The 576,716-nt window shown below is 43.8% G+C and overlaps 1 protein-coding gene and 1 long non-coding RNA gene across 7 annotated transcripts; one reads left to right on the top strand and one right to left on the bottom strand.

Annotated features, from left to right (window-relative positions):
- Positions 1–137,384: 137,384 nt before the first annotated feature.
- On the bottom strand, positions 137,385–550,255 carry FGF13 (fibroblast growth factor 13). 6 transcript variants are annotated; one of them, XM_075941052.2, is made up of 7 exons: positions 547,744–550,243; positions 546,147–546,371; positions 335,121–335,288; positions 235,623–235,733; positions 227,587–227,690; positions 140,262–140,460; positions 137,385–138,791 (listed from the first exon to the last, which is right to left on the bottom strand). In XM_075941052.2, exons 2-7 carry the CDS (start codon positions 546,193–546,195, stop codon positions 138,655–138,657), a joined length of 768 nt encoding a protein of 255 aa, XP_075797167.1. In that variant the 5' UTR covers positions 546,196–546,371; positions 547,744–550,243; the 3' UTR covers positions 137,385–138,654. The 6 variants fall into 6 exon arrangements, with proteins under 6 accessions (XP_075797167.1, XP_075797168.1, XP_075797166.1 ...); XM_075941053.2 differs by having other exon boundaries at positions 549,183–550,243; XM_075941051.2 differs by having other exon boundaries at positions 549,819–550,243.
- Positions 480,211–482,009, top strand: LOC142831254 (uncharacterized). The gene is made up of 3 exons (XR_012906943.2): positions 480,211–480,349; positions 481,643–481,751; positions 481,871–482,009. It is a non-coding gene; the product is annotated as an uncharacterized LOC142831254 (long non-coding RNA).
- Positions 550,256–576,716: the final 26,461 nt, after the last annotated feature.

Below are 576,716 nucleotides of genomic sequence, written 5' to 3'. Positions count from 1 at the left end.
GGGCGGGCGGAGTGGCTGGGAAAGGCAGTATTTATTAGCCTGTGCTCTTTTTTTTTTTTTTTTTGCTTGACCAAAATACCGCACGTCCGGTATTTTTGGGGGGATCAGCTGGCAACCCAACATGTGATTTGGCTGTGTGTTGAATCAAACAGAAAAAAGTTGGTGCATGTACTATGTTGGAAAAAGGACAGAACCACAGATCAAAATTCTCTGGGGCTCCAGTGGAAAAAATCTCCTGTTGTTTTGAAGTAACTAAGAAAGTGGCAGGTGTTTACAAATGAAAACTGCAACTTCTCTGTAGAAGGGAATGAATCCAGGTATTTTAGTGGTACCTCGTACTGTTCCGACAACATTCAGAGGGGCACAGGCCTGGATCCACAAGGGGATGTAGGCACTACAACACTTAACTTTTAGGGGCCTAGAAAGTCACTGGAACAACAATGGGATCCACACAGTCAAATTAGGCTCCCTGTAGATGAATGAGGGACAAGCATTCTTACAATGAGATCTACAAAAGTGTGGTGATGGATTTCTGATGATAGTTGAGAGGCTTGTTAAACCTTTAACCCAATGATTAGGGTGTTTATTGGGCATGTGGGGGACCTCCAGGCAAATTCCCCCCAGATGATGATGAGGAAAGATTTGAACAGGCGTTTTCTCTCCGGCTCACATATTTGCCCAAACATTCCTTCTACCTTTAAGCATTTTGTGTGGAGTTTAGTCAGCCTCTGAGTACATCTACTGGATTAGGCCCTAAGTGCAAGTTATGGAGAGGAGTGGCTATCTTCCTCTGGGTCATGGATTGCAGGTGAGTGTGGTGTTTTAGATACTGCTTGTAATTATTAGAACTAGGGGCACTGGCTATTGGGAGTCTGGAAGCACAGGAAACAGGAAGGAGAGGGGAGGAGATGAGCCAGGGCTGAGTGAAAGCTACAGTGGGGTGCAGCAGCTTTGTAAAGAGGTTTACTTTTGGTCAATAAAGTTCTGTTGAAGATTGTTAGTACCTTGCTTGCATGATAAAACAGTGGGAGATAGGTGCCTGGATAACTAGAAGGAGGCAGCTATGTGCATGCTTAGATGTGGTGTCTAGAGGAACTTTTACAGTAAAAGCCTAGGCACCAAGGGAGTTTGGATGGCTAAAGATTTAGGGGGCAGCTGAGTTGGGTTTTGTGGGTTGCAGTGGCTTAAATCTGGGGATGAGTGACTAAATCCCTTTGCAGATCAGTCTTGAGATTATACTTGTCTACTTTCTTCTCCCTTTGTCATTGGCTGTCCTGCGCCTTTAAAAGCCTGGACCCAGTCAGCCCAGTTCAGTTAACCCTGCACTGCTCCACCTGTGTGGGATCTGGGACTTAAAAGGAGGAAAGCACAGCTGAGTCATGGGCAGGCTGCAGAGGAGAGGCCCAGGCATAAAGGCCTGGGGCAGATTCCAGGTAGGAAGGCCTGAGAGAGGCTGCTCAGGAGACTGCAGGGAGCTGAAGGGAGAGTTGGAAAGGAGCCTGGGAAGGGTGAATACAGAGCCCGGTGTAGGGCTGGCCTTACCATGAGGTGAACTGAGGCGGCTGCCTCAGGTGCCAGACAGAGTGTGTGTGGGGGGAAGGTGCCACTAGGACCCAGAGAATTAAGACCTTCCAAAGTTTTGGCCCAAGTGAGGGGCCATAGGGTGTCATTTGAGCTCCCTGCCTCGGGTATCAAAATGTTGTGGGCTGGGGCTGGCCCTGTGGGTGGGGAGGAGACAGAGAGTGTCTGAAATTAGAGGAGAGCAAACCCCTTAAGAAGGAGGAGCTGGACCTACCTGGAGACAGGGCAAAAGTTTGGCTGCAACTCCTGTCCTATTCACAGCAGCAAGCTAGCAAAGCAGCCTGGAGGCATTGCTAGCTATGTGGCTATGCAGGCAAAGCTGTTGTGGTGCCAGGAATGCTGGAGTGGTTGACAAAGGCTTCCCTTGTCACCCGCGGCGCGTCCAGACTGCCCTGCTGTGCCACCAAACAGCTGATCGGCACAGCGTGGAGGCCATTTTGATGTAAATGATGCGATTTTATTTAAATCGCAGCTTCATTTCCTGTGTCTAGTAAACTCCTCTACATGGCTCCGTTGAGTCATGTAGTCTAGACATACCCTCATGGATTGGGAATTCTGCTGCATTATACAGGCTGAACCTCTCTGGTAACTGGAAGCATTTGTGGTCCAGCATGATTTTAATTAGCCAGATGTCCACTTATCATGGGTGTGGTCAAATTTCCTATGGTCCGTTAAAGTTTGTTTTCAGACACCAGTCCTGAGTCTCAGTGTTCTGTGCTGCTGTTTAGTTCTAATTTACCCCTAAATGTTTTCTAAGAGCTCAGTAAACAGTGCAAGTGTTAGAAATGCTGCTAACTACACCATATTGACCTCCCATGGTCTGGCAAATGCTCTGTTCCACATTGGTCAGATCCTGAGGGTGCTGGACTAGAGAGGTTGAACCCAAACATAACAATGTAAGTCCAGCTAACACAAAGTGGTTGTCTGACCTTCTATAGAGGTTATTACCTTTGAATTAGTGCAGTGTTCCTTAAACTGTGTGCCGTGGCACACCAGTGTGCCACAGAGAACAAGTGTTCAAAATAGTTGCCCTTAAAGGGGCAGGCAACATTTTTTCTCTTTCCCCTGACCCCCTTCTACCCCCCCCCACCCCCCGCCTTTTTTTTTTCTTTTGGCTCAACAAAAAATCCTTGGTGTTCCTCATTTAAAAAACAAAACTATTGTTTGGTGTTCCTTGGTCTTAAAACGTTTAAGAAACATTGAATTAGTGTATTCCTTTAAATCAAGTAATAGAGACTTATGGTTTGTGATCTAGAATTTGTAGGTCGGTCCCCCCAGAAGTGCCAGGCAGGGAACATTGATATGAGTAGAGGTGGATAAAAATGCACACTGCATTAAAATAATACTTATATGAACATATTAATACTTACATTGAGTGTGTTTTTAAATATTATTTGTATAGCATTTTACAATGTGATCAGGAGAGAAGATCCTAACACTAGATGTTTATGGTCCAAAAGGGCAACCACAGACTGTTGGGAATGGGATGTAATGGTGAGCTGTTTGCTTAAGTGGGGTGTTTCTTTCCAATGACTTTTGTTGGGTGTAATTAGCCCATACTGCTGTGCTAGGATAATTTTTTTTTTGAAAGACTTCTTAGTTCTAAGGGAGATCTTGGAAAGGGTTGTGTCACAAATGCTACCACTTTCTCATGTTCTTCACTCTGTGAGCTTATATGGAAAAGGGCAAAGTAGCAGGTTTCCCCTCCAGCAATAATGCCCGGAGCTAAGCAAGCGCAATGCAGGAAAGATTTTTATAATGACAGTTTTGGACGAGCCTACAGAATGGTGAGTTTTGAATAACGGGTGTTTGTCAAATGTTTTATTTTCACTTGGCGCAGGCAGATGCAGAGTCAAAGTGATCCGAAGCAGGACGAAAACAAGCCAATTGAGAGAAGTGCTTTTAATGGCAGTGTTCTAAAGTGTAAATGATAAATAATATATAGATTTGCATTACTTACCAGAGCCGATAGATGTGCGCACTGGGGATTTTATTGCTGAGAAATCATATGTGCCTGCTGAAAGAGCTAGTGTAAAAGCTGTACACTGAATTTGAAGCGTGCTGGTGATTTGCTGTCCCAAACCTGAGCCGCACACGGAGGAGTCTAGGGTAGTGATTTGATGACATTGGAAACGACCTTATAGCAGGTTCCTAGGTATCCTGTTTTTTAATTATTTGAAACAGTCCAGTTCCAATAACCCACCAGTAAAAATCGATTGAATGGGCACACGCTGTGGAGATCTTTTCCTTCAAAAACAAGGTGGGCAAAGGGGTTTCTTATTGTTTTTGAACTTTGTGTTGAGGAGGCCAATGATCCTGAGAATTGACCCTGACAGGGGCTCTCGGGGATGCCATGTGGCTTAATGATCTCGTGGCTCCCTCCAGTGGCTGGGCTCAGCCTTCTACTTTTTCCACAGTCTCCCCCTTTAGTTCACTAGAGTGAGGCCCATCCTGTCACCTGAACATCCTCTCCATACCCTTTCTCCCTCTCAGCATGTTGAATATCTGCCCTTCCTCCTCCCCCTCAAACAGACTGAGGGTGCGTCTACACTGCAGAGTTTTTTTCTGGAAAAACAATATTTACATCCACACTGCTATTGCATTCTTTTGACAAAGTCTAAAGAATTGAGCAATTTTTTTTTCAATGGCAGTAAACCACATTCTATGGGGAAGAAACCTTTTTCCAAAAAATCTTTTTCAGAAAAAGGCATGTGTGGATGTGGAAGAGTGTGGGGTTTTTTTTGTTTTTTTTGTCCACCTCCCCCGCCCGAAAGAAGAGGCCTCCAGGAAAAAACACAGGTGTCCTGGTGGCCCTCTGTCCATAGCAATCACAACTTAAATGTGAGATAGCATTCAATGAATGTGGACGCTATCTTTTGAAAAAGCATACCGCTTCTTTTGTTGTACTTTTGCTGTGTAGATGCTCTCTTTCAAAAAGTTTTTCTGGAAGATCTTTCAGAAAAGCTTCTTCCAAAAGAAGCCTGCAGTCTAGCCATAGCCTGACAGACACAGGGGAGGGGACCAAAAAGAAAAAAAGGTGATGTGACTGGCTCTCAGTGGCAACCCCTGTCCTACAGCTCTGGGTCTAATTTCCCTCTCCAGGCACAACGAACAGTGCTACATCCGTGCCTCTCGGGTTTGGCACTTCCACCTCTCCACAGATGGAGAACCAAAGCAAGGGAGGGACAAATTTGATTGGTGTTGTGAGATGACCCCTGATGTTGCAATCACATTTAGTTCTATCTCCATCTATGGAGGGGCAGAGGTGCCAAACCTCAGCTGTGCTATGACACCATGGGCTAGTCACAGCTCCTGGAGGTGAAAAGAGCCAGCACTGTGGGGTGGGGGAAGGGGATCATAGAATTTGTTCAAATTCCCAATTATTTTGAACACCAATAGCTCTGTGCCAGATCTGTAGCCTTAGGGAGATGGATGAAAGAGAGTGAAGGCTGAGAGGGAAAATGGGGAAGGAGATTTTGGAGTGATTTTTGAGGGAGGAGAGAATGGATATTGCATGAGGAGAAGCTGGGCAGAGTGAATAGGTTTTGGGCAGGTTCATTAGGGTGTGATGAGCAGAGCTCGACAAACTGTGGCGAGAGCTACTTGCCAGCCCCGCACCGTGCATGCACCAGACGGGCACTGCGCATGTGCGCAGCACCGGTGAATGGGGCGCACGGAGCGACCGGCTGAAATCTTCTCGCCACGGGCGAGTAGAAACTGCAGTTTGTCGAGCCCTGGTAATAAGCTTTAAAGCTGTGTTGCCTGGTAGCATCTGGTAATGTGAAGGCAGGTCAAACACGACTGGAAAATGCAGATACAATATTACTGTCCTAGTCCACTCCAGTTTTATCATCAGTCTCACAATATTTGGTCTTTCTTAAAAAGCTGCTGAAGTTATATGAAATTCATCTTCCATTAACCCCTTCCCCCTTCCCCCCCCCCCCCCACTTCTAGCCTTCTTGCTTATGAAGAAAATTGGGACAACATAGCCCAAGTGTAAGCTACAGGCTCAGCCACTAGCAAGCAAAGAAAAAGAATCCACAGTGTTAGTCTGTAGAATTTCATGACTTAGGCCAGTGTCATAATTTTGGCATGCTTCAGGTTGACACGTTTAAGCTTATGATTTCCATGGGACTTGAACCTGCTCTCAGCAGGCTTCAGTGGAGGCTATTCTCCCTGGAAGAATGATCGTCTCGCTTTATATTTTAGAAATGTGCATCTGTCTGTCTGCCCTTCTGTACCACCAAATTTGGTATGCAGCTCCTCTTTTACTAACGTAAAGCAAGGCCAGGGTTTGGTTGTGCCAGCATAATGGGATGTGAGTGGAATTTGATGGTGTCTCATAAAATGGAAAAGGAATAGTCTGGCAGGAGGAGGTTATACTACAGAATTATTACAGGGGGAAGAGTGAGGCCAGAGATGGGCACTGTGCTATGTATAACCTCTTTTGGCCAGTAGAGAGCACGGGTGGAGAAAGGGACAGCTATCTACTATATATTTGAGAGGGTTTGTTTGTGTCCCAAAGCCGGGAAACATGCGCCTCTCCCCGAGCCGTGCCCACTGGAGCTGCAGTGGCCATGGACAAGCGCTTCTCACCTGGCCCCAAGCTGCTGTAGCGAAAGAGGGCTGGGGTTGTCCGCTCTCCCCATGGCAGCCTGCTTACTGAACCCCTTGTCCTCAACCCTACCCAGAGTAATGATTTAAACAAAGAAAAACAAAACTTATTTGAGTTAAGGACCCGAGAAACTCCGGGTAAATCTTCAGTCATCTATATGTTGTACCCTTTTCGCAGTATTGTTCCTTAGCCCTATTGATATTTGTGATTGCTCATCGGGGGATAAAATAACATTGACTTAGGCTTTCAATTCAACTTAATCAACAGCTGACAGGTTTTTTCAGAGTCCCTCTGCCTGCAGTCTCCTCAATATTCATAAGCCTGATAACTTTGCACTTGCAAAAATGGAATTGTGTCTTTTCCTCCCACTACCGTTGATAGAACATATGGCTCTGTGTTTGATTCTAACTAGCCAGATGAGGCACATTTTACAGCCTGGTAGCAGTCTCTTACTGTTTTTTTTTTTAATAATTTTGCTCTGCCTTTTGACAAACTATCACTTTCTGTTGTGTTAATTTAAATGTGGCTTCATATTCTATAGCATAAACACTCTCCTTTACATGACTGAGCTTCTACATCTTACAGGCCTAGACACTGTCAGGGAATCTGTATTTTGTTTTTAGCCGCCTTTAATTGTTTTCATGGTGCTGCAGTGGAAATGACTTTCTAGGCACTGATTCAATAGTTAATCATTTCAACAGCGAGGGTGAACAGTTTGTTTTTGGTTTTGTTTTAATTCATTAACTCTTTACTTCTAATTAACCCATTTTTTTTTTTAGCTTTAGAGTATCCTCTGCATTAATTTTTAGTTATTTATTACTTTGGAGAGTTGATTAATAGGATATGTTAAAATTCTAAGGCTGGAAGTAGGATGCAAAACCATTTTCTGTCAATATTTACTTAAATTGATTAACTCTGACTAGACACACACATTGACTTCAGTGTCATTTGAACCTTTTGAACGTTTCTACAAACCTATTTCTATTACTGCTACAGTGGTTCACAGAAAGCTAATACCCATCCTCAACTTAATACGTCCACAGAAACCAAATCCATTATTTGTACAAGCAGATACTCACACGGAAAATATTTGCACACTTAAGTCAGAGAATGTGAGCAATACCATGAATCTTACCTGACCAATCATAACTAACCTACTCGGTGTCAATAGCCAATACTGTATATTCCCACAAATCTCATGATAAATACAGATTAAAAAAGGAGAGAAATCAGTGAAGAAATTGTCAAATAATATCAAATCACAAACAGAAGACTTCCGCTTGCAATTGTTCTATGAGCAGAAAGAGGCAACAGTCACTGAATACATTTGTTGTGACTTATTTGCTCAGCTCTTACAAGACAAAGTCCCAATAATGATTTGGTATTTAAAGGTCCTGTAACCTTTACTCATATGACTTGGATGGACTACAAGGTGCACAATGGATGAAGGGCTGAGGCTAATGACTGAAAGACACTTTGCTTTACAAGCTTGTTCTGGATTCCCTAACTTTCTCAACAAAATTCTTTCCAAGCAAAATTTCTCCCATGAGCTCTGCATTGTCTGACCTTTATTTGTGCCTACCCTGCCCGTATTAGTCTGACTACTAATGTTGGCATTTCAAGATTTTGAATGTGGTATGTTTTTCTAACTTGTTTTGCTCATTCCTAAATCAGAGATAATTCAGTGTAGAAATCTATATTCTGTACTAATCCCTACCTCTGTCATTCCCTATTAGAAATTTAAAGCAAATACCGATATTGACATTGAATGGGAGCTGATAGTACCATACAGAACTTTGATGTGATAATCTGGATTATGTTCCCTCTCTGTTCTTGACAGCCTCAAAGGAGGGCAATCAAACCTTTCTGACTAGAAAAATTTTGAACACCTCTGCCCCCATTGTGGTGCACAGTCTTGGTATCTCCAATTCAATGAGACGCATCTGTGGCCTTTCTGACTGATCTAGGGCGCTAAACAGAGCTTACCCACGGCAGCATAGGCAGTGGGAGGGACTAGCTGCCCTGATATGATCCCATCTGAGATGCTATGCAAGTACGAGGGCAGCTGGAAACTACACAGTGCAGATCCTGCATAGATGCACCTAGGACCATGCCCATACCACAAGCGTATTGTGAGTTATTGAGCCAATCCAGCCCAATTTACTCTCATGAAAAGCTTCATTGACGTTGATATCTTGGGGCTATTGGCTTCTCTGAAGGCCTGACCGCAAGCCTACCGCAGTGATGGGTGTCTTTCCAATGACTTGGGCCTCAAGGAAGATCAGTAAGGTGAGTGGATCAAGTCCGGTTGTTTTTGAAGGCCTTTGGAATCCTTCAGGTGGAGACAGGCCTATCAATTTACAGGGGGTAGGGGAGTAAAGGGGGCAAATGCCCTGGGGCCCAGTGATTCTAAAAGGCCCTGGGTGCCCTGCCTCTTCTTCATGAGGACACCCCCCTTCTGGGAGCATGGAGCCAGCCTTCTCCATCTTGCCCAGGGGCCCGGTGTGGCTGTTACCTCCCCTGCTGCTGTGTGAAGTGTTCAAATGCAAGTTGCAGGCTGGCTAAAGGATGCTTTTGAGGGAATACATTTCCCTCCACACCCTCAGGCTTCTCTCTTCCCTTCTGCATCACCTTTAGCTTTAGCTGAGATGACCCCAACCCTTCACCCTACTTAGATGCTGAAAGAGAGTGCAGAAGGGTTGAGCAATTTCCCTTGTCTTTCCCTTTAAATGAACAGAGACAGAAACCCAGCTCAGATTCTCCCCTTTCTGTTCTTCCCTCCTGTCTGCAGATGATAACCACTTTCTCTGTCTTGCTGTTGATGCAATTTACAATGACGTGCCACAGGAGCATGCAAGATTAATGAAAATGTTCTGTAATTCTTCAAGTCTTTCTGTTGAGGTAATGTAATAGAGATTGATTTGGACCAGTCGTTTGCCTCGTCCCCATTTCCCAAGGGCCGTGACAGATTTTTGTGAGATGGGGAAGGGAGAATATTAAATGGCCTTGTCACCAGCTGCTTATTTGGAGCTCTGTTGTATCACTTTCTAAGCAAAGTGCCCCTTTCAGCTACTCTAGTCCATTCCTGTCTTGATTGTGTGTAATGCTGCTGACCACTTAAAAACCCACAATTACCTTGCCATGGTATTAGTTACTGAGTGATATGCTGTATTTCCCATACTTGGAATAAGGACGACTACTGTAATATAATGTCATTCCCTCCTGCCCCCTTTGATAGTAGCAGCCACTCTATGGACCAGATCCAATGCTCCTGGAAAGTCTCAAATCTCAGCGACCTTTGGCTCAGGCCCTATGTATCAATTTACTCAGCAACTCAGATTTTTGGATGATAGGAATTTGTTTTTCAGTTGCACACATGATTATGTGGAACAGCTGTCTGCATTTTTATCTCACTCCTGCTCTATTCTTTCTAATGTCCTTGAAGCCTGCTTCTTTCGCAAACCCTTTATCCTCTGCAATCTTGCTAGTGCTGTCATTGGTAGTAAACAGATATTAAAGTCTTTGCTGCTGCTGCTGCTGCTTTGCTCCAGCTTGAATTGCTGCACATGTATGCCGGGTGCTGCTGCTGCCGGAATAGCCAACAGCAATGTTCCCCCTATCTTTTCCATGCATGTGCAGAGTACATTTTGTTATGTGCACCACCCGTAGAAATACAAAACCTAGCTGTGGGTGATCTGCTGAGTAGCTACACAAGTGCACAGCTTACAGGGAACACTGTCCAACAGCTCCTTTGCTTGATGAGGTGTTTGGTACTGAACCCAAGCAGCCTTATTTTCCGTGTCTTAATTACAATGAAAACCCTCATCTTCCCATTTCATTAAATTTGAGAGCCATTTTTTTGGTCTTCAGTACTCTTTTTAAGGTTGCCAGATGATTTAACCAAAAATACAGACCCCCCCAAAAAAAAACACCGGGGAAAAAATTCCGGGGGGGGGGGGGGGAACCAAAGTTAAGTTGAGCAGAAAAAAAAGGACCCCAAGAGTTATTAAGCAAAAAACAAACAAAAACAGCATTGCCCCTTTACGAAACACTTTTGAGGCTTTTTGGCCCTAACAGACTGTTGGCTGCCATCCACCATCTTGTCTCCCTGCTCCAGGCCAGACAGCTCCCCTGCAGAACGAGGTGAGCACCAGGTATTTTCGCCTCCTGGATGGGAAAAAAAGTCAGAAAATACCAGATGTCTTAGGTGTCTGGTATTTTCTGAATTTTTTTTACTGGATGGGAGATAAAAATACTGGATTGTCCGGGTCAGTACCGGACACCTGGCAACCCTTCTCTTGTTTATGCCTGGTGCTTGCCCTTTGTACTTCCATGTTTTCCCCCTCTGTTTTGAGATGGAACTACTTGAACTGCATGCAATATTCAAGGTGTGGGTAGATCATGAATTTATTTAGTGCATGGAAACCCTCTGGGCAAGCCATCAGTTGGTTTCAGGGGGTCCCCACCAGGCAAATCTGGTATTAGACTCAGGGGAGCTCTGGGTGAAAGCTGATATATGCCACCCATGGCTGAACCTAAGAAACTTAGCTTGTAGAACCCCCTATGCCATGGGACTCCAGGCAGTTTCCTTACCTGCTTCCCCCTCATGCCAGCCCTGGCTTTTGTATGTAGAAAAACAGTTGTTGTGGAGTTTTTATCGCATGTGGGGAAGTAGGGAAGGATCAGAAAGAAAATGCTTGAGAACATCTGATGTAGTGACATGTTGGCATTTTCTCTCTTAATGGCCCATAACATTCTGTTTGGGGTTTTTTTGTCTACCACTGCATATTACACAGATGCTTTTCAGAGAAGTATCCACAGTAACTTCAAGATCACTTTCTTGAGCGGTAACAGCTAATTTAATTTGTGTGCATAATTTGGATTTGTTTTCCAATGTGCACTACCTTGCATTTATCAACATTGAAGTTCATTGGCTATTTTGTTGCCCAGTCACTATGGACATTCCTTTGTAACTCTTTGCAGTCAACTTTGGACTTAAGAATAATTTTGTATGGTCTGCACATTTTTGTCTCCTTATTGTTCACCCCCTTTTCCAACCAACCAATGGATACTTCTAGAGGTGCAAATTGATCTTATCAGCCTCTTGTGAAATGGAATGTTCAAGTTACTATTTTTTTCTCCTTTCTCCCGCCCCCCCCCCCCCGCCTCATTCCCTCCCTATCCCTCCTCCTCCCGCCTTCTACCTTCCCTTATTTATTCTAGAACAGCTCAGGTCCCAGCATAGATCCTGAGACTCCTCTGTTTCCCTCTCTCCACTGTGAAAACTGCCCATTTATCCCTACCTTTGGTTTCTTAGCTTTTAACCAGTTACTGATCTGTGGGAGGACCTTTTCTCTTATCCCTTTGGTGTGGAATCTTGTCAAAGGCTTTTTGAAAGTCCCAGAGCACTATAACAATTGGAATACTCCTGTCCACATGCTTGTCGATACCATGAAATAATTCTACTAGTTTGAGGTATGACTTTCTTGGCAGAAGCTATGTTAGCTCTCCCCCAACAACATATCATGTTTATCTGTGTGTCTGATAATTCAGTTCTTTACTGTAGTTTCAATCACTTTGCCTGGTGCTGAAATGAGACTGTCAGGATCACCCATGGAGTCTTTTTCTTTAAAAAATCAGCATTGCATGAACTCTTCCAGTCATCTGTTACAGGGGCTGATTTTAAGGGATAGGTTACATACTGCAGCTAAGGCAGATGAGTAATATCTATCACGTGTGGTTTCTCCCTCTTAATGTAAGCTACATATCCAGGATATTTCCTTCACACTTTTTAACCATATTTTCCTGGAGTGGACCACTGCATCAGTTTTAAAATTGATTAGAGAGCATGTCCTACTTGCTCTGGTTGGGTGGGAGTCTTGCAGTACTCCTTAATATTACAATAATTTAAAATACAACTATCGAGGACTCATACATATAATAGTCAGCGGTGAAATTCAATTTCATCACAGTTGTAGCAATTTGACCTGTAGTGCATGAATAGCAGTGCATCCCAGGAAACTTAAAACTATAGCCTAATTAGTGACATTTCTGTATATTTTTGTTTTAAAATGTATTTATTAAGAAATTGTCAGGGCAGCATGCATGAAAATACTACTTTTTTTTTATACAGGGCAAAAGATCTGTTCCTGCTGCTTGCTCCCCCCCCTTTTTTTTATTGAAGTCATTATCCCCTGAGTGTAAAACCTCCCAGTGAATTGCCAGAGCTGTGATTAGCTACCCAGTGCTCATACTTTAAAATACGTACTTTCTAATACAAGCAGTAGTCTTGTAGCACCTTAGGGCATGTCTACACTAGGAAATTATTTCAAAATAAGTTTATTTTGAAATAATAACTCCCAAAATAATAATTTTGAAATAGCGGGCCCGCACTACGGGGAAGCCTTGAAATCAGTCCAAGGCAGGCTCCATTAATGTCACACTATCTCAATTTAGAGCCCCAGGAAGCACTGGGGAGTAATTCGTTTGAATTACTCTGGGGAGTAGTTATTTCAAAATCACAGCACCCGTAGCATTCACACTACTGTTATTTCAAAATAACTATTTCAACATTAGCGTTATTCCTCATTGAAAGCAGGCATTATTATTTTGAAATAACCAGCCTGTTATTTCGAAATAATGGGGTTGGTAGTGTGGACGTGCCGCTTGTTTCGTAATAAAGTGAGTTATTTTGAAAACTCCCTAGTGTGGACCAGAGCTAGAGACTAACGAAAAGGTATAGATATCATGAGCTTGGGTGGGCAAAACCTTCTTTCCCAGGGTACGTCTACACAGCAATGTTATTTTGGAATAACTGGTGATATTCCAAAATAATATCGACTCTGTCTATACTACAAGCAGTAATTTTGACATGTCAAAATAATATCAAGCTGGAGGACTTTTTACTATAAATCCCTTAACCCTCCTTTTGAGGAGTAAGGGAAGTCAGAGGAAGCATGCTCTTCCTCAGACTTCCTGCTGTCTACACAGCAGGCAAAAGCTGAAGTAAGCTATTTCGACTTAAGCTAAGCAATTGACTTAGCTGAAGTTGCGTAACTTAATTCAATTTCTGCCCTGCTGTGTAGACATACTCTCAGTTGAGCGGAGTGGAGAGAAAAGAGGGGGGAAAAGTACCTGTCATTGTTAGTGCTGGTGCTAATGAGGCTACTTGAGTGGGCTGGAATTGTCCCATAATTGTCATTAAAAGCTAAGTGCGTTGAATGTAAGGAGAGCAGGTTTTAAAATGGGCCATGCAGTTCTTCAGTTTTTCCCCCTCTCCTTTTTTTTTCCTGTTATAAATTGAGTGTCCCCCCTTTTCTCTCAACTCTGCGCATCTGAGGAAGTGGTTTTGCCCATTAAAGCTCATGATACTACCTATATTATTGTTAGTCTCTAGAGTGCCACAGGACTACTCATTTTTCAAGTTACAGACTAAGATGACTACCCCTCCAAGATTCTCATACAAACTTCATCCAGCTGGACATGTGGCATCTCTACCTATGTCTCTGAAGCCACCGCCTAATTAGTCTTCCCACTAGATTTTGACACCACCCAGGTGCAGGTCCTTACTCCTGCTTTTTGGGGTATGCATTTCTACCAGTACTTCTGTACCTTAAGCACAGCCAGATCTTGTGGAATGAACCAAATTATAGTTTTTAAATTAAGGCCCATGGGCAGTGGCTTCAAATTAGCATTGTATACTTCCCATTATTGCTAACAGAAATGCCCATTCATCGCAAGGGGAGTCTCACACAAAGGCGAAGCATAAAATATGGGTGTGTGTGTGTGTGTGTGTGATGTTACTATTTATATATGGTTCACACTTGCTCTCACTTTCCTTCCCTAATCTTCTCTTCTACAATTTTTGTTCCTTAGCTTCTTAGCTTCAAGGTCAGTATGGTGTCGATAACCTTTGTTTCTATTTTTATTGTGTTTTAAGATAATTGTTTAGCTCTGTCAGAGCATTGTGTTCTAATAGTTTACTACCTCATGAGTGCTTTCCAAAGGATGGTTGGTTGTGTGTTCGCACACGTGTGTACCACAGCTGTCCACAAAAACACTTACCCGCTTTTTGCCTGTTCCTCATTTGTTAGTAGGAAAGAGGATACCAAGCAGGAGAACAATTAAATGGCAAGCATTGACAGGGAAGGCATTTCAACCTCTATGCAAACACGTGGCATAGCTTTGTGTAGTCAGCATCATCACTCTTGCTTCAGCTTGTCAGCATGAATTACAGAAGTAATTAAGTGAATGTATGTCATTAGTAGAATGACATTGCATAGTGTACCATCCAGCTGGAAAAATAATAGAGGAGGACTTTATTCGAAACCACCATATCGAGATTGCCCCTTCAGCACCCTGATGGAGGCATTTGATGTTTACTTGTGAATAAGGACTTGAGAATTTGGCCTATGGAGGTGAAAAATAAAACCGGTCTTTCCTACTAGGGACAAAATAATCCCTTAACGCAGGGGTTCTCAAACTTTGTGATACCCCCCTCTTAGTTGCTTGCGACCTCCCCCCCCCCGAAGGGTCAGGACCCACAGTTTGAGAAACGCGGCCTTAACCAAACAACTAACCAGAGTTGTTTTGCACGTACAATGTGTATATACTCTTTCCTCCTGGCAGAGGGCAAAATTCTGCTTTATGTTACATCAGGGTAAATCCAGGGCTTTCTGTTTTCAATAATAGTTTTAAAAAAGAGATCAGGCAGAGTCCATTCTGGGGCAACTTTTCTCCTAGTTTAGTTTTATGGCAGAACATTTGTCTTCAAAGTAAAAAGCTTTTTGTCTGTCTTAAATGTTGTCTGGCTATGCCTTTGTGAGATCCTTCTTTCTCTGTCATGTCTTCTGTCACCAGACACCACTTTTAGAGCTGGCCTAACACTAACAACTATTTTCTACAAACATTGATTAGAATTCAACCGCAACCATGCTTCTATTGTGTGACCTAGCTTTCTCAGAGAACGAGATTCAACTGAGTCACTTGCTGGTGGTGGGAAAAGAATTAAGCTTGCACATGAAAAATATTCTCCCCAGAGAAGAGTTATTTTTATGTGAGGGAATGCTGCTTCCCACAGCATGGGGGAGAGGTTTCCAAAACTCCTTGCTGGAGCCCTAGCATACAGGCCAAGAACAAACTAGACAGAGAATTGGGCACATCTTTCATAGGTAGGATCACACATGCACATGTGATTACATTGTGTGATGTTTACAATAGAACACTAAACAAAACCCAGTCAATAAATCTTACGGGCATGCAGACTTTCTGTGAGAAACATCTCTGGCTCCGAATGGAAAGGTTCTGAAATTCTTCATGAAGGCAAACTGCAGAACAACTAATCTTGCACCCCTCCTTAAACCATTCCCTCTCCCGTGAGAGATCCAAATCTGTAGGGTCTTAAAAATCTCTCCTAGTGCTAAGCTATGCTTCTCACAGCAGGGAAAAGAAATTACTTGCTGACAAATCACCACTAACCAATATAGCTTGGATTTTGAGTATTGAGTATCAAATTCCGATCATGATTAATCTATAGAATGATAAAAACACAGACTACACAAAAAATGCAAGTAAATATCTGTCAGCTCCTGGACATTCCATAAGGCCGCAGAAGCTTAATTCCTCCAACAGTAAATTTTGTTGCTCAGCTCTGTCCTGTCTCTCTCTCTCATTATCTCTTCTCCCAACTATCTAGCTGCTTCTGTAGCCCTTTAGACTGACAAGCCTCTGAACTGCTGCTTATCTGAAAGTGAGAGCTCAAACCTTTATCTGTCCTATTAGTCTGTAGACAGATATTTGGCTTATTTCTTGGAAAATTTGGATCCACTGGTGCAAAACATTACTGTGCATTTAGGCTCAGCTCCTTTAAAGCCCAGATCCTAGGATACCACAAATATTGGGTGCTCTTTTGGGGAGCCAGCCAGATTGCTGAGCAGTGGGGAGCACCAGCAAGAAAGAAAGAAAAAGGCAGGTAGGAGGTCCCCTGATGACAGAATAGCACACACATAGAAGCTGCAGTTATGCAGATGGAAGTCAGCCTCAGGATGAAGCTGAATTTATGAGCTGGCTGTTCCTGGAGGAGGGGAAAGAAGAGACAGGCTGGTGGGGGTTAGAGGTATATGAAGAGTCACTGAATCTGTGGAAAGAGTTTTCAGAGTTATACACTTCTGGTCAGAGCTGCAAGGTGACCTCCAGAGTCAACAGGGAATGTGGGGTTGTAGATCTGTCTTGCATTCAATTCTGCCATGCCCCGTTACAGAAGGGATGTGAACACATTGGAGAAAGTCCAGCGGAAGGCAACAAAAATGACTAGGGGGCTGGAACACATGACTTATGAAGAGAAGCTGAAGGATTTGGGCTTATTTAGTCTACAGAAGAGAAGAGTGAGGAGAGATTTGATAGCCGCCTTTAACTACCTGAAAGGGGTTCCAAAGAGGATGGAGAAAGGCTGTTCTCAGTGGTGACAGATGACAGAACAAAGAGCAATGGTCTCATGTTGCAGTGGGGAAGGTCTAGGTTGGATATTAGGAAAGACTATTTCAGTAAGAGGGTGGTGAAGCACTGGAATGGGTTACCTAGGGAGGTGGTGGAATCTCCATCCCAAGGCTTATCAATCCTGGCTTGACCTAGCCCTAGTGGGGATGATTTAGTTGGGATTGGCCCTGCTTTTAGCAGGGGGTTGGACTTGATCTCCTGAGGTCTCTTCCAGCTTTTGTCCCTTTAGTCCGGTTGGCAGGGGTAGACCTTGTTTTACATGCAGCAGCCCCACGCAACCTACTGTGATTAACTCCCCGTTTGCTGAACCGGGAGGATGCTAAATGCAAGAGCAGGCCACGTTTCAGGCTGGGCTGCAGCCTTAGAAGGGCTGCAGGGAACCTCCCAACTGTTTCTAAATGCTCCTTTTCATTTGCTGCTGCTGGGAGTGGAGGGCGAGCGAACCGAAAGAGCTGGGATTTCAGACATGCCCCGAGCGCGCCGGGATTCCGAAGAAGCTGCGGCGATGTCAGTGAGCCAAGCATGGAAAGCAGGTTCCCCAGCCCCCTGCAGTGACACTTCCCATTCAATTACATGAAAACGTTGGCAGTTACAGGAGCGGTTGCCATGGCAACATCACAGCAGCCTCTGCTGCTGGCGGTCCCTGGGCCGGGTATTCCTAGGTTTCCCCCATGCACGCGCACAAACCAGAGGATTGCTCTGGAATGCAAAGAAGCGGGAGCTGCCAAATAAATAAAGCAAGCCAAATCAGACTGAAAAATGGAGGCAGTGGCTGACCATCACCAGGTGTGCACAGTATGCACAGGACAAATGATCCTTAATGATCAACCGCCATTTGTTCCTCTGGCAAGTCGAGCCACTGTGATCACTCAGCACTGTGTCTTTAATGCAGTGGCCTCCGCATGTCCCTGGCAGATACTGCTCAGCAGAGCAGCAACATTTTTTTGTGTGTGAAACTTCAGCTTTCCCGGCTCAGTTTGTAAATCATGGCTAGTGCCTCCGTAGGAAATGGTCAACGTTGACCTGCTGTGGGAGAGGCTCCTCTTCCCTTTGCCCCTCACTTAATAGGTGCCATGTTTTCAACCAGCATAGCAATTTTATTAACGTCATCGCTAAACATGCACACACAACAGTGCCTCTGCTGGGCAGTGGCTGAGAAGAGGGTGTGATCAGAGTGCTAATGTGCCTTTCCAGCTCCTGGCTGGTCCCAGGATCAATGCTCATGCAAGTGAGGAAAAGTGACCTTTTGCCTTCCCTATCCAGCCCCTGTGTTGAGCATAGCTCAGTCAGAAGGAAGGATCTGGCCTACTGAATCTGCCACTTTCCTAACACTTAATTCCCTTCACCTTTCTTTTGGAAGGAAAAAGACCTGAGTACAAGCAAAAGACATTTATAATCATCAGAACCTTCCGGGTGATGCTCTGTGAACATGATGTACTGTTCTCTCTTCTCTCCATTAAATGATGTTCCCTTGTTTAATGGTCTCTCTGCTTCTAATGTAAGTCAGACTTTTTTCAACCTTGGGAGCTTCCTGTACCGCAAGTTCCCTAAATCTTTATAGCCCCGTAAGAGTCATTGGGATGGGCAGGTGAGGAGGACAGGACAGCATCTTCAACCAGACCCCATGCTGCAGAACTTTTATGGAGTCCATCGCATTGCCCCAGGGGCTGAATTAAAACATCATGGCCTGAATGCACATCCCAAGGCAGGCTCAGGGAGTAGAGAGCATGCAAAGCAATGGATTGCTCCCAGCTGCCTCTGATCTGCGCTTCAGGGAGGCCCTTTACAGATGGGCCCATGTGCTGCACAAGCAATGCTAGTACCCCTAAGGCAAACCTGTATCTTCTTGTTCTTGAAATGCAGTGAGTGTGGAGCTGCGGCCGCTAAGCAGAGAGATCCTGAAGCACTGTACCTAAGCAGGGCAAACCCAGCCAAAGTGGTACATGGGGATCATGCTCTGTAGCTGCCTTTATTCTGCCCTAAAATATGGCAGTGAGCACCCCTCTAGCTGACACATTCCTGCTGCTAGTAAGGGTATGGCTACACTGTTGGGGGGTTTTCGGAAGAAGATATGCAAATTGAGCTTATATTTGGATATTTTCTTCCAATTTTTTTCTGGAAGAGGCTTTTCCAATATTTGGACTGTCTACTGTTTTATTCCTCATAAAACGAGGTTTACAGGGGCTTCCAAAAGAGGGTTTTTTCTGACATTTGGCCCCACTAAGACTTTTTTATCCCGAAATAGCATTCTGCAGATCTTAACAGCATGCCTGTTATTTCAAAATACATTTGAAATAACAGACTTCTTATTCTTGCTTCCTGCAAACCTTGTTGCATGAGGATTAAGGAAGACACCAGAATAGCAATTTATTTCGAAATGTAGCACTGTATAGACCAGGGTTTCCCAACCTATGGGTCGGGACCCAAATATGGGTCGCCATTACATTTCAAAGGGGTCGCCAGGTGTCTCCCCAGGTGGCTGTTAAGGAGCCATTCACACTTTTTTTTTTTTAATTGCCCTGGGTCGCCACGTCTTCCTGAATTGTCAAAATGGGCCCCTATCTGGAAAAGGTTGGGAACTGCTGGTATAGACACCGCTAAATTTCAAAATAACCTAAGCAATTTGTGTAGCTCAAATTGCATAGCTTATTTCGAGGTACATGCTTCCGTGTAGACGTACCCAATAGAACTTCTGCCTTATCTGTCTGTGCACTTATCTTGTTTCCAGCTGCTAAGTTGCATTCAGATTGTTAAAGATACACTGAATAGCATCTTACTCTTACTTTTCCCGGCAGGCCACTCTATAGTTAACAGAAGGATGTCATGTGATTGACTAACAGGAGTTGGTTTACACCACTTAGAATAAGTGGAGAGGCTGTCCATGCTACAGTCAATGCAAGAAGGGGTGTCCATGAGTCAATCTCACTATTAAGTTCTCCCATACTCTATGGACAAATCTGAGAAGCCCTCCCTGAGCTGGTCTCACAGAGATGGAGACATCTTACATTTGGTTCCCCAGCTAAGTGACATTGGGAGAGCGCTGATGGAGTATAGAAAAGGACTAATGCTCAGTGAGATGTATTGAAGACCATCTGTTGGTAAGTATCCCCCAAAAGTTCCCAGGACCAATGAAATGACACTGTTCCTTTTAACTATAGCGCAGACCATCTTCGTTTAAGTGTCCTCCCCATTGCTTTGTAACTGGTTCCTTGCTGATCGGAGCTAGCTGTATGATGAACAAGAAACTACTTCTTGTGTCTTTTCTTTCCTCTTCCTTCTCTCTTTTGCTAGTTCTTTCATTCCTGTTCACCCTGCCTTTTTCCACTCCAGCAACTAACAACTTAATGAGGAAACATGTAAACGACAAGACTGTGTGCAACTTATACATGAACAAATGGGCCTTTTTTTTGTTTTGTTTTTTTTGTTCTCCATCCCCAGCAATGCAGCTGTCTCCTTTAAACTATAAGCTTTCCCGGTTTGGGACTGCCTCTTACACTAACTGCATATGGAAATGGTTTGAGTTGACACTGGCCCTCCAATGAGACCTTTGGAGGTTGCCATAATGTAAATGTTTTTCATAATAAAAGTATTTGATTAGGGCTGACTCCTATAGGCCTCATGCAGTCAAACCTCCCATAGGTTTCAGAAAACAAACAGACAATGCAAACCTTAATCAGGGTCAGCTTATGCTGAGCCTAAAGTGACTACTCAAGAGACCAGCAGAATGGGATCTGAAATTCTGCCTTGGTTGAAGTCAGTGGAGTTATTCTGTACCTAAACAGAAAGAAGTGACAGCAGAATTTGGCCCATGCTCTTGGAAAAATAAAATAAAGCTGGGAATGAGTGACGGGAAGGAGTTCTTGATGATTCTCTGTTCTGTTCATTCCCTTTGCATCACCTGGCATTGACCCCTGTCGGCAGACAGGATACTGGGCTAGATGGACCTTTGGTCTGAACCAGTATGACCATTGTTATATTTTTATGTTCTTATGTTAAAAGGTTTGGTGAAAACCTTGAGGGAGGAATCAAGGTATGAGATTTTGACAAAGGATTGCAGGATTTGGCCTTTGAGAAAGTGGGGGTTACTATATTCTTAATTAATGTTCCTGTTGACCAAAGTTGAGCCTGATCTGGTCGTAGCTACACCCAAAACTATATCATTACAGTCAGTTTCTTCCCAAACATGACCAAGGATAATCCAAGAGGATGATACTGGGATCATACATGATTTGTGAAGAAAAAAAATAAACCATGTACCTTTTAGTGCTGCAGAATAAATAGATGACCATTTTGTTTTGGGTGCAAGTAGAAAAACTGATACAAATTTTGTCACTGAGCAAAAAGGGCTTAAATTAATACACCCAGGCTTGCCCCTCCACCCATTTTTTAAAAATTTTCTTTTCAAGAAAAGGTTTGGAGACTGACTCTTTTTTTCTCTTTCTCTCGTAACTCCTTCTGAAATGTGCAGACTGTCTGCTAATGTAATTTTATGCATCTGCCAGACCCTGACAGGCTACTAAGCTTCTAATTCCTTGGGGGTGGGGGGAAGGAACAATTCAAGCGCATACGATAAGTAAGCTAGCGTTAAAATAGATGCTGTTGGCTGGGTCGGGGTGAGTAATGGCTGCAGTGATCAAAATATGAATGTAAAAGTACTCAGCCCATTCCTAGTAATTGTGTAGGACTTTTTAGAAAATCTCACTTCTAAAGCCAGGCCCTCTGATTTGGGGGAGGGGGAAGAGGAGCAAAAGGGGCAATTGTCCCAGGACCTGGCAAAGTCTAAACGGTCTGGGGCTCCTGGATGATGCTGCCACAGTAGTGTTCTGGGCAGCACTGAGGGCTGCTGGGGGGAGGCTACTCCAACCCCGCCCCTTTCCGCCTGAAGCCCCGCCCCTTTCCGCTTGAAGCCCAGGTCCCCCGCTTGTGGGACATTAAGCAGCCCCCTCATCTTGCCCATGGGCCTAGTGAGTCTGTCAGCTCCACTGTCTAAAACAAAGTTCTTCTGGTGGGAATATCTCAGTCAGTAATAACCTACATTGGAGGCATAGGCATAATCTGACCTCTATCTTGGGAGGCAGCCGCAGTCAGGCCAATGGGGCCATGGGTGTGTCAGAAAAATTCTGCACCTGCTGATCCTTGCAGTTGGGGGGCAGTGCTCCTTTGCTCGCTCAGACTCTGCTCCTGGTTGGAGGACGTCGCAATGTTCCAACTGAAAGTGCTGCAGGTTAGAGAAAAGGGGCCCAACTCTGACCTTGCATACATGGACACAACACCCACTGATGTCAGTAGGAGTTGTCCTAGCATATCTGTCTTCTCTCATGGTATGTCTGCACTGCAGAGGTATCCCGGAAAAACTCTGCCACGAACAGGAAATGTCCGCTCTTCCAAAATATTTTTTCGGAAGAGCAGACGTGCTTTATCGGCATCCCTGTAAACCTCATTTTATGAGGAAGAAGGGATGTTCTGAAAGGACTTTTTTTTTCCTGACACATGGCTCAGTGTAGATGAGCCAAATGTCAGAAAAGCCTCTTCCAGTTTGCAATTTGCGTAGCTTTTTCCGGAAGAGAAGTGCAGTGTAGACACAGCCCCAGTGATGGAGAGTGATGTGTCTGTACCCTTTGGGCCAACTTCTCTGGTCCTTCCTTAGGATGGATAGCACCTTTCTCCACAAGGAATCCCATGTCCTTCAATGGGATTATTTATGGGGCAACATATTATTTAGCATTGAGGAAGGGTATCACAATCTCTCTAAATAGTACTGGCAAGTAACAAGCTTCAATTGTAACTGGTGCTTACCTTGAGTGGTTCCCTGACCCCCACTAATGTTTGGATCTGATTTTTGTTAGCTGCAGCATTTGAGATAACATATCCCACTCATTGCTTTAGCTTAGTGTTATGGAGTGATTGCCTTATTATAGAGTACAAAGGGTTAAAACAGTCTTTGGGAGAGGGCTAGGAAAGGAGGCAAGAGGCAGCCAAGCAGAACCAGCTTGGCTGAATAAAAGGGCTTCTAACCTGGAAGTGTGGCCAGTCTTACTGCTGCGGAGGAGAGAAAGAAGGATCTGGCACCTTGATAGAAATGGGTACCTGGGACAGAGCAGTGCTGGGGAAAGGCAGGGAGAACTTTGACCTGGTGATTTGCTAGGCTGAGATGTGAGGAGGACTAGGGCTGCGGGGCAGCCAGGGTAGTAAGGCAGCAATTCCATCTCCCTTGCCAATGATGAGTGGCCAATTTAGATTTCAATTTGCCCCTGAGGGAAGGGGTTAGGTGAAGTACAGCAGGGGGTCATTGAAGTTAGGTGGGCTTAGGCGTAATGGGGTTTCCTGGGAGTGGAGGACCGCAAGCATAAAGGCACCACCAGAAGGGCAGTTCCTTCAGGAAAGGGGCATTGAGGTCTGGGAGGGATGTGATGGAAAGATGGAGAAGAGGTGAAGACAAAAGGACAGGTAACAGTGGGTGAGACCAACAGGAGAGGGTGCTTTTAGGTTGAACTGAGCTAATTCCTGGAGTGACCAGCAGGAGGTACATGGCAGTGAGTGGAACATGTCTCACGTAATAAAAATGTGCATACTTTTAGATCCAAAGGTCATTGGTTTGATATATTCTAGCATTAACATCCTCTTCCCCTAGGGATGGTAAGTTACATAAGAACAAAACTTCATTGTTACAGCCCTGTGCAGATACAAAATTCATATCCGCATCTGCATCTGCATCAAGAAGAACCCTGGATGTCCTCATTTACATCGCAGTTGTGGATATAAAGTGGGTATCTGCAAATTTGCAGGGTTGTACATACAATTTTTTTATCCACTTTCATATCTGCAAAAATGAGCTGCAGATATTTGCATTCACATCTGCAGATTTGCAGCGCTCTACTCATTGTGCTCTGTTCTGAGAAGTGCATTAAAAACAAAATGGAAGACAGGTTGATTAATGCCATTAGAATATTCTCTTGGAGCAGGCATTGTACTTGTATCTTTAGGGAAGTGGTGGGGTTAATGTTATGAGCTACCTAGTTATTAGCTGGCATTCAAGAAAAGATAAAAGAATGAGTTTGATCAATAAGAATCATTTCTATATCTGAGAGACTCAAAAAAATCAAAGTCAAATGCATTTTGAAATAACAAGCTCAAAGATGGAACAATTCATATTTGCATATCTTTGTAGCATGGAGAACATATACAACAAGTGCATGAACAATCATCATCACAGCTCATCTTTTCTTAGTAAGGTTTATGTAAATCAAGAAACAAGGTACAACTTATGAACAAATCCAGTAGATAAACAGAGGGAAGTAAAAATCAGTAAAAACTTATTTTTTTCTGGACTTGGATAAATGCTAGAACTTCATTAGACACAAGATAATGTAATCATTTTTCGTTTTTATTATGGCAATACCATTGACGGTTTAATGGTGGAATAACAGCACGAAAGGTTATGTAGCTTTCATAGAATCACACAATACTAAAACTGGAAGGGATCTTGCATGGTCATCGAGTCCAGTCCCCTACCTTAATGGCAGGACAAAGCACCATGTACATCATCCGTGATAGATATTTCTCTAACCTGGTCTTAAATATCTCCAGGGTTGAAGATTCCACAACCTCCCTAGGCAGTTTATTCCAATGTTTAACCATCCTGATATGTTAGGAATTTTTTTCTAATGTTCAACCTAAACATGTCTTGCTGCAATTTAAGCCCCTTGCTTCTTGACCTGTCGTCAGAGGTTATGGAGAATTTTTTTTCTCCCTCTTCCTTGTGACAGTTTTTTAGTTATTTGAAAGCTGGTATCATGACTCCTCCCAGTCTTCTCTTTTCCAAACCAAACAAACCCAGTTCTTTCAGTCTTCCCTCATAGGTCACTTTTTCTAGCTTTAATCATTTTTGTTGCTCTTCTTTGGACCTTCTCCAATTTCTCCACATCTTTCCTAAAGTGTGGTGCTCAGAACTGAACACAGTTTTTTGTATTTTAAAAAAGCAAAAGGGGTACAGTAGTATTTTAAATGGGCTTTGCTTTGATTTCTATCCATTAATAAATCCATTTCACACAGAAGAAGCATGATTTTGTTTGAGTTTTTAATGTGTAGTTTAGTCTCTTATTATTTAGTTAGTGAAATGCATAGCACAAAGCACATGAAATTCTGCCTGATGTGTGGGTACCCTAAAATTGACCCCTACTGTGTCCTATAAGTGCTGATTCTAGTGTCCATGTGAGTCTATGGCTGTCAGTATATAAAGTGAATTACTATATTCATCTGAAGCTTTGAAATAGTCCTCTTTTTTTTTTGGAGTTACCATGCCATTATTAAAAATTGGAATAATATTTTTTCCAATGATTCATTAGAAATGCAGAAAATGTTCACATCTTGCTTTCTGTGACAGCTTAACAACAGCACAAACCTTTCTTCCTCCAGCCCCACTGCACCAAAGCCAATTTAAAAATCATTCTGCAAATGCAAAGATCATTCTCCTATGATAACAAAGGAAATGAAAGAGCCGGTATTCTTATCTCCATGTGCCCAGGAAAGGGAAGGAAATGTAATATTTTAACACAAGAGCAGAGCTGCAAACTTGTAAACAAAAATTCAGTAAAGGATTTCATTTCATTACCAGCTTTGATCTGGCCCCAAGATCACTCTATTTTTATTTACTCTTAACACTGACCAGATTGCTTTCAATTTACAAATGAATACAAGGAAGACAGGTTATTGTAGTATGCTTCCTGAAATGGGATTTATTTTGCTGTTATCTGAATGGGCAGCAGTGTGAAACATAACATTTTTTGAAAGAAAATTTTTAAAAAACCTTCTTTAAATGAGATTGAAATGGGATTTATTATACTTTGAGGCAAAACCTTTGTTTGATTAGTGAACCAACATAAGAGGAAGAAGACGGGGGCAGATTCAGCTGAGTTTACTCCCTCTGAGGAGCACTTCCCTTCTTGAGTAATGCTACTGAAATCCGTGGCAAGACTTTGATAGTAAGGTGTAATTTCACATTGTGAGTGTGGCTGACCCTAACCAAGGAAGAAGATTCCAAGGAGATGGAGGGTCAAAGCAGACAGCTTAATTGTTTTTAGTAGCTATCACACTTCTCTTCTGCACAGCACTTCCCTCTTGCTTAAATGCAGGTACAAACCCAAACATGAAATCTAAAGATCATCGTTTGCCTCATCCCAGTCATTTCTTGCCAACAATGCAATAGGTCCACGTGGGCAAACAGAACCAGAGGTGGCTCTGTTATTGTTTGTGTACATACTGCCTAAGCACCCTAGTCATGTACTGAGACATCATTATGCTAGGTGCTGCACAGAGAACAAAAAGATGATTCCTGCCTTATAGCCCTTGCAATTTTAAGAATAAGACAGGCAACCGGTAGATGCAGACAAAAAAAATAAACACAGAGGCAGTTTCCTGTATTAATCTACAGGCCCTTAGTCCTAAAAACAGCCCTGCCCTTCATAAACTTAGCAGGCTCATTCTTGAAACCAGTCAGATTTGTTGTCCTTCATCTTCTCACTTCCCTTGGAAAGCTGCTGAAGAATTTCACTCTGAAGAATCTTCATCTGATTTCAAGCCTAAACTTCTTGATGGCCAATTGGCCATCCATTAAAGACCAAATGGAGCTATGCCAATTTATGCCAGTTGAATTTCTACATACAATACAGATTTCTAGATAAGAGAAACTTATGTGGTTAAATTTTCACACTGTAACTTATTTGGAGATGGGGATTCAAACAACAAGACATAGCATCTTCCAGAAATAGATGCACCAGTGGGAGTTGGAACAAGGCTTCAGACATAATTACTATCCTGTCTGGCGTGTCAGATTTATCAATAAAAGCAAAGCAAGTCTATAGTATTTGAATAGAACATATCCTCCATTCTGAGCTAATTGTTTGAACTAGATGTTTTGCTAAAACTGAAAACATGCCAACGGAAGACTGATCTTTGTAGTTTTAATGCTGAGTAAGGATAGCAAAACTGGGCCCAGGATCTTTCCCTAAAAGCTCTTCAGAGACTAGAACGTTTACAATGCAGTACTTCATTCCTCTTCTAATTTTAGCAGACGGCCAAGGATTGTTAGATCCCAAATTAATAAAATTCCTTTTGGGGGAAGACCTAAAACTCACAAACAGCTCAAAGAAGAGATTGGAACTACTGAGGAGAAAGCTGAAGTGGAGATGTGACTCATTGGAAATCAAAGAAAGAAAAGTTAGAGGACTACAATTCTAATGTTCTAAGGAAAACAGCTTCTAGCCTCTCTCATAAGATAGAACAGGGGTGGTCAACCTAGTCTGGGCAAAAAGCCAAGATAGTGGATCCAGTGCGAAGAGCTGGAGCAAACTTATTGAGCTAAATAAATAAATAAAATAAAAACCCCACCTCTGCCCATTTAAGAACATATTTAAATGCATTTTGAGGCTTTTGGGCCACAGCAGGCTCCCAATGCCATCTTTAATTCTGCATCTTTCATGGCCGCGCTGGACGGTTCCCCTGTCCGGGTTATCACAGGGAGCCGGGAGGGCTGTTTATGGGGGTGCAGGTGCAGCTTATGAGCCCCGGGGGGAGGGGGGCTTCACAAGCCACATGAGGGGGGGGGGGAGGGAAAAGCTGCATGTGGCTTGTGAGCCTCAGATTGGCCACAGCTGAGAGAGAAGAATATGAGGACAGCAAAGATTTTGGGTAGCAGCCAAAAAGGCTTCCACGGACTCTTTCCAGTATAACAATTTCCAAAGGCTTCTGTGCATCAGGACCAGGCCCTGTGAGACAAATGCTCATCCGAGCCTAGTTTAGGTGCCCAACATTAGCTACCGGTTGAACCTCTCTAGTCTGGTACCCTACTGGTGCTGAACCAGAGAATTTGCTGGACCATGGGAGATCAATATTGTCTAGTACCACAATCAGCACGTCTACTGCCTTTTCATATTTGTTCATTTTTTTTAATTGTATCCTTTGGTATATATGGTTGTGACTACTTTCTTCCACTATTTGATCTGAGGAAGTGGGTCTGGCCCACGAAAGCTCATCATCTAATAAACCATCTTGTTAGTCTTTAAAGTGCTACATTGTCCTGCATTTTGCTTCTACTGCTTAGAAGACATTTATGGGTAAATTAGAGCTAAAGAATAGCACGGAACACTGAGACCCAGGACAGGTGCCTGTAAATAAACTTTATGGGACAACGGGAAACTTGGCCACTCCCATGATAAGTAAACATCTGCAAACTAAAATCATGCTGGACCATGGATGTTTTTGGACTAGACAGGTTCAATTTGTATTTGCTTGAGTGTTTCGCTAAAGAAAGCCAGGCAGCGACTTGCAGGATCAAGCCCTGACACTACCGCAAAAAGTAGTGTGCTTTATGGAATGATTTGAAGTGGCTGATCATGTGACCTGCTTAATCAGGGAGAGAATTAGAATATTGTTTCCTGTTACGATGTAATTATTTAGGGAACCAAGAAGTGATTTTAGTTAACCTGGGTGGTGGTCAGTTAATAAAACAAATCAAAAGCTTCACTGCCAGCCAGGCAGATGCTCTAAAGTTTCTGTCTCAACTTTAGAATCATTGGGTTGGAAGAGACCTCAGTAGGACGTCAAGTCCAACTCCCTGCCCAAAACAGGACCAACCTCAACTAAATCATCACAGTCAGGGTTTTGTCAAACCAGGACTTAAAGACCTCTAGGGATGGAGATTCCTTTACCTACCTATTCCAGTGCTTCTCCACCCTCCTAGTAAAATAGTTTTTCCTAATATCCAATCTAGACCTCCCCTACTGCAACTTGAGACCATCGCTCATTTAGCTATCTGTCACTACTGAGAAAAGCCTCTCTCCATCCTCTTTGGAACTCGTTTCATGTAGTTGAAGGCTGCTGTCAAATCCCTTCTCGCTCTTCTCTTCTGTAGACTAAATAAGACCAAAATCCCTCAGCCTCTCCTCATAACTCATGTGCTACAGCCCCTTAGTCATTGATTAGAGCTAGTTGACGTTTTTGGAATTTTGAAATTTGAATGAAATTTCAAAATGTAAAAAAAAAAAATCTGGAAAAATTTCAGTTACATTTCATGACCTACCTCTGCCCACTTTTCATCCAAGAATAGAACTGGTCAACAATTTTCAAATACAAAAATATATTGGGGAAAAATTCACAATGTTTCCCCTGATCAGCTTTACTTAAGATATCTTTCTGGGTCCGCCATGTACCTAAACCTCCTAATCAAATTACTCATCTGGGTCTGATCCTGCCAGGTCCTGAATTCTCTGACACCAAGCCAGCAGAGTATTTAAGCCTGTGCTTAATTTTATGCATATGAGAAATCCCATTCAGTTCAGTGGGACTACTCACATGCTAAAATTGAGCATGGGCTTAAATACGTTACTGGATCAGGCCCAGAGTGTTCAGAATTTTGCAGGATCAAGCCTTTTGTTTGGGATTCCTCATCTCCATTTCATTGCAAGGAATTTTAACCTGCCATAGAACAAACTGTTTTGCAATTTGGTGGAGAAATCATGCTTTCAATGAATGGAACAATTATAATTAGGGACTACTTTCTGTAATCACTTGGTTAATGTAGGAATATTGATACATTACCTTGCTAGGAGAAAAGAATCTGCATTCTTTGTATTTCAAAACCAGTGTGGTAGTTAATTAATATGTTTTGTGGAGGGCATGGGGACCTATGTATCTAAGAACAACTGTGCTCTATGGAGCTTCATAGCTCATTGACTCAAGGGGAGACATAATTTACCTCACTTCTTAGATATAACGAAACTATTATCCAAAAAAGTCAGAGAGGGCTAATTAAAAAAGATTTTATAGTGTAAATAGCTGTCTTGATGATTTTAAGTAACAGTCACCATAATTGATTTAATTAATTGTTATAGGCATGCAAGATTCATTTTTGTAGCTTTTAATCAACTCTGCTGCTACCAGACTTTCAAATCAAATTTAAAAATGCTGCTATCATATTAGCAGGTTTGTAATGGACTGCTGTTTTTCTTTGTGCATGCTAAATTATAGCAAGTTCCTAATTCCCAGCCATGGGGCCTCTTGCTGGTCACTCCAGGAATTAGCTCAGTCCAACCTCAGAGAATGCCTTCTCCTGGTGGTGTCTCCTGCTATTACCCTTATGTCCATTCTCTAATACTTGTACAAATCCATGTCCCTCCCAGACCATGGTGCCCTTTCCTCAGGTGCTGCCCCACAGCAGTGCCCCACACTCTGGGGTCCTTCCCTCCCAGGGGATCCCAAACCCCTATGCCCACCTTGCCTCAATGACCCACTTCCATTCATCATCTAACCCTGCCTCAGGGGCAAACTGCAGTCTGAAATGGCCACTAATGGTTGGCAAGAGGGGTGTGGCTGTGTTGCCTTCTCTTGCACTGGCTGCTCTTCTGCAGCCCTAGTACCTCCCTTGACCCCTCTTGCTGGAACTCAGCCTGGGGTATATTCAGGCTTAAGCTCCCTTGGCTCACCCTGCCATTTCCCAGCACTGCTCTGTCCAAGGTACACTGCTAGCAGGCAGCTAGGTCTTTCTATAGCTGGAGCAAGTGTGCTTAGCCTGGCCAACCATCTTTTTATACAGCCCTGCTGGGCTGTGATTGGCTGCCACAAGCCCTCTCCCAATTGGCTCCTGGGATCAGCTCTTTCCCAAGGCTGTCTTAACCCTTTACATTCAATGCATGCATATCTGTTTATATCAAGCACCTTTTCTCTAGTGGAAGAAACATTAATATAAATTCCAGTACCACTTTAGATTCTGAAAATTCAAAACCAGAAAGAGACAGTGTGTGCCTGTCAGTATCTGGAAAGAAAAATGGGGCAAAACCAAAGTTAGATCCATCACTCTTTTGTTTATCAAACTGTGTAGGAAACAGTGGTGCCTTTTCTAGGTTCCAGATTCAACACTTTAGAAGTTCTCCAAAGTTTCACACCCTCCTTCTATCTGCAGGTCTCCAGCAGATCCAATGGCATGGTGGTTTTCTAGCCAGCTTCCTCCATCACAGCATGACTACAGCATTCTGACAGACAAACTTCCTCCTCCACTCACATAAAGCCTCCCAAAGAGGAAGGAAACAAGTACACAGTTTTGAGCCTACCTAAACCCCACTACTCTCTTCACAACATAGGCCTACAAGAAGAGGGTTAAGGGGAGCTACTCATATCCCCACACAAACACAGATATTTTATCCCAGTTTCACTAGAGACGATTCTGAAATGACTGGACAGGAATGGGTGTAGTCTGAAAATGGGGTTGGCGTGGTTGTATTTCTTACAATTATCTTATTACGGCCTCCCTTTTCATTAAAGCTAAGGAAATTGCCTGCCTCGACAAGTTACAGCCTGATCCAAAATCCATGAATGTCAAACTCCCCTTGATTTCCATAAACACTGCATCTGGCATAAAGTGATGTGAGATGCTGCTGCTGGAATTATTTAGAGGCACTGTCTAATTGATGGGGTGGGGCAACGGTGAGTGGAAGATAGAGGAAATGGTTTAGTAAATTGGCCATGTAGTTGTGAAAAAGACCTCTAACTCCAATGTCATTATGCCTATTTCATTTGGTTCTAAATAAACACATCTCCATAAGTTTGCAACAGTTCTGTTGGCTTGCTGTCTCCTGGGAGATCATGGTGTGCCTTTAGTCTGACTTAATGCCTATTGATTCTCAGAGACATTTCCTGAAATGTTTGGCTTATCCTGCCTCTTGTGATTTGTCCAAACTTCAATCAGAAGTCTGAAATCAGAATTAATCCAGCTGTCCTAGTTAAGCCACTTAAAATACATTTATTTATATATAGTATTTTATGGTAAGTGATCGGTTTTAATCTTTAGATCATAATCACTGAGATCCTGGCCTCGTTGTGCTAGATTTTGTACAAACACAAGTTCCTTTCCCAGACATAGTCCAGTTCCTAAAACATGTACAATCTAAACAGACAAAGGCTGCGAATGGGAAACAGACACATAGAGACATGAAATGACTTGCCCACTTCAGGACCGGAGCCCAACTTTCCCTGTGTCTTCTCCACTGGATCATGCTGTCTCTCTCTTACTCAATAACAAAAGTAAATGTTGCGCTCCTGATGGCCCCAAAGTGGAGGTGTTTAAATGCTAAATTCATAATTTATTAGTCAAAGGAGCATCATCCTCATGAAAAGAGAGCAAAAAAAATCTAAAATGAGGCTAAATCATAATTGTATGTAATAAACAAAGGCCTTGTACTGGTGGAGCCAAGCTGAGATAGGAGAGAACATTGTTCTATTTTAGGCACGGTGTGTGGGTGAGTAAGATCAGTGGTAAAAATGCAATCAGATGTGCAGGACAGCTCAAAACCTGCCGAGATTACCATGGTGATAATAGCTGTATTTCATTTCAGCTTTTGCTCGCTGGCACTGGAGTGAGTAAAAGATTTTTGCTGTTGTGTTTATCACTTGCTTCATAGTGTTTCTTTGGTGCAGACCTTCACTTTCAATTAATAAATTGCAAAGGTGTTTATTATCTTATAAATATTATCTGATCCCCTATTTGTTATGTAGAATCTGCTAGGGTGTAGGAACATCAGAATTGCCAGACTGGATCAGACCTGGGGTCCTTTAAGTCTAGAAATCTGTCTCTCTCGGTGCTCAGCATCAGCTTCTTCAGGGGAAGAGAAACCTTAAAGTAGGCAATTACTGAATAACCTGCCTACACTAAAAGTTTCTTCCTCATTCCCATTCGATAGCCCCAACTACACTATAATCTCTGCCTGCAAAATTTACGCTGCTCAAGTGGGTGAATATTCCACTCTCCCCACATGACATAAGTTACATCATCCGTTACACCATTAGCATGCACAGTGCAAGAGAGCACCTCCTGCCAACATAGCTGGTTGGGGGTGGATTAATCATGTTGAGGGAAGAGAGCTCTCCCATCAGCCTAGAACAGCTATAGAAGAGATCTGACAGTGGTGCAGCTGCTGTACATTCTCTAGTATAGACATGACCTAAGAGGTTGGCTTATGCTCTGAGGCACTAGACCCTTGCAAAACTCCTCGGTTTTAATGATTGCTCCTTATCAGTATAACTGGATGATTTTGTTATCACCTTCATGCTCCATTCTTTTTTTAATCTTACCAAGCTCTGGCGCTCCATGATACCTTGTGCCCATGAGTTCTGCAGAATGAATGCATATTGTATGAAGTATTTCTATTGCTATCATGGGAGTTAGGTGCCTAAATACCTTTGAATCTGGGTCTAAGTGACTTAGGAACTAAAGTTGCATTGATTTAGGTCCCTGAGGGTATGTCTACACTACCCCGCTAGTTCGAACTAGCGGGGTAATGTAGGCATACCGCAATTGCAAATGAAGCCCGGGATTTGAATTTCCCGGGCTTCATTTGCATAAGCCGGGCGCCGCCATTTTTAAATCCCGGCCGGTTTGAACCCCATGCCGCGCGGCTACACGCGGCACGAACTAGGTAGTTCGAACTAGGCTTCCTAGTTCGAACTACCGTTACTCCTCGTGGAATTGCGATATGCCTACATTACCCTCCTATTTCGAAATAGGAGGGTAGTGTAGACATACCCTAAGTGATTTAGGCATAGTCAAAATTGTTGAACTTTATGGAGCATCCCATTTCAATTAAAAGCAAATTCGGTGACTATAAAATCAATGGGCAAAATGGCTAAATGACAGTAACACATTAAAGCTGCTCTCACTGTTTAGTTGCCAACAGTGTGTCTCATGGGTTGGGGAGCTGCACCTCATCTTGTGTAAAATTACAAATATGCTGGCACCTAGTGTGTTCTGCCTTCTAATGGTGTGATTTCCATGATGGAGGAAAATGAGAACTGCTAAGATAATGCTAGTAGGGCTAACAGATGCATGCCAATCAAGGACCTAAATATGCAGCACTCTGACTTGCTTGAGAACTGCTGTGATTCTAATAAACAATCTGCACAATGATATACAGAGCCAGGAGAGATTAAATATGCAAAATGGATGGAAATGAAAGGACCCTCAACATGGTGAACCATAATACAAATGTTACCAGAGAATTTCCTTCTCTCCCAGGTATCTCCTGAAGGAAAGGGTTCACACGGTCACTGTGTTCTCTTTAGGAAAGCTTGTATCTCTGGTGATTTCTCCTTCACTTACATTTCAGTATTCACACTTTGAGAACTTACGTCTTCGTTGCTAATGTCAATCAGTGTCATTTCCATTTAATACAGTATCTGTGTTTTCAATGTGCTAGAAGAGTCCCTTGCTGAGGGGTAAATTCGAGGTTCTGGTTTTTTTCCTAGTCTCTAGTTAGTGCGCTCCTCTTTCTTTTTCCACTTCTATTATTCTTACTTTATTTCTTAACCTTCAAACAGGAAAGAACCTGGAAAACATTTTCCAGAATGTTGTAACATTCCTTTTTGAATGACAGATCCCAGTCACAAAAGCTTTTCATATTTTGTTACCCATTTCCTCACAATCTACATCGTAAACTTGCAGCCCTCACCAGTAGTACCCACTGATTCTTAAAAGAGGAAAGCTCAACTGTACATCAGATATAACTTTTACAGTTCAAATCTATACAGCAAAAGTATTAATTTAAACAAGTCCGCTAGCCGTTTCTATTGATTTGGTACTTAATCATGTGAACACCATGAATATTCAGTGCCTTTATGATATAAAAAGAACAATCAGAATAAGCTATTATGGGTGCTGGAATCTCATTTAAAACCTAATTAGGTCTAGTACAAAGCTAGAGAATTTCTGTCTGTGTATAAAGAGATGTATCTGTGTAGGGAGTGAAATGATTTCTTATTTCACCCATCTCCCTGAATTTATTAGGAACCTAGCATTTCTTTTTGAACTCCCATTTAGGATTACATTATTCTGTCTCGCTCAGAGATTCCCTAATAGCCGAGTGCTTCAATTTAGAGATTAAAGAAAGCTTGTTCATTGCTGCACAAAACTGTACTTTATCAAGGCTCTAGTCAAAATGTTAGGAATACACACTGGATGTGGCCATTGCGATCCCCTTTGTGAATGGATTTTGAGTAACCTCTTAGCATTTTACATCATGCATGTTTCCCCAACAAAGCCAAAATTGTCTGAGTGAACTAAAACCTGGGCCTGGTTTCAGAAGTGCTGGGTGTTCAATTTGAGTCAATGAGAGTTCTTGTTCTTCAGCCCTTATAAACCACTCCTTTACTACCCAAGGCAAAGCATCACAGGTTGAACCTCTCTAATCCGGCACCCTCAGGATCTGACCACTGCTGAACAAGGTTCCCTCTAAGCTGCATGAGAGCACGACCCCACAGCTGCTTAATGAACCCCGCATAAAGCTACCTGGCTAGGGGAGGGCTATTTCTCCCTCAGCTACAGCAGCAGTTCACTGCTGAGGACAGAGTAGCGAGTCTCTCCCAGATGGTACAGGAAGCTTAGATGAAACCTTGGTGCCAAACCAGAGAATTTGGCAGACTAAGGGAGATGAATATTGTCTAACAGCATTACCAACACTTCCACTGCTTGCTGGGCTCCTAGAAGACACGTATGGGTAAATTAACAGTAAATAACAACACAGAACACTGAGAGCCAGTTTTGGTGGATGTAAACAAACTTTATGACTCAGTGGGAAACATGGCCACACACATAAGTGGACATCTAGCTAACTAAAATCATATCAGACCACAGTTGTTGCCAGACCAGAGAGTATCAGACCTGAGAGGCTCAGCCTGTACAAGGAAATCTTTATATCGGATGATGGCCCAAATTTAGTGAGATATTTAAGCCTAGGAGTAATCCTTTTGAAGGTAGTGGGATTACTGACATGCGGCATGTACTTCAATACCAGACTATCCTCAAACATTGTTTCTCATAATTGGGACTAAGCAGAGGTGAATTCAATATCAAGCATATGTTCGTATTCCACATATTTTTTCTTAACTGTCTTATTGAGCCTGCTTCAGCTCCCTCAAGGTACATCTACACTGCAGTGTTATTTCAGAATAAGTGATGTTACTCTGAAATAGTGTACTACACTGTCTATATTACAAGCCTTTATTTCAAAATAACGTCAAACTGGAGGGCTACGTCTACACTGGCCCCTTTTCCGAAAGGGGCATGCTAATTTTCAACTTCGTAATAGGGAAATCCGCGGGGCATTTAAATATCCCCCGTGGGATTTAAATAAAGATGTCCGCCGCTTTTTTCTGGCTTGTAGAAAAGCCGGAAAAGAGCGTCTAGACTGGCCCGATCCTCCGGAATAAAGCCCTATTCCGGAGGATCTCTTATTCAAAGAGTTGCATATACTTTGAAGTAGGAATAAGAGATCCTCCGGAATAGGGCTTTATTCCGGAGGATCGGGCCAGTCTAGACGCTCTTTTCCGGCTTTTCTACAAGCCGGAAAAAAGCGGCGGACATCTTTATTTAAATCCCACGGGGGATATTTAAATCCCCCGCGGATTTCCCTATTACGAAGTTGAAAATTAGCATGCCCCTTTCGGAAAAGGGGCCAGTGTAGACGTAGCCGAGGACTTCTTATGCTGACTCATGGTAATCCTCATTTTATGTGGAGTAAGGGAAGTCGAAAGAAGGATGTTCTTCCTTCAATTTCTTGCTATGTAGACAGCGCCAAAAGTTGAATTAAGCTATTTCTACTTAAGTTACACAATTGATGTAGCTGAAGTTGCATAGCTTAATTTGACTTTAGCACTGCTGTAAAAGCGACAAGGAGTCCTGTAGCACCTTATAGACTAACAGATGTATTGGAGCATAAGCTTTCGTGGGCAAAGACCCACTTCTTCAGATTCATGTCCTGCTGTGTAGTTGTACCTTCAGATGCTATTAGCAAATCTCCCAGGGTATGTCTACACTTGCTCCCTAGTTCGGACTAGAGATGCAAATGGAGCATACTGAAATTGCTAATGAAGTGCGGGATTTAAATATCCCACACTTAATTAGCATATTCGTGTCCAGCCACCATTTTGGATTCGGAGTATTGTGAAATAAGTTGCCCCATGTAGATGCGTTATTCTGAGAGAAAACCCTTCTCTCGGAATAACTGTTATTCCTCAATCTGAGGTTTAACAGTTATTCTGAGAGAAGGGTTTTCTCTCGGAATAATGCATCTACATGGGGCAACTTATTTCACAATATCCCGAATCCAAAATGGCGGCCAGCTGCGAATATGCTAATTAAGTGTGAGATATTTAAATCACACACTTCGTTAGCAATTTCAGTATGTTCCATTTGCCTCCCTAGTCCGAACTAGGGGGCAAGTGTAGACATACCCCTACTGAATTAAGGAGGATTGGGAGGAGACCTAATGAAGTAAATGCAAAGTATGTCTCCTCCCCTTGACATATGAATTTTCTAATGGCCTCTTTAACTCTGTTCCCAAAGTAGCTCTCAGTCTTGTCATGTCAACATTTGGATTTTCCCACCAGACTTCAGTACCACAGAGCACTTGGTGTCTTCATGCATAGAAATTCTAAAATATTTCCATACTAAGATTCCTTTTTCTCACTTTTTGGCACCATTAGTAGGCAATGGGCTTAAATTGCAGCAAGGGCAGTGGAGGTTGGCCATTAGGAAAAGATTTCTAACTGTCAAGGTGGTTAAACACTGAAACAAATTGCCTAGGGAGGATTGGGAATCTCCATCACTGGAGATATTTAAGAGCAGGTTAGGTATACATCCATCAGAGATGGTCAAGATGCTTCTTGGTCTTGCCGGAGAGCAAGGGACTGGATTTGATGACCTCTCGAGGTCCCTTCCAGTTCTAGTAATCTATGGTTCTATGAAGGTCCAGAGTGAGCCCCTAGAACCCTTACTCAACAAACTGCAGAAGTACCAACATCTGATGGGATGTGACTGTACCATGGTGAATCGATCTGGTAAAAGAGGATCAGTTTAATGAGGGACTAACTGTGGTGTAGCACCAGGGGTTGGGCTACTGCTGCTCAAACAGAAGAACAACAGCATGTAACTGGCAATTCAGCATGCTCAATGAAGATCAGTCTCCTACAACTCCGCCTGCTGCACCACTTACAGCTCACAAAACAGTGACAGCAATGGTGTGAGAGTCAAGAGCATCACTGTAAGGTGAATGGCTTGAGGTGTAGCCATTTTACCATGTGAAACTGTAAAAACAATCTGAGTTTGAGCCCTGCACACTGAATAGAGCTTTCTCTGTGGTTTACATTTTGTGCTATTTCCTCGTAGTAAAATGAGTGGGTGAGGGAAAATATTGGTGCCTGTATCTGAAATCCAGTTAACACACCAATTCTGCCACGCAGGAGGGCCTTTGGGACAAAATAATTCAAAAAACCCCACAGACCCTTTATTAGAGATTATGGCAGAATTTGATTCAGCACATTAAAGGGAAAAAGGTGTGTGTGAGTGAAAGAATCAGATTTTAAACAGCTAGTGATTGTCATTTATACTTTACTTTGAGGCTATCTGAGGAAAGGAACAGATGAAAAAAATGCATCTTTCAGCTATGGATGTTCAATAAATAGGACAGTGCTTTCTGTCTTAAGGCTATATCTTTCTGTTAAGATCATGCCTGCAATGTGGATCTGTTATTCAGTGCATGTTCTAGTTTCCCTTGTGCTTTTCTTGCTGAAAACAATGTCTGTAGGAGTCAGTACTGCTGGCACTATCGGACTGTTCATATCTCTTGCTGTACTTTGCTATTGTGCTTTTTCTAATAAAAGATGTGATTATCTGAGGAGAGGAGCAAAGAAAGTGTCTGGAGAGGCGCTTTAATTTTTTGGTCAGAATTTCCATTATCAATGTGTACCTTTTACTGGTGAAGTCCAAACGCAGTTGAAAAATGTTGCAGCTGATTTCAGTGGAGTTAAGCTTCCACTTCACTAAGCGGAGCAAAGCTACGATTGCTTTATTAAAGATTGTGAAAACCTTATCATCAAAAGAAATACTGTGGTCAGCTTTTCTGTGTATCTGTTAGGTTAGGGATGTACCCAGAGGCTCATAAACTTTCTAGTTTACATTTCTTTGTTTAATTGAGAAGCCATGTAGGCTTTTCAGATTCCTCAGTAGTATTAAAAGAGAGTTCCCTGTATTTTTTGTGTGACAAAGTTAAGATCAACTTTAATTACTTAAAGGCATTTCTATCAAAAACAGTCCTTCAAACGCCGAGGGCTTTCTTGCATAAAGACAGGATTGAGGTTTGCTTGGATGGGCAGAATCAACTCTGCAAATGATTTGCCTCTCTTTAACAGACTCGGTTTAATGCATGCTTGATTTCGCTGCACGTTGGAATAGCCGAAATATGTAAATGGAGATCAGCCTTTTATGAACCGTGTGTGTTTATTAATCTGAAGTTTATTTAATATCAGTAAGTCTGGTTTTAAATTGATTCAGGTTGATTGGAATACAATATATATTAATTCTCAATGCAGTAGGGACCCGATCCAAAAAGCCCATTGAAATCAATGGAAATTTTTCCATTGACCTCAATTGTCTTTGGTCATTTAATGGATTAGAATTTATCTCCCCAAACCCTCTGTTAAAATGTCATCAACAAAAAGGTACAGACTGAATGGTTGTAATGTTTTCAGTAGGGACTGGTCTATTCCCTTTGAGAATCTTGAGAAAAGTTTGCCCACAATTTATTTATGGCTTCTCCTCTGCATGCTAGGAGATGATTAGACACCTCCATTTATATGGTAGTTGTGTATTCATGGGAAAGAGGACCAGATACAAGTAATCCTGCTTCCCCGAGATATGATTGAGCATTTCATAAATCACTCACTCTGATTGTATCCAGAAGTAAAAATCAGCTCAGAGACGGAAAAGGAAGCTGGGCTGGCCCTGCAGAATACACATTGAAAAAGGCAATCCATGACCCCCTATTGTAAAGTGCAAGATGGAATAGACAGAACCTACTCAATTGGGTCATTTCATGTGCTTTGCCAGAAAGTTGGGAGCGTTAGTAAACCAAGTTCACCTGCATTCTGATTAATATTCAGCATATATTAAGCAGCTTGAAGTAATGGATATTTCTGCAGCGGGGACATGCGGCAATTAGAACCATTGGTGTAGCTGTGCAAATGTTCAGTGTTGGTGGATGAACCCTCTGTCACCTGTGATTTATCTCAGTGCAGCTGCTTTACTGGTTGTTTAATATGGATAGAATCATAGAACACTAGAACTGGAAGGGCCCTCGAGAGGCCATCAAGTCCAGTCCCCTGCCCTCACAGCAGGATCAAGCACCATGTAGACAATCCTTGATAGATGTCTAATGTAACCTGCTTTTAAATATCTCCAGTGATGGAAATTCCACGACCTCCCTCGGCAATTTATTCCAGTGTTTAACCACCCTGACAGAAAGTTTATCCTAATGTCCCACATCTTCTGCTGTAAGGGGTGATTTCTTATCTCCCATATCCAGAACAGCGTAACGGTTTCCCAGTACCACGGTTGGAGGGTTGTAAGCAGGGGGAGAGCACTGCCTGCTGCCAGAAGTGACCAGCTGCCAGTGTGCCCCCGAGCAAGCTCCTCCTCCACCAGTGGTGTGGCAACAGTTTTGTGTAGTGGGACAGCTACCTCAGCCTCAGCTGTCTCCACATGAATACTGTCCAGGAATTGCTCAAGGATTTAGGTGCACCTCAGCCTCGCCACCTCCTCCTGTAGCTCACCCATCTGCTTCCTGAGAGATTCCACCAGCAGGCGCTTTGGTACACGATGACCCATGGGACTGGGACAAGCTCCTTCCCCCTTTACTCTTTGCAATTAGAGAGGTACCCCAGACCTCAACCAGGTACTCTCCTTTCGAACTTTTGTACGGGCACCGCCCGCGGGGAATGCTGGACCTTTTAAAGGAGGGATGGGAGGAGCAAGCATCTACTGCGCTGGGGTTGGACCAGTACGTTATTAAGCTACGAGACCGACTGTGTACCCTGGGCCAATGGGCCCGTGAGAACTTACAGCGGGCTCAAGGGGCCCAAGTACGGCAGTACAATTGTGGGACTCGGGCGAGGGAATTTAACACAGGGGACCCGGTATTAGTGTTGTTACCAACCGGGGACTCTAGATTGTTAGCCCGATGGCAGGGCCCCTTTAAGGTACTAAGAAAAATGGGGCAGGTAAACTACGAAGTGCAGGTGGAAGGGAAAAGATGGCGAAGTCAGATCTACCATGTGAATTTGTTAAAAAGATGGGTACGCCGAGAAACACCCCCGAAAGAGGCGCTAGCCATGGAGGTGGAATTCGGACCCTGGGGGGAGGAAGAGGTTACTTGGAGAGCAAGCCAAATAGGGGAGGCTCTGACCCCCCGCCCAATGGGATGAACTACAAGGAGTACTAACACAGGCTGAGAAGGGGCTGACGAACTGGCCAGGAAGGACGCCCCTCACGAGCCATGCTATCAGCACAGACCTGGGGCAGAAGGTGCATGATGCAGTTCACCCAGTACCACAGAAAATGTGGGATGCGGTGCATAAGGAGCTACGCGATATGATCCGTTGGGGCATAGTGGAGGAATCACATAGTGACTGGCGAAGCTCCATCGTACTAGTACCCAAAAAGGACGGGACCATACAATTTTGTATAGATTTCCGCAGGGTGAACGCCATCTCGAAGTTTAACGTGTACCCAGTGCCCCGGGTAGACAAGCTACTGGAGCGGTTAGGACAGGCCAAATACTTGTTGACAATTGACTTAACAAAAGGGTACTGGTAAATCCCACTGACACTGGAATCCCGCGAAAAGACAGCTTTCGCAACCCCCTTTGAGCTGTACCAGTTTATAACCATGCCATTCGGGCTCCACGGGGCCGCAGCTACGTTCCAATGGTTGATGAACCAGGTTCTTAATGAATACCATGAGTATGCAGTAGCCTATATCGATGACGTCGTCATCTTTAGTACGTCGTGGGAGGAACACCTACGACATTTGGATGCAGTACTAAAGGCACTGATCCAGGCAGGTCTGACGGCCAACTCAACAAAATGCCACTTCAGAAAGCGAGAGGTGTTGTATCTGGGGTATACAGCTGCGACCATTGGTGGACAAGGTACAGGCCATTCAGGACTACCCATGACCAAACACGAAACGGCAGGTACGGCAGTTTTTAGGGTTGGCCGGGTACTACCGGCAGTTCATAGAGCATTTTGCCTCATTAGCAGCCCCATTGACGGACCTCACGAAAAAGGGTCAACCTCAGCGGGTGGTTTGGACCCCCCAAGGGGTACACGCATTCGAGACGCTAAGAAAGTGCTTGGTAACGGCCCCTGTGCTACGCCAACCAGACTTTAATAAACACTTTGTCCTTCAGACCGACGCGTCGGAGGTGGGTCTAGGAGCAGTATTGGCACAGGAAGAGGGGGAGTCGAACACCCGGTGTTGTACCTGAGCCACAAACTGTTCCTTAGAGAGAAAAACTACTCCACGATAGAGAAAGAGGTGTTGGCCATCAAGTGGGCCGTCGACACTTTGCGTTACTTTCTTACAGGAAACCACTTCACGCTGGTAATGGACCACGCACCCTTGAAATGGATACAGACGATGAAGGACACAAACACCCGGATCCTACATTGGTACCTGAGTCTACAGCCTTACCATTTCGACATCATCCATAAGCCAGGCAAAGAGAACCAAAATGCAGACTGTTTGTCAAGAATACCCGAAACTGGCCGTGAAGTAACGGTGAGTATGGGGGTTGACTTAAGGAGGGAGGTGTGTGGCGAGGTGGAGCAACCCTGCCACTATCCCCCACAAGGGGACAGGGACGCGGCGGGAGCCTGCACGGATGCAGCCTGGGCAGCGGCGAGGCAGGCACCACTAGAGGCTGAAGGGGAAGCGGCAGGCCGGGCAGGCACGCAAGCACGGCGGGCGAAAGCAGCAGAGGCACTTCAACCGCACGCAGGGCCAGCTACGGGGGATGACATCACCGGCGCGCCGGGCGCCGGAGATGACGACACCGACGCGTCGGGGGACGCCGCTGGTGTGGTGGGTGCCGGGAATGATGTCCATGTTGCGACGGGCGCGGGGTATAAAAGGGGACCAGGGGTAGCCCAAGGGAGGAGGGCTGGATGCGGAAGAGCTAAGGAAGGGGAGTCAGGGTGATGGAGGGGCAGTAAGGGCTGCTCCGGGAAAAAGGGAAGCTCGGTGGCAGGGTTGAGCATGGTCCACGGTAGGGTCGTGGAGCCCGAGAGTGGGTGCATTTAGGGGTACGCCCCCGCTCACTACCATTGGGAGCTCTGTTCCCAGTGTCAGGGCCCTGGGCCGGGATCTGTGAGAGCGGGTGGGCCCGGACCCCCTTCCCTGCTACTGGCAGGTGCTTCGGTGGCATCTAGCTTAAGGAGTCAGAGGCTCGCCTCTTGGGGGCCTTCACAGTTGGCTCAGAGGCAGGCACGTTACGAATCAGTTGGGGCACACTAGTCACTGTAAACTAACAGGGTGCGAGACCTGAATAAAGCAAACGTGTGACACTGACCCCCTCATTCCCAGCCCCACCCCAGAGCCATGATTTAAATGAAGCATGCACATTTTCATTTTATTTTCCAAAAAACCCCAAGAATTACTTGTGTTAAGGACCTGAGCAATGCCAGGTAAATCTTCTGGTCGTTTATAAGGGTAGAATTAATGATGTTTTAATGAACAATGAACCAATTTTTATAGATTGCTATCAAGTCCAGTAGGTTCATAGGTTGCTTATGCCCTCTGTAACACTGTTCATGAATGTGCTGATAACTACTTGTAACCCATACCACTCATGAGTGTAACCTGCTTTTAACATCTATTAACTGTCACCCCTTTATAAATATGAAGTGTGACCCTGACACCTATTGAATTCCCTCTCAGAAATTACAGGAAATGTTGTTTAGGATGGAGGCAATCCAAGTAATGATCTAATGACTATGGAGTCAGAAAAGCAACAGTACTGTGACGTTCTTCTTTTTGTATGGCGTGAAGAAAAAACAGGATTAGACAATTAAAGCTCATTCACTTGTGAGTATAAACTTGTTTTAGTCAATCTGGATGTGGTGTTACAGAATTTGATGAATCGCATATCTCTAGATAGAGTGGAACGTATGAAAAACATCAGTAACCAGCTGAAAACTACAACAACAAATAGGAATGACAGGTCAATATGTATCCAAGATCAAAAATGAATCTTATGAGTTGAGAGAGCTAAGCGACTCATGGTTAAAGGATAAGATTGTTTCTGGCGTTAATTACCTCAGTTTGAAGGAACAGTCACTAAGGCATCCAAGCTTAAGGTGAACTAAAGTGATAGGTTTCTACAGAGCTGAAGAAGTTACTATATCATAAATAAAAATGTTGATAAAGCAGGAAAGAAAAGACTGAAGTCGCTGGTATGGATGTCATTAAAAAGAACAATGAAAACAAAATGATTAAAAAAGAATAAAGCAGGAGCTCCTAGAAAAAATGCTAAATAAATAAAAATAACCGAATCAATAAGCAACAAAGCAGGCCAAAAGCTGGGCCATGAGAGTGAAGTTAGATTGACAATCCTAGAAGTTAACGGGTCAGATCTACAGAATTTGTAACAAATCCATTTTATGATTAGGGTAAAAAGATGCAGAAAAACAATGACCAGTCCTCTCCTTGAATGCTGTTGCTCAAATGAGAGCCTAGCAAGGAAGCAAATGCTCCCTGCTCAACACTGGATTAAAATATAATCAGGTAAAGCTACCGGAGTCTTTGCAGTGACTAATGAGCGTGAATCCAGACGTAATAAAAAAAGAGCTTTTAGAGCCTAGCAATGCTGAGAGATGTCCAGGTAAAGTGTGCAGTGAAATGCCTTGGTTTGGATGCAGTGTTGCAGTGCATAATTGACAGGAATAGTGGCAGCAACCGGAGCTAGTTGAAAAACGGGGAGACAATTTTGTAAAAAATGTAGTCCAAGACAGTTTCAAATTTGAAAAATGGCATCAATGTTTTTGGGATCATTAGTAATCTCAAGACAGGCCCTGTAGTAGGATTCCAGGGAGCAGATGTAGTCACCCAGAGGGGTTGAGTAATGACTATCCATATTCAGGGCCAGCTTTGAATTTTTTTTACTCACTTTGAATAGCCCCCCCCGGAGTGCTCCTATTGAAGCCTGATGCGTGATATGCTTGTCTGTTCTTCCAAGTTTGTACACTGCTTAGTGCAACGTGACTCTTGCTTGATGCCTCTGTGGTACCATCAAGAACATATTAAATAATAGCATTCGGTGTGACAGAGGAACCCGTATCTTCCTCTTACTGATTAATGGTATTAATGCTTGTAGGAAGTTTGCTGACCCTTGTTGCTTTGAAGCTGAGGTTAGAGAGGTAAACTGAGATTTTTCCAAGGCATCTGGGGGATCGGATGCACTATTCATATTCATTTTAATGGACTGTAAGCATCTAAATCCTTCAAAAATTAAAGCCTTTGTAAATTGCCTAAAAGACACAACATTTCTTTAAGTTAATCCCTACTGCTGACACTATTATCCTTGCCTAACGCTGCATACTATAACGCTCCAGGGCTGTCTTCTGAATAAAACACCACCACTCATGGTCTGCAGGACCTTTGGCTCTGAGTCTTCTCTGACTGAATTGTTGTGGATCTTAATGAAGTAGTTTGGGATCCACTAACCACCGCAAACCATGTGTTGAGGGGGAGGGTTCCAAAATAGCTTAGAAAACATGCACTTTTATCCAGAACACTTCTATTCTATTACAGGACACCTCTCATGCGAGTAAATACTTCTGGGATCACCATTAGCAAATTACTTAATCAAAAGGACTGCATTATTCAGGGTTTCCCTTCCTATTTTTACCTCCCTTTTACCCTTGAATAATTCTTTCTTACAGCTTTCCTGTTTCTACACCTTAAAATATTTATTCCAATATTCCCCTTTCTCGTCTCTTCTCACAACTGTATTTTTAATCTGTCTCTAAAAATTCTGTACTCCACTTCTTTTATCATTTGGATTCCTTCTTATATATCTTTCTGTTATTGAGGAGATCTAAAATTGTATGCAACGTATTTGTCAATGATCTGGGGAAAAGAGTAAACAGTGAAATGGTAAAGTCTGCAGACTATACAAAATTACACAAAATAATTAAGTCCAGCACGGACTATAAAGAGCTGTAAAGGAATCTCACAAAACTGGGTGACTGGACACAAAAGAGTGGATGAAATTCCATGTTGATAAATGCAAAATAATGCATACTGGAAAACATAATCCTGAGTGCACGTCCAAAAAGATGGGCTTTAAATGATCTTTTCCCACTCATGAAATAGATCTTGGAGTCATTATGGATAGTTCTCTGAAAACATCTGCTCAATGTACAGTGGCAAGAAAAAAGCAAACAGAATTTTAAGAACCATTAGGAAAGGGTTAGGTAATAAGACAAAAAATATCAGAATATCACTTTATAAATACCTGGTATGCCCATGCCTTGAATGCTGAGAGCAGTTCTGGTCACCCAGTCTCAAAAAATGTATTACAATTGGAAAAAGTGCAGAGAATAGCAACAAAAATGATTAGGGGCATGGAATAGCGCACATTTGAGGAGAATTAAAAGAAAGGGCCTGTTTCCATTTGAAAAAAATGCTAACTGGGTGGAGAATATGACAGAAGTCTATAAAACTATGAATGGGGTGTATGTGTGTGCGGGAGCAGGGAGAAGTGAATAGGAAAGTGTTATTTACCATGTTATTTAACATGCTATATTAGAACCAAAGGGTCACCCAATGAAATTAATAAGTAACAGGTTTAAAACAAACAAAATGAAGCACTTTTCCATATAGCACATAATTAATCTGTAGAACTTGTTGCCAGAGGATGTTGTCAAGGCCAAAAGTATATCTGGGTTCAAAAAAAGAATTAGATAGGCTAATGGAGTCTAGGTCCTTCAATAGCTATTAATCAAGATGGTCAGGAATAGAACCTCATGCTCTGGGTGTCCCTCAGCCTATGAATGCCAGAAGTTGGGACTGAAACATGAATCTTTTGATAATATGTCCTGTTCTGGTCATTCCTTCTGAGGCATCTGGCACCAGAAGACAGGATAATGGACTGGATGTACCAATGGTCTGATCTAGTATGGCCATTCTTACATTAAATAGAGCTAGTCAAAAATCGGTGATTTTTTTTTCTGCACAGCACTTTGAAAAGCTTGAAAACCTTCCATTTGGAAATGTTGTTGCAGTCCCTTATAGGAGCTGTAGTTTGTGAGCCTCATGTCTCCGTATTCCCCTGAGAGTCTCTGGTCATGATGCATCCTGGGAGTTTTAGTCTTTCCAAGGAGCCTGGCCCATAGAGGAGAATAGGGATGTTAGGCAACAAAATTACACTTTTATGAGATTTTTTTAAGTGGTTGGTTCTTTTCAGTGCTATTTGTCGCTAATTGATGTAGGAAGTGTAATAAATATCAAGCTTCTGGGTGTGGAGATTGCAAGCTGATTATTTTCAGGGGAAATGAAGAATGCTTACCCTACACAGCATTAAATGCTTGATTGTGGGTTTCTTCACAAGTTCTCTGCAGTGTCATTACAGGGGCAGAATGTAAAACAAGAGGTACCTGTTGCCCGATGTGGTTTGACACATCTTACATTGCTTTATCTGTGTGCTGATTATTTATGGCCTTTTCATTGGATCAGATACCTGCTTATTTTTATATTATAGCAATTGGAAAAGGTGAGAGAGACGATGGCAGTGTAGCTTTGATTAACACAGTTGGCAATATTGTGTTATTCCCTTCGATCCAGACTCACTTTTAGTGAGAACAGGGCAGATTTGGACACTGTACTATAGATAAAGGCATCCTTTGCTCCACACCATTACCTTATTGTCTGTTGATTTCATATCAGGGCTTTCCACGATAATAATAGCCTATTGGCATTGGGGAAAAAGCATTGAAAGTACTGCTTTAGGGAGGAAATGGCCTGCAGTTGGCCCTGATTCAGGAAGGTGCTTGCGTGTACGTTTGACACTAAGCATGTGCTTTCAAAGTTCCTTTAAATCACATGGTTACAGCTCAGCATCTGCTTAAGTGCTTTCCTGAGTTGAAGCCATGAGTTATCAAACACACATATGAAAACCTGAGGTCAAGTTTAGTCTGAAAACTTGGTATTGACTCTTTAAACAGACTCCACTGTAAACTGTAATTTCTTGGAAAAAACTTAGTAGCACCTTAGGGTATGTCTACACTACAAAGTTAGTTCGAACTAACGGACGTTAGTTCGAACTAACTTTCATAGGCACTACACTAGCGCTCCGTTAGTTCGAATTTAATTCGAACTAACGGAGCGCCTAGTTCGAACTAGGTAATCCTCATTCCACGAGGGTTAAGCCTAGTTTGAATTTACTAGTTCGAATTAAGGGCTGTGTAGACCCTTAATACGAACTAGTGGGAGGCTAGCCCTCCCCAGGTTTCCCTGATGGCCACTCTGGCCAACACCAGGGAAACTCGTCTGCTCCCCTCTTGGCCCCGGAGCCCTTAAAGGGGCATGGGCTGGCTACGGTGCCAGTGCCAGGTGCAAGCCTGCCGGCACCCAGCCAGCAGACCCTGCACCTGGCACGGATCGAGCCACCCACCCGATGCCCCCCAGCCCTCCCCCTCTTCCCGGGACCAGGCTGGCGGCTCCCGGGAGCTTGCCCGGGTCCGCAAGAGGCGGGCACCCGCCTGGGCTAGTGCGGACATCGTGGACCTCGTCCACGATCTCCACACTAGGCACAGGAAAGTGGCTGTCTAGGGCAGGAGAGAAGCCAGCCTAGCCACCCAAGAGCAGGTGTGCATGAAAATCAAGGGGGTCCACTGAGACCCCCAACCCTGAGCCCTGAGCTTACAATGGCCGTCCTGGGTCAGACCAAAGGTCCATCTAGCCCAGTAGCCTGTCTGCCGACAGCGGCCAACCCTAGGGACCCTGGAGGGGATGGACCGAAGACAGTGACCAAGCCATTTGTCTCGTGCCATCCCTCTCCAGCCTTCCACAAACCTTGGGCAGGGACACCACTCCTACCCCCTGGCTAATACCACTCCATGGACCCAACCTCCATGACTTGATCTCACTTCCCTTTCAACTCTGTTCTAGTTCTAGCCTTCCCAGCCTCCTGCAGCAAGGAGTTCCACAGGTTGACTCTTTGCTTTGTGAAGAACAACTTTCTGTTACTAGGTTGAAGCCTGCTACCCATTCCTTTCCTTTGGTGTCCTCTAGTCCTTCTTTATGGGAACTAATGAAGAACTTTTCTGTATGCACCCTCTCCACCCAACTCCTGCTTTTAGAGACCTCTATCCTGTCCCCCCTCCGTCTCCTCTTTTCTAAGCTGAAAAGTCCCAGTCTCTTTAGCCTCTCTTCATATGGGACCTGTTCCCAACCCCTGATCATTTTAGTTGCCCTCCCCTCTCCCAGCCTCTCTCTTCCCCTCTCCCACCTCCTTTTCCCAGTCTCCCCCAGTTTTGTTCAATAAAGACAGATTCCATTTTTGAACACAATTGTCCTTTATTTTGTACATGAAGAAGAGGGGCTAGGGAACGGTAAGTGGAAGGAGGTGAGGGAGGAATGTGGTACATGCCCTCGATGGGGAGGAATGGGCTGGCTTTGCGGGCTTCTGGGGGTGGAAGCTTTCCTGCAGCCCCCCAATTGCCCCTTCTCCCCAGATGGCAGCCTGCGGCAAGTGCAGCCGGTCTGATAGCCGAGTGTTGTGATGTGCCCAGTGTGGGTACTCCGGGCAATCCAAGCCAGGACTGCTTTGCAAGCGGGGCACCCCTGAGAACTGTCTGTCCGGGGTGGGGTTAGGGACCCTTTAAGCACAGCCCTCGGCTAGCCTGAGACAGCATCTCCACGCTCTAAGTCCTCCTCTGATGCCCTGCCGGCACTGCTTCCGGCCATCCTTAAGCCTGGTTCAGGGTCCACTTAATGTGGACATGCTAGTTCGAATTAGCAAAATGCTAATTCGAACTAGTTTTTTAGTCTGGATCCGTTAGTTCGAATTAGCTTAGTTCGAATTAACTAATTCGAACTAAGTTAGTTTGCATTAACGTTGTAGTGTAGACGTACCCTTAGAGACTAACAAAACAATATATATAGTATCATGAGCTTTTATGGGCACAAAAGAACAGTTTTTGCGTCTCATCATCTGAAAAAGTGGGTTATGCACACGGAAGCTCATGCTGCTATGTATATTTTTTGTTAGTCTTTAAGGTGCTACAGGACCACTCCTTGTTTTTTAAGGTTGTTTGTTTGATTGTTTTTTTTTAAAGTTACAGACTAACACAGTTACCCCCTCTAATTTCCAGGAAATTGTAAGTGCAAGATACAGACCCAGATACAAAATTAGACTTGATTGATGGATTTATTTTGTTGCTTTTGAATGTTTGTGTCTGGAGTTATTTTTATGCTTTCCCCACATTCCACAACTTTCAACAACCTAGCAATTAGGACACCTTGTCCAGAAAATGTTCCATTTATGATTATATATTTGGCCTTCACTTCTATTTGTACAATGCTCAGCTTGAAGCAAATCTGCGACAACTCCTCAGTGCCAGCTGTGAGCATCACACTCCAGCTGTTTGTCTGAAATTATTATTAACATATATTTTAATGTAGGGAATTGGAGTTTCAAAGGTACATTACTTCTTATGTAACGTATAACTAAAAAGACATTTAAGAAAGTTATATTGATCTCCTATCCTGCTGTTATTACAATTCACTCCCAGGCTAAAAGACAAGAAAATACTACAGGTTGAACCTCTCTAATCTGGCACTCTGTGGTCTGGCAACATCTATGGTCCGGCATGATTTTACTTAGCGAGACGTTCACTTATCATGGGTCTGGCCAATAGTGTTCCCTGTAACCTGAGTGCTTGGGCAGCTGCCAAGGAGAAATTCAAGTGCCTCCCAGCAAAAGTGGCAGAGTGCCCACATCAGCCCACAGTTGGCAGCATGTGTTTCTATTAGTGGTGCACATCTGTACATACCTCAGTGCACACGACAAAATGTATTCTGCACATGGATGGAAAAATTAGAGGGAACATTGGTGTCCAAGCTTCCTGTGGTCCCATAGATTTTGTTTACAACCACCAGTTGGCTCTCAGTGTTCTGTGCTGTTATTTTGCCCTCATCAACCCCTAAATGTCTTCTCAGAACCCAGTAAGCAGTGAAAGTGTTGGTAATGCTGATAGACAATATTGAGCCCCTGAGGTCTGTCAAACTCTCTGAATTGGCATCGGTCAGGCCCCATGGGTGCCAGAGTAGAGAGGTTCAACCTGTAGCTAGTACAGGTATGCTTTTGAGCATCTGTAATAGACATATATTGGAAGACTATTTGTTGTGGTTGTATTATTGATCGGTCTGGTGTATACTTTATTCTAAACAGAGTTCTTGTTCTGTGGGAATTTCAGTGGCAAGGATGCCTTATGCCTGCATTCATATGGCAACATATGCACCATATCATCAGGACACCACCTTGTAAATGCAGTGTGTCTTGAAGTTGCTGCCTTACAAAGCAAAAACACCATTTCCAGGAGTATGGATTCACCCAGAGCATGTTTATTCCTAGGCTGATGATTCCAAATGCATTCTAGTCATGACTGGAAGAGGTGGTGTTCTTCTTTTGGGGGAAAATGTCTTATGTTATAATGTATTGTGCAGTGTTTAAATTGGTGTAGAAATGCTGCTTACATTAGTGAGCACTCAGTGGGATTTCTGATATGAGATTCCTGTCAAGGAAACATTCATTATGTTTTTCATCCAAGGGGTAATTCATTGTATGCTTTTGAACCATTGTTATCTCTTACTGAATCTTAATAGCTGTAGGGAGCCATGTACTTTCTTCTCTTCTGCCTAAGTTCAACCCACTGCCTTGCTCAGTGTTGTCTAAGTATAATCTGTTTCACGCACATAGTTTTCAGGATGTTTATTTTAATCCTGGTCCATCTCATTTCAGATTATTTTAGTCAGAATCGATTGTGATTTACAGAACATCTGAAAACATATTAGAAGGGTTGGTCTTGCAGTGGCTGGGAGAGGGACTAGCTGATGTATTTGGTTTTAAAATTCTAACTAGCTTCTAATTTACAGCGTCTAACATCTGTGATTTTCCAACACTAGCCTAAGCTGGTTTATAAATGTGCAAAAAACGAGACAAGAAAATACGACCCATCTGCCTGTTTAGAAGTGTAGCAATGCTTTTAGTAGTTGTACTGTAATTATTCTCACAACTGAGATGGCTAATGACAGGTTATTATGAGCCATTGAATTTTGCAGTGGCTCCCTAGTGGATAGTAGCCAACCAAAGGTGAGTGTTCTGTTTATTTTAATGTAATTCTTTAAATGAATTTATACTGTGTTACTGACATTAACAGTATTCTTCAGAATACTTACTGATCTCACTATTTCAATGGGAGAAAGCGTTTGGTGTGGATGAAATAATATTGATAACCTTATCCGGTGGATGAAGACATATGTTTTACTTCAACCTCAAAAGTGTGCTTGTTCTACTGTATAACTAACAAGTTCTTGTTTTAGGTGTCAGATATAGTCAATTTCATTTCTCTAGAATCTGGACATCATAACCTTTGATATCATAACCTTTAATGTAATAAACAAGTCTGATGTAGTTTGCATTAGGCTTGCATTATAGAGGAGAATGGATATATATTTTAATCTCAAATATCTCACATTACTTTTTTTTTATTTTACTGCTTTCCCTGGTGAGAGAGCTCTGTGAATTTCTTCTACAAGTGCACAATATTAATACCATTTCTCTAAACTACCAAAATCCAACTAAAGACTTAGTTGATTATTAAAAGGTCTCTTCTTCTAATCATTTTTCATTTCCATTGATGTCCATCAAGGTCAGCATATCTAATGCTGCAAGTGAGGGAAGTCTAGGTTGGATATTGGGAAAGACTATTTTACTAGGAAGGTGGGGTAGTACTGGAATGGGTTACCTAGGGAGGTGGTGGAATCTCCATCTCTGGAGGTTTTAAAGTCCCAACTTGACAAAGCCCTGGCTGGGATGATTTAATTGAGATTCGTCCTACTTTGGACAGGAGGTTGGACTCGATGACCTCTTGAGGTCTCTTCCAACCCTATAATTCTATGATTCTGTGATTCAATGATTCTATGTATATTGGGTAATTTAATAGTATAGTCAGCTGGGAAAATACTCAAATACTTTTGTCTTTAGTCTTTAATTTCTTGTTAGGGAGTTTCACTATAGACCTTCACTAGAGGGCAAAGTTGAACTAAGGAATGCAACTCCAGTTACGTGAATGACATAGCTGGAACTTTTGTTGTTTTTTAAGTTTATTGCTGGACTTGACATTCCTGAGTTTGACTTACTGTGGCATCCCCGCTGCCTCTGCCATCAACTCCCCTAACTCCTCACAACTTGGTGGCATACCAGAGTCAATGGGAGAGTGATCAGTGGTTGATTTAGCATCTTTATTAGATCAACTAAATCAACCCTTGGGAGTTCAGTCTCCAGGCGCCAATCTCCCAATAAGTGTAGACAAGGCCCTAATTCCTGTACTACTTTTTGCTCATTTGTTGTCCCATATCCTTAAGTTAAACACTTAAGCGCTTTGCAGAATTGGGACCTTAGGAGGAGAGAGAAAGTCCTTATGCAAATGTGTTTATGCACTGTCATGTGCAAACATCACCAGTTGTTGTGAATCCTGCCTTTGGTATGAAAATTCTCCATTGGTGTAACGCTCACTCCTACAGGTGTCAACAGAAGTTTAGCCACTCGCTACAAGACATGCAGAATTGGGCCCTTCATTCAGTTTCGGAGAGGAGCCTGCATTCCTCCCTCCATGGGAAGATCAGTTTACCCTCGTATAAATGAAGTGCATTATTCTCAAGGAACATGCCCAATTTTCAGTGATTTTAGACCTTGTTTAACACTTAGCTCTGTATTTCACCAGAGCAAAACAATACACTAGGGCACTCGCAACAAAGAGACTTCATTGGCTAGCACTCTTGTGAGGCTGTAAATTCCGTGGTAAGTTTACAGCTCCAGCATCAAGCCACCTTTGTACCTTTCCAATCTTAGACTGTTAAAGGGGCCAGTGAGGTCGCTGGTCTCCTTTAGCCTCTCTGGGAGCCTATTTTATAGCAGCCTCTGAACCAGTGCAGGACAACCTAGGCTAGTGAGTGGGCTGCAGGAGTGGCCCTCCTTCATCTCAGTGGGCTGCAAGATTGTCGTAAACTAGGGTAGTCTGGCTAACTGTGCTTCCATAGCTAGAATTTGTGGTGTGAGCTGACTGAACCATGGCAGCACTTTGGGTACAGAAGGAACACACAGCTCTCTCAGTCACTGTTGTGTGCACTCAGCATGCATCTCACTTCACATATCCTTTAAGTTCACATCACTTTTTTAATACAGGTAGGAAAAAAATCATTGTGGACAAAAAACAGCAGAATCTGACAATCCCATGTGTGGGCAATAGTAAACAAAATATATCATAGGACACACGTAGAACCCCGAATGTGGCCCTTGGGTTTCTCCTCCACATTGAGTTCTGTGATCCAGTCCAGACACTGCCCCTCACACCAACATTTGTGAAAGCAGGATCAGGAGCAGCCTGATGATTGACTTCCACAATATCCCTGCCAAAGGAATTGTTCTCTGACCTTCTGTGGTGCTCTTATTGCCCCTTTACAAAGTACAAAGGGATTAGGGTAGGTGAGTAGAGGATCTCAGCTCTTTGTCGCACGTTGTTTATGCAGCAGTCCATGGCTTCTATCCTTTCCTCCAGATCTCCCAGCGGAGTCGACATCTGAATGTGTTGTCTAGAGTGGACAAAATTAACTGCAGTCTAGTGCTTTTTTGCTTATTAGTCGCTCCTGAGTCAGTCTTCATAGGGTAAGAAGAAAGAAAGAAACCCCTCCCTGCGTGGAGCTAGAAGGTGATCTCTGAATGACTTCCAAAGCTGCGGAACGTGCTCCAAAGCAGTATTGCTTTTCTCTCCTTGCTTCTCTGCCCCTTTCATCAGATGCGGTAGTTATAAATCAGGGGAGGTTCCCAAAGAAAAGAGATTTTTTTGAAGGAGCCTAATACTGTGTTCAAATTGCTGTACAGCTGTGAAATCTCAGCTGTTCTAAGTTCACTAACTACTTCAGCAGAAAAAAACATTCGCATCCTATTCCAATGACGGTGTCAGAAGCTTACCTTAGTGATAGAAATGCAGTCGTTATGGCCATGCATGGTGTCAAGAAAGAAAGAATCCCCTCCTCCCCACTCTCCAGTTATATTGGCAGGCAATTTGAGTTGGGTAGGGGGTTGCCTTCCTCTGCAACATGTGGGTGTAGGTCATTTTCCGGAATTATTGGGGGAATCTCATTTAATCATTTGCCTATGATTGCAGGGGCCTTGGGCACTGGTGCACTTCAGTCTCTCCTATTCTGTGCCTCTGACATTATATAGTCTAGTTTCCTGAGGGCTGTGATACTTTGGTCTAATGTGCAAGTGCTGGGTGGTGTTAGTAGCTCAAGTGATAGGTCATACTGGATAATCTGGAGGTCCTTTCTGGCCTAAAACTCTGTGACTATATACACTAGATTGGGATTTAGGAGACCTGGATTTACTTCTAGGCTCGCCTCTGCTCCCTGTTTGACTTTAGACAAGTCACTTAATTGCTGGGCCTTACTCCCCAGTCTGTAAAATGGGGAGAATAATCCTCAGTTTTATTTGTTTAATCTGTAACCTCTTTGGAGCAGAGATTGTGTCTTCCCATGAATATGTATGGCACAGTGAATCCCTGATCTGGACTGGGGTCTCTGCACAACTGCAATACAAATTATTAATGATGAAAAAGTCCTATGGAGTTCAGAAGGCCCCTGAATTCCCAGCTCCAAATCCTCTGTCTCAAACACAAAAGCTCTCTTCAGAAGAGTTTTGATATGTGAATAACCAGGGATACAAAGTTAGGAGATGGTTACACTTCAATCAGGAGGTATTATTGTAGCACCAGTAGACTTGCCTGTCCCCGTTATGCTCAAGTTTATATCTAATTAGCTATATCAAAGCTATCTCAGGTAATGGTACTTGTGATGCTGTTGCAACTACACTTCTTGAATCTAGTGCAGACATACCCTTTGAGAGAGAGCCTGAGGTCAGGCCTGCACTACAGGGGAAGGTTGAATTAAGATACACAACTGCAGCTACGTTAATTGCATAGCTGGAGTCAACGTTCCTTAATTTGAGCTTCCCCACTATCTCCACAGTGGGAGGCTGACGGGAGCAAATATTCCTGTTGGCTTCCCTTACTCTTTGCAGGAGCAGGAGTATCAACCACCTCCAGGGGCACCCTCTGAGTTCAATTTAGTGGGTCTTTATTAGACCTGCTAAATCAAATTCTGGAGGCTTGATCACGGCAGCATTGAACTTCCACTTAGTGATGACAGTGAAAGTGAAAATTAATATTGAGATGAAAGAAGAAGAGCCAGATCGATACCTTTACTCCCCTTTGATAGTAAATTACTCTGTGACTAGTCCTCTTGACCTTAATGGGCGTCTAATAATACTCGGCATGAGTAAGGGTACCATAATTTTCTCTTTGTCATTATTCCTCACTAGGCAGAATTATACTCTTAAATAAGCACTAAGATATTTAGTTCAAGTTGATTGTGAAAATCAGCTCTGATGCTACATCCTCTGGATTCACTTTCCTTACATAAATTACCATTTGGTGTATTCTGCCCATGTTGCATGTAAACTGCCTTCACACCAAGCAGAAACATCAGACTCCTCTCATTCAACATTTCCATGACAGTGTTCAGTTGAATAGTAAGTGGCAGCAAAATCCCTGGCTATATCTCCAGAGACTCATTAAAACCAGATAACTCGGAAGTACAGCAAACTGGTTTCTATTTGGACTACAGTGCCGATGTAATAGCTGTATGAAAAGTAAAATGATTAAATAGTTTATTGTAAGGACATTCATCTACCTAGGCACTTCCTAAAAACATTCAATACATATTTGCTTAATAGGTCAGCTTTGTTGACAACTTCTTTGAATCATACAGCTGATACCTGAGCTGTACACAGGTTTTTTACAATGCTCGGGGCTATAAAGGCAATTCATATATATGCATTTCAAAATGAAAATATTAGAAAAGTCACATGTACTGTGCAGAGTACTGATAATTTGTAGTACAGGTTGAACCTCTCTTGTCTGGCACCCTTGGGGCCTGACCAGTGCTGAACTAGATAATTTGTCAGATTACTAGAGATCAATGTTATTTAGCAGCATTACCAACACTTCCACTGTTCACTGGGCTCTTAGAAGACATTTAAGGCTAAATTAGAGTTAAATAACAGCTCAGAACACTGAGGGTATGTCTAGACTGCATCCCTCTGTCGGCAGAGGGATGCAGATTAGTCAGGTCAACATTGCAAATGAGGCAGGGATTTAAATATCCCGTGCCTAATTTGCATAAAAATGGCCACCATATTTTGCCGATTCAACACTTTGTTGGCAAAAAGTGGCAATCTAGAGGGGGATCTGTTGAGAAAGAAAGTCTTTTTCGAGAGATCCCTTATGCCTCCTGCAAGGAAGTTTACAGGTTCTGTCAAAAAAGGCTTTCTTTCTCAACAGATCCCCCTCTGGACTGCAATTTTTGCTGACAAAATGCTGAGTCGGCAAAATGCAGTGGCCATTTTTATGCAAATTAGGCAAGAGATATTTAAACCCCTGCCTCATTTGCAATGTCGACCTGAGTAATCTGCATCCCTCTGCCGACAGAGGAAAGAAACTAGCACGTAGTATGTGCTACTGTAAATAATAATCTTGATACACATTTATCCAGAAAGTGGGCAGTAGGTATCCATCACATTTAAGAAAAGGAAATGGAACAATCACTATAAATGATGCAGTAGAACATAGATCTTCCAACTGAATCAGTACCCCATTGCACACACATCATAAGAGACCGTCCCTGCCCTGATGATGCTGGAATCTAATTAGACAAATCAGACAAAAGACAGGAAGGGAAACAGAAGTGAGGTAACTTCCCTTTGGCGGTCACTTGTCTCTCGGTTCAGTGCATTATCCACTAGACTCATAGCTCCCAAACTTTTTAGTACTGAGACTCCCTTATAGATATTTTAGAAATTCGTTATACCCTATAACCAAATACCATTTTTTAGCCAACTCTGGATACTATATTCAGAGGGATGATAGAGAGTGGGTTGTTTTGTGACTTTTATTTTTAATAAAACAAACAGTTTAATTATATGATTTGTTCTAATCTGGGTTTAAAAACTATGATTTGAAAATTTGGAATGTGTATGTGTTCAGAGAGGTTTTTTGTGAGACTTGGCCAGTTTCAAGATGTGTAGTAACACAGTGTTTGTTTGAATCTCTTGTACCATCAGGAATAGCTTGTTTTTGAAGTTTAAATAGTATCTGTGCTTAGTTTTCACGGAAAACCCAGAGTGGAAGTGAATGGAAGTGGCACTTTCATAGCTTTGGTACTGAGTTCTTTGTACTTCTCACAGAAATCCAGAATTCCTGGTTTGATAGACTTGAAAACTTGGTTTTCCCCCTTTGTCACCTGATCATTCTAAGAAATGTTGTTGAGCTGAGTTACTTAAGGCTGGGATGGAGCTTGCTGTTACTGAGAATGCGGAATGGGAATCAAGTTTAATTATCTTCAGCCAAATGTTTGCTCTGTGTTGTCTTGGCAGTTGGTAAGAATCCTTCCATGCTAAAGAGAAGATGTACTTGTCCCTGCCTCAGGCTCCTTGTCCTATGTGCGGGGCTGGTGTTACTAGCTCTGAAAGCATTGTTTGGCTTTCTGCTCCAGCAGGGGTCTTTCAGTTGAGAGACTTTCTGCTGAATGATTCTCCTAGCAGGAAGTCTCTCTGCTGAAGCCCTTTGTAGGAGAGGCAGACACAGAGAGACTCCCAGCCTAGTCACAGCATAAATATAGACACCAATGTAAAACACAGGTGATTTTAAAGCCTAGTTGAATAGTGCATAAGAATGGGCATACTGGGTTAGACCAAAGGTCCATCTAGTCCAGTGTCCTGTCTTCCAAAAGTGGCCAATGCTAAATTCCCCAGTGGGAATGAACAGAAGAGATAACAATCAAGTGATCCCTTTCTTGTCACCCATTTCCAGCCTCTGACAAACAGAGGCTAGGGCCACCATTCCTACCCATTCTGGCTCAAAAGTATTGATGGACCTAATATCCATGAATTTATCTAGTTCTTTTTAGAACCATGTTAAAGTCCTGGTCTTTACAACATCTTCTGGCAAGGAGTTCCACAGGTTGACTGTGTGCTGTGTGGAGAAAAATGTCCTTTTGTTTGTTTTAAACCTGCTACTTATTATCTTAATTAGAAGTAAACAAAGCAGCCATTTCAATTCAATTCTTCTCCCCCCGCATACACACTCATGGCTCCTCCATTTCGTCTCCCCACAAAAAGCCAGGCAGGGAAGTACTGCACGAGACCATGCTGTGATTGGTCATGGAGAGCAGATTTCCAATGTCTGTGTATATAGTTCATTCATAAAACAAGCAAGAACATACACGTCCATCTTGTACAAGTGATGGTGCATCAAAACAACAACAACAACAACCTGAGCTGGTTGAAAAACAAGACCGTTTTTCTGGAACACTGTCTTTTTTAAAATCAGAACATTTCAAATTTTGATTTTTTTTCTGAACATCTCTAACATCATGCTGCTCTCACAAGGGTGACAAGGAGGGAAGTGTTGTTCATGACCCACAGCTGACTGTGGTTTATAATGATCCAACAATGTTAGATCCCATGTGGATTTAAAATGTTGAAACCGCATGAGTTGTGACACCAAAGAGGAAATAATGCCTCCTCGTGGAAAGGTAAATAAAAAAAATGTCATTTAGAAGGTCCAAGCAATCCCAGCCACACAATTAAAACATGTAACTACTCTCTGGCAACCTTGAAGCTGCCAACCCAACTGCCCAGAGAGTGTGCCAAAGAGCCCGGTGCTGCTAAGAAACATGTTGGCATCTGGGACATCTTAGGGCCCCTAAAGAAGAGCTGTAAGATATACAGTGCCTGTGCAAGACAGAATGTTTCATCACCGCAGGCAGGTTTTTCTAAATTGTTCTTAAAATATGTAATCAAACAGGAAAATATTTAATTTGATGGGGAAAACAAATGTTTTTTCTTTTATTTTAGAAATTATACTTTAAGCATATGATAGCCATCTGCCAGTTCTCTCCAGGATTGTCAGGGAGTTATAATTGGACACACAATTTTGACACCTCCTGAGAGTCTGGCATTAACACTTTAGGAGATTTTAAATGGGATACAGCAGTTGAGACTGAGAGTCTGTGTTTGACTGCAATCCAAGTAGCATTATTAAGGGATCATCAAATGGTGAAGGAGGGAAATGTCTAATAGAAAGTCTGCTTAGGTTAAAAAATGGTAAGTAGAAAAAAGGAAAAGACCTTTTGTGACTGAGGTTGGACTCTCCTAGGGCCTGGTCCTAGGGCCCCTTTCTGTTGATTTCATTGGCCTATGGGACAACACCCTTATTTTGTAAACCTACCACAGAAAGTGAATGAGTTCTAAGGTGCAGTATGTGAAAGTAGCAGTTTGAACAACATAGAGTAAAATCAGCATCAGATTTGTGGCTTTATTCTATAGCTTTCATTGCATCATTGCCAATTTAGCACATTAGTGTTAGTTTGAGTTCTCTACTTAATAAAACACAGCAAATTTTCATCCGTGTTTTATTAAATTAGCTGTTTTAACCTTCTGGGGGTGTTGCTAAATTCTCTTTGATCTTTTTTATTTTCAGACTAGCTAATCATACACATTAGAATGAAAATTTACATGTAAGTACGTAGTTACACTTAAAGGATTTTCCTGTTCTCTGGCCCCAAAAGAAGCTGCATATTATAGGTTCCTCCTCTCATACTATAAATTAATCATTTGATTTTGCCCCTTAACTGAAGAAAATCTCAAAATAGCCCAACACCTTCTGAACTCATGCCACAGTACAGCACATGGATTAAAATAGCAGCATTTACAGCAGAATCCATGGGGTACAGTAGTTTATCTAGGCCTTCAGTCTTCTGTGACAGAGATTGGCTCACACACTGGGGAGAGGGGTCATTGGTTACAGCTCCCTGATTTTGTGGCTGGTTCTGCTCTACCAGCTCAGAGTAGCTTAGCCCATCTGAACTACACTCCAGTGGTGTCCCTGAGAGAGATTCCCAATACTCAACACATTCTAGCCACATCCTGACATCTCTCTCTGCCTCGGGCTCAGCTCCACATTTGGTGGGGATTCCTGCAGGTCATGCCAGCCTAAAAGCTTTCTTTGATGGGATAATAAGCCTTAGGGGTAAGGGGGAAGTGGTGGATGTGGTATACCTAGACTTCATAAAGCACTTGATACAGTCTTGCATGACCTTCTAATTAATAAACTAGGGAAATACAACCAAGATGGGGACTACTATAATAAGGTGGGTGCATATCTGGTTGGATAATCATTTTTAGGGTGTGTCTACACTGCACCCTTACCTTGAATTAAGCTACGCAATTTGTGCTACACAAATTGTGTAGCTTATTTTGTGTGTATTTTGAAATAACTTATTTCTATATTTGGCACTGTCCACAAAGTAATTTCAAAATAAAGTGCTATTCTGACAAGATCCTAAACCCTCATGGAATGAGGGTTACTGGGACGCTGGAATAGCATGCCCATTATTTCAAAATTATATTTTGAAATAAGGGGTGCATTTAAAGATGTGGAATAGCTATTTTGGGATACTTCTGGTATCTCGAAATAGCATCACTGTCTAGACATAGCCTTCAAGAGCAGTTATCAATGGTCCACGGTCATGCTGGAAGGACATAAAGGCTAGGGTTCCACAAGGATCAGGTCTGGGATCAGTTCTATTCAATAGCTTCATCAATTATATAGATAATGGTGTAGAGAGTACACCTATAAAGTTTTCAGATGATACCAAGCTGGGAGGGGTTGCAAGGGTTTTGGAGGATAGGGTCATAATTCAAAATGAGCTGGACAAACTGGAGGAATGATCTAAGGTAAATATGATGAAATTCAGCAAGGACAAATGTGAAGTCCTCCATTTAGGAAGGAACAATCAGATGCACACATACAAAATGGGAAATGACTGTCTAGGAAGGAGTACTGTGGAAAGGGATCTAGGGGTCATAGTGGACCACAAGCTAAATATGAGTCAACAGTGTGACACTCTTTAAAAAAAAACCAAACAAACAGCATTCTGGGATGTATTAACTGGAGTATTGTGAGCAAGACACAAGAAATAATTCTTTTCCTGTACTCTGTGCTGATTAGGCCTTAATTGGAGTACTGTGTCCACTTCTGGACCCCACATTTCAGGAAAGATTTGGAGAAATCAGAAGAAAGTCCACAGAAGAGCAACAAAATGGATAAAGATCTAGAAACCATGACCTATGAGGGAAGACTGAAAGAACAGGGTTTGTTTAGACTGGAAAAGAGAAAACCAAGAGGGGAAATGATAACAGCTTTCAATTATGTAAAAGGTTATTACAAGGAGGATGGAGAAAATTATTCTCCTTAACCTCTGATGATAGGACAAGAAGCATTGGGCTTAAATTGTAGCAAGGCAGGTTTAGGTTGGACATTAGGGAAAACTTCCTAACTATCAGGGTGGTTCAGCGCTACAAGAAGTTGCCTAGGGAGGTTGTGAAATCTCCATTGTTGGAGATTTTTAAAAGCAGGTTAGACAAACACCTCTCAGGGATGATCTAGATGGTATTTGGTCCTGCCATGTATTCAGAGAACCGGTCTTGATTACCTCTCAAGGTTCCTTCCAGTTCTGTGATTCTGTGTTATGTGGCAATATCTTCATCGAAGGAGACAGGCAGCTTGGCCCCTTTGCAGTTTCGTCAGTGCACAGGGGATAGGGCAGGTCAGAGAATATGGTACATAGCTTTCAAGTCAGTGAAGGTGAGTCGACACCCACACCAGGCCCCTGGGCAGGGTGGGGGGATGGTTCTACACTCTGAAAGATGCAGAAAGGCCTTGGGCAGAAAGGATAAAGCTGGGACAGCCAGCCCTCAGCACTGCCCAGAGCATGCCCTGCTAGCCCCCTTGTCCTTAGAGCCGCTTGAAGGGTGCCATGCAGCTCTCCAGCAGTGATTTAATGACTCCAGGGCTCCAGGCACTATCACTGCTACAGTAGCAGTGCATGGGAGCCCTGGGCCATTTAGAATTACTGAGTCCTGGGGCAATTTCCTCCTTTCTCTCCTACCCTCTGCTGGCAGGCCTGGCTGGGGATGAGAAGGTCTGCAGTGTTTTGCCACTGGTCAGGGACAGGGAGTCTGCATCTCTTTTGCATCATGCGCTGCATGTTTGCTGCAGCCCTGAGAGTTAGGGCAAGGGCATAACGGGAAAGGGGAAGGATTGTGGTCCATGAATAAATGGGTAACTGAGTCCACAGACCTTCAGCCATGACCAGAAGCTAACACCTTCAACTGTGTAGCGAGGACAATCTAAATGTTCCACTAATGAAATCCCGAAACCTTGTCAGTAATTACGTAGCTGTCTTAATGACGCATTAAAAAAACAGGTGGAAGGTAGGTGATTTATTGGATTCTTTGTTGAAGAAGCCAATATTTCATTGTTCGCATAGTTCCTCATACGGTATTATTTATGAACAATATAAGAAAATGATATTTCATATTCTATTTAGTTATGACTTAATCAAAGGCAGAATACTCCTCTGCTCTTGTTCAATATGAATGTAGTTTAGTTCTTATTACCATTGACTTTTTGCTGCACCTTTACCTCCTTATTATGAAAAGTAGCATAAGTTTCAGCAATACACTAGGATGTTGGAACAATAACACAGATCTTTCTTTCTCTCCCTAGTGGTAAATGGGGAGGCAGAGAATTCCTGTTGCCATAAGGGGTTTTACTTCAGCTGGATTATATGTCTTCTACAGTCCCCAAACAAATATAATGTTCACTAATCACCATTTGTATGTAGGACTAGAGGAGTTAGAAACCATCTGGTGTTTAGAATAGCTGCAGTCTAAATGAGCGGACATAAATTACCCTTAAATCAGAATGTTGTATCTCAGAGTAATAGCATACTGTTCCTTAGTTCTCCATTATTGAAACCTCAGGATAAACTCCACTGATTTCCTGGCTAGATGCACCAACCATGTGGTTGGTCTCAGTGCAGTAAAAAAGTGATTATATACCATACATGGTATTCCTTTTTAACAGAAAATAAGGTACATATTTCTAATCTAACAACACTTTTATTTCAGTTAATTGGGGATTTTCTGGCATTTTTAATTGCACTGTATTGGCACACTATGAAGTTAACATGCATGTTTCTACTAGTTCATGTATGCAAGCTAGGGGTGTTAAAATTAGATTAATCAGCTAATCGAATGGAATTTACATCGATTATTCAATTAATCGATAAGGGTGCTTCTGCTTTAAAATATAGCAAGAGCCCACCCAGCTGTTGCTACATTTCAAAGGCGGAAGTGCCCTGAGGTGTTCTGCCTTTGCAATGTACAAGAGCCCCAGCAGAGATTCTTGTACATTTCAAAGGTAGAATGTGCCCCTCCGCCTCCCACAGAGCTGGAGCTGGGAGGAACCGGCTTTTAAGCCAGCTCCCCCCAGCACTGCCTCCACTTCCATCACCTCTTGCTGACTCTTTCTGATAGAAACAGCAAGTCGGTGGGGGGAAGGAAAATAGAGACTAGTGGATTAGTTGCTTACATCCCTTGTATTTCCCTGATGAAAGGGAATACCTGGGTGGTATACACCAGGGCTACGTCTAGACTGGCCACAAATTCCGGAAAAGGGATGCAAATCAGGTAAGTCAGCATAGGGAAATCCGTGGGGGATTTAAATATCCCCCGCGGATTTAAATAAACATGTCCGCTGCTTTTTTTCCGGCTTGGAGAAAAGCCGGAAAAAAAGCGTCTGGACTGGCGCGATCCTCCGGAATAAAGCCCTTTTCCGGAGGATCTCTTATTCCTACTTTCAAGTAGGAATAAGAGATCCTTGAAAGTAGGAATAAGAGATCCTCCGGAAAAGGGCTTTATTCCAGAGGATCGCGCCAGTCTAGACGCTTTTTTTCGGGCTTTTCCCCAAGCCGGAAAAAAAGCAGCGGACATGTATATTTAAATCCCCTGCGGATTTCCCTATGCTGACTTACCTGATTTGTATCCCCTTTCCGGAATTTGTGGCCAGTCTAGACGTAGCCCATAAGAATGGCCATGCTATATCAGACCAAAGGTCCATTTAGTTCAGTATCCTGTTTGCCAACAGTGGCCATTGCCAGATGCCCCATAGGGAATGAGCAGAACAGGGAATCATCAAGTGATCCCTCTCCTGTCACCCATTTCCAGCCTCTGACAAACAGAACAGGAGAAGCCCATTCTATTTTCCTTGCCTAACCTCTGGCCACACAGAAAGCACCCATTGCAGAAAGGAGGTATCCCCATGACTGGTATTCCAAGTCTGACACTGGACACAACTGAGTCTGATACAAGCAACAGAGCCGGTATGACTACTACAGGTGAAGTTGCCAAGCTACCACATTTTTTGGTGCAGTATCATGTAATACTTGTTGTAGTCTTTGGTTTCTACTATCATTATCCTGCTACTCTGTCTCTACTGTTTGACAACCCACTTGCTTCATTTTAAAAATAAGTTTATCTGTGCACAGAACATTTTACAATACAATAAAAAATTATTGCTGGTACCTTACTAAAATCTAACTGGAAAAACTTTAAAAATAAAAAATAGTCTGGTAGCACTTTAAAGACTAACAATATATGTAGATGGTATCATGAGCTAACTACCGAGGGCAGGAAAATGGGAAACATTTGAGGTACTAATATAAATGAAATAAGAAAAAACAAACAAAAAAACAACCTTCAAATGTCTTCAAATGGTTTCAACAATTGATTGGGTGAAGTAACAATCCCTTCTAAAGCTCTTCATGAATGTCGTACTTACAAATCCATATCAGTTACTTCTAAGAATATACCAACCAATCAAACTTCAAACTTATAGTTAATTAGTGAGAATGACACTATTTCCCAGAGAAAATGAAATAGTCAAAGATTGTCATACAGCTTTTTTTTTAATGCAGTTACAGAAGCAAACTGTCTCTTAGACACTTAAATGTTCCAAAGGTGTAAACCAGCAATACCCTTCTGAAAATAAAACCACTCAAACAAGTACAAGAACATGCTAGGAGGGAAGAAGGTCTAATAGGATTATTTCTATAGCTGTGAGAATTTGGAAGAACTGTCTTGTCAGGAATAGAATCTGTCAGTGCCTGTCTTCTTATTAGTGTCAAAACTGCCCTATCATTCCAACCGAGATAGCAGTCCTCAAGAAATAAATGTGAAATGTTTTTTCTCTCTTAAAGTCCCTCTCCTGGACTAACCTCATTTGCCAATTTGCCAAAGGGGTGAATCACTATACATACAACTTTGCTTTTCACCAGGGGGGCAGCAGTCAGCTCACAAGCTTTTCCTGTAAGGTATTGTGAAACAGAAATCTAGTGTCTGACAGAAGAGCTCTTCAACTTTTCCTCTGGGGATCTGAGACTGCCGTTCTTCCAAGGAGCTGGGGGTTGGATGCCAGAGACCAGACCCTGCATCTAGACTGGGAGTACTTATATCCCAGATGTTTCTTCCCACCAAACCCCCTTCATGTGGTATCTAATTTAGGTGGTGACTTCTGGCAAAATATAAATAAAGTCCTCAAAACAGTGTAGACTAATTATTTAGAGTGAAGCCAGTTAACATTTATAATAAGAATTAATGTTATTAATATAAAGGGAGCAGCTGAGAATTATATGTTGATCAGTTTAATATTGTTCCTTTTTTGTAATGAGATTCTGGTACATAAATTACATTAGACTCTCTTGTCTGCAATAACACTGTAGTGGCACTGCATAAAAATGGGGCTAGATTAGAGTGAATGTTGTGAAGCTTGTCAGTTTTGCAAATGTTGTAGGAAGAGGGTCTGAAGGACCTTGGTACCAACACATCACCCAAAAGAGAACAAGAACATGCTGACCCAGCTTAAAGATAAGGTCAAAATAATGGCATGACAAAGAAAGATGCTTTGATTGAACGAACAAGTACAAGAGAGTAGGTGGGGGTTAGTTACATCAGAGGGTAGAATCTAGGTATGTCAGAGGGCAATACCTAGCCACCTCAAGGAGGCAACACGTAACTTGTTTGTATCTATGTATAAAGATGTCTCTCAGAGGAAGTGTTTTTATCTAGCTGAGGGAAGAATGGAAATTCCCGCTATTGCTGAGTGAGGCCATGGTCATACATGTACCTGAATATGGGCAACGGGCCTATCATAGTGAACCTGTAACTATTGAGCGGGAGCATTAGCACCATGCAATAAACCTCACTAATTAGTATCGGCAATAAACTGGTACAATCAACCTCACCAGCTAGCACCAGTAATAAACCTCACCAAGTTCTAGAGTAGCCAACTCTCTGAGACTGGACGGACCAGACGTCTGACCAACTTGGTCAGACTGGACGGACCAAACACCATTGCTGCAAATGGTCCATCTAGTCCAAATGAGTTGAGAACCCGACCAAGTTCTTTCATCGAAAACCAAGTCTATGGATTTATTGGAATGTTCAACCGAAGTCTTTTATCTCCCTTATCTGCACAGAGCTGGGACAGCCTGCTGAAAGAACACACGTGCAGCCGACATCTGTCAGCAGCAGATACTAGTTTGATCTCCTGGAATCATCATTGCTTGGGTTTCTGGAGAGGTGCTCAGATGGCTGAGTGTGGGTTTGGTATAAGCCCCTCAATAGAGTTACAAAGATCATCTCATTCAATCAGGAACTAACTGAACTAGTTACAACCAAAGCAAATTTACGTCAGGGTGATTTGAAACCAAACCACTCAATGTGTGTATGTTTGTTAAATATCACCTGTCTGATTAACCAAAAAGACCTGGGATATTCAAGACTGAAGCAGAGGAGTAGCCAGGTTAGTCTGTCACTTTCAAAACAATAAGTTGTCCTGTAGCATTTTATAGACCAACAAAAATATATATAAAATCATGAGATTTCTTGGTAAAAACCCACTTCATCAGAGACTCATCTGATGAAGTGGTTTTACCCACAAAAGTTCATGTTACTATATATATTTTTATTAGTCTCTGAGATGCCACATGACTATTTGTCATTATTAAAATAATAAAACATTAATTCTTATAAATATCAGTAAGAGTTCAAATGAGCGAGAGATGGGATTGAAATACTCAGTAACTACTCACACATACTCAGTAGCTACTCACACAGTATGGCTGCTTCCAGTGGATTAGCCAGCTCCCTGATTAACCACACAATTTTGATCAGGTGTGAATTTAAATCTGCAGCCTCGCTTTAAAATATAACGGAGATGCCAGAATAAAACCACAAGTCATGGATGGCGGGTATAATAGGCTAGCAGAGGCTAAGGCTTCCTAACCCCAGGCTATGGTCCCACCTACACTATGCCCCAAAACTCCTGCCCTTGTTCCCCTTCTCTCCTGAAGCTGCAAAAAGAAAACAAGGGAGAAATTGGGGGAAACAAAACATGAACGCTGGAAACAGCCATTTTGTTTAGCCATGTAAGGCCAGACTGGGTCCTCGGAGATGTGTGTGCACCTCCTCTTGACTTTGAACTGTGGGTAGAATCTTGACTTTTTGAAAGAACCCTGCCTAGACTGCGTTTTCTTTTTCGAAAAACCCTTTTTCAAAAAAGCACTCTCACGCGAGTGTGCAAATGAAGCGCAAGATTTGTAAATCTGCGCTTCATTTGAATTTTTGATCGGCCTCTTTCGAAAGAGGAATGTAGTTAAATGTGCCCTAAGGGAAGTGTTTGTGTGGAAGCTTTGAAATTTCTTCATGGGGTTTGGTCATCTAGTTACAGATCAGAAATAATAGCAGGTGACTCGGTGCCCACTCATGCTGTTTGGACAGCAGCTCATTTACAGCCGTAAACACTTTGAGCAAGAGTTGCAGTGAATAACATGCAGACTGCCATGTCCACAGACTGCAATATCTTCATGTAAAATCGCTGAGCAATTTCTTGTATTGAGGAAAGTTATAAACAGTGAAGTGGCTTTGTAGATAAGATGTCAGCACAGAAAGGCAGTACCCTGGAGAAATGAACTGTTCCCTGAACTCTTTTCCCAGCTCTTAGCTTGTCTGAAAAAAACTCCATAAAGCTTAGGCTGTTATATTTTAGCTTCATGGTGAACTGTTTATTATCCCCAATAATTATATTTCAGGACCAAGAATCAGTTTACTCATTAATGGAAAACACTTTTGGCTTTACCAAAACCAAACCAAAAAACAACCCTCCCTGCAGGAGTGAAAACAATATAGATAGAATTTCAGCAGCACAGTGTGGGCTAACCAGTTTATGGCACTGAATACAAAGCATGTGTGATAACCTGCCTTATGGACAGGTGGCATATGTGTGCATTCAGTGCCTGAAGCTCACGTCCCTCAGAGACCAAGGGTACGTCTAGACTACATGCCTCTGTCGCCAGAGGCATGTAGATTAGGCTACCAGACATAGGAAAATGAAGCGGCGATTTAAATAATCACTGCTTCATTTAAATTTACGTGGCTGCCGTGCTGAGCCGACAAACAGCTGATCAGCTGTTTGTCAGCTCAGCGCGGTAGTCTGGACGTGCGGGGGTCGACATCAATGGCATTTGTCGACCACCCAGGTATGCCTACTGGAAGAACCACATAGTGACTTGCCTGCCGGGTGCGAAGGTTGCAGACCTATTGAGACATCTAGACAGTGTTATATTCAGGACTAGGGAGGAGCCAGTGGTTGTAGTACATGTCAATCCCAGTGACCTAGGGAAAGGTCAAATTTAGGCTGCTAGGTAAAAGATTAAAGTCCAGGATCTCCATGGTAGCATTAATCATAGAACCATAGAACAGTAGGACTGGAAGGGACCTCGAGAGGTCATCGAGTCCAGTCCCCTGCCCTCATGGCAGGATCAAATACTGTCTAGACCATCCCTGATAGACATTTATCTAACCTACTCTTAAATATTGCCACAGATGGAGATTCTACAACCTCCCTGGGAAATTTATTCCAGTGTTTGACTACCCTGACAGTTAGGAACTTTTTCCTAATGTCTAACTTAAACCTCCCTTGCTGCAGTTTAAGCCCATTGCTTCTTGTTCTATCCCCACAGGCCAAGATGAACAAGTTTTCTCTCTCCTCCTTATGACACCCTTTTAGATATCTGAAAACTGCTATCATGTCCCCCCTCAATCTTCTCTTTTCTAAACTAAACAAACCCAGTTCCTTCAGCCTTCCCTCATAGGTCATGTTCTCTAGACCTTTTATCATTCTTGTTGCTCTTCTCTGGACCCTCTCCAATTTTTCCACATCTTTATTGAAATGCGGTGCCCAGAACTGGACACAATACTCCAATTGAGGCCTAACCAGCACAGAGTAGAGCGGAAGAATGACTTCCCGTGTCTTGCTCACAACACACCTGTTAATGCATCCCCAAATCATGTTTGCTTTCTTTGCAACAGCATCACACTGCTGACTCATATTCAACTTGTGGTCCACCATAACTCCTAGATCCCTTTCTTCCGTACTCCTTCCCAGGCAGTCGCTTCCCATTCTGTATGTATGAAACTGATTGTTCCTTCCTAAGTGGAGCACTTTGCATTTGTCTTTATTAAACTTCATCCTATTTACCTCAGACCAGTTCTACAATTTGTCCAGGTCCTTTTGAATTATGACCCTCTCCTCCGGATTAGTCGCAACCCCTCCCAGCTTGGTATCATCTTCAAACTTTATAAGCGTACTTTCTATGCCAATATCTAAATCGTTGATGAAGATATCGAAGAGAGCCGGTCCCAAAACAGACCCCTGCGGAACCCCACTTGTTATGCCTTTCCAGCAGGATTGTGAACCATTAATAACTACTCTCTGAAATGCTTCCAGTTCTGCACACAGGACCAGTTAAACAGGTAGAGCTGCAGGGTTTCAATGCGTGGATGAGACAATGATGCCAGAGAAGGGATTTAGGGGTCAGGAACTAGAGAACTTTTTGGGAAAGGAGGAGCCTATACAGGAAGAGTGGGATCCATCTAAACCAAAATGGAACCAGCTTCATGGCAGATAACATTAAAAAGACCATAGAGAAGTTTTTAGACTAATTGCTGGGAATAGTCAACAACTGTGTTGGAGCAGATGGTTCAGACAGACTCATCCCTTAGGGGAAAATTTATTAAAGAGGATACTTTATGTCCAAGTAAAGAGAAAAGTCTAGACATTGATAAAGTACAGGAAGAAACTGAAGAGAAATACTCAAATGAAAAAGAATCCAATTCAATTACATTACATGAAGTCAGACAACTAAATATTGACAGATATTACAAGTGCTTTTAGACATAAGCAAGAAGTCCAAATGTTAGGAAGAGACCTTGTGTAACTGGTATTAAATGAAGACATGGCTATAATCAATGTTGTCTTCAAGTCATCATTGTCAAGTCCAAGTCGAGTCTCAAGTCACTACAGTTCAAGGCTCAAATCGAGTCTTGAGTCCCTAAAGTCACTTTCGAGTCAAGTCCCAAGTCGAATCTCAAGTCTTAATTTAATAAATATCAAGTCACTTTTGTACAAGCCATAAATGTCGGCATTTTCGGACAATTTTTTCACCAAGTAGATTTAACAAAATTAGCAAGTCTCAAGTTGAATCTCAAGTCACAAACAATGAACTGGAATTGAATCTCAAGTTGAGTCACCTAGGTGACTTAAGTCAGACTTGTGTTCAAGTTGTGGGACTCGAGTCAATAACTCTGACTATAACAGACATTGCAGAAACTTGGTAGTATGGTGATAATGAATGGCATGTAATAATGCCAAGAGGCCAACAATATAGGAATGACAGAATAAGTCACGTTGGTGGGGGACTGACACTGTATGTAAAAGAAAGCATAGAATGGAACATAGTAAAAATCTAAAATGACTCAAATAGTTCTATAGCATCTCTATGGCCAGAAGTACCATTTCTGAATAATAAGTGTATGAGAGTAGGAATACACTACCGACTTCCTGACCAGGATGTTGACAGTGTTTGTGGAGTGCCCGGGACGATTAGAGAGGGTACAAAAACAGAAATCCCAATAGTAATGGGGGATTTCAACTGTCCCTCTACTTCCTAGGCACAGATCACCCCAGGATGAGATACAGAGATACATTTTTTTAGAGACCAATTAATTCTGCTTCTTGGAGCAGTTAGTGCTGGCATCCACAGGAGAAGATGCAATTTCTCAATTTTGTTAGAAGTGGCGCACAGGATCCAGTCCAAGAGGTGAATAAATCTGAACTGCTTGGCAATAGTGACTATAATAAAAATACATTTAACATCTTTTAGGAGGAGAAATACAGAGAAATCCACCACCGTAGCATTTAACTCCAAAAAGAGAAGGACCCAAAAGTGAACTAAAAAAGGGGTAAATGATGAGGTGGCAAAGTCTACAGACAATACAAAATTACTCAAAACAGATAGCTGCAGCGGCACAGGAGCCAAGCAAACCAAGCTGTAAACAGGGGAGTTTGAGTGGGAGTTCTGTTGGAGGGGCAGTGTGCTGGGAGAGAAGCTGAGCCCTGATTAGGGGGCGGGGCTTCACTGATTAGGGGTCCTATAAAGGTAGCCTTCTAGTCAGGCAGCGGCATAGATAGCTGCAGTGGCACAGGAGCCAAGCCAACAGAGCTGTAAACAGGGGAGTTTGAGTGGGAGTTTGGATTGTGGAACTTGTTTGGAATTTGTTTTTGCTGTGGAGAGGGTGTTTTGGTTTGTTTTTGTGTTCACCGGACTAATAGGATTTTGGTGAGAAAGTAGATAAAACACAGAGGCATTAGTGGCCATGTCCCAAGTAGTAGAGAACACAAGGAGGATGATTGGATGTGGTAGCTGCGGTATGTACATGATTCTGGAGGGGGTACCTGAAAGGAGTTTTGTTTGCATGAAGTGCCGCCTGATAGAGCTGATGGAAGAAAAGATCCGAGGACTGGAGATGCAGGTGGAAACTCTGGTCGAGTTTCGAAGGGGGTTTGAGCAGATGATGGGGCAAAGGCATGACGTGGCTGAAGGGGAAAGCTTAGATATGCAGATGGAAGCAGGATCAAGGGCCTCAGATGTGGGGACATCTGAGAAAATGGACAGTGGAAGAATGTGACTCAGAGGACCAGGCAGAGGAAAAGATGGGTCAGTGAAGGAGAAATAGAGCTCAAGAACAGGTATGCGGAGCTGGAGAATGAAGAAGGGGTACACCAGGTAGATAATGAAGATGGAAGGGTAAGGAAGAAGAGAAGAGTGGCTAGTCCCATAGATAAAGGGGAAGACTTAATGGAGACAACACCAATAATGAGCATTAGGATTACAAGGGAAAATAGGAATGGCAAGGACTTGCAGCCAGAGGAAGCTAGAGATAGACCAGAGAATTTCACTGTCACTAGGAAAAGGCAGGTCTATGTGATTGGGGACTCCTTATTGAGAAGAATAGACAGGCCTGTAACCAGAGCTGATCCAGAGAATAGAAGGGTGTGCTGTCTGCCAGGTGCTAAGATACGAGATGTGGAACTGAGGTTGAGGAGAATTATTAAGGGAGCAGGAAGGAATCCATTGATCATCCTTCATGTAGGAACAAATGATACGGCTAGATTCTCGCTGGAACGAATTAAGGGAGACTATGCTAGGCTGGGGAGGATGCTTAAGGAAATTGAGGCTCAGGTGATCTTTAGTGGGATTCTGCCTGTTCCTAGAGAAGGACAACTAAGATGTGACAGGATTATGATGATCAATAGATGGCTTAGGCAGTGGTGCTATAAGGAGGGCTTTGGGCTGTATTGTCACTGGGAGGCATTTATGGACAGAGGACTGTTCTTTAGAGATGGACTTCACCTAAGTAGTGAGGGAAATAGACTTCTAGGATGGAGGCTGGCTCAACTTATTAAGAGAGCTTTAAACTAGGAATTTGGGGGAGACGGTTGGGAGATGTCCAGGTAATCTCTACGCCAGATTTTAACACTGAGAGGGAGGAAAACGAAGTAAGAAAGGATATAGCTGGGGGTGGGAGAATGAACATGAGGAAGGGTGGAGTCGATATTAGTCTAATAGGTCATATTGGAGGTATAACGTCTGTGCCAAATTGGGTAAAGAATGTGAATGAGGCCAAACAGCAAAAATTAAGATGTTTGTACACCAATGCAAAGAGCCTAGGTAACAAAAAGGAGGAACTAGAGCTATTGGTCCAGGAAGTGAAACCAGATATTATAGGAATAACAGAAACATGGTGGAATACTAGGCATGACTGGAGTACAGGTATTGAAGGGTATGTGCTGTTTGGAAAGTCAGAAATAAGGGTAAAGGTGGTGGAGTCGCATTGTATATCAAAGATGAGGTAGATTGTAAAGAAATAAAAAGTGATGGAATGGAGAAGACAGAGTCCGTTTGGGCAAAAATCACAATGGGGAAGAAAACTAACAGATCCTCCCCTGGGATAGTGCTTGGGGTGTGTTATAGACCACCAGGATCCAATTTGGATATGGATAGACACCTCTTTAATGTTTTTAATGAAATAAATACTCATGGAAACTGTGTAATCATGGGAGTTTTCAACTTTCCAGATATAGACTGGAGAACAAGTGCTAGTAATAATAATAGGGCTCAGATTTTCCTAGATGTGACAGCTGATGAATTCCTTCATCAAGTAGTTGCTGAACCAACAAGGGGGGATGCTATTTTAGATTTGGTTTTGGTGAGTAGCGAGGACCTCATAGATGAAATGGTTGTAGGAGACAACCTTGGCTCGAGTGATTATGAGCTAATTCAGTTTAAATTAAATGGAAGGATAAACAAAAATAAATCTGAGACTAGGGTTTTCGATTTCAAAAGGACTAACTTTAGTAAATTAAGGAAATTAGTTAGGGAAGTTGATTGGACTAAAGAAATTATGGATCTTAAAGTGGAGGAGGCCTGGAATTATTTTAAGTTAAAGTTGCAGAAGCTGTCAGAAGCCTGTATCCCTAGAAAAGCGAAAAAATGTATAGGCAGGTGTGTTAGACCAAGCTGGATGAGCAAGCATCTCAGAGAGGTGATTAAGAAAAAGCAGAAAGCATATAAGGAGTGGAAAATGGGAGGGATCAGTAAAGAAAGCTACTTTATTGAGGTTAAAGCATGTAGGGATAAAGTGAGAAAGGCTAAAAGTCAGGTAGAGTTGGACCTTGCAAAGGGAATTAAAACCAATAGTAAAAGGTTTTATAGCCATATAAATAGGAAAAAAGCAAAAATAGAAGAAGTAGGACCGCTAATTACTAAGGATGGAGTGGAGGTTAAGGATAATCTAGGAATGGCCCAATATTTGAACAAATACTTTGCTTCAGTCTTTAATGAGGCTAATGAAGAGCTTAGGGATAATGGTAAGTTAACAAATGGGACTAAAGTTCTGATTTTTAAGAAAGGGAAAAAAAGCGACCCAGGTAACTATAGGCCTGTTAGTTTGACATCTGTAGTATGTAAGATCCTGGAAAAAATTTTGAAGGAGAGAGTAGTTAGAGACATTGAGGCTAATGGCAATTGGGACAAATTACAACATGGTTTTACAAAAGGTAGATCGTGCCAAACCAACCTGATCTTCTTTTTTGAGAAAGTAACAGATTTTTTAGATAAAGGAAATGCAGTGGATCTAAATCTATCTTGACTTTAGTAAGGCATTTGATACAGTACCACATGGGGAATTATTGGTTAAATTGGAAAAGATAGGGATTAATATGAAAGTTGAGAGGTGGATAAGCAACTGGTTAAAGGGGAGACTACAGCGGGTCATACTGAAAGGTGAACTGTCAGGTTGGAGGAAGGTTACTAGCGGAGTTCCTCAGGGATCAGTTTTGGGTCCAATTTTATTTAATCTTTTTATTGCTGATCTTGGCACCAAAAGTGGAAGTGTCCTAATAAAATTTGCGGATGACACAAAGTTGGGAGCTATTGCCAATTCAGAAAAGGATCGGGATATCATACAGGAAGATCTGGATGATCTTGTAAATTGGAGTGATAGCAATAGGATGAAATTTAATAGTGAGAAGTGTAAGGTTATGCATTTAGGGATTAATAACAAGAATTTTAGTTATAAGCTGGGGACACATCAGTTGGAAGTAACGGAGGAGGAGAAGGACCTCGGAGTCCTGGTTGATTATAGAATGACTATGAGCCGCCATTGTGACATGGCCGTGAAAAAGGCTAATACGATCTTGGGATGTATTAGGCGAGGTATTTCCAGTAGGGATAAGGAGGTGTTAGTGCCATTATACAAGGCATTGGTGAGACCCCAGTTGGAATACTATGTGCAGTTCTGGTCTCCCATGTTTAAGAAGGATGAATTCAAGCTAGAACAAGTACAAAGAAGGGCCACTAGGATGAGCCGAGGAATGGAAAACCTGTTTTATGAAAGGAGACTCAAGGAGCTTGGCTTGTTTACTTTAACCAAAAGAAGGCTGAGGGGGGACATGATTGCACTTTTTAAATATATTAGAGGGATAAATTCCAGGGAGGGAGAGGAATTATTTAAGTTTAATACCAATGTGGACACAAGAACAAATGGATATAAGCTGGCTAGTAGGAAGTTTAGACTTGAGATTAGACGAAGGTTTCTAACCATTAGAGGAGTGAGGTTCTGGAACGGCCTTCCAAGGGAAGTAGTGGGGGCAAAAGATCTATCTGGTTTCAAGATTAAACTAGATGGGTTTATGAAGGGGATGTTTTGATGAGATAACATGATCTTGGTAACTAATTGACCATTCATTATCAGTGGGAAATAGGTCAATGGAGGGAAGATAGGAGTTACTATAGAGAACTTTCTGGGTGTCTGGCTGATGAGTCTTGCCAACATGCTCAGGGTTTAGCTGATCGCCATATTTGGGGTCGGGAAGGAATTTTCCTCCAGGGTAGGTTGGCAGAAGCCCTGGAGGTTTTTCGCCTTCCTCTGTAGCATGGGGTACAGATCACAGCTAGAGGATTCTCTGCATCTTGGGGTCTTCAAAGTATTTGAAGGCTTCAATATCTGAGCTATAGGTGAGAGGATTATTCTAGGAGGGGTGGGTGAGATTTTGTGGCCTGCACTGTGCAGGGGGTCAGACTAGATGATCATAATGGTCCCTTCTGACCTTAAAGTCTATGAGTCTATGAGTAAATCCAAAGCCTCGGGTGAAGATTTACAAAGGAATCTTGTAACTGGGTGACTGGACAAAAAATGGGGAAAATTGACTGGATCTAATTTAGCTGTTATCACTCAAGAAAGAGATCTTGGAGTCATTGTGGATAGTTCTCTGAAAAACATCTGCTCAATGTGCAGTAGGCATAAAAATGCTAACAATGTTAGGAACCATTCAGAAATGAATAGAAAATAAGACAGTAAATATCATAATACCACTATATAATTATATGGTACGGCCCACACCTTGAATAGTGAATGCAGCACTGGTCACTTCATTTAAAAAAATATATATGATCAGAAAAAGTACAGAGAATGGCAACAAAAATAATTAGGGGACATTGAACAGCTTCCATATGAGGAGAGATTAAAAAGATGGGGAATGTTCCGATAAGAGCAGAGATGACTAAAGGGGTATATGATCAAGGTTTATAAAATTGAGAATGGTGTGGAGAAAATGAAAAAGAAAGTGTTAGTTATTCCTTCACACAATTCATGAACCGGGGGGATTATTTAGTGGAATTTAATAGGCAGCAAGTTTAAAACAAACATAAGGAAGGAATTTGTTGTAGTAACTCAACAAATCTAAAGATACCTCTACACAGCAGCATTATTTTGGAATAACTGGCATTCTCTCAAAATAACAAAATGCGCATCTATGCAGAAAGCCATTATTTCAAAATAATGTTGAGATGAGGACTTCTTACTCCAGCTCCTATAACCCTCATTTCATGAGGAGTAAGGGAAGTCGAAGGAAGAGTGCTCTTCCTTCGACTTCCTGCTGTGTAGACAGCGCCAAAAGCCGAATTAAGCTATTTCCACTTCAGCTACGCAATTGATATTAATTCACCTTTTGCCCTGCTGTTTAGATGTACCCTAAGTTACTACAGATAATTCTTTTCCAGATGTGTGGTTGGTGGGTCTTGCCCACATGTTCAGTGCTAACTGATTGCTATAATTGGGGTCAGATTGGCAGAGACCCTGGGTTTTTTCTCTTTGTCTGCAGAATGGGACAGGGTTCACTTGTGGCTTTAAATTAGAGTCAATGTTGAATTCTATATAACTGAAAGTCTATACATGATTATTTGGGGACTTCAGTATCTTAGCCAGAGATGAGGGGTCTAGTACAAGAGAGGGTGGATGAGGTTCTGTGGTCAGACTAGATGATCATGATGGTCTTTCCTGACTTCAGTGCCCATCAGTAAAGATGGTCAGGGACTCAACTCCATGCAAAGGGTGTCCTTAAATCTTTGAGTGCTAGAATGTGGGACTCGGTGACAGAGGTTGGATCATTCAATAAACTGTCCTTTTCCATCCAGTCTCTGTGAAGTCATTGTTCAAAGATAGGCTATTGTGCAAGAGAGGCCATTGTTTTGACTCAGTATGGCCATTCTTACGTTCCTCAAAATTTCCTGAATAAATATACTTTTTTCTTTGAGTGGTGTCCCTATGAGTGCTACTGATCAGAAAACTTTGGTAGCATTCTCCGTCGGGTGCGCACACACGTGTTTTCTCATGCTGCAGCACAAAGCTAGCTATCCCAAGTACCTGCTCAACCACCCCTACCTAGAGATGGAGCCTTTTGCTAGCCATTCGTGGATAGTTAGCTGTCTGAATTTTAGCTCCCTTTGAAATCTCTGTTGTTACTTTTCATCTTCTAACTGTTTATTTGGGCGTGAATAAAAAAAGAGGGGGGAGGGAAAGATGAAGAAAGGACGTTGTTCTTTTGTCAACTCCCAGTGGGGGAACACCCCCCACTACTAAGATATTCTTGGCTTTACAGGAGTCAAGAAGTGATGATCTTGCACCAAGGCTACCCTAATTATCAGCAAACTGCTGTCCCAATGAGGGCCACATCCAAGAGACATGTTCTCTCTGCCCGCCACTCCAGCTGAGCTCCTTCAAGCACTGTGAGTTTTGCCGAAAATCATCTTTAAGGAGGAGGCTCTCTGACTCCAGCCCTGGGGTGGCTGTGAATCATCCGCTCATCCTCCAACTTTGAAGGCGAATGTATTGAAGAAGGAATATTGTTTGGGAGCCACCTACACTAGAGCACCATAGGGTCACTACTCAAAGAGGAAGAAGTTACTCACTTTGCACAGTAACTATGGTTCTTCAAGACGTATGTCCCTACGTGTGCTCCACTCCCTATTCTCCTTCTCCTGCTTTGCAGTTCTTGATTATGACTCTGGATCAGAGAAGGAACTGATGACAGTTAGCCTGGCTATGTCTAGACTGCAGGCTTCTTTCGAAAGAGCCTCTTTCAAAAGATCGCGTCTAGACTGCAGGCGGATCTTTCGAAAGAGAAATCCGCTTTTTCGAAAGAGAGCACCCAGCGAGTCTGGATGCTCTCTTTCGAAGACGGCCTCTTTACATTGAAGAACGCCTTTTTTCGAAAGAGGAACTTTCGAAAGAAGGCGTTCTTCCTCGTGAAACGAGGTTTACCGCCATCGAAAGAAAAGCCGCGTTCTTTCAAAATAATTTCGAAAGAACGCGGCTTGAGTCTGGACGCAGGGGAAGTTTTTTCGGGAAAAGGCTACTTTTCCCGAAAAAACCCCTGAGTCTGGACACGGCCCCTGTGTGTGCTGGCTCGCTAGACACACAACTTAAAAGACCAGTTACCATACAAGTCTCATGATGTGAGCTGCAACTTATCAAAGTGTATTCCCTAATACACTTGTTAGAAGAGCCATCGCTACTAATAAGCAAAATGTGCATCTGCATAGGGCACCGTGAAATTTGGGGCACCAAGAGGCCCCAAATTTCATGGTTGCCCTATGCAGCCGCATGATACCTTTGGGCTTTGGCTGCCTCTGGCACTGTTCCCCGGCCACCAGCCTCTGTCTCAGTGCTGGTCTGGCCACTCCCGTTCCCATCCTTGACCACCCAACTCAGCACCAGTCCAGATTCCTCCCACTCCATCCCCTAGCCACCTCCGGACTTAGCAACATTCCGGCTGCCCTCCTCACCACTTCCGGGCCATCCCGCTTCTCACCACTGGTCTGCCGACCCCCCACTTCTCCTCCAGCCACCCCTCCCAAAGCTCTGTGCCCAGCCCCCACTCACCAGGTGGAAGCAAGTAGCCCTCATGGGCTGGAGGACTGAGCAGGGAGCAGCTACACAGAGGGCAGTTAGAGAGAAGCGACGCTTTCTGGTGGGCTGTGCAACCACCAGCTGCTCCTCCGGCCTGTGCCTCCCTCCAGGTTGCCAACTCTCCTGGATCAGACATCACTATAGTTGGCAACTCCTTTCCCCCCCGTAGCGTCAACCCCACCCTCTGGTAGGGTACTGGGGCTGGCTGTGTAGGGCACTGGTCATGGGGGGCCCTGCTCGTTAGTTAGTCTTTAAGGTGCTACTGGACTCCATGTTGTTTTTGCTGAAACAGACTAACACAGTTACCCCTCTGAGATTTCGTCTTCGTTTATGCGCCAAGTTACTGAAGTTTGGCATTTCAGCTTTTCTTCCTTGGCAATGCTCTAGCAAGATCTGATTCATGGTAAGCAATATGCTGCCTTCAAGCAGGCCTGGCATACAATTAGCCAAAAGTAAATATGTGCCAATGATTGCAAATAACAGCTGTTGACAAGGGAAGCTGGCCGGTCTGTCCATCGTGTGGATGCTTGCCCTGTTGTGCCTGTCTTGTTTTGCCTGATCATGCAATGAATAGCTAGAAATGTTTGGTTAAACAGAATGGTATTAAGCCATGAAGACACTGACATCTCAACTCAAGGGACTGCAGGAAACCTATAAGAAAATGCACCTTTTCAAAAATTTGTATTAACAATCTTTATGCAAAGTATAGACTTTCTAGGTAAAGACAAAGAGAGATTTGGGTGCTGAAACTCTGATGTTCATAGATCCTTTGGGAGCAGAGTTTAGGGGAGCAACACTGAGGCTGCTCTAACTTACCTGCACAGCCCTGGAATATAGAGGAAAATGACTTAAAACCACCACTTACTGTCCCAAATTTGGAAACATTGTCACTGAAAATCAGGCCCTCTCTTTGGTTGGGTCCAGTTCTCCTTTCCCATACATCAGCTTTACATGTGTGACTCTGTTGATGTCAGTGGAGTTTTTCCCAGTTTACCCTGGTGTAAAGAGAGAGGAGACTCACTCTTATTGCATTTGCAAAGATGCCAGACTCACAGATTTTGAAAATGCCATCTGTTAGTTATCTACAGCACAGGTAATTGTATGCCTGCTTATGCTGCCCTTCCAACCTTACCTGCAGACCCCCGCTCAGCTGGCATAGCTCCATTTTGCTGGGCCATTAATTTCACGACTTCTTTTCTGACTACCAGCAAGGTTGTAGAATTCAAAGGAGACCAGTAAATCATTTCATGTACAGCTGTCAGATCATACCACTTAGCCATTTAGCTCTGTCCAGGATTGGATTTAGAGCAACACAAAGCGGAGGGAGGAGGATGCATGCGGGTAAGGGCTCAACCGGGACCCAGAAAAAGAATATAAGAATGGCCATATTGGGTCAGGCCAGTGCCAGGTGTCCCAGAGGGAATGAACAGAACAAGTAATTATCAAATAATCCCTTCCTCTGTCAGCTATTCCCAGCTTCTGACAAACAAGAGACTAGGGACACCATTCCTATCCATGCTGACTAATAGCCATTAATGGACTCATCCTCCATGAATTTATCTAGTTCTTTTTGGAAATCTGTTATAGTCTTGGACTTCACAACATCCTCTGTCAAGGAGTTCCACAAGTTGACTGTGTGTTGCATGAAGAAATACTTCCTTTTTGTTTATTTGTATTAAACCTGCTACCTATTAACTTCATCTGGTGACCCCTAGTTCTCGTATTATGGGAAATAATAAATAACTTTTCCTTATTTACATTCTCCACACCAGTCATGATTTTATATACCTCTATTGTGTCCCCTCTTAGTCATCTCTTTTCCAAAATGAAAAGTTCCAGTCTCGTTCATTAATTTCCCCTCATATTTTTGTTGCGCTTTTTTCAACCTTTTCTAAATCCAATATATCTTTGAGACGAGATGACCGTATCTGATGCAGTATTAAAGATGTGTGCAAACCATGGATTTTTAAGGCTGCAGTAAGATATTTTCTATCTTATTAAGTATTCCTTTCCTAAAGATTGTCAATATTCTAATTGCTTTTTTGACTGACATTGAACATTGAGTGGATGTTTTCAAAGACCCATCCGCAATGGTCTGAGATCTCTCTCTGAAGTGGTAACAGCTAATTTAGATTCCATCATTTTATATATATGATTTGGATTATGTTTTCCAATATGCATTACTTTGTATTCATCAGCATTGAATTTTATCTGCCATTTTGTTGCCTAGTCTTCCAGTCTTGTGAGATCCTTTTGAAGCTCTTCACAGTCTGCTGTGGCCTTTTATCTTGTGCAGTTTTGTATGCCCTCCCCCTCCTCCCCAGACTGCCAAAATGCAGATCTTTTTGCAGGGCACCCTTAGACTGAGGCACTGGGCTGCAGCCATTGAAGCCCTTGCGTGTTATCTAGCCCTGTTGGGTGTTGGGGGACACTACCATTCACCCCTCAGGGCTGGAGTGCATCACCATGAGTGCCAGAGAAAGCTTCATCTCCTTGCTGCCCTCACTTGCAGGATTTGCCCCTGCAGCTCCCATTGGCTGGGAATGGCAGCCAATGGGAGCTATGTGGAGCGGTGCCTGCAGGTGAGTGTAGGGCCTCATGGGTTGCACTAAGCCACCTGCTTCCCCTCCTCCCCACCGGAGGGCAGCTGCCCCAGGTAATCCCAACCCTGAGACCCTTCCCACATCCTAATTCCCTCTCTGACCCTACCCCCTAATCCTGTGCCCCAGCCATGAGCCTCCCTCACTGCAAACTCCAAACCTTCAGCCCCTTCCTTCATCCTGAACCCCTAATCCCAGCCCTAGCCCCAAGGCCACACTCTTAGGGTATGTCTACACTACAACGTTAATTCGAACTAACTTAGTTCGAATTAGTTAATTCGAACTAAGCTAATTCGAACTAATGGATCCAGACTAAAAAACTAGTTCGAATTAGCGTTTTGCTAATTCGAACTAGCATGTCCACATTAAGTGGACCCTGAACCGGGCTTAAGGATGGCCGGAAGCAGTGCCGGCAGGGCATCAGAGGAGGACTTAGAGCGTGGAGATGCTGTCTCAGGCTAGCCGAGGGCTGTGCTTAAAGGGTCCCGACCCGCACTCCGGACAGACAGTTCTCAGGGGTGCCCTGCTTGCAAAGCAGTCCTGGCTTGGATTGCCCGGACTACCCACACTGGGCACATCACACCACTCAGCCATCAGCCCGGCTGCACTTGCCGCAGGCTGCCATCTGGGGAGATGGGGCAATTGGGGGGCTGCAGGAGAGCTTCCACCCCCAGAAGCCCGCAGAGCCGGCCCAGTCCTCCCCATCGAGGGCTCGTGCCCCATTCCTCCCTCACCTCCTTCACTTACCCTTCCCTAGCCCCTCTTCTTGATGTGCAAAATAAAGATAACGTGTCTTCCAAAATGGAATCTGTCTTTCTGGAACAAAACTGGGGGAGACTGGGAAAAGGAGGTGGGAGAGGGGAAGAGAGAGGGTGGGAGAGGGGAGGGCAACTAAAATGATCAGGGGTTGGGAACAGGTCCCATATGAAGAGAGGCTAAAGAGACTGGGACGTTTCAGCTTAGAAAAGAGGAGACGGAGGGGGGACAAGATAGAGGTCTCTAAAAGCAGGAGTTGGGTGGAGAGGGTGCATACAGAAAAGTTCTTCATTAGTTCCCATAAAGCAGGACTAGAGGACACCAAAGGAAAGGAATGGGTAGCAGGCTTCAAACTAGTAACAGAAAGTTGTTCTTCACAAAGCGAAGAGTCAACCTGTGGAACTCCTTGCTGCAGGAGGCTGGGAAGGCTAGAACTGGAACAGAGTTTAAAGGGAAGTGAGATCAAGTCATGGAGGTTGGGTCCATGGAGTGGTATTAGCCAGGGGGTAGGAGTGGTGTCCCTGCCCAAGTTTTGTGGAAGGCTGGAGAGGGATGGCACGAGACAAATGGCTTGGTCACTGTCTTCGGTCCATCCCCTCCAGGGTCCCTAGGTTTGGCCGCTGTCGGCAGACAGGCTACTGGGCTAGATGGACCTTTGGTCTGACCCAGGATGGCCATTGTAAGCTCGGGAGTCTCAGTGGACCCCCTTGATTCTCTTGCACACCTGCTCCTGGGTGGCCAGGCTGGCAGCTCTCCTGCCCTATCTGGCCAGTTTCCTATGCCTAGTGCGGAGATCGTGGACAAGGTCCACGATGTCCGCACTAGCCCAGGCGGGTGCCCGCCTCTTGCGGTCCCGGGCAAGCTCCCGGGAGCCGCCAGCCTGGTCCCAGGAAGAGTGGGAGGGCTGGGGGGCATAGGGTGGGTGGCTCGATCCATGCCAGGTGCAGGGTCTGCTGGCTGGGTGCTGGCAGGCTTGCACCTGGCACGGGCACTGTAGCCAGCCCGTGCCCCTTTAAGGGCTCCGGGGCCGGGAGGGGAGCAGATGAGTTTCCCTGGTGTTGGCCAGAGTGGCCACCAGGGAAACCTGGGGAGGACTAGCCTCCCACTAGTTTGAATTAAGGAGCTACATACCCCTTAATTCAAATTAGCTAGTTCGAACTAGGCTTAATCTTCGTAAAATGAGATTTTCCTAGTTCGAACTAAGCGCTCCGCTAGTTCGATTTAAATTCGAACTAACGGAGCACTAGTGTCGCGCCTATTAAAGTTAATTCGAACTAACGTCTGTTAGTTTGAATTAACTTTGTAGTGTAGACATACCCTTAGTCGGAGCTCTCACCGCCTCCTTAACCCACTCTCCCACTCTCTGAACCCCGGAGTGCTCCAAAAATCTAAGAGCTCCCAAAAGAGTTAATCTGGCCCTGGAGCCAGGCACTTATTTCAAAACAATGAGAGACAGGATCAGGTCTGCCAACATGGAGGGAGTGCGGGGGAAGAAAGGGATATCTGCCATGGGGCCCAGTGATTCTAAGGGGCCGGGAGCTCCCAGCTGGCACTACTGAGGCAGCAACAGTATCCAGAGCCCCAGGCCCATTAAATCACTGTTGGAGAGCTGCACAGCATGCTCCCATGAGCTCTAAGGGCTGAGGGCTAGCTGCCCCACCCCATCTCTACTGTGCGAGGCCCTGCCCCTCCTGGGAGCACAAAGCTGCCCCCCTACACACTTTGCTCAAGGGCCTGGCACAGCTGTGGACCCCGCTGCCTGAGAAAGTCATACAACCTGTTAATTTCAGCAGACAGGGGGTTTGGGGCACAACAGCAAATGCTTGAGATCTGTGGTAAAATAAGGAGAGTTGCCAATAGCACTCTCCTAACTCATGGTAGTTTTGTGAGGCTAAATTCCTCGGGATCCATGAGGTGCTCATGTTCTATAAACTATGGTTTTGAAGGCTCGATATATGTATCGCTGCCAGTCACATGAGACCCAGTGAATCAGGTGGAAAGCTCAAGATTGTCTTACATGGGATGCTGTCTCTTCACTGGGCTCTTTTTGGATGAGATTTTGTGCCGTGTGACAGGGCGCACTCACCTCACACTGGACAGGAGAGGGTTAACCCGGCTCAGAAAGCCACACCCTCTCCATCTTACTGGACATGCTCAAGCTGCACAGATATAAAAGAGAGACGCTCACCTCAGTTGTAGCTGCTGACTGGTGGGAGAGGATGTGCTCCAACTGCTCCAGGCAAGCTGCAGTAACCACCCAGATGCCGAGGCACTACCACGCAAGCCTGACTCTGACTCTTGAGCTGTACTGCCCCACAAATAGGTGCAAATTTCCTGACTCTGGGCATTGGACCACTCTGTCCTGGGGATCAGGGAAGGTTTGCTGATGTCGGCAGGTAGACCACTTAGTCGTAGAACTGTGGGCGGAGCTATAGGCACGGATTGGGGAGAAAAAGTAGAGAATTATACAGATGTGCTAGAAGAGAGAGGGGTGCACTCACCCCACACGGGGCGGGGTCTTCCCCTTCATGTCACATGCTGCTCCTCTAACATCACAGGGAGCCCCCTTTTTGCTCTCCCCGGGCAGCTCTGTGGCCCCCACAGTGACTTAGCCTTAGGGGCCTTTCTAAGTTATGGCAATCTCCCCAGGCTGCCCTATTGGCCCCAGGTCAGAACAGCAGCAGGGGCTGACAGCTTCAGCGGGCCCCCAAGGAAGCTGAGGCAGGGGGTCCAGCCCCTGGAAAGGGCAGAGCCTTGGGCAGAAGAGGTGGGGCCAGGCGCAGTGAGCCCTTAGTGCTAGTCCCTCAGAGCTGCACAGAGCGGTGCTCTGGCGGTGATTTAAAGGGCCTGGGTCTCCAGTTGCCACCGCTCCCACAGTAGCAGCAGCAGTGACCACGAGCCCCAGGTCCCTGTGAACGGCCGAGCCCCAGGCAGGAGGGACAGGATGGGGGACTGTGCCGCTCCCCCTCTGCGCTGTCTGGAGTGCACCGCCCGGGGCTCTGGAGTGTGGTGCACTGTGCTCCGGTGACGATTTAAAGATCCCAGGGCTCCTTTGAATCACTGGGCCCCAGGGCAGTTTCCCCCCCATGGATGGGGCTGCTGAGGCCCCTCTCCTGACCTGGCCCAGCACAGCCTCTCAGCCAGGGCTTGCCAAAAGCTTCTTGGAGGCAGAGGTTCCCACTTCCAGCTTTCTCTGGGAGCGCTGTGCCCCCAGGCCCCACCCCCGCACTGCCCCTTCCCTCCAGGCCCCAACCTCGCCCCACCTCTTCTCACCCCTGCTCCAGCCCTCCATCAAACAGCTGTTCAGTAGGTGGCTGGTGGACACTGGGTACCCATTATATTTTTTCCATGGGTGCTCCAGCCCTAGAGCACCCCAAGAGTCTTACTGCTTCTTCCACATCCTTTGCCTGTGCAGGAGGCAAATATGGGACATTTAGGGACTCCCCTCACTTCTAATGTCATAGACTCTGTATTCTTGGTATTTTGTACATGCTTTTCTTGGTGACTTTCATGACCGAGTGGGTGCAGAGGCTTCTTTCATTGATCGTATCACTCACATCTCATCCTGCACTGAGCTCCCCAGATCCTTGCTGCATTTTTTCACCCATGACTCTCTAAGGAGAAAATTCTCTCCCCTTGCGTAGGAAAATAAGGGCTACCTCCACTGACTGCATTATTTGCTGCTATTAATTTTTAACTTGGCTCCAGCAGTAGGCACCAGTGGCTGCTATTCAGTGTGGGGAATAGGCAGAAAATAACATTCCTGCGTTTTCAATGTCATGGTTTGATTCTTGCCATCCGACTACTGCAGACGTGATGGGAATGAGAATTGTGGCAGGCTTCGTGTAGTGCTGTGTAAATGAACCTCTTTGATCTCAGGCGGGTTTCCCCTTTCTATTTTTAGATAGCGTGGGGATAACCGATGGAGGAGAAGGAACTGGTTTCAATGCACAGAGAAAGGGGTTTCCACTGTGATTTTCTTTGAAAAACACTGTACTGTATAGGAAAGAGGAAGATTTTTTTTTTTAAATTGAAGGAACATTTCACATTCTTTTTGGAATGTACAGAGATTTATCTCCAATCCCCCAGGTCTGGAAAGGAGATTTTTCCTGAATATGTATGACATCAAGTAGATTTCTAGCAACACTCCTGACGTTTTCCCTTCCTGATCTATATAAGGTTCAGAAATCACTTCTGAGGTGTAAACAAAAAGGGCTTTGCAGCATTGTGAATATATTGATGCAAGAATTTTCTCCTATGAACGTTATTCATGCAAAACTTGTCTCATTTCTTTGTTTCCAGAGAAAAGAATGCATTTTTATATTTCAGAATTTGTTATTTTAAAATCATACCATTTGCTGCTTTGAAATGTTAATTCAAAATAAAAATTACCCCCCTCTCTAGCAAAACTGCAAATACCTAACAACATAACAAATCTTTCTTAAACCATCAAAAATTTCAGTAGCATCTTTGTGCAGATTTTCAGGAAGGCTGCTAAAATGAGAGGAAATCAGTTTACAGTGAAAAAGCCATTTAATTTTTTTCACCTCTTCACACATCTCCTGTTGCTAAGGAAACCACTTTCCGGGTCTGTGTTCAGTACAGCTGACTCATTTGGAGTCTCTCCCTCAGTCAGCATGGATCACAGCTTGTTATAAGGAACTGAAACAAAGGAAAACAGACTTTAAAATTTTAAACAGAAATACATAAAAACATACTTCACAAATATGTGTAGGGTTCACTTTGTGATAGTGGTAAGGAGGGGAAAGTCCTCAGAGACTATAGCAAAATGCATAGTCCATTTTTATTTGTTATCCTATCTTGTGGAAGAAAGGAGAACATTGTTTAGAAAACCAAGGATCCCATGCTATAAAATGTTTTGTGTCCCTTAGGATCATGAAGAAATGTTTGGAGGATGAAGATAGAAGGAAATCCTTCCTATGCCTGATCCAAAGTCCACAAAGTCTGTGGGGAAAACGCCCATTGATTTCAAAGGGCTTTGTATCAGGTCCAGAGATAAATCCTTTCCAGAAATATTTAAAGGAACATGGGAGAATCTCATTTCATTCCCCTCTTCTCCTGGTTTGCTTGTTTGTTTAAATGTTTTGGTGAAGGACATGTTTGGTAAGGCATCTTAACCAGGTTTCTTAATGTCACGCTCCAAAAGTGCATGTGGACTTTTGAGAAGACATGGTCTGCATTGCTTATGGCTTTGTATATCTCAGAAGCTGGTGCACATCTTTTTCTGTGCAAATGCAGTTGAATAGTTAGAAGAGAATTTGTTTGCACAGATTGGACTCTTTCGCACGTTTAGTATTGGCAACCTGAAGCATTCAAAAATAATGAGTTTGGATTAACAGTAATAAACTATAGGTTCTTTCTTTTTGCCTTTTGATTCTTGAGCCTTTTGGATTCGTGTTTTCAAGCTTGTCCCCACTCACATGAGGATGGAAACGTCATCTGCTCTTTTTTGTACAGGTTGAACCTCTCTGGTCCAGGACTCTGGTCCGGCAGCATCCGTGGGCCTACACTAGAAGTTTCAGAGCAGGGAATAGTTTTGACAGCGTGCAATGGGAGTTCTCTGCTTTTCTTTCTGGGCCTGGAGTGTGCACAGCATCTCCCTCCCTGGCAGAGTATCTGGCTGTTGAGGGGAGATCACTTGTGACTTGTTTGCTGGAAACCGCTGTCTGTCATTCCTTTCCTGTCTGTCATTCGCCAGCAGGGGGCAGTACATTCCTACACCAGCTTCTTTCCATTTAGCATGACTAGGGTGCCTGGAAAATGGATCTTCCTGTCATGACCAAGGCTTGGGTGGTCAGAGCCTGTGCCAGAGCCAAGGGCTAGGTTGGGAGTCGGAACCTGGGTGGGTGTGTAAGAGTAGAAGCCTGAGTTTGGGGTCCTACTTCCAATGCCAGAGGGGCAGAAGTGGAGCCAAGATTCAAAGAGCAAAGTCAGGGTTCGCATCCAGAGACACAGTTCAAGTGTGAAAGATCAGGATCAACGCTAAAGACGGATCTCAAGTACCAAAACCAGGCATATGAAGATGGAGTCAGATCCCAAGTACTGGAGTCAGGGAGCAAAGCTGAGGTCAGAGCTCAAGTAGCAGAGCCAGATTGGGGTCAGAGTTCAAGGTAATGTGTGCCGCCCTGCTACGCCTGCTGGGTAGTAATGGGGCACCATTACTGGAGATCTGGGTCCTAGTCCGCAGCCACAGGGTCTCACAGCTGCACAGCCTGCTGCTTTGGTTGTTGTTCAGTGCAGAGGTAGTGTGCCGGAATAAATGATGCCGTAGTCAGTGGCCCTTTCAAGTCAGTCTGCAGGAGGCCCTAGACGTCCTTCAACCTTATGAAGTGATTGGGCAATCGCTAAACCCAGGAAAGCTATCCGACGTCAGATGAGGGAGAAGAATAATTGAATGGAAATGACCAAGCGGTATTTGAAGCAGAGGTCAGCGGATCGGAGAGGTCTTCGCAGAGATGTGTGGAGATTTGGCTTTTGAGTTCAGATTTGGTTCTGAATTCCTAAAACTTGCTTGCTTGGTTCCTAACTCTGTAAGTAGGTCATGCCTGTTCTCTCCTCTTCAGTACCCATACAGTTTGATAGATCTAAGTAATAACCCTGCCTTTCCTCGCTCTTTGATGTTGGGTGTCACCAAGGTGATCAGTAAAGTTTGCTTTTAATTTCATCTCTTCTGACACGGTAGCATTTTGAGGTCCAAAGAGTTTTTTTTATAAGCTTGGAATATTGTTTTTCCTCCTGTCACAAACACAATACATGCTTTGGAAACATTGACAGGACTCAGGTGAGGCTGTGAAGTCTGACAGAGGACACATCACTGAGTAGTTCCTGACAGGGGTGGCAGGCTTGTATAATTTTTGGCAGTGCCCAGAATTTCTCCAAGTCTTGTCCCACTCTGCATCTGCCTCAGAAGGGTTGGAATGGGAGAGGAGGGCTCTGGCTTGGGACTGGGGTGGGGATGAGGGATTTGGAGAGTGGGAGGCTTGAGCAGAGAGAGTGTGGGCTCTGAGGTGGGGCTGGGTCACCGAGAGGAGCTCAAAGTTTGGGATGTATCAGACAGGCTAATCTGGGATTGGGGCCAGAGAGGATGACTCCCCTTGCCTTTCCTGGCACTCACCAGTAGCTAGTGAGGGAGTGCAGGGGATCTGAAGCAAGTGAGAGCAGGAGAGGTACACAAAGGTGATGGGGTAGATTCAGGGAAGAGACCCAGCCTTGACATTGGTGGAGTCCAGGCACCACAGGCCCATATAACTTGCCACCCCTGGCTTCGGAAGCCTTTATTCAAGCTACAGTTACAGTACATGCTGACAGCAACGGACAGACCCACTTCCTACGAAAGAAGCCCAGATCTAAGTTGCTCCCCAAGTGTTCTGAGACAGCCAGTAATTCCTTCAGATCCCAGAACTTTACCATGACATACCGGACAGTTTTTCAACCCACCCCACCAGTGTCTACCATCTTCAGACACATAGGGTATGTCTGCACTACCTCCCTAGTTCGAACTGGGGGGGGGTAATGTAGTCATACGGAGTTGCAAATGAAGCCAGGGATTTGAATTTCCCGGGCTTCATTTGCATAAAGCCGGCCGGCGCCATTTTTAAATGCCAGCTAGTTCGGACCCAGTGCCCGCGGCTACACGCGGCACGAACTAGCTAGTTCGGATTAGGCTTCCTATCTGAACTAGCTGTACGCCTCGTGGAACGTACACTGGTGGTAGACACTGGTGGGGTGGGTTGAAAAACTGTCCCGTATGTCATGGTAAAGTTCTGGGATCTGAATCCCGGGCTTCATTTGCAACTCCGTATGACTACATTACCCCCTAGTTCGAACTAGGAGGGTAGTGTAGACATACCCATAGTTTCTCACAAAACCAGGTGATTGGGCAACAAAACGGCAAATGAATTTTAATGTCGATAAGTGCAAAGTGATGCACATTGGAAAAATAATACCAATTATACATACAGTGTGATGGGGACTAATTTAGCTATAGCCATTGGAGAAAGATCTTGGAGTCATTGTAGATAGTTCTCTGAAAACATCCACTCAGTGTGCAGCAGCAGTCAAAAAAGCAAACAGAATGTTAGGAATCATTGAAAAAGCAATAGAAATAAGACAAAGAATATCTTATTGCCTCTATATAAATCCATGGTATGTCCATATCTTGTTATTGCATATAGACGTGGTTACCTCATCTCAAAAAAAGATATCTTGGGATTGGAAAAGGTTCAGAATAGAGCAACAAATTGATTAGGGGTTTAGAACAGGTGCCATATGAAGAGAGATTAAAAAGACTGGGTCCTTTTAGCTTAGAAAAGAGGAATATGATAGAGGTCTATAAAATCATGACAGGTATGGAGAAAGAGAATAAGGAAAAGTTATTTACTTGTCCCCATAACATAACAAGTAGGGGTTACCAAATGAAATTAATGGGTAGCAGGTTTAAAACAAAAGGAAGTTCTTCTTCATGAAGCTCACAATCAACCTGTGGAACTCCTTGCCAGAGGATGTGGTGAAGACCAGAACTTTAACAGAGTTCAAAAAAGAACTAGATAAAATTATGAAGGTTGGGTCCATCAACACTTATTAGCCAGAATGGGTAAGAATGGTGCCGCTATCCTCTGTTTGTCAGAATCTGGAAATGGGTGACAGGAGAGGGATCACTTGATGATTCCCTGTTCTGTTCACTCCTTCTGGGGCATCTGGCATTGGCCACTGTCAGAAGACAGGACACTGGGCTAGATGGACCTTTCGTCTGATCCAGTATGGCTGTTCTTATGTTTTATGTTTCTCAGTGGCTCTAGGCATCCTTGGTGAATGCAGGGGCCATATGAACTGCCTCTCTTCTGAGATGCTCTGAGGCTACTCATAGTAATTATTTCTCATTCTTTACAAAATAAGATTACTTATTCTTTTCACAGGTGCAAACCAGTTCTCTTTCTGAGCCTGCTGCTGTTCTTCCTCCTCGTCCACTGAAAATTGTTCAGGAAAGATCTTGGGGGGGCATTATACAGAGCAAAAGCTAAATAGCTTGTAGGTTTTTCTTTCAGGAACATTTATGGTACAGTACTTGACCCCAGGAGATTCCGCATAAATATGATCGAGTGAGTGGGGCAGTGAAAAAAGCAAGGAGTAAGTAGGTTCTCGATTTACATATGGCCACCATATTTGCCCTCTAACCTCGGCAATTGTGTAATGCCATTTCCTGGTCCATGGCTAAGTTTTCCCCTTTGAGAGGTTTTGTATTAAGCATGAAGATAATTAACAACACTACGTAAATATCTCCAGTATGTCAAAGAGATAAAGGCTAGGGCCTGCTCTACATTTCCCCAGGCATGAATGCAAAAGCTGGTGGAAAATGTGCACTAGTTATTCTGTGTCAAGGCAGGGTCTTCTTCTGGCATGGTGCGGGCCGTGAACAACAGCATTACTTCTGCTATGTCAGATTGTGTGTGTGTGTGATATGTTTGTGCATGTGCACACGCACATCTCTACATGCAAGCCTGATCGAAGGGGAAAGCCAACGGTATTCCAGTGTCAGGCTGGAACTAACCTTGAGCTGAAACATGGACTATAGGTCCCCGTTGGTTCAATTTAAAGGACCTCATACTCAAGCATGAAAGGAAGAGAGGATGAGGCCATGCTGCCAAGCAGCAGCACATCTCTGTGAAGTAACTGAAGAACTAATTGCACATATGCTTGGTCCTACTGAGAGGGCAGGGGACTGTACTTGATGCCCTCTCAAGGTCCCTGACAGTTCTAGTGTTCTATGATTCTTTGATTCTTGGGTGGGGGGGGGGGGGGCAGATGTAGTTCTCTTTTGGCTTAATCTTTCAATCACTTCCTGCCTCTTACCCAATCACTGCTGAGGTCCCCTTTGCTTCTCCAGCTCTTTCTGAAGCAGAGTTCATGCTGGGCAGTCAGTGCTGCATGTTTTACACCATCCCCTCCTTGCATGGCCATCCAAAGGTACTGAAGGCAACATCAGCAATGGGCCTTACTTTAGCTGCTGTCTTTGGAGTCAGTGGAAAGACTTCCATTGACTTGAATCAACTTGGAATTTGACCTAGAGAGTATGTGGGATACAGGTTCCCTTTTCAGTAAATCAGGGCTAGCACGTGTTGGCCACCAAGGAGGCACCATCTCTGCCTTTGAAAGCAAGTGTGTTGTGAAAACTAACCGCATAGCCACATTGTGTTTCTTATCCTACTTTTTAAAGTCTCCAGCTCACTGATTCTTACATGAGGGCTTGCAACATATGGCCCTAAATGTGGCTGAAATTAAGCTTGTATAAAGGACCCCGATTAATAGAAGATGTATGTCTAAATCTTCTTGGTTTATTTTTTAAATCTCCACCATAGCATCTAATGCCTATGACACCAATTTCTTATACAGGCAGTCCCCGGGTTACATGGATCCGACTTACATCGGATCCCTACTTACAAACGGGGTGAGGCAACCCCGCACTAGCTGCTTCCCCCCAGCAGACCAGGGTGACGCGAAGCTAGCGCCCCTCTCAGCAGACCAGGGAGACGTGGAGCGGCTTTTCTCAGCAGACACCTCAGCTTGAGAATAAAGGACTGAGGGAAATGAGGTGTGGGAGAATAAAACTGAGCTCTGGAGAAATGTTTGGCTAGAGTTTCCCCTACAATATGTACCAGTTCCGACTTACATACAAATTCAACTTAAGAACAAACCTACAGTCCCTATCTTGTACGTAACCCGGGGACTGCCTGTATTCACATTTTACTCTACGTTCCTTATGTACTTTCAGTTATTGCATTTTGGTTCTTTAACACATACCTTGAAATTCAGGTTTTAGTTTCAACATGGTGTATTTTACGGATCTTTCCCTAACTATGATGCATCTCTAGTGACATTTAAAATTATGGGTGAGTTTTGCAAAGTTCTTTTAATATGCATTATTATGACACACAAAATTTCATCTTTGCTCTAGCCTGTGAATTATGGCAGATCTTTGTTTAGATAAGGATAATTTAATCCATTATGGCTTGAACATACACAGTTTGAAAATGCCTGACCCTGCATGTAGAGTATGCAAGGAATAAAACATGCAATATAACATTTATTAAATTTCCAGTGTTTTATATATTATGCACACACACAAATACCTGTTCTAAAAACAATAAACTTGCAAAGTCAAGCATGCAAAAGTTAGAAAATATCCAAATTAAGGTTGCCCGTCAAAAAGTGGGGGAGGGGGGGGATTTGTTTTTGAGGAAGTGTCACCAAAATGAAAATAAAATGTTTGATGAAAAATGAAAACAATTTCATTTTCCTCAAAACATTTTAGGTGGAGGGAAGAAAGAAATTGCTTTCCTATAAAATCAAAACTAAAGGCCCAATCTTGTAATGATTCATACCCATAAAGTAACTTAGTTCAATGTGTGTTGGCATGCACACATTTACCCACATGCTTGTCTTTCCTACAAGGCAGGAAAAAATCTTTTATTCTGCACATAGTGCTAATGATAATATTTTTAATGTGTGAAATCCTTGAAAGTTGACATGATAAGGCACAGACTGGGTGTAACTTATTGTTTCTCTGAGCAGGGTGTGCAGATCCTGCCTACTCTGTCTTGGTCAGAGGCAGTGCTGCGGGAAGGCAGCAATTGTCCAGGAGTGCTCCTTTCTCAGAACATGGAGTGTTAATGCTAGTGGAGTTCATCTGCTACAGCACTTCGGTGCACCAGGGGGGTAATCTGGGGTGCTCTAACACAAAATCCTTCTCTCCCCATTCTTCCCTTCCCACAAAAGCCTATGTGGCAGCAGCAGAACTGAGACTTAGACTGTAAGGATATGTCTACACTACAGCATTATTTCGAAATATCTTATTTCAAAACAGTTAATTCAAAATAAGTTATTTCAAAATAACGCGTCTACACACAAAATGCATTTCGAAATAGCGTTTTGCTATTTCAAAATAGCGCACGCGCACTGAGTGGATGCTGAATTGCATTTAAGGCTGGTCGGAACCAGGTCCAGCAGGGCATCAAGTCAGGTGTAACTTTGTGTGGCTGCTGCCTAAGGCTATCTGAGGCCTGTGCTTAAAGGGACCCCCCCCCCCCCTCCCCCCCGGACAGCCAGTCCTTAGCTTTCTCTGCTTGCTTGCCTACTTTGATGAGGGACTGCAAAGCATTTTGTCTCTGCGTGCTCTGGTTGTCCTCACTCGGGACACCACAGCACTCTGCAACTTGGAGCCAGAGCTGCCCCTGGGCACTCTGGTGCTTCTCTTGGATGCATTGCTGCGAGCCTGGCTGCACTTGCTGCAGGCTGCCATCCAGGAGGTCCATTGTGGGGCTGTCAGTATCCAGGAGGCCCTGTGGGAGAGCTTCCACCCTAAGGAGCACTCAGAGCCTCCTTGGTCTGCCTCACTGGGGGCTTGTGCCTCATTCCTCCCTTGTGTCCTTCCACTTACCCCTCCCTAACCCCCCTTCCTGATATCAAATAAAATACATGTATTTTCATGAACACAAACTTTCTTTATTTAACAAAACTGAAGGGGGCAGGGAATGATACCCTGGTGAGACTGGGGAAAGGAGGTGGGAGAGGGGTGAAGAGAGAATGGGAGAGGGGAGGGGGAAACCTGGGAGGAAGGAGCTGGAAGGGGGAAGCAAGGAGAAGAAGGGGGAGGGGAAGCTCAGGGCTCAGGGTTGAGGGTCTCATCCGACCAACTTGATTTTCATGCAAACCTGCTCCTGGGTTCGCATGTGGCCTTTGGTGGCCAGGCTGGCAGCTATCCTGCCATAGATGGCCGCGTTCATCCATCTAGTGCAGAGATCATGGACATTGGGGGACATCCCCCCAAACCTGAATAAAGTCCATGATCTCCATCCTGGACCAGGAAGGCACCCACCTTCTTTGGGCCCTTGCAGGCTCCTGGGAGCTGGCAGACTGCTCCTGGGGAGCGGTGGAGGGCTGGCTGCCAGTGGCTTACTGGCTCATGTTTTGGGGCACTGGGTCAGGGGCAGTGACTACTGGCTCTGGGCTGGCAGATTTGGAGCTGGTACAGGCTCTGTGGCCAGAGTCTACCCCTTTAAGGGTTCCGGGAAGGGGGGTGGGAAGGGAGTGTTCCTGGTTGAGGCTGGAGTGGCCACCAGGGCACCCTGGGAAGGCTGGAGGCCCCCTATTTCAATACAAGTGTCTACACAGCACTTATTCCAAAATAGCTATTACAAAATTGGCATTATTCCTCGTGGAATGAGGTTTACCAAATTCAAAATAAGCACTCCGCTATTTCAAATTAATTTAGAAATAGCGGTTTGGCTGTGTAGATGCTAGTAAAGTTATTTTGATATAACGGCTGTTATTTTGAAATATCTTTGCTGTACAGACATACCCTAAGGTAATTATAGAACAAAGAACAAGGTGTTTGCTTCAGCATCTGACCCATAGCTTATATTCAGTGTTCTAGGCCAGGGGTGAAGAACCTAAGGTCTGGAGGCCGGATGCACCCCCCAGCTTGCTTGGATCCAACTCCCGAGACTCAAGCCCCGCCCTCCCCCCCCAGCATTGGGGAGCCAACACTGGTGCTCCAGACTCCCTGCTGGCCAACTGTGGGGCTAGAACATCCAAAATCTACTAAGATGGGTCCCCTGAGGCTCTGCTTGAGCAAGGGAAATATGGGGAGTGTCTTTCTCCTTCTCAGTCAGGGGCCACATCAGTAGGGGTGTGGCTTTTTCCCCCTTCTCACTTATGTGTGGCCCCCGAATGATTATTCTGTGGGTCAGCAGACTCTGACCCAAAAAAGGTTCCCCACCTCTGTTTTAGGCATTCTCACTGTCATGGTTAATCCCTAATGAGAGCTCTGTGGAGAACTGCAAATCCTTTGGCTAACTATTTCCAGTAGTATTCAAGTCTTTGTATTCATGTATTTGTATTACTGTAGTATCTTGGGGCCCAATCGCTTATTAGCGCAGAAATATACTACATGAATGGCAAAAATACATAACCAAGAGTCAATATCCTATCACTATGATCAGCCTTCTTTCTGTTCAACCTATTTAAATGGCTGTGCATTGTGGATTTAGCTTTTAAAAAATCTGATGTATGCAATCTTAGAAGTAATTTATTTTGGAAGTCTGACATTTAATCGGTTTGTTATCCTGTTACAAAGGTCATGGGTTACTTATCAACCATGACTTTATGAGTGGTTGGACAGCCACCCTCCAGTCCACAGTAATCAGTAGTCAGGATCTTGTAATTAATAATCAAGCTCTTGCTCAAATATATCTTCAGCAATTGGAACTGAGGGCTACATCCTTAGAGATTTTATGCTACAGGCCTCTTAGTTGGTTTGTAGCTAAAGTTGCCAGTTTTGGTTGGACTTATTCCTGGAGACTTCATGGCTACATCTAGAATACTGCCCTCTGTCGGCAGAGAGATGTAAATGAAGCACTGTGAAAGTGCAAATGAAGCCGGGATTTAAATATCCCGCGCTTCATTTGCATAATCACGTAATGGCACTCTTTTGAAAAAGTGCTATTTTGAAATTGAAATCGCGGTCTAGATGCAGTGCTTTTGAAAATTGGGCACTTTTTCGAAAGATCTTGTAAAGCTCAAAGATCCTGTAAACCAAAAAATAAGATTTCCAGGATCTTTCGAAAAAGCGCCCCGTTTTTGAAAGAACCATGTTTAGACTGCGGTTTCAATTTTGAAATAGTGCTTTTTGGAAGGAGCGCCATTACATGATTATGCAAATGAAGTACAGGATATTTAAATCCCGGCTTCCTTTGCACTTTCAAAGTGCTTCATTTACATCCCTCTGCCGACAGAGGGATGTAGTCTAGACACACACCAGAGGACAGTTCTAGAGGGTTGGCAACCTACTTGCATCTCTGACACAGAGTATCATCAAGGCAACCTTTGCCAAGCCCCCGGCCTAGAACATGGGTGCACCTGAGTAATGTTACAGAGGTTCATCCATATTTACCAGACTGGAGCCTCAGACTAGTGGTGAAAATAAGGAGTCCATTGGCACTTTAAAGACCATACAAATTCATGAGGGTATTGGAGCATAAGCTTTTGTGAGCTACAACTCACTTCCTCAGAAAAAGAAAAGCCCGGAAAAAAAAAGATACAGAGATGGGATTGTAACATCAGTGCGAATTAAATCAAAATGGACGTGGATTATCTGCAACAGTAATGAGAAGGTGAAAGTACCTGGGGCTATGTTTAGACTGCAGAGTTTTTCCAGGATACTGGAGATATCCCGGAAAAACTTTGCTGTGCCCAGGGAACGCGTCTGCTTTTTTGGAACAGTTTCCGAAAAAGCAGGTGTGTTCTTTTAGCATCCCAGTATTTTCTTCATTAAGAGGAATAAAGTATGTTCCAAAAGAGTAGGTTTTTCTGAAATTTGGCCCAGTGTAGATGGGCCAAATTTCAGAAAAGCCTCTTCCGGAAAAAAAAAAAGATACACAAATTGTGGTTCTCAATTTGTGTATCTTTTTCTGAGAAAATTCTGCAGTCTAGACAAAGCCTGAATGGCAAATTACCTATTGTAATGTGAGAACTGCTTCCTGTATTTATTTAGACCTTGGTTCAGGGTGGTTGCTGATAAAGAGTAAGCAACTTGCTGGTTATAATCTCTTATAGATTATTCTGACAAACTTCCCTAGCCCTGGAAGCACTTCATTTGGTTTTATACTGGGCTGACTCTGAGTATTAGCTTGATAAAAAATGAAAGACAAATACCACTGCCTAGAATCGGGCATAACAAACAGGCACTATTCATTCTGTCAGTTGCCTATGTCAGTGGCCTTCAAGCTTGACGTAAACATCAGTGTTTCTTTCAGGAGTTCTGACCTGTCCTGGTGTCAGATAAATACCCAGTTCATTTCACTCTAACTCACCAGGGCTGTGTCTACACTGGCCGCTCTTGTGCAAAAATTTGCTGCCTGTCTACTCTGGCCACGTGTTCTTGCGCAAGTAAACTGACGTTCTACTGTATAAAATCAGTGCTTCTTGTGCAAGAACTATGATGCTCCTGCTCAGGAATAAGCCTTCTTGTGCAACTGTTCTTGTGCAAGAGGCCAGTGTAGACAGGCAACATGAATTTCTTGCGCAAGAAAGCCCTATGGTTAAAATGGCCATCAGAGCTTTCTTGTGCAAGAGAGCATCTACACTGGCATGGATGCTCTTGTGCAAAAGCACATCTCTTGTGCAAAAAACACATGCCAGTGTAGATGCTCTCTTCTGGAAGAATTTTTGCACAAGAATTCTTCCTCAAAAGAGTTCTTACGCAAGAAGCTTCCAGTGTAGATGTAGCCCAGGAGTTCAAAGTTTTTCATGGGGGTGGACCACATCTGACTACAGGTACCTTGCAGCCCATTTGCAATTGAAGTCACCTCTTCCACCTTGTCTGCTGCCATGTTATAACTCTGTGGCAGCTGCAGTAGTTGCATAAAAACGTTATGCTAGGAAATAACCATGCATTTATGTTGCCAGTGTTTTGCCCATTTTAGGAAAGACCTATGCCCATGGTCTGCTATTGATCGTCATATCACCTAATCCTCTTAGCTGTTCTAAGTCTAAAACTGGAAAGAAGGAGGGCTAGGACCATGTAACCAAATAGCTCCCCGAGGGCCACAGTTTGGGGATTCTAAGCCATTTTGAATTCAGACCTATATAGGGAGAAGGGCTTTTCTAATAATCCATTGTTCAGTCACATCTTCTCATAATTACAATCACAGACACACAGATTACTTCTCTAATTTATACTGAACAACGCCCACTTGCCAGAAAGGCAGATTACATGCTTCCCCTCTTGTCCACTCAAAAGAGCTGTGCTAATGGGTTGTTTAAACGTCACTCAAGCTCTCTGGGAATTTATTAAAGCTTCCCTCTTAGATGCTCTATGTTTTGATTTGCAGATTCAGTTTGCATTTGTATATGAATTGCTGCCTTGATCCTTGGGAATGAATTTAAAATGTTACATTTAAAGAACCCTCTTTCCTCATTACTACCGCATCAAACGTGCTATTTGGTACTTCTAAATAAGTGTTAGAAATAGTCCTTTAACGTGGTCTTAATCAAAATGATACATTCTATGTTTTGTAGGGCTGTTTACAAGTAAGTAGAACATATTTGCTTGCTGCTGTGTTATTGGTTTATTATATATTATAGCAGGAGGTTCACCAGAATTGCTGGAGTAGTGTTTTTATGCACAGATAAACACATTAGTATTTGGCACAGAATTGTTATGCACTACTTAGGAAAGTCCTCAGGAGATATTTATTCTGCTCATAAGTGAGAGTAGTCTCTTTCTAGTTATAAAACAATGTAGTTTTAGCTCAAGGTCATTATTTGTCTTCTTTCATGTTATAAGTAAGCCTTTAATTGGAGCCATTAATTGAAGCCAATGCTCCTCAAACTGGCCTTGAAACTGCCTCTTCCAGGCTACTATATGTTCACTGTCTGTTGTTTCTCATCTTTTGCGTTGCCATCTTGTGACCATGAGGATTTTCTCAAGTGAGCAAGCCCCTAGATGAGGGATCCTTTTCATTGCAGTGGATATTCTGACAAACGTTGCCTTTGTTGGTTTGGAGATTTAGGAAAGCACCTCCCATCACCAAATGGGCTGAGTTTTTATTAGTGTTTGACGAAGTTTTGATGTACTCTTAGGAAAAATGCTTGCTTCTGGAGGCAGTCCCAGATTTTTGAAAAGGTCAGCTTCTTCGTCATCATTAATATCATCCCACTCCTCATTTATTCTCTAACACATTTTTTTTTTCATTTCTGTCACAGTCTGGCTGGCCCTGAAAAGGGAGTTGGGCCCAGCTTTGCTTATGACCTAGCAGCTATCCCTCTGATCTGGCAAATTAAGGATACTTAGTGACTCCAGCTGTGAAAGGGTTAGGAAAGCCAACAGAAAAGAAAGAGCCCTAGGAGAGAGAAGGTCAGGAGTTTCCACTCTCTTGGAAGGTAGACTGAAGAAGCCAGAGGGGTGGAATTAATCCCTGTCATAGACCCTGAAAAGATGGTGAAGCATAGAGATGTAATCCTGAGGGAGTCAGCAGTCCAGGAGAGGAAGGAAGAGCTGGGAGAATTTGAGGAGGAGCCTGGCAATTAGTGGAGAGGCTGCAGAGAATAAAGTTGCCAGGTGTCCGGTTTTGAACCGGACAGTCCGGTATTTGAGGGTTATGTCCGGGAAACAAATTGAGAAAATACCGGACACGTAAAATGTCTGGTATTTTCTAATTAGGTACGTTTTATTATTATTAGGAGTATCAGTACCTAGTTGCGAACTGCCTGGTCGGCAGACATGCTCACGTTGTGTGAGCCAGGAAGTATGCAACTATGGGGGGGGGGGGGCAGGATGGAATCCCCGGGGATGAACTCGCTTGTGCTTCGCTGGAACCAGCCGCGGGATGGGCAGCACCCTGGGATCTGTGTGCGCCCAGGTCAGTCCTGCTCCCTGCCAGCCGATTCTCTCCCCCCATTCCTCCTGGCCAGCCCTGCTGCCCCCGATAGCCCTCCGGCCAGCCCTGCTGCCCTCCAGCTGGTTCTCCACCACCATCTCCTCCCGGCCAGCCCCACTCCCCTCCTGGCCGGTGCCTCCCTCCTCCCCATCTGAAATCAAGTTTGTTCGGTATTTTTTTGAAGCCACCTGGAGGAGGAGCTTGGAGATAGAAAGTGACCTGAACAAAAGCTCATCTGAAGGAGCAAACTTGGTTCCTCAATATAGGAACTCTGGGTCATAATTCAAAACAGAGGGTGGATCTAGGTCCTCTTACCGTTCCTGAGAAAGGGACATCATGGCTACGATAAGGACTATTGAACACATGGAGGGGCCCAAGTGTGAACCTCAAGTTCACACTTTGGCCAAGAGGGCCCAGAAGGATCTTTTGTGTTGGGACAGGTTTTTTTTTACTTTTATTTGTACCTTTGTCATCTGAGGAGGGGTCTGGATTAGACAGGAGTTAGCTGGAGGGCTGATTGATGGACAAAATCCGGTGACTGCGTAAACAGACAGTGAAGGGGGCATAACAGGTGAAGACCTCATCATGCCCAGCACAAGGATTGTGCATTGTGGTGAGTGCAACCACTTACAATTCCCTTATCTTATCTTTTTCTGGTGAGCCAAGACTGGTTCTGTGATCTTGTTGGGCTGCCTACACCCTTCTCCTTTTCCATGGCCAGGGCTAGCTTGTTTTCTTTAAGATTGGGATACTTGAGCAATTTCCTGAGAAGTCTCAGTGGCTTACAGTCAAGGGGATCGGGGTCTGCTGAAACTTTTCATGCCATCTTTGAAAGACTGCCCAACCTTCCTGCTCCCTCAATGATAACTCCTTCCATTGGGCAAGCAGGCAAATTAAACAGACATTCAGAAGTAAGATCAAATCCTGCTCACCTACCTAATACAAAACCAACTAGAGATGATGTCTCAATGGAACTGCTTGCACGAGCAATGCTAGCAGAACACGGCCTTTGATCCCCTGATTGTCTTTTCATTTGTGTTCTTGGATACTGACACCTTGGAAATCTCTGGGTATGTCTACACTACAGAGTTAGTTCGAACTAACAGACGTTAGTTCGAACTAACTTTAATAGGCGCTACACTAGCGCTCCGCTAGTTCGAACTTAATTCGAACTAGCGGAGCGCTTAGTTCGAACTAGGTAAACCTCATTGTACGAGGACTAAGCCTAGTTCGAACTAGCTAGTTCGAATTAAGGGCTGTGTAGACCCTTAATTCGAACTAGTGGGAGGATAAGGCTTCCCAGGTTTCCCTGGTGGCCACTCTGGCCAACACCAGGGAAACTCGTCTGCCCCCCTCCCGGCCCCGGACCCCTTAAAGGGGCACGGGCTGGCTACGGTGCCCGTGCCAGGTGCAAGCCTGCCAGCACCCAGCCAGTAGACCCTGCACCTGGCACGGATCGAGCCACCCACCCAATGCCCCCCAGCTCTCCCCCTCTTCCCGGGACCAGGCTGGCGGCTCCCGGGAGCTTGCCCGGGACTGCAAGAGGCGGGCACCCGCCTGGGCTAGTGCGGACATCGTGGACCTCGTCCACGATCTCCACACTAGGCACAGGAAGGTGGCCGTCTAGGGCAGGAGAGCTGCCAGCCTGGCCACCCAGGAGCAGGAGTGCATGAAAATCAAGGTGGTCCACTGAGACCCCCGACCCTGAGCCCTGAGCTTACAATGGCCGTCCTGGGTCAGACCAAAGGTCTATCTAGCCCAGTAGCCTGTCTGCCGACAGCGGCCAACCCTAGGGACTCTGGAAGGGATGGACCGAAGACAGTGACCAAGCCATTTGTCTCGTGCCATCCCTCTCCAGCCTTCCACAAACTTTGGGCAGGGACACCACTCCTACCCCCTGGCTAATACCACTCCATGGACCCAACCTCCATCACTTGATCTCACTTCCCTTTCAACTCTGTTCTAGTTCTAGCCTTCACAGCCTCCTGCAGCAAGGAGTTCCACAGGTTGACTCTTTGCTTTGTGAAGAACAACTTTCTGTTACTAGTTTGAAGCCTGCTATCCATTCCTTTCCTTTGGTGTCCTCTAGTCCTTCTTTATGGGAACTAATGAAGAACTTTTCTGTATGCACCCTCTCCACCCAACTCCTGCTTTTAGAGACCTCTATCCTGTCCCCCCTCCATCTCCTCTTTTCTTAGCTGAAAAGTCCCAGTCTCTTTAGCCTCTCTTCATATGGGACCTGTTCCCAACCCCTGATCATTGTAGTTGCCCTCCCCTCTCCCACCCTCTCTCTTCTCCTCTCCCACCTCCTATTCCCAGTCTCCCCCAGTTTTGTTCAATAAAGACAGATTCCATTTTTGAACACAATTGTCCTTTATTTTGTACATCAAGAAAAGGGGCTAGGGAAGGGTAAGTGGAAGGAGGTGAGGGAGGAATGGGGCACGAGCCCCCGATGGGGAGGACTGGGCTGGCTCTGCAGGCTTCTGTGGTCGGGACCCTTTAAGCACAGCCCTCGGCTAGCCTGAGACAGCATCTCCACGCTCTAAGTCCTTCTCTGATGCCCTGCCGGCACTGCTCTTGGCCATCCTCAAGCCTGGTTCAGGGTCCACTTAATGTGGACCCGCTAGTTCGAATTAGCAAAACGCTAATTCGAACTAGTTTTTAGTTCTAGACGCGTTAGTTCGAATTAGCTTTGTTCGAATTAGCTTAGTTCGAATTAACTAATTCGAACTAAGTTAGTTCGAATTAACGCTGTAGTATAGACATACCCTCTGTGATCTGCAAGCCCCTCCCTTGCAATGTTGAATTTGAGTAGCTTTTATTTGCTGCTGCTCCCAGGCTCTTCTGTTATTTTCATGGCCTCCTGCAGCTCAGGTAGCTTGCAGGGTCATTCTCATAAAGGGCAAGTGAATGAAATGACATTTTTTATTGATAAATTGTCAAGATAACGTTGGGAAAAGAGATCAAGGATTTTCTTAAGGGTGCAGTATTTAAACCTCTAAGGACACGTCTACACAGCAGGGCTAAAGCCGAAATAAGCTACACAACTTCAGTTACATCAATTGCTTAGCTTAAGTCGAAATTGCTTATTTCGGGTTTTGGTGCTATTTACACAGCAGGAAGTCCGAATTAGAGCATTCTTCCTCCGACTTCCCTTACTCCTCGTAAAATAAGGGTTACAGGAGTCAAAGTAAGAAGTCCTCCAGCTTGACATTATTTCAATGTTATGTCAAAATAACTGATTGTTGTGTAGATGCAGACTGTTATTTTGGAATAACATCAGTTATTCCAAAATAACACTGGTATGTAGACATAACCTAACTGAGCCTGCCTTTGGCCACCCTGTATCTGAGGGTCTGAATATTCTGTTCTTCTTCTTTGGAAAATGATTTGGGGCTGAGCTAAGTAAAAGAAATGAGTTCACAGAGATCACAGGGAAAGGCAAGTACCTGCAAAGTCTTACCCCGTTTCCAAGTCAAATCTTCATCTTTACCGCAAGGCTGGCTGGTCTGAACTATTCATGCTCTGGGCAGAGCCTAGGGCCACACAGAAGGTGGACCCTCAGAAAATGATAGACAGCATGAGGTGAACATGAGAAAAAGCACCATGCTGATGCCACGAATGACGTGTCACATGGCTGCTGTGAACAAGTGACTACAGATACACATTTTGATAATTATCCTGAACCCTCGCACAATGGGCACATCACACATGCAAGCAGCTTAGTGATCCTGAGGAAGACACCTCCCCGCTTTGTGCCTCAGTTTCTCCATCTCTAAATTGGGGATGATGATGATAATGCCCGCCTTTGTAAAGCACTCTGAGATCTCTGACTAGAAGAGTTAGATATTATTGCAATTACTTTAGTATAAAATAGTATTATTATTATCAACATCTTGGACTGCAGGTGAATGCTGTTTTCCTAAATTATACCACTAGTTCAGAAGTCATGAATTGTATTTTTGAATTAATGCAGTGAAAATAACACCACCACAAAATGCCTGCTTTTACTTAAAAAGGAAAAAAGTTTGATGTTTGTTAAATTGCTCTGCATTATTAACTTACTTAATTATCATTTGGAATAGTTCAGTGATTAGACAATTAAAGCAGTAAACAGCTCAGAAGGAAAAGTTCATCGGTGTGTTAGACAACGGGAAAAGGTCAAACAATTTCTAATACTGTTCTGAAAAATCATTTGGGATGACAATGGGATTAATTAAATTTTGAACTGGTTCAGTTTATCTACAAATATTTCACAGATTAATCACAGTGACATACTTACACATTAGGTAATGGCTGAGGTAATTCAACACCAGCGTGAACTTTGCTGTGCTTGGTAAAACTATTTTAAAGTCAACATTGACTTCAGTTTCACTGGAGTCAATGGAGTTATTCTGAACCTACTGAAGCAGGGGGAATGGGCAGGTCATTGATATAAAATCAGGAATCCAGCAGGGACACTGAATAGAGAACCTCAGGTAGTTACTCTGAAAATGTGGTCAAATTTTGGGCTACAGCTTTCAACACCAGTTCTGTAATTGGTTCCAGAACTTGTTCACTAAAGCATTTATGGTCTAAACCCTATTGAAGTCAATTAGATTCCTATTATTAGGGCAACACTTCTGCCAACTGTTTTTGGCAGCAGCAAGGGCCAGGTTCTGATGGCACTGATGCAAGTCCCCACTCAGAACCTGGGAAACACCTTCTCTCAGTGCCTTATCATGCAGTAAGCACTGAGCCTGTATAAAACCAGAGAACTTCATTAGGGGAGAAAGGAATACGGAATCAGCTTGGGGAAACCTAGCAAAAATCAGCTAAAAATATAGATGTCTGAATAAGTAAAGCACTCACCCCCCTGGTAACTATAGCACCAGTCTTTTACTTCAGTGTCCTACCCATTGATGAGACCATCTCTTTACCCTGTCATCTCCCCACTCCTTCATTACCTCGCACTCACACCTGGTGTCTGTGGGTAGCATAGGCCCAGAGTCCAGGAGTACAATCAGCCAGGCCAGCTCCAGCCTCAACCCCTAGGAGAATCCCCTGGTCCACTTCTCAGATCAGCCACCTAATCCAGTGCTTGTGATTTCAGCTTTATTGGTATTGGGAGGGGTAGCTACATCTGGGTTCCCTCAGCTTTGTTGCTTCTTGCAACAGGGAGCCATCTTTCTACCCTTGCCTTGGAAAGCCTTCGGGTGAGAGAGAACAATGGTATGTGGGGCACACGAATTAGGCCCTTGCCGTAAGATATACACTCTTTCCTCCTCCCTCCCCTTCTTACGTCAGTCTTGCTACCCTAGCAATTAGGGTATGTCTACACAGCAAAGTTATTTCAAAATAACAGCCCTTATTTTGAAATAACTTCCCTAGCATCTATATGGCCAAACCGCTATTTCAAAATAAATTCGAAATAACGGATCACTTATTTCGAATTTGGTAAACCTCATTCTACGAGAAATAACGCCAAATTCGAAATAGCTATTTCGAAATAAGTGCTATGTAGACACTTATTTTGAAATAGGGGGCCTCCAGCCTTCCCAGGGTCCCCTGGTGGCCACTCCAGCCTCAACCAAGAACACTTGTCTCCCTCCCCCACCCTTCCCATAACCCTTAAAGGGGTAGACTGGCCACAGTGCCTGAGCCAGCTCCAAACATGTCAGCCCAGAGCCAGCAGTCACTGCCCCGACCCCAAAACATGAGCCAGCAAGCCACTGGCAGCCAGCCCTCCACCACTCCCCAGGAGCAGACTGCCAGCTCCCAGGAGCCTGCCAGGGCCCAGAGAAGGCGGGCGCCTTCCTGGTCCAGTGTGGAGATCATGGACCTTATTCAGGTTTGGGGGGATGCCCCCCAACGTCCATGATCTCTGCACTAGATGGGGGAATGTGGCCATCTATGGCAGGATAGCTGCCAGCCTGGCCACCAAAGGCCACATGCGAACCCAGGAGCAGGTTTGCATGATAATCAAGTTGGTCTGGCGAGACCCCCAACCCTGAGCCCTGAGCTTCCCCTCCCTGGGTATGTCTACACTACAGCACTAATTCGAACTAACTTAATTCGAATTAGTTAATTCGAACTAAGCTAATTCGAACTAGTGCATCTAGACCTAAAAACTAGTTCGAATTACCATTTTGCTAATTCGAACTAGCATGTCCACATTGAGTGGACCCTGAACCGAGGTTAAGGATGGCCGGAAGCAGTGTCAGCAGGGCATCAGATTAGGATTTAGAGCATGGAGCTGCTGTCTCAGGCTACCTGAGGGCTATGCTTAAAGGGACCCAACCCCCTTCCCGGACTGACAGTTCTCAGGGTTCCCCGCTCTCTTGTCTAACTCAATGAGGGACAGCAAAGCAGTCCTGGCTTGGAGTGCCCTGAATGCCCACACTCGGCACATCACAGCACTCGGCCATCAGCCTGGCTGCACTTGCCGCAGGCTACCATCCGGGGGAGGTGTCAATAGGGGGGCTGCAGGAGAGCTTCCACCCCAAGGAGCCCACAAAGCCACCCCAGTCCTCCCCACCGGGGACTCGTACCCCATTCCTCCCTCACCTCCTTCCACTTACCCCTCCCTAGCCCCCATTTCTGATGTACAAAATAAAGGACACGTGTGTTCAAAAATAGAAACGCGTTTTATTTAACAAAACTGGGGGAGGGGGAGATTAACCTCTGGGGAGACTGGGAAAAGGAGGTAGGAGAGGGGAAGAGAGAGGGTGGGAGAGGGGAAGGGGAAACCTGGGAGGAGGGAGCTGGAAGGGGGAAGCCAGGGGAAGAAGGAGGAGGGGAAGTATCAAACTATGGTACGCCATATCTTCAGTACTGTATACAGATGTGGTCTCCTTACCCCAGAAAAGATGTTTTGGCCTTGGAAAAGGTTCAGAAAAGGGCAACTAAAATGATCAGGGGTTTGGAACAGGTCCCATATGAAGAGAGGCTAAAGCGACTGGGATTTTTCAGCTTAGAAAAGAGTAGGCTGAGGGGGGATATGATAGAGCTCTATAAAATCATGAGTGGTGTGGAGAGGGTGCATAAAGAAAAGTTCTTCATTAGTTCCCATAATAGAAGGACTAGAGGACACCAAAGGAAATGAATGGGTATCATAGAATCATAGAATAATAGGACTGGAAGGGACCTCGAGAGGTCATCGAGTCCAGCCCCCCGCCCTCAAGGCAGGACCAAGCTCCGTCTACACCATCCCTGACAGATGTCTATCTAACCTGTTCTTAAATATCTCCAGAGAGGGAGATTCCACCACCTCCCTTGGCAATTTATTCCAATATTTGACCACCCTGACAGTTAGGAATTTTTTCCTAATGTCCAATCTAAACCTCCCCTGCTGCACTTTAAGCCCATTGCTCCTTGTCCTGTCCTCAGAAACCAAGAGGAACAAATTTTCTCCTTCCTCCTTGTGACACCATTTTAGATATTTGAAAACCGCTATCATGTCCCCCCTTAATCTTCTCTTTTCCAAACTAAACAAGCCCAGTTCATGAAGCCTGGCTTCATATGTCATGTTCTCTAAACCTTCAAACTAATAAAAGAAAGTTCTTCTTCACAAATCAAATAGTCAATCTGTGGAACTCCTTGCTGCAGGAGGCTGTGAAGGCTAGAACTAGAACAGAGTTTAAAGAGAAGTTAGATAAAGTCGTGGAGGTTGGGTCCATGGAGTGCTATTAGCCAGGGGGTAGAAATGGTGTCTCTGGCCTCTGTTTGTGGAAGGCTGGAGATGGATGGCATGAGACAAATGGCTTGGTCATTGTCTTTGGTCCATCCCCTCCAGCGTACCTGGTGTTGGCCGCTGTCGGCAGACAGGCTACTGGGCTAGATGGACCTTTGGTCTGACCCCGTACGGCCGTTCTTATGTTTTTATGTTCTAAGCTCAGGGCTCAGGGTCTGGAGTCTCACTGGACCACCTTGATTTTCATGCAAACCTGCTTCTGGGTGGCCGGGCTGGCAGCTCTCCTGCCCTAGACGGCCACTTTCCTGTGCCTAGTGTGGAGGTCGTGGATGAGGTCCACGATGTCCACACTAGACCAGGCGGGCGCCCGCCTCTTGTGGCCCCGGGCAGGCTCTTGGGAGCCGCCAGCCTGGTCCCGGGAAGAGGTGGAGGTGGAGGGCTGGGTGGCAGCGGGTGGCTGGCTCGTGCTGTGCCAGGTGCAGGGTCTGCTGGCTGGGTGCTGGCAGGCTTGCACCTGGCACGGGCACCGTAGCCAGCCCGTGCCCCTTTAAGGGGTCCGGGGCCGGGAGGGGGGCAGAAGAGTTTCCCTGCTGGTGCCCAGAGTGGCCACCAGGGCAAGCTGGGGAGGGCTAGCCTCCCACTAGTTTGAATTAAGTGGCTACACAGCCCTTAATTCGAACTACTTAATTCGAACTAGGCGTTAGTCCTTGTAGAATGATGTTTACCTAGTTCGAATTAAGCGCTCCGCTAGTTCGAATTAAGTTTGAACTAGCAGTTTGCCTGTGTAGTGCCTATTAAAGTTAATTTGAACTAACGGCTGTTAGTTCGAATTAACTTTGTAGAGTAGACATACCCCCTCTTCTTCTCCTTGCTAACCCCTTTTAGCTCCCTTCTCCCAGGTTTCCCCCTCCCCTCTCTCACCCTCTCTTCTCCCTTCTCCCGCCTCCTTTCCCCAGTTTCACCAAAGTTTCTCCTCCCTCCCAGTTTTGTTAAATAACGAGAGTTTGTGTTCATGAAAAGACATGTATTTTATTTGATAACAGGAAGGGAGGTTAGGGAGGGGTAAGTGGAAGGACATGAGAGAGGAATGAGGCACAAGCCCCTAGTGGGGCAGACCAGGGAGGTTCTTAGTGCTCTTCAGGGTAGAAGCGACAGTGTTCGAATCCACATCTGCATGCTCCCCAAACCTGGGCTCTGTCACGCAGGGCATGGACTTTGGATGAGCAATTATGTGGGGAGTTTCTGGGATGGGAACCCTTTTCCACTGGGTACTAGATTGTGATTGTCAAACAGCTGTCCTGGGGTAGCAACTTTTGGTTGCTATGGTTACTTGCCAAAAGCCCACTGAAATGAAGCCTCTTTCCATTGATTTCAGGAGGCTTTCTGTCAGGCCTCATACCTGACATCCCTCAGACTGTCCCCCCTGCTTTCACCCCTCAGACTGCCTGTTGTAAGGGTGCTTATGTTTTCTTGTTTGAAATGGCTCAAGGAACTCATTCCACATCCGGCGTGAAAAGAAACATTGTTCTTCCAGCCTTATTTTCAGTGGTTTGGATGTTGTTAAATAAAATGTTTGAGGTTGAAGCCCAGATCAGTGTCCTGGAAAACAAGCCCAATGCTAGACTCAAATGAACACTTGTGTGATAGGCAGAAATATGACCGTGGGATGTTAAGAAGTGGGTATTTCTCTAATTGTATAGTCATTCCTGGAAGGGGGTAGTTGCCCCGGGGCCCTCGTGATTCTACAAAGCCTGGTGCTCCTGGCTGCTGCTGGCACCTTTAAATCACCATAGCAACATCCTACAGCACACTCCAGAGCCCTGTGCCCTCAAAGGGCTGATGGAGGGAGATATGGCGCAGTCCGGGCGGTGCTGGGGGCTGGCTAAGGAGGAGGTGAGGACTGTCCTGAGGGGCGTGCGGGCCTAGGTCAATCCTTCCCAGTGCCTCAGGTGTGGTGTTGGAGACAATGCCCGCTGCAGACCCAGCCCCTTCATGCTCCATCCCCTATGCAGAGGGATTATCAGGGGTCCTGGTGCTGGATGGCAGCAGGGGTCACCTCACTCCTGCACTCGCGGGAGCTGGAGCAGTCCGGTAGCCTGTTTTGCTCCACCCTGCCATGCTGCCCTCCTGGCGTCCTGTGCCCCACTTCTCTGCTTCCTGCCACAGCAGTGTCCTGAGGCTGAGGAGCAGTGGACCGGGAGGGCAGTGGGGAGGGGTGGCACAAGCTTCTGGGCCACTCTGGCTCCTGCTGCTGCGGTGAATGTGTGTATGTGGGGAGGATGACCCCTGCTGCTGCCACGCCAGACCCCGGTCTCAAGTAATCCCCTTGGTCCCACTCATAGGACAGTTGGGGTGGATGCCATGGGGCCTCCAAAAGTGGGGGCCTTGAGGTGGCTGCCCCGAACCATCCTATGGACAGGACACCTCTGGGTAAGGCATTGACTGGTCTTGACTAGTCAGGAAATGAGAACCAGAATGCATCATCTTTGTCAGCAAAATGTGACACAGCCTCTGTTTCTGTCGGCGAAAGTCTCGCTCAGTTTCATAAAATACAGCATTTACTTGGCATGTATTTTAAGCAACGTATTTGAATGTATTACCTGGAAAGAACCCTCTGCCCCCAGTTATAATAATTGTCCTCGCCCACATTTGCCATTATTAACCACTTTTAGACATATTCAGCGACCAAAGAATTATGTTCACATAATAGCCCAAGGTTTGACTTAAGCCCAGAAAAACGGGTAATTTAGTTATGGCTTTGAAATTGGAAGATAAGGACTTGGCAATGTTACAATAGCATTCCTTTGTGGTGGTGTCAGTCTAGGGATTGGCATTGGCCCATGGTAGGTAGGAGCCATTGGGAGGGATTCTTTGGGAGCATTCTGACTTGGGAATGAGAAATAAAATAATAAATATGTAGTTTGCAGAGGTACTATTGTGAGTAGCGGTAATAAAATACCCATAGAAGACAATAAAGGGCATAAGCAGAGTAGAATCATAATTCAGTGCTTTGGATGGCTTTAAAACCTTTTTTGTTGCTCCTCTTTAGTTCATCCTGGGGGGCGGGCGGGAGGAATCTCTTCTTATCCATCCAGACCTTAATTTTAACTCCTTCTTTTGGTGCCCATTTGCTCCCCATAACAGCATGCTACATATAACTTACTGAGAGCATTAGAGTTTTTAAAGATGCTAGTAAAAATGTGGCCTTATGGATACAAAAAATATTGAACTATTTATTCCGGACTAGCAGTTCATTCTGAAGTAACTCATTCATCATCTAGTCCAGAAACACATTGCAGTGTGGCCTTCCAAATGCTTTATGCATGCCCTCTCCTCAGATGACAGCTGAACATAAGCATCTCCAGTAACCTGAGAGGGAAGCTACAGGAAGAAAGCGATGATCTTAGTTCTTTGTGCATATGTCTCCATTATAGAATCATAGAACACTAGAACTGGAAGGGACCTTGAGAGGTCATTATGCCCAGTCTCCTGCCCTCATGGCAGGATCAAGCCCCATCTAGACCATCCCTGACAGGCATCTGTCTAACCTGCTCTTAAATATCTCCAATGATGGAGAGTCCACAACTTCCCTTGGCAATTTATTCTGGTGTTTAACCATCCTGACAGGAAGATTTTCCTAATGTCCAACCTAAACCAAACCTCCCTTGCTTCAATTTAAGCCCATAGCTTCTTGTCCTATTATCAGAGGTCAAGGAGAACAATTTTTCTCCCTCTTCCTTGTGACACCCTTTTAGGTACTTGAAAACTGTACCTAAAGTGTCCTCTGTCAGTCTTCTCTTATCCAAACTAAACAAACTCAAACAGACAGAGAAAGGAAAGCAGAAACTGTAACCTGAACCACTTAGCTTCCATTTTGTGTGTCTGAGCCTGATCCAAAGCCCATTGGAGTCCGTGGAAACATTCCCTCCCCACTTCGGTGGGCTTTGGATCAGGTGCTCACAAAAGATGTGGAGACTTAGGCTGCCACTCTACTGAGTTTACAGGTTCCTTGCTTTGGTGATGGCTCTTGCCCAGCACGGGATACCTGCATTGGCTGGAAGAGGACCTCTTCCCTTAGCTATACTCTGGGACCTGGGCTGTGCCTAGCTTTCAGGTCTGCTGTGTGTGCACTGCCCCACCTCCAAGATTTATTTAAATTTCCTGCAGCTCCGTGACCCTCCAGCCCACATCCAGGGATGTTCCCTGGGGCTGCATCTTTCCATACACTATACTTTTTGCTAAGGTCAGGCCCCTGGTCCCCAGTGGCATGTGCTTTATATAGCAGTGCTCAGCTGCCATAAATACACGCACCTGAATTACAAACTGCACCAGCACACTGGGAAACACAGAAAATATTTTAGGTGACTAAAGAGAATAATGGGACAAATACATTCCTGGTGTAACAACCCTGATGTCCTCCGGAGTAACCTCTATACCTTCTGGCTGTGGTTCACTGTCCCTCTAGGGGCTTGGCTGCTTTACTACTAGAGGCCACATCATTACAGGGTATCAATGGTCATTGCTCCTTTGTCTTCTGTGGAGTGATGACAGTTGATGCCAGCTGAAGTCTGTCCTCAGATACAGTCAGAGGGAGGCAAAACACACAGGCTGTGTCTAGACTGGCAAGTTTTTCCGGAAAATCAGCAGCTTTTCCGGAAAAACTTGCCAGCTGTCTACACTGGCCGCTTGAATTTCCGGAAAAGCACTGACGATCTCATGTAAAATCATCAGTGCTTTTCCGGAAATACTATGCTGATCACGTTCAGGCAAAAGTCTTTTTCTGAAAGACTTTTGTGCAAAAGGGCCAGTGTAGACAGCATAGTACTGTTTTCCACAAAAAAGCCCCAATTGCGAAAATGGTGATCGGTGCTTTTTTGCGGAAAAGCACGTCTAGATTGGCCACGGACGCTTTTCCGCAAAAAGTGCTTTTGCAGAAAAGCATCCTGCCAATCTAGACACGCTCTTCCAAAAATGCTTTTAACGGAAAACTTTTCCGTTAAAAGCATTTTCGGAAAATCATGCCAGTCTAGACGTAGCCACACTGTATTGCAACCAGGACAGCACAAATAGACATACTAGCGGTGACTGAAGGAGCTTGCTAAAAATAGCAACGTAGCCAGGCAGCATGGGCAGCGGCTCAGGCTAACCGCTTGAGGATGTCCCTTGGCTCCTGGATGGGATTGTACTTGCATAGCTACTCCGTGCTGCTTGATTGAAGTGTTGCCATAGCCAGTGTTGTGAACGGTACATGCTCAAAAAGGCAAAAAGCACATCAGCAAAAATCCTGAGATCTGAAAAATAATACACTTTGTGGGACTCATTTTGTTTGCCATCTGGGTTTTGAATATTTAACATTCATGCTTGCAAGCTGTACTTTGCAATCCACCAGGGCCAGCTAGTTAGAGTGTTTAAAAACTAAAGAAAGCTGAGAATCTTTTGCAGTTCTGGGACTCCAAGAAAAGCCTCAATTTCAGCCAAGCTAGTGGTAAAATGGCAACCACTAGCAATACTGCCTTGAGCAACATGACGTAGATTGCTGTAGCACTGCACAGAGCATGAACGAACATCATGTGCCTGTTGTATACAACATGTAGCATGAATTAGCTAAGCAAAGAATGTAGGGTGAATTCACTTCTGGGAAACTTCAAATCTCACCAATAAAATTATCACAGCATAAATAAATATGTGGTGACATTTAGAGACTTCTAGCAGGGTTTTGACCTCAAACTTTTCAACCCTGTAAGATTTTTCAGGTGACAAAAATAACTTAAGATAGATCTGCCCAAACAAATCCTGAAACCCCATACAGAAGGCTAGGATATGAATAATAAATAGTAATTGACACTAAGTAAAACTATATCTGCAATTTTGTTGGCTTCACACCACAGAAATGTAACACATCATCTCATGTTTGCTTGTAACATAATTTGTTATAATGTGTAATTAGCTTATACATTCAAGAAATTGATATTGATTCGGAGCCTGATCTGAGCAAATGCTAATGGCCTAATCTAATGCCTCTTGAAGTCAATGGAAAGACTGTAAGTGACTTCAATAGGCCTTAGATCAGACCATAAGCTCTCATTGATGTCAGTGAGACCTGAGAGCACTTAGCACATGGCAGAATCAGGTTCTTGCAAGCTGAATTTTGGTGAAAGAAACCAAACATAATTGTTGATGATTGGGCAGTGGTATATTTAAAGTTAGTGGGGCTCAGCTTCATTTTTGGAGACCCCCTTGGGTACCCATGCAAGAAAAAGAACATAAGATCATAAGAACGGCCGTACTGGGTCAGACCAAAGGTCCATCTAGCCCAGTATCCTCTCTGCCGACAGTGGCCAGCACCAGGTGCCCCAGAGAGGGTGGACCGAAGACAATGATCAAGCAATTTGTCTCCTGCCATCTCTCTCCAGCCTCTGACAAACAGAGGCCAAGGACACCATTTTATCCCCTGGCTAATAGCCTTTTATGGACCTAACCTCCATGAAATTATCTAGCTTCTCTTTAAACTCTATTATAGTCCTAGCCTTCACAGCCTCCTCTGGCAAGGAGTTCCACAGGTTGACTACACGCTGTGTGAAGAAGAACATTCACTCTTCCTCCCCCTTCCATGTTTCATTGTTTTTTATTCATTCTCCTCCTATATGATAAGAAATAAGAAGTAAATTAAAATAAAATAAGGCACTTTGGGTGTGGGCTTTGATATAATTTTACTTTGATTGTTTTTGCAGTCTAACTTTTTTTTTCACAGACCACTGGAAAACGCTGGTTAAAATGACCTTTTTGATTTGACACTGATGACTCATCATGTCCTCTTAGAGGTAGTCCCAAAGAAGACAGCAGTTTCACTATGGCAATGTTCCTCTAATAAGAACACTCCTTCTCAAATTGAGTCGATAACGCAGAATCGATTCTTCTGGATAATTTACATCTTTGCACAAATTTACACATAGCATTAATAAGAGTTTTGGAAGCTTCATGATCAGCAATATCTCTTGCAACATATCTCCAATTAGAATGCCCATCGACCAATGTTTGTTTTCCTTTTCAATGGTCAGGGAATCATTCTCAAACATAACAGTAAGCTGCCTTGGTGGTTTCCGAAAAAAATCCCCCAATTTCTCATTTCTGTGGTCCCATTTTTCTCAGAAAATGGAACTCACAAAGACCTCTAAATTGTTTTTGTCGTCCAACCTTATATCCCTCTCTCAAGTTTTCCATATAACCTACGTTTTTTGGTTTATTTACTAAGAAATATTCTATCCTATCCAATGAAATAGATGTTGTCCATAGTGCAATGTCTTTAGGGTAGGGTTTCTTCCCTTATTTTAACAAAATTACCAATATTTTGTAGTTCTATTGCCACTTGACTGACATACTCATAATATTGCTTCGTTATTGCGAAAAAGCTGATTAAAAATGTCTGAAAGCGCAGGGGTGTAGCTACGGGTGGGCCTGGGGGGTCATTCCCCAGTTAGGTTTAATGCCAGTGGCACTGGAATATTTTTAATAGTGGGGTGCTGAAAGCCAGCCCCTGTGGCTCCTAGGCGCACCTTGGTGTGGGCCACAGGTACAGGAACTAAGGGTTCAGGGAGGGCTCCTGACATAATAGCCAGGGCCCTGGGCAAGGTGTGAGGGGGTAGATATGGGCCCCCAGAAGGGCAGAGCCTCAGGTGGAAGGGGCAGAGCTGGGGGCCTAGGTCAAGAGCAGACCCATCACGTTGGGGCTGGAGAAGAAGACTGACGGAGGAAATACGAAGATCTCCATGGCAATGGAGTCAGTTTCAGGTACCCCAGTGGCTCTGTGCTGGCTCTCCTGGAGAAGTGGGCAGAGACCCACAATTGCCCCACCTGAAGGTGAGGGGGGCACAGTTCCATCGGCTGCCTGAGCACACGCCCCCCCTCCCCCCCCCGCCTGGGCTCTTCATCTCCTAGCCGCTCTCCCCTTCGCCCGTGGGCAGCAGCCTCTCACCAGGCGGCAGCCAACAGCAGTGTAACATTATATGGGCTGGAGAACTCAGGAGGATGGGGCAGTGCAGCTGCACAGCCAGCTGCCAGAGAGAAGCAGCCCTTTCCTGCTTCAAAGTGCGATGTTGTCCTGTTGGCTGTGCAACGTGCGGGCTCTCCATCCCGTAGCCTTCCCTCCATTATGGGCAGCCATAGCGTGCCACTCTCCCCACCCTGCGGGCAGCCGTCACTCACCAGAAGGGGGCCAGCAGCATGAAGTGACCAGAGAGAAGCGGTCCTTTTACACTTCAAAGCATTGCTTTTCTCCAGCCTTCTGTGTAGCTGCCCCATGCTTCTGCGAAGCCTTCCAGCCCATGTTGGCACTGCTCACTGCCTCCTGCCAGATCTCCTGAGGCTGCAGCATGCACATGAGTCCCCTTCTTCTCCTGTTCCGCCCTCCCCCAGCCCTCTCTGCAGAGGGACTGCCCCCCCTGCAGAGTGCTCCCCCTGCTCAGGGGAGGGGAGAGGAGGTGTTGGACCCATTGCTGGATTGCCTGGGCCAAGGGGCCCCATGTCACTGGGGGGCCCGGTGCCAGGGCATGGTACGTTTCATTGTAAATCTGCCCCTGTCATTGGGGTTATGCGTTTAGATAAGGAAAAGACAATTTCCTTTATACGGTAGCTAAAAATCTCCTAGCTGATCCATGAGGTTTTAATGGGACTATATAAATTCTGTCCCAACTACAGGCAGTCCCCGAGTTACGCGGATCCGACTTATGTCGGATCCGCAGTTACGAACGGGGCTTTTCTCGCCCCGGAGGACGGGAGTGGTGGGACGCCCAGATGCGCCGCGGTCCGCCGCCCCCGTCCTCCGGGGCGAGAAAAGTTGCTCCCCGTCTCCCTGGTCTGCAGGGAGACGGGGAGCAAAGCCTTGGAGCACACCCGCAGCGGGACAGCCTGGGCGCGCTTGAGCTGTCCCGCTGCGGGCGTGCTCCGCGGCTTTGCTCCCCGTCTCCCTGGTCTGCTGGTCGGGAGATGGGGAGCAAAGCCGCGGAGCACGCCCACAGGGGGACAGCCCAGGCGCGCTTGGGCTGTCCCGCTGCGGGCGTGCTCTGCGGCTTTGCTCCCTGTCTCCCTGGTCTGACCAGCAGACCAGGGAGATGGGGAGCAAAGCCTCGGAGCATGCCAGCAGTGGGACAGCTGCGGGGCGCCTGGACTGTCCCGCTGCCCGCGTGCTCTGCGGCTTTGCTCTGCGTCTCCCAGGTCAGCAGACCAGGGAGATGGAGCAAAGCCGTGGGGGACTTGGGCGGTCCCGCCACCCCCGTCTCCCTGGTCTGCTGGGGGGGGGGGGTGCAGCTAGTGCCCCCCCCCAGCAGACCAGGCTTTTCTTGCCTACCCCTGGGGTAGAGCAGCTGGGGGCTGTCGGGTTGGTCCCGCAGCGCCCCTCTGGACCAACCCGGCAGCACCCCAGCTGCTCTGCCCCAGGCGTCTCCAAGTCAGCCGCTGCTGAAACTGACCAGCGGCTGACTACAGGAAGCCCGAGGCAGAGTTGCTCTGCCCCGGGCTTCCTGGAATCAGCCACTGATCAGTTTCAGCAGCAGCTGACTTGGGGACGCCTGGGTTTCTTAAGTTGAATCTGTATGTAAGTCAGAACTGGCGTCCAGATTCAGCCGCGGTTGAAACTGATCAGTTTCAGCAGCGGCTGACGCCAGTTCCGACTTACATACAGATTCAACTTAAGAACAAACTTATAGTCCCTATCTTGTATGTAACCCGGGGACTGCCTGTATGTAGATGGAGGAGGCATTTATTATTGTGGTTTTGCTGGTTAGTGTGAAAAATGTTTCAAACTTTTGATATTCCTATAAAAGGTCTTAGTGAGCGCAGCAAAAGATGAGCAGTCCAGGTTGAATCTCTTTAGTCTGGCACTATCTGGTCCAACAATATCCATGATCTGTCATAGAATCATAGAGCTGGAAGAGACCTCAGAAGGTCATCAAGTCCAGCCCCCTGCCCAAGGCAGGACCAATCCCAACTAAATCAAACCAGCCAGGGCTTTGTCAAGCTGAGACTTAAACACCTCTAGGGATGGAGATTCCATCACCTCCCTAGGTAACCCATTTCAGTGCTTCAGCAACCTCCTAGGCAAATAGTTTTTCCTAATATCCAACCTAGACCTCCCCCACTGTATCTTGAGACCATTGCTCCTTGTTCTGCCATCCATCACTACTATGAACAGCCTTTCTCCATCCTCTGTGGAACCTCCCTTCAGGAAGCGGAAGGCTGCTATCAAATCCCCCCTCACTCTTCTCTTCCGCAGATTAAACAAACCCAAATCCATCAGTCTCTCCTCATAGGTCATGCGCTTCAGCCCCCTAATTATTTTGGTCGCCCTCCGCTGGACCCTCTCCAATGCATCCACATTCTTTCTATAGTGGGGGGCACAGAACTGAACACAATACTCCAGATGTGGCCTCACCAGAGCGAAATAAAGGGGAATAATCACTTCTCTAGATCTGCTGGCAATGCTCGTCCTAATGCACCCTAATATGTCATTCGCTTTCTGGGCTACAAGGGCGCATTGCTGACTTATATCCAGCTTCCCATCCATTGTAATCCCTAAGGCCCTTTTCTACAGAACTGCTACTTTGCCATTCGGTCCCCAGCCTGTAACAATGCTTGGGATTCTTCTGTCCCAAGTGTAGGACTCTACACTTGTCCTTGTTGAACCTTATCAGATTTCTTTTGGCCCAATCCTCTAATCTGTCCAGGTCACTCTGGACCCTATCCCTGCCCTCCAGTGTATCTACCTCTCCCCCTAACTTAGTATCATCTGTGAACTTGCTGAGGGTGCAATCCATCCCCTCATCCAGGTCATTAATAAAGACATTGAACAAAATTGGTCCAAGAACAGATCCTTGGGGCACTCCACTAGAAACCAACCACCAACCTGACATTGAGCCATTGATCACTACCCATTGGGCTCGACAGCCTAGCTAGCTTTCTGTCCATCTTACAGTCCATTTATCCAGTCCATATTCCCTTAACTTGATGGCAAGAATATTGTGGGAGACCGTATCAAAATCTTTGCTAAAGTCAAGGTATATCACATCCACTGACTTTTCCATATCCACAGAGCAAGTTACCTCATCATAGAAGCTAATAAGATTGGTCAGGCACGACTTGCCCTTCATGAATCCATGTTAACTATTCCTGATCACTTTCCCCTCTTCCAAATGCTTCAAAATGGATTCCTTGAGGATCTCCTCCATGATTTTTCCGGGGACTGAGGTAAGGCTGATTGGTCTGTAGTTCCTTGGATTGTCGTCCTTCCCTTTTTAAAAGATGGGCACTACATTTGCCTTTTTCCAGTCATCCGGGATCTCTCCCGATCTCCACGAGTTTTCAAAGATAGTGTCCAAAGGCTCTACAATGACATTTGCCAACTCTCTCAGTATTCTTGGATGCACTAAATCCGGGCCCACGGATGTGTGTATGTTTAGCTTTGCTAAATAGTTCCTAACTTGTTCTTTCCCAACCTAGGGCTGTCGACCTCCTTCCAATACTGTGTTGCATAGTGCACTTGTCTGGGAGCTGACCTTGTCAGTGAAGACAGAGGCAAAGAAAGCATTGAGTACTTCAACTTTCCCCACATCATCTGTCACTAAGGCCGTGTCCAGACTCAGGGTTTTTTTCGGGAAAAGTAGCCTTTTCCCGAAAAAACTTCCCCTGCGTCCAGACTCAAGCCGCGTTCTTTCGAAATTATTTTGAAAGAACGCGGCTTTTCTTTCGATGGCGGTAAACCTCGTTTCACGAGGAAGAACGCCTTCCTTCGAAAGTTCCTCTTTCGAAGGAAGGCGTTCTTCAATGTAAAGAGGCCGTCTTCGAAAGAGAGCATCCAGACTCGCTGGGTGCTCTCTTTCGAAAAAGCGGATTTCTCTTTCGAAAGATCCGCCTGCAGTCTAGACGCGATCTTTTGAAAGAGGCTCTTTCGAAAGACGCTTTCGAAAGAGCCTCTTTCGAAAGAAGCCTGCAGTCTAGACATAGCCTAAGTTACTTCCCTCATCTGGTAAGGGCCCCACACCCTCTCTGATCACCCTCTTAATTCTAACATGCCTGTAGAAACGTTTCTTGTTATCCTTCACATCCCTTGCTAGCTGCAATACCAATTGCGCTTTTACCTTCCTGATAACTCTCCTGCATTCTAGAGCAATATATTTATATTCCTCCCTAGTCATCTGTCCAAGTTTCCACTTCTTGTAAGCTTCCTTTTCGTGTTTAAGCTCACCAAAGATGTCCCCAGTAACCCAATCTGGTTGCCTACCATATTTGCTTTTCTTGCTGCGCATCCGGATGGTTTCTTCCTGTGTCTTTAATAAGGCTTCTTTAAAATACTGTCAGCTCTCCTGGACTCCTTTCCTTTTCATGTAAGCATCCCAGGGAATCCTGCCCATCAGTTCTCTGAGGGAGTCAAAGTCTGCTTTTCTGAAGTCCAGGGTGTGTATTTTGCTACTTTCCTTTCTTCCTTTGATCAGAATCCTGAAATCTACCATCTCATGATCACTGCTTCCCAGGTTGTCACCACCTCTACTTCCCCTACTAGTTCCTCCCTGTTTGTGAGCAGCAGGTCAAGCTGCGCATAGCCCCTGGTCAGTTCCTTCAGCACTTATACCAAGAAGTTATCCCTGACATTCTCCAAAAACTTCCTGCATTGTCTTTGTACTGCTGTATTGGTCTCCCAACAGATGTCAGGGTGATTAAAGTCACCCATGAGAACCAGGGCCTGCAATCTGGATGCTTCTCTCAGTTGTCCAAAGAAAGTCTCATCTACCCCATCCACCTGATCCAGTGGTCTATAGCAGACATTAACCATAACATCACCCTGTTGCTTCCACCTCTAAACTTAACCCATAGACTCTCAACAGTCTTTTCTCCCTCTAAATACTGGAGCTCCGAACAATCATACTGCTCTCTTACATACAATGCAACTCCTCCTTCTTTTCTCCCCCGCCTGTTCTTACTGAACAGTTTATACCCTTCCACAACAGTGCTCCAATCATGCGAGTCATCCCACCAAATCTCCGTTATTCCAATCAAATCATAGTTCTTCAACTGGGCCAGGGCTTCTAATTCTTCCTGTTTGCTTCATAGGCTTCTCGCATTTATGTACAAACACCTTAGATAACCAGTTGATCGCCTTGCTTTCTTCATTTGAATCAGAGGTCCTTCTTTGTTGCTCATTCCTCCTTATGTTTCTTCCTGGTATCCGACTTCCTCACTTACCTCAGGGCTTTGGTCACCATCCCCCACCGAATCTAGTTTAAAGCCTCCTCACTAGGTTTGCAAGCCTGTCCACGAAGATGCTCTTTCCTCTCTTGGTTAAGTGGATCCCATCTCTTCCTAAGAATCCTAGTGCCCAGAACAGAGTCCCATGGTAGAAGAAACCAAAGCCCTCTCTCCGACACCACCTGCGCAACCACGCATTTACTTCCTCAATTCAAGGATCCTTACCTGGACCTTTTCCTTCAATGGGAAGGATGGACAAGAACACCACTTGCACTTCAAATTCCTTGATCCTTCTTCCTAGCCCTGCATAATCTGCTATGATCCACTCAAGTTTATTCTTGGCCATATCGTTAGTTCCTACATGGAGAAGCAGGAAGGGGTATCGATCCAAAGGTTTAATCACTTTCGGAAAACTCCCGGTCACATCCTGAATGCAAGCTCCCGGTAAGCAGCACACTTCTCAAGATTGCAGGTCTGGATGGCAGCTGGATGACTCAGTCCCTCTTAGGAGGGAGTCCCCGACCACCAGCACCCATCTTCTTTTTTTGGGGGTGGTAGTCATGGAACCCTCATCTCTAGGACTACACATCTCATGATTTTAGCTTTCTGAATGTCCACTTATCATGGGTGTGGCCACGTTTCCCACAGTCCCATTAACTTGACAACCACCAGTCCTGGCTCCCTGTGTTCTGTGCTGTTATTTAGCTCCAGTTTACTTCTAACTGTCTTGTAAGAGCCCAGTAAGCAGAGAAAGTGTTGGTAATGCTGCTAAACAATATTGACCTCCCAGCAAATTTTTTGGGTCCACACTGGTTAGGTCCTGAGGGTGCTGGACTAGAGAGGTTCAGCCATTAGTGGTTTAACTCTTCTAACAACTACAGTAGTCTGCTGCTGAAAAAAAGTCCTGCTGGAATGTAATGCCTTGCTACTGGAGATGATTAGGGAATGAGTCTATTTCCGTCTACTCCTGTCATTGCTAGGATGTACTGCACAAACATTACTGGCCAGCTTCTTCAGTGCAATGTGTCCATTACACATGGCACCAAAGGTGTAATCTAGCCCCAAATGAAGATCACTCTTGCCCCATTCACTAATCCTTGTGGCAGCATAACATAGCAAGTAACAAGGGGTAGGACATAGGAACTTCATCATGGCGTCCATGTGCATCTATTTGGCACTTGGTGTCATTTACCTGGTGTCATTTGACAGCTGACATATGAAAAAAAGGAACACTATCCCTATACACAGCCACCTGAGGCTCAGGGGAGGGACAGAGCATATGCTAAGCCACCTTAGAATGCAACCTCCCAGATCTGCTCTTGTCCCAGTGAGTGGTCAGCGGTTCCCATTTTCATTATTTCTTGTAAAATACCAAACAGATTGTAATGAAAATATTGGTCTATGTATGAGTGTGTGGGTGGGTTGTGGTTAGAGAGATTAGTTGCTAACAGAATGACATTAAGTACAAAATGGTTTTCTAATGATGAATCATTTTTCTACATTAGGGCTGCTTATTGAGGTTTTGCTAAAAATAGCCCATAGCCTATATTTTAATCTATGGTTCAGCCCCCCCTCTTTCCCGCCTCTCCCCCTCCCAGTTTAAAAAACCAACAAAACATGAGGGCTACGTCTAGACTGGCCCCTATTCCGAAATAGCCATGCTAATTTCCAACTTTGGAATAGGAAAATCCGCAGGGGATTTAAATATCCCCCGCGGGATTTAAATAAACATGTCCGCCGCTTTTTTTCCGGCTTGGGGAAAAGCCGGAAAAAAGCGTCTAGACTGGCGCGATCCTCCGGAATAAAGCCCTTTTCCGGAGGATCTCTTATTCCTACCTGAAAGTAGGATTCAAAGTCCTATTCCAAAGTTGGAAATTAGCATGGCTATTTCGGAATAGGGGCCAGTCTAGACGTAGCCGAGGGAACTGATAATAACTCATCCATCCACTGACTTCTTTACCCCTAAAATTCTCACCCCAAAGCCAAGTCAAACTAAAACTTACTTCTCCTCCATGGGAAAATCTGGGGGGGCAGAGATCAACCAATGTAAATGGAATTTCAGTTGAGTTAATGAGAGGCGAGTGAGGTCCTGTGTTCTATCAGACACTCCATTTCTGGATTCTGTCTGGGGCTAGCAGGACTGAAATATTTGTGTTCTTGTGTCATTTTTCCCCAAATTCAGTGCAGGAAGTACTAGATATTTCACTAGTGGGGCTATTGTCTTGTGAATTTTCCAGCCTGGCTCTGCAGACCCAAGACCCAAATAAGCTCTGAATAAACACACAATTTAAAGGACATTTATTAGAGCCAAAGCCAACCTCAGAATCATCTATCAACTATTGTTAGAAAAAAATGACATGATATGAGTTATCTGTTTTCAAGTTTGCAGGCAATATCCACCAAAAAGGGTGAAAAAGAAGAAAGTTTCTGAAATACAATAGGGCTGTGTCTACACTGGCATGAATTTCCGGAAATGCTTAAAACAGAATACTATTCCGTTTTCAGTTTTTCCGGAAAAGGAGTGTCTACATTGGCAGGCTGCTTTTCCGGAAAAGCCCTTTTTCCGGAAAAGCATCTGTGGCCAATGTAGACGCGCTTTTCCGGAAAAGAGCCCCGATAGCCATTTTCGCGATCAGGGCTTTTTTCCGGAAAAGACTACTGTGCTGTCTACACTGGCCCTTTTCCGGAACAGTGTTCCGGAATAAGGACTTATGCCCGAGCGGGAGCAGAATAGTTTTTCCGGAATAGAGGTTGATTTTGTACAGTAGAGCATCGTTGCTTTTCTGGAAATTCAAGGGCCAGTGTAGACAGCTCGCAGCTTATTCCGGAAAAGCGGCTGATTTTCCGGAATAAGTGGCCCAGTGTAGACACAGCCTAGGGCTATGCCTTCCAGCTCCTCAGAAACAACTTAATGAGTATTTTTGCTCTTCTTCTTCAGCATATTAAGTTTGCAGCTGATACCAAGCTGGGAGGTGATTAGATGATAGGGTTATAATTCAAAATGATCTGGACAAGCTAAAGAAATGGTCTGAGGTAAACAGAATGAAGTTTAATATGGACAAAACCAAAGTATTCCGCTTAGTAAGGAAAAATCAGTTTCACACATGCAGAATGGGAAGCGACTGTCTAGGAAGGAGTACTGCAGAAAGGAATCTAGGGGTCATAGTAGACCACAAGCTAAATGGGGCACTGTTTTAAGAAAAGCAAATGTGATTCTGGGATGCATTAACAGGTGTGTTGCAAGTACTCCACTCTGTGCTGATTAGGTCTCAACTGGAGTATTGTGTCCAATTCTGAGTACCACATTTGAAGAATGATTTGGAGAAAGTCTAGAAAAGAGCAACAGAAATGATTAAAGTTCCAGAAGACATGACCTATGAGAGAAGACTGAAAGAGTTGTGTTTATTTAGTTTAGAAACGAGAAAACTGAGAGGGGACATAGTAGCAGTTTTCAAGTACCTAAAAGGATGGTACAAGGAGGAGGGAGAAAAATTGTTCTCCTTGACCTCTGATGATAGGACAAGAAGCGATGGGCTTAAATTGCAGCAAGGGAGGTTTGGTTTAGGTTGGACATTAGGAAAAACATCCTGCCTGTCAGGGTGGTTAAACACTGGAGTAAACTGCCTTGAGAGGTTGTGGAATCTCCATCACTGGAGATATTTAAGAGCAGGTTGGATAGACATCTGTTAGGGATGATCTAATGGTGCTTGGTATTGCTGTGAGCGTAGGGGACTGAACTTGATGACCTCTTGAGGTCCCTTCCAGTTCTAGGATTCTATGATTTTAGCCTTGCCTCCTGCTGCTTTCGGGAGCCATTTGTGGAGCCAAACATTGGATAAAAGTTGGTCTTGCAATATTTACCCCATCCTAAGAGCTGATGCACTATTTGGAGGGGGCTTGCCAGTTCCCTGAGCTGGTGTTGACCAGGGGTTCTCAAACTTTTTGATACCGGGGACCAGCAAAACCATTCACAAACTTTTGGTGGACCGGTAACATTTTATTTGCATATTTGCATATTCATTATGTAAATGATGAATATGCAATTATGCAACTAAAACATTTCTGGTCCACCAAAAGCCCAGCCCGCAGTGCCAACCCTAACCCCTAGAGCCCCTACCCCTCCGCTACCCCCCAACACCAGCCACTGATCCCAGAGTCTGCTGCACCCAACCCCATCAGTGCCAGCTTCCCACCCTCAGAGCCCCATCCCAAATGCCTCAGTGCCAGCTCCCTGACCCTTAGAGCCCCCCCCACCACCAGGCCCCCCCAGTACCAGCCTCCTGTTTCCAGAGCCCCACTGCAGTCATACACATCCCATGAGTCTCTCTCTCAGGCCAGTCCCCAATATTAGCCCCATCCCCGGAGCCCCACAGTGCCTGCCCCCCCCCCCATCTAGCCCTGAGTTGCTGCCAGTGTCACAGTGGCTCTGGGGACTGGGGCTGAGGTACACCGCCCAGCGCCTCCCCTCCCACTGTGGCTGTTGGGTGAAGCGTGTCCTGCCCTGCCTCTCAGCCAACCAGGGACAGGGGTGGCATCTCCTCCGGCCATGGAGGAGCCCGACACTGGCTGGCTGAGAGGTGGGGCAGGACACGCTTCTCCCAACAATCACAGAGAGAGTGGTGTGCCTATCCCCACAGTTGCCACAGCCCATCAGCCAGAGGTCTGTGGCCCGGTAGCAGGCTGTGGCCCGGCAGTTGGGAACCACTTGTGTAGACCATCACAGCTTCTGTGATGTCCCTGGAACTACCCTGGTTCACACCCGCTGAAGTTCTTTTGACCTCAGGTGATTTTGGCCTTGCACTTTGCTCTCAGATACATTTTAAAAACCACTGAGGAATAGAATGCTGATTCCCCGTAATGTGCAACCATGGTATTTATTAAATAAAGCCCAGAAATGAGAAAATGGAACTAGTTGGGTCCAGAGATTTCTTAAATGTCTGCAAGTTAGCAATAGCAAAGCTCAGAAAAGAGAGTGTGTGTGCTAGGGAAGATATTATACAGTTGGAGATAGGGAGCTATTGTTTTGTACAGATTGTCTGTCCTCTGTCAGAGCTTTGCTTAGCCCAAGAGGGAGAAGATTGTATCAGGGAGCCAGTTATGGCAAAGCTCTGCAGATCCATCTCTGACACAGGTATAGACCCAATTTCACCCAAGCAAGAGTTCTGCTACTGCAGAAACATTTTCCGCTGTGAATTTAGGGGCAGATTATGTCCTCTTTGTGCCACCTGAGGTATTAGAGAACTGAAAGTGAGTGGTGAGGAACATATGAATGGTAGGCAAAGACGCAGAGTGGGTCAAAGTCATTCTTTGTGTTAAACAATTGATTTGAACAGAGTTTCTCTGAGTGTGAAATTAGCTTGCTCTGCAGAAGAGGCAGAGATAGCCAAGCTGCTAAGGCAGGAGATACGGGGAGGTCATTCAAGAACAACCGCAGAACATTTATGAGCGATGGATACACATACAAGATGGATGGATGGACAAAGATGGTGGAGTGGCCTGAAATGGTGGCTGCCACCAGTAATGTGAAACAAGATCTCTGCATTGCAAGAAAGAGTAGTGGCTTCCTTCCAAGCAGGGCTCAAGAGATAACATCTGACTCTTAATACAGGCCTTTGGTAAAGCAGCTCCAGTAGGTGGATCAAGAAAGTAGTCATTGTGCCTTACAATGGTAGTGCAGCTAGTAAAGTTCCTTCCAGTTTCATGGCTGATGTATTTTATCTCAAGGTGGCAAATACTACTTTGCAACCTGCATGAAGGCTTCCAAGGAATTCAGGCAGAGAGGAGCAATGTACAGTGAAACGAAAAGCTCCTTCAGACCTGTTTTTTACTTGCTGTCTAAGGGTATATCTACACTAGCCCCCTAGTTCAAACTAGGGAGGCTAATTCAGGCATTCGAAATTGCAAATCAAGCCCGGGATTTAAATATCCCACGCTTGATTTACATCTTCCCGGCCGGTCGCCATTTTTGAAATTTACAGGTCCGGACTAACGGCCCATGTCTACATGTGGCAGGGACCCGGTAGTTCAAAATAAAGCCCCTAACTCAAACTACCTGTTAAACCTCATTCTGGGAGGAATAACAGGTAGTTCGATTTAGGGCTTTATTTCGAAATAACGGGTCCCTGCCGCATGTAGATGCGGGCAGTTAGTCCGGACTTATAAATTTCAAAAAATGGCGACTGGCCTGGAAGATGCAAATCAAGCACGGGATATTTAAATCCCGGGCTTGATTTGCAATTTTGAATGCTTACATTAGCCTCCCTAGTTCGAACTAGGGGGCTAGTATAGTCATACCCTAAGAGACAAAGGCAAAGTTCATTGTCATGGGGGACTTGCTGACTTCCCCTCTTGCTTGCTGCCCAGACAGTGCACAGACTGAGAGATAGAGCAGAAACTGGGATGCCAGGTGTGCTTTCAATGTTGCAATTAGTTAAGTAAATGAAATGTCTTGTACCGAATGCATGCAACTCAATGAAGGGTTCAAAGAGCAGCCTTTTGCTGAGAAAACATGAGTGATGATCTGAGCTACATCAGTGCTATAGACATGCATGGAAGAGGGGCAAAGATAAAAGAGGGGATACTCTTTATGGGTTAGAAGAAATCATAGGGAGGAACAGCAGGAAAATGTTCCTGAAACTGCTGTGGATTAAGAAGATGAAAAATAATTTTGTGAATAGCAGATCTGGGAATAAGAGCAAAACTTTGGCTGAAATGCTTGTGTTGCTGCTTCCTAATGAAGGTGTTGGAGACCAGTCTGTTGGAGCTTTGGTTACTGTCCAATAGTTTCTGCTGCAGTTCTTCTTCTTATGTTTTGTCAAGGACATGATTTCTCTCATTCCCAGGCTTCCACCTGTTCATGCTGGAGCAGTTACCGTGCCAATGCAGTGAAATTAGTTGGTTTTTTTGCCATCTATCAGTTTGCGTTTCCAACCATGTGTTGTGGTAACAGGTTTGTGAAATAGAGGGTGTGGAAGGGAAAGCAGCTGTCTGAGGATCCATCCAACAGCTTTAAGCAGAGGCACTGAAGGAACAGGGCAGATGCTTTTAAATCTGTGCCTTGGAAGCAGTTGATTTTGTTTCTGCTCAGTGGGGAAGAGGGGTTCTCTGGTTAGCTGAGATTTTTGGTCCACTTCCTTATCTGCCAAAGGGGGCATGTTTTACACTGTTTGAATGCAGCCACTGATATGTCTTTAAAATCTGTTTCTGATTCTGTATGCATACTAAAGCTGACCATTAAACCAAACCTCACAGTCCAATGGCATCTTGAGCATAAAACCCGCCCACATCATATTACTACATAAATCGGTGCCTATGCTATCCAATGACGTTTAGCGGATTTCAGTTTCAATCCACAATGTCTTGTTTTAATCTGTCACCAGATGTAAGTTGTGGCATATACACTTCTTTTGTTGGTTGAGGGGCTATTACAAAGCTTATGAATGTTAATTTCACACCCATTTGATGTTTGTCTTCATATACGATGTTGCCCATTTGAATTTGACATTGCATAATGTTTGCAGCAGAACTAATTGAAATAATAGCCATTAGAGTCCTCAGTATTTGTATCTTTTGTGTTCCATTCTGCTGGCCAGTTTCTAAAGACAAAAATCTATCCTTGTACCTAGCTTGTGTTATGTTAGAAATATTTGCCAGGATTCCCCTTGGGATCCCAGGTGGGATTTTCCCCTATCCCCTCCAATATTTTTATACAGGTTTAACCTCTCTAGTCCGGCACTCTCTGGTCCAGCAACATCCGTGGGCAAGCATGATTTTAGTTAGCCAGAAGTTCAGTTATCATGGGTGTAGTCCAATTTCCTGCAGTCCTGTAAAGTTTGTTTACAGCCACCAGTCCTGGCTCTCAGGGTACGTCTACACTGCATGCTTATATTGAAATAAGCTATTCCAGAACAGCTATTCTGAAATAGCACGTCTATACAGCAGGGAAGCCTCAAAATTAGTCCAAGAGAGGCTTCCCTAATGTAGACGTGCTATTTAAAGCCCCAAGAGGCACTGGGGAGGAATAACTTAGAATGGCCCTGGTGAGCAGTGGAGCATCTATATATGCCTTATTTCAAAATAGCTATTTCAGAATAGGCATTATTCCTCATAGACTGAGGTTTACAGATTTCGGAATAAGCCGTCCTTTATTTCAAAATTATTTCAAAATAATGGAACGGCTGTGTACACACTTGCATTGTTATCTCAAAATAACGGTGCAGTGTAGACACATCCTCAGTGTTCTGTGCTATTATTTAGCTCTAATTTACCCCTAAATATCTTCTAAAAGCCCAGTAAGCAGTGGAAGTGTTGGTAATGCTGCTAGACAATACTGACCTCCCAGGGTTCGGCAAATTCTCTGGTTTGACACCAGTCAGGTCCTGAGGGTTCCAGACTAGGGAGGTTCAATGTGTATCACCCAAAGCCACAGGGTGGCCACATCATCCCAGGGAGCAACAGTCCTTTCACCTGCACAGCTTATTTAACATGGAGAATCGATCGTAAGTGTGTTTACAAAGCACTCTTTTTGCTACTGCAAGCTGCCTCTATGCCAGGAGGGTTTGCCATTGTAACTATACTAGAAAACCCTTTCTAGAGTACACAAAGCCTTTTGCCTCCATTAGAAATTGATTCTTTGTTGTGTTCCTCCTCACCAACCTGGTATATCTGTCAAGTCCTGTCAGCAGTAAATCAAGGAATTTCTTCAGAGGCGGTTAAGCCAACATTTGTTATGGAAATATTTCTCGTTGTGCCTTGGTACGCACGCCCCTGAAAACACCCATATTTAGATGAATCTGGGAGGAGTGGATTCAAGGAAATTCTCACTATGATGCTACAATCTGAGAATGAAGCACAATAGTATGAACTTGAGAAGGGGCCGGTTATTTCACAGATAAAAATGTGAAGCCTCAAGCCTTATTGATGAGGGCTGGTCAAAAGAGTTCCCATCAAAACAGTTTTTTGATGGCTAACTGGGTTTGGCCCGAGTCACCATGCTACAGACAATTCTACTTTCATCAAAAACAAGTTATCAGTTTTTTGGTGGAAATTCAAAATTGTCCTCGAAGTGTTAAGATCCCTCTAGCTAGCTGAACATCAAGTAGAGACCACCTGTAGGTATTCAGAGTCATTCACATGCGTCTCAGCACCATGAGACTCACAACCATGAATGAATAGCCTCATATCACCGTTGTGAGTTTGGCAGGACTGCCATTTTATGTACAGGAAAAAAGCATGCTATCTGAGGCTAAATGGGACCCAATCCCAGCTTCATCGTCTCTCTCCTGAATCCTTGTGCTTCCGTCTCACTCCAGTGTGGTTGACAACACACCTGGCCTGGTTATCTGTGGTTAGGTAGGCCTCCTCCCATTCCTCCTCTGAGCACATATGAACTGGCTTTACTGCTCATTGCCTCTGCAGCCTGCCGCCAAAACTTACTGCTTCACGGCTGACTCTGAGGCGACCATATGGCCATTTGTGCTCTGGTCATTTCTTCAATTTGCCTAAAATCACTTCCTTCTATGCCCCATATTGTTGTCCTCTAGCTGCTAACATTAATCATCTTTGTCTTCTAAGACCGTGTCCTTTGACTCCATCTGTTGTAATATATTTAAACTCTTTGTCCTTGTCGTCAACACACCACCTCTTTCCACCCTAGCCTATATCTTGGATCTTATCCCTTAGCCACTCTCCTTCGTGCCCTCTTTACTCCACCAGTGACATTGGTCTTAGCACTCCCTTTCTGTGTCTTTTCCCCCATACATGACTAGCTTCCCATTCACTGTAGACCTTCACTGCAGCCAAATCGCTGGATGAGCCACGTCTTCCAGGAGACCACAAGCTTATTGTTACAGGCCTCCTCTGTGAGAGAGAGAGGTGCAAAACTGATGCCAACCCAATCCCGTGCAACTTGTACTGTCCTCTGGCTCGTCTTGTCTCCACTGTGCCTTGTACAGTTCAGCCTATAAATTCCCCAGTGCAAGGGCCAGGGTTATGTAGAACACATCAATTAGGATATGTGGGTTGGCAAAAAGATTGGAACGCTGGCTTACCTCTGCTTCAGTGAGGAAGGGTAGAGTGAAAAAAAGGCTTAAAACAAAAAAAGGGGGTGCGAAACCTTTGCATGCATGTGAGGTCTCCTCAAATGCCTGTTGCGAGGGAGTGTTCCCTGGGGAAGCCAGAGCTGTGCTGTGGCTTGTGAAGCCCATCAGCCGTGGTGTTGACTGTTTCACAAATTCCGTTCAAAACTGAAGGGAATGCAGCACAGCGTCTGTCTGCCATTTTGCTGCTTGGCAGCGTGTGCACCACTGAGTCTGTGGGTGGAGAAGGTAGGTAGGGTGGGATGATGGCTGCTGTCGAGCATGGCAGGGCTCAAGGGGACTGGAGACCAAATTCTTGGTAGCACACAAAGAAGGAATTCAGAGGAATATGTTGTGAGGATGGCTGACCTGTAAATCAGGAAACTTGAACAAGGCTCCTGGGCTGGCACTCAGCTCCCTTGCAAGCCATTGCCCGCTTCTGTGCTCAGCAGACTGGACTAAATAAACAAAGGGCCAGGAATCGGCATGCCACGAGAATTGCTTAGATTACAGAAATAGTGCTTTGATCATCATGTGAGCCAGAGATGCTCTGAGCCGGACCAGATGATTGTGTGCTGCAAGAGACCAGCAGCAGCCTGTGGCCCAGTGTTTCTGATGGCACTAGCTGCTAACTCCTCTGAGCAATGGTGCAACATTTCACTAGTGTAGACAAAACACAATGGAACTGGTTTTAAAAACAGTCTGTGGTAAGGAAGTGCTAATGAGCTGGTTGAAAAATCTTTATTTGCAATGTCCACTTCTCTGCTTTTTATTTAGAGATGAGGTTTTTAATTTCATTTTAAGCCACTTTAATGTTGGTGCAGTGTATTTACACTAGCATGGTCAGCCATGAGTAACAGGAAGCGGAACCAGGTGTGCCTGTCCTAGAAAAAGTGCCATCTTTCAGGTAGTACCACCTAGCAGTGCTGAAGCTGCATCAGCGCTGGGGTCTTGTGGCTCAGTGATATTTTTCCCCCCCTTCCTTTATACCAGGAAATGCTGCTCAGAGCAGGTTTTGGAACCAACCACCCGAGCATTGTGTACACGCGCAGCTTTGGGCAAGCTCACCATGTTTGGTTGTTGCACAATCTTGGGGTTATTAGCCCTGGGGGCAGCAAGCTGGCTGCTCGAGTTTTGATAAATAACGTTGCCCTGTTGTGGGAGCCTCATCTACTGACATACTCCCCATCCCCAGTCAGCTTCTTGGTCCCCCTGCCAACTTGTCATACACACTGATGGCCCAGTCCAGTGGTGCCTGCCTGGTGGCACAATATGAATGCAGCCCAGGCACCCCGGGGCTAGTAACTTTTTGAAATTCTGCCCCAGTTATTAAAGATGTTATATAAAATATAGCAGTGATGCTTCTGGTGATTTTGAGTCAACACGTACAAGATTACATAAAAGCATCTCAGGCAGTGGAGCCAACCTGCGGCCCAGTCAGGACACAGCCCTGCCAGTCATGTGTGAAAATAGGATTTAGGCACCTAAGTGCACACGTACTTTTGACCCCCCGCCCCTCCAGTGCCCAAGGAGGATGACGCGGAGGAATGCTTGGGGATGATGTCTTTCACACACATACATTTGATATCTGTGACTTTCATAGGGCACTCAAAAGTGCCTCCCCTCCCAGCCATTGAAAAGCCCAGCTGCTTCAGGAGTGGACAAAATCCAGCTGAAAGCTGGTGGCAAGAGAGGCAGCACATAGCAAAATACCGGAGCAGAGCGAATTAGCCTGTGTCTTGTTGGTGTCATGGGCTGTATTCCTTTTCTGGGGGTTTGTCTGGAACGTGCTGGCTAATTGTCATCTGTCCCCCATCCCAATAGGGGCTAAGCTACATAGGGTCTAAAGGAGCTACAGTAACTGGAGTCAGGCACCTCACAGCTCTAGGCTGCTTTGACAAAATGCCAGCGACAGGAGATACGAGCCAATATCTGTGGTCAGGTCACTGCATTAGCGCCTTTCGTTCACCTCGTAGGCTGGCTGCCATTTATTTTTGTCACCCCTTCTGTGAGGGAACAGCTGGAGTTTATAAGGGCCATAAAGGAAGGTAAAACTGCTGGTGAATTTAATGTGACACAAGTGTTGACTCTTCTTGTCCTAGCAGAATAAAACACTGGGGAAAAATAAACATCTGCTTTCCCACCTTGGTCTCACCTGAGTCTAGAAAAATCTCAGGGTTGCCATTTAGATTAGTGACATGGCAACAGCTGCCTGGACAGCGGCTTGTGGCATTTTGTCATTGTTCCCAATTAAGAAGGTTTATGAGCTGAAAATAATTCAATCTCATCCTTTTTAGTCTTAGGCAGATCTGCAGCTTCAGCTGTTCCGAGGGGAACAGAATCTTGATGGATGTTACTGACTTTCAGGAGGCCTTGTGCTCCCATGTCAGTTCTAAAATGCTTGCTCTGAGGGCTGGAGTTTTCAAATGAGACCAGTGCCGGATTTTTCAAGTGTTCTGCTCCCACTGTAAAATGTAGGGCCAGTTTTTCAAAAGAATACTTGGTACCTGTGTTTAAGTCCCTACCAAGGGAGCCAACTGCTTTTAAAACTCTGGTGTTACTAGTGGGTGCCGAGCCTTTCTGAAAATTACAGCTGAAGGCATAGGGCAGTTTTAGTGCTCAAAAAGTTTACAGAAACTAGCAACTGGAATTGAATCGCCGTTTTTAGGAGTGGGTAGGTTGACTAATTATACATAGAAAGCGATGTTCCCTGATGCTAGCCCTTTGACTTGACAAGTTTTTAGCTTCTGGGGTTATATTGACATTAAAGAATATAATTTAGCTGGCTATATGCTTAGCTGGTACTGCATGATTTTGTGTTCTCATTAATGTTCTTTACTTCAGAGATTTCTAGGCCTAGCAAAAATAATGTTTAAAAACTAGATACAGAAAAGCTGCTATGACTTCAAAGCAGATGCATCAGTTACAATTGTATCAGAATTTTTGCACGGCTTATTTCAGTAGGACATTAGGTATTGTGAGCATCTCATTGTCATATACGGGCCTAGGCTGTGGTTTTAAATGACAGCTGGGGAGGATGTGTGGCTCTGTCAGGGCTCTTACCTTTAGGACATTGATCCCTGTAAGCTGTGCATTTGTGAGGCCACTCAGGAAACAGTCCAGTGCTGCCCAGCTGATTAGCAGATTGCCCACAGCTAGGTTTTTTGTTTCTAGTGGTGGTGCACATTGGCACATGCCTTGGTGCACATAAAAATTCCACACCTGGATGGAAAAAATCTGCACGTGAATGGAAAAGATTAGAGAGCATAGTGCTTTGGGGCAGCACAGCTGGAGCTTGAGGTTGTACATAGAACACTCTACGCATGTGCCCTCAATGGAGCTTGTAAACATGGGACCTTATGTTGAAACCTCTTTGGAGGAAGTACACTGCTAGTTGTTTCCGGACATATTTCCAAGGTTATGGAGGCTCCCTAGAGCTGCAGATAGGTACCTTTGAAAATCCCAGGAGTAATCTAAGTTGGTGAAGTGTGTAAGTCACAGTAGGCACCTAAATGCTTTTCGAACATCTGGCCCTTAGTGTTTAGCACCCAGCTGTGGCTACTGTATAGAATGGCTGGTAGAAGAGGATTCTGCAGAAGTTCTTGCTGAAAGCGAGATCCGTGTGTATCCAACAGTGGCTGTATCTCATGGGAACTCTTCCGAGACATATCTAAATGAGTGCAGAGCAAATCTCAAGTATTTAAAAGAGTTGGTTGAGATAAGCCAATCTATGTAGTAGGAAACAAATCTTTACTGGAGGAAATAGACCAAATAACTTAATATGTTGCACTAATTTCTACCTAAAGTTTATAGAAAACTTTAAAGTCTCTCTTCCTGTTGTGTTCTCTTTCTCTCTACCTCCAAATGTGCCTTTCCACTCAAATCTCATCAAAACCTTTTCTTTCTACTGCTGCTTACAGTAATTCAAATGCTGATGGCTGGTCTACATTTGTGTATCCACTGTTGCTGCTGACACCAGTAGTAAAAAAAGAATGGGAAGTTTTAGGGATAAAAGTGTTGTATCCATAGTACCTATGGAGTTTGCACAAGTTCTGGGGACAACACCATTTGGCCTGATAAACCTTAGTTGTGTTGATAGGGACAGAATGCAGCCAAGCCAAAGATGAATGTGGGACTGGAATTTAACAAACCAACATACCTTTTTCTTGTAAATGGAATAGATTTAATACAGAAATAATGAGACAGGATAAAAATACCATTTCCTAAAGGGTCAACTTGAGTAGTTTTGAGATCTAAAGTCTGGGCCAGTTATTTTACCCATGTCCCTACTTTTCATAGGATTTCAAAAGTTCTTCTAGGAAAAAAAATACTTCTTATGTAATTAGCATGTTGTTTGCAGTCTCTAGGTATTTAAGAAGAGCTCTGGATGTTTTCATTTGTACTGTGAATAGTATTCGGAGGATGTAAACTATTTCACATATAGCTGTTTACAAACCAAAACATTTTATATATAATATTAGTAACACTCAAAATGTGTATTTATCTGTCATTTCTGTGTCTCCAAGTAAGCAAAGTACCTTGTCTAATAAAACAGCAAGCTTTTAAAAAAAAGTACATCTTAATATAAATAGTTTATTCAGTGCATGGTTGTGTGTACAATAAATAATAAACAACTCTTTTGTACATAGCAGACAACTGCTTGTACAGAACTATGTCAGTTTTGGAGCACAGAATCCAATGATGGTTAATGCACAAAATCTTACACATCATGCAACTCTATGCCAATATTCCAACTTTCTCCCATGCAACAGATATGATGACCTAAATGGAAACCTAACTAAATTTTAAACCATTTTCTCAATAGCATGTATGAGTATATGTTGTTTAGGGGTAACCTGTCCTAACACTTCCTCCTACACAAGAATCACGTGTCCATTACAGGGAAAGAAGGACTTTTACAAATAAGACATTTCTTATAAAAAATTAAGTCACCTTAATTCCACAGTTTCTGTCTTTAGAAAAGACGCCACAACGATAGTTTAACATGATACACAAAATTGAGTTAAGCTAAATCTACACTGGAGGATAAGTTTATCCCTTTATGTTACCTTCCACTGACTCAGGTTAACAAAACAACTCAATTCCTACAGACTGGGGTCGGCACACGAACTTTACCAGAATGCTACAAATCTATAAAAATTTATATTTCAGTGTGTTTAAAAGCACAAGAACACTGTTTGCTTGAGCCTGAGACACCAACGCTCAGTTCCAACCCTGAATTTATTATTGTATTTTTTTAAAGACACAGCTTTAAAGGCCCATTGGAGTTGACCATTCGAAAAATTGCACTAACCCAAATTAAAGGATACATTTGTAATCAAGCCTTAGATATAAAACAGTAAGCCAAGAAAACAACAGAGTTTACATTGTTTGTTGTTTGCCCCTATAAAACATATAAGCGTTAAAATTTTCTTTGAAGAGCAAAAGTGGTCTTTTTTATTTCTTGGTTGGAAAGCAAATTCTTATCAGCAGTGAATGCTGTGAAATGTTTTTGTTTAGTTTTCCACAAAGCACAGGAGAGAAAAAGAGAGAGGAAAGAGAGAGAGGAAAGAGAGCCGGACATTTCTTCTCCAAGATTTCTTCTGCAGTTATGTTTTGCTGGCTATCCGGGTGCTTTGTGATATGCACACGCATATTCTACATTATTGGGATATATCCTTTGACAACCAGAAGATCTAATGGCTGATAAACGAGTAACCTATGCAAGTTCGGTGGCTTGTCCTGAACAATTGGACGGTTTGGATGAAAGACTGCTAGTAAGAATTCAACTGCATCCAGAGGTAAGGTTCCATTTACAGAGCACTTGGCTTGTCTGAACCTGGCTACGTTGACTCATTTTGACTCATGGATTTCCCCCCATTTAACGCTCCTGAAACACTTCTGCTTTTTGTCGGGGTCCCACTTCCAGACCTTGAAAATTCTGTGAGATCATGAAGAGAAGGTTCTTTGTACATGGCCACTGAAAATAAAAAAAAAATAGCAGCACATCAGCACATTTTATATGCTACTTTTTTGCCTTTGTTCTTGGCTATTCAGTTTCAAGGGATAAGAAGAACTTTTCATTCAATAATGAATCAATAAGTAACGTGGGAGCAGTAAAAGTACCTCCAAGCACTCATGAAAAAAGAATTTCAAAGATTCAGGGGCAAAATATTAGAGGTACTCGCTAAAATATGCAATAAACTCTGCAAAATTCTTTAGGCTAGATCTTCATGGAGAGTAAATCAACACTTCTCCATTGACTTCAATGGCACTATGCTGTTTCACACCATGTGAGGGTCTGACCCAGCATTTTTGCACATGAGTCCAGGTAAATGACCACCAAAACAGACCTTTCCGTTTTCTATTTCCTTTATTTCACAAATGCAGTGGTTTTTGTAGAGGCATTAGATTCTGCTAAGCATCTGTCGCTAAATGTGTAGACTACAAAGCTAGACTGGACATAGGCTAAAATGGCCTATCTAGCCATATACCATTGTGCATCTCGGAGATAATCTCTATGATTTCAAAATGGTATTTGCCTTAAAAGGTTACTCAGATAAGCCTAGGGCTAAGACAGGGCTTTATCTGTCTCTCACATGAATTGTGTAGTAGAGATAAAATGTTACCATCTGAATATTATACCAAGTCCTAGCCAAGATTAGAAATTAGTTTAATAAATATCTCCGAAGCATAAGCGTGACATGATACATGTTTCTTCTAGTTGCCAGTTGTACTCTCCAGATGAAATCTTCATGGACTGTAGTGGACATACTGGGAACTACCAGCACAAATGAGTGAACATACGTCTTTGAATGCATGAAGCAAATTATATATCACAGGCTGTAATCAAATCTCAAAAAGCTCCAATAACATCAATGGTGTGTTGCAAGATGTTAAACCATTTACATCATGTAACTGTAACACTTAAAATATGTGGCTGTGTCTAGACTGCACCCCTTTTGCAGAAAAGGGATGGAGATTAGACACAGCACAATTGCAAATGAAGCGGGGATTTAAATCTTCCCAGCTTCATTTGCATGAACATGGCTGCCGCTTTTTTCCGGCTCAGGGCTTTGCTGACAAAAAGCGCCAGTCTAGACGGGGATCTTTTGGAAAATAAAGCCTTTTCCGAAAGATCCCTTATTCCTCTTTAAAATCAGGAATAAGGGATCTTTCAGAAAAGGCTTTATTTTCCAAAAGATCCCCATCTAGACTGGCGCTTTTTGCCGGCAAAGCCCCGAGCCGGAAAAAAGCGGCAGCCATGTTCATGCAAATGAAGCGGGGAAGATTTAAATCCCCGCTTCATTTGCAATTGTGCTGTGTCTAATCTCCATCCCTTTTCTGCAAAAGGGGTGCAGTCTAGACACAGCCTGTATGTTTTGCAATTAAATATTTCTGACATAATGTAATATCATTTCATAGAAGCTGGGAGAACGAAATACATTACCTTTTAAGGGTTTTGGAAGAAAGTGTGCTGCAGGTTTGTTTTTCTTCACATGGTTTCCTTTCATTATTTCTCCTTCTTTGTTAAGACCCAGATACCAACCCCTACCAGATTGTTGCTGTCTGTAGATCATTGAAGAATATGTCACGTAATAGTTTTCAAATACTGATTCTTTGAACTTGCATTCAGGTGTGAAGTGTTCCTGTAAAAAAAGTAACAGATCAATACCTGCAGCGCTGACTCATACATCAGTTAATACAATCAGATTTGATACCCATTGCCTTTCAGATGGTTAAGTTTTAGCCTTTCCCCATCCAATTATGAAACACTGGTCCTAAAATATTAACAACAGACTATCACAGGTTGAAACCCAGGAAATGCTGCAGGGAGCAACTAAAAGCAGAATGATATAAAATCTTGCCGACCAATGAGTGAACTCAAAGTGAAGAATTATTGATCAGTGAGATTCCCTCTTGTGTTGGGTAGTGGTGGGCATGCACAATGACAATATAAACCAGCAGTGAACTACTCAGTGTTTAAAAGAGAAATGTTCAGGAAAAATTCCAAACAAGGATACAGTGAGAAAATTGGTCTCTTTCCAAGCACTTGATATTGAATTAGCTTATAGCAGCTATTTCAGAATTATTTATACTCTTTGACGAGCACCAGCATATGACGTGCTGTATATCCTTGAAGCTTGTGAAAACAACTGGAAAACCAGTATGTGCAACCAAGCTCTGAACTGAGAACCTGCAGCTCCGAAGTACAGCGGTAAGGGTTAAAGATGACCCATTAACCTTCAATTTGTACTTCATTGCTTCAAAAGGAATGATATGGGCTAATGGTTAAAACAGTGAAGAACAAACCTGGAGTTGCCTAGTTTGTAAATCTGGCTGAGTGATTGACTATAGCATGGCATCTGCTATCCGTGGTACATTCCTTCAGACCCAATGCGAGCCATGGGGCTCCCCCTCTGCAGCAGAAGTGGGTTGTACCCACAAAAGCTCATGATACCATCTACATTTTTGTTAGGCTCTAAGTGCTGCAAGACCATTCATTGTTTTTTTAAAGTTTTTCCAGTAAGGCTATGTCTAGACTGCCGCTTTTTTGGAAATATGTGTGCAAATTGCACTCTGCAATTTGCGTACCTTTTTTCTATTGTTTTTTCGGAAAAGGCTTTTCTGAAATTTGGCCCATCTACACTAGGCCAAATTTCAGAAAAATCTCCCTTTTGGAAGAGCACTTCTTCCTTGTGAAACGTACTCTTCCTTCTGAGTACGTCCGCTTTTCTGCAAAAAATGTCAGAAGAGCAGATGTACTTCCTGGTATCCCGGTATCTTAGAAAAACTCCATAGTCTAGACATAGCCTTTCAGACTAACATGGCTACCCCTCTGAAACTTAGGGTTGCCAGATGATTTAACCAAAAATACTGACCCCTCATCCCCTCAAAAAAACACCGGGGAAAAAATTCTGAGAGGAAAAAAAAAGGGGGAGATCAAAGTTGTGAGGAAAAAAAAGCTAAAATAATAATAATAATAATAAAAACCTTTAAGAAATGCTTTTGAGGCTTTTTGGCCCTAGCAGGCTGCCGGAAGCCATCTGCCATCTTGTCTTCCTGCTCCAGGCTGGACAGCTCCCTTGCGGAACCTGGTAAGCACCCGGGATTTTCGCCTCCTGGCCGGGAAATAATCAGAAAATATCGGACATTTTAGGTGCCTGGTATTTTCTGATTTTTTTTGCCGGACAGGAGGCGAAAATACCGGACTGTCTGGGTCAATACCGGACACCTGGCAACCCTACTGAAACTTCTATCTATTACCCAGTAATTCTGGCTGAGCCTGTTATCTTCTTTTCAGTACTGGAGGTCAAAGAGTAACAAGAGGGAATTTCCCTGTAAACTGACAGCTGAGCTTTTGAAGATAAATTCACTGTTTGCAACTGGCTGCATGGTCACTGTGTTCCAGGCCTGCTCCTTGTTTTGAGGCACAGCACTTCTCATGCACACTGAGCTCTTGAGCAGAGGGGTGGCCAGGACAGAGGCCCGACTCTTCAGTGCACGGGACACCCATGACTCAAAAGTAATTGCCTCAGGAGACAATGGAAAGGTCAGTAAATAATAATAAACCTCTAGTCCAGTGGTGGGCAACCCATGGCCCATCTGCAGCCATGAGACATTTTGTTTATCTGCCCATAAGCAGGGTTGCCAGTTTCTGCTAGTTTTCTTCCATGTAGTTTTTTTCCTACCAGTATTACTAAAGTGTCACAAACAGAAAGCAACGGCAAATGAAGCGAGATGCGTGCTGATTGCACACAACGTTGAAAGCTGTGTGTTCCTTCTGCAACCAGTCAAAGAGCTGCCACGGTTCAATCAGCACTCACCACAAATTCTAGGTACACAAGTGCAGTTAGTAAAACTGCACCATCAGAAGAATGGCCATACTGGGTCAGACCAAAGGTCCCTCTAGTCCAGTATCCTGTCTGTTGACAGTGACCAATACCAGATGCCCCAAAGGAAGAGAACACAACAGGTAATCCTCACATGATCCCTCTCCTGTCACCCATTTCCAGACAAACTAAGGCTAAGGACACCATTCCTACCCATCCTGACTAATAGATTCATGGAGGTTAGATCCATCACTGGCTATCTAGCTCTTTTTTGAACCCTGTTAGGCTGTGTCTAGACTACATGCCTGTGTCGGCAGAGGCATGTAGATTAGACACATAGGCAAAGGCAAATGAAGCCACGATTTAAATGATCGCGGCTTCATTTACATGGCTGCCGCGCTGAGCCAACAAACAGCTGATCAGCTGTTTGTCCGCTCAGTGCGCTAGTCTGGACGCTCCCCTGCCGACATCAAAGCCCTTTGTCGGCAGCCCCGTTATTCCTCGTGGAATGAGGTTTACCGGGGCTGCCGACAAAGGGCTTTGATGTCGACAGGGGGAACGTCCAGACTAGCGCGCGAGCCGACAAACAGCTGATCAGCTGTTTGTCGGCTCAGCACAGCAGCCATGTAAATGTAAATGAAGCCGCGATCATTTAAAGCACGGCTTCATTTGCCTTTGCCAAAAAAACAAATCTACATGCCTCTGCCGACAGAAAGTTAAAACTCAGAAAGTAAAGTCTCAAACTAGATAACCAAAATCACTTGGGGTGCAGGATTAAACCATATGCAGGGCCATCCTTACCCATATAGAATACGCAGCTGCGTTGGGCAACCAAAAATGTGCATCATCATTGGGTCCTAATGCCTCTGCCTCTTCCTACCCTGTTCTATGGCTCAGCTTCCTCCACAGAGGATCTAATTAGAAGTGAAAAAGCCTGCCAGACAAATTAGCAGAACACTGAACATGTGAAAGATGCATTTAAGTGGTAATGAAGCCATTTAACAGGCATTTGCCAACCTCAGGTACACGCTGTCAGTTTCTCAATTTACTATGTTAGACTCTAGGGCCATAGTTTAAAATTTGCTTTAAAATATTTTGTTAACGTCTTGCTGACGATTATAAAATAACATATCTTAAAATCATCATCACCCCCTCCTGGGCTGCTGTTGAGCATAGAGATACCAGTTTAAAAGTATTGCATAGCTCTCATAAAGCCTAAGGATGGCCCGGAACGTATGCAAACAAAAATGAACACTCCAGTATTTTTTCTCCAAAGAATAACCATGTGCTGTATATGTACAGATAACATACAGACAATTCTAGCCCTAGAACTTATTCCAGTTAAAAATAAGTGATCTGATTATTAGTTTTAAATTCAGTGTTAATTAATAAGTCCAAGCTGTATAAACGAGGGAGGGCACACTTTTTTTTCAGTGTTTACCTCCTATCTGTATCACTGTAGTTATTGTAAGATATGACTAGGTTCCACACACAATACCAAGGTCAACATTAACAGCAAAATAGTCACAATATGCATCTCAAGGTCAACATAGTATGTTTAAAAACAAAAACAAGTAAACAGTTGCACAGAGTCTTTTCCAGGTGTGTCAGCCACTTCGTCTGCACACCTTGCATTGGCTCCTTCGCGCTTTTCCAGAGAACAAGTCTCTGATTTACCATCCTCCAAAATCTGGGATTTGTTGAGAGTAATATGCATGTTGACGGAGAAGGAGGTGTTTTTTCCATCTCTTAAACATGCGTCACAGATGGAAATTATTTTCACCTAGGTTCTAGCAAAATATCTGTTCTTTAAAATTTAAATCCTTCTTTCAGTTGTCACATTTTTGTGCATTAATTTCCTTTGTTTTTTTACAGTATTCTGTATGAAGAACGATTGCAGGGAAAATAACTTCCTTGAGCTGTATGGGTGTATCTACACAGCAAAGTTATTTCGGAATAATTTCCGTTATTCTGAAATAACTTTGCGAGCATCTACACAGCAAAACCGCTATTTCAAAATAATTTCAAAATAGCGGACAGCTTATTGCAGCTTCTGTAAACCTCGTTCTATTAAGAATAGTGCCTATTCTGAAATAGATATTTCAGAATAGGGGATGTATAAACAGGAAATAGCTGCTATTTTGAAATAGGGGGCCTCCAGCCCTTCCCAGGGTGCCCTGCTGGCCGCTCTGTCCATGCTCAGCAAAACTCTATCCCCCCACCTCCTCTGGAGCCCTTAAAGCTGCAGCCTCTGCAGATAGGATTTGTGGCTTGCAGCAGGTCTGACAGCCCTGAGCCATCCTGCAGCTGCCCCTGTCTTGCTGGGCCCCCACAATGAGCCAGTCTGATGGAGTAGTCCCGGATGGGAAAGGTCGCCCCTGCCAGTCCCTTTCATCTGCCGGGAGATTATTTATGGTTTTCTGAAAAGCAATCCTAGTCCAGGCACATCCCATTTTCCTGGCACAACATAACCCTTACTTTGCTTTAAGTTCTGATAAGAATCTGCATACCGAATTTGGTAGTCCTAGTTCTTACTCTTTGGAAGGAGTTCTTGAACAAACAGCCAGACAGACAGACTCTCTCAGATGGCCTATGACATTTCTGAGTACAAGACAAAATCATTTGTAAGGTTCTAATGAAATCAGTGGGAATTTTGAGTAAGAACTTCAAAGGACCTAAGCGCATTCTTAAGAAACAATCTATGTCAATGCTTATTAAGGACTGCTTTCAAACAGCAAACCTAAATGCCAAGTCTCAGCCCACAAAGGCTATGTCTACACTCGCGGCTTCTTGCGTGAGTGATATGCAAATGAGGCTAAGCGTGGAATATCGCCGAGCTTCATTTGCATACTAATGAGCCACCATTTTTTTCAGAAGAGGCTCTTGCGCAAGAAGGAGTGTCTACACTGCCCCTTCTTGCACAAGAAAAACCCTCTTCCGCAATGCCATTACACCTATTACTTTTCAGAAAGAACGGCATTGCGCAAGAGGGTTTTTCTTGCGCAAGAAGGAGCAGTGTAGATGCTCCTTCTTGCGCAACAGCCTCTTCTGAAAAAAAATGGTGGCTCATTAGGTATGCAAATGAGGCGTGGCGATATTCCACACTTAGCCTCATTTGCATATTACTCGCACAAGAAGCCGCGAGTGTAGAAATAGCCAAAGTGTTTATTCTAGGTGTTTATAATAGAAACCCTAATATGATTTTAACTATATTAGTGGTGGCTATCGTTAAACGCCATTGTATTTTCCCTAACATTTCTGAGGTTAATTTTGCTTGCCTTCTTTATATATGTAGTCTTTGTTGGCTGCAACAGAGTTATTCATGTGCATAAGGATTTGACGCCAATTATGTCAGTACTATAGTAAACACAAGAAAGAAAGAAGTTGTGAACGTCTCTTGAGAGTAATTTTGTTTCTTGAAAAAATCACAGGAAGGAATTTTGTCCCTGTTCCTTCATGTTAACTGGTTACAATTTAGTTACTTGAAAGTCAGCTTCAATCACTATCAAAGGGGAACAGTCACTGTATTTTATGATTTCTAAATAAATCCCCATTGACCACATTATTCCGTCCATAGCTTGCTGTGTTAATTAGGGATGTTGTGAATCTATCATCCAATTAAGAGCAATACAACGGAAAAGGATGGGATGCCACTGAATGGGTATGGCTTCTGTATTGGCAGCTGTTTACAAAACAGCTTGCTTTATTCAGTGAGGGAGGTTCAGATTAGGAACCGAACCATAATATCAGCACTGTCTCTCGCATTCTCAAGATGCCCGTTGATTTCAGAGTGTGCTGCTTTCACATGGAGTGGTTGCCTGTCGCTGTGGTAGTAATACGGAAGCAAGTATCCATTCCACCCCCCGTCCCAGATTAAGTGTCTGACATTGTGACATTCTCACCACAGGATCTGTTCAAAGACTGCAGCAAGGATCCATACACTGCCAGAACGTGTTGTGACAGAAGATAAGGGGTGAAATAGAAAGGATAACATTCTAAAAAGCCTATTTTGCCCTTGATTTTTCTTGGCTTTGTTGCTCTCACTAACACACTGTGCTTAGTGCTACAATTCAGCGGCAAGCCCTATTCATGCCAGATATCCCTTTGATACCGCATGCTCCGCCGATGGCACAATGCCATGGTAATTCCTTCCCCTCTCACAGGAGGAAATCCCTTCACCTGGCTTCTCTAGAAACTGATCATTAACATGGGTGTGATTTTCTTTGAAGGGGAGCAGCATCAGACACACTGATTAAGGTGCTGGAGCACGTGACCTATGAGGAGAGGCTGAGGGATTTGGGTTTGTTTAGTTTGCAGAAGAGAAGAGTGAGGGGAGATTTGATAGCAGCCTTCAACTTCCTGAAGGGAGGTTCCAAAGAGGACGGAGAAAGGCTGTTCACAGTACTGTAATGACGGTTGGCAGAACAAGGAGCAATGGTCTCAAGTTGCAGTGGGGGAGGTCGAGTTTGGATATTAGGAAAAACTATTTCCCTAGGAGGGTGGTGAAGCACTGGAATGAGTTACCTAGGGAGGTGATGGAATCTCCATCCCTAGAGTTTAAGTCTCGGCTTGACAAAGCCCTGGCTGTGTTGATTTAGTTGGGATTGGTCCTGCCTTGGGCAGGGGGCTGGACTTGCTGACCTCCTGAGCTCTCTTCCAGCTCTAGGATTCTATGAAAATGCAGTTTTGCCAGAACTTCATCAAATGTATTGTCTCCTTCACAGGCTGGGCAACTACATCAGTTTTCTTTATATTGTTTTCCCCATGTTTGGGTCGGGGGGAAGGGGAACCCTCGCCTAACTGAATAACTATTTTGACATTCTGTCATGCTTCTCTGACTGGACTAACTGCTGTTCTTTCCTGGCACATGACCCTAGCTACTACAAGAGGAGACATACATTCTTAAAAACTTTGTCTTTTTAAACTTCTCTCTGGTGCCTTATGTGCTCTTTGGTGGAAATGTTGCATCATTTCAGGGATGCAAAGTGGTGCATTTACCATCGTTTATCTTTTACAAGTATTTGTTTCCATCCATTCCATTCAGTTAATCAATTAGTAATCCCTACACATCTTGCTTCCTGTTTAAAAAAATGAAAGGGGGAAGCGTTGCAGTAGGAATGACAAATAGCCATGCTTCTCACAAGCAGGTATTTTACTGGTAGAATACAAGTCTTGAAATATTTAGCAACAGAGCAACTAAAGAAAATACCCAAACTGATTAAAAAAACATTAATATAGTATCTTACATCCAATCTAACCAATCACTTAACTTTCAGCAAAACATTCTCAGGCTATGTCTACACGATGGGTTTTTTCTGGAAAAACTCTGCCGCATCCAGGGAACGTGTCTGCTCTTCTACTTTTTTTTGCGGAAGAGCAGACGCGCTCTCTCAGAAGTCCTATCTTCCTCCTCCCATGAGGAAGAAGGGCTCTTCTGAAAGAGAAAGCTTTCGAAATTTGGCCCAGTGTAGATGGGCCAAATTTCAGAAATGCCTCTTCTGGAAAACTATTGGAAAAAGATACCCAAATTGCGGGGCGAAATTTGCATACCTTTTTTTAATACTTCAGTGTAGTATAGACATAACTACAGGTATCTGCATGGTGTTTCTTGCCCACACACTCTGCAGAACATCATATTTCAGGTTGGGAAAAAAAGTTTTCCCTGGGTCAAATTGGAAGAGATGCTGGCAGGGGAAGGAGAGGGGTTAGCTTCCTCTGCAACATGGGGCACAGGTCACTTGCAGATTTGACCTAGAGTAAATGGTGAATTCTCTGTAACATGAAGGCTTTAAACCATGGTTTGAAGACTTCAGTAACTCAGGGTACGTCTAAACTACATGGCTCCGTCGACGGAGCCATGTAGATTTGTTTTTTTGGCAAAGGCAAATGAAGCCGCGATTTAAATGATCGCGGCTTCATTTAAATTTACATGGCTGCCACGCTGAGCTGACAAACAGCTGATCAGCTGTTTGCCGGCTCAGCACGCTAGTCTGGACACTCCCCTGCCAACATCAAAGCCCTTTGTCGACAGCCCCGGTAAACCTCATCCCACGAGGAATAACGAGGCTGCCGACAAAGGGCTTTGATGTTGGCGCGGAAGCGTCCAGACTAGCGAGCTGAGCCAGCAAACAGCTGATTAGCTGTTTGTCGGCTCAGCGCGGCAGCCATGTAAATTTAAATGAAGCCGCGATCATTTAAATCGCGGCTTCATTTGCCTTTGCCTATCTGTCTAATCTACATGGCTCCATCGATGGAGTCTCAGAAAGGAATATGACACTAGATTGCATGTTCTGTACATCAGACACAAGCAGGAATAGATTTCTCCTGGACCATCACTGAATATTTTAAACACGCCATGCAGAGGAGGTAGATCATCCACTTGTAAGTAATAGGAGTGAAGCAATTCTTTCCTATATAGTTTCTTGAACTGCTTTCTCCCTGTAGTGTCTGAGCGCTACTCATACAGTATGAGCATCTGTACTGGGTATGGTTAGTTTTCATTCTCATCCCCTCTCCAGGAGGAAAATTGTGAGTGCCATTTTTGGTTCTGTTTCTGTTGAGGGAGTGGGTATTTTGGATTTGAAAAACACCCAACACACTGCTCTGTATCAGTGTTGAAGTAGGTAGATAAAAGAAGTGCACCTTGTATTTGCAGGGAGCTAGTTACGGTCCTGAAATCTCTATCCACCTGTTAAGACTTAATGACCTATGGTCATTAGGTATTTCCCATGTAGCTAGCTAATGGCCCTTTTACAAATGAGTTTCTGCCTGAAATGAGAACCTTGAAGAGTATACACTCACTGTGTTCCCTAGAATATGAATGAAATTGTAATTTTAGGGCCTCTGTTTCCCTCTCCCAACAATGAGACAAAAAGTCAAATCACAAATCTGATGCAGAAACATCACTGATAACCTACAAAAGTTCAAAACCTTCCAGGCCTCAGTGTATACTGGAATACAATAGTCAGATTCCTAGCCACATATTTATTTACCAGTTAGGGTGACAGAAAGTTTATTGCTGTAATCCAAGGAGTAGCATCTCAAAACAGCCTCTAGAAATTGTGGAATGAAATATGCACGAGGGAAATCTACAGGTTGCAGATATGACAGAATTTGTCTTTCTGACAGTAGCAAACTAAGGTCCCAGGCCAGCAATGCCCTTACTCATCTGAGTGATTCTACTGACAATTTATCCTTGGCAATAAGATTAAACCTTGAGATCTGAGTTAATGTAAGTGTGGATGATATTAATGATGCTCCATTTTTTCTCTTTGACCTTTTCTGGAAGGACACCCACAGGGGAATGTGAAAATATTTTGCATTCATGAATTGTGTACTTACAATAACATATGATAAAACCAAAAAGGATATTGGTGTGATGTAGTCACCTGATATACCTAGAAATTAATAGTATATAGGACAATAGGTATGCACAAATATTTGTACAAAAAAAAAGAGTAGCTTTAAGGCAACGGCTCTCAAACTTTATGGCCCACAGCCCCTCCTGCCCAATGCAGACCTTTCCTCAGAGCACCATCCATGATGACAAAATGGGTTCAGGAGGGGTTGCAGGTGTGGGGTGGGAGTGGGCTGGAGGTGGAGCTTCTGCTTCTAGCCCAGATACTTTCTGGTGTATCAGACCTCGAATCCAATCACTGTAACAGGACTTTAATATTAACCATCCTGACCCTCCAACAGGGATCATTTGAAGGGTGGGGAATTGCACACACATACGGTGAGCAAAAGGGAAATCCCCCATGTCCGTTGTATTATACAAGATCACATGCAGAGTGCAAATGAGTTGATCAAAGATGCATATACATGGAATTTATCACATGGCTGTTGTCACCATGTGTTTTGTGTTAGTCCTCTCAGCAGAGGAGCTGACACAACAAATTAAGAAGTAAAAAATGTGGATAATTCAAAATCTAACAGTCTAAAAGTTTCAAGCAAACCTGGGGTGTAACTATATGATACTTCATGGAGCAGTTGATCAGAATGGTCTGAAATTGGATTAAGAACATAAGAACAGCCATATTGGGTCAGACCAAAGGTCAATCTAGCCTGGTATACTGTCTGCCAACAGTATCCAATGCCAAATGCCTCAGAGGGAATGAATAGCACAAGGAATCAACAAGTGATCCCTCTCCTGTCATCCATTCCCAGCCTCTGACAAGCAGAGACTAGGGACACCATTCCTATCCACCCCGGCTAATAGCCATTGATAGACCTATCCTCCCTGACATTATGTAGCGCTTTTTTAAAGCCTGTTAATGTCCTGGTCTTCATAAGTCTTCATAACCTCCTCTGGCAAGGAGTTCCATAGGCCAACTGTAAACTGTGTAAAGAAACCTCACGGTTTATCCCATTCTCCAGATCAAAATAGGTTGAATAGGATTGGTCCCAGTACAGACCGTTGGGGGACACCACTCTCCGTTCTGAAAACTTACCATTTATTTTTACCCTTTGTTTCCTGTTGTTTAACCAGTTATCAATCCATGAGAGGACTAGCCCTCTAATCTCATGACAACTCACTTTACTTAAGAGCCTTTGGTGAAGGACCTTGTCAAATGCTTTCTGGAAATCTAAGTACACTATATCCACTGGATCTCTCTTGTCCACATGTTTGATGACCCCCTCAAAGAACTCTAGTAGGTAAGTAAGGCTTGATTTCCCCTTACACAAATCATGTTAATTTTTCCCGAACAAATTATGTTCATCTATGTGTCTGGCTATTTTATTTTTTTACTATAGTTTCAAATAATTTAAAATTAAAGATTAAAAAAGTTGCAATGGCATGGACACAAATAATTAAAAAATGTTAATTCGGTTGACAGGATTTAGGAAATTCTCTTAAATGTCATAAGTACCGATTGCGTGAGAACAATGATGTGGTGTCCTTATGGGATGTATCCTTTATTTTATGGACTTCAAACAAAATTCCAAGTTTTCATTTTGATGTTTCCCTCTTTCTTTCAGCACTTTGAAGGAAACTAGGCTTTCATTCTATCATCATGAATTTCTTAAGAACCCCTTTCAAGCTACACTGCTGCTACTTTAGTGATTTTTCTGCACCAGCAGTTCTGCCTTTTATTAACTGAAATTGATTTTCTTCATCTTTGGCATGTGGCCTTCCCAGAATGTGTCCTCTGCCTCATCACCAAGCAGTGTGTGAAATAATATCAACAGCACAAAATGTGAAGACTTCAACTTGAAAGGCATCAGAAATAGGAACAGCTTCTGGATCATTAGCAGTAAAAAATTATTTGAAGAAATGTCTTATAGTGTGTGAATCCAACATGGTCTCAGTCAAGACTGCAGGTATAAATAGGTCCTAATCCTGCAAAGACTTGTGCGCTCACCTTTATTTTACCTACTGTAAGTTGCCAAGTTATTTCAATGGAGAAATTCACAGTGCATGAAGTTAAGTAGCTGTCAGTCTTTGCAGGTTTGGAGCCATAGAGAGATGTCCTAACTGAGTTTGTAGTGATGAACAGTGAAAAACAGCAGTTGGTGCATTGTTTTCATAAGACCTCCGGGATAACACAGCAAATGTGAAATTGACGAATTGTCATGTAAAAATTAAATGAAATCGTAAAACTCCCATTGATTTCATGCAAGCAGTTTTAGGCCTATACTAAACACTTCTGCAAATCATATTGTTAAAATAGTGTGTACAATTCTATTCCTTTATTATAGTAGGGATTAAAAGCTAAGACTGAAAAAGGGCAATAGGAAGTGATGAAAGTTATGCAGAGGATGGGTTGTAAGAAAAGAGGGATTCTGCCTCTGCTGGTCAGAAAATCATAGAATAGGAGAATCACAGAACACTAGAACTGGAAGGGACTTCAAGAGGTCATCGAGTCCAGTCCCCTGCTCTCATGGCAGGACCAAGCACTGCCTAGATCATCCCTGACAGGTATCTGTCTGACCTTCTCTTAAATATCACCAGTGATGGAGATTCCATGACCATCTTTGTCAATTTATTCCAGTGTTTAACCACCCTGACAGGCAGGAATTTTTTCCTAATGTCCAACCTAAACCTCCTTCACTGCAGTTTAAGTCCCTTGCTTCTTGTCCTATCATCAGATATCAAGGAGAACAACTTTTCTCCCTCCTTCTTGTAACATCCTTTTAGGTACTTGAAAAATGCTATCATATTCCCTCTGGGTCTTCTCTTTTCTAAACTAAACAAGCCCAGTTCTTTCAGTCTTCCCTCATAGCACATGTTTTCTAGGCCTTTAATCCTTTTTGTTGCTCTTCTCTGGACCTTCTCCAGTTTCTCCACATCTTTCTTGAAATGGGGTGCCCAGAGCTGGACACAATACTCCAATTGAGGCCTATTCAGTGCAGAGTAGAGCAGAAGAATGACTTCTCATGTCTTGTTCACACCACACCTGTTAATGCATCCCAGAATCAAGTTTTCTTTTTTTGCAACAGTGTCACACTATTGACTCATGTTTATTGTGTCGTCCACTATAACCCCTACATTCTTTTCAGCAGTACTCCTTTCTAGACAATCACTTCCCATTTTGTATATGTGAAACTGATTGTTTTGTATGTGTGAAACTGATTGTTCCTTCTTAAGTGCAGTACCGTATTTCCAGTACCGTATTGCCAGAGCAAAGCCTCAGAAGCACGGCACCCCGCCACCGCTTCGGCTTTGCTCCCGGTGCCTCTGGTCTGCTGGGGACTGTCTCCAGCAGACCAGGGACACCAGGAGCAAAGCCTCTGAGGACGCCGGCAGCGGGGCAGCCCAGGCGCTCCCGGGCTGCCCCGCCGCCGGCTTCCCCCGAGGCTTTGCAAAGCCGCAAAGTTGTATACCCAGCGTATAAGACGACCCCCGATTTTTGGGGGATGTTTTTTAACATCAAAAGTCGTCTTATACGCAGGAAAATACGGTACTTTGCATCTGTCCTTATTAAACTTCATCCTGTTTAACCTCAGACCATTTCTCTAGTTTGTCCAGATCATTTTGAATTATGACCCTATCCTCCGAAGCCCCTCCAGATATTTGCAGATGAATTCCTTAATATTATATTCCCTGGCACAGAATTTAAACTGTAATTTTCTAGGTTGTTCTTATTTCCCTTTTTATAGATGGGCACTCTATCTGCCCTTTTCCAGTTTTCTGGAATCTCTCCCAACTTCCATGACTTTTCAAAGTTAGTTAAAGGCTCAGATACCTCCACTATCAGTTCCTTGAGTATTCTAGGATGCATTTCATTATTCCCTGGTGACTTGAAGACATCTAACTTTTCTAAGTAATTTTTAACTTGTTCTTTTTTATTTTAACTTCTAAACCTACCCCATTTCCATTAGCATTCACTATGTTAGGCATCGTATCACCATCAAACTTCTTGGAGAAACCAAAATAAAGAATTCATTTAGCACCTCTGCCATTTCCAATTTTCCTGTTATTATTTCTCCCTCCTCACTGAGCAATGGTCCTACCCTGTCCCTTGTCTTCCTCTTGCTTCTAATATATTTGGAGAACGTCTTCTTATTATCTTTTATGTCTCTAGCTAGATTGAGCTCATTTTGTGCCTGAAGCCTTTCTAATCTTGCCCCAGCATACTTGCGTTGTTTGCTTATATTCATCCATTGCAATTTGACCTACTTTCCACATTTTATGTAACTCCCTTTTGATTTTTACATCATATAAGATCTCCTGGTTAAGCCAAAGTGGTCTTTTGCCATACTTTCTCTCTTTCCTTGCAATGGAATAGTTTGCTTCTGGGCCATTAATAATGTCCCTTTGAAAAACTGCCAACTCTGTTCAGTTATTTTTCCTCTTAGTCTTGCTTCCCATGGGACCTTACCTACCTGACCTCTGAGATTACTAAAACCTGCCTTCCTGAAATCCATTGTCTGTATTTTGCTGTTCTACTCTCTACCATTCCAATAGAATCAAGAACTCTATGATTGCATGATCACTTTCACCCAAGCTGCCTTCCACTTTTAAATTTTCAACCAGTTCCTCTTTATTTGTTAATATCAAATCTAGAACAGCTTCCCTCCAGTTCCCTCCCTCAAACTTCTGAAATAAAAAATTGTCTCCAATGCAGTCCAATAACTGATTGGATAATCTGTGCCCTGCTGTGTTAGTTTCCTATCATATGTCTGGATAGTTGAAGTCCCCCATCACACCCAATCCTGTGCTTTAGATAATTTTGTTAGTTGAGTAAAAAAAGCTTCATCCACCTCTTCTGCCTGGGTAGGGGCAGACTCCTAGCATGACATCACCCTTGTTTTTTACCCCTTTAACCTAACCTGGAGATTCTCAACAAGCCTGTCTTCTATATCCATCTCTACCACAGTCCAAGTGTAAACATTTTTAATATATAAAAATACTTAATACTGGTTGAAACTCTCTAAACTGGGATTTTCTGGTCCAGCAACATCCATGGTCCAGCATGGATGTTGAGAGTCCCTATTGAGAGCCACCAGTAAGGATCCCTGCGGGGTCGACAGGGCAATGGGCTGTCCACAGGGAGCTGGCGGCAGAGCTGCCCAGTGGGGTTAGGAGCCCTGGCGCACAACATGTAGGGCTGCTCACGGAGCCGTGGCATGCGGGGCTGCCTTGGGATCCCCGGTGCTTACAGCTGAGTAGAACCCCAGCACTGGACTTCCCGGTAGGGGCATGGCAGCGATGGCCACCCAGCAGGGCAGTGGGGCCAGCAGGAGGTGGGGAGCTAGGGCTGGGGGGGGCCAATGGCAGGGATCCAAAAATGACCTCCCCAGGTTGGCAAAATCCCTCATCTGGGACCAGTCAGGTCCTGAGGGGGCTGGACCAGGGAGGTCCAACCTGCATATAAAACTATTTTTAAAAATAATGGAGCTCTGTAAGAAGTATGTACTAGAGATATCTGAAACTACCTCTAATATTTAATTAATAAATAAGCAGTAATTGGGCATAGAATTATGTAGGCAGAATTTATTGACAAATATTTTTGCATAGCTTGAGGATCTTTTTTATTTGCATTATAAACATCCAGTAATATGGGGATATACAGAAGCCTGCAAACAAAGCAATAAATAAGAGTATGTAAATCCATTCAAGTGGGGTTTTGGGAAAGAGAAGAACATATTGTGTCAGAGCTACTAAATAAATATCTGTGCTCCAGAAGCAAGATTTTGTGGTTTTGTTAAGTATCCTTTGATCTATAAGAAAGCCCTTGTAATTATTTACTTGATGGCATTCCTTTGCACATAAGTCAAACATTGAACCTCTTCACCCAGAAATAAAATAAAAATTCAGACAGGGAGCTGCAACAGGAAGTATATAAGTCAAAACTTCAGCACTTTGCACAGCTCTAAGAATCCAGGGATTTCCAACCTTGCCACTGACTCATTTATTAACATTTGAGCATGTAATTTGGGACAGGTTTTTAATGGTAGCTAGGCATTCAACCCCTATTGATTTCACTGGGAGCTAGGCATCTAACTACCTTTAAAAATCTGGCCCCCACTATTTGCTTATCTTTCTGCATCTATGAAATGGGTATAATACCTACTTTTCTCATCAGAATGTCATGAGACTTAATTTATCTTTGTAACAGCCTTGAAATTTATCTGTGATGGATACTTCACATAGCCTGTTGTTATTGTCCTGTGTGTTACTATGTTATCTTGTCTTTTAGTTTATTCATCACATGTAAATGTGTTGATGTACAAAAGTCATGTGCTTAATTGGAAGTGAGTGAATTAGTGTAGAGTACATGGCAAAGGGAAATGCTCCTCTCATAACTGCTGAGGAAATGAATCCTGTTAGAGAAGATTACTAATGTGATTTAAATGTTCTGTGTGATTCTCAAGAGATCAGTTCACAGATGTCAAACATGGGTCCCTTTCCTAATTCAGACAGAGTTGCCATATTGCTATTTACTCAGGGTAAATACGAAAGGAGAAGATTTTGTGTTTTAAAATTTCCTAAATGGTCTGGGCCCATAAAATTTGTAATGCCCTCCTAACATATACGTCTCTCTACTGTTTGATTTCTATGGCTTAAAGATTTCCAGTCTTACTTCAGAATTGGAGTGAAAATGTAATAGCCTTTTAAGATAAAAGGAATACTCTAAAGCATTGCATGTTTTGTAAAGCTCAGTATAGGTTCATTAAGCAACTAATGCTGGTAGCTTTGCAGTCATTTGAAGAGTTTAAGGAGAATGATTTCAGATGGTGCCAAGCATTCAGCTAAAGTGCGATAGAAATATATTGGCCAAAGGAAAATGTGAGGTAGAGAAAAAGCTAAAAGCATTTGCTTTATGGATATTGACAGGAAAAGGCTTAGCTGCCCAATAGGTTTCTTAATATATTTTTTTTTGGGGGGGGGGGGGGATTTCACACTTAAAATTGTAATATTACTACTTTCAAAGGCTCTAAAGGATATTCATTTGAGACTCTGGCAATAGATCTCCATATAGAGAAGTTATGTTTTTTGAGATTTTATCATGTAAATATCATAAAATCTGTTTCTCCACAAGAAAAGAACCAAAGTATTGTTCTTTGTCGTGAATAGTCCTGTGGCACCTTAGGGTGTGTTTACACAGCACCCGAAACTCAAAATAAGATATGCAATTTGCGCTATTTTGAGCCATCAAAATATTTGTCTATTTTTGTCTATTTTGAGCCATCCCTTACTCCTCAGAAAATGAGGTTTACAGAGATGGCAAAATAACACGTCCACTATATTTCGAAATAGCGGACGTGTTCAAAAGACATGGGTTATCTATTTCGGGATACCTCCAGCAACCCAGTTTTTAATATACCAAGAGAGCCAGATCTTGCTCGCCGTACTCACATTAGTAGATTCACCGGCTTCAACTGGTCTAGTGTACCGTGTCTCGTTTACCTCCAGTATCCCAAAATAGCACTGCAGAGTAGACACAACCTTAGGCTACGTCTAGATTGCATCCCTTTTTCGTAAAAGGGATGCAAATTAGACGTATTGCAATTGCTAATGAAGCGGGGATTTAAATCTCCCCCGCTTCAATAGCATAAAAATGGCTGCCACTTTTTTTCGGCAAGGAGCTTTGCCAGCAAAAAGCGCCAGTCTAGACGCGGATCTTTCGGAAAATAAAGCCTTTTCCGAAAGATCACTTATCCCTTATTTTAAGTTAGTTCCAAAATTACTATGAAATCTGGTGGACAGGTGGGATCACAGAACTCTAGGTCTGGAAGGGACCTCGATAGGTCAGGTAGTCCAGTCTCCTGCATTAAAGCAGGAGCAAGTAAACCTAGGTTCTCTCGGAGAGGAATTTTTACAACCTGTTGTTGAAAACCTCTGATATTGGGGTTTCCACAGCCATTCTTGGAAGCCTATTCCAGAATTTAACTATCCTTATAGTTAGGTTTCCCTAATGTCTAACCTAACTCTTCCTTGCCATAGATTATACCCATCTCTTTTTGATCCTGTCTTCAGCAGACCTGGTGAACAACTAGTCCTCCTCCTCTTTATAACAGCCCTCAACATTTTTAAAGGCTATCAGGTCCCCCTCAATCTTCTCTTTTCAAGAGTAAACATGCTCAGGTTTTTTTTAAAACTTTCCTTACAGGTAATGTTTTTTAAGACCTTTATCCTTTTTCTTCCTCTTTTGGACTCTCCAGATTCTTGGCATCTTTCTTAGTGGTACCCAGAATGGGATTATTCCAGCTGAGCCAAACCAGTCCCACATAGAGCACGATAGTAACCTCCCATCCCATACATGCAACACTCCTTTTAATACCACCCAGCATATTAGCCTTTTCCACAACTGCATCATTTTGTTGGCTCTTGTCCTCTAAGGCTATGTCTAGACTGCAAGCCTCTTTTGAAAGAGAGCATCTAGACTGCACGCGGAACTTTCGAAAGAGCAAGCCGCTTTTTCGAAAGAAAGCACCCAGTGAGTCTGGATGCTCTCTTTCGAAGAAGCCCTATTTACATTCAAGAACACCTTCTTTCGAAAGAAGCACTTTCCAAAGAAGGCGTTCTTCCTCGTGAAATGAGGTTTACCGCCGTCGAAAGAAAAGCCGCGTTCTTTCGATTTAATTTCGAAAGAACGCGGCTGCAGTCTAGACGCAGGTGAAGTTTTTTCGGAAAAAGGCTACTTTTCCCGAAAAAACCCCTGAGTCTGGACACAGCCTAAGTGTCCATCACAGCCCCACTTCCTTTTCAGCAGAACAACCGGCTAGCCAATTTTTCTCCATTTGCATTTGATGTTTTCCTTCCTAGGAGTAACACTTTGCAATGGCCTTTATTCAATTTTATCTTGTTGATTTCACACCCATTCTCCAATTTGTCAAGGTAATTTTCAATTCTAATCCTCCCTCCTAAACTATGTTCCAGCCCCTGCAAGCTTGGTGGCATCTGCAGATTTTGTAAGTAGTTCAATAGGGTGGTAAAGAAGTATTCTCTGGACCCACTGCTGCTGCAACATAGACAAGAAACCAGCCATTGCTGCAGCAGCAAGGGACAGACGAGGCCAGTGCTGCTGGGACGTCCAGGAAGTCACTAGTTACCTGCTTCTGTAATTATAAAACAAAGACAAATAAACACTAGTCAATATGTATTGGAACCTGTATCCTTTTGATTATTGATCACCCAGACAGTTAAAAAGTTTTTCCTAATGTATAACCCAGTGGCGTGCAACACTTGCTCCTTGCATATCATGTGGCTCATTGGGGTTGTATGTGTGGCTTGACAGACATTTTGTTTACACACACACACGGTGGTTTCCATCCATGTAGTTTTTTCCCTACTGGGGCTACTAAAGTCACACACATGTAGAGCGAGGGCACATGGAGTGAGGTGTGTGCTGTTTGCACATACTATTGACTACGAGAGCCTTGTGCTCCTTCTGCATCCAATCAAATTGCTGCTACAGTTCAAGTGGCACATCCCACAAATTCTAGGCATGGAATCACAGGTAGCAAAATATCCTGCCCTGGGAAAGTGTCTTGGTTACAATCATCTTGCAGCACCCTGAGATGAAGGATGAGGGATTTTGCCATACCTGCTTCATTTTCTTGTGGCCACGAGTTCCATAGGCTTATTATGCACCGTGGAAAATATGGTTAAAGTATTTTCTCTGGTCATCATTCAATTTGCTACCATTTAACTGCAACTGTGTGTTTCCCTTTGTCAGAACGAATTAATAGGAGCACTTGGCTTACCTTCTCTATACCATACTTGATCAATCACCTCTATCATGGGTCTATTTGCCTGCCCTCCAAACAAAACAGTTCCCATTATTCTAGGTCTGTCCTCTGATAGAAGATTCTGTGTACATCAAAATAGTCTTGGTTCCTTTCACTAAACTCTCTCCGTATTTCCTGTATGATTTAGAGCACCAAATGCAAAGCTCATGGAGACTGTGCACCATCCCTTCATAGTGGAGTTATAATACTTCCACAGTCCTCTCTATCTTTGTCTTATACCAATGTACCATTGTGTTTGCTTTCTTTCCCCATACTATGCCTTCATAGAAATGCTGATGTCTTTTAAGGGGTCTGTGTCTCACTAATAACTATATTTCCGTTTTATGGTCTTTCTGATCTTTTGATCAGTCAGTGTGCCCAAAGCAAAGAGATTAAGATTAAAGACACAAAAGGCAAATGAAAGACTTTTTACTGAGCAGAAGGCTGAAAGAATGCTAAGCTACCTGCATTATTCCATAAATATTATCCAGCCATAAGTTGCAATCAGATTTCAAGCAGTTTACAATGGAAAGCCTCTTCCTGTCACATCTTTAGATCACACATTTATTTGCACGGCCCTTCTAATATGGTTCAGATTAAAATGAAATACAAGTTGGAAACACCCACCGCTCACAAATTCTGCTCCCCGTTAAACACATGTGCAAGCCCAATTAATTTCAAGGGGATGTGCACTTGTGTTTCGCTGGGAGCAGAGTTTGCTGCAGGATTCTTAGGAGAACACTAACAGCCTCATTAGACATGCAGTAGCTGTTCTAATGGTCCAGGTGAACACAGAGCGAGAAAGTGAACTTAGGATCTGAATGAGCAAGGTAGGAACTAAGAGGGGTTAGCACCTTTTGGACTCTAAACTCTTTGGAAAAGAGACTGTTATTTACTGAAACCGTGTGCACCATCTAGCAGAGTGACTCCCCATCCTGATTGGTGTTTAGATGCCATGAGAGCAGCAATGGCAACCAATGCCAGTGAGTGGGCTGCATGAGTATCCCCTCCTCTGTCTCAGTGGGCCATGTGATTGACAGTGCTGAGTCACCTGCAGCCCGTAGCTCACTGCCATTGCACCCATGGTCCGTGCATCCTCTTTCTGCCCCCATCCCCCACGCCTCTCGTGCACAGAAGCCCTGCACTTCCTACTCTGCCCCATCCTTCCCAGAGCTCGAACGGCCATGAACAGTTGATTCATGGAGTTCCAGCTCCGGGAGGGAGGGGGAATCAGCCGATTCATGGTGCTGCGAAAGTGCTAGGAGGGGAGGAGTAGGAATGCAGGGCTCCAGAACCCAGGTGTGTGAGGGGTGCAGAGGGAGGGGCAAACCGGATGCAGGGGCGGCACGTGGAACCCCAGTGGGCTGCAGGTTGCTCACCACTAGAGTCTGAGCCTGAAATAATCATAAAGATATAATTGTGTATTGCTTGGTGTGACCCACTAAGCAGCCTTTTGACGGCTCTTTTTGGAGAGCTCTGTGTTGCTGAGCCAGCGGGGGGGGGGGGGGGCCTTCTCCTTGCTGTGAAATGGCTTAGGTAGCTACCCTGACGGCTTTGGCTGCAGAAAGCTGCTATGGATCAATCTGTTATTGAACAGATGTGGGGTGAGGGGGGGGAAGGGAAACAAATACCATGAAATTGCCTCTTTCCTTGGCCACAGCACACACATGGGCTCGGAAGCAGGGAGAGAAGCAGCGACTGGGTCTGGCTTTCAGTGGAGACCTCCAGCTGCCCTCTTGGCCGACGATGACCAACTCCTTTGCCTCCCCATGTGTTGTCTCGCCAGCTCCGTAGCGTAGCCGGGATCTGCTGGCACACTGAAGGCATGGCCCAATGCACAGCTGCCCCATTGTTTCCGGGGCTCCGGCAAGTACTTCGCCTTAGGCAGAAACACTCCATCCTGAACCTCCCTGGAGCACAGGGGCTGCACGCCATGCTGGCCCAGAGACCATTTCCTTTCCCCGGTGCCAAATCTGGATACAAACTCGGCACTTTCCTCACCCTCCCTGATGAAGGGGAACAGCCAGCAATGTTCCCATACAAATCGGGGTGTGTGTGTGCAGTCCTCCCCACCCTCCCTAAAAGGCATCAGGGGATGGGGAAAATTTAGGGCTGGGCAGTCCTGGACAGGAGGGGCATAGGGGATGGGGGGCTCACCTAGCTAGCCACCTTAGTGAATCTCTCTTTTTTCTGCATGGTTGCATCCTCATACAAATCAGAGTGGGGGGAGCAACAGCCTCTTCCCCGTACAATCAAACCCTGACTCAGCTTTAAGTGATGATAAGAGGAAGCTGCATACCCAATGTGGTAGGCCTAGCTCTTCCTGGTTAGGAGGAGTTCTTGAACAAACAGATGGACGGACAGACAGACTCGCTCGCTGACAAACTCAAAAACACAGGAGACAAGTAAAACGCACTGCTTTCTCTCTGCAGTCCCCAACAGCAGCACAATGAAATCCACCCACGCAGGAGTAAATGTGCAGTGCCCAGCATGTCCAATTACAATCCCTTGTTATTAGCAGGAGTGGTGCATCTAATTCCTTACGCACATAGCGGACAATTAATCTTTTAGATTGAAAGTTGGAAAGCTAAGCAGGCAGGCCTGCGACTGCTGCTTCGGCCAGTCCCTGGAATAATGAGACTAAGTCAGAGAATTAACTTTGATCTTTAGCATTGTGAACATGGAAGAACCTCTGTCTCTCCAGCGGACACTGATACTGCCTTGGCTAAGCTACTCTATACAGACACCCCCTTCCGTCTCTCAGCATAGACATTATCGCTGTACCAGAACCAATTACAACGCGGTAGGCTTCGGTGCTCTAATCTAGCATTTGATGAGAACGTGTCTTATGGCTGCTGAGTTAAAAGCATGTTAAAAATTAGCATATCCATTACGCCCTAGGTTCTTACTTATAATTATACTCAGAGACTCAACACTTTCACTGTGGCAAAGAAAACAGCTAAAATTCACTCTGGTTAATGCTCCAGGAAATCACTTGAAATTGTTACCTGATTTCTGAATCAGGAGTGGTGGTTAGACCAACCACTACACTCTTTTCTTTTGAGAGCATAATAATAAGACCTTTCTCTCAGCTGTACTTCACAAAGGAGGTCAGTAGCATCGTCCCCATTTTATAGATGGAAAAACTGAGGCTCAGAGCAATGCTGTGACTTGCCCAGGGTCACCCAGCTGGCCAGTGCCAGTAGCCAGAAAAAAAAAAAAGAAGGCTGAAGTTGTATTTAAGGTACTAGCCTGAACATTGGTTCAAACCCTGATTCTGCTGCAAATGTCTTACCTTAGCCCAGTAGAATCATTTTGGAAATCATCCACATGCCTCAGTTTCCCCTCTATCAAACAGTGATGATATTTTCTTCCTCCCACTTTGGGTCTATTTTGTCTATTTAAATTATAAACTCTTTGGGGGCAGGGACTGTCTTACTGTGTGGTATGGTGGGCCCAGCACAACGGGGTCCTGATCTCAGTTGGGGCAGTGCAGGGTTACCATAATACAAATAACGAGTAATCCTGTGGCACCTTAGAGACTAACAAAAATATATAGAACCATGAACTTTCATGGGTAAAACCCACTTCATCAGATGAATTGGAGTGGAAATAAAAGAAACCAAGATATCTTGGTTATATCTTGGCTTCTGTTATTTCTACTCCAATTCATCTGATGAAGCAGGTTTTGTTAGTCTCTAAGGTTGCATTGCTTGAAATAAGCTACACAATTTGAGCTACGCAAATTGTGTATCTTATCTCAAGCTTATTTCGAGATAGTCTATTTTGACATTTGGCGCTGTCTACACAGCACCGGATTTCAAAATAGAGCACTATTCCAACAAGTCCCTTAATCCTTGTGGAATGAGATTAATCGGGATGTCGGAATGGTAAACCCATTATTTCTATTGAATTTCAAACTAATGGGCATGCTGTTAAGATGTGGAAAATGCTATTTCAGGATACACAACGTATCCCGAAATAGCGCCTTTGTCTAGATGGACCGTAAGTTGCCATAGGACCACCCATGGTTTTTAAAGTTATAGACTAACAGAGCTACCCCCTTTATAATATAAGGAGATAATCATGATAATTTATAAGGAAGGAAGATGGGGTAGAGAGTAAGAAAGGGGTTTACAGACAAATGATGCTCAAGGAGACCTTTTTCTGGCCATTAGCAATTGCCGTGGCTCATGAGTGGAAGATAAATAATAGCAACAGCTGCAGGAAGAGAACTCATGCCACACTACATCGGTGAGTTCCTCATTCCAGTAGCAATGCAGCACAAGAGGGGAAGGCCTTGCCACTTGACCTCCATATTTTATTCATGTGGATGTGTATTTATGGCACTGTGTGTTATCCAGTATGTGACGGAGTGATTCCGCCCCACTTCAGCGGCACGAAACCGCCCCGCACCGAGGCCCTGCCGATCCCCATGTTGTCCAGGGTGGCGGCGGTACAAACCCCCAGCTGCGCCACTTGTTCTCATGCAGTGACACAGCTGAGCCGCAGCAGCGTCAGAGGAATGGGAGGATGTCTGGCCCCCACGGCATGGGGGAGGAGGGATGGAGACATGGCGAACATAAGGGGTGGGGCTAAAGAGTGACATGATGCCAGAGGGAGGAGTGTGAGGGGGGGAAATGCCCTGGTGGGGAAATTAGAAGAGGGGGAGGAGGATGCCCAGGAGGGGGGTCAGGAAGGGAAGTTGGGGGTGGCGAACGGACACCCCTGTGGCTGTGGACCAGACTCATGGGGGGTAGGAAGTAGCCCAGGGTAGGGCTTCCTGCGTACTGCCCGAGGGCTGGTGAGTTTCAGCAGGAGCCCTACCTGCCGGACCAGACCGTAGTGTACTGGTCCTTAGCGCCCTCGGCTGGGACCTGTGAGAGAGGGAGGGGGTCCGAGTTCTCCTACCCCCCTGCAAGAGAGTGTCCCTGAGTGGGTGAAACCCTAAGAGAGAGAGAGGGTGCAGCCAAAGACCTTCTTACACAGTAGTTCACTCCAATGGTCCTCCAGGCATTTCTTTCTCTGCTCTCACTTCCCTGGCTCAGTGTGCCACAATGGCTGCAGTTTTCCTGCCACACCACCACCTCTGTGCTTTATGTTCTTTATTGACCTTCTTAGAGGAACCTCATTTATTCAACAGCGAGCCAACATATTTGAGGTATATCTAGGGTTGCCAAGTGCCTAATCACACAAATCCAATCACCCTTGCCCTGCCTCCTTCCAGGAGGCCACCCCCTTGCCCACCTACCCCTTCTCCGAGATCCCAACCTTAGCTCACTCTGTATGTTGCCCCTGCCTCCAGGCACAGCACCTGCAGCTCCCATTGGCTGCAGTTCCTGGCCAATGAGAGCTGTGAAGTCAGTGCTTGGGCTGGGGACAGTGTGCAGAGATCCTTTGGCCACTCCATACCTAGGAGTGTGACATGCTGGTTGCTACTCAGGAGATGTGCAGAGCCAGAGCAGGTAGGGAGCCTGCCTTAGCCCATTGTGCTGCCAGATTTTTAGGGTCCTAACATCTCCCAGAGTAGTTTCAGTAGTCTCCGGCACATTGAGCTGGATTCTGGGAGACTCCTGGCCCATCCAGGAGTGTTGGCAATGCTAGGTACAGCTGATGAGTGCACATCAACCCAAGTACAAGTATTAAATACAGTTTAGTCTGGGAGCATTACACACTTCAAACACAGCATCTTGCTGCTGACGCTCTTGTTCAGGCCTTAATCCAGACAAGCACTTAAGCATACGCCTAGCTTTAAGAATGTGGGAAATCCTATGGAATTCAATGGGACTACTCCCTGGCTTAAAGTTAAGCATGTGCTTGCCTTAGTTTTTTCAGGATCTTGTCCACCATGTGACTCCCATCAACTTTGATGTGCTTGGATTGTGCCCTTAATGTGCACCTATGGGCTGTGTCTACACTGGACCCCTTTTCCGGAAAAGGGATGAAGATGAGACAAGTCGGAACTGCAAATGCAACGGGGATTTAAATTTTCCCCGCTCCATTTGCATGAACATGGCTGCCGCTTTTTTCCGGCTTGGGGCTTTGCCGGAAAAAAGCGCCAGTCTAGACAGGGATCTTTCAGAAAATAAAGCCTTTTCCGAAAGGTCCCTTATTCCTCTTAAAATCAGGAATAAGGGACCTTTCGGAAAAGGCTTTATTTTCCGAAAGATCCCTGTCTAGACTGGCGCTTTTTTCTGGCAAAGCCTTGAGCCGGAAAAAAGCTGAAGCCATGTTCATGCAAATGGAGCGGGGAAAATTTAAATCCCCGCTGCATTTGCAATTCCGACTTGTCTCATCTGCATCCCTTTTCCGGAAAAGGGGTCCAGTGTAGACACAGCCATGCTGTAAAGTAACCACATTTAAAATTCTTGATTTAAGATCTGAAATGTATGGTATGACTTGGTTTAAAAAAAACCATCACAATGACTTATGAAGCAGAGGTAAAAGAAAATTAAACATGGGAATAATTGAAACTTTACATAGTCTAAAAGGATTTGATTGGCTCCAGATTTCCCAGCTCAGCATCACAGGATAGATTCCAAGTCTGAAGCGCAAATGAACAGTTTCTAGAGTGGGCGTATCTGCAGGAATCCATGTATTTATGAATGTCAGGTAAACCTCTGCAACCTGACAATGACAAGGCATTAATGTAGGTCGAAATGATGATCTCAGTGTGGAGCAACGAGGCTCCATGGATTCACTCCACCCTCCCTGTTCCCTAAATTAGCCGACTGAATTTTGCCACTGACAGGCTATCAATGCTGACCTGCTGTTAAGAGGGGAAGAGACAGATTTTTCAAGACTGACTAGTAGGTACTAACCAACTGTGAAGCTTCTCAAAGCTTTCATGAAGAGGGAAACTATTTAAAAAGCACAAAAAAACTGACTAAAGGCTTGTCAAGGGAGACAAGAGGTGAACTGGAACACGGATAAACGATTGGTGCTGTGAGTAAATCTTAACAGAGACTGGATAAGCTTTCTGTCTCTAAGGGTGTGTCTACAATGCACGGTTATTTTGAGATAATGAGCGTTATTTCGAAAATGCGAGGGGCTACACAGCCATTCTGTTATTTCAAAATTATTTTGAAATAACGGACAGCTCATTCTGAAATCTGTAAACCTCATTTTATGAGGAATAACACCTATTTCGAAATAAGGCACATGTAGACGCTCTACTGCTGCTATTTCAAAATAGCCCCTCACCAAGGCTATTCTAAGTTGTTCCTCTCCAGTGCCTTCTGGGGCTCTAAATCGAGATAGCACATTAGGGAAGCCTGCCTTGGACTAATTTTGAGGCTTCCCTGCAGTGTAAACATGCTATTTTGAAATAAGCTATTTCAGAATAACTATTCCCGAATAGCTTATTTAGAAATAATCATGCAGTGTAGATGTGCCCGTAAAGTAGGCCAAGTAGTTGTAGCCATTTCAGTCCCAGGATATTAGAGAGACAAGGTGCATGAGGTAATATCTTTTATTGGAACAACCTCTTTTGGTGAGAGAGATGAGTTTAGAAGATCTCAGAAGGGAGCTAGGCTAGATCAACCTTTGTTCCTATGTTGCACTAGAAGTGGACTTGCAAAATACACCCAGTTTCGCTACCAGACTTTATGGGAACTTCTAGGTTCCTATTAAGAACAATCAAAGAGATACAACTATGGAGGAGTGATTGTTGCCTGTGGGGGAAGGTGTGTAGGCAGTGAGGCGGAGAGAGCATGTGGGAGCACCCCAATTAGCAATTAAAAGTTTGGCTGGAGCATGGGGGGAACAATGCACCACCCCACCCCCAAGTGCCACCATGAGTCACCTTGCAACTATGTGTGGACAGTTTCTGTGCAAGGCTATTAAGAGTCTGAAAGAGAAGTCCGTCCTCAGTCTGGAAACTCTTCTGTTGTCCTTCTTGGGAATTAGTCTGCTCTGGATCAACTCTTGGTCCCAACCCTGAGCATTCACTGTTGAGTCAGACAATAACATCTGGTGGCCAGCAGCCAATCCAGGATATGTTCTTGGTCTCCTTCAATATTTCGCCCCTTTTAAGAAGAAGGGGAAATGATTGCAACCGTATGCATTGCCACGGCCTCAGTTCAGGGGAAGCAAGGTAACAGGCTCCACTGAGATAGAGATGGGTCTTCAAGAGATCATCAAGGTCCAATCTGGGTAAGGATTGGGACCTCTTAATGATTTAATGCAATAAACACTACTGGGAATTGTGTGATTAGGGCCCAGGTATTGCTGGATTGATAGCTGACAGATTTCTTCACTAAACAGTCACCAGACCAAAAAGAGGTGATGCCACCAGGAGCTAATGCAGTTTAAACTAAATGGAAGGAGAAACAAACACAGGTCTGAAGCCAGGGTTCTTGATTTTGAAAGGGCAAACTTGAAAATGTTAAGGGAATCAGTTAGAATTTAAGGATCTTAATGGGGAGCAAGCTGGGAATTAACGAAGTCAAAACTGCAGAGGACCAGGGGCGACTGCTGTGGAGGGACACAGGGGAAGCACCAGCCACGTGACCGCATCCCCCTGTGACTCCTCCCTGTGCCACCTGCAGCCCTCTTCCCTCTGCCATTGCTATTGAATGAGGGGGGGGCCCAAGCCCTGCTGTGAGAGCCAACCCCCCAACTAGCCTCTTGAGCCGCCAGAGGCTCTGGCTCCTTGCTCCTCCCACCCCCAGGCTGTGTCTACACTGGGCCACTTATTCTGGAAAAGCAGCCGCTTTTACGGAATAACTTGCCAGCTGTCTACACTGGCCGTTTGCTTTTCCGGAAAAGCAATGACGATCTACTGGAAAATTGTCAGTGTTTTTCCGGAAAAACTATGCTGCTCCCGTTTGGGCAAAAGTCCTTTTCTGGAAAAACTGTTCCGGAAAAGGGCCAGTGTAGACAGCACAGTAGTCTTTTCCACAAAAAAGCCCCGATCGCGAAAATGACGATCGGGGCTTTTTTCCGGAAAAGCGCGGCTACATTGGCCACGGACGCTTTTCTGGAAAAAGGGCTTTTCTGGAAAAGCATCCTACCAATGTAGACGCTCTTTTTCCAGAAATACTTATAACGGAAAACTGTTCCATTTTAAGCATTTCCGGAAAAGGGTCCCAGTGTAGACGTAGCCCCAGTGTTTGGGAGCACCCGCGCCCACATGTCCCCTCACAAGTCACCCCTGTTGTAGGTCAAGCTGGATGAGAGAGGATTTTTAATGAATCCATAAACTTGGGAGTCATGTCCAGTGACTGGAGAATTGTTCATGCTCCAGGAAACTACAGGCCCATTCATTTGACCTAAATTGTATGCAAGGTCTTAAAACAAATTTTGAAAGAGAAAGTAGCTAAGGACAGAGGTAAATGGTAACTGGGAATGAATACAACATGGTTTTACAAAATGTAGATCATGCCAGACTAGCCCGATCCTCTTTCTTTGAGAAGGTAACAGGTTTTTTTAGAAAAAGGAAATGCAGCAGATCTAACGTACCTGGATTTCAGTAAGGCATTTGATACAGTTCCACACGGGAAAATATTCGTTGAATTGGAGAAAATGGGATTAAATACTATATGTATCATGTGACTCTTAAGTAAAACTTTTTTTTTTTTAGATAATCCTTGCATGGCTCCCAGATAGACAGAAATCCTTTTCTCAACCTGTGTACTATAGCTTCAGGGCAATTTTTATGACAGCTGAAAGGTGGATAAAACGCTGGTTCAAGGGGAGACTACAGTGAGTCAGGCTGGAAGGTGAACTGTGAGTTTACGAGTGGAGTACCTCAGGGACTGATCTTACTTAACATTTGCATTCATGGCCAAACAGGGGCAATGTGTTCATAACATTTGCAGAGGATGCAAAGCTGGGAGCTACTGCCAGTACAGTGGAGGATGCGAATATCTGAACTATCTTGAAAATGGGAGTAACAGAAATGGTCTGAAATTTCACAGTGCAAAGAGCCAAGTCATTACAGGAGGGAGTGGGTGAGGTTCTGTGGCCCGTGGCAAACAGAACATCAGGCTAAGTGATCCCGATGGTCCCTTCTGGCCTTAAAGTCCGTGATAGTGTGAGTCTGAATTACCTGATTTCTTCCGAGCGTGTTGGGGCTGTAGGGCCAGCTCAGCAGACTGCCCTGCCATTGAAGCTACAAAGCATGACTTACAGGGCCTCCTTCCAATAAATGTGATCTATTTTCATTGTCTCAGGCTATTCTTCTGTGGTACTGCTCCAGCAGTGCCGTGAAAAGAATACTGCCTTGGTTGTCACAATCGAAGGCAGCAAGTCTCAGGCTGAGGGTCAGGACCCCAACGTGGGTCACAATCCCATCACAATGAGGTTGCCAGGGCTGGCTTGGACTAGCTGGGACCCTAGGCTGAAGCAGAAGCCCTACTGCCTGGGTGGCAGGACTCACACTGGGGTATCAGTCTTGGGTGGTGGGGCTCAGGTTATAGGCCCTTGAGTTTCGGCTTTGGTCCTCCCTCCCAGGGCTCAAGCTTTGGTCCCCTCTCCTGGGGTCATTCTTTGTTATCGGAAAGGGGTTGTTGGGCCCTGATCTACAGGCCTGTCCTGCAGGATACCTCAAACAACAATAGCTGGGCAGCGGAGGCTGCAGCACAGTCTAGCCTCTCAAGTGCTTCCTCAAGTCCTGCGTGAGTCTGTGCAGTCTGCCATCCACCCCGTCCCAGCTTCAGTGCCATTGGTATCCAAGCGAGCTATTTCAAAGCTAGCTCAGGTCACCGCTCACCCTGCGATTGCGGGGCAGACACAGAAATAAGAACACTTCTGGATGGGGCAGAAGAGATAGGTGAGACAGGAGAGGTGAGATGGGGCAGGGGACGTTCCGATGAACCCTCTTGTGCACCATCTCCCTTGAGGCTGTTCTGGCAGCCTCAGAAATGGAGCTCTCCGAAACGCCAAGACCAGCCAACCACCCCTGGAAGACTCTGCTTTCAAACCACAGCACCATCCAGGTCGCTAGCTTGAGATGGATGAAAATGCTTTACACAACAGCATAAAAAATGGAAACGCCTCACACAAAGGACAACCGAGGAGTAAGTAGCAGGGATACAGTGCAGCATATTTTCCAAAACCCAGGAGGTTCCCTCACAAAGAAGAATTCATTGGCTTTAACAAATAAAGGGTGGCATTCACCCTGGCACAAGACCTTTCATGTCACTCACACTCCATGTGTAAGTGATGTGGGCAGCGTTTGCACTAGGGTGAATTTAACGCACACTGGACAATTTGTGAACTGAAAACCCGTTCATCGCAGATAGTTATACCTAAGAATTTCCTCCTTAGCTCCTCATCAGAATCTTCATGATTTATTATTAGGATGATGATTATTTTTATATTTTTTGTGACAGACTATCTAGAGGCCCCCATCGAGATCAGGGCCTCTCACTTATACCATCTGCACTGAGAAGACAGACACAGGAAGGGCTATTATCTACATTTTACAGAGGGGAAACTGAGGCACAGAATCCTTATGTGACTTGCCACGGTCATATAGAAAGTTGGTGGCAGAGTTGGGGACTGACACCAGCTTTTTCAAGCCTCCCGATCACTAGGCCTAACCCCCTCAAGAAAATTCACCAAAAATATAGGCTTGCTGATGAGCCGGAGGGCAAATGGGACAACTGCCCCAGGGACCAACAATACTAAAGGGCTGGAGTTCCTGGCCACTGCTACTGTGGCAAAATCTGGAGCTCTGGGCCCTTTAAATCACTGTCATAGTGCAGCACAGTGGCCGGTGGCTCTGAGGGCTGCCTGCAAGGGGGGAGGGAAGTGTTAGCAGTGCTGAGGGCTGGCTGCTCCAGCTGTGCCCCTCCAACCAAACTCCAATCCCTTCCAGGAGTGTGACGCCACCCCCCCCCCACACACACACATTTCCCCAGAGGCTTGGCAAGTCTGTTGCCCCCAACCCCACTTCTTAATCAGTAACCATTGACGAAATCCCTATAGATTTTTTTATCTCATCTTTTCTAAGCAACCTGTTTTCCACGTGACTTTAAAATGTTAGATGTGCTTCTTGAAAACAAACGTTCTGAACTGGCAGGGAGCCAGTCACCAAATGTGATTTGGTTCAAGCAGATAGTCTCTCTATTATTTTAAGCTTCGTAATTCCCCACAGTGCCACTTCGAATAATAACATCTTAGCAGGGTTTAAATTCACCTACAACAGAATGAGAATCCCAGTACTTTTGGACAGCAGGAGTGTTGTTCCATTAGGGATTTTTTTTTAATCCCACCTTTTTCAATAGCTGAAACAAGCAACTTGCTGAAATTCAACATTTAAGGGCTGTGAACCAGGTTTAAAAAAGAGATTGGTGACTGGCTTAGCCCCATGTAGAGCTTATGGTTTACTTACTCCTGGGGGGAATTCTGTACCAAAAAAGTTAAAAATTCAGTGCACAATATTTTAAAAGTATGCAACATTCTGCATATTTTATTTGTTAAAATAACACACAATGAAGCTATATTCCTTTATTTTGGTAATATATTTCAAAATAACTTTCAGCAACTATGTAACAATACTAACACATAAAAAATGCCCCTAGGAGCAGAGAGTTAAAGAAACCCTGTAACACAGTTCCTATTTTTCCACTCCTTCCTCCACAAAGACCAGCTGTGGTCTTCCTCACCCTGGCCTAGAAACATGTAACCCCATCCTAAGAGCTCAGCTATGGCACTCTACCAGCTCAAACAGCTGCACCTTCCACCCTCAGAGCCAATGTTCCCCAATTTTTTCCATCCATGTGTGGAATAAATGTTGTTGTGTGCACCAAGGCATGTATGGATGTGCACGCCCAATAAGAACACACGCTGCCAGCTTGGGCAGCTGTGGGAACTCTGCTAATCATCTGAGTGGCACCTGAATCTCTCCTGAGCAGCCGCACAAGCGCACAGCTTACAGAGAACACTGCTCAGAACCTTGCCACAGGGCCCCTCCCCACCAGCCCAGACACTCACCTGAAAGCTTTGTGTTCAGCTAAAAATGCTGCAGTGTTCTCCCTTCTGCAGTTTAAGCAAAAGCAGATAAAAATCCAGCAGCTGCCTGCCCACTGACACTGCAAGAGCACCGTGCGTGTGTGTGAGAGAGAGAGGGGTTGAGTCATGCAGGAGTGAGAAATGCGAGGCATATTAAATATTGGGAAATCAGGGTGATGGTGAAAGGGATTCTACTACAGCCAGAGTGCAGGGACAGAGCTTGCATCAGAAACTTCATCTTCAGTGATAGCTGGCTAACTACAACATTTGGCTGGCAAAATGTGCTGATAAAACAAATGCCCGTTTATTATCAAGGACATTATCAATCTTATCTATATGTGTTCTCTCTCTGGATACTCTATGGCTATGTCTAGACTGCAAGCCTCTTTCGAAAGAGCCTCTTTCGAAAGATACTTTCGAAAGAGCCTCTTTCGAAAGAGAGCGTCTAGACTGCACGTTGAACTTTCGAAAAAGCGGCTTGCTTTTTCGAAAGAAAGCATCCAGTGAGTCTGGATGCTCTCTTTCGAAGAAGCCCTATTTACATTCAAGAACGCCTTCTTTCGAAAGAGGAACTTTCGAAAGAAGGCGTTCTTCCTCGTGAAATGAGGTTTACCGCCATTGAAAGAAAAGCCGCGTTCTTTCGATTTAATTTCGAAAGAACGCGGCTGCAGTCTAGACGCAGGTGAGGTTTTTTCGAAAAAAGGCTACTTTTTTCGAAAAAACCCCTGAGTCTGGACACAGCCTATGTGGCAGCAGTGTCCTCTCTTTGCAAACTGGGGAATGCGGCTCTGCCAGGTCCAGCATCCACTAGTGGTGACCAGCAGCTTTGCAACACCTGTTCTGGGGGGAGGAAGAAATGCTGCACAGAACAGTAATTCTGCGCAAATTCTGTATTGTGCAGTAGCACAGAATTCATCCAGCAGTAGGTTTGCTACAATCCTGATCAGCAGGGAGAGCCTGGTCATTAAACAAATGCTCTCCCAGAGTCTGTTTTATTTGGCTCCCACACATGAGCCCAATTCTAGCAAATCCTCCAGTCATGTCAGGAGCACATGGTCACAACTAGAAGAGGAGCAATCCTTCCTGCATGTGATGGCTAACATTGCTGTGTGATGTGAACTCCCCTTTGCTCATGTGCTTCAGCAGGCAGTAGTTTCATGAGGTTATGGGCCAGGAAGAGTGCTCTGTCTGGCAGAAAGATAGAGACTAGTAGAGGAGAAGCATACAGGAGAAGATGGAGATCCTACGGGACAGGAATGAAAATGGAACAAGTGAACAGAGTAAAGAATTGAGGGAGAATGAGCCAACAAATTGAATCAATGAGGGAAAAGACACATCAGTAAAGGAGCTCAAACAATCAAGATGTTAGTTTTACTGAACAACTACAATGACTTCTAAAGCTGAAAGTCCCCACCCCAATAGTACAGTGCTTATTAAATACTAAAAACACCAGTGCTCTGTGCGCCAACCTCAACCAAACACCCGGCCTCTGGACTTTGCTGGAGGTCACGGGTGAGGTTTGGTCATGTCCTGAAAAGCACAAAGCCCTGGGACAGGCCAGATTTGTGTCATGTCCCCAAGTTGTCCAGCCAATGTGAGTTCTCCCCTGTCCAAGAAGCACCTGTAGCTATTAATAGAAGCCCAGTCCTGCTCCCATCAAAGCCAATGGGAGTTGGGTACAGCTGAACCTCAACTTGCTATGGCCTCAGATCAACCAGGTGATACCGAAAGAAAAATGTAAATAAATTCTAGTTCTCAGTTACATCACCCTGTTGTGCTTTGCCATAGTTACAGCACTTTCTTTGGTGGAATGGCTCCAATCTTTAAATTCTTCCTTGGGCATCACTCCTATTAACTTGGATTTTTGCTTGAGTTAGTTCATAAGCACAGAACTCTAAAGTGCTAAAAGCAAATGATGTGCAAAGAATTTAGGCTGAGATTGTCCCTGCAGCCTAGGTGATTTAGACACATATATTCCTTTGAAACTAATGGAAAACACATGACTAAATCCCATAGTTTGCTTGGAAAATGTCAACCCTGTGGCTAGAGTGAGACATACCATCTTTTAAAGAATCTATTTTAATAATCTTTTCTGCATAATATACAGAACTGTCACCTCATTTCATCTGGTTCAATTACAAGCTTCACCGTTTCTCGTTTTACAGTGTAAGCACCCTTCGTCTATCATTCACTTGGCAATGAAAGAAAAGACTGGCTTGGCTTTTTTTTTTTTTTTTTTTTCCTGTTGCAAAACATCTATTGCAGTTACATGAGAAACATCGCTTTTTTAAATTACCTGTTGATACACCGCTCAACTCATCGACTGCATTTGCAGGGACAAAGTGTCTAAACATCAGAGACAGTGTAATGATACTTTGGGCATAAAATTTGCATGTTTAAATAGAACCATCGCTTTCAACAGAACAGCATTCAGATCTAATTAGATTCTGTGAGCCTATGACAGCAGGCGGCTAGTTCTTTCCCAGATTTCAGTGATACAGGTTGGACCTCCCTGGTCCGGCGCACTCAGGACCTGACTGGTCCTGGATGAGGGATTTTGCTGGACCAGGGGAGGTCATTTCTGGCCCCCCTGCTGTTGTTTCCCTGTCTTGTACCCCCAGGCTTCCCAGCTCCCCTGGACAGCTCAACTGAGCCGCATGCTGGCTTTCCGGCCCCCTCGCAGCACAGCTGAGCCATGCGCTGCCCCCTCTGCATTGCGCTGGGCTCCCACCTTCCCCTTGCAGCACACTGGGTTTCTCTGATCCTGGAACATCTGTGGTCCAGCATTGCCAGAGCAGAGAGTTCTGGTTTACAGAGGTGCAACCTGTACTGCATATTGGTGGCTTTCATTGATGCTGCACATGTGCATAGAGGGGCCAAACAAAATGGTGACAGCTATGACATCTATTGTGGGTGTACATAGAGAGACAGAGAGGGGAACTGGGTAAACCAGACGTCAGGTGGGTCAGAATTTGGTCCAGCATCAATGACAACTGAATTGTTGTGGTTAGGATTCAAGCCTAGAAGGCTCAACCAAGGACATCATGCTATGTACTGGACAGCCACACAGTCACAGATAATCCCTACCCTCAAGTATTTACAATCCAGATCAACAGAATGGGCAGATTACTGTGGGGGCACTGAGACACACAGAGAGCAATGGCAATTAAAGAATATCAAATGTACATGATTCAAAAAAATTATTTTTTCTAGATTTTGCAAAACCAATACCTGTTTGGTTTTTTTGAATGACTTTTTTTACAGTTCAACACTGGCGCTGGTTAAAGCATTAACATAAGAATACAGATATGCACACATTATCACTGCAGGAAGCACTTAAAACTAACAATAATTATAGAGCATGGAAAGGTTTTCAAAGGACTTGAACAAAATAACAACTAATTCTAGGGAGTCGCCCTTTCTGATGATTATTCTTCTCTACCACTGATATCCTTAACTAAAAAACCCCCCTCTCTTTACAATTATATGCACATTATAAATTCCTACTTTGTTCTTTTACCATCAAGCTCCTACAGCTGCTGTTGAAATTTGCATTTTCCAAGTGCTTAACTCGACAGCTCAGAGGAGCTGATTCTCCAAACTATTCATATTGTGAACAGAGGTAAAATATTTTGAGAGTAGAGAGTTCCCCTGCTGTAAATTCCAGAGTCCCGTGTCAGGGAAAATCCTGCTCAGCCACACCATGATGGAACATAACCAGTAATTCTCAGTTCAGTCAGCATGAGGACCAGTTTTCCCTCCAACTTTTTATGTCCATGTGCAGAATGACTTTTGTTATGTGCGCCAATATGGAGAGGATGTATCACATAACAAAAGTCATTCCACGCCCAGGCAGTGTGTGGTAGGAATGGAGCCAATGGGTCAGAGTGAAGGCTCCAAATTGGGATTTGGCTCTAAATGGGGGCTCTGGGCTGAGGTGGGTAGTTGGGGTGCAGGAGGGGTGAGGGCTCCAAGCGGGGGGTGTGGGCCCTGGAGTGAGGCTGGGGATAAGGGTTTTGGGGTGCAGGAGGGGGCTTCATGCAGAAGTTGGGGCTGAGGGATTTGGAATATAGGTGGGGCTGTGGATTGAGGCAGGAGGTTCAGATGCAGGAGGGGGTTTGGGCTCTGGGGGGTAGGGAGGAGGGGTTTGGGATGTAAGAGGGGGGGCTCCAGGTTTGGGGCGGGGTTTGGGATGTAAGAGGGGGGCTCCAGGTCTGGGGGTTGGGGTACAGGAGGGATATGGGCTCTTTTGCGCAAAAGAATCTGTGCCAGTGTAGATGCTCTCTTGTGCAAGAAAGCTCCGATGGCCATTTTATCCATCAGGCTTTCTTGCACAAGAAATTGATGTTACCTGTCTACACTGGCCTCTTGTGCAAGAATACTTGCGCAAGAGGACTTATCCCTGAGCAGCAGCGGCAGAGTATTTGCGCAAGAAGCACTGATTTCATACAGTAGAACATCAGTGTTCTTGCACAAATACTCGCGGCCAGTGTTGACAGGTGGCAAGATTTTGCGCAAAAGCAGGCGATTTTGCACAAAATCTTGCCAATGTAGACACAGCCTTAAAGATGGGAAAAGTTATAAGCAGCTGAAATCAGCCTCTTGTTTTGGGAAGTACAGGACAAGCTTAATTCAGGTGCTGCTGCTGCACCACAAATAATCCATTTGTTTTGTTTTTGCGGGTGTCAAATTACTGGATTGTAAAGTAATTCACCAGTCTAAAATTACTGAGAAAAATAGACCTGTTTAATGGGCAATGTGATTTCTCATAAAAGTTTACCTAGCTTTTGACTACAAAACATTTCAGGCAATCCATATAGTAAAATAATACTTTGCATGGATCTGTGAAGGCCAGGACTTTAACAGGGTTCAAAAAAGAGCTAGATAACTTCATAGAGTTTAGATCCATCAATGGCTATTAGCCAGGATGGGTAGGAATGGTGTCCCTAGCCTCTGTTTGTCAGATTCTGGGAATGGGAGGCAGGGTGGGGTTGCTTGAAGATTGCCTGCTCTGTTCACTCTATCTGGGGCACCTGGCATTGGCCACTGTCGGCAGACAGGATACTGGGCTAGATGGACCTTTGGTCTGACCCAGTATGGGTGTTCTTATGTTCTTATAGTGATGTTAATGAGAATGTCACTCGATGATTACATGTTCTGTTCATCCCCACTCTCCGAAGACCATTGGTCTGACCCAATATGGATAGTCTTATGTTCTCAAAAAGCTTTACAAATAAAAGAATGAAACCTCATAAGAGCACAGTGAAATAGGTGTGCCTATAGCAGTAGGAAATCACAATAGTGCTTTCAATCAATGGGTGCTACTTTCCAAAATAGGCTCATAGCCTGATCAAAGCCCTCTTAGATGAAATACAAGGAGATTTCCTGTATCCAGATGACACCAAACTCCTGCCTATGCCAAAGTGCCTGAAATTTACAAGGAACTGTCTAGACTGGGAAATAATTATGCAGAAAATGAGACGTTCTGTCTTCCAGACAGAACCAATTGCTTGGGCACTGCTGCCATCACAAACACCTCAGAATCATTTTTTAAAAGACATGCCAAGCACTAGTTCAAATTCTGACTTCAGGTGCAAGAGCCACTAATTCTGACCCTTCTGAGAGCAGGTTTTGCCCCAAAAGGTTTAGCATGGTTTATGCTAATGCTGAGTTCTAATTCCAGCACTGCCATTGATTCGCCACTAATCTCAGTTTTCTACTCTGTAAAATGGGAGTGCTAATAATTACTCTGAGTGTTAATGTACTAGTTTCAAAAAGTACCAAGCAAGAATACATAGGGGTGAATCATTCTTCACGTAGATTGTATCATGATAGCCTGCATTGACTTATAATACAATGTTTTAATATGATCCATCCAAAATACAAGTATTTATAATTCAGTGGTTTACTAATAATTCTGTTTTCTCAACATGGACCCAGATACAAAGTACAGCAGGTCTGAAAATTTCTAGGTTCAGCTTTCACTGGAAAAAAAAAGGCGCTTTGGAATTGATTATTTTTCAAGACTTTTCACAGCATCAGAGACTAGGATAATGGAATTGAATCGAATAGAAAGAAGCTAAATTATTTATCCCAGACTAATTTCTCAGACTAGATGAATGATGGTAAAGAATCTGGCTAGGTTGGAGAACTTTCTGCATACAATACCCTTAAAATGATGCAGACGGTACTTAGTATTCTTAGCTTCTTTGAAGTAATGTCTCAGATGCAATAAAACAGACCAACAAATCTATAAGCATAAAATGAGTATTTAATATGTAATTTCACAATGTGGAGATTAGCTGATAACAGCTATGGAGGAATAAAATTATGCAATTTACACCTTATCCTTCCCGTTCTGAGCTTCAGAAGGAATCGAGTGTCATCCCATGTAGATTTTCCCTCTGTTTCAGATATGAGTGTTGGGAAGTCCCTTCTATTTCCCAAAAGTGTTCTCCTAGAGCACTGATGGGCAACTGGTACTCGATGCCAGAAACGCCCCATCGGGGTTCTATGTGTGGCCCGCAAGAGTTTTTATTTACCATTGCCCATGCACAGGATTGCCAGATTCCACTGGTTTCCACCTGCCTATGATTTTTTCCTATCAGTATTACTAAAGTGACATGCATCTAAACCAAGGGTAAGTGAAGGGAGGGGCGTGCTGATTGCACACAACATTGAGAGCTGTGTGCTCCCTCTGAATCCACTCAAAGTGCTGCTACGGTTCAATTGGCACATGCCATGAATTCTAGGTACTCCAGTGCAATTAACAAAACTGCCCTATCCCGGGAGACCGACTTAGTTGCAACTCTCTTGTAGCCCACTGAGATGAAGGATGGCTATTCAAGAGGTCCACTCACTAGCCTAAGTTGTCCATTGCTGTCCTAGAGCCACAGAAACGATCATGCTCAATCAGGCTCTTGGCTTTGTATCTCCCCCACAATAGCGGCCAGTATCTTACATTTCGCAGCAGAGTCTCTGTGCTGCACCCATAATGCTGGAAAGATTCCTTCCTGCTTCCCCCAGACTTGCTCCCAAAACCGAATGTGTGACTTTCCTTGTATCCCTCTAGCTTATCCATGTAGCTTACTTAATAATTCTTGCACAATTAGCCAGGCCTTTAAAAAAAAACCACTAATTTTTTTGTCTTGATGACCTCCTTACTGCAACGAATTTCACAGGGTGATTACACATTGCATACAGAAGCAGTTCCGTGTCTTTATTCTAGCAGAACTGTCCTTCAGTTTCAACAGCGACCCCTTGTTCTCATGTTATCAGACAGCGCGCAAAGGAGAGGAGCCGTCAGTTTTTATTATGCCCTCCATTAGTTTTAATCCTTCGGTCAAGAACCTTATATCTATGTATATAATAATAATTAGCGCTTTTTATCATCAAAGCCCTTTGCAGCATTGTTATTAGTATTCATTATATGATAGAGTAGTGACCACAGCATGCTAAGCATGTTCCAGATATTCAAGAAGAGGCTGTGTATGTCTTCCCCAAGGAACTCACAGTGCTATTGAGGGAGCCAGCTCTATCCCAGGGGCAACATTTGTTGGCTACCTGGCTGCTCCCAGGGTGTGTGTGTGGGGGAGAGGAGGGCAGGGCTTCAACCCTGTGCTCTGTAGGCAGATGCTCTATCCCCTCAGGACTCACCCCACCTCCCTACCTTCAGGGCATCCCTTATCTTGCCTTCTCCATCCCGGGGGAAAATGGTATTGCCTGCCTGGCAGGGTTGGCGGAGGGGGGCAGAGCGACAACCCCCCACCCTGTTCTCCCCAGGCAGTTGCCATATTCTTTAGTCCACACTATGATCCACTCCAGGTGAGAACTAGCTCCATCCTAGGGGCAACTGGTATTGGCTACATTGACTAGTACATAGAGTTAGGGAAAGGGATATGGAGATGGATTTTTACAAGTAAACTTGTTTCAATAGGCAGTAGAGTAGAAGGAGTCTTTAAGAAGGACACAGGCGCATTTTCAAAAAACACCTCACTGACTTAGGAGCCTAAGTACCATATTATGAAGTGATTTGTCACACAAGGTAAATGGATCTTAGGTTAGTCCATCATTTAGATGTTTTGGAAAATATTTTCCATTGCCAACCTCTTGTTACAACTCTGTAGTGTATCTACAGTGAATAACCTTAACCGAGGAGCAACCTGAAGCAGAGAGGTTAAGCATTTTGCCCATAGAGTTATAACCCCAAATGGATTAGAACCCAGGAATTCCTCTTTGCTAGTCTTGTGCTCAGTCTGCTGTCCATGATCTTCACTTTCCATCCTTTAGCTTCATCAAGCATCCTTGTGCTACGACGCAGGCTCAAAAGGTGTATCACAAAAGCTCTTCTCGGCATTATTTTGTATCCCTCAACTAAGTCCCCTTTTCACATTTCATTAACAGACTTAAATATCCTCATTATTGTAGTCTCATCATATGAACGCATTCCCAGTCACTAGCCATTTCTGTTGTCTTTTTCTAGACCTTGTCACGCTTTATGCTTGAGAGCACAGTCCTTGAAGAAAACCCCAGCCTATGAGAGTTATAAACTCAAGAGGTATGTAATGATCCCTTCAGGACAGAGTTAGTTGCTCAATGAAGGCAAACCTACCGATTTCAGAATCCCACTGCTCCTACAAATTGGACTGATTTCTGGATACTATTGCTCCTGCTTCTGGAAAGTAGTAGACCACTTATTTGCTGGTCAGTGAAATACTTAACTACCCACTTTGCATTGTGTTGTCTTGCTTGAAATTATGTTAAGAAAAATACAGCTCATTAATCCAACACTTCTGGAAGGAATACTACCCATGTTGGCCTGGCTTTCTGGGGGCAACAGCTGTCTTTAACAATATCCCCTAAGACTGCAGTTACCTCGCTTATCCACAAGCCATTCTAATACTGTATCTGTGGTATTACAAAGGGCACACAGGATCACACAAAGAGTTCAGTCCGCAAGCTAAGAATTAACTTTCTGAGACCATCTGAGTCTCAGGATGGAGGTTCACGGAAAATGAACATCAAAGTGGATGAGAATGTAGAAAAAGCCCATTTATTTTTAAAATCCTGTGAATAATCACAGGAATATTTTCCTGTATTTTCCTAGTGGTAATAACTTGGCATCTATGATTCTTCATGTCAGCCTCTCCAATTGTATTTAATGGTTCTCCTTTTCAGGTTATCCACACTTACAGCCAATGGTAAATAGATCAGCTGTGGGTTGAAAGCCCTTAAAATGGAGCTTAAGTAGGACTTCATGGCTTTCTGCTCAGGGGATATTTCACTCTCTCTGGCTAAGTCTAGACTGCAGGCTTCTTTGGAAGAAGCTTTTCCGGAAGAGATCTTTTGGAAAAACTTATTTCGAAAGAGGGTGTCCACACTGCCAAAGCACATCGAAAAAGCGATCTCCTTTTTTGAAGATAGCATCCACACTGATTGGACACTGTCTCGCATTTAAGTTGTGATTACTATGAATGGAGTAGCTACTAGGGCACCTGTGGTTTTTCCTGGAGGCCCCTTCTTTCGAGAAAAAAAACCCTCTTCCCCGTCCACACCTGCCTTTTTCCAAAAGAGTTTTTTCAGAAAAAGGCTTCTTCTTTGTAGAAAGAGGCTTACTACTTGAATACCCCGCTGTTCTTTTGACCTTCTGTCAAAAGAATGCAATTGCAATGTGGACATAAGTGTAGTTTTTCCGGAAAAATTGCGGTTTTCTGGAAAAACTCTGCAATGTAGACATACCCTTTGTGAGACAACTTTGTCCAGTGCATGAGTGTTAAGGCTAAATAAAATTCCATGCACCTGACAAAGTGGTTTTACCCACAAAAGCGGATGCCCAAATACATTTGTTAGCCTTTAAGTTGCCACAGGACTCCTTGTTGTTTTTGCAGATATGGACTAGAATGACTACGCCTCTGAGACAAGGCTAAATGAATAGAAGCTGATTCCTGATTAAAATTCTTTGTGTAAAGAATTACAAATTAATAAACTGTGGCAAATAGTTACTGCAATATTATGATGGAGCTTAACATGGAATCCCAACCAGGCGATTGAAGTTTCAGTGATATCAAGGAAAGTTCATGATTGGAAAAGTTCACTGTTCCTGTATTCTACACTGACAAGTATAAATGATTATGTGTAAGAACCAAGAAAAAAGATGAAAGAAACATTATAGCAGAATGCCTTTGAAAAGTGAGCCAACAGGTAATTAATCCATCAAAAGAATTAATATTAGAGTAGCTTTCAAAAACACTCATCTTGGCAATATATGCTTTGGGTGCCGTGGCTGCTAATAACACTGTAAAGGTGAATCTCAGAGATGCCAAACAGAAAAGCAGCATGATTTCATGGAACAAACTCTACTGTGGTTTCCATCACTTCAGAATGCTTCCCAAAATTGAGCAGTTGTAAGCAGGAAATTAAAACATTGGCAAATATGACAAAGGAAGTCAGAGAGATGTGTGCAACAGTGGCATATTTTATGACAGCAGTGTCAGATTTTAATAAGCCAGCCATCTTTAAGTTTGAGGATTTGAGGTATGTATAATTAGATGAAATGTGGGCGTCAAATGCAAAAATCCACAGGAAATACATGGTTTCAAACACTGGTTTTGTGAAATGATGGCCTATTTCATTTTGAAGGCATAGCCTATTTCATTTTTTAAACACAATAAAAGAGGGAAGCTTTTTCTCTTTTATGCCATGTTCAGCAGATTTCAACAGCTGCCGTGGTATTGGACAATAATGTTATGGAGCAGATTCTTAACTTCTCTGCAGCTAAGAATGCAAATGAGTTTTTGGTAAGTCAGATTTTAGTCTCCTCTTTCAACCTTCAAGCATTTCTCAGTTTTCTAACTTTAACTATATCACTAATAACCTAGTTATATTGAGGAACTGTAACTCACTTTTCCCGTCAGGTTCCATTCCAATGTTTAAGGAATTGAACTCTTGCCTTAAAAAAAAAAACCACTTTAAAAATGCTTGTGTTTGAATAAGAACAAAGACAGATATAGAAAAACTATTGTTCGCAGTGTTGTTGTAGATATTTTAGTCCCAGGATATCAGAGAAACAAGGACCAACTTTTGCTGGTGAATGAGACATGCTTTTGAGATACACAAAGCTCTTCTGAAGCTTGAAATATTGTCTCTTTCACCAGCCGAAGTCAATCCAATAAAAGATATCACCTTGTCTATCTAATAGAAAAACTAAACATTCTATGGTCCAAACTGAATGTATTTGGTAAAATTTGAAAAAGCATCCTTTTTAAAGGGCTAGGACACCAATTACAATTGGATGTAGGAACTGAGTTGCTAAAAGAAATGCACTGAATCCTAACTATTCTACTCACAGTTTACACAGAAGCTGTATACACTGTAGCTACATCTACATTGCACATTCTTGCGCAAGAAGATATGCAAATGAGGCATCGCTGTGCCTCATTTGCATACCTAATGAGCCTCCATTTTGCACAAGGGGCTTTTGTGCAAGAAGGAGCACTCTACACTGCTCCTTCTTGCGCAAAACCCCACTCTTGCGCAAGAGCCGTTCTGCCGCTTATTTTCAGGCAGACCGGCTCTTGTGCAAGAGGGGGAAAAATTGCAGCTCATTATGTATGCAAATGAGGTACGGTGATATCTTCTTTTGCAAGAATGAGCAATGTAGACGTGGCCTCTGAGTACCTTTATTAAGGCTAAAGTTTATTGTATATGTGTGCCATGCCTATGATGAACTTCAGGACTTTAGTCAATAAAAAACATCAATAGTTGTACAATTCCACATTAAGAGAGTGGTTGTACAAATTACTTATTTTAAAATACATTGGAAAGAGTCATTGCCCAAGTAGCTTAACTAATTCCTTATACTAAACCCTAAATTCTCTTTGTTCCATTGTAAAGCAAAACGCTCTGGCATTTTGCTCACTGTCACATTCCAGTGTCTTCAAAACTCTTTTATGTATCAATGACAGGCATCCATAAACCACTAATTTGTGAACACACTGTGGAAATTTTTTCCCCAAAATGTTATGTAATGAGGCTTTTATTTGTTAAATGTATGCGTGTCGAATATACACTCCTCTGCCATTTTTTTTGGTTTACATTTGCTATGTGTGGCATTCTCCCATTGTCCCAATGCTGCTTGCTCTGAACTTATTCAGAATTTTCTAGTAAAATGATAGTTTAATTAAATATATTTCCTACAGAGTCAAATAGTTTTCTGAGGAAAGAAAATCTTTTGTGTTCCTGCTAACGCGTGGAGGAACTCCTCTGTTGTTCTGCTTTGTGCTCTCCTATCTTCTAAGTCATTGTCCATCTGCCTGAGGAAGCCTGAGAGTTCCCCCAGAACCTATCAACACAGCTTCTTAAGTAGAAAGAATCCCTCCTCCTAGGACTCAACCTACTTCCAGGGACAGAAATTAGAACCTACATTTGCTACAGAGATTAACATCATCAGATGAAGGAGGCTACCAGAGTCCCCAGCCTGACCCCTTTCCCACTGAGCCAGAAATTTGGGAGAAGACTCTCCCCCACACAGCTCCTAGCAGACACAAGGGGTGATCTCTTAGCATCCACAGAATCCACAAAGACATCAGCAGTTCCAGACTCTAGGAACTGTTCTGAGAGGCTGGGAGATTGACTGATTGTGGAGTGGAAGACAGGTGATGGGACTGGATGGGGGGGAGGGGAGATTTAGTAAGGAGGTCCCTCATACCCTGGACTGGAAGACACTAGAACGTATGCTCCATAAAATCAATGAAAAAAACTAGTAAGCAAACATATAACGAAAAACCGTATCATCAGACTGCATAGGCACGGGGGGGTCAAATGAAGGCAAGCTTAATTCTAGCATTTCCTGACTTTGGAACACTCGTCTCTACAACACGTCTGCTGAGGGGACTCGAGGGGGCAAAATGGGCAGTTGCCCCAGGGCCTGGAGAGTCAAAGGAGCCTGGAACTCCCAGTTGCTGTGTGGTGGCCAGAGCCCTGGGCCCTTTACATTGCTACCGGGCGCTCTGCATAGATGTGAGAGCTAGGGAGGTTGTGCTGTGCTCCTGGCAGCACTAGGGGTTATGGAGAGCCCCAGCACCATGCATCACACAGGTGCAGAGCTGAGACCCCCCCACACCTTGTCCAGGGGCCCACAGAAGCTGCTGGCCCCTCTGCTCTGCAATTTTTTGACACTCATTTAACGTAGCTTGTGGTTCTAATTTTCTCAGTTTTCAAAAAGCAAACCCCTCATACAGCCAGTCTCAGCCTTCTCTCCTCCATCTTCTTGTCCAGCCATTTCCAGTTACCCCCTAGCTAGTCTAATATCCTCCACTTGACTCATCATCTACCATCTGGCCAGTCCTCCCCAAGCCATATCCTTCACTGATCATGGGATGCTATCCAGGAAGAAGGATTGCTGAACAGGATGGGGTTCCCCTATTAAGGGAGGGGAAGAGAGTACTTAGATACAGACTGGCTAATCTAGTGAAGAGGGCTTTAAACTTGGTTCAACGGGGGTAGCTGACCAAAGCCCACTGGTGTGTGAAAAACATGGAGACCTGGGAGATGGGTCAGAAATGGGAGGGAGCATGAGCTATGATAGCAGAGATAAAGGAAGGGCAAGGCAGAACTGGTTTCTGACTTGCCAGGTGGGAGACAAAAAATGATATAAAAACAATGAATGTGTAGTTTGGATCAGAGAGGCAACATATTATTGCCAAGCCACGGTGGGTTCAAGAGCTGGCATTTTTGTTAACGGTCTGGACAGAGGTTCTCCCTTTATTTTCCCTTTCTTCTATTGAACATACAATTTCCACAGTTGCAGCACTCACAGCTGCATCCATAGCAAAAGTCCCGATATTTTGGAGCCAGCGTGGTATGTTAGTGAAGTATGCAAAACAAAACACCCAAACCCCTCTGACAACTCCACAGCCATCGGCCGTTCACAGTCCCTTTTTGCAAATCTATATGAACTTGGCCTCAATCTGGGAAGTACACAAAAGGTGCTCTGGTCATGTCTGTCTCCATCGCATCGAGAACCTTGGGAGGAAAATCAATGTTTGCTCCAAGAAGGAGGACAGAAGTCTCCAGGGAAGATGTCTGGGCCAAATTCTCAGCTGGTGTCGATTGGCATCACTCCAGTGAAGACAAGGGACATCTGCTGAGTTGTCACAACTGTGGGCGTGGCACCTTCTGTCTTTGCTGAGAAGGTTTTTACAGATAAATGGGTAGTTCAGGCAGGCTGTCGCGGGGGACTTCAGAGGGAGTGTAGCCAAAGTACCTACAGGATGAGTGCTCAGTATGAAGAATCATTGTAAACAATTAGCAGACTAGTTCCTTTTAACATGCAACGAGAATGAAAACTTCCATAGATTTTGAGCTCAAATTACCAGCATGGACAGTGCCGGCTAAATGACCTTTGCTTTCACATTGGTGAGATTCCTGTGCCTGTGATGTGGAGATTTTATAAGTAAAAGCCGGGCACAATAGGAAATGGATTGCTAAGTGTCTCATTAAGTCCCATTAAAGGTTCTAATGTCCAAGCCTTTGATCGACTGTCAGATGGAAACATCTGTTTTATTTAATGGCATTTATTGAAGCCATTCTAACCCCAGAAAGCTGGAAATATTGCCCCTTTGCACTGGGAACACATTTTCCAATTAAGCAGGGAGCAGTTCCTTTTACAGTAAAGCAAAAGATCTACTGCAGTTACTACTGTAACTCAATTGCTAGGCTCCCACTGCATCCTTTCTAGGACTTAGACAACTGGGGTTTTATTACAAAAATCAATTTTAGAGAAATTAAATCTTATCTGAGACAAAGATTCACCAGATGAGTGCATTCTGCACTTAGATCACCCGCTATCCTACCATTCCCAACCAAAGAGTCCAATTTATACAAATATAACAAAGACAGGCTGCAAACCTTGTAAAATAATAATTTATAGAAACCAAATCACCTCTGCTTATTAATCCAGAGCAGATTTTACCAGAGTCTATAGGCACCTAATGATACAGATCGGTGCCTCATGGGCTACACAAAACCCCAGAAGTTGATTAAGCACCAAACTGCCATTGAAAGCCAATGGACTCAATGCACAATAAGGCGCTTTTATGTATCCTAGTAGTTGTCAAGACTGCATCTTTGGGTGCCTAAATAGCTTTGTAAATCTAACACCTGGCTTACATGTAGTGATTTTGGATGCAAAAGTACCCACTTTTCAGAATGTGACAGCATTAGCATTTGAGCAATTTTAACAATAGCATAATGTCTTTTTTTAAATTTTTGCTCACAAATGTAAAGTTTTTTTAAAAACTTCCAGTGATCAGTTTTACTAAAAAAGGCTTTCTTTGCCTAGAGAATTTGTTCAATGCGCTGACATTTTCCTTTTTCTCTCTGGAGCTGAAATAGCATTTTCTGTTCAGCAATAAACACAGGAAGAGCTAGAAATTTGTTCGATAAGCAGCCCATTATTTACTGCCTATAGCCACCTTCTGAGAGCTCATCACTTGGTCCTTATCACTCCCAGCAAGTCTCCACTACAAAATTAAGTCGACCTAAAGTACAGTGCTGTACAGTCATCACTGTAATTAAATTGCTCCTGAACGTCCACATAAACTCCTGGTATTGGTGGTGTGTGTCTTCACTAGGGGTATGTCTATACTACCCCGCTAGTTCGAACTAGCGGGGTAGTGTAGACATACCCTAGGAGAGCTAACACTGATTTCACTATCGGGGTGGAGCATTGTGGGATGGTTTCTGAAAGGCATCAACAATTGATATAAGCCAGTCTTATGCTGGGCATCTGGGGCTGTGTTACAAGCACTCCCATGTAACCATCATTTAAACACACAAAATTAATATGCACATGGGTGCCAGGCTATAATTCTAATGCTGTTAACTGTTCCAAAGAAAAGGAAGGCTTACGCTGTTTCTGTATAATGTCTAGAGGCCATATAGGTCTCTTGAGAAATGAGGAAGCAAGAACCCTGACTTGAGCTAAGCAACTAGTGCCCAAACCTCCCAACAAAGCCATGCCAACACACCTCATTCTGGTTGAAGCACGGTCAACTAGTTCACCCCTTGAATTATAAAGAAGATAAAATTAATTCATACTCAGAAATGTCATGGTCACAAAGCAAAACGTAAAGTTATGCTAAAAGTTGGAATGGTGATTTAAATCCAGTCCTATAGCAATCTTTATTTCAACGCAAATAAGCTTTCTAAAGAGCAGGCCAGACACCCTGATAACAAAAAAATGAACAAGGTGAAATTTACAGAGAACAAAATGGCTTTTCTAAATTAAATGAGCACATCACTGTTATTAAATTACTGCCTTCTTTAACCTCTGCAAAGCTGACTTAATTTTCCTCAGAATAATTAACAGCATGAGAATAAATGGAGTATTGTGTCAAATCCTGGTATATCTGGATATCTAGGATCAGTCTCAGAGATATGCTACACATTTTAATATTTAAATTACAGGTAGACCCTAATCTTACTGAAGCATTCATCCCATCAGAGTTTGACATAAATGGATTTCAGGTCTTATACCAATTTCAGAAATAGGTTACAAAATGACATTCAGATAGCTCCAATTTAAGACAATCAAGGTTTGGATAATCTATATCTATCTGTGTATAAAAAACACAGCCTCAAGAGAACATAGCATATGGAGAAAAGTACTTTTCAGTATCCAAACAACAGTAATTAGCGCCCCCACAGTGAAGATCCATATTGAGTCTACGCCCTCATCTTTCTCTTTCTTGGTTTGGCAGACATAAATATATTTTGGTGTATTAGACTAAGTAGGTTTGTTCAGATTACAGAACATTCTTGACTCTGAAAGCAACATTAATTCTATTGGTGCAAATGGCTTCCGGCCAACTCCTCCCACTTGCAGTAGAAAGCATGCCAGATGAGTAGTGACCAGAACACCAGAAATGGGAAGAGTATTTGTACCATCTATGCTAGTGAACTCCATAATCACATGCTCATTGACAACAGCGTTCCTTGCGAGCTGTGTGCTTGGGTGGCCACCTGGGAGAGATTCAAATGCCACCCATCTGATTAGCAGAGCGTCCACTCCCTCCAGTATGTGTTTCTATTACTGGTGCACATCCCCACATGCCTTGGTGCACATAACAAAATTTATTCTGCTCGTGGATGGAAAAAAATTAGACGGAACATTGATTGACAGGAATACCATGCAGATTAACACAGCAGCTACCTTTGTTGGAAGGTGTTGGGTGGCATGAGTACCATTATGTGAATGTTACAGACAAGGCCCTGGAGTGACTGGACAGTTTTCGCTTCCCTACACAGCACTGCCCCAGAGACAGGGCCATGGGATCTGCAAATGATGGAGCCATACTTCATGTGACAGGAGCTGAAGAGTTCAAGGGCTTGTTTCTACAACCAGTTACTTTGAGCTCAGCATATTAGGGGAGTGAGAGCAACTATTCTGCACAAGAGCTTTCAAGCTACGCAGAGTGATTGGACCAGCAAGTAATGAGCAGTTGAACCTGGAACCGCTGTTTCCATGGCATTACTAGCATGCACTGGGCCTTGCGCAAGGCTGGGGCCAGGAGGTGGCTGATGGTTGGGGCTAGGAGGAAGCTGACAATTCCACGCAGAGTTGGGGGCTGCTTGTCCAGGATCCCGCTTAGTCAGTTAACCAGTTAAATGGTAGGTTAACCTAACCTTAACATTTAACTGGTTAACTGATTCATCAGGATCCCTAATGCCCAGGAAGCATGACTGGTAGCATAGCATCAGGAGCTGGAATGACCGAAAATTGTATTTCAGGTGGTATCAGATTCTGAATTCATCTCTGAAAAGCCCAGCGGTAACACCAGACAGAAGGTGTGCCAAGAAGCACATTACATACGCCAGAAGCAAGCCATATTTCAAAGTCCCCTGAGAAAAAGCCAGAGCAATGGAAACAGCATTTTCAGGGAGTGACACTTGCCCCATTATGGACACCACTAGATGTCACAACACAGAAGTCAGCAGAGTGGCTGTTTAGGTCATCTCATTAGGACATGAAGCAATGGGCTTTTATTGCAGCAGGGGAAGTTTAGGTTGAACATTAGGAAAAACTTCCTAACTATCAGGGTGGTTAAACACTGGAGTAAATTGCCCTGGGAGGTTGTGGAATCTCCATCACCGGGGATTTTTAAGAGCAGGTTAGATAAACATCTATCAGGGATGATTTAGATGGTGCTTGGTCCTTCTGGAAGGGCAGGGGACTGGACTTGATGATGCCCCCTGGAGGTTCCTTCCAGTTCTACTGTTCTATGGTTCTGTGATTGGATAGTCTGCTACTTGTGAGTGGGTGGATGTGGGAGATATCATTGCTGAGCACCCTCTAGTGGGCAAACAACTAAACACAAAGAAGAAAGCCAGGATGGGCTCTAGCAAACACAGCGTGTTTGAGTCACGGGGCACCTGCCAGCCCTGGAGACAGGAGATTTAGCCCATTCTCTGAACTTTTTGGAGGTTTTCCCCACAGCACCTGAGAAGCCACCACCTTTCCCAGACTCACGGAACTTTGTAGCCTGATTAGGGAGGGTTCTCTTGGAGCTTTGTGGGCCACTCCCACAATCTATAGCACTTGTGCAGTGCAGATAAAATTTGGCCCAAAGTGGGAGAAAGAGCATGTGTATGAAAAGCCTGGAGAGAGGGAGCAGCCCTGGAGCTTCTGCCTATCAGTTTTGCATGGTGTCCTAGCTAAACCAGTAGCTAAAAGGTTGATTGGCTGCCAGCAGAGTCACACAACCCAAGCTGGCAGACAAAGTGCCCACTACTATTCCAGCCCGCACTTCTGTTTCATTAATTAGTCCGGATGCAGATCTGTGAAAGAGAGTGGGGAGCAAAGACAGCAGCCCCAAAAAACAAAGGAGATGACAGCTGTGATTACTAGCTCTGATTAATTTCCTACATAATAATAGAAGCCAAGCCACAGCTGAGGAAAGGGATGTGTCATATTTACCGCAACAGAAACAAACTGTACTATTTTCCTACACAATTTGGGGACACATTTTTTATTCTATTTATAAATAGTTTTAAATTGATAATAAATTATTAATAGATGGTATAAGCATTTTACAGATAAAATATTATCATGCTAGATGGTGATAAGCATCAGTAGAAGGTATTACAGGAAGTCATGGTTATAAACAATCTATTCACCAGCTGGATTCTGTACCACTCTATATTAATTAAATGACCAACCATCTATTAAAATTACTACTAACCAACAAGAGCAGTCAAAAATATCAACTATTTTTGAAGGGTATTTTTAATTTTTTTTGTTAAAAAAGTCCCACAAATATATTTTTTATTTTTTTCAACTAAAAAACCCAAAGCCAAAACAATTTTTGTTTGAAAAGTGAAAAAAATAAACCAAAGTAACCACATCAAAAACTAAAAAAGGTTATTTCTTCCATTTGAAAATCATAATTTTTTGACCAAAATGAAAATGTTGCCTGAAACGCCCCCTCCCCCCTAGACTTTGGTTGTAAAACCATTGTTTATTCAAAAAATATTTAAGCCAAAAATTTCAAACAGTTCAGCTAATTATTTAGTAGCCTTTTATACATGGAATCTTGGTGAGGTGGGCGAGGGGGAGAGGACCTGGAGCAGTATTCATATCCCACTCCCCATCAGTACCTGGTCCAAGCTGGGGAAGTTAATGATTCAACCAGCTAGCCAAATTCAGTAATGAATCCTGGTTACATGCCATCTGAGGTAAAAGAATGGCACCTTAACATAAAATGTGTCCCAGCTTTCTGCACTGATCTCTTCCTCTCTCTCACACACACACACACCCCTCCCTCTCTTTCTCTCTCCCTCCCTCTCTCTCACACACACACAAACATACACACACAGAGTTTTCATAATCACTCACTGATTACACCATCCCCCATAATGTTCTCAAACATTCTTCACTGGGACCGGTGTTTTTTTTATGAATGACGCCAGCCTCAATGTAAATTTTTCTGGAAAATTTCAGCAAATTTCTTTAAACCATCTTTGAGTTGTGGGAGAGTAGAAATATGCACCTTCCTCCACTCCCCATACTTTTTAGATGGCTACAACAAAAATGAAGCGGGAGACCTCAGGAAGGATTAACATCATCACATGTCTTTCAGAGGGAAAAAAACATTAAAGCTAAATACAATTATAAATGACGTAAAAAACAGGCTGTTAGCATGCCCCATGCCAGCTGTAAAATCTTAATGGAGCCTGGTCTTTCTAACCTAATTTAGAAAGGGTCCAATCACCACCATGGCATCTAGGGGCTACTGAAGAAGCATCACTTTGTGACATCCCCATGTTCCCAAGCTTTCTGTTCATCCCAAGATGATGACCAAGCTAGGACAGGGGCTTTTGTTCTCCAGCTGTTGGGAGACAATAAGCGTGAGTGGAGAGGGTAGAATTCTCAGTGAAACCCACAGCAAAGTACCCAACATAACACCTGTTTACATAATCTGTTTCTTTCTACCAGAGCAATGGAAACCCTACTGAGAGTATCATACAGTCATCCCATAGGGCCTTTCCCTGTTGTTTTTCTGCTAACCTCCTATGTGGTTATGCCGGTAGCTGTTGTTTAACCCCTCGGGTTTGCTTAGAAATGCGAACGCTGATTCACAAGTGTCATCTTAAACGACTGTGTAAATAAATAAGTAATGAATATTCTTGTTCCAGGGGTCTGTTTTGGCTCAGGGGTACAAACTTCAAGCTGTCTAATTCCCCAGGACGTATCCACTGCAAGCACAATCTGCTTGATAGATGCATTGATGTCTGATGCAGTGCTAGTGCACAAAACGGACAGGCTTAACTGACAGAACCTTAGGCTGACACTCTCTCTGGAGTCTATTGTGCGATGCAGATAGTTCAGTCAAAAAGCTGAATGCTAGCTATTAACAAAACATTAGTGACTGGGCAAAGGCAATCTGTATTTGCTGTATTGCCAGAAAGCATTTTGCAAATGCCCCTTTTTTATATTTCTAGCACTTGATCCAAATTGTAGTGGTTTACATAAAAAACAAACAAACAACTACATACTTGCTATTGTGATTCTAATCTCTCACACATAGAGCGAGCAACTCCTTGTTGGGCAAATTTACTCAAAGGCTCAATGTACATTTGTGAATTTCTAAGACAAGTGAAAACAAAAGCATAATGCAGACCACAGGAAATACATAGACAAAGGGGGAAAATATATTCGCTGGCTAGGAAATTACCGACTGTCAAGGTAGAGGGAAATGTATAGCACTATATAAACGATTGTTGTTAATAATTAAATTTGCATTTACCTGCCTTGCTAACACTGAAATATATCTGTCAAAGGAGTCTATGTTGAGTACATACACTTCTCCTCTGAAGCTAACACCCCCATCTCTTCTTTTCCCCTAAGGAGTGATTCAGTGTGTGTGTATATCTGTATTTATATATATATGAAAAAACAAATGAATATTTTTCTTAGCTAAGATAAAGCCTGTATTATCTATTAGGGGTAACATAACCTCACAAATCTAGGCTGACAAGTGGGTGTTCTATCTAGGCTAGAAACACTTTTTTTTTTCATTTTCATGTCTCTTGCCCACACTATAGTCCTTCTTTCTCTGTTTTCTTCCTGCTCCATTTTCCACCTTCATTTTTTTTCCAGTGGATTTTCCCTTCGCTTATTTGTTAGGTATCTTTAAGCCAAAATACAAATTCAAAGACATCCTGGGATCCAATTAGACTTTCAAACCCTGTGTGTGTTTTCATGCCAGGCGTACGAACTTTCAGAATCAGGCAGCAGACGTTCACCTCTGTGGGAAATTATTTCCACACTCACTTTGGAAGGAGCATGACAACATGCAGAGGAAATATTTGAGCTCAGCCACAGGCAGGCTTTGCAAAGGCAACTCAGAGAGGTTCTTTTTACCTGAGAGACAAGGACTAACATTCCTGGGTAGTTACTGTCTCTCCCGCACGCAAAGCTAATTTAAATATATAACTGTGCGCACTTCTGTGATCTGCTTCGGGTCATTATGACTAACAGAAAGGACAATTAAAATAGTTTTGTATTTGCATATATAGGTACATAGGAGAGGATGCAACTAACAACTAGTAATTTTTGTGCATTTAGAAGCCCCTCATAATCTGAGGCCCTAAGCTGTAACTTACTTAGGTCAGGTCTACTCAAGACCTGGAAGATCGGTTTAAGGCAATTCTAGCTGCATAGAATACATAGCTGGGGTCAGCTTATCTTAAACTGAGCTTGGTGCCATGTTCACAGAGGGAGGCTGACAGGAGCAAATGCTCCCGTAGGCTTCTCTTGCTGCTTGCAACTGCAAGGAGTACTGGAGCCAGCTGGGGTTGCCCTCTGCATTTGAGTTAGTGGGTCTTTACTAGACTCGCTAAATCAAATGCCAGAAGATCGACCTCCAGTACGGTAAGTTAAGACACAGGCTTAGCTTGTGCAGAGAGTTCAGAGTGAGACAAACAAACAGAGCACGGAAAGAAAGTGGCAGACAAAAGTGAAGACACATCTCTGTACTCTAGGGGCCTTAGATATTATTAAATTATGTCCTGATCCTGCAAGAGTCAGACCCCAGCACACAGAGGTAGGGGAAAATACAGTGGAAGAGGCATGCCACATTGAAGACAACACAAGACTCTGCACAGGATCCAAGCATTAGCTTTTCAATTCACCTTTCATGTCACTTGAAAAACATTGTAGTTTCTTCCTCCAGTCTTACCCTCACAATACCTCTTCCTCCCCCACCCCATCTTCTTCTTTGAAATGTTTTTGTCTCTCTCCTGAATTAATAAGAAACAATATCTGCGTTACTCATTGAGAGTAAATACCCTTCTTCAAAGCCGTTTCCAGGTGCTATGTGCAAGCCAAAGCAGATCTAGATTCCCTCTTTAGATCTCATTTGTCTGCAGCTGAGAACTGCTCGTGGGAACCATTTCAAAGGCTGAAGTGTCAGCAACAGAAAGAAAAGAGGTGCGTGGGCGTGAAGTTACTAAATGCAAAACTGTCACGCTCCCTTCATTTACTACCCTGAATATGCATGCACGCAAAAATGTAGGACTTGCAGGAAAGTTTGCACTTGGCACAGAAAACACCAAGAAGAAGAAAAAATTAAAGAGAGATAAAGAGAGTGGATCCAGGCATGTAGATGAAAATAGTCTTTCAGCTGATCTCTTCTTTGACACCGATAACTCACTTATGGCCTCTGCCTTTGATGGGACCTTCCCTGCACAGGGCACAATATCAGTACAGATGCACACATTACACTTGAGTTGCTCACAAGCTACTGACAGTGTAAACCAGCGGTGGGCAACCTGCAGCCCTTCAGGGTCCAGCGTGTGGCCCGCAAATCATTTTGTACCTTTGCCCATGTGTTTGTCCTACGGCTATTGCTAAAGTAACACAAGTAAAGCAATGACACATGAAGGGAGATGCGTGCTAATTGCACACAACATTGTTATCCTATGATCCTTATCTGCTTCTTTTAACTATCCAGTCTTTAGGTGCTTATAGATTACCAGTTCTGCCTATTTGGTTTTCCCTTTGATATTTTCACCCTCTGCTCCTTGTTTCCCGCCCCCTTCCATTTTTTTTCTTCCCCCCTATTTATTTTGGGTCTGCACATCCTAAACTCAAAACTCCGGTCATCTGAAGAAGTGGGCTGTGCCCACGAAAGCTCATGCTACCATCGACATGTTTTGTTAGTCTATAAAGTGCTACCAGATCATTTGTTGTTTTTTAAGTTTCTTCTGTACAGACTAACTCGGCTACCCCCTGAAGCTTTTGAACATTGACTGTGAGAGCCGTGTCTTCCCTCTGCATCCAATCAAAGCATCGCTACACTGCAATCGGCACACCCTACCAGTTCTAAGCAGGCAAGCGCAGTGAGCAAAACTACCTTTCCTTGGAAAGCATCTCGGTTATGACAAACTTGCGGCCCACGGAGAGGAAGGAGACCACTCATGCAGCCCACTCACTAGTCTAGGTTGCCCTCTAAAGTGAGGTCTGGGAACTCATTGGCTATGCCTGGGATACGACTACAGAGGGGTAGCTGAATTAATCTGTACCTGGAAACATGTTAAAAACCATGAATAGTCTTGCAGCACTTTACATAAGACTAGCAGGAGAAAGCAAACACAGGGAACAGTGACATTTATGTCTGACCCTTTGACAGCAGGGGGCTGCCTGTTTTTTATTATTCAGGCAGAGAACCTGAGGCTCCCATTGTTACAGAGCACCCAAATAGTAGCAGCAGTGAGGAACGTATTGTTCTCATCTGCATTCTGCAGGATGACCTCAGGCATTTCCCGGGGGGGGGGGGCAAGATACGGCCTAGGGGCTTAATCCGGCCTGCCACGCCTTTCAGTCTGGCCTGTGGCCACCCCACTGGACCCCCCAGGGCTCAGAGCGACTGGCTGCTCCATCTGCCTCTCTACACCGGGGTGGGGGAGGAAAAAGAAAGCTTCATGCACTTCAAACCCCCTCCTTTACCCAAACCCCCTCTCAGACTCCTCACCCTCTCCTGCACCCCAATTCCTTACCCTGAGCTCCCTTCTGCACCCTACCTCCATCCCAGACCCTGCATCCTCTTCATAGAAGTGTGGCCCTTGGTCACTTGCCAATATTCTGAAGTGCCCTCCCCCTCACAAATTATTGCCCACCCGTTTTTACCTGATTGTGGATTCCCCACATCTCTCCAGGCTTTGACTCCTCCAGTTGGAGAACCTCAAAGCAAGTTGTGTCCTAACATTTGGCTTCCCAGATACAGGTTTTGACCGATAAGATCTTAAATGCTTTGGTCACCAGCTACCTGACAACACATCCACAATGTCATTCCATGATAGCTGAGAACAGTTGAGTCTCTTATTGCTGACACCTCTAGACTGAATGAAAAGAAGGGGGGGGGGTCCCATGGGTTTGAAACACACTTTCCTCATTTTCTTGCTTGAATTTGTTTGATTTCACAATTGTATCTGGGGGACTGGATTGGGGGAGTTTTTATTATGGACGCGTGCCTACGGGGAAGTTGAAGACTACTCTCAATAAAGTATATCCATGCTTCCAGAGCAACAAAAATACGTGTCAATTAATTTGGAAGCCATAACATCACCAACCAAATCCCTATAAAATACATGTACCAAGCAAATTCTTAGATACTTTCTTCTATCACATAGTAAATGATGAAAGGATTTTTCAGATAAAATTGTAAGTACAGGTTGAACCTCTCTAGTCCGGCACCCTGGGGACCCGACCTGTTGCAAACCAGTGAATTTGCTGGACCATCGGAGGCCAATGTGGTCTATGAGGCCAATGAGGGCTGGGGCTGGAGGCCATAGTTGTTGGGGTCTTCTTCTCCCAGATGCATAAAAGTGCAGAGCCCAGCACGGCAGCCTTAGAGCAGCTACTACGTGGCAGCAGTGCTCAGCTGGCAGCTGGAAGGCAGCGTAGGGCTAGGTGAGGGTGGCGGGGCAGGCACTGGGGACTCCGGGGGTGGGGTTAGTGCTGGGCAGTTCTAAGGGGGGGGGGGACTCACACTGAGGGCATCCGGGGTGGGGAGCTGTCACTGGGGGACTCTGGAGATGGGACTAGTAGCGGGGAGCATGCTGGGTTTAGACTGTTTTATAAGTATTGTCATGGTAGTCTAATAGAGCAAAGAACACTGATTTATGACTCTGTCAGACTCCGACCAAATTCACTATTGATACCAGCATTTCAGGAATCCGAACTTTCCATAAGCTCATTATGGAAATTCTGTAAAAGTGCTTTTCAGTGAGATATTGCTGTCAATTGCAATTTCTATGACAGAGAATGCATGATAATGAGCCAATTATCATAATAAATAACATTGAATGTTGTAAGAAAAATACTTTTTAAAAAAATTTAGTCTCTTTCAAAAGCTTCACACTGCAATTTTGGATCCAAATTTTCATTTTCTTTCTGCCATTTTCCTGCCTCACATTGGAGATGAGAGAAGGGGAACTGTTTATTCAATGCTTCATTATGTTTGAATGTTAGTGATGTCTTTTCTTCATGAAACATTCGATCTGAAAAATTTGCCAGGGCTTAAAAATCATAGGACCTGCAGAAATCAGTCTTCACTGCTATTAAACTCCCCTATATCCATGAAAGGTTTTTATAAACGAAAGGGGGTTAATTTTTTTAGGATGAAAAATGACATTGATCGGAACACATTATGTGACAAGTAAGTGTGTTCTGTGTCATATGTGTCAGCCAAAACAGGAGCCAAAATAACAAGGAACATATGAATATTTAAGCCAGGTAACACACTGAAGAACACGATGCTCTAGTTACGGAAACAGGATGAAACCCTATTTGCTTTTAGGTTGCTGTAACTTGCACCAGTGACAAGAGCACTACCAGCTGGACATAGCCACAGTGTTCCCACCATGCACCCTCTCTTGCACTGGAAAGAGTGGCATAGGAGCTGGAGAAGCAAGCTGAAAGTCTGCAGAGATCCAACCCACATGTCAAAGGGAACCTATATATTGAAGGATATGGGACATTCCTGCTTTCTTTGAATGGTATAAAGGGGGGTGTGAATTTTTAAGAAAAACACTGACCACTGCTCAGGGTAGGTTTTAGAGTAAAAAGGGCAAAAATAAGGCACAAAAACAAAATGAAAAAGGGCACAACCCTGAACTGGGTTCATACTATTGGTTGAGACACAGCTGCACTCAACCACATACACTAACTCAGATGATTCAACCCACATCAGGACTTGTGTTACGCAATGTCATGCCATCACATATCTGTGGTGAGGATGGTACAGCCAGAATGGTTGAGAAGACCAGGGCAAAGGACCATACCTCTATACAAAGGTCTGCTCATTTTCAAGGCACCTATTGTGGGCCCACTCGTCCTGCCTCGATTTCTCCACAATGTTGATGTGGTGTGAAGAATCATCTGCATCTGACATCAGAAATCCGAACATGGGCCCATCTGAACTTATTTTCAATGGGCCAGGGGCATGGTGCAACTCACCTTTACTCTTGAGGAAAACTAGAGGATCCCACCTTGCAGCAATGTCATCCACCAGATGTGATGGCGGTTTGAAAGTTCTGCACTTCGCTGGCGAGGCTGCTGCAAATTTGGCTTGGCAAACTCTGCATCCAGCGAAAAGACTGAAGAACCGATTCTAAATGCAAATCATTCTGCCTTTAAACTAGCCACATTTTGAACTGTTATGGTTTACAAATCATTGCTGATTCCACTCCAGACCCATTCATACACATGCCACGCTCTCTCAAATCCCAAAAATTATACTGTTACAGATTGAACCTCGGCATTCTCTGATCTGACAACATCGGTGGTCCAGCATGATTTTAGTTAGCTATATGTCCACTTATCATGGATGTGGCCATCTTTCCCATAGTCCCATTAAGTTTGTTTATAGTCACCAGTGTTTTGTGCTGTTAGTTAGCCCTAATTTACCCCTAAAAGTCTTCTAAGAGCCCAATAAGCAGTGGAAGTGTTGGTAATGCAGATAGACAATATTGACCTCCTCTGGTTTGGCAATTTTTTTGGTTTGGCACTGGTCAGGTCCCAAGAGTGCTAGACTAGAGAGGTTCAATCTACATTAATTATTACACCATAATCAAAATAGTTCTAACACAGGCTGTGTTGCTAAACGGATTCAGAGCAGTTGAATCCAAAATAAACACAAGGGCTGTGTCTAGATTGGCAAGTTTTTCTGCAAAATCATCTGCTTTTGCGGAAAAACTTGCCAGCTGTCTACACTGGCCACTTGAATTTCCGCAAAAACACTGACGATCTCATGTAAGATCGTCAGTGTTCTTGCGGAAATACTGTGCTGCTCCCATTCGGGCAAAAGCCCTCTTGCGCAAATCATTTGCGCAAGAGGGCCAGTGTAGATAGCACAGTGCTGTTTTCCGCAAAAAAGCCCCGATGGCTAAAATGGCGATCGGGGCTTTTTTTGCGGAAAAGCACGTCTATATTGGCCATAGACGCTTTTCTGCAAAAAGTGCTTTTGCGGAAAAGCATCCTGCCAATCTAGACGTGATTTTCCGAAAATGCTTTTAATGGAAAACTTTTCCATTAAATAATATCATACCAGTGTAGATGTAGCCATATCGTTTCAAAGACAAGTGATGAAAATACATGTAGGTGTTACAGGCGGCATTCACCCTGACTCAGCACAAACATTTTGGACAGAACCTCACTCCATTTCTCTACACTGGAGTTAGCCCCTCCCTTCAGATTTTAATTCTGAATTCTCATTGACATGCCTGGAGTTGCTTGCGTGTCATGCTATCCAGAGACCTAATTCACTTTCCATCATTTGTCACATGAAGCGCAAAAGAAAGAAAGGAATTATCATTGATTTTCGTCTAGTTCCATTTGGCAAGTATTGATTCACTCCCTAAATTTGGAGTTCATCATGAGCAAACCTCACGCCTACCTAGAACTCATTGAAATAGAAAGGCCACAGAACCATGGCATCAAACGCTGAAATGTTACATTCCACACACGTCAGTGGAGCTGCAGCCCTGTGAATCAGAGCAGGATTTAGCTCAGCAGTGCTTTCACATGTCTGAGCCATTGCCATGAAAGCATTGGAAAGGCTACTATGGACGCCAGTGGGCACAGATTCAGGTCCTCTGCACCTCAGCACCTTAAAGATATTTGGGGCTCGCACAGAACAGAGAGCCAGGACTGGCATCTGTATACTAAATTTATAGGGCCATGGGAAACTTGGCCACACCCATGATAAGTGGCCATCTGGATTACTAAAATCATGCTGGACCAGACAGTGCCGAACACGAGAGATTCAGCCAGTAAAAGCAAAGCGTTACAAACGAGCCTTGCAAAATAAAATCTTAGGATGAATTCTTGGCTGCACTGAAGTCAGTGTGAGTTTTGCCACTGACTTCAATCATGCCATGATTTCACCTTTAAACACGATGGGGTTACACTCACTCTTTTTCTGAGAATGACAAAATTCAGGAGACAAAAGAGAATGAAACTGCAAGTGAGTGACAGCCTCTGTTACCCGCCCCTTTTTCAGAACAAGCACTGAATGGTGGTCGAAGAGGCTTCAGAGCTTTGAGCGACATGCTGGGCAGTATTTTGAGTCAAGAATTTGGCTGTGAACCAGGCTTATGATCAGAGAGCAGAGACAGTAAATTCTTGGCTTTTGTGAAGGTGGGTCCCAGCTGCAAAATCACTCATCAATTGCTCAACTCGAGTAGGTGGCTCCAGGAGGAAGGGATGTGCCAATCGCTGAGTCCCAACGAGACATTTTCAATCTGGCTGAGATCTAAGGGTGAGTATTTTGATATCTAAGCGTTTGCCTGTTGAGAGGTTTGGTAAGGGAGAGAGAGAAGGCGCACGCTAAGGACAATAAGAGCTTATTGACATCCAGAACGGGGCAAGCTTGACCACTAATGGAATATTTGACAGGTTGATAGACTTTCTCCCAACCTCAGGAAGCATCATATATTCACAGGGCTAAGCCAGGAGAGAAGGGACTCAAAGGACAGAAGAAAGGAGTGGGACAGAAAATGCACACATGGAGCTCTACTACAGGTTGAACCTCTCTAGTCTGACACCCTCAGGACCTGACTGGTACCGAACTAGAGAATTTGCTGAACCACGGGAGGTAAATATTGTCTAGTCTTGGGTTCCCAAACAGGGGGGCGAGCTCCCCCCCCCCCGGGGAGGCATGAAGAAATTCCAGGGGGAGGGGCGCGAGGTGACCCAGCTCTCCCCCGTTAATCTCCCTCCCCAAGTTTTGCTGCTATTTATGTTTTTTGGCCCCGGTCAGACCCCCCTTCCCTTTTTTTTGGCTCAACAAGTTTTACTGGGGGTGGGAGGTGGGAGGTTTTCTCAAAATCAAAAAGGGGGCGTGATGTCAAAAAGTTTGGGAACCACTGCATCACCAACACTGCCACTGGTAATTGGGCTCTTAACAGATATTTAAAGGTAAACTAGAGCTAAATAACAGCACAGAACACTGAGAGCCAAGACGGGTAGCTGTAAACAAACTTTACAGGATCACGGGAAACTTGGCCATACCCATGATAAGTGGGCATGCAGATAACTGACATCATGACGGACCATGGATGTTGCCTGAGCAGAGTGCGCTGGAGTGGAGAGGTTCAACGTTGAAAAGCAAAGCTTTACAAACTAGCCTTGCAAAATAAAATCTTAGGGTGAATTCCTGGCCCCACTAAAGTTTTGCCATTGACTTCAATAGTGTCATGATTTCACTTTTAAATGCCATAGGGGCACACTAATTCATTTTCTGATAGAAATGTAGCCGTGTTAGTCTGGTGTTGCTGAAACAAAATACAGGACCATGTAGCACTTTAAAGACTAATAAACCATCTTGTTAGTCTTTAAAGTGCTACATAGTTCTGTATTTTAATTCATTTTCTGATAGTGGAAACATGCAGCAGACAAAAAAGAATGAAACTTCATCTGTTACCCTCCCTGTTTTCACTTTTCCATTAGGTGCAACCCCTATCAGGAAATGCTCCACCTATTTGATGAGAATTTCTATCTCAAGCAATTCCAGATTTAGGAGAGTTTTGGCACTTGGGTTCGGAATACATTTGTGCTTTTGGTTTGGTCCATCGTGCAGTTGTAATATTTTGTTCCAGATTCCATGTTCAATTCTTTGCCTTGCCATCTGTTGAAATCTGGGATTTTGACCGAGGGTGATATCTGATTGGTTTTCAGTGTGCAACACAAAAACCGTCCCATTATTACTTTAATAGCGTGGTGCTAAGACTGGGGACAATGGAAAGGCTTCTTGCCTCTCATCACAGCAAGAACTTGACCCTGCTCCAATCATTAAGCTTTCCCTGTGTTGGAGGGGTGCAGGATTGAGAACCGACACAACAAATGACTGCAGTGAGATAACGGCCCCTGTCAAGCACTATAAGGAGGTATTAATAATCTAGCCCTTATATATCAAATTCATTCCTGCCTTTCTTGGTGGCTCTTCCTTGCAACGAAGACACAGATTTCAAAGCCATTTTGATCTCCTTTAATTTCCCTAGAAGTCATGTGCTGCCATGTATTTCCAGTTCAGAGTCTGGCAGTACGTGCAGTAAAATGCAGGAATGAGGTGCTATGTTAGTGTGCTGTGGGAAGACATAGCATGAAACCTAAGAAATTATTCAAAGAGTAAAAGTATGAACAGGGTTTTTTCCCTACCATGCTTGAAAACCGCAGTCTCTATAGAGTCTGTTATGAGACCCCCCTTTTTGTCACTGCTGGCACACCTGGGGCTAAGCGATATCCCACCAGCTCTGATGTAAGGGGCATGGCCAGATGCAGTAGGGTCCAACTTAATCCCTATTGTACTGGCTGTTCCAAGAATGGTTCTTGGAAGCTACAGAAATTCAGGCATCCTATGCAGCAGCCTCTTTCATTTCATGCAAGGGCCGTTCTGGTTCTCAGCCCTTCTGAGAATCCAGGGTCCAAAAAGCCAGTGCAGACCCATCTTTGCTCCTAACTCCTGCACTGGGCTCACACAGGCCAACTGACACTCCGAATCCGAGTCATGCCAAGGCAGCTCTTCAGTGAGAACCATTTCACAGTTCACGAGTTGACACACTTAATAGCAGATACACAATATTCATGGATACCGATCACAAAGAAAAACGGGTTTTGTCTCTCGCATTTCACTGCCACACTGTACTGTGCCCTTTCTGTTGTATCTTCTGCATTATGCGATGACACACAATACTCGGCACTGATAAAAGACCTCTTAACTAATGGTGTGACTTGAATAATGATACACGTTGGCATGACTTGTTAGGGGAGAAACCACAGAGATGAAATTAAATGCTCACTTGGAGTGGATACCTGACCTCTCAAAATATGTCATGTCAAGCTATGGCTTCGCACAATGCTTAGTCTATCAGCCTCCTTTGCTGATGCAGAGACCAACAGCAATGCTCTAATTAGGGGCTCCCTCGGTAGTTCCATTCTTAGAGAAGCACATATGGACGGCTGGATGCCTGGCTGTCCACATTTCCACGCCAACCCCCTATTTTTATCAGAGGTTTATTGCTTGGCCCCAAACACAGGCTGCTGAAACTTGGCAAGCATGTCCTTAGCCTTGGATGATCCTGGCAGGTTTTGGATCCCGGAGTTAATGATTTTTCTGACTGTAACTCACAAAGGGCTTGGGTTTTCTAAGCAGAAATGCCATATGCCTATTTACCCAAAATGCCTACATGGTGGGAAACCAGCCAACATTTCTCCCTTTTTCATGAAAGTCCTTACTGCACACATCCAGGAGCTTCACGGACTTGATTGGCTGAGAGCAGATTCAAAGCAGCCATTACTGTCTATGTCGATAGTAAGACATAATCTGTGGACCTGCTGGGCCTTTCTTCCTAAAGCAGAATACACCAATTAGATCTGAGCGTGACTGGCACCCTTTAGCCTCACCCCCCTCTTTCAATGACAAAGGAGCTCCTTCCCATTTGGGCATGGTTGTCTCATTCTAAATAATATTCTTCTACAAAGGAATTTCACAAGCCAGCTACAGAAAGCGAGGGAGAGAGAGTGTGGAACTGATCTTCATTTGCAAATGTGACACTGTCTCCCTTGGCTTGAACAAAGACTTGAACTGGGTGATGTATTATAAACCCAGCTTTCCTTACATTCAACACCTCATTGACATCAATAGCTAAGTATGGGACACTTCCAGACCCCTCAATTAGCCTCATTAGCACCAGGACTACAAAGGACAGGTACTTTTTTTTCTCCCTCTCCCTTCCTACTCTGAGGGACTCCCTTTTTTTCTCCACTCAAATTAATCTCATCTGAGGAAGTGGGTTTTGATACTATACATATATTTTTGTTAATCTCTTAGCTCTGGTCTGCACCTTATTTTGATATAACAAGCAGAGTGTCCACACTACCAAACACAAGGGGCTGGTTATTTCGAAATAATAACTCCTGCTTTCCACGAGGACTAACACTTATTTTGAAATAGTTATTTCAAAATAGCAGTCGTGTGGATGCTACACTGCTGCTGTTTCGAAATAATTACTCCCCAGAGTCATGCAGAGTAATTACTTCCTAGGGATCTAAGTTGAGGTAGAGCGTCCACATTAAGGGAGTCTGCTTTGGACTAATTTCAAGGCTTCCCTGTAGTGTGGAGATGCTATTTCGAAAGAGTTATTTTGGGAGTTATTTCAAAATAAGCTATCATATATATAGTAGCCCATTGTCTGTGAGTCTGTAATGCTGACATACATGGCCACCGCCCCGCCTTCCTCCTCCAGCAGTGGCGCTGAGTGGTGCACCCCTCAGTTGGGTCACCGCGGGAGGGGGGGGAGGCAGTGATGTAGACAGCCCCACTCCCTGGCTGTAAACATCACCACCCTGCCCCTCCTCCCTCGTGGCAGCCCAGCTGAGCAGGCAGCACTCAGCCAAGCGCCACGGCAGGAGGGAAGGGGAAGAAGGGTGGGGAGAGATGGAGGGGAGAGAGAGGCAGGAGAAGGAGGAGAAGAGAAAGGGGGAGTGAGAGGCAGGAGGGGGAGAAGAGAAAGAAAGAGATGGAGAAAGAGGTAGGAGGCAGAGGAGAGCTGAGGGGGGGGAGGCAGTAGGGGAGAGAGAGAGAGAGAGAGAGAAAGAGAGAGAGAGCTCAGGAGAGAAGACCTGAAAATCCCGTCTTATGACAGGCTAATTGGCTAGTTTTGAAATAATTTCCTAGTGTAGACATGCCCTAAGGTGCAACAAGTCTATTCATTGTTTTTTTTAAAGTTGCCTTTATTACACAATGGGACATCTAACAACTCAATAACATAACTATGAGAAAAAACATTACTTTGGTTTGGAATTTTCAAAGAAATATAAGGAAGTAAATCACCCAATTTCTAATGAATTTCCATTAAGCTCTGTTGGAAATCCCAGAAGTTGTTTCTGTGTCCTGATCAAATTTTAGCTATGCCCTTCCTAGGTTTAGAGAGACAGAGGTTGGACAAATGGATCCAGTATTGGCTCATCTCTATTTCAGGTAGACACACAGGAACAACAAAATGGTTTGGTTCTACAAAGCCTCTGTTGGCATTGTGGCCCAGGTCTCACTATACATGACTCCCCACAATTTGTGGATCTCTGATAAAAGGGTTTGGGTTTGCCCATCTTTAATTACTCAGTGAGAGGATTAACATTAAACATTAACATTAAACATATCATTTAACATTAAAATTCCTGTAGTATTGTAATGATATGTATGCAAAAATCTACACTCAATTCCTGTAGTGTTGCAATGGTAGGTATGCAAAGCAATAATTACTTTAGAGAGGGTTTTGCTTGTCATTAAAAGCAAGTCAGATTTTATCAAGCCATTCAGGTCTCTGAGATTAAAAAGAATGGAGACAATTTACAAATAAATAAGCAAATTTGTCTTCTGCTTGGTAAACCTATTCATCAGGCCACATTAAAGGAGAAATAAAAGAAATCAGGAAGGCAAGAAAGGAAAGGATGTATTTGCTCTGTTCTCAAATAATATACACAAATTATGTACCCTCATCCATACATCTTCTTTTCTCATGAGCAACGAACCCCATTAAAAAAGCTTGAGTGGTAAAAGCACCTTTACACAAACCAAGAGATAGGCCACAGAGTTTGCACTCAAACTTAGGGTGTGTCTACACAGCGGGGCTTAATTCAAAATAAGCTATGCAAATCGAGCTATGTTAACTGCGTAGCTTATTTAGAAATAGCTTATTTCAAAATTTGGAGCATCTACACAGCACTTATTTCGAAATAGAGCACTTTTCCTCCGACTTCCCTTACTCCTCGTACAATGAGGGTTACAGGAGTCGGAGTAAGAAGTCCTCTAGCTTGACAGTATTTCGACAATATTTTGAAATAACTGCAGGCTGTGTAGATGTGGACTAAGTTATTTCGAAATAACGCTAATTATTTCAAAATAATGTTACAATGTAGACCCACGGCAGGAATATGGTGAGAGATACGTTTGAATCCAGCTATGAACTGTCCCAGAGATTGGAGTTCATTCAGATCTGGGGTTTAAATGAATGGAGATTGCCTCTCTCCTAGAGCTGGAAGGGACCTTGAAAGGTCATTGAGTCCAAGCCACTGCCTTCACAGCAGGACTAAGTGCCATCCCTGACACATTTTTTGCTCCAAATTACCTCCTCAAGAATTGAACTCACAACCCCAGGTTTAGCAAACCAGTGCTCAAACCACTGGGCTATCCCTCCCCCATCATTTGATGAAGGGTCGTTTCTGTCCAAAACTCAAAATACATCACTCCTATAAACAAACAGATCATGATGCCGGGCATATATATTTTTAGATGAGTCGGGAAAAGAAATCATTTTGAGATCTTACGAATGAAACTCTGCTCTTGGTTATGGCTTGTGCAATCCCATTGCAGTCACTGGAATCGCAGAAGAGTAACAGAGAACAGAATTTGGCTCCAGGTTGGATATTACAAGCAGAAGCCAAAATGTACCATTCTTGTTCACTCAGAAGCTTCCTTTTCAAACAACGGGAGACTCATTTGGTTAAGGCCTGAGTAAAGATGGCAGGGTTTGGCCCTGCTGTATCATATTATCCTCAGAGAACTTGGTCTAATGATTACTTAACTTTACCAACAATGCTTTGCTGATTTAAAAAAAAAAAGATAGATTGGATAATTACTATCTGAAAAAGCGAAGACGCTAACCACCACAACACTGCAAACAATTATCCACATTAAATCCAAATTGTTTCAAAAGAGAAACAGCAAATGTTTAGAAGACTGCGGCACAGGAAAAACTAAACAAGCTCACAAAGAAAAGCCTAGAATTAAATGAGGTAAAAATTACTCATCTGCCCTTATTGTCATTTGGGTGATTACAAAATTACAGGCTGTAAGTACGGAGGGGTTTGGCTTTTGGGTCATTACCAGCTGGAAGGCTGAAGGTTCATCCGATGAGTCAATGCAAACCTACACATGCCTTATGTATAGACACACTTGGGAAGCCCAAGGGAATTTTTTTTTCAAATTTAAAAACATGCCTTCTCTCCTCAACTTCTCTACCATTATTTGCAAGTCTCTAACACACCCCATGTCGATATTTTTCATAGCATTCACGTAAGAAGTTAGGTCAACCCCCCTTTTTGGTGCCCTATTTTTAGGGGCTGAATAAGGGCCATCTGAGCACTTACAGCAGGAATAGAAAAATACCGGCTTCTGGGTTGGATCCAGTCTGCCAGGATTAGCTCCTGGCAGACCCCCTCCCCACAACTATATTTACCTGCCCGGCCTCAGGAACCAGCAATTGCAGCTCCTGTTGGGTGCAAATCATCATCAATGGCCAATGGGAGTGGCAAAAAGTGGTGTCCTGGTCCACGCTGCTTCCCGCTGCTTTCATTGGCCAGGAACGGAGATCCGCCTCTAATAGTAGCTGCGATCACCGGCACTTGCAGCCATACAGGTAAATACAGTGGAGGCCTGCCAAGGGCTGACGCTGGTGAACCATTGCCGTGTTATTCCCCACCCATGATTTGGAACATATATGTTCGGGGAGGATCTCCAATGGATTCCTCTTTCATTAGGCATAAGGTCTCCCACTGTGTTGGGATGGAGATCAGGCACATTTGGCAAAAGCACTTGCTTTTAGAGGTATCGCCATTGCTTCTTTGGCACTGCCCTGCTGCCACCTTCCACTAACCAGGTGAACAGGAACATGTCATCAGTGGGTGGCCTGAGAAGGAAGGAAGCCTCCCCCTAGGATGCACAGTATTCTACTTTAGGTAGCTCTTGGGAAGCATCCCAATTCTTGAGCAGGTAGAGAGAGGCTAAGGTATGAGATGGGTTGACCAAAACACAGAAAACCAGTGCTCCATCCTCTCATGCCCAGGTAATTATTCATGGATTCATACTGTTTAATGTGAGGAGGGACCATTAGATCACTAGTCTAACCTCATGTATGTCACTGGCTATTACATTTCCTCCAATTATCCCTGTGCTGAGCCCAGTAACTTGTGTTAGGCTAAAGCAGATCTTCCAGAAAGGCATCCAGTCTTGATCTGAAGACATCAAAGAGAGAGAGAATCTACCATTTCCCCGCTTGGTACTTTAGCCATTGGAACAATCACCCTCACTGTTAGAAACTCATGCCTAATTTCTAATTTGAATTTATCCGGTCTGCTTCCAAGCATTGGCCCTCGTTCTGCCTTTTCCACCAGATTTAAGGAAGCCTTTAGTACCCAGAAGGAACGTGTGCATTGCAATCATGTCACCTCTCAATCTTTTAGTTTGATACACTGAGCTCTAAGGCCTGGTCCACACTCAAGGGATGGTTGGCTTAAGATACGCAATTCCAACTACATAAAAAACATAGCTAGAGATGACATAACTTAAGCTGAGCTTCGAAGCCGTCCTCACAGTGGGAGGTCGATGGGAAAAATACTTCTATCGACTTCCTTTACTCCTCGCAAGGAGTAGAAGTTCCAGCACTGATGGGGGCGCCCTCAGCTTTCAATTTAGGCTATGTCTAGACTGCAAGCCTCTTTCGAAAAAGGCTCTTTCAAAAGATACTTTCAAAAGAGCCTCTTTCGAAAGACAGCATCTAGACTGCACGCGGAACTTTCGAAAAAGCAAGCCGCTTTTCGAAAGAAAGCACCCAGTGAGTCTGGATGCTCTTTCGAAGAAGCCCTATTTACATTCAAGAACGCCTTCTTTTGAAAGAGCACTTTCGAAAGAAGGCGTTCTTCCTCGTGAAATGAGGTTTTCCACCGTCAAAAGAAAAGCCACGTTCTTTCGATTTAATTTCGAAAGAACGTGGCTGCAGTCTAGACGCAGGTGAAGTTTTTTCGGAAAAAGGCTACTTTTTCCGAAAAAAACCCTGAGTCTGGACACAGCCCTAGTGAGTAGTTCTTAGACCCACCAAATCAAACTCCAGGAGATGTAACCACCACAGCATCAATCATCCTACAAAAGTCTCATTGTGAGGCCTTTTCTCCTGCTCATGAATAATTTTTTACAGTTCTCTTCTGCAACCTTTCCAATTTTTCAACATATTTTATGGACTGTGAACACCAGAACTGGTCACTGTATTCCCATATCGGTCTGGACATAGAGGGAAAAATCACCTCCATGCTCCTACATATTACCCCTGTTAAGATAGTCAAGGAACTCATTAGCCTCTTTTTGTCACAGTATTAAATTGGGAGCCCATGTTGAGTTGCTTGTCCACTGACCCTTAAACCCTGTTCCAATTCACTGCTTTCCAGGATGTAATCCCATTTGTGAATGTGGCCTGTGGTCTTCGTTCCTAAACACATAACTGCATGTGGCTGTGTTAAAATGCATTTGGTTTGCATGGGCCCAGATTGCTAAGCAATCCAGCTTGCTCTGGATGACTGTCCTGTCCATTTCTAATCGGTGTCGGCCACAAATTTATATTGGCAATGATTCTATATTTACCTGCAGTCTACCAAGAAAAGTATTGAAGAGCCAGATCTCGTATTACATGCTGTGGAAGACCACTAAGATGAGTTCCTGAAACTGATTCTGTGCAGGTCAACTCTTGCCCTTGTACAATGCTCCACGGGGAAAGTCTGCCCATGGCTAGGAAGTTGAAAGAACAGGACTTTAATGTTGGGGGTAGTTCAAAGCACCTTTTTATAGTTTTGTCCAGGACAGAAATGTATTGACAGAAGAGAGCTTTCCTTCACTACATCCTAGCATAACAGCTGGGGTCTACATAGGTGTGTCTGCTCTTAGGGCGCAAAGCTTTGCTTTCCTCCCTTTGAAACTGACTCGCCCTGGCTTCATCCAAGCCAAGTTTGCTAGGCTTCCTATCATATTGCACGGTTCTTCCATGCAGGGCTAGATAAAGCATTATTTGTGTTTGCTTTCTATTCTTTGAGTTAGCGTTAAGTTGATAGGTGTAACCCAACCTGGGACCTCTGGAGCTTAGTGCATGAGCCTCTATAGCTTAAGCTAAAAACCAGAAGGCTGTCAGCTAAGGCTACTCTAGAGCAGACTCATTCTCTCTCTCTGTGGGTGTGTCTAGACTACAGCATTTTGTCGATAGAAGTGCACTTTTGTTGACTAAACTATACCTGCGTCTACACTACCACCACGTTCTGTCGACAGTAAGTCGACAGAACGCGGAAGTTTTGTTGATGGCAGTAAACCTCATTCTACGAGGAATAACGCCTTTTGTCAACAGACTTCTGTTGACAAAAGGAGCTATTGCATCCACACTGTGCTTTTTCAAAAGAGAGCATCTACACTCTGTTGAAAAAGCGGTTTGCTTTGTAAACAGAACTGGCTGTAGTCTAGATGCTCTTTGTCGACAGAGGCCTGTAGTCTAGACATACCCTGTAAGTGGTCTAAGTCAGCGCTTTTCAAACTTTTTTTCTCATGACCCAGCTGAAGAAAATTGTTGATGCCTGCGATCCAACGTCATTTGACTGGAGTGTGGGCTCCAGAGTGGGGCTGAGGATGAGAGCTTTCAGGAGTAGGAGGAGTCCCTGGCTTTGGGCAGGCAGGGCTCAGCTTGAATGGCTCCTGGTCAGCGTTGCAATAGAGGTGTTAAGGCAGCTTCCTACTAGGGATGTTAAGGACTAGTCAACTAGTTGACTGTCTGATAAGCAAATGCTTATTGGATAGTCAGTCGACTAGTCAATTCCCCTCCCCCTCTTGCTGCCTCAGCAGGGGCTCTTGTACATCTCAAAGGAGGAATACAGAAGTGCCTATCGACTAGTCGAGTAGTCAATGGAAATTCCATCAACTACTCAACTAGTAAACTAACTGATAGTTAACATCTCTACTTACCTCTCCTGGCACCCCAGACCATGCTGCACTCTAGAAGCAGCCAGCAGCAGGTTCCCAGTCAATAGGCATGTGGGGCTAGTATTTGGGGCAGGAGCCGTGCATGGAGCCCTGTGCACTGACCCCCACCTCAATCTAGGAGCCAGGCCTGCTGTTGGATGCTTCTGGGGCGCAGTACAGTCTGCAGTGCCAGGACAGGCAGGTAGCTGCCTTGGCACTCCCACTGGTCACCTGATAGCCCTGCAGCAATGAGACCCAGTACTTGACATTCTATGGCCCAGGAATGGGTTGCGATCCATTTGAAAACCACTGGCCTAAGTGCCACTATCTGGGACAATGAAGTACACCCAGAAGGGGCATGGGTTACATTAGCCCCCAGCTCTGTAAACTCTTCAAAATCATTGCTCAGTGTTCTGGTACTTTTCATATAGACACACTAAACGAATTGAATCAATGAGGCAAACTATTAGTAACTCTTAGCAAAGAAATAACAGTGTTAGCTTGCTTCTCAGTTTGAGTAGGAATGCAAATTTGTGAAGTAATTAGCTAATGTGCTACAAATTTAACAATTTGCATAGAATACTTTCAAGTCTTCTGAGTTATAGCTGCAAGAATCTCCATCTCGAGAACATGTTTTTGGAAGCATGTAACCAACATGGCTGCAAATGGAGCAAGATCCCAGTCCTTCAATTGATAGTGAAATTATTTAATACAGAGAAGGCTTCAGTATAATTTAAAACCATGATTGCCAAACCAGGATACATAGAATTAGTCTCCTAAGTCCACACTGAAGTGCATAAATCCAGTTAAATATTTGGCCTGAGTTTCAAAAGTGCTGAGAACCCAGTAAAGCTGCTGCATGCTCACATATTCGATACTCAGGTCTCTGATTTTAGTTACCTAAACAAGGATTTAGAAGCCTAAATTTAAGCACCCTGTTTGGAAAATCTTAGCCTTTTTCTGAACAATTAAGATAACAGATTCACATCCTACATTGAATAATTTTCCCTACATGAGAATGGAGCCAATTTCATAGATCTGATTGCATTCAGGAAAAAATCATAAAATGGTTTGGGTCAGAAGGGACTTGCACAGGGTCTAGTTCCTGCAACATTTATTTAATTATTCCTAAACTATTCCCGGTAGATATGTACTAAGTGTGCTTTTGAATAACCATCTATAATCTCCCTTGGTGCTGTCTCCCATTGCCTGACTATTCTTTTCTAGTCAGAAGGTAAAAATCTGTTCTGATTTACATCCTATGCATCCCACTAATATCAGTACATTTAAGATAAATTTTTCCACCAAATTATATTCTTGGCCTTCTTAAACATGGAAGGTGGGTAGGATTTAACACCATCACACACACACAAAGTGGCAACAAAGAGTACGTATCCAGTCACCTTGCTTGCCCATCACAACCAAAACTCATTGCCTTTTAGAAAAAGGTGACCGGGAATAGTAAACTGTTAAGTGCTAAAATTGATCACAGTATTCTTGCTACTCTGATTGTTTGCACAGGCAGCACATTGCTAGTGTAACCCATATTGTTGAAGACAAGAGCTTTCTCAACAGTGGCACAACCTGAAGTCCTTCAAAAGAGCAATTTTCAAACGACACATTTCAAAAGAAGAATTTCTCATGAAATACATAACATCTTGCACAGTGCTGTTTGCACTGAACTACCTCTCAGGAGAGCAATGGCATTGTTAGTCGCTGTATATTTCAAAATGAATCCTGTGCATTAAAATCAACACCTTGCATAATTATCCAAGCAAATAAATGTGTTTCTTTAAGATACAAATGCTTACCGACAGACACTGAACATTGCATATTGATGTACAAATCATCTCCAACTCTCTGGGCCTTAGTTCCTCAGTTGTAAAAAGGGGATAATTGTCCACCCTTTGCCTCAACATCTCTCTTGCTTGTCTATTTCGATTGTCAAATAGCCAGAGCAGACTCCTCTCCTGACTATGCAGTGGTGCACTACATGTTGGCGTAGCATCTTGTACAATGTGCCTCTAACCTCAATTCTGATCAAGAGACAAGACACAAATGATGAAAAACAGCAACACAAAGGATGACAGATAATGGAGAAATGAAGCTGCTCGAATGCATGACACGATAGATGCCAACCATACATCAGCTAACATTTAAAGACTTAAATGTTAACACATGGGTGCTGTCCAGCCAAATAAACAACAAATTCAATACCTGCTGTCGTACCTCCTTCTCCTGGCCTCTGTCAAACAGCCCCATCTCTTGGCAATAATAATCAATTAACAGCATTGACCGCCATTTTTAATGAAAGAGAAGTCACTACTCAAAATGGTGCCAACTCAGACTTTAAGATGAACACAAATAAAAAAGCCCTGTTGCTATCGAAACAATCCATTAGACTCTGCTGCCTTCAGCACTAAAAGCAGAGACCTCTACAGCTTGAGTGAAAGGAGCCGCTCCCATCAGTTGACAGCAATGGTCGTCGGTTATCATTTGTGGACACCAAACCCAGGCCCGATGTTTGACACGATTGCGTAAACTCTCCTTTTATTAAACGGCAACTGATTCTTTACAGCACAGCTAGGCAAGATGCGGTCTGGGGGCTAGAGCCAGCCCATCTAACACTTTGATCTGGCCCACGGACTGCATGTGGCCACTTTCTATTTATATCCTGTTGCCCATGCCACCAGATTTCCAAGAGGTGGCTCAAGCAACAGGATCCTATTTAAATGGCTCATGGCTCACAGTTGTGATGCTACCATGGTAGGGGCCAAAGTCATAACCTTTTTAAATAGCTGCAGCAAGCCTGGGAAGCTGCCAGGCCAGGAGCCAGTTGCTGTGTTTTTACTTCAAAGTCTCTGATGCCAGACAACTCTGGGGGGAGGATAGATCCAGTCCCTCCCCTTCTACCAAGGCCCTGCCCCTTCCGGAGGGGGAGGGGCCGGGGAGAGAGACGGCCTGTGACTACATACCAAAATTCATTTTGTGGCCCTCCTGTGAAAATTATTGCATTTGACTAACGCAGATATCAATATCTTCAGCTGTTACTATGCAAGGAAATATACTAAGCAAATTCATGTATAAATATTCAGCCGTATTTAGTGTATTTTCATTGGAACAGGCTACTTCAGGTATGGAACTACTCAGCAGTTAAATCATATACTCAGGGTGTCTCTAAACTACACCCCTCTGCTGACAGAGGGATGTAGATTAGGCACATCGCTATTGCAAATGAAGAGGGGATTTAAATATCCTGGCTTCATTTGAATGAAAATGGCCACCGCTTTTTGCGGCATTTTGCTGGCAAAAACGGCAGTCTAGATGGGGATCAGTCGACAAAGAAAGCCTTTTCCGACCAATACTGTAAACCTTGTTGCACGAGGCATAAGGGATCGGTTGGAAAAGGCTTTCCTTGTCAACCAATCCCCGTCTAGACTGCTGCTTTTTGCCGGCAAAGTGTCGCATCAGCAAAAAGTGGTGGCCATTTTTATTCAAATGAAGCACGGGATATTTAATACCCCACTTCATTTGCAATAGCGATGTGCCTAATCTACATACCTCTGTCGGCAGAGGGGTGTAGTTCAGACACACTCTCAGTGTCCCCCAGATGGACTGGCCATGTGACTCACACGTTAATGTATTAGAACAAGATACAATTTTCATCACGATATTCCCTAGGAATGGTGCATTTGTACTAATAAAGGTTGCTTTTCTAATGTGGCTTCGGAAACATCTGCTTCTTATTTTTGTAAACGGTTCGGCTAATTCTGTTCTCATAGCATTGTTTTAATATGGGACAGGACTGCTATTTGCTTTCAGTATTGTTTGCCTTCTGCCATCAATTGTATATTACATGCAAGTTAATGACTGTTTTCTTTGCAGTGTTCTTGTAGCCTTGTTGATCCCAGGATACTGGAGAGACAAGGTGGGTGAAGTAATATCTTTTATAGGACCAACTTCTACTGGGAAGAGACAAGCTGTGGAGCTCACATAGAGATATTCTTCAGATTTGGCAAGGGTACTAAGTGTCACTAAGACTGGGAGATATGTAATGTCCACTTCACATTGAATGGGCTGTTACAACGTGGTAACGCTGCATACTAAATAATCTGTTCCATCCTGTATGACGCTCTTGAGTATCTTTCCCAGATCTGGAGAGGAGCTCTGTGTAGCTTGAAAGCTTGTTATCTTTCACAAACAGTAGTCCAATAAAAGATATTACTTCATCCATCTTGTCTGTCTAATAGGCCATTTGTGATGGCCGCAACTTTTGCTGTAATCCTGAAGATGCCAAACATGTTCCTTAGAAGGAACAGTCCCATTCATTTCCGTCGGAGCAGGATTGGCCCAAATTTTAAATCTAACCCCTGATTCAACTGTCAGACTGGTGAGGAGAGAAATTGGCATGTATGGATCCGACTAAAATATCAGGGCCTTAAAAAAGTTTATTCTCAGCTTAAGTTTCAGCTGCAGCTTCTGCTTTATTGCTAAATGCTGTTTGTTTTATCATTGCCCCCTACAGTTCGCTAACACATCCAGTTATGTGTTTTGTCCACCTGTTCTATGCGGTTTGTCCTGTAGATGGTGAGCTCTATCCAACAGAGTCTCTTTTTTTTGTTATAAGTACACACACATTTAGTACCAAGGGGTTGTGATCCTGGATTGAAGAATTTAAGGGCTATTCTAACAGGAGTAGGACTTGATTCCCATTTACATTAGATGCCAGGAAAAGGTGCATCAAATGAATGTAACTAGAATTTACATCCACTTTAGATCCCCAGGGCAGTTTAGAGGGACTTTTGTGTAAATACAAATCAGGCCTAGATTACTATGATTTAAAATACATTCAGTTTTTTGCCCTGAGTGGCACGGGGACCTGGCCTACTGAACTTTTGGTATCCCATCAGGATTTGGTCTTTTGAAATTGGTCTTCTGTGATATCCATGCTTTTAGATTCCTAGTTTTGAAAACATCCAATGGTGTGAGGCTTCACCAGTGATTGTTTGATCCAAGGTATCACACACGACTGCACAGGAGAAGTCTCTGAACTTAATAGTAGCCTGATTTTTTTTCTTATTGCACATTTAGTGTTTTAAAGTTACAACATAATATGCTTTTAGGAAATTGAAAGAGGGGCTAAAGATGAAATTCACAGTATTAAAAGACCACTGCAATGTTTCTATACAGTCTGATACAGGCTTTCAGGTTTGAGTAAAAAAGATTACAGTCACGCACTTTTTTTAAATTATGTATTAACAATCCACAAATCCGCAGACAGTTGCTTTGTATCTGTGGGTATCTGCATCCGCAGATGTAGATGCAGATATCTGCCACGTATTTTTGCAGATACGGATACAAATTCTGCATCTAGAACGTTGCAAATTTGAGGATATTTGACGTTTCATTTTTGCAGATGTGGATGTGGATGTAAATATAAATTTTGTATCTGCCCAGAGCTCTATATATTCAACTGATTTTACTAAACAACTCAGCCAATGTTCATTTCCGTGTAGCTTTTAAAGAACTGAGACTTACATTAACAGTTGTTGAAAGCTAGGACAAAGTGAAACTGTTGCCGCTATAATTTTCAAAAACGTTACACAGAAAGCTGAATGTTTTTTCTTTGCCAGTCTCGATCACCCAAAACTCCAGCTGAAGTTAACAGGAGCTACGGGAGAAAAATCAAGCCATGGAAATGTGATGACTTGTACTGGTGCCAACAAGTGTTACTTAAGTGGTTTGAACAATGCACTGGAACCTTTCCCAGTGGAAGTCTCTGTGGGTGCACAAAAGATGAAGCACCTACTTCTCCTCTGTTGCTCAGATACCCCACTCTTTAAGTATCTATTTTAACAGATATGCATTATGTATTAACGCAGGGAGGCCTGGAGAATCAGATCAGATGTGTTTGCCAGCGTGCAGCCCCATCCTGTTCTTTATCAGAGCTGACCTATTTCTATCACGTTGGTGTTGGATTTGCAGTTCCCTCCCTTTTGGAATATTACCTCGCTTGCTTCTATTCCTTAACCTTCCTCAGTCTACCGAATGCATGGTAAATTTTCTAATTTATTAAGAGACATGGAGATGCTACATTGCAAATTAATGGCCGTTGAGGATTTCTGTCCAGATCTCCTTCCTCGCATAATTATTTTTTGCAAGCACAAATAGCCAATGGGGCTACTTGCTGAGGTAAGGATTAGTTTGTGAGTGCACTTTGCAGGATCTAGCCCTTAAACTCAATTACTATGGGGTTGGGGTACAAACAAGAAAGGGTTATTTTCAGTTGTTATCTTCAGCTATGTTTGGCAGATCACTGGTGTTACACATTTGAAAGGAAATTCTCTTTTCATTTGAAAATTTGTCTGTGTTCACTTAGGCTATGTCTACACTACGAGCTTTTTCAGCAGAAAGTATGCTAATGAGGGACATTTGCATGAGTTGTAATCTCATTTGCATATTTTCTGCTGATCCGTTTTTGCACTAGGGTTTTTTGCACAAAAACAAGCAGTATGGACATTTCCTTTTTTTGCGCAAGATCTTTATGCCTCAAAAAAGGCATAGCTAAGGCATATGCCTGGCTAAGAAGTATTGATGGACCAATGTTCCATGAATTTATCTAGTTCTTTTTTGAACCCTGTTAAAGTCCTGGTCTTCACAACATCCTCTGGCAAGGAGGTGCACAGATTGACTGTGCGCTGCGTGAAGTAATAATTCCTTGTGTTTGTTTTAAGCCTGCTACCTATACATTTCATTTGGTGGCTCCACCCTTTACTTATTATGTGATGGGAACAAGTAAATAACTTTTCTTTCTCCACTTTCTCCACACCAGTCATGAGGTTTTTGCATTGTTAAAAGTACCAACCATCTTTGCTTTGGTTCACACATTGGTACAAATCAGGAATATCTATTGGAGTCCATGAAGTTATACCAGAATCACTGACAGGACCAACCTTATAAAGTGCAGCCCTTTGATTGCTTTCACCTGCAACTCCATTTCTCCTTGGTGTTTAGAGAAACAGTTCTGTACTCCACCAATTATTGAGCCTGGTTTACTGAGTTACCCACTGGATTGAGATTAGGCAAAGGACTTGTATAGCTCAACTTTCACCAGCACCTGGGATCATGGTGCAGAAATGAAAAGAGAGAGGACTACTGAGAAAAGCAGCAGTGTAGCACTGTAGCCTCCACTGAGCATACAAAATTAAAAATCCCATATGTTTACTTACGTAAGCCATCTGTTCTGGTAGGGAAAAAAGCTATTATGCTAGTATTAGAGCCACGGTTGTAGTAAACTTACCAACCTGTTCTCAATTTTGGATTCTTCCAGTAATCCTCAATTGCTTAGCTGAACTTCTTTTCCTGTGACCTGATCTTTTCTCCTTCTAGTGATTCCTTTCTCCACTCTGCTCTAAATTCTATTTACTTTCAAGAATGTAGTTACTGACTTAAAACTGCAAGAAGTTGTTTTTAATATACTACCCAACACTCCCCCTCTGGTGGGTTCTTTTCCAAGTTAACTCCAGTAACATAGAGTTAAGCCAGCCTGACTTTCTCTGACTCACGAACGTTCCCTTGATCTCTGAGAACAGCTGTGACTTTGAGAGTATGGCATTCACATGCTCTTTGATGGAAGCAGCTGCAAGGTTCTTGACTCCGGCAAGACCCACTCTGTTGCCAAGCGTTTATTATGCAGCCATTTTCTCATTATGTCCACGGGCTTCTTGTCAAAGGGCCTGACCCTGCCAGACTTCAAGGGTGTGCCCCTCCCAGTGACTGTAGTATGAGAGAGGGTGCTCTTCTTGGAGAACTGGCTCAAGAAGGAGCGAAGTTCCAGGAGTTTCAGCCTGCAGAGATTTCTCCTGATTCTTCCAGTGGAGGGCAGAGTCTCCCCTCCGTCCCATAAATGGAAGGGTACCTGTCTCCTCACATCTACAGGCTCCATGAATCCAGCAGAGGCAAGTAGCGGGCGAACATAACCCACCTGTCTTCCCTCCCCCCCAGTCTCCAGGCCCTGGGAGCCATTCTCAGTAAGGAGGCATGCCATGGGACCACTCCACTCCAGGCAGTAAGACCACTCTAGGGAGTGTCCCACCTGAAGGTGGGGGAACCAGAGAATTTATGGCAAATTCTAGGCCTGGTGGTCCATTCCTCCTGAGGTGTGTGGCAACATGGCATGTGAAGGGGAGGGGACAAAGGCAAATTTAAAGGACTTTTGTGCCTTCCACATTCTCGGCCCTGCCCCTGGTGTACGTAAGAGCAGCCTTAGGACTATTATCATCTTGAGGTGCTGGAAAGCATCTCCCTACAGGCTGGTTCTGAGGCAGCTTAGGAACTTCCTTGTGTTGGGCTAATTCCCCATGGGCCATTTCCATCTTCATGATGGGTCCCTTTCACCACGGGAATGACACAAAGAGGATATAATGGTGCATCTGGCAGCCAAGCAGGACAGCTTGGCCCCCACGGTTAGAATTCAGCCTAGTGCAAGCCTGGCACCACACAATTAAATGCCAAGAGACTCAGTTGTGACTAGCACTAGAAAGCTGACAGGTGAGCGGAGCTGTCGGCTCTAGATTTGTTTGGCTCTATACAGCAGTAAGAACAGCAAAGAGGTCGCACATTTGCCTTGCTAAGAATTAGGTACTATGAAAAGGAAAATTCACTGCTGCTGTCTAATAGGTGCTAGCATTTAGTTGAAACAACTATGTCACAGCCTATTCTGTACTTGAAGATTATTGGTGGAACATGATTTATATTGACATGGAAATTTAATGAGATGAAAGTTTTGATTATTTCTCCTCTCTCTAGGTTCATACTATTTCCCTGAGCTGGAAGAATGCTCTTGGCAAGAAATTCGTTCTGTGCAAATGTCTTTTTTTCACAGTATACTTTGAAACAATTTAAAAAAATCATTTTAAGAATGTAAATTTCATTCTTAATGATAATGTAAGGTTCATTATCAACATAAATGCCTTAGATCATATTTACTTGCCAAGTACTGTACCTATGTGTATGATGAGCTACATAAAATATGTGGAATCTTGTAGATTGATAATATGTACAAGTAAATCTACTATATATTTGAGAGAGTTTGTCTGTCTATTTGTTCAAGAATGTCTCCTAAACGGTAAGAACTAGGACCACCAAAGTTGGTATGCAGTTTCCTCTTATCATAACTTAAAGCAAGGTCAGGGTTTGGTTGTGCCAGGAGAATGGGATGTGATTGGAAAGGGATTACTTCTCATAAAGCCATACAAAAATCAGACAGAATCACCTGATCAGATGTGAAAGGGGCTGGATCGGGGCATTCCCTCTTTCATCCAGGACTGCCCCAGCCCCGGGCCTCCCAACCCCCAGGAGTCCTTCAGCAAGTGTGAGGCTGAAGCTCCGCACCCCAGATGCGTACAGGGACTTTGCTGGCTGTTCCCTTTTGTCACGGAGAGAGAGCAAGGGACACGTACACAAACTTAATTGAGTTAAGGGCCTGAGCAATATTGGGTAAATGTGCTAGCTATCCACAAAACCGTGCACTGTGTGTTATTTCAAAGAGGTTCTATTAAATGCACTAACAGAAACCTATGTGCATTGATCTGAGGAAGCGGGTTTTGCCCAGGAAAGCTCGTGATACTATATATATATTTGTTAGTCTCTCAGGTGCTACAGGACTACTTGTTGTTTATAAAAAGCTACGGACTAACACAGTTATGGACTAACACAGTCCCTCTGAGGCTGTTATACTCGAAGGCTGTGTCTACACTGGCCCCTTGAATTTCCGGAAAAGCAGTGACGATTTACTGTAAGAAATCAGCTGCTTTTCCGGAAAAACTATGCTGCTCCCGCTCGGGCAAAAGTCCTTTTTCCGGAAAACTGTAGACAGCACAGTAGTCTTTTCTGGAAAAAAGCCCCGATCGCAAAAATGACGATCGGGGCTTTTTTCCGGAAAAGCGCGTCTACATTGGCCACAGACGCTTTTCTGGAAAAAGGGCTTTTCCGGAAAAGCAGCCTGCCAGTGTAGATGCTCTTTTTCCGGAAATACTTATAACGGAAAACTGTTCCGTTTTAAGCATTTCCGGAAATTCATGCCAGTGTAGACGTAGCCAAATAGTCCAGCAATGCTCAAAACAACCAGGAAGAACACGACAGTAACCTATCACCTACCAGCCATGCCATCAGCCATCCTGCAAGGGGCTTGGCCTTCCATTCCCTAGAGACACAAATAGAGTTGAGGGCATCCAATGTCTCATAGGAGGTGATAAGGGATCATGACGTGCACAACTGAGTTACCTCAAACCCTTTTCTGGAAAATACACTAATGAGCTGCTCACCCATGGGCATGGTCCCTCCTAGATCTGCTTGGCTAAAAAATTTTAAGAGACAGGAGCATCATGCGTACTCTACGTGTAAGGAGCAGCAGGAATTCTGGGGGAGATCCTTACCAAACTCAGGAGCAGCATGAAAACCCAGGCTCCAAGGAGCGAGAAATGCTTCCTTTGGCTCCATAAGGAAGTGGTTGTGTTCATAGACATTATGACGAAAAGACACAGTTGTTCACTGCAATGCAACACACGTTCCAGTATTTCTGAAATAAAGACTCTAGCAAACAATAGTCACTGGATATTGAAAGTCACAAGGTCCAAGCTCATGCCATCCTGCAACTCAAATTCCAGACAATGATGAGACAAATAGCAGGTTTCTCTATATCACCGACCATGCAACATTCTCCCCCATGGCAACAATAACAATCACAGACTAGACTTTTGGCTGATGCTTCTGCTGCACGGAATAAGAAGGATACATGCTTGTTACTGTCCTCCACGAAAGGACTTCTGAAACACTGGTGCCATGGCTCAGTAAAAATCGTTGGCCACTGGTTACAGTTTTGAATTGGGAGTAGATGGGGGGAAGAGGAGAATGGGATAACATTTTTGGAATTCATGCGCCTCGCTACACTCTTTGAGCTGAACAAATACACGCATCCCCTTTTACGAACCTCACTCAGCTGCTACTCTGTGCCTCTGTGAGCTCTCTCACTTCAGCCCCAGTCACTTTCAGAGGGCAAGAGAACACACCAAGACTCAACTTCTCATCAATGTTCACTGAAAGTATTTTTCACCCTTTCATTCGAATAGATAAAAGCACACAAGAATTCCACACGACAAAGAGACTTACAGAACTGGAATTTGGCACACGCTGTGGGCAGTCACAGTACAAAATCAAACACTGATACTGCACAGAAAAGGCTGGTGTTGATTCACCAGACTGCTACATCAGGATTACACTGGTGTAAAGCCACTGAAATCAAAGTACACCACCAGAAAATTGGTGTAACATGAGATGAATCAAGCCCTCTGCTTTTATCTTGCACTGGCACAGGAGTGTCAGCTCAGAGGGAGGCCACTGAAGCTCAAATACCTCTTGTTGAGGTCTCTCAAAATAAAACCTTAAGGGTGTGATCATCTGTGGAGATGCATTCATGCCACTGTCATTGACTTCAGTGGGAAACCAGAGAGAAGAGAACAGGGATTTAAACCCTGCAGTCTTCTGTGATATGGCACAAAAACTGTATTCAGCAGGAATTAATCAATGTGTCTGAATAAATAGGGGACGAGCAGTGATATCAGAAATGCATCATGTAAAATACTGTGAAGGTTTCCTTTTGTATTGATCACTTTGGCTATGTCTAGACTGCAGGCTTCTTTCGAAAGACCCTCTTTCGAAAGATCGCGTCTAGACTGCAGGCGGATCTTTCGAAAGAGCAATCCGCTTTTTCGAAAGAGAGCACCCAGCGAGTCTGGATGCTCTCTTTCGAGGAAGCCCTATTTACATTGAAGAACGCCTTCTTTCGAAAGAGGAACTTTCGAAAGAAGGCGTTCTTCCTCGTGAAACGAGGTTTACCGCCATCAAAAGAAAAGCCGCGTTCTTTCGAAATAATTTCGAAAGAACGCGGCTTGAGTCTGGACGCAGGGGAAGTTTTTTCGGGAAAAGGCTACTTTTCCCGAAAAAAACCCTGAATCTGGACACAGCCTTTCAGTCTAACTAGCCTGCTTACAGTGTGAGTGCATGTATATCACACGCTCTCTCTCTCTCTCTCTCTCTCTCTCTCTGTTTAGCTGGTCAATCTTTCTCCCAGAAGAGCTTTTAAAATTACATTGGAGGTGTCTTTTTTGCTATAACTTAGACATGACAAACTATCTAGAAAAGTCTGACACTCAGCCATCGGATATCTGTTATCAGCCTTATCATAAATGGTAGAGTTATTCATGGTACAAATCCACCTTAGCCATGATTTTAAATCAGTGGCTCAGAAGCTAGCAATTCCGTTGCCTCAATTAGAGAGCATAATCCTGAAACCTCATCAGATTGCAAGCGAGACCCTGATAACTGCCATGGAGCAGACCAGAGATAGAGCTCAAGAAAACATCACAATGGAACAGGAAATAACTTCCCATTAACCCAGACAATAACTGGTTAATGGTAGGGGTCTTTTGTTTTGTTTTCTTTTCTTTTTTTGCTTAAAATACAAGATAATTCAGAGAAAACCAAGTCAGCTCCAGTGCCACAGAACTCAACAGTGCTGAATATATGACACAGAACTTAAACACAACAGGAACAGAATTTCAGCCAACAGCTAAAAAGAAATCAAAAGTTGGAGTCAGTTTTGGTAATAGTCAATGCAAGGTGCTCTAAGGAACTCAGGACTATTTTTGATACTCAAATATCAGCATGCCCATGGGTGATCTTGGGAAAAACATATTACCTTGCTGAGTCCTACGTTATCTTTTTATAAAAAATTTAGGATGTTTACCTACCTCTCAAAGGAGGTAGGTCCAACGCCCATTGGTCCAATGCCCATTGAAGTAAATAGGAGTCTGTCCACTGACTTCCATTTGGATCAGGCCCAGTGTTGGTAAAGAGCGTTGTACATTGCAGCTGAAAGGTCCGATAAAGTGCCAGTCGTGCTAAATAAATTATTGCTAACCACTCTCCACAGAGAGCAGTGCCAGGGAGGATGAATTGGTCGGACAAGTTAACAGGCCGTTTGTTGTGTCTTTGGACTCTCGCTTTCCTAACCGGCCGGTAAACTGTGGCAATGTCGTTTGAAGTGTGTTTCTGCAAGTTGTGAGTGCGTGTCTGAGGTTGCTTAAGTCCCAGTAAAGCTAGAAAGAGGTGAACTTCATGTAGGCCACCATTTTTTTTCAGTATTAAATGACACCATCAATGCTAAGAAGGGCTGCTGATTGGGGGGCAAAATGGGAGCAGTTGCCCCAGGGCCCGGCGGTTGAAAAGGACCCCGAGCTCTAGACCATCATTGCCACCTGGGCCCTTTAAATTGCCCCCATAGTCCAGGTAGCCCTAAGGGCTGGCTGAGAGAATTATTCCATGGTCTGGGCAGTGCTGAGGGCTGGCTGCTCCTAGACCCACCCCTTCTGCCTGAGATCCCGCCCCTTCTGAGGGCGGAGCCGAGTCCTCCCCCACCTTGCCTAGGGCAAAGTCTGCTGCCAGTCCCGATGCTAATGTTATTTCCCTCTAAATACAATGTTTCTACAGTAAAACTCCAATAGTCCGGTACTCCTGATAGTCCGGCACTCTTGATAGTCCAGCATCAAAATGGCAAGAGCCTAGTGAGTGAGCTTCAGCAAAAAATGAGTCATAAGGTAACAGCGGCAGCAGCTGAACTGAGCAAAAAGGGTAAAAAAGGCTTAAAAAAACTAAAACATTACAGTATACTGTATACAGTATGTACAAGAAAAAGGGTTAAGAATACTTTACATACAGTATATAATGTATACAGTATATATATAACCTGCTTATAGTACCTCCTGATAGTCTGGCATATCTGATAATCCGACACCACCTAGGTCCCATAGGTTCCAGATTATCGGAAGTCTACTGTATTATAGTTACAGGTAACCACAATCAGAAGAAATCAGGGAACAGAAAACATTAATTTCTATCCCCCCCACCAACCACGTTTTCTTTGGGAATTTGCTGGTGCGTTGGGGTAAGCCCGCAGGTGTTACAAAGCACTGAAGTGTTCTTGAACTCAGCTGGGCTGTGCCCATTTTCACCCACTGAGAACCTAGCCCAAAAGAGCAGAGTCATTTTCACAGCTTCGCGTGCTGTCAGTGAGTCTGTCCCTTGCTTAAGAAAATCCTGCAAGCAACGGGGGAGCAAAAAACCACTTATATAGCATGCAGGGGCTGCAATTCTAGGCAGTCTTTTGCCAGAGCAAGCAAGGAGACCCCTGACACGATTAAGTTCTTGTTTTTCTTTCAAGATAAAAGAATAGAATAAAACTCAGAAATGAAAGCAGATACATTAAGAAAGAGTGTGGAAATTCTCTGTGGAAAAGTACAGCAATGTTCGATGGTTGCTAGACATCTATGACTTTGCATTTTAAATCATGAATTCATAGTATTCGTAGCATAGAATAATACCAGCAAGAAGGGGTGGCCCCGCTGGGAACTGAATATAAGAAAATATTGCTTTGACTATTCTAATGGTGAGGTCATTGGTGTAACAACTAATGGGAGAATGCAATACTCACGTGAGATAATTTCACAGTGGCATGAGCCAGCATGATCACAGTTCTGTTTCGGCCCATCTCTAGTTGTGATAACCACCCTTCAAGGACTTGTTCAGAGCCTTGCCTTACATTAGGCAAGGCGGAAGGTGATATCGTCTCACAGCAAATGGGAAGGAAATGTTTGGTTTGCTCTCACACAGAAAGCGATAGTCAAATGTGATCTCAACAGCCGTATTTCCTTACCGCGTGGAGTGGTGGAGTGGTCATTTTTAAAGACAGAGATTTAATTCCATACACTGCTTTGCATTCATTGCAGCAAAGTGCAATGCACTAAATCCAAGACCTCACCTTCATATTTCATTTCAAATCATACAAATGTTCCCGTCGACACGGATTAGACTCAGGGTCATTGAATTTTAAAGCGGAAAAAAAATTACAGTAGTTACTTACTGATGTGTATAGGTATCCTTCGCTGTTCATTGCCAAGTACAATTTTGTTTGAACCCCCTGAATAGCCACCACTCGTAAGCCCACGGGTATGAGGTTAAACAAAGCTAGGAGAAAAAAGGAAACAAATCGCAAAAGTTAATCTTTTGAAGTAATTATATTTGATAGATGACTAATGTATAATAATTGTAAGTACTCACAGTGGCTCTAGCTCTGCAAACACTAACTTCCAGGAGTCATTTTAATATCTTGTTCTTAGCTAGTGCCTGCCATCAGCTGATCTCATAGAACATTGCAAAGGAAATCAGTATCATTACCTCCATTTTGCAGATGGAAAAACAGAGGCCCAGAGCAGAGAGGTGACCTACCCCAGAGCCAATGAATAGAACCAAAGATAGCCTGAGTAGCAATACAATCCTCTATCCACTAGACCATGCAGCTTCCCATTATAGTAGTGATTCCGTTGGCTTCAGGAATTGAACTACATGCTGCCCTCAATACTAGGACTTGCAACAGGAAAGCTGAAGTTAGTAATTAGAGTTTGCAAGATCAGGTACAAACACCGTACTTTCAACATTAAACTAATTTTAATTATCTGCTAGTATTTCTCTTCATAATAAACAACGATATTTTCAATATTTACAGGTGGAGGGGCCTATATTTTAATACAATTGGTGTTGGTATGTAGACTTTCAATCTAAAGACATGAGCAGCTCAGCTTTGACTCAAATTTTTGCTATTGATTGGCTGAGGAGTTTGACCACTGTTTGAAACAAGTATTTTGTATTGGGAATTCTCACTGTAGGATTAAAAAGAAATGGGATAAAGAAGGGTTATGAAAAGTGACAGGTGTGAATACCATAATCCACAGAGTCTTCTTAGACTGTGGCATAAATATAGTTAGAACTACATACTGCCATACTGAATTTTATTTATATTTTTTTTTACATGGCTGCAAAACTCCAATTAGAAACAGGCTGAATTTTAGTATTTATGATAATTGTTTGAGGGTAATTTAAAACCAAACAACTAATTTGAAATAAATTACTGATTTATTAACAAAGGTATAAGCAAAAATATGAGCAATTTTGAATTCCCTCTCAGCCCAACAACCCCCCAAATGGACATGTTTCGTTAAAAGAAAATTCATAGCCTACTAGGATTTAATACAGACTCCAAACTCTGTTAAATTCTGGAAGTGACTTTTCCTAATAAGACTTGAGAAAAGCAGCAAATTTTAAACTGTACTTCTCAAAAGAGAGCATGGCTAAAGTTTAAAAAAAAGAGGACTGGTGACCAAGGGCCAAATTCTTTACTAGTGTAAATGGGCACAGTGCCTTTGATTTTAAAGAAGTGTCTTCCATTTATACCAATGAGAATCTGGTTCCAATTCCTGCCTTTGTCATGGCTCTGTTTCACCTTGAAACATTAATTAAGGACCTCATTTTCCCAATCTGCACATTATGCATAAATACTAGTGCCAGTGGAACTTTTTGGGCTGAAAAGATTTTTCACAGAGAAATGGGATTTCTGTCAAAAACATAATTTGCAATGACAACATTCCTTTTGGATTTACAGAATTATTTTCTCCGCTTTTTAAGGAACTGACAACTTTTAGTTTTCGGCAAACAAAAGGTTTTAATTTTAGGCTTTCAGCAAAAATGTTCACGGACATTGTAAAATGTGTTTACAGGGGAGAAAACAGAAATCATTTCCCACATGATTCTCAGAGTCACTTTACACGGGAGCTGTGAGGATTCCTGACTTGCAGCCAGATTTTCTGAAGACCTCACTGTGATGGCACATTGGGGTCCCCCGCCTTCTGCACCCCCGTAATGGCATGGACAGACTCCACCAGCCAGTAGAATAGAGGGAGTTTATTGCTTCTCCAGGAGACAGCACAGCACAGATGTAATCTGGTTACAGGAACTGGGGCTAGGAGGCCTCAGTACCCCCCTTGAGATGGGGGATGGCTGGGCCCTACAATCACAGCCCCCCCTCCCTAGCTTCTTCTCCCCTGCTTCCCAAACAGAAACTCACCAACCCTCTTCCAAACTCCCAGCCTGTTGCCTAGGCTGCTTCCTCCATGATACCAGACAGAGACTAACCAACTCTCCTCCAGCTCTGCCCCGCAGCCAGGGGTGGCATTCCACCTTCCTTTGATTCTCTCCCTGGGGGGTAGCTGGTCAGACAGGTTTGGAGCCCCCTTTGCATAATGACTCATCCCCTGTCCTGCTGGGCCGTGGTACAGAAAGCAGCCAGTGGGGGTTACCACAGCCCCAGCATAGAAACCAGCAAGTTACCCCCCACTACGTCACACTCACCATGCTGGACATACTCAATTCTTATTCAAGTAGAAGCAGCAGAGTTAGACTTTCCCGTCCCTACCGCTCTCTGAGGACGTCTTATGAAAGGTGCACTGCTAGTGCAAAAAGGCAGCATTATTATACATTTTGCTGACTGAGCTTGCCCACACAAGGTTACCGGGGTCAGCAGGTGATGCTGGGACCTTAATTTTAGATGTCATGGCTGAAACTCAGAGAAAGGAGCTGAAGAGCCAGTGGTTTTCCATCCCCAGTGTTTCCCTTCACCTCTGCTCTGCTACTAAAAATGGAACCACACTTTGAAGCTCGCTCTTCCATTAATCCTGCTCTTTCTAGGGCTGTCCGCCTGCAGTGTGAGGGTAGAGATTTTCATCAGGAAGCTGTGCATACAGGCTGTCTGGTGAATGCTTGTAGGAATCTGTAAATGGATCTGCTAAGGGCATTTCTTTGGGGGCAGAACAAACCTGCCTAGGATGCTCGAGTTCTCAGACTAAGGAAAGAGAGGGATGGGTCCTGCATGCTTGATAAAAGAGGAGGGCGCAGAGGGGCCAGAGGAGGGCCAGAAGACTCTAAGGGTGTGCCTAGACTCCAGGGGTTTGGGTTTTTTTTCGAAAAAACTTCCCCTGTGTCTAGCCTGCTGCTGCGTTCTTTCAAAATTAAATCGAAAGAACGCAGCAGTTTTTTTGACTGCGGAAAACCTCATTTTACGGGGAATAACATCTTTTTTCAAAAGTGCTCTTTTGAAAAATGGCATTATTGAACGCAAACAGTGCTTTTTCAAAAGAGGGCATCCAGACTGCCTGGGTGCTCTCTTTCAAAAAAGCGGGTCGCTTTTTCAAAAATACTGGTTGCTGTCTAGACGCTCTCTTTCGAAAGAGGCTTGTAGTCTAGACGTACCCTAAGGTATAATCTGCGACTTCACTGAGTCATAGAACATACGTATGGAGCCCAAAAGCACGGAGACCATTAGGGAGAAGTGAAGTCTGCTCTCAACAGCCTTAGCTGAGAGCCAATTAGCTTTTAGCTCATGCAGTAAAGGCACATGGCTTTAGCCCTTCCCTACCTCGTGGCTCTGGGTTACACATATCCACCATGAACAGCAATGCACTGGCAGCATGCACATAAATCCGACCAAGGCCAGAGGAACAGCCAGGCCACCGGCCACCGGCCACACCTCCTTTACGGTATGGTGTGTGAATGACTCCTATGTGTTACAGAGTTATCCTGATTCCTGCCTTATACAATATTTATTCCTGAAACTGGCCTTCCCTTCAGACAACCCCCCTGACAGACTATATGTGTAATTTACACAGCACTGTGAGTAATCAGCACGGAAATATACAGGAGAATCTCTCTTGTATATTTAACCCCATAGACAGAATCATCAAAACTTTCTAAATGTACATCAATGATGCCACGGAGAGTGTGCCTGAGATCTTATTTGTACATAGTAATGAACTACTCCCTGACCCAGCCAGGCATTATGGAAAAAAACCTCAAATAGCCAACCCAGAATTAATTCTTTTCCACTCTGCTCAATTATTGTCAGTTTGTGTTAGCACAAGATAATGCTAAATGTCACTACGAGGATTCCATGTGATTTTACACCGTGTGAGGCTAGGCCATAATACCTGATATAATGAAAAACCTCAGTAATGCCTAAGGGAGAGAGGATATTTGCAATGGCTGTCGTGCAATACAAACTGACACTAAACAAAAGCTGTAACGTTAAGAAGCCAGTAGGCTGCAACTGTATGCATTACCGTGTAAGCTATTGGCAATTATAGGCCATTCTAGGTTTAAACACATAAGCTTGTCTACTTTCTGAAGATATGTTTCTTTGTATCTATCGGACAAGCCATCAAACCTCTCCCTATATGGAGAGATTAGGGAACAAATTCTGCCTTGATTTCCACCCGAACAACGTCCGATTTTTCTGAGGCAAAATTAAAGTCAGGAAAAATCCTGCCCCCAGAAACATTTCCCCAAACTGTAAAGACTCTGATTGGCTAAAGGCCTTGTGTACGCACTCTACTCTTTAGTATAGAATTATGCTTCAAAATCTCCAATTTCTTTTAAAATTACAATGTTTCTAGCCATGGCTGCGGTTGTGATCAGGAAAATGCGAACCAAATGACAATTGATGGAATTTCCTAATCTGAGCCTGTGGAGAGCCTGAAAGATTAATCCTGACAGGCGCAAACTGCCCCATTCATCTCATTCAGGACTCTGTGGATGTTGGAGTCCTGTGCCTGATGAATTCACTGAACACCCACCATTTTGTCTTCCTGCCCTACTGTGACTTACCTGCAACTGCCTTTTTCTGCCTAGCTCTTTGAACAAGGAGTCAAACAAATCTACAAAGGCAGGCAGTAGAGGGTTGGGTAGCTAAAGCAGAAGTCCAGCTTGCAGCCAGAAATGTAGAATAGACATGTTGGTTGCACCCATCAAGGCCCAGGGAGCTGGTGTGATAAGTTGTTGAAACTGGAGCCAACCTCTCCACTCCCCCAGCAGAAATGGGCAAAGAAGATTTTGAGCTGGGCTGCCTGGGTGGTTTTATGGGAGGCAAGGTCCAGCAAATGCAGTGTAGCCAGGTGGAGCATTTAGGGCAAAACCCATTCTATAAATCAAGTGTGGATTAATTGTACAGGAATAAGTATTGTCAACTTTGTGCAACAGTTATGTGTGTGTGTGTGTGTGTGTGTGTCTGGGGGCCAGTGGAGGAGGAGCAACAGGAATAAATGGCATTTCATGGAGATGGAATATATGATCATTGCCACTCACTGCAGGGGTGCTTGCTGCAGAATGTTGTGCCTTTGTGCCACAGAGCACATGGGGTCTTAGCTACAGAGTTATAACAGCAGCCAGCAACATCTAAGGGCTGTCCCTAAGGTGGAATGATTTGAATGGGGAAGATTTTTAAAAAAAAATACATTAACAAGTGAGATTTTAAATGTCTCCCTGCAACACATTGCAAAATCCTCCTTCATACAAGAAAGAGCATATTAAAGCAGCCTTGAAATTAATGCTAAATGATGGAGACTTTTGGCAAATGTGTAGGACACAACAGTGGGAACAAAAATAATGGGGAACGAAAGAAGGTAAGGATCAGAATTTTACTGTGGTCAGAGCAACAGGATGGAGCCCAGCCCCCTGCTGGGTGGACTTTTAACTCAGGGGTTTGCCCAGCAGGGATGAGTCAATCAAAGCGAAGTAAGGTACATCTTTGTTAATGGAAGGAAACAGTAATTCTTTAGGGCCAGAACCTCCAAAGCCTCTTGCAGGATTAGGCCAATGGTGGACAAGGGTTTGATTCTGCTGTCCTCATGCTAATAGGAACTTTGTCATTGGAGCAGGTGCAGAACCAAAGTTGGAACTGTTGCCTAGTAGGACCAGGATCCAGGAAAACAGGGTTCTATTCCTGTCGCCACCACAGAGCTTCTGGCTGACCTCACATAAGTCATAGCACCACTCCATGCCTCAGTTTCCTCATCTGTAAAATGGGGAGACTGTAAAGTGCTGTGAGATCTACTGCACAAAGGAGCTAGGTAAGACTTTTCTGAAATGCCCTACGTTTTCTACAGTTCAACACATTCACTTTGATAAGTGAAAGTAAAATTCTTTTCCACGATAAATATCTTCCATGTTGTGAAATTGCAGGACAGCTAGATCAATTTCTAGGATAGCTCTATCATATCCTCCTTTGCAATAGAACATACAGTATTTATGAAGGCCGATTTTCAGCTCCAAGAAGCTTACATGATTCACATGTAGCCTGGTAAACTGTCTCCATATAGTACATTTAAATGACATAATCAAAACAAAAATATGTTGGAAACAGACACCTTTGTGTAATTGTGAAAAAGACCCCTCATTGTGCTGTTGCCTAGAAATGCCAGAACTCTATTAAAACAAGTTAAAATAAATATTTGGGTGAAACTACTCTAAGAGAAATAATATGCAATGATATGGAATGCTGTATGCTAGGTTAAAATTTTATAACACATCTCAAATTGTTACATTTGCCTATTAGCTTCTTAACTCATTTATTTTAAAAAGACCAACCACAGAGTTCTGCCAATATTCTGAACAAATCTATGTTATTTGCTTTAATTTGTAACACCAAACCAACAACAATAATTATTTTAAAGAACAGCTGCACTTTATGATGCATAATGATCAGTTTTTATTCTATTCTACATAGGTTCTTATACCATGCTAGTCACCATAGTATATGAGAACCTTTCAGTAGTGCATAGAACAACAGGACTACACATTTATCACAAGGTGTTTGTTGAAATTTTAAGCTAGATTTCGAGGGTTCCCAATCTTTCTTGAGACAGCTGGCTGCCTTCTAAAGGGATGGCACCTACTCTGCTTCATGGGACACAGATGTGAAAGCAACTTGGAAGTTTGGTCTATGGTCTACACTAAATGGGAAGGTCTAATTAAGATACGCAATTCCAGCTATGTTAATTATGTAGCTGGGGATAACGTACCTTAATTCAAGTTTCCTTGCTGTCCTCACAGCGGGAGGCCAATGGGAACAAATGCTCCCGTTGGCGTCTCTTACTCCTCGCTGAGTACCAGCACTGATGGGAGCACCCTGTGAGATTGATTTAGCATGTCGTTACTAGACCCGCTAAATCGAACTCAGGAAGATTGATCACAGCAGCATTGATCTTCCCCATAGTGAAGACATGGCTTAAGTCTGCCTTGGTTTATGTGGCCTGCAGCATGCATTGCTCTTAGAACCTGTAACAACTGCACATGATAGTTACACAGAAACATTATTGGTTCTGTCATGTCAGTACAAAATAAACTTGTTAAATGTTAGAGAAGAGTAGAAATGTACATGGATATGGGTGAAAAGTGACACAATCAATCAAATGTCATAAAACTCCTGGATTTCTGTTCTTATACAACCTCCCTCATTTGACATTTGAGAGCTTAACAAAAATGAAATAAACTTAAAAGCTATTTGCATTGAAGAGAGATGGAACAAAATTATACATAGCTATCCCTGAAATACCCTCTTGGTTCATTCCAACTTTTTTCAAGACCCAAAATTAGTTTAAACTACACACAATTGAGTGATTTTTTTTTGGTACTTGTAGCAGCATCACCTTTTTTAGTCCTCGTTTGTTCATTTCCATATTTCTCCTGGTTTAAAAAAACCAGACACCACCTTGAAACTGTTTCACAGAAAAGCCCAAGGAAAACTGTTTCATTGCTGAAATCATTATTAGGCTCAGAATTATCAGTGCTGGGGACGGGAAGTCAAGGAATGTGAACTTTAAAATGACATATTCTCATTATGTGAAATAACTCGGCTGTGTTCGAGTGAGACCCCTGCTTAAGTCTGGAGATAACGTTTGTCTATTTCAGGCACTCTGCGTAGGCGAACAAATTTTCTCTGTTAAAAAAAATCTAATAAAATGCAAAGGACAGCAATGAACTTCTCTAGATTACCATGGAGATAACATTTTGATTGTTTTTTTCATGTGTGTCACCATTACCTCCTCGAGTTTATTTGTTTTATGTGTTTTTGTAGTGGATTTCATTCAGACCAAATGGCAAGTATGTGCGTAGTGTTAATGTTTCACTCAGTCATCCATGAACATTATTTTTTAAATGGGATTGAGATGGAAAAGAATGGATACCCCACAATTCACAAACATGCAAGATTATCTGATGCATTCTGATGCCACTTACTATAACTACTGTCCTCCTCTTTTGTCCCATCAATTGTTCCATCTGCTTGCAACTGCAAGTGGTAGCCTTGTCTGCTGTATAGTTTTGTTACTATTCCTTTAAGCTGTGGCTCTGTAAGAGAACAAGAATGAGGTTAATTTATTAAATCTGGAAGCGCCCTTGCATGTTATCAGGGTTCAAAACAAATCGTCCTTTTTTTTTTTCATTTTCAGCGATGGTGTATGAAAAACACTAGGATTAGCAGCTTAACAACTGTTCCCAGGCAGGCAAAGATCAAATCAGTGACTATAAAATCAACTGCCAAATGATTCAATGACACTTTCTATCGTAATATAGGTAACACATTCAAATCCGCTTGCAGTGAATACAAATCTTAACAGCAGGTCACTTGGCTTAGGGAGCTGTGCCCTATCTCATTTAAGATTAGAAAGGTGCTGGCAATATGTGATTTCTCAAAAGGAGCGGCAAAGGGAACTATTAAAATATGGTAAGATAATGGTAATAAAGCTCAGAGGGGCAGCCATGTTCATTTGTAACTTTAAAAAGAATGAGTGCTCCTGTGGCACCTTAGAGATTAACCAAAATATATAAAATCATGTGCTTTTGTGGGCAAAACCCACTTCATCAGATGAATGGAAGTGGAACTAACAGAAACCAATATATATATAAAACAGCAGAAGTATCTGTCAGTTATATGAGGCTAATTAAGTGGGTTGGATGTGTCCCATACATAGCTTTTGATGTGGAAATGCAAATGTTAATGGCAGGAGAAATTGGCTTTGTAATGTGCAAAACAGTTAATGTCTTTGTTTAAGTCTAGGGTAACCATGTCAAATCTGGAGATAAATTCCAATTCTGCAGACTCTCGGTAATTGGTTAGTGAAATTCCTTTGTAGAAGACTGGCTACTTTTAAATCCAAAATTGAGTGATCAGGGAAGTTAAAGCCCACTTCATCAGATTTCTGACTTATGTGTGTTACCATTTTGGATGTCTGATTTGTGTCAATTTATCCTTTGTTGTACAGACTATCCGGTGTGGCCAATATACATGGACGAGGGGCATTGCTGGCACTTGGTGGCATATACCACATTAGAGGATGTGCAGTTGTATGAGCCCCTGATATTGTGGCTTATGTAGTTAGGTCCTGGGATGGTGTCGCTTGTATAGATATGTGGCAGTGGATGAGCGTATCTGAGATGTGATGTGTGGCAAAACTGTTTACCAAATCAGTAGCCTAAATATACAGCAGCTAATATTTAAGAACAGCTAAAATTCCAATAAACAATCTAGCATGGTTTGTTGATCCAAGAACATGCAGACTCAGAAGTGAAAACCTACTCAATGAACATAGGTAATAGAGAGAAAGAAAACCCCTTTAAACTCAGCCACATGTTGAACTGCAATAAGGAAAATATATAAACGATGCTATTTCACAGATTAGAAAGAAAAAGAAAACCACACAGTTTGGCTATAAATCTGATTCATAATCATCTTCAAGTTCAATGTTTGAAAATGAAACAGACAAAACAACGTAAGATCATACTGGACTTTGACGTAAACAGCTACACAATTTGTTAGGAAGTCCGTACATTTAAATAAAGATCTCTGTATTGCATCAAGAGTAATTGCAATAAAATAAGGCTACTCCCACTGAATCCCAATGACATCTGCATTGTAGTAATTGTCACACAATTATTCTCATCAGACAGTAAAGCATTTTTAGCAGCCTGCTCCAAAGCCTTAGTTGATTCACAGATAAACAACATGGAAATATGAATTGCCATTTTCAACCCAAAGTTCCCACATCTGGGCAAATCTTAAATGGAAAGAAACAAGGGTAAATTTGTGGTGATACGTATTTTTGGATAGGATTCAAAGCAAAGCCTTATAATAGTTTGCATAAGTATATTACTTCTCATTAGCAACCTTTAATAAGTATACTGAGGGATGCATAATTCATCTACACCATCTCATTTACTATCAAACGAAACTTAACGTCCTTCTATTTTTTTGCACTGACAAAGCTCTCAGTAAATTTAGGCTCCCCTTTTCAATTAGCTACCTATTATTTGGCTGCGTGAAAAAATGTTGGCCAGTTGAATGGTAAAGGCAGCTAGATTTTAGAAAAGAAAATTACTAACAGGCTTCTGCTTCTCCCGTGTACAAAATGCCCTGGATCAGAAGACTGATTCTTCATACCTGATCTTTTACCCCTCTGTTACACACAGAATTGTGTGCGTGTATGATTTATATAAGATATTCCAAGAAAGGAACAGGGGGATAAAAGGTTATAAAGGTTTAGAAGCTGATGACTAAAGTAAATATCCAATTCTCATAAAATTAGCAAATAATAGCAGAAGGCACAGAAATTCTAGAGACCTGAAGGAGGGAAAATAGGTGATTGATCACGTAGACAGATGAACACATGATTGAAGGGGGTGTGAGAGAGAGACAGACACACATGGATACATCACCGACCCATGGGTACACATGAACGTGCATGTGAGGAAGAAGAAAAATCAATGGGGTGCGTGTGTGTGTGTGTCAGACAAATAAGTGACGTGAGGGTGTGTGAGAGACCAGCTCTGCATGTCTGTGTCCCACAAGCATTGGCAATTGCAATGCCTGCGTGTTAATTTCACCCGTTCCTTTTCCCCGGGCAGGATGCACAATACGGCTGGTGTCAAACAGAACAATAAGCAAACACGTAACCCTTGCCAACCTGGTCTCCTTCTCCGCCTTTTCTTGGAGCTGAAGAGTTTGACCCGGGAGAACACATTCAGCTTGTTCTTCTCACAGGTGCCCTTGCTCTTGCTGGGGCTGTTGACACACTTGCATGCGTTGGACTTCTCCCGCTCCCTGGCTTGTCTCTTCTGGCGAATCAGGGAGCTGGCGATTGCTGCTGCCATGGCCGCCACCGCCCCGACTCCACCGGAGGGTCAGATGCAGAGGTTCTGGGTGCCGGCTGCCAGGGGAGCAGCCAGCATGCTGCTTTTACAGTCCCCAAAATCTGGGGCACCGGATCCCACCGCTAAGCCTTGGTTTGATGCCGCCGCAGAAGCACCCACTGCCACCAGCTTTGGAGCAGAGGCGGCGCAGGTGGGATGCGTCCACCAGACCAAACCAGTATGCAACAGGGCAGCGCAAGTGGGTTTTCTCAGCAGAAGAGGCCCCCTGGTTCTGGGGCTTTTACCCCTCGCAACTTGTGGCAGGGCAAAGTTTGCAGACAGGATTCAATGTTTCTAGGGAGATCAAACAGGTCACTGACCAGGTATCCCTTGGTGCTTAGTCCAGACACTCTGGTCTCAGGCAGTCCAGGCACATCTGCTTGGCGTGAGATCAATGCAGCTTTGCCCTTTGCTTTGATTTTTCCCAGTTAACTTTCCTCTCACCTTCTCCTCCCTGAACAAATCCCAGCAAACACCTGTTAGCCTCCGGCAGGGTCTGTCTGTGGCCAGGTTTTCTGGATTCTCCCTTCCTCTTTTTCCTGGAGCAGGGATGGGAAAGCAGGCTGTGATGAAGGCACTGTACTGAGCTGCTGCTGCTGCCTGGAGCCCGGGCTGGCTGGCTCTGGATTCCTTGGGAAGCCCCCTCCCTCAGATTTCACAAGGGATGCTTCAAAGGCAGCCTCTCCTCCAGCGATGCTTTTGTTTTTTGCATTCCACTTGTAACCATTCAGCAAACCGCTCCGCTGATGCCTCCTCGCCAGCAGCACCGGTGCTGAGACTGCAGCAGCAGTAGCCTCTAGGCAGCAACCGCACTCCCTTCCTCTCACTCACAGGCACCAGGAGCTGTGCACTGGATACAGAAATCACACGACGCAGCCAGCCCCTTAGCACACACACACACCCCTTCCTCAGTGAAGGCAGCAGCCCAGGAGACCTCCCTCAGCACCTCTGTGTGTGGAGAGGGTCACAGAGCTGGAGCCTGTGGAGCAGGTAGGAGGGATGTGGCATGAGCTGAAGCATCTCCGGTCCAGCAGGGGCTGCATAGAGAGCACCTGCTCCCAAGATGGGAGCCGCCTCCCGGGGAGAGACAGACACCCAAACAAACGTGACTGGGATGAGTAATTCTCCAGCAGCACAGCCAGGGTGACCAGACGTGCCGCATGAACCACTGGGACATGGGGCAAGGAAAGGGGGTGCGATTTGTCTCTCGGACGCAGGTGGGGCAGGATTTGAGGGAGGGCAGGGAGTCTAATAGAGTAGGTTTTAAAAGCTGGGGGGGGGGGGAGTGAAGGGGGCTAAGGCCACTCCAGCCAAAGTCTCCCCCCTTATCAACCTTTCCCAGTTGGAATTGGGATCCTGGAAAGCCTCAGATACCCTGGGTCTCCCTTGTTGTTTTCACCCTCTTCTTTTGCATTATTTTCCACCATAACTACCTTGAACTCCATCTTATTCCTGGCCATTCCCAGAGACAGAAAAGCCCCGAAAGGCTGGGTGGTTGGTTTGAGGCTCAAGCAGGGTGGAGGGATGCTAGATTGGGAGGGCTGCAGAAGGTAAGAGTGGGATTGCCAGGTTGGAGGTAAGCAGGCGGGGGGGTGGAAGAAGCAGGGCCCTATGGAAGTGTGGAGGAAGGAAGGGGGTATTAGGGAAGGTTGTGAGGGCAGGAGAAGGGCTGTTGACTTGGAGGGGCAGGAAGAACATGCCGAAAGGAGGAGCTGCTAGTCCAGTGCTGGTGAAGGCTGTAGGAGCGAGTCTGTCGCAATCAGGCCGGGGATGAGTGGCAGAGCCTAGTGCCAGGAGCTCTGATCTTATTGTAGTTCATGCCCCAGCAGCCTCAGTTTGTATCTGAGTCACAGCACCTGGGAGGAAGGTTGTGAGGTCCAGTGAATGAAACAGGTGACCTGAGATCTATGTGCAACTCTGCCACTGATTTGCTCTATGATCTTGGTCATGTCACTGTCCCTCCTCCTCTCCCCCCCCCCCCCCCCGCCGTTATTGATCGAGAACCTACAGCTTGGAGCTGAAGTGAGACAAGTGCAGCGTGCAAGTAAGGCAGTTTGGGACAAAGAAGTGGATTGATCACTGGGACATTTATCCTGGATCCTTCACCACTGGCAGAGTTTCTAAACTGAGATTGGCTATTTGTCTTTCCAAAGATTTGCTGAAGCTTAGCCAGAATTACCGGCTTGGTGCAGGGAAGACAGGATGCAGGATTCCATGGCCGGGGCCGGGCAGGGGCCCAGATTGGATGATCCCATCTGGTCTCAAAATCTATGAGTTTCTAACTGCAATGAAGAGACCAGGGAGCAGGATTAGGGGAGCAGATATTTTGCTGTTACGTGGCTTGGCTGAGGATTTTGCAGGGCAGCACCGCTTCTGGCTCAGCTCAGCAAAAGCCAAGTGTGGTGGGCTGGACCTGGCCTTTGCAGCTTCCTAGAACTACGCTCCACCCCAAGAGGCAGCCATGTAATGGGAAAAGAGCAGTGAAGGTGGTTCATCCAAACCTGAAGAAAGAGGCCTCGCGGAAGCAGCTAGCCAGGTCACATAAGATGAGCTCCAGGGCCTTAGCCCGCCAGTCCCTGGCTGCAACCAGAGGAGCAAGGAAAGGGATTTCGCTCTGGTCACAGGAGGAGGGGGAGAACGTAGGGGGCAATTGCACCAGGGACCAGCAATTCAAAGGGGCCCTGGGTTCACTGCTACTGCAGCAGTGGCTGGAGTCCAGGGCCCCTTAAATCGCTGCCCACAGCAATTTAAAGGGGTGTGCTCCAGGTGAGTCTGAGGGCAGAAAGGGGCATGGCATGCTCCAGGTGGCACAGAGGAGCTGGCTGTCATGGCCCCGCCCCTTCCACCTGATGCCCCGCCCCTTCCAGAAGCACGGAGCCAGCCCCTCCATACACTTTGAGCAGGGGCCTACTGAGGCTGTCGTGTGCCTGGGGCCAGGCTGGATGAGGCCCAGAGAAGCAGCAGCAACATATTAAAATTGAGCCATACCTGGCTGCTGTTTCTAGGATGCTTGTGTTGGAGCTGGAATAATGGACGGCCCCGGAGTCCTCTCCTGGTCACAGTTGAAGTTACATGAGCCCAAAGAAGACCGGGAGCCTGAGCAAAGGGCTGAATTTAAAGAGTGAAATAGACTGGGAAACAGACTGATTGTGTGTTGGACTCATTACTACTCTGAAAAGACTCATCTGGACTTCGTGATACAGTTAGAGGGCCAAGTCAGTGAAATCCGGTCACAGTCAGCTTCAGCCTACAAGGAGTGCCGGGGGGTGAAGCCACATCCAGCCACTAGAAGGTGCGCAAGAGATGAGTGCCCTCTTTACTCCAAGAGCCCCAGTTTCAAGGGCTAACAAAACCAGGAACTGACCCTGTTTTAACAAACCCAGCTGGAAGGCCAGGACATGCCCTGGAAAGGCTGAGACTCACAGTGAACCTGGATTTATAGTCAACCTAAACCAGAAGAGCAAACCGAATGCTTCAAGGCAAAAACAAATACTTCTCCAATGTCAAACTCCTTGGCTTCCATGGACTCACAGCCCTCATCCCCTTCCTCCTTACAGAACACATTCAGGCTATGTCTACACTGCAGGAGCGCTGAGCTTGGGGCATTTGTTTTGCTAGCAAGGGGCTCTCTTTCACCTGGGCTTCCCTCTTGTTTCAGATTTGCTGAGCTCATGCAAGACGCGGGTCTTCCTCCTCTCTCAATGTGCTTCTGTGGAAGCCAGATTATCTGCTTTTCATGCCCTGATAGGGGAGCTAGTGAGTTTTTGCTACAGCACCAACCTGGAATAAAAAGAATAATGCCATGCCATTTCTTATGTTCTAATAGCTACAGTAAAATGCAATTTACAGTAACTTTGCAACTGTCACATTTATTTCCTTGACTAGAAATAGCTTGTGACACAGAAGAGAACAATTTTGTCTGCAGCAAAGCATAGCATGAGTGAAGCCTCCTTAACAGAAATGCCCATCCCTTTGTAACATTTTCAAATACTCAGTTTAGTATGAATATGTCTGAATGGAAGTAAAAACTATGCCACACATAGTTTTAGTATAGCAAAAGTATATCTTATCTATAGCCCTGCATTCCCTTCCATCTATCAGTCAGTCACCATGACTAGATGGCTTTTATCAAACACCTATCCCTGGGGTATTTATATCTTCACACTAAATGAGTTCTTCCTGGAGATGCTTAAGCTACAAAATAACTGGAGCCATTTCTAATTGAGTTTAGAAGCATTTATAACACTGACAAATTCTTAAATGAAATTATATCAACTTACAAAAATAAACTTGCCACTCACCAGTTGTACCTTCACCAGATATTTGAGATCAGATCCAGTAAAGCCAGCCAATTACATATTATTAGTAACGGGTGTCCGTACTACTAAATCATTTATTGTGAATTTTGTCTTGCTTAGCCTTTGTAAAATACCCAGAACTGGAACATGATTTTCTCAAATGTATTAATAATTTTGCAAACTTTTTCATTGATTTTGTTATTCGACAGCATGCTAGTCCAGCACCCTTGGGATCTGACTGGTGCTGAACCAGGGAATTTGCCGAATCAAGGGAGGTCAATAATTTCTAGCAGCATTACCAACACTTCCCCTGCTTACTGGGTTTGGATAAATCAGAGGGGTATATTACAGCATAGAACACTGAGAGCCAGGACTGGTGGCTGTAAAGAAACTTTATGGGACTGCAGAAAACTTGACCAAATCCATGATAAGTGGACATCCAGCTAACTAAAATCATGCTGGACCATGGATGTTGCCAGACCAGAGAGTGCCAGACTAGAAAGGTTCAACCTATACTTGATATTCAGAATGAAAAATGTGCTGTTTAGCTGGGATTGGAGTGATTGGTCATGAAGTCACATGATAATATTTTATGTTCCTGAACAGATGTGCAGAATTCTCATAATCCAGCTACTATTGAAAATGCTTGTGCAAAGCAAATTTTACTCTTGCTTTCTGTGAGCATTCTACCATACAAACTTAAAATCTGCATTCATGGTAAAGAAACCTCAAAAGGAACAACAAAACCCTTAGTGGCACAAATGTTCCTGGACCCATAACATAAATGAGGAGCAAAACCAGAATATACACATTCAGAGTTAGATTTCAACAGACATCCTCTGTTTTTGCGTGATTAATCTCTGTCATTGCCATCTTTTACAAATATGCCTTCTTTGTGCCCATAAAGACCACATTACAAGTCCCTGAGTGAGGAGGAATTTCTCTGCCCATGGGTTACATCTTTGTTAAGCAGATTGCTTCAAGTTTTTACTGACTATGATAAATATATTGCAAGCTTGTTTTATTGGTTCAGCCAGACTGATGCATATGTTCTTTCCCTTTCCCTATAAAAAGCATGCCGAAAAATTGTAATAGAATATGCCAGTTCCTTTGATTGCCTGAAGTGGTTTTCCTGAGATATTCCAAGTAATTTCTAAATGGAGAAGGCAGCTACTACCTCTGGAAGCACACATCCTCTGCATACATACAAGACACAGCCAACTATTCATCCTTAAACATCAAAAGGCAAAAGACTGGCCCCACTGAAGTCAGTGCCTAAACCGATCACTGAGTACCAGAGAACAGAACCAGAGCTAGGCGGGACACAGATTATTCCATGTTCGTACTCCACGCTTTGGAACAGCTGGGGCTGGCCACTATGAGAGACAGGTTACTGAGCTGGATGGTTCTGGGGTCTGACCAATATGTCAATTTCCATGTAATGGCAAAAAATCCCTTTGATTTCAAGAGGCCAAAGATTTTACCTACTTTTCTTCTCCTTGCAAGGACCTGTCAGGTTTCTGTTCATGAGCATTTTTAGTTTTGGAATCAAACAATTAAAACATGCTTAATTCATGCTTAGAGATGACTAGACATTGGTCAAGAGAAAGGCTGGTGCACGTTGTGTCCAACTGCCTACAAACCATGGCTGGCAGCCTATAGGAGAAGCAAAGCTTCTTGCTCTGAACTAGTATGGACAAGCGGAGCGTCTCTTACATGAAAAGGCCTGCTCTAACATGGCACCAACCCAGCGGCAGGCACTGGAGCTCTGTCCCCAATTCCTGGGGAAAGTACAAAACTTACCTTTCATGCTCCCTCTCCCTGAAGCATCTCTGCTACAGCAGGTCCCACCATGCCACGGTTTCTCCAGCGTTTGAATTTCTAGCAAGTGCCTGTGGGCAGTGCTGTCATGAAACATACTGTAAATCTTGACAATCTCCAGAGCCTTTGTAGCTTACCGGGTTGCCAGCTGTAGTCCTTGGGGCATTCGTGAATAGAGTGACTTCCTTTTTCCCCCCTACTGATCACGTAGTCTCTTCTGGCACATGAATGTCAACAGATGTGATGTAGTGTAAAATGGCATAGCAGGGTAATGCGGCTGTCAGAGGAAGGGGGATTGCTGGCTGGAGAGCTGGCACACCCAGGCTCCTTATTAAAGTGAATTTGTGATAGCTACATGGGTCCAACATGCTACTTTCATAGGGTATGTCTACACTACCACCCTAGTTCGAACTAGGGTGGTTAATATAGGCAACCGAAGTTGCAAATGAAGCCCGGGAAGTTCGAACTAGGGTGGTAGTGTAGACATACCCATAGAGAGCAGAAGGTCTCTGTGCTCAGAGTGGGCCTGAGTTTACTCCAGACAGCAGGAGCTTGTCCCAATACTCCAGCCCTGCAGGATGCAGCCAAACTTGAACACAAAGCTATTTTCTCTTGCTCGGCAGATGCGCAGCGGAGTGCTGGTTTATGGCAAGGCGCTCGGGAGGATGAACTGGACCCGTCTTTCAGATGACAAGTTCCTCAGAACAGGGCTTGTCTCATTCCAAGCACATTGTCGATGCTCTGCAAAGGCTACAGAAAGGCGCCTTAACAGTACGTATTAGCTGAGTGGGCAGATGCTGGGCTAGTGCAGGCTGCATGGGAACATCACCCAGGAAGAGCCCACCAGCTAGATTCTGATCCAAATGCAGCATTAGCAGGGGTTCCTGGGCTCAGCTGCACCCTCAGCAATCGTGAAACCAAGGGTATGAAGAAGCCCTGCACCACGCTGGGGGCCCAAATGTCAAAATCTGCCATAAGTGCCAGGCCCGCCCCACATGCCCTGTCTCTAGGCAGCAGGGATGTGGGGACAGGGTGCTGGGCTCAGAGCCGGGAGCAACAGAGTCTGGATGTTGCCTCCCACAACACCTTGAGTAACAAGGACTAGTCCTTCAGCGCTTATGTGGACCAGAGTGGGTTCTACTCCAAGGCCTTGCTGGACTGTTCTCCTCACCTGACCCTCTCCGGGGTTCTTGTTATAGCGTGCCATTGGTTTAGTTTCATACCACAGTTACAGGAGAGTTTAGCAAAGGGCCTCACTCATTTGAGAGGCTACCACTGCCACTGTTGTGCTCTCATTTACACTGGTAGAAATCCAGAATTACTCTGCTAAAGCAAAGAGAATTCTCTGCAGTGGAAAACCTCAGAACCTGCTGCCACGGGAGGATCCTATTCTAGTTGGGAATGTCAGTTCAGCAGCACGTCATGAATTTCCTCTTTTCTGGCCAAGACAGAAAACCTAACGAGAGTTTCAGAAGCAAAACTAGGAGGCCCTGTTCTGACTCCCTTATTCCCAGAGAGCAGAATCTTCTGCCTTGAAAAACAACGAGTAGTCCTGTGGCACTTTAGAGGCTAACAAAAATATAGAGATAAGCTCACTGAGACTTCTTCTTTGAGTGATGTATTGAATTCACAGATCTCGCCTGGACTGAAATGGATGGTTCTATTCATGGAGCAAAGTATTTGGTGGATATAGGGTGGCGGAGTTGGGATCCAAGGAAGGACTAGGATTTGCCAGAGAGCGGAAAGGCTTATTGTGAGGCACACTTTTGCCTTGTAGATACCGTGAAAATGCAGCCAGCGCTGCAGCTGGACAGCAGCACTGCAGAATCGGAAACACAATGGCTCTGAAGCTTACTGCCCATGCAGGCCCCAAGCAGTAAAACCACTTACCTCTTGCTGCTGGATAAGGACCACTTGATAGTGGCCTCTTGTTGGCCATTAGATAGTGACTTAATTATCCACACTGACCTGTTACCCTGCCCCCTGTGGAGAAAGATTTCTGTCAAATGGAGACTCTTCTGGAGGTCTCTTTTGATGGGAGGGCTATGAAGGGCTCAGTGGGAGCTCATGTAAATCAGTCTCCTGACAGGGCCTGCAACAAGTGCATAAGCCTATGAGACCCAATTGGGCCCAGTTATTAAGAAACACTAATGTGAGTTAGACTTCAATACCATTTTCGGCAAGACACTGATTTTACTTTGTGCTGGCCCCAAGTCAGAAACGTAAAATGACTCTGAGCCTTCAAGGTCCAAGTCAGATTAATCAGTTAAGCCTGCATTTTGGTTTGCACAGGATTTCTTGTAACCCAATGCTGCAAGTCATTTGTCCATTGTGAAGTGGACTTTGTTTATTTGAGGGTGCCCATGTACATCATTCTATTTTTTTTTTACACAAAAATGCAGCCTACATGCTATGCTGCCTGTTACAGTCTTGCCCCATAATAACCGAAAAAAAGTAATTCTGCAGCAGCAATGCAATCATGTCATTTGCAGCCACTTTGTGCACGGTTCCCCTTAACTCTGTCCTCAAATCAGCCCCTCTCCCAGTGATTAAGCTCTCCCCACGTCCTGGGATAGGAGCGTAAAAGGGTTCTTGCTCCTTCCCATATTGCAGAGTGATGGCTCATTGGCACTACCTCGCCCAGTCTCTTAGGGTACGTCTACACTACAGCGCTAGTTCGAACTAACTTAGTTCGAATTAGTTAATTCGAACTAAGCTAGTTCGAACTAACGCATCTAGAACTAAAAACTAGTTCGAACTAGCGTTTTGCTAGTTCGAACTAGTAAGTCCACATTGAGTGGACTCTGAACAGGGCTTAATGATGGCCGGAAGCAGTGCCGGCAGGGCATAAAAGGAGGACTTAGAGCATGGAGATACTGTCTCAGGCTAGCCGAGGGCTGCGCTTAAAGGGTCCCGACCCCCACCCCGGACACACAGTTCTAAGGGGTGCCCCGCTTGCAAAGAAGTTCTGGCTTGGAGTGCCCTGAGTGCCCACACTGGGCACATCACACCACACGGCCATCAGCCCGGCTGCACTTGCCGCAGGCTGCCATCTGGGGAGAGGGAGTAATTGGGGGGCTGCAGGAGAGCTTCCACCCCCAGAAGCCCGTAGAGCCAGCCCAGTCCTCCCCATCGGGGGCTCGTACCCCATTCCTCCCTCACCTCCTTCCACTTGCCCTTCCCTAGCCCCCCTTCTTATTGATGTACAAAATAAAGATAACGTTTCTTCCAACATTGACTCTGTCTTTATTGAAAAAAACTGGGGGAGACTGGGAAAAGGAGGTGGGAGAGGGGAAGAGAAAGGCTGGGAGAGGGGAGGGCAACTAACATGATCAGGGGTTGGGAACAGGTCCCAGATGAAGAGAGGCTACAGAGACTGGGACTGTTCAGCTTAGAAAAGAGGAGACGGAGGGGGGACAGGATAGAGGTCTCTAAAAGCAGGGGTTGGGTGGAGAGGGTGCATTCAGAAAAGTTCTTCCTGAGTTCCCATAAAGAAGGACTAGAGGACACCAAAGGAAAGGAATGGGTAGCAGGCTTGAAACTAGTAAGAGAAAGTTGTTCTTCTTCCCAAAGCAAATAGTTAACCTGTGGAACTCCTTGCTGCAGGAGGCTGTGAAGGCTACAACTAGAACAGAGTTTAAAGGGAAGTGAGATCAAGTCATGGAGGTTGGGTCCATGGAGTCCTATTAGCCAGAGGGTAGGAGTGGTGTCCCTGCCCAAAGTTTGTGGAAGGCTGGAGAGGGATGGCACGAGACAAATGGCTTGGTCATTGTCTTCGGTCCATCCCCTCCAGGGTCCCTAGGGTTGGCCGCTGTTGGCAGACAGGCTACTGGGCTAGATGGACCTTTGGTCTGACCCAGTACGGCCATTGTAAGCTCAGGGCTCAGTGTCGGGGGTCTCAGTGGACCCCCTTGATTTTCATGCACACCTGGTCCTGGGTGGCCAGGCTGGCAGCTCTCCTGCCCTAGCCGGCCACTTTCCTGTGCCTAGTGCGGAGATCGTGGACGAGGTCCACGATGTCCGCACTAGCCCAGGAAGGTGCCCGCCTCTTGCGGTCCAGGGCAAGCTCCCGGGAGCCGCCAGCCTGGTCCCGGCAAGAGGGGGTGGGCTGGGGGGCATCGGGTGGGTGGCTCTGTGCCGTGCCAGGTGCAGGGTCTGCTAGCTGGGTGCTGGCAGGCTTGCACCTGGCACGGGCACCGTAGCCAGCCCGTGCCCCTTTAAGGGGTCCGGGGCCGGGAGGGGGGCATAGAGTTTCCCTGGTGTTGGCCAGAGTGGCCACCAGGGAAACCTGGGGAGGGCTAGCCTCCCACTAGTTCGAACTAAAGGGCTACACAGCCCTTAGTTCGAACTAGCTAGTTCGAACTAGGCGTTAGTCCTCGTAAAATGAGGTTTACCTAGTTCGAACTAAGCGCTCCGCTAGTTCGATTCAAATTCGAACTAGCGGAGCGCTAGTGTAGGAAAGTTAGTTCGAACTAACGTCCGTTAGTTCGAACTAACTTTCTAGTGTAGACATACCCTTATACTTCTGCTGAACACGGCTCTTAGTGTGGGGACTCTGGTTCTGATCCATCAAGGCACGTAAGAACATGCTTAACTTCAGTTGGACAATTCGCACGCTTAATGTTAAGCCCATGTTAAGCCCCTGAGCATGGCTGGCTTGGGGCGTAGGTGTGCAGATACCCTCTGGAACATTTTCAAAGCCTCACTCTGCTTTTCCCCCAGAACTATCTGTCATCGAAGATGCCATCTTGGTCCAAAAACTGCGAACTGGCTGTGCACCATAAGAGACCTGACATGTTTGAAAAAGGAGGGCATTTCGGGGGGGGGGGTGAGAATGCATTTTGCCTCTGTTAAGCAACCATATTCAATCATCCCATATTCCCAAAATACCTGTATGGGTAGCTTCCCCATCCAGTGCATCTCCTAAAGGCAAGGTCATGAGGCAGATACTACTGATCAACTGAATACTCCACGAAATCCATACTTAAAGCCCTAGAATACCCAGCCCTCTGGACTCTATCTGTCTCTAGACACCCGATTTGGGTTGGTACTTGTGACAGGTTCTGTAAAGGGACCACTCAGAGAAAAAGAAACACACTGTACTTACACTACTGCATGCTGGGAACACACTTCTTTCATAGCAAACAGAAAGGGGGAGAGGGGAGAAAACTCCCCCTAACTAAGCAGGATGGAACAGAGGAACAGAAAATGGCTCCACCCTCTATTACACTAAGTAACCCAGTACACTATTGATGACCACTTTACGACAGTTAGGGTGTGTCTACACTGCAGCGGTACTTCGAGATATCTAGCATTATTCTGAAATAGCAATTAGAGCGTCTACACAGACATTCTGTTATTTTGAAATAATTTTGAAATAATGGACGGCTCGTTCCGAAATCTGCAAACCTCATTTTACAAGGAATAATGCCTATTCCGAAATAGCTATTTCAAAATAAGGCGTGTGTGGACGCTCCACTGCTGCTATTTCGAAATAGCCCGTCACCAGGGCCATTCTAAATTATTCCTCCCCAGTGCCTCCTGGGGCTCTAAATCGAGATAGCACATCTACATTAGGAAAGCCTGCCTCAGACTAATTTTGAGGCTTCCCTGCAGTGTAGACGTGCTATTTCAAAATAAGCTATTTCGGAGTAACTATTCTGGAATTGCTTATTTCAAAATAAGTGAGCAGCGTAGCTGCACCCCTAAAGACCTGCTCCCACATGTCTCATAAAAAGCCTGCCACAATGCATCCATTCTCCTCCCACAAAACCACAAAAGCCTATAGACTCACCTCTCAGCAGAACAACACTCAGAAGCACAGATGCAAATGATGGAGTATGATCAATGAAATATTTATATCTCTGCATGGAGCCAAGCAAGAAGAACAGTCTAGGAACCATGGTCATTTTTCCCACCCAAAGAAATGTTGTTATATGACAAAACCCCATGAACAATTCCTCCCAGGCACCAAGCAAGAGTCGTGGGTAGCATCACATGGCCAATTGGATGCTTTGCTGCTTTTTTTACTCTTGACATTGCTGCAGATAAACTCACTGGGATGGCTCTAAGAAGGGGCCTTTCTTCTATCATCATTGTCCTCCTACTTACATCCACATTACTGCTGTGACATTCCACAACCATGCTCCCCACTTTGTTCAGAAGATACTTGCTCATTTGGCCCTGGCTGTAATATCTGGTTCCTGGATTACTGAAGCAGGAGCTGGTATTTTGGTGGTGTCTGGTACCTTTTTCCTAGTGTTGGACCTTAATTACTGGTGCCAAGGATCCAGACTTATGGATCACCTTTTTTTCCAGCCAGCGTTAGTTATACAGTCTGAATGGGTGTCTGAATACAAGCTGGACCCTCTAGGCCACAAACAGGGCACACTGGTCTCTTTTCTCTGTTTTGTTCCCCTTGTTCTGTGGATTCAGATCTTAAGTTGTGTTGATCCAACACCTTTCACGAATATTCAGTTCTCTCCCTCACCGTGATGTGGCGATATCTGTGCAACTAAGTGAAGAACTGCATGCTAAGTGTCTTCAACTGCTTCACCAGCACTCTGCCCTCAATTTCATCTCAGCTAGGGCTATTTCTAACCATTCAAACCCCAGAGCTGCTCCAATCAGCTGGCATTTATAAAAAAGCAAGCCACAGCCATAAACGGCTCAAAATGTAGAAAATTGTACTTCTTTCCCTGCAAAACTGCAATGGAATGAGGGCCAGGGGATCAATATTGAATCCCGGACTAACAACACGTTGAAAGTCTAATACCTCATGGACAAGCTGGACTAGAAATGGCTTCTTTTGCCATTGGAGAAAATTTGGAAATCCTTCCTTTCAAATGGATACATGGATTTTGTTCTTGCTCTTGTGGACTGTCAAATACAGCCAGAACATTACGATGGGCAAACAAAGCTATTTTTGAGGATTCTAAACTTCATTGGCTGTATTTTCTCTCTCCCTAAAGTCTATATCAATTGACCCTGAGTGATATATTATCTCCTGGTTTTTTCCCCTCAGGTTGAAGGGTACAATATAGCAATACAATGAAATAAAACCTTCTTCAAAAACTCTTGTAAAATATTTTTTTGCTGTAAAATAAGTGGCACAAACAAAATACAGTTACCTAGTATGGTATAAAATTCTTCGTGGCACTTATTTGGTACGCTGTGACTTATTGGTATGATGGCTTTGTCAGACAGCCACCCTGAAGTTATGCTGAAAAAACCTTCCAAACCACGATATACATTAAATGTTTTCACTCTCTTTATATATTATAGCAGGGGTGCCAAGATTTTGGCAAGAGGTCAAGGAGCGCATTTTTACCAACGTGGTTTGGAGTCTGGGACAGATGTTGGGTGCAGAAGGGAACTTGGGGTAGGGGACTAGAATGCAGGAGGGGGTGTGGCATCTGTGAGGGAGTTTGGGTGAAGGAGGGAGTTGTGATCTGTAGCAGAGTCTTGGGGTGCAGAGTCCAGAAGGAGGTATGGATGCAGGACAGGATTCTGGCCTGTGGGGAGGGGCTCTAGCAGGGAGTGCAGGGTATGGTAGGGAGTTGTGACCTGGGAGAAAGGGGGAAAGGGGATACAGAGGGTTTGGGTGATGGCCTGGAACAGGTAGTTGGGTGGGGGAGGAGAGGAATGGGTGTGTGTGTCAGAGGCAGGCTCTGGCTGGGAGGCACTTACCTAGGTGGCTCCTAGTCAGTAGCCCTGCAGGAACCCAAGCTGCAGTCGTGAAGAAACTGAGCACAAAAAAACTGAGCACACTCATGCTCTGAATTATTTAAAAGTTTGTCTGCTTGATCATACTTTGAAAACTAGGAATAACCCCATCCATGCTACAGATCTGGAATCCCATAATTAAGTGTCTCCCAATTTTATTTGGCCATGGAACCCTTTTAAACTCAAAATAATTTTACAGAATCCCCAATAATTTTGCTATCAATAATTTAAATTCTGTGTGTAGATACTATAAACTTGTCATATTATTATTATCGACCTAAGTATTATTGTTATGTAAATATATAGATTGATCTATCACAGTCAATTTATATTTGTGTCTGTTAAATTTTTAAATACAAGAAATCACACGACTATACTGAAGTAAAGTATTCTCAAAGCACTGCATGCACACTCCCATACAAGCAACTGGTTTGACAACTGAAGCTTCGACTTTGTCCAGCATGGTGCTAGTATATTCGTATTCAGTCACCCACGTGATCCACGCTCCCGGAGAGTGAGTACGGGGATTTAACAGGCGATCGCACCACTGATTGACTGCGCGCTCAGCGCTGAGTAGTGACATCATCATCCCCACTCTCTGGCTAAGCTGGTTTTACACTTATCGTGGCAAACACAAATGAAAATAGTTTTCAATAAAATTCATAAATATTAAATATTATTTTTTTAATAATAAAATGTTACTGTAATGGAATGTTCTCGCGGAACCCTTATTTTCACTTCCAGAATCCTGGGGTTCCACAGAACACCATTTGGGAAACACTGCCATCGTTTATGAATACAAATGGCAAGATCCCAGGAAACTGTGCATCCCCTAGGCCAGGCAGATGATGATGTCCCAACTCGAATATTTACAAGTTGCTGAAAGACCAGGATGAGAGTCTAAGTACTTGTCCACCCACAAGTTCTATAGACGAAGGCCTGCAATTGATTTTGCACTGGATGAGTAGTGCACTCTCAGGGAGGCCTGCTGAAGTCCATGGCCCAAGGAAATGCACACATAGTTCGCCTTGCAGCATCAAGGCCTAAATTGTGACTTGTAGGATCATAATATCTATCATATTATTAGCACAGGACCCCATGTACAAACACAGAACAAAGAGACAGCCTCAGCCCCAAACTTACAGTCTAAGGGTTCTTCTGAAAAAACTTCAATTACGTCCATACTGCAATCGCATTCTTTCGAAAAAAAATCAAGAGAACTGAGGGGTTTTTCTGACATTGATAAACTTCTTTCTACGAGGAAGAAGAATTTTTCCGAAAGAGCTCATTCAGAAAAGGCGTGTGTGGACAGGGAAGAGGGAGTTCTTTCACAAGAAGAGGAAAGAGGTAAAAGCACAGGTGCCCTATTGGCCATTCCATCCATAGTAATCACAGCTTATATGCGAGATAGCATCCATTCAGTGTGGACGCTATCTGTTGAGAAAACAGATTGCTTTTTCAATGCACTTTCATGGTGTAGACACATTTTCTGAAGAAGTTTTTTCTGAAGATCTTTTCTGGAAAAGCTTCTTCTGAAAGAAGTCTGCAATCTAGACATAGCCTAAATTTAAGACAATAGATAACAAATGGATATAGACAGTCAAGGAGGCACAATGAGACAATATTGGCCAGCATGATAGACAGTGGTCACAGCACATCAGTAGCCTTACTGTTGTCAAGATGACTAAAAGGTATGATTTTCAGAGGTACTTGGCACCAACCACTCCCATCGGCTATCAATGAAGCTGCCTAACACCTATGAAAATAAGTCTCAAATTTCATAATTATGGGACATTTTAAACATAAGCTGGAACTGGTTTTCTTCCTCTCTCTCCATTTAGACTTGCAAATACAATCCAGACGTGCAAAGAATACATTTCAGCCACAACTGAGACTGTTGCTGAGGAATACCAATGGCATGAAATCCAGAGCTGAGGCTGTAATTCCATGGAGAAGTTTCAGTCTCATCTAGTACTTTCTTTTCTCTCTCCCTCTTTCACAGCTGTGTTATATGTAACATGTTTTGATCAGGTTTTGACCCTTAATGCTGAATTTATTGATGATTACTGCTTTAAATCTGATTCTTAATAAATGGTGCTGATCCAAAAATCTTGCCACTGACTTCAGTGGGCTTTCAATGAAACCCACAGTTTCTCACCACTGAATCATCCTACATAACAATAAAATGTAAACAGTTCTGAAATAAACAAGTAAGAAAAACGCCCATCACGTTCAGTAAAAAAAACCCAGATGCATCAAGTTACTGACAAAACCAGAAACAACAGGGACACCTAGAGTCCATTCCTGCCATTGCCACCACAAGGTCATTGAAATTTCCTATTCCATTTTAACATCCATTTCTGGTGATACTTAATTGCAGCAGATTTATATAGTACCTAAAGATGTAATCAACAGCAAAGGTGTGTGATCTGGAAAATGGGCAGCTCAAATAGGAAGTAAGCATTGTTGGGTTTTATATTTAATCCAAAACCAGTTTAGATTTTCTTCATACAAAAGCTATCCCATTAAAGTCTTAACTTCAAATTAATAGATCTATACAATACTTTCACCTTGGATATAATACTTGATCTGAATTAAAATTGCTGCATGTAAGTAGAAAAATACTTATCAACTCCAATTAAAACCATTTTGTTATCTAATCAAATTAATCATAAGGATAATATTTACCAGAGGATTTAGTAGGGATTTATCCTCTGTCCATGGTGCTGACCAGTTTATCTGCAGATCCAGGCATAAGATTATACGATATCTAAGGTTTAACTCCAAAGCCAGTTGAAATCAATGGCCTTACATGGACTTCTGTGGGCTTTGAAATCAGACCCTATGGGCCAAATCCTACTAATCTTAAAGGAAAGGTTTACAGTAACTACTGTGGGAGTAACTAAAGAAAAAATTGGTTTGTAATTTTGAACAGGCATTAATTTAAAAAGTTTTGTCTTTATAACTCATCACTGACATTTATATCATGCCTATTAGAGCTGGAAAACGTTTAAAAACCCAGAGATTTGGAAAGCACTTTAATTGTTTAAAGAGCATTATATTTTTACAACTTTTTTGAATTCAAGGGAATTTATTAGAAGTTTAATACTTGAATCAAAGGTGAGAGGTAACATTTGATCATTAAAAAAATGTGCTTAGTTATTTCAGATTGGTTGGTTTTCTCTCCATATTTATATTTACCATGTGAATTTCACTGAGCAGTAATGTGGCGGTTGCATGTCACTTAGAAATAAATAGGATTATTTCTCAAATAAAGAATTTATACCCACCCAATAAAACAGTACAGTTAAAAACCTTATATATTGCTTGTGATTCTAGAGGCTTTTTTCAGGATGTCTTAGGTTTGTTTTTCTCCGTCAGCTGTAGGGCGCTGGTTCTGTCAATAATTTGATCATTTCACATAGCGAAGGAGAACAACACATTTTCAAAATTAAATGAATGTTAGTTATCTCCTCATGAATTAGCCTTTACATAAGTCATTTGCAACAGAATAACTGTGTTAAAATGCATTGTTGCCTACATTTTCATATTTAATGTTTAAAAAAGCAGTTGCACTGTTTCCCTAAGCTGACATTAGATGCAGTATCCCCATATAATAGGAATTACAACAGATGGTGAACGAGTACCCATATTTTATTTAAAGAAAAAATTATCCTTAAACATCACAAGAAGTTCACATGCACTAGTTAAAGGCCAGTAAATAAACTCATGCTACATTTGTTTGAATATTGCAGTTAAAACAGGAACAACTTGCCGTTTTAGCAATATGTAATGATACTAGCTACCATTTAAATCAGTATGGATTAACCATAATGATTGTTTCTTCATTTTACAAAAGCGTATTTACACAGTAATGAAAAAAACTGATGGAAAAGAGAAAAGCAACTGAATGATTTGAATATATGTTATTCCATAAAACCTCCATCCACTTCCTTATCGTGGTTACAGAAGGATTAGTTATCAGGAAAAAGCCTTCCAGTTTATTCCTCTAAAAATATTGTTTAAATACATCTTACCTGAATAAGACTTTCTTAATCCCAAAGCCATGATTCCTTACAAGCTGATCCTACCCAGACAGTTGCCGTCTACATTTGGAGCAGACACAGAGAGAGTAGACCAGAGAAAGTTTAAGGCACATTTAAAGTATTCTCTAAGGTACCGGCCAGAAGCATCAATCCCATACTCGCGGTATAAGGAGATCATTAATGGGCATTAGTGACAGACCATTATGACTTTCAGAGCTCATGAAAGATTCATAATGTAACAGTATTGTTCTGGCAAAGTCTAACCATTTCTTGGACAAACACATGGCTCTATGCTATTTACCTAAACGTATTATTTTCGAGTGTAAAATTTTATTTTCTGTCTTCTAGAATTACAAAAAAGGACTGTAACAGGATTCTACAGGGCATTAAGCCTGCCTTAGGAGTCTGCTACTTGGCTTGGTTGATGCCTTTTTTTGTAAAGCAGATTGCAATATGAATAGCTCCACGTTGGCTTTTGTGATGTTGAAAATACATTGTTCTTTCTTAAAGCTGAATTATTGATGACCAGTAAATGCTACAAGTGTAGAAAGCATTTACAAGAATAACATTTGCTAACTAGCCGGTGATAATTACTGTGTACATACACCACTTGACATTTTTAGCCCAGCCTTTTAAAAATCCAGAAAGACAGGTTTTTTATTTACCTTTAAAACAGAGTGGAAAACAATGAACAATTCTAGTTGTGTCCACAAATAGCATCTTCAGAATGTTGTAGTAGAAAGTGGAGCACAATGTACGAGCTGGTTCTGAAGAGAACATAAGAACGGCCAGACTGGGTCAGACCAAGGTCCATCTAGCTCAGTCTCCAGTCTCCTGACAGGGGCCAGTGCCAGCTACCCCAGAAGGAATGAACAGAACAGGTAATCATAACGTGATCCACCCCTTGTCACCCATTCCCAGCTTCTGGCAAACAGAAGCTAGCAAAACCATCCCTGCCCATCCTGGCTAACAGCCATTGATGGATCTATCCTCCGTGAACTTTAGTTCTTTTTTGAACCCTGTTATAGTCTTGATCTTTGCTAAATCCTCTGGCAAGGAGTTCCACAGGTTGAGCTGCGTTGTGTGAAAAAAAGGCTTCCCTTTTGTTTGCTGCCTATTCATTTTATTTGGTGACCCCCTGGTTCTCAATCTATGAGAAGAGATGGTACCGTAAATTCAGAATGCATCCCCATGAACTGAGGCAGGAATCTGAATACTCGTTGAAGCCCGTTTGCTAAATACTTCAGCACGTACGTAAGTTCACCCTGTTCAGCAAACAATTTAAGCCCATGCTTACATCCCATTAAAGTCAATGAGACTTAAGTGCTTTTTTTTTAGGGTACCATTTTCAATAGCATCTAAGTGACTAATGGAGTCTAAATCACATTTGCAAATGTGAAAATTGACTGGTCCTGAGACTTAAGCTACTGAGGGCCGAAGGGTACATCTCCGCTGCAGCTGGGAGCATGACTGGCAGCTCACCTAGATGGTCTATGCCAGCTGTACTCTAGCTAGCTTGCTAAACATCAAAGGGAAGACACCCGGGCAATGACATGAGTACCAAGTGGGTCAGGCAGGCTTGTGCAGCCTATGCTGCAGCCTGCACTGGAGCATCCTCCCTTCTATTTTTAGTGAGCTGATTAGTGATGTTCAGGGCTGCTGACAGGGGTGAGGGAGAAGGGAGAAATTGCCCAGGCACCTAGCAATTCAAAAGGGCCCAGGGCTCCTTGCCTTTTAAATGGCTGCACAGCATGGTTCAGATGGCACTAAGGGCTGGCTGGGGGCAGAGGGGTATGATCTGGGTGGCACTGAGGGCTGGCTGCCCCCACCCTGTCCTTTCTGCCTAGGGCCCTGCCCCTTCTGAGAGACACTCCCCCCACCTTGATCAGGGGCCTGGCAATTCTGTTGGCCCACCTCTATACAAGCTCTCTCTCTTGCACCCCAGCTGCAACAGAGGCCTACTCTAAGCCACTGTTGAAAAAGGGGCTTCAGCACTTCAAATCATGTAGCTCTTTTTAAATGTTTACTTTTACTGAATTTGTGCCTGAAGGTCAGAGCTGGACAAACCATTCCTTGTTGTTACGGGGAAGCCGATCCCCGCACTCAGCCTGACCGGCCGGCGGGCACCAGCAGCGGGGAAGGGCCGGAAGCGGCCAGAACGAGCGCCCGGGGGACCGCGGGGGAGAGCCGAGTCCCGGCCAAACCCAGCCGCCTTTCAGGGGCCGCTCAGGGTGGGAGCGCCACGGATGCTGCAGACAGCCCCGGGCCAACTGCCTGCGCAGCCGCAGACATCCAGGAGGCCGGGCGGGCAGGCACTAGGGCCCAGGAGGCGGGCTCGGACGGAGGGGCGTAGGAGGGCGGGACGCCGCCCAGGACGCCCAAAAGGGCGAACGCAGGAGTCAGGGCGGGGGGAGAGAGTGGGGACTGGCTGTGCTCTCAAACCCCACAGGTAGCGGCGAGACGCTTGGAGGAGGGACGGCTCAGCAGGCCCCAGCCCACCAAAGCAAAGCCGCGGCCAGCAGTGGGCAGAGCGGAAGGGACAGACGGAGCCATGTGGCAACCGGTGCCCAACCCAGACGAGCCCGGAGCAGGTTGCTGTGGAGCCCGGGAGCCCCAGGAGAGGCTGGCGGAGTGACCGGCGAACGGAGGACGGCTAGCATGAGCCATGAACGGACAGGGAAAGACTGAGCAAGCGGGGGAGCAGGAGGGCGGGGCTGTCCCCTCCCGTTACACTTGTCAATAGCTTAGCCCCGTCACTTCCCTTGTTTGTAGTCACTGTATGTTCATTTGTTGATTCAGAGTTCTACTGATGTTCACCAGTGTTTCATAGATGCCCAGGCCAGAGGGGAAATTGTCATCATTTAGTCTGACCTGTAGAGGACAGGCCATAGTGTAACGTGTATGGATCTGGGACCTCTGGAGCTTAGTACGTGAGCCTCTACTGGCTGAGCTAAAAACCAGCTGATTCTCAGCTAAGGCTGTAGAGCAGACTCATTCTCTCTCTGTAAGTAGTCTCAGTGCCACTGCATGGGACAATGATCCACACCCAGTAGGCGTATGGGTTACAATAGCACCTCTTCAAAATAATTCCTCACACACTCTCTTCCCAAAAGGCAGTTTTTTAAATCTATTAATTATGGCCTCTCTTCTCTCCAATTTATCTACATCCTTCTTCACTGAAGAGAAGTGTGTCAAAGGCCAATGAGTGGTTTGCACACCCCACTGGACTAGTCGCTGCTCGTTATACAGGATGTGTGACGGGTCACCTCGGATTGGTTCACCTCTTTGACAACACAACAAACATTTGAGACAGAAAAATTACTGAATGACCATAACAAAATTCTCTTAGAAATTGCATGAACAAAAACATCACCTACATGCATATTCATGATCAGACTTTTGACCTGCACCAATTCCTAATCAGTGATCTACTGGTGATAGGTTGTATCTCAGCATACCAATTACCGTAACATAACCAATCCTCTAGAATGGCATCATCTACCTCTCTGCAACACATGTTAGCATAAATATAATTTGCAAACTAGTGGTGGTTCACCAGGGTTAATCCCTGGCAGGCTGCCGCTACAAAATTTACCTGCACGGCTGCAGGCACTGGTGATCGCAGTTCCCGTTAGACAGGAATGGCAATTACTGGTACCTGAGGCCATGCAGGTAAATATAGCAGTGGATTCCATCAGGGTCTAACTGACGGACCAGATCCAGCCCGTGGGCGAGTATTTGCCCACCCCTGCTGTAAACCAATTATTTCTTACATACGCCAGTCAATACTTCCCCCTTCTTTCAAAGCCCATGTGCATTTGTAACAGCTACCCCATGAAATTTAATCTGTCCACATTAAAATTTAAAACTTAGTCACTATCCCCTGCAGTCACTACCCAAGATGGTTTAAAACGGCCACAATTTGTAATGAGTCTATAATAAATAATTGTGCATGATGTATTATAAACATAACCTTTGCTCAATTGTTTTTAAGGCGACCTTATACATTCATTGCACAGCAGCATGGTTTCCTGTTCTATTAATAATAGAAAAATAAATTTTCCTTCCATTGTTTATTCTTTGTTGTTGGTTTTTTGACCTTTTTGCTTTTGCTAAGCACACTGAGTACATCTAAGAGACCACACACCAGATCTCAGTTGTGTAAAAGGGAACAGCTCCACTGAGGCCAAAAGGTTATGTTGTTTAACACCAGCTATGATCTGGCATAAGATCTGTGGTGTTGGGTCAATTTAAAACATCAGCACTGAATTGTGTGGGTGTACCCCTGGCAGCTAAAAGGTCACAATGTATTTAAAGAAAATAGCCATTTTATTTCTTTCTTAAGGAATCAATACAAATCAAATGATGATATTCAGTGAAACACTCATCGGCTGCTACCAAATTGCAGAATCTTCAGAGAAGTGCTCCTAACTCCCATAGGCTTCTGTGGGCATTAGAGCCCTAATGGCATTGCACTACGCCAACATGCAGGAGGCTGAGGCTGGAACCAGAGTCTTGTTTTTCAAGCCAGAGCTATCAGAGTCTAGAAAGGTTGGGATGGCAGCAGCTTCAGACCCTGAGTGTTTTGCATCACTTTCTACTGTAGACACAGAGGCTACGTCTAGACTAGCAAGATTTTGCGCAAATACTTTTAACAGAAAAGTTTTTCCATTAAAGTATTTGCACAAGACAGCATCTATATTGGCATGTACCTTTGCGCAAAAGATTTGCTTTTGCGCAAAAGCATCCGTGCCAGTGTAGACGCTCTCTTGTGCAAGAAAGCTCCGATGGCCATTTTAGCCATCAGGCTTTCTTGCGCAAGAAATTAACATGGCTGTCTACACTGGCCCTCTTGAGCAAGAATACTTGCGGAAGAGGGCTTATCCCTGAGCGGGAGCGTTGGAGTATTTACGCAAGAACCACTGATTTTGTACATTACAAAGTCAGTGTTCTTGAGCAAATACTCGCAGCCAGTGTAGACAGGAAGCAAGATTTTGCGCAAAAGCAGCCACTTTTGCACAAAATCATGCCAGTCTAGATGCAGCCAGAGGGTATGTCTAGACTACATGCTTCTGCTGACAGAGACATGTAAAATAGGCTATCCGACATAGTCAATGAAGCAGGGATTTAAATAACCCTGGCTTCATTAAAATAAAAATGGCCACTGCGCTGTGCCGTCTCAGCTGATCGTCGGCACAGCGCGTGAGTCAAGACGTGGATTGGTCAACAAGGGAAGCCTTTGTTGACCACTCCTGTAAACCTCATTTCACGAGGCATAATGGAGCGGTCAACAAAGGCTTCCCTTGTCGACCAATCTGCGTCTTGACTTATGCGCTGTGCCAATGATCAGCTGAGCCTGCACAGCGCGGTGGCCATTTTTATTTTAATGAAGCCAAGGATATTTAAATCCCTGCTTCATTCACTATGTTGGGTAGCCTATTTTACATGCCTCTGTCGGCAGAGGCATGTAGTCTAGACATACCCATGGTGTGCTCCACAATGACCTGAGGCCAAGTCTAACCTAAAAGGGAATGTTGAATTAATATACACAACTCCAGCTACATTAATTACATAGTTGTAGTCAACGTACCTTATTTCAAGTTTCCGTGCCATTCCCACAGTGGGAGGCCAATGGGAGCAAATGCTCCTGTCAGCTTCCCTTACTCCTCACAGAAGCAGGAGTCCCGGACACCAATGGGGGAGCAATCTGAGTTTTATTTAGTGAGTCTTAACTAGACCAGCTAAATCAAACTCTGGGAGATCAATCACGGCAGCATCAATCTTCTGTTTTGTGAAGACATGGTCTAAGTGAGCTATTTCTTGGCTTTCCCTTAGGGTGAACTCCTTGGCTTGATTCCTACATCTTGATGCTAAGTTGATTCTTGTTTTCTTGGCAGGCTATGGCCTGATTACCCAGAACATACAGACTAGACTGTTAAGGCCAAGTCCATCCAAACCGGATGTGGGATTTGTTATACCTTCCCCAATGGAGCATGCTATCAAGACAAACCAGCCTTGTGGAGTTTTAACTTCAGGCAGAGTGTAGTTTTCATTAGATGGGCCCAAGATGCCAAATTCACATCCACATTTCTTACAGCCCACCCCACTCAAGGTTTGAATTAGCTATCTTAGATCAGGCCATAATTGCACAAGGGTCCAGAAAGAGAACTAAGACTTACTATGAAAACACAGCCTCTGGCAAGGTTCAGGAGTTTATAGGTCTGGATTTTCTCCTGTATACTGGCTTCCCCAGTTCAGGAAGAGGTAGAAGTGCAACACATGAGCTTTCAGTGCTGGGGTAGGGAAGGAAACATTTCCCTGACTTGTATTGGAATGAAGGGTCAAAATTCCCCCAAAATATACACAAACCACTACCACCACCACCCCCAACAACAACAAAAACAAAAACAAACCCCCCCCACCAACACAAAAACCAAACAAACATTTTTCTATGTCGGGTTCATCAAAACATTTTGTTTTGATAAAATCTGAAATGTTGTGTTATGATTTCAGTCTTTTTGTTCTTGTTTTTTGTGAACCGTTTTTCAGTCTAATTAACTTATATTTCTAAATGAAAAGTCAATCTGAACTGGAAGACTAAACTTTTAGTTCTGAAAGGGTCCAAATGAAACAGTCTGACAAGTGTAAAACACTTTTCTAGACATTCTTACTATGATTTATCATTTGAATTTTTTGGAGTTGGGAAATGCATCAAACTTGAGCTGATTTTGCACAGTTTTGGTTTCAAGGATCCAGCATTTTTCAATGAAAAAGCAATTCCTCTAAAAACTCTTGATCAGCTCTATCCATGCCATGTCGATCATACCATAGACACAAACATCAGCTAGATATGTCTATTTCCTGTTACACAAACTTCCTTTAGCCAATCTTTAAGTCACGGGAGCTAGTCAAATAAGTTGCCAAATGCTGAGAAACAAGAAGTGTGTGTGCTCAACTGAAACCACATGCAGCATCGTTTTGCCCCCAAAAAATACATTACTGCTGACTCTGCAATTTATTTGTAGCATGGTCTCAAACAGGTTACTGGTAAATCTGCATAGTCGTTGGGGAAAATCTCGTGGAACTGAGACTCTGGATGAGACAAACACATTTCTCTATCCAGAAAATAAGAAAGGGAATAATCATGCTCCAATGAAAGGAATGCCAAAATTCCCATTGGCTTCTCTTGTGTAGGATAGGGCCATAATCCTAAATACGGATTTCTGTGCTGTTATAGGATTACAGTGAGCTGCCAGTGAAGTACAAGAAGCAAAAGCAGAACTGCTGTGTCAGCATTCTCTTGGTAATATGATTCAGGGTTAAACTGCTAATGCATCAAAAGACTGCCAGGGCGAGAGGATGGATTACAACAAGGATCTGTATTTTTGTATAACAGGAAATAAACAGAATATAATACACTGCACCATCACCCAGCCTGAAGAACAGCCCTTAAACTATATGAAAGTTAGGGTTTTAGTGTTTGCATTGAATTATACCTCAAGTGATAAAGACTAAACTTTGTTGTGACCTTATTTAGCAGGACAGAAATGGGAATAATTAATACACCATGCCAGTATCTTTGTTTGGCCCCAGCTGTCATGCAGTCAAAAAGAAGAAATAAGACCATAAGATCACAGGCTCCGTCTAGACTGGCATAATTTTCTGCAAATGCTTTTAACGGAAAAGTTTTTCGCCATTTTTGCCATTGGGGCTTTTTTGCTCAAAACAGTTTTTACCTGTCTACACTGGCCCTCTTGCGCAAAAGCATTTGCGCAAGAGGGCTTATCCCTGAGCGGGAGCATCATAGTATTTGCGCAAGAACACTGACAATCTTCCATTAGATCGTCAGTGTTCTTGCGCAAATTCAAGCGGCCAGTGTAGTCATCTGGCAAGTTTTTCCGCAAAAGTGGCCGCTTTTGCAGAAAAACTTGCCAGTCTAGACGCAGGCAAAGTGGTTTAATAACATGAGGCTGCAAATATTGTTTCTGTGCCAAGTAAATTCAAAGGGCACATGTAAACTCTAAAGTTTTATCCTGTTCAGGACTGGCTATAATAGATAAATATTTCCTTTTCTTGGTTCCACATGCCACCTAGTGGTGTGATAGTGTACTGACAAAGACAACATTTTGAATGTTAGGCAACATGGGAATACAGAGTTTAAAGTCCCTGCAGGGAGTTCAGGCGTATTTTGAAGAAAAATCATAGGTAGTATGTGCCCTACTGTTGCACTACAAGTGAACACTGCTGGGCAAAGACTGTGGTGCGAGTCCTGACTCCTAGTCCTGAGCACTAAACATAAAGTATAAACCCACATTGCTTTATGTGTGCACATTGCGCCCAAATGAGATGCTTTAAATGAAAGAGATGTCCCATGATTTACAGTGATGCTTAAAATGGTATTTGAAAACAGTGTTGCAATGAAAACACAGGATGGAACAGGCAGATTGTAAAGGCAACATATCAAACAATACAGTATTTGCTTTGTTACCTTATAGTTTATCTTAAAGAGCACACTATTGAATAAAATTAAAACCAGGTCAACTAAAGAAAACAGTGTAAGGGAAAAGTGACAACTAACTGTAGGTTCAACAAGTGTTTCATGACACTGAATATTATATAAAAAAAAACAAAGATTTTTCTAAATTTAAAATATTGCTGATGACCCTAAATTGTTCCAGGATTTTCCCAAACTTCCCCCATTTTCCAAGATCATCCCTATATACTTGCAAGATGTTTACATGACTCCAAATTATTTGGTGCAACTTTGCAACATCTCTATGTTGTGTCTTGGGAATAATGGAGCAGGGGTGTGTGTCTGTAAATATGTGCTTGGGCTTTTTAATAGCCTTGCTCCACAGACACAACCTTTTTGTCTTCCCATTCTGTGAAAGTTGGCACATCCGCCACACCCGGAAGTCACGATTTTCAGGAATGGATCCTACACTTGCAAAACAAAATGCAGTTAATGAGACAGATTGTGCTAATTTTCCACATGCAAGAAGTTTTGATGTCAAGAGCCCAGATGTTCAGGTACAGTCATTCAACTGCTAATCTATCCCATGCGAGTGGGGAGAGATAAGACAGAGTGGTACAAATGAATTCTTTCTGTCTCCTTTGTGCCAGGAAAAAGGGGGACACCCTGGGGGACAGATCTCTATGCCAGGGGTTTGCTCCTGTGAGAATGTAAGCAGGATTTGAAGGAATGTGTCACTTACAATTAGCTGGAAGTGGGGAGGGACCCTGGGTGTGTAGAAGCAAATATAGCTTGCTCCTGATTTGCTTAGGTTTGTTAACTATTCAGCTGATGGATGGTGTTTTGCTCATTGTAATCAACTTGGCTGGTGTTGGGTCACAAAGGCTGTGCCTAGACTGCATCCCTCTGATGACAGAGGGATGCAAATCAAGCACTTTGGAAGTGCAAATGAGCCCAGGATTTAAATATCCCGGGCTTCATTTGCATACTCACGCTCGGGCACCATGCCGATCACATGCCCTTCGAAAGTGAAAGTAAAGTGTAGCCATGGCTCAATGAGGAGTACAGGCTCTGCTGAAAAAGCTCCCGGCTGTCGACAGAGCCACGGCTACACTTTACTTTCACTTTCGAAAGGGTGCATGATCGGTACAGCGCCCAAGCGTGAGTATGCAAATGAAGCCCAGGATATTTAAATCTCGGGCTCATTTGCACTTCCAAAGCGCTTGATTTGTATCCCTCTGTCAGCAGAGGGATGCAGTCTAGACACGGCCAAATTGTGCTAATGCTAATTGCAATGTCTGTAATTATTGTGGGAATACAAAAAAAGAAAGGCTGTGTTTGACATGGCTCAAAAGGAGAGAAAGAAACACTCTCAGTTTAAAGAATGAGCCTCGGAGGGTATGAACGTAAGCACAATTCACTCGAGTTTGCTTAGATTTGCTAGATAGTCAACTGATCCAATGGGGTTTTCCTCATTGCAATCAATTTGACTGTTGTGGGGATCCCAAATTATGTTAACACTAAATGCAGGAATTGTGAAATATGATCTCTAATTCTTGCAACTATTGTGGGAATACAGAAAAGACAGACTGAGGGTGACCCATTTCAAAAGGAGAGAGACACTGCCCATGTAAAGGATGTTGGACGGACAAGGGCTCCACTACTAAAGTTCTGCGGGGCTAAGAGGGAAGGACGGATGCTCAATCAGTAGGCTACATGCCCTCCAGGCATTAGCAGTAAGACTGGTTCAATCTGTTCCTCCCCAATGTTTCAATGATAGAGCTAAAATAGGGTCCATAAGGAGTCTCTGTTCTTATTTTAAATTTATTCGGGGGAATGGTGAAATTTCTTGTGGCTGGACTGTGCTTTGGGCCAAGAGCTAAAATCACTAAGAGCAGAAATCGCTGGGTGTCCACCCAAAACCAAACCCACCACAAGCAGGCAGGAGCACGGAGGGGGTGGCTGGCAGAGCAGCCAGTGAAGAGGTGTGAGGAGCAGTGTTGTCGAGGCATAAGGAGCAACCAGCATGGCAGCAGCAGAGACCAATGAGCACACAGATGATGAGTAACCGGCAGAGTAAGATGCCTCTTTACCTTCCCCCACTCAGGATGGCAGGTGAACTCTGCGGATGCATCTCTGAACTCGAGGTCTGCTCTGACCAAAGGTAGCCACTGTGAGCAAGGTGCAGAGAAGGGTTGGGCATGTGAAGGAGACCTGAGAGGAAAAGGGCATTGTCCAACCTTCTTGGGATGGGACTTCTATTCATGGTTTGTTTATGAACCCTGTTTGTGGTATTTTCCCAAATTAATGCCAAGTTGCCTGTCTCCCTTTTCTACACTCGGCTGCTGTGCTTGCAAGTGGGGAAGCATTGCCTCTCACAGGTGCCCAGGGCTGTTGTGTGAATTTTCCAAGTTATCGGGACGGGGCTCGAGCCAGTTCTGCGTGGGATTGATGGAGAGGAACCCCTAGATATGGAACCTGGTCCTGGCTGCTCCTAGCTTTACCTGGCAGAAGGGTTACAAGTAAAGCAAGTCAGCCTAGTGTTCCATCAGTAATTTCCCAATTGTTCCGAGGAGGAAACTGAGTCAAGACGGCATCAAGTGACTAGCCCAAGATCATTTGAGTCTGAAAAAAGTCTCCAAACTTCCTACCCTGTGTGTTAATCACTGGGCGATGCTAGGAGGGGTTGCAATATTTTGCAACAGTATCTATTTCAAGGCCTAACCAGTAGGGAACCAATCCAAACTGGAGTTATAGGGCAGGACATTAAATAATACTAAAAACTGTATAATGAATAATTATAGGGGAAAGATCAGAGTTCTTGGCAGATCTGCCAGGCAGTAATAAAATTCCTCCTGGAGACTTCTTTAGCAGCATTTTAATATGACCCCCATTGGTGTTTTCTCCACAAATCTGAACTCAGGGCTCCTTCATTTCACTAGCATTTCACTCATATCCCTAAATCTTTTTCCCATGCCAGTCAAGTGAACAGGGTTTTTGCCCAGTAGGGAGAGAAGTAAAACCTCTGTATACAACTAAACCCAATTCTACCTAGGCGGCAGGACTCCTGGAGGTGGCAGTATTACCCAAGAATTACTACATCTTTGAACAGTGAATAGTCTGAGACTCTTCACAAGAACTCTGCTCTTGTGGTGTTCCAAGAGGTTCAGTAGTTATTTTCTGCTTTAAACACCTGGCTTTGTCTCATCAGCCCTGAGATGGGACCATTCTACTTGCTAAATGGTAATTTTATGTGCTTTCATTATTCTACTGTATGTGAACTCAAGAGCAAGCAGATACTCCCTGCTTTTCTCCCCCTAAATATTCACTCAAAATTGTACCATGCACAGCTAGTGGTCCTGTTCTACAAGTGTTTTCTAATGGAGTTCTCCTGGCCTTTTCATCTGAGGGAAAGCCAAGCTGAAAATCTATTTTACATTGCTGTACACAATTCTTAGCCATGGACCTTCTTGCTCACCTAGCGATCATGAAACACGTCCCACATGACTTGTCTGACCAATCACAAGTATTTTAACTCTGTGGCCTGACCAGAGGAAAATGATAAGCTGAAAGTATTTAATTGGACACAAATTTAGGGATGTGTCTAATCTCTCACTTCTTACCCTTCTTGTTTGTTTATATTTTGTGGCTGAACAAAACCATAGTTATTCAAACATTCAACATAAGAGAAATCTCAGGATGGTCCAGGATCTGCTCAGCACAGGATCTGGAAGGGTGGGCAAAAATAACGTATTGGAAGATGCATTGATAAACTCTTTGTACCACTTTGACAGTCAGACTCAATTCTCTATCTCCAGCTTGACAGAGGCAAAACTTCTGTAGTTAAAGCAGCTGGTGGGCAGATTGAAAGTTTGTCTGCACACAGGTAACTCCAGAGGAACTCTGCACCAGAGAAGCTATTCCATAGCCACACCAGTTTAAATGAGTGGAGATTCTGGCCTGGCATCTTTGCTGACAGATGCCCTGATCACACAGAGTTGTATGAATTGATCCAAGAGGCGAATACCAACCTAAAATTGCCTAATGACAAACCCAGAGTTAAAGTTGCCAACTTTCTAATTGTAGGTAACGAGACCTCAAAGCCCCACCTCTGGAATTGCCTACGGAGGTTGTGGAATCTCCATCATTGGAGATTTTAAAGAGTAGGTTAGACAAACACCTGTCAGGGATGGTCTAGATGGTGCTTGGTCCTGCCGTGAGTGCAGGGGACTGGACAAGATGCCCACTCAAAGTCCCTTCCAATTCTATAATTCTGGGCTTAATTTTCATTATTAAACACACTATCCAAGAAGCATGATAGAATCCAGATTTATGTTACTCTTGAAAAACTGATCTCAGCAGGAAATGGGCCGTTAATAAGGGTACTTGCCAGAAGCAGGAGTATAACTGTATGCCAGATGAATGGACTCTTGCTTTTTGCGGACACTGTTAATACTATCACAATGCCATCTGTGCTGCTTTCAGCATGCAACTTGTCAGCATGGGAGTCGATTAGGGGCTCTTATTATTAATCTGTTTGATTACCAGAGTGCCCAAGCGGTAAGTGCTTCACCTATTTGCTTTGTAGCACACAATAAAAAAATGCCACAGAACCCACAAACATCAGTGCCTAGACCATTTCAGTTCATTAGTTGGTGGTTACATATTTACATGCCCGTCGGTCCCTTTATTACAGCTCAGAATGGTGAGAGGACAGTGAATGACCCCCAGGCCTTGCATCACACCCCATATGGACCAAAGCAGGTATGCAAGAGGCAGAAAAGTAATATGAGCACTTGGCTTGTTGCCAGCTCCTACAGGTCTTGGGGCAGTGACAGGGACATATAGCCTCTCGAATTGGAATGTGTCTAATTCTTAAGCCTGCCCTGAGTGAACGGCCTAGATGACCTCACGAGGTTCCTTCCAATTCTATGCCAATATGTGCAGCACCCAGGAAGTAAGGAAGAAATGTGCACACCTCTCCTCTGTCTGAGCAGCTCCATTACTCGCTGACGCAAGACCCCAGTATCATTAATTCTCCTCTCACCATTCTGAGCTGCAATAATGGAACCAACGGGCATGTAAATATGTCACCCCCAATGTAATGGACTGAAATTGTCTAGGAGCTGACGTTTGTGGATTCTGTAGGTTTTTTGTTTGCTCTGTTTGCATTTTGTGCCCTCCCAAAGGTGGCCCCTGTGCGGGTTAGCTTTTTGGGACTTACACTGTCATGCTGGAGGTAGTAGCTTACCTGCATGGCACAGCTCATTAACATAGATCCTTCGCTCATGAGCAATGATCCGAACCACAGAACACACATCAGAAACAGGGTCAAACACCCAGCCCAGCATGTCAGCCATCCAGTCTTGCCAGAATACATATCCTGAGTCAGCAGATGTTCTGCAGTGCATTATACATTTCTTCCACATTAAAAAAAAACTCATGCACATGCACATTAAGGCAGTTTTATAATTATTTCTATATCGAAGTGATATATGCAGACGGGCATAGGGGAAAATAGCCCATATGATTTTACTGAGTGAATCTGATGCTGGTGAAATGTGCTGCTCTCACACATCAGTCACATGTGTTGTCCCTGTCTGGTGGCTGAGCCATGGAAGAGGTTTAGAGGTCTGTTCCTGCCTGACTAGTTCAAGCAGTAGGAACTCATGTTTTTAGATCCAGTGCCTCCACATCCAGTATTGATAGGCAACCCACCCAGAGTCAACAATACATGTGTCATTTCCCAACAGCTGATAAAGGGTGATGATGATTGGAGCAGAAAGTGATCTGCTCCTAGTGAAGCCCCCCTGAGAGATTAGTTGGGCGCGACCTGGGCTACCCTGTCAGTGAAATGAGTCCTTCTTGACTCCTGAGTAGCTATAACTGTCCAGGAATATATGTGGTTCTAGATGTCTACAACTGAATGGACCATAAGCTTTGCATGATCCTGGACAAGTAATCTAACCTCTCCATGCCTCTTTTCCCCTTCTGTCTGATATCAGGAATAATACAAACTAACTCTAGTTGGGAAACTCCCATCCAAACATTTACATATAAGCGAATATTGTGAATGTTTCAGAAACATTCACCTCTCCCTGTGCTAATATTTCTGCTCCTCACAGGACTGAGCTGAAGTTCTGCTCATTACTGTTTCCAAAGAGCTTGGAGATGATCAGATGAGCCATGTTAGTGCAGAAAGGCAACAGCTCCTAAAAGGGTGCAGACAGACTGCGGTTGCTCTTGCACAAACCAGATAGGTATGCATGCCTCGGGCCCTGTGCCTGGTGGGGTTTCAGAAGCATCTGCTTTGCTGCAGTTCGGCTCATAAATGGAACCTAAGTGCTCCCAGCCTGAACAACTGAGGATGCTTTCAGTGGGAGAACCCAAGAGGCCATCGATTAGCACTCTCCTTCAAGCTGTTTTCCCTTTTTCCAACTCATAAACGCACACTATGCCACTCTGCGCCATTAAATGCTCCCACTCTCCCCTCCCTTGTAAAACTAACAGGGGTATAACAAAGTAATTTAATGTAATGACAATTTTTAATGAAGCCAATAGCTAGTTTAAGGGCAACTTTTACAGCTACTCTCCCCAACCTCAACACTAGGAAGAGCAATGTTCCTGTTCCATGAATTGTACAGAGACAGAAGAAAGGTGGGAGAGGACCTTAGAGAGCACTTCCGAACAGGCAGAACGGATTCAGCAGACAGTCTGTCAACCAGAAAGGAAGACACAAACCTGGGAGCATATTCCCTGCTCTGTGGTGGGCCTGAGATAGAAAGCACTGCAAAACACAACCATGTTATAGAATCATAGAAAAGGAGAACTGGAAGAGACCTCAAGAGGTCATCAAATCCAATCCCCTGCTCTCACGGCAGGACCAAGTACCATCTAGATCATCCCTAATAGACGTCTATCTAACCTGTTCTTAAATACCTCCAATGATGGAGACACAACAACCTCCTTATGCAATTTATTCCAGTGTTTAGCCACCCTGACAGTCAGGAAGTTTTCCCTGATGTCCATCCTAAACCTTCCTTCCTTCAATTTAAGCCCATTGCTTCTTGTCCTATCGTCAGATATCAAGGAGAACAACTTTTCTCCCTCCTCCTTGTGACACCCTTTCAGATACTTGAAAACTGCTATCATGTCCCCTCTCAACCGTCTCTATTCTAAAACTAAACAAACCCAGTTCTTTCAGACTTCTCTCACAGGTCATGTTTTCTGGACCTTTAATCATTTTTGTTGCTCTTCTCTGGACCCTCTTCAATTCTCCACATCTTCAATGAAATGTGGTACCCAGAACTGGACAGAATATTCCAGGGCTACGTCTGGACTACATCCCTTTTTTGTAAAAGGGATATAAATTAGACGTATTGCAATTGCTAATGAAGTGGGGATTTAAATCTCTCGCTTCATTAAATCCCGCTTCATTAGCATAAAAATGGCTGCTGCTTTTTTTTGGCACGGAGCTTTGCCGGAGAAAAGCGCCAATCTAGACATTGATCTTGCGGAAAATAAAGCCTTTTCCAAAAGTTCCCTTATCCCTTATTTCATAGGGATTCTTACACCTCATCAAAGGATTGGGATCATCTCCCTACTCAAGATGCAACAGGTTTTCTTTCTGATGGTTTCAGACTCCAGGGGAGAAGTTCCCCCAAGCTCATTAGCACTCAGCTGCTCTATCTGTAGGCACTGACACAGCTGCTGCCAGAGAAGAATATCCTCACCACTGCAGGGCTGACACAAGGCAGGAGAAAAGCAAGAGCCAAGCCAAGAAGATTCAAAAAGGGCAGCAACTTTTCTCTGAAGTTTTGGTCCCATGGAATATCAGTCTGGGCTGACAGTGTGGTGGCTGGTTCCTCTCACAGCACTAAATTGTGGAGCAAGGAATAAGGGGAGCTGCTAAGGGCTTTTGAAAGTCAGGCTTAGTACAGACTTAAGTGTGCAACATTAGCCTGGTCCCTTTAACAGTTGTGGCCCAGGGACAAGATTTTCAAAAGCAATTAGGGATTTGGGGTACCTGACGTGGGGCATCTTAAGAGGGTGCAATTTTCAGAGCACCAAGGTTCAGCCCTTTCTGTAAAACCAGGCCCCATTATGGTGTTTGAAATGGGACACCCCAAATCACTGGTCACTTTCCAAAACTCCTTGCTATGACCATCCGCAGAGAGAGCAGATAGACTGAATTTCTGAAGGACCAAATCCTGAATGAATGTAGAGCAGCATAGGACCTGGGCCCTAATTATGGAGCATCTGACTTGTCAATTTTAAATCCAAGCAATGTGCTAGTCTATATTTAGAAAGAGTCTCTTCAGCATTATGAGACAGCAACAATAACTACTAGGAGATGTTGCACAGTAAGTTGCCCTGGATGACTGTAGCCTTAAAAATACCCAGGAAAGTTCAAAGACTCGCTGCTGTCAGACAGAGATCACTGGGAAATTGAAAAAGCAGAGCTCAAGTCCAGCAGAAAGGAACCATCTAGGGATTCTCTGTGATGACAAATGTTTACCATTTTCCAGAGAGTATAACGGCGAATGAACAGCATCCATCGCATATTACTATTGATTTGCAGTCAAATGGCAAATGTGGCTCTACTATACTCTTAGGTTCCATTGTTATTTGGATACTTTAAACTCCTGTCCAGCCTGGGCTTTCATATCATTTTAGCAGAAAAAAACATGTTAGCAGGCTTGCAGGAGAATTTCTGGATGAAAAGAGGTTTCCGGCATAAGTACCAAGAGGTGAGATTCATTTTGACATTGCTTAATGCTAATTCTTACTTTGGTTGTCCTTGTTCCACAGCAATTAACTTTTATAGGTTTTTCTTTGCTTTGTTTTTACTGACAGTGTTTTGGAGGCTTCACGGAGAGCTGAATATATAGCTAAGTTATTCATTAGTGAAAAGATTTTAATCCATAGACTCCTAGGACTGGAAGAGACCTCAGGAGGTCTCCTAGCCCAACCCCCTGCTCAAAGCAGGGCCAATCTCAACTAAATCATTCCTGCAAGGCTTTGTCAAGCTGGGACATAAAGGATGGAGCTTCTACCATCTCCCTAGGTTACGCATTCCAGGACTTCACCACCCTCCTACTGAAATCATTTTTCCTAATACTCAACCTAGAAATTGCAAATTCAGGTGACTGTTAAAGTTTTTTACAACAATGTCCTTTCCAGCTGATATGCCTATACATAGTGATGTGAGACATCTTAGCAAGGAACATGTATTCTTCCCTAAACTCTCTGGCTACATCTAGATTGGCATGATTTTGTGCAAAAGCAGTTGCTTTTGCGCAAAATCTTGCCACCTGTCTACAATGGCTGCGAGTATTTGTGCAAGAACACTGACTTTGTAATGTACAAAATCAGTGGTTCTTGAGTAAATAGTCTGACGCTCCAGCTCAGGGATAAGCCCTCTTGCACAAGTATTCTTGTGCGAAAGGGCCAGTGTAGACAGCAACGTTACTTTCTTGCACAAGAAAGCCCGATGGCTAAAATGGCCATCGGAGCTTTCTTGTGCAAGAGAGCATCTACACTGGCACGGATGCTTTTGCACAATGGCACATTCCAGTATAGACGCTCTCTTGCGCAAATACTTTTAACGGAAAAACTTTTCCGTTAAAAAGTATTTGCACAAAATCATGCCAGTCTAGACACAGCCTTTATGGTCTCTTCTGTTCAGTTAATCACAGTGGTCTGAAAATAACCATAAAGTAGGTAAATTCAATCTCTTTTGTGAATTAGCTGCAGAAGGAATTACAGTGAGCTATTTAAGAGCTAGACAGTGCAAACAGGACATGTGGGTGCAGAGGGAACTAGCTATGTACCATCCTGGCTAACATAACATAACAGGTCTATATACTGACTGGGAGACCAGCAGCACTACGGACAGCTCCAAGTGCAAGCTGAATTTAGACCTGGTAAGGCCCAGGTCCTGTGGCCAAAGACTGGTCACAAGCCTAATATAAGAACCGATAGCATAGTGGACGGGGCAATCAGATCCTAGCCTCAGAACTTTGAAGACAACCAGACAGGGTAGCATCCAGGGGAAGTGATCTAGGGAGCAAGGAAAGTACCAGAAAGCCAGGCAAAGAGCTTACACGGCACCCCTTTGCCACAGAGGGATGCTCACAAATGGGTGGACCCCATTATAGATGGTCATACCCCCTTTAGCATACCATGTAGCAGGGATTGGGATTCGGCTCAGCATTTAGGTAAGACAGCTGGCAATATGAGAACTTCCATATTTTATTCTTCTACCTACCCCTATTTAGCAATCACATATGGCCCAGGCAGAATCTGGTCCTTAATAGTATGATATTACTGTATCTCGAGAGATCTCAACATTCTTTCGTGTCCTTTGAGCTTTGCACAAAAAATGTGGCAAGGTATCATTTAACGGGGCCAGAGAATCAGCATCAGGTGCAATTTTACTCAACTGCCAACACAACCACTCTACGAGAAAGAAGTTGGTATCACTAGATTTCTAGGTGTTAGTCCTTTACTTGGGTGACATTTCAAATCCACAAGCATTCTGTGATGGATATTGCATTCATAGTAAGCACACATGAAAACCTAATGGAAAAGTACGGGCATTCTGAGGTCTATTAACCTGAAAATGTGCTCTCGTGACTTTCAGCAGTTAAATTTTCCAATGGACAAACTTCTGAATGGGAGATCTGGGATGGGATGTTCACGTGTCTAGAAAAAGGCAAGAAAGAGCCCATAGGTTAATAGCATGGAATGTCAGAATTAGCAGCAGAAGGTTAATTATTATTGTTCAGCTCTAGGCTTACATCTGTTACATTAACAAGGGTACTCTTCTGCACACTGTTAATATGTTTCCTTCAAATTTCTGCAATCCCTTTTGACAACGATCCTTCCAATAACATAAAAAAAAGTGGGTCTGCCCCCAAACCAGCATTTAGTGGGGCCTCCTGTAACTGGTGCTTCTAGGGCTTTCAGTCTGGGTGACTTCCCTACATTCCTGCCAGAGTAACTGTGATGCTCTAGTATGTCCCACCTGCTTAGAAGAAACTGGCTTCATTGGCCATGTGAAGTCTCCCCACTCCAAGAGGAATATTCAGATAGTGCAGAGCTGCTAATTCCCAAGCCACTGCCAGCACAAAGGAACAGCCCAGGACCGGGGGCTGAGAGCCACCTATGTATCTTTGGGCTACAGTGCACCTCTACTAGTGAGGACTACAGCTGTTGGTGTGTGACGTACAGCACACACAAGCTCCCTCCTCCACTGACTAGCTTCCCCCTCCATTCCACTACATGTATCTGATGAAGTGGATCTTTGCCCACAGAAGCTTATGCTCCAATAAATCTGTTAGTCTATAAGGTGCCACAAGACTTCTTGTTTATGCAAATTCAGACTAACATGGCTACCCCTCTGATACTTGTCTCCATTCCAAGGGTAATTCAAAGCGTTGCTTTGAACCTAAAAAGTTATTTATAGTTTTGCTCCAGTCCTGGAGGGAGGGGTGTGTCTAATTCTCCACTGCCCAGCACATTGTGTACTCATTTATGCCAGTGCAAAGTGGATGCAAAATGTGACCCTTCTGATGATGAATGGACAATCCGGTCCCATCATGCTCTTATACAACAGTTGAGGTCAGCTAAGACACGTCATCTCAGCTAAGACACGTCGTCTCTAGATTCAGACAGCTGGGTGCAGGGTGTTCATGATGCAAGTCCTGAAGTCTGGAATGTGCTTCTTTCTATGCTCTGTCAGAGCCCAAGTTTGTTAACTTTGAGGATACGTTGCAATTCCCTTCTGTTTACTCCAGCTTTGCCTACATGGAGGAGGCAGGGTGGTACAATCTTCTGGTATGTGTGCATGTGTGCAGGTTCTCACGGCTGCCAGTGATGGGTTATCTAGATAGATTGGGGTAGGTACTTTCCATTATTTTTAGGGCCATGCAAGCCTAGAGGGGAGATAGACACCCTCTATGTGCTGGAAAAACAGAGCAGAACAAAATTCTTTGATGAGATAGGTCACATGCAGGAGTTATGTGTGGCAATGATAGTAATGCATGTGCAGCTATTGAACTGGGACTCACACAACTGGCCACTTGAGTGCACAACTGATATGCAGTAATAGTGCCTCCTTTTTTGGCATCCCAGCTATAAGAACCAGCAGGCATTTGAAGCAGCTGTTTAAAGCACCAAACATGGTTCAGTACCACTGGAGTTATATTTGTCCTCCTTTCTTCCTGGGGGCATGAAGGTGACTGGTACAGGGAGAACAGGGATGGGCAAATAAATCCTTCATTTTACGTTCTTCTATTGTAATGTTCAGAACCTGCTGAGATCTCAGGCCCATGAATAAGTAGCTAATGTTTAGTTTATTGCTAAGAACTGATTGCTAGTTACATCTCTTGATTACTGCTGTATAACCAGTATACCGTAAAAGAAACACAGATGTCTATCTAGAGCAGCAACGGAGAAAAAAATGTTCTAACATAAATTGAAGAAAGGAAAATTTTTTCATAGCTGAACAATACCCTTACTGGCCAAAAGAGGACGTTAAAGCTGCACGAATCTCTCCCTTCAGACTCTCAACAGAACACCACGCACCGCAATGCACCTGGCTTCAAAATCCATGGCCTACTATCTTGGGAGCACCATTAACTAAGGTCTCTGGACTGCCAGTTAGATAAGTTAATGTTAATTAGTTAAATGCTTCAATCTTTGAAATCCTGTATAAGTCCAATTTCCTATACTATTCATGGCTGTCTCTGCTGTTACAATATTTTAAAGCTGGGGCTAGTATTATTAAATGTAATTTAGGGTAGGTCAGAAAATTATTCTTTGCCCATTACACCCCATGTTTTGCTGTGCCCTTCCATCACTCTGCAAAGCATTCACAGTTTGTTTTTGTCTATAACTGCAATTAAACCTACAGGAAACATGGTAAATGTAATCTTCCCACAGGGAACATTATTGTGCAAACCACCAACTAACCACTAGATAAAACATCTAAATGACACCAGCATCAATTTTGCATGAAGCAAAAACTAAAATGAACATCTATCCTGGCTCTGTCACTAATAACGTTAATTGCACTTTGGGGTAAAATGAGAAGGAAAACACCAAGATAATTCAGTAAGAGAAGTTAAGATCTATAATGCTTAAACAGCTAAATGCAATTAAAAAGATTCACTCTTTACTCATCAGCATTTTCTCAGCTTTACTGTAGGATATAAATGAAAGCCACAGCATTAGAGTCAGTGCACTATTACAAGAGATCAGCTTTTTTGTTTTGCTCTGCATCTGACGATTCTTTATCCCCTCAGATTTTGACATTTTATAATCCTTTCTTTTAAAAAAAATAAACACTGCAAAATTGGATGATTTCAGACCATATCAGAATATTAGCAACAATTTTCTATCATTATTGCCCACGAGGTCACATCGTTTACCATTATTATCAAAACCTAAGTAGGGATTCTCTGGTGTAAATGAGAGCAGAGTATGGTCCAATATAGCAGTACGTTGAATCAGCTAATATCGGTTTCTTTGTGCATTAGTGTCATTGCCATGAAGACAATATATTTAAGACATTTAAGGCATTTAAAGAACAACTGTAAGAACTGCTTCTCTGGTTAAAATGTTTTTTCTATAACAACAGGATATGCATCCCACAAAGGTAAATGTTCTTTTCCATTGATCATGGCAAACACTCAACACCTTTCTCTTCTCTGCTCTTTAAAAGTTCCCCATACAAGAGCGGGTTTCCTGAGGATAATACCTACATTCAAAACCAGAGATGGTTCCTCTCACGGCTACTGGGCTAGCTGTAAGCTGTAAGTTGAGAAGAAACCTTCTCAACTCCTTCTTGTGGGTACCCGCTTCATTTGTAGGCCTCCAGCCTTTACCTTCCTAGCTTGTGGTTCTCCTACTGCTACATCAGGTCCTAGGTTACAATTCCATGTGTGCCAGCTATGACTCTCCAGTCTGATTGGCATTGGTGCCTACACATCTGCCTTTTGGGAGCAGTGACCAGCAGTCAATACAGTGACTAGATGGCTTTCCTCAAACAAAGGATTGTTTAATCTCAACAGTAGGAACAGGAAAGCAGAAGAGAAAAAGGATTTTGTAGCCTTTTATAAAATTTAAATTGAATGGAATATTTTTTTTTTATTAAAACACCATGAGTTCAGCTCCTGCTGCTACAGTTTCAACTCAACAGAGTGAAAATGATCTCTGGTGCTTTGCTCAAATTTTGGAGACTCTCCGAAAATACAAAGACTAAAGACCACAGGCACAATCATAAGTACAAAGTTGTATCTGAACTACAGGCTTTCCTTGCTATAAGTCCAAGATACATTACAAAAAGCTTGGACTTATAGCGAAACAAATTGAAGTGGGGATTTTTTTTCCTGTAGATGACTTTGACTTGTGCAAATTTGTGTGTGTGTATGTGTGTGTGTGTGTGTGTGAGAGAGAGAGAGAGAGAGAGAGAGAGAGCGGAGAATAAGAGGACTTATAACACATCAGTTCCAACAAGCATCAGTGACTTTAGTGTGGAACGGATGTATAGCGAGGAGACTTATAGTAGGGATGCCCTGTACAAACTTTATTAACACAGTAAGTCACAATTACCCACACACATAGAAATCCTACAAAAGCCAGTGCAATGAGTAGGACAGCAGACACACACACATCCTCAAAGATATTATAAGGTCCCATACACTTCTCCATAGAGTTTATTGACAGAGGGATGTTTCCTGTTGCGGTTTCCTGGGAAGTTGTCCTAGGTGGGTCATTCCATTTTTACCCAACCAGAGAACTTCTTTTGTATTGTTGCTCTGACCATGCCTAACACTTTATGCATATGCATGAGGGTTTCATCCCTTTTTTTTTTCTTATTGGCAGTTCCATACCTGGGAACACTGGAGAGCCCCCTTTTTCATAGGTGGTTTCTTAGCTCCTCCTACTCTTATTAACATCCATGCACTACACACACCCTAGGCTCTGGGCAAGACATCCCTTGATGTTACGATCTGTGTGTCTCATGACAATACTCTGCAGTTTATAGCAATCTAGGTGTTTTTTGAAATACTACAGTGACAAGGTCAGGCCAGAGGGCTGATACAGAGTGGGGAAAAGGCAGCCCTCAAAGTGTCAAAGGCCTGCTAATTAGGGGTGCAGGGCTGCAGGACAATTGCGAGCAGTTGGCCCAGGCAGACTGGGGCCAGCTGACTCTACTTCAGGCCTCTAAAAGCCTCCCCAGTTAGAAGGGTGTGTGTGAGAGAGAGAGAGATTGAGAGCAAGAGTTAGAGACAAAGTACCAACAGTTATAGAGCTAGAAACAGCAGCAGAGGGAGTCCCAGAAGGAGTGACTGGGCTCCCTACCTCAGAAACCAGCTGCAAGCCCAACTCCGGGCAAAGGGGGATAGGCTGCTGGCCCAGACTCCGGCTAGGGAAAGAGGAGTCCTTGCCACACTACCTCTTGGCACATCTTTTGCAGAGACCCTGTGACTTTACTGGCCTAGGTTTCTCCTAGCTCACCCAGTCATGTCAAGTGTTCGTAAGCCTGAGGCCTAGTAACCAAAGCCTGTTGAGCAGACACTGATTGCATGTGAATGGACTGTACGGCCACAGAACACAATGATAAATGGAGGATAAAAATGAACTAATTGGCTACAATTTACAACAATCAATCCGTCTGTACCCATCTCTCTTGCCTCCAGCTCAGCAACCCCTGGAAAAGCAGAGGAAGCCCCAACTGTGGCAGAGCCCCTCTGTGGAGCCTTTATCTCTGTCAGCCTGCTCCTTGGCAATAGCCCCTCACAGCTGCCTCTCCCCTCAGTTTAGAGAGAAATTTTAACTGTCTGCAGCTGTTGGGAAGCTCTGCGTTGTTAGCAGGATAAAGGCCGATGGGGGTGGGGAAGGAGGCTTCAGGGATTTAAAAAGGCCGGAGGCTCCCAGTCACCACCATTACTGCAGCAGCAGCCAGAGCCCGGGTCCCTCTGAATGGCTGACAGACCCCCCCAGAGTGCACCCCAGGAGTCTCTGAGGGTTGGGTTAGGGTCAAGGGTAGTGGGTAAAGGTAGGGCTGGGGTAACCCCATCCCCAACCCCAGTCTCCAGCACCACAGGGAGGTGTGGTGGCGCACGGCCCCAGCTCTCCCCCTCGTACCAGGGGCAGGGCAGGTGGCATGACCCCAGACTTCCCAACTCCAGAGCACTGAGGGGCAAAAACATTCCATCCCCAGTACATCTACAGCAGGCATTCTGGGGTCAGAGTGTGGGCGGGGCCATGCCTGGTGGTTTGGGAAGACAGTGCCTTCCCCCGCCTATGATACCCACTGCTTTTGAGGAGGGTGAGATGCCGGGTGGTATTGAGAGCTGGCCCTATTGCCTGGGCCCCACCTCTTCCAGGAGCATACAGACAGCATCCCCTCCAATTTGCCAACAAGTCTGTTGGCCACCCTGATTTTTAGTATTACCAAAAGAGCTGTGTAGCTTTGTCTGGCACCTAGAATTAGCACCCACCCCAATAGCTCAGTATTGTATCTGAACCCTGTTCACCAAGAAGTGTTTTACCTGGTGTCACCGGGTTACATTCCTGCTTGCTATGAATTAAGCAGACTATGAACGCTGGCCCAGACTCCGGCCAGTAGTAACCAGCCCACAGCCCACACGCATGCAGCACTCATAAATTAGTGCACCACTACCCCATGGCCTGAGCCATTCCAAACCTGACTGCTCATCTAGGACAGGATGAATCAAACAGGTACCAACATTTAAGCAGGGGCCTGTTGTTGGAACAGTAGCACAGCTGCTCTCTTCAAGCTCAGAGCTAATTATAAATTACAGCAGACAAAGGAGTGCCCACAAATATCTCCCCCTCCACCTCTCTCCCCCCCAAGAGCCTTAACAAAGATTCATGAAGCCAGCCTTTGCAGTGTGCTCAGAAGTTCACAAATCCAAAACTCATGCCTCCGCTGGTCTCAGATGTCATTGTGTATGCCAGCTCTCTGGTAAACCATTTAGGGCTTTACAGCTTATGAAATGAATGGAGATGCCTATCTCCTAGAACTGGAAGGGACCTTGAAAGGTCAAGTCTAGTCCCCTGCCTTAGCAGCAGGACCAACTACCATCCCGGACAGATTTTGTCCCAGATCCCTAAAGGGCCTCCTCAAGGATTAAGCTCACAATCCTAGGTTTAGCAGGCCAATGCTCAAACCACTGAGCTATCCCTTCCCCATAGCTTGGATTTCACCCAAAAGCATATTGGGAGCCAGCAAAAGCTCACAGTGTACAGGTCCAAACTGCAACTCTACTCAAGAGGTAGGCTACATCTTTCTATGCTAGCTTCAGTTTCTGAACGATCCCAAGACATAATGCCACGTAACGGCCTTTACAGCATTCTAATCGTGGGATGGCAAAGGCCTGGGAGCTTGTAGTGAGGTCCATAGTACAAGAGGTCTCCCTTAGCAGGGGCAGATGGAAAAAAAATACTCTTGGCTGCAGCCATTGATTGCACATTGTTGAACCTCAACACATGAGTACTGTTTGAAGGAAGAAAGATGGAGGGGAATCAATCTCTAAAGTAGGGGGCTCCTGATTTCTACCATTATCAACTTGTTCCACTAAACACTAGTGGAGACAAAGGGAGATGTGATGTTTGCTAGGCAAATGGAGTGTTCCCCAGGTCGGATGACAACTCCTGGATGCGGAGGTAAAAAAATATTTTGATTTCAAACCACCAGTGACAAGCCAGGAAAGAATGGAATGGTTATTATTATTTATGCAATGCAGGCTGAACCTCTCTAATCTGGTATCCTTGGGAGCTGACCGGTGCTGAAATTTGCCAAACCACAGCAGGTTAATATTTTCTAGCGGCATTACCAACACTTCCACTGCTTAGAGGTAAATAAGAGCTAAATAACAGCACAGAACACAGAGCCAGGACTGGTGGGGGTAAACAAACTTTATGGAACTGTGGGGAACTTGGCCACACCCATGATAAGTGGACATCCAGCTACCTAAAATCATGCTGGACCATGTATGTTGCTGGACCAAAGAATGCCAGACTAGAGAGGTTCAACCTATATTTGTATTGCACTGGAACCTGAAGTCCACAGTCAAGGATCAGAGCCTCAGTGAGCTAGGGGCTGTGCAGCCAAATATGAAGACAAAATCTCTCTCCTAAAGAGCAAATTAATATTGCAAACTATGAGAAATATTTTTCCCACTAGCAGTAGCCTGCTACATTAATTACATAGCTGGAGTTGATGTATCTTAAATCATGTTTTTTGGCTGTACACACAGCGAGAGATCAACTAGAGCAAACCCTCCCATCAACTTCCCTTACTTCTCATGATGAGCAGGACTGCCAGCGCCGATGGAGGCACCCTCTCAGTTCAAATTACCATAAATTAACGAACATAACCCGCGTCCATGTATAACACACACACATGTATTACCTGCAGTTTTGATCTTTGAACACGAAAAGATCGACCTCTGGAGAGTTGATCTTTTCTGTAGTGTAGACAAACCCTTAGAGACTAATATATATATACATATAGTATCATGAGCTTTTGTGGGCAAAACCCACTTCTTCAGATGAACTAGAAGATGTGGGTTTTGCTCACAAAACCGCATGATACTCTCTATATATAGTATCACAGGACTATTCATTGTTTTTAAAGTTCCAGACTGACACGGCTACCTCTCTGAGACCGGTTAACAATGTCTGTAACAAAAGAATAAGATCTGAACTTCCAAGGATACAAACATGACTCCTTTTAAAGGCTGCATACACATTGGCAAGAATGGGACCTGCCATTCATTATCAAGGCCCGCCAGGACAGTCCCACTGGTGGTGGCAACACTGGAAGCTGAGTGTAAACAGAGCTCTGACATTTTTACCACCCGTGAATTATAACTCTCATTTCTGCCACTGTAGAGAAGCCCCAAGTAGCAATGAAGTCTAAGCTGTCACAAAAGCTGTGGAAGTGCTGGAGATATAGAAAACTGACTTCTTTAACAAACGAGGAGGAAGTGTCATTTTTACTGGGGAGGGGGGGAAAAGGGATCAATAAAACACGCGTAGAGACAGTGCGAAAATTAATGTTTCTGGTATTATGGCAACATTACTTCCAACCAACAAGGAGGATGTTAAGAATACCAAAAGCAGTGGACACCACATTTGCAATTACTACTTCATTTGAGCTCATGCTTCATTTGCACGGTGACATCAAATCATTCAGCATTAAATTTCACGTGTTACCCTATGTTGCCACAGCTCTCCTTCAGTTAATCTGTCACATCCTTTACAGAACTGTTGCAAATAAGATTTATCAAGATGACAAATAGAGCTTTCATTTCTGCCATGCACTGGATTCGCACTGCTACATTACACTACCAGGGTCTCAGTTGCTAAGCAACATGATAAATAAAATAAAATAAAATAACATAAACCCTCCTCCTTTGGTATATAAAATAGCAGGAATTTATATGAGGAAAATAACCCACTGCACATGTAGCCATTTCTTTTATTCTGTATTTTTCACTGGGTCAGAGGAAAATGCTAAGTTTATTCATCATATCTGTGATTAACCATTAACTTCGATTTATTAGATTCTAGAGCCAGGTTCCATTTTTAAATATGTTTTCTCTCCCCCTCCCCAGCTGACTTATAAATAACTTCCTGCCATGAGCAACAGAGCATCTGCAGTTGCCCTTAACCAACATGTAACTTTGACACTTTGTGCTTTGCCAGTGTACTACCTTGGCATTTGCGTTCTCTCAACAGAAAAACAGTAGGAACACTGACAACTCACAATACAGAGAGCCCAGCAACCTGGTTTTCAGACCAATGCTCTTTGGAATATGTTTTTGTGTGTCTGTGTGTAACTACCATTACAGTTATTTTAGAATGTTGTTTCTCCAGTCACAGTCATCAGCTATTTCTTATCAAATACCACGTATTATATTGCATACGGATAATGCCATAGAGTCAAGAACATTTACTAGCCCAGGAACCAAATCTATTTGCCTCACCAGGGTAACAATAATGAAAAAAGAATATAAAGGACATTTTACTTCCTGGCCTACATACATTCTTAGCCCTAGGCAGCAAGGGGAACTTTGGAAGGCTACCATAATGAGGAACATCAGAATGGAAGGGGTCATCATGTTCAGTCCCTTTGGTTATACACGACCTCATTGGGTAATCCCATTCATAAAGCTTTATGACCATTAAGTTTCTTTTCCTGTTAACTCCTTTTGGAAGGCTGCTCCAGAACCCTTCTCCTGTGATGGTTAGAATAAACCTTCTGATTTCCATCTTAAATTTACTCATGTCCAGTTAATCTAGTATATATTTGAGTTTGTCTGTCTGTTCAAGAACTCCCCCTAAGCAGTAAGAGCTAGGACCACCAAACTCAGTATACAACTGAAAGCAAGTATCGTAACGTAAAGCCAGGTCAGGGTTTGGTTGTGCCAGGAAAATGGGATGTGCCTAGAATGGGACGGCATCTCACAAAACCATACAAAAAAGAGATATTCACCAGGCAGGTGAAAGAGGCTGCTTGGGGACGCCCTCCCCCCTCCATCGGGGACTGCCCTACCCCACGCCTTCTACCCCCCAGGTGCACTTTAGGGAGGGAGCTGAAGCTCCACCCTCCAGATTCATACTGAGATATTGCAGACAAGCTTTGCACTTTGCTCTTGCTCCATGACAGGGACAGAAAGGGGAAGAGCAAGCAGCCCTGGTACGAATCTTGGGAGCAGGGGCTTTGCCTCCAACCCATTTCCTCCTCTACACTCACACAGTCCCCTGCCCAAAGCCCCTCTTGATGCCCCCAGCTTTTACTCCTGAACTCCCCACACACCCAGCCCCCTGCCCTGAGCCCCTCCTTAAGGACCTGAGCAATGCCGGGTAAAAGTGCTAATGCTCTGATATGTCTTTAAGTCTAAATCTGTTTGAAACAGCTGGTTTTAGTCTATGTGGAAGTGGACCTAGCCAGACTAAATTTAGGCTTGACTCACCTCCCGTTACAGGCAATGGAAACACTCATTCACTTTAGAAGCTGGCTTGGGCTTGTGTCTGGTATTCTTCCTCTCCCTCCTCCCCAATATCATCTATCCAAACATCCACTGTGTTTATTTGCTCTTGCTCACTTCGCATGGTGCATCTTAATCTTTGTGATATGCCACACATGGAGGTACTGCATGGGTTAGGATGTAAAATTAGCACCAATTTCTGGAGCACTAAATATAATAGAGAGCTACATTCATGTATGTTGTTACTGTTATTGTAGGTCAGCAAAATGAGGCTAAGAGTGACCTTTTACAATTGTGCGACATATGATAGAAATGGGATACCTATGTTAGCTATGGGACGTCTCTTCTGCTTTTTCTGGTCAGCGCGCATCCGTGGGACACTTGGCATTATAGTGCAAATCCCGGGCTGTCTAGAATTCCAGCTGTGCAGCAGAACCGGTCTCAGGTGCTTACCTTCAGAGCCCTGCATATCCACAGATACAGATATGCACAGATAGTGGAGCAGATATCTGTGCTGGGCTCCCACACACACACCTGGCCACCAGGTGAAGTGGGGGAGGGGACTGCTGACAGGGGAATGACACAACTAGCGCCGTCCTAAATCTCCATGCAGGAAGAGCTGAGTACCAGCCTTGACTAGCCTCCTTTCCTCCTCTGCACTGACCTGTAGAGCTCCAGGCCTGAGTCCTTGCTGTTCCATACCCGCCCAATCCCTGCTTTTGTGCTGCCTGCTTCTTCCCTGCACAACCTTGCCCCCCCTCCACTCATCTGTGCTCCCTCCCTTTCAGACAGTTTTCTGTGTGGATGCAGATGCAAGCAAAATCTGGATTGCGGATCCAATGATGAGTTGAGCCTGGCAGATGGGGATTGGATGAAAGCCACATTTTTGCATCCACACTATTACTATTGCATCTGGGCTCCTCACCATCATTATCCTCGTAACATCTCTAGCATCCCATTTCGCAGATGGGGACCTGAGGCAAAGAGAGAAAAAGTGACTTGCCCACAACCGAGCTGTAGCAGAGCAGAGGACCGAACTATGACCTCTCCTGTCCCATACCGGAACCCTAATCATAGAGACATCCTCTCAAATATCAGCAAGGTTGCAATGCCTAATCAGCTCGATGCAGGGGGTAAAGACCTGAGGGAACCATGTCAGTAAGAGTTAAGGCTGAGGAGCAGGGCGGAGCAACTCAGCTTTTCTACATATGCCAGAACTCTCTGAAGGTAGCAGAGATTTCACTATCACTGTGGATGTCAGGCCATAAGCAAGATCACAGGAAGGTAGAAGAGGATCCCTACCACCTGCAATGCAATAATACATAAGAAACTCCAGGAGCTATAAATTATGGGGTTTTTTTTCAACTACAAGCAGAATTTTCCCCAAGAGGGGAATAAAGGAACACAGGAATTACCAGATTGGATCAGATCCAGTGGCCAACCCCCAGGTGCCTCAGAGAAAGATGTCAGAGTCCTTCACAAGGTAGTTGTGGGATAATCTGCCTCCCACATAAATCTCATCCCATTGCTTGAGCATGAGGTTTAAATATCCCTTCTCAGAACTATGAGTAACTGGGGGTATGTCTACACTACCCCGCTAGTTCGAACTAGGGTGGTAATGTAGGCATACCGCACTTGCAAATGAAGCCCGGGATTCGAATTTCCCGGGCTTCATTTGCATAAGCCGGCCGGCGCCATTTTTAAATGCCGGCTCGTTCGAACCCTGTGCCGCGCGGCTACACGCGGCACGGGCTAGATAGTTTGAACTAGCAAGCCATTCCGCACTATCTGTACGCCTCGTTCCACTTGCTAGTTCGAACTATCTAGCCCGTGCCGCGTGTAGCCGCGCGGCACGGGGTTCGAACGAGCTGGCATTTAAAAATGGCGCCGGCCGGCTTATGCAAATGAAGCCCGGGAAATTCAAATCCCGGGCTTCATTTGCAAGTGCGGTATGCCTACATTACCACCCTAGTTCGAACTAGCGGGGTAGTGTAGACATACCCTATGATATCTTTATAAATGCCCAATCCTTTTTTGAATGTTGCTAATTTTTTGGTCTCACTGACTTTCTGTGGTGATGAGTTCCACCGTTCACAGAACCAAGGTGCTTCTACTGTTCAGAAATAACTGAAATGTTAAAAGTCTCAGAAGGGGATCCCTGTTCATCTGTATCCACAAAAACAAGGAGTCCTGACGCACCTGAAAGATTAACAGATTTATTTGGACATACACTTTCATGGGCAAAGATGCATCTGACAAAGTGGGTCTTTGCTCACGAAAGCTTATGCCCAAATAAATCTGTTAGTTTTTAAGGCACCATAGGACTCTTTGTTATTTTTGTGAAGTGTTAAAATGGTTATATGCTAGTCCATAACCATTTGTAACACAGAGAGAAGAGAATGCAAATATTTTTTCCCATTGAATACATTTGCTCTGTAACTAAATGCGTACTTCCCTTTTTATTTAGAATGCCTAGCATCTCCAGCCAAAACCAGAGTCCCATTGTACTAGATGCAGTACAAATAAACAGCCCTTTGCCTTGGTGCACTTGTAGCCTAAACAACCAAAACAGGCAGACAAAAGATGAAATAAATTAAATATTATCATCACCCCTACTTTACAGCCAATGAACTGGGGCAGAGAGAGAGATCATAGGTAAAGTTTTTGGAAGTAGCTATGGGTATGTCTACACTGCCACCCTAGTTCGAACTACGGTGGCTAATGTAGGCATTCGAAGTTGCAAATGAAACCCGGGATTTAAATATCCCGGGCTTCATTTGCATCTTGCCGGGCGCCGCCATTTTTAAATCCCCGTTAGTGCGGACTCCGTGCCCGCGGCTATACGCGGCACCGAGTAGGTAGTTCGAATTAGGCTCTCTAATTCGAACTACTGGTACACCTCGTTCCACAAGGAGTAATGGCAGTTCGAATTAGAGAGCCTAATTCGAACTACCTACTCCGTGCCATGTGTAGCCGCGGGCACGGAGTCCGCACTAACGGGGATTTAAAAATGGCGGCACCCAGCAAGATGCAAATGAAGCCCAGGATATTTAAATCCTGGGCTTCATTTGCAACTTCGAATGCCTACATTAGCCACCCTAGTTCGAACTAGGGTGGCAGTGTAGACATATCCTATGTGATTTAGGAGCCTAAGTCCCATTGCCTTGCAAAGAGACATTCGATATCAACATTGCCACATGTTTAAAGGTATTTAGACACCTAACGCTGTAGATAGGTGCTAGCTGGATTTTCATAAACATCTAGGATCGTTAGACTCCAAACTTCCATTCAAACCAACTGAAGTGAAGTGTGTTAACAATCCCCCTAGGCAATTATTAACACCTTTAGGCATCTAAATACCTGCTCCGATAGGGTTTAGGAGCCAAAGTCCCATTCTAAAAAGGAACTAAGCATGGCCACAGATCCTTAATGGTATTTAGGCACCCAATTCCCACTGATTTTAGCTGATCTAGGCCTAAATGTTTCAGTCACTTCTGAAATGGGTTTTGCTCCTAACTCATTTAGGCTTTTTTAAAAAATGTTCCCCTCAATGACTAGCCCAGGGGTGGGCAATAATTTTCACAGGGGGGGCCACTTCATGAATTTTGGTTCTGGTCACAGGCTGGCTCTCCCCCCCACCCAGAAGGGGTAGGGCCTGGGGCAGAAAGGGTGGGCCTGAGAACTAACCTCCCCCAGAGTTGTCTGGAGCTGGAGGCTTTGAAGTAAATACACCGCAAAGGGCTCCTGGCTCAAACTCCTGCCATGATGGGGAGCTGGGGGCCGTTTAGATAAGATCCTGCTGCCTGAGCCACTGCCTGGCAGTTCAGAGGCACAGGCAGCAGGATATACATCGAAAGTGACCAGACGCAGTCTGTGGGCCAGATCAAATTATAGGGCAGCCTGCATCCAGCCGAGCCCTGGACTAGCCCATACCCACATGGAGAGTCTGTGGCAGAACCAGAAACGGAGCCCAAATCTCAAAAATCCCAGTCCACTACCGTAATCACAAGTCTATTCCTCCTCTGAAATACTGAAGAAACAGGGAGGTCTAAGCAAATTCAGCCATCGCCACCAGTTTCCAAGGCTAATGTTTTGCTACCCTTAAAAACACCAGAAACAACCGACCAACATGCAAAACCCCCTATTTACTGCCTGAACCAAAGCCCACCAAAGTCAGAACTGTGACTCACTCCAATGGGCACTACATCCAGCCTTTCCTAATGGTTTTTGACATAATTCAGTCTTATAACAATGTAAAGTTAATCTAACAATCAAGGACATCTGAGTTGACATCACAAAAAAGCTTACGTCAGTGACTAGCCTGAGACCCTCCTTTATAGAAATCCCTTCACTTCAAATGTGCCAGAAAGGTACCTTGGAGTCATGCAGCTAACTCCATGTTTAATAACTGTCAAGAGGATCTGACAGCTTAGCCGGCGGGGGGGTCGCAGGGTCATGGCGTTCTCAGGCGTCTCATGTGGGATCGAATGCAGATGTAAGGAATGATTACATCACCCTGCCAGGACGCAGCCTGTCTCCCTGCAACATATGGGCATCAGCCGGGATGAGACAAAATGGCATCACAAACCATTCACTGTGGTTAACACAAGCTGGCTGCTGGGATAACTCCTCCAGATGCAATGACCTCTTGGCTGCATGTAAACCAGGAGACACTTTTGGCTGCGGGATTCAACAACACAAAATGTGGCTTGGTTAGAATATAAATTCTGTCTGGCTTCTAGACAGCAGGCACTGCTCTGGTTGGCCACATGCAGACAGACATATATTAGCACATTTAGAGTCAGTGTACCATACACTGGCCTTTGCAGGATTTAACAATCTTCTCCATTAATATTAAAATATTCTGAGCTCCCATGCAGTTAAACAATACCACCGAATCCAAACTGTAACTGATCTTCATACTAAATGTACTTACCACACACAAAATCGAATATTCCTTGCCCTAATATGGCTGTTCTCTTCAACATCGACAAAGGCTAGATTACAGAATCTTTTAACAAAGGGGGAAAAAAGAGTCTATGCACATTGCTTGCACACATTTTCCTCTTGCAATAGATGTTTGTCATGTAATGTTCACGATCGTTCATACAAGTGATTGAATCCAGATGCAAAATTTGCAGATGCAACCCTTACAAATGATACCCAGATTCCCAGTGGGCAAACGGCACAAATCTCAGTTATCCATCAATTGATTAATTTTCTTTTCCTCTGCCCCAATCCTTCCACATCCCACTATCTTTTTCTCCGTCTGAATATATTTCAATATCCATTTGTTTGGAAACACCATACATTATTGAAACATTCCTGGTTTAGAAAATGGAATCGTTAACACGATACATCACACAAGTGCATCTCCAGTTCATGTTCTTTTTCTGCTTTGTCAGTTTGACTCAGTCTGCTTTAATATGCACAAGCTATTTTTAAAGGCCTTTTTGCAATTCAAATCGCCATTCTGTAAGTGTAGCTGAAAAAAAGATAACAGTTCAGTTGCTGTCTTGCACTCCAGTCTGCGGAAAGGAGGTTTAGTAACTGATGAATAGTCTGTTATTTAAACTGCATTTTTGACTTTATTAGTTTTAAAACAAATTTTTAAAAAAATGGTCCGATGAAAGTGCAACGGGGGGAAGGTTAGGAGTGGTTTGCAAACATTTACGCAGGGCTTGTGGCAGACAGACAATAATGAACCTAGTAAGCTGGGTGCGGGGGGACAAAGTATATTCCAACAGAAAGAGAAGTGCTCTTGTTTCATGGAGAGTACTTACCACCAGGTGGATTAATTGAGTTCAAGTCCCACCCCATCCAGATTAGGCTGGTTCACCCTGCTACCTGCTGTTGTTCTTGCACTAAGAGATTGTAATGTAGGCCCATAAACATTCTTATAATTTTCTATAAAATTTGTCTTCTCAACTTTGTCGTCGGTGGGTGGGGGGGAATGGCAGAATAATGTTTAATATTTACAGGACCCTGGTCGAGTTATTCTTTGTTCCTCAGATTTAGAGGATCACACTAGGAATGTTAGATACCGTGTAACTGAATAACAGTATAACCATATGAAATCTTTGCAGTTACAGGGCTGGTAGGCAGGGAGCTCCCGACCCCACTCCTGAGAGCCTCCAGTCACCCTACGCTGCTGCCTTTCTATCAGAGGCAGCAGCACAGGGTGGCAGGCGGGAGCTGATTCGTGAGGGGAGCCAGTTTAAAAACCAGCTCCCTGTCCAGACCAGCTGCCTGTTGCCCTACACTGCTGCCTCAAATACAGAGGTAGCAGCGTGGGGTGGCAGCAGCCCCTGTCCATAGGGGGTCCGAGCACAGGTGGCCGCAGACAGCAGCTGCTTCATGGCAGCCTCCCCTTGCCACCTCCCTCGCACTGCGGCCTGATAGAGACCCCTTTTAAGTCAGCTCCCCCCAGCACCAGCTCCTGCCTGCCCCCCCCACACTTCCTCTGTAGGAGGCAGCAAGGTGTGGGGGGAGCATCAAGTCTGCAGAGCCAGCACATGTGGGGAGCCTGCTTGAGAGCCAGCCCCCCACGCATATCGGCTTCAGCCTGCCCCCCTCACCCACTTTCCCCCACTTGCTGCCTCAGAGGCAGCAAAGGCGGGGGGAAGTACACGTAGTCGATAAGCCCAGACTTATCAGTTATTCGTGTAGTTGTCTACATGTTGACATCCCTAGATCACATCTAAAAACACCTCTCAGGAGTCCCACAGCAACCTTCAGTTTTTCTGTAGATGGAGAGAGACGGCTTCCTTGTCAAGGCGCTCATTACGTGCACAAGCCGTCCTGAAAATATGACTTGTTTTTGAATTCTGAAGGCTTAAAACCCTAATTGGCTAGAAAACAGGGCATGAGTGCAACAGACCAACCCATTAGGGGCACTAGTGTATTCTGGCAGCCCTCCATGTTCGGTGATATCAATCAATAAGCAATCCTGCACCTGCTTTCAAAGACCATCATTGAAACCTCAGCTTTCAAGTCACTGTAATATTTAAAATACACATAAAAAGTTTCTGCTTATTGTCTGTTTCTATGTGTGAAAACTTAAAACACACTTTTTCAATAACACGCAGAAGGAAAATCCAATGTCCTCAACCGATTTATCTAGGTCAGTGATTTTCAACCTTTTTTAATGAATGAAAGTGCAGACCCATTTGGAAATCTTAAACAGTTTGCAGGTCCCCTGAGGTCCATAGATCACAAGTTGCAAACCACTGATCCAAGTCAACTACTGTCCTGTCATTACTCCACCCTAGACATACTGCAAGACACATTTGGAACATGCAGATTTAAATGTCTGTACTATACTCTACCTGAGCCAAACAGGATCCCATTTCAAAGCTTTTTCCTCTCAGCCCTATGAATGAGTTTTATGCTTCCGCCTGCTTCTCAGACCTCTGCTTGGGTATGTCTATGCTTGCTCCCTAGTTCAAGCTAGGGATGAAAATGTAGCCAACTGAAATTGATAGTGAAGTGGGGATTTAAATATCCCATGCTTCATTAGCATAATCTCTCCCATGCGTTATTCCGCTCAACAGCTGATTCAAACTAGGAAGTGCACTCCGGGACGCATTAGTTCGAATCAAGCCCCTTAGTTCGAATTAACATTACTTCTCAAAAATGTTAGTTTGAACCAATGGGTTTGATTCGAACTAACGCGTCCCGGAGCGCACTCCTGGTTCGAATCAGCTGTTGAGAGAAATAACGCATGGGAGAGATTATGCTAATGAAGCACGGGATATTTAAATCCCTGCTTCATTAGCAATTTCGGTCAGCTACATTTGCATCCCTAGCTCGAACTAGGGAGCAAGTGTAGACATACCCCTTATCTTTCCCAACTATTCTGATGATCTCGGAGCCTTTGGCTGCTCCCCTCATCAAGAGCTTCCTCCAGGGGGAATCGCCTGTTTTAAAGAGCTCACAGCCTCTATGTCCTGTAAGAGGTGGTGGGTGGGGAAGAGCGATGGCATATAAAACCCAAGGATCTGTGTAACGACTGACATATTCCTTATTAGTTCATTTGTTGTTGGTTTATTTATTTGTCAGGCTCTTGTGTCTTTATAAGAAGATGCCAAGCCATGCGCCAGGCTGAAATCTAGATTGTCCTTTGAATCGGTGTGAAGAGATGGGATCGTGGGCTGTTCTCTGATTTTTATGTTCTTAGCCACTTGGGGCTTTTTCTTTATACTCTGTGAATTAGCCCAGGTTTTCACTGTTTTAAATCCAACACATTCCCTTAGCTTAGGTGTGAGCAAGATGCAGCCCACAGGCCTAATCCAGCCTGCCAAGCCACCAGATCCAACCTGTGGCTGCCTTGCCAAGGCCCTTAGGCACAGAGCAGCTCTTGAAATGGCTTGCTGATCTCTGCTCTAGATGCTGGAGAGAGAGGGGGGAGGCTTTGCACAGTCAATAGGAGCTGAGAAATTTTGTGGGGAGCAGGGACAGCGTGCAAAGCCTCCTCCCTCCCTCCATGCAGGAGCAGAGCCACATGGAGCAGCCAGCCATTTTGACCAGCCTGGGACTGCAGAAGACAGCCTATCTCAGGTTCCTGCAGGGCTGTTGGCTGGGAGTCACCTAGGTAAGTGCCTCCCAGCCAGAGCCTGCCTCTGGCACTCCACCCCTTCTCTCCCCACAACTACCTGCCCCAGGCCATCACCCCTTCCTGCCCCAGATCACTACCCAAAACCTCTGTAGCCCCTCTTCTCACCTCCTCCAGGTCACCACTTACACCGGGTACACAACTTCAGCTACGTCAATTGCATAGTTTAAGTCAAAATAGCTTAACTCGGCTTTTGGAGCTGTCTACACTGCAGGGAGTCAAAGGAAGAACACTCTTCCTTCAACTTCCCTTACTCCTCATGAACTGAGGGATATCAGGATTTGGAGTAAGAAGTCCTCCAGCTCAACATTATTTCGAAATAAAGGCTCGTAGTGTAGACACGCATTATGTTATTTCAGATGCCTCTCACCCCCTTCTACACTCCTCCCCTAGGCCAGAATCCTCTCCTGCACCCATACCCCCTTCCGGACCCTGTACCCCAAACTCCTGCCCCAGATCACAATCCCCTTCTTCACTCAAACTTCTTCTCAGACCCACACCCTTTCTTGCACCTTAGTCTCCTATCCCAAGCCCCCTTCTGCACTTGACCTCCATCCCAGACCCCAGACACCCTCCAAAGAAGCGCAGCCCTTGACCACTTACCAAAATCTTGGAGTGTCCCCCATTAAAAACTGTCCACCTTTGCCTTAGCTTCTCCTCTCTCTCCATTCAGTCCTCCTGCAACTCCAGCTCCCAGCTTCTCTCTCCTTCATAGAGATAAACAATAAACTAACCTAAATAGATGACCAGCTCAGTCATCTTACTTCCTGCAGTCATACCGGTGAAGGTGGGACTTCAGGAAGCGTGTAAGTGAGGCGAGGGTAGTAGCTCTGTGGCCAGCTAAGGAAGACCCTTTCCAGGTCTAGGGGCACTGTGAATAAATACACAAGGACAATCCTGGTTCTGATGCTCCAGGCCTGCAAGGACTAGGCGGTTAAGTGCAGACAGGTGTGACGGGGCTGGAGGAGAAGAGGGAGCCATGAACAAGGTTCCCTCTAAGTTATGCAGCAGCACGGTCCTGCAACTGCTTAATGAGCTCCGCCCAGTCAAGCAGCTTTGTGCGTGGTGCCCTGAGCCCCTGATTGGGCTATGCTGCCATGAAACTTAAGAGAGAACCTTGGCCAGGACCTACCATTACATGCTATCTGTTGGGTCAACACCCAGGCAAGAAACAGAAGCTGCTCTGTCTCATACTCCTGGAGGAACCTTGACAGAACTATGATCTCCGCAGGCGCATTGCCTTCATGCCCAGCCAACCCTCCCAGTCTTCGCTAATTCCCAGCACAGGGAGAAGTTTAAGTCAATTTCTCTCCCTGTATATTGAGTCAGTGAGTTTCCACAAGGGCTGTCAGCATTTTCCAGGCACTCTGTGCTACCGACTAGGCATTACCTTTCAATCGTTTTAGGTTGTGGTAGGAGAAAGAGCTGAATAGTTGCTGAAACTATAGATTTTTAATTAAAAAATACTTGGCAATTGCTTTACCTTTTAATTAATAATGTTGTCAAGCAGGAACAGTGCAGTGTCCCTAGTGGCTGGCACTTCCTCACTGTCACTGTCTCTTTCCTCTTTGATATTTTATTATACAATGCACAAGTGGATGTTTTTAAAACTTCTTAAGTAAATTCAAAGATGGTCCAAGGACTCCGGGCTGCAGAGAGACACAGAGAGGAACAACTCGGGGAGCCAAGCTCATTACTGAGAAGTGACACCTGCGATGCTCTGAACTTTTATCAGGGGTTACCTGTCCATTTCTGACAGCTTAAGGATTGACAGATGTGCATGTGATATTATTAACACTTATGTTGCTGTATTATTTGTCAGAGCAGAGGTGTTTGGGCTATTGTTTGATCTAATTCGATTATCAGGTGTTTAGGGCAGGAACAATCTTTTATTATGCCCTTGTACAGGGCTTAGCAGGATGAGGTGCTGATCTAAGTGGTATGGCAATACATTCTGCTTTACTTTACAATTTAGGACCTTCTTTGCCTTAGGCAAGAGCAAAAGCTCCTCCATATGGCTCCAAGAATACACGTCTGCTATACAGTCGAACCTGGAAGCCAGGCCACCTACTACCTGTAGTGGAACTTCTGCTAATCTTTGCTAATGCTACAAGGAAAAAATGACAATAGGAGCCCTTCTGGTACTCCAGGCTAAGGATGAAAATGCAACTGTTCTTCCCAAGTGAAGGACGTAGAAACCTAACTCCCACCTAGGGAAAATGTAACAGACACTTCAAATGTCAAAGCGACGAGGAGTCCTGTGGCACCTTATAGACTAACTGAAGTGTAGGAGCATAAGCTTTCGTGGGCAAAGACCCACTTCGTCAGATGCATGTAGTGGAAATTTCCAGAAGCAGGAATAAATATGCAGGCCAGGATCAGGCTGGAGATGACCAGGTGGATCCAATCAAGGAGGATGAGGCCCACTTCTAGCAGCTGATCTGGAGGTGTGAATTCCAAGAGAATAGAAGCTGCTTTTGTAGTTAGCAAGCCATTCACAGTCTTTGTTTAATCCAGAGTTGATTGTGTCAAACTTAAAGATGAACTGTAGCTCAGCAGTTTCTCTTTGAAGTCTGGTCCTGAAGTTTTTTTGCTGCAGGATGGCTACTTTTAGATCTGCAATTGTGTGTCCAGGAAGATTGAAGTGTTCCCCTACAGGTTTTTGTATGTTGCCATTCCTAATATCAGATTTGTGTCCATTGATTCTTTTACGTAGGGACTGTCCTGTTTGGCCGATGTATATAGCAGTGGGGCATTGTTGGCACATGATGGCATATATTACGTTGGTGGATGTGCAGGAGAATGTACCAGTGACAGTATGGCTGATCTGGTTAGGTCCTGTTATGGTGTTGCTGGTGTATATATGTGGGCAGAGTTGGCACCGAGGTTTGTTGCAAGGATTGGTTCCTGAGTTCGAGTTATTATGGTGCGGTGTGTAGTTGCTGGTGAGAATATGCTTCAGGTTGGCGGGTTGTCTGTGGGCAAGGACCGGCCTACCTCCCAAGGCCTGTGAGAGCGAGGGATCATTGTCCAGGATGGGCTGAAGATCACTAATGATGCGTTGGAGAGGTTTTAGCTGGGGACTATAGGTGATGGCCAGTGGTGTTCTGTTGGTTTCTTTCTTGGGCTTGTCCCGTAGCAGGAGGCTTCTGGGTACACGTCTGGCTCTGTCAATCTGTCTCCTCACTTCCTCGTGTGGGTATCGCAGTTTACAGAATGCTTGTTGAAGGTCTTGTAGGTGTAGGTCTCTGTCTGAGGGGTTGGAGCATATGCGGTTGTACCTCAGTGCTTGGCTGTAAACAATGGATCGTGTGGTGTGTCCGGGATGGAAACTGGAGGCATGCAGGTAAGTATAGCGGTCGGTAGGTTTTCTGTATAGGGTGGTATTGATATGACCGTCACTTATTTGTATCGTGGTGTCCAGGAAATGGACCTCCTGTGTAGATTGGTCCATGCTGAGGTTGATGGTGGGGTGGAAGCTGTTGAAATCATGGTGAAATTCTTCCAGAGTCTCCTTCCCATGGGTCCAGATGATGAAGATGTCATCGATGTAGCGTAGGTAGAGAAGGGGTGTAAGTGGACGAGAGCTGAGGAAGCGTTGTTCCAGGTCAGCCATAGAAATGTTGGCGTATTGTGGGGCCAAGCGGGTGGCCCCACAATACGCCAACATTTCTATGGCTGACCTGGAACAACGCTTCCTCAGCTCTCGTCCACTTACACCCCTTCTCTACCTACGCTACATCGATGACATCTTCATCATCTGGACCCATGGGAAGGAGACTCTGGAAGAATTTCACCATGATTTCAACAGCTTCCACCCCACCATCAACCTCAGCATGGACCAATCTACACAGGAGGTCCATTTCCTGGACACCACGATACAAATAAGTGACGGTCATATCAATACCACCCTATACAGAAAACCTACCGACCGCTATACTTACCTGCATGCCTCCAGTTTCCATCCCGGACACACCACACGATCCATTGTTTACAGCCAAGCACTGAGGTACAACCGCATATGCTCCAACCCCTCAGACAGAGACCTACACCTACAAGACCTTCAACAAGCATTCTGTAAACTGCGATACCCACACGAGGAAGTGAGGAGACAGATTGACAGAGCCAGACGTGTACCCAGAAGCCTCCTGCTACGGGACAAGCCCAAGAAAGAAACCAACAGAACACCACTGGCCATCACCTATAGTCCCCAGCTAAAACCTCTCCAACGCATCATTAGTGATCTTCAGCCCATCCTGGACAATGATCCCTCGCTCTCACAGGCCTTGGGAGGTAGGCCGGTCCTTGCCCACAGACAACCCGCCAACCTGAAGCATATTCTCACCAGCAACTACACACCGCACCATAATAACTCGAACTCAGGAACCAATCCTTGCAACAAACCTCGGTGCCAACTCTGCCCACATATATACACCAGCAACACCATAACAGGACCTAACCAGATCAGCCATACTGTCACTGGTACATTCTCCTGCACATCCACCAACGTAATATATGCCATCATGTGCCAACAATGCCCCACTGCTATATACATCGGCCAAACAGGACAGTCCCTACGTAAAAGAATCAATGGACACAAATCTGATATTAGGAATGGCAACATACAAAAACCTGTAGGGGAACACTTCAATCTTCCTGGACACACAATTGCAGATCTAAAAGTAGCCATCCTGCAGCAAAAAAACTTCAGGACCAGACTTCAAAGAGAAACTGCTGAGCTACAGTTCATCTTTAAGTTTGACACAATCAACTCTGGATTAAACAAAGACTGTGAATGGCTTGCTAACTACAAAAGCAGCTTCTATTCTCTTGGAATTCACACCTCCAGATCAGCTGCTAGAAGTGGGCCTCATCCTCCTTGATTGGATCCACCTGGTCATCTCCAGCCTGATCCTGGCCTGCATATTTATTCCTGCTTCTGGAAATTTCCACTACATGCATCTGACGAAGTGGGTCTTTGCCCACGAAAGCTTATGCTCCTACACTTCAGTTAGTCTATAAGGTGCCACAGGACTCCTCGTCGCTTTTGCAAACTCAGACTAACACGGCTACCCCTCTGATACTTCAAATGTCAAGAATGCCCAAAAATGTATGAGAATGCCCCCTGTGATTAAAATTATCACAGAAATACATGAACAAGAGTCATGTGGCACCTTAGAGATTTACAGATTTATTAGGATGCGAGCTTTCGTGGGTAAAACCCACTTCATCAGATGAATTGAAGTGGAGGTTACAGATGCAGAGGTATATATATTTAAGGAAGAAGTTGCTAGTGTTAATGAAGTTAATCAGGTCAGCATGGAAGGTCATTCACAGCATTTGGTGTGGAGAAGTGAGTATCCAGAGAGGGGAAATTGCCTTTGTAATGCATTAACCAGTTGAGATCCTTATTCAATTCTAAATTGGATTGTGTTGAATTTTCAAATGAATTCCAATTCATCTGTGTGCCTTGGTAATCAGGGTTTCAAATTCTTTTGTAGAAGGATGGCTACTTTCAAATCCATTACTGAATACCCAGAGAGGTTAATATGTTCCTCTACAGGTTTCTGTGTGTTAACATTGCTCATGTCTGATTAGTGTCCATTTATCCTTTAGCATGGAGACTGTCTAGTTTGGTCAATATTACCCCCATCTCAACATGAAACAAGTCTCAATGGTTGCCTCCCATCTGGCTTTGCATCACCCAAACGAGAAGCTACATGTTTGGCATGAGTTCAGTACAGAACCACTGAGGTCCAGATGCCCTCAAATGTATGGTCAGGCTTGTGCCAAAGATTTTTGACCCTTAGAAAACTTGTACTGTGTTGCCAGTTTGTAACTGAAGCTGCAACTTGCATTTTGCCTGGCTTGCATTTTATTAGTATTGGCATCTTCTAGTTACAGCCCGTACAGCTTTAGGTGCTCTCCTAACACAAAAGAATGCAGGAAATTGTCCCTTTCTCAAAGAGTTTACAGTTTAAAATAATACTTCCCTCTGCCCCAACCCTCATCTCTTTTTGCAACATAGGGAAGGCAGGGTAGTTCTGATGACCCACCCCCCACCCACGGTGGTCTTGCTCCCCAGGCTGAGAACCCTGCTCTAAAAGCATTCATAGTCAATGTAATCCAGGAAAGAAGGGGGCCATATTCTCAGGGCTGGGTATTAGACATGTCAGAACCAGGCACTGAAACGCCATCCCGATAGAAATATAACTGTATACATCTCACCATCTTATTTCCAGCTGCAGCCTGCATTATGGCACATAGTTACAATGTACCCATCATTTTAAAAATCCTTTGATTTTCCCCTTTGGCAGCAGCAGCAGCTGAATATCCCATTTCCTGTCTCCAGCACCATTGCTTAATGCGCAATTTTTCTCTAGTAACTCCTCCCCCTGCCCGCCCAAGTTAGCATGCTGCAGCATTTTTCCGCACCGTCATTTACTATGGACTACTTCACTCCCCAGCTTATTATCTTTCATTTATCCACACTGAGCTGCACTGCCCAGCTACAAACCAGGTTCTCAAATCAATCCTTTTCATGTACCAGACTAAATGGTTTCTCGTTATCTGCTTGACTCTCAATTCAGTACCATTTGTAAAACTAAAACCTACTTTTTGAAACTGTTAGTCAAGATAGTTTTATGTGACAACACAGCTTGCGTGCCCCAAGAATGAATTCTCTGGTTCTGCTGTAGTAGTATTTCTGCAGTGTGCCAAACCTGTAGGCGTCTCTCTATTTTGCCTCTTCCAAGTCACAGTTAGGTGTAGCATTTTATTTATGGTTGTTTAATTCTTATGGTATGTCTGGTTTGGCTATAGTTAAAGGATTTAAGTGATCATTTTATAGAGCATGTATCAGCTTGGAAAGCCTAAATAACCAGTATCCCTTTACTTTGTTTAAAGAGGAATTGGTTTAACCAGCTACTGTAGCACCTTAGATATTAGCTAACTCGTCCCACGAGGCGTACAGATAGTTCGGAATAACTACGTAGTTCGAACTATCTAGCCCGTGCCGCGTGTAGCCGCGCGGCACAGGGTTCGCACTAGCCGGCTTTTAAAAATGGCGGAGCCGGCTTTATGCTAATGAAGCCCGGGAAATTCAAATCCCAGGCTTCATTAGCAAGTTCGGTATGCATACATTACCCCGCTAGTTCGAACTAGCGGGGTAGTGTAGACATACCCTATCTACTTTCTCAGATGAGTGCCAATTACCGTAATTATAAATGATACATACTCCAGCCTCATTGCTCACAAACACTATTTCCCTAGGCTTTCATTCATTGGTGATTGTGAGTAAAATTTGCATATCAGTACGAGTCAGTTTGCAAATCTGATTGACTAAAAAAGACCTTCATCACAGAGATATATGCAACGATCATATAACCTCACAATAATGTGCATTTCTCTACATTTGATTGGCCACTATTAATTGTACCGCTCTGATTTGTTACTCTCAGTCCCGCCTACTGATAGCTCCCAAGCCATTCCAACTTCTGACCCTACCTCCTCTCTTCGTACTCCCAGATACTAAATGCAACTGAATCCAAACAGGGATCTCTCTTGGGAGACTGAGGAAGGCAAACCTTAAGTCTTTTGCCAGGGCCAAGGATGTGGAGGGAGGAAAATAAACCACCAGAGTGTGATGACATGCTTGGAAGAGATAAGAAACTCAAGGCTGCTGGATCTGTGGGAGTGCTGAGAGACAGACTTATTGAGAGTACATTCCCTATAACCATAGCAGTCTTCAGTCCTGGGAGGTATTAGCGGGATCTTGGAAACAGGGAACAGCCTCTGATTATAACAAACATAAATACCAAGGTTGAGAATCAATTAGGTTGTCAAATGTCTTTTCTCTCCCTGACTCTGGAATGGAGAGGAACATTTGCAAAGCCACGGAACACCCATTTCTTCTGCGGTGGCCATGGGGATCAGTGGTGTTCTGTTTACTCATGGCTTCGTCTCAGGGGGTATGTCTAGAATCTTTCGAAAAAGCCTCTTTAGAAAGAGGGCGTCTAGACTGCAATCACTTCCTTAGAAAAAGCCCGGTTTGCATTCAAGAACATCTTTTTTTGAAAGATCACTTTTGAAAAAAAGCATTCTTTCTCATAAAATGAGGTTTACCGTGGTCAAAAAAACCTGCTGTGTTCTTTCGATTTAATTTCGAAAGAACATGGCGGCAGTCTAGACGCAGAGGAAGTTTTTCTGAAAAAACCCTGTTGTCTAGACACACCCAGGGAGACGACAGGAAGGGGAAAACATAATCAAAGGTTTGTTTCCATTCTAGGCAAGTATTACCAATTGGTGAGCATGTTCCAGGTCCCTCCTCGGTGTGCACAACACAAAGGATGCAAGTCTGTTACAGGAATCGATTTAAAAATTAAAATATTGATAACGTGAAAAACTGTGTGAGAAAGCCAAAAGTTCTGCTGACAATTTCTGAAAACAAAACTGGCCATTTGTTTTCAACAGAAAAATTATATGCAAAAAAGAAAAAAAAAGAATTGTGAGTAGTGCTATAATTCCCCAAGTTATCTCCTGCAAGCCCATGGGACTCTTAATTTTAATATTGAGTGTTAACCACAGCAGCAAACTACCAGGAGAAGAGGACACTCTGGAAACTATACTTTAGTCACACAAGTTCTTAGACACTGCATAAGAGTAAATTGATGACATTCTCTGCTTTGTGTTATGTAAAAGTTCAGACTAGATGATCCAATGGCCTTTTTTTTCATTATCTCTACTATATATTTTAGAGAGTTTGTTTCTCTGTTTGTTCAAGAACTCCTCCCAAACAGTAAGAGCTAGGACCACCAGCTTCCTCTTACCATAACTTAAAACAACGTAAGGGTGTGGTTGTGCCAGGAAAATGGGATTGCATCTCATGAAACCATACAGAAAAGAATAGACAGAATCACTGACTCATTTACAGTCCTCAAACCTGCCATAACTGAGCGAACGTTTAAAGTGACCAAACCAAGATGAGCCAGAAAATTAGGATGAACCTGAAATGGGATTGCTTCTTAATAAACTTTACAGAAAAGAGAAAATGGAGGAATTTGTAGTAGTGTTCTGCTTTGACACAGCTATCTCAATGCATAAGGTTTGAAAACTAGAAGAAAACGTTACTGGAAATCACATGACCATAGCGCTGTTTTTTCTTAAAACATAGTGAATAACAGTTTATACAGATGAAAAAAGATACACTTGATGGAATACCCATTTTAAAAAAAATTAAATGGAAAAATTTTAACAATCCCCTTTTGAAGAAATCCAAAATAAAAATAAACTTCATCAAAATAACACTGTGTTTTTGAAATATATAATCATTTAAATAAAGAGTGTACATTTTCATTTTTTAAAAAAACAAACCTTAATCAAGTTAAAGACCCAAGCAATGCCAGGTAAATCGCCTAGTAATCTGTAAATCATAGCAAACAGTCTACAGTTGCTGCGTGAATGTTCCCCCATGTTAAAATCCAAGTGGAAAACGTGGTACCACTCCTAAAATGTGAGACTAGTTCCTCGTTTCCTGCTGGAATGTTTTTCTACACACAGAGCTGATTAATTAATTTACTTTGTGTGTGGAAATATTTACATGTGCTATTTTTCCCTAGGTTGAATCCACCTGTATTGTTACTGAAGGATGACAGCACTCACTACTCACAAGTTATTAGAAACTTTATATTCAGTCCTTTTCATTCCCATTCAATCACAGTGCTTTTAAATTTTCCTAATTGCCCTACCAAATGGTTTTATCTTCAAGAGCAATGAAGAAAAATACATTCTATACAGTAACATCAAGGCTGATGACATTTTCCTTTGCTCATTAGGAAAAAAAGAGATAATTTATTCCTGCTTATCCTGCTATTCAGTGTAACATCCATTTCTGTAGTATACTTGACTTAGCAGACCAAATCTCAAGGCCAGCTGATCCCCATTTCTTAGTTACTGTGTTATTATTATGTTTTAGAGCCTTAATCCAACAAAGTATTTTGGTGCAGTGCCTTACTCTAGTCATTAGATCTTGGGTTCTGTCAGTGTTATTGGCCCTAAAGTGGGTGTTATTAGGTAACTTAGGCCCTGAACATTTTATCTGACTCTGCACTAGTTTCATGGCTCACATCAATGATGCTCTTTGGAACCATTAACAATATAGCCACTGGTGGGGCCTCTCAGTGATGTGTGTGCCAATTTCCTTTCTGGTTTTGGTGAGCATGCTTCCTTTAAATGGAGTATTTAGAAATAGTACTATGAGAAACAGAGGGACCCAGACAACAAAATTATCATTTGTTCTCTAGTGGACCATTGTAGTTAAAATTAATGGGATAGTAGATAACTGGTATATCTGGCAACATCACAGATAAAAATCAAGCTGAAATGTTTAGTAAGCAGGTGAGTTACAGAGAAATATTGGCGCTAGATCCTTAACTGGTATTAACTGATGTCACTCCATTGACTTCATAGCTTCAAGCAATGCCTGTTTACACTACCTGAGAATCCAGTCTTCTTTTACAACTGTGGAAGGATAGAACTGACAAACACTTGGAAACACTTGTATTCAAAGGGTACATCTACACTACAATGAAAAACCTGTGGCACTGAGTTACAGTGCTTGGGTCATCTGACTTTAGCTCATGAGACTAAAACCTGTAGAAGAGATGTCTGAACTTGGACTAGAAACTGGACTCTGAGACCCTCCCCAATGCATGATTTCCTAATCAGGACTCCAGTTCGAGCCTAAATATTTACACACCAATTTTTATCTTTGCAGCCCAAGTCAGCTGACGCAGGCCAGCCAGGCCTGTGTTGTGGGCCTTTTATTGCAGTGTAGGCACACCCAATGTTATCATCATCACTAGGCTTTTGAGGAACAAAGCAGTTCCTGACTATTTGTGTCTCCCTTCAGCGGGTACTACATAGATAAGAAATTGAACATTTCCTTCAGTTCTGTCTTGAATCAAGGCAGCACAGCTGAGCTAAAGTTGTCTTTAGCTAACACCTGTGCTAAGAGAACTCTTTGGGGATGTTTGGTAGATGAATTCAGATTTGACAACAGTTTATTTTCAGAAAAACCTTGATTTACAAATAAAAAATTTTCCTATTGCTTTGTCTCTCTGAAAGGAAGTGTTCTTCACAGATGTCAATTTCAGGAGACTACAAAGCCAAAAGAATCTTCCTACCCGCCAAAAAAGCCTGATGTCCTGCATAGTCCCTAACTAAAAAAGATGAGCTTTTTAAAGCAAACATAGACTCAATTTAGAAACATCCTTAAAAGATGAAAATAGACCAACTCAGGACACAAAGGATACATACAAAGATTTCTGGGCATGAAACAAGGAATGAAGATTGAGAGTTTGGCACCTGAATACAGCAGAGCTAAAGTTAGACTTCTCCTGTAACACAAAGTCAAGTCAGCAGAACCTTTCAAAGGCATGCAGTGAACTACAAGCAACTGTATTACAGAGCTCAAAAGGTAGAGTTGAGCTGAAGCCAACAATGATAGCTGCCACAAACCTTGGTTGAACAGGTGCCAGTTTTCTCTACAAATAACTGCTAAGGACTACAATGAAAAATATGGGCAAGCATCCATTTCAACATAGTTCTGCTTGAAACTAGCTGACTTTAAATGTTGATAATAGAAGACTTGAAACATATTGTTTTAAAACAGTTAGGACTATTGGGGTTTTTTTGTTTGTTTTTTGTTTTAAAATAGGTGTCCTGTTGAGAGTTTTGTTTTAAAGGGCACTTAAAAAATTCTGGTTGAGCACTACAAATTCACCTTGCTAAAGGGAGGAATCATACTGGGGAAACATCAAAATATAGCGTTTAATTTTGCCACTGTACGCACTTGTTTAATCTGTGCACACTGTTTGCATACTCATTAGCACATGCAACTGGTAAAATATCCACATATAAGGAGCAGACCAAATCCTCAGGTGGTGTAAATAAATGTAGCTCCAATGAAGACCACTAGTTTGCATCCTCTGAGAATTCAGCTTGCTACTGCAGCGTGAAGATCCTCTCTGTTGCATGTGCTAACGGCAGAGTGTGCAGAATTCTATGCACGTGGGACTGTGTACGCAATGTTACAGGCCACATTTTGACAATGTGCTCCTCAGTATAATTTCTGCTGAAATTATTTCATGCAAATGTCCTCGTGCAGTCTTGTGAAGTATGATAGTAGAGAACAAGTTGATCTTCTTTGCATATTTATAAGGTTCATTCATACAAACTAAAGGACAGATTCTCAGCTAGTGCAAATTGTCTTAGGTTCATTGACATCAATCGGGTTAGGACAATTTGCAATGTCTGAGGACTGTTCAGTTCAACTCTTTGCTGTTTGAGTCACATAACACTGTTTCTGCCCCCGTGACTGGATTTTTTCCTCAAGCAAGACACTAACAAATAAAACATACTGGATAACAAATAGCAACCATGCTTGTTCCTACACATTCTCTTGCTCACATATTAATCTGTAAGAGAACTGCCATTCTCCAGACTTGTGTATGAACATGAACCCATTTGCATAAATGTTTGTGAATAGTGACTGAAGAGGAGAAGAAACACTGTCAGCTCAAAAAGGCATTTGGAGTTAAGCAGATGCTCACCAACATAATTTCTGTATTATTTATATTCAACTGACACTTGTGCAGGCCCAGGAATCCCATATGGCCACTTTCAGATTCAGTCAGAACTAGTGTCATGGTATAACACTGTCATGTCAAGGGTCCCTGTAGCAGGATCCCAGAGCTGCTCTGGAAACCAGACCTTTCAGCGCTTCCACCGCACTGCTTCCCCTCAGGCTGACTCACAACTCTCCAATCCCATCTCCTGCTCCTACTGGGAGCTGTCTGGCCTCTTCAGATCATCTTCCAGCATCTTTCAAGCCTCGCCCCACCATAAGCTTCCAGCTCCTTCCCTACATAGTTGCCTTCCACTTCTCCATAGCTCATGCCTCAAATTCCTATCTGGCCTAGGCACGTCTCTAGTTCATAGGCCTGATACTGTCTTGGGGCTGGTCATTTCCCCACAGCAAAGAGCTGCTCCATCTGACCCTCACCCACTTTGCTGTCCATGGTTCCATCCGACCCACCTGACTTCCTCTAGCTTCCAGCCCACCACTCCACACACTTCCTCCATCCACTGCTTTCATTCCATTCCACCTCCTGATGGTGATTCCACAAACTGAGCTCCTCCTTTCCAACTGCTGTTCAAATATCTGCTCCCCTCTCCACCCGCCAGAATTTATTCTTCCCTTGGGGTACGTCTACACTTGCTCCCTAGTTCAAGCTAAGGATGCAAATGTAGCTGACCAAAATTGATAATGAAGAGGGGATTTAAATATCCCCCACTTCATTAGAATAATTTTGCCCGTGCGTTATTCCCCTCAACAGCTGATTTGAACCCGGAAGTGCGCTCCAGGATGCGTTAGTTCGAATCAAACCCCTTGGTTCGAACTAACGTTACTCCTCAAATCTTGTGCGGGTGAGATTATGCTAATGAAGTGCAGGATATTTAAATCACCGCTTAATTATCAATTTCAGTTGGCTACATTTGCATCCCTAGCTTGAACTAGGGAGCAAGTGTAGACGTACCCTTGGTGACCACTCAACACTCAGCTGGAAACTTGAGTTTTCTTAGTTAAAAAAAATCATGGAAGTGGGAATTAAGTTGCTGTTTCAGTCAGGCACCAACCTAACATGTTTAAAGATGAGCACAAGCATAAGTGCTTTGCTGAAGGGGGTCTCTAAATGCATCAGCACTCACCTGTCTACTAACCCACAGCCAGTGCCAGGTGAGTGTGCATTGCCTCAGCATCTCACAATGCATAGCGCTGTACAAATGAAGGTTGCCACTCTCCAAGGTTCTGAATGGCAAAGGAACGTTTGTTGTGTCTACTGATATAGCTGGACTTCTTTAGGAAGTCCTGTACCTGAGGTACAAACACCCAAGGAAATCTTAGCAGAGAAATCCTCCAGTAAAGTCAGTTATGTTTTGGCTCATGCAGGCATACATCTTAAAAACAGCATTAACAATGGAGAAGTCTTTGTTAACCTAAAGTGCCTACCGTGGTGTCATTCAGTTTTCTGGTGGCTAGGAAGCATGCCTTCAAATTGGTTAACTCAATGAACAGCAGCATAAGTCATTGTAAAGGGATGCAGCCTGTATATCTCCACTGTCTGTTGCTTTGAGAGAACCTTATAATGGTCAAAATTGATTTTTCAAGAGTAGGAAAGGTCAGAAACTCCATAAGACCATCCAGTGCTATGCAGCCTTTAAAAAGTGTAGCCTGCATCCATTGTTCCAATTCTCTGCTGATTCTATAATCCTGGAATAATCGCCTACAGAGAAGTAGGGAGGGAATGCTTTTATTGCTCTGTGAAATAGTGCGTCGGCCTGAGAGTTCCTAACCTCAACTTGCTTTGTAGTTAAGCAGACTGGTGAATTGAAAGATTTTTCCCCATGTTCAGCCACCTACTCAAGTATTAATATGGGGTGTGTCAGATTTCTTAGGGTTCTCGGTGCCCATGAAGGTAACACCTTGATATCATTTCTCCAGAGAGGAACTGTCTCTCTAAAAGCACAAGGAAGGCAACCTCCAAAGGGTTAACTGAGAAGGGATTTTGTTCTCACTTTCTGGGCATGGCTCACTTTCAGATCAGCTCTTACTTGGTAGTACCGAGGCTCCAATTCTCAGCTTCCATTTAGGACATCTTCTCAGTCACCCAGGAAGATCTTCTGAACTCTTGTTGTACATGTTGGTACCAATGACATAGGGAAGGGTAGGAGAGATGTCCTGGAGGCTAAATTTAGCCTGCTAGGAAAGAGACTGAAATCCAGGACCTCTATGGTGGCATTCTCGGAAATGCTTCCAGTTCCACGCGCAGGGCCAGGTAGGCAGCCAGAGCTTCAGAGTCTCAATGCGTGGATGAGACGATGATGTAGGGAAGAGGGGTTTAGATTTATTAGGAACTGGGGACACTTCTGGGAGAGGGGGAGCCTATACAGGAAGGATGGGCTCCACCTAAACCAGGGTGGAACCAGACTGTTGGCACTAAACATTAAAAAGGCTGTAGAACAGTTTTTGAACTAAGAGATGGGGGAAAGCCGATTGGTGAGGAGATGCACGTAAATCGGAGGGAGACTTCTCTTAGAGGAGAATCCATTGATAGAGAGTCTCTAAGTTGTAGTCAGAAAGAGAGGAGGGGAGAGAACAAACCATGGGCCAGAGCAGACAACCAATCGCATTTTAAGGAATCCAATGCATCAGGGAAGGGCAGACAAATAAGCAGTGGCAAATTTTTAAAGTGCTTCTACACAAATGCTAGGAGTCTGACTAATAAGATGGGTGAACTGGAGTACCCTCGTATTAAATGAAGAGATTGACATAAAAGACATCACTGAAACCTGGTGGAATGAGGAAAATCTGTGGGACACAATCATACCGGGATATAAAATATATAGAAAGGATAGAGCAGGCCGGGTGGGTGGCGGAGTGGCACTGTATGTGAAAGATAATGTAGAATCAAATGAAATAAAAATATTAAATGAATCAACACGTTCCATAGAATCGCTATGGATAGTAATTCCATGCTCCAATAATAAGAAATTAGCAGTAGGGATATATTACCGACCACCTGACCAGGACAGCGATACTGACATAGAAATGCTGAGGGAGATTAGAGAGGCTACCAAAATAGAGAACTCTAGAATAATGGGGGATTTTAATTACCCCCATATTGACTGGATACATGTCACCTCAGGAAGAGAAGCGGAGATAAAATTTCTCAATGGCTTAAATGACTGCTTCTTGGAGCAGCTGGTGCAGGAACCCACAAGGGGAGAGGCAATTCTAAATTTAGTCCTGAGTGGAGTGCAGGATCAGGTCCAGGATATAACCATTACAGGACCGCTTGGGAATAGTGACCATAATATAATAACATTCAACATTCCTGTGATGGGAAGAATACCTCAGCAGTCCAGCACCCTGGCATATCATTTCAAAAAGGGGAATTACACAAAAATGAGGAGGTTAGTTAAACAGAAATTAAAAGGCACAGTGACTAGAGCCAAATCCCTGAAAGCTGCAACTTTTTAAAGACACCATAATAGAGGCCCAACTTAAATGTATACCCCAAATTAAAAAACATAGCAAGAGACCTAAAACAGTGTCACCTTGGCTTAACCGCCATATAAAAGAAGCAGTGAGGGACAAAAAGGTATCTTTTAAGAATTGGAAGTCCAATCCTAGTAAGATAAATAGAAAGGAACATAAACACTGTCAAATCAAGTGTAAAAATGTAATAAGAAAAGCAAAAAAAGATTTTGAGGAACAGCTAGCCAAAAACTCAAAAAGAAATAACAAAATGTTTTTTTAAGTACATTAGAAGCAGGAAGCCTGCTAAAAAACCTGTGGGTCCCCTAGATGATCGAGCTATAAAAGGAGCAATCAAGGACGATAAAGACATTGCAGAGAAACTAAATGATTTCTTTGTTTCAGTCTTCATGGCTGAGGATGTTGGGGAGATTCCCGAATCTGCACCGTCCTTTGTGGGTGATGAATCTGAGGAACTGTCCCGGATTGAAGTGTCATTAGAGGAGGTTTTGGAACAAATAGAAAAACTTAATGTTAACAAATCTCCGGGACCGGATGGCATTCATCCAAGGGTTCTAAAAGAACTCAAATGGGAAATTGCTGAACTATTATCTGTGGTTTGTAACCTATCCTTTAAATCGGCTTCCGTACCTAATGACTGGAAGGTAGCCAACGTGACACCAATATTTTAAAAGGGTTCTAGAGGCGATCCTGGCAATTACAGACCGGTAAGTCTAACTTCAGTACTGGGCAAATTAGTCGAAACAATAGTAAAGAATAAAATTGTGAAGCATGTAGAAGAACATAATTTGTTGGACAAAAGTCAACATGGTTTCTGTAAAGGTAAATCCTGTCTTACTAATCTATTAGTGTACGTCTACACTACAACGTTAATTCGAACTAAGCTAATTCGAACTAACGGATCTAGACTAAAAAACTAGTTCGAATTAGCGTTTTGCTAATTCGAACTAGCATGTCCACATTAAGTGGACCCTGAACCGGGCTTAAGGATGGCCGGAAGCAGTGCCGGCAGGGCATCAGAGGAGGACTTAGAGCGTGGAGATGCTGTTTCAGGCTAGCCGAGGGCTGTGCTTAAAGGGTCCCGACCCCCACCCCGGACAGACAGTTCTCAGGGGTGTCCCGCTTGCAAAGCAGTCCTGGCTTTGAGTGCCCGGAGTACCCACACTGGGCACATCACAGCACTCGGCCATCAGACCGGCTGTACTTGCCACAGGCTGCCATCTGGGGAGAAGGGGCAATTGGGGGGCTGCAGGAGAGGTTCCACCCCAACAGCCCGCAGAGCCAGCACAGTCCTCCCCATCGGGGGGGTGTATCCCATTCCTCCCTCACCTCCTTCCACTTACCCTTCCCTAGCCCCTTTTCTTGATGTACAAAATAAAGGAAAATTGTGTTCAAAAATGGAATCTTTTTTATTGAACAAAACTGGGGGAGACTGGGAAAAGGAGGTGGGAGAGGCGAAGAGAAAGGCTGGGAGAGGGGAGGGCAACTAAAATGATAAGGGGTTGGGAACAGGTCCCATATGAAGAAAGGCTAAAGAGACTGGGACTTCTCAGCTTAGAAAAGAGGAGACGGAGGGGGGACAGGATAGAGGTCTCTAAAAGCATGAGTTGGGTGGAGAGGGTGCATGCAGGAAAGTTCTTCATTAGTTCCCATAAAGAAGGACTAGAGGACACCAAAGGAATGGAATGGGTAACAGGCTTCAAACTAGTAACAGAAAGTTGTTCTTCACAAAGCACAGAGTCAACCTGTGGAACTCCTTGCTGCAGGAGGCTGTGAAGGCTAGAACGAGAACAGAGTTTAAAGGGAAGTGAGATCAAGTCATGGAGGTTGGGTCCATGGAGTGGTATTAGCCAGGGGGTAGGAGTGGTGTCCCTGCCCAAGGTTTGTGGAAGGCTGGAGAGGGATTGCACGAGACAAATGGCTTGGTCATTGTCTTCGGTCCATCCCCTCCAGGGTCCCTAGTGTTGGCAGCTGTCGGCAGACAGGCTACTGGGTTAGATGGACCTTTGGTCTGACCCAGGACAGCCATTGTAAGCTCAGGGCTCAGGGTCGGGGGTCTTAGTGGACCACCTTGATTTTCATGCACTCCTGCTCTTGGGTGGCCAGACTGGCAGCTCTCCTGCCCTAGCCGGCCACGTTCCTGTGCCTAGTGCGGAGATCGTGGACGAGGTCCACGATGTCCACACTAGCCCAGGCGGGTGCCTGCCTCTTGCAGTCCCGGGCAAGCTCCCGGGAGCTGCCAGCCTGGTCCCAGGAAGAGGGGCATCGGGTGGCTGGGGGGCATCGGGTGGCTGGGGGGCATCGTGCCAGGTGCAGGGTCTGCTGGCTGGGTGCTGGCAGGCTTGCACCTGGCACGGGCACCGTAGCCAGCCCGTGCCCCTTTAAGGGGTCCGGAGCCGGGAGGGGGGCAGACGAGTTTCCCTGGTGTTGGCCAGAGTGGCCACCAGGGAAACCTGGGGAGGGCTAGCCTCCCACTAGTTCGAATTAAGGGACTACACAGCCCTTAATTCGAACTTGTAAGTTCGAACTAGGCTTAATCCTCGTGGAATGAGGATTACCTCGTTCGAACTAACGGAGCGCTAGTGTAGCGCCTATGAAAGTTAGTTCGAACTAACGTCCATTAGTTCGAACTAACTTTGTAGTGTAGACATATCCTTAGAGTTCTTTGAAGGGGTTAACAAGCATGCGGATAAGGGGGATCCAGTAGATATAGTATACTTGGATTTTCAGAAAGCCTTTGACAAGATCCCTCACCAAAGGCTCTTGTGTAAATTACATGGCCATGGGATAAGAGGGAAGGTCCTTTCTTGGATTGCGAACTGGTTAAAAGACAGGAAACAAAGGGTAGGAATAAATGGTAAATTTTCAGATTGGAGAGGGGTAACTAGTGGTGTACCCCAAGGGTCAGTCCTGGGACCAATCCTTTTCAACTTATTCATAAATGATCTGGAGAAAGGATAGTCAAGACAGAAGCAGACTGTGAGGGACTCCAAGAAGATCTCACCAAACTCAGTTATTGGGCAGCAAAATGGCAAATTAAATTTAATGTGGATAAGTGTAAAGTAATGCACATTGGGAAAAATAACCCAACTATATGTACAGTATGATGGGGGCTAATTTGGCTACGACAAATCAGGAAAGGGATCTTGGAGTTATCGTGAACAGTTCTCTGAAAACTTTCACGCAGTGTGCAGCGGTGGTCAAAAAGGCAAATAGATTGCTAGGAATTATTAGGAAAGGGATAGAAAATAAGACACAAAATATCATACTGCCCCTGTATAAAACTATGGTACGTCTACATCTTGAATACTGTGTACAGATGTGGTCTCCTCACCTCAAAAAAGATATTTTGGCTTTGGAAAGGGTTCAGAAAAGGGCAACTAAAATGATTAGGGGTTTGGAACGGGTCCCATATGAGGAGAGGTTAAAGCGACTGAGACTTTTCAGTTTAGAAAAGAGGAGGCTGAGGGGGGATATGATAGAGGTATATAAAATCATGAGTGGTGTGGAGAGGGCCGATAAAGAAAAGTTATTTATTAGTTCCCTAAATAGAAGAACTAGAGGACACCAAATGAAATTAATGGGTAGCAGGTTTAAAACTAATAAAAGAAAGTTCTTCTTCACACAGCGTGTAGTCAACCTGTGGAACTCCTTGCCAGAGGAGGCTGTGAAGGCTAGGACTATAATAGAGTTTAAAGAGAAGCTAGATAATTTCATGGAGGTTAGGTCCATAAAAGGCTATTAGCCAGGGGATAAAATGGTGTCCTTGGCCTCTGTTTGTCAGAGGCTGGAGAGGGATGGCAGGAGACAAATTGTTTGATCATTGTCTTTGGTCCACCCTCTCTGGGGCACCTGGTGCTGACCACTGTCAGTAGACAGGATACTGGGCTAGATGGACCTTTGGTCTGACCCAGTACGGCCATTCTTATGTTCTTATGTTCTGATACACCATCTTGCACTGCATCAGGTGTTCCTTCTGCCAAAAGGGGCTTTCTCATTTAATTATTAGTGAAATAATGCTTAAATGTCCTTCTGGTCAGGTTTTTTATGTATAAAGAAATTGGCTTCAAGAAGACACTAGCAGTTTATAGCTGAGTTTGTCTTTAAATATTACCTTGCAGCAATTCATTGCTCTGTAAGTTGACAGAGATGGATGCATTTTACATAATATTTATGCATTTATACATATACACGTAACACATATTATAAATAAGACTGGCAATACTGGGTCAGTCTAAAGGTCCATCTAGCTCAGTATTCTGTCTTCTGACAGTGGAGAATGCCAGGTGCCCTAGAGGAAATGAACAGAACAGGTAATCATTAAGTGACCCATCACCTATCCCCAATTCCCAACTACTGGCAAACAGAGGCTAGGAACAGCATCCCTGTCCATCCTGGCTAATAACTATGAATGGACCTATCCTCCATGAATTTTTCTAGTCATTTTAAACCCTGTTATAGTCTTGGGCTTCACAACATCCTCTGGCAAGGAGTTCCACAGGTTGACTGTATGTGGACATAATAACCATCAAATGGACATATGACAGACATGGCAGAAACTGCATCTATTTTGCACCTTTGATCTTCTTCCTGGTGCTTTGAACTATGATCTCCACCCTGATCTCTGAAAGATCTATTTCCAAAATTCCTCCTGCCAGTAGATTTTCCCAAAAGCTGCTAGGCTTCTTTAAAAACAACCTATCACAAAACTCACCCTCCGTCTCTCCTCCAAGATGTGGCAAATGGGACCAGTTAAAGGCATGACTTGAAAACTGCATACTTGGTGGCATAAGGAGGCCATATAGCCAATTTAACATCCAAATGGTTCCTTCTGCATAGAGTTAATCCCTGGGTGGCATCAGAGTTTGCTCTGATTCCCAGCTACATCCACGATCCAGATTGAGAAAAATCCCTTTTTCTCCACAATGACCAGTCTTGCACGAAGAACATTTGGTCTTGACTAGAGATTATGGGCCAATATACACAATCATGGACCAGTGGAAGTTTACAGACAGATATTAATATGAGCTTTCAGGGCTAGAAATGAATGTTATTTCCTTTAGGAGAGCTGGGATTCCTGGTTTTATAACAATCAAAGTATTTGGTCCTAACTCTGGAAGGTTATCAGATAGCAGAACTTCAATGGTGATACCCAGATTTATATAAAATCCATTTGAAAAATGGTTAAGGTCAAATCCTGATAATATTTAGTCTGATAAGGAGCCAAAAATCCAATGAATGAGACATCTTGCTAGAAACAGTGTCAGAAATAGGGCTAAGCACTGTTAAATCAACTGTTTCCTGGAACAAAAGCCTTTCCAAAACTGTTGCCAGCTTGTGCTCACTGTTCCTGCACCCATCATGAAACTGGGAAGCTGAGAAGAAAGATGACTTAACTGATCGCTTCCTTGCTTTTAGAGTCCCCAATGATAAGATATGCAATCTAAGTTAACTTAGGGTTTTCAGGTGCAAAATTCCTAGGTGTGGGGTTTTTTCCCCCCTTTAAATACATGTGGATCAAAATTCACTGAAAACTATTTCAAATCTATGTTTCTGTTCTCTAATGAGAAGAGTCTAAAGTCTTAGAACCAGCATTCAGAAAGAATTCTTTGAATTAGTGAACATAAATATTTGCACCAGAAAACTGACTGATTCATTCCATCAGAGACCAGAAATATGCTAACCCTCCTATTTGGGTCTAATAATAATTAGCTGTTAGTGATCAAACTTTTAAGGACAAATGATCACAGCATTGTTCAACAAATGATTGGTAGAAACCAATACAAATACACATAATCAGAACAAGAGGTGATTTTTTGAACAAGTTACTCACTAAAATTATTTGTCTGGCTCTGTTTGCAAATACACAGTATGAAAAACATACTCCTTTGTCAAATGTCTGGATGTCAAATATCTAACAGTTAAATAGTAAAGAAATATCTTTTGTCTCTGTTCTTCACCTATTCAAAGACAGCTGTTATTGGTGCAAAATTTACCAGCAGCGTGAAAGCATTTTCTTGGTGATATTGCACGTTTTCTTCTTTCCAGAACTGACTGAACAGTGAACATGTGTATTTTATTACATGTGCAATTTCAAAATTAATTTTAAATTCTTTCAGACCTAGTACTGTGGATACAGAAACAAAACACATCAGTGTATATATGCTGATTTATTCCCAGTCCTCAAGCTTCTTGGTAATTAGCTTCACTATGTTTTGTAACCATGCATTACAGAATATGTTTTTGTCTAAATATCTCTCTGTAAAAATGTATTATTGCTTGTGCTTTGAACTAGACATTAATTCTATGCATTGCAATATGTTAATGCTGAAGTTTCATACATCCAAAATGAATATAGTAAGTGTGTGACACTGACACATACTAATAATGTTTGAGGCACACCAATTATATTAAGATCAATATCCATCATCACGCTGGAATAAGACATCCATTGTAGTCACTTAGAGAAGAGCACTTACATATCAAACAGAATCTTCAACCACCAGCTGAAATAATTTTAGCTTATTTCATTTGCTAACCAATCACATAGGCATGACTAAATTTATAGATTATATATATATATAGAGAGAGAGAGGGAGAGAGAGATGATAGAACAGAAAGAGCATATTTCTAGTGATATGAAAGGCAGATTTAGGAGAGATTGACAGGAGCCATGATGCTGATACATGCTATTAGTGACTTTTCAAAATGTTTGAAAATTTAAGAGCCCTAATCAGTGAAATCACAGACTCTTTTCCCATTCATTTGACTAGTGGCCTTCTTTCGCGCTGCAGCCCCATCCGTGTAAGAAGCAAAGCACAATGCAGGAGATCCAAAATTGGATGCCTTTGTTGGAAAAATCACTATTTGAAATGCCATGATTCCCTGAAGCTACAGATTTGCATATCAGTGGACACATCCTCCTGGGGTACTGTAGATAGATTAATTTCCATACACGTTAGTGAGTGTACAGACTACCAAAGTTCCCCTGCAATCAGCTATTGACCGGACTGAAATGGAGTGGGTTTTGCTGACTCACAACTGGCTTCTGACCTACACCTTTTGGCTAGAAGAAAGTGGTGGGAGGCAGAGAGAACTTGGACTTGGGGCAGATCCTGAGCAAAGGAACCTTAGGAATAGCCAAGCCTGTAGTAAAGATTTGAACTGGTCATGTAAAGACAAGGGATGACAAGCCTGACAAGAGGGTGATGCTGGTGTCTCAGGCTACGTCTGGAATGCAGGCTTCTTGCGCAAAAAGCTTTTATCAGAAGAGATCTTCTACAAAAATGTCTTGTGCAAGAGCGCATCCACATTGCAAAAGCACATGGGAAAAGTGATGCGCTTTTGTGAAAGGGAGCATCCAGATTGCATGGACACTCTCTTAAAAGTTCTGATTGCTGTGCACAGAATGGCCACCAGGGCCTCTTTTTGCTCTTTTTGCTCAAAAAAACCCTTTTCCCCGTCCACACACATCTTTTTGCAAAAGCGCTCTTTCACAAAAAGGCATTCTTCCTCATAGCATGAGGAATACCTACGCTAGAAAACCTACTCTGTTCTTTTGCTTTTTTTGTGCAAAAACACGCTTGAGGTGTAGGCTCTTTTGTGAGTTTTTTCAGAAAAACGTCCATTTTTCAAAAAAAAATCTGTAGTGTAGACATAGCCTCAGAATCGTATACAGGAATTTCCTTTCATTAATAAACCAGGCCCTGGCAGGGGTGGCTTTTCCCCTATTTATTATTGTTCTGTTTGGCTTTTTTCATATTGCACCCATTCCCATGCAACTGATAGCTCAGTACCTTGGTAAAGCTGTATGCTATTGACTATGGATAGCATTTGAAGCCAGTCGAGCTATTCTGATTTACCCCAGCTGTGGTGTAGCCACTGGATTTTGATACTGTCACAAGAGAGATCTGAATTCAGCCCCTCTTGTGTTACCGTTCACAACTGTATAGAGCTACACTAGCAACTCATTGTAAAAGTAAGTGAACGGATGGAGTCTTGTTCCACTGTATAAATAGGTTCTGTGCATACTCCAGTTTCCTCACACTAAATACATATGACAGTCTTGTTTAATGCAGCTGAAAAAATCAGGCAGAGCTAGCCTATAGCCACCGGCAAGTATTGAATGGTCAGGGGCTTACCAAATTCATGGTCCATCATGACCCATTTGAACATTGGTACATTTCATGTTTTCAGCTGTTTCAGACTGAAATTTCACGGTGTTGTAACTGTGGGATCAAAAAGATATGGGGGGGGTCACAAACCTGTGTTGGGGGGGCATCATGGGATGACCTCAGAGCTGGACTCTGAAGGCAGCAATTGCAGAGCTTCCTGCAGCCACAGGAGGTTCCAATAAGTAGAGATGGGTCTGATCTCCACTACGCTGCTAGGAGGCACCCCAACTAGGGGCTCCTCACTGCCAATCCTGGCTAGCTTGGGGTGGACAATACCTGCTGTCTCTGGGTATGTCTACACTACCCCGCTAGTTCGAACTAGCGAGGTAATGTAGGCATACCGCACTTGCAAATGAAGCCCGGGATTTGAATTTCCCGGGCTTCATTTGCATAAGCGGGGCGCCGCCATTTTTAAAACCCCGCTGGTTCGAACCCCGTGCAGCGCGGCTACACGGGGCTCGAACTAGGTAGTTCGGACTAGGCTTCCTATTCCGAACTACCGGTACACCTCGAGGTAGTTCGGAATAGGAAGCCTAGTCCAAACTACCTAGTTCGAGCCCCGTGTAGCCGCGCTGCACGGGGTTCGAACCAGCGGGGTTTTAAAAATGGCGGCTCCCCGCTTATGCAAATGAAGCCCGGGAAATTCAAATCCCGGGCTTCATTTGCAAGTGCGGTATGCCTACATTACCCTCCTAGTTCGAACTAGTGGGGTAGTGTAGACATACCCTCTGTGTGCAATTGCACAAAGCTCCCATACTTACTTCTTGCCTCATCCCTATCCTGCCCAGTTGGAGCTAGGAAGCCACCTTTAATGGAGCCCCCCTCCCACCCAGCACTACAGGGAAAATATGACCCAACTCCACCCGTCTCCTCCAGCTGCAGGAGCCCCAGGCTGTTGCTCAGTCCCAAAGGACATCCTGCAGCACGGGGAAGCAGATGGAGGTGGATCTGGTCCGGTCCCCACAGAACAGTTTGTGGGGAGGACTGGTCCTGACCTTGCCCTGCCCCCATTGGAGCTAGGAAGCCCACTTTGATGGGGTGCTGCTAGGAACAAGAAGACATCAGATTTCATAAGGAAATGCTTATTTCATGGTCCCCCATGTGTTTTTCACAGTTGTGAAATGCGTAAGGCCCTACCAATGGTGCTTGAGAAAAGGCATCAGTGTTATTACAGAGGATGCCCTGTCATTTGGTTTGTAGCAAGAGTCCAAGTAATGTCCTATTACAATGTCAAGTACCAGACATTCCTCTAAACATGCGGTGGTTCACCCCTCGCTTTGGTCTCCACAGCTCTTGCTAATTTGTCTTCAGTTCTGATGTTTTAGAAAAAAAAAGAGGGTGGGTGGAATGAGCAAGATGAAGGGGGCCAGGTAATACCAGTGTTCAAAATCAATCAGAATGATAAAGTCGGTCATTCTGGTGGGGGAGGAGGGTGTCGCACTATATGTTTAATAAAACCAAAACAACAAGGTGAAAAATCGCAAGGTGAAAATCTTAAAAGAATCAAACTGTATTATAGAATCTCTCTGGATAGAAATCCCAAGCTTGAATAAGAAGAGTATAGTAGTAGGAATGTACTACCAACAACCTGACCAGGGACTGTGATTGTGGAATGCTTCTATAATACTAGAAAATGCAATACTAATGGGTGAGTTCAGCTATCCTTAGATTGTCTAGGTAAATGTCACCTCAGGGCTTGATGCAGACATAAGAGTCCTAAATGCCATTAATGACTGCAGCTGGGTCTCTGTGGCAGCGGGGTGGCCTAGTGGTTAGGTTCCTTTTATCCTTCCTCCAGGCTGGCATTGGCTCCAGGTAAAGTGTGGTCAGGCTAGTTGGGCCAAAAGGCTTTGTTTAATACCTGCGATGCCAGGCCCTCCTCTTCCTTTCACTCCATCACAGACTGTTTCTTTGATTAGCTAGTCCTGGAATCCACAAGAGGAGAGTCAGTTCTTGATTTTGTTCTGTGTGGCATTCAGGTCTGGCCTAGGAAACACTAGTGACCATAGTGTAAATAAATTTAACATCCTTATAAAGGGCAAACATATCAAACTTAGAAAGAAAGAAAGAAAGAAAGAAAGAAAGAAAGAAAGAAAGAAAGAAAGAAAGAAAGAAAGAAAGAAAGAAAGAAAGAAAGAAAGAAAGAAAGAAAGAGTAAAATGCCTGCAAGCACTTGAAGATTACTGTAAAAAATCATAATAAATGGCTCATACTAAATGTATACCCCAAAACAAAAAAATACAATAGGGGGACCAAAAGAATACACTATGTAAGGGTATGTCTACACTGCATTCCTCTTTCGAGAGAGGAATGCAAATGCAGACGAGTGAAATGGCAATTAAAGCGCGTATTTGAATTTCCCATGCTTCATTTGCATAACGGCATCCGGGCCCATTTTCAAAATACCCTATTTCGAAAGAAAAAATGCAGTCTAGATGGGGTTACTTTGAGGAAAAAGCCTTCTTTCGAAATAACCCTTAAATCTCGAATAAGGGTTATTTTGAAAGAAGGGGTTTTTTTCTAAATACCTTATTTCGAAAGAAAAAATGCAATCTAGACGGGGTTATTTCGAAAAAGTGCCCAGATGCTATTATGCAAATGAAGTGCGGGAAATTCAAATCCAATTCAAATTCAAATTCAAGTCTCTCGAAAGAGGAATGCAGTGTAGACATATCCTAACAGAGGATGTTCAAAGCAAAAAGGAATCAGTTGAATTCTCTGATGAATCTTATCATGTTATAATTTCAGTACAGTGATCTGAAAGCCTTTGAAAAGAAATACCTCAGGAACATATGAGGTGTTAAATGCAATGAATTTATAACAATCTGGAGAGTCTTTAGAGTTGACAACATCTTCTCTCCCAAGTTATCGTGGCACAGAACTTCATGGTGAGCTCTCAACACAAAGGATGATATTTACATATCAACAGTAAAGACACTATGCTGTGTAAGGATGGCATGGGGCTGTGTTGCTGAATAAGATACAAAGAAGAATGTTCATTATTAATAAAGAGTTTCCTCTCTGTTTTTAGAGACACAGCAGTCAAGAGCAAAGTCTGATGCTTTCGCAGGAGGATTATGGAACGAAGGAGCAATGAACCAGAGTAGAGAGTTTTCCTCTCTTGAAAGGGTGCTGTCGGCAGCTCACGCCATTTTTAAAAAGATGAGAAGAGTAAGAGGGCTGTCAACGTGAATCATTTGTTCAAAACCTTCTACTTCAGATATGCTAAGTGTAAGGCCGTGGCTCTGCAATGAATATTTATTCCAAGACAACACCACACAGCAACAAAGGGCATAGAAGTTAAAGGAATCGTTTCAGTGAGAATACAGAGTGAGGCAGCATATGTAAACAACTATTATCTGGCGATGGCAGAGGCTGGTGAATTAAAACACACTCTCTTTTAAGAAAGACCGTAAGATTGTTCCTAATGCCATTACACACTTTGTTGGCTAAGATGCCTACGAGTGTGAATTTGTGTAATACATTACACAGACAGAAGTATCTTTGCATTGTTCCACTAGGAAAATTCAGTTTGTTCAATATCACACATCATTTCCCATTGGTTACTTGCTGATGGGGGTGGGGAGAGCTGGACTTAGAACACTGTCATAAGGCTCCTCAAGTTTTCATGCACCATTTTCAATAGAACAGACACTAGTCATTTTTATTTCATACTGGTATTACTAAACCAACAAGGTCACCTTAAGTAAAGCTCATCTGTGTGCACTGTGAAACCCTGACTGATAATAAAGGGTGAGTGAGTATTACAGTGGTTAGGAAACCCTTGTGCATCAAAGAAAAAACTTCTGGAAGTCAAAAATGTTAAGAGTGCCCTTCAAAGTCGACTCTGAATTCAGCAAATACTCGCAGAGGTTGTACGCTCTACCATGGTAGACTCAATCAAAGGCCATGTTCTGTAGTAAATAAAATCTACATTGCTTGACAGCTGTCTGTTCAGGGATTGGAGGAGAGCAAGTATTGTTTCAGTCAATCAGCACTGAACAGCCAAGGGGCAGGTCTCCTTACCTGTTCAACTGGAGTTCTGTTAGTCAAAGCAGGCTGGAGGGAGAAGCATTACTAGTGGTCCATAAAAGAACATGATACCCAATTCCATAGTGGGGAGATTCTGCCAAAGGTACGTTATTCCTTGTATTTCTTGCCTTTACCAATTGTAACCTTACTGCACAGATGTAAGTCTGAAGAATATTCATAAAATGGTACACTTTCTCAAAGCTGAAAGTAAGAAAGTGAGAGAATTTTCCAGTTGGAAACTATCACTGTGCTTTAGGGGGCCACATCTCCTGAGATGTGCTGTTCTAATCCATACACCTTCTGGGTGTGGTGCACTGTCCCAGCTAGTTGCACAGACACCACTTACAGAGAGAATAATGGCCTCGCTTTACAGCCTTTGCCACATAGGCTTGTGCACTAAGCCCCAAAAGTCCCAGGTTTGAGTCTGCCTGCAGCTAATTGAGGTCTGCTAGCATTGCATTGTAAATTAGCAGGGTTACATTCTGAGCCAAGTGTTTTGACAATGAGTGATTTGGTGACAGAGCTGCCAGCTAGCAGGGGTTAGTAAAGTACCTGCGGCTCACCCCACACACAAGGACCCTCAGAGCCTCTGAAAAGCTGAACAAATACAGTTCCCAAGTGACACTGCAAACCCTTACTGTCATGTGCTAAGAGTGTGGATTCAGGCTCTGAAGTGTGCAGACAGACTTGACCATGACATCTTAAATGGCTTTCCTCCCACAGTGCTTGCTAGTGGGAATGTTTTAGAGCTTCGTAGTCATTAAGGCCAGAAGGAACCATTATGATCATCTAGTATGACCTCCTGCATATTGCAGGCTCACCCACCCTGGTATCAGGCCTATAACCTCCGGCTGAGTTACAGAAACTCTTAAGTGAAGTGAAATCTGTTGTGCTAGCAACATAAGCAGTTGGTTCTCTAATTCATCCCCAATCCCATGCTAAAAAATAGCTGGTTTTCAGATGGGGCTGCAATGAAAGGTTTAGTTTGATATTTTACACTCTAAAATAGATTAAGCCACATATTTTTAAGGGAGGTAGACAAGTAGGCAAAGAGAAAGGGGCAGTGGAGAATAGCGCTGTGTAGCACAGAGGTGTAATTTGTATTGAGTGAGTGGTTAACATCTTGCAACACCTAAGCAGAAGGATCGTCCAGTGGTTAAGGCGTTAATTTGGGACGTGGGAGTTATGGATTCACATCCCTCCTCTTCCTCAGTGTGGATAAGTAACTTGGTCTGTACTTCAGTTCCCAACTGTACCACCCCTCACATACAGTATAGCGATGGCGGTGTTAAAGATTGTGAGGTACAGGTTGGACCTCTATCATCTGTACTTCTGTCCTCTGGCAACATCTGTGATCTAGCATCCCCGGGGGTGCCCCTGAGCTGGAGCACTCCTGGGGAAAAGCTGGGCCCTACAATCAGCAACTTCTCTCCTGCCCTTTCAGAATTTCCAGAGAACCACAAAGAGCTCATTTGCAGTGCTCAAGCTCAGGGAAGCATGGGGAGGAGGGGGGATGGGAAGGGACGGGGTGGCTGTGGAGCCCTGCAGCAGGCTGAAGGGGCCCGGAGTGCTGGCTGCAGAGTTCTCTGTGCGGCTGTGTTATTGGCCCCCTGGCCACGGGTCTCTGCAGCCACCCTGCCTTTTCCCCCGAATGACCCCCCAGTCCCCACGCAGTCAGTGCTGGCCCCTCTGCGGATGCCAGAGTGCGCTTCACAGCCAGCAGCAGCAGAGGGGCTGGAGTTGACCTCCCTGGTCTGGCAAATTCTCTAGTTTGTGACCGGCCAGGTCCCGAGTAGGAATGTTAAATTTAGATTAATAGGCTAATCGAATAGTCGGTGCAATTTGCATTAACTATTCGATGAGTCGATAAGGGCGCCTCCACCTTTGAAATGTAGCAACAACCCCAGGGCTGTTGCTACACTTCAAAGGCGAAAGCACTGCAGGGAGCATGGGGCTAGTGGGGGACTCAAGCAGCAACATCACATGGAGCCAGGGCCAGCAGGGGAGTCCCGAGCTGAACCCGGGCTCCACGCAGCATTGCCACTTTGAAACTCTGCGTGCAGCCCAGGACCAGCTGCACACTGGCTGCTGCTCTGAAGCACTCCCACTTCCCCCACCTCCCCTTGCTGCCTCTTTCTGATAGAGGCAGTAAAGGGGGAGAAGCGACTAGTTGACTAGTGTGTCAACTACCCAATAAGAATCTGTTTATCGGCTAGTCGACTAGTCGTTCACATCCCTAGTCCCAAGCCTGCTAGAGCAGTGAAGTACAACCTGTACTAAGGTAATGGGGCCATAAAAGTACCTAAAATGGAGTAAGAGAAATTCTGGTCTTATTTATAGCAGACAACCTAGCAATAAATATTGAGCAACTCTCCTAACTTCAGTTGAGTTACTTTGGGTTTACACTGAGCCTGCCCCCAGGCTGTTTTCATAGAGCACATTCATTTTCAAGATCATGCCTTCCCCTCTGGCTCCCATTGGAGCCTTCCTCTGTTTAAAGTTAAGCACATGCCTAAAAATAGTGCTCAGCCCTAGGGTTGCCAGGTGTCCAGTATTGACCCAGACAGTCTGGTATTTTTGCCTCCTGTCCAGTAAAAAAATTCAGAAAATACGGGACACCTAAAATATCACCTGGCAACCCTATACACACTCAGCAACCGGACCCCGCTCCCCTCCCCGTTCTCCCGGCCCCCTCCCCACTTACCTGGTTCTGAAGGGAAGCTGCCTTCTGGCTCCGATCAAGTAAACAAGATGGCTGCCGACAAAAAGCCAAAAGCCTGAAGGGGCCATGCTATTTTTAATGCTGTTTATTTATGTATTTATTTATTTACTTAATAACTCTCGGGGTCCCTTTTTTTTCTCAACAACTTTGGTCTCCCACTTTTTTTTTCCTCAACAGAATTTTTTCCCTGGTGGGTTTTTTTTTTGGGGGGGGGGGGGAGGGGGAGTTAAGTATTTTTGGCTAAACCATCTGGCAACTCTACTCAACCCACAGCAGGACTGAGCCGCTGAAGCTGTTTTTGCTTTGTGATTTTGTTTTCTGTTTAAATACTCCCTACAACTATGAGAGAAGCATATTCTCTCTCTCTCTCTCTCTCTCTCTCTCTCTCACACACACACACACCAACACACACACACTCTGAAACAGAAGGTTTGAGACTGTGGTTTAATTAGCTGTGCCTTTTTTGTGCAAAAAAAAGCCATTATCTGCTGTATCTTTCAATTTTCTGGTCTGGGCCAGCACTTTTAGATCATACTCTTACCTATTCAAGGTACTTCTAGGGACCCCATTCAGTATAGTATCCAGCCACAGCACAGTTTTGATGCTTTTATCCTCATGGCACTCTGGTGAGGCAGGGAAGTGCTATTATCCCTATTATATAGATGGGAAACTGAGGCACAAAGAGGCTAAGTGACTTGCCCAATGTCACACTTAAAGTCTGTGGACTTGAAGCAGGTTCTCCCAGCTGTTAGGCTATTGCCCTAACCTCTGGTTTATCCTTCCTCATCAACTGTGTATGCACGCAAAGGCAGGGTTGAAACTGGGCTGTGGGAAACAAACAACAAAACAAACACCCATAGGGTCAGCTAGAACCTCCCCTACCATAGGAAGGGCGGGGAGGAGGGAGGAATGTAGAAGTGGCACCAAAGGAGTGAATGATGCTAGCTGGGAAGGGCTCTGGTCAAAGAAAACAGCAGTAGCTGCTCCTTGCAGGGATTAAAGCAACACCTCATGGCCTGCTCCTCTGGCACATGTAATGAGGAAGACACTGCCTGCCACGCACAGGCTGAATCACTTCCACAGAGCAGACAAGTTAGCTGTCGCAACAAGGGCTCAGTTCCATCTTCCTGACAGAGTTTTAGTGAACCTGCCCCCTCCCCCTCCCCGGCGCACCTCGGTTTCCTCATTCATGTCTTTTAAAAGTCCAGGTCACCCTGGGAGAGTATGAATTGTTCTCGTTTATGAGGAAGGGGTTGGAACCAAATGCCCAACTCTGAAAACTCAGGAGCCAAACTTCATAGCTGGCTTCATGCGGGGGGTGAGGGAGAGAAATCAAACCTTCCATCCAAACAGCACTAGGATGGTCAAAGAGATCTTGCCCCAATCCACAGTCGGCAGTTTGGGCCCATTTTTATCATTCACGAAGACTTACTGAGGAGCTGCTTTTATTGGTGTACACAGGGGAGCCAACAGCCATGTCAGGCCTGTGAGCAAGCTGGGGGGTGGGCAACTCCAAGCTCCCGGAAGGGGCAGAGCCAGGGGAAACCCACCTTTAGAGCTGCACAATGCAGACCAAGCTGCCCCCACCCACAGCCCTGGAGTGCGCCACACAGGGCTCCAATGACAAGGACCTGGGACTCCAGACGCTGCCACCTCTGTAGTAGAAGCGGTGGCAGCTGGGAGTCCAGGCCCTTTAGAATCGCCGGGCCCTGGGGCAGTTGCCTTCTTTACTCCCCCATTGGTCAAACACTGGAATAAATTGCCCAGGGAGGTTGTGGAATCCCCATCTGTGGAGATATTTAAGAGTAAGTTAGATAAATGTCTATCAGGGATGGTCTAGACAGTATTTGGTCCTGCCATGAGGGCAGGGGACTGGACTCGATGACCTCTCGAGGTCCCTTCCAGTCCTAGTATTCTATGATTCTGTGACTGGAAGTCCTGAGGGTACGACACATCCCTAGCAGTTTAAAGACCTCCAAAACTTTCCACAATCTCAAACACATCAATCTTGAGAAAGAATTTCTCCCTCCCACTCTTCCTTTCCTTATTCCCCACTAAGATATTAATATACTTAAACCAGGGGAGCTGAATTAGCAGGACTGATTTGTTTGAAATTAAAAGCTGGCTCCTTTCATTACACACCTACAGCACTATCAGTACTCCCACAGTGCTAGGAGCATCCAGAGAGACACTCGGTGCAATCAACCGAAGATACAGAAATTGCCTTTGGTGACTAGGGGCACGTCTACACAACAGGGCTAAAGTCAAATTAAGCTATGCAACTTCAGCTACGTCAATTGCGTAGCTGAAGTTGAAATAGCTTAATTTGGTTTTTGGCGCTGTCTACACAGCAGGAAGTCAAAGGAAGAACACTCCTCCGTCGACTTCCCTTACTCCTCGTGAAATGAGGGTAACAGGAGTGGAAGTAAGAAATCCTCCAGCTTCACATTGTTTCGAAATAATGGCTTGCAGTGTAGACGTGCACTTTGTTATTTCAAAATAACATCAGTTATTCCGAAATAATGCTGCTGTGTAGACATACCCAAAAGGGGGACAACACAGCCCATCTGACTCCTGAATTGTCCAAATATCCTGCCTTTCCCCTCACAGCTGTTGTGGGGTTAGCCATTCTGTTTCTAGGCCCAAAGGAATTCAAAACTGTACCAAGGGCAAGCGGAGAGATGCTTGTTGCTTTTAGCTTCCTTAATGTTTTCTATCTAATCAAGTCTCCCGGTGCTGGATGAGGGCTGCCATACCTCATTACAAGCTGCTATCACAGCTTTTTTTTTTTTTCTTCAATCTAGACTCTGCCATGCTTGTCTGCTTTTTCATGTAAAAAGGTTATGTGTGCCTTCAGGGAGGCTGAATGTTACAAAAAAAAAATCACATGAAAACAGAACTGTGGGCAAGAGGCCAAACTCTTGATTGTAGGACTGTGACTAACCAATGGTGTTTTTAAAAAAATCACCTCTCATTGTAGCCTCTGCTCTGAATGTTCTAACACAACTCAAATTCGTTTTCCAGAAGCAGCTTTCTCTTTATGTAACCATGTTTTGTAAAGCTAGCATCAGCTTATGTTTAAACTATTTAAGAGAACAAATAGTTGAAAAATGAACCTCAGATGGCCTTTCTGATACTTGCAACATATTCCTGGCATCACTGATGCTACAAAATGACTCTGTATTTTGCCATTGCTTGAATGGAACACAGAAGAATTCACAAAAACCCAGAGATAATATTGACTCCTCGTGATTTGTGTCCTCCAAGGAATCCATGACATTGTAAACTGGGAGAAGGACTCTAGCAAAACAAAGTTACAGGCTGTGGATCCAACTGGTTTTTTTCCTTTTTACCCACAAAGCAGATCAATGCCGAAGTTGGCATTTGAGGCTTATATGCACCTTTCTGGGTCATTTATGAGCTATCTGATATGCAAGTGTAACTGCCACCAGATAGACTTGAACCTAGGACCTCTACAGCTTGAGCTATAAAGCCAGCTGCCTCCCAGCATAGGCTATAAAGCTCCCTTGTCCTTATCTCTGGCTGTAAGTAGTCAGTGCTACTACATGGGACTAGGAGTGTGGGTTACACAAGTACAGGCTGAACCTCTCTAGTCTGGGGACCTGACCGGTGCCAAAGCAGAGAATTTACCAGACCACAGGAGGTCAATATTTTTATCAGCATTACCAACACTTCCACTGCTCACTGGGCTCTTAGAAGACATTTAGGGGTAAATTAGAGATAAACAACAGCACAGAACACTGAGCTGATGGCTGTAAGCAAACTTTATGGGAGCATTGGAAACTTGGCCACATCCCTGATAGTGGACATTCAGCTAACTACAATCATGCCACACCATGGATATTGCCGTACTAGAGACGTTCAGCCAGTATTAAATTTATCCTATAATTGTTTGATCTTGGTTTGAGTGAAGAGTCAATAACTCATGGGATAAGTTTCACTAGTACAAGCTCCATTTTGAATTGGCGCAGTGTCTGGCTATGTCTATACTATGGCTTTTGCCGGAAGAGGTAATGCAAATGAAGCATATGCCAGGGCGGCATAAGGATCTTGTGCAAAAGGGGGTTTGCGTAAAACGGCCACGGTCACTCTGCTTGTTTTTGCACAACAACTCCTTGGAATAGATTAGGCAAATGAAGCACGGCAAAATGTTTCAGCGCTTCATTTGTATTGCCTCTTCCGGGAAAAGCTGTAGTGTAGACGTAGCCTCTGTATAATATACTGGGTGAATCATCAGCACTGGGAATCAAACCCAGGACCTTGGATCTAAAAGCCTGCCTTGTGTCTGTTAGCTTAAGGCTTTAGCAAACTCAAATATCAACACACTCCCACCACTAGAGGGGACAGAGAGCAACCCTGAGACAGGGTGGGTTGCACCTTTAATAGGGGTTTTATATTTCCTTAGTGTAAACATGACCCAGGGTTCTTCATTGTTGACATAATATGCATAATACTATAATTACATTTCTATGAGCCTGGGCGTGAAAAGAGCAGCAACGGAGAACTCGGAAGAATGGAGAACTCGGAAAGGGCTCCTGGGACTCATTTCAACCTTGCCCCTCTGCAGGCAAAGGACAGGAAGCAAATATTAGACAATGCAAATCCTTCTAGGGCTATGTCTACACTGTAGGTTTTTTCCAGGATCCTGGAAAACCCTGCTGTGTCCAGGGAACATGCTTGCTCTTCCACTTTTTTTTTTTTTTTTGCAGAAGAGCAAACACGCTCTTTGGGGAAGCCCTGTGGTCCTCATATCATGAGGATCCTTTTCCACCATTTGGCCCTGTCAAGAGAAAAGCCTCTTCCGGAAAAAAAACGGAATAACCTATGCAAATTGCATAGCTTTTTTCGATAAAATCCAAGAGTGTAGACCTAGCCTAAGAGAGCAGCGCAATTCCACCTCCTACCCTGGAGCTGGGTGTTTGAGGCTCAGCCCCTACACCAGTTTAAAATGGAGCTTGTCTTAATGTAACTTATCCCATGACTTAGTGACTCTTCACCACGGGGCGGAACTCTTCACTCCCCCCAGCTAGAAAGAGATGGCTCTGGGGAGGGACACTGATGGGGGAGAAATGCCTCCTCTGAGAGATGTGGGGGAAGCTTCTGGGGTACCCAGCTGGCTAACAGCCTGACAGGAAGTGAGGAGGCCTTTTTATTCCACTCCCAGGAGAAGTGCTGAACCAACCTCAGAGGCGGAGGCAAAGGCAAAGCCTGCCTGGCCATGCTATACCCAACCAGCATGCTCCCAGAAGCTTCTGAGGGCCCAAAACGACAGCCCCACTTCCTCCCTGCTTGGCACCAGGAAGCAGCAGCCTCTGCAGCATTGCACAGGAAGGGAGCTGCAGAGATGCAAAGGCGAGGGCCAGCCCATTTGTATGAACTCCTTCCTCCTTGGGGTTCCACCGGTTGGGACTATAGAACAGCTGAGCCACCCTGCTATATGCACTTCCACACTGACCTCCTGCATCCCCACCCAGCAATGGGGGTTGTTTCTACTTTAGGCCTTGGCTCTCTCTTTATAAGCAGGTCGGCATACATCTAATCCCTCTCCGTTTCATTCTAGCCATGGGCAGCAAGGAATGTAGGCATTGACTTCACAAAACTGTCTACACTGTCTGGGTGCCTTGGAGGGCTCAGGCCTCAGCACCGCAGCCCAGTTACCCAGTCACCAAGGAGAGCTGGGGCTGCAGCGCAGCAGCCCCCAGCCCTTCAGGTAGCCAGAAAGATTCAGGCTTGAAGGCTGGGGTTGGGTGGGGGCTCGCTGGGGGGAAAGGAAGTTGTTGAAGGGGCGTGGTCTTGGGGGGGGGTGTGGCTTCCGGAATAAGGGGCGGAGCTTGGACTTGCCTTTCCCAGTTGGTCCTTCACCTGCTGACCATGGCGCTAGTCTTTCTCTGATCCTTTATTCATTAGTTGATCTGCATGGAAACTCTCAAGAGTTCTTCTTTCCTGATGATTAATGCCCATATGATACCACAAGCCTCTCTGTGGCATCATAGTTGGCTGCTGGCACAATACTGATGTTACAAGTAGATGGCGGTAGTATCTTAAGAATCATAAGCAGCTGAGGCAGGTTAAGTTTTAAAGCAGCAAACTCTGTTCATTAATCGAATCAAAGTGTTCCACAGACAGGGGCTCTTCAAAACTATCCTGAAAGAGTGCAATTCATTTGCTCCTAAAGTGAGGTCTACGTAAAACACTGATTCAGAGTGGCTGGAAGACGCAATGGGAAAGAGGCCAGGATACAGGTAACTGTGGGCTTACGATAGAATGCTTGTATTGGGATGTCATCATGGGAAGAAAAGGGATATCAAGTTTTCCTGGGAATAGGAAAGTACATATTTAAAGGACCTACTTTGAAGGGAGTATATGAGCTTCTAGTTTTGGATAGAGACATTAATAGTTAGAGCTTAGCAGAGAAACAGCTCTTTAAAGACAGCATCTAGGGCATGGGGAGGAAGTTGGTATCAGGGAGTATATGCTATGCCTGAATTCATCTGTGGAGAGCGTCCAAGATCATTGGCAAATCTGCCTGAAGAGAATTCATTGTACATTGGATTAGCTGATGAGTATCAGCAGGGAGCTACGGATGTTGATTACCAATCCAACCCTCATGCCCGTAACTGTCTTTTGCCTGGCACCATGAACCCCATGGTGACCACCCCCAGATGTGGCAAGCAAACCCACTCAAAAACCAAACAATAAAGTCAAAATTCTAAAGGCATAAATTAATTCATCAATTCCAAATACTGGGGGGAGAAAAAAAGATACATTGTGGGCAGAGGTAATTGAGAGAAACATTCATGACTTCCTTGACAATCTCGGTGCAAAATTCAAACTGACATGTAAGTATGTTTTTATATTCTTCCCAGAACCTTTCATATGTAACACCACCGACAGATAATCAAGTTGCAGACATTTTTCACTAATGACTTAGTTAATTCCATATTTGAATTTCTCTTTAAAGACTACAATACTATTATACCTCAGACCTTAATGTCTCTATTGCGCACAGCCTCTGACATTTATAAATCAATGACATTTTCTAGTGCCTTTAAGAACATTTATATTATATTATATTATATTATATTATATTATATTATATTATATTATATTATATTATATTATTTACAACTCAGTGTGAGTAATTATTTTCAGACAATCTGAGAGCAGATCTGACATGCTAAAAGTTGGACCTGTGTTATTGGACTAAAATTTGCTTCAGCTGCTCCATTGACTTCGGTGACGTTATTCTAAGTTGGCAGTTAGGGCAGAACTTCATCACTTTATGCTCAAGGTTCTTTGACTCTGTGTCAAGAAAACACTGAAGATGACATGATGAGCCCTGAAGTGGGTCTAACAGTTGCCAGCCAATTCATAGATGGAAAGAGAAAGACATTTCACTAGTGTGGCTCCAGGCTACTTTGGAGGCAGAAGCCAAGAAAAATCTTGCATGTATATTTTCCACTCTGATCCAGGCAATATCTTTCATAAAAACCATGTAAGCCTTGCAACAACAGAAGTCATCTCCCAAAAGTCCATGGAGATGATCCTCACAGCTTCTCCAGAGTTGTGGGTTAGCCCATACAGTTGTGTCTTGTCTAATTATTATGAATGCAAAGCTCAAGGAGGGAGAGGAAATAAAAAAAAGACATTAGTCTGTTTATAATGCAACAGAAGACTAAAGGCTTTTCTGTTTTCATACTATCATTTTTATGGAGAACAATCTAATAGTGCCATATGTTGTGGAAAAGAACTAGCACAGCTGTCATAAGAGAGAAAAAGTATCTCTAACGGTGAAGAACTTAGTAACAGCAACTGTTCACTTTCAGTCAAAAAACAAGGCATACATTTTCACTCATTGGGTATTCACTTAGGGCCAGACACGACAAGCTTCTCCTAGCAGGTGTGGAAGGCCTTACTCTCACTGACACCATGCTTCCATAGAGTTCAACACTTAGCAGCAGACAGTCCTCTTGGTAGACCACCACCTACACCCTTTATCTCTTGGCCTCTGTCAGAGTGCAAAATGTTGATTTACTCGCTGAAAACATTCACAGCCTTGGACCATTCACTCCCCAGAACTCAGGTTCTCATTAGAAATCGCACTCACATGGCCAAATCCTTCTGGTTTTTAAACAAGCAGCACTCTCAGTGACTTCAACAGGAGATTTGAGTAGGGACAAAGAAGAAATACAAAATCTCCCTTGAAGGAAGAAAACTGAGTTCAATGTTTCTGAACCAGATTTTTAAAAAGTCACATCCTGAGAGAAATAAACCCCTCCTCCTTTTACATTGTTTCCTGTAGTACCTTGCAATATTAGTAAGACTATCACTTCTGGTGGAATATCACTTAATGAAGGAGCTAAGTCTTCTTTTAACCCCAGTGCGAGCATTATTCATGCAATAATTGATAGCAGCACACTGCTGAGTGAAATATTTGGCTGCTAATCCCTGCAGCTCAACAATTACCCCAACAGTGGCCATCATTCAATACAGAGCAAACACAAGTAAGATTTGACTAAGGGCTCGGATCTTTTTGTGTTTACGTTGCTTGTGGAAGTCAACCAAAACAGGATCCAGCCCTATGTATTTCATCTTATGATGTCAAATAGTATTGACATTATTCATCACGGCAGTTAGTTTCATAATACTGAAGCTTATACAAAAATCAGGAGGCTTACCAGGTAGGAGGCAGTAATGATAAAGACGTACAGAACAAAAGAGGAAAATGTTAAATAGAATTGTGAATAAGTACTTCTTTAAAAGAGAGCTTCATCTTACATACTACCACAACACATGAGAGAGATGAAGAACTTATTATTCATCATTTTATGTTAGTGATCAACAGGTAGATTTGTCCATACCTTTACTTTACCTGAAAAGGAAAACATTTGACTCACTTTCCTCTATGCATGCATTTCATTTTTCTCAAAATGCAACTGGGCGTGCATTACATTCAATGTTTTATTCTGCTTCGCTGACGTACAGCTGGTATGAGCATTCCTGCAGCAGTATGCAGAAGCCGTATGGTGTGAAAGGACTTGGGACAAGAGGAAATCTGGTTCTGAGTGCTATTAGTTTCAACAAAGTGCAGCTTCCAAAATGCTGGGGTGGGGAGAGAGAAACTGACTAGGGATTGATGCTGTTTGGAATAGCAAGCAACTTTTGGCAGCCAAAAAAGGGCAGTGTAATGATGAGAGCTGAAATAAACGAACTTTATTCGAGGAAAGCAGCATAATCTTACTTTTTGCCTATAATACTGTATAGGTTTTATTTTATACAGTGTCCCGTGATAGACCATATCAGACATTAACAGGCAAGCAAAGGGGGACATGAAGCGCATAACGCTTCCTGTGTCAGTTGCACTATATTGACACAGGCTGGAAAAAACACACAGCACACTAGAGGGACATGAACATTAATAAAAAAAGTAATCATAACAAACAAAACATGGATCCATAGTGCACAAACCTTCCGGCTCTGTGTTCTCTTTGAGGTGCACTTGCTTCAGAGGGCAGCAGAAGATTTCGTGACACTTAGCACGAAAAGGGGACTCTTTTTTCTTTAATTCCGCAGATTGGATGGAATCTTGCCGTAACATAATGTACTCCTGTGTGCCAGGGGGAGCGTCATCCATAACTGTGGTCACCACATAACAAAATGAACTTAAGTTAGAGCTTAACGAAAGCAATCTAGAGAGGCATATCAACTACATCACGTGAGGTGGGGAAGGAAAAGGGGGAGAAACATTGGTCGCGAAGAAAAGAAACTTACAAGCATTAAAAAAGTTTTCTGGTAGTGATGGAGGAGAGGGATGGGGTAGTTTACTTTTATAAAAAAAACACTTCTTAAAAACATTTGTCGTTTATCTTGCTTCATGCAACCTTCATCCTAAAATAAAGAAGCATCATAGCGAGCTGTTGCAAAAAGTAATGCAGGTTATCTATTCCATATTCCCTATGGCCTCCTGCAATACATGCTGTTCTCTGCATGCAGATTAAGGAAAACAGTAAGAGAGCATGCCGTTGTCTAACCTGCCCATTTTATATTCTGCACATGGGTTTATAATATCAGAAAGCCACACTGCCATATCTGTGGGCAATGCAGCATCAACACTTCTCTATTCCCCACAGTACGACAGAAAAGGTCTCTGAAAGGATCAGTAATAACAGGCAATTCCTCACAGCCAGAATGGACTATCGCCTTCAAATAGATACAGTAGAAGCACAAAGAGCGTGTGTTAATTTTGTTACGGCTTTTCCCGTTGTCCTTTTAAATCAATATTCCCATCGGCACTACAGAGGGCATGTATTCTGACTGGTTCTCTCAAACTGAATCATTACATGCAGCAATAAGACACAGCATATAGAAATAGCCAGCTTTTGAATCATTGACAATATTACATGGCGCTAGAGGGTCAAAATGCTATTCTATTAGCTAAAGAAGCCAATCTCACTTCGCAACTAGACTTTGTGATTTTGGCCTTAAAAGGCAGACTTTTTACAGGAGCAGCACTTCTATAATTTTTCTAAGAGCTTATCATTCTAATTTGATATTTGTGGCTATCTAGAGAAGTATAAAACTTCTGCCAAAGATGAATTGAGTTTCTACTATTCAGCATATTAAAAAAAAAATCTCCCAACCAGAAAATGAACAGCATACCTGCTATGCTGAATGAACAGTGCAAATACTCAAGCAATACATGACATTATATACTGACTGGAGTCAAGAAAGACAATCCAAGCAATCTGCCTGGCTAACGTGCTTTCATTTTAATTAGTGCCTTATAGGTGGCCAGTGGAATCGCATCACTTACTAAAAAAAACCACTTTCCTTATTGTTGACCTCTTAAGCCATAATGAAACTCATGACTTTAGAATTCATCATTCCTTGGGGATAAGTAACCAGGCTATGGCAAGTGGCCTTTGGTTGCACTGTGAACAAATCACCTTCTTTCCAATGTTCATTCGTCCCCAGGAAAGGCCATGCACCTAGACGGCTGTTGCTTCATTAGATAAGAGCCAACATCCGTAACATACACTAACAATCTAAAGAAAGTTCCATTAAAATGATTCATGAACTTATTAGGAAAATAAAACTGATCTGAAAAGAGCAACAGGGTCACTGGCAGGCAGGGTCTGAATTGCTGGATAATTGCTCTCAACAATTCATGCTTTGGTTTGGCTTGGCTTTATTTAAAGGGAATTTGATGTGTATGAAAGGGACTGGGTGGGAGCTATGGAGCGATTTGTGGGAGTAATCACTGGGTTGGAGAAGCTGCAAAGCCAAGATGTGTCAAGGGCTGAAAACGCCAGCTGGCTGTTTCTCCACAGGAAATGGCTGGCAGAAATTGCTATCGCTAACATTTTACTACTAGAAAACAATTGCGTAAGGTAGCAAGCAACCTGCATGGGATGCTATTGACGTCAATGGTGCAGTGACCTGGCAGTATCCCTCTGACATTTACAAAAATAAAGGATACAGTGTGTGGCTGTTGAACATTATTAGCTAGGAGGGCAGTGAGAGGCACATGCTACCATCAAACAGCCAGCCAGCTGATCAGCTGCAAGACAAACCCTGTTGGCATAGCATTGGCCAGGGGCAGGCGATGTAGAGTGAGCCTGGTCCTGCAAGATGCTTTGGAGGGGTGCAGAAAGCTCTTAGCTTCCAGATAAAATGAGGGCATTCAACATAGCATACGAGGTGCTTTACATCTTGCAGTAATGGGCCCTATGTTGGTACAGAGAGGAAGCAAGCTTGCTATATGCTGCTAATTTGGGAAAACAACTAGCTGTTGGTAGAGGGACACACTGCCAGGAGAAAGGCCTGCTGTTTGCAAGGTAACTGAGGAGCAAGGGTCTGTTGGCTGCAAAAAAAAGGGGAAGGGGGTGAGAGAACAGCTTACACTGCTTTCAAGAAGTGAGCAAGAAGATTTGCTAACTGCAGAGGTGGCCAGCTATTTGCAGTGGAGTAGAGCTGAGTTACTCTGCTAAGAAAGCTGGAGAAGTGGTGTAAACGTATTCTGCCCAGCGTATGGATCTGGTTACTTGGTTCAGCATGGGTCTTTTGTTTTAAATGCTCAGGATACTTCTGGAAATATGCCAGCCAATCAACTTTCAGAATAAATTCTGTATATTTTAAAATTACGATATACTTAATCGATACAGTACAAGCAGTAGCAACACATGTCTCCCTGGCTCCCCCATATCTAGCACCAGTTTGGTGTTCAACCTCAGAGAGGACCAAAGGGACCAGTTAATTACCAATCGACATATCAGATCATCCCAGACCCAGAATTATCTACTAATTCGTTCCAAAACACTATATCCAAACTCATCATAGTGTGAACCACAGACCTAGGGAACTAAGAGCTCAGTCATGATCAATCCCTTAGTTTTTCAATTTGTCTTCACCAAAAGACATTTATTTTCAGTTAATTTAAATTTAACAGGGGAAATTTAAGGTCTGAATCCTCAGCAAGTGGCAATCAGTCTAAAAGCACGGAAGTTGTTGGAAGAAGGTACACTATGCCAATTTATAAGAAAGTCTCTGGATCAAAAGATCTAATTGGACTTGGTCATTATGAGCCACACTGTATCAACCATTAGATCATTAACATCTTGGGGTCAGTCTTAGAAACAAAGTCTCATAAAATTTTAATGATGAATGATGTATGAGTGACATAATCAATGTCATCATTTCAAAAGCAGTACTTAAACCTTTTCTTAACATGATGAATGGCCTCAAGTCAGACACAGAATTTATTTCAGAACTAGAAAAACATTACCGTCTCCTGTTTCATGATGTAATGACAGTCCTACAACCGACCGGAGCCACTGAAAGGAAAGATGCAGACACAAGTAAAGGACCTCAATTACTGCCCTGATGCACCAATTAATGTGAAATTTTAACAACATGGTCTAATGCAACAAGTTTGCAGAAACTGATAAAATCCACTATTTGACGAAGAACTAAATATAGAGTAGAACCACCCTGCCGTGATTACTCAGCGCACTTTGTGAAGGATATAAGCATGAATGGAAAATGAGAGGAAAGTCTCAAAGCAGCAAAACCTCAAAATAAGTTCACCGGCAAGAAAATACTAGCTAAACTCATTAGGTGACTCATGGGAGAAGGTGGGCTCAAACACACAGAATGTGCCAAAACAACTGTTCAATGACCTTCCCAAAATAAGCAATCTGCACATTCCCAGCCATACCTAAACTGAATGTAACTAATAACTGAAACTGAACTTCTGAACCAAGAGCTACACTCAATAGGAAAACAAATCTAGGCCTCTTCATTATCACTGAGTGACTGAAACTGCACTAGTCACTGATTAATTGTCTATTGTATTTGGGGCAAACTGAAGGAGCAGCTGCTTTTTGTGTCTTTGCTCTTTACCCAAGAAAACCCAAGACAGGTTGAAACTCTCTAATTTGGCACCCTCGGGATCTGACTGGTGCTGAACCAGAGAATTGCCAAACCAAGGGAGGTCAATATTGTCTAGCAGCATTACCAACACTTCCTCTGATTACTGGGCTCTTAGATGACATTTAGGGGTAAATTAGAGCTAAATAACAGCACAGAACTCTGAGAGCTAGGACTGGTGGCTGTAAACAAACTTTATGGGATCATGGGAAACTTGGCCACACTCATGATGAGTGGCCATCCAGATAACTAAAATCAAGCCGGACCAGCGAGTACTGGACTCAAGAGGTTCAACCTGTAAAATTATGGTTTTTCTGTAGCCATATTGAAAGGCCTAAACTAAAGCCTTCTTCTGCAGCCAGACTGAAGAGCAGGAGCCATTAGCTGGAAAGCCTGGAGTCACACACTTACATTCCATCTAAATTGTATTAAAATAGTGTCACACTAGGCTGTGAGAAGGGGATCCTGTCCCAATGGCACCCACTGTCACCAGAACAGAAACTGATATCAAGATAAGTAGAGAAAACCTAGTTAACAGCATTTTGTCTGGCAAGAAACTGTTTACCAATAGTTGAGGTTGTGGAATCTGCATTCTATGATTATTGTCCTCACCTTCCTATTATTTGTCTGTGTGATCTCTGTCTGGTTTGTAACTGTTTCTGTCTGCTGTATAATTAATTTTGCTAGGTGTAAATCAACTAAGGTGGTGTAGTCTGATTGGTTAGGTAATTCTGTTACAGTATGTTATGATGGTTAGTAAAATTATACTAAAATAATTGGTTATGGTATAGCTAAGCAGGACTCAAGTTTTGCTATATAAACTGGGTCCAAGAAAGAAAGAAAGAACTCACCTCCAAGACAGCCTCCTCTGCCTGTGATGTACAGCAGTTAGATCCAGAGAGACTGACCTTGCCTGGCCAACAGGGGAAGTCTGCCTGCCTTTATCAGGATTGATGAGTATGACACTGTATGCTTAGCATGTGTATTCTGCTTGCTTGGGAATTTTCAGTAAATAGAGAATAAGAATATTACTGTGTAAGGCTCTTTCAGTGGCAAAAGATCCTGCAAACCCGCAGGAAGTTATGCCCTGAGCCCTGGGAACTGGGTAAGGGTGGGTGTGTAAATTAACAGGGTTGTACCTTGAGCCCTAGGAACTGGGTAAAGGTGTATGTCCCTAAAGTGTGGAAGGGATAGAGAAATGTGTGCAGGTGACAAACCTGTATGACAAAGCCACAGAGGCCAAAAACTGATTACTAAATATAGTCAATAAGTCAGGCTTAGTTACATATGCAACTCTGCTCCACTGGCAGAAACACAGATGCTAGTGCTTAGAAACTATTTAAAAACACTCCCCAATTCCTATAAACTTCACTCCTGTACAAATACATGTCCAGTTGTTTACTCCCCCCTTTGATCATACCATCCAACATGGCAGTGTTAAATCACAATAGTTTTAACATCTGAAGTGTTCCTAGGGGAGCAACAGGATTGCCAGGCCTCTGAGCAATGGGGGGAGGAGGGAGGGAGTCTGCACTCCCTGAAGGGATGGGGCCTTGTCCAGAAGGGGCACAGTGTCGGCAGCTAGAAGTTCTAGTCTATTTAGAATTGCTAGCCGTGGGGCAATTGCCCCCCGCCCACCCCCAGGCCTGAGTGTTCCTGTATCGACAAGTAAAATGCAGCTGATAAATGTCTAGACTGAGATTGAGAAGCATAAAAGGTCCTATTGACTTCAGTAAGGTTGTCAGATGGTTGAAAGAAAAATACCAAACACCCTTCCCCCTCCCCTCCTCCCAAAAAATAACACAGGGAAAAAATTCTGTTGAAGGGGAAGAAAGGGAGGGAGACTAAAGTTGTTGAGCAAAAAAAAAAAAAGACTCCAAAGACTTATTAAGCCAAAAAAAATTAAAATCAAACAGCATTAAAACATCATGTCCCCTTTAAGAGTGAGTGCAGGGATAGGAACAGGGGAGAGGTGGAACACTAAGACCCAGGGGACCCCTAGGTGTTTTGGCCTGCAGCCATTTTGTGCTGGCAGCCTTGGGGAACCAGATAAGCATGGGGGCTGAGGGATGTTTGGGGCCAGAGGGGGCTCGGAGGGGAGGCCGGGCACTGAGTGTTGGTAAGGTTGCCAGGTGCATAGCATTTTTGCCTCCTGGCCAGGGAAAAATTCACAGAATACTGGACATCTCAGGTGTCCGGTACTCTCTGAATTATTTTACCGAGCAGGAGGCAAAAATACTGGACTCTCCAGGTGAACATCGGAGACCTGGCAACCATATTGACTTGTGTATAGGACCAGGCCCAAAGAGAACAATGTATTGACAGAATATCTACAAGAATAGTAATACTAGTGTGATTAACTTCCAGAAATGACTAACTCCGTCATTCAGCGAGCTCGAAACCTTAGGAGGAAAATATGGGACATACATCCTCACCAAAAGAAATGGGGAAAAAAATCACTACATCACTTAGTGCAGGTGATGTTGTGATAGATCCAAAACACAGTTTTATCCAAAACACCTAAGATAAGGAGATGACAGAACTGAAGGTCTTAGTAGAATTTACAAAATCTCATGAAGACTCAGTTCAGATCTACAGCGGAAGTGTCTAGTGATCATTCTAAAAATTAATGAGTTTTTTGGAGATTGAATGCCTCTCAGTGTGTCCCCCCTCACACACACACACACATAATAAGTATGCCTAAATGTGGTTCCCAAGTTGAGAGCAAGCTCCAGACTAGGGTGCCTGTGTAGCCATTGTGCTGTTACAGTTTCATAACTATTTTCTTTGACTTGCTTTGTGTCCAAGGGCAAGTCATGTGATTCAGCTTTGCCTCGGTTTCCCCATCTGTAAAATAAGGACAAACACTTCTTACCCAACATACCTCACCAGGCCATGGCAAGGCTAAATTAATGTCTATTAAGGGCTTGGAGATCCTCAGGCACAAGGCAAAAAAGAAATGCTATCTGGAGTTGTTTTAAAGGACAGGGTGGTTAATACTGGTCTAAGTTAATAGAATTGCAGAAAAATAATGCAATTATTATGGATAAAGAATATATCCACAAAAGCCATTTATTAGGAAGTTAGCATAAAATAGGTGCATAAAATTACCTGTATATTTCCTCAGGCAAAATATTCAGCTTGGTAAATATAATGCCCATTAGCTTTTAAAAAAAACCCTAATGGCAAAAATCCAGTTAAAAAAATAGTTTCTCTCTTTCTTCAGCCCTGGGGTGAAATTAAAGCTGTCAGGAACAAGGATGCTTCCATAATAATCCTTGAGATTCACTCATACACGTTGGCATTAAATAATGCCCTAGCTAAAAACTCAGGCCTTTTTTAATATCTGTGCCATTTAGTCAGAAGAGTCTCACTAAAATGTCTAATCTTTGTAACATCAACAGTCATTAGACTACGAATCTTTCCATAGTTTTCAAAGCTTTGGCTATGATTCAGACTGAGCAGTTCTTCCTTTAATTCTGTGCTTGATAAAAACTGACAAGAAAGCATCCTTTTGCTACAGTGAGGAAACTTCAGGTGTCTACCTTAAATTTATGGCTTGTTTTACCTTTAGATGACTACCAGTGTTACCCATGGATTGCCCCAGCCCTGTAACCACAAAGCTCAAGATACCAAGGTAAAAAGAAGATCTTTGGCCATATACAACGGTTTAATACCCTGGAAAAGCCAATCTCCCCAGTCCCGACATGCTTGCCAGGAAACTCACCAGTCAAAGAACTATACATTTGACATTTTTTACATCTGTCCTTAACATGTGTAGGTGTGTGATGGGGAGAGCGTACCCTGCACTAAAGGGGGAGGGGCTAAGACTCTGTGGGTAGAGGAAGTCCCACTCCTTTTCCCAGACTGGGCATGATCCAAGTGCTGGAGCAGTATTAGAGGCAGTGGAGCAGCTCAGTTGGGGCGGACCACCAGAGGGGAAGGAGCTTAGGCCGGAGCTCCTGAGTCACTGCTGCAGCAGCAACCCCAGCAGCAGCTGCCGCCACAGCCACAGCTGCCCCTGGAGCAGCAACCCCGGCAGCAGCTGCTTCAGCCGCAGCCCCAGTGACAGCCCTAACTAGGGGGGGCCATCCATGAGGATTGGACATGCCAAGCAGTGCCCCGAGAGCTGAGCAGAGCAGAGCAGAGCGCTGGAGACGGTAGGAAGTGGCACAGGGTGGAGGACTGTCCTCCAGAAGTCCTTCACTGCCAACAGGGCTCTGGGCTGGGACCCGGTGGAGTGGGAGGGCCCGGGTCCCCCTACTTCCCCCCCGCCCTTCTCCCTAACAGTCTGGAGAGACTTCCATGTGGGCTAGACCTCTAGGATGGAGTAACTCCGAGAGAGAGGAGTGTGTTTGGGACTAGGCCTGCAGGACCGTATTTACCCTGATAAGGGGAACTGTATTGAGGACCAGGCCTGCAGGGCCGTATTTAACCAGGTTAGAGGGAACTGTACTTTGGGAGTAGGCCCATGGGGCCGTATTTGCCCTGCGAAAAAGAAATATTGATCCCGACTTTGGAGCATCCTGACTGTTCAGGGGTCCAGCCCCTCAACAAGATGTAAGAAAGAATATCATGAAAATGAGAGAGAGAGAGAGAGAGAGAAAGAAAGAAACAGAAGAGAGAAGGTGGAATAAAGTCTCGAATCCTTAAAATATAGTTGAATGAAATCTTTAAAAAAATTCAAGGGAAATTCAAGAGTTCTGAAGTAATTCAAATATGAAATTGTACAACTAATAACCTCTGGTATGTAACCTACCATAGAAATCAGCTTCTTTACTAGATAATAGAAGGACAGCAAAATTGGCACCAATTTTTTAAAATGACTCCAGTGGCAATCCTAGCAATCATAGGGTATGTCTACACTACCCTCCTAGTTCAAACTAGGAAGGTAATGTAGGCATACCGCACTTGCAAATGAAGCCTGGGATTTGAATTTCCCGGGCTTCATTTGCATAAACTGGGCACCGCCATTTTTAAATCCCTGCTCGTTTGAACCCCTTGCAGCGCGGCTACACGCGGCACGAACTAGGTAGTTCGGACTAGGCTTCCTAGTCCGAACTACTGTTACTCCTCGTGGAATGAGGAGTAACGGTAGTTCGGACTAGGAAGCCTAGTCCGAACTACCTAGTTCATGCCGGAGGAGTAACAGTAGTTCGGACTAGGAAGCCTAGTCCGAACTACCTAGTTCGTGCCGCGTGTAGCCGCGCGGCACGGGGTTCGAACGAGCAGGGATTTAAAAATGGCGGTGCCCAGTTTATGCAAATGAAGCCCGGGAAATTCAAATCCCGGGCTTCATTTGCAAGTGCGGTATGCCTACATTACCCCCCTAGTTCGAGCTAGCGGGGTAGTGTAGACATACCCATAGGCTGGTAAGTAAAACTACACTAAAAACAGAATTGACAGACATACAGATAAACACAATTTATTGGGGAAAAAATATCAAACATGACCTTTGGAAAGGGAAGTCTCACACCTCACCAATCTATTAGAATTCTTTGGGGGAGGGGTAATACATATATGGATAAGGATGATCCAGTTGGTGTAGTGTACTTGGACTTTCTGAAAGCCTTTGACAAGGTCTCTCATCAAAGGCTCATAAGCAATCATAGGATAAGAGGGAAAGTGCTCTCATGGATCAGCAACTAGTTAAAACATAGGAAACAAATGGTAGGAATAAATGATCTGTTTTCAGAATACAGAGAAATAAATAGCAGGTTCCTCCAAGGATCTGTACTGGGACCTGTGTTATTCATAAATGATCTAGAAAAAAGGATAAATCATGAGGTGGCAAAGTCTGCAAATGATGCACAAATACTCAAGATGGTTAAGTCCACATCAGATTGTAAAGAGTTACAAAGGAAACCTCACAAAACTCGTTGACTGGGCAACTAAATGGCAGATGAAATTCAATATTGATAAAGGCAAAGTAATGTACATTGGAAAGGATCATCTCCACTACACCTATGAACATAATTCTACTATACATGCAACATGCTGGGATCTAAATTAGCTGTTACTACATAACAAAGATCATTGAGTCATAGGGGATAGTTCTCTGGAAATGTGAAGCAGCAGCCAAAAAGGCTAACCAGAATGTTAGGAACCTTTAGGAGAGGGATTGATCATAAGCCAGTAAATATAAAATCACTATATAAATCCATGATACGCCCACACCTTGAACACTGTGTGCAGTTCTGGTCACCCCATAAAAAAAGAAGATGGATTAGAAAGGATACAGCACAGAGAATAACAACCAAAATGATTAATAGTATGGGACAGTGTACATCTGAGGACAAACTAAAAAGTCTAGGGCTGTTCAGTTTGGACTAGGGATGTTAAATATCAGTTAACTGAATAGTCGAGTAATCTCATGAATTCTAATTGGTTAGTCGACTATTCTAGTGCTCTCTGGCCTCATTCCTGAGGCGTCCTCTGCCACGTTGTATTTTGCCTCTGATACAGAGGCAGCAGTGTAGTGGCAGGCGGGAGTTGGTCTCCGAGGGAAGCCAGTTTAAAAAGCAGCTCCCCTCACGGACCGGCTGCCCACTGCCCCATGCTGCTGCCTCTGATACAGAGGCAGCAGCGTGGGGTGGCAGCAGTCCCTATCTAAGGAAAAGTCTGAGCTCCCAGACTTGTCACGAATCACAACTAAGCTGGGCTGCCTGCCCGCCAGGCTCCCAATACACTTTAAATGCAGAGCCACAGTTGGGGTAGGTCCCGGACCCAGCGCAAGCCAGAAATAAGCCAAGCTGCTGGCTAACCTGCTAAAAAAGGTACTGGCAAGGGGGAGGAAGGGAAATGCGTGTAGTCTATAGCATTAACCTATCAGCTTTTGCTTATCGGTTAAACGGTTAATCGACTACACTATTACATCCCTAGCTTGGATTAGTGACTACTAAGCAGGGATATGATAGAGATCTAGAAGTCATGAACCGTGTGGAGAAAAAGCAAGATTTACTCATTCACAGAGGAGCCAGGGTTTACCAATAAAACCAAAATGACATAGTTCTTCACACACTGCACAGCTATAAAACGTGTGGCCAGGGGATGCTGTCAAGGCCACAGCTATGTGTGGGTTCCAAAAAGAGGTAGCCACTGATAGATAATTTCATGAAGAGTAGGTCTATGAGCCAAGATGGCTGGGGATTCAATCCCAAACTCTAGGAGTCCCTAAGCCTCTGTCTGCCAGAGACTTGGACTGGAAGACAAGGGGTGGATCACTTGGCTGCCTTGTTCTGTTCATTTCCTTTGAAGCATTGGCACTGGCCTTGTCAGAAGACAGGATACTGGGCAAGATCGATCAATGATCTGACCTTCTATGGCCATTCTTATGTAAATGTATTAATCCTTCATATGTGACACTTTGCACATGCAGCATGAGGAGTAAGTCTAGAAGTAAGGCTATTGAAAGTTGGTCTTCCTATCGGCCTGATCCAAAGCTCTTTGAAGTCACTGGGCCCTGTACCTTGAGCTTTCTCACTGGGATCACACCATATGCACTATTTTAGGAACTTCTGAGTAGGACAGCCAAAGGAAGGGTTCAGAACACACACTGACTCAGGTGTCTCTACATCCAATGAAAAGTTTCCAAGACTTCAACATGAAGCAGTTGAGTCAGTGCTACAAATACTTCAGGTGGCAAGGTATGATGTGATGGGTGTTAACGATACTTCATATTCACAGTGAGTGGGCTTCACTAGAGTACAGTGGGCCACATGGGAATGCCTGTGGCAGGGACTGTGCATAGAGTGTGACTGTGTCTATTCCTCTATTATAGTTTGCCCTTTCGCTGAACTTGATAGCCACAAGCTCTGTTAGGCACATGTACAGTAACTATCCATGCTGCTTCCTTTCATTAGCTGCTTTGTTATACACATGATTCATTCCAGTCACTGGTGTGCATTTTGTTGGCCATCTGGGCAGCATAATGAACCCATTTGTGTTCCCTGTATTACAAAATACTTACATCTTTTTTAAAAAAAACTGTGGCGTTGCCACACACCCAAATCCTCTTCATGATAACAAAATCCATCTGTACAATTCTCGCCACATGGTTCTGTCCATCTCTTCCTTTCTGAGGTGTAGGTCTGCCATAGCCTTTGCCATTTACTGGGCTGATTAGGACACCTGGGGTTAATTAAGGAAAATCAGTTGAGACTGGCTATAAAAGGAGCTTGCCTACAGTTGGTGGTGTGTGTGTAGCTGAGAGGACAGAGGAAAGTGCCAGTGGGAGTAGGAGGAAAAGAGACAGTGGACACTAGGAGGTCGAATCAGAGAGAAGGAAGGTGATAGGAAAGGTGTGGGAAGGTAGCCCAAGGGTCTTGGAGCTGTCTTATAGCAGGCATAGAGAGTGGGCCCAAGTTCCCCTCAACACCCACCTCCCCATTTCCACTCAGTGAAAAGACTGTGGAGACTATTCTCGCCTTATATCCCATGCTGGCCAATAATGAAAATGCCCTAGGTGTGGTGCCTAATATTGGGTGCTACTGTGAGCCTCAGAGACAAGCAAATCAGCCAGGAAGCACAGGACCCATTGAGTTTAAGTAGGAGCTTTGTCACACTACGTGTTGTGGGTCCCTAAAGCAAAATTCCTGAATATCTACTTAGCAGAAATTCCTCCTGTCCCAGTTTGTCTGACCTGAGGGAAAGCACTTGGACTACTTCACTAACTCCCAGCAAGCCACCGCCTGTGGAACCAGGAGGATTTGAAAACTTACTCACAAAACTCTACCCCTTTTACAATTTGAGAATCTTGAATAGTTAGACTACCATCCTTGGAGGTCTTTTTAGACCTCGGGTGAATTTCTGCCATTCCAGTTATCTTAACCAGCATACAGATTAGCAGTACTTATTGCAGAGTCTGTTGATGCTCTGCTCTTGGTACTCATCCACCATGAGCCTCTACCTTAGGCATTTTGAATCTGGGACAGAGAACACCCCAGCACAAACCTCTATCACTTGAGCTAAGGGAATAACTCCATTAGCTGACTGTTATCCTCTTAGTCCAGCCAGAAGGCAATGAAACACCCTTCAGACAAAATATACCGTCCCTGAGATGAAAATAAAAATGAAAAGGACTGACATCACAGAGAAAACTATGTTTCCCTCGTTAATATGTTCTGTCTGTTTCAGACTCCTTCTCTTGTCCTGCATCAAATAATCTGAACACTAGGGCCCGATCCCAGAATATAAAGAATTTGGAGTTTGCTCCGATAGGGTCCAGAGGGCTCAGCTCATTTTATCTGCAATGTGCTTTTTTAAGCTTTGCTAAACCCTTCTCTATGGCTGTTTTATAGAGCTGTGATCTGGGAAAAGAATAGCAATGAGGTCTCTTGAGCCTCTGTATTTTTCACAGCGCATATTGCCAGTGGGATTCTATTCCTATGCCCTTACTCACAAAAAATTATATGCAACAGTGGTGTTTTCAGCCTGGTGCTTTAGGTTTCATTGTGGGGATACAGGAGATCCTGCTCCACATAACAAAAATTGTCTTTTACCTCCACTGTCCTTGGTTTGTCTACAAATGCAGATATGGACAAATTTTCTTCCACTGCTGGGACACCATTTGTGCTTACATTTCCGAACTGAACCTGATTTTCTACACATTCCAGGCATTTATCTACAGCCAAAATGGCTTCTGGTTAACTCACAAATCTGCCCACTGTTCCTTTATGCAGCATCAATTTGACCTAACAGCCTGCACTGCCCACGAGCTATCCGCTGAACACAAGTTCCTTATAGGAGCAGGAAAACTCTCTAGTTTTGTTCAGTCACAGCTGTGGCATAGAATCTCCCTTTCTGAATGAACAGCGACATCCTTTCCCTTCTTCTACATCCCGGTCCTCCTCAGCCATGCCATGCAGCATGTGCACCCACTCGCATTTTCCGCTGCAGCCCAATTAGTGGAGTCAGACAGCCACTCCACAACTGCCACTTCTTGCTGCTTCCCTCTCTGCCCCACCTGGGTTTCTTCCATATTCATCTGGGGAGCAGAGCTCAAATCCACCACTGCCAAGCAGCCTGGGTAAGTTAAACCCTGCAGCAGGCAGCAGATTTCTTTATGGTCTCCCAGACATTTCTCTGGGGCAGGCTGTTAAGAGTCATGTTGGAGACAGCCAATAGTTTTAGGAGCTATGGACACCCTGGAGCATTATTAAGGCTTGACAGACAAGCTTGGATAAACCAGGGTTACGGAGGCCTGCACACAGGACAGCCCCTACCCACACTTATGGCCCATCAGTCACAGCTTGGTTATAACGCAAAGCCACACAATCCTCGGGCTTAAACTTTCTGGCCATCAGACGCAGCTGTGCTGAGCTTGCTGGTGTTAATTGCTCTTCTCTTTCCATCTAACGTGAATGGGAGAGACAGGCAGACTTACAGCCAACTTTCTCACTGGGAATCAGAGATCCAGGAAGCAGCCTGGGATGAGGCCACATGTCCCCCATGCAAGAGTGGTGCAGCTTTTACGAGATGTAACACCATTGCATGGCTGCTGCATATTTTGCATATGCATGTTGGCAGGGGCTGATCCACCCAGTGACTTTTGCTAAAAGTCTATGGCTTTCTGTATGAGAGCCAAATGGACTGCTTAGAGTAAGAGATGAGAGGCAGTGAGCATCAAAGCAGAAGATAAGGGAGCCTAAAAACCTGAGGTGGCAAAGTCAGCTCAAAGAATGTTTCAATGCAGCACAAAATATGCCAATTAACTTGTAATTAAGAAACTTTTTTTGGGTAGGGGGAAGGCTGTTGTAGCTTGGGTAAATCAGGAGAACAGAGAAACAAATGGCAGGATTACTGAGAGCAAAGCTCAGAGCTGGGAATGAAGTGTGTCTCAGAGTGCAATAGTACATTAACATACTATAACACTCTAAATACAGTGACAGACTAACCGGCTACCCCTCTGAGACTTTATAACACTCTAGTGTAACACTGACATAACAGGAAATTGGATACTAATGTAGCCCTGTTCTGAAGCTAAGAGAAAGGATTTAAACTGAATGGAAAGTCAAGAGAATGAAAAAAGTGCAACTGACAGTAGATATTTTCTGACAGTGCATCTATTTACAACACAAAGGCTGTGAAGGAGACAACAGTTTCCTGGGGGAAGGGGAAAAACTGAAGCACAGGAAATCAGGGTCATTCCAGAAGAACAGATCAAAAAACAGGAGCCTGTGTAAGCTGACAAAACTGTCAAGGATTGTATCTGTCCTGGAATTCTAAAGGAAGTATTTCTTTAATCTCTTGGGAAACATGGGATGGACAGAAAAAAAGCTAATCAAAGACTGGATTTCAGAGAGGATCTACATTGCTGTGGCTGATAACCACTAACGATGTGTCAGATCAACTTGAGCAAAGGGGAAGAGACTAGAAATGCTTCTCAGAGAATGGATAAGTGTACGCCCCCACAATTGAGTTTCTTAGCATGGATTCACACAAAGAAGGAAAACAACAAACCCAATCATTTGATTCAGTGCCAGTACAGAAAGAGTGGCCTTGGGAAAGCTTTTTATAAGAAAGAAAGCACAAAGGACTTATCAGCAGAAGCAAAGTATCAGTAAACGGCACAAAGAAGCAATGTGTTCTACCACGACACTGAAAAGCAGCGTCTGTTACCTCTCATTTGGCAAGACAATTAAATGTCTGCATGTGCTTCTGACATGAATCGTAAAAGAGAATCATTTGTATAACCAAATAATCCTGCATCTAATTGCTTAGCATCATGCAATAACAGAAGGAAACTTCAGAAATCCTCCTTGTTTCCATTAACAGATGTACCTCACAATAGGTTTTCCCTCTATACATTTTTAAAACCTTTTGGAAACTTTAAAAAAGTCACAGTGATTACATTTCTAGTGTGCATTTATACTGAAATTATAATGCAAGCACATTTTGGTTTTGCTTTTAACAATCAATACCATCAGCACTAAATCATATATGCAGAGGATTAACAATCTGACTGATTACTTGGGAGTTCATCTCAATATATCTGGATTCTGAAAGCATTCATATTAATGGTATAATACTGACACCCTCCCATCTGGCCCCTTGATATAGCGTCTTTCTACTTTTGAACTAGTGGTATTTCCAGATACCAAATATCATAACCATTCTGTACTTTCAAAGCAACTTGACTGTAATTACAACACCTATGTTAGAGAGGATGATTTTAAATTAGTTGCTTTCAAATGCATGTATAGAGAACAGGTCTTCCAAGGTTTTGCCATACTCAAGACAAAAGGTTCCAAATTAAAAAGAGGATGAGAAAGAAATGGATGGTAGTGTGCTACAGATAACAGATCACTAACTTTTGACAACCACCATGTAGCAACTTGTCAGATGCTAATACACAGATAAGCCCAGGTTTATCAGTTAATTGTGCAAACACATTGACATCCCTAGTACTATTTTGTGCATGCAAACATTTAATCATGGGTAGAAAAATTCCAAACATGCACTTGATCCGAGCTCAATAATTCTTCTGGCTGATGGTATGGCCTACTGGACCACGAACCACCCAGTGAGTACATGACATACACAGACACTGGAATCAAACAACTGGGATGCTCCTTTTGAAATGGTGGCTCTAGATGAATTTAGATAGTGTTGGTTTGCACAGAGAGTGAAAATTTGCATTTAGCCAAATTGTAAATAATTTGAATTGGCAGACATGTGTGTTGGTGAGCTGTCAGAATTGTTTCTGGCAAAGTGGAGCAAAGGAAATACTGAAGAGATTTGGCCAACGCCAACGTAGTCTTGCAGTTGTCTGTGACTGCTGTGGATAAGGATGATGAAGCAGTTAGATAAAGATATTTTAAATCTGTGACAGCCCCACACAAATCTCCACGTACCTGTGTTCAAACCTCAGTTGCGCCTCACCTAGAACATTCAAGACCAGATTGTGTCTATTCTAGAACTAGTCACAGCAATGGTGGGAAATCAGAGCCCAGAACACCTTTTCCTCTTTACATCTGTAGAGGAAGCAGCTCATTATGTGGTAGCTTGTACTCCCTGAACACTGGAGGGGCCACAGACGGACAAGGCTCAAACCCCTCAAATCTAATTCCATTAGTCACCTGTCTCTCCAAAGAATCTACACATTGAAATGGAATTAAATGAAGGCATGACGGGTCAAATCCCCACTCACTGATGCTGGTGCTGGGCCAATAAATAGCTACCCCCTTTGAAGGGTGTTATTTGTGGCTTGCCACATGTCCTCTTAGAATCTCTGCATGATGCTTTCTGGCCAACTACGCAAAGAACAACGTATCTGCCGGATGCAGCTCTTGCAACACCCTAATGTTCCTGTGGCTTCTAAAGCTTCAGCCTAAATCTTAGTGCCATTAGTGCCAGAAGATTCATATAAAGGCCTCTCTCCCATTGACTCAGTGGGATGCACAGCCCTGTATATAACTTCCCATTTTTCCTTACTTATCTATGAAAGAATAGACCCTAAGGCAGAACTTCACAAACAGACAGTGTGGTCGCATGTTCAAAACACTAGAATACTGAGAAATCAACCCTGGATGAAAAAGATGCAAATCTATGCACATGCCTGCCTCATGTATGGAATACATATAAGAACCATCATTCAAAGAAGTGAAATGTTTCAAGTTTTGATGAATTTTCACTTTTGATACATTTTGGGGGGGAAATTACAAACTGTCCAAACATCCTCTCAGCATTTTCTAAGCTTTTTTTGGTTCACACACAACTTTTTGTTTAGAAATTTAAACACAAACAAAATAAATTAAAGAAAATTATTGGAAATTTAAGAAGGCATCTGGCAATTTTTCCCCATACTGAATGGAGGCAAAAAGCCAATCTTCAAAGTCTTCATAAATTAGAACAACATCGCCCCCCCCCCAAAAAAAATAAGTTCAAATCAAATTAAACACTGTTTTGATGGAGGTTTTTACTTTTTTCTTCTTTTATGTCATTTGTTTAGAATTCTATCCCATAATTAGATAGAATAAACCAAGCAAATCCTTAGTAAGCAATGTAATTCTATCTTGTGGCCTCTATTTTTTCAACAGGATACACTTTTCAACATGTGCTCTGACAGCTTGGAATGATGTTTGTTTCCAAAGGATGACCGGTAAAGGCTGTCAACCCTACCTGCCATAAGACACAGGACATTTCAATTTCTCTAGGTTCATTCTTAATCTTATACAAAAATAACACAACTACATGTGGACTGAAGACATGCTTGCAGGTTAATTGGTACTTTTTGTTTGCTTTCTTCCTGCAACTGATGAGAGAAAAGCTGCAGTCTACAGGGTCAGATTGATGGATATAAAGGGTGCGGAGTTATTATACAGTGATAATAACTTTCTCCAAATTCCTTTACTTGGTGACACAGAAGGTTGGATTAATTTCTGTGTGAATTTAGTACTTGTTAAAGTTTAAAAGATTAGCAACCCTGATGACTAAGTTGGCTATTTACATACAGATACTTTCAGTGTCCCGCAAAATCTCTTTCTCTGATCGGTAGGGTTTACTTCAATGGGTAGTTAAATCTCCACACTCCTCTAACCTTTGGGCTCTCAGTTGTGACCCTTAACCAAAGATTGCCCATTTTTCCCAGCTCCGGGGAAATGGCTACATAGCAGAAATTCCTAGACACCATATAAATGTATGCTCATACCCCAAACTGCAATAAATTATTAGGACTCTGGTTTTTTTTAGCAACTGAAAGAAAAAATGATCAAATGTAGCTGTTCTGTTAAAGCTGAAATAATATACTTTTTAATATAGTACACTGTATAGCATACTTCATTGGTGTTCTGCACCATAAATGGCATGAAAAATAACTTGAAAGCAAAATGCCTGGCAGACACAAGGGGAAAAAAACATTACTTTTCCACATTCCAGTTTATGAAGTTAATACTGTAACCTTCTTGCAACCTAACTGTATATCAAGGTTAGTAAAAATAAATGTCTGTCACAGGCGAAAGATATTGCTGCAGTGCAAAGCTGTAAATTAGCTTCCCATGTTTAGGATGCAGGAGACAATGACTTTTTCATCCACTAAAATATAAGCTGCTCCCAAATGAAGTTAAGCTTTTGGAACTTTCTCTGTGTGCACCACAATCCTGTTTTTGGAACCAGCTTTCCCTGAAGAGAGAGATGACTAATTGTGTCATTATCATATTTACATCTGTAAAGCCCTGCCTAGCCCAAATTATCACAAAGCAGCATTGACTGTAGAGGTGCCAAAATAAATCAATGGCTGTCTATGTGGTTTCTTTGGGTTAAAGAATATGCGACAGATTACATCTGACCAGCATTTATGCCATTTTATGTGGGGAATTCAATGTATTTTGAATGGAGAAGGTGAAAAGGCCTCAGGACACATAAGTGCTGTACTGTATCACAGCTCCCAACCACATAGTTGAAGATTGTCTCAAGCTGATTGGATCTTTCTGGGCTAAACTGGTCAATCTGGTTTAAAGAGAAAGTGATTCTGAAATGCTTCTATGCTTGATCACATACCCATTGGCAACCAGCTTCCTCCCAGGAAATCAGAGACACAGTGGGCGGGTGAGGGTCTTTTATTGGACTACTGCAGTTGATTGTTGAGAGACCAATGCTTCTGAGCTCCTCTTCAGGCATAGGAATCATACTGTGGCCTTGTCTACACCAGAAAATTAGATGGCTTAATTTAAATTGGATAGAGGTAGGAAAAACCCGCACACAGGCTAAGCAGCATAGTTAAGCCGACTTAAGTCCCTGTGTAGACAGCATTAGGTTGATGGAAGAATTCGGCCCCTGATGTCACTATCACCTCTAGGAAAGGAGATTACACAGGAGAATCCCTGCCATTAGTACAGGTGGCATTCACACTGCAACACCATGGTGATGCTGTCAGCAGCGCAACTGTGCTGCAACCAAGATTTCAGTGTAGACAAAGGCCTCAGAGTGTCACTGCTAAATATAAGGTGGAACAGATTGTTTTGCATAAGTAGGTAACACGTATTTCAAAGGACCATTCAATTCAAGGGGTCGCTTCGCTTTGAATACTCCCTCTAAATACATCCAGTGGTTGAAGCCAGGGGTTTTCAAACACCGTGATGATGGCCAACGGGAGCTGCAACTGTCCTTACCTGCAAAGGCATAGGTAAACAAAGCAACTTGCAGCCAGCTGGTGGCTGGCCTTGCAAGTCACAACCTGGAGCTAGAAAACCCCTGGTTTATACCAATTTAAGCTAATTTTCTAGCATAGACCAGCCCATAGTACATTTCCCAGGCCTGAAGAAGAGCTCACGTAAGCTCTAAAGCTTTGGTCTCTCAGCTACAGAAATTAGTCCAATAAAAAGTATTACTTCATCCACCACATCTCTCTGCCCCATCATGAAGATGTGGGTTAGATGACATCCACAGATCTCCACAGCCCCACATGATAATCAGAGCTAATTCGCGGTCACTCACACACACAGTAAATGGGTCTATCAAATTTATTATTTGAATTTCCTGTTGTAGTTTATATATCTACCAACTAGAGGTCAGATGCCCTTGCTGACTCAACTTCTTAGCCAAGTTCTCCCATCCAGTGCCAGCACTTGCTGCCTGAGCATCAGTTTATGCTGCCTAGATTCAAACCATGTCTTTAGCGATCAAGAATCTGAATCCACCACCGGGTGAGACAAAGTGAAGCTTTCCTCAACCAGGCAATAAGGGGTCACACTGAAACCTGTCTCAATTAGTTCTTTGTGTTTCGTGTATTAATAGAGTCCAGCTAAGAGCCTTCCGTTTCAGTACAGTGTCTAGATTATGGTTTGAGGGAAAGGAGAGGTAGTGGCATTGGAGAACATTTTAAACAGCTGTATATGCATAGAATGGAGGGTGGGCAGAGAGGCAGGGCTGAGTCCTTCCACTGAATCTTGGTTGTTCATTAGGAAAATGTGTATTTCTTTCAAACAAACAAACAAAAAAAAACCCCAGTAAAATTGAAGAGAGCCTTCAGCTGTGATTGTCAAATGGGTCAAAGGGAGTGGGGTCCCACACCCAGTGATTTTCATTAAGTGGTGGGACACCTGTTGATGTGGGCCCCTTTGAGAGTCCCAGCCCACATGCTTAATATGAAGTAGTCAGAAGACAAGTAATGCAAAGCATTAAGGTTGCACAGAAACGTAACATGGTCACGTTGTGCATAGGATTGGATTTTGCCCCAAGATCCAACGTTGCCCTTGGATACATCAGCCCAATTGCAACTGATGTCAAGCAGAGCTGTGGATTCATTGATCAGAGCAGAGGATGCATTGATCCTTACTGCAGAATGGTTCAGAAAGATCTAAATGTGTGGGAAGAGCGGGGTATAATAGACGTCTCAGTGGAATTTTACCAAATTACTGCCACAGTAGAATGTTCCCATTTAATCCAAGTACATGTCAACTTCTGAAACAGAGTCCTTACCAATGAGGATTTGGATAGTTATAAGACCTCTCTTCCATATTTTTTGAAAATGGAGGACAGAGAGCAACATTGCACTAATGTCCCTGTGGAAATATATTGTCCGCTGGCTTTGGCATATTGATTTTTCCAAGCAGTACCTTAGCAATTACTTCTTACCCAGCAGCGAAGCAATTCTTTGTTATAAAACACACCTTTCTTTACCTGTGAAAGAGATTTCCCTGTTTGTTTTCTTTAGCTGCCATACAGGTCTTCCAGTAGCACCCAGGTACAACTTGGCACTGCCAGCAGCTTTCAGTAAACATAATTTTTATCCAAATTGCCTGAAACATTAGAATACTTGTACATCATTGCAATATTACTTAGCATGGCTCTGCTTAGCAATAACAGGCTCTATAAAGAAACAATGAGGGGTGGAAACATGTTTACATACAGCCTGCAAGTTCGGCCAAAAACACAATACACGGCAGTATGAAAAAAGGTAGTATTTTATTTACATCTCTGCTGATTTAGTATAATTGCTCAGCAATATTAGCAGCCTTGCCTGATTTTCTTTGCTCCTCTTGCTGAGTAAACTCTGCTTCATAATCTAAAATTTACAGTAATTTACTGATTTCAAATTTGTGTAGTTAAGTGCCCTTTATTTTATATAAAATGTTTTGCAATGTGCATGGATTCGGGCTTGAAATATTTATCAGATGCTTACTAGCAACCAGCCGAGTAAATCTGCTACTCAAAAGTAGATATCAGAGAGGGCTACATTAATCCAGTGACTCTCAAACAGCGGAGCCAGAGCCCATGTACCCAGTGGTACTTCTCTGGTTTGGCACCTTCGGAACTTGACAGTCTCAAACCAGGACATTTACCCTACCAAGGGAGGTCAATCAATACCAGCCCCTTTGTTGCCGCCAGCTGCAGGGCCCACTCTGGCAGCAACAAAGGGGCCGGCATTGACCTAGCAGAGAGTGAAGGGAGGCGCTTGAGGGAAGAGGCAGGGTGGCTGTAGAGCCCCACAGCCAGCGGCCAAGAATGCAGCCCCACAGAAATGCACCGAGCTCTGCGACCAGTCCCTGGCTGCAGGGGCCCGCAGCCACCCTCTTCTTCCTCCAGGCATCCTTCCGAGCCCTGCTCCCGCCCCTCCTCCCACTTTCCTTTTACTTCGGTGCTGCAAATGAACTATTGGAGGCACTCGGAAAGCCTTTTCCCCATGAGTGCCCCAGCCCGCGAGCATCCACGGGGATATAGATCACAGATGTTGCCTGACAATTGAGGTCCAACTTGTACTACAGACCTACAAGCTCAAAGGGGTTTCCCCCATAAACCACAGGTGTCAAGATAATGGGAGGTGCTGGAATCAGCCAGTAGGAGAATATCTGTCCAGGTACCTTTTTCTATAGGCGCTTTCAATTCTAATTCTTGCTTCTCTTGTATGATTGTCCAACTCCCGCCTCATTCAAGGTTAAATATAGCTTGGCTATTCCTCTCCAGTACTAGCGTTTTATCTAAGCCTTCTTAATTCATTCTCATTTTCATTTTTAATTAACTGTTTCATGTTACATCTTCCTTACTGTTCAGACAAGCTGCTACAAATAATCATCCACTTATAGGATTAAGCATTTTTAAGCACTTGTTGCAACACAGTTAGTCAAAACATAATGAAAATTATGCATCCATGAAATTAAACTGAGCAGAAAATTAATTTTCAAAGGCTTAGTTCCTGAAAAGGTTGTTGCTCCTAAAACTCTCTGGTCAATTTTCTTAATGTTCCTAAAATATAAATTAAATTGCTAAAATAAATAAAAATGTTACTGTCTCGTGTAGGAATAAAAAGATCAATAATTAAATTCCAATTAATGTAACTTTGGACTGGTGAATACCAGTCAATACCTAAGGGGAAACAAAAGCAAACTAACCATTTTATAGTCACCTGCATTATTCAATAATTTCCATGTTATCTTGAGATTATACCACACCAATTCACAGCTAAGAGCATTTTGCTGCGGCTAGAACGTGAGGAAAGCAAATACTGGGTGAACACCATTGCAGGAAAAGCTGAATATTTAAGGCCTTTGGATGGAAACCTGACTGACAATGAATGTAGAAGAGAGATAAAAACGGGAATTTAAGATTGCCTTTTATTAGCGCCTTGTACATAAATACACACACCAACATTTCCCGATAACTATGCTGTTATATTATCAGAGTCCACAGGATTATTTTTTTAATACTTGCAACCACACAAATTTTGGCAGTTGCATATACCAATGCCATTTATAGAACAAAGATGACAGTGTGACTATGGTATTTTCCTAGCAGAGGCATCTGCCTCCTTGAAAGAGGCAGAAATAATCACACTCCTGAGAATGACTTGGTTTCTGTGGCAAGCATAAGAAGTCTGAAAGTGTAAGCGGTGCCTCTCCTCCACCTGGGAGCTCTTTTCTTTTCTTAAGAAATGTAGTAGGATTTCATGCAAGACAGCCAACTTGCGCTGCCCATAGGAAAGGGGGCCTAAATGCTGAGTTTAGTGAGGTTTCTACTGAATAATTTGTCTTAAATTTAAAAAAAAAAACAGATTCCTTGAAACAAATAACTAATTGTTCTAAAATTACCATTACTGGAAAAAAGTGTTCATCCCTGCTTGAACTCCTAAAATCACAATCGAAGATCGAGAGAGGCAGGAATCTGCCCTGTTGTTTCATGCTCTTCTGTCTTTAACCAGGAAAAGGGCATAGCTTGGTATTGGGAGTGGAACATGGGAATTGTGTGAGGAACAGAGGGGCAGAATGTTTGCAATTCCATCTAGTTATGGAGTACAGTACTCTATATTATCCCTCCTCACTTTACTAACCCCCCACCCCCACTGTATGCAATATGGGATCTGCCTCCTCCCACCACCAGGTCTCTGCGCATGGGTAATTTTCACCCTCCTCGAATACAGGGACTGCAATGGCATATGGGCCATGCAAAAGGGGTGGGGGGGAGGCATTATACATAAACCCTTCTTCCAAGTTTTTTCCCCCATGACTGTGTGCCCCTTTAAGAGCGAGGTACTCTCGGTCCTGGAGTGAGTACGTCATTCCCAAGTCCCTAGGCTCAGATGTGCAGCTTAGAAGCAAGGAGCAGGGCCAACCTGCCATGTTTCTTAATTAAAGCCATGTCTTGAAGCATGTCTAGAATTGTAAAGAAGAGACAAAATCCCCCACCTGCTTGAACTCCTAAATTAACAATCTATGATCGAGAGAGGCAGGAATCTGCCCTGTTCTTTCCTGCTTTTCTGTCTCTAACCAGGAAAAAGGCACAGCTTGGCATTGGGAATGGAACATGGAAAGCATGTGAGGAACGGAGGGGGAGAATCTCCACCTGGAGATTATACATTTCACACCCCTTACCTTCCAAAAGAGATCCTTGAGTTTTAAGAAACATCGTCAGGTGACCTGAATCCTCAGAAACCAGCAAGAGCACCTGTGTGATCCACTTGCTGCCTCTCATGCTGACGTTACCTGAAGGCAATTCATCCCTCCATTCTGATTAACTCCTGCTTTTTAAATTATAGATCAAATGTTCTGTGTTCGCATATCAAATTATGTTCTGCAAATTAGGCAGATTGAAGAATAACTGCCAGTTTTGATATAGGCTGTTAGATGATGGATAAACCTGCAAAATGAAAGCCGGTTTCCCCCTCTATACCACAGCTTATTTTACTTGGCAGATGTCAGTGAACATGTCAGAAGTTTATGAATTATTTCTAACAGATATTTATTATCTGTGGTGCAGTATAAAATTAATGTGGGCTTTGGAATTAGTAGTTCACATTATCTGATTGCTACATAGCATTATTAGTATAAATATTTCACCGACACCTATCAAAGAAATTTTTCAAGAGGAAGGAGACAGATTTTTAATTGATTCCTTAGTATCCAATGCTGACTCTTATTTTAAGCATGCAAAAACTCACTGTAGAAGCTAAACAGAAAATGTGTGAAATATTTGTACCAAAATACAGAACATGAAATTCAATTTTTTTAATAAGTCTAAACACAGTCAAACTAAATTCTGACATTTCAGCATTTATTTTTCTTGCAAATCAGGAAGAAAAAATTGTACTTTGCTTGACGAATATAAAGATCCACATTTCTGATCAAAAGGAAATAAATATGTTGATGAACTGAAATGACCTGAAATGCTTCATTTTGAGTCAGTCCAATATTAAGCTACACTTTCCTATAATGGTGCGTGGTCTCATGGAGATTATCGTTTGGGACCTTGATGCCCTTATTTTCACAGGGCAAGCTTCCTGGCCTGACAACATTTCTCATAATGAATGATGAGCCACACAGCTTGGTCAGTTGGAACTTCAGACTGAATTATGGGAAATATAGTCTTTTGGGGAATCTGGCCCATAGGAGAGACTCGGGGCCCAGACTACAACTCCAACAAAGCAATGAGGCCTGAGCTACATTTGTTTAAGAGCTTTATATTACTCCTATTAAAATTAAAAAGGAAACAGGGAGACTGTTAATCTAAAACAATTGCACAAACTATGTGTTCAGAATGGGTATAATAATTATTGGGACTTATTTTCACATCCATCTGCTGCTATCAGACTGTTTTATTGTTTCAGGGGATAATGCAGACTGGTGAAATTGATTCACATTCCAGTATATCATGGTATCTTACTACATTGTATGTAGGCTGTTACTTAAAACACAACAGACTTCCTCCTAAATCATTACTTCAGAAATAAAACAAGGTTAACACGGCTGCACTGTATCATTAGACCAATCGGATGTCAACTGTGCTCTCATTAACACATTTACCATCAATATTTCTTTGAAGGCTTATTGCTTCATTTATCGCACAGCATCAGAAAGGACCCGTAGCGCCAAATGCTTGCACAGTCTGGGAAGTGGAGAGGGAAAACTTCACAAAATAAGGCAATAAAAAGTCTTGATTCTTCCAGGACTTAAAAACACTTCACCAAAAGAACATTAAAACATGTTTTTTCTTCTTTTTTTTCCCCTCGTAGAAAGGTTATTTCAACCAACAATGAGAAATTTTGTTCACACAAATTGTTCTGCAAATGATAACTGAGGGACATCAATTCATGGGACCAGCAGACAAAACTGGTAAACTATCTTAAGATGAAATGGGTTTTAGCCATAAAAGCTCATATCTAACATATTTGTTAGTCTCTAAGGGCATGTCTATACTAGGAAATTATTTCAAAGTAACTTATTTTGAAATAACGACTCCCAAAATACCTATTTTGAAATAAGAACATAAGAACAGCCATGCTGGGTCAGATGAAAGGTCCATCTAGCTCAGTATCCTGTCTGCTATCAGCGACCAATACCAGATGTCCCAGAGGGAGGGAACAAAACAATAGGTAATCATCACGTGATCCCTCTCCTGTCATCCATTCCCCCCCCCCCCAAAAAGAGGCCAAGGGTACCATTCCTACCTATCCTGGCTAATAACTATTGATGGACCTAACCTCTGTGAATCTATCTAGCTCTTTTCTAAACCCTGTTAAAATCTTAGTCTTCACAACATCCTCTGACAAGGGGTTCCACAGGTTGACTGTGCACGGAGTGAAGAAAAACTTCCTTTTGTTTGTTTTAAACCTGCTGCCTATAAATAGCATGTCCACACTACAGGGAAGCCTCGAAATTAGTCCAAGGCAAGCTCCCTTAATGTGGATGCGGTACCTTGACTTAGAGCCCCAAGAAGCACTAGAAAATAATTACTCTGAATGACTCTGGGGAGTAGTCATTTCAAAATAGCAGGACTGGGGTGTCCACATTACCTGTATTTCAAAATAATTGTTTCAAAATAAGTGTTATTCCTCATGGAAAGCAGGAGTTATTATTTCAAAAAAACCAGCCCCTTATTTTGAAATAATGGGGTTAGTAGTATGCATGCTCTGCTTCTTATTCCCAAATAAAGGGAGTTATTTTGAAATAACTTCTTAGTATAGACCAGGGTTCAGGTGCCACAGGACTCCTCATTGTTTTTTACTGCATGACAAAGATAGTTTAAAAGCACAGGCAAGAGAATGTAGAAGAAAGTTATTACAGAAGTGCATTCTAAATTACAAACTAATCTAAACTGTAAAAGAGTAATGCCCAGATTAGTTGTCACTGTAAAAAAAAAAAAAAAAAAAAAAAAAAGATTGCAGAGAGTAGAATTCTAGTACCCTGAGGTGAAGAGAAGAAATCTTTCAGTGTTTATCAGGACAACATTTAGCCTTTAAGTGGAAAAACTTTACATGTGTTCCAATCATTGGCTTTTGAATTATTAAACCCACTTCTTGAAACAGAAGTAACTAGAGGTGAAACACAAGGCCTTGGGCAATATGAAGACTACATTTTCCTTCAGAGAAGGAATGTTCACACAATACAAAGGAGCTTGCATTTTCCTAAGGTGCCTTATGTTTAAACACAAAACTTCCCAGCTAAAAAAATGGGAAGAGAGGAGGGGGAATATTAACCTCCCTTTTTGCAGAATACTCAAGAAAATCAATCTGTTCCGTATTTCAGAAATGGGAAACACCTCTGTACGTGCCCATTGTTAGCTGCACTAACATTTGTCTCAGGGAATGGTTCATTAAAGATTAGGTTCATGCAGTGCACATTTAGCTGCATTTGATGAAGTTGCACGAGCTTTAATTTTGCCAAGATTATAGCTGACTGATGTGCCATAAGGCAGGACTATGCTCTCACTCTGAAGCTTTCCTTAGAAATGAATAGAGACTGAAAGAAAAAGATTTGCAAACACAAGACATTTTTGCCAGAGGATGTTGTGAAGACCAAGACTATAACAGGATTCAAAAAAAACCTAGATACGTTTATGAACTAAATGAAGGCTGGAGAGTAGTTATGATTGCTCTCTATAAAGACATCAGAAGGATAAATACCATGGAGGAAAAGTTGTTATTTAAGTTAAGCACCAATGCGGACTTGGAGACAGACAGACACACAAATCTTTTTATATATATATATATATATATATAAAGCATTCTAGTTCCTGTCAATTAAAATAATGATTATATCTTAGTCCAAAATCTTTTTTTCTCCTTTCTTTGTCCAAGTAAACTTCTGTAATTCAGAGTACTGGAATGCCCAACTTAAATGTATACCCCAAATTAAAAAACATAGCAAGAGACCTAAAAGAGAATCACCATGGCTTAACCACCATGTAAAAGAAGCAGTGAGGGACAAAAAGGCATCTTTTAAGAAGTGGAATTCGAATCCTAGTGAGATAAATAGAAAGGAACATAAACACTGTCAAATCAAGTGTAAAAATGAAATAAGAAAAGCAAAAAAAGATTTTGAGGAACAGCTAGCCAAAAACTCAAAAAGAAATAACAAAATGTTTTTTTAAGTACATTAGAAGCAGGAAACCTGCTAAAAAACCTGTGGGTCCCCTACACAATCGAGATATAAAAGGAGCAATCAAGGACAATAAAGCCATTGCGGACAAACGAAATGATTTCTTTGCTTCAGTCTTCACAGCTGAGGTCGTTAGGGAGATTCCCGAATCTGCACCGTCCTTTGTGGGTGATGAATCTGAGGAACTGTCCCAGATTGAAGTGTCATTAGAGGAGGTTTTGGAACAAATAGAAAAACTTAATGTTAACAGATCTCCGGGACCTGATGGCATTCATCCAAGGGTTCTAAGAGTACTCAAATGGGAAATTGTGGAACTATTATCTGTGGTTTGTAACCTATCCTTTAAATTGGCTTCCTGACCTAATGACTGGAAGGTAGCCAACGTGACACCAATATTTTAAAAGGGCTCTAGAGGCGATCCTGGCAATTACAGACTAATTAAGACAGGGATAGAAAATAAGACACGGAATATCTTAGTGCCCCTGTATAAAACTATGGTACGCCCACATCTTGAATACGGGCAGTCCCCGGGTAACGTGGATCAGACTTATGTCGGATCCGCACTTACGAACGGGGCTTTTCTCGCCCTGGAGGACACGGGCAGCAGGACGCCCAGACGCACCGCTGGTCCCGCTGCCCGCGTCCTCCAGGGCGAGAAAAGCTGCTCCGCGTCTCCCTGGTCTGCTGCCCCCCCCCCCAGCAGAACAGGGAGACGCGGAGCAAAGCCGCGGAGGACCCTGGCGGCGGGACCGCGGCGCATCTCGGTCCCGCCGCCCGCGTCTCCCTGGTCTGCTGGGGTGTGGGGCGCAGCTAGTGCGCCCCACCCCCCAGCAGACCAGGCTTTTCTCCGGACGCCTGTGGTAGAGCAGCTGGGGCGCTGCCGGTTGGTCCCGCAGCGCCGCTCTCGGCGCTACTGGACCAACCCGACAGCACCCCAGCTGCTCTGCCCCTGGCGTCCTGATTCAACCGCTGCTGGTCAGTTTCAGCAGCGGCTGAATCAGGACGCCTGGGGCAGAGCAGCTGGGGTGCTGCCGTGTTGGTCCAGTAGCACCGAGGAGCGGCGCTACAGGAGCAACCCAGCAGCACCCCTGCTGCTCTGCCCCAGGCATCCCCAAGTCAGCCGCTGCTGAAACTCAGCAGTGGCTGACTACAGGAAGCCCGAGGCAGAGTTGCTCTGCCCCGGGCTTCCTGGAATCAGCTGCTGATCAGTTTCAGCAGCAGCTGACTTGGGGACGCCTGGGGTTCTTAAGTTGAATCTGTATGTAAGTCGGATCTGGCGTCCAGATTCAGCCGCTGTTGAAACTGATCTGCGGCTGATTCCAGGAAGCCCGGGGCAGAGCAACTCTGCCTCGGGCTTCCTGTAGTCAGCCGCTGGTCAGTTTCAGCAGCGGCTGAATCTGGACGCCAGTTCTGACTTACATACAGATTCAACTTAAGAACAAACCTACAGTCCCTATCTTGTACGTAACCCGGGGACTGCCTGTACTGTGTACAGATGTGGTCTCCTCACCTCAAAAAAGATATTTTGGCCTTGGAAAGGGTTCAGAAAAGGGCAACTAAAATGATTAGGGGTTTGGAACGGGTCCCATATGAGGAGAGGCTAAAGCAACTGGGACTTTTCAGTTTAGAAAAGAGGAGACTGAGGGGGGGATATGATAGAGGTCTATAAAATCATGAGTGGTGTGGAGAGGGCTGATAAAGAAAAGTTATTTGTTAGTTCCCATAATAGAAGAACTAGAGGACACCAAATGAAATTAATGGGTAGCAGGTTTAAAACTAATAAAAGAAAGTTCTTCTTCACACAGTGTGTAGTCAACCTGTGGAACTCCTTGCCAGAGGAGGCTGTGAAGGCTAGGACTATAACAGAGTTTAAAGAGAAGCTAGATAATTTCATGGAGGTTAGGTCCATAAAAGGCTATTAGGCAGGGGATAGAAATGGTGTCCCTGGCCTCTGTTTGTCAGAGGCTGGAGAGGGATGGCAGGAGACAAATCACTTGATCATTATCTTCGGTCATCCTCTCTGGGGCACTTGGTGCTGACCACTGTCAGCAGACAGGCTACTGGGCTAGATGGACCTTTGGTCTGACCCAGTATGGCCGTTCTTATGTTCCATTTGCACAGAGTCATGACAGGCAAAGCATCAGGTCAAAGCATTAAGTAAAAGACTAGAAAGTTTTGGAACTGCGGTACATCTTCTTAGTAAAGCCTTGGGATCGAGGATTGGGTCCAAGAATTTTTTAAAAACCTTAGAGTGAAATCAATGGGTGAAATAAGACAAGACATTTTAGGATTCTACTTGTCAAGCTGTGCTTGGATTAAAACCTTTTTCTGACACTGTTGCTGCAACCAAAGTAGTGCTATATATACATATTAGGAAGGAAGATAACATGCGAGGAGAGGATTTCAACTCCTAACATACTTCCTTAAATCTTCATCTATTTCAAAAACCAAAAAAGTATATTCTAAATTGATTTTATCAAGTGTGAGGTAACAACTTGTGCTATGAAGACATTGGATTGATATGAGTGGAAAGAATCTAGAAATGGGAGCATGGCTGTGTCTAGACTGCATCCCTTTTCCGTAAAAGGGATGCAAATTAGACACATCGCAACTGCAAATGAAGCGGGGATTTAAATTCCTCTTAAAATAAGGAATAAGGGATCTTTTGGAAAAGGCTTTATTTTCCGAAAGATCCCCATATAGACTGGTGCTTTTTTCTGGCAAAGCTCTGAGCCGGAAAAAAGCGGCAGCCATGTTTATACAAATGAAGCAGGGGGGATTTAAATCCCTGCTTCATTTGCAATTGTGATGTGTCTAATTTGCATCCCTTTTACGGAAAAGGGATGCAGTCTAGACAGCCCATATGTTTATAGTAATCTGAATAATTCAGTTTGTACTGGTATATTTGCCACCAACTTTTGCTGACTTTTATACACAATTTCATGTAACAGACACATGATTTTTTGTTAACATGTGTGAGGTGGAAAGGGGGGGGGGGATTTTAAATTGATGGATTTTTATTGTAGACATTTAGAAAGCACAGTTATAAACTATGGCTATATTATTACTATCATTATCATAATTATTTATATTATTATTAAAAGGAAAAGAACATTTTAAACAAAACACCACAAGTGATAAATTGGTGACTTTTGTTATAATCTCATTTGACTCTCTGGAAAAATTTAACAGCTATTACACCCCCTTCGGTTGTGAGGCATTTTGAATCTGGAAAATTGCAATTATTGTGAATTTGCTGTAGTATGTTATTAGCTACTTAAATTATTTTACCCACACAGATTTAGGTCAAATGGATCCTGTCTGTTACTAATAAATAACTAAATAGTTTGTAATTGGAGACTACAATTATATTAACTAAACCCTATGCAATTGAATAATATATTTAAATTAATTATTTAGAAGCAGCCATGTAAGAAGCATTCTTGAGACAGGCCAATTAATCAATATTAAGAATCTTAAATCCAAGTAACATTATTTTTCTGTTTACCGAAGTTTAGCCCGTTTCCTCTCCAGTAACATATGGTCTAACGGTTTGATGATTAACAGGAAAAATTGAGTAATCTACGTTATAACAGCATTTTCATATCCCAATAAAATCACTGTAAGGGTTTAAATCTAACCCGTTGGCAGTGTTTAGTTAACTTCCCCTCACCAATCCACATTACAATTCTGGGAAGCTTTTCTTCTTGAGTCTTTTCTGTCTTTCTTGCTTGCTGCAGCTTCTTTGTAGAGATGGGCAGGATGAGCTTTCGAGTGCTTACTCTCCAAAGAAAGTAGCAGGTGGGTTGGTGTTGGGGGAGTGCTCTCTTCAGAGTATTTTACAACCTCCTCCTGCCTACTTTCATGAAATTATTAAGGCTTGTCTAGATTTGAGTTGGTTGCTGTCACTCTGTCTTTGACTCCATGCCTCCAACTTAGGATCCTCTTCATCTTATGAATATGTAGTTAATTAACTAACACGTGGTATTTCTTTAATTGCCTTTGTTCTTCTTGTGGCAGGAGAGCATGAGAGTTAAAATTAACTGCAGTAGTTTTCTTTGACTTAGCTCATTCTCAGAGCTATTCTTGTATTACAGTTTGACAGAAAACTAACATTCTGTTTTCAAAAAGTTCAAATGTTATTAGTTTAAAAGAAAAGCCCCCACGCTTTTTAAAGTCCAGTTCTTTATTTAAAAGATTCTCATTTTCAAAAAACCAACAACCTTGACAATTAAAAAATTCCAAAATGTTTAAATTGTTGAATCTACATGATAATTTTTTTGAAAAAATGATTTTTCTGGTCTTCCTGAATTTGGAAAGGATTTGCTTATGCCCTGGTAGTACTTATCCAATTCTTCTCTAATATTCTGTACGTATATGGTTTTTTACAGTAGTTTAGCTTAGCAAGGTCATTAGATTCTATGCTGGTACATAAAGCATTTTACAATTTACATATCAATGAGATGATGAGCTATATTAGGAGTGTTGCATTTAGGTAACATATTTGCAAGTCTGCATTTTTCAGAGTCATTTCAACATTTAAGAAATAAAAGTTCAAAACATTTCCAACTACACACGCTTCCTTCTGACATTTAAGAGAACAAGCAAACTTTCTTATAAGAGTATGGGGGTTTGCAGAGCCCACTCTACCTTGATTATTTACTCTAACAACATACCCTACATTGCTTTCTCAATTAGACCTTTTCCTAAACGTGAAGGGTTTGTCTTCCTAAAGTTTCCTTGTCCTTGGGATAGTTACTTGGCATCCTTTCATCTGCAAAAGGCAGTGGGAATTGCAGCCTATGACGTGGATGGTTTGAAATGTCACATGTGACTGAATAGTCCAATTTGCATGATCTCTGGCAGCTGTTGCAAATGCATGTATGTTACAGCTGCTTGCCTGCTACAAGCTCTTTTCTCTTCAAGCTGCAGGAGCTAACTCTTGTCATGGACTTTGGTGCTCCGATGGAGATGATAGCACTAGGGATGTAAGCGAGTAGTTGAATATTTGACTACCCGATAAGCCTAAGCTCAACTACTCACTTCCCCCCCTTTGCTGACTGTATCAAAAGCAGCACGAGGGGAAGGAAACAGGAGCTGGTGCAGGGGGGGGGCTGGCTTAAAAGCCAGTTCCCCTCAGCAATGTCTCCGCGGTGCCACCTCTATCAGAAGCAAGGCATGGTGGGGGGGAAAGCAAGTTGTTGAGTACTCAACTTGACTACCCAATAAACTTAGGCTTATCGGATAGTCGAGTACGCTATCAGAGTCAGCAGTGAGGATGGGGGTGATGGAAATAGGGGAAGCTGATGTGAAACAGCCTTTGTCTGCAATGGGCTGAGGCTCTCCCCGGGCAGAGGCTGCTCTGGCAGCAGCCTCTGTTCATAGCAGCCCAGGCTGCCATGCTCCTGCCTGTCCGGGACCACTGAAGCTCTGCATTTTAAATGTAGTAAGAGCTGCCAGGCTCTCCCTACATTTAAAATGCAGAGCCGCAGCAGTCCTGCAGTTGGTACAAGCCAGGACCGCTCAGTTCTGGCTCACACCAACTCCAGGAGCTGCAGAGCACCTTCCCTTATCGACTAATCACGTCGTCAATACAAATTGCATCGACTACACAATTAGCCAAATACCCACTCCTTGACATCCTTAGCTAGCACCACTTGTTATTGGCCACGTTTTCCCATCAGTCAGGATCAATTCCAAATTCCTTCATCTCTCACTTGCATGTATCTTTATAGTGAAGCTTGGGTCATCCTTTTGATTTTGTTCCCTCTAATAGCTCCCCATTTAGCATGTCCTTGGGTTTGCATCTGTCTTCCAACCTACTCAGATAGCTCAGCCAGCACAGTCATGTTTGCTTGAGGAGGGCTGTCCCATGTAGGGATGTTACGCAGCAGTTAATAATGTCATTAAGTAGTTGATGGAATTTCCATCAACTACTCAATGAGTTGATAAGGGAGTTAGCTCCCGGGATCACTGTGGCTCTGCCTTTTAAATGTAGTAAAAGTCCACAGGCTCTTTCTCCATTTAAAAAGGAGAGCCACATCAGTCTGAGACCCAGCACAAGCTGGGACTGCTCAGTCCTGACTCATACAGGTCCCCCACTGCGCCTTTGCCTCTCCTGCTTTTAAGCCAGATTCCCCCAGCACCCAGCTCTTGCCCCCCACTTGCTGCCTGTTACAGAGGCAGAAAGGGGTGGAGAGGCGAGTATTGACTCAACTAGTTGCTTATATCCCTACTCCCACTTAGTAAATTGGGACAGAGAAGCAGAAACTTCTGGAATTTCTTTTACCTTTTGTAATAGAATTAGCTAACAATGTGCACTATTTCCAAGCATCCTGAATATAACATGCTAGCAGCCTGATCTGCACACTCAGTAAAGGCACAAACAAGCTTGCAAGGACTTAATAAAAGTTATAATATTTTATGGTTGCATAATACAGAGGTCTCTTCTCTACACTTAGAATACAAGCTTCTATACAACTGAAAGATTTCAAGAAAGGACAAGGGACATAGAAAGCAGGCCTTGAAGAGAAGGACCCAAGGGAAGGTATATGTTAAGCCAAGCAATGCTGCCATGCTCAGATTTAATTCTAAAATTATGGTCATGGCGCAAGACATAATCTCACTTTGTCTTCTGGGACCCACCATGACATTACTGGCATTTAATCTGCCTGCACCTAAAAGGAGTCCTGTCCAGGGCCATCCAGTGAAAGGGAATTTATGACATCACCACTAACTTCAGCTAAATCCTGAACACCATCTGGACTGAGAGACTTGGTTTCCAGTTCTTGCCCTCTCCATTGTGTCTCCTTTACCTTCTACAATTTATGTCATCTTTTTCTACCTCTTCTCTTCCAATAAGAATCTGACTTAGCCAACTAAAATAGCTCAATTTCTTATGACAGTGTTGTGACCAGTGAGGCAGCTAAAAGCAATGCCCTAGACAACCCAGCATACAAGTGTGCCAGGTCTCCAAGTGGCTGATGAGACAATGAGCTGTGAACATGTTTCTCCAGCAGTGCAATTGCAAGCAAGAGACAGCACCAGTAGCAAAAGCTGCAGGCTCCCTTGTAGATTTTAACTTGAGTTGCCAATCTAAGCTAAACGCTGAGTTGCTGCCTCTTCATTGCTGTGATGCTGTGTGACTCTAGTATGACCCATCCTATCAATGATTTTGCCACTGTGCGACAACTGCAACAAATCATGTACAAAGTGTATCATGTAAGGTGTCAATGGAAAAGTTCTGATTTGTTAAATGAGATTATCTTGTTTAAACCCATGTATCACCACCATACCTGACATTTGAATATAGATCTACAGATATAAAGCGAATGGAGTATTGGCTTTATATCTGTAAGTCAAATGTGTTGTTCTTGGGATAAGACATCCAATCTAGCCAGAACATTGTGAACAGACCATTAAATTTGATGATGACCCATTAAAGACAATGCAGTCTATCAAACCATGGGCCACAGGAGAAACTCATTCCTTCCAGATGGCTCTTCCTGCAGCTGCATCAGCTGCCAAGGGGCCATGAGTCCTCAAGCCATGGAAAGTCATGTCCATCTTGTGCCAGTAAAGTTCCACAAAGTGGGCTCTGAGCTTTGTTTGAAACAGAACATTTCCAGGCACATAGGAAAGAGAATCAAGGATCCATAAGGTCACTCCATTCTGCCTCTTTCCTATCCAGAGTCTCCAGACTGAAGATTTACAACTAAAAGCAACACATTGAACTATGCATTGAAGACCTTCCAAAGTGATCAGAGAGACTTTACAAGTCAGCAATCTATACCACTGCTGCTACAAACTTGATACAAGAAAATTGCAATTGTTGTACGTATATCCTCTATTAGTCATTTTAACTCTTCTTTTCTCTATTGATAACCCTTTGGATTTTCATTACTAGAGGATTGGCAGCAGGGTGATTATTGGGAAGATCTAAGCTATATATTGACCTGGTTATGTGACTGATCTCTTTAGATTGGAAGGACACTATAAGTGATGAAATTGGTTTTCAATAACCACTCATCAGAGTCCAGCATCTGGGCGATGAGATAAGGGCTGAAAGGCCTAAATAAACTGCATCTCTGACTTCTTGTTAGCTAGCATGGCAAGACAAAAAGAAGTTTACTTTTCTTACTGGCTTGGTATGATCTAATGAGAGAACCAGCACCAGTTTGGGCTGTCTTCAGAGGTGACCAGGGGCAAGGGCAGGAAGGGTTACATGCCCCTCTCCAAACACCAGGGGAGGAGAGAAGGGCCAACAGCCAGATCTGGAAGGGAAGAGGCAGGACCAGAGCCTCTCCTTTTCTAGCCACTGCACTCTCCTGACCTGGCAGCCTCCGACCACACTGTCTGCCTGGGACACCAGTCAGGCAGTATGGCCACAGGCTGCCTGGAGGGAGCACTTTAGTGGATCTCCATGTCATGGGGACTGGAACCAGCAAAGCAGGAGGACTCTACCTCCCCCAAGAATAAGGAAAGCAAGGGGGCTCCAGGCTGTAGGAAGAGGTCAGAGATGAGCCACATGGGGTGAGCTACATTTCCCCCTTTGCCTGATACTCCCTCTGTATCTCTCCCCACTACTCATCCTTGGGTGAGTCTGATCTATTTCTCATCAGTCTGTCCTGAATCTGGTATTCTCAGTTGTGACCCACTGAGGCCTGGTAACAACAGCTATTGTACTCTGTTAGCCAACTCCAGTTAAGAAACCTGAGTCAAGAACATGCCTTTCATTTGCAGTGCAGACACAACTTAAGACTGGCAAATGGAGAGTTTCCTTGCAAAATCCCTCTATAGCAAAAGGCGAGGGAGTAAGGACCATTGTTCAAATGACAGCTTTGATTTATATTTCAAATGTTTCATCTATTTCCCTCTTTTTCTGTATACTCAATGAGAATTTAAAGGTGGGGACTTCAATAAGAGTGAGCCAACAACAACTTGACACACAACCCTGGACTACACCCCACTGTATTTAACATGAACAGTGAAAAAATGGTTTATTAAAATGTTATCGGGTCCAAGATACCCCTTTATGAACACAATAGTCTTTTTAGGATTGTCTGCACTTTATGAAAAGGGAGAGGGGCAGGAAGAGAGAAACGTCATGTGAAATGGAAAATGAAATTGGGTAACAGATGCATCTCATTCGTAGCCTCAGTTTTTTCTTATAACCCAATTGAAAGCTCAAAACTTCTCAGAGAATGAATGATGCTATGGCAGAATTACAGAGAAGCACACAACCACACTCCCTCCGAAACCTGAATCCAAACTCCCTGAAATCTGAACTTCCTAGATCTGGACACATGCCTCCAGTTTTGAAGGACCTAGAATTGGAAGGGACTTATCCCTATAAGATTAAGCCAACAGGATGGAAATCTTGACTGAGCAAGGGAACATCTGAGAATTTGGGTGTAAGGATCATTCTCTCTTGAGCCCAGATCCTGCTTAAAATGTAATGCAGATCCTCTGTCAAGGGCCACAGCGTATGAAATCTTATGCCTCATTTATCATTTAGTGCACCCCAAACACTGAATTTTTCTCTCTGGCTAAATTTCTTTTGAGACTTCAGCTGAGTAAGGGACTTAGTTAATGAAGTAGGGAAAAAAATGTTTAAATGGATAAATCCCTCTCCTTACCACCTCCTCCACTATCTTTACTTCTGACATCAGAATTGGTTGCTAAGGCATTTGGAAATTGTTAGAATAATTAAGTACAAGACTGTAACCTTTTGCAAGGTGAAGAATGGAAAGCAGACAGCACGCAGTCATAAAAACAGATTTGAAACAAACAAATGCATCTCCACAAAGACTATGCACTTCATCATCAGAGAGAATTGAAAAAGGCAAAGGACATTCATTAAAACCCAGAGAACACAATGGTTAGAAACCTCACAGTTCAAGATATGGTATATCAAGACCATTCTTTACGAGCTAGAATTGTTTTACATGATCATCATCATGATGTGAGTGTGTCTTAATTCCATGCAAGAGGTACGTAAGACAATAAGGTAATATTGTAATTCTAGATGCAGGGCCATACTCTGATCTCCTTTACTTTATAGCAAAAGTGAAGAATTAGCACTGCTCTGAACAGCTTTATGGATGGAGTGCCACTAGACTCCTGACAGGTTGATTATTGAGTATTACATTCAGTAAAAAAGTGAAACACACTGTGTTTGACCCGGAGTCTCGACAATGAACCACTTTATAAAACTCCCTTTCTGTGGCAATTTTTATAGGTATAACAAAGGCCTGCAATTACCAACTCCTTCATGATAATGTGAGTGATCACATTATTGGTTCGAAGCAGTGGGATGGCTAAGAGATTCACAGAAGGAATATCCTAGTGTGAACAAGTTGCAATAGAAGACAATTAAAAGAATTAAATCTATAGAAGTGCAAGAACTAGAGCTGTCTGGCTGTTCAGTGAAGTTAGCTGGACCATAAATAAGCAAGCAGAGCAGTGGTCCATCTAAATTTATAGAACTCAACCCATTTTTTCCCTCAAGTTCACCTTCTTTCCATTCTCCCTTCCAGGGGAAGGGGTTCCAAATCAGTGTTCCCTCTAAGCTGGGTGGCAGGGCAGCTTCACAGGTTATTAATCAGCCCTGCCCAATCAGAGGCTCAGGACTCCCTTCGGGGAGCTGACTGACTGGGCAGGGCTGATTAATCACCTGTGAAGCTGTGTTAGCGGGAACACTGTTCCAGACTTCAGCCTGGGAAAATGTAGAGATCCTAGGAGACCCAGCTGAATCCTAGACCTCCAAAAGAAACCAGATTTCATCTTCACAAGTTTCAGAGCAGTAGGGAAGAAAGCTAGCCACCTCTCTCCTTGGCAGCATGGCTTCCTCATAAGCTTTGCTGACATCTTCCTTCTCCTCACTAACACCGCTGAGAATGGGATATAAGGTGGAGAGGAGATTATGCTCTTAGAAATCAACTAGGACCTGAGGATAGCATTCCAAGTGGCACAGCTGTTCCTTGGTGACACTTGTGCCCACAAAATGCCTGCCAACACAGCTCTTCAACCGGGCCACAAAGCTACAGAGGGAAAGCCAGGGAGGAGGACGGATCATACCATAGAGCTCCTAATCCTACTCCTCCAGCTTTTACTACTCCCGTTTGGATGGAGGGTAGCGGTAGATCCTTGTTTCCATGCTAGTTCATTAAGAAACTCAGAGCACACAGAGAAGGACTGGAAGATTGGGAGGCAGGTACTCGGGCTCCCTCTGCTACATACAGACTGAAAATAGAGCAGCTATCATTTGTAAACATGTGAGAGGTACCAGGGCAGTGTAAGAAGCTCATACATCTGCTGACTACACAGTAGCCTTCCTATAGAAAACTAGTGGACTTAGGTCTTTACAGTCTTCACAAATACTAAATAATTCCCAGTTATTTAGAAAGAAAGCCTCAGAGGATCTAACACACTCAATGCAATACCCGGTTTGGCATATATACTTTGTGGCTTAGACACACTTGCATGGGTTACATTACATTTCAGGCATCTTTAACTCAAAAGACATGATAAAGTCTTAAAATTATTAGGAATTCTGGCTGGGATAACCAGATGGCTTAAGCACTGATAACTTCTATATTGCCAGTCAAATCCATCCCAGCGGGGTGGTGATCAAAAAAAGCACTGGGTTTCAATGAGATGGGGGCTCTATCCAGGTATTGATCTCTCACTTTATAATTGCTGGGGTTTTCCTGATCCTGCTTAGAGGCAGGAGACTCTGTAGGGAAATGTCCAATCAGAGTCAGTCTGCAGCCTAGAATAAGATGGAGTTAATTATGCTGTTGTTTTGGGGAGCAGTCTGCTTTGTCTCCCTCTGTGTGGGGTGATTTAGTGTTATTCTGAATTCTTAAAAAAAAAAAAAAGACAGGGTTACATTGCAAAGAGTATTTTATGCTTTTATCTACCATCCCTGTTTGTATGCTGCGAAACATAACACTGTTCAAGACCATAGCATTCAAGCACTTTCCAGTGGTGCATTACATAACATGACTAAGATTTGTAAGAAGTTTGGGGACTGAACTAATTTCTCATACCTAAATATGATCCCTCCAAGGTAAGGCACATTGACAGGATAGCTAGCATGAGGAACTGCTCTGTGGGTAAATGAGAGGTCACCTTTCACGAGAATTATTTTTTAAAGCCGTTCTAAGCAACAGATTTATCTGTAGTACAGTAGCCACTGAAGCGCCTTGTAAGTTTACACAAATTAATATAATGTGATTTTTGCTCCCCCCTTTAAAAGTATCTGTGCATGAATAAAAGCCTCATAGTAGGAGACATTTATGTGATTTTGTGGAGCCACATACCTACTGTAAGAATTAATGGAATCATCTGCATCTCATCTATGCATATTTCAGTCCCAACGAACAGGTGAAATATATGTCATGGCTTCCATTCGTCTGACTGAAAAGATGGACCTTGATTTACTCTTGTGGAAACACGACATGCACAACCTGCAGCCCTCATCTTTTGGGGCAGCTATACCACAGAGGCATTCATCCAAGGGAACCCAGAAACCAGTATCACAGCAACCTTTCAGCTCCCTAGGACAGGGGTGGGCAACAGGGACTCCACAGGCCACATCTGGCCCGCCAACTCGGTTGATCTGGCCTGCAGAGGCCAATTATGGTCTGGAGGTGGAGAAGCCCAGAAGCATTCTGGCCCCACTCCTTCCGGAGTAGGCCCCCCCCTTCCGGGGCAGCCCAGGGCCACTTCAAAAAATTTTCTCTCTGAAGACACACCAAATACACACAATTTATCCTAGATTATAGGGAAATTTTTGAAGTGGCATCCAGCCAAAAATGGTGTATGGAGCTATCTATTTCTGCCGGTCAACTTTCCCCTTTGAAGTTCCCTATATTGCTTCAGTGAAAACTACAGAGAGATGAAAGCCCAGCAACCTAGCCCACCATGATCGACTTGTTCTCTACAGTAGCTTTTCCCTGGTCGGGCTACAAATAATGTAGGAAAATAATGAACACCACCGAACAGCCTTCTTTCTCAGGTATTTCATCACACACTCGCAAGGACCCGAAGTCATCCTGAACATGATTTATAGTATCATGTCCACGGAATTGGCACACCGCCATACTCACACTTGTATCACATTTGAAAGGTGACAATGACGGATATGCATGTTTATAAAGTGCTCTAAGTTCCATCTGTGGCAATAAATATCCACAAATTGCTCTTTTGAGCCAACTCCCGAAATGAGCTAAGCTACACATAGTGGCTGGCCTTTAATGTCATACATTTCCTGTTGAAAATTCTACCACTACAGAGAGTTCTTTAATCTCCAAGTCACAGTATTTGGATGCATCCCACCTCAGCTTAAAAGAACTGCACTGCATTTTCAATTAAATGTCTCCTACTGTTCCTGAAAGCTCTTCAGCTTTACCATGTGTTCAATTAGCATCTAATCAAAAGAAAAAGGAGAATCTGTGGGACAAGTGAAGTAATTAGGGCTTTAGTCTAACCAACCACTACAATCTTGACATCTCATTATGAAGTTACAAAAGTTACGTATGTTACCTACAAATGCTGCTACTAGCAGAGGGAGAAGTGTGGCAGAAGCCGCTAAAAAAAGACTCAAGAGACTTCTTCATACTTAAATATACCCTTTAAGCAAGGCAGTGCTATCAGAAAGGAGAATGAGACTTCTTGAGACCCTAGTTAAAATTCTTCAACCATATTAAGAGAAGGCTGGGATGATTTCCTTGCTTCTTAATGGGAAAAAAATCTGCTACCTCATTGCTTTCAGAATTAGGGCTTACAGAATTAATTCGGAAGAGTAAAATGTTCTGCCGTCAGAATGGAACAGGTTATATTAATGGCAGATATTTTCAAAACACCCCGAACACTCTCCAGGGAGATCTGCTGTCCTTGCATTTGACACATAAAACAGCTTCACCTCTTCTCTCATCCTGCCCCAGCTGAAATCATCACAAGTTGAGCACTGTACTTCGGGATACTGGGGGAAGGGAGTTGTTATGAAAAAAAAGTGGAAATATTTCCAAGACATGCAGCCCGATCTAAGTGTGTCTGTCCTCTGGTGTTACCCTTTGAGAATACATGATTTCTTTAAGTAGAAAAAGAAAACGGATAGATGTCTAGTCCTTCACCTTTTCTCTCTGCCGACACACACCAAATACACATAATTTATCCTAGGTTATGGGGAAATTTTTAGTGTTGAAATATCGCAGTCCAGTGCTGCAGTTATGCAACAATATTTTTCCTTTACCCACAGCTCAAACGAGGAATGTTAAATATTGACTAATCGAATAGTTGAGTAACCAATAAGAATTCATGAGGTTACTCTACTATTCTAGAGTCCCTGGGAATGGAGCTAGCATCCAGTTGCTCAAGCCCTCCTGCCAAGAAGCCCCCTGCCCCTCCACGCTGCTGCCTCTGTATCAGAAGCAACAGCATGGGTGCCAGGCAGAATCTGGTCCGCGAGGGGAGCCAGTTTAAAAACCAGCTCCCCTTATGGACCGGCTGCCTGTAGCCTCTGATATAGAGGCCGCAGCGAGGGGTGGCAGCAGCCCCTGTCCAGGGGGAGTTGGGCTCCCTGACCTGGTGCAAGCTGGAACTGAGCAGGGCTGCCTGCCTGCCTGGCTTCTAATACACTTTAAATGCAGCAGGGGTAGGTCCCGGACCTGGCTAAACCCAGGACTGAGCCGGGCTGCTGGCCAGCCTGCTAAAAAAAATTATTGGCGGGGGGGAGGGGGAGTGTGTAGTCTATAGCATTAATCTATAAGCTTTTGCTTCTCAGTTAATTGAGTACACTATTACATCCCTAGCTCAAACACAGTGTGCTATACCATGTGACTATCCATTTCTAGAATACCTGTAAATAATATGCATGTCATCATTTGCCAAACTTTACAATTCAGAGATTTTACAGATCTCACTTCTGTTCAGGGAAATACACCAGCTTCCTAATGCCTAATTATGTTTGGTTCCTGAGCCACCTCTCTGCATTGTCACGTGGCCTTACGCAGAAGGGCATATAAGCCAACCTATTACCACCAATACAGAATATCCAGTGTACCACCTTCATGTTCTGATCCTTTCTGATGTGTCTAACATTAGCTGGGAGAAAAAACCCATCACTTCCTCATTTCATTTCAACCCATTGGCCTGTGTTATATGGGAAATCAGACGAAATGATTACAATGATTTCTTCTAGCCTAGGATCTATGACTAATACATTTTTCCGCCCAATGATCGACACCCTGTATGTATCAAAATATTCAACTGCTTACTGTATCCAAATAAAGACCTTACAAATATGCTCTTTCCTTCCAAAGCTTTCGTTTAGCAGATAGCATGTGTCCTGAAGCAGCAGAGTCAAGCTTGAGAAGCCCAAATGTAATTCAGCCAAAACCAGTCGGCCCCGGGGCAGGAGGGAAGGGGCACCCCGATGATAAGGTGGTGGGGTGGGTTCCCTCGTGGCCTAAGGATTAGGATGCTCGCGTGGGGAGGACAGGGTCGAATGCTCACCTAATCTTGCACAACTCCCACAATCCCTTAAAACCCAACATGTAGAACCAATGATCGCAACATGATTACTTCTTAATTTATCACCTTGGCTACCACCTACCAACCTAAAGAGTACTGTTTTTGTTCCGTAGGTGGTGTTTTGCATGGGACATACATGCAAATGTGCATGTAGACATATGTGCGCTCTCAGATGTCCCTGCATTTTGTGCGTAAATAGGGAGGGTACAAAGGACAGTGACTGACATATTTGGGCACACAGATCAAAATGAAACTGGTAGGCTTAATTTCAGGCCATCTGCCAGTCTCACTAACAACATTCCCTTGAGAAACGGGGACCAGAGGCTTCTGGGAGGTCTATTTAGTTATAACAGAAATGAATTTTGTCAGAGGACTTTACAAACCTGGAAGCCACTGTTTATGTGTCCTAGCTTTTGTGAAGATATTTCAGATCATCTAGCAGAAATCATGACCAAAGACAAATAAGTATTTCAGGAAATAAAGGCAAATATCACCTATCTCTTCCAGGAACTCTTTAGCACTAGAAGGGGGAAAACAGGATTTTTAAATATAATCTTCACCCAGTGCTTTTTGTTACCTGTCCATAGGACACCACCTTGTCTGGTGCCCCTTTAATCCCTAGGAAGGGAAATACTGATTAATTACTCCTTATAGGTCAGATGTATAATAACAAATTTACAGAGGTATGAGCTATAAAAGCCATATGCCTATGTGTGTATCTGAAACCCACCAAAGTGCACAACAGTCCAGAGCAGCTTTTTTTTTTTTTTTTTTAAATCTAGTGTTGGCACTTCAATACATACATACCACGTACATGAGGCTACATTGCAGCTGTGCTTTTCCCTGCACATACTTGGTACATTAGGCAATAGTGAAGCAGCTAAGGAAGTAGTGGCTAGACATGGGATGCAAACAGCAGGGTTGTGTGTCTAGAAAACACTGATGCTCTGTTGGGTTGCTATTTTGTAAATGTAAAAAGAATAGTCTCTTTTGGGGGTAATACTCTGGAGTATAACATTGCGAACACACCACTTGTTGTGTATAACAGCTGTACTTATAGTCATGTAGAATGGACTAACAGGACTTGACAAGCAGCCGTTAACCATCAAAGCATAAAAGGGAAGCTCGGTGCAATTGCAGAAATATTCTTCTTTTCCCAAAAAATATACATGAAACCAAAATCCATTTGTTGAACACTCTACATGGGTGGTGTTGAGATTCCACTGCTAATATCTAGAGCTAGTTAAACTGTTCACTCAATAGGCATTAGCCTATTCACAAATGAACCAGAAATTTAGAACTTGTTTGACAACAGGCTTTTAACCAACGTATTTAGGCCTCTGGATTTTCATTAACTGTTTGCTGTGGGGGCTCCTTTGACTATTTGGAATTCAATTAATCAAGGATGTCACATGAAATGGTTTCTGTTCCCTCACTGGAGAGCCCTACTGTTATAAAACAGAAGCAATACAATTAGAGAGTTAAAATCCCAGTGGAGAGTTTGGAGATATTTTCATAAGACACATGCGAGGTGAGGCTGCCTACACAATGTTAGGATGTATTAAATAATTCCTGTGCTCGTTCTTTCAGAGAAAACATTATTAGCTGGATACTAACAAACCACAGACATTTTAAATAGCCGAGTTCTTTCCTGATGAAAGGGAGAGGAAGTTGTAAGCTGGAGCCATTGCCTATTTAACAGTCTTTACATTCAGTTTCCCCCACCAATTAACTAAATATATATATGGGTTTGTCAGACAAGAGTTATGACTTCTAGGCCAATATGGGCTGACTAGCATATATATCATAGGAATGCCATATATCATCTGCACCATATATACATTAGGAGGCGTTAAGCACAAATAGTATGGCAGTTATATAGCATAAATTGACCTATACCTTTAGGCTGTGTCTACATTGGCACCCTTTTCCGGAAAAGGGATGCTAATGAGACACTTCAGAATTGCAAATGCTGCGGGGGATTTAAATATCCCCCCACGGCATTTGCATGAACATGGCTGCCGCTTTTTTCCGGCTCGGGGTTTTGCCGGAGAAAAGCGCCAGTCTAGATGGGATCTTCCTTTCAAGTAGGAATAAGGGATCTTCCGGAAAAGGCTTTATTTTCCGCAAGATCTCGTCTAGACTGGCGCTTTTCTCTGGCAAAACCCCGAGCTGGAAAAAAGTGGCAGCCATGTTCATGCAAATGCCTCAGGGGATATTTAAATTACATTTGCAATTCCGAAGTGTCTCATTAGCATCCCTTTTCCGGAAAAGGGTGCCAATGTAGACACAGCCTTACTGTTCTTTTACGCAAAGCATCCCATCACACCTTGCATTTGCTCAAGTAAGCTTGGCACAAGCAGATAAAATCAAGATACATTTGTTCTATGTTTTAGTACAAGTTAGGGAAGTACCTTCATGTAGCTATAAATGAAATGCTGGTATCCAAAATCAAAGGCAAAGAAGGAACAGAATGAGTTAGGGAACTGGGATAAATGGGTTGCACCATTTTCACCACATGGAAGAGATGCATAACTGATAAAATAATCATACAAATAATACCAGCTGAAACATGTAACTCTGGGGAGCATGCCTGCTACACAAAGTGAATGCAAGATCACTGCACATGACTGTGTCACAGAGGCTGATATCATAGAAAATATTATCTCTGTACTATATAGCAATAACCTGCCTGATATTAGTTATTTGGTCTCTTGCATATCTCATGTAATGAACTAGCGACTGACTCTATGCTTATTTGCAGGAAAAGTCCCCCACAAACATTTCTGTTAACAAAACCAACTGCATAAATGTTCAAAGAAACATGGAGGGAGGAGAGAGAAAGGGAATGAAACACTGTCAGATCAAACAGAGTTGCAGAGACAGATAGGTGGAAAAGTTTGACATTTGGTCCAAAAATGGAACACAGAACAGTGAAGTGCTAATGAAAATTGGCTAACTGTACATTTCCTCTATTCCCCAGCTTCATTTTCTGTAACATGGACCATGTTTTGGGCAACCAAAAAGATCTTAGAGGACCAAATATCTGGTAAAGAAAGTGCTCAGGAGTGCATGTGTATTTGTCCATGGGCTATTATTGCTGATGCATAGATGTGTGCTTTGATGACCACAAACACTGATCACTACATCTCACCTGCTCATTCCCTTAATAAATTCTTGCACCAACTGCTGAAAAAACATGCAGCCCAGTTTTCTATACTCAGGGCTGGCCTTACCATGAGGCAAACTGAAGCGGCCGCCTCAGGTGCCAGACTGGGGGGGGGGGGGGGGGGACGCCACTAGGACCTAGAGTGTAGAAACTTGCATCTGCTGCTGGTGCAGATGTATTCTCTCTGCTCTAGATGCACAGAGATGGTGGAGTGCTGTGAGAGGAGTAGAACAGGAAGAAGGCGGAATTGAGACCTTTCAAAGTTTTGGCCCAAGCGAGAGGCTACGGGGGTGTCATTTGTGCTCCCTGCCTCAGGTGCCAAAATGTTGTGGGCCGGCCCTGTCTATACTGAGTATTCCATGAGAGAAATTTTACAAATGGCAGGTTGCACCTCTATAAACCAGAACTCTCTGGTCCATCAACATCCAGAGAGTGCTGGCACACTGCGAGGGATGGAGTGGGCTGTGAGCCTGGCGTGATGGTGGGGGAGGGGCACAGTTTAGCTGAGCTGCAACGGGAGGAGGAAGGGGTGAATCCTGGCTCACAGATCACCTGGACTGTGGGGGGAAACAAGGGTGGGAAACCTGGCATGCAAGCCAGCTGGGCTGTCGGGGGAGCCCAGAAGCCCAGCCGAGCAACAGGGCAGGGTGGGGGCCAGCAGCGGGGGAGGGGGGAGGAGAGGGGGAATGACCTCTCGTGGTCTGGCAAAATCAAGAACCAGTCAGGTCTCAAGGGTACCAGACCAAGGAGGTCCAACCTGCATGGTAGACTGTAGACTGTAAGGGTATGTCTGGACTGCATCCCTCTATCAGCAGAGGGATGCAGATTAGACAGGTTGACATTGCAAATGAGGCAGGGATTTAAATATCCCGCACCTAATTTCTATAAAAAATGCTGCCACGTTTTGCCGACTCCACACTTTGTCGGCAAAAAGCAGCAGTCGAGAGGGGGGTCTGTCGAGAAAGAAAGCCTTTTTCGACAGATCTTGTAAACCTCCTTGCAGGAGGCATAAGGGATCTGTCGAAAAAGGCTTTCTTTTTTCACAGACCCCCCTCTAGACTGCCTATTTTGCCGACAAAGTGCTGAGTCGGCAAAACGCAGCGGCCATTTTTATGCACATTAGGCATGGGATATTTAAATCCCTGCCTCATTTGCAATGTCGACCTGACTAATATGCATCTCTCTGCTGACAGAGGGATGCAGTCTAGATATACCCTAAGATGTGAGATGTCCTGACATCTCACAACTACAGTCTACTATGAAATCCTTTCACTAGTTTCCAGCAAGGGATCATCTAGTTTATAAGATGGTGCTGTCCCTTTACCGCTGAGATGCGTCAGTCTCTGTGACTATGAAATACTAGGCTTCTTACCTTCCCCTCACATCCCATCAGCTGGAGTCATGATGCTGCAAGACTCTCTCAAATCAATTCTCCTCTGGCTTTGAAATGTGTGCCAATTAAAGACTGGAACAATTAGGACTGCTAAAGCCAACCAAACTGGTTATTTGTTCAAACAAGGAGCACTTAAATTACTATTAAGAATGACACGTGAGACAGAGCTAACTCTCTGAGCTATGTCAGATTCCTGCAGGAAGCGCAATGTATAAGCATAAGGGATTAATCAAGCATAAAACATCTGCAGCCTCTGAGTCATGCAACTCTCAACACACTGTGGGTCCCTGCTTCCCAGGAGGATGGCTGATTTCAGGAGACAATCAGTCCTGCTGAATGTCAGTCCAGTCCTTATCAGACCGACGTCCTTATCAGAAAACCCAGCACCGACACTCCACTGGATTCTTTGTTGGCACTCTTAGCGGAGAATGGTCACAAGAGACCGAAATGCCCTTTCACATCCACCAGTGGTCTATCCCAGTGAAGGTCCAGGCACCTTGAGAAGGTACACAGGGCAGGGGGGTTCACCTTTTATTTAAGAGGCCCCCGCAACATTGTAAAAAACCTCCAACTTCAGCCCCAGGCTGACTGCCAAAGGCCCCACTGAGTCTAATGCAAGTCCTGCTTGTTCCCCCCATCCCTCAAAACCTGCTCACAGCCCCCTAGGAGACACCAGATCACTGGCTGAGAACTACTAGCATTGGCATTCTCTGCTCCTGACTGTTCTGAGGATTAAACAAAGGATTACACCCTTCAGCTCTGCCAAGCCAGGGCCATGTTCTGGCATGGAACGCACACCAACAAAATAAAATCTGGTTGGTCACAGAAGCCTGCAATCCCCAAGCAAGCCTGTTCTGTGGAGGCATGCTACAAGTGTGTCAGAAGAAGCTGGTCCATCACAACTCCCAGTTTTCAATGGTCCATGCTCACCCATGCAGTGAGCCAGAGTTAATACAGTGGCACCATCTCCCCATGGGGGAGGGGACAGTGTGCCTCTGGGTTTGACCTTTTGTCGCCATTGTGAAGATGAAGTCACTCCACATCCTAGCAGTCATTGTTCTCAGTTTTGAATTTCTGAGATGTTTTGGAGCAATTCTTTCTACAGCCGCCATCCTTTCCTTTAGATTTTCCCTGCCACCCAATAAAATACAAAACCTATCTAAGTCAGGATGAGTCAAGGCAAATGTTTTTCTTTCCAAGGCAAGATATTATGGAGGGAAATGGCTGAGGTGACTTTTAAAAATTACCACATGTGAACAATAAAACTATTACCTTCCATTACGCTAACTAGAATACAAATTTACATAAATATCAACTTTCATGGTTCAACGCCTTCAGTCGCCAAACCAATAATTGCTTGGGGTTAGACATTAACTCTACCAACAGGCATGAGATTTCCTAACTGGCCAACATGAGAGGTTTGCTCCCATTACTGCTGGGTACTGGTTACTGTCACTGACAGAATATTTTACAGGACAAAAACAATTGGTCTGGTCCAAGATGATGATTCTTACATTCTTACAATAGATGTTTGCGTCATCAAGTGTACAGGTTGAATCTCTCTAGTCTGGCATTCTCTGGTCCAGCAATATCTATGGTCTGGCGTGATTTTAGTTAGCCGCGTGTCTGCTTATCTTGGGTGTGGCCAAGTTTCCCGTAGTCCCATAAAAGTTTGCTTAAAACCACCAGTCCTGATTCTCCATGTTCTGTGCTATTATTTCATTCTAATTTACCCCTAAATGTCTTCTATAAGAGCTCAGTAAGCAGTGGAAGTGTTGGTAATGCTGCTAGACAATATTGACCTCTCATGGATCGGCAAATTCTCTATTTGAACCCTCCCCCCCCAATGGTTTGGCAAATTCTCTGGTTCAGCACCAGTTAGTTCCCAAGGGTGCCAGATGAGAGAGGTTCAACCTGTACTACTCAATTAGCTGGACTTTTGATATAAAAACTTTTACATGGACGTAAAAACTTCCTTCACTGTCAACTAAAATATTTAAGTTTTTCCTGGTGCTTGATTCTGCTCTGCATATATTCTCTGACAAAGCAGTTTTTCTAGCTGGAAGCTGTCCATGTCTTTGCTAATAACTGTACATATTAATTTACTTCTATTTGTTCAAGCTCTTCTAGCAACTGCGGTTTATTTTAAGATTGGATGTTTACCAAAACAAAACAAAAAATCACACTCACGGAGGCAAATTTACATCAATTCAAATCATCCTGGAAAACAACATTTCATCAAAGCACTGGCCTATTCCTTCAACTGCTATGGCAGCTCAACAAAGCTGAGATGATAATATAACGGAGGAAACCGTCATCAACTACTTTAAAAAGAGTTTTGACAATGTTCTTTTAATGCTCGCTTTGAAGTGGGAAGCAGTCATCTGCCAACCACAGCTTTTCTATCATAAACTCGAAGCAAATACAGTATAAGAGTCTACCAGTTTAGACACGTTAAATAATTCACCCCAGGCTGTGACTGCAGTATTATGGAAAAGGTGATAATGAATACATCAGACCAGTTTATGTGTTCCACCTGTGTAGTATTTCTCACACTGCTATAATACCTGGGTGATAGTACAAAAAGGGTCAGAATGTCAACTTAATAGAAAATGTATGAAATTAAACCTCCAGAGGAATGTTGAGGGACATAGAAATACACTTACACAGACAGCTTGTGCAGGCACTTTCCTTCACTGATACTTTTTCCTGCTTTTATCTGCTGCAGTTAATTCAGTAAGTAGGTACAGGTTGACACTCTAATCCAGCACTCACTGGTCTGGCAACATCCACGGTCCGGCATGATTTTAGTTAACTGGATGTCCACTTATCATGGGTGTGGCCAAGTTTCTCACAGTCCCTTAAAGTTGGTTTTTTTACAGCCACCAGTCCCAGCTCTCAGTGTTCTGTGTTATTTGGCTCTAATTTACACTAGTCTTTTAAGAGCCCAGTAAGCAGTGGCAGTGTTGGTAATGCTGATAGACAATATTGACCTCCTGGGGTTCAGCAAATGCTCTGATTTGCCATCTATCAGGTCCTGAGGGTGCCAGACTAGAGAGGTTCAACCTGTATTAAATTGGTGTCCTTATGCCCAGTGGCAACCCAGGATGGGGGAGGTGTTTATAAAACAAATTTTAAACTAAGAACCTGTAGAGTAAGGCAGTAAATTCAGAAACAGACAGGGCAAAGTGCTGTTAAATGGCTCCATTACCACTTGAATGTCTCTTTTTACAGTTTCTGCTACTAGGTCTGGCAGGGTTCTTCACTTTTAAATTATCCAGATCCTCTCCAGAGGAAGCAGAGCCAGTGGTAGGAAGAGGCGGGTGGGTGGACATTAGGGCCACATCTAAACTACACCCCTCTATCAGCAAACGGATGTAAATTAAGCTCTTTGAAAGTGCAAATGAAGCAGGGATTTAAATATCCCATGCTTCATTTGCATAATCATGTCATGGCACTGTTTTGAACAAGCGCCATTTCGAAACTGAAACTGCAGTTTAGATGCAATTTTTTCAACAACGGGGCACCTTTTTCAAAGATCCTGTACTCCTCATTTTTTTTATCTCATCATTTTTTGAAGCGTACAGGATCTTTTGAAAAGGTGCCCTGCTGTCGAAAAAATCGCATCTAAACTGCCGTTTCCGTTTCAAAATGGCGCTTGTTCGAAACAGTGCCATGATGCAATTATACAAATGAGGCATGGGATATTTAAATCCCCGCTTCATTTGCACTTTTGAAGTGCTTCATTTACATCCCTCTGCCGACAGAGGGGTGTAGTTTAGACGTAGCCTAAGACCCAGTGGTGCCTCAAATCTTCCGGGAGCCCTATGCCACTGTGTATTCTGTGTGTAGATAAGGACCACTCTGGAGGAGAGTTCATTTAAATGGACTGGGTATTATTATTCATACTTCAGTAGCATCCCCTGGCCCCAAATTAGACATTCAGCTCCCGCATGCTGGGTAAGAAATTTACTCCGCCAATAAATTGGAAGACCAATAAGAGGCACATCCTGGAAAACCAACAGAGAAGAATTTTGCTCCCAGTGGGTTTAATTTGCTCGAGAATGGGTTTAAATATGGATCATATCAATTCTGATGGTAGCCTTGGATGCCAGGCTGTCCAGGTAACTGCATTTTGCAATGCAATACAACACACTTACCATACCTCTGCAGCCATCTTAGAACTGACAGAGCCATTGAAACTGAATTAGTTCACTGAACCAAACCGAAAGATAGAGAAAAAGAATAAAAATCCTGCCCAGAGCAATAGCTTTTTATTGTATTTGTATTCAGCTTCAGTCTGCTCTCGTATTTCTCTTACTAACCAAAAAGCAACCTGTTTGCCTCACTAACAGCCCCTCCTGGATTGGGCCCAATCTCCAGAGCCACTTGCTAAATACACAGCATACGCCTTGCCACACAAGCGTACAATTTAGAAAGAAACCGCTTCTACAGAACCCACCTGAGAAGCACCCCAGCTGGACTGTTTGCTAGCATCCCAACAGATCCCCCTCTCTTCCTGCACTTACATGCTTTGCTGAACCAGGGCCTTGGACTGACCCAGGATGGCCGCTCTTATGTTCTTAAGCGCACAAAGTATTTCAGACCCATCCCATCCCTGCAGCTTAGGTGACAATTGGTGAGAAGAAGCAACGCATGTAAAAATGCATCGTTTACATCAATGCATTAAAATTCACCCACTGTTAGTTAAATGTAAGAGCTTGGTCATGCTAATATAAAAAGCAATCTGAATGAAAACTACTTTACAATGACCAACGTCCTACATAACCTTCTATTGTACTATGTTTCTATTATTTTAGTGTCTAGCCTGTTTTACTCTCCTTCTAGTGTTTATTTATATTTAGAAGGGGAGAAAAAGCAAATGCACAACAAATTAGATAATTAATAAAATATTTATGCAGACTAACCTGTTTTTTGAAGATCTGAAATTCATACAATACATAATATAATTGCATGCGTTTAAGACACACTTATTCTGATGATATTTCTATTTTTCTATTTGCTTCGTACTTTACCTTATTCACTTGTACCGCGTAAAAAGCGTATGGGCTGAACTCGTAATCAGTCACGGGAAGGCCAATCTACTATGATCTAGATTTTAGACTCAATTGCTATGCATATATACCACAGCTCCAATTTCTTGTAATGGTCCAAACATATTCCATCAGCACCAGTATTTGTATATACATAAAATGTGACACAAAGAGTAACTTTTCTGATATAGATGTGCCAAGCCTTAAACCAGAGTTTTTCAAACTTTGGGTGACTGTTTGTAAGGGTAAGCTGCAAGCTAGCTGCAAGGCGCTTTGTTTACCTGAGTGTCTAAATAGGACATGTAAATTGGACTTAAAATACCTAAAACTGAGAAAAATCTTTAACTCGCCACCTAGCAGAGTCACACCAACTCCACCTCCAAGTGAAACTACTGTGTGCATCAATATATCCACAATGTTTAGCATTCTCTTGAAATCTATGGAATATCCGGAGAGCAGGGAAGTTACCACGGAGGACCTCTAGAGTCAGGGTTATAGTTAGTTTCTGGTGAATCTTTCCATCTATATATAATTAGACCAATCATGCAGTTGACTAAGCTTAGCTAATTGCAGGAGCAATTAGGCCAAATGTTTCTGTTCTGTCCACACAGCGGAAGGCTGATGGGAGCAAATTCTTCCATCAGCTTCCTTAATCCTCATGAGGAACCAGAACTGGCGCCAATGAGGGTACTCTTTGAGTTCAATCTAGCAGGACTATACTAGACCGCTAAATTGAACCCAGGAAGATCGACTGCGGTTACCCTAAAAGAAACTGTCATAGCCAGGGACTATGTGATATAACAGCAAAATTCTCCTCTCTGATGTACACTGTTGATTTCCTTTGCACTGCATATGTGTTTACTGTAAATTCAGAATTCACTATATGAATGGAACTTCTGTGGACTTTCATAGGAGTTTTCTATGCAGAGAAACCCTAAACAAGACTTAAAAACCGTAAGGAGAGGATAGAATATCTCTCTGATACCTGGAGGGCAATAAAATGCTTCAAAATCAAATTGTACTGCAAAATACTGCAGCAAATCTGTCAGGGTCTTTCAGAGTTGAGCAACCTTAACAGATAGATGATGATAAACTAAGTTAGCTTCCATGTTCCATTTGAACAAAAGAGCTGTGAATGACTTCATTATAAATAGTCAACAAACTGTGAACAAGGTGGGAGTTTTCCTAAACCTATTTACATAGCGTAATTTAGTCTTCCCCTACAGAATTGTTTTGTAAACTCTATGTAGTTAATGCAAAAGAAATCCAGACACATCTTTCGATGACAACTGCATCAATGTCTTCTCTCATATTCCAGGATACAACTATGTTTTGCTGCCTTTATAGTATACAGAAATGTAGATAGACGCAAGAAGCTCGGAATGGCTAAATCAGAAGGATGTGATATTTGGTTTTCCAACTATGATCTGAGCTCCATCTTGTTTTGATATGTTTTACCCTTGGAATCAGTGGAAGCCAGGTACAACTCCATGGAGCAGATGCTTATTTTGGTTACACCAGAGTATACCTGGATTTCAGTGGAGTTACTCCCAACATATGCCAGAACCTCACTATGTACTCTAACATTTCTGGTTTAAGTCTCAATAAAAGTACAATGGCAATTACAATTAGAGCAAGTCCAGCTGCTAAAGTGGAATCTGATGGGCAAATTATGGACATTCCCATCTTAAATCCTATTAGAACATCATCCCTTCCACATCCCCAACATACTTGAAGCAAATGGACAGTGTTACAATGAGAATAAAGTGAATCCAAATGCTTTTCTTTAAGCACCATACTCATTAAATGGAATTATACTAAAAGATAGCTTTGCTCGTTCAGCTACTACAGTGAGAGAGAGGGCTGAAGTTTGCCAGCATCTTTCTTTTTTTTTTTTTTTTTTGCATGTCCTTTTCCTGAAATATCTAAAATCATCCATAAAATATGCCTGACATTTAAAAAAATGGTAATACATTAATATGAAAAGAAAAAAAAATGCATTTCTCAGTAAATATGTGGGAGTGGGGTCAATTTACTGGTATGCGATTATTTTCCACTTTTATTGAAGCATTATTTGCAGTGCCCTGGCTCTGTTAAAAAATCTCTGATCATAGCATTGCTTTTTAAAAACAGCATAATGCATTAAACCATTTTTAAATTTAAATATACTTTGTTCTTTACAAAAAAGTTTCAGGGCAGAATGCAGACTTTGGAAACCATTTTCCCTAACAAACAGAGAACATCATTATAGAATAGATTCTGAAATCATTTCTAGTGCTTTTCATGCTTCGCTGAGAAAGTGCCAAGAGGTAATGAAGACCCAGTGCATAGTCCCACCTGCTGCTGGAAGAGCCAGCATTGGAAAGGGATTATTTATAGAAAGCTGACTAAAGGTCAGCTGGCGGGGACCTTCAGCCATGCAATGTCAGCCACGTGTTAAGCCCCAATATGGCTGTAAACATGGCATTTGGCACACAGCAAATAATCAGATTCCTTCAAGACAGATATTTGCAAGCTCACCTTCAGTAAAAAGAAAGACAAGTACACCGGGGCACGGGGGAAATGAACCAAATTACAATTCAAATAGTAATAAAAAAACCCTGCTGCAGAACATAACCAGGGTCTCTGAAATTTCATAATGCTTCTGTTCTCATTTTTGTAGCAGGAATCAGAGAAAGATGCAGTGTGTTTTAGCAAATGCTGTGGCATTTAAGGAGTGCAAGACAAATACTACATGGCATTAAAAAGATTAGTGTGATTTGTAGAATACTGAAAAATGATGAAGGCATAGTACAGGCAGTCCCCGAGTTACGCGGATCCGACTTACGTCGGATCCGCAGTTATGAACGGGGCCCTCCCTCTCCCTGGTCTCCAGCAGACCAGGGAGAGGAAGCAAAGCGGCGGAACACGCGGGCAGCGGACAGCCCAGACGCGTCTGGGCTGTCAGCTGACTGCATGCTCTGCGGCTTTGCTCTGCTTTGCTCCCCGTCCCCCTGGTCTGCAGACCAGGGGGACGGGGAGCAAAGCAGAGCAAAGCCACGGAGCCTGAGGGCAGCAGGACAGCCACGGCGCGTCTGGGCTGTCCCGCTGCCCCCGTGGTCCGCGGCTTTGCTCCGGACGCCTGTGGTACAGCAGCTGGGGCGCTGCCGGTTGGTCCCGTAGCGCCGCTCTGGGCGCGACTGAACCAACCCGGCAGCACCCCAGCTGCTCTGCCCCAGGCGTCCTGATTCAGTCACTGCTGGTCAGTTTCAGCAGCGGCTGAATCAGGACGCCTGGGGCAGAGCAGCTTGGGTGCTGCTGGGTTGGTCCAGTAGCGCCGAGGAGCGGCTGCGCTACTGGACCAACCCAGCAGCACCCCAGCTGCTCTGCCCCAGGCATCCCCAAGTCAGCCGCTGCTGAAACTGACCAGTGGCTGACTACAGGAAGCCCCTGCCCCGGGCTTCCTGGAATCAGCCGCTGATCAGTTTCAGCAGCAGCTGACTTGGGGATGCCTGGGGTTCTTAAGTTGAATCTGTATGTAAGTCAGAACTGGCGTCCAGATTCAGCCGCTGTTGAAACTGATCAGTTTCAGCAGCGGCTGAATCTGGACGCCAGTTCCGACTTACATATAGATTCAACTTAAGAACAAACCTACAGTCCCTATCTTGTACGTAACCCAGGGACTGCCTGTACACCATGTGTACACATACACACCCCACCCTAGACTGTACGGACCAAAAATTCTGGCAGATGCTAAGAAACAGGAATAATGCCTGTTGCCTCCACAGGTGCTGAAACTAGGAATGCTGGGGCCCCTGGCTTCAAGTGGTTTCCATCAAATACAGTATTTGTGGTTTGTTTCAATGACTCTCAGAACCCCCATGGTAAACTTTGTTCCAGAGCCTCTAGTTCCTTCCCAGTCCCAAGCAAACCCCATCAGATGCTTATATTCTTTTGGCTGGGAGCAATCCTCTGGGACTGGGCAACAAGGGAGGGATCACTTGATGATTGCCTGTTTTGCTCATTCCCTCTGAGGCACTGTCAGCAGATGGGATACTGGACTAGATGGACTTTTGGTCTGACCCTGTATGTCTGTTCTTATGGTCTATGAATTCCAAATAAAGTACAAGTACTCTCCATAGTGGGCTTGCATGGAGGTCACTGAAAGCTATCGGGCTGTGTCTACATTGGCATCCCTTTCCGGAAAAGGGATGCTAATGAGACACTTCAGAATTGCAAATCCGCGGGGATTTAAATATAGGAATTTTTAAGTAGGAATAAGGGATCTTCCGGAAAAGGGCTTATTTTCCGGAAAATCGCATTTACACTGGCGCTTTTCTCCGGCAAAAACCCCGAGCTGGAAAAAAGTGGTAGCCATGTAAATGCAAATGCCGCGGGGGATATTTAAATCCCCCGCGGATTTGCAATTCCGAAGTGTCTCATTAGCATCCCTTTTCCGGAAAGGGATGCCAATGTAGACACAGCCTCGGAGTGTAAGTGCATTATCGCTGCTAGCTGAGGATCTATAGTCTAGTTCAGGGATGGGCAATAATTTTTTACCAGGGGCCACTTCAGACATTTTTCAAGTGGCCCCTGGCCACACCGGAAGGGGCAGGACCAGAATACTTCCCTGCTTCCCTATTCATGATTGGTCTGGAGATGTGGGAGCATATGAAGTCTTTGCCTCCCCAGAGCTTCCCACTCGGTGACTTTGTGCGCCCCCCCCCTTCTTTCCCCAGGCCAATCAGGGCTCGGGGGCGGGGGAGCATGCAAAGTCTCCTCCCACCCTGCCAGGAGCATGTGGTGCTTTTAAGCATCATGCGCACCTGGCGGGGCAGAGGAAACTTTGTGCGCTTCCCCCCACTCCCAGGTCCTAATTGGCTTGGGGGCCGCGGAGTGGCAGGGCCTCCGCAGGCCAGATCAATCCACTTGGTGAGCCAGAACTGGCCCACGGAGGCACTTTTGCCCACCCCTGATCTATCTCTTTTCCAGGTTTTCAGGGGAGCAAAGAGAATGGCAGCCATCCTCCATTATACACAGGTACGTATGTTGCTTTGATGATGTGCGCTACCATCTACAGCCTGACTGAATTTAACTGCATAGAGAGAGAGAACAGCACAAAAGGGACTTCCCACAGGAGAGCACTGAGCCTAAGACGTTCCGTTTAGTCCACGCTAATTTAAAACCGATGAGGAGGCATCCATGGGAAGCTAGCAGAGAGACAGGCTGAGATAAGGGAGTGGAAGGAAGGAGAAAGGCTAGAAGTGTGGAAGTAGATTTGAGTCACTGGTGTAGCGATGGTAGCTGAAGTCACATTGAATAGGTAAGATTACCCACAGCAAGGGCAGGGAGACAGACAGACAGAGAGAAGAGGTGGCAGCTAAGAATAGAACCTTGTGGCACACTAAGGAAAATGGAAGTGGGGTGAAGAGGGGGGTTCATTAGAGAAGACGTTGATGGAATGAGAAAACAAGTAGGAGAATTAGGGAAGAAGTCTTCTTCCTTCACTATGAGTAGGTCTAGATTACATGCCTCTGCCAACAGAGGCATGTAAAATAGGCTACCCAACATAGTCAATGAAGCGGGAATTTAAATATCCCGGGCTTCATTAAAATAAAAATGGCTGCCACACTGTGCCGGCTCAGCTGATCGTTGGCACAGCGCTCAACTCAAGATGCAGATCTGTCGACAGGCGTTCCCTTGTCGACCGATCCGCGTCTTGACTTGCACGCTGTGCCGACGATCAGCTGAGCCGACACAGCGCAGCGGTCATTTTTATTTTAATGAAGCCGGGGATATTTAAACCCCACTTTATTGACTATGTCAGGTAGCCTATTTTACATGCCTCTGTCGGCAGAGGCATGTAGTCTAGACGTACCCTATGTGTCTTCTATTTCTTTGCCTCCCTCTCATTAGGCATAGTTCACAGTGTCTGATGCTGCCAAACATTTTTGAAAAAAGCCATTAAAGAACTGGAAACAGAGTTACCAGTGCAAACCACTGCCCTGCAGAGCATCTTGCTTTATGGAGCCTGACTATTATTCAGGTCCAGTCTCCCCAGCAAGTTCACGGAGCGGGGGAGGGGATTAAGAATAAAACAAAACAACAGCTTGGTGCAAAAACCATTTCAATATTGATCTGAATGTGATCAGAGAGCGCAATGGAAAAACTGGTCAGAATTCACCATTAACTTCCACAGCCCCAGCAAAGGGTTATTGAATCAAAATCGGATCGCTCAGGGAACAGTCACAGTATCTAGAACCTTTCACCTCTGTAGGATGTCTCTTTAACTGTTAACCATCACTGCAAATCCTATGCGCTGACAGGGTTCCTTAGAGAGTCAGCATTCCATGGAATACCAGCACTTCAGAGGTGGCTTATCAGCCATATGCCCCCATAAGACAATTAGCGCATTTTCCATTACAAGCCCTACTTATCTCAGTGCCATAGTTAACATTAAATAGAACCACAGGGCATGAGTTAGGAGTGAACACTGTTCATCTGATTACAATTTTATGATGATCATCACAGACCATGAAATAAACGCGCTCCTTCGTGCCCCTCTATTCGTTTACTCCAGAGCACGCTGATGGGGCAGCAGAGAGGAAGCTTGCAAGAGCGAGGGTGTTATGCTTGGCCCACCCACATCTTACAAGACTTTCTGCAAATCCATTAATCCAGTGTTTCTCAAAGTGCTCCACAAAACCACTTTGAGAAACTTGTTAACTGGCTGCACCGATTAGTTTACTTACCGGTGCCGCAGCTATGGAACCTCACAGCTCCTATTGGCTCCAGTTCACCATTTGCCACCAAGGAGAGCCATGGGAAGCTGTGTGGGCCGAGCCACTGCTTCCCGCAGCTCCCCTTGGCTGCAAACAGTGAACTGGAGACAAAAGGAGCTGCGAACTCCAAGACTGTGGCAGTGGCAGCAGTAAATAAACAACCAGAGCGGCCAGTTAACAAGATTCTCAGAGTGGTCTCACGGTGCAATTAAGTCTCGTGGTGAAAAATAAGTCTAGAACTGACATGGTAAAGAACAAGATGTCAATGGTTCTCTCATATCTGCTCAGTGCACACATAAGAAATAGGCCGTTTTTGGTTGCCAGCCGTACAAGCTCCTCTGAAAGAATTTATAACTGAACGTATTTACTAGCCCTGTGGAGGCTGCATAAGGGAGAAGAGAACCCAGTTGGCCCTTTTGTAGCACTGCAAAGGCCATACAGCTGACAGGAGCTAAAGTAATTGGAGTCCGTAAAGACATCAGATCTGTTTCTGAAATAACATGGCCAAACTGAGACTGTCCCTTGTGCAGAAATACTGTGAAGGGGGGAAGGAACTAAGACATACATCACCCCAAAAGGAGTATGGGAGAATGGGGAGGCAGGCCAGCTACGGTACCATGGTCTGAGTGTACTGGGAAGGGCCTAATCCTTCCTCAAGTTTCCCCTGCAGATGGTGCAGCTCTGTACTGCCCTCTATCCATTGCTATGCCATAAAAGTTACATCTACTGAAGAAAATGATACCTGTTTACTCCGTACCCTCTCTCCCCATCCCTACTCTTTATGTAAGATGGCCAAGCTATAGCATAGACAGAAGAGCCAATGAATGGTTATGAGTAATTCAGTCCTAAATAGTTTTAGTGGCACATGATTTAAGAACAATGCTCTCCCGGTTCTCTTCCACTAGGTGAGGTGGTGAAATGGGAATCATAACTAGAGAGTGACAAAGATCAGTTCTGAAGCTGGCCTTACTACTTATTGGGGTAGCATTTCTCCTAAGGGAAGGCCATGAGTTCATGCTACATTAAAGGATGGAGTCAACAGCTTACTGGCTTTAACTTCCACAAACAACAACAACTGATGTGCCACAATGTTTGGCTCTGTTATTTAGAATGTGTCTTTGGATAGCAGTTTCATATGATGTTGTACAGCAATTTCTTTCAGGGTTTAGTTCATAAACATAAACACATTCAGTCTCATCAGAATGAGTTATAGATTGGATTGATCCACTCCATCTTCAGTACAGACACTGGACTTCTTGTCTCCACTTTTATAACAGATAACAAATGAAGTGAAGACAAAACATTCAGTTCGGGTAGAGCTGCAAAAGACCAATTACAATTAGGTGCACTGCGTACAACATACTGTTCCTATGGCAAACCCTCTGATCTCTCTTATCTCCAATTATAAATGTAGTCCCCTTACTAAAGGGACCTCTGTTTTATTCTAAAAAGTCCCTGTGTACTACAATCCAGACTACAATTCCCATGAGCCCTTGGAACAAAAGAGGTAGGGGGGACTCTTGTGAGAGAGGAGGCTCTCTCCATGGGCTTGAAGAAGAGGCCTAGCAGTCTGGGACTCTGCCTTGCAGTTTGGAACCAAAGGGGGAGTCAGGCTGCTGCCAACAACATTGACCCAGTGCAGGGGCTGTTGAAGTGCAGCTACTACATGCCTGTTGGAACTGGGAGTTAGCAGGCTGCTTCCTATAGGCACAGCATGAGGCAGTAAGTTTGTGCCTTGCTGGAAGAGTGCTGCCTGGGACAGAGCTGCTGTTTAGCCTGGACCAAATCCTCACTACAGCTGCAACATCAGCGCGCCAACGCAAGCAAGTGTCTGGGACTGAGTCTAAGGGTGTGCACACTCTGGGGTGGAGTCACTGTTGTCTAGCTATATAAGCTTCAGTTATTGTTATGTGTTTTGTTAATGCTATTCCTTGCTAATCTGTTAATCCCTGTTTAGTTAAGTAAAGATGGTTTATTTTAAAGTATTCTATTAGATGTCTATGATTTGTAGTTGTTCTGGAATTAGATCCAGCTTTATGTTGGAATGAGTATATTCCTGGAAGCTCTCAAGGCACCAGTGTGTGTACAAGGCCAGCCAGGTGGAGGCACCGCCACTTTACATTCATTGCTAGCAAGGGACTGCAGCAAGGGGGTGGATAGGGCTTTCCCCAGCTAAACACCATCACCACTGGGGTACTCAGGATCTCTTTTGGGTTAAAACACCAGGCGTCCAGGCACACCTATGAGTGTGACCTGCTCCCCAGTAACCCGGGGAGGAAAAAGGGGGGGTTACATAAATTTAGAGAGGATGCCATCTCTGCAGTAGTAAAATAAACCTTAATAACTAGTCAAGCTTTTTCTAATAAGCCATTAAAAGGGACAGTAATAAAAAAGAGGATCAAAGGGCCTAACTTGCAAACTACTCAGAAATGCCGGCATGAGCCAGGTTTACTCAAGAGAGAAAAGTTTTGCAGATCTGGGAACAGAGAGGGATTAGAGTAGGAGTGGACAAATACCAGCCTGCAGACCAGATCCGGTCTGCCAGGATTAGCCCCTGGAGGACTCCCTACCCACCATATTTACCTGCGCATCCATAAGAATGGGGGATCACAGCTCCCATTGGCCACGGGTCAACGTTCCTGGCCAACGGGAGCTGAGATCACCGGTAGCTGCGGAGGTGCAGTAAATATAGTGGCAGCAGCCCAACAGAGGCTAACCCTGGTGAACCGCCACCGTTTTATTGCCAGCCACTGGATTAGAGCTAGGGCTCTCAAACTCCCATCCTATAGGCCATCCTTGACTAGAGCGATTGTGAAATCCAGACCGGGACACCCAGTGGACCAGGGGGGCCCTGTCTGTTACTGCCCTGCTCCTTCCCCTCCGCTGCTCTCCGCTTCTCCACAGCTCCTGCCACAGCTGATCATGGATGCTGCTGGACCAGAATGTCCTGGAATTCAGAGGTTCAACCTGTACAGTACATCTGTACAAGCTGTACCATTTACATCTATTATCTCAATCCAGAGATAGCATTCCTTTTCCTTGTCCTCAAATGACAGAACAGTTCATCTATAGGTAGAGGACAGAGCATTCAATGCAATTGTATGCTGTTTATTGATCAGATAGCCTCTGCAATCAGTTTTCTTTTTTCCAGTTGACATTCTCCATCAGTTTATACATGTGGATTTCACCCCACCACCATCGTTAAGATTAGGGCAGTGTTTCCTCCTCTTCCTCATTACTGACCACTTCAAAGCTATACAACAAAAATTTTGGTTTCAAGATCAATAGACACTGTGGGTGCTGCAAACCAAGGAAAACACATTGTGACAGGGTTAACTGAAGCATGATCATGCAGGCTATCGGACAAATTGGAATCCTTTGAATAGGGAGTTTTCTTTCATTTATAATTAACTGCTTGGCTGGCACATCATAGTTTCCAGGATGTCTGGTTGTGAATGTTTACACTGAAATTTGTGAAGACAAACTGCATTAGAGAAAGGGAAAAAGAGGACGGGAAAATAAATATATGCACCAGAGAACTGAAGTCAATGTAGAGCTTGAGAAACCAATCGAAGTCACTGAATTGGGAGAAGACATCTCTTCGACAGAATGCTCATAGCAGAATTAATATCAGGACAAGCTTTCATATATTGTCTCAACAACATGCTTTAACCTTGCTGCAGAAGAAAGAACAACATCTAAGCGAAAAAGCCACCTGATCTCCATGTCTATTTAGCTTGGCTTCTTCCTGGGTAATTGACAGAGATAGCAAAGATACAGTTTTCTGCTTGAAGCTGGCTACATATCACCAATCATTAAAGTCACTTAAGTGTCAGGTGATAATGGACACTGGTCAGTATTGACCTAGGTTGGATTTCAGTGGCAGTTATCACAATGGAGAAAGGCTCTGAATGACACTCCCATTCCCCAGAATGGAAACCTGAACAAATGAAGTTCAGAGACAGTTGTATTAACATACAGCCGGTCTCCGACTTATGACCACCCTCACTTACGACCATCCGCACTTATGACCAAAGTGGTCATAAATGCGGTCCCTGAGTTACAAATGCGATCCGCACTTACGAACAGCGCGGTCGCCATGTAACTCAATGGGATCCGAGTTATGAACACTTCAAGTTACGGCCAAGTGTTTGGTCCATAACTCATTTGTAACTCGTGGACCGGCTATACTCTAAACACAATAAGTAGTCCTGTGGCACCTTAGAGACTAACAAAAGTATAGAGTATCATGAGCTTTCATGGGTAAAACCTACATCATCAGATTAGCACATAGTCTAAACTTCTTTCCACAAAGCAGCTTCTTTCAGACAACATCTTTTCATAAACTGGCTTTCAGATATTCCTCTTGGAGGAAGTCATTTCACATAGAATTGTTGGACATTTGGGGAATGGACGAATTACTTATGTAGCATCATTAAAATGAAAAAAAAACAAAACCCACCAACCTTCCCAAACCAATGATCCCTGCAATTTGTCATTTGTTGCAAAAAACTTAGGAATTTAATGAGTTGCATTCCTCTCCTAGATATTCCTTTTATGAGGATGTCAGTCTAAATCTAGTCTCAGACGGATTAGCCAGTAACTTTAAAACAATGAGCAGTCCTGTGCCATCTTAGAGACTAACAAAAATATATAGGCTCACAAGCTTTCGTGGGTAAAACCCAATTCATCTGTGTTTTACCCACAAAAGCTTGTGAAACTCTATATTTTTGTTAGTCTAAATCTAGTTTCTGTTAGGTCTGTTGCAGCATAGATGGATACTTTTAATTGCTTATTTAGCCCTGTACACAAGATATTTACTTAAACAGGCCCACATCTCCCGAGGCTTATGTACTCTTGAGAGAATACTTCAGAATGGTTGTATTCATGGGTCAGAGTGGAGTAAAAAAACAAAAAGGTTGCACTGAAGCTTTCCAATATACACAGATCCTGGTGGAAAGCAGGATGTGTTCCTCAGCTTAAGAGATATGGAGATGCACTTCACCAGCTATGGCAGGAAGAACTACGGGTCACAAAATAATTGTCAACAACATCCTGACCTTGCATAGCGCTGCAGTAGCATTACAACCCAACAAATGTGATCTCAGGTAGGGATGTTAAATTTTGATTAATCAGCTAATCGAGTGGTCGATGGAATTTCCATCAACTACTCGATTAGTCAGTAAGTGGGGTACTCACTATCCCGTTACGCCTCTTCCTTTGAAATGTACAAGAGCTGTCCGTGCCTGCTTAAGTCTTGGCTCCTGTGCCTCTCCCGTTGAAATGTACAAGAGCTACCCGTAGCTCTTATACATTTCAAAGGGAGAAGAGCAGCAGTAGGGATGTCTCTGCCTCTCCTGACCCCCCACCCCTCAGAGACAGTGTTGGGGGAAACCAGCTTTTAAGACGGCTCTCCTCATCACTGGGGTCCTGCTCTCCCCCACCCCTGCTGCCTCTCTGACAGAGGCAGCAAAGTGGGGGAAGCAACTAGTTGAGTGACTACTCGACTATCTGATAAACTTATGCTTATCAGTAGTCACTTACATCCCTAATCTCACATGGCCATTCCCAGCTCTCCAACTCTGCTGGGCACAGTCTTCTCTTGGGCTACTGAAGGGGAATGGACAAGAAGTTTGCTTCTCTTCTTTTGGCTGCAATCTGCATAGAGGTTCACATGGAGGAATGCCTACCAAACCCCTAACAATGCAAGGCGGTGGTGATGTTCATGCAGACCAGTATCATCTTGTTGTTTTCTTGGACTTCCTTTATCTACTGCAACTTCTCATTGTTTCTCATCTCAGACGGTAAGCTTTCCAGAGCTGGGGCAGTCTCTTGTTCTCTGTACAACAGCTAGCACAGTGGGGTTCTGATCATGTTCAGAGGCCCAAGGCATTACTTTACTACTAACAAACAATGTTAAGGATCCAAATCAGTAGAGTCTTTTTGCTTAGGGGCCAACAAGCCTTGTGGATGTAGAACATACATGCTTGATGGAGAACGCTGTAGACTCCACATCAACTACATGTGCATGCTACAGCAGTGCTGTAAGATATCTATTTATGGTTAAATAACGACTTTCAGCATTGACAGAGGATATCAGAAGATGGAAATTACAGTACCTACAGCTGATTAAAGAGGGTTCTATCATTCATTTTTATAGCCTTTTTTCTTGCAGTATGTTGCATTATAAACATCTTCACGGGCCACATAAAACATCTTTCACTACCAATTTTTTGTATTTGACATTCCTCCTTCACTTCACATCCCCAATAAAGCATGGCCTTGTTTATTTCCCACTGCCCCTTTTCTAATCATTGTCAGCAAAACGGCAGTAGTAGAATTATTCAGAAAATTGTGAGGGTGACTAGCAGAAAAGTTCAGTGAATAACACGAAACAAAAAACAGTTTGTTGAAATTTTGAGTGGAAAGCTGCAAAATTTTCACACAAATAAAGAAGACAATCTGAAAGCCAAAAACTTTTTTTCAGATTTTGGTTTGATGAAAAGCCTACATTTGGCACCAGACGCAAATGATTTTCATCCAAGAAATGTTTAATTAAAACCACTGTTTTCCATCAAAAACAGTTTGGACAGAAAATATTTGAGCAGCCTTAGTTACAGGCCATATAGATTCAAAATGCGGCTTGAGTGTTTTTTGTAAGATTTGCCTTTTCTGATGTGCCAAATTTGCTAATTTGGGCAATGGTAAATTCATGACTCCCATGGTCCTTTCTAATTAATGTCTCCATCCCTTGTTAGCCAAGCAATTATTTTTCAAGATGGGAAACCCACTGTCTCATCATTACTGTGTTTCAGGGGTCATCCATTCCAGCCTGCTTCTTTTATCCTCCCATGAACAACTCCACCCCACCCCCCACACACACATACGCGCTTAGCGTCCACAGAAAAGAGAATGTTGGAGGAGGGGAGAATTCATGCTGGTTGCTAGAGCCCCCACATCCACGAGTTCCTCCCCAGCATTGGGAAGGGACCCGATGTTGCTGCTGCCAAGGGAGACCCAAGCCATCACTCATAACCTCCCCAATAAGGGAGGGGTTCCTTGTTCCAGACACTCTAAATAGGGCACTGGGTCATGGGCTGAGAGTGGGACCGGTAAGTTAGAGCCACGGGTGTAATGGAGCTAAGGCCCTGGATTGCCTTAATGCTGCCTTCCACACAGTGGCTATGTGGGGTTAGGGCAAGGCCAGAAGATCTACTGCTATGAAGATCCTCCCATTCTTTTCCCCCAAGGGAGTGGGAGCTCAGAGGTCATGTTGCTCTAGCACCAGGGCGGCAGCACAGCAAGACTCCTTGCCCCACATGGTTCCCCAATGCCCCACTGTGTTAGGAGCACTGGAGACTGCCATCCTCCTTTGGCTGCAAACAACTTCTGCAGCTAAATCATCTTGTTACACACACAGGATCCAACCGAGCAAGGTGCCAAGGGCTTTCGATGCTCATTCACTCTCACCAGTTAGGTGGGAGTTGAGCATGTCCAGTCGCCACCCAAAGATGCTCAGGAACTTTCAAGCTTCCCCTTTGAGTCCCGGAGACTACCCTGGAAGATGTGAAAAATCATGCCCTTATCATCAGATGACACATCATCCTCCCCAATCTCTTTGGCTGTGTCTAGACTGCATCCCCCCCGCTTCATTTGCATAAAAATGGCTGCCACTTTTTTCCGGGTCGGAGCTTTGCCGGAAAAAAACGCGAGTCTAGACGCGGATCTTTCGGAAAATAAAGCCTTTTCCGAAAGATCCCTTATCCCTCTTAAAATAAGGAATAAGGGATCTTTCGGGAAAGGCTTTATTTTCCGAAAGATCCGCGTCCAGACTGGCGCTTTTTTCTGGCAAAGCTCCAAGCCGGAAAAAAGCGGCAGCCATTTTTATGCAAATGAAGTGGGAGGAATTTAAATCCCTGCTTCATTTGCAATTGCAATGTGTCTAATTTGCATCCCTTTTACGGAAAAGAGATGCAGTCTAGACACAGCCTTTTTGTTTTTCCTTAATCTCTTCTCTACAAAAAGATTCTACTTGCTAACAGCTTGAATTACTCCTAGCAACTCTCTAATTAAGCTTGTGTCTGCAATTCTCTCACTCTACATTCATTTTGCTGTCTCCAATTTAATACACCAAATTAAAAGCATATCGGGCATCATGGAAGGTCCAGCAGTCAAGCTAAGAGTCTAATGTTAAAAGCAATAATATAGCCAGATACAAGCACCATTCAGAACAATTGAAAAATCCAGAATGGTTACCTCTCAGTGATTGGCCCTTCCCCACCCTCCATAATTATTTATTTAGCACTAACCAATTATTAATGCTCTAATTTAATTCAAAGGTTTTCAAGCCTAGTTAAAACGGTGGTGAAAGGCTGAGTGATGGTTGCTAAGGCAGTGGTGATGCTTTGGTGGTCCAGCAGTAAGTGGTCTCTGGCTGACATGCAGTGAGTGAGCTTAAAAACTTTTTTTGTGTTCATTATTAAAAAGGGGGGGGGGGTTCAGGTCGACAGAAAATGATGCTGATTGTAAGTGTTGCAAAGAATGAGACACCCGTGGAAATCTCAGATTCCGGTCCTATGGGAGAAATCAGCCCATAAACTGTTTTCACTAGCTGCCTTCTAATGAAAGAGCACCTGCTTACCATCATGACATACGGCATAATAATAAAATAACCATGATGTATACTGCCTTCCCTTCCTAAAAGCTACATGATACAGTAGCCTTTCCTTGGTCTTCAGTGGGAGCTGAATAAGGTGCTATTCACCCTAAAACGGCTTCCATTTAAATCAGACACATTTTGCCATGAATTTAAATGGAAGGTAGATCAGCCGCTGTATGTGTACTACATGTCTCAAAGCCAGCCCTCTCTTGGGTGGGTAGGTCGCTAGGAACTAGTCCACAACTGCACTGGACAACAGAGTGCAGGAGGAATGGAGGAGCTAAAATCCATGCAGAGATCCCTATCAAAGGCTCCAGCTGTTAAAAGGGAGAGGTCCATGGGGCTCTATATAGAGCTTATGAATGTTTTTGTGGTTTGGTACACAGGAAATCTAATCATGATTTTGGGGACCCTTCTCAGCCGTGCTGCATAGGGATGCGTTCCTAAATCCCGTGAAGTACACTAATCATGCACACTCCCCAAAAGTGGTATAAAGGTGGATCGACAACTTTTGTAAAATTACGAAGTTCTCTCCGCTGAATGCTCACCTCAACCACCAACTGGTGATGGTGATCCAGGACTAGAATCTAATTTCTTGTTGCATGCCCTTGGTCAACCAGTAACTTGAAAATAAAAGTTTTGTTCTGTACTATGAAGGCACAGAAGTAGGTTTTAGGGGCATCTGGGTATACATGCCGTATCTGAGATTAGCTTTTGGACCCGTTCAGGATACAATGGATTACCGCTGAGTACACAAATTTCAATTTCAATATTGACCATATTAGTACTTGTCAATCATTAATTAAAGAGGTTCAGAGGAGTAGCCGTGTTAGCCTGTAACTTTAAAAACAAGTATCACAAGCTTTCATGGGAAAAACCCAGTTCGTCTCCATCCTGCTCATTTGAGGAAGTGGGTTTTGCCCAGGAAAGCTCATGATACACTCTTTCTCACTCTCTCTCTCTCTCTCTCTCTCTCTCTCTGAGTGTAAGTGAGAAACTCTCTCTCTCTCTCTCTCCATACACATATACACCCACACACACACACACACACACACACACACACACACACATTATATATGTTAGTCTCTACGGTGCCACAGGACTACTTGTTGTAATTAAAGAGGGTTTTATGGCCATTAAAGCCAACCTTATGTGCTCAAAATTAGTATTGATTATTTAACAAAGTCCATTTGACACACAAAACTAGAACAATGTAAGTCTTACAATTTTGCTCTTCCATTTTCAACGTGACAATTTTTTTATGATGCTTGCTATCAGATTCCCCCCTCCTAACCTATAAAGCAATTCCACTCCAGAGAAATACAGGCTGGGGAACACCCAGTACAATTTTTAATTTTATGCAAAATAATGGTTGTGTGGCTTTTGCTTGACAGGCAGTAAGTGCACTTAAACTTTTTTGGCGTGTGTGTTCATTATTAAATGGATGGGCCGAGGTAGACAGAAAATTATGTTGATAGTCAAACACTGGCTCTTTCACTGTAAGTGTTACAAAGAATGAGAGGCCCATGGAAATCTCAGATCCAGGTCCTATGGGGAAAATCAGCCCATGAATTGTTTTCACTGGCTGCCTTCCAGTGAAGGAGAACCTGGTTACCATCATGATGTACGGCATAATAATAAAATATCCATGATGTATACTGCCACCTATTCCCAAAAGCTAAATGATGTATTAGCCTTTCCAGATGTGTTCTCCCCTCTTCTCCATACTTTCCTCCAAATTCCCATGATCCTGTAACAGTAGTTAATTGTGTGGATACATTTTATCAAAAATTCTAATTTCATTGCCTCTTCTTCTGCAGACTCATGATACACTTGATATTGTATTCAGTACTTGTCACATGCCAAATACCTCTGCAGCTTCAAAACAGGACCTTCCACCCCAACAGTAGTTACTGCAGAACTACTGTAAATTAGCAAATATAACCCGCGGGTTATACATGTTTTTACCAACCACGCCCCCTCCACCCCGTGGGGTATACATGTCTACAAGTTGATTTTTACTCCTTGGAGTCCCCTCGGGAGGATCAGTTCCCCTATTAGAACTGGGTCAGCTCCGCTGCAGGGGTGCAGGGAGGGCCTGACGAGCTTCCAGCGTGCCTGCGCTGTGCTCTCTGTTCCCTCTGTCCGGAGGAGGGTGGGTGACGCCTGGCTGCAGCTGTGCGGGGCAGGCCTGGGTGCGAGAGCAGCTCCCCTCCGGCAGGCCGGCCGACTCGCTGGCAGCAGGATGGCCATCACCTTGTGTCTGCTTTCTACTCTGGGCAGCTACCTCCTCACCTTGGCACTGCTGCTTAAGTGCCCGGGGCTGCTGTGTCGGCCCAAGCAGCAGCGCTTCCGCTGCTGCCACATCTCCCATCACGGCATCAAAAAACACCTTTTATGAAGGTGGCAGGTGTCTCTGTGGGTTATATACATCCGTGGGTAATCTAATTTTTACACGACAGAAAAACCGTGGGTAATACACGAGTGCGTGTTATACATGGATGTGGGTTATATTCGCTAATTTATGGTACTCTTGAACATAGGTTTTTATATTAGCACAATAAGCTTCTTACCTGCCTCAAGACCACTGACACCATAAGATCTTCCAAGACAGGACTAAATCTCTTAAAGGCAAAGGTCAACTTATCATGCCCATGGTCATTAAATAGCAGGTACAGCATCAACTACCAGCTTTTCTGCAGCTGTTGATAAGTTAGATTTCTTGACAGTGACAAAGTGCACTCTAAGGATACTTTTACACTGCAAGACAAAAGCCGAATTAGATACGTAACTTCAGCTACATCAATTGCGTAGCTGAAGTCGAAATAGCTTAATTCAGGTCTTTGCTCTGTCTACACAGCAGGAAGTCTAAGGAAGAACACTCTTCCTGCAACTTCCCTTACTCCTCATGGATTGCAGGTTACAGGAGTCGGAGTAAGAAGTCCTCCAGTTTGACATTATTTCGATATAAAGGCTTGCTGTATAGACACGCATTATGTTATTTCGAAATAACATCAGTTATTTCGAAATAACACTGCAGTGTAGACGTTCCCTAACAGCGGGACTGAGAATGTAACAATAACAAATTTTGCTAGCCAATGACCTTGAGCCAGGGGGATTGTGCATATTGTTGCTTTCCATGAAGATTTCCACAGCTTGCCATCCTGTCTGGGGGGCTTACCAGAAGAAAAATATTTTGCAGAAAGTAAATGCGCTTTTGAGACAACAATATGAATATTTGCATATAGGGTGTATTCAAAGAAATAACGTTGTGACCATTAACTTCTCATTAGCAATAGAGTAGCTAATTTAGCAACAGTGTACTTAGAGAAATTAATAGGGATTTCAATAAACTGCAGACCAAAGTTTGCTACGTTTCCAGACTCCAGCATTTTTAGAATGAGCATATTTTCTACCTAGCATGCTTCTCTATTCAGTGTGTTACGCTGCAGAGTATTCGTAATGTTTTAAATTACATCACAATTTTTCTTCACACAATTAACATGGGTTATAAGCAAATTCATTGAACTAAAACCACTCAGCATTCTATTGCCATGACAAAAATCGCTGGATTTCTAGACACTGTTGTATCTATTTTCTAACTGCTCAGGAGAAAATGTGCAGTATTTGCACAGAGCTTAGGATCACCATGTCATACAACCCAGATTTCTTCTTAAAAAAACCTTAACTAAATGTGTTTGTAAGTGCCGAGAAATAGACCAGTTATCATTGTGAAATGCAACAGCACTGCAACTGCAGCAATCAACTACAGAAATATAAATAAAGGTCCCTCTTCAATAGAGTACAGGAATCTCTCAGCAGTCAAAATTGAAGGCAGAGTGACAGCAAGAGACCATTCATTTACCTCTTATAAAAACATACAAATAGATTCTCTTTCCCCAACTCCTCAAAGTTACTGTACGGCATTCAAGTTTCAGCATAGCTGTCCATTTCGATTACCAGCTGGTGAGAGCCACAAATGAACTTTACCTGAAGACTATTTTTACTAGTGCAATGCTAAAGTCACAAGCAGGCCAATTCAGGAAAACTCTGAATGTAATCACAAAATTTGGCTTTTAAGAGAACAACTTGGTTTTGTTTTGTTTTTTGCATTGCTATCATAGTTCATTGACTTGCCATACATCAGTCAACTCTAAGGAGAAAACATGTCAATGCTGAGAGACTGAACACGAAATAAAGAAAAATTGCTATGATCCTTACTGGTTAGGAATTACTCTTTCAGTAATCTTTTCACCCCAGAATTCTTTGCTACCACTTACAGAAAGGCATATACATTTTTTACCCTCTGAAACATGCCAGTTACCTTAGATCACATCTTAACTATGGCCATATTTTCACTACACAGAAGATTAACGCTACTGCAATCGATCTTCTGGAGTTTCATTTAGCAGGTCTAGTAAAGAACTGCTAAATCAAACCTCAGAGGGTGCCCATTAGCTTCAGTACTCTTGTTCCTCATGAGGACTAAAGGAAGCCGGGAGCATTTGCTCCCATTGACCACCTGCTGTGGAGACCGCACAGAAATTCAAATTAAGGTATGCCAACTCCAGCTACATAGTTAAAGTAACTGGAGTTGTGTATCTTAATGCAACATTCCAAGTAGTAAAGACATGGCCTGAATCCCACTGAGAAGGTGGTAAATTAGAGGGGAGGTGATCCAAATAGAGTGGGTGGGGCAACTAAGTTAATTGCTTACTTGAAACAGTAACATTTGGAGATCATTCCATATAGTTTTAGTATCTATCATGGTTATTTAGCAGCTGGAAACTAGGGCTGTGTTTGGACTACATCTCTCTTTCGACAGCGGGATGTAAATTAGACATGTAGAAATTGCAAATGAAGAGGGGATTAAATATCCCATGCTTCATTTGCATAATCGTGTCATGGCACTCTTTCAAAAAAGCGCCATTTCAAAAGTAAAACCGCGGTCTAGACGCAGTTCTTTCGAAAATTGCAGGCTTTTTCGAGTACAGGATCTTTTGGAAAAGCTTGCTGTTTTCGAAAGAACCGCGTCAAGACAGCAGTTTTACTTTCAAAATGGCGCATTTTTGAAAGAGCGCCATGACACGATTATGCAAATGAAGCATAGGATATTTAAATCCCCGCTTCATTTGCAATTTCAAAGTGTGTAATTTACAACCCTCTGTCGAAACAAGGATGTAGTCTAGACACAGCCTAGGAGAATGCATTATGCAAGCATCTAGATCTGTGCTGGCCTCCACCAAATGCTCTGCAATCTACAGACCACAGTTTGAGAACCACTGACTTACAAAACATTATTTCAGTGTTTGCCAGACTCACCTGGAGCATGAGGAATACAGTAAATACTGAAGTAAATATTTAAAAAGTGACTAGTTTTAAGGGTCACCAATTTACTCTTATGGCTAAATGTCAAGGTGACATTAAACAATGTTTGGCATTGATGGAACTCTTTTCAGCCACATTTCTTTACAGGATCAGAAAAGGAAGCTCTCACTATTTTAAAGATGAGGAAACAGGGCACAATGAAGGGACTTATCCCAAGCCGCACAGAAGTTCAGTGACAGATCTGACAACAGCTCGGGAATTAAGTTGACACACTGATACCAGTGTTTCATTGGCTGGACTGGGCTGTATTACACTATAATCGTAGGCCCCATTAGATATTAAACTGGGTTTACACGGCTCTATAACTTGCTTCTTCAGTGACCACAAATCAGACAAATCTACTTCCTGACCACAAGCAACTAACACCATAGCCGCTGCCTGCAGGATTCAGCAGTAAGAAACTGACACTGCATAATTTATTGTATTTTGTTAAAGATTCCATTCATACCCTTGATCCTCACACACTATATAAATATGTAGACATTTCTATCTGATCCCCAATTTTTCAAATATCTGTAGGGGGGAATAACAGTATGAGGGAGAAAGGAACTCAAGTGTGCATTTTCTGTCTTCTGGCATACAATATTTCAAAATACCCTTTAGCTAATCTGAAGGGGAGCTCTCCGAAACAGTGATACACACCAAAATGGGAGTTTGAGGGTTTAAATGACTTATTTTTGCAGTAACAAGAATCCTTGCTTCTACACCATCTAAATCTAACCCCAGGAAATTCACAAACCAGCTTAGCAATAAATTGAGTTTGTTGTCATATTTAATGAAAGAACAGCAAGGGTATGTCTACACTAGCCCCCTAGTTCGAACTAGGGAGGCTAATGTAGGCATTCGAACTTGCAAATGAAGCCCGGGATTTAAATATCCCGGGCTTCATTTGCATGTTCCTGGGCGGGCGCCATTTTTAAATCCCCTTAGTTCGAACTGACTGCCTGTGGCTACACATGGCAGTCAGAAGTTACTCCGAACTAAGTCCTTAGCTCAGATTAACTGTTACTCCTCCTGCAATGGGCAGTCTGCAGGCAGTCAGTTCAAACTAAGGGGATTTAAAAATGGCGCCCACCCAGGAACATGCAAATGAAGCCCCGGATATTTAAATCCCGGGTTTCATTTGCAAGTTCGAATGCCTACATTAGCCTCCCTAGTTCGAACTAGGGGGCTAGTGTAGACATACCCCAAGAGAGTTAATTCCTGTATGTTTGGCACACAGTCAATGCCACGTAAATATTGAAACCCCCAAATTTTGGTTTAAGTTGGATTGTATGTGGGAGATTAGCTGCCACATTATATCTTTATTTAGAACAAGCTCAAGAGGTATTAAAAAAGAATCACCCTAGTCAGTGACAGAGATTTTTAAAAATCACTGAAAATGCAAGGAAGCAGTAGTTTGAATTCCTGTATGACTTACTGCTTTAGAAAAATAAATAAGAGGGAAATCCTTAGGCAACCTCAGCAAGACAACATTTAACTTGCTCATCCAGGGTGCAGCGGCAGCAGGTACTAAGCAAAGCGAGATCTCACAGGGACCAAAGCAAGTGCATTCCAATAGCATCATATTCATCTCAGTGGAAAATCCCTTTCTGAGCCCCTGGGACTCCTGATCTTTCCAACAGCCAGCACCAGAGGAAATGTTTGCAGAGTGTTGTTTTTTTTTTTTTGTTCTAAAGCAGGGGATGAAATCCAACAAGATTCTGAGGTGTAAAGACAAATGCCAGTGAAGTCGTTGTAAAGTCTTTCATGAAAACTCAAGATTATGCAAGCCGATGTTGCATCCAGGGATCTGTTAGGCCTAATGAAGCCATTGATAATCCTCCTTTCTTTTGGATATATCCTAGCATGGAGGAAGCAGATGATGGAGGAGCTGCTATGCCCACTCTATATCAGTAGAGGACCCTTCCTACACAGCTATACTGGCTTTAGGGACTCTTTACTCTGTTCCACCAATGTCAAGTGACCGCTGACTCTGGATTAAATCCTGGCCCTTTCGCAAAGCCTAAGTAAACAGGCCTTGTGTGCAGTGGATCTCAGCCAGCATCAAAAGCAATGGGATGCTGCTCCCAACCTACAGGAGCCTGAACATTGGCTGTATCCATGACAACCACATCCCCCATGCCTATCCCACCAGTACTCATGGGTACTGACGGATGGATATGTACTGTGCCTTTAAAAAGAAACGCAACTGTACTTTGAGACTTCCACAGGAATTTATCTAATTCTATCAGATAAGGAAACTGAAAAATAAAAGGGCAAGGAGACCATTTCCATTAGAAATTGGTGTTTTCAATAAACAAGAAAAGACCATTTGAAATACTAATCCATTTGCCTATTTGGAATATTTCAGACGAGATGGTACACGTGAAAAAAAAAGAGTTATGGAGCTTGTTTTCTTCTAATGACTGCAAAGTAAAATTAGCCAGGTGATTTACATACAGGGATATATTGATGAGAGAGGATTTAGCTATGGCAACATAAGAAAAACATAGAGCTTTATCTTGCAGTGAAAATGAAAGGGATTTAAGAAAGCCTGCAAGCTATCATCACTGTATATAAATTCAGCTTTGTTAATGAATGAATTAATTAACTACACGGAAAAGTCTAGATAAGAATTAAAATAGTGAAAGTTTTTTGCTCAAAAGCATATTTGAGAAAAAGGCAAATGCAAATAAATCATTCTCTGTGGTCCTGTAAAATAATGTTGCACATTTTAATTTGAATACTGCAACGGTGCAGGATATACTTGGCCTCTTTGTAGGGGCTTCCTACTTCTTCTAAAATCCAAGATTTCTTTAATAGCCTGTCCAGCTAAATTCTTTATCATTTAAAACCAAATATGGGATTCCTTATACAACCTTTGCTACTTGGCTTATCCAGAATGCCTTGTTGAGTCCTGGGAATATACTTTATCCAGTTCTTCAAGACATGAAACATTCAGTTTGAGTCTGGATTTCATCACTCAGGTTCCTTTATTTGGCATACAGCAAAATGACACTGAATCGATCAAACTTAAATGTACAGGGTAGGTACTGAGTGTACCACAACACATCCAAAATTACATAGAAAACCCTCTTCCTTTATATACATGTACACCAGTGGTCCCCAACGTAGGCATTTATGTGTGCCCGCGGAATTATATGGGCCAGCCTCACCCCTGGACGCGCGGCACATGAGCTGCCCCACCCCCGGACGTGTGGCACATGAGCGGCTCCGCCCCTGGGCGCCCAGCAGCCCTGAACGGTTGGGGACCACTGATGTACACATTACGTTGCATCACACATTTTTGAGTGGCTTGGTTACTTTGCAGGAACCTGTCCTTGTACAGCATGCTCTGCCCAAGTGTTTTCATATAGAACCATATCTTTACATTCCAGGTCTATCTTGTTTATTGTCCCTAGCATCAGGTTGCTGCTGCTTATCATAACAACCACAGATATCCTGAGCCCAGCATACTGTTTGAAAAGCCCCTATTCACAACTTAACTTTCCATTCACATTCCATTCCTATAGGGCTATGTTTAGACTGCAGGCATCTTTTGGAAGAAGCTTTTCCAGTAGAGATCTTCTGAAGAAACTTCGTCTGAAAGAGCGCATCCACATTGCCAAAGTGCATCCAAAAAGCAATCTGCTTTCTTGACAGATAGCGCCCACACAGAATGGACGCTATCTCTCATTTCAGCTGTGATTACTATGGATGGAGTGGCCACCAGGGTACCTGTGCTTTTTCCTCTTCTTCCAAAAGAACTCCCTCTTCCCTGTCCACACACACCTTTTTCTGAAAGAGTTCTTTAGGAAAAAGGCTTCTTCCTTGTAGAAAGAGGATTACCAATGCCAGAAAAACACCTCAGTTCTTTCGATTTTCTTTTGAAAGAACGCGACTGCAGTGTGGACGCAATTGAAGTTTTTTCGGAAAAGCAGCCATTTTCCCGAAAAAAACTCTATAGCGTAGACATACTCTAGGAAGTGAGGCAAGTTATTTATGTCAAAACAGGCCTAAAGCAGGTACTAGAAGTATACCTAGTTGTCCCTTTCTTCTACATACACAACATAGGTAGCTGCTCTAGATGCTAGGTTACTTCATTCTTGTTCAGTAGGCAATACATTTTCCTATCACCGTTATTTCAGCTTCATAACTCTTATCCATAATTTGTGTTTTCTTTTTGGTATTTCAAAGATTAAAGATAAAAAGAGTCTAAAAAGACTAGGAAAAAAACTTGGAATAAGATGCTAAAATCTGGAGACAAAGGCAGGGCATTTGGACTAATAAGAACATGAAAAAAATAAAGTGCATCTTTTCTCTCAGGTTCACAAAGTCCATGGAAGATAACTGAACTCTTTTCATGGACTTCAGTAGAATTTGGATCAAACCGCCAGAGAAGGACAGAGCTGAGAGTTGTTTGTTATGTGGGTTGATTTTGCTGCTGGAATATAGGTATTTTACTTTGTATATTTTTTATGAAACCAAATTATGTTTAAGGAACATAAAGCTTAGGATGGGAGCAGCTCTGGTGTTGTACACTTTTAAAAACTAATAAAACAACCTTGGTTATGTTGTTGGGTCAAAAGAATAGGGTGATACTAACCTCTGATTCCAATTACAGAACAAGCGTGATAGATATTTGTATTGCCATAGACACTAGTACGGGACTATCTGTGTTTGCATTTGATTGGAAAGAACAATTCACATTTCTTTCTCAAAATGTATAGGACTAGATAACATCTGCCTTATATTGGTGAGTGCTTATACTCCATGGGGAGCCCTACTGTAGTCAATGGCAATTACCTACATAAAGGCTGGTCTACAATCAACAAAGCAGTGTTTAGTATAGGCTCCCCATATGCTGCCTGTGATAATATTGTTATGCTGAGAGCTACTGGTGAATCACAAACCTCTTTGAAATTGGATGTGAATGCACCCTTCAATTAATCTAACTACCAGGATTAGTTAATCAGACATCTCCCAAACTAAGACAAATAGGGAGGTGTGACCTTCCCAAGATTTTGGGCTGAGAGGGCAGAGAGTTTTTTCTGAGTTTTTGGATGGCAAGGAATGGGACAGAACAAAGAAACTGAATAGACATGAACAGAAAATGGCAGAGGCAAAAAGTAAGGGCAGTAGCCAGGGAGTAAGTAGCATGACATTGCAAAATTCTAGAGAAGGAGAGAGAGAGAACTTTCAGGCCTGGTGTTGGTTAAAGAGATCATTCAGAGAAGCAGGACTTTGTACCTTCTTTGTAAATAACAATGATTGCATCAAAGGTAATACCAAACTCCATCAATTTCTACTTCCAGCTGGATCATACCCAAGGCCCTGAACTTTGTCTAGCCACTTAGGTCAAAGGGTGGGGAGGGGGGACACACTGCTATTACTAGAGGGTGTTACCACTAGACCTCCTGCAGCACTGCTGCCTTCCACAAGTTCCTTGCCCACGGAAAACCTGCATCTTAGAAAAGCTATGTGATGCCACCAACAACGTGCAGAGCTGCCTAAGCAAATGAAATGAAAAGGTAAGCTCTAGAGCAGGGCTACTCAACATGCGGCCAATGGGCCACATGCAGCCTGTGACCATTTGTGGCCTGCAGTTTGGTTTGGATTTACGCAGGGCTCAACACGCGACCCGCGGGTGGGAGCCAAAACAAAAATTAGTCAATATAATGGTCTTCTGTTGATATGCGTTTTAGTAGTTAAATTCCTGGACTGTCATTGCTCATTAAAAGTGCTGTCATATGGGTGGAAATGGGGTAAATATTGCATTTTATTAGTATCAGCAGAAATGACTTAAATGGGGCCTGCGTGTTGTGTAGTCTTGCCTTAATCTTTATATTCATGCCCAGCAGAGTGAAAGAAGATATTTGCAACCCTCGGCATGTGCTACGAGTATCATTGTGGCCCCCAGGGCTTCCAAAGCTGAGTAGCTCTGCTCTAGAAGGTCAGCTATAAAACCTCTGCAGCCGCTATTTGTATGCGTTTATTCACTAAAAACAGCTTCACTGCAGCTTAGTATGCAGTGTCAGGCATGCCTTCTATGTGGCTATGTGCACCGTGTTATGAAGTTCCATACTGACTTTTATGGAGTCCCAGTAGAAGGTGCTAACACAGGTGCTGGAGTGGAGGAAAAGCAATAAGGCAAGACAAGAATATAGAAAAGCTACTCGGTGTCGTCATCTCCATGCCCTTCTGCAGGTTCCCTCATGGCCCCTTCCTCAGATTCACTGTCTCCCAGCAAGTCCTAGCAAAACTGCATTTTCACAAAACCTAAATGGCAACCTTGTATCATGCATTTTAGGAGCATTAAAAGCAAACAGGACTGGCTCATAATCCCCCTGAAAAGACTCACATCCTATCACACTACATAGGCCTACTTTAGTCCTGCTCCCAATGGGAAATTCTATGACCGCTGGTGGTTAGGGCAGTACGGCATACGAAAAAGATGTCACAGGTCACCCACACAACAGGGCTTTGTAAGTAGGTCCTGATCTACACTTAAGTGTGAAAAATTTTGTACCCTCACTAGTACCACGCGTTTGGTTGATCCAACCTCCAGTGTAGCCATGGCTAGGCTGATGGAAGATTTCTTCCACTGACTTCGTTACTTCCTGTTGGAGGGCGGGTTACTTACACTGGCAATAAATAAATAAATAAATAAATCATGTCAATGTAGGAAGCATCTACAGTCCAGTGCTACAGAGGCGCAGCCATAACACAGACATGGGGCAATGTTCCCTCCAGTCTTTGCCATCCCTGTATGGAATTTTTTCCATCCATGTGCAGAATTTTTGATGTGCACCGAGGCATGTGCAAATGTGCACCACCAATAGAAACAAAATCTAGCGGTGGGCTCTCCATTAATCAGCTGGGCAGCATCTGAATCTCTTATGAGCAGCGACACAAGCTCACATCTTACAGGGAGCAACTGTCCTAGGTAAGGCTCCTGCTCTGAATAGAACCTTGTCTTCAATTTGGATTTTAGGAGGACTTGAACAAGAAAACGTAACCCACAGTTGAAGCTCTGTCCCCAAGTTGCATTGTTCCTAGCTTTTCCCAGCAGGACCACTTGTCCTAGATCCTATTTGCCTTGGCCTCTCAGAGAGAGGTCCTCACCCCGTCTATATCCTGGTTGAAGTGATCATGCACTAGCCACTCTCAGGCTATGTCTAGACTACATCCCTCTTTCAAAAGAGGGATGTAAATTAGGCAGATTGAAAGTGCAAATGTAGCGTGGATTTAAATATCCTGTGCTTCATTTGCATATACGTGTCTGACCGCTATTTCGAAAAAGGGTATTTCAAAAGTGAAACCGCAGTTTAGACATGGCTCTTTCAGGAAAAAGGAAAAACCCTTTTTCAAAAGATCCTGTACTCATTTTTTCAGGATATTTCGAAAAAGGGTGGGTTTTTTTCGAAAGAACTGCGTCTAGACTGCAGTTTCACTTTCGAAATACCCTTTTTCAAAACAGCGAATATGCAAATGGAACATGAGATATTTAAATCCACGCTTCATTTGCACTTTCGATCTGCCTAATTTACATCCCTCTTTCGAAAGAAGGATGTAGTCTAGTCGAGCCCTCAGTCACCAGATAGGACCTTTCATCTCACAGGATTCTAACATCTGAGAGGAAGACGACTCAGAAGAACCCTGAATGTTTATTTAGGGTCTTCAAGACAGTCACCCTGATACAGGCCCTAAAGCAGATAAAAACAAAGACTCCAAGCCAATGGACATATCATGCCAGCAGCTTTTAGGCAGAACTCCTCACTAAAACCAACCAGTACTTCTGCTTACAAACTGATTGTAGAATATGGTACTTGGACAAGGGAAACACAAGGCATTCAAATTGTCATTGAAGAGGCTGTTTGTCATATTATTGCAACCGTTCAAAAAGGAGAGCTCTATGGTGCCTCCGTGTATATTAGATTTGCATATTAGAAGGACAGTTTGTATATGAACATCCTGATTTCATGTTGCTCTCCAAAGTTTTTCTAACTGAAATGTCAAGATTCAAATAGGATTGAAGATTTTTGTTTTACTTAAATATCTGTCTGCAGTCTAGAAATTAATGGAATATGTTGCACTATAATTATCTCCACATAACACACAGATACTGCTCTCCTCACTCACATGAGTCAGTGGGGCTAACTCCAGACTGCATCCCTCTGTCGGCAGAGAGATGCAAATCCTCAGAGTACAGGATCTGTTGGAAAAGCTCCCCGCTGTTGGCAGAACTGCAGCTAGACTTCACTTTCACTTTTGAAATGGCGAGTGATCGGGACAGCGCCGGAACGTGAGTATGCAAATGAAGCCAGGGATATTTAAATCCCAGGCTCATTTGCACTTTCGAAGTGCTTGACTTGCATCCCTCTGCCGACAGAGGGATTCAGTCTGGAGGTAGCCTGAAACTACTTGTGTGAGTAAGGCAAACAGGGTATATGGTAGGGATGTAATAGTAATAGTTTAGTCAATTAACCAATTAATTGATAAGATAAAGCTTATAGGTTAATGCTATAGACTACACACATCCTCCCCCCCCTCCCCCGCCGCCAGTAAATTGTTTAGTAGGCTGGCCAGTTCTGGCTTGAAACAGGTCCAGGACCTACTCCTACTGTGGCTCTGCATTTAAAGTGCATTAGGAGCTAGGCGGTCAGGCAGCCCAATTCACTTCTGGCTCGCACTGGATTTGGGAGCTCAGGCCCATGCTAACAGGGGCGCTTGCCACCCTGCGCTGCTGCCTCTCTATCCGAGGCAGCAGCACAGAGCAACAGGCAGCTGGTCCATGAGGAGAGCTCATTTTTAAACTGGCTCCCCTTGCAGACCACCTCCTACCTGGCACCCTGCACTGCTGCCTCTGAAACAGAGGCAGCAGTGTGGAGTGGCAGGGGGATCCTCAGGAGTGAGGCCAGAGCGCACTGGCTGTTGGCCCCACCCTTGGGGACTATAGAATAGTCGACTAACCGATAAAAATTCTTGAGGTTACTCCACTGTTCAATTAGCCGATATTTAACATCCCTAGTATATGGCCCATGATTCACTCTCCTTAAGCAAAACATAATGTTCGCTGTACTAAGTTCAAAGCGGGTACTGTATTGTTAAAAGTAAAAATTCTAACCTTAAAAAATAAAGTGCCTCACATCTATCACTGCTAATGCACAACACAAAAGTAAAACATCTGCGTTAAGCTCAGAAATTACTTTCTGTTTTGTTCGTGAATTCTTTGTAAAAACAGATTTTCCATAAACTTAGCTCTAAAAACTTTTGCATTGCATCTGATAATTTTGACCTTGCATTTTTTATAGCGATCCATTTTATAGCACCACCACATGTGGCATGTAATTACTTCCAAGAATGCAAGCAACGCAGTCAGTGTCTCTTACAGTCCAATAACTTTCAATACTAAAAATCAAATGAAAACAATTTGAGCTTGCAGGGCTTGCATTTTGTAGTTGTTTTTGGAAAGCAACTTATGCTGCTTTCATTGTGGCACAATGACTCAAATTGTCAACATGCTCTTTCATGATCTCATTTCATTGCTATTGAAGAGGGCACTATGGCTCAGCTGGCTAAAGCACCTGTTTAGTAATCAGGAGATCCTGGGTCTAAGTCCCAGTGGTGCTCTATTTGTTTTGTTTTGTTTTGTTTTTGTGGGGGGAAGAGGGTTGTTTGTTTGTTTTTCCCTTCAAGTACTGAAAAGGATGTACAAAGAGGAAGGAGAAAAACTGTCCTCTGTGACCTTGGAGGATAGGACAAGAAGCAATGGGTTTCAATTGCAGCAAGGGAGGTTTAGGTTGGATATTAGGAAAAACTTCCTAATTGTCAGGGTGGTTAAACCCTGGAATAAATTGCCTAGGGTAGCTGTGGAATTTCCATCACTGGAGATATTTAAGAGCAGGTTAGACAGACACCTATCAGGGATGATCTAGAAGATGGTGTTTGGTCCTGCTGTAAGAACAGGGGCATGGACTTGACCTCTCAAGGTCCTTTCCAGTTCTAGTATTCTATGATTCTAATCCAGGGAGCCTCAGGCAAGCTCCTTGCCCGCCCTCCTCTCTCCCTCTTCCCCCCATACTTCTCAGAAGAGCATGCAAACTAAAGACTATTCTCCACATCAGGGTGGCAGGAGACCTAGACTCCTTGTTAACAAGGGCAACTTCTGCTCGCTAAATTCTAAACCCTATTTTTCTGCCAGAAATTCAAGCAGTTTTAAGTAGTTGCACCACCCTCTATCCGATTTGTGCTTTTAATGAAGTAATCAAAGTGCAGCTCCTCTGATTTGCGGGCCTAAATTGTGCCTGTGAATGGGATACGTTTTCAGAAAGGTGCTCTCCTTACATACAAGTTTAAATAGGACTGTTAGGCAAAGGACATGGATGGTCACAGTTTTAACAGATTGTCTGAGAAATAAGCTCAAATGTTAAAACACCTAAGATGATCTGAATCCTGTAGCTCCACTGAGGGGGATGGATGGGTAGCAAACTCCTAGTGATTGCTGATGCCTACATGTAAGCCCTGCATCAAGCTATCGATGGAACTTGGGGGCTTGTGCAGATCCAGTAGCCAAGGACCTATTGTCTGGATTTCTGATCAGTCAAGAAATGTGATTGTCACAAAAGGCATAGACGAGATACTAGAGTCCACTGATAAAGACCAAAGCTTGGTCACTCTCCCGGAAAACAGAAACGCTCATTCACTATAGGTTAGTGACCTGACTGTTTTGTTTTTTTAAGCTTCTAAGATTAAGCCCTCTCTTTCTGTCCTCCCCCCCCCCCCCCCACACACACAAGAACAACCCCTGCCACAGTCTGCTGGTGTCTCCAGATGCTTAGCTCCTTTTTTATTTAAGCCGCCTCTGAAGATTCTTGAAGGAGTCACATCAGCAAACTTCTGCTGCTTTGCCACAGTCACTTACAAGGTTCCCCAAAATAAATGGCAAAAGAAGCTTGGGAACCACTGAGTGACGCTAAATTCATAAGTAACATTAGATAGTAACAGAAATACTAGACTATATAGCTAAAATAAACATTTAGGACTTGCCTACACTACCGCAGGTTACACAACTTCAGCTACATGAATAACTTAGCTGAAGCTGACATACTTTTGTCAGCTTACCATAGTATCTTCACAGCAGTAAGCTGACAGCTGACACTCTCCTGTCAACTCTGCTTATTCTTCTCATTTTGGTGGAATACCAAAGTTGATGGGAGAGCAATTAGCAGTTGATTTATCATGTCTATACTAGACATGATCAATCGTTCTCCGCTGTATCGATTGTTGCCCATTCATCCAGCCTGCAGTGAAGACATGTCCTTAGATACAATCAAAATCAAGAGTCTTTTATACACATATGACTCAGCCACAAATAATCAGGTTGTGTGCTAGCTAATCTATGTAACCATGTCCTCTCCTCAGTGTTACTATCATCCTTCTTTCTTGTTCTACTTCATATTGTCCATTTAAACCATCTTATGTCTTGTCTTAAATTTACATGCTGTGTTTGCACAGTGCATAGCACAACTAGGCCCTGATCTCTGTTGGAGCCTTTAGGTGATACCATAAACCATACAAAATTGGCTCCGATAACAGAACAACTATAACACATGCTGTGTAAGTTATACTAATAGACTACGTCTACACTGGCCCCATAAAACGGAATAGTCATGCAAAGCAGGTAAGTCAGAATAGGGAAATCTGCGGGGGATTTAAATATCCCCCGCGGATTTAAATAAACATGGCCGCCACTTTTTTTCTGGCTTGGGGAAAAGTCGGAAAAAAGCGTCTAGACTGGCGCGATCCTCCGGAATAAAGCCCTTTTCCGGAGGATCTCTTATTCCTACTTGAAAAAAGCGGCAGCCATGTTTATTTAAATACGCGGGGGATATTTAAATCCCCCGCGGATTTCCCTATTCTGACTTACCTGCTTTGCATGACTATTCCGTTTTATGGGGCCAGTGTAGACGTAGCCATAAAGTGATATAATTAGCTGTGTGACAAAACAGCACTTTCCGGAATTATAAACATCTTAAGAACACAAGAACAGCCAAACTAGGTCAGACCAATGGTCCATCCAGCCCAATATCCTGTCTTCCGACAGTAGCCAATACCAGATGTCCCAGAGGGAGGGGACACAACAGTCTTAAGTCCCAATTCTGCAATCTGATTCACATGGATATGGTCTTACACCTATGGGAAGTCCCAATCAAGTGAAGAGGGTCTGACAGGCTGATGGTCTGCCTTATAAGACAGAAAATACCATCTGGACCTTAAAGTATTAATTTAAATAATATTGGGTCAGATCCTCCTCTGGGGATTTCAATGGTTCTATATTGATTTCCACCACTTGGAGATCTGTCCCATTATATTTATTTGTAAACTCCCTCACTTTGGCCTTCTCTAAAACTCGTGTTAAGCCAATAGAATTCTAAACATCCCAGAAACATGTTTCTCTAAGGGAAGCAAAAAAACCAACAGACATAAAATTAATTTTAATATCTAACTGTATGCATTAGTTACATGAATTATATTAACAGCTATTTTTCTTCCTTTTTACAAGATCTGAAAATGAAGACTTTTAAACCACATTATAGATTATGGGCCTAATCCTGTTCCCACTGACGTCAGTGGGAATAGATCAATCCCTATATTTCAATACGTTTAATCTACTCATTGTCATTAAATCACAGTGAATGTCGGGCTTTGCTGACACATCGCAAAACCTTTCAATTACTCTTATGATCTAACGTAATAGAGAAAAAAGGAATCTCCCCGGACTGAACTGAGTTTTCCATTTTTACTGAACTATGGTGAGAAAATGGTTGCAACTTCCATCAGCTGTTTTGCTTTGCCTATAAATGGTCAGTTACCAGTGTGTTTCCATATACTGTGAACTTTACAGCAACTCCAGTTCAGTACATCACTGGCCAGGCCCAAGAATGTACCCAAAGAGACTAAAACATTTGAGCAACTGTAACTTCTAAACTCAGTCTAAAGCTTCTTGATCCCTGACAAATTGTCTCAACTTGCTCCTCCATACCAGAAAAAGCAAACTGCCTTATGATTCCCAAAAGATGCTCTTAGCTTAATAACTGTCAGTTCCAATATATGACCCACCTATTCTTATTGTTTTGACTTTTTTAACTATATCACTATTAGCAGGTATGCTGTCTGCTGCCTCACTAACCCGTTTTTCACATATTTATTTGCTTTTGATTGTACAGTACCTTTATTGTTCTGTGTTAACTGTCTGTTCAGTGCTTCACAGCTACCAAGTTGGATCTGAGGGTTACTGTATCTAAATAAAACTTTGGAAAAGTGACCAGTGATATTAGGTGCCCAACCTGAGGCATTTTCAAGAAGCTTTACTTTCAAAGGATCATCACCTAGTGCTTTCTGAAATTCACACCATTCGAAGTGCCCCAGTGTGAAAACTCTGAAATTAAGACCTTCCTTCAGAAAGTTTTCCCAGTGTTGTAACTTTCCAATGTTATTTTTCAGGCATGCAGTTTTAATCCTAGGTATATCCATAACTTCTTTTTTTTTTAAATCCAGTCAATTTAGCATCACAGATCAGTGGAAATAATCTTGTCACAGCATGAAAAGGCACAAAGCATACAGGGATTTGATAAGCATGAGGAATCAATTGTACATCAAGTCGATTGCTGTGGTTTATTTTAAGTCTTGCTCTTGTGATTTATTACCGTCATTGCTACCAATTTGCATGGATAATAGAACAAGACCCCCTCTTAAACTCCTAATCAGGAATTAAACAAATAATACACTGTTACATCTCTTTATGCTTATCAGGGAAAGTGAACACATTATCGTTTAATGTCAGCTTTATTATAAGGATTGCATTGAATTGGAAAGAAGCATATTAAACTGCCTCGGTGACATCACCAGTAATTTGTTACAACAGATAGCTGTGAAACATAAAGCAATCCACAAACCCCTTGTAGTTAAAAAGCCAGTTCCTAAATGTTACTATTGTTATGAGAACTACCACAATGGCCAGCTGCAGTATTGGTGCCACTGAACATATTTTTTTGCAATTTTGCAAGAGAAACAGATATTGTGATTTGTGCAATTGAGGGTATGTCTACACTACAGCGCTAATTCGAACTAACTTAGTTTGAATTAGTTAATTTGAACTAAGCTAATTCGAACTAACGCATCCAGACTAAAAAACTAGTTCGAATTAGCGTTTTGCTAATTCGAACTAGCATGTCCACACTGAGTGGACCCTGAACTGAGGTTAAGGATGGCCAGAAGCAGTGCCGGCAGGGCATCAGATGAGGACTTAGTGCGTGGAGCTGCTGCCTCAGGCTAGCCGAGGGCTGTGCTTAAAGGGACCCGACCCCCACCCCAGACAGACAGTTCTCAGGGGTGCCCCGCTTGCACAGCAGTCCTGGCTTGGAGTGCCCTGAGTGCCCACAATGGGCACATCACAGCACTCGGCCATCAGACCGGCTGCACTTGCCGCAGGCTGCGATCTGGGGAGAGGAGGCAATTAGGGGGCTGCAGGAGAGCTTCCACCCCCAGAAGCCCACAGAGCCAGCCCAGTCCTACCCATCGGGGGCTCGTACCCCATTCCTCCCTCACCTCCTTCCACTTACCCTTCCCTAGCCCCCCTTCCTGATGTACAAAATAAAGAAAATGTGTGGTCAAAAATAGAATCTCTCCCTTATTGAACAAAACTCTGGGAGACTGGGAAAAGGAGGTATGAGAGGGGAAGAGAGAGGGTGGGAGAGGGGAGGGCAACTACAATGATCAGGGGTTTGGAAGAGGTCCCATATGAAGAGAGGCTAAAGAGACTGGGACTTTTCAGTTTAGAAAAGAGGAGACTGAGGGGGGATAGGATAGAGGTCTATAAAAGCATGAGTGGGGTGGAGAGGGTGCATACAGAAAAGTTCTTCATTAGTTCCCATAATAGAAGGACTAGAGGACACCAAAGGAAAGGAATGGGCAGCAGGCTTCAAACTAGTAACAGAAAGTTGTTCTTCACAAAGCAAAGAGTCAACCTGTGGAACTCCTTGCTGCAGGAGGCTGTGAAGGCTAGAACTAGAACAGAGTTTAAAGAGAAGTGAGATAAAGTGATGGAGTTTGGGTCCATGGAGTGGTAGTAGCCAGGGGGTGGGAGTGGTGTCCCTGCCCAAAGTTTGTGGAAGGCTGGAGAGGGATGGCACGAGACAAATGGCTTGGTCACTGTCTTCGGTCCATCCCCTCCAGGGTCCCTAGGGTTGGCCGCTGTCGGCAGACAGGCTACTGGGCTAGATGGACCTTTGGTCTGACCCAGTACGGCCATTGTAAGCTCAGGGCTCAGGGTCGGGGGTCTCAGTGGACCACCTTGATTTTCATGCACACCTGCTCCTGGGTGGCCAGGCTGGCAGCTCTCCTTCTCTAGACGGCCACTTTCCTGTGTCTAGTGTGGAGGTCGTGGACGAGGTCCACGATGTCCGCACTAGACCAGGCGGGTGCCCGCCTCTTGCAGTCCCGGGCAAGCTCCCGGGAGCCGCCAGCCTGGTACCGGGAAGAGGCGGAGGGCTGGGGGGCATCGGGTGGCTGGCTCGAGCCGTGCCAGGTGCAGGGTCTGCTAGCTGGGTGCTGGCAGGCTTGCACCTGGCACGGGCATCGTAGCCAGCCCGTGCCCCTTTAAGGGGTCCGGGGCCGGGAGGGGGGCAATAGAGTTTCCCTGGTGTTGGCCAGAGGGGCCACCAGGGAAAGCTGGGGAGGGCTAGCCTCCCACTAGTTCGAATTAAGGGGCTACACACCCCTTAATTCGAACTTGTAAGTTCGAACTAGGCTTAGTCCTCGTAGAATGAGGTTTACCTAGTTCGAACTAAGCGCTCCACTAGTTCGAATTAAGTTCGAACTAGCGGAGTGCTAGTGTAGCGCCTATCAAAGTTAATTCGAACTAACGTCCGTTAGTTCGAATTAACTTTGTAGTGTAGACATACCCTAAGCTAGTGTCCCATCTCTGTGCAATTGTTGTAACATCAGCAATTTTACTAAGCATTGTTTAGGAGGGGGAATTTTTTGCATGCATCTGGTTTATTAAAGGTGAGAGGGTAGCTTGTTGCTCAGTAAGATTATTTCTTGACTGATAATTTTATAATTTACATGGACACCATAAATACGTACAACTGTTTAAACTGTAAAAGAAGCATGAACCATATTTCCCAAGAACAATTCATTGTGATATCTTATGTAAGCCCCCTTTTGGGACAGGAATCTCTATCCTTAACTGGGGAGCTCCTGTGTACCACAATCTAGCCTCAGAGACAATACCTCCCATGAGGCCTTTGGGGAAAAAGGGGGGCAGACTTCTACTCTTCCAGGGGTTCTGAGTGCAGAGAGAGGTGGTGGGGGAGGTCCATTTTGGCAGAGAGGAGCTAGACTGCTGGTGCGAAGCTCTGTCCAGACCAGAAGTTGATAGTGGGAGTTAGAACTTCTGCTGGGAGTCTACTGGGGTTTGGATTGACAAGGAAGCTTCAGAGGCTGCTGGTGGTTGTCCCAGGAGAGGAGAGACTCTTGCTGTGCCTGGAACTGAAAATGGCCTGCAGGAGAGGAACTATGAGTAACCGGGATTGTTGTTTGGGAAAGTGCTTGCAAGGGAAGGAGCACAGCAGAGAAACTGAGTCTGAGGAGAGGCAGAGTGATCGGCCCAGTCAACCAGACCTGTTGGCATTTGAGTGGGGCCAGCTCCAACTTCAGAGGGGTTGTGCAGCTTGTGGCTTTGACTGGATTAACAAAAATGACACAGTGCTGTCTCCACTTCAGCTGCAGATCTTCAAGCATTCCCAGGCCAGCAAGTGTCTGGGACTCTGAAAACCAGAGAAGTGTTCACTTGGAGGCGGGATAAATGGTGGCAGTGTAAATGCCAGCTTGATAAGTTTCATTTATTACTATATACTTTAATTGATTTTACTCAACTGCGCACTATGGTTTTTAATTAGGAGTGCTATTTAAATTTAGCCTGTTAAACCCTGTTTCTTTAAATTGGTAAGTAAACGTATATTAATTCTAATTTAAAGTACATTGGATGTATATTATTTACAATTGGTATTTTAGAGTTAGAAACATGCGTCAGATTATTTTTAGAATTAATTTATTCCTGGAGGATTCCAAAGCACGCTATTTAATATGTATCAAGGCTAGGCAGGCGGAGACACCACCAATTTTGAATTCCTTCAGGAGTAAGGGACTGCAAGGGGTGGATGCCTACCTATCCATCATCACCTCTGGGATATTCAGGATCTCCTTTAATATCAAGAACATCAGGTTCCCAGGCACACTGGAGAGTGTTGCCTGCTCCCGAGTAACCCAAGGAGGAAATGGGAGGAGGGTTTACACTTATATGTAAGAAGTGGAGAGGTCCAAGGGAAGAATGGAGAGACCAAAGAGGAAAAGATTAGCAAAGGAGCACTACAAACAAGTAGTTGAGTTTGCACAAGAAAGGGAGGAAGAGCCTCTGAAAAGTGAATTCAAAGATTACACTGACTTCAGTGAGAGTTTGGTGTGCACAAGAAATACAGGATGCACATCTGAACTAGAACAAATCTAGTTCCATTTTTTATGCATATCTGAACTAGAACAAATCTTTGCTTCCTGTCACCCCAACCGGCCCACGCAATTAACCATCATTCCCTGCCCCAGAGGCATGATATAATCCCAGATCTTGGCCTCCCTCTCACACAATAGTTCACACTTCCCTAGTTATTTGTTACCCAGAGTATTCTACAATGCTAACGAGCAGCCAAAGAAAGTTTCAGAGCCATGTTAATCTGTAACTTTTAAAAAAGGAGAGTAGTCCTGTGGCATTTTAGAGATTAACAAATGTTTTATATTCAGTAAAACTCCAATAGTCCAGCATCCAATTGTATGGCACTCCTGATAGTCCGGCATCAAAATGGCAAGAGCCTAGTGAGTGAGCTTCAGCAAAAAATGAGTCACAAGGCAACAGCGGCAGCAGGTGAACCGAGCGAAACTTTACGGGACCAAGTCAGTCTGCCACTAGCATTGTGTGACACTGGACAGTGCTTATGCTACAATAAAAAGGGTTAAAAACACTTTATATACAGTATATTCTCTGTCTCGCTCTCTCTCTCTGTATATATAACCATCTTATAGTACCTCCTGATAGTCCAGCATATCCGATAATCCAGGACCACCTAGGTCCCAAAGATTTCGGATTATCGGAAGTCTACTATATATATAATGTGTTGGTCTCTAAGATGCTACAGGACTCTTCGTTTTTTTTGTTAAGTTACAGATTAACATGGCTCTGTATATATATATATATAGAGAGAGAGAGAGGGTGTGTCTAGACTACATGCCTCCTTCGACGGAGGCATGTAGATTAGCCAGATCGGAAGAGGGAAATGAAGCCGCGATTAAAATAATCGCGGCTTCATTTAAATTTAAATGGCTGCCCCGATCTGCCGATCAGCTGTTTGTCGGCAGATCGGGGGAGTCTGGACGCGATGCGCCGACAAAGAAGCCTTTCTTCATCGACACAGGTAAGCCTGGTTTCACGAGGCTTACCTGTGTCGATGAAGAAAGGCTTCTTTGTCGGCGCATCGCGTCCAGACTCCCCCGATCTGCCGACAAACAGCTGATCGGCAGATCGGGGCAGCCATTTAAATTTAAATGAAGCCGCGATTATTTTAATCGCGGCTTCATTTCCCTCTTCCGATCTGGCTAATCTACATGCCTCCGTCGAAGGAGGCATGTAGTCTAGACACACCCAGAGAGAGAGAGAGAGAGAGAGAGAGAGAGAGAGAGAGAGAGAGAGAAAGAATCATGAGCTTTCATGGATAAAACCCACTTCACTAGATGAGCTGGAGAGGGATAGATGTGGGATAGCCTCAGAAGTCAGGTTCATAAACTTCAGTGCGAAGTCTAGGTACTAAAGGGGGATAAAGAGGCACAGCGTGTTTGCCCATGTAACACACAAACATGAAGTACACCAGAACAAAAAGGCTTAGATTTAGAACGGATACGCTATATTGCCTGAACATTCACACTCCTGTGGGACTAACGCCAAAGCATGACAAAGGTACGTAAAGCAATTATCTTCTATAATTTAGCATTATAAAATCTAACACTTTTACTTTCAGAATCCTTCAGCCCAATCTCACAAAGCTATTACAGCCACACAATTCATCCTTGCACAGTTAGCCTCACTGACGTCAGTGGAATTCTAATGTGCCTCACTCACATGAATAAAGGCTAGTAAGCCCAGATCCTTTTTGCGCTAGATAAATGGGACATCACAAGTTTCTCTCTTTAGTCAGGCTCTCAGGTTCCCCTCTTTAACCCAGCCTCATTAAGGAAGAAGTCAAGTATGCTAAAAAAAAAAGCAGCACAATTCAAAAAAGCATCCAGTAGAGAGGAAAGATAGGATCTACAGTATTGCTCCACGTTAAAAATAAGTGTAATATTAATAAACTAGCCAATTAGCCCATCATAAGACAAGATTTTCAGGTCTCTTCTCCACATCCGTCTTCTCTCCTGAGCCTCCGGTCTCTCGCTCCGTCTCTCTCTCTCTCTCCTCCTCCTCCTACTGCCTCTCCCTCTCTCTCCTTCAGCTCTCCTCCGCCTCCTGCCTCTATCTCTGTCTCTCTCTCTTTCTCTTCTCCTCCCCCTCCTGCCTCTCACTCGGGAGTGGCTGATTTGGGCTCCACACTCCCCGTGCTACATAAGGGGTGTAGAGTCCAAACGGTGGCTTGCGCCACTTGCTCCCACACAGCGGCCTGGATGAGCAGCGCAGAAGTCAGCCAAGCACCACGGCAGGAGGTGAAGGGGGGCGGGGCGGTGACATTCACGGCCAGGGAGCAGGGCCTGGAGCCGCTGTCATGCTGCATGTCACCGCCCCGCCCCCCTTCACATCCCACTGTGGCACTCGGCTGACTTCTGCGCCGCTCAGCTGGGCCGCCGTGAGGGAGCAAGCGGTGCAAGCGGCCATTTGGGCCCAGCACTCCCCATGCAGCATGGGCCGCCCAGAGGGAACAGCCAGCATTTCAGGCAACAGCTCCGCACAGAGGGAACAGCCAGCATTTCAGCGTTACAGACTCTCAGACACTGGGCTACTATATATATGATAAGAAATTCCTACAAAGGGTTGTCATTTAAACTATTCGTATGCTTGTTTTAAAAGGATACAAAATCAGCACAGAATGTTGGAGACATTTGAAATGAATGAAAGAGATTAACTTTCTGTGAGAGACACCATCCGCTGTATCAACTCATGTCATTTGGCCAGGAAAATCACTAGCAGTTCCTGACAGATGTTTACATGTTGCTGCTGAAATAACAAAGCACCTGCTGCTTTGAAAACTTAAATGTGACTCGAGTCAAATCTAGAGACAAAGTCTCTCTCTTGCACTAAGACTGAGGGACAAGGCATTCTCTGTTTGGTAAAAGAACAATTGTTAAATATCATCCCCCAAACTCTCAGCACCGCCAGATGTATTCCGAGTGAATGATTATTATTCCTCTTCGGAAGAGACAGATTTTTGGTGCATGCTACAAAAATGTTACTGAACTGATTACTACCTGCCTGCCAATGTGGCCTGAATCCATTTATCAAAAGAATTACAAAGGAATGGGATTCCCTTGATGGGATCTCAGAGGAGTGCTTTATAGAGATACCTACCATCTCATTGCAAGGTGCTTCCCCCGTCTTCCCCACCAGGCATTTTAAAATGATGGTGGGACTGTAACAGTAGGCATGGGGGAAGATTTGAGAGAGAAGGAGAATTTGTGGTGGCTTATCTTAAATTGCTGCATGTGAATGCTTTAAGTTATGTCAAAGCTACCTAGAAGAACTATACAGAACAGTAAAGTAGCCTGGAACAGGTTACCTAGGGAGGTCGTAGAATCCCAGGCACTGGAGGTTTCTAAAAACAACTCAGACAAACGTATCTGGAATAGTCTAGGTATATTTAATCCTGCCTCAGTGCAAGGCCTTAAATCAGATAACTCTTTGATGTCCCTTAGCCCAACATTTCTCTGATTATCTATGGATGGGTGCTCTGTTTAGCTCCACCCTTTCACACTACATACGACCAAACAGGAGGCTGAAGAGAGAGCAAGAAGTGGTTGGATTAATTTCTCACCACCGATCTCATTGCAGTCCCAACTGGGGTAAACATCCTTTCCCGTCCCTTCTCTCTGAAATTACATTTAGAAGCACCTGATTTAGAACAGAATCTGGTTCCAGTTCTTCACCCTATTCCCTTCCTCTGTCTCAGTGTAGACAGCTGAGATTTATTTTCCGCAAAAAAGCCCCGATCACGATAATGGCGATCGGGGCTTTTTTGCAGAAAAGCGCGTCTAGATTGGCCACAAACGCTTTTCCGCAAAAAGTGCTTTTGCAGAAAAGTGTCCGTGCCAATCTAGACGCTCTGTTCCGAAAATGCTTTTAACGGAAAACTTTTCCATTAAAAGCATTTGCGGAAAATCATGCCAGTCTAGACGTAGCCTATATGTTTGATTTTGTGCATCTGTCTGTCTATCTGTGTGGCTGTCTGTCCGTTTGTTCAAGAACTTCTTCTAAACAGTAAGAACTAGGACCACCAAATTTGGTAGGCAGTTTCCTCTTATCATAACATGAAGCAAAGCCAGGGTTTGGTTGTGCCAGGACAATGGAATGTGCCTGGAATTCAATTGTTTCTCATAAAATGAAAAGGGAGGGGTCTGGTAGGAAGGACAGTATCTTGCAGAATGACCACAAGGGGACAGAGATGGGGGACCAGGACAGCTATAACCCCAGCGGGCAGCAGGGGACAGGGGTGGAGAAAGGGACAGCTATCTACTATATATTTCAGAGTTTGTCTGTTTGTGTGTCTGTCTGTCCCCTAGCTGGGGAACATGCACTCCCTACCCCAGCTGTGCCTACTGCAACTGAAGCAGCCATGGACAGGCACTTCTCACCTGGTCCCTTCACCTTAACGGCATGTTTGCCAAACTAACTGGTTAGCCGGCACCTGGTCCTGCCAGAGCAGCCCCCAGTCCGCGTCACAATGCAGCAGGCCCTTGGCCCAGCCTAGCCAGAGCAGGCTGAGGCATGGTGGTCCCAGCTTGGCTGGAGCAGTCCCTGGGTAGAGGGGTTGCTCTAGCGCACCTCCTGCCCACAGCACAATACAGTAAGCCAGTTAATCAGTTAAACATATGGTTTAACATTTTTAATAGGATTTTACATCCCTATCTCCAAGCTACTGTGGTGAGAGAGAACCTGAGCAATGCAGGGAATATCTTCTAGTAATGAAACACAACACTCGCGTGTGTGACTATGCTAACAGATTGTTTAGAATATTTAAAAACCTGCCATACCATCCAAAATTCGCTTGTACGTGAAGAACTGAACTCAGCTATTGAAACCTGATACCCTTTGCTTCCTGAAACTCAGGATCTTCTTGAGATGCTTTAAGCTTTATTTTTAGTGTGCCAATAACACCTAAATTATGCTCTTTTGTTTCATGCCAAATAAAAAAGTACGCAGTATTTTTCCTACACCTGTTGTCATAAAGCTTATGGAGTCTTTTCTGGTAGAGCTTGTATTCTTTTAAACATTCTCTTCTCTTGGAGGTGATTTATTATTTGAGTTCTTCATTTTGGCTTTTGAGAGAAGCCATTCCTGTCATCATTTCAATAGCCTAAGAACTGGAAAAGGAAACACAGAAAATATTTTGCCTTTAGGAATAAATTGTATTCAAGGATTATTTAGTTATCTCTACTCTCCCCTTTCCCCACAATTACGCAAGTTGAACACTATGCTATACTATCACTGCTCACCATCGTTTGTAGGAACAGAACAAACAGTCCAAGCAAAAGCATCTTGGCCTAATCTAAAATCTTTTGGAGTCAATGGAAAACACCTTTAAAACTCAGTGGGATTGTGTTGGCTGAACAGCATGGGTGCTGGAACTAGGGGACTGCCTCTCCCCACAACCCCACATCCCAGCTTGAAGAGGTTTCCATTATACACAAGGTTTACAGTTTGGTTCAAGGTCTTGCGGCACCCTCACCACACAAATTGTTCCAGCCCCCCTGCCGAACAGGGTATGTTTCTTCCTTCCCAGTGGGGTCACCTCTTCCCTAAGTTCTTGTTCTAAGAATCTTTTATTTTTGTAAATAAGAAAACAAAATGAGCACACACCAAAGCTACTTCCCTCCTGTATTTGCAAATGCCTGAATCTCCCTGGAACACACGGTTTACATAGTGTGTTACTGGGGGGCATTTTTGTGGAAGCCTTTTGTTCAGATATTTGGAATGCTTGAATGCCAAGTACCACAACTGGAATTTGGCCAGCTCCTCAGAATTAAACTACCTCCTCTTAAAAATGTTACGGTGTCAATAACAACACTTTGAGAGCCTCATCCAGCTCTTGCCTTAACTCCATACAGGGATGCTTTCAGCAACAAGAAAAAAATAGCACCACCTACATCACTAACACTTTTCCAGGCCACATAGAAATGCTTCTCAGATCAGGCCTTGCAGCTGTTAATACGCTCCTGACCTAACCCAACTCTGTTTTACTACCAACATCTGACAGGATCGCAGCAAGGGGTGAGTCTACAAGGCAAATGTTCCTGGAAAATGCCTGTGCCTGGAAGAAGTTAATGAATTTTGCAAGTATAATTATTTTTAATCTGAGTGTCAAGGCCTCTCTCCACTTATAAAATCCTGGTGCTGTGACATTACAAGGCGAACACACAGGCCCTCAGCTCCCATTAGGATGCCATTAGATAATTTGTGAATGTCATTCATAAATTAAATCCACTTAAATGGGGTTTAGCTTCAATAAAAAAAGGAACATGGAAGATGTCGGTGCTTTCTTTGCCCGATTAAGATAAATAGGGGCTTTTCTTTGAAATGTTGCCTCCTCCGATCTGCAGTTTTCACCCTAACGAACAGCAGAGCGGACACAGTGCAAGATATTTTAAAAACAGCTGGCAGTTTGAATAGCAATTCATTCACAAGTTCACCATTCTGAACACAAGTAGCTCTGGATGCAGGACACATATGCAAAGCGGTGCCAGTAAAAGTGCTGAGCCCTGTCCAAGGATGAGTCGGGAGTGGGGACACCCACTCATGAATGGGCACAGCCTAGCAAGCCCGCTGTCTGTCTTCCTTCATCACTGACAGCTCAGGACACTGTTGTTTGGTTTTGCAACCCAGGCCTCACCTGGAGCCCCACCCCTTCCAGGGTAAGGAAAGCTCAAACTAAAACCTACAGTCTAATGCCTTAGTCCAGCTTCTTCAATCTGACTCACCCAACAGACCTTTCCCTTCGCTCCTGAGGTTTACATCTCCCCTCCTTCTAGAGGATAAGAGGAGTGGATTGGGGAACCAGGCCCACACTCTCCTCTGGGTCTTAGCCCAATGTCCTTGTGATAAGCAACTAAGGCCTGTTTCTTTTAATGTCTTGCTGCTTCCTTACCTTTGCCTGTCTGTAAGTGTCTGGCATGGAGTTGAATTCTCCCATCCTCTCCCTCTGCAGCTCCCTCTCTGCATAGGGCTGTCTCGCAGTTTCTCGCAGTGGCATTTGAAAGGGGCGGAGCCATGGAGCCCGGGATCAGCTGGGGACTGCCCAGCTGATCCCAGGCTCTGCGTGGCATTTCAGGCTCCATCACTTTGAAATGCACAAGAGCCCCTGCTGGGGACTCTTGTACATTTCAAAGCAGGAATGCATGCGTGTAGCCCAGAATCAGTGGGACTTCCCGCTGGCTCTGGGATGCATACGGAGTTCCACATTCCTCCTTGGAAATGTACAAGAGTCCCCAGTGGGGGCTCTTGTGCATTTCCAAGGAGGAATGTGGAAGTGCCTATTGACTAGTCGATGGAAATTCCATCGACTACTCGACTAGTCAATTAACTGCAATTTAACATCCTTAGTTCATACCTAGTTTAGAATTTGTAGAAGTTCCAGAAGAAGAACTCTTTATTACACAGTGGGAATCTAATGGCTCAGTAACGTAACTATGAGAAAAGACATCACTTTGGTCTGGAATTTTCAAAGAAATATAAGGAAGTAAGCCACCCAATTCTCAATGAATTTCCATTAACCTGTTAGAAAACCCAAAGTTGTATCCGAGGCTTGGAGCACTCTACACATAAAAGGTTAAATAAAACAAATTTCTATGTTATGTTCCTCAATTTAAAGATATCAGAAAGACAACAAGGCTTTGTCTACACTAACTGACAGATCACCACAGCAGCAATTGATCTTCTGGAGTTTGATTTAGCAAGTCTAGTTAAGACTCGCTAAATCAAAATCAGAGGGTGTCACTGCTGGCATCTGGCACTCCTGCTTTTGCAAGGAGTAAAGGAAGCCAATGGAAGCATCAGGTCTCATCGGCTTCCCACTGTGGGGACGCTGCCAAGCACAGCTTAAGATAAGTCAACTCCAGCTACATAGTTGGAGTTGCATACTTTAAGCCGAGCTACCATGTCTAGTGTAGACCTGGCCCAAAGCTCTCTCTCTTGCACCGTGCGTGCATGCGCGTGCACGCACACACACACACACACACACTCGTTCCCCCTTCCCTTAGAATTATTTTCAAGTTTAGTTTTCTTCCTGCTATATCCCTACAATTTTAAATATTCAAAAGCTTGCTAGTTACAAAATCTCTATTCTTCTTTTACCAAGAGCAAATGGAAATCTGCACAAGAACTAGCCAACACTTGTTTTAAAGATTAATGTCCTTGTGCCTACCTCTAGGCAAAGTTATATTACAACTCCGCTCAGAACAAGGTATTAAAAAATGAAAAGCTAGGTCTGTCAGTCTATCATTGCAGGAGAGTCACTTGCCTCTGGTTTCCTTCCAGCATTGCCAGAGACAAAGAAATTCAACTGGCTACGATTTTAGAATCTTAGGCTCATATTTCTCAAATAAAGATTACTGGTGGTCAGAGGACAGCAGCCACCTCTTTCAAATGCTATAATTAGACAGCAGAGTCAATCACCAAAAGTAGCTAAAATACCTTGAAAGAGCTATTCAAATGAGCAGGCAAATGAAATTGTGCAATCTGCAAAGAAGCCATTGACAAAATAGTAGCAATTTCCAAAATCCCAGGCAGCAGATGCCAAGTTTATAACATTTTTCCATGCAAATGAGCATCTAGAACATTGAAAGGAAAAACAACAGAGGGGCATTTGTGAAGGGAAGCTTATGTTTTGGTTTTTATAAATCCACAACTTTTGTAATAATCCAAGACTGTAAATTTACATTCTAATCCTGATATCTGGGGCTGGATTTATTCTACTGATAGACAAGCTAGAAACAACTGTTCCCCCATCCCGATAACAGAAAATGATAGGCTCATGTATTTATTTTGCATAACAACATGCTAGAGACAGGCTTCAAGTGGTCTTCTCACACAAAGACCTTTGGTTCTTGAAGAACACTGAAGGCCTTAATTAAAAACTGAGAGAGACTAGGCAGTCTTAAATTAACAAGCAAAGACTCCTCCTATACACTGTGGCTATGTCTAGACTACAAGCAGATTTTTCAAAAAAGCAAGCCACTTTTTTGAAAGCCTAGACGCTCTCTTTTGAAAAAGCAAAGTTTGCATTATATAGTACTTTCGAAAAAAAGTGTTATTCCTCATAAAATGAGGTTTACCGTGATCGAAAAAACTGCTGCATTCTTTAGATTTACTTTTGAAAGAACGCAGCTGCAGTCTAGATGCAGGTGACGTTTTTTCGAAAAAAGGCTACTTTTTTCCAAAAAACCCTGCAGTTTAGACACACCCTGTGATCCTACAGGATGAGCAGAAAGGCCGTGGAAATAAATATGGATCTGATCTAGGGTTGCCAGATGGTTTCCACAAAAATACCAGACACACTTGACATTACATCACAATCTACATTACATCTTATTTAGAAAATACCAAACGTTTATATTTTCTCATTTATATTTTCTCAATTTGTTTCCCAAACAGAAACCTCAAATACTGGACTGTCCGGTTTAAAACCGGACACCTGGCAATCCTAATCTGATCCAAACATCTCTTGGAAACTATAAAAAAACCCTACACCTAAATTCAGAAAAGAATGGTTCAGCTGAAAAGGATGAGCTATCCCACACCAGAAGGAAGCATGCACTTGTGAATAAGGCAACGGTGCTAACTCTGGATGGCCTGTGGTAGAATTCCTAGTCCTATCATGATAGCCTGGGGTTGGAGGCGGGGGCCCTGGCCCAGGGCCAGGAGTTGGGGCCACAACGGCCTCCCCTACCTGCACTCCCTGAGGGCAGAGTGGAGGGGGCATGGGTCGCCGCATAGGCCTCCCCTGTCAATGCTCCCCAGACTCACCCTAGGGCCAGGGGGATGTAAGCCACACAGGCTTTCCAATGGCACTCCCCAGGCTCAACCCAGGAACGAGGGGGAGGGGACAGGCAGCCCTTCCCCAACAGTGCTCCCTGGGGCCAGCCTGGGGGCGGGAGGGAAGGGTGAGGCAGAAGGAGGGCTGCACAGACAGGCTAGCCATGGCCACACTAGGCAGCCCGGTGGTGCGGGGGGAAGGGAGGGGCTGCTGCTGGTGCTCCCAGGAGAAGACCACAGTGGTGGGGCCAGCAGGGCTTCCCTCCCTCCAGTCTGGTGGCATCAGAGGGCCAGGGTGGAGGAATTTGGAACAGAGGAGCCACTTACCTGGGCTGGTGATAGGCAAGATGGTGAGCCCCATCTTCTTGCTGTCTCCTGTGCTCACTGCCCCCAGTGGTGACTGTGAGCATCACATCCCTCCTCTCTCTGCCCCCTCCATTTCCATGTTATGGAAAACAATCCAATTCCAGGCATATTCCATTTTTGTGGCACAACCATATCCTGACCTTGCTTTAAAAGTTAGGATAAGAGGAAGCTGCCTACCAAATTTGGTTGTCCTAGCTCTTACTATTTAAGAGGAGTTCTTGAACAAACAAACTTGCAGACAGACTCATAGACAGATGCACAAATCTCTAAAAGATAGATGGACAGATAGATAGATTAAATGGAAGTGAGTTTCTCTAAATAATACTTAGCCACAATGTTTATTGGCCTGTTGCAAGATTTTTCTAGATTTCACAACTCACTGAGATTTGTACTGAATAATAAAAGAACTCACAAACTTATCCAAAGCCCATTGAGGTCAATGGAAAAATTCTCATTGAGTTCAATGGGCACTAATTCACAGCTCTGAGAGTATGTCTAACCTGCGGAACTATTTCGGGATACTTGAAGTATCCCAAAATAGCTATTCTGTGTCTATTGAGGCAGCCTGTTATTTCAAAATAGTTTTTGAAATAACGGGCAGCTTATTCCAACATCCCAGTAACCCTCGTTCCAAGAGGGTTAAGAGGCATTTTGGAATAGCGATTTATTTCAAAATTTGGAGCTGTGTAGACAGCACGAAATTATTAAAAAAGCTGTTTTAAAATACACTTGAAATAAGCTATGCAATTCGTTCAGCTTAAATTGTGCAGTTTATTTCGAGCTAAGGGTGCTGTTTAGATGTACCCTTAATGAACATCCCTACTAAAAGCTTTATTAACATGTTTTTTCTTTCAAATAAAGTGAAATTAATTTAATTAACTAGAGGTATTCACAATATAGTTCTCACTGCTCATTTGGAATGTCATTTATTTTATTAAAAGACATGATTTGAAAAGACATTCTTTGCACTATCTTCACTTTTTCTTTTTATGTTTATAAAAAACTCAAAGTAGTTTTGGAAAACTACAGAAGGAGAAATTATTATCTGTGCTTTAGAACAGAGGAAAGCAGTCAAGAAACTTGGGATATTGTTCATTCCCAACCATCTCACTGTGGCTTAGGCAGTTTTAACCTCTCTGTACCTCCATTTCCCTACTTGTAAAATTGGGGTGAAAATACTATTCTTCGTAAAGCAATTCTAGTGGGTGTTGTGTAAGTGTCAAATTAATAGGCCACAGTCCTGAAAATCTTTCTAAATTCAATTAAATATGACTTCAAAGAAAATTTCACCTTTACACTTTGAGATGCTGTTGTCATCTTAGCAATTGCTAATTATTTAAAGCACATCTGAAAAGAACATTTTATAGTAATAAATGTTCTATACACCATTCAATACAAAGATCAAAACATCCCTTTTCTGTATTGTTTCCTGCCTCTTCTGGCAGACTAGGATAGAAGGAGGGAATGGACAGTAGAGAACAGATGGATTCCGTGAGGCTGTCTTGCTGCAGGATCCAGATGCAAAATGGAAAATAACTTCAGCATCAGGCTTCTCGGCCAGCTCAACTGATAGTAGCCGAGATGACAATTTAGAAGTTGCCCCTGGGTCTAGCACATGGTGATCCAGCTGATGATGTATCTAGGTTCTTGACCCTGGTGATATAACTGTTGTTCCCTTTGCCTTCCGTTCAGAAGAATTGATTCCATTTTTGCATAAGATACAGCACAAATCCTTCAGTAAAATCTCCCGGGGGGCGGGGGGGGGGGGGGTCCTTTTAAGGAAAGGCAACATAAAATGTTTCCACATGGTTACATTTGGTTTCTTCTCAGTGTTAACCATTGACCCAATCTTGGAAGGTTTATGCTTATGTCTAAACTACAATCTCTGTGTCAGAGAAAGCAAAGATCCTTAACAAGGAGGGTGTTAAAGCTTTAGTGCAGGTAGGAAGTAACACAAATATACAAACAGTGGAAGTAGCCTTGGCAACAATTTGAAGACTAACAGAACCTAGGAGTTAGCATAAGACTTAATCAGCCAGCATAACGATGTGGTGATCAATACGCTAGCCACATGTGGCCAGCTGAATGTGGCAAGTTCGCTATAGCTGTAGCCACTACAGTGTTTACTGCTTCAGAACTCCTTGGACACCAAAGGCATAATGCCTAAATCTTTAGCATGAATGCTTGAGCTAGGACTATAAGATGTAGTGGCAAGGCTTTAAGAGACATGTAAGGGCTCTTTGGTATCACTAACCACAGAGCAAAACCACATTTGTGTGTCAAACCACCACTGTGAAATGTAGGTAGGTAGCCTAGGACAGCAGCTGGATCCCTAATTATTGTCCTGCAGAATGGCAAGCACAGATAAGGGGCTGTGATGACCAAGTAAAAAATGATCTCTGATACCCTGGCAGCCCTCCCCCTGGGTGAGTGCATGAGAATGACAAGACGGAAACCTGAATATCGCCTCCATTAATGGCACTGCTCCACTGAATATTCCTGTGGGTTTCCAAGGGTGTGCACAAGATAGATACATACAATAAAAGTATTTCCACTGTCTTCTCTGCAGTTGTCTTAACTTATCTTTATTTGGACATTAAATAATGTCTCCATGTCCTTACATACTTGATATACAATTTATTATAAATTTAACTTAACTATATAAGTAAAGGATTAGTTATTAGGGGGATATATTTTGCACCCCAAATCCATCAAAAGGCTATACTGGATCTAAGAATCCTTCTTCAGCTAACCTCATTCAAGTATATTGTCTTTGACTTTGAAAACACACCCACCAAGTCCTAAAGGCTAAGTTTTAGCTCAGACGTGGTTATCTTGGGTATAAGTCAGTAAGAAATACGGCACATGGGGTATGTCTAGACTACATGCCTCTGCTGACAGAGGCATGTAAATTAGACATACCAACAAAGTCAATGAAGCAGGGATTTAAATATCCCCAGCTTCATTAAAATAAAAATGGCCACCGCATTGTGCCGGCTCTGCTGATTGTTGGCACAACATGGGAGTTAAGACATGGATTGGTCGACAAGGAAAGCCTTTGTTGACTGATCCTGTAAACCTCGTTTCATGAGGCATAAGGGATCAGTCGACAAAGGCTTTCCTTGTCGACCGATCCGCATCTTGACTGCCACGTTGTGCCAAAGATCAGCTGAGCTGGCACAACACGGCGGCCATTTTTATTTTAATGAAGAGAGGGATATTTAAATCCCCGCTTCATTGACTATGTCAGTATGTCTATTTTACATGCCTCTGACGGCAGAGGCATGTAGTCTAGACACATCCATAATGTGTAGTCTAACCCTACAAAACAGGAAAACTCTTTTTTAAAATGTATACACATGTAGGTCTCTGTGATCAGATGTCAGATTTTAGGAATCTGAATTGATATCCAGAGCAGTTGCTCTCATTAGCAGCACCCATCTCAGGCATATTAAAGGCTGAGACCACATCTATATTTACTGTGCCAGAGATTGATCTTCTGGAATTTGATTTAGCAGGTCTAGTAAGGATCTGCTAAATCAAACACTGAGGGCTCCCCCAGTACTGGTACTTTTCAATTTGTGAGGAGTAAGGGAAGTTGACAAGAACATTTGATCCCATCGATGTCCATGTCCCGCGGTAGAAACAGCACCAAGGGTACGTCTAGACTACATGCCTCCGTCGACGGAGGCATGTAGATTAGCCAGACCGGCAGAGGGAAATGAAGCCACGATTAAAATAATCGCGGCTTCATTTAAATTTAAATGGCTGCCCCGCTCTGCCGATCAGCTGTTTGTCGGCAGATCGGGGCAGTCTGGACGCGCCGTGCCGACAAAGAAGCCTTTCTTGATCGGCACAGGTATGCCTCGTGAAACCAGGTTTACCTGTGCCGATCAAGAAAGGCTTCTTTGTCGGCGCGGCGCGTCCAGACTGCCCCGGTCTGCCGACAAACAGCTGATCGGCAGAGCGGGGCAGCCATTTAAATTTAAATGAAGCCGCGATTATTTTAATCGCGGCTTCATTTCCCTCTGCCGATCTGGCTAATCTACATGCCTCCGTCGACGGAGGCATGTAGTCTAGACACACCCCAAGATTGGCTTAAGGTATGTCAACTCCAGCTACACTATTTTCCAGCTACACTATTTCCTTGACCTTCCAAGTCTAGTATAGACCTGGCCTGAGAATCCCTCTCTAAGGAAGAGAGAGCTAAAGAAATGAGAAGAGAACTTCTCTGAAAAAGCCAGTCCAGGAAGTAGCTCAGGCTAAGGTTTATATTTGCAACCCCAGTCCAGTATCAGGGCTATTATATAAGAATGCAGGCAAAATCCAGGAAGGGGAGAATATTGAACAGAATCCAAAATCTTCAAACTTTTGAAATTTTCTCCTGTGGAAAATTTCAATTTTGCAGCAACTGCATTTTTCCATCATAAAATCATTCCAACCGAGAATCCCTGACTCAATTTACAGCACACACTGACATCTCTTCAGATAGATAGCCTGTAATACAGTATGGTATTCACAGGTATTTAATGACAGACTAAGTAATTACAATGCCAGAAGCTTGTTTCAGTTAGGCTAAGTAGTGGCAATTCAAGCAAATCATTCTGCCATTAGCATTAAAGGGCAGTGCTATTTACAATGACTTGTTAAGGTCTTTGCCCTGGGCAAAAAGAACACTTTACAGTACCACAAATGTCAGCAAGCTGGCAGGGCCATGAGGAAAGTGAGTGTGTTGCAGGGGAGTAGAGGGCAGAGGGAAGGAGAAGACACACAAGAGTGCCAAGGACTGGCAGAAATATACTTCTCACTATTTGTGTGTCAAGACATATAAAAAGGCCTTCTACATGTTGCAGAGAAGTGCACTGCATTTCAGGGCATTTTTCATCAATTTTCCACTCTTCCTCATTTTGGCTAGCTCCCTAATTGAACATGGCAAAGCTATAGGAGGTGGTGCTTACAGAATTTGTGGCTTGAGTGGAGACCAGCTCACTTATCCAAGAAGTCCTGCTGATCTCAACGGCACTATTTGGGTGACTGATTGTGAAAAGGATTTGTTCCAAGATTCAGAAGCACCAGACATCCTCCACAAACCAGATCTGTTTTCATAGACTCTAGAGGGCTAGATAATTTGGAGTGGTTCTGATAAGCATCCCAACTTTTGATTGCTGTTCACACCAACTCCTCCTCTAAGCCTTAGCATTTACATAGCATTTTACACATTCCAAGTGCTGTACAAACATTAAACTAATTCTAGCTGCACCCAAGAATCTGAGTCAACATTATTATCCTCAAATAAAGATGGAGAAACAGGAGGTTAAATGACTCGGTCAGGGAAAGAAGCCAAGTCAAAATCAGACTCAAGAGCGATTGCTCATAAACCAGTGTTTAGTTTATATTGCCTCTTTTGAAGATTCCCCAAACCTAAATACCCCTCTCTGTATAATATACATGAATAATGTTTACTCTGACATTTTTACAGGGAGGATACAAGTTAGAGGTCTCAGTCTTCATGATGACAATACTGATGTCTGTGTCTTCAATATTTGGAGACTAAAAACTTTAAAAACTTTTTTTTAAAAAACAAAGTTTTGGAAGAAAAGAGAAAAAAAATCTCCCGCAATTATATTGGAGGGAAAGCATGAGTGAAATTTTTTTCCCTGACCTCTTTGTTCTTCAGAAATAACGGTTGATCACTCCCCTTTTAACTAATTACATTTGATAAACACATACAATTTTTGTTAAATATGCTGATTCTATTTGTCTCTTCCACCTGAATACTGAGTTTTATTTTAAAATTAAAATGCATACATTTAAAAATAAAAGTAGGCTAGTGTTTCATAAATTCACTACTCTCTAAAATATCCACCTTCTCAACTCTTCTTACTCTGTTTACCCCATGTTCCTTTTTCATACTCTAGCTTCAAATCAGTCCTATAACCACAATAAATCACACTTACATTAATAAGTGTTTGCTCAACTACTTCTATGTCACATGTCAATCTTTTTCTCACAAGACTCAACAATTTCCAACCTGTCTGTCATTCCTCATAAATTCCTCCATTGCATTCATACTGCCCAGATCTACATTCCTGGCACACTCCAGATTTCTACTAATTACAATGTCTTTCTAAAAAGCTTTGCTCTGGTATGGCCAGAAATTACAGTCTTGACACAGGAGTCCATGATGAATTCCTCTGGCCTCTGTTATGCAGTAAATCAGAGTAGGTGATCACTTATGGTCTTAAAAATCTATGCGTCATTAGAAGTAATTGGTGTGCAGCAAATGCAACATTAGACCCTTGATCTTAACTTTCTTCAAATACAAGTACCCGAATTGGATTAAAAATAAATTATGCTCTCTGAATTTTACAAGTTGCGGCTCTGGGCTCTTAGATCTTTTGTAAGAGAGTTAGTTCAGGATTTTGACATTTCAATGAAAACTAGGGAAACATATTTTGAATGGCGTTCATATTGTTTCCCATCTAGTGCCTCTGTTTTCTGTGTGACTGAAGTGCAAAGTGCTTTCTGAAATGTTGCTTGACAAATATGCAAAGACATTTTCTCACTTCAAGACTAGTCATATTGTACGTTGATTTATTTTGATCTTACAAATTACTCTAGTCTTATGCTCCAGTTGCAGCACATGGTTCAAAACACAAAACTCACCAATGGGAACTAATTCACAAAAAAGAAAAGACTAATCAATAATTAATCCTATTAGAGGCTCAACTTCTACGCTAGCTTTCTGTGCACCTATCCCTCAGAGCCCTGATCCATGGGTGATTCATGCAACACACCCTGAAGGTCATCAAATCATAGTTCTGCAGATAGAGATGGACACTGGAGAATGCTCTGCCACAGGCCCCACTAGCCAGTTGTTGGTTTCAGTGCCTTGGACCAGGGCTGCTGAAATACCACAAGAGGATTCCTGTGGTAGTTAGCACCCAAATTATTTCCATCAGCACTGAGCAAAGCCAGCACATTAAACTTCACTCAGAAATCTACAGGGAGTACATGAGGATCACAGAGCTCTAACCTGATGTGCTCTCGGCAAGTAACATGGCTTCATAAACAGGTCGCCACACTCTCCATTAGCCACGAATCGCTGAATGATTTTGAGGTTCAGAGCCAAGTATGTAATGAAGCAGGCGTGCATAGTCATGACAAGGTCTGCAGCTGATAGAACAGGAAATTCTGAAGCTATTACTGCCAGTATACCTACCCATGTCAATACTGAAAATATATTTTTTTCTCTCCTGCTTGTTTTACAGTTTTTATCTTATGGGCCCATGTGACACGGTGTGCCAACCCCACACTGGGCCTGGAAGAGTTAACCAGGGCTACCTGGCTGAGAGAGTCCCGCCCCCACAGCCCTGCTGGGCATGCTCCAGTTGAAGGACAGGTATAAAGGCTGGTGGAGCAGCTCAGTTGGGGCTGACCACCATGGTGGAAGAAGCTGCTGCCATGGCTCTGCAGGAAGAGCTACAGATGGCCCAAACTGCAGAGGCCAGTCAGTAGGGAATGGCCAGAGAAGCCCTCAGCCTGGAGGAAGCTGGAGAAGAAGCCGACTGCTGTGAGTCTAGTCGGAAGTAGCCCAGGGAGGGGCCTTGGATACCTGAAAGTGCAGTGTGTTTTGGGCGGATTCCCCATTGAGCTAATGCTGGGATATGCCCACCACTGACAGGGCCCTGGGCTGGGACCCAGTGGAGAGGGAGGGCCTGGGTCCCCCTATCCCAACCTCATTAACCCCCAAGGGAAGGAGGGTGCCTACAGCTGTGATTACTGACTCTGGCCACTAGACTTTATTGCCTGGAGAACAGGGGTGTGGTTATTGATTCTGGATGCTAGGCTTCACTGCCCTGGGAATAGGAGGTACTACCACTGACTCGGGCCCCTAGCCCTCACCCTAAGGCAAGTGAATGTTTCATTGATGGTGGCTGCCTAGCTGGACTGTCTTAGTGGAGGTGGCCATAGGGACAGGCACACAAGGAGGGGCCTTAAAGGCCTATCGCCCTGCCTCTGAAGAGGCCGGGCACACCCCCACGAGAGCTAGATTGAGTGCTGTCCCCATTTGGATATATAAAGTAGACAAAGATTTTTGGAGCCTCTTCTCCATCTGTGTTGGTTAAACACTGAAATAAATTGCCTAGGGAGCTTGTGGAATCTCCAACATCGGAGATATTTAAGAGGAAGTGAGACACCTATCAGGGATGATCTGGATGGTGAGGGCAACGGACAGGACCTGACCTCTTGAGGTCCCTTCCAGTTCTAGAATTCTTTGAATCTATGACCTCGAGAGCCCAGTGTGCCAGGGCTGGGCATGCTAAGAGACCTTGTGTTCAGAACAGGCAAAGAGTCCAGATGGAAACTGGCAGTAGAGGAAGGCAGTGGCCATGCCTGGCTGCAGAGGGTGTGGCTGCTGCTGCTAAGGGTTGAGCAGAATTTTTTTCAAATAATTTATTCACTGAAAATGATGGCTTTGATCAACACAAACTATTCTCAAATCTAACACATCTGCTCATTAGGCTTGCCCCCAAAATAATTAAATAAAAATCCAGCCCAGTCTCACAAGGGGATAAAACAACCCGAGACGGGGTCGTGTATCATTTATACCAGTTAGCCCAGTACCCAGGGAGACCTGGGATTCAGTTCACCCTTCAACCGGTTTGACGCAGGGATTTGAAGTTGGGTCTCCTAATTTGCAGCAATGAGCATCCTGACTACTGGGCTAGAAGCTAGAAGAGGAGCAGCCACCTTTTGAATCGAGACCTTTAAAAAGGCCCAGAAACAAAATATTTCGAGTCTTAATTATCTTGAGCAGTTGTGTTTCATTTGCATATTTTGACATCTCACTGTTTACCCCTTTTTCCAGATCATTTATGTTAACATGAGTATGTTGTGGTCTCATAACACTAAAACTATTAAATTATTAGGCATCAGATTTAAAACAAACAAACAAACAAACAAACAAACAAACAAAGGAGTTCAGCTTGTAGAAATCCTTGCCAGAGAATATCATGAAGGCCAAGATAGCCATCAATGGCTATTATCCAGGTTAGGTAGGGATGATGTCTCTAGCCGATGATTGCCAGAAGCTGGGAATGGATCACTTGATGATTGCCTGTTCTGTTCATTCCCTCTGAGGCACTTGGCACTGGCCACTGTTGAAAGCCAGGATACTGGGCTAGATGGACTTTTGGTCTGACCCAGTAAGGCCGTTCTTATGTTGGATCAATTCAAAATGAACTTTGTCGATTAACTGAAAAAATGTGGAATTTTTCAGTTTCCGTTTTGACCCAAACCCTGGAACGGTAAGGGAACTAAAAAACAAGCTAGTTGCCCAACACTAGCTATAATATCTCCTAAAGTAACATCCAGAGCTCTCATGGTTTGATGAAACTCTGTACTGCCCCCAATACAGGCTCTTGCCAATACCGCATATTGGAGCCTTAAAGATCAATTGTAAAGCAATCTGTTGCACTGGATTCATTTATTGCCGAGGATTAGTGATGCAGCCCATGCTGTCAGTTTGAGAGTTGTTCTGAAATGCAAGCCTGCCATAAATCTCTCTCCCCTCCCCCTTTTCTTTTTCTGGTCCTTAAATCAGATTACCAAATTACCCTGCCAAACACTATTACAAATTTAGCACAAAAATTCTCCAGACCCATAGTTACTTTCCTCCCAGTACTGTTCCTGTTTAAAAGAGAAGTTTGATTATATCAAGCAAATATTTGTCTTTGTGTAATAGCTTCCTCCAACCTTATAAAAATGTACTGTCGCCTAGAATTTATCTGAAGAGGGTGCTTTTATATAACATGTCACTGCTCTGCCCAAATTCAAGTGTAATATAAGGCTCTTTATTATATTAAACTATGAGCAACATTATTACAAGCAGTAATAGTTACATAACTAATTATGCAGGGTTTTTTTGCAATTTTTCTGTTGAATCAAGGATTTTTAAGCAAGTTCAAAGCAATAGGCATTGCAACACCCCAACTTTGAGTCTTTAGTTATGCACAGATTATTACATCTCTGTGGCCTTGAAATTTCTAGAAATAGAGCAAGGAAGTCTCCATCTAAATACTGGCTTATTCTTCTTGTTGAGGTAGAACCTGCTGAACAGCTATCTACACACAGTGCAAAATATATGCACACTGCAGGTTTTCTTGTGATAAAACTAGCTAGAGAAATCACTGCTGTTTTCCAGCTCTGGCCTGACACTGCACCAATGTTTACTACTTAGTAAATACAGGGTTGGGGTTTTTTATTAAACACCTGAATTATAAGTTAGAGGCTTTTGACACCCTTTCTTCCATGTTCTTTAAAGTAATGTTGACTCAACAAGCTAGGAGTCATAAGGAAAATGCTGAATTCATGACCGCCTGTTCTTTTCTAAAAACAGCAGCATGCACATAGAGACCTATTCCCTTCAAGGAAGTGGTTCATTACTATGCTGTTCAACAGTACTTGATCATCCTCCATGTATAGTGCTTATATCCCTACCACCAGTTACAAATTTGGAAACTGAGGCACAAGAGGTGAAACAGATTTTATTTCACATCATTCATTGGCAGATGGGGAATTGTAACATAGGAGATCCCACCTCTCCGTCTGAAGACTGTTCCCAATAATGCAGCAAATTGCAGTCTCATGTGAAGCATGGCAAATGCACCAAGATGTGTTTGATGAATATTTGCTCAAATAATATTGATTTCTTTGGATGCATTTTTATTTCTTTTGTGTTCACTTGCAGCAAGTTTTCTGCACAGCGAGTTTGCTGGCATAAATGTTTGCAAGAACCAAAGTTCTTGAGCAACTATATACCAACTGCGTTCTGCAGTAGAAGGCCCTAGCCTCAGTTTGTCAGAAGCTAGGAATGGGTAACACAAAATGGATTATCCGTTCTGTTCATTGCCTCCAAAGGACCTGGCACTGACTATCCTGTCAGAAAACAGGTTGTTGGGCTAGATGAACCTTTGATCTGACCCAGTATGGCCATTCTTATGCTCTTATGTCCTCATATGTGGAGTAGTCACCCCAGAAACTTAATCATTAAGAGCTCTAGGCTCAGCCAATCAGAACAACGCAAACTACTAACACATTAACTTTATGTTGAAACAGAACTAACCATTGCAGCTCAAATACTGGCTCTTCTCAAAAGACCTGCTCAATAATTCTATCAAAAAGGATAATTATTTAATTTAAAAGGCCAGGTTATGGCACACAAAAAATTGCTTCTTGTAACTAAATTATCCTTCTAGATCTTCCCAGCACCAGTCAAAACTGGTATGTGACTTTCCTGACTTATGTGGGCTTCTCCTGGATGTCACAGGGAGTTCCAATTCCTACAGGCCAAGAGAGTGGAACACTAAAGCAGTGAACTGCCATGAGATGGAGAGAATATTGCCCCTATTATTCTGTGTCTCATGCAGAGCAAATATGTTAACTGCTACAGCTTGATGCTTTAGTTCGCACTCCTAAAAGCCACCTAGGCCCAAATCCTACTCGTCTTCCTTAGCAAAACTCCCACTGGCCTGGAGTAAAGTTTCGCTACAGAACAAAGTATTGGGGAATTGCATGGGTGTGACCAAGTCACAAGCCACAAAGGCTAAACTGGAAGGACTATATTAAGGGACACATCTGAGAAGGGAGAACATATTCCTGGAGCCCATTGTTCAAAATAGAGCACACACTATTCCTATTTTTTTTTTGTGGTAGGAATCTCAGGCACAATACCAGATGCAAATGAGATAGGTGCCCTATCTAAAAGTAAATGTCATCCTTTGGACTACATCGTAGGCCGGCATGCAAAAAGCAACTATGATGTCTCCATCAGCTCAGAGGCAGGCTCCACCGTTTTACAGGCAGCTCCGAAGTGACCACTGACCACGAACAGCTGCCTTCTGAACTGTTGTGATCATGATTCCCTTTGATGCTACAAAATAGATCTTGAAGTTATTTGGGAGCATCACAAGGCATTGAACCAACTCCTTCTGTGTGCATGACTCCATGTATCGTCTAGCATCAGAAAGGTCCAACCCCAAGGAATGTATCTATGACCTTCTTGGCCGTCACTTAACTCTAAATGTCTCTATCTTGCTTTTAATCCAGGAAGTTGCACCATTACATGGAAAACTGCCTTTCCTCTACCACTCTTCCCATAATGTTAGGAACATGCATCACTTATATAGCATATTAGGCATGTCAGCAGCAATACTCCCTCTAAGCTTCACAGGTGATTAATCAGTCCCACCCGGTCAGTCCCTGCAGGGAGCCCTGACCCCCTGACTAGGCGGGGCTGATTAGTCACCTGTGAAGCTGCGCTGCCACCCAGCTTAGAGGGAACACTGGTCAGCAGTACCCCTGTATTATAGATGGGGAAAACTCAGGCACAGAACCTAAGTGACTCAGGATGTCAACTCTGCCTTATCCAGAGGAACAGATGACCTGGTGTCGAAGGCCAAAAAGATTAAACAAACAAACAAACAAACAACTCCACAACAGTTTTCTAACTGGTGTTAGCGAAAAAATGGAACGTCCCATCCCCCAAGGAGGCAGATTCCCACAGGAATCCAGAAGATGGTGAAGCAGGACAGTTAAGGCTATTCTAAGTTAAAAAAAGCTCCCAGAAACAGGAAGCTGAGCTACAATAACCTGTGCCGATTTATGTCACTAACTTCCTCTCCTTTCTTTAATTGAGGTTCTTCTGGTTAGAGCTATTACACTTCAGTTCTCATGAGGCAGCTTTGATCATTTCAGAGAAATGAAGGAAATTGGACACCTATTCCAAATAAAACAGAAGATTAAGATGCATTATAACAAGTTCTATCACTCTTGGGAAATATGGGAATATTTCCGGCATAGCTGAACACAATTTGGAGACCAGGGAGCACTAATGTTCAGAACTGAATGTTCAATTTCCGAATTGAACATGCTGTAAAATGTTCAATTTCTGAATACTACATGTGATTTTCCCTTTGTCAAAGCATGTTGGAAAAACATCTGACTCAGTTAAGGTTACATCATGATAATTCATGATACAAGCCATTTATGTGGGACACATAGTCCGAGAGGACAGATTGACCATGACATTCTTATTCTAAATTAACCCTGCAGCTACTATCGTACTTTGTTATGTATTGCCTAGAAAGGCAAGAGAAGCACAAAATTCAGGTTATGAAATTAAATCTAAATGGAATAATTTATCCAATATCCTTTACAATAATCTATTTATACAGTCCTTGTACAGATTATCTAGGGCCAGAAAAGAAGTTTTGTTTACACTGTTTTGTACTTGAAATTTCAGCAGTTTCTTCACGTAGTTTAAGAATCTCTGCCAAGTACGCAAGATTCAGAGGAGATCAGTTCAAATGAGCAACTGCCTATGAAAAGCAATTTAGCAACAGATTAAAATAAACCTCTTCAAGCAGAACTGGTATTAGCCAAAGGTATTATTGATGGATATACTGCATTTTGTACATAAGGTGTTGCTACTTCTCATGGGGTATGTCTGGACTGCATCCCTCTGTCGGCAGAGGGATGCAGATTAGGCAGGTCGACATTGCAAATGAGGCAGTGATTTAAATATCCTGTGCCTAATTTGCATAAAAATGGCTGCCATGTTTTGCTGACTCAGCACTTTGTCAGCAAAAAGAGGCAGGCTAGAGGATAATCTGTCGAGAAAGAAAGCCTTTTTCGACAGATCCTGTAAACCTCCTTGTAGGAGGCATAAGGGATCTGTCAAAAAAGTCTTTCTTCCTTGACAGATCCCCCTCTAGACTGCCTCTTTTTGCAGTCAAAGTGCTGAGTCGGCAAAACGTGGCAGCCATTTTTATGCAAATTAGGTGCAGGATATTTAAATCCCTCCTTCATTTGCAATGTTGACCTGCCTAATCTGCATCCCTCTGCTAACAGAGGGATGCAGTCTAGACATACCCATGGTGACACATCCTATTAGAACAGATCAACCAGCAACATCGATCTTCTGGTAAGAACTAGTCACCAGAAAAAATTCCAATGATTTTTATTATTTCCCAAACGCATCTTTGTACCCCAATCAGAAAATGTCTGAAGCTATTTTTTCATGGGAAAAAAAATTATATTCATTATCCAGTAATATTTTCCTTTGATTCACAAGTAACAAGGAAACTAGAGAGAGTATCTTAAGAAACAACAGCAAGACAGTTAATCACACAGAAGCTACAATAGCTAATTGATAGCTTGAGCATGGAATGGGTCTCAACAGGGCAAGAGTGTCTTACAGCTTCCTGTGGTTTAAGAACTGCACACCTACAACCAGTTAACAGGAGTTATAAACCTTCAGATCAAGACTTTAACCTCAAGATATTATTTCAACTTGTCTACTGTGATTAGCTACCTAACCATAGTCTTAATGACATGATGGAGAAACCAATTTGCAGTGGCCAGTAGGATCACTGGATACTGACCTTTATCAGGAGGCAGATCTTAACTTCTTAGAACCCCAACACATGTCCTGTGATTGCAGCCAGGAAATAATGACCAGTCTGCAGTTAGCATTTCTCTGTCTCACACCCTTATAAAAGCAACCTTCTCAGAGCAATCAACCGCAGCAAGCATATAAACCAATCTGTAAAAATGCTGAGCGCCCTCAGTGCTTATCTAGGTCACACGAAGCATCTCTCACTTTGCAGGATCAGGCCCTGGGCAACAGAATAGTTATTTATGGAGCCCTACAAATCTATGGATATCTGCTTTATATTCACAGGACTCTGCATCATCAGTTTGGATGCAGATATCCGCAGATCAATTTTGCAGATGCGGATACAGATTCCAATTCTGTATCCAGGCAGGGCTCTAGTTATCCATAGTGAGAAAAGAGATGAGCATCCTACCAGCTTAGTTTTAGTTTTAACTTTACAACAACCAGTACTAGTACCAAAGCGTCCGCCTGACTTCTTTACTGCACCATTCACAATGCTTTTCTAGTTCATTTCATCAGATTTGAAAACAACAGTTTTCCTCCAAGTAGAGAACGTCCTAGTTTACTTGCAAAAACTGTACCGAGTCAAGTCATGGCAATGAGCATTAGGAAGGATGGATCAATCCATCACCTTGCAAATAAAGAACATTGAAGGCATATCAGTGGTTAAACTTCGGCCAGGATTAGCAAGGCACCCCTTCTTCCTGCCCCAGCAGAGGGCTACCCAAGCACAAAGCATGCTGGCAAAACTGGCAGGAGCAGAACCATGGCTTCAACCCCCCCATCCACGGAGAGGTTCAGAGAACGCCCAGGCCAGAGCCTAACCAGGTACAGCATGGGACAGGAAGGCAATGCAGCCAGGAGGGCAAAAAACACTTTTGGTTAGGTCTCTTTTTATTCAAGAGAATGCTCATGCATGTATTTAAATTAGGGATCTCAACAAGTAGTCTACTAGACAATCAACTGATAAACCTAGGCTTATCGACTAATCTTGTTGACTACTCGCATCCCCCCAGTTGCTGCCTCTGTATCAGAGGCAACAGAGAGGAGAAGGAGCAGGAACTGGTGCTAGGGGGAGCCAGCTTAAAGCTGGTTTTCCCCAGCACTGGCTCCATGGTGCTTTCTCCCTCCCCTGCACCCGTGCTGCTGCCTCTATTAGAGGCAGCAGCGGGGGGAGGAAAACTGCCACTGGCAGAGGCTACTTTGCAGTAGCAGCCCTGTCCATGGGGGATCTGAGCTCCCCACAGACAGAGGCTTCTCCACATCTCCCAGAGCAGCCTCTGTATGCACCGGGGCCCTGCTACAGGCACCGGCTGCTTCACAGAAGCAGCCCTCTGTCTGTGGGGGGTCCGAGCTCAGATCCTCAGCAGACAGGGGCTGCTGCCACCCCATGCTGCTGCCTCTGTATTTAAACTGGCTTCCTTCATGGACCCGACGCTACCCCATGCTGCTGTCACTGATATAGAGGCAGTGGTGTGGGGTGGCAGGGGGTTCCCTGGGAGTGGGGCCAAGAGCACACTGGTTGCCAGCCCTGCCCCTGGGGGACTATAAAATAGTTGTGTAACCAATAAGATTTTATGCCGTTACACGACTATTCAAATACCGATCTCTAACATCCCTAATTTAAATGTGAGCATAAGTCCTAATGAAGTCTCCCAATGAAACTAGGGATGTTCTAAACAGCAAGAGACTTGCCAATGTGCTTAAGTGTTTTCCTGGATTAAAGCCCAAGGGCATCTCCAGATCAGCCTCTTCAGGTGGAGCAGAAATTCCTGTGAATGACACCATCCCGAATCACTAGCCTCCCTCTGATCCCAGCTTACTTGGACTCTGGAGCTTAGCCACTCTTTTCTCCTACACACACAGCAGCAAACAGGCCTGATATGTTTCCACTGGAAGACCCAACCATATCCCACACATTTCTATAGCTAACTATTTGGAGGCTCCTTTTTTCACCTATTAAGATGCTATAGCAAAGTCACAGTCTAGCCAACCCTAGGAATGCGAATTAAGTGTGCTCCTACCGATATTCATAACCCAGTTAAAATAAATTATTAAACTGCTGAAATAAAATTAAGCTATATAATAATATTTCTCACTGGCCCTACAGGCCGCACTCGATCTTACATTATACAAGCCTATAAAATATTTAAAGTGACCATGTCTACACAATTACACATAATTCAGTCGAGAGGAATGTAGCTGTAAATGAAATAAATCATGCTGGCTCTTGTGTCTATGCAGAACTCACATTAAAAATATATTTAAAATCAAATATTACATTTACTTTTCACTAAGAAAAATGACTAGCTTCTCTCCTCAGCAGGCAATGAACAGCTCCCATTAAAGTCAATGGGAGCTACTCATGTCTTGCAGACGACAAAGGTTGGTGATGAACAGAGCCTGTGATATTTATGCAGCAATTTTCTAGTGTAATTTGGACACAGTATTTGTCCTTATTTCCTGTCCTAGAAATGATTCTTTGCATGAGTTAAGTAGTTGTCCTCTTCCACTCCAGAAGTGGCTGCATTTCAGAGGTAAATCATATGGTTCCTGGAGATAATTTGCAAAGCACTGAAAAGCTGACTGTGCCCCGGAGCAGTATGGGAAAGAGGCATTTTCCTCTCCTTTCTCACTTCCACTGACATAGCTGCATTGGTGCACTTGGCTCCGCTCATTTGCTACGTAGGATCAGGAGAGGAAGTTGTGGTCACACAGCATCTGCTCAGAAGTGTAATGAGCAGTATGGAGTCTACATTATGTAATTATACAGTGCTGGACAGGCCTGCCCATTGCTTTCTAGATTTATAACTGAACCAAGTTTTGTATTTTTTCTAATCTCAATCAACACTTGGAGCTTGATTTTGCATGACACCGAATACCCTCGGCACCTTGCAGGAGGAAGCCCTTAGGCTATATTTTGTGCATCGCTGAATATGAAATGCAAGCCATGAACGTATGGCACTTGATAAGCAGAATATTATGCAGATGGCAAAGGAACGCCATTTATTTCAGTCCCTGATAAGAGCTTACACAAGATGCAGTTGTCCAATTAACTCATTCATGTCTCAGTATCCAGTAACTGTTGAAAACCTTTTTCAAAGTTGTCTTTTCAACCCTTTCTTGAGGTGCAGAACTTTCTGTGAGCTAACAATACTTCTAAAATATATCATTTTTAATTCATACAGTTATTCTCATCTTATTAGAAAGGCGGCTATCTCCTGAGCTTCTAAGGTTTCATATTGTACTATAAATGCACGATGCAGCTTCCATTTGGCATTGTTGTATAGAGGAGAAAGAATAATCTGTTTTGTTAGCTTCTTACATTCATATATTTCTATGTGTGCTTATCTCAAAGCCCATTAGACACATACACACCAAGCTATTAAAATACAACCCGCAAATAATAAAACAGACCTCCTTAAAAAAGCACCCGTCACATATTTCTGTCAGTGTGGACCTGTCATTACAATTCTCACCTTCCCTCATCTAGTTCCCTAATACCCTCCAGTTACAACTTGGGAGAACCAGCAGGCCTTGCATTGTCCCCAGTAGGGCATGGAAGCTGGGTTCTGGCAGGCCAGGCCAGGAATTCAATTCACAAGCTAAGGGCTCTTTGTGGAAGAGCTCCAGCTGTCAACCCTCCGCTAATTACACCATGAGGTTTCAAGGTAGGTGACTCTAGCACCGGCTATTGCTGTAGCATTCCATGCAAACAAATTGTCTCTCAGAGACAAACCACTCAGGCATTTCTAGGTGAATAGAAACACCTCAGATGTCACTTGGAAACAGTTGATGGCTTGAACAGAGCATGGCTCACAGGTGTTCCTTGCTTTCTGCAGGAAACACCATACAACGAACGAGCTACACTGGATGAAATGCCCAGTCGGTTTGACAGTGCAGCCCCTGGCATCGTGCTTTTCAACAGTCCAATCGACAGATTTCAAAGCTCCATTTCTGAGCAAAGACACCATTTTTTCGCTTGGCAGTTATGAAGAAACAGAAATGTACCAAAATCCATCCTCTTGCTAGTTTCTGTGATGCATTGTGACAGGGCGTTTGCCCTGCACTGGCCCTTTAAGGGCAAAAACCCAGCCCTAAGTGAGGGCTGCAAGTGAAGCCCCAGCCAAGGCAGGTATTGCTCATTAGGGCCCAGCGAGGGGCTATATAAAGAAGGGCTCCTGGAGGGAGAGGGAAGGACTCACTCTTGCTCTGGCTGGAGAGCAGGAGGGACTGGCTGCCTGGGAAGCAGGAGGCTTCCTGGAAGTAGAGCAGTGCTGGGGAAGGAAAGCAGAGCTGGGGAGCTCTGGCCTGACCTCATTCCCAGGCTGCTGGACCTGAGGCAAGGCCTGAGGGTGCTGGGGCTGCAGGGGGGCAGCCAGGATAGGAAAGGGCAGCAGATCCACACCCCCATGCTAATGATGGGTGGCCATTACAGACTGTGGCTCGCGCCTGTGGCAGGGGCTAGATGACAACTGGCAGTAGGTCAATGAGGCAAGGAGGGTATAGGGGAAGTGGGTGTTCTCTGGAGTGCAAAGACCGATAAAAAAACCCCGGAAGGGCGCTGAGACACCCTGGAGTGGGCACTGCCAGAGGGCAGTGTCCTGAAGAGGACACCGCGGTCCAAGAGTGTGACAGAGGTCTGGACTGGAGAGTAAAGTGAGGAAACGGCGAGGCACCAGCCAGACGGAGGCATCCAGTGAGCAGACAAAAGCTAATTCCCAACACTACTGGCAGGAGGCGCCATGGCAGCGAGTCCTCCCCGTGACAAGCATATAGGTTAGCTAAGGGTATGTTTACACTTGCACCCTCGTTCGAACTAGGGATGCAAATGTAGGCATTTGAAATAGTCAATGAAGCCGGGATTTAAATATCCCGTGCTTCATTAGCATAATCTCGGCCACGTGCTGGTTCGAAACCCAGCTGTTTCGAAAGTGAAAGTGAGCTCCGGGCCACGTTAGTTCACATCAAACCCCTTGGTACAAACTAACATTACTCCTCACTTTTTGAGGGGTAACGTTAGTTCGAACCAAGGGGTTTGATGCGAACTAACGCGTCCCGGAGTGCACTTTCACTTTCAAAACAGCTGGGTTTCGAACCAGCACGTGGCCGAGATCATGCTAATGAAGAGCAGGATATTTAAATCCCGGCTTCATTGACTATTTCGAATGCCTACATTTACATCCCTAGTTTGAACTAGGGTGCAAGTGCAGACATACCCTCAGAAGGTAACAAAGCAGAACCCTTGTCTATCGTAGATCAGTTGAGGGTTGAATGTGTTTTTATCTCTCAGTTTCTCTTTAAGAGGGATTTCATAGAATCATAGAACGCTAGAGCTGGAACGGACCTCGAGAGGTCATTGAGTCCAGTCCCCTGCCCTCACAGCAGGACCAAGCACCGTCTAGACCATCCCTGACAGATGTCTATCCAACCTGCTCTTAAATATCTCCAGTGATGGAGATTCCACAACCTCCCGAGGCAACTTATTCCAGTGTTTAACCACCCTGATAGTTAGGACATTTTTCCTAATGTCCAATAGGGATGTAAGAGACTAGTTGACTATCCAATAAGCAGAAGCTTATCGGATAGTTATCCAGTGGTGCGACTAGTCTCTTCCCCCAACCTTGCTCCCTCTATCAGACAAAGGCAGCAAGGGGCAGGGTGGGAGCAGGAGCTGGCCTGGGGCAGCTTCTGCTTTTGTACCTTTCAAAGGCGCAGGCTCAGGGAGCACTTTTTGTACACCATGTCAAATGCAGTTTGTGGTGCCTGCAGTGTCCTAGGCCATAGGAAACCTACAGGATGCAATAGTGTACTCTAGAAAAACGTGTGGCTTTAGGACTTTCTTCAAAGATAGTCAACATTGTAAAAGCTGTGTTCTGACTGGCATACTGGTATGACTCCTACCGTAAACGATTTGGTTTTGTTAAACGTTTATTATGTTTGGATATCAACGGTTCTTAAATATTCAAAAGACACTCAGCACCACAATAAATCATGGACCGTGTCCAGACTCAGGGGTTTTTTCGGGAAAAGTAGCCTTTTCCCGAAAAAACTTCCCCTGCGTCCAGACTCAAGCCGCGTTCTTTCGAAATTATTTCGAAAGAACGCGGCTTTTCTTTCAATGGCGGTAAACCTCATTTCACGAGGAAGAACGCCTTCTTTCGAAAGTTCCTCTTTCGAAAGAAGGCGTTCTTCAATGTAAAGAGGCCGTCTTCGAAAGAGAGCATCCAGACTCGCTGGGTGCTCTCTTTCGAAAAAGCGGATTTCTCTTTCGAAAGATCCGCCTGCAGTCTAGACGCGATCTTTCGAAAGAGGCTCTTTCGAAAGATGCTTTCGAAAGAGGCTCTTTCGAAAGATGCTTTCGAAAGAGCCTCTTTCGAAAGAAGCCTGCAGTCTAGACATAGCCCAGGAGACAAAGGAGAACCTTACTGTGGTTTGCAAAATACATATTTGCTTTTAATCAACATCTTCTGAAGTGCACCCAGGTACAACAGCAATGAGCATGAAGGCATAGATTAAGAAAAATATTTCCCCAAATACACTGTGGGGCCCCTTCCCCCCTTTCCCCCCACACACTCTCATAACAACTTTAACAAACATACATGGAGAAACCCTAGCCTGTAGGTTGAACTTAAAGGATTCCAGAATGTGAGGTGGCTGGATAAAAGGACATGATGTTCAGAAATGTTCTGGACTTAGTCATATTTCCACTAGACAATTTGCAGGGGAAATGGTCTGATATGAAGAATAACTTGAGTCAGATTCTCTCAACCTGCCATGGTGAGACAGAAAGGTGAATGATTACAGACTACAACCACTAGCATGGAGAGTCAGAAGTAATCTCTGACCCAAGCTCTCTAGGACAGTGTAGACAGTAATCATATCTATTGACAACCAAAACAGCAACAGCTTCATGAAGGCAGACAAACAGCAGAAGGTAGGGAGGCTAAATTGAGAGCAAGCGTGAGGGAATAGTGAAGACAAGAGAGTCTTGAATTCAACCAGGAAGTAGGGATGTAAAAGAGTAGTCGAGTCGACTACTCGCTTCCCCTCCACCTCTATGTCAGAGGCAGCAAGGTGGGGAAGCAGAAGCCGGTGCTGGGGGGAACTGGCTTAAAAGCCAGTTCCCCTCAGCACCATATCCGCACTGTGAAGATGGTGCTGGTGGGGGGTGTAGAGGATGCAGAGCTGCAGCAGTCCCAGAGACTGCTCAGTCCTGGCTCGCACCATCCCCAAGAGCTAACCCCTCTGTGGCTCTGCATTTTAAATGTACAGAGAACCCACCAGAGCTGCAGCAGGGTAGCTTCCAGGGCCAGCGCGAGCCGAGACTAAGCAGTCCAGTCTTACGCTGGCTCCAGGACCGCTGCGGCTCTGCATTTTAAATGTAAAGCTCCCAGGGCCATCATGAGCCAGGACTGTTTAGTCCTGGCTGTCCCCTCCTCCCCATGAGTGGTTACCCTGTGCGCCCAGCTCCTACTACATTTAAACTGCAAAGCTGCAGTGGGGGGTAGCAAGTGCCCTCCTTATCGACTAATCTAATCAATCACTAAGTTAATTAATCACAACTTAACATCTCTTGAAGGAAGTAGGAATTGGGCAGGAAGAAGGCAAGTAGATACGAGGAGAAAACAAATGGACAGACATTAGACAGAACGGAAGGATAAGGGGACAAAAGTAGAAAACAGAAAACAAAGAGGCTGATTCTTCACTGACTTCCACATGCGCAAAATGAGAAGTCAGAATGGCAACGTTCCCCCGTCTGACTCCTACACAGTGAACTAGAATGCAGAGAGCAAGGCTCAAAAAGAAAAAGCCCATAAACAGCATTTTAAAAAATCCTGCAAAACAGTCCTCAAAGATGAGGCCAATTGATACAGCTAAATTCATTCTATTTTCCATTCTTTCCAGTTTCCCCAAGACTGGTGCTATTGTATTTTCCTTGAGTACCCACATCTTACATACAGAGAGATGTTTTGCATTCAAGAAAGAGTGTATTGAAAAGTAAAGCAACAAGGGTCCAATTTTGTATTCCTTCTCTTTTGTGAGCATTGCTGTTCCCAAGAGAAGCCCCCTTAGCATCAATTGAATTGCCCGTATGCAGGAGCAGCCCTAGATGAGCGGCCATGGATGAGCTGCCGGCAACTGGTACCCTAGGTGAAATACGCAATCGGCACCCCCGTCTCCAAACCCCACAATGGCTGTTTAATTTGGCGCCCTAGATGAATGCCTAGTTCACGCCTATGGACGGGCCGCCACTGCCCGTATGCAAGTGGGTGTGTAGGATCAGGTCCTAACTGGTTCACATGAAAAAATAAAATACACAACACAAAATGGAAATGGGATCTGCAAGGGTATGTCTACACTACCCCGCTAGTTCGAACCAGCGGGGGTAATGTAGTCATCCGCACTTGCAAATGAAGCCCGGGATTTGAATTTCCAGGGCTTCATTTGCATGAAGCCGGCTGGCGCCATTTTTAAATGCCGGCTAGTTCGGACTCCGTGCCACGCGGCTACACGTGGCATGAACTAGTTAGTTCGGATTAGGCTTCTAATCCGAACCAGCTGTACGCCTCATGGAAGCCTAATCCGAACTAGCTAGTCCGTGCCGCGTGTAGCCGCGCGGCACGGAGTCCGAACTAGCCGGCATTTAAAAATGGCGCTGGCCGGCTTCATGCAAATGAAGCCCGGGAAATTCAAATCCCGGGCTTCATTTGCAAGTGCGGATGACTACATTACCCTCCTAGTTCGAACTAGTGGGGTAGTGTAGACATACCCCAACAGTCTAGCCATTGGAACAATTTTGTTCCATCTCCTGAAGCTTCCGTTATGTATATTTTGCTGAAGTGGGATGTTTCAGCATGGTGACTTTTTCAGGATAATTGTCTGCAGAGAATTCATCCTTCACTTTATTAAACCACAAAGATATTTATAGAATAAAGTTTTACTTCAAGCCCTGTCACATACTATATAACTGATGATGCATCAAAACTACAGTAGTGAATTTGAAATATATGGAAATAGTCTTTCGAAGCCATTTGACCCCCAGCAGAACAGAGGATGGAATGGACAATGACGGAACTGAAACAAGGAGAAAGGAAATTTAATCCAACTCGTTCCATTTCATATTCTATTTAAAGCATCCCAGGGAGAAGTTAAAGACACCCCTGAAGATGATACAAGACAGATGTGTCTCAGGTCAAAGAATTTACACTGTACATAATCTTCCAGGGACCTCCTGGGTCCTCAACTCCAGGCCCTGGCTGTTGTAAGCAATCTGGTCAGATGATCCAGTTCATAAATGTATCAAGCTCCATCTTAAAACCAGTTAGGTGTGTCTAGACTACATGGCTCCATCGACAGAGCCATGTAAAGTAGTTTACTCGACACAGTCAATGAAGTGCCAATCAGCTGATCTGGCACAGCGCCACAGTCTAGACGCAGCGTGGTCGACAAGGGAAGCCTTTGTCGACCGCTCCGTTATGCCTCCATAAATCCCCGCTTCATTGATTATGTCGAGTAAACTACTTTACATGGCTCAGTCGACGGAGCCATGTAGTCTAGACACACCTGTTGTGTGGTTTGCCCACCACACACACTCCAGTGCTCCAGAAGCTCATTCCTCTGATGGTTGCAAACCTTCTAACCCTTAGTGTGGTATGCAAACTGGAATTCTTAAAACAATAAGCATCTGAGACCCCCAGTCTTTTCACAGCAGACATTTTGCAAAATGCATACTCCAGCCCCAATAAAAAATCTGAGATAAAAATTGCTCTAAGCCTTTGATTTATGTAAGTTCCTCAGACAGAAATGATCTTACTGTGATTTTGGCATGAAGTACTACTCAGTTTGGGCCACACTATTCCACATATAAAGTCCATGAACAATTTCACAGCCACATAGGGTTTCCAGGTGTCCGGTTTTGAATCGGACAGTCCAGTATTTGAGCTTTCTGTTTGGGAAACAAATTGAGAAAATAGAAATGTCCGATATTTTCTAAATAAGATGTCATGTAAATTTGATGTAATGTCTAGTGTATGTGGTATTTTTGTTGAAACCATCTGGCAACCCTATATCCACAAGCAGGATCATTCACCTGTGGGAAACTAGAGGGCAGTTTCTCTAGCCAAAATGCATTTGAAAGAATGAGTAGCATTAAGGGCCTTTCCTGAGAACTTGCTTTAGGAACCACAAGACAGTCACAATACAAAAGCAAGTCAACCACAAATTACTGGGCAATAAACTTCAGAGGCTTTCCCCCAGCTTCCACCTTCACAGATGCAAAGGCCACAAGGGACCATTATGATCATCTGGTGTAACCTTGTGTATTGACCATGCCATAGAATATCCTCAAAACAATTCCCGGTGCAGATCTTTTAGAAAAAACTCCAGCCTTGAGTTAAAGATTCCCAGCTTTTGGAGATTCCACCATGACCTTTTGTAAATTGTTCCAATGATTGATTATGCCCACCGTTAAAAGTGCATGCCTTTTCTTCAGTCTGAATTTCTCACTCTTCCATTTCCAGACTTTTTATACGGTGCCCCCTAGCTGTTCGGAGCCTGTTAACCTTTTACAAGCTTCTGCTGCTTTACCTTCTCACAACCTGCCTAGAAATGCACCTTTGTAGCATTTGAAACAGAGGATAAAGAAGATGGAAAGATATCTAATGTCATCTTTCCCACTTATTTTTTAGGGTTTAGGAACTTAACACCCTTCTTGGCTTCAGCATGTCACCAAAAGGGGCCCCAGTACTCTGGGACCAAGCAAGGTCTGTTTCAAAGTTTACATAGACATAGGCTTGCCAAATATGGAAAATACAGTAAATGCAAGAATTAAACAGCACGAGTTGCAGAACACAGGCTACTGAGACTAGCATATGTTTTATATACTCCTGTTGACTAGAAGAAACTGCGAACAATCAAACAACAAAACATCATTGCTACCAGTGTTCTCATCTGTCCCTGTCTAATTTTAGTCTGGCTTTGTCCACAGAATTTCAGGAAGATTCTTAAGTGGTTTGATTTGATCTCCCTTGCTGCTTCCTCTTTTAGTTTAACCAAAACTGATTTGGGGCAAAATAACCAAATGGGTACTAAGGAAATCTTCCATCGATAAGACACCATATAGGGTGCTGCACTCTAAGGCATACAATTGCATATGCTTGCCATTACAGAATCCAAAATACAGCCATTTGAGCATGGAAGCTAATGATCATACATTCACATAAATGCATTGGTGCAGTAGCTGAAATGGACACATGTAAATAAATACCTTCCTTTTCTCATTGCTGTTTCTTTTGCCAAAATGATTACAGATGTAAAGGTGGGCTCTATTTTACTTGATTAGCATTCTGCTTGTGTATAGCGAACACCATAATTGAAGGTTTGAAAAACATATCTTTCATAAGCAAAACGTCTCCTTTCATTTCACTAGTAGCTTTGCAAAAAATTCCCTCGGAAGGACACGGGCCTGATATGTGATAATTGAAGAAGGCTGTTCTGTATTATTTATGACTAATGTATGTCACCAGGTTATGGCAATATTTACTTAATGATTGTATGGCGTTATTAGAATGCTTACTGCATGCATATGTTGATTTGCTTTAATATCAGGATTGTTAGGAAATTAGCTGGAAGGCCGCACACAATACCACTAAATACATAATCTCCTAGTAACTACATCAAGGTGATTAAGATTAACTGTGAATATCCCACTTCCTTGGCTTCATCTTGGATTTACACAGCTGTCTTGCTGAGGTTGGAAACAGATCTCAATGTTAAAAAGTGACACATGGAAAGGAAGAGGCATTATACAGTTCATAGCACACAATGCAAGACTATTTGCCTCTGGAGAGAAGAGCTGCATCTAGCCAACAGACAATAGCCTGCCTTGTTCTTGTTAGTGACTGATGTCCAGGTAAACGCAACCCATCCTCAAATCTCATTGAACTAGTGACCTAACAATGTATAAGGCAAGCAGGGTTGTAAATTGCACTTGTACCCTTTTTTTTTTTTTTTTTTATAAACACACTGTCCACTCTTCTGGAAAGGGATTGTGTCTGACTGTGTTTGTAAAGTACCCAACATATGGTGGGTACTAGCCTATTTAAAGACATAAACATTGACACTCTTATATCCCACAAACACTGATTTTAGCAACCGAGCTGTGTCTTCCTAGACACGGTTTGTTACCGTTGGCCGGCAGAGCCAACGTCACTTTCATAGCTCACACCTCTATCAACATGAAAGAAAAGAGCACATTTAAAGCTTACAGTGTTTCAGTCACAGCATAAATGCTAAGTAACACTTTTTAGTAGCAGCCACCGCAGGTGCAATTCTAACAAGCTTTCTTACTTCTTAGTTCACAAGTTGGGGCATCACTTTGCAAAATCTTCTGCACTTTTCACGCATGGAAGGAAGCAAACACTGTTAACCTAGTAACTTTGTCAATGACCAAAACAGAATAGAGGGCTGTACTACAGAACACATTACAATTAAAAAAAAAAAACAGTAACAAAGCCAAGAAGAGGGGGTGACATAATATTCTATGTTCCATGTCTAAACAGTATTTCACAAGGTACATCTGTAGCGATCTGGAATTTTCAGACACTTTAGTCAATGTTGTTTGAACATGATACAAAACTATTCATCTACCTATAAAAACAATGAATAGTCCTGGGACACCTTAGAGACTAAAAAATATACAGGCTCATGAGTTTAGTGAGTAAAACCCCACTCATCTGAAGTGGGTTTTACCAACAAAAGCTCATGATCCTATTTGTTAGTCTCTAAAGTGCCACAGGACTACTCATTTTTAAAATTACAGACTAAACACGGCTACCTCTCTGAGATCATCTAAATAACTTTTATGGTTATTGAGAAAACACTATCTATATATAGTATTTCACATAAGTTACTATGCAGTAGGCTAGTGTTTTTCAACGGGTGGTACACATATCCTTGGGTACATGAGAGAAGTCAAGGGAGGATACATAAACACAAGTGAAATTTGGCAAAAAATGTCCGGGATTTTGCCCTGCGAAGGGGATCGGAGACGGGGTGACGGCATGTGCCTGTCAAATTGAATGTTCGAAGCCGCACGCCTGGATGTTAACAGCCGCTCTGCGCACGCACCCCAGCACCTGGAGGGAGAAGCACATGGCTGCAGTGATGGTGGTGGTGGTGGCGGTGGCTCCGGTAAGACCCAGCTTGTTAATAAAAGAATAAAAGAATCTGGGGCTGCCTGGCTCTGGGGGAGGTGTGGATGCATTGGGTTAGAGCAGGGGGGATGGGGGTACTTTTATTTTTTTTAAGGAGTACTTTATAAAAAAAAAGCTGGAGAAACACTGCAATAGACAATTATAAAAAGGAAATGTGAATAACAACTTCTGGCATCTATTAATTGTATTTCCTTCATATGCCACTATCAATAGGGAAACAAAGTCTGCAGGTCACTGCTGGAGGTTCAGTGCCACTCCAGCCACCTAGCCAGTACAGATTAAAAGGCATCAGAACAGGAAGAGCAGTTTTAATGTGCAACTTCAGACCTGCGTGTTCTGCTTTCTATAAGATTATTGATGGTTCAGAAGAACACTTTCATTTGAACTTATTCTCATAGTAGCAGCTCAGTCAGCTATGTCGAATTCACCCACAGAAGGCAAACGATGACTGCTATCCAGTGTTCCCTCACTTGTGTGGCCGCTCAGGAGATGCCACCTAGCTGATTAGTAGAGCACCCACAGCTAGGTTTTTGTTTCTAATAGTGGTGCACATTTACACATGCCTTGGTGCACACAGAAAAAAATTATTCCTCACATAGATGAGGAAAATCTGCACATGGACAGAAAAGATTAGAGGGAACATTGCTGCTATCATAAGAGCTTGATGAGATTTACATAGAAATATCCAGGATAAGGACTCTTGGAACTGAAAAGAATGTCAGCTTTCGCTGCGTCTTTCAGACATAATTGTTGCAAGAGCTATGGAGTACTTTACTGCATCATTTTCAGCCTTTCAAATTTGTTCTTCACCACCAGGGGCAGCCCGTCCATATAGGCGAACTAGGTGGTCACCTAGGGCGTCAAGTTAAATGGGGCGCCAAATGGTGGCGCAATATCATTGAGGGGTTTGGAGGTGGGGGCGCCGATTGCATGGTTTGCCTAGGGGCCAGCTGCTGGCAGCTAGTCTAGGGCCGCCCCTGTTCACAACAACCTGAGTCTAGAACCACACCAAGCTCTGGTACCTCTGGAGTCTTTCACCTTCTGAGGAATGTGCCAAACTTCACCCCGGAGGGCACTGCAATGGGAATGCTTTTGTTAACATGCAGGACTCCACATCCACACTAAGCACTCTGGCCCCAGAACAGGGTGAGGGTAATGGATAGTGGCAGGAAGGGGACCAGCAGAAGTACTGACGAGCATGTTGCTGCTGAATGGAGGGGCTCCAGGATTTCTAGACCCCAAGGTCATGTGGGGGAGCCGAGCTGGTTTCTCTTGTCTGACCTCCAAAGGGTTCTGACGAGAGAAGTGAGCAGACAAAAATGTGGGTGAAGGCAAGATTTCTGCCTCCTGACAAGACGGGGAGGAAGAGGAGAACTGTGACCTGAAACATCCCTCTCTCCACAGCATGGCATTCCAGATTTTGGGACAGACAAAGAAGAGAAAAAAAACAACTCAGTCTTCAAGTTCTGATTTCAAAGTGAAGCCTGAAACTGTCCGTGAGATTTCCTACATTTTGCAGGTTTTATTTTAAAGTTCAGCCCAGCTCTAAATGCAGGTGTCAAGGCACTTAGAGTGCAGGTTCCCCACTTCTGGAGTGCAGAAGGTGGGAGCCCGCAAGAAACCTTAAATACCTTACCTCTATTGGCTTCTGCTTAAAAAAGCTCCCCAAGGTTACAGATTCCCTGGCTTTGGGAGATAGGCTGCCACCATCAAGTGAATTAAGAAAAACCCTGAAAACCAGGAAGAAACACTTGAACTTCTTCCCAAAGGGTAGCCCAAGCTCTTTTGCCACAAGAGAGCTTGAAAAAAAACCCCACAGAAAACTAACTGTGTCTCTGATAGCCGACATCTCAGGCTAGGCAGACACACACACAGACCTCCTGTTACCTTCCAGGACACAAGAATCAAAACATCGCTTTTAAAAGGATGATTCTATTAACAAAACAAAAAGGTATACTTGATAAAGCATACTTGGTTGCTAGGTGTTAAGAGAGCAACTAAGAAAGGAATAGATCAAAACACAAAGAAACACACAGTCTTTTTGTGCTGCAGCTTAGAAATGGTGAATGGGGGAGGGCAGGCACACGGAATTCACACAGAGAAGTTTAACCAAACAGCAAAATAAAGAAAAATACCCTCATCGCGACTAAACCTAAATTTCTGTATCTACTCAGGATCCGTACTTGCAGGCATGGTAATTCTGTTGATTACTTCATCTTGCTTCCTTCAGCCCTAACTTAGAACTCACACAAAGGAGTCTAGACTCAATTTAAATTTCAATAGCAAAATGCAGGACTATGTAGCACTTTAAAGACTAACAAGATGGTTTATTAGATGATGAGCTTTTGTGGGCCAGACCCACTTCCTCAGATCAAGTAGTCTAAATTTCAATAGTCTTTCCTGGCTTTCTGCCAACACTTCCATGCTACCTGAGATTAACCCCTTATTCACCCGGTGCTGGCCAGCACTCCTTCTAACCATCACAAGTTAGGGTCAGTGATCTCCTCCTGTCTAGCACGTATGGACACAACTACAAACTTCTCTGTTAGTGCCAATTATATGCAGAGCTCGGGTTCCTGCCAAGTAGTCAAAAGGGCCTTCACATTAACAAAATTCTGGCACCCATGCCCAAGACCAATGATGGGAGGAATCAGCTCTGGCATCTTTTCCCAAGGGGAATGAAAAAACCATCTTCATTAGCTTCACTTTCCAAACAGAAGGGTGTCTTCTAGGGAATCTTGTAATACTTTTTAACCTTGATTATAAAAACATTCAGCTGCTTCAGGGTTAAGCCTGACCCAAACAGTCTGGATTTCTTCCACGCAGCCTGAGGCCAGGTTTACACTAGACCTGGAAGGTCGGATTAAGGTACGCAACTCCAATTTATGTAAAATACATAGCTGAAGTCGACTTACCTTACGCCAAGCTTGGTACCATCTTCACAGAGAGAGGCTGATGGGAGCATTTGCTCCTGTTAGCTTCCCTTGAGGAGTAACAGTGCCAAACGGCGCCATACTCAGCATTTGATTTAGCAGGTCTTAACTAGACCCACTAAATCGAACGCTAGAAGATCAATCCCCAGCACGGAAAGTGAAGATGTGGCCTCAATGTTTAATTGACGTTTACCTCTAATGAAGATGCCACCTCCAGCTCCACTTTCTCTAAGTTGTACATCAGGATTAGCCCAACACTAGTGGCATTTAGCTTTTTGAGCTGCTACAGCATGGAACTTTTAGGCCCTTTTTGAATAATAGCGGTGAAGGCTTTTAAAATATTATTGCTATTGCAAGCACTCAGAGTCACAGATACACTTATTTTAAAGCTATTAGTCATCAGTGCCTTTGGCTTGTGAAATATGCTAAATTCATTACCCATGTAACAGCATGAGGATTAACAAGAACAATTTCAGTCTGTGTCTTATTGCTATACTTAAAGTTCCAGTGTATCACTAATTGCATTAGTGAGCACTGTTCAGTAGGGCAACTTTTACATTGCCAAGAGGGAGATCCAGTTGCAGATGTCAGATCTGGTTGCCTACAAACCTATTTCCCCAGCTCAGCCTTCTCCCTTCCTGCATTCCATCTATAAGGCACAGAAAGACAGTAAGTTTGCCAGTCATCTGTACCAAACTAGCCTTGGCTCACAGCAGTGTGAAACTGGCATCCTTATGGGCCATGTAGCAGTAATGGCAAGCAGCTGGCTGCTCTTCTCAGCAGGAGGGACTGTGCAAGCCAACCCATACACAGCAGTGAAGGATAAGAGAGAATTAAATATAGACCAGTCAGGACACAGTAGCAAAAGTTGGGCCTTGGACCCAGGGAGGCTACTATGAGAGAATAGCAAGTATTTCCAGTAATACTATCTGCATTCTTGGCAGAGTTGTTGACTCAAGTCCCACGACTTGAACTCGAGTCTGACTTAAGTCGCCTAGGTGACTCAACTTGAGACTCGACTCGGGTTCATTGTTTGTGACTTGAGACTCGATGAAGACTTGCTAATTTTGTTAAATCGACTTGGTGAAAAAATTGTCCCAAAAATGCCAATGTTGATGGCTTGTACAAAAATGACTTGACATTTTTAAAATTAAGGGTACATCTAGACTACATGCCTCTGTCGCCAGAGGCATGTAGATTACACTACCCGGCCTAGGAAAATGAAGCGGCAATTTATCGCCGCTTCATTTAAATTTAAATTGCTGCTGCTCTGAGCCGATCAGCTGTTTGTCGGCTCAGCGCGGTAGTCTGGACGCTCTGCGGTCGACATCAAAGGCATTTATCAACTTCCCAGGTATGTAGAGCATCCAGACTACCACACTGAGCCGACAAACAGCTGATCGGCTCAGCACGGCAGCCATTTAAATTTAAATGAAGCGGCGATTATTTAAATCGCCTCTTCATTTTCCTATGTTGGGTAGTCTAATCTACATGCCTCTGTCGCCAGAGGCATGCAGTCTAGACGTACCCTAAGACTTGAGACTCGACTTGGGACTTGACTCGAAAGTGACTTTAGGGACTCAAGACTCGACTTGGGACTTGAACTGTAGTGACTTGAGACTTGACTTGGACTTGACAATGATGACCTTAAGACAACACTGATTCTTGGAGATCAAAATAGAAAAGAGAGGAAAAAGCAGTAATGAAAACAACAGACCAGCTCTGAAAGGAGAAGTTCACCCAACCTTCCACATGCATGAAATTGCCACAATATAATTAAAAGGGCTTTATTGACTAATATGAAAAAAAAGTTGCATTTATCATTCAAGATTTTGTAGCTTCCGAGTCTGCAAGAACAACTAGAGTGAGCTCGCTGTCATTTGGCAGTCTTTCTATTAAACACTTTGCTTCCATAGAAGGAAATAAAGCTGGCCAGTTAGGTTCAGCCAATTTGCCCCTTAATATTTTGTTATTGGCTCATTAATGAAGAATTCTTTTCAGCACTCTTTCTTCATTCTTAATTCACAATGGCTCATAATTTAGACAAGGGACTCCCCAGCCCCACAGCTCCTGAACCTAACTTGGAAAAACAAAACAAAAACAAAAATCCACATCTTAGTAGACCATTTAAATCACTGCCTCTGTAGAGGAAAACATCCCAGATGGGAAAACATCATCATTTATAGTTCCCAGAGATTAAGTGATAGAAAAGACAAAGGAATCAAAGGCCACAGAACAAAGCAGTCCAACACAGGTGCAAACTTTAATGGCCTGTTAAATAATTAGAACGGCTACCACAGATTTTGTAGGAATTCAACAACTGGCTTAATTTAGCCTGCATTGTTGGTGTAATTCAGTGCTCAAAGCTCATTGACTCAGGCCCCACATTTTGCCTTTTTGAAAGACTATGGATTTCCTACTGTTTCAAGGGCTTAGTTCAAATACATGGAAAATGTTGCAGTTCTTTGCAATCAGACATCAAAGCAAAATCTCAGATCTGAACACAAAACATATTCCATATTCAGCCTAACATGTCTATTGAATGAAACATAAAACCATGATAAGCTTTATAGCTTGTTGTATGGATGAGTCCCATGGTGCTTTTCACAACAATAGAATTATTTGACCCACTCAGGCAGACATTTCAATCCTGCAGAATTACATTCTATTTAAAGTTCTTCCTGTAATCTCATTTGGAAACTTGGACTCTATCATTTTCTTCACTGTCTGCCTGCACTGTAGTGTAATGAGACAACATCGTCTGGTGGTCAGGGCAGTACACAGGGCAGTTCTTTCTCCAAATCTGCCACGGACCTGTTGTCTATCTGTGAACAAGTCATTTCACTTGGTCAATTCGTTTAATTTGTCTTCCATTACTATTTATTTGAGACAGTTTGTCTGTCTTTCTGTCAGTTTGTTCAAGAACATCTCCTAAAGAATAAGCGGTAGGACCACCAAAATTGGTATGCAGCTTCCTTTTATCATAATTTAAAGCAAGGTTTTGGTTGTTCCAGGACAATGGGATGCGCCTGGAATGTGATTGTTTCTCATAAAATGCAAATTGAGGATCTGCTAACAGGGAAAGTTATAGTGTATAATGACTAGAGGGGGGCAGCAAGGGGTCAGAGATGCGGGCTGGGACAGCTATAACTCCACTGGGGCAACAATGGGCGGGGGTGGAAAAAGGGATAGCTATCTATTATATATTTCAGAGAGTTTGCCTGTCTACATGCATGTCTGTCCTGCAGCTGAGGAACATGCACCCCTTTCCCTGCACTGCTCTCTGGAGCTGTAGCAGCCATGGACAGGCACTTCTCATCTGGCCCAAGCTGCTGTAGGGAGAGGGGGCTGGGTTGCCTACTGAACCCCTTGCTCCCTCCCCCCCAGCCTATTTCAGTTAAGGATCTGAGCAATGCCAGGTACATCCTCTAGTCTTATCTATAAAATGGAGGCAACTATTCTCAGCCACCAGCATAAGGTGCTTTGAGATCACTGAATGAAAACTGTGGAGAGTTTTTATTAGTCCCTGTGTGCACTGTTAAATAGCTGCTGCATTTCAACCCAGTAGGGGCTGCATTTGAGTGATTTTTTGGATGAAAAGCAAGACATAAAATGTCAGATTTATTAATTATTATTATTAATCTAAGTAGGCCTACAGCAAAAAAATTAATTGCATAAACAGAAATGTAAAATTATATAATCATCAAGTCATATGTAATAAAGTGCTTAACGTGCAGAAACACAAACGATTAGGCATGCTTGCAGCATACAGGGTGTTTGAGTAATACCAGCTGGATATAGACAGACCCCATTTGCAAGGTTTCTGGTCCTATGACTTTGGAATGAACACTGCATACAATGGGACTATGGGATTAATAATCAGAGAATGAATGGGAATGGCACACATAAAGCCCATTTAGAAATCTTGGGGATTTGTATCCACAACACTCCTGCACTCATTTGCTCTTGAATTGGCAGTGATGAAAGTACTTTTAAAGTCAGTTTGAAGGAGGGAAAGGATTAGAACAATCTACAGTTACAACTATTTGGAACAAAATGAAAGTACATCTAATACAAAAGACTGGATGACTCAGGAGATAGCTAATAGGGTATTGACCCATCCTCTTGCAGGTCATCTGTTCTGCTCCTGACAATTTATCTATAATACTGTTACCCTTTGTCATCAGGTACTCAACGGCCAATGTGAATGGAGATATGGCTAAGTATAGTCCCTTCCGGAAAGGTGTCTAACTCTAAAAAATCACTATCATGCTTGTCATCCTTGTTGGCAGTCTCAGTAGAGAGGTCAAGGATTCTACGGGAAAGGACTGAATTGTCCTTCCTCAGATACATTATTATTAGGGACATTGAAGACACTGCATAGTATCCTCTTTGCCGGTGCTGTATGTATTCAGCAGAGACTTTAATCACCATGTCTGCCACTCCAGCCTCTTTCTGGAGCATTAAGCTGACAATATAGGTGTGCTAATTCTCAATAAAATTAGACTGTCGTAACCCTACTGCATAGCATGCATACGAAAGTACTCATGCTGTTTTATTAAACTACACTTTGTAATTATGCTGTGCTACTTTGTGATTAATGCCATTTTAAAAACATTTTGATCTGTTAGCTGAAAATGTTTCATTCAACAATATGCCATTTTAATCAAGTCATTATCTTCATTACTGTAATTACCTAATTTTAAAACTTAATTTTCAAAGGAAATATCACTGAAAAAAGTCATTGCTGCAACAGGGTTTTTTTTTATGCACACATGGCCCAATTTTCACCCGTGTTTGACCTTGTGAAATCATTGCACTTGTGTCAAGTAGGGACAGACGCTATCAAATCAGAACGGTCGCATTTTAAAAGCATGCTTTACGGATATAAATACCTACATGAACTGGGAAGCACTGCAAAATGAAGCACACAATGACTCAGTGCATATGTTGCATCCCTTAGCTTTAATGTGGATATTTACAAAATGAAAGGACATTAGTAACTGTATTCACCTGAATGGCTCTGCTACGGTACAGAACCATACATAAAGGTGTACCTCTGGGGCACAAAAGCATTTATTTTGGGGGTGCCTGGATAAAGGAGTATTTGCACTCTACTGGGTGCTAGGCCTTGGCTCTATGGTTTATTCAGAAGGCTAAAAGCGTGTGTTCCACAGCCAAGGAAGCTATTCTTTGAACTTCATAGTTAATCCACATCTCAACTGGATTTAACACCTGAGCAATCATCTGGTCACCAGCCAGGTGTCAGAATGTCAGTAATCAGAAGTATTAGGTGCCCAACTTGGCTATAAATATCAGAGTTGGAGATGTGCTCTACAGAGGCCTCCTCAGGGTTGGAGACACCCACTAGCAATAAGTGAAGCTGTTTGATTAGGAGGGAAAGGAACAACTTCCCCCATGTTGTTTGCTCAGGCCTAATTAGTCTGTCTTTTCCATATTCCTTTGAACTTCCAGCTGGGATCAAACCAGAGCAGGCCGGAAATTCTGATCCCAACCCTTGGCTTTGTCTAACATGTCCTGATTCAGTGCCCTCTGAGGGAAAGCACCAATTGTGACTTCTGGACTAGGTGCTGGCCCACGTATTAATGTGCCTCTCTACATAAATCAGAGCAGCCACAGGGACTTTCAAGATGGTTATTTGTACCAGAATTTATTAATTGCTTTTTCCTGGTTACTAAAGAAAGATATTTAGGTCTCTGGAAAGCACATTTTTCCTCTTGAGTGTTGCAGATCTCTGGGTCTAAGGGGCTATGTAATTTTAACATAATCATGCCAACGGTTTCTGAGACATTTTTAAAATGTGCATTTATTTTTATCTTTCTCTACATCTAGCAGCCATAACTGTTTCTCTAGCATCAAAAGGATTTTCATGATCAAAGAGCCTTTGGTTTACAAGGGATCTATAGTTTATGGAAGTGTTTTCTTCGGGTCAGTTCACTAGGCCTTTCTACCTGCCTTGATTAGAAACGACTGGAGTCCCAGCACAGCTTATAAATTCCACAGGAGAGTTATTTACTCAGCAGTTCACGCTGTGCGGCTTACTGCTGGGTTTTCCAGTCCTAGCGGATCCTCTGAAGGGTGAATGAAATTTAGACACATCCTTGGGGATTTATAATCATATCAATACAGGCCTCAGATCCCACACGTACTGCAAACTGTGCCTATGGATATTGTGCAGTCCTTTCCCTTCTTCCCTACAGCTCCCCGGTTCTCTTTCAGCAGCAGCAGCCCAGTGGGAGCGAGATCCTTTCGTTCTGAATGCACACAGACACCCCGGTGCAGCGAGACACTCAAGCATGCACTGTGTGTTAAGCAGGCAAATCCTGGGATGGGACTTCGGCAGGACAATGCATGCGCTTCGAGTTAGACACATGCCGATGTACTTTGCTGAATCAGGACTACAGATTTGACTACAGATAGGACCTCTATGGTATGGACTTCCATCGTCCGGCAACATCTGTGGTCCGGCATCTCTGTGGGGGCTCCTGGGCTGGAGCACTCATGGGGAAAAGCCAGTCCTGGTGCTCAGCAACTCCTCCTCTGGGGGGATGCTCCTCTGGGGGGATGGCTGCGGAGCCCTGCGGCCAGGAGCACGGCCCTGCCGCTGTTGGGCTTGGTGTGCTCCTGCAGTGTCAGGCTCTGTAGCTACCCTGCCTCTCACCCTGAGCGCCCCCTAGTCTCCGCTTGGTCAATGCCAGCTCCTCCGCTGCAATTGGAACAGAGCTCCACAACCGGGGGAAGCAGCATTGACCTACCTTGGTCCAGCAAATTCTCTGGTTGGGGAACAGTCGGGTCCCAAAGGTCACCAAGCAGGGAGATCCAACCTGCACCTACATTAGACAGCCTGTCCATTACAAAATTCTTCCCTTTCTTGCCCGCCCTCCCCGCACCCGGAGCTCTCTTGGGCTATTCTGGACTTTTCTCTAGTCAAAGAGCCAAAACCATGGACATTTTGTCTACAGATTGTGCTGTACAATGAGTACAGGAGACCTCTTTACATTTCTATACAACCCTCCAGATTTACACCGGAGCAGCAGAGATCAGAGTCTGGCCCTGTACCTCTCTACGCATCTCCCTCTTCCATGCTGGCTTTTCCTTTGAAAATTATCCAAAATCTCAGCTTTACTCCGGCACAGAGGTGTCTGCGAAAGCAGCGGTTCCCAACCACTGGTCTGTGGCCCGCTGCTGGGCAATGGAGCTCTGGCTACCGGGCCGTGGCGGCTCTCGGGGCTGGGGTACACCACTCCCACCGTGACTGTTGGGAGACATGTTCTGCCCTGCCTCTCAGCCAACCAGCGCCAGGGCAGGGTCTCTTCCCGGATGCAGAAGAGTGCTTTGCTGTGTGGCGAGAGGGCAGCAAAGAGTCTGGCACGGCAGCCTTAGATCAGCCGCAACCTGGGCTCTGAGGTGGGCTAGTTCTAGGGAGCTCTAAGGGGTAGGAGGCTCTAAGAGGTGGGGGATGACACTGGGGGGCTTTGGGCAGGGCTCGTAGTGGGGGGGCTATGGGGACAGGACTAATATTGGGTACTGGGGGCTGGCATTGGGGAAGACTTTGGGGGTGTTGGGTGCAGTGGGGCTCTGGAAACAGGGGGCTGGCACTGGGGGGCTTTGAGGGCATGAGGCTGGCATGGGGGAGTTGGGTTCAGGGACCTCTGGGGTCAGTGACTAGTGCTGCGGGGTGGTGGAGGAGTGAGGGGGCTCTAGGCTTATAATGAATATGCAAATAAAATGTTACCAGTCTGCCAAAAGTTTGCGAATGGGGTTGTCAGTTCCCAGTTTAAAAGCATTTGGGAACCGCTGTGCTAAAGCAGGGCTGGGCAATATGCAGCCCGGGGCCAAATCCAGCACACCTAATGCTTTGATCTGGCCACTTCCTACTTATATCCTGCTGCCCATGCCATTGAATTTCCAGACGGCATTTCAGGCAGCAGGAGCCTATTGAAACGGCTCCTGGTTCACAGTCTCAGTGCAACCTGGCAAGGGCTAGAGCGTTGAGCCCGTTAAATAGCTGCAGCAACCTCGGGTGGCAGCCAGGCAACGTGGTAGCGGTGGGGCTGAAAACCATGAGCCTTTTGCTGTCTTTTTATTTCAAAGCTTCCTCCCCAGACTACTCTGGAAGGCCCCCCTTCCAGGGTGGAGCTGGACAGTGAGCAGTACAAAATTCACTAAGAGTCTGCCCTCCTACAAAAATTATTACCCACCCTCGTGCCAAAGTCACTAACTTCCAATATGGCCCAGCATCAGACACATTATCCCTTAGTTCCCTGGAGTGTGTTAATCCTGATATACACAAAACAACATGGGATTGGACACTGCTGTCACTCTGGTGGCATTCAGAAGGGTACCCCACTGAAAGCAAGAATTAGATCCAACGATGGTACTGTGGTATCTACACTGATCAGAAAGAAACATGAAAAGAGAGTCCAAAAATGAGCAGGAAGTTGATGAGGGGGCTCTGAAGAACACAAGAGCGCTGTGCCTCTGTTTTGACTTGTTTAGACTCATTACCCACTGTGTCCTTATACATTCTGAATATAAGATGTCACCCAAGAGAAACACTTACAGTCGTCTGATATCTTCATGGGACTTCTTTGGAGCTTTTTACACAAGCTCCACAGTTCCAGATGAAGATGTCTGATGAAATAGTGCTGGGATTGATTTTAGTTTTTCTCTGATGAAGACTCACTGATATTAGAGTAACGCAATAATACGTGAAACAAAAGACAGAACTATGTAGCACTTTAAAGACTAACGAGATGATTTATTAGGTGATGAGCTTTTGTGGGCCAGACCCACTTCCTCAGATCAATATGTGGAAGAAAATCAGCACAACCCTACATACCAAAGTGATACAATCAAAAAAAAAGTGAACGCATGTGAAATTGACACATCAAATTTTAGAACAGAGTGGGGGTGAGGAGGGAAGGTAAGTTTCTGTGAGGTAGAGACATAGGGGTGATAATAAGAGAAAGTTTCTGTGAGGTAATGACATTAGGAGTGATAACTGGGAAAGCTATCTTTGTAATGGGTGAGATAATTAGAGTCTTGTTTAAACCCATACATAAAGTGTTAAATTTAAGCATGAATGACAATTCATGCCTAAATTTGACACTTTATGTATGGGTTTAAACAAAGACTCTAATTATCTCACCCATTACAAAGATAGCTTCCCCAATTATTACCCCTAACGTCATTACCTCACAGAAACTTTCCCTTATTATCACCCCTATGTCTCTACCTCACAGAAACTTACCTTCCCTCCTCACCCCCACTCTGTTCTAAAATTTGATGTGTCAATTTCACATGCGTTCACTTTTTTTTGATTGTATCACTTTGGTATATAGGGTTGTGCCGATTTTCTTCCACATATTGATCTGAGGAAGTGGGTCTGGCCCATGGAAGCTCATCCCCTAATAAACCATCTTGTTAGTCTTTAGAGTGCTACATAGTTCTGTCTTTTGTTTCAGCTACACCAGACTAACACGGCTGCATCTCTATCACTATTCTACATGCAATAATACTTGACAGTGCAGAATTTTTCCCCAACAGGGTAATACGTCTCCAGTCTTCGCCAGGTTGAAGAGTATTTTATAAGCTTTCATTGTGTCTAAAAATGTAACAGCTCCAAGCAAATGAGTTCTGGGAGTTTAGGGAGTGCAATACGAATAATAAAAAAAAACGAGTTCTTCTCAGTTCAAAAATCAAGATGTGCTGCAGTCACCTGCATAGCAGCATGTACCGTACAACCCTGGAAGTCGCACGATCTCCTTTAAATGAGATATTCAACTCAAGCCTGTCAAAAGGCAGTACAAACAGATTTTTAATATGTAGCTAGAACACGTCTCTCTTCGTTTTTACCTCTCAGTGCCTTCGTGAAGCTAAGCCAACGCACAGTACAGGGCCAATCGCACAGGGCCACGGCCTAAGATGCATGGTACCTAAGGTGCCAAGATCATCAAATCAGTTGCATTTGGAGGTTTAATGTTTCTCCTGAAACCATTTCCCTACTACTTAGCATTCACACCATGGAAGAAGCATGGCTGGGCCCCATGTGGAAAAGCTGATAGGGTGCACCCCGTTCACACCATCCTGGGGATTCATGGAAGGTCAACATCAGCCATGTTGATTCCTTGTGCCTCTGCTTGACCTATACTGCGGTACAGCTCCACCAGAGCTATAAAGCAATGGCTTGCCATGAGCGGGGGAAGACTAGAAAAATGTGATTAATACAGCCCCAGGCTGTCCCACTTTGATTATTTTCCACACGGTTGGTAGGGAGTAGAAATTCAGTACCAGAAAGAGACGGCTGAAACTCTCTTCTATCACACATGGGCCAGGTAGGTGGGATAAATGGAGTCCCGGGCACTCACTGAGTTATACAGCCAGGTAACCAAACAGAATGTGAGCATGTGCTTCAGCAACACGCTCCACCCTGTCAAACAAGGTTTATGTGAAAAGGAGCTTACAGACCACTGCTGGAGAAAAACCCTATGGCAGCGGATGACGGCTCAACTGGGGAAGGCAAGCCCCAGTCCTACCCCTTCTACCTGAGGCCCTGTCTCTGGAGCCAACCCCTGCCCGCCTCCAGCCCGATCCTTCCTGGCTACTTGGAGGGCCCGGGTTGCCATTCTGCGGCCTCAGCTCCAGCCCTCTCCAGCAACCAGGGCTGCCACATCTCTGCCCCATTCTTCCCTTGTGGCGCGAGAGCTGTGCTGCCACCCTGCAGCCCCAGCCTTCCCAGTGACCGTGGCATGTAGGCAATTTTGGAAAGGCAGCATCTTCCCTTGCCTACATTACCTGCTCCCCATGCCTATGGATTTCAGGCTGTCACAAGAACAAATTCAAAGAGGTAGCAATGCCTCTGAAGTAGCTGCTTGGGTTCTCGCCTCACAAAGGGGCCAGTCCCACCATTTCATGCTGATTTGGAAGGCTGCACATATCTTGGTTGCAGCTGAGAATCTAGGCTGGATAGAGACTCCAAAATGGTCTCTCTGATTTAACCCAATTCTTACAAGAGCTCCTGAATAGCCAGGACTTGGTGGTGCCCGGCCCCTTACAGGCACATATGAGAGGGCACAAGGAGAGCTTCCACTACTTTCCCATACACCTGCACTCTACCAGGCTTTCTAATAATAATAATGAGCATTTTATGAATTTAGAGAAAACCTTCACCACCCTTGAAAAGTGAAGGGACTTGCCCAAGACCACATGGTAAGTTAGTGGCAGAGCTGGGATTTAAACCTGTGGTTTCCTGTGAGGGTAGTGCATCTCCACTCTATCCTTACCATGAGCCAGTAGCTTTTGGTCACAAACAAGTAATCCAATAGACATAATCCCCCAAAACCATTATACCAAATAAGAACATGTATATGTTGATATGCTGTAGGTATCATCATCTTTGTGGACCAACTCCTGAGTTCCTTATTCAGTTTTTTCTATCAATACTCAAACAAAACTCTCACTGGCCTCAGTGGAAGTTTTTCTGGATAGGATGGGCAATATCAGAAGTGGAACTTCATCATCTAGCTGTTTCGTAGCAGTCTTGCGAGAACACAGAGATTGGATAACAGGACTTTTAAACAAATCAGAAAGAAAACCTAAGGAAAAGCTCAGTAGAGGCACAGTTCTAATGTATCAGAGTAACGAACATACATCTTTGGGAGTGCAGTGAAAAAGGAAAGGAAAGGAGCAAGGAGGTCTGGATTTCAAGGTCCTTGAGACAGTACCTGAGCTACAAGACAAGAGCGGGAGAAAGAGCACACTCCTAAATTGCACTAAAAAGATATAAAAGCTAGACACCAATATTGCCACAGTATGATGTGGTGGGGTAGCTCCTTAGAACATCTGCGTCACCGCGGGGACGAGGAAGCGGAGCCTGCACCGCGCTGGGGCGAAAAGCCGCGCGGAGCCCCGGGCGGGGAGCAGGAACGCTCCAGAGGGGCCGCAACGCGGGGGAACACACCTGCGGGGGCGGGAGGCCGGCCGGGATGGCATCAGCCGTGACGTCACCGGTGCGACGCCCGGGGACGCCGCCGGGTGATGACGCTGGGGGAAGCGTCATTCCCCTGTGTCCGGCAGGGAATTTAAAATTGGACTCCGGGCCAGAGGGGGGAACGGATCCCCGGAGAGTGGGAGCGTCACCGGCAGGACCCTACGGACCCGACTACTGGAGACCCTGGGTGAGTCTTAACCCGGGGACCCCAGACTAGCGGCTGCTCATGGCTGGGGAAGAAGTGGCCCAGGGCGGGGGCGTGGACCCCGAGAGCGGGGGAGTTTAGGGGTTTCAACCCCCTCCGCTAGGCAGGAACGCGGATCCTGACCTTAGGGCCCTGGGTCGGGGTCCGGAGCGAGGGTGGGCCCGGACCCCCTTCCCCAGCAAGCAGGAGGGCAACCAGGCGCATTGTGGAAATTGTGAAAACTCATGATTTAATAAACTATAAGGCACCCGACACGTCAAAAGGGGTGTGTTACTTGGGGAGTTGGGGGACGCGGACGCGGGTGGTCCCCTACATATGGGCATTTGAGAAAACTGATTTTTTTTCAGTTCACTGAGAAGTCAAAAAGAAAGAGAAAAAGGAGAGAAATTGGGTTTGACCAAACCAAATCTAAAAAAATGTCAGCTAATCAAAAGACAAACCACCAAATAAATATTTTGAGTTGTGTATAAATGTTGATCATTTTTAACATCAAAGCAAAAGAGGGGCTAGGTTCACAAAATGGTTGAGGCGGGGATCCTGGGACTCACATTACAACTTTTAGGCTGGTGGTTGGGATATTTCACTTGGACTGTGAAAAACACTGGTTCAGATCCCCCCACTCCGTAATGTGGGGAAGAGATTTGAACTCTCACTGTTACCTTCATAGACTATGTCAAGCTAGATCTCAGAACTTCATGTGGATTCCACTACTGCCACCAATTAGCGATGCATGGTTCATAAACAGTTTAAGATAATCAGTTAGTTGTAACTGTCTGTCTTCTGCAAAACACAGGTTATGAGATCACTCATGATACCATTAAACTTCAGTCCTGGTCCATACACCAAGCACAAGACAATATTGTCCAGTCATTTTGCTACCATGAATTATGAAGCAAACATATTTCAATCTTTGGAAAATTAAAAAATCCACTGTTTGGAACCATGTACTCTGCACTTTTTGGATGCATATAAATATGCATATTCAAGAAAGAGAAATAAGACATTAAATTGATGTACAGGTTGCACCTCTCCAGTCTGGCACCATCAAGATCTGACAGAACCCTGAGAGCCCAAACTTCTGGCTATACAAACTTGATGGGACCGCAGGAATAAAGTGGACTTCTGGCTAACTAAAATCATGCCAGACCAGAGAGTGCCAGACTAGACAGGTTCAACCTGTAGTAGCAAATACTGAAATCCAGCTCAACCATCATTTACCACATGCCACAATCTGGTTGTTATTCAAGGCCCTAACTTGTCAACCTATGCCCCTAGAAACTCTCTGGCTTCAGCGCAGAATGCTTGAAGGCCCAAGACCCTTCATTTGGCCAGAAGACCAGTACCCAGCAGAGTCCCACTGACATGAGTTAAAAGCAACATAGATGTAAGTACAAGATAGGTATATACTGCTGTAACTACAGCTACTTAACATTTTAGGGATGTAACTGTGAAAGAACTTCCCTTAATTCCCAAAGTAAACAAAGGCCATGTCTTCACTTGCAGGAAGAAGATCAACACAGCGACAATCAATTTTTCGGTGTTTGATTTAGCGGGTCTAGTAAAAACCCGCTAAGTCAAATGCTGAGGGCGCCTTCGTCAATGCCAGTATTTCTACTCCTCACAAAGAGTAAGGGAAGTCGACAGGAGTGTTTCTCCCAATGACCTCCTACTGTGGAGATGGTGCCAAGTTCAGCTTAAAGTACAACTCCAGCTACGTTATTTAAATCACTGAAGTTGCATACCTTCTGGGTGTAGTACAGACCTGGTCTTAGATTGATTGTCCTTAGAAAACTAAACAAAAGGACTGAAACAAATAAAGCAGAAGATTACATTTCAGATGCTTTCTGAATAAAAAACCTCCTGAAACAGTAAAGAAAAATGGGGGAAAGGCTGTAACCCTTTCCTTTGGTAACATCAGTCAACAGAATTTAAATGCAAATTTGAAAAGAAGTTTTAACATTAGGAACAGACAACCATGTGCTCCATCAAAGCAATTAAATATTATGTTAAAGTAGCCAAAAATATTAGCTAGGAGTGAACTATCTGCTATATAATTGGGAGCATTTGTCTGTCTGTCCATCTGTTTGTTCAAGAACTCCTACATGGTAAGAGCAAGGACCACCAAATTTGGTACACGACTTCCTTTTACAACTTAAAGCAAGGTAAGGGTTTGGTTGTGCCAAGGAAATGGAATGTGCCTGGAATGGGATTGCTTCTCATAAAACCACACAGAAGAGACAATCATGAAGCAGGTAAATGGGGCTGGCTGCAGGTGTACCCCCGCCGCCTGTCTGGCAATGCCCCAGCCCTGAGCCTCCTACTTCCCAGGCACCCTTTAGGGAGGGTGGAGGGGCTGATGCTTCCCCTCCCCAGTTCATACGGTGATGTTGCTGATTGTTCCCCTTCATCAGGGAGCCAGGAGACAGTGCCCAGTTTACGGCATTGCTCACTCTGGCTGGGGAGCACAGGGGGCAAACACACCTGGACCTGCCCCAGGCAGGGGACATGCACCTCTTTCATGAAGCTTCTCACCTAGCCCCAAGCTGCTGCAGTGGGAGAGGGCTGGGGTCATCCTCTCTCCTCAAGGCAGCCTGCCTACTGAACTCCTCATCCTCAGCCCTACCATTATTTTCCAAAAAAACAAAAATTAATTGAGTTAAGGACCCGAGCAAGACTAGGTCAATCTTCTATATGTTATACAATAGAGTTTGGGTGGGGGAAAAATGGTTTTTCTGGAGCACACTGAGAATTCAAGTATTGTATTTATTGCTTTATTGAAAAAGATAAAATAATACCACAGCGTTCATGGTAGATAGCTAGCTTGTTTTAAAGCATTAATAAAAGAAAGTCCAATTACCTTCTCCTTAGTTTTACTTTCTTTGTTAATTGTTACTATCTTACTTTTATGCCTTACCTTCAGTAAAGGACATGTAATGGCCAGCAAAAATACAGGCCAAACACAGAATGGAATATATAGCTGAGAGGTATGAACTATATTCGACTTTCCTACAGATGAAACATAAACCCAAAAGCTATTATTTGTCAAAAACATGAATTAAAATCAGCAGCACTGCATGACATTTGAAAAAAGTTTTCAGTACCAGAGATCAAAAACAGAGTTCAGTTAACTTACACTAGTTTTCTATCGATTTCCATGATAGTTAATTTCCTTCTATTAATTTTTTTCCTTCATAGATTTTCATGTTTCCTGGTGCTTCAGGGGGTAGCCGAGTTAGTCTGTCACAGAAAAAAAACAACAAATGATCTGGTAGCACTTTATGTTTTGTTAGTCTATAAAGTGCTACCAAACCATTTGATGTTTCCTGGAGGTTGTTCTGCATAACTGAAATGAAGAGAAACTAGCAAGCTGGTAAATGATCATATATTCTTTTATATATTCACCATCAAAAGCTAGTGGACAATTATTTAGTTTCTGATTTATTACTGTTAAAATCGCAGAGTACCTTTGGAACAGAATATAGTACAACATGTACAAAACAATTCTGATTGGATTAGATGTGAATTAAATATTTAAAAGCAGTGATGGGCAGCATGTGGCCCATTTGGGTAATCCACTGGCGGGCCGTGAGATGTTTTGTTTACATTGGCTGTCCACAGGCATCACCATGCTCTCCCCGGCAGCTCCCAGTAGCCAGTTCGCCGTTCCTCACCAATGGGATCCGCGGGAAGTGGCAGCGAGCTTATCCTTATGGCCCACCACTTCTCCCATTGGCTAGGAACAGCAAACCACAGCCAATGGTCAATGTCAGCGAAACATTTCATGGTCCGACAGCAGATTACCCAGATGGCTGTGTATGGTCTGTGGGCCGCAGGTTGCCTACCACTGACTTGAACATAGATGGAATCTATCACAGACTGACTATTTCCTGAAATATCCTGAATGAACTTTATTTAATTAAAATAAATTCAATAACAGGTTTAATTTATCTTTCAAGATTTTTTTAAAAAAATTAGCACAACATTAATCTTTTCCAGATTTCTGCAGCTTCCCCAGAACTACAAGATTTCATGGAAATCAGCATGAGTAGTCCAGAAAGCTCCACAGATTGTTTTAAAACTCTTGGATGAAAATTACCCTGATGTGTTGTTAGTTTCTGTTTAACAAGCTTCAGAGATACTAGGTTTATTCCTAATTAAGTTACTCCCAGATGAATGAAGCTAGAAGATATATTATATTTACTAACAGGTACTGTAATTAAATTAAGCCCAACAACTATCATCTGCAGTCTGGAATCCTGTGATTAAAACGTGATTACAGATATATTACCCCCCAAACTGATTATAATTTAATCCCAGATTATTTGTGATTTAGGTGTAAATGTGGAGTACTTTTTTGGCAGTGAGGGTAATTATACTGGAACTATTTGACAAAGAATTGTGACAGTCTCCATCACTGACAAATCTTAAATGAAGGTTGATAGTTTTCTAAAAGTATGCACCAAGAATTATTGAGGGGGATGGTCTATTTCTTGTGTTATACAGGAGATCAGACTAGATTATCACAATCGTTCCTTCTGGACTTGGAATCCATAGTTTCTGACCCATTTATTTAACACATTTGCTGAGCTCTTGACAAAGAATCATTTCATTAGTAAAGTATTCTGGCTAGGAGAACACTTGACACCATGAATCACTCAAATTTACTCTCCAAATTTAGCTCTACACCTCAAAAAAGAACTCCTAATATAAGTACTTATTACTTAGACAGCTTTTAATTCATTTAATGTCTGCCATGTTAATTTTATATCCTAGTTTTTTTATCAAAATGTCAAGAGGATCCTAGTCAAATGCCTCACAAATGTAAGTATATTACATCAATACTATTATTTTTATTAACCAAATTTATAATCTTGTCACAAAAGATATCAAGTTACACAGACAGGTACTTTTTACATAAACCCATGTTGACTGGCAATACATTATCTTGCTTTAATTCTTAATTAGTCAAATCCTGCATAAGCCTCATCACTATTTTGTCCAGAATGGATGTCAGACTAACACGAACCTATAATTATCCAGGGCATCATGTTTGCTCTTTTTAAAAATTAGCACAACAATGGTTTTCTTTCAGTGATTTAGCACTGCCCCAGTGCTCCAAGACTTCTAGATAATCAACATTAACAGTCTAATGAACTACTTAGCCAGGTCTTTTAAAAACTTGCATATAAACATACCTAGAAATTTAAAAACCAGTAGGTCTAACTATAATAGTCACTGTTTAACGTCTTCCCGTGATACCAATGGAATGAAAAGAATGTTATTATATGAAATGACATCATGTCTTTCCTCAAATACAGAACAGAAATATGTATTCAACACTTTTGCTGGTAATTTCTCTTTGCTTCCCTTATCAATTTACTCCAATTAAAACTTCTAGTTTATATTTATTACTGTCAATTTTCTTATTTGTTTATAAGCACATACAGACAGAATGTATATATTGTATATGTTCTGCATGTGCTTACACAAATGGAAAAAAGGAATGCTGATAGTAATTGATATAAAACACCTCACACACACACACACACACACATATATATATATATATATAAAATTGCTTTCACTTTCTATATTAGCCAAATTGTCAGGATTTTTAATCAATATGGCCTTCTTCTATTGCAGCTTTTGGGACTTCTAGTAAATTCCCAATCATCATTCAAATTCTTCTAATTAGATTCTTCCTCTCAGTTGATTGGGCTATGAATTGTGTTCAGCTTTGTAACTGTGATCATGATCATTTGTACTTAAATTACCATTAATTTTTAGTTCTGTGATCAGTTCTTTAACTGTCAAGATGAGCTGTTCCTTTTACTTAATATATTGTATGAAGTCATTTGGGATATAATTTCTAAACCTGGGTTAGATTATCATCAATAATGTGAACTACATGGATCATGTCACACCCACCCTTGTGTTCTCCACAGTACACATTTAAGGAATAGCGAATGTCTTTGCACTGGTGCTGATTGCTAATGGTGGATTTTTCAATAGGGCCTGAGGGAGTTATGGAATTTATGCTCCTAGTTTTCTCAGATGTTTTTGAAAATCCTACACACAACACCCAATAGCTCCTCCTTCAGTCTCATCCTAACAGGTATCCCAGCTTAGATATTTCCTTCTCAATAGAGTTCCCATTACATTATTGAGTTGGCAGTTAAATCAGGTCTTTGCTGCAGTTTTCCTTAGGATGTGAATCTCTCCTCAGAGTTGGCTGGACTGAATATTCAGCTCAAAGAATTGCAGGCCAACAAGGCATGATAAAGAGACTGCACATAAATTAGTAAAAACTGACTAAAAACCTACATCACACTTTTTCTCTCAGCTTCTTCCAGCATGTCAACATTTTTTATGTCAGGGCACAGGTCATCAAATCTTTTCTCACTGGTTTCTTTTGTCCATGCTTCCTGCCACTCCTCTCTTCGTTCATTTTTAATTAGATTTTAAAATTCCTGTTTAGAAGGTTCTATGTTATTTCCATAGCAATTTTTGCTTCTTTGTCAGCCACCTCATTTCCTGTTATCCCAACAGGCATTGGAAATCTATCCTATTTCAACAGTCATTCACCTCTTTGATGCACTATTCTATGGCTGTCATTCGAGCAGACTTCTAAGAACTCCAACTTCCCAATGTTCTGTGAATTCGGACGCAATCATCACTTCATTCACTACCACATGACACCTGTTCTCAAATGGAACCAGACACCAGCAATTGTCTTGTAATGGAACAATGGGAGACATAAGAATGCTCGCCACATGGAAAAAAAACTGCATTTGGCAGGCTCAGAAATGTTACTGGGGAGGTTAAAGAGCCATTGGCAAAGAAAACAGGAAGACACGCCCATTTTAATTTGTAAAGGAACAATCACAGTTGTTACTTTAAGTTTAAATAACCCACAGAATTTGGACAGAAAACTTCCCCAACTGACCTTGTGCCCTAAGCTGGGTTGGAACAGAAACCCAGAGATCTCCTTGGGGGCAGATCTACATTATTTTTTCTTACAAGAGCTCTTGTACAGTAACCGGAATTCCAAAAGAAAACATATTTAGTTTAGTACCGAAAACCAGCTAACTGAATTCAAAGGCTTTTTCCCAGAGCAATCCATAGCAGCAGTATGTTCACTGGTTTTCAGTTTTTAAAACTGTGTTACTTGCAGTTGATTGAGGCTGCAGTAGATATATATAAATACTGCAAAATTGTGTAACCAAATAGCTTCTCTCTACTTGTAAACAAGAGTGCTTTGTCAACTAGCAGATGCATGCCAAATTAGGCTTGTCCCCATAAACATCTCCATACGCAAAAGCATCAGTATAACATAACCCTCGCAGACCACAAGGGGTACGAAAGACTTAAAGTCGCTGATGGAAAATGATGGTCCCCAAATATTTATATCTCAGCAGTGAAAAGATGTATCGGGTTCTAAAAATTGGCATGTGCCCCTGAGAAATCTCAGGCTCTGAAGAGACAGGACAGTTATCTGCTAAATGCTTTGCAAAGGGGATGTGTAATTCAATAGCATGGAATGACTTAGTGCCAGGCTTTCTGACAGAGGCCTGAAGCCCACACACAAAATCAAAGTGCATTCATTTTAGCCTTGCACTAGAGGATTTACTCAGTGTTGCTCGGATCCTTTACTGATTTTTCTTTTTCTTCATTTAAATCATTGCTTGGAGGGTGGGGCTGGGGATGAGGGATTTAGTATGCAGGCTGCTTTGGGAGAAAGGACTACTCCAGCCCTCTTTCACCATAGCACCTTGGGTTCAGGTGAGAAGCGCCTCTCCATGGCTGCTTCAACTCCAGTGGGCACAGTTGGAGGAAGGGTGCATGTTCCCCAGCTGGGGGACAGACAGACAGACAAACTCACTGAAATATATAGTAGATTTGTGTGGGCAAGTACTAAAGCTGCAAACATAAACAGAGGATTTGCGGGATACATGGGTAGCCAGATACAGGTAAGATTTTGCAAAAAGGGAGTTGCTGCTTTCTGAGCTAATCCCCCTCCCCCCAGCAAGTGTCACCAAAGATCCTGCATGAGACACCACACACAACTGCTTTTGCAGATGCTCAATATATGGTCGTATGTGCTCTGCTGAGTTCTGTAGGCTTGGCGGTCTTTCAGTTTGGCTTAAATACACTTACTGGCTCTGCTAGATCTCTTGAGTTTAGCTTCCTCCCTGTAGGGCAGGGGTGGGGAGCCTTTTTTGGGCTGGGGACCACTAAACCTGTCATGACTCCTTCCCCACTGTGGCATGATAAATGCAGAAGTGGGGGCCCACAAAAGTACCCCAAAACCTTATCTTTCCAGGCTTTGGTAAAAAACTTCCCCCCAAAATCTTAACAACCTAGATTTTGGGGATAAAAACTCCACTGCCACCACCCAAGTAATGATAAGAAAATCAGGGGAGAGATCACTTGGGAAATCTCCCCCCTCAAGTACAAACCAGGACACAAAAATTAACCAATGCCAGGTTAATAAAAAGAAAAGAGAAAGAATGTTTATCAACAACACAATATTCCTGTTGCTTGCATAATGACTAGATGGTAGAGTCACAAAGTAATATACTCATGGAGGGGAAACCCACCATGGGCCAGGAATTTAGTTACAAAGGAGAGCAAAACCCATTTTAAATTCACAGACATCAGATCCCATTTCCCAAACCATAACACACTAAAACGGATTTATCTAAAATTTACCCTATTTACAGAAGAGCGAAGAGTCTTTTCTTGGAGGGACACATTCTGTCTGTCTCCCTCAGTAGATGGAGAGAAACTGCCCAGGACAAAGGAGAGGGAAAAACCAAAGATTCCTTTGTCCCAGTTTAAAATTCCTATCTACATTCCTATTAGCCAACTCTACCTAGCTTAGGTATAGTTAATCCCTTCGGGTATGTCTACACTACAGCGCTAATTCGAACTAACGCATCCACACTAAAAAAATAGTTCGAATTAGCGTTTTGCTAATTCAAACTAGCTTATCCACACAGAGTGGACTCTGAACCGGGGTTAAGGATGGCCGGAAGCAGTGCCGGCAGGGCATCAAATGAGGACTTAGAGCGTGGAGCTGCTGCCTCAGGCTAGCCGAAGGCTGTGCTTAAAGGGACCCGACCTCCACCCCGGACAGACAGTTCTCAGGGGTGCCCCGCTTGCAAAGCAGTCCTGTCTTGGAGTACCCTGAGGTACCACGAGGCGTACAGATAGTTCAGATTAGAAGCCTAATCCGAACTATCTAGTCCATGCCGCGTGTAGCCGCGCGGCACGGGGTTCGCACTAGCCGGCTTTTTAAAATGGCGGTGCCGGCTTTATGCTAATGAAGCCCGGGAAATTCAAATCCCGGGCTTCATTAGCAAGTTCGGTATGCATACATTACCCCCCTAGTTCGGACTAGGGGGGTAGTGTAGACATAACCTTTGTTCATTTTTAATTAGATTTTAAAATTCCTGTTTAGAGGATGCTCTATAATTTTCATCGCAATTTTTGTTTCATCCTCTCTGTTGCCTTTACTCTTTTGGGCAAAAGATTAAGTCCAATAACTGGGTCTTCACAGATGTTTCATCAGCAGCTCTCTCTGCATTTTGTGATGAAGGCCCCCAAGCAATGTATAATGCCTCTGCTTAGACTGAATCTAGCTTCCTTAGGTTCATTTTTGATGCTGAACTAAAGGCTATAAGCATCCATACTTAATGTTTGGTGTTATTGGTGCCCTAAAAATCATTTCCATTGCTTTCTCATCAGCCCTCCCACATGGTTCCAATTCACCTTTACTTCAGCCCCTTCTGTTCTCATCTGCCTGATTTTATATGAACCAGCCTGCTCCCACCCAGCTGGGTTTCACTGCATAGCATTCCTTCCCAGGCGCAGCCAGGTAACATCACTGGCCTCTCAGACCTACGTTAACTCTGGAGTTCCTGTGTGGGGTGCACACCCCTCACAAATGTTAATGCCCCACTGAGGTAATTCACACTTCCAAGAGCCATTTTGGTTTCAGGCTGTTGACAGACTCGGGATGGCCCCATCACATTGGTTTGCACTTGGTTCATATTCTGAATATTTTCTTTGCACCCATAAGGGCTAGACTTTTTTTTTTTAAATCCAAGCTTCAGTCTGGAGCAGCCAACGAGTGTCCCTGAAAAAAGTCAGCATAGGATCCCAGAGACACAGGGTCCAACCAGCACCACGGTTCTAGATACCTGAATAGCCACTGGAGGGTGCAAGAGCCTACTTTGTGAATGCAACTGCATGCACAAACATAGCTCAAAATGCACAGACTAATGTACTGTCTGAAAATAAGACTGTGCCTGTATACTTTCCTATGACAGGCTTAAAGCACCTGCAAATACTCATGGATGCCCCATGCAAAAGCATTTGAAAAAATCCAACAATTATCCATCATCATCGCCCCTCATGAGCATTTGGGCCTCTCTCCACATGGGACTCCTCACTGTAGCAGCACAAGGAGTTTTATGGCTACTTGTGTGCAGGGGGAGGTCACGGTGCTTGCTGTGGTAATTACTGCTTCCTGAGATTAAACTGAAGGGGCTGTCTTAGGGTCTAAGACTGGACTCCCTGGAACAACAGGCTCAGATCCCAGCAGGGGCTCCCTTAGCCCTGTCATCCTTCCAAGGCAGATAAATTGAAATCCATACAGTTCACCACACTAGGGTCTTTCACAGTGAGCCTTGCAATACTGATTGCGTCTCTGTTCTGCATGGACATTAAAGATGCCAGGGAGATTTTTCCTATGAAGACAGAGTTGCGCTCCACCAAAATATCACCTCCTTGAGTGCTGTGCAGCAAGTGCCCTCTCCACAGCCAAGGTGGCAGTGTCTCTCCAGAGCTACAGATTTTTACACTTGTGGAACGCTTTGTGATCCTTCAGGATAAAGACTGCTATAGCAAAAGGAAGTGATCCATGCCCATAAATGAAGATGTATTTGTGCTCAAGTATACCTCCAAATGTACTGTCTTCTGGCAGGACACTTAGAAATGAGGCTTCCATGATTTGCATTGACTGGCACTTTGGTGAAGATACATGGAAGAGAAGAGCAAATGTTTTATTACTTGCACATTTCTGCTTCTGCAGTAAACGGGGGGAGGGGGGGAAGGAAGAGGGAAAGAATCTTTGTTAAAAGTATATGTTGTGTTCATCTTTCCAGTAGTGATTCATCCCAAGCCCAGTGCCTACACACTGCAGTAACAAGTACTGGTGTATGAGGGGCAGGTCAGAACATACTTACATCTTATACCCACGAGTGGCCCGAGGCGGGTTGCGGCAACTGGCGCCACAGAGAGAAAGCGCAATCGGCACCCCCGCCTGCAGGGCTGTCAATGGACTGACATCATCATCGGGTGCCCCGGGCGCCCCTTTGAAGGTGGCGCCCTAGGCGGCGGCCGAGTCCACCTATAATCACAGGCCGCCCCTGCTTATACCACTATAAAGCAAGTGTAATCCCACACATCTACTGGGTGTCGTTTACTGTTCCATCTAGTAGAACCAAGACCACTTACAGAGAGATTAATGAGCTTACTCTACAGCCTTAGCCAAGAACCAGCTGGCTTTTAGTTCATGTGGTAGAGGCTCATACACTAAGCTCCAGAGGTCCCAGGTTCAATTCTGCCTGTTGGTGTTGCACAAGAACAAGTCTTCTATGCAAAGATGGGAGCCTAATTGAAGGAGAAGGCTGTAGTGACCATTCTCTTTAATATATGTTGCAATGTAAGGTTTCTTTTTTCTTTTTTTTTTTTTTAAGGTTGCTCTTTCAGCTACAGGTGGAACCTCTCTGGTCCAGCAACCTCCAGGGTCCGGCATGATTTTAGTTAGCCGGATTTACATTTAACATGGGCGTATCCCATAAAGTTTGTTTACAGGCACCAGTCCTGGCGCTCAGTGTTCTGTGCTGTCATTTAGCTCTAACTTACCCCTAAATGTCTTCTAAGAGCCCAGTAAGCAGTGGAAGTGTTGGTAATGCTGCTAGATAATATTGACCTCCTGTAGTCCAGCAAATTTTCTGGTTTGGCACTGGTAAGGTCCAAGTGTGTCAGACAAGAGAGGTTCAACCTGTATTTGATGGGTCTCTGTACATATGTACAGCTTCACAATGGTGCACAACACCTCTAATAAATAACTGCTGCACAACAGCAATGTGGTTCCTTGGAAAACAAGTCAACTTATGACTGGGAGAAAGGGGAAGCATACTAGACTCCAAGCAGAATGAATGTGAGCTGAGTAGAGAAGGTGTGATGCTTGGATAGGAAAAATATAAAAAGTCTTCAGGAAAGTTGGTCTATAATGAAGCTGGTCTTATGCCAAAAAAGAAAATCCACTGACACGTATATACTGTTGCACAAATTCAACAGCAACCTCGAAAACACTAGTGCAAATATGGTATCAAATGAAACTGAAGAACATCTAATTGAAACTAGGAACAATGTGCACAAAGGTATTTTCTGTACAGAAATGCTGGAGACACTGGAAATCACAAGACAGGAATTCAAATGGTTTGTTTATGCCATAGCAGTCTGTCACAACCAAAACACATTTTAAAATTTCTTTCCCGTGAAATTTCAACTGCAGTGCTGCTGTGCCAAACAGTATAATGTATCATTCTACCCTGAACAATAGTTATCTTCAATTTGCATTTAAAATTCTCTAATCCACTGAGGAAATTATTTTGATATGAATATAATTCCTCAAGCAGGCAGATTTGCTCTGATATTATTTTCTCAGTGAGTGAGAGCCAAAACACAGAGAAGGGGGCACTTTCAGACAAATAATTGGCAGGTTGATCCATGGCTTTCAAAAGAAGGACTGGGAAAAGATCCAGCTGATGTCAACAGCTTTACACAAATCCAGTGGCACTGCAGAGGGAAAACTTCACATTATAAATTCAAAGATATATAGTAAATCTTGCTACAATATTAACATAAACTGAGCTAGGACATTTAAAACTGACGCCGATACATGAAAAACAACGTTGGTCATCCCTACCTGAACATCCTAACTTTTTCTGATCTACATGGAACACTATATAGTCTAATAAAGCATGTTTGTAGTAATTTACTTTAAGAAGAGACTAAGACCACGTTTTCACTCTGTGGAAGATCAACACTGCCGGGTCTTGTGTAGACCTGGTCTAAATCTTCCTTGGATAATTAAGAACAGCCATTGTTTAGCTTGGCGTCAGGTTTCAGGGAATTGCAGACTTTACAAATTTTTCAACGGAGTGGAGTTATTAACCTGAAAGCTAAACATTTCCCAGCAACAACTACTGGGCATCATTACAACTGACAGTGATGCTGCAACATGGACTCAATATAGGATGACAGGCAAAAAGGAGACACCGTTAGACTTTTCAATCGGTCAGAACCCATACAGGTTGATATGATGTAAACTTCCTAATAGGAATGTAAAAAGTTAAGCTGTTAATAAGTAAGCACCACCCTAAATAGGTGATGCTTACCAGTTCCAGTTAACCAGTAACAAGCAGGGGCTGCAGCAGGAAGCTGCTCCAGTCCCGCAGGGGACCTGTTGGGGCAGCGTGCTGCTCTCGTTTGGAGCAACCCCTCTTCATGGTGGGCCTGGGCACCCTACGAGCAAGGGCTGCTCTGGCATCAGGAGCAGCCTCTGTCTGTGAGGAGCCAAGCCTAGCCTGCCACAGACATGCCTTCTCTGGTGGGGGCTGAGAGCCAGGAATTGGTGGGGGACTGGAGAGGTGCAGGGGCTGGAAGCCAGCAGCCAGCCCCTACATGGGGTTGCGGGTGGAGCCCTGCAGGCTGGGGGCTGCTCCAGCTGGGCTGGAGTGGTCCCCAGCCTGGATCCTGCTTTAGTCAGTTAACAGGTTAAACGCTAGGTCAACCTAACATTCAACCGGTTAATTGATTAACCAGGATTTTACATCCCTACTCCCTATCGGGAGTTTATATGCTACTTCATAATCCAACTCTTTGAAAATAATATGACCTCTGAGTGCTGTTCAATGAAGCCTGCAGTGACAACACTTTGGCAAAGGTGTTTTCAATATCATGGAGACAGTGGAAGAACAACAGAGCTACAATTCATTTGCAAATGTAAACACAATCAAATTAGGACGGAAGAAGGACTTAGAATAGTTCACTCACCGCAAAGGCAAATTTCTCCTCTCTGTCTTCCCATCAGTTCCTGGGAGTGAGCCACATCCACCCTGACTGAAATGGCCACTTTTACACTGGTCCTACAGTTGATAAGTAACTCTAGTAACTCTAGTATGCAAGGGTCCCCACAGAGGCAGGGGTGTGTGCATGCATGCGTACATACATACGCATGCACGCACGCACACCCCGGCCTCTGTGATTTCCACTTAATGCATCTGAAGAAGTGGCTTTTACCCACAGGACTCCTTGTTTTTGAAGAACACTGAGGGTATGTCTACACTACCCTCCTAATTCGAACTAGGAGGGTAATGTAGGCATACCGCACTTGCAAATGAAGCCCGGGATTTGAATTTCCCAGGCTTCATTTGCATAAACTGGGTGCTGCCATTTTTAAATCCCGGCTAGTTCGAACCCCGTGCCGCGTGGCTACACGCAGCACAGAGTAGCTAATTCGGATTAGGCTTCCTAATCCGAACTAGCTGTACTCCTCGTGGAATGTACTCCTCGTGTAGCCGCGCGGCACGGGGTTCGAACTAGCCGGGATTTAAAAATGGCGGCGCCCGGCTTATGCAAATGAAGCCTGGGAAATTCAAATCCCGGGCTTCATTTGCAAGTGCGGTATGCCTACATTACCCCGCTAGTTCGAACTAGCGGGGTAGTGTAGACATACCCTCAGAGATTAGTGGTCTATGCAGTTTTGGAAAGAAATTCATGCATTGCTATCCGTTGTGTGGGGCATGTCTTGCTGACCGCTGAAGCACCACACACGCAGGTATGCTTTGTGAGTCAGTCAGCAATTTCCACTGAAAGGGTGAAATGTTTCTTGTTCCTGACACAAAGCCAAAGCCGGCTTGCACAGGAAACTACTCACAGAGTTTGGGTGGGAAACAAATCTACCAACAACCCAGGGCAAAGGCGAGCCTCAGGGACCAGCTAAATGTTTAAAAACTAACGACCCAGATTCTCAGCCCAGAAGAAGGAGGCACATCATACAGCTTTTTCAAGACCCCATGATACTCAGGATGGATCTCCGCAAGCCCTGACTGCAGCTGGCAAAGGTCCCCAAGAGACTCCGAACACTGCCAGCCACACTCCCTACTAACCTCCTACACTAGGCTCGGCTGAGAGTGTGGCACAGGAATGGGGCATGCCAGCTGTGGGCTCCTCCGCAACAGGTGGGTTCACAGCTGGGCCAAGCCAGCTGGTTTCTGGCATGTCACTGCCAATGTAAGAGAAACAGATTTAAGTGTCATAGGCAAGTTAAAAATACATTCAATTCTAAACCAGGATGAGCACAGAAGTTGCTCTAATTCTTTTCAGTGTTCTCCACCCCCACCTCCTCTGTAAAGAATGTACATCACTATAAACAATTCTCCCCAAAGAAAGGATTGCTATTAGGGATGTTAAAATGCTTTTAATTAAGTAATCATTACACATGGGGCAGCAGTCACCATCCTGGAGTTGGTGCGCAGGTTCCCCACGTGTATCAGCTCCCATCTGCCCCCTTACTCCCTGTGCTGCTGCCTCTGATACAGAGGCAGCAAGCGCAGGGCAGCAGTCAGTTCTCTGGAAGCCAGTACACAGGGAGCCAGCTTTTAAGCTAGCTCCCCACACGTGACAGGAACCTGTGTGTAACCATGAACATTAACCAATGAACCCAGGACTATCAGTTAACCATGTACACGGTTATACTTTCACAATCCTAGTTGTTACACACTGATCAGATAATTCTTTCATTATCCATATGAATACGCAACTGTATGGAGATCCCACCATAACCTGGCAAGAGCTTCTGCTTGTTTTGAATCATCAGTCATTTCTGTATCCTCTTCTCTGTAATCACTGGACCAGATTCTGCTACCTTTATTCATGGTTGAGTCATATGTCCTACTGAAATCAATGTGACAACTAGAGAAGTAAGTTGGCCCTTGCCCTGAGGGAGGATCTGTTCCATTATGAATAAAAGCACATCAATAACACATATTTGGAAAATCTTGCAGGGAAACTTGATGTTTGGCTTTCATTACTAATAACGATGGGCTCTAAAAAGCCAACAGTTCATTTGTTAGAAATGCACATTCATGCAGTTATATTTTGGCGTAGTCGCTTAAAAAAAAACACTCAAGATTTTCCAGAGTTCTCGAAAGCTGTTTGAAATCGCTCGTTCTTTGCTGAATAAGCCTCTTGATTTCTATATTCAGAGCACAACTGATGCAGAAGAAGTCTCAACACCCACTGATCTTGAATAATTTATATCCTTACAGTCTTGTATAGCAAGATACAAAGTGACTTAATCATGAGGTATTCATAGCACTCTCCTCCACACAAGTATAAGACTCAGTGAAAAATATCATTCCAATACAAATCCGCAGGCAGTATGTTCCAACTAGGAGATTGACTTCTGAGCTCATTTAAAATTCTCAGCCATAGACAAATCAAATACTTTTGTTTATGGAGGCTTGTTTGGCTTTGTGGTTCTGCATTTTTTTTTACAAAGTATATATTCCATTTCCAAATTCAGTTGGGAAAATAAGATAGGCTGTTTAATGTAGCCATTAAATACATATATTTGCAAGGTTTTGTTTTGTGAAATAATTTTTTAAATTGCAATTCTGACTTAAAATTCAAACTTCACACTTTCTTTTGTTAGTACTTCAACTCCTAGCTAGGAACACGAAATGTCAGTGCTAATCTTCATAAAAATATTACAATAGCGTCCAAGGAGAATAAGGCTCTGAAACAATTCCTGGTAGCATAGGAGATTTTAACTTCCAGTATGTTTCAACTCTGAGCTTCCTTATAGCATATGTTGTACATTGAAATTGTTACTTTCAAGGCATACTTTGGACAAGGATTGTACAGAAACACACACACACACACACTTTCATTACATAATCTTGCAAAGCAATCCCAGGAGCAGTTCTACTTGCGTTTATTCTTACAGCTGAATGATGGACATCCAAATCCCACTGACTTTCAATGGAAGATGGGTGTTCAGTTGCCTTTTGTGGCTTTGAAAATCTCCCCCTTCCATCATCCCCCGCCCTCCCTCCCGCCACCCCCAGTCATCCCCCAGAGACTGTTTTTGGACCTTCTAACTTTACTAGTTCCCAAAACAGAAATATGATGAGAGACATGTTACTGGATACATAGGCAGTTACTTAACAGTTTTTCTTGAGTTTAAATGACATCTCAGTGAAACCACCTCACAGCCAAGAAACACACTAAAGCACAGTTACCAAGAAAGTTAAAAATATTTTCTTGTGTTCTACTCGTTTTTGCTTTTTTCACAGGTGCAAATGGTTTCACATGCATTCTAACACATGCCCCTTTAACCAGATAATTCTAAAAGGTACACCAATGCCAAGGTGCTAAGTGTACATCAAACAATAAATCAGATGACTGGTAAGAGGGGAACAATGGTTAAGTGAATAGGGCATTAGACTAGGAGTTTAGGGATGTGGGTTCTATTCCATGTGTCTATTCAACTGCTGTGTGATCTTGACCAAATCTCTCTTCCTCCGTTTCTCTCCCCAGCTTCTCTCTTCTTCTCTATCTTATGAATCTAATCTCTTCAAAGCTGGGACAATCTCCAACCGGGTGTTTGTACAGTGCCTAACGATTTCAGCTGAGGCGTGTAGGCACTTGTGGAAAATGAATACAGAGGGGGTGTGCCGTGTAGAGAAAAGGGACTGGACTCATAAAGCAGTAGAATGCTTTTCAGATGAGAGCAGAGTCTACAATCTCTATTTATACACTGGGGGTACTCGGGTTCAAAACTGGCAGGACTTGTTGGCTAGATTTTAAAGCACTAGAAAAATGCACTAAAAGGGAGCTTAAACTCAACATTTCATATACACAAAAGTTTCCATTTTAACAATAAAAGACATGTTTTGCACCAGGAGACAAATAAGGCTTTTAAAATGAGCATGAATGTACTTAATGCATATACCAGGCATGAGAGCAAGGTGTCGCCTGTTACAGTTAAAAATACTAATAGTAATACCAATACTAAAGGTATAGTAGAGCCCTGATTTAAAAAATGCTCAACATCTGAATAACTAGTTATATGAATTAATTTTCTTCTGCTGGCCAATGAAACTTCAGTCCTTCACCCAATGCTCTAGTGACAGTCCAGGAATGGAGAGACTTGGCAGCAAAGCCATTTCTTTCAAACAAAGAAAAATCAGGCATGCCATGTATAGCCTTCAGCATGTATGCTCTCACTGAACAATTATTAAATTGACATATGCACTGTATCGGCTGTAATTTTGAGATGCTCAGTTTTATGAATGCTTCAGTCTTGAGTTAGTTAATAAAACAGGGGTTCTACTGTATAACTCAAGTGACATAACTGAAGTTTACTTGCTGGAATGATAACACTGTGGAGTATAATCACTTCAGGAGATTAATGGCCCAAGGTGCCCCTGCTAAAAATCAGTCATAGACATTAGTGGGAGCTGAATTTGCCCCTCAATATAAAAAAAAGAGGTGGATGAGTGGCAATACAGAAGTATTTACAAAATCGGTGAGACTGGGTAACTGAGAAGAAATCAGAGGAGAAATTAGAAACATAATGCAGATGGGGAAATGATAGTAGATATCCGCTATAGACAGCCTGCACTTGAGGTGCAAAGCAAAAAGTTTCTGAAGCAAAATCAAGCAGAGTTCAGTATCAAGGGACTCTGCACACACAGGATTCTTAAGCACCTCAGACATCTTTGGGATCACAAATCAGCTCACCAAGAACCAAGTTACTCTCCAATACTGACAGAGCAGGTTTCAGAAAGTGGCCGTGGCAAGCAGAGAGAAAGCTATGCTGGTTGTACCTTTTACCAGCAGAGAGGTTTTGACTGAGAAAATTACAATAGTGGAGACGGCTTGATGGTATCATATAATGGTGTTATAAGGGATATTACACAACTGACACTTGCCCCAGTGCCAGGATAGATCAAGTATATGACACAGGTTTGTCACAATGAGGATGCTGAGGGTCACTATGAAAGCCCCTGGTTTGTATTTGGTTTACATGGGGTGGCTACATTTTAGTTCTCTGTTAATGCCATGGCCAAAACTTTCAAAAGTATGTTTTGGCCTTTCTCTGGTCATGACATCCAGTCAGGCATCCTAATACCATGAACTGGCTAGGTATGCTGGTAGGGATTCAATTCAATACCTGCACTACAATGGAGTTGATTAGTACATTACTCTGGGCAGTTCCAAGGATTCCAATATAAGCCTAAAAGGTCTGGGTGGCAGAATCTGTCTTAAAGTGTTCTGTTGTGTGCCAGAAATTAATGGCCTAAGAGAGAAAAAGATCATCCTCTTTGATTTGACAAGATCTCATTCTTTTAAAAACATACTATCTGGGCCTCCACAAATTGAAACACCTTTTTAAAAGTATCAGAGGGGTAGCTGTGTTAGTCTGGATCTGCAAAAGCGACAAGGAGTCCTATAGCACCTTACAGACTAACAGATATATTGGAGCATAAATTTTCGTGGGCAAAGACCTACTTCGTCAGTTGCATCCTTGTAGCCTTTTTTAAAGATTACTATTAACTGCCCTGCTATGGAACAGCCATTCCAAAGAGGAAAAAAAAACACGGTGGGGGTTTTTTTCTTTCAGATCTTCTATTTCCTCTGTATTGCACAGCAGAATTCCCCCAAGGCAGTGGCTTTCTTTTCCCCTTCTCCAGCCTAAGGATGTCCCAGAAACAAAGTGAAGTGTTACACCATAGAGTAGTGATACTGGTACAACATGATCCCTTCAGAATCTAACGCTAGGGAAGTTAAGAATATAAGCGAGCAGTCTGCTATCCCTGGGCTGGGAACTCAAGCTCCAGGAGGGAACTCAACTCTAGCTCTGCTTTTACAGGAGCTTAAATGAGTACAGCAGTAATGCTAGAAAAATCCCTGGGATGATTAGCCAGCCACCTGTCCACAAAGCAATAGAAAACCTAGTTGGTTCAGCTGTAGACCTGACACTAATGGATTTGCTAATTAAGTTTCAGTAACTACAGGAAAAGATAATAAAGATAACATTAACCTGTTGTTTTACATATTTTTTCCAAGCACAAAGTGCAATAAAAGTTCAAGATCAAAATTTCAAAGTCTGAAACACATAGTTTTCCACATACTGTTGTCTCAGTTTCATGTAAAACCATGGCAATTGTGCAAGCAAATATGTAGGCATGTAACCATGAAAATATGATCTTCAAAGTACTGAACAGGCTAGAATAATTTCCAGCCTTTTATCTTTATTTGGACAGTTTTTAATTTAAAAAATCAGCAACAATAAAACATTGACATCATTGTGGTATATGAAATTCTCAACTATCATTCCTAACTAGCTTATAAATGAGCTGTCAAGTGGTGTTCGCTATCAAAAGAGATTACAAAGTTTAAGTTAGGGCTTCGACTTACAACCATCACTGCATTCCTTTTATAAATTGAGACACCATTCCAAATCTAAAAACAATGCGGCTCTCATTCGCGTAAACTCAGTTTATGTGCACATTACTGCAACAATGAAGGAGATAACGTTTCATTCTTCTAAAAATATCTGAGGGCTGATCGGACAAACAAGGAACCAACTCTCTAATACCAATCAAATACTACTTCGGGTCAAGTCAGAAAGACACTGGAAAAGTTATTTTGTTAAACATCATGAAGCAATATTCTTAAGGATGAAAAAGGCCCAAAAAGCTGAGTGATCAGAGAAACACCAACCAGAAGTGGCATTCTGTTTTCTTACTTCTGCCAAGATAAACCACGGTCAAAGCAGTTTCAGAGGACTAGTCCAGTGTGCATGATATCCAGAGACAATTCTTAAATGTAACAGGAATGGTCCTATCAGCTCCTAACCAATAATTTATAAAATGAGTAATTGTGCTTCAAAATAAAAATCTATAAACAGAAATGTGAGATATAAATAAATCAGAGTAGTCATGCAACAGTTTACAAAATCACCTGTATTTCAGAACTGCATATATTTCCTACCTACCATTACCACATACCTGTCTCTTAGTATCAGCCTTACAATACAGTCTTCAAAATATATTCAACCATTCAATCTCTCCATTGATTTTGCTACCACCTCCCCAAGTGTATAATTGTATGTCCATCAAATATGCTTGTAAAACGCTTTATTCATCTACCCCAATTTGTTATTTTTGTGATTGCTGCAAAATAAACAACATTGCTTTCTATTTCAGGTTTTTTTACTGAAAAAATGTTAAATGAGAATTTGACTAGAGAGCTCATTAGCATTCCTCTATCTTCATAGCAAGCCATGAACACATATTGCTACTGTGTACATAACAAATGGCTTTTAATCTGAACAATTTCAATTTTTCTTCACCACCTACATACAGAACAGTTCTCCACCACACTTGTTCCACTGCTAGAAGACAAAAAACAGGACTATGTAGTACTTTAAAGACTAACAAGATGGTTTATTAGGTGATGAGCTTTCGTGGGCCAGACCCACTTCCTCAGATCAAATTGTGGAATTCTTCCACAATTTGATCTGAGGAAGTTTGTCTGGCCCACGAAAGCTCATCACCTAATAAACCATCTTGTTAGTCTTTAAAGTGCTACATTGTCCTGTTTTTCGTTTCAGCTAGACTAGACTAACACTACTACATCTCTATTGCTAGAAGACAGTCTCACTCAGCTACGAGTAGCCCTGGAATGGGTAGAGTCCAGCAAGGATACAAATTTGGAACATCACTGTGGTGAATCTAGCTCCTTATTCACTTTAGGACCAAATTCACAGTCCTGACACCAACCTACAAGGCTCTGTACAAAACTTTTCCATCTGTCTTTTCTTCTCAAAAAAATACCCTTCCCATCCACAAACTTCCAAGGCTGAGTTCCATGAGGAGAATGCAACTGAAGAAATTCAGCTTCCAGATGTCAAGTGATCAAGGGGTCTCAGTGGTGGAATCCCTACCTTTGGAACTCCCCGCCAAAGGAGATGTATCTAAGCTCAGACTCAACCATTTACAGACAGAGGCCTTGGTACACCTAAATGTAGGTTGATCTTACCATCATTGCTCAGAGATGTGAAAAGCTTCACGTCCCGTGTGGCTCAGTTAGGTTTACTTAACACAGATTTTAGACACAGCTAGGTCGATGGAAGATTTCTTCCATCGACCGAGCTACCACCTCTCACGGGTATGTGGGGGGGGGGGGCGGGAGGAGGCGGGAAGGAGAATTTACTACAGCAAATGAAAAACCCTTCTGTCATTATGGTAAATGCCTATAGAATAGTGCTGCTGCAATGTAACTGCATCTGTGCCACCATATCATTTGGAATGTAGACACACTCAGAGAGAGATTCAAGACTCAGCTGTCTTCCAAAGCCTTCATAGTGAGGTCACTAGAGATCAGGAAACAGTAAAAGAAAGAGGAAGAGAAAGGAGAAAAAATATGGGGTGATCCTTTGATATCAATGGGAGTCTTTAGATTAAAGTCAATGGACTTCAATCTAATCCTTAGAAACAGCAAGCCAAATATGGATGCAAATCAGTTTATTTACCACTCAATGTAAGATGCTCAAATAGCCTGGTCAATTATTAAACTGATATTTGATAACATATATTTGATAGCATACTAGCAATATCACACTCATTACAAATATATCCTTAATTGTATGGATATTTTACACACACACTTCTGGATTTTGTATTTAAAAGAGAAAATACAATACAGACATCGAATACGCTCTCAGTACCCATAGCATAGAGATATGCAAGAAATAATTCTTATTCCTTATACAAATCCAAAGGCTGTGAGTAAATTTTTTTTAGCATGAAACTTTCTGCAATTTTGTTTTATTCAATTGCACTTCAAACATTTTATATTCTTATAGCTTTTTATAAAATGGGGTAATGCTCTGGCAAAAATATTCAAGAAGTTTTGAAGTTCTTTTACACAAACTTTCACTTGAAAATAGGCACATTTTCCTTTAAAATTTTCACCCTAAATTTGGACTTCTTTTGAATTCAGAAGAGAACATGAAAAGCTCAAATAGTGCGCAGTAGGTTCTGTTGCTGATATTTCTCACATTTTTAACACATTCATTCTCACTGGGTGATTGAACAATGTTTCAGACACTGAAAAAATGTGAGGAAGGAATACAGGCCACATTTTTAATTAGGACATTTTAGAATCTTGCAATGAAGACTGAGAGAAAATAAAAGTGAGTGTTACATGTCATTTGCAGTGTTGTTGTAAGCATATTGGTCCCAGGATATTAGAAAGGCAAGATGGGTGAGGTAATATCTTTTATGGGACCAGCTCCTGCTAGTGAAAGAGCTTGTCTCTTTCACCAGCAGGATCTTGTCCAATAAAAAATATTACCTAATTCACTTTGCCTCTCTATTACATGTCTTGTCAGGAGCTCCAGGTAACTGTAGTTCCATCAGCTTTTCATTACTGCTGCTAGTAATGAATTCTTCCTTCTTCTTGCTTTATTATTGATTTCATTTATATTTACTGGTACAGGAAGTCTCCAACTTACAAACAGATTGTGTTCAAAAAATTCCTTTGTAAGTCAGTTGCTTAGAATTTGGAATGCATTTTTGCCATGCAAACAACATTATAAATGGTAGTTAGGTTCCCAGGCTAGTGAACAACAGCCTATTTAACCTATAATGTAAATACATTACTGTATTTTTGCTGTGAAAAATAGTATAAATAGGGGGTTTTTTTATTTAACCTTGAATGCTGGTGCTTGAGGAAAGGCAGGTTGAATTAGAGGTGGCTGAGGAGGTAGGTGGAATTTCTGAAGGGGACTTCAGGGGACTTCTGGGCATCCCTGGCTGCCACACACACCCCATGGGTTCTAAGCTGGCTCCTGCAGCCAGTGCCAGTGCCAGTGCCCACACCCTCTGTCTCTTACAAACTGCACCAAGTCCCCACGCACTGAGAGGTAGTGAGCAGTGAGAGCTTGGGCCAGAAGACTCCCAAGGAGCAGCAAATGGTCATGCAGCCAGCAGCTGGAGAGAAGCGGCAGTTTCTCCTTCAAAGCACCAACCACTACTTTCCAGTCACTAGCTGTGCGACCACCCCCTGCTCCTCCTGCTCGTCACCATCTGTGCCTCTTGCCTGAGGTCAGGGCCATATGAAGCTGTGCTTAGGACATCCGAGAATTTGGGACACCACTGGGTCTTAATGTCCACCCACCTCGTCCTATCCCCGCTCTGACTCAACAAGAGCCTCTCTGGAGGAAAGCAAGCTTAAAAGTGAACAGGCCTGTCAGACCTATTAGCTGAACACTGAATCTGTGAAAGAGCCATTCAAGTGGCAATGAAACCATTTAACAGGCATTTGCCAACCCCAGGGATATACTGTCAGTTTCTGAATTCACTGTGTTAATCTACAGGACCTCCACTGAAAATTTGCTTTGAAACTATTTCATTAGCGTGTTGAAGAAGATTATAAAAAAAAATCACATCTCAAAAAATTCATCATTCCTCCCACGGCTGCCATCGCGCATAGGGCACCAGTTTAATAGCACTGTGGAGGGCCCCATCAACCCTAATGAAGTCCATGGCTGAGTTTGCAGGCATGCTTTTGCTTGTAGGTGGGGGATGTTCGTAAGTCGGACATTTGTAACTTGGGGTGTGCCAGGAACGGTCTTTTTTTAATCCTTCCTCTTCAAAATGAAAAGATAAAGGAAGGGTTTTCAAGGAGTCCGTTTTTTGTCTCAGCCAAACAGGTTACTATGGCTTCTCTCTCACGCAGCCACCTGTGATTTTTATATCATTGCATCTCTTTTCATACTTTTCAGGAATGGGCTGTAGTGCCGGAAGCCTGGGAGCTTTAGGGAATGGAGACAGGCTGCTAAACTACTCCATCACAGGGCGGCCCTTTGCATTTAAAATGCCCCTTACTAAGACAGATGGCCTCTATCCTACTCTCACTATTGCTTCCTCAACTGCTAATTCAATTGCCTTTCCTGAATTAAGATGTGCACTAGAGATATATGAAACGTTTTAATAGAGTAATCGTGTAACCGTGCTGAAGTATACGGCTTATCTTGCAGAGCCCACTGTGCAGCTGACTCCCCAGGCCAGGAGCCAGAAGTCCAAGTGTAACCCACATACCTAGTGTGGCTACTGAGCAATGCAAGTGGCACCTAGACCACAGCAACAGTTAAGATCAAGAGACCTCTACAGCATGGGCTGGGAGCCAGCGGGCTTTTAGCTCAGAGGCTCCTATAGTCAGCTCCCAAGGTCCCAGGTTCAAATCCATCCGGTGGTGGTTACACAAGCAGAGCCTGCACATCCTCTTATATCCCTAATGTGAACCTATCCTACAGGATGGACCTCTATAAACCTGGATACTCTGGTCCGGCAACATCTGTCATTCAGCAAGACCAGAGAGTCCCAGTGCAGGGCTGGTAGCTTGGCTGCCCAGTACGACCCAATGGGCTGCCGGGTAGGGCTGGGAGCCCTGCGAGCTCGGCTTCCCGGCTTAGAAGGGAAGGGGAAGGGAGGCCAGTGGACAGTCCATTGCGGGGGGAGGGGGGCTCATGCTGACAGGGAGACAGAGCCCTCCATGGTCCATTCCTCCCTTCCTATTTGAAGTGCTAGGAAAACCAGGAAGCCTCTTGCCCTGCTATGAAACCTCCCTTCTCCCACATCATTTATTAGACCCATTCATTGATCCTGACATTTTTACAACACCCACAACAGTCATATGAGAGTGACTAATTCACCGGCTTTCATTTGTTTGTGAATCACCCATGCCTTTGTGTGCTAAAACAGCAGCAGCTTCCTAAGGCAAATTTTCATTCTCTACTCATCATTACAGTTATGGGGTCAGTAATCTACTTGTACTCTGTGGAGGAATTGTCCTTCCATTGACAGGTTATTCCGCCACAGCCTATCGCCGGCTACTGTGCTCCACACAAGCAGCTGACTGCTTTTTAGTGTGTTTTTTTCACTCCGTCATCAGCAAGTCAAAGCATTTTCCCCTTCTCTTTTCCATTACAGATGTGTGTATGCATAGGGACTGTTAGGCTACGTCTACATTGGAAAGATTTCTTGCGTTAAAATATTTGCACAAGAGACCGTCTACACCGGTATGTGCTTTTGCACAAGAGATGTTCTTTTGCACAAGAGCATCTGTGCCAGTGTAGACGCTCTCTTGCGCAAGAAAGCTCCGATGGCCATTTTAGCCATCGGGCTTTCTTGCGCAAGAAATTCATGTTGCCTGTCTACACTGGCCTTTTGCGCAAGAACAGTCGCGCAAGAGGGCTTATTCCTTAGTGAGAGCATCATAGTTCTTGCACAAGAAGCACTGATTTCACACATTAGAATGTCAGTGTTCTTACACAAGAACTCCCCCACCAGTGTAGACAGGGAGCATGCCAATGTAGACACGGCCTCTAAGATGAAGTTACAAAACTTACAGTCACGCAATGTTCAAGTGTCATTCACAAGATGTTAGGAAACCATAACACAGTACGGTTATGGTTAGGAAACCATAACCAGTGTTTAGTTAAATCGGCCTCACAGCACATCCTTCATGGTACAGATTTTACACGATAAATCAAACAACAATATAGAAGCTGCTGTCTACCAGTAAAACAAGAATGGGAAATATTATAGGCATATGCACTGCAGTAGAGTTGAGGTGATAGAACCTCAGTATTTGCATTTATGTTGAATAGCTGAAATCTAAAAGCTCAGGAGAGTCTAACAGCTACTTCTGATGTATCTTGCATTTCTCTGAATTGTTTATTTTTGAAGTCATCTTCTGGCAGCTCCAAACACAGAAAAGTCCCATTCAAAAAGTTAAATGTTTCTGAAGGTATAATAATGAATTGCATTTTGAAATTTGACACACACACCCAGTGTTCTCTTCAAGTCGTCATTGTCAAGTCCAAGTCGAGTCTCAAGTCGAGTCTCAAGTCACTACAGTTCAAGTCCCAAGTCGAGTCTCAAGTCTTAATTTAAAAAATGTCAAGTCACTTTTGTACAAGCCATCAATATCGGCATTTTCGGACAATTTTTTCACCAAGTCGATTTAACAAAATTAGCAAGTCTCAAGTATAGTCTCAAGTCACAAACAATGAACCCGAGTCGAGTCTCAAGTCGAGTCACCTAGGTGACTTAAGTTGGACTCAAGTTCAAGTCGTGGGTCTCGAGTCAACAACTCTGCACACACCCAGCAGTATCCCATAGAGGTTTCAGAAAGCAGAATAGAACGGCTTTTCTTTTAAAGTCATAGCACCCCCAGATACACAGAGGTGTCCTCTTTTTTGGTAGAGCCCTCTGGATTTGCTTAACTGCGCTCAATTCACAACTACAACAACCTCTTGTGAAAAGCAACTTGCTCCTCTTGTTTAGCTCATCACCAGTAAGTATTCTGATAACTGCAGTCTTTCCTATGGAACAAATTAGTTAGGAAACAAATCTAATATACATATTAGATGGACTACTCAGCCTATACAATATCCCCAATTATCTCTTGCCACAGCTCACTGACTCACAACCAGACTCCGCTCTGAATCAAAATTAAATCAAATCAGTAAAGAAATTAATAATCCTTATTTCTTGCTCTGTGGACATATAATCTTGTTGAGCCCAGCCTTAATTTGATTGGAGCAAAGGCAATGCCGCACTGCAAAGGCAATGTTCGTGAAAAGGCATGCCGCATCTAACAGAATTGGGCCCATTGCATGCAACAGCATGATTTCTGCAGAGCCTAAATTAGTAAAGCCTCTGTGAAGATCAGATCCATGAACAGGACCTCTGTCCATCAAAAACCTTCACCTAGATGTTTCCATTAAGACTGTCTGACTCACCCACCAGCCATTAATATCAATGGTTTTGCTCCCAGCTGTTGAAAAAGGGACCCTTTACCTTGCCACAAACTCTATGTAGTAAGCATGTGACACAGACAGAGAGAGAGACTAAGGAATTTATCCATTTAAACAAAGATGCCTCCCAAAATCGTAACCAAGGAAAGATACTTCATTCCTTAACAATGTGCAGTTCTCCTGATAGCAGAGTGCTCAGATTGGATCATCTAAAGAGAACAGTGGCATACACCAAAGGGTAGCAGAGCTAGAGAGAAGACCTCCTAGAGGTGAGGACAAAGATTGGCCTCTCCAACGTTGGCCTTTTTAAGGCCTCTCATCTAGCATACTCTTCTCGGCTGGAAAAGCAAGACATTCTTTACTCAGACGTGGATAAATCATCTCCGGCAGGGATGACGTAGTAGTATCCAGAGATGGGGCAAACTCCCTCCAACAATCATCCCAACATGCTCTTCAGTTAAGTGGCGAAATCTTAACATGAGGCTTTGGTGAGCCTTGTCCACCTCATCAGTATTAACAATTATGAGTCACTGGCCCCCAAGCCTTGCCTTTAGGAGCCTGGGAATGATTCACTACATTGCCCCAGCTATGACTGGTTACAAATAAAAATGCAGGTTTCCTTTTGCAAAGAAACAAAATCACCATTTTGAATATATTTCACTCGGAAACTTTCATGTTCAGTTCCAACTCCTGCACCCCCTTTCACACAAAAATGTGGAAGGAATGATCAGCATCAGCCTCCATATCCAACCCTAACCAATCTTAAGAGGAGACTCAGCTGAGGGAAGGACTAGGGATCCACATTTCAATGGATTCAGCTGTCCAGCAGTGCAGTGTAGGGAACATGGCTCCAGCCCCTAGGATGGACTAACAATGGTGGATGCTCTACACTGCAGACTTGTGGTCTGTCTTCAGGTTGGGAAGAGGGGATGAAAGCAATTCTGGTGACATGAAGGGAGTTCTGCTACACAGAGCCACCTCTGTGAAGACCTTTAAAGAAAGAACGAAAGAAAGAACGAAAGAAAGAAAATGTTCCTGAATGAGGAGAGCTGATGAACCTGCTTGACTGACACAAGCTCAAAAGGAAAGGAGAACCATTTCCAGTTTTTTAAGGACCCGTTAGACAAAAAAATAAAATAAAATAAACTCAGCTCAATATTGCGGTGCATATTTTTACCCAGATACACTATCCGAGGCCTTTCAAAACCGTGAATGCCACAGACTGCATTCTATATAAATCTGGAGCAAACCCAAAAGAGGTTGGATTTACGTTGGTACAAATCAGAGCAAAACTTAGAAGCATATATTCAGTTTTGTCTGAAATAAAGGAAAATAGAAACAGAGGTGGGGGAAAGTGAATAAGATAGACAGGATTCCTTTTTGTTAAGGATCTGTTTTTCAATATCACCACCAGCTGCAGCCCCTTATGCACCAGCATTTGTACATCTGCTTTTCAACTCAGGACACTCTCTTGGCACTACAGCCGCCAAGACAGATTTTCAACTATGTATGGACCAAATTCCAGTCTCATTAAAGTCAACTGGATCATTGTTATAGCCTTAAATGAGACCACGATTTTTACCTAAATTAACATTTTTTTTATATTACGGATACAAACAACACTGCAATAAATGAACAGTGGTGAGCCACAAAACCCAACAGGTACACAGTCCGCTATTTCTCCCTGACTGTGTCGCATGACTATTCCTGGGCAGCAGTGTGGGAGCGAACTATGGGGACACCATGCTAAAAGGAACATCCTTAAATTATTTAAAAACATATTTATTTTAAAACTCTAAATTAAACAATCTCTTAGATAATGTACACTTAGAAATGATCGGACAGAGCCGTGATAGTTGCAGCAACACTCATCTCCAAATTTTGGACCCTCAGTGTAAAATTAATCTCTTTCCTAACAAAAGCTATTGCTCAGTAATAAACATTTTGAAAAGCACATTAGGCTCTGCTCCCTTCTAAAGACTGCTGGATCAAGCACACATACTAGCTTTCTTCTTTCATGCACTTTTCCTGGTTTAAAGACACTATCTTCGAACTCAGTACAGGCTGAACTTCTCTAGTCGGGCACTCTCCGGTCGGCATGATTTTAGTTAGCTGGATATCCACTTATCACAGCTTATCACGGGTGTGGTCAAGTTTCTTGCAGCCCCATAAAATTTGTTTACAGCTACTACTTCTACTCTTAGTGTTCTCAGGGCTGGCCTGAGCCATTTTGGCACCCCAGGCCCAGGTGCACGGCGCATGCACGGGCCCACCCCTGGGGTGCATGCCCGCCCCCATAGGGAGCACGGGCCTGCCCCTGGGGCACACAGCGCATGCACGTGCCCACCCCCGGTGCACATGGTGCATAGAATCATAGAATACTAGGACTGGAAGGGACCTCCAGAGGTCATCGAGTCCAGTCCCCTGCCCTCATGGCAGGACCCAGTACTGTCTAGACCATCCCTGATAGACATTTATCTAAGCTACTCTTAAATATCTCCACAGATGGAGATCCCACAATCTCCCTGGGCAATTTATTCTAGTGTTTGACTACCCTGACGGTTAGGAACTTATTCCTAATGTCCAACCTAAACCTCCCTTGTTGCAGTTTAAGCCCATTGCGTCTTGTTCTATCCTTAGAGGCCAAGATGAACAAGTTTTCTCCCTCCTCCTTATGACACCCTTTTACATACCTGAAAACGGCTATCATATCCCCCCTTAATCTTCTCTTTTCTAAACTAAACAAACCCAGTTCTTTCAGCCTTCCTTCATAGATCATGTTCTCTAGACCTTTAATCATTCTTGTTGCTCTTCTCTGGACCCTCTTCAATTTCTCCACATCCTTCTTGAAATGAGGTGCCCAGAACTTGACACAATACTCCAACTGAGGCCTAACGAGCGCAGAGTAGAGAGAAAGAAAGACTTCTCGTGTCTTGCTCACAACACACCTGTTAATGCATCCCAGAATCATGTTTGCTTTCTTTGCTACAGCATCACACCGGTGACTCATATTCAGCTTGTAGTCCACTATAACCCCTAGATCCCTTTCTGCCGTACTTCTTCCTAGACAGTCGCTTCCCATTCTGTATGTGTGAAACTGATTGTTCCTTCCTAAGTGGAGCACTTTGCATTTGTCTTAATTAAGCTTCATTCTGTTTACCTCAGACCATTTCCCCAATTTGTCCAGGTCATTTTGAATTATGACTCTATCCTCCAGATTAGTCGCAACCCCTCCTAGCGTGGTATCAACTTCAAACTTAATAAGTGTACTTTCGATGCCAATATGTAAATTGTTGATGAAGATATTGAAGAGAGCCAGTCCCAAAACAGACCCCTGCGGAACTCCACTTGTTATACCTTTCCAGCAGGATTGTGAACCATTAATAACTACTCTCTGAGTACAGTTATCCAGCCAGTTATACACCCACCTTATAGTAGCCCCATCTAAGTTGTATTTGCCTAGTTTATTGATAAGAATATCATGCGAGACCATATCAAACGCCTTACTAAAGTCTAGGTATACCACATCCACCGCTTCTCCCTTATCCACAAGACTCGTTAGCCTATCAAAGAAAGCTATCAGATTGGTTTGACATAATTTGTTCTTTACAAATTCATGCTGGCTGTTCCCTATCACTTTGCCACCCTCCAAGTGTTTACAGATGATTTCCTTAATTACCTGCTCCATTATCTTCCCTGGCACAGAAGTTAAACTAACTGGTCTGTAGTTTCCTGGGTTGTTCTTATTTCCCTTTTTACAAATGGGCACTATATTTGCCCTTTTCCAGTCTTCTGGTATCTCTCCTGTCTCCCATGATTTTCCAAAGATGATAGCTAGAGGCACAGATACCTCTTCTATCAGCTCCTTGAGTATTCTAGGATGCATTTCATCAGGCCCTGGTGACTTGCAGGCATCTAACTTTTCTAGGTGATTTTTAACTTGTTCTTTTTTTATTTTATCTTCTAAACCTACCCTCTTCCCACTAGCATTCCCTATGTTAGGCATTCCTTCAGACTTCTCAGTGAAGACCGAAACAAAGAAGTCATTAAGCATCTCTGACATTTCCAAGTTTCCTGTTATTGTTTCTCCCTCCTCACTGAGCAGTGGGCCTACCCTTGTCCTTGCTCTTGCTTCTAATGTATTTATAAAAAGTCTTCTTGTTTCCCTTTATTCCCGTAGATAGTTTGAACTCATTTTGTGCCTTTGCCTTTCTAATCTTCTCCCTGCATTCCTGTGTTGTTTGCCTATACAGGCAGTCCCCGGGTTACATGGATCCGACTTACATCGGATCCCTACTTACAAAGTGGTCTCCAATGCAGTCCAAGAACTTATTGGATAGTCTGTGCCCCACTGTGTTATTTTCCCAACATATATCTGGATAGTTGAAGTCCCCCATCACCACCAAATCTTGGGCTCTGGATGATATTGTTAGTTGTTTAAAAAAAGCCTCATCCACTTCTTCCACCTGGGTAGGTGGCCTGTAGTAGACTCCTAGCATACATCACCCTGGTTTTTAATCCCTTTTAGCCTAACCCAGAGACTCTCAACACTTCCGTCTCCTATGTCCATCTCCACCTCACTCCAAGTGTGTTCATTTTTAATATATAAGGCAACACCTCCTCCCTTTTCCCCCTGTCTATCCTTCCTGAGCAAGCTGTACCCTTCCATACAAACATTCCAATCATGTGTATTATCCCACCAAGTTTCTGTGATGCCAACAACGTCATAATTGTACTTATTTATTAGCACTTCCAGTTCTTCCTGCTTATCACCCATACTTCTCGCATTTGTATATAGGCATCTAAGATACTGATTTGACCTTGCCTCCCAGTTTTGCCCTGATCCTCCTTTCTCTCTGCCATTGTAGCCCACACTCCCTCCCGTTTCCGACCCATCTCCCAGGTCTCCATGTTCTCCGCTTACCCGTGGGCTTTGCTCACCTGTCCCCGTCGAACCTAGTTTAAAGCTCTCCTCACTAGGTTAGCCAGTCTGTGTCCAAATAGGGTCTTCCCCCTCCTCGAAAGGTGAACACTGGCGCGCAGCCCGGGACCTTCCCCCCCCCCCAGGGAGCACTGGCCCGCCCCTGGGGCGCATGGCGCATGTGCGGGCCCACTCCCAGGGTGCACAGTACATGCGCTGCCTGGCCACTGGTGCGCAGCCCAGGGCCCGCCCCCCCAGGATCACAGGCCCGACCCCGGGGTGCACAATGCATGCGTTGCCCAGCCAGGCCTGGCCACCACTGCTGGCACGCAGTGTCTGGCCGTGCAGGGCACCACGGCCGTGGAGGGAAGGGAGCTGCTGACTGGCACCGTGGAAATGGGAGAGGTCCATCACTGCGAGATATGGGCACACGGCACCCGATGGCAGCTATAAGGGATGCTGCTCGTCCCTTACAGCTGCCATCAGGTGCCCCTCATCGGTTGGTGCCCTGGGCAGCTGCCTGTCTCGCCCACCCCTTAGTCCGGCCCTGAGTGTTCTATGCTGTTATTTAGCTCTAATTTACCCCTAAATGTCTTCTAAGAGCCCAGTAAGCAGTGGAAGAGACAGTAATGCTTCCATGGTCCGGCAAACTCTCTGGTTCAGCATCGATCAGGTCCTGAGGGTGCCAGATTAGAGAGGTTCAACCTGTACTAAATCCACAGTATGATTTTTTTATGGTGAGTAGTGATAGTACCAAACATATTTTCATTTTTGATGCATCTCTGACACAGATTCAGAGACTCATCTTGACGTCTTCAATCTAGAGTTCTGTCAAAACAGCTTTCAAAAGAAGAGCTTGCTTCACTTCAAAATATGCTATGCAATATGGATGTAGTCATTCATAGACATACATGGAAATATATCAGTGTAAACGATCAACCTTATTTTTTATTTTAGCATAAATGACCAGCTGCACAAGTGATTATATTCCCTGTTGTTTTCAGAAAGAACTTATGACAGCAAAGCAACCATCCACTGTAAGGTACTAACTTACATTTTTAGGGACGTGTGTGGATAATCATATTACACAGTCTGGAAGGGGTCACAGCGGAGTGACAGGCTGCCAGGTCAGGCTGCCAGAACCAGGCACACACTCCAGAACTGCTGGTATCTCTCTCTATATAAAAAGAAATTTCCAGCGGGACAACAGAGTGTCACCATGACATCACTCTGTGCCCCACCTGCCTCCTTCCTCCCACCCCTTTCCCCAGTGCTCAGGAACCAGGGCTGCTGAGCCGCAGCCTTGGCCTGCCCCAGCAGCCAGGGGGAGAGCACGGGGCCTGACAAGGCCTTGGCCTGGTCCCCCTCCCCTCCCTGGCAGCCGAGGACAGAGCGTGGGGTCTGGCGAGGCCTCGGTCCAGCCCCACTTCCTCTCAGCAGCTAGGAGGAGAAAACCGGGGCTGGTGAGGCCTTAGCCCATAACCCACCTCACTGTCACCCCCATCCCCCACCTTCCCCAATGGCTGGGAGAAAAGAGCTGGGGTTGGCATGGCCTTGGACTTTCTCAGCAGCTGGGGAGAGGGGGTGAGGCAGAGCCAGGGCTGGCCCGGCCTCGGCCCTGCCCAGTGGTTGGGGGAAGGGAGTAGACCAGGGCTGCCATGCCTCAGCCTAGCCCTCCCTGGAAACTGGGGGGCAAACTGGGGCTGCCTACCCCCAGAGAGAGGGGAGTTGGCGAGTGTAGCGAGCAGGGGGTGCAGCCCCCTAGTATTCTATAATTAGATTGACCTAAATCAGCAACAAATGTGTGACCCTGGATATTAGCTCACCAGGAAGCCAACATCTGTCTTTTTATACACACTGAGGATGTTAAACTGTGATTATCTGGCTAATGGTGCAGCTGATAAGGGCTGCTCTGCAGAGTCACAGCAGGGTAGCTCCTGGAGCTGGCTTAAGCCAGGACTGAGCAGTCCCAGCTCAAGCAGGCTCCAGGAGCCACCTGTGTTGTGGCTCTGCATTTTTAATGCAGTAAGAGTCTTCAGGCTTAAAATGTAGAGGTGCAGTGTCCTGGACCAGTGCAAGCTGGGACTACCCAGTCCCAGCTCATGCTGAGTGCAGCAGCCCCTGCTTGCAGTGGTCAACACTGGTCTGATAGAGGCAGCGGGGGACTGGGGGTAGGTGGCACCACAGAGACGGTGCTGAAGAGAACCAGCTTTTACGCTGGCTCCCCCCAACACCAGCTCATGTCCCCCCACCTCCACTGTCTCTCATACAGAGCCAGCAAGAGGGGGAGCAAAGAGTCAATACTCCACTCAACTACCCAATAAGCTTATGCTTATTGCTCGACTACCTGATAAGCTTATACTGATCGGGTAGTCGACTAGTCATCTACTCACTAACATCCGTAATACACACCAGCCTATATTAGCATCCAGACCAACAAAACAACTGTGATAATACGTTATTAAAACCAAAAATCACCACACAGCACATTCTTCCAATTCCAGAGGATCAATCACTCTCCACAGGTCACAAGATACTGAAGTCAAGATAGAGGTGAGACTTATAATACTATATCAGATGACCTGCTCATAAGCCAGGGCTACTCAACACGCGGCCCACAAGCCACAGGCTGCCCACAGCCCATTTGTTTGCAGCCCACGGTGTGGTTTGGGTTTATACAGGCCTCAACACGTGGCCCCTGGGTGGGATACTTTGAACATGGCTTTCACCAGGAACATGCTCCACAATGACGATTCAATATAATGGTCTTCGGTTGATATGTGTTTTAGTAATCTAATTCCTATACTGTCATTGATCATTAAAAGTGCCGTCATATGGGTGGAAATTGGGTAAATATTGCGTTTTATTAATATCAGCAGAATATCAGACTTAAATGGTGCCTGTGTGTTGTGTACTCTTGCCTTAATCTTTGTATTCATGCTCGTCAGTGTGAAAGAAACTATTTGCATATACATTTGCATGTATATGCAACCACACTTAAGTTGAGGCCTTCGGCATGTGCTGTGAGTATCATGGAGGCCCCCGGGGCTTCCAAACTTGAGTAGCCATGTCATAAGCAAACTAGGGAAATACAAACTAGATGGAACTACAGGTTGGGCCTCCCTGATGCAGCACTCTTGGAACCTGACCAGTCCTGAACGAGGGATTTTGCAGACCAGGGGAGATCCCCTGCCACCAGCCTCCTAGACTGCTTCTTCTCCCTGCTGCCAGCCCCAGGGGATCACTGTGGTTCCCAGGCAAGCTAGAGGGGCATTTTGAGTGGGGTCCCTCAGGGAGCTATTCTACATCTTCATTAATGATTTCGATAAGGGCAGAGACAGCATGCATATAACGCTTATGGATGATACCAAGTTGGGAGGGTTCCAAGTGTTGTGGAGGATAAGATTAAAATTCAAAATCATCACTATGAACTGGAGAAATGGTCTGAAGTTAAATAGGATGAAATTCAATAATGACCAATGCAAACTTGGGAAGGAACAATCACGCCATACAAAATGGGAAAGGACTGTCTAGGAAGGAGTACTGCAAAAAGCAATCTGGTGGTCATAGCAGATCACAAGCTAAATATGAATCAACCATGTAATAAGGTTGCAAAAAAAGGCCTCTTTTGTGTGGAAGGTGACCTACGAGGCATCTATGGGCTAAGAAGCAAAAGTGTCTGTTTAGAGTTCTTTTGTTACTCCTGAAGAGCTAACCTGTGGGCTTTTCGCGGACTCTCACCAGGTTTGAGTTACAACCACATAATAATATTCCGTAACTCCATACACACTATTTGCACAATGAAACCAACGCATACTTTATGCAAGATTTCTCATAATTTTGTAAAACAGGTGATCATATTAGTGGAGGCAGTCACCTTCCCTTCTATAACAGCATCACAAACCTAGTGGGTCTTTTCCATGTCTGTACTTCATGTCTATATGCCTTGCAGGAGGTATAAGGGATCTGTCAAAAAAGACTTTCTTTCTCGACAGATCCCACTCTAAACTGCTGATTTTTGCCAACAAAGTGGTGATTCGGCAAAACGCGGTAGCCATTTTTATGCAAATTAGGCACGGGATATTTAAATCCCTGCCTCATTTGCAATATTGACCTACCTAATCTGCATCCCTCTACCGACAGAGGGATGCAGTCTAGACTTACCCTATGTGTAGAAGGAGTGAATATATTTTCAGAATTAATCACTTCCTTCCTGCCAGGTCCTCAGCTGATGCAAGTCAATGAATCTCAAAGGCAGTCAATGGAATAACAACAATACAGACCAGAGGAGCTGATCTGTCACTTCGTAGGCAATGCAAATCTTTAGTGCTAAAAGAGATGCACTATTCCGGAGCTTCAGTTGATTTACTGTTTTCATGGTTGTATCAGAAACAATCCCCTGGTGCAAATAAACAAACGTTTTTATGGTACAGGAAGGGGAGAGTACTCCAGTTGGGGGAGGCATATGACCTCCCCGCATGCACCTGCCACATGACTCTGCCTGGGGACCCTTACACTCTTCCCTTCCCCCACCCACTCCATCCCTCATTACCTGGGAGAAGGAAGCTGGCATGATACGGCAGCCAGAGAAGCTGCTGGCAGTTCTGCTCCTTTCTCTGCTGCCCTTCCCATCAGGGAAAGGAGCAGAACTCCAAACCTTGCCACAGAGTGGTCCTCTCCACAGAGATGGAGGTGGGGCTCCTTTCTTCACCGGGAGAGGCAGCGGGGAAAGGAGCAGAAAGCTGGCAGTTCCCAGCCCTCGACCCAGACCTCAGGCTGGTACACAGAGATGTGGAAGCTCAGTGGAGGGCCTGAGGACAGCTGCAGGGAGCCCTTCCAGTATCCCATATCAGCTAATAATAACCTGCTGATATGGCGTACCAGGCCATACACATGCACCACTGGAAATAACTATCTGTAAGTACCTTGGATTCAATGTGTGAAAAAAACAGGACTTTTCTAGCCACATCAGCATTGTTGGTGAAATATATTTCCATGTTGGGCCACCACCAACCTTCTGCACCACTTTTAGGTCTTAAGTAGAAGGCGAGCAAGTGTAAGTTTTATGTTGGCCCGCAGCAAAGGGGTGAATTTCAGCAACAACAGCAGAACTTGCAAATGGCTTACACAAAAAAACCTAAAGATCGGGTCTTTGTAAAAGATATTCTGCCGTATCTTAACCACGTTGGATGGATGTTTAAACGTTATAATTATTTCAGATCACAACACTGCAACAAATCATCTAAAATGTTTGAGAACATGTGTACATTCATTTATGAGAGAGTGATTATCTGTTTATTCTACACCCTAATTAACAGCTAGAAAGTGGATAATTTCCTTCACATCTGTATCACTAATGTAGCCAATTTCTAAAGCATACATGTAAACTGAAAAGCATACATGTAAACTGAAAAGCAAGACTCATTACCTTTGCAGTGAGGACCACCAGTTGATTTCCACTGGGATCTGGCCTTATTAACCTTAGTTTTAAACTACAAAGTCACAGATATATTCATCAATTGCTCGATGAAGATTCGTTTGCCAACCTCATCTCACAAAAGCAGTAATTAACATGCTGACACTACAGTCTGCTGATTGAAGTTGTTATAATACAGTAGAGAGGACAAACAGTAAAGCTCCTTTCGCATCTGTAACAACATCTAAGTTAAAAGTTCTAATTAACTAGGATAATTGTAAAGGTGAAGTTAGTGAGCTGTACCAGTCCTGAAAAACATTGGTCTAAATCCTGCCAATGGGTACATAAACCACTTCATACAAATACACAAGTTCAGTAAGGTTGCTCATATGCCAAAAATTATGTCGGTGTATAAATCAATTCAGAAATGTAACATTTAAGTGGATACAGAATGCAGCAGCTTACCTATAAAATAGTCCATGGGTTTCTGAATTGAATGTAAAGAATCTCTGAAGCCTTAATGAGTTGAGAAGTTCCTACACGAGATACTACCTCTGTCCTTGGACCACATTGACACTGCTGAGGTAAGCACAGTAGCTCAAAGTGGACACATCCTCTCTCCTTCTCACTTTGCTTAAGAGCCTCTTTTTACTTTTGTACAAAATCTAAGGATAAAAACATATTTGGAGGGGCAAGGGTGAGGGAATATCTTGTATTGGACCAACTTCTGCTGATGACAGAGACAAGCAGTTGAGATACACAGCGCTCCTCCTCAGGTCTGGAAAAGGTACCCAAGTGTCACAACGAAATCCAGGGTGGAATGGGCTGTTTTGCATTGGCAGTTAGCATGTATTCTAAGTGACTATTTCATGGTGGAGTGGCCCATTGCCAGCTCTGCAGTCAGAGGTCAAAAACGTTGTAAGAAGCCGTAAATTCAGCATCTCTGTTGAGTCCATGATTTTTAGTGTGCAGCAGCGTTATGAATTTAAGCTTCGAGGATCATCTTTCGAAAGTGCCGTGCAGGATTCCTTTGAGTATGAGGACAGAGAGAGAGGGGAAAAAGTGCTCATCTGCGGGTGACAGGGTATTTTTTGTCTTATCACTGTCCTCTATGAGTTCATTCAAAAGCCTAATGACTGCCAGGTTGTACTGGATGAGGTACAGGGCATGTTGTATTGCAACAGGCACGTGTAGGATCCTGGGATCTTCAAAGGTGTGTTGGTGGGGAGAGGGATGATCATTGTAGCTTTTACACCTGTTAGACCCACCACCCATGTCTGTCGGCATAAGAAGCAGAGGCATGGCCCTGCCTCCAGTTTCAGCAGGGCTCTTAGCCATGCTCCTGGGCCTGGGAGGCTGCCATTATCAAAGTCACTGATGAAAATATTAACCAGAACCAGACTGCAGAATCATTATGCCCTTCTAGCATGATTGTGAACCATTGATTACTACTCTCCAGGAAACGGTTATCCAACTATTATTCACCCACTTTATAGTAGCTCCATCTAGGTTGTATATTTCCCTAGTTTGTCAATGAGAATATCATGTGACACTGTTTCAAAAGCCCTGCTAAAATTCTAAATTAAGCACATCTACCAATTCCCCCACTCCACAAGGCTTGTTATCTTGTCAAAGGAAGCTATCAAGTTGGTTTGACACAATTTGTTCTTGATAAACCCATGCTAATTATTACTTATTGCCTTATTCTTTTTAATTAAGAAATCTATTTGCGAACATTTATTTGCTCCACTATCTTTTCTGGTATAGAGGTCAAGCTGCATCTCAGTGTTAGCCTCACGTGTCTACTCCTTCAAGAGCTCTCCGCTCATCCTCGGGTCTTTGGCCTCATGCCTTCGACCTATGCTGGGATAGAATTCTACAATTCTCCCACACTTCAGTTGAGCCATGGGTACCTCTTATACCACCTATGCTTGCCCAGTAGGTTTGGCTGGACTCGGCCCCTGAAGTTCCACCCTTTGCCAGTCAGTGACGAATGGTTTGTTGTGATAAATAATAATTTGTTTTCAGACCACTGTTTGTTTATTTTGTAGACGGAACTAAGAATTTAAAGCAACTTAGGCAGACCCAATTTCTTCAGACACTTTATTAGGTGTTTGTCAGGCTACATCTGCACTAGCACATTTGTTGGTATAACTTACGTTGTTCAGAGGTCTGAAACCGCCCCCCCCCCAACACACACACCTGAGTGATATAAGATAGCTGGTGTGGACAGCTGCTTGTTGAAGGTGTTGATGGTAGAGCTCTCTCCTGTCAGAGTGCCTACATGGGAAACCCTTTTAAAACCATAATAGTCCTCTTAATCTTCTGGTTTCTAAGCCTTCCCTGTCTTGGCTTTGTCTCTTAACTACCCTAGTGTTTGCGGAGAAAGGGCTCATCTTGAGCCATTCTTTCTGCACAATTTTTTTCCTTACTAACCTCCTATTAACCTAAACCAATGGACCCATGCCATAAGCATCCCAATAACTAGGCAACATACAGTATTCATCAGCTACACAGCACCTTCAATTCTATCATCTATTATAAGGGCGGCCAACCCATTTAACAAAAAGAGCTGAAACAGCAGCGGAAAAAATGAGAAGAGCTGCACTAGAATTGTCGGCCAAAAAAAAAAAAGGAAAGCCCCCCAGAATTGTCAAGCAAAAAAACCAAACCAAAACAAAACAAAAAGGAGGTTGCCCCTTTAAGGAGCAAGCAAGCTTAGGTTTTTTGGCCATATCAGGCTCCCATCGATGGACGCCATCTTGGGCTCCATTTTGAATCACTGACCCGATGAGCACAGGGGAGCCAGGGGCAGGGGGGAGAAACTGGGGAGGTGCACAGGAGCAACTTCGCGAGCCGCACTTTTGGGGCGGGGGGAAGAGCCTCATGTGGCTCGCGAGCCACGGGTTGGCCACGGCTGACCTATTACACTACAGGGTTGTGAATTGAGACCCAGTTTATTAATAATAAAAAAGAACATGGACAAGTGAAATGCACTAGCTCACTGAAAGCAAGGACAAGAACAAACTTTAAAAGGACAACCACAGACTTTCTAAAGAGGATATCATGATTATGCGATACAGTTGGAAATGAAAATGACTGGCTATGTAAAGCATGTTTGATTTATCTTTCCCTATGATGAAAAGCACACTTTCATTTCTTGCTTTAGTTTCTCAACAGCTTAAGCTTTTCCAAACATTTTCAGGGACAGAAATACTATTTTCAGTGATGCTTTGAGTGTGCTTTCGATAGAGGACAACAAAGAAAGTCAATGACGAGTGAAAACCATGTAAAGCCGAGCCTGACTACTGATCCAACTGTCAGGGTTAGATGCATATTTTTCCTCCCAAGTTTCGTTTCTGTTTTTTGACTGCCCGTCTGCTTGATGCTCTGCCTATGGCTGTACATTGCAGATTTCAGGATAAAACTGGTAACAAACATTTTTCACTAAGCTATTATTCCATAGATTTATTGACTAAGGGCAATTACTTTGAGATGAAATCGGAGACAGCAATTTTGTCTTTCACATATTTGTTAAAATGTAACTGCTCTGTTTAGGAAATCTTGTTCTTCAGAAATAAAACATTCCTAGAGATGCATGTTATGCTGTCAGAACATACCCCAGAAGAAGCACAAGTTCCAGCGGTACGTCTCCACTCTCAAGTTTTCCTAGGCATTTCAACAAACATGGGTGAGAACACAGACACAACAAATATCTGAAACACAACTCCTTATTTTAGGTTTGTTTCAGAATAATGGCATAAGGACTTCAGAAATAGCAGGAATGAGGAGTCAAAGTAGGACTGATGTAGGTCAGACTCCTTAGACTCCCTCACAGATAAGCACAGAAGTCTTTGGAATTAAATATGCATAGATTTCAAAGCCAAATAGGACCACTGTGAACATCAAGTCACTTCCTGTACAATGTGTGCTCGAGATACCAACGGTTATCAGGTCTTTCACTTGTTAAAATTTCACAAGACCCCTACTACAAACAGCACAAATGTCAAACTACACTCCAAACCATTGTGACTTTAAAAAACCCCAAAGGAATGGAGCTAAATATAAAAGAAACTCCTTTCCTAATCAGTGACTTCATCAAAATAAAAACAAAATATGAGGAAGTATTTGTTCTCTGGTTGGCACATGGGGACGTTAACATGCTACTCCTTCAATGAGAGGAGATGGATCAGCTTTTTGCAGCCCTTATTCACACTAAATAGAATTTACTCTGATAGTCCAGTTACTTCATCATGGCTACTCATACAAAAAAGTATTACAAGGTGTGTCAGGTTTGCAGAATCTAATTGTACGGGTTTGGCTCTCATTTTAACGAGAAAGTAGCATGTTAAAGTCTCTATGCATCAAGCAGAGGCTAAACCTCTGAATGTCTGAAATATTCATACTCTCAAGCCAATCAGAGGAATGTTTTTCCCCACATTTATGTGTATCACTCTCAGATGGGACTTACAGCCTTCGAAGGGCCTGAGTGGTTTTGGAAAGAATTGGAATGCACTCTGCTACTTCTGCTCAATTAGAAACTCTTTTCTCCAAACCAAAGTATATGACACAGCACGTCATGCAATGCATGATGAGTTATGCCCCGTGCTATTTTAGGCCCCAGAAGCAGTACTCAGAAAGGTCTTCCAAAAGTGCAAAAATTACATTTTGATCATGATCGAAAGGCTGGGTAACAAGGGATCACCGTAGATTAGCTATACTGATCTATTCCATATCCAGTTCTTCATCTTTATGAAGATGAAAAAAAAAATCACAATGGCAATCTGACTTTACAAGTGTTTAATTTACAGGGACTGCTGTTGTTCCCTATCAGAGGACACCACATGAGATAAGAACTAACTCTTTGAAAAATGTCAAATTTCTGATAGCAATCACCATTTCATTACAGAAGGGGAAAAAAAGTCCTTTTTGCCTAAAAGGACTGTGGCAATTAAGCATCTGTATGGAAAATATTTATAAAGATTTTCAGCCACATGAAATTAGAAAATAAATTCATGGAATTATAATTATTAAAACAGTTATTTACTGTTGTATGTGCTAACTTCTAAGTGGCTTATTAATAGGGTCTGCAACTTCAAAACTGTAAAGATTACAAGTTTGCTAAGCCTACTATAGCTAAGTATGTTAAGGCTATTAGGCATGCTTAAAAACAAGACAAAATAGTTTAAACCCATGACTTAGAAATGTAAAGACAATAAAGGGGTATAAATGTAACATTGGCTCCTGACAAATCAGCTAACTAATTGTTTATACACTGAAATGATAAATAAAGACCAGAGATAGGGAGAAAAAAGATCATACGTATTTTGTCCTTGGATAACGCCTACCTGTCAAAAGGTCTGATTTTGGAAACACTAATTTCTATGGTGAGGTTTATGCTTCTTTAAACGTAGATCACGGAGGAGACAGAAAAATGCATGACGGGTCTCTTTCATATATCAGGGTCTAAGCTCTTATGTAACTTATTTATTGACCTACTATATTTTTAAATGCACTGTCTGTTAGAAACAAGCTCTTTCGGACAATGGTGTTTGTGTGCTAACAGACACATCCACAGGCTTTGAGCCAGGCGTCTCAAACTCATGGCCCATGGGCCATTTGCAGCCCAAGCATTTCCACAATCCAGCCAGCATACAGCCAACAGTCTCTCCTCATAGGTCATGTGCTCCAGTCCCCTTATCATTTTGGTCGCCCTCCGCTGGACCCTCTCCAGTGCATCCACATCCTTTCTATAGCGGAGGGCCCAGAACTGGACGCAATACTCCAGATGTGGCCTTATCAGACCCACTCCATTTTAGAGGCAGCTGCATTTTGGAGGAGCCAGATGAATTGATTCCTACTTTTTTTATATATATATATATATATATACACACACACACACACAGGTGTTCGGAGACACCTTGGAATCTGTCCACTTCTGGAGGTGGCATATAAAACATGAGAAGAATTATATTCCTTTTGAAAGTGGAGCACCTACTGTAAAACACCACTATATGTTTTCGCATATATGCCCTTTCAAGGTAAATAGATGCATACAATAAAAACTTGATCACATTTCAAGACGGATGGATGCAAGAAAAATTTGAGAGGCTCAGAGGATATAAGATCCTCACTCAAGTCAACTTATTTACCATTTTTCAAGAAATAAAGTAGTGTCTTAAAAAACAATCAAACCAGATTTCAGGAGAACTTGATAGAGCACAACATTTGCCTCTGCCGGAGAAAAAAATACAAAGCATCAGCAACCTGCTTTATGAGAAAGATGGCAGAATAGTTCACATACAATTGCCCAAGTTAGGATTATACATTCGCCTCCACTCCGTGTCACGGTGGGAAGGAAAGTAGGAGTTGAAAAAGATGAAGAGATGCCCTAAAACCCCAAAGCATCTTCCTTCCCAGGACCTCATGCAAGCCCCTTTTTCACTCCCTTTACTCCTTTTCTGTGCTTAGGGCACACTTGCCTCCCAAACATGGCCAGAAATAGTCTGTGGATATTAGTATTGGTAAGAGCAATGTTAAGTTCTGTTCTAGGGGTGCCAAAGGCAGAGCTGGAATAACCAATGGCAGGGCAGGGCAGGGCAGGGCAGGGCAGTGCTGGTCCTGAAGGTTAAACTGCAGGGAGTGTAAAAAATATGCCAAGCCTTGCCCCAGCAGCCTCAGTGTGACGCTTACCCTCCTCACAGAGTCACAGTCCCCAGAAGAAGCCTGACAGAACTGAAAGGTGCAAATCCCCAAACCCCGAGGAGAGCACGTAGCAGGGATTCCACAGAGCCAAGTCCGGATTCCAGTCCAGGGAGGTAGCATACGGATTGGCCTCAGACTGCTACATTTTTAAAGGCGACGTTGCCACATTTGATGCAAATGCAGGAGGATGTGGAGATAAATATTAGCTTTAAAAGGGGGTTGAGGAAGCAAACACAAAGCTAACGTGTTAGAAACAATTCTCCGAAAACGTAGCTCTATTTTCAAACTCTTTCCATAGGAAGAACAATCCAATGCAGTCATTTTAAACATGAGTATAAAATGTCTTTGTGTTATCAGCATTAAAAACAGAAATATTCAGTTATACCTTCAAAAAAATTAAAATGTGCTACATGAGCCAGTGGTAGGCATTGAAAACTGAGGTAGGTGACTCACTAACAGATAATCATCCCCAGGGAAGATTGCATGCCAAAAACAGGTAGTTCCAAATAACCAAGAGAAATAGTTCAGAAAGCCAATTAACACACAGTGTGATGGCAGAAATTTGCCTAACAGAAATAAATGGGAGAAAACTTCAGCCCCAGACTATGGCTGAAACTTGCAGTGTGATTAAGGAGTCCAGTTTTGTGTTTACATGAAATATACCAATTAAAAGTTCTACTAACATGCCATTAATAACTTATATTCCAAACCTGCAAATACTTAAGTCATCTTTACAAAGGTGGCTGACAAACACTGACCTCAGAGTTTGCAGGGCAATTTAAAAATAATTTAAAAATGGATCAGATTGGTTAGTCCCCTTCCTCACGAAAATGGGAGAGGGAGAAATCCATGACGCTTCTCTTTGCAATTCATTACTTTTGTAAATGAGGAAGGAGCCTGCAAACTTGTGCTACTGATTATTGGATGAAAAAATCGTTAATATTACTGCTTTAAGTACCATAAAACAAGCCCACAAATCTTGGGAGAGGGGTGTCAGGAAAACCAAAAATATAAGCCCTATCTATGATAAATTATTCTTCCTGAGCAGGCAAGCAGCACCAGGTCCCCTATAATTTGCAGTTTTCTGGATGATATAAACAGGACTGTTATTCCCACCTCCTCACCCCACAGAAGTTTAATATACTTAGAAACACATTTTCATATTAGAAAGTCAGACTATGCACCATAATCCAGCAATGTTTATTTCTAATTTCTTGTCTGAGGCTAAAAATCCTTGGCCTTCTTGCCAATTACCGAGAGTTCCACGCTATGGAGACTGATCTCCTGGGGTTCAATTTAGCAGGTCTAAAGGATCCACTAAATCCACCACTGATCATGCTCTTGTTAACTGCAATGCTCCACTGGGTCACGAGGAGAGTTTCTAGTTTCTCCCATCGACTTCCTGTAGTGGGGATGCCACAGAAATACAAACTAAGTTATGTCAACTCCAGCTATGTTATTTGTGTAGATGAAGTTGCCTATCTTAGTTCAACTTTATCCCCTAGTGTAGACAAGACCTATGAATAAAAATTAAGGAAAAAGCCTAGGCTGACTACAAATATTGACCAGCGGCCAAAACAGCAGTTCTTTCTTTCCACACAGAGCCGGGGGGGGGGGGGGTCAAACTGACTAAATCGGGGTGGGAAAAAGAGCCTCCATGGGCTGGATTTGGTCCGCCAAGCGGGTTGATCTGGCCCGCGGAGGCCCTGCCCCCCCCCAGGCCAATTAGAGTCTGGGGGCGGGGGAAGCTCACAAAGTTTCCTCCGCCCTGCCAGGAGCATGGAGCACGCACGCTCCTGGCAGTGCAGGAGGAGACTTCACGCTCTCCCCCACCCCCAACCCCTGATTGGCCCGGGGGTGGGAGGCACACACAAAGTTTCCTCTGCCCTGCTACGAGCATGTCGCACTTTTTTAAGTGCTGCGCGCTCCTCACAGGGCAGGGGTAGGGCGGAGGAAACTTCGTGTGCTTCCCCCACCCTCAGGCCCTTATTGGCCTGTGGGTGGAGGAGCGTGCAAAGCCTCTTCCCGGCGTGTCAGGAGCATGAGTGCTTAGTGGGAAGTGGAGGGGCAAAGGGGTTCCTCCACCCCCAGACCAATCATGGTCTGTGGGTGGAGAAGCCCGGAGGCATCATGGAAGCCTGGGGCCACTTCAAAAAAAATTTCAAACATTTTTCAAAAATTTTTGAAGTGGCCCTCAGCAAAAATTATTGCCCATTCCTGGACTAGATTTACATCTTAGTCAATTTCACTCAGTTTCTACTACAATAGGCAAAACATTGTGGGACCATGATTCTGGTCAGTATGAACATACTAAAAGCAAGAGAGAATTAGGAAGTAGAAAGGCCTAGTCCACATTCCTTGCTTCCTCACACACACACACACACACACACACACACCTTGAAGATAAAACAAGGCCACAAACACACACACCTTGAAGAACCTTGAAGACAAAACAAGGCCACAGAACTATTAAATAAAGTGGATGGGTGGAAAATTAAATAAAAATATGGAGGAAGGGGGGAAAGGAATACAATTCTAAGATATGTTTTAAGCCAAATATTTTCAGTTTAAAAAAAAAAAAACTAAACAAGTTTCTGGAAAAAGATCTGAGGATTCTACTATCCAACCACAGCAACTAAGCTTAGGATACAGCTAGATCAGGTCAACATAAAAGTTTAATAACCTGACATTTTGTGGGGACTTTTAGAAATGATAAAATGATCAAAGTGGAATGAACATATGAAGCATTCACATCTACCAGTCATAACAGTTGGCATTACAGAATGGTATAAGCTAACCTCATCCACATCAATACACAGTAGACAATAAGACAAGAGCAATATTTGCAAGAGGTGGGTAGATAGAAATGCATTAACATGGACATCAGGAAGTTAACTTTGCCTAAGGCAATGCACTTACTTTACAAGCTGCAGGGTGATAACACCAACATGCTGGTCAGGACCCACCTGCAGCAACACATCCACATAATCATTCAGAAACTCTGGCTAGTACCCACACACGTAGCATTATGTGGTTCTAAACATCCAGAATACATAGCCAGCAACCTGCCACCCAGTGCAGCATGCACAGTAGAAGTTCCATAGTGCACCAGCCAAACCAACCTCAGTCATTTAAACTGTCCACTACAAAGGGAAGATTTAATCAGTGCCCATCATTCCAATGCACCAATGGCTCCTTGCCAATATATTTACAGAATGCATGAACGCCAATGCTTATAGCATATTGATCTAAGCAGACACCCAGAAAGTCTATTTCTAGAAATAAGAGAATGCCCAAAATAACCAGTTGGCAGTGGATCTAGTAACAACTGTGCATATAAAATTATAGATACATGACAAGCTCTGTCTTTTAGTATAGGATCTTTTACCATGTTACTGCGAGGTCTGAATCCTCTGCCTGTTTTTGGTTGTAAATCTATAGACACTTTAAATACATTAAAAGGGAAAGACTAGAGTAATTAATAGAATGTAAAAGTGAGAGGGTAATTTGGAAGGGGCGGAGGAAAGAAACAGTCTTAAATGTAAGGGAAAAAGTAAAAATTACAACAGAAATTTAACAAAATATGCAAAGATTTTCCCATGAACTCCTAAGATTCTCAGAGGGTTGCTAGTGATATATGCCGCCTGCCAATATTTTGAATTAGATTTTGCTCAATAATGCCCAAATAGTTTCAACTTCCAATGGCAAACAGTAGTCAGCAATAACCATTTAATAACTGTATGAAAGTGACTTGGTGGTCTCAGTGTAGGTGCTGCATGAGAAATTCACCAGCTCTACCGGCACCCTTGGGTACTCTCGGCATACGGATCTACAGTCAACTTCCTTCACCCCTAAGCTCACTGGTGGGTGCCAAGAAGAGGGAACAGGGCAAGGGCAGGCTTAGGCGCTGTGGGGCTTATTCCACCCAGAACACAGGTGGAGATTCCCCCCTCCCATCTTCCTCACTACCCAGGCACAAGAGAAGAATTCTCGGCCTTGCCCAGCTGCGACTGTTTAAACCATCTCTCTCTCATGCTTCTCCTTTCCTGCAGCTGAAGTCCTCGTCGCACACAGCAGCCCCATTCTGTGGTTGCTTCCCTGCCCTCCACAACCCACAATGGAAGTGGCATTTGAACGGCATTTCCAAGGCAGCGTAGGTCTGACCAACGACCCATTTTTTAAAATCAGAAAGGAATTTCTCCATCATGGGGTGACCAGTGTTTTTTTTAAACCTTCCTCATAGCATCCTGGAGACCTGGCTTAAGGTTGATAAAGAAGAGGGATAGGATTTAGATGTTGAGTTTATAAATGAGTGAGTCACTTCACCACAACTTGTGGCCAGCAGGGACACAGGCATTTAACCAGTTAACCGATAAGCCAATGCTAATCCGTTCCAGCTAACGGTTAAAGTCCCGGGAGCCTATGCTATCAGCAGCGTTAACCATGTAACTGAATGAATTGTAATTGGTTACATGGTTAATATTTTTAACATCCCCAGTGGCCAGTGCAGGTGAGAGACAGAAAGGGCCCAACCCTCAGAAGTAAATGAGACCAAGATGCACTTGGAGAAAGAAGGGAAACCTTAAATCTTTACAAATTGAGCTATGTGTGTACCCTCATTCCCCTTTGTGGGGAAAAGGCAAAACGATCCAAAGTTGGGCTGACCCCTACCTTCACTCTACCGCCTGAGTATTAGTTATTTGGCATAGAAACCATTAACACATAGATACATCCCTGGTATTTTGGCATGTGCTCCTCTCCCCACCATTCAAAGTAAAAAGTTAAAGTTGTAGTCTTCTGCTTTAAAATCCATCCCTGTGTCGGTCTCATTTCCCTGAGTGCCCTGATCAGTTAGCTGAGATCAAACTCTTTGTATAGATACAAAGAATTGAAACTGATTTTCTCAAAGGGGTGACTAAAAATTAATTATAGCTTAAAACAAAGGAGCATTGCAATTCAGCTCAGAAGAGACTGTAAAAGAATCACAGTCTTTTACTCTCTGAACCATGGTGCAGCACTGTGAAGAAGGCTCAGGAAATGGAAACAAGCTCTCTATCCTGATTTCCACACAAGGGAGATACCGGAGCGCTGGTCATTAAGTGATCTCCGCACCTGTTTCCAAGTGGGTGTATTTACTATGCAGAACTGGCCAGTCTGCCTGAGTGCAATGACACAACGGCATTCAAAATGAAGGCAGACCTGATTTTGTTTCATAGTTCGCTCATGACCGGACCTTGATTTTACATAATAATTCCTCCAAGATGCCAGCCAGCTACCTCATAAAGATAGATATTTAATTTTTTTGTCAATAAAAGTCAACTATTAAAGACTATCCATTTAAAATAAATTATACTTGAATGTAAAAATGGCACTGTGCCAGTGATGGGCAACCTTGCCTAGTGAGTGGGGCACGAGTGGCCTCTCTCTCAGTGGGCTGCAAGAAGGTCATAACCAAAACGGTCTCCTAGGTTAGGGTAGTTTTGCCAACAGTGCTTGTGTACCTAGAATTTCCGGAGTGTGCCAACTGAACTATAGCAGCGCTTTGATTGAATGCTGAGGAAGCAAACAGCTCTTACACTCAATGTGTGCAGTCACCACACACCTCACTTCACGTGCCCTTGCTTTCCGTGCATATCACTTTAGTAATATCGGTAGGAAAAAAACGACACAGATGGAAACCAGCAGAATCTGGCAACCCCAGGAAGGAGCAACCATAGATAACATGTCTCACAGGCCACATATAGAATCTGATAAGATGCAGGTTGCCCATCGCTGCCCTATGCTCATCGAGATATTGAAAATCAAAAATACTTTACAATATATTACCTAGAAGTTATTTTTTTCATAAACATTCTACATCTTCTAAAGAAGTGTACCTATACAACTTATACATTCAACGGAATACCCAAAGCCAACAGCTAGCGGAAAAAATTCATTTTTGCAGAACTATGACAACACAGACTTAAATGGCAAAAATCAGGCAGACACCTGAACCAATAGGTCTGATAATATTTATGAGTCCAAGAAGTCAAGAAAGAAAGAGGCAAGGATGGGTAGGAATTATGTCCCTAGCCTCTGTTTGTCAGAGGCTAGAAATGGATGATAAGGAGGGATCACTTGATGACTAACTGTCCCGTTCACTCCATCTGGGGCATCTGGCATTGGCCACTGTTGGAAGGCAGAATACTGGGCTAGATGGACCTTTGGGCTGGTCCAGTATGGCCATTCTTATGAGGGAGTAAAGAAGAGAATGGTGGTGATTGGGGAAGATATTCTAATTCCCCTGCTACACTGTGAACTATAGGACAGAAGAGGTTGAGGAGCAAAAAATAATATCAGACCTCCTCCTAAAGGCCGTCCAACAGATAATATTTGATATGTTCTATCATTCCAGGTGAAATAATTGGATCACCATTGTACATGCAAATTAAAAGCCCAAACGTGCCTCTGCAACTCACATAAGGAAGTTTAAACACCTGTTTTTCCATTAACTGAAGGGCTTCCTTGTGTAAGTAAGGTCCTGCAATATCAGGTCTGGGGAGGCAAACCCTACTTGCCTAATTCACATGTAGTTCCACTGAAGTCACTGGAATTAGCTGTATGTATAGGATCTACTCCCATTAGTAAACTTGCAGGATTAAGCCTCACTACAAAGCTATATCTGAATGGACTGACATTGAATAGCAGTTTTGGGCAAGGATATTGGACCTACTGTTCTAGCCCCAAGATGTATCATCAAACTCAGAGTCCTATCAGTTAAAATCGTTGATCAGAGCAAAGGTCAAGCTCTGAAATCAGGCTGCTCAGAACCTCAGGAAACTCTAGTTTTTAATCTGACACCTAAGGGAACAGCCTAGATAATATTTTCAGCTTTAGAAGTTGACCATATTGGTTCAAGTACTAGTCCTCATACAGTGTCATCCAAATTAATATCAGATCAGCTATCAAAGCCTATTATTCAAAGACTCATTCAGGCACAAAACTATAAAAAAAAGCATTGATAGGAATATTAAAATGTATTTAAGGCAGTCATAAAAACAGTGTGATTATTTAAGCCAGCCTACTGAGTAGGCTAGAGCACTTATAAAAGATATGTAAAAAGAATAGTCCAATTGTTTTATCCTGAATGTGATAATTTGCTGATGAATGAATATAATAATTATAATGACTTTATGAAAGAATAGCAGCACATTATCTTCTCGGCTTCGTGGTGATGATACTGCTTTGACAAACAGTGGGTTTGGAATAAGATTAAGATATATTGTGTATGGTTGGTTTCTTTATAAAGCCTTTGTCACTATCATGCACACTCTCAATTTCTCCTTCTAAAATACAATTCAGTGTAAAAAAAAATCTGCAATAGTGGGAATGTGACATGACAGCAAAGCATGTGATGTTCACTGGTTATCAGACCCAATAGCAAGTCTTCGTGGGGTTCACCTATGAAAACTGAGGATGCTCAGCACCTTGCAGAATCAGACCTTCAGAATCCTTTAGGTTATGCGGTTGGTGGGTAAACCTGGATGTGTTTTCATGACGATTTGGCATTTGTTCAACTCTGTATCTCAAAGTCTCTGAGATACAGAATTTATTTTTAAACACCAATGTAGAATGACAGGATACAGTGAACACCTTTATAAATAATGGAATACAGTACTGATTTTTTTAAGTTGCGCTATTGATGAAAACAATACTTTCTGCTGAAATTACAAATCAATAGATTGGATAACTAACACATGGTTAACCATGTTACCCAGGAAAGGCTGAAGTTTGGTAATTGGGAAACCTGGGTCTCTACTATGCCACAGACTGGCTGCAGATTCTTTGCCCACATCACTTACCCTCTACGTGATGCTGTTTCTCCAACTGTTAAACGGAGGTGCTAATACATCCCTGTCTCTCAAGGGAATTTCAAGGTTAGAACAGATTCACTGGTTGTAAAATACTTTGCAGTTCATCAGATGGATGGAGCAAAATACTTTTACATTTCAGCTAGAGTACCTAAAAGATCCACACAAGATCATCTCATCTGAAGAAGTGGGTTATGCCCTTGAAAGCTCATGAGACTATATATTTTGTTAGTCCCTAAGGTACCACAGAACTACTCATTGTTTTTAAAGTTGCAGACTAACAGACTCCTACCCCTCTGAGGCTATATCTACACCAGCACTTTTTTCTGTGGAGGGTAGAGGGAGAAAAAACACACCACTTATCGGGGGTGACTTAATTATCCAGATAGAAGAGCTCTCTCCTGTTTCCATCGAGTGGCTATACAGGAGACCTTTCAGTGGTGCAGCTGTGCTGCTGTAAAGTCTGTAGTACAGTGAGATCTTTAAAAACGCATTTTTAACTACTCCCCTTCATCTGAATGTAACCCCTCCTGTTCACTAGCCCAGGCTATGTCTAGACTGCAAGCCTCTTTCAAAAGAGGCTCTTTCGAAAGATACTTTCGAAAGAGCCTCTTTCGAAAGAGAGCGTCTACACTGCACGTTGAACTTTCGAAAAAGCGGCTTGCTTTTTCGAAAGAAAGCATCCAGTGAGTCTGGATGCTCTCTTTCGAAGAAGCCCTATTTACATTGAAGAACGCCTTCTTTCGAAAGAGGAACTTTCGAAAGAAGACGTTCTTCCTCGTGAAATGAGGTTTACCGCCATCGAAAGAAAAGCCGCGTTCTTTCGATTTAATTTCGAAAGAACGCGGCTTGAGTCTGGACTCAGGGGAAGTTTTTTCGGAAAAAGGCTACTTTTCCCAAAAAAAACCCTGAGTCTGGACACAGCCCCAGTGTGAGGTTATTCAGCATAGGGGGAAGACTTGTGACTTCTTACACAATTGTGGGAGGTTAGGCCTGAGGCTCCTTGGTGTGCTCTGAGTTGTGCATTGTGTGTGTGTGTGCACCTCTGACCAGACCCACTCAGACAAACCACCAGGAACAGGCTTTATTCTGTTAAAAACATAGACCAGGATCACAGTTCAGCAGTTCCTCCTTTCTGCATGCAACCTGTGTGCTGCTTCTAGCTGAGACCCTGCTGGGGGCAGAGGGTACATCCGGGCAGGAAGCAGGAAGTTCTCCCAACATGCTGCCGTTTGTAGTCCACAACTTGTAGTTCCCAGGGCTACTATTGAAGCACATTGGACTTTGGCTACATGAAGGTGGGAGGGTTTTGCCAGACCAGCCATGGCAAATCTCCCTCGAGGTCTGTGTGCATGTGGATGTCTTGGGTTCCTCACGATAGGGCAGAGTTCTCTTCACAACACCAGCTAATTGGCTGCATGGCCAGAATTGATGTCTGGTGGCAATTAAAATCCCTCCTGAGCTAGATGGACAAATGCTGTGCTCATTTTGGCATCCCTACTATCTACCACCTTATACAGAGTGAAGCACCACCAGACCTCTGACTATTCTGTCGCCATCACAGTTGTTGCCTTGGGAAAGTGAAGGAATTTTTCCCTCACTGGAAAATAGGACTGGATAGTCTAGTCTTTTCCCACATAAGCCTAGTAGTTCAGTAGAGAAAACTGGTTGGACTCCATCAACCTTTCCATGTTTGTCTCAACTTTGCCTGGCCCACTGCAGATGTTGTGGTCAAAAGGGAGCCACATCTCAGGCAGACCTATGGAAGCACAGAATGAAGATGAGGGTCTACCTTGCAAGTAGCAAGAGACAATATTTGGTTTAGATTAGACACACCCCGTCACCTGTAACCTGAACCCATCTACAAGGAAGTTTGGGAGTGAAGAGTGCTAAATATTTAAGGTTTTGTTTGGAGTGGGATGGGAAGGTAAATCGTTATCTTCCCCACTGCCTGGGCTTTGAGTTAAGCTGGAACACAGTACTGCAACGTTTTTGCTGCTATGGAATATGGATTAAACAGGTTAAGTGCAAACATTGTGGCTTGCACTTGAATCAAATATAGCATGTAGCGTCTTCATTCCTGCTGCAGCTGAGTCAATAGGAAAATACATGATGCAGGACACGGATTCCACACAGACATCTCTGAAAAGACAAGCTTGCTGCAGAAAACTCCAAGGTCGGAAAAATTAGATGAAATAGAAGTGAACGTTTTAAAGTCCCTGAGTTCGGGCTGACAAGACCAATGTTTCAGTGTGCCATGCACAGCACGGCTTCTTGTTCTATTACAAAATACAAATGGTTTTGTTTTTAAAAGGTAAAAATTAGCATGTTGCACACTGGTCAAATATTCCAAATGTTAAGTCAAATGATAGGAATGTGATCGGAGTTCACAGTTACGTGCTTTTAAACGAGACCAAGTTGAATAAAGAAAACTGCAAAAAAAATTAATGAGTCAGAATTGATATGCAACACAGCCCTTTTTTTGCTTATCTAATCCCCAAACCCAACTTCGCTTCTGTCAACTGTTTGCTTGAGTGCAGATAACAGCTTCTCATAATTTAAGATAAGTGATTCAGCCCTCCCCTAATACTCTCGCTCCTGGTACGGGTGGCTTTTCTGGCACAAGTACAGATGCAGTATGAATTCTATAAACATAACAAGTGTCTCCTCTATTCCATTTTTCACCTAAACATCTTTTCAAAATGTATTTGTCGTATTAGGTTTACTGTTTGTGTTGCTCTTTTCCAACATTAGTGAATAGTGAAAGTTTGGGACCTAGGGATGTTCCAGCTGGAAGTAGAAATTGGGGAGAGACAGGTATTTCTTTGAGGCAATTTTGTTCATTTACAAAGAAAAGCCTATGTCTCAGCACAGAAGGAACCAAGAACAAAAGAACCAGTTTCTCAGCAAAAGATGCTTAAGGGCTAGTCTCCAACCCAAAAGCTCTCTGTCACTTTTTCCAGGGTCCCTCTGTGCTTATTGCTTACTGCTTGGCTTTTCCTGGCCTCCCTCTATTCTTGTCAATGGCCTCATATTTGTGTGTTTTCTTCACACTTGGACACACACCTGCCACACCTCAGCACCAGAGCTCCTGAGAAGGTTCTCTCACACACAAACCTCTCTGTGGCCTGAGGTGGGGATTAAGCTTACAGTTATGTTAACATGTTGAAAATTTCCATTTCCGTTTGGATTAAACTTTTTTAAAAAACCATCAATATCAGTGACTATTCTGATGAGTCACTTTCTCTCAAATCTCCTCTGCACCTGAGAACATGAGATTGAAAACCTGGCCTGTAGCTCCAAACATTTTGACCCAATTCCACTTTTGTGAAAAACTTTGATAGGGTTTTATTTTGCTCCTCTGAGGGAAAAATACAAAATGTCAATGTCTCAGGGATTTGTCATGAAATGCAATTGGTGCTTCATATCAAGTACTGTCTATTTCCCTTTTTCTGCTGTCATCCAGTCTCCATTCATTGTAACTGGCCTGGGGAAAAAAAGATTATCTACAAAAGTACTTGAAACACTTGAAATCTCAACATTCATTTTCCTGCCCTCTCCTCCACGTTCCTACTCTTTGCCTTCCTTTTTCTATGGGAGTCACTAAACCCAAATCCGTAAAGCATTCTCTCTCCTCAAGCTCCTCTTGCAAATCACGTTGTGAGTCTTGGTGTTTTGCATGAGGGCACATTACCTAATACTTGCTTTTGTTACCCCTGGTAACACAGAACAAATTTGGGGTAAAGTTCACACAAGGGAGGAAAGGATGAAACATGCAAGCTGTGGGATAAATTTGCACTGAGAATCTGCACTAGATATTCCATCCAACAACTGAAAGTTAAGCTAGACGAGAGAACGCGAGGGCAAAAAGAAAAGGCAGCTTTGGTAAGCAGTACCAGGCCTGCCACCAGCCATGAAACTAGTAAAAGAAGCATTCTATTTGCTAACTAGGATTCTCTCATACAAAGACATGAGGGCATTGGCTGGAAGGTGCAGTGAAGCCTCTGGACAAAATTGGGGGGAGGGAAGAAAAAGAATCAGTTTCCTCTTGAGCAGCCTGTAGGCAGATGTTAGAGCCATATAATTTCCTAAAGCGTATGTTATAGCATCAGTAGATCAGTAAGGCACTGGAACTATGTCTAGACTATGGGGGCTTTCCGGGATACCAGCGGTATCCTGGAAAAACTATGCCGCATCCAGGAAACGCGTCTGCTCTTCCCCTTTTTTTTGTGGAAGAGCAGACATGCTCTTTCGGAAGCCCCGTCTTCTACTTCCCATGAGGAAGAAGGGTTCTTCTGAAAGAGGTGGGTTTTCTGAAAATTGGCCAAAGGTAGATGGGACAAATTTCAGAAAAGCCTTTTCCGAAAAAACTATCGGAAAAAAGTACGCAAATTGCGGAGCGCAATTTGTGTACCTTTTTCCAATAAAGCCCCGTAGTGTAGAAATAGCCTGGGATTTGGTCCACTCTTATTTTGTTTCTCCCTTCATAAAGGGTGCGTCTCTCAGCAGGGCTTAACTCGAAATAAGCTACACAAATGGAGCTACGTCAATTGTGTAGCTTATTTCAAAATAGCTTATTTTGAAGTGGGAGGGTCTACACAGCACTTATTTCAAAATAGAGCACTCTTCCTCCAACTTCCCTTACTCCTCATACAATGACGGTTACGGGAGTCAGAGTAAGAAGTCCTCCAGCTTGACAGGATTTTGACATGATTTCAAAATAACCACTTGCTGTGTAGACGCAGACTTAAGTTATTTCGAAATAATTCTGCTGTGTAGACCTACCCAAAGAGATACATTAGCCTGCAGCCATTGTAATATTAATTACGAACATAACAGGAGCCATAGTGAATCAAAGCAATGGTCAATCTAGCCCAGCATCCTGCCTTCTGACAGTGGGCAGTCTCAGATACAACAGAAGCAATGAAGAGAACAGTGCAATTATCCACAGATCCATCCCTCGTTGTCCAGTCCCAGTTTCTGGCACTCAGAGGTTTAGGGATGTCCAGAGCACAGAGTTAACTCCCTGATCATCTTGGCTAATAGCCATTGATGGACCCATCTTCCATGAACTTATCTAATTCTTTTTTAAACCCAGTTCTATTTTTGGCCCTTAAATCATAGCTTTTATTTGTTACCGATCTTAGTAGGAAGATGTTTGAATTGCAACAATTTGGAGATTTGAATGTAATTACTGAAAAAAATTAGACTGACAAATTCAGGCTAGGGTTCTGACCCCATCTTGTCAGAAGCCCAGTGATTGCATTAGCCTACGTGATGCAAAAATAATAAAAAAGTACTATAACTGCATGTATAAGTATTTTTTATATCTCATCTCAGATCTACATGAAGATCTACATGGAGACCTGATCTACACTAGCCCTATCACAACAGCATTCCAACTGAAGTCAACAGAGCCCCTCGGTGGAGTAAGGCAAAGCAGTTTGGTCCTGAACTCAACTTTTCACTTTTTGGCAACTATTAAAAATTTGACTTGAAACACAAAGCCTCAGAAAAATGGTGCCTTCTCATGTTTTTAGTCTATTTATCAAGGAAGACAGACTTCTGTAGTGGAAATGAAAAATAATGGTGAGGACTCCTTCAGTGCTGTAGCACAGGTCTGAGTTAGGAGCAAAGAAGAGAATTGTTACAGATCGCAAAGGTGAAGTGAGCTCTACAGAACATAGTCTGTATTTAACTCTTTGAATTTCCCCATGTTACTACTCTTACTTCGGAATCTGTATTTCTTTTCACTGCCTTTCCATCCTTTACCATTCCGATTTTCATTGCATAAAGGGGGAGAAAGGTGTAGAAATGTACCTCCTACAGCAAAACATGTGCTGTAGATTCAGTGCACAAAGCCAGGTGCATCTACACACACAAACAGGTACAAGTGGCAAGGATAAAACAGAAGAATAATAAAAAAAATTGTACAGATCTTGCATCTGGTTTTCAGCTAGGGTTACCAACTGTCTAATGATAACGCCTTTATCTTGCCCCCTGCCCTGTTTCAAAGGCCCCACCTTTCTGCCCCTTCCCTGAGACCTCAACTTCACTCTGTCCTTTCCCTCCCTCACTTTCACTGGACTGGGGCAGGTTGTTGGAGTGCAGGAGGGGCCTCAGTGCTGGGGCAGAGGGTTGGGGTGCAGGGGAGGCATGAGGGCTGCAGTTCGCTCTGGGGTGAAGCTGGGGATGAAGAGATTTGGGGGCAGGAAGAGGCTCTGGACAAGTCGAGGGGCAGCAGGTCGAGGGGTTTGGAGTGTGGGACAGTGTGTGGGCTCTGGGAGAGAGAGAGTTTGAGTATAAGAGGGGGCTCAGGGCTGGAGCCGAGGAGTTTAGGGGATGGAGGGTGTGGGAGCTCCACATGGCACTTACCTAAGGCAGCTCCTGGGAAATGGTTGGCAGGTCCCTGCGGCTCCTACGCAGAGGGGTCAGGCAGGCACTGAATGCAGTCCACACCCACAGGCATTTCCCCTGAATTTCCCACTGGTTACAGTTCCCAGCCAATGGGAGCTGTGGAGCTGGTGTTCAGGGCAGGGCCAGCACACAGAGCCTCCCTGGACCCCTACGGGTCACAAGGACCTGCTGGCTACTTCCCAGGAGCCATGCAGAACTAGGGCATGTAGTGATCCTGGAAGATTTGGGACTTTTTGGTCTGTATGGGATACCAGAACTCATCCCTTTTGGAAGTTCCCAGTAGGGCTCTTGGGGAATATTTTTTCCCCTTTTGGCTTCCTTTGTCTTGGGGGTTTTCTTTTGAACATAGGATTTTGTAACCTGCTGAGAGGCATGTATGATTACTTGAAGTTTCACTCTAATCCTAGTTATAAGAAGATGACAGGGTTAAATTGCCTTCTATACAATCAGGAAGCTCTTCATCATAGACACTAGCTGTATATAAGCTAAAAGACTAAGTCCCAAAGTTCAGAACTGGGGTTTATAATAGTCAGCTTAATGCAAACTCCTTCAACTAATACAGAAAATTAATTTTGAAACTATAGTGAGAATACTGTAGAACCTTGATATGAAAAGTGATTTTCATGTTTTTAATTGCTAGTGTCCGGTAGACAGAAGTCACACGTTGAGAATACTACCTTGAGATTTAAAAGGCATTATTACATCTTTAGAAGAGTTGTATATTTGCAGAACCAAATGTAGATACAGATAATGAGTCATAACAAGAGACTGTTACTGTAAATATTCCAAGCATGAATATGTTAACAACAGCCCACTAATTGGAACTAATCCTACAGCTAGACACACAGACCTCCTACTGATGTCAATGGGAATTTTGAATGGATAAGGACCTAAAGCCCAGAGATGAATTCTGCTGTCACCTGGGGTGTTAATATTAAACATAAGGAGGCTTAGCTTCAGATTTTGGCCATAGCTTTACAGGGGGTAATACAGATGTTTTGTCAAGTATATCAGAGATCAAAAATTCTCCAAAAGGAATGATGCAGGTGTCTTTATAATTATAATAGGCAGGAAACAATACAGCCAAGTTTAACCATTAATTCTGAGTAAGAGATTTAAGATATAAACACAACTTTTGACACAGAAGTCAATAATAGCCATAGAACCATCGACAGACCCAATCTATCATTGGCAGCTACCAACCAGAACGGAAAACTGAGGTCGGGTTCAAGCTGTCACTGGGGAAGTCTGCCAAAATTGCCAAGGAAACGTTTGATAAAGAGAAGCGCCTGCCTTCCACTAGGTTTGGCATCTTCCTCGAGAGGCATTATTCACAATGATTTTCCCGTCTGCAACATATTTTGAGTCAATAGGCTCAGATCAGGAAATTGGCAGCATATCTTGCTTATATACTGCTATTCCTTGTGTCTACATAAGAACGGCTGTACTGGGTCAGACCAAAGGTCCATCTAGCCCAGTAGTCTGTCTGCCGACAGTGGCCAGCACCAGGTGCCCCAGAGAGGCACCTGGTGTCTGTTACGTACTTAATTGTCCCATAAATTAGTGAATGTCCTGACCATTGAGATCTGCTTGTTTATTTTTCTCAGTTTCCCATAGTCCTTTTAATCATAAATTGGCTCATGCTGCTTTAAGACGCATTCCCACAGACATAGCAGCAGCAGATTTCCCTGAGTTCTGACTTTTCTGCCAGGCACCTGAACTTTGTAATGTGCTTGATGGCCCCCTATCCCCAAGCTAAAACACTATCCACACTGCCAAAGTCTTACACCTTTACTGCCACTGTTTCAACAGAGTTTCAGTCTTAGAACAGTCAGCTTTGAAAATACTCCCTCGATTTTGCCTTCAAATGGAGAAAATAAAGCACCTGCATTGTGTCAGTCTGCTGGCTTAAGCTAGCCAACTTCTGTGTAAAGTTATCAAACCTTTGTAACCAAGGCAGGGAACAAGACAGACAGACTATGGTCACCTTGCTGTGTGAAGTTCTGCAACTTCACAATTAAAATTGTGGGTGAAGCAGGAGAATAATCCATGACTAGTTTGGGGGGATCTTTTCCTATGTACTCAGTGGGGACACGTATGTGGGAATCATCAGATAACTGCATCTCATCCAAAACATTGTACTAAATGCTGCAACTATCTAGGCTATAGTATATGAATACTGTATGAAACAGCATAAATTCTCCAAGGATCTGGATCCAAATCAGGATCTGATCCAAAGCCCGCTGAAGTCAGAGGATCAGAAGTAAAAGCCCTGTTGCTTTCCTGTAAGGCATGTTTCACCTAAAAATGTAACCAAGAAAAACAAAATACCTTCACCCCAAATGGCTGATCCTGATAAAGACCCAACACAGAACAACATTTTTCATAGGTCTGGGATGCTGGCTATCCTGTTCACAAAGTGAGTAGATAGACTACTTGTAGAAGCCTTCAAATCTTTCATGAAATAATTAACTTAACAGTCATCTGCTTCACTACTGCCATCCCTATGTCCTTCCATCCTCCTCTCCCACACAATCTCCCTCCACACTTCTCAACATACCTCAGGTAAGGAATCAGACTACAGGGAGCGAAGCTGTGTTAAGTACATGTATATCTAGGGATGAACGTTTTGACTATTCTTTGAACATTTTGACTATTTCTAACTCAAATTGAAAGGGGACTATTTCTGATGGCTATACTATTTCAGGACTAAGAGCAAGAACTAAGAGCATTTATGCAGCATTCTTCTAGCATCCAAAACTCCCCTGGAAGTCAAAGGGAAATTTGCAGTGAGGCAGAAAGCAAGCTCAGGCCCTGTATTTGTGTAAGGGGGCATGCTAGGGGCTCACTTATGTTCTTCAAAATAAAATGTTTTCTTTTATAAAACAGCTAGAGTACTGATAAAGCCACAGATGTGAACTTAGTTACCTAATGGACCACACCACTGATGGGAGCCGTATTTTGCAGCTTCTCTCATTCTCCTTTTGAGAGCTAGAAATCAATGTTTGTGTTTTACACGTTTTCATATCTGCTGCAGCATTTGTCACAATTTAAGGGTGCACATGCCTTGTTTCATGGTGTTAAATTCATATTGATTACTTAGACTAAAATACCAGTTCTTTTGGTACTGCATCACTATTTTAAAAAGCAGCTGCTGCTGAAGTTATAGATAACTCTGTAAGTAGTTATAAATAGGGACACCAACAAGAGCTGAGGCCAATACTTGCTTCCCTCTCCAGGGAGCGTGTAAAGAAAGCAGTTATTTTTAAATTAGAGACAATTCTTCCCTCTATTATAATCCCTTCCTGGAGTGAGTAGGCTTGCATAGGTGCAACTAAGTAGACAATTTGATCTAAAATATGTAAAAAGACGTGCAGTGTTCTCTGCTTGTGTTATTTCCTATATAGGTTCCACATCCAGTGCCACAATTTTTCATGACTCTGTTTCAACCAAAATCTAATTCAGGGACCCAATAAAGAGGTGGTGTGAACAGACATAATTCCCCAGACTTTGCTGGAGTTCCATCTGCTCATATTAGGTCTGAATTGGACGTTACAAGTTCAGTTTCAAAATACTGCGAGGAAAAAAGTTTTATTTTGAGCGTAAATAAGAGTTTTCCTCTTTGATACAATGTTTCAAAATATAAAGAGAGAAAGATTGATATACAATTCACACTAAGAAATAATAAGAAATAATTTCCACTGTCATTCAGTGTGGAAGCATAGTATTTGGAGAGCTCTGTGTACGTTTGGTACCTAAACTCCACAATATATTTGAAAGAACATAGGATGCAGGAAAATCTCTCCAAAATAAACCATGTGACTTTTCAAAAATATAACTGTGCATCACCCTTTCCAGGACAGGTTAACCAACCCAAAAGCATACACACATTGCACACACATATACAATTGCAACCCTTCCTCTAGTTTCCAGTCCGAGTACAGTTCTGATACACAGATAGAACAGCCAGACCTTTCAAGAATGGTTGTATCCATTTTAAACATTTAGTTAGGAATGTCATCACTGTCAATCACCTCAAGAAACTTCCAACAATTCTGAAGAAAAACTAATGCAAATAGGAAATCGGTACCAGAACCTTTGAAGAGAAATTTCATACAGAAATTGATAAATATTGTCTCCTTGGCACCATATCGGGGTTCTGTCTGCACTTTAGAAGATCAAAGAAAACAACTATAGCCACACACTGCTACAAAAGATATTCAACTTCCTGTAAATATTCTCTCCCTACATTATATCTAATTATTTTTATATATTAGCCAATTTAAGTTTAGCTCTAAATTATGAGAGAAGATGCTAAGGCCAGTTCCAAATTGCATACAAAAGACTCATGCAAATGTATTTTTCCTGGGCTTTGGCATATACTCTTTATGGTACATACTCAGGGGAGGGGTGTGTATGTGTGTGTGTGTGTGTGTGTGTGTGTGTGTGTGTGTGTGTGTGTGTGTGTGTGTGTGTGTGTGTGTGTAACAGTGATAGTCACATGTGTTTGCGTCAGTGTTTTGAAATATGAGAATGCCACACCAAAAGATACAAGGTAAATTAATAAGTGCATTGTAAAGATAAAGATAATGATTTGCAGCCTGAACAAAATATTAAACACAAGTTTAAAGAGCAACCATTGCAGAATATTCTTGTTTAAGATTATAGCTCAGTTCTAAGTCATGCAAAACAACTCCTTAGAATGCCAGAACCTTTCATTCTGTATTTTATGTTATTTTGACACCTTTTTGGTAAACAAGGCCATTAACAAAAAATGGTTGCCACCAGATTTCTACAGGGGCATATTTTTACAAGGAAAAAGCCCATTCAATTAAAGAAATGTCTCTTTGGAAAGTGTAGGTTTTTAGGACACATCCAGATTATGTATTTTCATATTTTGCAGCAAAAACATTTCAAGAAAAATATTTCAAAATAATACTCTGAAGACAATAGATACCATATAACAAGAGAGGGGGAAAAAGCTTAAATTTAAAGCATGTATTAAACACAAAACCAAGTTCACATAATGCAATGGTTTTAACATGACCTTTGAAGCCAAGAAAATAATTTTAAAAAATGTAAAAGGAGCACATGAAAAGGCTGTCAGCCTTGAAACTGAATTACCTAGCTTTAGCCAAGATGTGGTAGGGCTCCTCAAAACAAATATATGACATCCAGAAAAAATGCTTAATTCTTTTTAAAAAGCAGAAAGAGCTTGTTCCCTTCTTGGAAGGTTAAAAACATTGTATAGTTCACCTGTAAGAGCCCAGTGGCTCTACTCTATTATATAAAAATACATTAAATGTATATAGATATATTGAAAACTGGCAGCAATGCTCCTTATTAAAAAAGAAACAGGCTACTTTTCCAAACATATTCATCCATTCCTTAGGCCTAATACAGACTAATTGTTGGTCACATTTAACCTTGGGATGTAGAGTCCATTAAACCCTGCCACCTGTGATTGTACACTATATGCTTCACATTGGAAAGACAAGATTTTTGTTGTTGTTGTTATTAAGAAAAACAGTGCTCTTGTTCTGGGATCTAGCTGGCGAAGGTCCACTCAGGCCTACGGTGTATACTACACCCTTGGACACAACTGGTGTGTAAAACAAGGGTTCTTAATGGAAACCCTGCCCCAGCCATGAGAAGGAGAAGGGGGAAGCATCAGCATCTCCCCTTGCCCCCCTCCCCGAAATAACACCCCTCTGCATTCTCCCGTGCATCTCCCCAGCAGCCTTTCCTCTGCCATGCCACAGGGCTGGAGAGCAAACGACTCCACTTGCGGTTCCCTACAACTCCGCTCCTCCTCCTCCTCCCCCGTCTCCATGGCAATTGTTACCCAGTTTACATCCAGTAGCAAAGCCCGTCCACTGCACGGCAAGAGCAGCCAGGAGGAGGGGGGAGGTGAAACAGGCAGAGCATCCCCCCGCGCGCCCCTACCTCCCCAGGGCAGAGTCCAACAGGGGCCCCTCTGCCCCTGGCGGGGTGGGGGTCAGGGTCGGGATTTCGGCCACCTGCTCGCAGCCTCTGAATTCCCTGCGGCCAGAATCCAAGCACCGGAGACCAGATGCCTTGGAGGGGCCGCGGCCTTGGGGGTCACTCCCAAGGTGGCTGGCCCGGGGCGGGCAGCTGGACTGACAGCCAGCCCGGCTCCGGCTGCAGCCGCAGCGAGAGAGACGCGTCCAGCACAGCGGGCCCCCGGTGCGCCCCCACCCACCCCTTGCTGCGAGCAGAGAAGAGAATTACCCCCCCCCCCATGCACACACACACCCCTACTGACACCTGGTCCAGCCACTGCACGAGCCCCGATTGCAATCCGCCCCCCCCCCCCGGGGCAAGGCAGGAAGGGGGAGTCCCCCCCCAGATCAACCCGAGGCTGAGCCAGGGGGTTGTGTCCCCCCTCCCCGGCCCCCAGCAGAGCCGCACGATGCATGGAGCAAGCCGGGTTCATGCGAGGCAGCAGCAGGCTCGGGCGCGCTTACCCTTGGAAGCATCTTTCTCTTCTTTGGGCTTGATCACCTTCCCGCTCATAGATCCCAGCTTGCTCGCAGAGCTTCCCCCGGGAGACTCGCGGAAGCCGGCCGGGCTCCGGGGAGAAAAGGGGGGACGGGGAGGGAGAAGGGGGGGAGCCTAGAAGCAATCACAACAACACAAAATCTCTTCTCCTCCTGCCGGGCCGGTGCAGATGCTCCCCGCCCGCCGCCTGCCTGCAGAGAGGAGAGGAGGGAAGGGAAGGAAAGGGGGTGCAGTGAGTAATGGGGCGGCCGCCGCAGGGAGACTCGCCCCCTGTCCCTGGCTGGGAGAGAGACCGGAGCGAGCTGCCTCCCCCCCGCCCGCCGCTCCTCCCCCGCCCCACCGGGAAGGCGCCGCCGGTCCTAGGAGTCACAGCCCCCAGCGGGCGGGAGGGAGGGGGAAGGAGGGATGCGGGAGGGGGCGCTGGCTGCATCCCTCCTGCTCCGGTGGTTGGGGGTGGGGGGAAGCTGGGCGAGCACGGTACTGCGGAACGGGGTCGCTGCCTGGCTGGGGAAAGGCCAGGTGGGGGGGGGGGGAATCGAGCGGTCTGTATCCCCCCCCCATTCGCTTCTACCCCCAGTTAGGGAGGGGGGAGGGAGAGAAACCTGCTGCCCGCACCCGCCCCAGCGAGGCTGCCCAGACTCTTGGGAAACTGGGGGGGGAGGAACCTGCCTCCCCTCCCCCCACCTGCTGAAAAGGGCCCGGTCCTCGCTGTCTTGGGCGGACAATTCGCCCGGTGCAACGCCCCCGCTGTCAGCACCAGCCCCTTTTGCAGTTGCCGGGGGATGCTCTCTCCCCCCGGGGCACCGATCCTGGGAAGCACGCGGGGGCTGGCCCTGGGGAGTGTGCTAGCCGGACTCCGGAGCGAATCCCCTCCCCGCACCCGACTGCTCCGGGCTGGGGCTGCGTGCGAGCGCCCTGCAGCGGGGCACGGGGCAGTCCTGGGCAGCGATTAGGTACGTGACACGGAGCAGCGAGGGAGCCAGGCGGACAAATTCCAGACCCGAGCCCGGGGAGGGGCTGCCGGCGAGCTCGGGGGCCCTGCAGCGAAGGCGACACTAGGGGAGACCTGCCCACGGGAGCAGGAACAACGTGGAACCAAACTTTTTGCCCGGGGGAGGGAGCCGTAGCGCACCCGCCCTGGCTCCAGCCACCCAGCGTGGCCTGTGCCGGAGCCTGTTGCGGCCGCAGGCAGGGTGAGAAGCCGCCGCCGCTGCAGAGGTCGCCGCTTTTCAAACTCAAGGGGCAGCGTTTTCCTGCCAAGGTCTCCCGCCCCCCTCCCCGCTAGGGAGCAGCCTGGCGGGCAAAGCCCGCAGGGGAAAGCTGCAGGCGGAGGGAGTCTGCGACGGGAACAGCGCTCCTCGCTGCATCCCTGGAGCGAGTGTTTGCACTAGCCCCGGGGCACACGGTCTGGCGAGGAAGCCACAGGTTGGCTCGACAGGCCCCCTATTGGGTCAGGTTGATCCTCCCCCCCCGCCCCCCAGCAGTCCCAGAGCTTGTGATGAGAAGCCGTGTCAGTCTGTCTGCAAACACCACCAGGAGCCCCGTGGCCCCTGCGAGACTAACCGCTGTCTGTGGGCATCAGCTTTCGTGGGTGAAAAATCACTTCGTGAGATGCATCTGTTAGTCTTTACGGTGCCACGGGGCTCCTCCAAGCTTTGGCTGGTGGTTTGTATCGCCTCACGGCTCCTCCTTCTGGGACGCTGGCTGTTTTAAAGGGGCCCGCTGGAGCAATGGCTTTTATCCCTCTTGTGCTGTCTGGGTGGTTATATATAACTAGATGCACGTACACTAGATGCACTGGCTACATATATAAATAAGAGGTTTGCGTTACATACGTGCGGCGAGAGCCTTGGATCTGAACTTTTCCTCTCGAGGAGTTGGATACGGATATAGAAACAAGTCCAGCATGTCTTAAACCTACCACTAACTAAGCAGCTCTTCCCTTCACCACAAATAAAACCCATTCCAACCCCATCGCTGCAGTCCTAGCTCGGGCCAAACTACTATTCGTAGTTCGAGAGTTTTGCTGGAATAAGGAGTGTCTGCCATATATTATAGTGTCTGTTTTCTGCCTCTAGGAATTTGGCTTTGTGTCTCCTTCATACCCTTTTATATTTTCAAAGCAGGGGCTGGGGAAGATACTTGATCTTGGAGCTTTGTTTTGGAAAGTGCTTTGGGAAACGTCCAGTTCTGCGTTGCACGCAGTTCTCCCTTCCTGGGTCTCTTCTACTCATTTTGGGGACTACTTAAAGGGTAGGTGTTTTGGTTTGGTTGTAAAGCCATCCAGCACATCGAAGATACCAGCCGTTAGGTGTTAGCTATTCTATTTTCTGTACATGTTATGCATTTCCTTCCCAATCACACCCTGTCGTCTCTCTTTGCTTCGTGTTACAATTTGCAGTACGAAAGTCTCAAGCCTGTAATCCGAAGCAAGAAAAAGGCACCGAGCGATACACTCTGGGCACGCAGGGCTCCAAGTTCATTTTACACCTTAACCACAAAACAAAACCAAAAAAACCACACCACACCTCCCCATATGGGTGGTCCTGGCAAATGCAATTTCGGGCGTGACCTCCTTCCTGCCGCCACACAGGAGCTATGCAACAGAGAAGAAATCAGAGGAGCGCCCCTTTCCTGTCTTAGGCACATTAGGTTTCTGTAGGCTTCTGATTCTATATTTAGACAGAAGACTTTTTGCAGATCAGAAAAACACAGCTAGCCAGCCTGCGTCGGGGCTTCTTAAAACTCTCCCCCGCAGCCCACCGAGTAGAGGACACGTTCAGAGGAACACTTCAAAACTTGGGTCCCTAAAGCACCTACACGGTGTCTCCAGGTACCCAGAGAACTGGCTCGATCCCCAGAGAAGACGAATAGCTGCTGACACTGAGACCGCCCGGACATCGGGCCACGCATGTAGGTGCCCAATTTCATGACCTGCTGTGAAAAGTGCCTAACTTAAGCAGGCGGGAGAATCCGCCAACAGAAAAGCCTCCAGCGTTCACCTGCAAACGGTTCGTTCCCACACGCCACGGAAGTCGCTTTGCTTCGACTCTTCAGCCTCTTTCGTGTACACGTTACCCTGGGACCCTTTTTCAAGCTAGACAATATCAGCGCCTAATGTCAAGCGTCCTGCTGTGATTAACTCTCTCACTACCGCAGCGTCTTCATTCCGTCTCTGTCCCCTGCCCTCACACCTCTCTGGTCCTAATCCTGCCAGGAAGAGGCGTTTCAGGGTGGGAGGAGAACAAGGAGGGCCCAGAAACCTCCCCCTGCCCAATTTACCTTGGGCTGCCGAGCGTCCACCTAATGAGGGGCAGGACTGAGCCTGTTCTTAGGAGAAATCGGGGGCTTGCGAGATGGAACCGACGCGAAGCCAAGCTATCCGCTGCGCTCGCAGGGAGTTACGCGTCCAGCAGCGGGAGGAGGGAAGCAGAGAAGCGGCTATCTGTTAAATCGCAGCGCAGCGAGTCAGAGCAGCTCTTTAGAGGAAGGGGAAGGCGTCCCCGAGAACCCCTAAGCGCGAGATTTGCTGCCACTGCCCGCTTTTTGCTGCCGCCTTTTGTTCCGCTTTACGCGCGGATTGCCAGCGCTCCTCGATTCGACCTCCGCTTTTGGGGGGCTCGGGTCGTGTCACCTACCTGAAGCGGGAAACGTGTGGCGAAGCCCCGGCTGGGAGTCACCGTCAAATCCCCCACCGCTTAGCGCTCAGCCCTGCTGTGGCCAGACCTCCCCCGGTCCCAGCACGGGAGAATTCCTGCTCCCTGTCCTTAGCATGTGCTTTTCTGCACCCTCCCCGCGCCGCTCGACGGGTGAAGACCACCCCCTGCCGCTGCGCCCAGCCCCCAGGTCTCAGTAAGACGGGAGGAGGGGGGAAGTATGTCAGTTTCAATTCCAAGGATCAGCAGCTAAAGGCGGGCGGCACTGAGAAGCGGGAAGTCACAGGGTCCCTCTAGCGCGGCTATTTTTAGTGAAACCGAATTCCTCCCCAAGTTCTGTGGCTTCCCAACTCGTGTTCCGTGCAGACAGCTGCCCAGCGCGGCGAGGAAACCCACGGAACGGGGTGAGGGGACGTGCTGGGAAGAGGGGGGACAAAACGGAGGCGCTGCCTTGCCCAGGCGAGCCCTGCGAGGGTTAACCCGCGGCGGCCAGGCCCTTAATCGCAGCCTGAAACCCAATCGGCGGAGTGACGCGAGGAGGTGAAATTGCCAACAGGTGTTGCGCAGACTCTGGCAAGGCTCTCGGTGAGATCACAGCGCTGTGGGGCTAGCGGGTCACGTGGGGCGGCCGACCCCACCCCGCTGAGTTGGGATGCAAGGGGGAGCGGCTGCATTATCTGACGGGAAGGGGAGGGGGTGCTCGAGCTTCCCTTCGGAGTCACTGAGGCTCCTCGGCAGGACTAGGCTGGTGTTCACGGAGGCAAAACTCTTCCTTGATTTTTCTCCTTGCGCAGCAGCCATGGCTTCCTCCTGGGCTGTGTCTAGACTGGCCCCTGTTTCCGGAAAATCAGCTGCTTTGCCGGAAAAACTTGCCAGCTGTCTACACTGGCTGCTTGAATTTCCACAAAAGCACTGACTTCCTATTGTTAGAAATCAGTGCTTCTTGCGGAAATACTATTCTGCTCGGCTACGTCGACACTGGCATGATTTTCCGGAAATGCTTTTAACGGAAAAGTTTTCCGTTAAAAGCATTTTCGGAAAAGAGCATCTAGATTGGCACAGATGCTTTTCTGCAAAAGCACTTTTTGCAGAAAAGCGTCCGTGCCAATCTAGAGGCGCTTTTGCGCAAAAAAGCCCCCATCGCCATTTTAGCCATGGCGTACTGTGCTGTCTACACTGGCCCTTTTGCACAAATGATTTGCGCAAGAGGGCTTTTGCCCGAACGGGAGCAGCACAGTATTTCCGCAAGAACATTGATGATCTTACATGAGATCATCAGTGTTCTTGCGGAAATTCAAGCGGCCAGTGTAGACAGCTGGCAAGTTTTTCCACAAAAGCAGATGATTTTGTGGAAAAACTTGCCAGTCTAGACACTGCCCTCCCGTTCAGGCAAAAGTCCCTTTTGCGCAAAGCTTTTGCGCAAAAGGGCCAGTGTAGACAGCTCAGATTTGTTTTCCTCAAGAAAGCCCCGATGGTGAAAATGGCGATTGGGACTTTTTTGCGCAAAAGCACGTCTAGATTGGCACGGACGCTTGTGCTTTTGCGGAAAATCATCCATGCCAATCTAGACGCTCTGTTCCAAAAATGCTTTTAACGGAAAAGTTTTCCGATAAAAGAATTTCCGGAAAATCATGCCAATCTAGACGCAGCCCTGGAGTGACCCAGCAGGGCCAGCTGCAGCCTGCAGCAGCGTGCTTCTTCCCCAGGCCTGAGGAGCTGAGTTTGGTCCGTTCTCCTAGCCAGCAATGCACAAAGCCCAACCTCCTCTCCACCACTCGCCGCCCTGAGCACTGAAATGACTATCCACAGCTTGGCTCCCTGCATGGGACCAATCCAACACTACAGTGCACCAAGTCAGACTGGCACATCTACGCAGCAGGGCTGAAGTCAAATTAAGCTATTAGTCAATTGAGTAGCTGAAGTTGAAATAGCTCAATTCTGCTTAGGTGCTGCCTACACAGCAGGAAATTGAAGGAAGAACACTCTTCCTTTACTCCTTATGAAATGAGGGTTACCAGAAGTCGAAGTCAGAAGTCCTCCAGCTCGACATTATATCGATATGAAGGCTTGTAGTGTAGATGCATGCTATGTTATTTCAGAATAACATTAGTTATTCCAAAATAATGCTGCTGTGTAGGCATGCCCGGAGAAGACCCTGCAAATTCCTGAGTTACACCTAAGTGGGAGGAGAACCAGGCCCACTTAACTTAAATAATGGCTCAAATGTTAAGACAAACCCCAGACTGACTTTCCTGTTAATATGTCTAAACTGATTTTTCCCTTGCAGACCTGCTAAGCACAAAATTAACAGACAGCTTTTCCACCAGGGAGCTGTGGATGCTCTACATCTCAATGATAGATAAATATAGTTGTGGTTATGAGCACTTCTGACTCCAGTCCTTTCCTTTGACCAGTCTTCTCTCGTGCAAGTAGACCCATTGCCGTTAATGGGACTGATCATAGGAATTGGAGTTTGCCGGAGGAGGCCTACAGGTTCTAGGCCAACCTGGAATGCACAAATATCTCCATGTACTTGTAAGGAAACTAGCTGCTTATATCAGTAGTGAACATAACCCCCTGTTAAATAGAAGTGAGAGCTCTCAGGTGGAGAGAACAAATGTGACATGTGCCAATTACAGAGTAAATGAATTACAGCATTATGTATGCAAACCATAAGGGAACTTAATTTCAAGCACAATGAACCTTTTCAGCATAAATAGTTCACTTTGCATGGTTCTGACCACGAAGGCAGTCAACTGGGCAGACATGTCATAATGAAGAGGGTACCTTCTGCTTGATGTGTAGCTATTTACATGCAATGTCCCACCTTGCACTCACACAGAAGGTGCACACCTGAACAACATCACACTAACTAGCCACCTTATCCACTCTGAGCAAAAAGTCAGAAGCATAATGACATGTATTTCCTCTTGAATGCATGCACATAGGAAAGCTAGGTCTCCAAAGTATGAGGATTTAGGTCTCAAACAAAAAGTCTAAAGTGACTCACCTAAGTCGTGTTATGGGCTAAGATGTGCATATGTCCCAACATTAATGTTTAGAGCCCTCTGTGGGTTCCTAGACAAGACGGGAGGGGAGGCTGCTCTGCAGAGCCTGAGATGGAAAAGGACTGCTGGGAGTAGCCAGCCATCTGCGCCAACCAGAGCATGCCAGGCCCAGCCCCCAACTCATGGGCTGCGTGATTTTGTGCAAATACTTTTAACGGAAAAGTTTTTCCGTTAAAAGTATTTGCGCAAGAGAGCATCTATACTGGCATGTGCCTTTGCGCAAAAGATTTGCTTTTGCGCAAAAGCATCTGTGCCAGTGTAGATGCTCTCTTGCGCAAGAAAGCTCCGATGGCCATTTTAGCCATCGGGCTTTCTTGCGCAAGAAATGAACTTGGCTGTCTACACTGGCCCTCCCGCGCAAGAATACTTGCGCAAGAGGGCTTATCCCTGAGCAGGAGCGTCAGAGTATTTACCCAAGAACCACTGATTTTGTACAGTATAAAGTCAGTGTTCTTGCTCAAATACTCGCACCCAGTGTAGACAGGCGGCAAGATTTTGCGCAAAAGCTTGCCAGTCTAGATGCACCCATGGAGCTGCTCAGAGTGCGTGGCACAGCAACCAGCAATGATTTAAAGCAAGGGTAGGGAGCCTTTCTTGGGTCGGGGATCACTGAAAAATTAGTCGGGGGCCGCACACAAGTGAGAAGCAAGTCAGGGAGTGGTGAGGCGGCCTCTGACTGAGAAGGAGACAGACATTCTCCTCGCACACCAGAATCTTGGGGGGCCCAGGCTAGTAGATTTTCTGTGCTCCAGTCCTGCTGGGAGGCTGGAGCACCAGAGTGAGCTCCCCAGTGCAGGGCAGAGCCCTGAACCTCAGGGGCTGAATCCAGGCAGCGGGGGGGGGGGCACATTTGGCCTCTGGGCCTTAGGTTCCCCACTCCTGATTTAAAGGCCCTGGGTCTCTGGCCACTGCTGCTGTCATAGGACTGGCCTTTTAAAGCCCTCAGGCAAATGAGATTAGCTGGCATGATTATGATACTGAACCTTTCCCCTTTGATTTCCACAATAATATCCTCATTGATTTCAGCTGGAGCAGTTCTGGGCCCTAAATCTGAGATTCCAACCAGGATAATGTCTCTCACATACCATTTTCTCATTCCTCTCCCCATCTCCAGGACATTACTGCATTAAGATAGGGGATCTGGGTGGATTTGTTATTTGGTGATCAAACCAAGTACATGACAGTCATATCTAATGTTTTACTACCACTGTTTCTGGCATCTACCTCTAAAATGCAAACAAACACATCTAGCCCTGTTTGTTCTTTAGGGGCTGGTGATGCTGCTATAATTGAGTTGTGCCATTAGAGTCAATGGGAGTTTTATTATAAGATCATTTCCTTAAAAAGAGATGATTGTGAGTAGTTCTCTTCAGTTGGGAAACACAACCCCCTAGCCAAAACATGTCCTCTTCTCCATCCATTTTAAAAGAGCCACCTTGCAGCTCATAAAAGGCTTAATTAGACCCCCAGTTTATTTCACCATTCTTATTCCTGAGCAATCCACAAAGGCCCCTTCCTTGGCAGACAGTTTACTGTGCTAAATATTCATCTTTTTGATTGCCAAAGAGCAACTGCTGTATGTAACTAGAGTCCTAACTAATGGGCAGCATGGAGATTGCAGCTTAATTTTGCTAAATAATTCAGTCAAGTAAACAACAGAGCAGCCCTTAGCAGATAGTGATAATAGATAATGATCATATGGACAGAGTGAATCTCTCACCTAGTTAATGGGAATAGTTTCAGGTTATAATAATGAACATTAAGCCTTCTGTGCCACCATTCTGCTATTTGGGTTTATTTCCCTAGGCTACATAAGACTGGAAGATGGAATGTCTCCTATTGCTCTGCAGTGACCCATCTTATAGATTTGGATTCTGATTTTAAGCTCAGAAGTGTGGGTACATTGCAAAAGAAATCCTGAGCTAGGAGGACTGAAGGCAGCCTAGAAAGAGAAGACAGGGAAGTGCTGAGGGTCAAAGTCTTCCAAACTATTGAACATCTAAAAATTGAATATAGAATTCTATAGTTGTCTTTTAGCCATACTCCAGCATGGCTGATGAATTCATTAATCACCATTTAAATACAACCATCCTCTCTAAGAAAGAATCACATGAACTTGGCATTTAAGTAAAACTCTTGACAATGAAAATGTCCCAGTCATGACTTAATACACTGAGGCTGTGTCTATGCTGGACCCCTTTTCCGGAAAAGGAATGCAGATGAGACAAGTCAGAATTGCAAATGCAGCGGGGATTTAAATTTTCCCTGCTCCATTTGCATGAACATGGCTGCCGCTTTTTTCCGGCTCGGGGCTTTGCCGGAAAAAAGCGCCAGTCTAGACAGGGATCTTTTGGAAAATAAAGCCTTTTCCGAAAGGTCCCTTATTCCTCTTAAAATCAGGAATAAGAGACCTTTCAGAAAAGGCTTTATTTTCCGAAAGATCCCTGTCTACACTGGCGCTTTTTTCCGGCAAAGCCCCGAGCCGGAAAAAAGCGGCAGCCATGTACATGCAAATGGAGCAGGGAAAATTTAAATCCCCGCTGCATTTGCAATTCCGACTTGTCTCATCTGCATCCCTTTTCAGGAAAAGGTGTCCAGTGTAGACACAGCCTGAGATTTTATAAGAAGGAATATCATATCCAGAAGTCACTTCACTCACTGCCATCAGATGTATTAAAGAGAAACACTGTCTTTGGAGGTCTGTTTTACATTTGAGATTTAGTGGGATTGGCAGTTTGGGTTGTTGTTTTTTAAATACCCAAACATTTTTGAAAATAGAAACAGTGAAAGGAAAAAATAATGAGAGACTGGTTTGTGGGGTGCTGGTGGTGAAAAATTCGTTGAGCGGAGGGAGAATTTTGAGATTATTTTGAGATTATTTGAGTAGTATTTAATAGTTTGTCATTGTGTTATATTTTTTAAACAGGTCAGATAAGCAGAGAGTTTTAAGCCACAGGCATGGAAATTCAAACAGACTTCTCTAGTAATACTTTCCCCATCTTACAATCTTGCCCATGTCACTTCTAACAGAGGATGGCTTGATTACCTATTCTTGTGTAAGCATGGGTCCACTCTCCTTACCTATATGCCAATTTATCTTCAATAAAGATGCCAAATTATGATGGGCAGCCTGTAGAATTGTAAGTGCCAACCCTTCTTTGCAAATTCCTATCCTCCTTGGTGACAGCGACACCAGTGTTTCTTTAAATCTGATTGTTGTTTATCACCTGCATGCTAAGACAGAATACCAACGAGCAAGGAAAGACCCAGGGCTTGCAAGTGTAACCCACATTCCTAGTGTGGTTCACCATCCCATGTAGTGGCACTTAGACCACTTACAGCGAGAGATAAGAACAAGGGAGCTTTACAGGCTATACTGAGAGCCCATTGGCTTTATAGCTCAAGCTGTAGAGTGGTGCTACTGAACTTTGGAAGCCCTGGGGGCCATAATGATACTCACAGCACATGCCGAGGGTTGCAACTTAGGTGTGGTTGCATATACATGCAAATATATGCAAATAGCTTCTTTCACACTGACGGGCATGAATATAAAGATTAAGGCAAGACTATGCAACACACAGGTCCCATTTAAGTCAGTTCTGCTGAATTAATAAAATGCAAATTTACCCAATTTCTACCCATATGACAGCACTTTTAATGAGCAATGACAGTCCAGGAATTTAACTACTAAAACACATATCAACAGAGGACCATTATAGTGACGACTTTTTTGTTTTGGCTCCCATTTGTGGGCAGTGTGTTGAGCCCCGTTTAAACCCAAACCACATTGTGGGCTGCAAACAAACAGATAGGAGGCTGCATGCTGCATGGAGAGTAGCACTCCTGTAGAGGCCCCTACACAAAGCTCCAGAGGTTTGAGGTTCAAATCTGCCCAGTAGCAGTTACACAAGCATGTTAAGATGCCTTCTAGATAGGTTGTGTTGCAGTAGGTGCCTGGGAAACCAATTAAGAACATATGAAATGACATAAGAAAAGTGATTACTGGCACTCTGTAATAAATAAGTCCATAGAAGACATTACCACATGAGAATTAGCTGAAGTACAATGAAATCAAGGACATAATGTCAAAATATAAGCTATGAACTTGCATTGAGAAGCAGACAACCAATCAAATCTTCATAGCACTTACCTGGAATCTGATGCTTCCCTCCCTTCCCCCACCCACGGCTATGTCTATAGTGCAGGTTTCTTGCACAAGAGCACATCCACACTGCCATGTGCTTTTGCGCAAGAGTTTCCATGGCAGTGTGGACGCTCTCTTGTGCAAGAAAGCTCTGATGGCCATTTTAGCCATAGGGGTTTCTTGTACAAGACACCGCTGTTGCCCATCCACACTGCCTTCTTGCACAAGAACTCATGCGCAACAAAATTCTTGCGTAAGAGGGCTTATTCCTCATGGGGAGAGGAATAACTTGTGTGCAAGAAGCCCTGTTTTCTAATGCTTTACTGTAAATTTACTTGCGCAAGAACGTGCATGCAGTGTAGATGCTCTGCAAGTTTTTGAGCAAGAATGATTATTCTTGCGCAAAAAGCCTGCAGTGTAGACATACAAGAGATTTCCTTTTATTCCTATTCTGGACTGAAACGAGTGTAAAGAGATGGAAGGTCAATAAAAGATGTCCATCTAGTAACTGCAGCTACTGCACCACTTTGCACATTTAGCTTTATCTCGCATAGCTCTTGGTGTCTGCATATTGGACATTCGATTATTTTTCTGCACAGCAGCCAAGGCTGAAGAGAATCTCGTAGATCTGACAAGCAAGCGCTTCTCCCTCTGGGGCACACAGTTTAAGATTAGAGTTGTTTCTTTGTAAGCTTTGCTAAAAGCTTACAAAATGAAGAGTGATCGCCTACAAGGGCAGAGAGGGAAGGGGGAAAAAAAGAAGGAAGCCGGGCATGTCTTTAAGGCTTTTTTTTAATCCCAACACTCCAAACAAAGTCATCTGAATTGAAAACAAAAGCCTCCAGAATTCTGCATGAAGCCCCGCTGCAGTATCACTTAGCCTGGTAGCTTGCACTGACCTGCAACCTTGCTTAACAGGCATCAGGATTCTGCCTTCTCTAAATCATAGAATCATAGAATACTAAAACTGGAAGAGACCTTGAGAGGTCAACTCCAATCCCCTGCCCTCATCGCAGGACCAAGCACCATCTAGAATAGATCATCCCTTATAGATGTCTATCCAACCTGCTCTTAAATATCTCCAACGATAGCGATTCCACAACCTCCCTAGGCAATTTATTCCAGTGTTTAACCACCCTGACAGGAAGCTTTTCCTAATGTCCAACCTAAACTTCCCTTGCTGCAGTTTAAGCCCATTGCTTCTTGTCCTATTATCAGAGGCCAAGGAGAACAATTTTACTCCCTCCTCCTTGTGACACCCTTTTAGATACTTGAAAACTGCTATCATGTCCCCTCTCAGTCTTCTCCTTTTCAAACTAAACAAGCCCAATTCTTCCGTCTTCCCGCATACCTCATGTTTTCTAGACCTTTAATCATTCTTGTTTCTCTTCTCTAGACCTGCTCCAATTTTTCCACATCTTTCTTGAAACGTGATGCCCAGAACTGTACACAATATTCCAAATGAGGCCTAATCAGCGAAGAGTAGAGCGGAAGGATTACTTCTCGTGTCTTGCTCACTACATTTCTGTTAATGCATCTCATTTTGCTTTTTTTTGTAATAGTGTCATACTGTCATATTTAGCTTGTGGTCCAATATGACCCCTAGACCTCTTTCTGCAGTACTCCTTCCTAGACAGTCGCTCTCTATGCCAATACCTAAGATATTCATGAAGATATTGAACAGAACTGGTCCCAAAACAGACCTTGTGGAACACCACTTGTTATGACCCCTTGATTCCTTTCAGCAGCACTCCTTCCTAGTCAATCACTTCCCAATTTTTATATGTGAAACTGATCATCCCTCCATAAGTGGACAACGTTGCATGTGTCCTCATTGAACTTCAAACAGTTTACCTGAGACCATTTCTACAGTTTGTCCAGATCATTTTGAATTATTGCCAAACCCTCAAAAGCCCTTGCAACTGCTCCTAGCTTAGTATCATTCACAAACTTTATAAGCATAGTCTTTATGTCATTATCAAAATCATTGATGAAGATATTGAACAGAACCAGTCCCAAAACTGACTAAAGACAAACCATCTGTTCTGCCTCTTTTCAAGATGTATCTTTTTGGGGATTAACCATAATAAGTTGTGACAGGGTTTTGGCAGAGGGAAGTGAGATGATTTTGTGAACATTGTCCAAATCACATGAAAGGTTCATTTGGAGAGATGGGCAGGCAGACGTTTCAAGTGGTTCTTTTTCTAGCCAAACCAGTCCAATTCCTAGAGCTGGTCACAAGTGAGATAGGTGATCCCATATCTCTTATGCAAAGTCAGAAGCACAGCTCAGTGTGGTCATTTTTTCCCTTTAAGGTGTGAAATACAGCATTTATATCTACAGAGTCAGTAGTCTTATAAGTCAAGACTTAGCACTGTTGCCACCTGTTGGTCAGGCTTTAAAACTTCCAGGCTGTGTCTAGACTGGCATGATTTTCCACAAATGCTTTTAACGGAAAAGCTTTTCCGTTAAAAGCATTTGCGGAAAAGAGCATCAAATTGGCATGGACACTTTTCCGCAAAAGCACTTTTTGTGGAAAAGCATCCGTGCTAATCTAGACGTGGTTTTGCGCAAGAAAGCCCCGATCGCCATTTTTGCCATCGGGGCTTTTTTGCGCAAAACAATACCATGTTATCTACACTGGCCCTCTTGCGCAAAAGCATTTGCACAAGAGGGCTTTTGCCCGAATGCGAGCAGCATAACATTTCCACAAGAACACTGACAATCTCACATGAGATTGTCAGTGTTCTTGTGGAAATTCAAGTGGCCAGTGTAGACAGCTGGCAAGTTTTTCCGCAAAAGCACCTGCTTTTGCGGAAAAACTTGCCTGTCTAGACGCAGCCCCAGTGTTTTGAAGTAGTCCTGAAACAGAACCTTTGTTGCTTAACTCTGCCAAGGTGTACGGATCTGTAGACAGACATTGTGATGCTGGAAGGAAGAATTATTTGAAAGTCCAGGACAGAAGGGAGAAATGAACATTCACACTCTGGAATGGAGGTTCTTAAGGAAAAGTTCTTCATCTGGACCTGAAAATCAGAAGTCATCTGGCAAATTCAGACCACTTCGAACCTCCCATGTACCAGTAACCAGATGTTAGGTGTCTTAGGATATTTAGAGAGTAAAAAAACGGTAGCAGATAGCTTTACAACCCCTCCCCCCCAAAAAATTCAATATAGAAGAACTTAAACTTTAAACATCTGTCGGCTCCCTATGGTGAGGGGATGCTTTGCACACTGACCCCTCCCCCAGCAAAGTCTCTTGCTTCTACTGGCCAGAAACCAGCCAATGGAAGATGAGAGATTTTGCTGGGGATGGGAGCAGCACGCAAAGCTTCTCTGCTTTCCCTGATGCCTGGAGCAGAAAGACACAGGAGGCAGCCAGCCATTTTGACCTGTTTGGGGCTGAGGCAAGCAGAGAGCTAGCCTCAGAGTCCCACTGGCCTACTGGCCAGGAGCTGCTTAGTAAGTGCTTGCATCACCCCTCCATCACCCTGCACCCTAAGCCCTGCCCCAGATCACAACCTCCTCCTTCACACAAACTCCCTCCCAAATGCCACATCCTCTCCTGCTCCCCAGTTCCTTACCCCAAGCTCCCTTCAGCTCCCTTCTACCCTCAGTTCCAGACCCTTCATAAGAACATAAGAACAGCCGTACTGGGTCAGACCAAAGGTCCTTCTAGCCCAGTATCCTGTCTACCGACAGTGGCCAGCACCAGGTGCTCCAGAGAGGGTGGACTGAAGACAATGATCAAGCGATTTGTCTCCTGCCATCTCTCTCCAGCCTCTGACAAACAGAGGCCAAGGACACCATTTTATCCCCTGGCTAATAGCCTTTTATGGACCTAACCTCCATGAAATTATCTCGCTTCTCTTTAAACTCTATTATAGTCCTAGCCTTCACAGCCTCCTCTGGCAAGGAGTTCCACAGGTTGACTACAAGCTGTGTGAAGAAGAACTTACTTTTATTAGTTTTAAACCTGCTACCCATTAATTTCATTTGGTGTCCTCTAGTTCTTCTATTTAGGGAACTAATAAATAACTTTTCTTTATCTACCCTCTTCACACCACTCATGATTTTATAGACCTCTATCATATCCCTCCTCAGTCTCCTCTTTTCTAAACTGAAAAGTCCCAGTCGCTTTAACCTCTCCTCATATGGGACCCGTTCCAAACCCCTAATCATTTTAGTTGCCCTTTTCTGAACCCTTTCCAAGGCCAAAATATCTTTTTTGAGGTGAGGAGACCACATCTGTACACAGTATTCAAGATGTGGGCGTACCATAGTTTTATACAGGGGCAGTAAGATATTCTGGGTCTTATTTTTTATCCCTTTCCTAATAATTCCTAGCATCCTATTTGCCTTTTTGACTGCCGCTGCACACTGAGTGGAAGTTTTCAGAGAACTGTCCACGATAACTCCAAGATCTCTTTCCTGATTTGTCGTAGCCAAATTAGCCCCCATCATACTGTACATATAGTTGGGGTTATTTGTCCCGTTGTGCATTACTTTACACTTATCCACATTAAATTTCATTTGCCATTTTGTTGCCCAATCACTGAGTTTGGTGAGATCTTCTTGGAGTCCCTCACAGTCTGCTTCTGTCTTGACTATCCTAAACAGTTTGGTATCATCTGCAAACTTTACCACCTCACTGCTTACCCCTTCCAGATCATTTATGAATAAGTTGAAAAGGATTGGTCCCAGGACTGACCCTTGGGGGACACCACTAGTTACCCCTCTCCAATCTGAAAATTTACCATTTATTCCTACCCTTTGTCTCCTGTGTTTTAACCAGTTCTCAATCCAAGAAAGGACCTTCCCTCTTATCCCATGGCCATGTAATTTACACAAGAGCCTTTGATGAGGGACCTTGTCAAAGGCTTTCTGGAAATCTAAGTATACTATATCTACTGGATCCCCCTTATCCGCATGTTTGTTAACCCCTTCAAAGAACCCTTCACCCCCTCCATAGAAAAGTATGGCCCTTATCCACTTACTAACATCTTGGAGTGCCCCCTATCATAAATTATTGAGCATCCCTTCCCTAGAACCATGTTTAAAAATAAAACTGGAGGGGGAAGTTCCAAGGCAGTGTTAAAATAAGAGGAATCATTCCCAAGTGAACCAACTGCTCTCATTGGGCTGCTCTCATTGCGGCTGTGGCTCTGTACCTCTCTGGGAAATCTGATTGGGTGGGAGGAAAAACCCGGGCTCAGGAAAACCAAAAGGGATCGAGGCACAGGGACAGTGGGGTTGAGAGACAGCCAGTCTCTTTAGCATGATTGTGCTCCCCCCCCCCCACCTCCGTACACACACACACACCTTACTGGGCTAATTGTGAGGCAGTCTGAAAAGCTCAGTCTGAAGATGGCGCAGAGAAATCCTGGTTTGGATGAGTTTGGTGCAGGAAAAAGAGACTAAGTCTTACTGCAGTAACGTTCCATTCACCTCCCCCAGGGAGGACGTTTGTCTTTCCTCCCTCCAGGGTGCAGCATCATTATCACCACAATATTTTTGTCTTCTTGAGCATAACTTTTTGCTCAAGCTTGTGCATCCAAACTGATTGCGCCCTCTCTGCATTTTCCCAGAGCTGTTTCTTTCCTTCTCTTTCCTTGCCTGAGTTATGTGCTGAGGGGGGGGGGAGGGGCAGGGGGAACGTGCCCCTTGAGAAGGGGCGCTCGATAGTCAAACCGAGGCTCTGTTTGTAAACACGTCCAATCCAAAATTAGCAGAGGTAAGCAGAAGAATCATTTATAAACTCCTGGCTCCCCCGAGGCATCTTAAATAACGTCACAGACATATTGACACCTCTGCTGCTGATTTAAATAGCAACTAGAGTTAGCTTTCCTCTGGACAAGCCAATGAAAAGTCTGTTGCCAACTCCTTGTATGACTTGTCAGATGACTCCTTGGCATGCTTAAGACTCTCTTGCTACATCACAGACTCTACGCAGTGAGACCATCACAAACAATTGAACATACATTTGGCTGCAGAAAGTATTCAGCTTGTATTTCACTCCTTTCAAAAACGACACTTAAAATGGTGGCGATTTCTATTATTCAGTCAGTCTTTGTGAGATATGCAGATTCCAACACTTGATTTAACAGTTACACTCTATTTTTCCTTTACAACACTGACCATTTGTAAGCATTTGTGTTCCATCTCTTTTCAGCCCTATGCGGGAGAAGTTATAAGCCATGTTAAGGATAGCAATGGATTTAACTATTGAGTGGGAAGACCAAGTCTGGCGTACATGCCTTTCTTGGGTCCATTTGGAAGTAATAATGAGCTGCCAAACCAGAAATGAGCATTGCAGTAGCTAAACACACAACAACTGTGGGAACAGGGTTCCATCCTCAAGTACCATGCTCAATAAAAAACAAACTTCTCTCAACAATCCACCTCATATTAGACAGCAACACCTAGTCTTTACTGACCAGGAAGGTCAGCTTAAGGCAGAACTACTCAACACGTGGTCCACAGTGTGGTTTGGGTGTACGTGGGGCTCAACACATGTCCTGCGAGTGGGATCCTTTGAACATGGCCTCCACTGGGATCATGTTCCACAATGGCGAGGCGTCCCCTAGGCGGGGTGAGCACTGAAAGATACAAGCAGATGGGCTGGCTGGAACAGATGGGTATAGGGTGTCAGCATCTTGCCCCCAGGGAGGAGGTGCCGAGAGCACCGGGACATTGTGGAAAGTGCTTTGTATTCAGTGCAAAAGAAACTATATGCATATATTTGCATATATATTTGCATGTATATGAAACCACACTTAAGTTGCGGCCCTCGGCATGTGCTGTGAGTATCATTGTGGTCCCCGGGGCTTCCAAAGTTGAGTAGCCCTGATTTAAGGCACGCAACTCCAGCTATGCAAAATGCATAGCTGGAGGTAGCTTAATTTAAGCTGAGCCTTGGTGCCGTCCACACAATGGGAAGTCAATGGGAGCAAACACTCCCATTGGCTTCCCTTACTCTTCGCAAAAGTAGGCGTATCAGCTGCCGGAGGCAGCTGCCCTCAGCATTTAATTTATGGGTCTATACTAGACCCGCTAAATTGAACATCATAGGATTGACCTCCAGACTGTCAATCTTCCAGCGAGGGGTATAGACATGCTGCTGATGGACTGAATATATTATATTAAAGACTTAAATTTACTCTTTGTGAGTTACAGAATATCAGCCCTTTGCTTATGGGGGGAAAAAAACTCATGCCCAAACACACCAACACCTTTTTCACATAGTGTACTACTTGTTTTATAAAACTGCAAACTATTACTGTGTTGTCTTCTACAATATATTAACATCATGAAGGCCACATAAAAGGAAATGGGTAAACTATATGGAAAGAAAAGAAACAGCTCTGAAAATTACATTTGTACTCCTGCAGCCATAGAGAGTGCTCACACCCTTGTTAATACAGTCGTGGATGAAAACAATATTATTATGGAAGTGTTTCAAGCCATGATTTGGCAATGCTGTCGCATTTTCCCCCAAAATGTGAAGACATACCAATAAAACCTGAAAGATGGAGGAGATTGATGAAAGGAGACATTTATATTTCAAAAGGGAAAAAGATTGGGTTGAAAAGGGTAACAAGCTGCAGGCTACTAGTGTCTACATGGAAAATCAACACTCACATGGCAAGCAAAGGCAAATAAAGTGGAAGGATTGTTTCTGGTCATAGAAGCAGAGCCTGCATGTGATTGCCCAAGCTAGAAGTCCTCATCTTGTACTGTCCAAATAATTTAATAAATTACATTGCTGTCACTTTAAAGGAAGAAGTGCAAAGAGAATCCACATATAGTTAGGAGTAATTTGATGTATTTTGTGTGTGTCCTTTGGTTAATTAAGGGCATATTCTGCTACTCTTACGCACATGTAGTATCTTACTCTTCAATTAGTCCCAGTGACTTCAGTGGAGCTACTCCCTGAGGGCACGTCTACACTACACGAAAGACCGACATTGCAGTGGTCGATCTGCCAGGGTTTGATTTAGCAGATGTAGTATAGACCTGCTAGATCGAACTCAAAGGATGCCCCTGGAGTCGCCAATAGTCCTACTCCTTGCAAGGAGTAAGAGAAGCCGATGGGAATGTTTGCTCCTGTCGACCTCCCGCTGCGTGGATGGGGATTTAAGATATGTTGACTCCAGTTACATAATTTTTGTAGCTAGAGTTGCATATCTTACTTTGACCTTCCCCTGTGGTGTAAACCAGGCCTGAGTAAAGTACTACTCCATGTGGATAAGACTGGCACAATTTGAATGACATAAAAAAGAACTGATTCCAGTATTTAAGGGTATGTGTAGACTGCATCCCTCTAGCAGCAGAGGGATGCAGATTAAGCAGGTCAACATTGCAAATGAGGCAGGGATTTAAATATCCTGTGCCTAATGTGCATAAAAATGGCCGCCGTGTTTTGCTGACTCAGCAGTTTGTTGGCAAAAAGTGGCAGTCTAGAGAGGGATCTGTCGAGAAAGAAAGCCTTTTCGACAGATCCCTTATGCCTCCTGCAAGGAGGTTTACAGGATCTGTCGAAAAAGGCTTTCTTTCTTGATAGATCCCCCCCCAAGACTGCCACATTTTGCAGACAAAGTGCTGAGTCAGCAAAATGTGGCAGCCATTTTTATGCAAATTAGGCACGGGATATTTAAATCCCTGCCTCATTTGCAATGTCCACCTGCCTAATCTGCATCCTTCTGTCAACAGAGGGATGCAGTCTAGACATAACCTAACATCTCTGCAGCGCCTCTTTAATAGTGGATTCCTCTGCAAGACAACTGTAGATGTTTCTGAAAGACCAATCATTATTTTCAGTGCACGTATCACATATGGAATATCAGAGAACTATCTGTACTGATCATTGTTTGAATGGCTGCCGTTACACAAAAGTTATGTCTTCTGCCAGCATCCTCAGTTTGAGAACCATTTCCCTCAGGTTTGCCTAATTCAGAACATTGGAGTCAGTCCTGCTCCTATTTACATTAATGGGAATGGCTGGCTTCAGAGGGAGAACTGGGAAGTACATTCTGTTCTGATACACAGGGAGTAAGTCAGAAGAGAATTTGGTGGAAGCATGAAGACATTGTATCAGCACATAGACTATGGGGCAGCTTTATCCTTCTTGCAAAGCCATCAAAATCAGTGGAGTTACACTATGGAGCAATTCAGCTGGCCCAGGTGTGCTCTGTCCGTGGTGTACAGCTGATCATAGTGGTATTCTGACCTTAACAATAAAAGGATAAGGGAGCATTTGCAATCAGTAATAAATATTATAGAGTTATATGAACAGGCACTCTCAGCCCTGTGACAGCCCCTAAAGTAGGCGGGGATGAAAAAGCAAAGCAGAAAGAGAAAGCCAATATTAAGTGAAAGCCCCACCAAAATCCAAATGCTCCTGTCAACTCCAAACCACAATCCAGAATGACAGTATTCCCAAACTGGTGCCTCCAGCAGGGGAGAAAAGAACAGTAGAACTACATGACTAACAAACACGTCTGAAAGCTTTGCATCCTTTCTGCTTCAACTACAATGCCCATCCAGGCTTCTGTTTTTCTACCTTCTGCAGTCACACACACTGTCATATCCACAAAATACTTGGCAACAGTTTACATGCCTGAAACCCTTGCCGTATGCAAAACATTCTATTCATTTAAATAAGAGGGATTATGGGAGTAGGAGGAAGCTTAGCACAAACAATGGCAGCAATCAGAACCAGAAAGCACACAAATGATTTGTGGGAAGTGCAAGACATCTCTAAAGAGGCTCGTGCTCTCTAGCTAGTTATATTTATGGATTCATTTCACAAACATTCCCAAATTTGGTACACTCACTTATGAAAGGGAGAGATGAAAGAAAAGCGGAGAATTACTGTGGAATCATGTCTTTTTTAAGATAGCTGGTAGAACTAGACAATACATCTATATCGTCTATACAGAATGAGAGATTGTATTAGGATTTTTGCACCAAGTACCAAAAAAAGCCCCACATAGTAACCTGATCTAATCAGCTTTAAAATGAAAAAGCATTCTGAAATAACACAGATTAATAGTGCAAGAGTCAACAAAGATGCTACGGTCAAAAAACATTTTAGAGCATTCTAAAGAGAATGTTGGCAGTCCAGGTATTAAAGGAATTGAATGAGTGAGGAGCATGAGTTACTGGGGGGTACAGTCAGTGCACTGATAGCATGCCCAGACCACGTAATGAGAAAGAACAGTTACTTACCCTACAGTAATTTTGACTTTTCAAGAAGTTGTCAGGAGGTTTTAAGGGTAGGTGCACATGTGTCTCGTGCATCACAGATTGGAGTCTTTTGAACAGCAGTCACCTTTGGGACTGCAAATATGCTCCGATGTGAGGGAATAAAGGACATACAGCAGTGACCCTCACTTTGTTATCTTACAATTTAAAGTCTGTGGTAGGTGGGAACTCCAAAAAGTGGGACTGGAGGGCAGGTCGTGGGATCCACACTGATGACAACATCACAAAGAACAGTTACTGATGGGTGCATAATACTTTGCTTTTCTTTGCCCACGTGTCAGGCTGGATCCCAAGATGTATCTTCTCAGGGCAGTGGGAATGAGGAGTTTCAGTTGCATCAGTCAACCAGCAATTGTAGAACTCCTCTCCCAAACTTGGTATCTGACCTAGCAACTAAATCCAAGGCAGAACATTTGACAGTCAATGTTCTGATATCTACACATTCCTTAAGGAGGCAGAGGCTGTGGCTTGCATTCTAGTGGAGCAGGTATTGACGTTTTGGTGACAAAATTTTTCCAGCCAGCTTGTAACACCATGAGATAGACTAGACTGTATGATCCATTTAGCTCGTCTCTGTGCAAAGATGACCTGACCTTTAGAACGCCAGGCTGTGGCTAGAAATAGACCGTCGACCATCTGAATGCTTTGGTCCTGCCAGTGGAATAAAACAATGTCCTGGATACATCCCTAGCATGTGCAGTTTCTCTCCTCCTCCTGCTGAGTGAGGCCTTGGGAACAAAACAGCTTGGCTGTTGGCTTAATGGAAATGATCGTTTGGCACCACTTTAGGAATGTACTCCAGAGGAGATTTTAGCACCCCCTTGTCCTTATGGAACATCATAGTGGGGGCTCACTTTGCTCTCCTGGCTGACATGATAGCTGCTAAGAAGACTGTTTGCAGAGTGAGGTGGTGCAGAGGACGCATTGAGAGAGACTTGAATAGAGCAATGAGGAACCTCGGGAGGGCTACACCGGGGCCTCAGGTAGAAGTAAGTTATCTTTTCTGTGTGCATATACAGGCAGTCCCTGACTTACGAATGGGTTACGTTCCGAACACCTGGTCATAACTCAATTTGGTCGTAAGTCGGAAATACCCTTAAACACGCTGCCCGCGCTCGTCGAAAAACTTGGCATACATGATTCTCAACTCAAAAATATTATAATGGGGTTAATGGGAGGTTGGTCGTAAGTACGGATGGTCATAAGTTGGTGTGTTCGTAAGTCAGGGAGGGGCTGCATGTAATAGCTCTTTATGAAATTACAGTACTGTTCAAGCGAGAGAAGACAGAGCACAGCTCAGGTATATGACATTGAAGTGAGGTGGACTTCAAAAACAGCAGACTGAAAGACGGACTGGTTTTAAGTGCAAAACATAGTAGAAGATCTTCAATATGAGGACCAGGTCAGAGCCAGACAATGGGGGGGCTGCCCATGCTGAGAACCTTTTCCATTTGGATGTTTTCCTACTCTGCTTCAAAATTTCCTGGATCTGTCCAGTGCAGGAGTCTCTGTCCATGGTTCTTAGACACCCAATAGTCTTGCCATCCAGTACAGTCACTTCTGGTCTGGATGGAATATCTGGCTCTGGTGTGCTGCAAGATCAGGTCTGGGTCTTGGTCTGAAGGTTGCATGGACATCTACAGAAGGTCCATCAAGAAGAACTGTCAGTCAATGTGGAACTACGAAAATCATCATGACGCGGCCATCCACCTTGCAGCTAAATAGAGGCATCCCTGGCTGCCTGCAGCAATGTTCTCATGATCATCAGCCTCTTCCTGAGGAGCTATTTCATTTCATCCCTGCAGTCCTACCAGATATTTGAAAGAAAGGGAGGAGGTGTCTTTCTCTCCCATGTGACTTCTCCCTCCTCCCCAAAACTTCAGTGAGGCTGATGAATCCTGCCATCACAGCTACACAGAGGGTATGTCTACACTACAGCAATAATTCAAACTAACTTAATTTGAATTAGTTAATTCGAACTAAGCTAATTCAAATTAGTGCATCTAGACCTAAAAACTAATTGGAATTAGCATTTTGCTAATTCGAAATAGCATGTCCACACTGAGTGGACCCTGAACCGAAGTTAAGGCTGGCCGGAACCAGTGCCGGCAGGGCATCAGGTTACGACTTAGAGTGTGGAGCTGCTGCCTCAGGCTAGCCGAGGGCTGTGCTTAAAGGGACCCACCCCCACCCCGGACAGACTGTTCTCAGGGTTCCCTGCTTGCTTGTCTACCTCGATGAGGGACAGCAAAGCAGTCCTGTCTTGGAGTGCCCTGAGTGCCCACACTCTGCACATCACAACACTCGGCCATCAGCCAGGCTGCACTTGCCGCAGGCTGCCATCCGGGGTTGTCAACTGGGGGGCTGTCAGGATCCAGGAGGCCCTGCAGGAGAGCTTCCACCCCGAGGAGCCCGCAGAGCCACCCCAGTCCTCCCCATCGGGGGCTCATGCCCCATTTCTCCCTCACCTCCTTCCACTTACCCCTCCCTAGCCCCCCTTCCTGATGTAAAAAATAAAGGACATGTGTGTTCAAAAATAGAAACTCTCTTTATTTAACAAAACTGGGGTGTGGGGGGGATTAACCTCTGGGGAGACTGGGAAAAGGAGGTGGGAGAGGAGAAGAGAGAGGGTGGGAGAGGGGAGGGGGAAACCTGGGAGGAGGGAGCTGAAAGGGGGAAGCCAGGGAAAGAAGGAGGAGGGGAAGTATAAAACTATGGTACGCCATATCTTCAGTACTGTGGTACTGTACTATCTTCAGACAGATGTGGTCTCCTCACCTCAAAAAAAATATTTTGGCCTTGGAAAGGGTTCAGAAAAGGGCAACTAAAATGATTAGGGGTTTGGAACAGGTCCCATATGAACAGAGGCTAAAGAGACAGGGACTTTTCAGCTTAGAAAAGAGGAGACTGAGGGGGGATATGATAGAGGTCTATAAAATGATGAGTGGTGTGGAGATGGTGAATAAAGAAAAGTTCTTCATTAGTTCCCATAATATAAGGACTAGAGGACACCAAATGAAATTAATGGGCAGCAGGTTTAAAACTTATAAGCGAAAGTTCTTCTTCACCCAGCACATTGTCAACCTGTGGAACTCCTTGCAACAGGAGGCTGTGAAGAGTAGAACTATAACAAAGTTTAAAGAGAAGTTAGATAAAGTCATGGAGGTTGGGTCCATGGAGTGCTATTAGCCAGGGGGTAGGAATGGTGTCCCTGGCCTCTGTTTGTGGAAGGCTGAAGATGGATGGCATGAAACAAATCACTCGGTCATTGTCTTCAGTCCATCCCCTCCGGGGTACCTGGTGCTGGCCTGACCCAGTATGGCCATTCTGATGTTCTTATATTCTAAGCTCAGGGCTCAGGGTTGGGGGTCTCACTGGACCAACTTGATTTTCATGCAAACCTGCTCCTGGGTTCGCATGTGGCCTTTGGTGGCCAGGCTGGCAGCTATCCTGCCCTAGATGGTAGCATTCCTGTGCCTAGTGTGGTGGTCGTGGACATTGGAGGTCTCCCCCCAAACCTGGATGAGGTCCACAATCTCCACACTAGACCAGGCGGGCGCACGCCTCTTGCAGCCCCGGGCAGGCTCCCGGGAGCCGCCAGCCTGGTCCCGGGAAGAGGCGGAGGGCTGGGTGGCAGCGGGTGGCTGGCTCATGCCGTGCCAGGTGCAGGGTCTGCTGGCTGGGTGCTGGCAGGCTTGCACCTGGCACAAGCACTGTAGCCAGACCGTGCCCCTTTAAGGGCTCCAGGGCTGGGAGGGGGGCAGAAAAGTTTCCCTGGTTTGGCCCAGAGTGTCCACCAGGGCAACCTGGGAAGGGCTAGCCTCCAACTAGTTCGAATTAAGTGGCTACACAGCCCTTAATTCGAATTACTTAATTCGAACTAGGCGTTAGTCCTCGTAGAATGAGGTTTACCTAGTTCGAATTAAGTGCTCCGCTAGTTCGAATTAAATTCGAACTAGCGGATTGTATGTGTAGCAGGTATTAAAGTTAATTCGAACTAATGGCTGTTAGTTCAAATTAACTTTGTAGTGTAGACATAAGAGAGACTCTTCTGCCAGCATAGAGCTCCCTGACCACAGCAAGGCTCTTCCCTGGGGCAAGGGCCCACCTGCTGAAATCCATTTGCAGGGTTGGGGCCTTTAAACTCAATGAGAAATAGGAAATGATCCTTGCAAAGTGGCCAAATAAGGCACATCATCAAACCCTGGCCCAGGACAAATGCTTGCTGAGTGTGAGATAATTATGAGACCGTCTGGGGAAGCATGAGGTTAATTTCCTATATGTACTCCATGGTTTAAAAGCAGATCAGCTCTGAGTTCATACTATAAACTGAATCACTCATGTGCACTGTGAAAAACCTCCAATTTCAATTCAGATGCCCTTTAAGTGATGACTCCCACAGCATTGTCATCCTTACCTTTGTGAGTCTGGAAATAATTATTTGAGCAATTTTCTAATTCTGACTCATGATTCCATTACACAGTGCATACAAGTGGAAAGGGCAGAACTTATGTTATTTACATTCCAGCTCTGTACAAAGGAGCTAACAAAGGTTCAAATAGGTGAGTGTAAACCGTGCAACCTTTTTCTTTATAGGTCTAATCCTACAGCCTTTAATCAGGTGTATTGCCATTAAAAATGAATGAGTATTTGCCTGAATAACAACTGTAAGGATCTGAAGATTCGTCCTTGTGCTTTGTTGCTGCTCTACCATATTTTTCAGTAACTATTGTAACATTTCTTGTTGCAGTAGGCAGAAATCATCAACATCATACTCATTATTTTTTTCCAAAGAGTTTTAATTGCGTGCTAAGATCCATTATCGCTGTCTCATTTTAACTAAAGCAAAAATACAAATCTTAGAAATCATTTTGGAAAAAAACTGATCTGCAGTCATTTTATATTAAAAGAAAAATAGCATAAGTCATGGCAGACATACTGATTCTAATCTAAAGGAAAAAAATTAACTAGTCCTGTAATAAGAAAAATATTTTAAAACAATCATTATACCAGGGACTGTAGCAAAATGATTGCTTTCATTATTGGTTCCAACAAATGCTTGACCAGAAACCACTGAAAAGCCTCTTGAATGCCGGAATCCCATATCAAGAAAGTATCAGTTTCATTTATTATATGGTACTTTATCTTATAGGGTTTCTGACAAATTGTCCTAGGCACTGAAGTAATCATAATACTCCAAAATGAGATAATTTTCTAATTAAACAAGAGAATTCAATATCTTGTCCCTAAAATTGTTCTAGTCTATGTGCACTAGCGGCATTAATTGTCATCTGTGGTGATAAGAAACAACACTCATAATCTCTTAATAACATGAGTGCTCATGTTTCTAAGTATCACTACACAGGTAAAAGGGAGGGTAGAAATCCCTATATTCACGATGCCAGCTGGAAAACTATAATGCCTCCCTAGTGGATTACTTTAAATCCACGCAGGATTGGTGCAGATTATTGGTGCAGACAGAAAATTCCTTGGTAGCTCAAACTGGTAGCTAGGGGTGGGGGCAGATGCTGTTCTAGATTTGATTTTAACAAATTGAGAGGAGCTTGAGAATTTGAAAGTGGAAGGCAGCTTGGGTGAAAGTGATCATGACATCATAGAGTTCATTATTCTAAGCAACAGTACAAGGTAGAACAGCCAAATAAAGACAATGGATTTCAAGAAGGAAGACTTTAGTAAACTCAGGGAACTGTTAGGTAAGATCCCATGGGAAGCAAGATTAAGAGGAAAAACAACTGAAGACAATTGGCAGCTTTTCAAAGGAACATTATTAAGCATGCAAGTGTACAGTATTCCACCATGAAGAAAAAACAGGAAGTATGTCAAGAGAGCACCCTGGGCTTACCCAGGAGATCCTGAATGATCTAAAAATCAAAAAGGAGTCCTACCAAAAGTGGTACTTAGGTTAAAGAACAAGGGATGAATATAAACAAACAACACAAGTATGTAGGAGCAAAACTAGAATGATGAAGACACAAAAACGAGTTCAATCTAGAGACATAAAGGGTAACAAGAAAACATTCTATAAATATATTAGAAGCAAGAGGAATACCAAGGACAGAGTAGGTCCATTGCTCAATGAAGAGGGGAAAAGCAATAACAGAAAATGTGGAAATGGCAGAGATGCTTAATGACATCCTCAAGTTCGTTTTCATCACAAAAGTGGGTGGTGAATGGATGCCTGCAATAGTGAATGCTGAAGAAAAGGAGGCAAGTACCGAAGTTAAAATGGGAAAAGAACAAGTTAAAAATTACATAGAAAAGATATTTGTCTTCAAGTCACCAGGGCCTCCTAGAATACTCAAAAAGCTGATTGAGGAGGTATCTGAGTCACTAACTATAATCTTGGGGAAGTCTTGGAAGTCAGGAGAGATTCCAGAAGACTGAAAAAGGGCAAATATAGTGCCCATCTATAAAAAAGGAAATAAGGACAACTACAGACCTGACAGCTTGCCGTAAGCCTGATGCAGTCTGGGGGAGTGAATCTGTGTCTGAGACTAGGCCCAAGGGGCCATAATTACCCCAATAGGGGAGCACTAGATCTGTGACTAGGCCTGAGGGGCTATAAGTAGCCTATTAGGGGCTGTTCTGTGTGGAGGAGTGATGAGGGGTGCCCCTGGCATTAGGGCACCCTGTGACATGGCCCTGTGATGGGGTACAGTCACAGAAGACCTGTTGGGGGTGCTTCCCGGTGCTGACAAGGCCACTGCCAATCACCTACCTGCTCTCTGGAGCATCTCACTGCTCTGTCCTGCTACGCTAGCTCTCTGGTCTCCCCCAGCCATGGCACAGAGCTGAGATCAGTGCCCCCCCCCACCCCCCCCGAGAAGCAGTACAGACACTGAAACTCTTCAGGTCCAAGGAAAATGCAATTTTGGGCCCAGGTTCCTGGGATACCAAATGGGATCAAAACATGAATTGTTTAGGTAAGCCCCCTTTAACAATGAAAGGGGGAATGTACACACTGGTTGCTCCCCTAGGAAACAATTATTTACACTGGGCTTGATAGTAAATAAAAGTGATTTTATTAAGTACAAGCAGTAGGATTTAAGTAGTAAAAGGTGAGAATAGGCAGAGCAAAGAATATTACAAACATAAAATAATAGAAAACGCGTAGCTAATTTTAGTACTAAAACCTCAGTACAAACTTATTATAAATCATTAAAAACTCACCTTAAATGGTTCCCTTTCTAGCTAAGTCTTCAAACCAGGGTCTCCCTTTTCTTGGTGTCTTTGGTTTGTTCCCTTGGATGTGCCACATCAGCTAGACAAAGACAAAGACTCTGCTAAGCTTCCTATTGTTTTATAAATTCCACTTTGGGTGGGAATTCTGTTTCTACATTCCACCCTTCAGGTATGTCTACACTACAGTGTTATTTCGAAATACCTTATTTTGAAACAGTTATTTTGAAATAGCTTTTTTGGAAATAACGCATCCACACACAAAATGTATTTTGAAATTGCATTTTGCTATTTCAAAATAGCACATCCACACTGAGTGGACTCTGTATCGCACTTAAGGCTGGCCAGAACCAGTTCCGGCAGGGCACCAGGTCAGGACTTACTGTGTGGGGCTGCTGCCTGAGGCTATCTGAGGTCTGTGCTTAAAGGGACCCCCCCGGACAGCCAGTTCTCAGGTTTCCCTGCTTGCTTGCCTACCTCGATGAGGGACAGCAAAGCATTTTGTCTCTGCGTGCTCTGATTGCCCTCACTTGGGACACCACAGCACTATGCATCATGGAGCCAGAGCTGCCCCTGGGTACTCTGGTGCTTCTCTTGGATGTGTTGTTGTGAGCCTGGCTGCATTTTCTGCAAGCTGTGATCCGGGAGGCACTGCAGTATCCAGGAGGCACTGCAGGAGAGCTTCCACCCTGAGGAGCACTAAGAGCCTCCCTGGTCTGCCCCACTGGGTGCTAGTGCCTCATTCCTCCCTCACATCCTTCCACTTACCTCTCCCTAACCCCCCTTCCTGATGTCAAATAAAATACATGTATTTTATGAACACAAACTCTCTTTATTTAACAAAACTGGGGGGGAGGGAATGAAACTCTGGGGAGACTGGGGAGAGGAGAGAAGAGAGGGTAGGAGAAGGGAGGGGGAAACCTGGGAGGAGGGAGCTGGAAGGGGGAAGCAATGGGAAGAAGGGGGAGGGGAAGCACTTATTTCGAAATAGCTATTTCAAATTTGGCGTTATTCCTCGTAGAATGAGGTTTACCAAATTTAAAATAAGTGCTCCGGTATTTCGAATTTATTTCAAAATAGTGGTTTGGCTGTGTAGACACTAGGGGTACGTCTAGACTACATGGCTCCGTCAACGGAGCCATGTAGATTTGTTGTTTTGGAAAAGGGAAATGAAACCGCGATTTAAATGATCGCGGCTTCATTTACATTTACATGGCTGCCGCACTGAGCCGACAAACAGCTGATCAGCTGTTTGTCGGCTCGCGCGCTAGACTGGACGTTCCCCCTGTCGACATCAAAGCCCTTTGTCGGCAGCCCTGGTAAACCTCATTCCACGAGGAATAATGGGGCTGCCGACAAAGGGCTTTGATGTCGACAGGGGGAACGTCCAGACTAGCGCACGAGCCGACAAACAGCTGATCAGCTGTTTGTCAGCTCAGCGCGGCAGCCATGTAAATGTAAATGAAGCCGCGAAATCGTGGCTTCATTTCCCTTTGCCTACAACCCTAATCTACATGCCTCTGCCGACAGAGGCATGTAGTCTAGACACAGCCTAGGGGGGGACTCCGTGCCCGCGGCTACACGCGGCACGAACTAGATAGTTCGGAAAAGGCTTCCTATTCCGAACTATCTAGTTCGTGCCGCATGTAGCCGCGGGCACGGAGTCCGCACTAGCGGACATTTAAAAATGGCGTCACCCGGCAACATGCAAATGAAGCCCGGGAAATTCAAATCCCGGGCTTCATTTGCAAGTTCGTATGACTACATTAACCAACCTAGTTCGAACTAGGGTGGTAGTGTAGACATAGCCTAGGAAAGTTATTTTGAAATAAGGGCTGTTATTTCAAAATAACTTTGCTGTGTAGACATACCCTTCCATTAGTTGGTCAGCCCCTACTAGTTGGGGTGGACATGTGGCTTCCTCAGACCAACCACTGCTAAGACTTAGAGGAGAAAGGAGATAGTTTACAGTTGGTCATCTCTAGACATTGAGTGTAACACCCTTGACGGCTTTCCTTTGCACATTTAACACCATAAAGCATTCCATACACTATATAGATAACTTCACCAAACTAAGATACGCAGACCTAGCAGATTAAGACGTTAAGATTGATAGGTTATGTCATGTAGATGAGGCAATTTGTCCATAAGTCCATTTCATAAAGCATGGAGAGGGGCCATCACAGCCTCCATCAAAAATTAT

Source organism: Pelodiscus sinensis, chromosome 13 (assembly GCF_052426305.1).
Source record: "Pelodiscus sinensis isolate ZL-2025 chromosome 13, ASM5242630v1, whole genome shotgun sequence".
In the NCBI taxonomy this organism is placed as follows: Eukaryota; Metazoa; Chordata; order Testudines; family Trionychidae; genus Pelodiscus; species Pelodiscus sinensis.
The sequence above is the reverse complement of the archived record's forward strand: the minus strand, read 5'-3'. Positions and strand labels throughout refer to the sequence as shown.

Bases quoted from the DNA above. Each gene is read 5' to 3' on its own strand.
- FGF13 (XM_075941052.2), bottom strand. From the start codon at position 546,195: ATGAGCGGGAAGGTGATCAAGCCCAAAGAAGAGAAAGATGCTTCCAAG. The intron at 335,289-546,146 runs GTAAGCGCGCCC...TGGTGACCACAG, and splicing joins AGAGAAAGATGCTTCCAAGG to TTATGGATGACGCTCCCCCT. The intron at 140,461-227,586 runs GTAAGTAACTAC...CTTTTTTTACAG, and splicing joins AAGGATACCTATACACATCA to GAACACTTCACACCTGAATG.